The sequence below is a fragment of the Hesperophylax consimilis genome, chromosome 22 (genome assembly GCF_061612785.1).
Source record: "Hesperophylax consimilis isolate HC1 chromosome 22, BYU_Hcon_1.0, whole genome shotgun sequence".
Lineage (NCBI taxonomy): Eukaryota > Metazoa > Arthropoda > Insecta > Trichoptera > Limnephilidae > Hesperophylax > Hesperophylax consimilis.
Window position 1 is genome coordinate 1,943,387 of NC_142857.1, and position 576,716 is coordinate 2,520,102.

Sequence of the window (576,716 nt, forward strand, 5' to 3'; positions counted from 1 at the left end):
TTTTGACCTCTCTAGTCGGACTCGACTCAAAGCCTTGCTCCGCAGTGGGAGGGATGGATTTATACGTCCGTCTTTTCTTGACACACTGCCTCCCAGATTCCTCCTTACCCCTCATGACTTTTTCCTTCCCAGAACTTCGTCTTCTTCATTGCCATTAAAAATACCCTCCACACAAAATCCTTAAAGATGACATAGGTCTTGAAGTAAATGATTTTCCTCATGGCCTTGTGTGTGGAGCTAATGTAAAAAAGAAGTCCAAGGTTCAATTCACAGATGCGACTGAATCTTTCTGTCTTTTCTGCTTCATTTTTGTTTCGTGTGCTCTCACTAGTAGTTAGTATTGTCTTCACTGATTAAATACATATTATAAATTTGACTGTTACAAAAAATCAACACGCAAATACGGGTTTTTTTTAATACAATTCCAACGTCAATTTTTATTTAATAATACAAAATAAAATTTCTGTAAAACATCTATGAATATTTAAAAATGTACATATTTTTGTTTGACTGAGGATTCAACCTTCCTCTCCATGGTCTGGTTCTTAATTGCTGTGAGCTTTCAAAATGTTTTTAAAAAGTTGTTTTTTTTTTATGTTTGATTGAGGATTGAGTCTTCCTTCCTAGGGACAGGAGTCAACGACGCTAACAACTGAACCAAATACAGAATGGGTTGTACCTCCATTTATTTCGTGTATTAACTACCGTAATTTATTTCGTGTATTAACTACCGTAATTTATTTCGTGTATTAACTACAGTAATTATTTCGTGTATTAACTACCGTAATTTATTTCGTGTATTAACTACAGTAATTATTTCGTGTATTAACTACCGTAATTTATTTAATGTATTAACTAGCGTAGTTTATTTCGTGTATTAACTACCGTCAGCCAATTTCATTAATTTAAAAGTGCATAACATTCCAATATTCTATTTATTAAAAAAAACATTTAATTCAAATTCGTGGGATACCACATAAGCGCAATGTAGAAACAAACTTTGGCGAAGAGGTTACGTACTTCTTCTTATGTAAAAAAAATATATTTTCTGGGCGAAGTTTTCCTGGAAAGTGGAGAAACTGAGTATTTTCCAAGCTGCGTGAGATCGAAAGGGGTGGCGTGTCCCCCGCCCTGCCCCTCCTCTTTATCTTCTCCCCCCCTCCCTCCCATGCGGCGGGGGAGGGGGAATGGAAGCACCTACCCGCCCATCTCATGCATTTAAATTGCTTCATTATGGCGGAGGGCAGGGGCGGGGAGTCCTTTGAAATTTAGAAGATAAAACTTATAGATGTTATTATCTTAGATATGCGGGTTGGAAAAGCATATTTCTCTAGTAGCTTTGTGGACCGATTAAGAATATCTTTTATTTCGTATAAATTCTTGTTTATTTCATTTTTGAATTAAATATATGTGTCTGCTAAATACAAAAAACGACCATCACAACGCGGCATGTGCCTTGCTTGGTGGTCGAAAAATTAACGATGATTCAAATAATCAATTCACTGAATAAAGAAAATTTAATAAAACCATGGCTCTCAGATAAAGGTCACTGGTTCAAAACTCTTCGAGAATCATCAGTGTATACGAGTAATAAAATTATGTCTGCTTTGTCTACCATTTCACCTAAATTAATTTTCTGTCTAATTTCGGACAAAAAATGGTCAAAAAACGGGTGACTTACCCGTCATCTTCCATGTATAGGTATATTATATTTTACTCTTGTTGTCGCTTTCTAATATCATGCAAGTTTTTACGTTCTTCACATTTATGCGTAGAGTTTTTGAGACAGGTTTTTGATGTATTTAATAACACCAAATTTTATTTTGTGTAAGTCCTTAAGATTTGTTTTGAGTTAGTTGTGTTTTTTTTAGTACTCTTCAGGCGTCGTATTCCCAGAAATGGAAAAAAATCAAAAAACAAATTTTGGCATTTAAAAATTCTCTTAAAACATGGGTATCTTCAAGACCATTCCTCCCTATCCACAACAAGACCCTGCACACAGCATCCGCAAAAAAGACATAAATTCTATTTTTATATTATAATATCCCTCAGGGGGAAGTTAAGTGTGGAGTTAAAATAAAATAATAATAAAATATATGTAGATAAATATAATTTAAAAAAATGGCAACATGTATAATTGAACTATTGAGAATATATTAATTTAGTTTCAGCGTGCGCCTCTGCGGTTCTTCCCCTACCCCGGTTCCCAGTCCACAGTAAACGGGTTTATCCCGGGGGCTAGAGGGGACGGCAAACTGTTACAGGATACCTTCCTCCTTCCACATCCTGTCCTCCTGTCCTCCTATCCTACCATTCTACGTCCTTCTGTCCTTCACCCGACACTCGGCGAGCGGAGTCACTAGTCGGTTAGTCGTCATGGCAGTTTTGCAAACAACAAACCACTGGCCACTAACTTCCACTACTTATGTTAACCTGGTAGATTTGATTCATAACTCTCAAAGACTTATTGAAACACTAATTCCAGAGTTCAATAAGTCCTAATTCAGCAGTATTGAGCTAAGTATGAATGAGGTAGTACAGAATAGATACATTCATCAGTTCCAAAGAGCACCAAGACGTAAATGTTTTTGCGACATTGCTGTAGGTTTGCAACAGGACGTAATAATGCACTATGTTGTGTAGATATATTTAATATACAACATATCAAAAACAAAATTCACAACGAACAATAGAACGGGACAGCCAAAAAACAATGCAAACACCATAAAAATACACGAATGTATAAACATTAACATCTGCGGTTTCCCTACTCTAGAAAAAACAGACCAAATAAAATATCTCGATATGGTTATGGTATATCTAGGTTATCCTCAGATGGATACATCATATCAAACAAATCACAAATAAACTCATCTAAACAATACACATTTTCATTCATATAAGAAACGTACATACACTAAAACAAATCAAAACAATATATTTAGCGCTTAGTTAATCCATCTTTATTTTCTTCTAAACCAAAACAATATTTGTAGCGCTTAGTCAATCCATCTTTTTTTCTTCTAAGCTAAAACAATATACGTAGCGCTTAGTTAATCCATATTTCTTTTCTTTTAAACTAAAACAATAAATGTAGCGCTTAGTTAATCCATCTTTCTTTTCTTCGAACAATTTTTCACTCTTTACAAAAAAATGAGGGAAAAATAAATCATTTCGGATTTAAAATTGAAAGATGTATTAATGAACAAAAAATGCAAGATTACAAAAAATATAACGCTAAATAATAAAACTTATGTACACAATACCATTTGAATACACACTTTATTATATACAGCCGTACCTTATATAAGGCGACATAAGACTCCAATAACGTGGGTTTGCTCGACGCTCACATTTTAATTATTTCTGATGAACGTATTACTAAAATCTAAAATGTTTCTAGAGGGATCCCTACGGAAGTAAGTTATTTATATTTAAGATTCATAACAGGACCTTATCATTAAAATATTTCATGTAAAACGGTTGTAAAATGATTAATAAAAGTATTGGTAAACACAAAATTTTGTTTTTCTAAACGATGAATTAGTAACTTGCTGAGGGATCCCTCCAGAAATATTTGAGATTTTAGTAATACGTTCATAATAAATAATTTAAATAAACCATCGATTTTCTATACCTGCTAAGGCAAAGGCGACCGTAAATCGATCCATTACGCCCGACCGCGTGCCGAGTATTGTTTTTACACGACTTCATCACTTACGTCGTTAAGATTATTTTAGAGATTTGACTATGAAATTCAACCTTGGGTCTGTTCAAAACACCGGTCGCGCGTTACATATATTATTGCGCGGCTGCTTCGCTTACGATGATAAGATTCTGGCTTTATTTTAGGGTATTGTCAGTTTTATTTCAATCAATTATCTCCAAGCAGTATTTCCAAGAGTTATAGCACTTTGGAATTGTTGTATCGATATAAATACTTTTTTTACTCTCACGTCACATTCTTTTCCCTCAAGGCCGACTAGTACAGGTCTGGACGCGAGATCGCCAAATTACAGTGATGTCACTAAGTAAGCTTCACAGTTTAAAATAGTCTAATCTAAAACAACATAAAAATCAGCCGTAACAAGGAGTATCAACAAAAATCGCTGCCATTTAGAAACTGTCGTAGATCGATGGCACTGACTTGATCACGTGACGCTTCAAAATCCATACCCTGCACTGTATTCTTCCCTGCTCCTTTCAAAACTTTTCATTCATATGTATTCATATATAAGGACGTAAACGAGGAAGATGCTTGTTGAATAAATTACTTGGGAATGTACTATTACAGATTGCTTGGGAAGGTGATGAGATTATTAGAGTGGTAACTCAATCCAAGAAGCCATCCTCGGCAGTAGATGAATGGTGACATCATTCATGCACGGAAAAAACTTACTGATATAAAATAATGTTAATTTATAAAAAATCTGGTCAAATTATTCGTTTTCCTGTTAAAAATGGGAATGTGGGTCTTTAACGAATGAATTGACAGAGTTCCTAACAAAGTATCAGTTAAGGCGATGCCATACGTAGTAATGCAAAATCATGTGTTTTTGGTTTAAAAATTTGGTTGCCTAGAAATGTTTCAGATGCTTTAATTAAATACTGCGGTGAAATACATCTTGGCTTTTAAAATTATCGAGTATTTTTTAGATAAGTATTTTGATAAGCCCAGAAAAAAATAATGTAAAGGCCTATGAAAACTTCTTTAAAGTTCAAAATCTCCTACTTACGAACCCATTTTCGGTTATGATTTTATTGTATAATGTGGCAAATTAAGTTATTTTAAAAATGATCGGAAAACATTTAAATATTTATGCCTGAACATCCACAAAATAAAATAAAAGGCACTTTTTGGCCATGTTTTTTTCATGCATAAATGAAAACATGCGGATGAGGTTAAGCGGGAATTCAAAACTTATCGCCATCTATGTAAGGGTTGTTATTGATAGCGGCTCAATTTAAAATATTACACGACGTAGTACATCGCCTTAATAGCGAATGTTTTATGAGGACGGCGGAACACGTGTTCATACAAATACCAATATTGATGTTGACATACTGATATTGTCGGATTCCGTCAATAGGAAAAGAAATTAGGGAAAGAAATCTATATATTCTGAATAACTAATATTTTGTCAGGAAATTGGCATGCTATCACTTTTTAACAGGATCATTTTGCTCCGTGCAAGTTCACGTTATTTTGTTGTATCAACATGACTTTATTCCAATATTACTATCGATTACTCGAAAGATATTATTACAATCGAGTTGACTGTTTAATAAATTTCTGTAAACTTGAACATTTGTTTTTTTCATTTAATAAATATTATTATGATTTTAATACATTTTTTTTTGTATTTTCAATAATAATATTATGCAATTTATTTAAAAACCAATGTTTTTTAAAAATTTAATATAGTTTCAATTTTCGACCTAGTTGCGCCCGGACCGTCTAGTAGCCAATTTCAAAGCATTTTTTTTTCTTTGGTTTGCTTGAGGATTAAACCTTCCTCCCCATGGACTGGCTCTTAAACTGCTGTGAACTTGTGAAAATGAACCGTGAAATGTCTATTTAAACTTTAAAATATATTTTTTATTTTGTCTGAGGATTGTAACTTCCTCCCCAGGAACTAGAGTCAACCGCGTTAACAACTACGCCAAATACCAATTGAGTAGCACCGATACATCCGCGCGTGTATGCGTGATTGCCACAAAAATATATATTGCACCGTCATCGACAACGAGTCTTTCTGACGATTTTCAGTTCGATCGTAAGTTGGGAAGTGGGTTAATTTTCATTCACGAAAACCAAATCGAAATTAAAATAGATGTAGGTATTTAAACACAGTTCATTTATAAATAAGTTCTGCTATGTAATTATTATTAAGGGTGACATGTGTTTCGCCTTCTGAAGGCGTCATCAAAATAAAAAAAAATATTATTAAATGTATAATAATTTTTTTAAATAGGTTTAGCAAATAACAATAAATAATGTATTAGAGCAAAATTTTACGATTTTTTTACTCCTTACCACACACCTAGGTAGGTTCTCATTTAAACTACAAAGAAATTCAGAAGCATTGAACCGAAGCGATTCAAATATGGTTTAATTTTCAACGAACGCATTCAGATGAGTGCATATTTCACGCATCACATTATCCGATCTACCCCTCGTAATACCTCCAAACTGCACACAAACCCTCTATTTTGACTGATACAATCTACCGAAGCAACCCCACACGACAAAACAAAGAATAAAAGCTACGTTCGGCAAATAATTGCAAGAAAACTACACGGATCAACGGATAGAAGGTAAAATAAGCAGCATTTGGCTGTCCATCAATACAGCAGACCACACACACGTTAACCCTTTGGGGACGTTAACTATTCGGCATGTTTTGTTAGTTTGGCCGTAATAGTTATTCCACAATCTAATACCTTAAATTGTGGCAATTATTATACGTTTACTTACGCATTTACTGTCATATCTTTTTGTTTACTATTATTGTAATTATTTATCATTGTATTTTGAAAATAAATTGATGGCTCACGTACGACAACCTGCATACAGGGTGTTCAAATGTAAAGTGCACTAACTTCGGGAGGTTACAAATAATAATAAAAATGTTTATTAATTAATTAATTTTTTTAGAGTAAAGAGTTTTTACATTTTTTTTCGACTTTATGTCCGGGTTAAATCTTCCCCACAGGAAAAACTAAGCCCTTCCACACACTTTTCCACAAATGATCATCTAGTCAATCCACATTATGCAAGTGCATTATATAAGCATAATAAATACATTGTTTTGTATTTCGATTTTATGTCCGGGTTAAATCTTCCTCATAGGAAAAACTAAACCCTTCCACACACTTTTCCACAAATGATCATCTAGTCAATCAAAATTATGCAGGTGCATTATATAAGCAAAATAAATACAAAACAATACAAGAACAACACGTCAACTCACCAGAGATCAAATGGGAAAATAATTCACCGACTCCAGATATTTTCATATCAGATGGTTCGGCTCGGTAGAACTCCTAACAGGGCCTATAAATCCTACTGATCCCTCAACATAAATATTTAAAAAATCTTTCATTATCCTACATGTATTTAAAATGACTAATGTTTTGTATTTTAATTACAGAAGAAAATAATATTTGTCTATGGAAAACTTATACAAGACGGTCGCCGTATACTTGTGTATTAATCCCTTGATCAGCGATAAACGTACCGGGTCGAACGCATGTACAGAATGGATAATAACTCTCTTACGAATGACCAATGGAGAAATTATAAGATTGAATAAATATTAGAAAATATGTGTTTCGAATAAATGTGTCATTAAAATAAGTTATTTTACATTTCCGAGGATTTCGCACGCCTAACGTAATCATAATTAAGAGAGAATTTACTTCCGATTTCTTAGAAAACGTGTTTAAACTGGCTGGACACTGTCCCGCGCAGTGAGCGGGGTTGCAACCATTCTGACTAAATATGGTTGCCGCGCAGTGCGCGTGGTTCGTCCAGAAAGGGTTAAACTGAGGCACTGGATGTATTATGTACTCACAAACACAGATTTAACTATTATTTAATCCTCTTTAAATCCTGTTTCAGCAGTGTGAAGTCCTTGCAGTAATCCACGCGGTAAATTCTAACAAACACCTTTAGTGTTTCTTACAAAACTGCAATTTATTGTTGGGTTAACAAAGGGGGTTTTGTTACGATTGTGTGATGTGTTGTTGTGCTTTTGGGATAGTTTTAACTGGCAGACAGACCTGTCAATCGTCAATCCTTTTGGATGTTTTCATTTTATTTTTGAAATCGATGAAGCCTGCGTTTTCTTGGTAAATACCGAAATGCTTCATTTTAGGATGAAATGGAGGGGAATTATATTCTTAACTGAATCCATAGTTATATAATTGTTTCAATACATGGTATTAAAAAAAAAAAACAAATAACTCTGGTAAACATTGCTTGGTACCACATTTTTCAGGTAACCTTACTAGTTTTCGAAACAAGCATGTCCTCAATATGATTTCAGATTTTCACGGCCAAAAGTATTTTTGTGATTTGTTTTTGGGGTGTTATGCCGTGTTGCGCTAACTCCTTCTTTAGCCAACGTTTCGGACAGCATTGCAGTGTCCATCATCAGGGCAGATGTGTTATTTATTTATGTGTTTGTTAATAACACATCTGCCCTGATGATGGACAGTATGGACACTGCAATGCTGTCCGAAACGTTGGCTAAAGAAGGAGTTAGCGTAACACGGCATAACACCCCAAAAACAAATCACAAAAAAAGCATGTCCTCTTTTAGGTAGTAGGTACTATAACAAAATAGAAAATGCGGGAAATAAATAAATATAATACAACTCAAGTTGTAATCTGTAAAAACACAGTACTATTAGAAATAAATAAACCTGATATAAAATGTTGCTAATTTATATAAAAAAGTATTCGGGTTAAAAATGGAACTGCAAGCCTTTAACAAGTGAATTGACAGTTTTCCTAGTAAAAAATCAGTAAAAAACGAATGTGCTATGGCGATGTTGGAAAATTTGTTATTAAAAATTCTAATATTTTCGCATTTCAACATTGCGTACTATCCGAATAAACGCAAGTGTAACACGTGTTCCGATATATCTTAAATGTAATAGTTTGTAAAGATACGGCATGCTATCCCGTTTTTAACATGATTTTAATCAAACAGCAATACTCATTTTTCTCCTTGTACCTACCTACTTCAAGAATGATCTGTAAACACGGTGTCCGGAAATACGTATACAAACGGGAAATCAGTAAATTTACATCGAATGGAGAACTCGAAAAAAACTTCTTTTTTTCTATCTGAGCATTTCAATTTGTTTGTATTTTTAAACCTTTTTTTCGGAACTGAACAAAAGACATTAAACAACTGATATTACGACAATTATTTTCAAATTTGACCTAAAAAATCCTAAATGAGATGAAGATTCACAAGTTTCACCGTGCAAAGGTACCCATTTATAAATAAGTGTCTTTGGCTGATTTAATATAACATTATACAAAAGGTTGAAGGCGATGAGAGGTGACGATAGATTTTAAAGGAAACTTCTGAAGAATTCAATATTATTGCAAACATCACGAATTCATATTTATTTAGAAAACAGTCGACTTGCCGAAAGAGTTTTTAGATGGGAGCTCTCAAATAATATTAACAGGTAAGAAATACAATACTTTGAAATTATCTTATTATTATGAAAGATGTGGATATTGCGATGGTCTCCCTATGAACCTAATATTCTACAATAACACTTCAACTCACAAACAAATTACCGCTAAATTCCAACAAATTTTTGAAACACAACTTTCTTCAATTTTTTAATTATATAGACATTTTGATAATGGCCTCAAAAGCCGAAACAGCTGTCATATTAAAAAAAACTGTAAAAATAACAGAAATACTTGCAGAACTTAATAATTATTATAACATTATTAAATTTGATTTATTTTAAAATTATTTAAAAAAAAAAAAAAAAAACTTTCTTCAAGTTGTAACACGTTGAAATTTTGTCAAATGTTTTAACATTTTATGTCTACTCAGAGTACTTTTAAATCCAATGATAGCTTCTAAATTAATTATTACAATAACAACAATACTGATAACGAGCAATTTTTTTTTATTTTTCATTGTAGATAATCTTCTCAACACGACTTTCATTGATATGATTGGTGTAAGTGACCAGCTCAGGCACCCGTTAAGGTCAAGTTAGCCCCTCAGAAGCTGGGCGTCCTGTACAGAGCCCGCAGATATTACACGACTGCTGACCTTGTAAATATTGCAGGAGAGCACCACTGTTTAATTTGGTAGCCACCTCTGGTCTGGAGCCCCAAAATACTTGAAAAACTTTGCAGAAACGGTCGGTCCGTTTGATAGATTCCCCTCTCTTAACAAACGTATTTAGAGCACTGACGTCAATTTAGTATGCTGTCCTTGTTCTACTAGTATTATAATGGAAAATACTCCGAGGAACTAGCGTCATTGATCCTTTCGGCACCGGGAAACACGCCAAACGCGCACCCAACATATGTACACGGTTGACATTTCGTTCAACAGCTTGGCTGTGGAACTATTTGCCGGCCTCTGTGTTTCCACCCTCCTTGAAAAGACTTCACTCCTTTCTTTCATCAAAAAGACCATCCGCACAGCATCCTCAAAGATGATATAGGTGTGTGGAGTTTATCTAAAAAAATTGGCAGTGAAAGGGTTTCGGTATGTATATACGGTCAAGAATGAGATGATGAAAAAAGTAGATTCTGTTAAATGTTTCTGAAAACATAAACATGGTTATAACAATACTAAAACACTTGTTGGTTAGAGTTAGACCTCTCACCCTTTAAAAGCTTCACATCAACGCAGCAAACATCAATCAGATAGATAACAGATGTAGGTATCTAACATCCCTACACAGAAAGCTTGCTGATAATGCCCTTTTCTCAAATTGACAAAACACTTTCTACAAAAGTGGTTAGATTTCAGATACATTCAGATTATAAATGACCTCTTATCAACCTAGCAAACATTAATCAGATAGATAAAAGATATAGGAATTTAACATCCCCACAAAGAAAGCTTGCTGATTCTTTTCATGTTGATAAAAACACTTCCCACAAAGGTGGTTAAATTTTAGATATATTCAGATTATAAATGACCTTTTATTAAAATAGCAAACATCAAGCAGATTGTTAAGGGTATCTAACATCCCTACATAGGAAGCTTTCTGATTTTTTCCCCATATTGTGCCATTTTTACCTTCCCAACACCTTTCTGTTCATGGAAATTTATTTATAAAGGGGATATGATATAATCCGGGTGCGTTATATCGATGCTACCCTGATCCCGGATTCCCATGCGATCCCGGATTATCCCGTCAGGCATCAGGGACTAATGCTACAACATCCCTGAACTGAGAGAATGGGATTAGATGGGAACTTTATATCGATACATATTTAAATTTTTACATAAAATCACTCGTGTGGAAAGTTGTAGAGTCAAAGCTTTCTGGAATCAGTGATATTGTCGTGCAAGGAGATGGGTCATCGGCTGGAGAGGTAAAGAGGTCTCCCTCAAATCAACCTCTCCCGATCTGGCCCGCCACGCAGCTGGTGGGCAGTCGCATCCGCCACCAAGACCTGGGAATGCGGGTACCGCTGTTGTAAGTCACCAAACGTAGCTAACCACCCACAGGGCCTATTGCAGAGGTGTAAATTATCGAATGAATGGTTCCCGGGGCGGCGGTACCAATACTCACATTTTTTTGAAAAAATCCTTTAAAACCATTCTTGATAACTTGCCGCATGTCTCGGTAGGAGTAAATGAAGTAGATTTTAGAGGTAAATTAACACAAAGTGGATGCTCCTAGATAAATAAAGATGACTCTTTGGCTAGGTAGGTTTTGGTACATTGGTAGATAGGTACCCCAAGTGGGAGTGCCCATTCTGTGACAGGGGTGCAAGAGATGGAGGTGTCAAAGGGGGATTAAGTGGTCTGTCAGCGGGGATCTGCTGCCCTCTGACGGGGGTTTCGGAACACACTACAATATGCCAACCACTCTACAATGTACACAGGAATCTGTTTTACCTGTCCAAGCGTAGGTACTTACCTACTACAAAACTGTACGCTTTTACATTTTTTACACTAAATAATGTCAAGATTCACCGGATACATCCCTTATCATCATGTATACAATGAAGAGTGTCCCGGTGTAGGTTTATATTCTTTATATATCTACAGTTTCATTCTGAGATTGATTTAAATAAATTTTGCACACGTAACCTTCAAAGCAGGAGGAATATTTTTAAAAAAATCTACTATCCTTTTCCCACCGCTTATACATGGAGAAAAATTAATAACATTGTATATTGCTAACTTATTAAGAATCTCTTCAAATTATTCGTAACTTGATTAAAAGCGAATGAATTGAGAGGTTTCCTAATAAACTTTTAGTAAAATACGAATGTATTTTCACGATGACGGAACACGCGTTCACATCCGATTTTTTTCCGCATTTCGTCTGTACATTATCAAGGCAAATGAAGGTGCATAAACACGTTATTTAATTTCTTTACCGGATAACCAATAATTTAAAGATGTTTTTGATAAATTAGTAATACCTACTCATTTTCCGCTATACACGCGCCTTGTTTCATTTGCATTCCTGCATCGTATCATACAGAAACTCTTGTGTGATTATAACTCTTCACATGATCCAACTCAAGTAGTTCATTCACTTGGTCATGCCATATCTTCCTGGGGCGTCCCCGAGATTACACATCCAAAATCTTCTACTTAGAATGGGATTTAATAACAGTGAAGAGATGATTTTCATTGTATTATCATTCACCGACCAACCCTTGATTCTTTTTATTCAATTTAATTTCCTCCATTCCCTAAAATCTGACAAAGTCAATTCATCATTTGACCGGAAATTTGTTTTAAACAGCATTCAAAGTTCTCAGAACGTTTCCTATTTAAGTCGAATCGCTTCTTCCATCTGTATTCTGAGTTGTGACACAATGGCTATCGGAGGGAGAATCTAGGTTGTGCTCCTGAAGACTTCTACAGGAATTATAATATGAAAAAACAATGTAATGGACGCTTATTTATCCACAACCCACACGTGTTAAGATGACAATTCATTTTCACAACCAGGGGTGGATTGGATTTAACGAATACATTACTATCGAAGAAAGTAATCATTATGTAACTTGACATTAAAATTAAATGAAAAGTTTCTTTGTTTTCAACCACTAACGTATACATTATACATTGTATCAACTAGTTTTGGTTATATTTTGTATTAATTAGGTAGTATTTTTCATTCGTCTTGAGTTGCCATGTTATCACTTTTCAGTGATATAGTCATTAAAATCTCCCTGTCGAGAACCGCCCAAACTCCCACCATGACCCTAACTGCCAATTACAGCTAATTTTTAATGTTTTATAGTTACAGGAGACCTCAGGAATCGCTGGTTTAATGAAGTCGGGTATTTCTTATAACACCCCGTATATAAGGTTAAAATAATGAGGGAGAGAAATTCATTATTATACTTTTAGTGGAATGGATGATGCTCGTCCATTCTACTATATTGTATACTTATGCATACAAAAACAATGAAACATGCACGTTCATAATTTGTATTAAAAATTCATCTCAGTTACACTTTACAAGGAATCATTTCACCAAAATGGACCAAAAGTGGAAGCTGGAAGCTGAAGTAGTACTTACTTAGGCTTCATTCATATCTCTTTTAGAACCTACTTAGGCTTCATACTAAAAATCCATATCACTTTTATAACCTACTTAGGCTTCATACTAAAAATCCATCTCTTTTGGAACCTACCTAGGCTTCATACTAAAAATCCATATCTCTTTTAGAACATACTTAGGCTTCATACTAAAAATCCATATCTCGTTTAGAACCTACTTAGGCTTCATACTAAAAATCCATATCTCTTTTAGAACATACTTAGGCTTCATACTAAAAATCCATATCTCGTTTAGAACCTACTTAGGCTTCATACTAAAAATCCATATCTCTTTTAGAACATACTTAGGCTTCATACTAAAAAAATCATATCTCTTTTAGTACCTACTTATACTTTATACCAAAAAAAACGGTTTTATCTTATATTTTTGTGAACAATCCGCCCCTTGAGATTTTGAGGTATTTTATTTTATTTTATAAATGTGTGCAGTACAAGAGTCCCAACTGCAACGAACCTTCTGAAGCCAGTGAGACTATGAATATGATGTGAGACTGAAGGTAGGTGGGAGAGGAAAGAGATGGGATAAGAAAGGTGGAAAAGTACCTGGCAATTCAGATCTGGTCACCAAACACGGCTAAATCCAATTCATGCAACGTTTCTATTTTGAATGGTGAACTTTTACCAGGGCGATACTGAAAGTGTCTACCACTCTGAAACGTACCGTATATATAATATTTACTCTTTTAAACGAATAAATTATGAAATAAGACAAATAAATCAAATAAAAATCGTAATTAAGCCTCAATCGTGTAAATATTGCATTTTATGCGATTAAATTCAATAAAATGAAAATATTTATTGTATCATGGATTCTACCATACATGGATTTTTGACAAACGGTCCCATTAAATTCAAATGCCTGATACGCTTCTGTCCGAACAATAATATATGCAAAGCACTGGTAATCTTCCCGCTGCTGGGTGTGGTGAAACCAAACCCACCGGCTCTCTTATCCAAGATGTAATCTGGACCACTGTGTAGTCTGTAGCTGCTGTCACTGTTACTGCTCATGGCTACTGTTCACCTTATTGTGCACACGGCTGTCAAACGGTCAACCGTCAAATGTCAACTGTAACTGGGCGGTAGCAGGCAAGTTTCAAGTTGACCGCTTGTCACGGGAGATAATAATTATGACGAGATGTGTAACGGTAGAGATCAAAGAAGGGATGATAACAGATCTTTGTCAGGTATTTTGGTGACACTATAAATTATAAGACTAGCGGCTGTTTTTTATCAAACAAATCTGAGTAAACGCATAATTCTTGCTGTCGTTTTGTTCTAAATCTTGCAAGAATTGACTTATTTTTCTTATTTAAATTAATGATAAATATTCCCGAGATTTTCTAGTGAAATATTTAAATTTAAAACCTTATGGAAAATATTTTATAATCTGCATATAAGAATATTACACCGGCTAATTGAGAAACATCAATAATATAAAATTGGAATATTAGTGGTCCTAGTATTGATCCCTGTGTAACTCCATAGATTATTGGAAGGTGATTGCTATTTTAATTTTTTGTGCTAACGAATTACATTCTGTTGCCAAGATATGATTTGAATAGATTAAGAGCAGGACCAACTACACCAATTTTCTCTATTTTTTTGAGAATTAGGTATGTCGTGACTTTCTACTATTTCAAAGACTTTTTTTAGGCATTATTATAATTTCCACCATCAATGCTGCTCCTTAGTTTTCCACAAGTGTTTTCGATATTTTCCTAAAGATATATTGTATTTTAATTTATTTAAGAATGATTTTTAAACATTTTTTCTTATGTAACCAACACCTTCCTATATGATTTCCTCCCTCACAATATGCGAAAAATTTTACTCCGAAAGTTCTTCACTTATTGATTTGAAATTTCGGAACAATGTTACATTAAAATACGCGTTTGTTTTTATCTACCTATATTATATAGATATCACCTGTGACAGATAAAAACAGCGCTATCTGTTGGACGTAATAGAAAAATGAGCTGTTGTTTCTCTAACTGCACAGACAGACTGAGACATAGCAACGCATGGCGGGGTACAGCTAGTATTTTAAATAAAGACATCTGACCATAGAAATACATACTTATAATTATGTTTTAGAGAAATTGTTGATGTTTGATCTGTCTTGGCTGATGATCCAAAACTTGTTGTCTGATTTATATTAAAAATATTGTGTGTTCTGTCTAATGGACAGTGGAAGTGCATTGTAAAGCTTTCTTGCAAAGTAGCAAAAATGTCTTCGGCTAAACGATGTTTTAGCGAAAGGGATAAGCAAGATATCATGGCCTTTGGTTCTAGTATCACGAGCAGTTTGGACATCGTCAAAAACAATAACCGACTGGTTTAGTGAGCAAAAACATGTTTATATATCAGGATTCGTGCATTTTGAGAAGCTTTCTTTTAGGTGATGGTGATAATAATATGCCCTTTGTCAGGCGATTTATAAATGTACGACGAGTTCTTAATCCTCCCTTTGCTTCTTGAGTTGAAGTATTGTCGTGCGATGCCTGATTTCTAATTTATTTATAAAAATAATCTTTGTCGTTATTTATTATTATCATCAAGAGACAGGTTAAAAAAGGAACAGTGAAACATATTTTGAAATAATTTTTTCATTAAATATTTTACCTTTAAATATGTTCACATGCTAATTTTTATTGTGTTTGGTGTGCGTTATTCCTGGTGTTCAATGAATTTTATTTGGTTTTGAATTTAAGTGCCATTTTCAAAATTAGAACTGATAATCCAGACAAGCGATACAGTTGGTATCCACACGGAGAAAACTTAATAATATAAAATATTGATAATTGTTTAAGAATCTCTTCCAATTTTTCGTAATACGGTTAATAATTTATTTATTTACTAACGCCCTTTTTCGGGGATTTTACATGAGAATATTAAGAAATATATATTATTTATTGTACATAACTGAATTCTTCATTATCAACATTTTATATTTGTTTCAACATAAATTAAAGATGTCCACTGGACTTGGTATAGTTGTTTCCCTCCATTAGTATTCTGGGCAAAGAGGAATACATATGGTAGTTAGTCCCGGAATTTCTGCACCGAAATAAATCCTGACTTAATGGGATTGCAAGCCTTCAACGAATCAATTAATAGGTTTCCTAGTAAATTTTCAGTATAACACGAATGTGTTAACGCCATTTCGGAACACATGTTCATTCTAAATCTAATATTTTCGTATTTCGTCATTATATATTCGAGATGATATATGAGGACCAATTCAGGTGCATGAACACGTGTTCCGATATATTATTAATGTACTAAAAGTTTATTAGGAAACGGACTGCAATACCGCTTTTAAAAGGGTTTTTTACAAATCAGTTCTTTTCATAAAGTTTTCTCCGAGTATTATCTCGATTATAAGGTAATAAAGAAGGGATATTGGAGAACCATTAATTATAATAAATATTGGATAATATTGCGTAGCGATATTTGTGTAAATAATCTCCTTTCTTTTCTATTGCTCTCTCATTATATTTATTTATTAATTTCAAAATAGTTCCACTTCACGTGGTCTAATATAAACATGCACTTTGCTTATTTTGAACACTTGTTAGTATAATTTTTACATTTTTATTGAAATATGATTCCCCTCAGGAGTAGGGCATATTTTGTCTGAAGGTCGCAGTATTTCCGCTTTGCAATAAAATTCAAATAAACGGAATATTTATGAACGTATCCGTAAACTAAGTGCTGTTTTTGAAAGGAGAAAACGGTTTCATTTTTTTATTATTAGAAATAAACGTTAATTTTTTTTAATGTATTCAAAAAAAAAATGAATCGCTTTAGGATTATTGCAACTAAAATGACTTGAATTTTGTTAGACAAACATTTTTCCATTAAATTGCTAAATTCCCTTACAGAATAAAAACGCAAAGTAAGCTCCGAAAATTATTAAAAACACGTTTTGTTCTGTTATGTATGTAAGAGTATTGAAAAAATTTACAGTGTATCTTTAAATGCAACTAAAGCATTCGTCTAGAGATTTGGCTTAATTATTATCGTTTTTTAATATTAGCGCGCTCCTCTAGAATTTGGGTACATCCCTAATTTCTCTATGAACTAAGCCATGCATTTGGATGCCTTTGTAGAAGTAACAATTCTGTGTTTTTTATTTGATCAATATTTTTATGTCTAATTATTTTTTTCTGTCTTGTATGATGTGTGTGGAAGTCTTGTAAGTCTTGTTTGTCTCTATTAAGTTGGTAGTAAAACTCTTTTATACGCCAGTCACACAGTCGTTACAATTAATAACTTTAAAAGTATGCACATCAAAGATATTGTAATAGATATTGAAAAAAATTTCAAACATTTCGTCCGTATTCAATCAGGAAACGGAAAGTTCCTTAGATCCGTCATTTCCTGAACGTATTTAGATCTCTCAGATTTTACAGGTGACAACCCACAGCAAGACACATTCAACATATTCCAAAATAAACTGACAGAATAGAAAAACTGACAAAAGTGTCAGTTTGACTTCTGTATAATCTGAACAAGGGGCCCACTAACACTTGTGAATTTTACAATGAGAATTTGACGAGGGCTTAGGTATCAAGTTATAGGTATTTAGTTGTCACGCACACAAATAGGTGTTTTACACGATGTTTTTTTTCATACTGTTCCCATATGGAAACTATATCGGAACCCATATGACATAACTTTGTTTTATGCAAAGGAGAAAAATTACTCTTGCTAATATATTAAGAATCTCTTCAAATCATTAGTAATCCCGTCTTTTAATTGGAATTACTTGATAGGTTTCCTAATTAATTAAATAAAGCCAGAATGTAAAGGATGTAAGTAAAGCAGCCATGCACAAAAATATGTGACGTGCGGCCCTTTTTTTTTTTTTTTTTTTTTTTTTTTTTTTTTTTTTTTTTTTTTTTTTTTTTATAGTGAATACCTCACAAGAGTCCCAACTGCTCCCGTCTGGAGCCAGTGAGACTATGGCATCCCCAATTGGGGGATGTTGTGAGGCTGAAGGTAAGTGGGGAAGGGAAAGAGGAAGGTGGGGAAGTACCTGGCTATTCAGATCTAGTCACTAAACACGGCTAAAGCCATTTGGAGCAACGTTTCAATTCTGAATGGTGGTCTTACACCAGGGCGATACTGGTAGTATCTTCCACTCTGGAACGTGCCGCAAATATACTATATATTATTTTAATTAATTAATTGTGAAATAACACAAATTAATCAAATAAAATTTATTTGCGCACGCCGGGTTCGAACCCGCGACCTTCGGAATGGCAGTCCAAAGCGTTACCACTGGACTATGCCGGCCGTCGATACAGCAATACCTTGCAAATACGCTTTTGCAAGGTATTGCTTTACAGTATTAAGACAAATTATTTGTTTGCGCCCTCATATACGCAATATGAATATGAATAAATAGTTTTGTCCATATAAAAACTCAATTCTATCGAGAAAGGCATACAAATACAATATTGGATTGAATCATCGGTAAAATATTGTATTTGTGTGCCTTTCTCGAAAGAATTAAGTCTTTAAACGAACAAAACTATTGATTCATATTCATATTGCGTATATACGGGCGCAAACAAATGATTTGTCTTAATATTGTAACGCAATACCTTGCAAAAGCGTATTTAAACAAAATTAATTAATTAACGCCATCTGTGAACACGTAGAATACAACGAGCGTTGCGTTTAACCTTCACGACATAAGTGATGAAGACGTGTAAAAACAATACTCGGAGCGCAAGCCGGCGTATTGGACGGTCGCCTTTGCCCTAGCAGGCCTAGAAATCGATCTTTCCGCGAGGTTTATTTTAATTATTTCTGATGAAGGTATTACTAAAATCTCATATGTTTCTAGAAGGTTCCTCCGGGAAGTTACTAATTCATCGTGTGGAAAAATAAAATCTAGTGCTTACTGCTAATGTTATAGTTGAAAAACGATTTATAAAATTTTCTAAACCAGTTTTAGATGTAAGGTCTTGTTTTTATTAATCCTAAAACTGCTGAAAACACCTTTAGCCGTCTTAAGCATGGGCTTGCGGTCCATAGAGTCTGTAAAACAGTGCATGTCTCAAGAAAAGAACAAGACAAATATTTTCCGATATCTATTTATGCTTCTAAAGCCTTACTGCCTACATTAATTACAGGCCCTGGAAGTTTGATCAGATCTGGGTAGCCAGCTACTTCCCAACTTTCACCTTTACTTTTTCTTTCCACCGCAACACTTCCATCAGTCTCACATTCATATAATAAATAAGAACACAAATATGGACGTGTTTCGTGATCCAAAAAAGCTGTGTCATATGAGGATATGACACAGCTTTAAAATATGGGGATTTACGATGTCAGGTAAGTTCAAGAGAAGTAGAGCGCGTGCTAAATGGGCCAGAAGCAAAAGTTAGTTAGTCAATACAACAATGGAACTCTACAGAAGTATATTACTTTTTTAATGTTATCTTTCCCACTGTCCTTACATGTATGTATCCCTTACGAAGATCCATATATCATAATATATTGTATTAGGTGCCTACTTACATAAAATATTGTAGAGGTAGTCAAAAGACAGCAAAAGTTACAAGGCCCTAAAGCTCCTTCACCAAAAAAACAATGTTTAATTTCACATTTCACCCACACATGTTTTCAATTGGCGTTCCTCAGGGATCTCAATTGGGCCCTCCTCGACCCAAAAAAACATGTTAAAGCGATCCTAAAGCTATTTTTTGTAACCTGTACAGAACGATTAATCAAACACAACCATTTGGTAACAATGAAGGTCGAGTTAGAAGAATTGGGGAGGATTGGGGTGAATAAAATTATAATTATTTCCCTCACCCCTTCCAGGATACCAGGAGACTAGCAGGTTCAATGGATGTTATATTTTACGGATGTTATATTTTATTGCTACGATATTTTTTTATCTTTGCAGATATGCGTAGTGTTTGTTACACGAAACAAACTTTTTTTTATTTTTGACTAATTTTTCTACCAGATTTAAAGAACATTTTTAAAATACGGAAAAAGTGAGTTAGCGTTGTGTCCTACTTTTACAGTTAAATAAATGTAAGCTCCATAGCTCATGACGCAATAACGTTGGGTGGTAAAACTAATACCTAAGAGCAACAAATGAGCTCTGGCGTCATGATATTTTCACAGCTTTATTTGTCTGGATTGTCGAGGTCAACGCAAACACTTCAAGATCTTAACTCAATACCGGGATATTTAAAAAAATCTGCAATCGTTTAGTAAGAAAAAAACGGATAAAGTTCTGCGAGCTGGGTATATAATAGGTAACCTAACCTAACCTAACTACCCATTATCTAGAGAGAAAAAAAAATTGTTCTTCTCAGATTTCAACTTCGTTAAAAGTAGATCAAAGTGCTTTTAAGTTGACATTTGCTACAAACATTACTAAATTGGCGACAAATAATGGCTTCCCAGCGTGACACCATCCCGGCAGATGTCGCCTGCGGCAAGGGTTAGTTTAGGTCAGGTTAGGTCGGGTTGGCTTGGCTTGGTTGTGCCAGCGGGGGCGAAGGGGTGAGCACAGCACACCGCGCCTAAACGTCGCTAATTGTAGCGGCACTTCCAACAAGGGACAATGGGCGACCTGTCGCGATGGCGACAGATGTAAACTGTGAATGAAGTCGAACCGCTACACTGTGGTGGTGTTTTTTTGTCCTTTGTGATATCTCACCCCTTTTTGATAAAATGAACAATTTTGATAACATTGTTGTTAAGCCATTTATTTGTATACCAAAATGGTTGGAGAAGGGTATGCTTTACTTATAATTTGTCAAATTTAAGAAAAATCAACCGCTGTATGTCCACTGCAGAATGAAGGCCTTCCGAAACTATTCACGCTTTTCCCTATACTTTAGTAGTATTATATTACATTCGCTGTCCTCAATGGGGATTCCTGTTCCGAGGCGGACCGTAGATTGTTGATTTGGTGTAAGGTTCACTATAACTTCACCATCTTCATGTTTGTAGACCTCATTTTCATATTTGTTGATTACCTTATCTTGTGTTTGTTGATGGTTGTTGTTTACACTGGTACTATGCTTTACGCTAACTTGTCTCGTTGATGGATAGAGTTTTCTCTATTGGTTTAACTTGGACATCATTGAATGACAACATTTGTCAATATATTGCCATTTCATTTTATTGATCGATTGTGTGGATTTATTTTAATTATTTCCTCAACTATCCATCACGTGCATCTTTCATTTCAAAGATAATTTTTTCTTCTTTTGCATTAGGTGCCGATTTTGCTTCAAAATATTAGTACCTATACATAGGCATTGAGAAAAGCTTTATGTTGTTGAAAATGTAACCGCAATTATTTTAATCGGTATTCTAAATGTTATCTAAAATGCATTTTTTTTTACTTATTTGCCTTAAAACTTCAGTTATAGTCGTAGCCACGACTTGTTCCCAAAACCGCACAGCAATAGCATGATATAAGTTGCTATTGAATGAAATTTCTAAGACAGTAGTAGATATATTTATATACACTTAAAATAAATAACCTCAAAAATGATGTTGTATGCTTATCTTCCCAAATATTAAGTACGTTAAAAAAAGAAATCTTTTACTATAAATGGATGACTTATTTATCATACAATAATTTCTAAAAACCATGCATTATTTTTAAAAGCGATCGATATTGTACAAAGAAAGCAATTTGTGTGCAAAAAACTTCCATATACCTGCGCCAATGCAGACATAAGGCCTCATAGTTGAGTTTTTAACAATATTATCCTTGCAATATCCTCAAGCCCTCTTGATATCCTTCGCCCATTACCCATCCCTTCTCTTCTCCTTCTCCCGTTGGGTGTAGTAGGTAGGTAGTGCGCCACGGGGGTAACTAGGTACTACAGACTACAGAGCGCACATACTATACAGACTAGAGTACCGAGTCCCCCTCGTGTCCCTCCTGAGAGGACATACTCGTTACAAGTAGATTACTAAACCATTTCTGCAAACAAATTGCCAAATGCAATGTTTATAGGGGATGCTCAAAATATGGAGGTACCTATTCATTCCATGGGCGCAACGAAAGATTATTTTTAAAGGGGGTACTTTCATTTTTTTACCAAAATCGGTATCTAGCGGTGAATTAAAAAATGGTATTGGAGTTTTTTTTTTTTATTTAAACAAAACAGTTCATTGGTTTTAATGATTAAACCATTTAAATATTATAATCAAGATTTTATTTTTGATACCTATAATATAACATGTGTCATTTTGATTTTTTTGTTTACTAACGGACTATGTTTATTTACAAAACATTACATATTACACGAAGTAAAAACGAGGAGAAACGACACAATATTAGGATTTTAAAAATTACAGCTATCACTAAAATAAGGCACAAACAACAATAACGCGATGTCAACTCGGTCGGTGGCCGAGTTGACATCGCGTTTGGGTCCTACCCAGGCATAGTGTGTTCAATTCCTCGGCTGGCTAAGTCCTCCATCACAACACAAGCAACATTTTCAGCTTACTGTGGTGGTAGTAGGAGATTTTGAAATATTGTCAGGTTATTCGTAACCCGGGAATGTTTGTCTTTCTTAAAAAAAAAAAATAAAAAATAAAAATAAAGATAATGTCAAGTCAAGACATGAGCAAGGTTTTATGGAGTTCACGTCTTCTGCCACATCAATGCAAAATACTACTTACATAAAAAACTTCGAGGCCCTGACATGGGTTGACAAGTCTCGCGCTTACAATTCTGGACATTGGTAAATTGTATCCATAATTTTTGGAGTGTTGATTGAGGAAAAGCAGTTCATAATTTCTGAGTCTACGAGAAGGGATTTTGAAAGGGATGAGTTGCAACAAAGTAGGTGAGTCAATTATATTGTCAATAATTTTGAAAATGGAGATCAGATTAAAGTTTTTCCTACGTTTTTTAAAGACGAAAGGCTTAATAATTAACTAACTATTGTAGAACCTTATCTGTGGTAGGTACATTTAGTAATGGGCGACATTATAGTTTATAAGTGTGTAGTGATCTGTAAAGCAATAAGCATTGTTCATATCGCTTCTGTAAAAATTTTGTATCGTTAATTTATTGAATCTCTTCATTTATTCTTAATCTGATTTCAAACGGGATTGCAGGCCCCTACCGAATGAATTGATAGGTTTCCTGAAAAACTTTTAGTAATATACGAATATGTCATGATGTCGGAACACGTGTTCTAATATTTTAGCATTTCGGCATTATATATCATCAAGGCAAATGCACAACCAGGAAACGGCCTGCAATCCTTTTTTTAACCGTAATGTCATTAATTTTAAGAAATTTCTAATAATTTGCAATACTCTTTTTTTTAGTGTAGGCTACAGAGTAAACAGTTATGGACTTGTACTTAAATAAAATTGAGCAAATATACTGGATTACCTGAATTTTTGAAAAGTGAAATGGAATAATACAAGTTACAGTTACTAAATTATTTGAAATATATTTTGATTGAAACAGATTTTGTCTAAATAGGCAGATAAGTCAAAAAAATTATATAATGTCATGAAATGAAAATAAAGGCCATTTGACCTTACGCAGCGCCGCCCCTGATAAACAAACAAAGCCGCTGAAAAATGAATGAAAAGGGGTTGCGAACTCGGCTGACTACAGCAGGGCGTTTGTTTGTTGCACTCCTTCGCTGCATGTATGTTGTATCTCCGGGAGATGTAGGGAATAGAGCGCCATCTGTGTTGCGAACGGGAAGCGGCATCCCGTCGCGAGGCAATGACAGGACATGTCCTCGGGCGGGCCATCTCCGCATGGGCGGGGGCGGGACGGGGGCGGGTAACCAGCAAGGGTTCGAAGGCTCGAAGCGCATATGGACGAGTTAAAATTTGAGGATGAACAATGACTAGTAGGTAAGTACTGTTTAAACTAGTAGTTGAGATGTGGATACAGAACCTACTTTTATAAAATTTTACATTTTATAGGTGATAATCAAACCGTACCAACTGCCCGTAGTTAATGTGATGATGGTACCTACTCAGATAACGATTCATAGAGATAAATACACAGATCAAACATGGCCGATTCTGAATATGTGTTAAAATTTTACTATGTGTAATTTTAAGAAGAATTTATATATCATTGAAGAAGAAGATAATATTTATAAATATAAACGAAACATGAAACAGAACAAGACAAAAAAAAATATACTGGAAATTGAACCATGTGTGTCTCTGTCTTACCGGAATAACTTCTTTAATAACTCGACCATTGGGATATCATATTTCAAATCATGCAACTAATTTTTTCGCATATTTTTAAAGAATCAATATTTTTGTTATTTAAAAATGAATACAACACCATCACATTAAAACGACCTGTTTGGTTGACATCATTGGGTCGGCAACTTCTGACAAAATAACTAGATTCATTTTGCTTCTACGTGCAAATTTTTGTGTCAGTTTTGATATAATCATGGGAAAATCAATAATAAACCGTCCAAATTATGACAGTATTAATAATGACAGTTGTAAGTATTAATTATGACAGTTGTAAGTATTAATTATGACAGCTGTAAGTATTAATTATGACAGTTGTAATTATTAATTATGAAAACTGTAAGTATTAATTATGATAGTTGTAAGTATTAATTATGACAATTGTAAGTATTAATTATGACAACTGTAAGTATTAATTATGACAGTTGTAAGTATTAATTACGACAGCTGTAAGTATTAATTATGACAGTTGTAAGTATTAATTATGACAGCTGTAAGTATTAATTATGATAGTTGTAAGTATTAATTATGACAATTGTAAGTATTAATTATGACAGCTGTAAGTATTAATTATGACAATTGTAAGTATTAGTTATGACCGTAATAAGTATTAATTATGGCAGTTGTAAGTTTGAATTTAGTAATCGGAAAAAGGTTTTCTCACGGAGAAAATGAGTATTGCTGATTTATTCAAAAATCTTCAAATATTGGTAATCTGGTAAAAACGGGACTACAGGCCGCTTACTGTTTTATATAATGACGGAAAGCGAAAATATTTGAAATTTTATGAAACCGTGTTCCGACATCGTGACAATAAATTGGTACATTAATAAAATTTTTATCAAAAAACCTATCAATTCATTCGTTAAGTAGCTGAAATCCTGTTTTTTTACCGGATTACACATATTTTTAAAAGAGATTCTTAACAAATTAGCAATATTATTTTTCAGAAAGTTTTCTCCGTGTTCGACCCCGGAGGCTGTCAACATCAACTGGACGAAGAATCTAACCACAGTTGTTTCTTAACAACGTTTGTAGGAAGGTGGTATTACATAATAATGAGTATTTACTTGCACTAAGTGAAGAATAAGTCCTCATTAGTTGTTATTTGTTGTTATTTGTTGTCCCTGCTCAGTGTACAGTGCACAATGCGCCCTCTAGATAAATGTTTACCGTGAGAACCACTTCAGAGAATTATTGTGACAGTTTGGTCAACAAATAATGCGCTTCTCCCATACAATTTGTACGTTGTCAATGTATCAGAGACAGGGTTATACTAAATATGAACAATATGAACTTTTAGTAAATAACGAAAATATGATGTCGAAACACGTGTTCACGAAAATCCGAGTATTTTTGCATTACAGCGAAAATTCTTGTACATATATGGCCTCCGCGGTAGAGGGGTAAGGCTTTCGACTAGCAATCCGAAGGTCGCGGGTTCAAATCCCAGCGCGCGCAAGTAAATCAAATTTGATTTATTTTTAAATGTATTCAATAAAAATAATATATAGTATACTTGCGACACGTTCCAGAATGGAAGATACTCTCAGTATCGCCCTGTGTAAGAAAACCATTCAGAATTGAAACGTTGCTTGTAATGGCTTTAACCGTGTTTTGTGACCTGATCTAAATTGACAGGTACTTCCTCAGCATCCTCATCTCCATCTCCTTCCCCTCCCCACTGCCTTCAGCCTCACAACATACCCTAATTGAGGATGCCATAGTAACACTAGCTCCAGATGGTTGGGAGCAGTTGGGACTCTTGGTGCGGTATTCAAATAAATAAATATAAATCTATGGAAATCAATATCAATTTAATGATCTTGTCCAAAAAACATAATAATTCAAATAATAAAAGAAAAACAAAATCACAGCTTTTTAACTGAAAGTCGTACTCGTCAAAAACATATATTTACAACACAAAAATGTTACACCACTTTTGCTCAACATCATTATATACGAGTATTTTCTAGGGAAAAATACTTCAACAGCCTACCCGATAATATCAGAACAATCGAAAATGATGAAACTATCCTTTTAATTAATTATAAATTTTAATAATCATATTTTCTTAAATCACAATTACAAACATTAAATATTCTTCATCTTGATGCTCACCACTCTTCTAGAGACAAGCGCCAGCTTCTATAGAAGAGAAATATTAAAAAAATCAAAAGCAGTGAAAAGTAATTTTATGAATTATTTTAGTTAACATTAATGATTTTACTCTGTAAATTGAATCATTATTTTATGAATAAAAAAAAAAAATTCTTGAATTGATGTTTTATTAATAAGGCCCGTAAATTTATCGTAAGGGCAAAAATCGATTTCTCTTTTAGCGTTGCTGGAGGTTATCCTTAGACGATAGACATATACTATGACTGATTATTCTGTAGGCCTTTTAAAGAAATACTATTCCAAAGCACATCATTTTTATGTATCTCGTAAGGTTTAGACAGCGTAAGCAATGTAAGCGCCCGAATAAATATTTTTACGACATTATTATAAAACATCGACTTTTCTCTACTTTCACAAATATAATATGCACGTATTATATACGTAAACCTTTCGGAAGAAATTATCTAAATGATAGTAAAAAATTTATCAAAATCCGGTATGTGGTTTAGAAAAACTAAGCGCACAAGCCGACAGACGCGGATACTATTTAGTATATATAAAATATATTAGAATAGATCACACTTCGTGTGCTTCCACTATCCATTAATAATTGTTGTTATTTTCTCTACCATACTAATCCCATTCAATTTGTCAACCCTGTGAACATATTAGTATGTTACCAACTTCATGCCTACGTAATATTTATGGCAAATAATTACAAGTGCCTGCTTACTTCATGAGGGTGCTCGAGTCACAGCGTGAACCCGACAATCACGGCCTAGTCTTTTCCCTTACGCACATAGTTCTCTAGGAATGGGCACATCGCTTTTTTTTGTCCAATGAGTTTTCAAGAGGTCGTAAATATTCAAGCACATTTGAAATTTAAAAGAGATGCGCTCGTGTGCATCCAATGATTTTGTTATAACTACAGTTTCACTATAAGAAGTTTTGTTACCAGTAGACCTCTTGTGCAAAAAAATATGTTTCCAATTTTCTCTTATTTAATAAATAAAAATCCTCTGAAATCATAAGTTTGTACGTAGGTACTTAAATACCTACCTTATTAATAATAAACAATGCATCGATGACCTAACGCACACACGTGTTAATTGCAATTTGAAAATTCAATTTATATGAAAACTCCAGGTTATAATATAAGTTGAGTAAATTTCTCACGAAACATCTATTGGGTTTTTCAATAAGAGGTGTTATTTTGATATTCAATCGTAAAAGATCAATAGTTTCGTTGCTTGTGTGGCACGTAGCGCCGTTTTGTTGATATTAAACGTTGTCCAGATCAATACCATCCAATTCCGGCCATGAAAAATCATTAATCATCTCTCGATAGCGCAATCCATTCACCGTAACTGTTGCTCCAGCCTCATTTTCGAAAAAGTAACGTCCAATGACTCAGCTGGACCATAAACCGCACAAAACAGTCACACGTTGAGGATAGAGAGGCTTTTCAACAATAACTCTTGGGTTTTTCGAGCCCCAGATGCGACAATTTTGCTTGTCGACGAAGCCACCGAGGTGGAAATGGGCCTCATCACTCAAGATGATTTGCATTTGATTCACTCTATTCTATTTAAAATAACACCTCTTATTGGAAAACCCTGTATTTAAACACACGTTCAATTTCAAAACACACGTGTAATTTTTTGTACTTGAAACTGCACTTTGTGCTAGGCGATCGATATTTCATATAACTTTTTTTTGTTATTTAAAATAAGGAAATAAGCAACTTGACTTCAGAAACGTCACTATCTCAATAACAATACTTTTTCAAATTTCCTTCAGGCAGGTTGGGGCTTGGGACCATGATATTGATTATTCCAATTTGACAGCTCGTATTAGAATCCACGCTCATGCAAACTCTAGCGGAATAAAAAGGTAGTATCCTCCACTGCCACCATCTTAAACCCGAAACGGAACACACAAATAAATTTAATGATAAAATGCCAAACGGTCGAGTTAAAACAGATTTTCGTTAGGCTCAGTGAAAAATATTACATTAAGCTCATTACTTACAAATAAATCTAGGTAAAGGAAAATCTTAGGTATTAATGAAAGAATCAGTATCAATATAGATTTTTTTTAAATGTGATTGATGAAAGCTGGGCTTTTCCTTGCAATTTCTAATGAGATGTTTGTTATCAATGGATTCTTGCCAAATTAAATAATTTTATTAAAGACCTCATCAATTCAACACAAATCAATCAAATACAAGTACTTCCGTTTAGCACTTCTATCTTACCGAGTTCAGAGCTGCCCCGGAAGCGGAAGTGTTCTCTCCGTGACGTCAGAAGCCTCCCCCTGTCGGCCGCCACTAAAGCGTCAATCAAAGCCTTAATCGCAGCTGAATGAAATCACGAACATCGCTCTATATCGCATTGGAGGCCCACCCCCACCCCCACTCCCACACCCCTGCCAACATTTCACTAGAAGGGGGTGGACACGTTTGTTAAAATAGCTATTATTTGCTTGTGGGATCGCGTGGTGACGGTAAACAGAAGTCTGCATGTATCAGGGAATTTATCATAATTATTAAAAACTAGCAGTTAAAAACCCGCTCCGCGGGTTTTTGCTGCTAGGCCCTGCGGGCGGCACTTGCTTGGGCTGCGCCCAGTTTAAGTGATATTAACAACAGTTACATTTAATAGATAGATATTAGGTCATTTACAGAGAGAGGGTGAGTATATATTGTTAAAACACGGAACAGGAAGGAGTTAATGAATAATAACATGCTCAATTTAGGCATAATAAGAATGACAGTTGTTTGAATAAATGAAATTTTACGTATTTGTGATGGATTATTTCAAATGAAACACTATTATTGACTACATGTCTACAACTGATATTAACTGTTATGGTACCTAATATAATTTGCTCATAGGAGACTTGTAGTGCTTAAATATGTGTTACAACCGTCAATGTCTATAAGTTGAATCAATATCGTATAGTTTGTCACAACAATTAAAGATAGTTACAACAAAGTTGACTGAAATAATACATTATTACATATTGATTAATTGTACCCGTGTTTATGGATAAAAGGAGGGTAATTGTGCAATGTGATTAGCAGTCGGTTTAATTAAAAGGTGTGAATTTTACTCCAACTGGTGGTAATTCTTTTCCTAAAACTGTTACTGTATCTAATAAAGTTTAAAGTTAGATTATATATACACCTTCATCAGGAGAGTAAAAATCTATATATAAAGGTAGATTATTACAATATAGCGCCCCTGAGGTGATATCTCACAAAAGCGGCGCCATGCAAATTGTCCAATTAATAAATAAATATAATGTTTACATTTTATTATGTACGTATGCATTGATATACAATGGAAATAGATAAAATAATGTTATCCGATTAAACTTTATTTTATTAAAAAACAAATAACTTTTTTAACTTCACTTTATTATATACAACCAATACATGTTTCATGAACGAAGTATACACCGAAGTCAAAAATTAAATATAGATTACAATTGGAAAAAAGAAGTGGAAGGAGGGGGGAGGGGTAAGAGTAGGCTGGGTTTATAAGAATTAGGAATTACAATATGAAAGACCAGTTAAGTGGGAAAATATTTAAAAGAGAGTTTATAAAAAAAAATTCTTGTTAATTACATCTACTTTTATAAACATGTTCTCTTATTTCTAAAATTTCGAAATTATTTATTTGTGATGCTTTATATCCTGTGTGAAGTATTTTAAGACCTGAAATTTTTTTTTGCATATAACCATAAAACAATATATTCATAAGACAAATAACATTTAATAACGGTTATTCTAATAAATTGATAGTTGAAATACTAAATAAAATAATTAAACATATTATCTTCAAACGGTATTTTTACCCTAGTTCTTAAGATATAAATAAACAATGGCGTAGAATTCTGTTTGTGGATAACGACACTTCTAAAATTATATATGTATATAAACATTCCTGGTACTATTCAACCGGCGTTTTACACTAATAACAGAATGAATAAATATATTCTTAATAATATAGATTGCGAAAATCAAACAAAAAAATCAGGAGTTTATAAACTCAATTGGGCTGGATTGTAATTTATTTTACAAAGGTAGAACCAATAGAAACTTTGAAGTCAGAACTAAAAAACATCTCAGGGTTCTAAATGGAAATAGTGAATATGAGTTTGCAAATCATCTTTTGAATCACACTTTCGATAAAAATTCAGGTCTTAAAATACTTCACTCAGGATTAAAGCATCGCAAATAAATAATTTAGAAATTTTAGAAATTAGAAAACATGTCAATATAAAATCAGATGTAATTAATAAGCAAAAAAAAATTATAAATAATAATGAAAAATGCCATTGCAAAGTAGAACTAAACTTCCAGAAGAAATCTTATTATTAAACACTTGATGTTCAAGTAATTTTGCATATTTAAATATACGCGCCAGTCATTTGATTCGTTTCTTCACCGCCAGAGGGGCGCTCTGTCGGCCACCTAGCCGCGATGCGTATTCGGGTATCGGCCATATTGAATTAACGCTTGCTTTTTTCGTCAAACGTCAAACGTAATCACGTAATTGTGGATAATTTTCACTGTAATGTAATTAATCCAATGGATTATGAACTTTCTAAGACATATTTTCTTCGATATTATCCAAAAATTGTATAAGCAGAAACGATATTTTTTAAGAAATATCGTATTACATGTGGCGATTCTATTTCAGTATGAAATGGTGTCTTAATCTTTAAAGTCTTATTTAAACACAATTTGAATTTGACCAATCACAGGGCCTACACCGTCCAGACGCTGGAGTAATAATATTATCAGATATTATTTTCGGTTGTCGGTGCATGGGCATTGAAATTATTGTTTTCCTCCGTAATACGTAAAATTATTCAAGTTCAATGAACTTTTGATTTTCAAAATTGTAATTGATAAGTATAAATCATATTAGAGAATCCTTATCCTCATCCTATATTCCTCTTCCTCTCTCTCTTACCTATAATAGGTACAATAAAACTCCTATCCTAAGCAACTTTAGCATAAGAAACTTTTTTTGTTTAAGTTTAACTTAATTTTATACTCTATTATATTATCTAATACTAATAATGGAGAGGACATTGGCCTCCAGGCCGTCCTGTATACTAATAATGAAGAGGAATTTGGCCTCCAGGCCGTCCTACATAGTAATGAAGAGGACGTTGGCCTCCAATCCATCCTACATACTAATAATGGAGAGGACGTTGGCCTCCAGGCCGTCATACATAATAATAATGGAGAGAGTAAGTTGGCCTCCAGACCGTCCTACATAGTAGTAATGAAGTGGACGTTGGCCTCCAATCCATCCTGCATAATAATAATGGAGGAGACGTTGGCCTCCAGGCCGTCCAACATACTCGTTCCTGATGATAAGAATTTTTAGTCTAAATTAGGACAAAGTGCTTCGTTGTGAAGAAGGTGTTTTTATTGTCAAGAGCGAAGCGTTTTTATTATAGGCGAAGAACTAATCATGCATAATGCTAAATAATGCGTTTCTGGATTGAAAATTTGATCGCTTAGAAATATTATACATATTTTATTTTATTTCAACACCAATAGGACTTTTACATATAATAATGTACATCTTTATTTTTTTTAGCTACACAGATGACATAAAAAAAATCACTGTTTACAAAATATAGGTTACATAAAAAAATATCAGAGTTAATTAATAGAGTTACTATTTGATACCTGTGATTTATAACAAATTCAATGAACACTTTAACTTAAAAAATAATGAGGAACTCTGTCCTAAACTGACAAAAAAGTGGTTAATAAATGAACAAAACATTTATCTATCCTAAACATTATATTTGGTATTAATACTTAAACTTAAGCTAATGTGTATTATGTTATAACATTAAATGGTAGAACCTACATACAAGCTGATTGTCACAGCTTTGTGGGACTACCCATATCTTACATTGTATTAAATGTAATTATTTTTTTTAATTTAATAAATAAATAAATTTAAAAAAAAAAACAAAACAAAAAAAAAAAACAAAACAAAATACAGGTTATATAAAATATAAGAGTTTAAAAATATAGGTATGATAGAGTACAAATAAGTGAGACAAAAAATAGAAAATCTGCAAAAATCCTCCAAATCAACGATAATGATAATAAGAAGGTATTAGTTGATAACAATAGTTTACAAAGTAAGTAGAAATAGTTCGCACATATTCCATTTAAAGTTTGCCAAGTTAAAATTATTGTCAAATACATTTATATCGTTTAAGTATTTGTTACCAAGACTGTGTAAACGTTGTATTTATTGGAGAATGAAAACAATAATTGGATTGAGATGTATGTATGTAAAATGTTGATATTTGCCTAGTTGTTATTTTGTTCGTGTAGGTATGTGTAGATTTATTAAATGCAGGAGTTCACAACAATCGAATTTAGGGTTCAATAAAATATGTAGGTACTTTAATTTAATACTGCATGTTAAACCCATTTTGACCTTCGAAATAATCGAAAATAAGGATAAAAAGGTTGTTTCATAGAATTTAAACAAATCATAAAATTTCAAGGTTCATTTTCAGGTTCTGTGAATGTCTTATTCAAGTTCTGTTATTATATCATTACATGGAAGTTACTTGACAGAATTGAAATAGTAACAGAACTTGAAAATTAACTTTGAAATTTTAATAATTCTTAAAATTTTCTGAAACAACCCTATGTCTTTTATAAGACTAGAAAATATAAAGATTCGGTCTGATAAAAACAGTCTTAAAGTTCAAAATCTCCTATTTTCAAACCTTTTTTTCAGTCAAATTAAGATTTTTTAGAAAATTATCCCGAAACATTAATCTGCCTGAACTTTGCAAAATAAAATAAAACAAATTTTTTGGCGATGTTTTTTTTTTCTTATGTAAATCAGAACAGGCGTCAGGTGCTAGCGGGAATTTAAAACTTATCGCCATCTACATAAGGAGTGTTATTGTTTATTCTAAATGTTACATGGTGAGGTGCATCGCCTTAACAACAGTTATGTAAGCAGCATACTTGCGGGCTTCTATGAGAAAATATTAGGATATTCTTTCTTCATAATTCCCTCGGTAATTCGAGTAGGCGCCGACACAATAAAATGATAAGCGGCCCCCTCTGCCAAATGCACCCCTGATCCGTTTAAAAAGCCCTGCGATTAATAAACAGCTTAAGCCGGAATGCACCCCTGTTAAGCCGGCCAAGCTAAAGCTAAAGCCCCCGCACAACACACAACAATGCAACTGATATCCGTGCATTGTTTTGACACTAGCAGTTAGAGTAGGTATGAGGGTAACTTAAGGTTTAGTAGCGTTACACGTGTATGGAACTACCATCCTACTTATTGTACGTCTATGCACGGACAAAAATAAATATTGCTAATTTATTAAGAATATCTTCAAATTATTAGTAATCCTGACAAGCGTTTAGTCAATTCCTATTAATCGAGATAATTTTAGGAGAAAACTTACTAATTTATTAAAATCCTCTAAAAAACGTTTTTGCAGGCCGTTTCCTAATAAACTTTTCGTACATTCATAATATATCGGAACACGTGTTCACGCACCTGAATTTGCCTTGATAATATGCAATGACAAAATGTGAAAATATTAGAATTTTTTCTGAACACGTGTTCCGACATCACGATAATACATTCCGCTTTTACTAAAAGTTTGGCAAGATACCAATCAAAGCATTCGTTGAGGACTTTCAATCCCGTTTATAACCGGATTATGAATCATTTTAAGAGATTTTTAAGAATGAGAAATATTCAATATTAGTCATTTTTCTCCGGGTGGGTGAATATCCTTTTTTTTAAATCGAATTACCTGTAGAATTGAGGCACGTTGAAACACATTTACCAGTTATCTTACGTCAAGACGTAATAGTCCTGCGTTCTCCGGTAATTTTCAGGTTCATAGTAAACAGGTAGAAAAGTAATTTTAAACGAAAGCATAACGCACTAATTCATTTCACAATTTGGTTTAGGCAGGCAAGAGAATATATTATTTTCATACGACCTTGAAATGTAAGTTAGCAGAATTAGCAAAATTTATTAATCATCAAAAATTCAAATTTAATTACGAACTACGATTTGTTTTCGATTTTAAGAGTCATTTTAAAAATTGAATCTGATTGTATGAATAATTTAAACAAGCGATAATTTATCTACCTATAGTAATAATATTTTAACAGAAAATTATTTTAATTGTATTCTACACATTTAAGTGTGTATATCTTTTGTTTAAATATTTTAGGGTCAGGATACAAAGATAGTAAGGCGGACTGTGAAAACTGTGACATTATTCTTATATTTTATAATATACACAAATTTTATTTCACATATTACATTACCTACACAATGAAGGATAGGTTGTTTCAGAGAATTTGAACAATTCATCAAATTTCAAAGTTCTCTCAAATTATATCATTATTTCCCAGTTATTTCACAAAACTGAATTTTTTTTTATTGAATATACAAACACATTACAATAATTTACAAATGTAGATATTTCGAGGCTGATTGCGAAAAAATTAGAAATTTTTAACAAAAAATTGCCCAACTCAATTGAGAAATTATTTCTCGTTGGGGAGTGTTGTGAGTCATAATAGTTTATAGGTTGTAATATTTCACTAGTTGATGTCGCTAAAAATTAACAAATAGCTATACAACTAGATGATAAATTTGATAACACTATATAATTAAGAAAATAAGAAATTTAATTACAAACTAATTTAATTATAAAAAATATAACTTGAATAATATAATAGTTATTAAACTTAGAAAAAATAAGATAAAAAAATAAAAATGTACTTATTAGGTACGAAATAATAGTAGGTAGGTACAGTACTGGTAGTAAATTGTTCAAAAGTATATATAACTTTGAAATATTAACAGAACTTTAAAAGAATCTTCATCGAACCTGAAAATAAACTTTGAAATTGGATGAATTGTTCAAATTCTCTGAAATAACCCATTCTTAGTTTTGCCTGGTAACCCAAAACTTCCAGTAACAAAAGCAGTAACAATATTTTGGCAGCAGTTTTATTAACCAGTGATACAATCTTTCTTTGAAATAATAATAATAATAATAATAATAATAATTGGATAATTTGTAGAGCGCCGTTTTTGTGAAAAATCACCTCAAGGGCGCTGTACAGTTTATTTCCTAGGATCTACATTTGTTATTTAGACCAACTGTGCCAGCACGAGGTTCGTCATCCGTTCAGGTATGTGTCTGCCGCCAATATAGCGCTGACATGTGTCTGCTGCCAATAAAGAGCGCCGACACAACATCCTCACATAGACAACAAACCTTGGCAGCACCGCTGTGACGCTCGACAAAGACAGAAGATGGAGACTCTGCTGCAAGAGTCCTAGGTAGCGAAGGAACAGTACCAGCTGCTGCAGGGAAAGAGACTACCCCGTACACCAACTGTGCCAGCACGAGGCTCGTCATCCGCTCAGGCATGTGTCCGCCGATAATATAGCGCTGACATGTGTCTGCTGCCAATAAAGAGCGCCGACACAACATCCTCACATAGATAAAAGACCTTGGCAGCACCGCTGTGCAAAATCACCTCATCCTAGTCTACCCTAGTCTCTCCAGTCACCTCCCAGCCTTTCATGCCACCTAGTGCATCCTCTCGACCCTTTCAGACTCCTTCCTGGCTCCAATACCTAAATAAAATTCAGCAAAAAAAATAAAAAAATAAAATTCTTTCTATTGTCGTGATCCGACGATTTCACACCTCTGTCTCAGACCCTTAGGGCTCGCTTATCGCAGGCTATCATAAACAAAATCTTGAACCAAAGTCAAAGTGAAGTTTATGTGTGTCATCTGTAACAAAATACATAAACAAAAACAGAAAATAAAAACAAAATATGGCTTATCTGTCCTCCAAGCAGACATCCTCGGTTGAAAAGGTCCTGTAAATCCCGACACCACTTGACACTTGAGTCAGGTATACTCTCTAACTTATGTACATCTTTCTTAATATATTTATTAAAGTTTCTTGATTAACTGTGTTAAGTCTGTTTTAAAATCTATATCCACTCTTCAATCTTAAATGAACTCTTTTTTAAATTTGTATTCTTATTTCTAAACTAGCTTTGGCTCAGTCTCTATTTCAGATAGATAAACGATAGCTCGCGTTGCTTTTACGTACAATAGATCCCGCTAAATATGTATGTCCAACAGATGGCGCTGTTTTTATCTGTCACAGGTGACATCTATATAATATACAAATTTAACAAAAACTCACGCATATTAACAAACTAATATTTACATTATTATTTATATAGATAGATTATTTCCGTGTTAATTGTATAATTTTGTCTTTCCCGAAATGAGTTTTATTAAACTCATTTAGGAATAATGTTTTATTTTTTCATATTTTTTCCGACTTTATGTCCGAGTTAAATCTTCCCCACAGGAAAAACTAAACCCTTCTACATACTTTTCCAAAAGTGATCAGTCAATCCACATAATGCAAGTGCATTATATAAGCATAATTAATACAAAACAATACAAGAACAACACGTCAACTCACCAGAGATCAAATGGGAAAATAATTCACCGACTCCAGATATTTTCATATCAGAGGGTTCGGCTCGGTAGAACTTCTAACAGGGCCTATAAATCCTACTGATCCCTCACCATAAATATTTAAAAAATCTTTCATTATCCTACATGTATCAAAAATGACTGATTTTTGCATTTTTATATAAAAATTCTAATACGCCTAAATTTTGAATGAGAGAGCTAGGTATAATGCCAGTAGCCGAAATAACAAATTGTAATATTTTTATAGTCTGAGAATGCCAAATTCTTTAAATCTCATTTCCTAAATCTGTGTATTTTCTTATTTTTTCAGAAACAGATATATGAATATTACAGGAATTTGGAATAGCGACATCAATGTTATTATTTTTATTATTTTGTAATATATTATCACTTAAACAAATAAATTGTTGATGATATCGAATATGGTAGGTGGGTCTATAATAGTGTGGGCCGATTTTTTTTTCTTCAGAATTCCATTTGACGCTACTAATAAAAAGTTGTCTTTGTATCTAAAACATCAAAATAATATACTTTAAAAAAAATCAAAAAATATCTTAAGGCTCCACTTTGCCTTTAAAGTTTGAGAAAATATGCTAAAAATTAGTTTTTTTCAGTCTCATTATAAAGTATTCTGGATCAGTTTAATCATGTGCATTTATGAAATCTTCTTTAATAAAGTATGTAGCTTTACTGTATATAACTAGAATCTATTATTTTTGTAGTTATACGACACAAAAAAGTTCCCGCCCGCAGTTCCTGTTTCAAAAAAAAAAGTATCTCAATTTAAGGAAATAAGCTCCCGACTGTTCGATATTTGTTCTTGTAAATGTAAAGACAATTATTGTACTTGTTCAAAAGCAAGGAAAGTTTCCCTTAAAGAAAAACAGTTTTTGGAAGACCAAAGAGGTGAGAGAAAGATGTTCATCGGCAGTGTTGATACACCGACTACGAAACAAATGGAAAAATCTATGAAGAGAAAGAGAAAAGATCTCATTAAAATAAAAGACCAGGTGTGTGAAGAAAAAGAATTTGTAGACAGTGTATCATTATCTTCCACTTCAACATCAAAATCATCTTCTCCGATCGCAAAATTAAGTAGGCTACATAAGACTAATACCACTGCTTTGCCGACGACCAGCAACTCTCCATCTTTTACAGTTCTCTCCAAGATCTGCGACAGGTTCAGGATATCGGATCGAGCTGGTGCAGCAATCGCTTCTGCCGTCTTAAATGATTGCAACATAATAACGCGGAATAATACTAATAAAGTAATAGATAAAAATAGACTGTGTCGCGCACGTCTGCGTACCAGATCTATACTCATGAAATCAAAGACTAGGATAAAGTAAGTGGATTATTTTTTGATGGTCGAAAGGACAATACTTTGGTTAATATAAAAAAGGACAGAAATACTATAAAAGCACGGTACTCGAAGAACACGTATCGTTAATCGTGGAACCAGGATCTCATTTCTTGACCCATATTACCCCTAGGTCAGGCACTGCCGTTAATATAACCAAAGCAATTATAGAATACTTTGCTTGTCAAAACATTTCACTTGACCATTTAAAAGCAATTGGTTGTGATGGTACAAATGTTAACACGGGAACAACTGGTGGTGTGATTCGAACGATGGAGAGACACTTAAATCGTCCAGTACAGTGGCTGATCTGTCTTTTTCATTGCAACGAGCTGCTTCTACGTCATTTGATTATTGAGTTGGATGGCACAACTTCTGGACCTCGTGCTTTTTCCGGCCCCGTAGGTTCGGCTCTTCATAATTGTCATAATTTATGGTTTAATCTTTTTTAAATATTGATGTGGAGTACTCGACCGATGTCCTGCGTGCTGATTTAAGCAGAAGAAGAAACCCAGGAGTGATGTCACATGCACGATGGCTTACTACAGCGAGTCGTATCCTACGACTTTATATTGGATGCACAATGCCATCAGAAAATCTGGTCATATTAACCACATTTATCATGAGGGTATATGTTCCCATATGGTTTGATATAAAACTACATGGGTCGAGCTAAGATGGTGCGAGGCATATTTATAATATGATAAACTATTTGCACTATCTTCCGGACGAATTAAAAGCCATCATTTATCCCGTAATACAGCGAAATGCTTACTACGCTCATCCGGAAAATTTAGCCTAATCAATGATAACCGATGAATCGCCTATCATCAAAGAACTTGGGATAAGACGTTTGTTGAAAGCCAGAGAGTTTTCCCGGACAGAGCTCCAAACATTTAAAGTACCAACATTGAATTTTAATACACAATGCTATATTGATATGATATCTTGGCAAGATACGCCAATCACATATCCTCCCATTTTAGAAGGTGTAACAAAACAAGACCTGGAGGATCTTAACCTAACTTCAGAAATCAGTTTCATTTTCATCAAATTTGAGAGATTCCCTTGTCACACACAATCGGTAGAACGCTGTGTGAAGGTTGTAACTGAAGCATCTTCGAAAGTGTGTGGCAAGAAGAACAGTGAAGGCCTTATTACTACCACCATAATCTCAAGAAAAAATATGCCAAAAATTGAAACTAAGCGTGATTTCATACCGGAATAATTGATTACGTTTATTTTTATACGATATCTATAATATTTATGAGTTAAATTCTTAATGTTGAAATAGCATTTAATAATAAATAAATTATTGTGAAAATTGTAATTATAACTCTTTCATTACCTTATCACTTGGGAAAAATTCACAAAAAATGTATTTTAATCAATTTTCGATCGCAAAATGGAACCTAAAAACGATAACATTCAATGACTTTTTTAATTTTTTATTAACAATAAAGACCTAAGACAACTTTTTATCGGTAGCGCTTATTGAAATAAGTCTTTTTTTTTTTCGCCATACAGTGGCGGCCCAGGCTAGTCTATAATCACTTCAATGTGCTACTCTTTAAAATTCAAAACATTAAAAATAATCAGGGTTGTGCCATCTATCGGGTTCATCTCGGTATCCCATTCATCAGGGAGTCAGCGGGCGCAGGGCTGCCACCTATCAGCGTTATAAGGGATCCGAATAAATGATAAGGGAAGCCAGGGCTGTGCGCAGCGGTGAATACTATCTGCAGTCATCTGCGCCGGCCAAGGGCTGCGCATGATGCGAGATAAGATTGATTGATGCGCGGCGCACCCCTGATATTTTTGAAAATAATGTGTAGGTACTTGTATTGTTATATTTATACATGCTTCAGTTTATTTATTTGTTACTATAGACCACAGCTGTTAAGTCAGTTATGCAAGGTTAATCAAACGTAAGTTTATCAATTGGGAGTATATTTACATTAAATTACCCTCAGTATAGACATGGCGTAAGACCACCATTCAGAATTGAAACGTTCCTTTAAATGGCTTAAGCCGTGTTTGGTGACCAGATCTGAATAACAAGATACTCCTCACCTTCCTCTTTCACATCTCTTTCCCCTCCTCACTGCCTTCAGCCTCATAACATACCCCGATTGGGGATGCCATAGTCTCACTGGCTCCTCACGGTTGGGAGCAGTTGGGATTGTTGTGTGGTATTCACGTAAAAAAATAATAAAATAACGGTGGACATAATTTCAGTTCACGTTCCGGCGTGCCCGAGAAAATTTTATTGTTTTTTTAAATTTTCATTAAAAATAACATGCAGTATATTTGAAGCCAAAAGAAAATCAATACATTGTGAAAACAAAATCAAAATCGAAGTGGATTTAGAGCCTTGTTAGGTGACCAGATCTGAATAGACAGGAACTTCCCTACCTTCCTCTTACCCAACTTATTTCATTCCCCCCTGCTTTCAGCCTCACAGTATACCATGCCATAGTATCACTGGCTCTAGGAAATTGAGAGAAGTTGGGACTGGAGTTTTTTTTAAAGATGATAAAATTACGAAAATCTTGAAACCTATTGCCTCAGTTTTGTGAAAGTGTAACATTTTTTCAACCCCTAATATCGAGGGGTGAAAATCTAACAATATTTAATGGTATTTTGGGGTCCAAAGCGACCGAACCCCGGGGCTGCCTCCCCTGGGCCCCATTGCCCATATGCCACCGTCTGACGATGCCAGAATGACGAAATCGGCATCAGATGGCCAGACTATAATGCAGAAACTGGCACGAGATAAATAATAGGAACATAACGCGGGGATGATTTATTGTGGACGAATTTGTTTAACGATTCAGATCATTTTTGTTTTGTTGATGGGGCATGTTGTTGAAGTGTTGCCATTGTTGGAGATACCGGGAACAAGTGCTCGTATATTATATTATTATTTATTGTAGTGGGTAGTTGGTAGGTACTTCATAAATGTAATCTATACTTGTCGATGGATCATTTAAATCAGCAGCAATAATTTTTCTAATTGCTGTTAAATATAATAGTTACGTAATTTTAACAACAGATTACCCAGATTTCATAGTAACCAACGATAGCTTTTGTTGTATCTTCACGGTTTTATCACAAGCTCTCTTATTCAATAAAACTCCGGCCACAACAAAGCTACTAGCTTAAATATTAACTTTGATGAATTGTTCAAATTATTTTAAAGAACCTGTCCTAACTATTGCCTGCTTAAATCATAGTAAATTCTGTCAAAATGTTGATACACGCAAGACTACCAGAGCGGTAGTTACTCGCAGTAATAGACTACCTTTCAGAATCGAAACGTTAAGTAAAAATGACTATTATATATATTGCTAACAGTCAGATCAGAAAAGAACTGGATTTAAGGACGAAATCTGAATAAATTAGAGATGTTCCGACTAGTCGGCGACTAGTCGGTAAAGCCGACTATCCGGCCACTATTGTAGTCGTCGATTAGTCGGCGACTAATCGGCAAAATAGCGCCGACTATCCGGCTTCTTACGTTGTATGTATTTCTCAATAATATGAATGCGGGGGAACTACATGAAATAAAAACCTTGATTATATATATATTTTTTTTATAATCAGTCTTATACATTAAAAAATTTAAAGCAATCTTTCCTTTGGTAATCAGTTTTTAAAATTACTTGCTTGTAAATAAAACATAATTATGACATTTATTGAACAAAATTAGTACCTATCCTAATTAACATAAAAAACAACATAATGTCTTCTTATATTCAATGAACATTTATAAGTATTTCTTATTGTTTAAATAAAAAGTAATTTTTTTAAATTAACAAACTCAGTTATATGTATTATAGCAAGATTGTATGTACAAGACGCACAGTAATATATGTATATATTATATATATATATATCCAAAAATTCTAAACATGAACTGTTCGATAAAAACAAAAAAAAAATGAAAAAAACATATTTCTTATAACCATACCTACATAATCTAATCAAATCAAAGTCACAATTGTGACAACCAAAAATATCATAATCTCCTTATGTTTTTTATAACTTACTTATATTTTTTAATTAAGGGTAAATTATGATGTAAGAAGACTAAAGCTTCTGCCCTTTCTGGTAGCAATCGATTTCTTTTTGTTTCATATATGTTTCCGGCCTCTGAGAACAGCTTCTCACTGTAAACAGAACTTGCGGGACAGCAGAGGTACACTTTGGCCATGCGCGAGATTTCAGGGTACCTAGAACTATCCCCGAAACCCTAATCGGCTTAGCCGACTAGTCGGTCTTATTACAACCGACTAATCGGCTAGTCGGCTAGTCGGCGAAAGTCATAATCGGCACATCTCTAGAATAAATGGCTATTTTCTACAGTTCCTCTTCCACAGTTTCTTCTTTTCTCTACCCTCTCACATAAAATACCCACCCAAAATAGATATATCGTGGTTCCACATACATAATAAGCTTTATATTTTTTAGCAATAGCAGAATTTTTTTTTCTGAATTCGACGAAAATGTCTACTTCAGCACACTATTTTATTATATAGTCGACACATTTATAAACAAAATAACTTCATATATCAGGGTATTTTTAAGTTGACGAGTACATTTTCTACAACGATTTAAATAAAATGTGCCAGTTTTGATTAGCCGCCAAAACGAGATGCTCGTTTCTGTTTACGAATATGACGTTGTTGACGTCAAACCAACCACAACGTCGGTGACAGCCGACTTATCAGCCAGTAGTGTTTTCTGTGAGATGTTGACGTTGAAACGGTTTCGGAATGTGCGGTTTTAGATCGTTTTGAAAATCAATAAAATATTAATGAAAATATAATAAATACACACTTTTTGCACGATGCTCGGAATCAGAAAATTAACTTTAAGTCTCTTCAATTACTCGGCTGGCTAAATCCTCCATCACAACACAAGCAACATTTTCCGCTTACTCTGGTGGTAGTGAGAGATTTTCGAATATTTTCAGGTTATTCGCAACCCGGGAATGTTTCTCTCTTTGTAAAAAAAAATCTTCCGCACATTTTTAACGTTATTCATAGTTTGTGAAATTACCGCACCAACTTAGGTAGTAACTAACTAACCGTTTCCCCGCAGGGTTAGGTAGAGATAACGGACTGAAAAACGACACGGTCTTAACACACACTCCTTGCCTCATTCACATACATGCATCGCTTCATAGATACTCTTCTATTATTCTGACTCCTGACACGGCCCGACTCAACTGTCTGATTCACTTGATCGTGCCATATTTTTCTTCTTCCATTACTTTTTGCGTCATATATTCTCCTTACACTCCTTTCTTCGTTCATTCACTCACAATGCCCGAACCATCAAAGAGTCCCTTTCTTAATTCTTCTTTGCGGATCTCCATATTCCTCACAAGATCATACGTGGTTTTACAGACATACGTCTTAGGGATCTCATTTATACAGCATTCAGTCCCCTTTCATCCGTCTTTTGCTTCACTACCATGCATCAGTGTAGGTACTAGCACTCCATTGCGGACTGCTAATTTTTTTCCTTAGAGATTTTTTTTGACAGCGTTCTGTCCTCCGTTAAGTTAGGTACTGTAGTTTTGATTCGGCGATCTCCAAAGTGTTAACAGTTAACCCCATGAAATCTTCAACCCCCTCCCATGTGGCCTGTGGTACCTACACAAGATCACCCCTGTGTTAGTTTTGTGGGTCTCTGCCACAAACAGAATAAAGTGCTCACCCTTGCATTTTCCTGCGCCCCTGGTCCCGTAGAGATATTTATGCATGAAAAAAACACTAATGTTGTGAAACACTGGTTCAACTTTATAAATGGTTATTTGATAGGATTCCTTTGAAGAGTTACAGTGTTTCTCAAAATTTGCTTGTTTTTATTTTATTATTTAATTTTTTTTTATTCGAATGTAATATTTTCCATACAATTACCTTAACCTCACCGGGATTAATCCTAAACTAACAATTTCAAAAATGAATACATTGAACACAAAATAAACATTGACCGATATCATCAAGAGTTAAGCAAACACAAAATATTTATTAATTACTTGATGTACCCCGCCAAGCGTCGCTGTGACTAAGTCTGTCTGAACATACAAGGAAAACAAGAGCGCGTGTTGCTTTTACATCCAACAGATAGCGCTGTTTTTTTTAAATCTATATAATTTAGGTAAATAAAAACATATGCGTATTCGAATGCAACGTTGTCTCAACATTTCAAAGCAATCTGTGAAGAACTTTTTAACAGAGATTTATGATTAAACGAACATTAACATTTTTATTTATATAGATTAAAAACTAACATAAATAGAGGAAATTTGTACAACAAAAATATGAACTACACCCGGAGAAAAATGACTGTTGGTAATTTATCTTCCTAAAAACCTCTTCAAATTATTGGCAATCCGGTTAAAAACGGGATTGCAGGTCTTAGGAATGAATTAACACGTTTCCTGATAAACTTTTATTATATTACAAATATATTATGATCTCGGAACACGTGTTCGTGAAAATCTGAATATTTTTGTATTTCAAAAAACATTATATGTATCTTCTTGTTATATTATCAAGGCAAATTGATTACACATTCTTAAATTGATGTTTAATTAATAAGGCCTGTTAATTTATCGTGAGGGCAAAAACCAATTTCTTTCGGAGAATTTGAAGAATTCTTCAAATTTCAAAGTTGATTTTCAAGTTCTGTGAACGATTTTTCCAAGGTCTGTTATTATTTCAGTTTTGTCAAGCAACTAGCTTATAATGATATAGTAACAGAATTTGAATAGGATTTTCATAGAAACAGAAAATGAACGTTGTAATTTTATAATTGTTCAAAAACTAAACTCTCCGAAACAACCCGTCCATAAAATATTTTTATTCAACTTGTCATTGGTTCACACCATATTAAATAATAGATTAAGGCGATGCACTACGTCGTGTAATATTTTAAATTGAGCCGCTATCAATAACAACCCTTACGTAGATGGCGATAAGGTTTAAATTCCCGCTTAACACCATCCGCCTGTTTTGATTTATGCAAGAAAATAACATGGCCAAAAAGTGCCTTTTATTTTATTTTGTGGATGTTCAGGCATAAATATTTAAATTTTTTTCGATCATTTTATAAATAACTTAATTTATCACATTACACAATAAAATCAAAACCGGAAATGGGTTCGTAAGTAGGAGATTTTGAACTTTAAAGCAGTTTTCATAGGCCTTTACATAATTTTTTTCTGGGCTTATATACTTATACACTTATCTAAAAAATACTCGATTGTTTCAAAGACCAAGATGTATTCACCAAGATGTAAAGACACATGATTTTGCATTACTACGTATGGCATCGCCTTAAATAAATATTTTTTAAACATACTGTTATATTTTAAAAAAAAATTAAATAAGAATGAAAAGTAAATATTTTTAAGTATCTTTATTTTGAAAAAAATCATCTAAACTTTCAACTGAAATTCTCTTTTCGATGTACAATATACAAAATGTATAATTTGCTACAATTCTTTAAAGAAATACAACTTAATAACTTACAATTCAAAATATCAGCAGAATATTAGAATAATATTAAAATCCCAAAATTTTATTCTAAACACATTCAAAATACCTATCTCTATCTATTTATAACTAATTTTAACAACTTCTTAAAATTATCGAAAATATTCATGAATTTCAGCATAAATTGTAAAATTATATGATTTGTGTAGTTTTTTTTATTTAATTTTAAAAATCAGTTATTGATTAATGTTAAAATTAAAATTCATATTTATCTTTTTTTGTTACAATTATGATTTTTACATAATTGTCTCTTTATGTAGAAGAAAGCTTTTTCACTATCCTTTGTAAATTGTATTTTTATTTCAAAAAATACAAATATGAAATTTTAAACTTACTCGATCATGATAGCGGAAATAAATAAAATATATAAATATTATTTATAAATGATTTAGTGGGTACAATTTTTTTTAAATATTTCTGTACTCAATTTTGTGTTTTCGATTTGATATTGATTATGTTTAGAGACACCCATTCATAACATTAACGATATTTTCGCGAATTAAAGCGTTAAATGGTGTTTTTAGCGATAGTAAAAAAGATTTTTTAGTCGCTTTAATCTTGTATTGACAGATCGTAGAACGAACATGACACACTCTACTGTAGAAACATGTGCCATGTTGAGTTTCAATCAATAATACAATAAACATGTTTCAAGTGATTTTGCTAATTTAATTGTTTTTCCCCTCTTGCCGACTCTCATTCCTTGACGTTATCCTATTTAGCTATAAACGCTATGAAAACGCAAAATTAAAGCTATAAAAGCTATTTTTTCAATAATTAATTCTACATTTCTTAAAAATTAAAGCTATGAATGGGTGTCTCTAATTATATTTCATAGAGGATGAAAGAATAAAAATCTTTAGAAAAACCGCCCAATGATCTGATATGTTCATCCCCTCTGTATCCCTACTTAATGTTTTCAATTTCCTGAATTTCTCAAAAGAAAATAATTTTATTTCCTAGAATTTTGGCTTTTCACTTAGATTTTACTCGCAGAGTAAATAAATATTTTGCTTTAGACAAATCTGTCACGTACGGAAAGGAAATTTGATTGTAGACCAGTTCCAACCTGTGGCTTCAGCAGAAATCATAAAAGGAAATATGTTGTACAAAAGTGACACTCTGAAAATTCGTGAAAACGTATAATGCAGTGTATTCCGTATCCGTATTCGCGACTAAATTTGAAAATTAAAATGTTTTAAAGTAGAAAGCCTGGTTCAATAAGTAGATAGCCTTGTTCAATAACAAATTATTATAAGCAATAATTAGTCGCCTAAAATTTCCATATAAATTGAAAATATCTCCCGAGTAAAAATAAATGCCGCCGACGGGAATTAAACCCGCACCTTCTGATGTCCGGTCAGGTGCTCTGGAAAATAGAACTACGTCGGCTTATTTACAACCCGCCAAATAATTCAATATATACTAGTACTTCAATCAACAATTACTGCTCATTATATTTTTTCAACTGTAAACAACCGACCTTATTTTTGTAGGAAAGGCTTTGTTAGTGCTAAATTTCCCACTAGATGGCGTCGAGACATATTATATCCACATCTGTTGGTGAAATATTTTGACTTGTCAAACATTGTTATTTTTTTATAAAGATAAAGTAAGGAAAACTAAAGTTTTTTATGCATAGCACAAAGGATAACAAATTATTATAAGCAATAATTAGTCGCCTGAAATATCAATACAAATTGAAAATATCTCCCGAGTAAAAATAAATTCAAGGTTCAACAAATAGAGAGCCTGGTTCAAGAGCACAGCAAAAATAAAACTGGGAAAGTTATTTTTCCAAGTAACTCATCGTCAAGGGATGATGAATACAACACCTATTTAACTTTTCGACCCCCGTAAGTTAAGCAGGCGATCTATATGCAGATATCTTCCACCCACAACCTCGCCACTCCCACCCCCTGTACCCAGCGCTACCACCCCCTTCCCACAAGTTTTAGCACCCCTAAAGCCTGAGATGTCCCTCCTTTCTGGGTGAATTGAATGAATTGTTGAATAGTGATTTTATTGGAAAGGAAATCTTTTTATTCTTAACATTTGGAAAGATGGGTACACAAAAAAGGTTTTTATTTTTATTTATTGCTCATCTATATAAGTAAGGTTTATACATACTTACACAACATTCTAACTAGGGATATACTGTGTCGAGGCAGTCTAGTTTAAGAATATTTTATTTTTACAATAGGTACCTAAATTTAAGGTTAATTTCGACAGTTACATTTTTTGATAACTCGGAAGCTAAAATATTCGATAGATTTATGTAATTCAGTTTTGTATTGGTATTTGCTAACAACAATAGGAACTAATAATTAAATAACTTTTAATTTAGATTTGTGTGAGTTGACTCGTGCCATGTCTTCCTCGGGCGTTATATATTCTCTACATGCCCAAACCATCTAAGCGTCCCTTTTTTAATCTTACTCATTATGTTTAAATCAGTCTTGCATTATTTGCGGATGTCCACATTTTTCACACGATCATACATGGTTTTACCACACATACGCTTTACGGATCTAATTTCTACAGTATTCACTCCTGAGTCGGACCCGAGTCGAATCGTCTCATACTCATGTATGAATGTGAATGAGGCAAGGAGTGTGAGCCAAGAGTGAGTTATTTGGCGGTCCGTCCTCTCTGCCTAACCCTGCGGGGACACGCCGTGATAGTCAGTTAGTTGGTTGTTGGTGACCCAATTTAGCCGCGATTTTAAATTTGTTTAGAATTTTGCAAAGAGTTTCGTTATCTATGCGAATTATGCGAGTGCAGATCCCCAGTTCCCTGCTGCAGCCTTCTTCTAGGAAGTGAAGATATCCAGCATTTGATAGGAGACGAAGGTAGAATAAGAAAAACTGTTTAAACTTGGAAGTAACTTCAGCTATTTTTTTTACCGATGGAGACAATGTAAGTAAAAATAACATGTATTTTGGTATCAATAAATTGTTCACGGACGCTCCGGCGACTCGACCGTCTGTTATTATTAAAAATAATGTATTTTTTTACAGAAGTCGGTAATCATATACATTAGGAGCCGGCCCCGTGTATCAGTATACAGTATGGTGTACAGAGCAGTGACGGCTCGCGCGTTTCTTCGATGTTCGAGACCAAAGATATTAGAATATGAGAAGATATGTTGTTACTATGTCGCCGATTTTGTTAAACAATACTATTGCACGCCTTCACTTTCGCTAAAGTGTCCGACCCTTTCCAAACCTACACATGAAACGTGCTAATTACTTGACACTAATACTAGAACAGATTCCCGTTACAAATGACAAAGGCTAGTGATTGCAAGACACAAATCGTTATAAAAATCGATATTTCAATCAAATCATTCTAGTTTACCGTTCATTTGATAATAGTTCTTATTCTCAGATCAGATGAAAACGAATAAGTTTAATGTGATCTCGAGATCTGAAACTTCAAGAACTAAAATAAACGGGTAATAAAATGAAAACAAAAAATGCAAGAAAAAAAATAACTGTAGGTAAACAAAAAAATCCCACAGAAGCAAGGCCTGTGCTTGGGTATTATAATAATTTATGATTTTAAATTATCCATGAAGTATTAAATATTTCACAAAGGTTCAATTTTCTAGGAAAATGTAAGTAAAATGGAGTTATAAGCTAAACTAACTAACTTACTAAACATCACGCAGAGAGGACGGACCGCCAAACAACTCGGTCTTGGCATACACTCCTTGCCTCATTCACATTCATAGATCGTCTGAATGGAGTTATAAGCGAGATAAAATTTAAACAAAAAGAAAAAAAATGGAGAGTTTTTAGATTCTCACGGCCAAAAGCATTTTTGTTGTTTGTTTTTGGGGTGTTATGCCGTGTTGCGCTAACTCCTTCTTTAGCCGACGTTTCGGACAGCGTTGCAGTGTCCATCATCAGGGCATAACACCCCAAAAACAAACAACAGAAAAAAATGTCAAAGAGGTAAGTACTAAATCATATATTAAGACTTAATAAAAAATGATCTAATTCGTGAATTTTAGCCAAGATTTAATATTAATTTTGGGAGAAGAAACCATTGGTTTCGAAACAGGTAGATTATTTTGATTAAATAGTGGTATATGCGAAGTTATTAATTTTATTTAAATATTTTATATGATATATAAATGCATCAAATGACTCGATTCGCATCACTAGTTGCTAGTAGCTGCAATAGAGCGCGGAGCGATCGCCTGTCATCTTGGTATCTCACCAAAATTCGAGCTTGAAAAACTCTAAATTTTTTTTAAATATATTTCTGCGAATTATATTTAAAAAAATTATTTTTGTGTTTAAAGAATTAATTCGTGTTGATCTATTTTTTTTCTTATTTAGTAGGTTTTGGTAATATTTGGTATGAATCGTCCCCATTATCCCACTGTGAAGAACCGTCACTGGTTTAGAGTATGGAGTAGGTACAGAGTGTGAAGTAATTTGGATTTGTGTAGAGATCAGTATAGAGTGAGTGTGGAGTATAGAGTATAGAGTGGAGTGTGCTGTACGCTGTGCCTGTAGCAGCCATACTTTATGGAACGTGGTATATAATTATTATATACAGCTCGGTATATGAGACCTACGAGTACTACACAGTACGTATCGACCATGTATTTTAGATTGATGGGTGCGGGGGAAAAAGGTGATAACTTATAATAAATTCTGCAAAAAAATCTTTCGTTTTAAAAATACGAACGTTTTTTTATCAAGATACTGTTATAAAGACTGCATGACCATTTCCTAATAAAATATTAGTCATTCAGAATGTATCTGAACATGTGTTCAACGCAGGTGACATTGTCCGAATAAATATAACGGACGAGATGAGGAAGTATTATTATTTTGAAGGACACGTGTTACGACTTTCTCATAACATTTTCGTGCTCTAATTTGTTATGAAATTAAATGATTCGTTATAGGCCTCTAGTTTTGCTTTTAACAGGAAAACGAATGATTTGGCCAGATTTTTAATAATTAACAATATTTTATATCATTAATATTTGTTAAAAATTTTATACCCAATATAATTTATATTATTCAATTAGGAGATGCCTTCCCTCTGATGGAGCAAAATCACTCATAAATTCGTTCGTTGTCTCACGTATGGACTATTGTAATAGTGCATATGCTGGCCTACCTAAAAAACAATTCAACAGAATCCAGTCCGTTTTCAATGCTGCGGCGAGAATGATTTTTGGTGAATCTAAGCATTGTCGTATAACCCCGCTTCTAAGGGATCGTCTTCATTGGCTTCGATGCCCTGAAAGAATAGAGTTCAAGATCTGCTTAGTGACCTTCAAAGCATTGCAGGGAATGGCCCCAGCCTATATATCGGAATTATGTGTCCGACAAAACCTAAGCGATAGACAGCTTACTCTGAGGTCAGCAGATCTAGATGTTACCAATCGTTTAATCGAACTTTCTCGGTCAAATCGAGCTGCTTACTATGATCGCTCTTTTCGTGTAGCTGGCCCACTCATTTGGAATAAACTTCCCCCAGCCCTTACCAATATACAAAATTTGGCTGAATTTAAACGGGTTTTAAAAACAAAATTATTCAAAAAATCATATCATTTATATTCTCATGAATCTAAGCTTCTTTTCAATATACTATAATAAGCCAGGTTTTGAAGTTTCCGGTAATTGTTTGGTTTCGGTTTCCTCCTTATTGTATTTTTATGTTTAATGCCCACCTATTATATAATATTTTCCTGTTTTATATAATATTTTAATTTTAAAGTTCTTATTTTTCGTGCACTGTTATTGTCTTTTATTGTTGTCCTCTACTAAAATAGCACTGTTATTGTTAAATTTTATTCTCTGCTTTTGTGTAAACCGTTTATTCTTTATTTCATATTATGTTATTAATTTTTTTTTAAAAGAACACAATAGGAAATTTTATTTTAAGTTTATTATAGTTAAGCGCACTTGAAGTGAAACAACACAAAACTGCGCTATATAAATGCTATGTTATTATTTAATATTATTATGAATTTGTGCTGTTTTATGAAAAATTTAATCAAATTTTCCTGATAAAATCTCGCTCTCCGAAACCATACTACTCAGTCTTGCCGCAGAATCCTTGCCTCATTCACATTCATACATCTTTTCACGTACAGACACTTCTGTTACACCTGACTCTAGTAATTTTGCTCTCCTGACATCCTTCCGTACATATTAGACTTTCAAAATATCCTTTTCTAAAACTTATTCGTTGCATTTTGTCATCATCTGTGGTTTTCTCATTCTGTTATTTTTCTATAAAAATACATGATCACTGTATTTTAAAAAAAAATAAGTTTTTATCAATTGTAAAATATTTTTTACTGTCTTCTATTTTCGCGTTAAAGCCCTCTAGATATTAAATAAATCTTTTACTAACTAACTCATCACCGTAGTGAAAGAATACTATTTAGAATTGAAATGTTGTTGCTTGAAATTTTGCGTGTTTGGTCACCAGATCTGAAAATCCAGGTACTCCTTCACCTTCCTCTTCCCCATATCCTTCAGCTTCAGCTTCACAACATATCCCAATCGGGGATGCTGTAGTTTTACAGGCTCCACAAAGTTGGGAGCAGTTGGGACTCTTATGGGGTATTCATGATCGTCTCAGCACCCCCTCTTTGCTTCATTTACATTCATATATCATCTCATACATACTCTTCGATTATTCCGTCATCATCTCAACATTTGAAATCAGCAATTATTGTTTGCAAACCCGCATAAAAACTGCGTTCAAATGTTGTAGTGTTTGTACATATATATATGAAGTTTCGATGCCGCTAAACAAATGTCATTAGAGTGTGTAATTTCAAGTAAGGATATATATATAATGTAGTTTTAAAGTGTCTCCATAGGTGTCAGTAGTAACACCATATATCAGCCGTTTCAGTCTAATACCCGAATGGTTACGAAGATAGCCGATGTTAGCCGATCTACAGGCGAGCATCTTAGTAAGCGTTTTACCGCTGCAGATTAACTTAAAGAATTACATAGAACGAATGTGAGTCCAGTTGGATATTTATTGTAACCACGTCACGATAATTTATCTATTGTATTTGTATTGCTAATTAGAAGGAAATAATTTCACAAATATTTTATTACGACTGCTTCAATCTATCAATAATCAATCAGCATTTCCAAGTTACTTTGTTTTCTTTCGCTTCCTGTAGAGTAGACGAAAGCCTACCGTTGACTCTACTTGCCAGTCGCCTGTTGGGAGTGTGGGGGCGAGGGGGGTTGGGGGGGATAAGAGGGGGTGCCGATTCAATAGAAGGCTGTAGTACATTTTGTGTGGAGGCTGTACCTACACACACATACACACGGTCCACTACTGTGCGGTGTACGTATGTATGCAGATCGGTGGCTATATGTATGTATGTCCGACGCTGGTGTGTGAGCTATTTGTGCGTGTGTGCATAAAGCTATTGAACGAGCAAAACGTATACTGTTTCTGGGTGGTTTGTTCGAAGGAAGATGGCGCCTTTAATATTATTTATTCTAAACAAAATACTAGCGAAAAATCACGGGATATTTTAGTTCAAATTTAAAAAAGAAAATTAAAATCATTTTCCGTTAAAATTGCTTATCTTCACGCAATCATTTATAATTTTTAAAATGACGCTTAAATTCGTTGATTATCCATATTTTACGCAAGAATAATTTCACGCGGTAATAACTAACGCACATCATAAACAATAGAATTTAGTATGTTTGATGATGTCATTGATCTCGATCAATATTTTTTAATCAAAATTTAAACATTCTACATTAATTTCACTTGGAGCAAAACATTTTTATTTTTGTAGTGCTTATGGAGTGGAAAATTACGGAAAATTTATCAAAACTAAATGCTGTGAGAAATGTTATTTTTATAAACGTTTTCTTACAACTTCCAATTATTATTATTTTTTAAGGCAGTTTATATTTTTTTATATCAGACGCGATCCTCGATGTTCTATATTATCTATTTTTAATAATTTTCATAAACGATACTATTTTCGAATACATTTTTTTAAACCACGGGGTTACTTTTCAATTACTAACTCCAATATTTTTTCTTACTTCTGTAGAAGCTCATTCAGGAATTGGATTGACTGATTTATCCTTTAACAGTTTTATTGGCACATACCTAATGTTGAAACTTCTTTATCGAAGAATTTTAGCGTTAAATCTATCTAGGTAATATATACATGAGAGTTACTGTAGGTGTATTTGTTTTTTATACAAATATAGAATTTGTTTTAAAATTGAATGTAAATCAAGTTGAATAATATAATTATTAAGTTCTTCAAGTATTTTTTCGTTATTTTTATTGTTACAGCTGTTTGAAGGCCATTTTCAAGCTCGATTATAGAGAAATATAGAGCTTTTTTCTACATCTTGGAGCAGAAATTTTATATTTAATGATGAAAATTTGCACACATGGCGTTCAAAACATGAGGAAAATCACTGTCTACAGTTGGTTTCAAAAAATTTGCATAAGCCCGGGTAATGCCGGGAACTTCAGATAGTACCAACGTTGGTCAGAAAAATTGTGAAAACGAAAAAAAATCTCATGAAGTAACATCATTTATTTTTCAAAAGAACTGTAAAGAAAATTTGTGGAAGTTACCATGCGTAATAAACCTAGCAATAGATTAAAAAATAATTTAAGAATCGTAATATACCTATACACTTTTCCAACAATTTCTCACATTATTTATATACTCGAATAATTATTTTCTTCTTCGTCAGATAAAAAAACAGAGAAAAATGAATTCGCACAAAGGCACGTAAGGCTGAAAATCTGTGCGGTTAAACAAAGCTAACAACGAAACCTCTACCAGTGAGCTACGGTGTCATAAAATACATAATTCTGGCTCAACAACTCTACACCTATTGAGTTCGATTCATTAATAAAACCATTGCCAAAAAAAAGATAAGATGTTTCGTTCGATATTAACAATAATATAAATATTTCGTTGCTCAAGCAAAACCACGCATTAAAAATAAATTAATCAATAAAGTTACATTTCATCTAGTTCCACACACTCCTCCAAGTTGAATCCTCGGAAGATAATACAAAAAAATAATACTTTACTTTTCGCCGCCATGTTTGTTTGTTTGCTTTTCTTTTTGGCAATTCTCTCTGGGATTTATAAATTCCGCCATTTGAAAGCTGCAGAAGTTAAAATTCCCTTTCGAAACATAAAACGAAGATTTCTGCCGAAAGGCAAAATAAATTCTGAGGGGGGCCATCTTTATTTGAATCGTCCACGTCGTATAACCGCACAAAGCTCCCTGGCGTACACCCAACCCATCAACAACACAAAACAAAAGCTCCAATATATTATTTAAAATAAAAAAGATCAACTTGATAATATAGATATGAACGCCTTTAAATCATTAAAATACGAACATTATAAAGTAGTGAACACAATATTTAGACAAAAATAAACTTCCTTAGTTCGAAAAAATTACTCTTATCCATTGGAGCGATTTCGGCAAATTGTGGCAAATTTGGAGTGATCGCTAATGTGTCAAATTTCTAGAACCTAAAAATATGAGATAGACGTTGAAATCTAGTATAATACTCGTACATTGGCTTTAAGCCGTTGTAAGCAGTTCATTTGTCTGCTTATAAATATTTTGAGGAATTATATTAATTAAATAATATGGTAAATGTGTATGTATACAACCATAGTTGGAATAATAAGTTCATTATAAAGTTCAATGAAAAATTTGCTAGTAAGTACCTACTTGCACAATGATTTTATAAATTTTCTATATTAAAAAGTTATTTTATGAATGTAATAAATGATAATGTTAATTTAGCATACATTTTACAGAAAATGATTTAATGACAGGTGTAGTATAATAAAGATAAAATAATTAAATATTTTTAGCCGAGCCTCAAACCCCATTTCGATTATATTAGTTTGAATTAGGTCAGTGTACGCGAAAACTCTATCTCCGTGGCCATCTTGTAGCGCCGTTTGGAACTATATTTTCACAACATGTTCTGAAAATTTAGTAGCCCCGGAATTTAGAATTTCATTTGTATAAGTAATAATTACAGTTAATAATTAAGAACTGCCAACATGTTAGATAAATAATATTTGTATAAAATTGGCGTGGGACATATCCCAGTACCTGTTCAGACAGAAAACATTGTATTGTTTTATTTGGTTTGCGCACTACTTTTGTTGTTGTTGTTGTCAGGAAATCAGTCATAGATGTTTGACGGTATACAATGTTTTAGAATAGTTTACATGTTTAAAGTATGTTTATAATAATAATTGTATAATTTGTATAGCGCCGCTTATTTGAAAAATTAAGTGACGAATTTGATCAAATAATAGGTAAAGACAAAATGATTTTCAAACAGGTATGATTTTAGATTTTCACGGCCAAAAGTATTGCGGTGATTTGTTTTTGGTGTATTATGTCGTGTTGCGCTACCTCCTTCTATAGCCAACGTTTCGGACAGCATTGCAGTGTCCATCATCGGGGCACATCTGTAATCTACCCATCTGCCTGCTGATTACACATCTACCCTGATGATGGACACTGCAATGCTGTCCGAAACGTTGGCTATAGAAGGAGGTAGCGCAACACGGCATAATACCCGATAAACAAATCACTATAATGATTTTTAAACAGTCCAAAATTGCAAAATATAAAACAATCTCAGTTTTAACGTGACTAACAACGGACCATTCATTTGTAACTCAAAAAGTATCATAATAATTCATAACCTTTTACAGTTAATAATAATAATAAAATTTTACTGATTTATATAGCGCCGTTTTCATGAAATATCACCTGTAGCTGTTCTATTGTATGTAGCATACTTTAATAGATTTTACTAGGCGAATTTTTAGTTATTGAATGAAAACTTTTTATTTATTTCACCGTTTTTTACCCATTTTCAAACCTGTTATATATATAATATTATTTTGCATGCCACGTCATAGAAAAAAGTGATAATTAATTACATTATTCTCTCTTTAATCTTATAAAAAAATATAATACAATGAAGACATAAGAAAATATTTATGCATTTTATTATATTTTATAGCTAAATAAGTTTACTTCACAATAAAAATAAGTCATTTGATCCTGTAAATAAATACAGTACTCTTTTAAGGTTAAACGCAACGCTCGTTGTATTCTACGTGTTCACAGATGGCGTTAATTAATTAATTTTGTTTAAATACGCTTTTGCAAAGTATTGCTTTACAATATTAAGACAAATCATTTGTTTGCGCCCGTATATACGCAATATGAATATGAATCAATAGTTTTATTTTAATCGTTGTATTCTAGGTGTTCACAGATGGCGTTAAGTAATTAATTTTATTTAAATACGCTTTTGCAAGGTATTGCTTTACAGTATTAAGACAAATTATTTGTTTGCGCCCTCATATAAGCAATATGAATATGAATAAATAGTTTTGTCCATATAAAAACTCAATTCTATCGAGAAAGGCATACAAATACAATATTGGATTGAATCATCGGTAAAATATTGTATTTGTGTGCCTTTCTCGAAAGAATTAAGTATTTAAACGAACAAAACTATTGATTCATATTCATATTGCGTATATACGGGCGCAAACAAATGATTTGTCTTAATACTGTAAAGCAATACCTTGCAAAAGCGTATTTAAACAAAATTAATTAATTAACGCCATCTGTGAACACGTAGAATACAACGAGCGTTGCGTTTAACCTTAAAATTGGAATTACGACATTTGATTCAATTTTGCGACGCGCTTTTTCACAGATAAAATAAACATGTTTGCAAGTGACGAAACGACAAGCTTGAATAATATTAAGTTAAATTATATTCTTGCCAAGCAAATAAAATATATTTATGTATGGTAGGAGCAATTTTTAAGGTTCAAAATACCATAAAATCAAGGCAAGTGCGGTGAGCTACAAGCTAATCAGTGGTGGATTAAATTTAATAACTTCATTTTTTAACTGTACAAATAAATAAAATAGTAATAGTACAGTATGGCAGTATCTAATAATAAACACCAATAATGGAAAAAATAAAAACTATTTCTACTGAGGACAAGTCTTTCTGGCCTCCTTATACCAAAAACACATTTCCAGAGTTCGTTTGGTTTTATTAAGGCAGGAGTACCCCGCTATATAGCCCAGTCTACCTCGCCTAGCTACTAGCTTCTGATATACATTTTGCTATGTTCAGCTGTATTAGCTGTACTAGCTAATATATTATTTAAACTGTGTCTAGATTACTATTAGTGTGGGCCGATTTTTTTTTCTTCAGAATTCCATTTGACGCTACTTATAAAAAGTTGTCTTTGTATCTAAAACATCAAAATAATATACTTTTAAAAAAATCAAAAAATATCTTAAGGCTCCACTTTGCCTTTAAAGTTGGAGAAAATATGCTAAAAATTAGTTTTTTTCAGTCTCATTATAAAGTATTCTGGATCAGTTTGATCATGTGCATTTATGAAATATTCTTTAATAAAGTATGAAGCTTTACTGTATATAACTAGAATCTTATTATTTTTGTAGAAATACGACACAAAAAGTTCCCGCCCGCAGTTCCTGTTTCAAAAAAAAAGTATGTCAATTTAAGGAAATAAGCTCCCGACTGTTCGATATTTGTTCTTGTAAATATAAAGACAATTATTGTACTTGTTCGAAAGCAAGGAAAGTTTCCCTTAAAGAAAAACAGTTTTTGGAACACCAAAGAGGTGAGAGAAAAATGTTCATCGGCAGTGTTGATACACCGACTACGAAACAAATGGAAAAATTTATGAAGAGAAAGAGAAAAGATCTCACTAAAATAAAAGACCAGGTGTGTGAAAAAAATAATTTGTAGACACTGTATCATTATCTTCCACTTCAATATAAAAATCATCTTCTCCAATCGCAAAATCAAGTAGGTTACTTAAGACTAATACCACTGCTTTTCCGACGACCAGCAAATCTCCATCTTTTATATTTCTCTCCAAGATCTGTGACAGGTTCAGGATATCGGATCGAGCTGGTGCAGCAATCGCTTCTGCCGTTTTTAATGATTGCAACATAATAACGCAGGATAATACTAATAAAGTAATAGATAAAAATAGACTGCGTCACGCATGTCTGCGTACCAGATCTATACTCATGAAATCAAAAACTTGGGATAAAGTAAGTGGATTATATTTTGATAGTCGAAAGGACAAGACTTTGGTTAGTATAAAAAAAAGGACAGAAATATTATAAAAGCACGGTACTTGAAGAATACGTATCGTTAATCGTGGAACCAGGATCTCATTTCTTGACCCATATTACCCCTAGACCAGGCACTGCCGTTAATATAACCAAAGCAATTATAGAATACTTTGCTTGTCAAAACATTTCACTTGACCATTTAAAAGCAATTGGTTGTCATGGTACAAATGTTAACACGGGAACAACTGGTGGTGTGATTCGAACGATGGAGAGAGACTTAAATCCAGTACAGTTGCTGATCTGTCTTTTTCATTGCAACGAGCTGCTTCTACGCCATTTGATTATTAAGTTGGATGGCACAACTACTGGACTTCGTGCTTTTTCCGGCCCCGTAGGTTCGGCTCTTCATAATTGTCATAATTTGCCGGTTCAATTTTTTTAAAATATTGATGTGGAGTACTCGACCGATGTCCTGCATGCTGATTTAAGCACCGATCAAAAATACTTGCTTGATATTTTCAAAACAGTTCCCAGCGGACGTCATCCTGATATTGCCAGAATAAACCCAGGAGTGATGTCACATGCACGATGGCTTACTACAGCGAGTCGTATCCTACGACTGTATATTGGATGCGCAACGCCATCAGAAAATCTGGTCATATTAACCACATTTATCATGAGGGTATATGTTCCCATGTGGTTTGATATAAAACTACATGGGTCGTGCAAAGATGGTGCGAGGCATTTTATAATATGATTAACTATTCGCGCTATCTTCCGGACGAATTAAAAGCCATCATTTATCCCGTAATACAGCGAAATGCTTACTACGCTCATCCGGAAAATTTACTCTTATCAATGATAACCGATGAATCGCCTATCATCAAAGAACTTGGGATAAGACGTTTGTTGAAAGCCAGAGAGTTTTCCCGGACAGAGCTCCGAACATTTAAAGTACCAATATTGAATTTTAATACACAATGCTATATTGCTATGATATCTTGGCAAGATACGCCGATCACATATCCTCCCATTTTAGAAGGTGTAACAAAACAAGACCTCGGGGATCTTAACCTTACTTCAGAAATCAGTTCCATTTTCATAAAATTTGAGAAATTCCCCTGTCACACACAATCGGTAGAACGCTGTGTGAAGGTTGTAACTGAAGCATCTTCGAAAGTGTGTGGCAAGAAGAACAGGGAAGGCCTTATTACTACCACCATAATCTCCAGAAAAAATATGCCAAAAAGTGAAACTAAGCGTGATTTCATATCGGAATAATTGATTACGTTTATTTCTATACGATATCTGTAATATTTATGAATGAGTTAAATTCTTAATGTTGAAACAGCATTTAATACTAAATAAATTATTGTGAAAATTGTAATTATAACTCTTTCATTACCTTATCACTTGGGAATAATTCACAAAAAATGTATTTTAATCAATTTTCGATCGCAAAATGGAACCTAAAAATGATAACATTCAATGACTTTTTTAATTTTTTATTAACAATAAAGACCTAAGACAACTTTTTATCGGTAGCGCTTATTGAAATAAGTCAATTTTTTTTTCGCCATACAGTTGCGGCCCAGGCTACGATATAGCTATATGTAAGCACATATAATTTGCGGCTGATTATCAATGTAGCCAGCTATTTTTTTTGTGACAGCGAACCCATGACTCTTTGCAGAAACAGGCGTGACAATCAGACAAAACATTTCGCAATCCAGTTAAAAACGGGATTGCAAGCCCTTAACTGTTAGGTTTCCTTATAAACTTTTAGTAACATACTAATGTAGATATTAATGTTTATAAAAATCTCAATATTTTCGAATTTTGTCATGATATATTATTAAGGCAAATGTAGGCGCATGAACACGTGTTCAGATAGATTAGGAATTTACTACAAGTTTATCAGGAAACGACCTGCAATCCGTATTTAACCGGATTACCAATAATTTGAAGAGATTCTTAATAAGTACGTTGTCTAACCTATTTGACAGAAAAGGAGCGGCAGGAACGTAAGGATAATCAGTAGGACGAGGTAGGTAGGCAGTATGTCGAGCGACCTCCACCACCCCCTCCCATCCCTTATCCAACGTGCATGCACGTGGCGTGTCACGTGTCAGGGCGTCGCTTCGGCCACGTGGAGTCAGCTACATGTCCGGAACACACTTCAACATCAGAATCTACTTTCAAAATTACTTTTGATGTTTTGATCAGCATTTATATAATATTTTTTACAAAAATAGAATCATTTTACTCCCTAAAAAAACACCTACAGCTTCATATGGATAACTATGCAGTCGGTGGATCCTTATAATTGTAAAGAATCCAAAAATCTAAACCAGTGTTAAAGAAAACTGGTGTCGACAATTTAAATAAGGCTTTCAGACTGCTAGGTCCTAGATAGGTCAAAGAATTTTACTCATTTTTATAAATATTTTTTAAATTTAAGCAGGATTTTTACATAAGGTTTGTTAGCGTGAAAATGAAAAATGGTAATTATAATTTTTTTCTTTAAAAAAAATACAGAACTTACAGAGTTAAATTTGTTTTCATCGATTGAAACGGTAGCGAGCAGCAGATTGTGAAAACAAAATGCCTTTGATAAGTTATATACAAATATATTTTATGGAAAGAATAATCTTGAAAATTCAGCCTCCCTATATTTGTGCTCGCAAAACTCGAAAAGTAATCGACCGATATCGCTGAAAATTTCAAAATTTGTTCTATTTAGTGTCAGAAATGCTCAGAGAGTATTTGAATAGTAGAAGAAGTCAGGGACACCCGAGGAATACTTAACGCAATAACTATGTACCGTAATGAGATACTCATTAATAACACTGTGGTATACAGTAGTGAATGGTGGAAGAAATCGGAGACGCCCAAGAGAAACATTCGCAATAGCGAATTTAAAAAAAACTAATCTTCAATTTTCTTGTTTAAAAAAAAATATCCCCGATTATAATTTAGAAATAAAACTCTACGTGTTTTTTTCTATGTGACTAAAAGCATATACATTCACTAAGGAATAGGGACACGTTTTAACTTGCCTATGTTCACTCACTTTTGATTAGTGAACACGGCCGGTTAGTCAGGTCGAATTTCCTAGTTATGTGTGCGCGGGCGTCTCGACGCTCTTGTGGCGTCGCGTAACCTCAAGGGACGCCGTGTGCCACGTTCTCTTTCCATTGTATAACATTATGTTTATATTTATTATGTAAATCTGTTTTGCGTTAGGGAGTGTTTGTACTAAAGGTTATATTGATATTAGGATTCCCGTCAACAGAATGCTTTACGGAATACAGTTGTTGTTTACATTAAAATGACAACTGACGCATGTCATATGAAATATTATGCGTAGAATTTAACTTATTTCTGATTAAAAGTGTATAAATATTTTTAAGAAATGAGAAATTCTACTAAAAACTGAGGAGATACACCGATATACGACGTTGTGGGCGTATCCATGTGCCCGAACAAATCTCATTTTTTCTGGTGAAATTGACTAAAAATTTACAAAAATCGAATTTATTTTTTGAAAATTATTACAATTTTATTGTTTCTTTAAATTGTATCTTTTTTACGTTAGAATTTTTAACTTCACTATGACAAGCCTGTGTTGAGGTTAATACTGGCCTGTGAGATCAGTATTGACCTGTCTGTGGCTCTGGAGCCGAAATAACTTCAGTAAATTGGCGATAAGCATTTTCTTCCAAATCGCTACAGATCACACTTCTGTTGATTTATCTCTTCAGTGTTTTCATAGCTATCGTAGTTGATGTAAAATAAATTAACAAAAAATATTAAAAACCAATCATGAAAATGAGGAAATCAACGTGAACTCGAGGTCTACGAACATGAAGACGAGGAAATCAGCAAACACAGTCAACAAACATGAATATGAGGAGATTAACACACATAAAAATGAGAAAATCGACAAACATTAAGGTATGGTCTACAAACATGAACATGAAGATATCAACAAACATGAAGATGAGGAGATAAACAAACATGAAGATGAGGTCTACAAACGTGAAGATAAGGCAATCAGCAAACACAATCAACAAACATGAATATGAGGAGATCAACAAACATGAAGATGAGGAGATTAACAAACATGAAGATGAGGTCTACAAACATGAAGATAAGGCAATCAGCAAATACAGTCAACAAACATGAAGACGAGGAGATCGACAAACATGAATATGAGGAGATCGACAAACATGAAGATGAGGAGGTGGACAAACACAAATATACAAATACAAATTTGAATACGAGGGAATCATAAAACATTATGATGTAATACCAAGACAAAATCCCTAGTTAGGAGTCAGGAGATTGTGAATATACTATGCAAATTTAATAGTCATTAATAAAAAATAAAAATAAAATCAGAATCAAGTTGAGGTTTTTCATGTCTTCCAGTAAAAAGGGAATAAAAATAAATCCCTCTTTATGAATGTATAGCACAGTTCTATACAAAAGATACAAGTAAGTACGATCCTAACTTCAAAACTAAACGAATTTCCTTCACCGTTCATCCTCTTTTCTGAAGAGGAGCATCTCCTGGGATTCGAAATAAATAGAAACTATTAATCCATCCCTTATATGATTACCGGGGTGGTCCACCCCCCTCTCTCCCCCTTCCTATGAGGATATCGCCGAACTAATCAGCCGCCCCCACCCGGGCGAGTCACTAGTCAAATGCGATTTAGTATTGTAATTCTGGAGGGGCATATTAACGGTGCTGAGATTAGTTTTACGACGAACATTTGGTGCCCCATTTTTTTTTTACGCTAATATTTTCAAGTGAGATTGCAAAATCTAGAAGTGTGTTCAAACAAGAACTTTTTATTATCTCTATCTAAAAGCCGAATTACACTTGCTGAGTGCTCGGCCGAGCAACTTATTGGAGAGTAGAAGAGACAGTGGGCGAGTCAGTTCATTAAGATTAATTTAAAGTTGTGTTAACATGGTGTCGCGATAGAGAACAAAGAGAAATATTAAGAGGGTTTAACAAACGTCACACAAGCATTTTAAGTTTTGATTTTTTTGTCTTTCACTGACTGACTCGGCTGATCAAACTGACCGAGTGGAGAGCAAATGAAGTACTTACTCGACCGAGTCATTGGGACTTGCTTCTATCCACTGTCTCGCCTGAATCACTCGCCCGCTTCTAGGACGAGTGCTGAACGTACAGATCACGTCAGCCGAGCTGACAGGTGTATTCAGGCCTAATTAGGAGCGGTAAGAACCCAGACGTCGCAGGTGAAAATACAAGTATTATAGGAAAAAAAGAAAATGCTTAAAAATATTAAAATAATCAGTCAAAATTTTATAATTTTTGTTTTAAATCTCTTTATTTTTGAATTCTTGTAAAATAGTACCTACCTACATAAACATTAAGTCGCACACAGGCAACTTCTTTAGTTGTGGCGACAGTTGGCAACTATTTCAAAATCCATGCGCATATAAAAAATGTCAAGTTGGTTGCCTCGTGTGCGCACTTACAACACCGGTCAGTGGCTGAGTTAGCATCGCGTTTGGGTCCCACCCATACGTCGTACGTTCAATTCCATGACTGGCTAAGTCCTCCATCACGACACGTGGTGGTACGAAAAAATATATACATACGAGTATATACGGTGTATAAACATCAAAATCCATTACGGTATATGGAGGTGCACGACGAAAAATGACTGTTGCTAACTTATTAAAAATCTCTGTTTGCCTTGATAACTTATCATAGCGATATTCAAAAATATTCGAACATTCATGAACACGTGTTCATATGATAATATACTAAAAAGCTTATCAGGAAATCTTTTAATTCATTTCTAAGGCCTCCTACCCCGTTTTTACTAATTATTTATTTATTAATTATAAACGCCTAATGGGCTTTTACGTGATATATATTTTACAAGACTTACTGCATAATACACTGACAACAGAATTTTTTTAATTTTTAAATAACAATAACAAAAAACTTAACAAATGAACATAATTCATGGTGCATATAATTTTGCATTTAAATGTACAGAATACAAGAAAAGAGTAAAAAGTGAAAAACGAGTTTTAAAAGTGCAGATGGCATAAAATAATAGTAGGTACAGGTTCATAATGACAGTAATTTACAACGAGAAGATTATGAAGATAATAAATGTAATCTCTCCTACACGATGCTCACAAATAATAATGTAATGCCACATAAAGACATCATTCAGGTATGTCGTATATACTGATAAACGTAAACTTATATTGAATATGTCGATATTTGAAATGTATTAAGGCGAGAAATAGGTGCGTTTGTGTGATCGTTAGACCCGGAATTATTGTTGTAGATGTTTAGCCTGGTTGCTCGATTTGGTACTTAAAATCCACTTAAGCCGGTGTCCCCCAAGGCAGATCAACTGTCTCCTGATCTGTATAACTTATATTCTAGTGATATTCCCCCACCAAAGAACCACAACGTAAAAATTTCGCAATTCGCAGACGATACAAAACACGCCGCGTACAGCTCCAAGCCGCTCTAATCGAAGATTATGGAAAAAAAATAGAGAATTTTAATTAATCCCACTAAAAATGTTTCAACAGTAACATAACACTGTTTGGGGAAAAGTTCCACAGGAAAAATCAATTATACGTCGAAGTAACGTTAGATTCTAAATTAACGTGGGCTAAGCACATCAATGAAAAATTACAATCGGAAAATAATTCAATATCAGCACTTTACCCCATGCTATGTAGAAGTTGTCGACTATCAGTAGACAATAATTTACTTATATACAAGATGACCATAAGGTCGGGCTTTACATACGCTGCACCCATTTGGGGTCACGCAGCTCACACACAATGAACCAAATTACAAACCCTGCAAAACAAAGTCATTCGATTAGCGTTCAATGCGCCGAAGTGGATTAGGGTTAACACTCTCCATAAGGACACAAACATTCCTCTGATAAAGGAGTTTATTGTTTCACACTCGGAAAAATACGGAAGACATGACAGACATGAAAAACCGACCATTAAAGTTCCTCCGTCTTTGAAATTACGAAACACAAAAGACCTAAAGTAAAATCATTATTTGTAAATATTTTTGTAAATAAATAATATCCAAGTACAAGTCTTAAGTGGTACTTAAAAGTCGATGATAAGCAGGAGTTTACAACAGAGTTTACAGTCTAGTTTGAAATGAAAAAAAAATTAACAACATATTTTTTCAACCGGAATTTCTAATGATTTGAAAAGATTCTAAGTAAATTAGCGATAGTAATTTTTCTCCTTGTCTGCTTAAGAGGAGGCTTTTTTGAAATTATGTGGATTTCGAAATAGTCGCCAACTGTCGCCGCAACTAAATTTGCTCGTGTGTGCCTGGAGTAACTCTTCATTAACTCAATCATTCTTCTTTCGTATCGTGTAATCTGTTTTCACCAATCAAAATTGAGCGAACTAAATTATGAAAAAAAAACTACGTTAGCGAAGAAATATTTCAATTATCCACAGCGTTAATAAATATTAAGCAAGCCTTCGCTCAATTTGATTGGTTAAAGCTTCCGTCAAACTATATTATTATCATTCATCGACCTAATCTTAAATACCCATAAAAGATAATTTATTCTATTTTACCATACAAATTGTTTGCTATATAAATCGGAGCTCTTACTCCAGAATTGAAGTAAAAACACGGCAGAATGCAAATTACTTTTAATTCGTAGACCAGCTTCATAATAGTGCATTTATCTAAATTAGCCGTGGTCAAGGGTGGCAAAGTGATGAATTCTTTCCAATTTCTAGTGCTCTTTGCATGTATTGGTCCAGTTTCCAGCTCAGCAATATTTGTCCTCCAAAGTAACGGTTCACCGCCGGTGTAGTACATCTCTTTCTGGACCAACAAAATCTTCAGCTTTTGAACAGACACCCTGGTGTCGTTTGTGCAATATATGTGGATAGGAATTGACTGGCCGATGTAGAAATAAGATTTGGGAATTGACACCTCAAGTCTGAAAGATCTGAAAACAACGCAGAAACAAGCTCTTATTCCATTGATTTCTAAATCAATGGGTTGTCTATAAATTGATCCGGTGAAATTGAAAGGGACGTATATTTTTAAGAAGAATCTGTGCACTTCGCTTGTTATCAAAGGTCGTTTGATCACGAGGTTCAAGGTGTATTCGACGCTTCCGTAGCGTCCAACGTATGAGGCAGGAATAGAACCAGGCAAAGTGAAGGTGAAAGGGAAGTCGTTTGTTCCTGTGAGGGTGATCTCTGTATCATCAGTGTTGCCAGTACCCAAAAGATATAAAGTGGTGTGGATGTATTCCTCCGTACTGCTGGACTGAACCAAACTAATTCCTGAAGCGCTTTTAGTCTCTCTGTGGTGTCTGTCTGACCACGCTTCTCCCTTCAAAACTATATAAATGGACATGACTTTTTCTGACTCTTCGAATTTGTATTTTAAGTTGCCGTTGATGACTTCTCCGGGCTTGTAGGTAAAGGAAAGTCTGTCGAGAGTAATTATATACTTTTCCTCTTCCATTGCAGGTGTTATAACTACATTGTTTTGGATGACAACAAACAACTGTCAAATCAACGACTTTTGACGGGGATATGTATTCCATTGTTTTTAAGGAATTCAAAAGGTGTCATTCAAGAACCATGAGCAGGTAAGGTACAAAATGTATGTTTAATTTAAAATGTGGTAGGTGCCTACAAACTTGGGTATCATTTTTTCGGCACAGCATAGATTAAATTCGACAAGAAAACATAAAAATTTGGTAGAATCAAATATTTTTTCAATTAATTTTTAATGTGAATACCAGACAAAAGTCCTAACTAATCCCAACCATCGAGCCAGTGACACTAGCTGAAATGAAAGCTGAATGTAGGAAGGGGAAGGAGATGGGGAAGAGTAAGATGGTGAAGAGTAAGATGGGGAAGAGTAAGATGGGGAAGAGCAAGATGGGGAAGAGTAAGATCGGGAAGAGTAATGTGGGGAAAGTACCTGGCCATTTCAAGCAACTTTATAATTCTGAATGATGGTCTTTCACTAAGGCAAATACTGGGCGATGAACGTGCCACAAATGTAATGTATGTACGTAATATAATAACGCTCGTATTTATAGTAAAACACCGAATGATACCGATTTTAGATCAAATTATTGTAACATATTTAAATGCGAGGTTATGCTTGGTCTCTTAATCTAACAGTTTTTCATTGGAAAAGAAAAACAGCATAACTCGATTTTTAACGGTAATTTATGAGATTTTCTTCCACATAATGATTTAACGTCTAATAAATGATTTCTTTGATACTTATACATCTATTACATAAATAATAATGTCAAGCAATATTCGAATATTTAATTAACTCTAACTGCCTTTAACTACTATGATATGGTAACCGACGCTCATAATTAAATTATCGTAAGCAAAATGATCGTAATTATCACTTGATTTTAAGCGCATTTGATCATAAAGTGTACATTCTCTCATAAAATAAATGATTACACATAAATTATATATTATATCAAATTTTTCTACTTTAACATGACCCACAGACAGTATTATTAGCTTACAATCATTTGCTTATTATTTGCCTACGAATATTTTGCTTACGATCATTTGAGAGTATCAAAGTACATGATCATCTCACCTATGATATAGAATCATCTCCTTCCAGTAATTATCTCATGTGAAAAATATGAAGTTGTACCATAATCATGTTCCTTTATGCCATCTTGGTGTGGCCGTCAAAGCAATTTAAATAGCAGTCCTCTCTATTTTTCTACATTTATTTATCAGACTGTATATTAATTAATCATTTCCGATTTAAAAAGCTCTATCACGAAAACCACTCTTGTTTTATTTGCCTGTTTCAGTTAGGTGATTTTTTATTGCATTTTTCAGCACAGGTGTCCAAACAGCGATAGCCCCAATGGTGTCCCATTCAATAGTCAATAGGGGAGCGCGGGGTGATCGAGTGTCCTGTTTGCCCTGTCAACCTTGTCGCCGACCAACCCGGCGCGGAAACTCTCCCCAACCTCCCCATTCCCCCCTGGGAGTATGGGTCCCATGAGAATTAAACGCAATTACACGCAACTAGACAAGTTAAACAAGGATCTTGGTATGAATGGCAGAGATTTCTTTTGTTAAGTTCGAATTGATCGACTGGAGATTGGATATTAGAATCAGAATGTAATGTGACATTAATCAAAGTGGATTATGGTGAAATCATTTGACGCCATATTGATTGTGATGACGTATTTAAGTGATCCCAACTGTTCGGAGCTAGTGGGACTATGTCATACCCAATGTATATGTAGTGAAACTGGGGGAGTGGGTAAGGGAAGGAGATAAGGAGGGGAAAGGTTTAAAAGTACCTGGCTATCGATATCTGATCACCAAACACGAATAAACAAACAACGTCTCGATTTTGAATGGTGCGGGCTTTCACCAGGGTGATACTAACAATGACTGTGATCCCACTTTGGAACGAATCGCAAATATACTCGTATATGGGCACTGTATATTATTGCTTGATCTCTTCAAGACCCATGTTCACTCCTTCCTTTCCTCAAAAAGACTCCTTACTACACTGTTCGCAGAACTATTAGCTTTAATATAATATATTATGTAGATGTACTTTAGTGGTGGTTTTATGCATATGTTCACAGAACTATTAGCTTTAAACACGTAGATATACTTTAGTAGTGTTTTATGTATGTGTTCACAAAACTATTAGCTTTAATATATTTAGATGTACTTTAGTGGTGTTTTTTGTATATTTTGCTTAGATCTAGTATTTACTTTGTAGTAGTAACTTGTTAAATATTTGGTCTGTGTCAGTCATTTTATATTTTTTGCTTTTACAAACCTTTAAAATAGTTTCGGAGCGATTTTAACAACCGGGTTTCTCCTCCCCAAATAATGATTCCTCATTCTTTTATGGATTGACAATTTTTTTTTCAGTTGTTTTATTTTATTATGACAACGTGTGTGGTTTTGGGGAGTTTATTTGTGATATTTTTGTGTTATTTATTATTGCACTAGTAGTTCTGTAAACAGTAGACCTGGCGCCCAAAAAGTATTCTATTTCTATTTTTTTTTTAAACCATAATTTCCTCTGAAATCATAAGATTTGAAAGTAGGTACCTACTTAAAATCCTACCTACTTAATAATAAACCACATAATTTGTGTAGCATTTATTTATTTCAAATAAGGAATTATTTAAATTTGAGAGGCAGGTATGGGTACCGCCGCCTCGGGAACCATTTATTAGATAACTGGCCCCACCGCCATAGGTCAAATCAAGCGGTTTCCTGCGTTTGGTGACTTAGCAGGGGTGCCCGGATTCATGGGTTGAGGTTTGTTTAAGTTTTGGCAGCGGATGCGTTTACCCACTTACGGATTGGGAGACCTTTTGACCTCTCCAACCGGACTCTCACTTTCATCGCCTGCACCGCAGTGGGAGGGATGAATTCATACTTCCGTCACTCCTGTACACACAGACACCCATATTTCTACACCCCTCTCATACATGTTTCCTTCCCAGAACTCTCCTTCTTTTCCCTAAAAAGACCCTCCACACAACATCCCCAAAGATGACACAGGACCTGAGTGATTTTTTCCTCAAAGCCTCCTGTCCAAAGTCCAAAGGATTAAAGGTAGATTAACTACCATAATATTTAAAATTGCGAAAAAGAAAGTACAAATAAACCCGACAATTTCACATTTGATAAAGGAATCTTTACTGAACCATTGGTATAAAACAAATTTACAGACAGACCAAATGCGAAACGGTTGATTTAAATTCATTCGTAATGTTCACACGTTTCAAGAATTAATGTTAACCCCTCGGCACAATACTTATATCGTTTAAACAAAATTAAACACTCAGTGCCAGTTATAGTCGAATAAAATATGATTTATTTTCTTCCCTCCACCAACTACCAGTTAACATCCCTTACAACAACTTACTTAACCGGTTATAGTTACAGACCCCTTCGCTTCCCTTAGCTGCAGTGGCGACGCCCCGCGCCGGCATTATCGCCAACAATAACAGAGAATGGCGGCTAGTTAGTGGGTGCGGGGCTGTGACGGAGTGTAACGCGTGCAATATTCGCGCGTGGTGCACGCCACGTGCGCGCTGCGTGCAAGAAACGTGCGGGAAGGTGATACCGGGCACCGTGCGATGGACGTGGAGATGGTAGACAGGGCTGCCAAAAATCTCCCAAACGTTAAATTTATTTTAAGGTACTTTATTTTCATAAGAAGTAACATAGTATGAAGCTAATAAGGAAGTTGAGTCCATTTTTTTTATTTTTTTTTATCAATGTTCGCATTCAAACTTAAATACTGGTATTTTTTTATTTTTTTTTATGTTTGTTTTCATAATTAAATTAATTCTCAAAGTTTAAATTTTATTAAGCCCGCCAAAACGAGCGGAATCCGAGCGGTAAGAGGCGGGGTGTGGTGTGACGTCATTAGAACTGTGAAAACCACGACGCTCAAGCATTTTGTATAGAAAAAAAATTAATTCTTCAACAAGGAATTCCAGTAATTTTTTTACCAATGTTAACCGTCTATTAGAATTGATGTTATTAAAAAAAAAGAAAATTGATTAAGATTTCATAGTTAAATTAATATTTTAAGTTAGAATATTTGCTTTTCCCGCCCGGTACGGTACTGTACGGTATTGCCGTCGCTACTTGTTGACGTTCCACGCGCTAATTCAGGACCACCGCGCAGAAAAGTAAAGACCAAAAGTAAAATAACGGTTTACAGCCCAGTTCACTGTGAGACCTTTCTGGGCGGCCGGCGGCCTGAAGTGTATCACATGCTATGTGACATGTATAATAATAAAAACTTCTAAGTTATGCAATAAACAACATATTATTATAAAGCACTATACGAATATGTATCTTTAGAAATCCATTTCATATAATAATAACAACAAATACGTACATATATTTGACAAACCCAAATAAACCTTTGACCTATACACCTCTCTCATCTAAACCGACCATCTCTCATGTAATAGAAAGAGATGCACCATAGGTGATCCGTTGAACGTACAAGTCACGACACATGTGACGTCAGAATTCTTTCGACCAATCGTGGAGCGTCTACAGTCTATTGCTATTGAATGCTTTTTCAAGAACGTTTAACTAATTCTAAGAATAATAATATAGAAATATATTTATATTTTTAGAATCGATATTTTTTTATCTACATGAACATATTTTTTATAAGTCAAAATATTTTTCACTCAACTTCCTTATTGGGCAATATTATATGGTTCATTTCAATATGTTTGTGAAATGGAAGAAACTTATACCATTAAAATCTAGTTACCTACTAAGTCTTACTAAATTCATTAGAAGAACCGATTTAGTTCTAAAAATTATACTCCCCACCACCGATCTTCAATTGCTTAAGTTGCCTCTCAAATCGATTTCTTTAATGGCCTATATTTTTTTAAATATGACACACATAAATAAAATAGGGCAAATCCGTACTAGATTTTGCTACAAATTTTGATTAAAAAAAAGAATTATTTAATTTGCTCAAGTATTTTGGCATCAAATACAAATTTAAGTATTGTATGAAATACGTTGTCGCACAACCATTTCTCTTAAACGAAAAATCAATTCTTCTTCAGTAAATCCACTATAGTGATTAATTTGTGGGTTACTTTACTATACTGTGTTGCAGTTCCTCCTTATTTAGCTAACGTTTCGGACAGCGTTGCGGTGTTCATCATCTGCCCTCATCCGTGAACATCTTCCTGTCATCACCCAGCATAATAACTCTAAAATTTATCACAAAAATTCATCTCCAGTAGAAATCCCAAATTCAGTTTACAGATATTAGAACGTGTTATTATTTTATTGATTTATGTTTTCGCTTTTACATGTATACATTGTTAAAAGTTAGTTGCTCATGAGTACAAAAATGTATACTAAATAACATAATAAGCCAATTATGAACAATATAAGCAGGTACAATACAAGTTGTCATAAAGAGTTCTGTTGTACAAAGGAGTTCAATAAATATAGATAATATACAAGATAAGTACTTAAGATACTATGAAAGTATTTACAGACAAATATGTAGTAACTCCATTAATATTAGTAAAAATAAACATGAAAAGTTTGTTGCAAAGCATGTTTATATTCAGCAAACTTGTATACGCCAGATTGGCTATTTTACAGAACATAGCTTATGTTTGATAACTGTATTATAGTAATATTATAACGTAGTTACAGTAAGTAAGTTTGTAATATAAATATAAAAATAAGCATGAACAGTTTTTTGTAAGGCACGTTTGTAATTAACAAACATTTCTTACGCTCGATTGGGTGTTTTACAGAACTTATAAAAATTAATGTTAAGATAGATTGTGCTTAAAAAAATTGTAAATCTGTTACAAATATTCTAATAGATTGAATTTTGGACGTGTTTAGTGGTGGCAGTAAACATCGATTGAACTGTGTAGTCTCTGTATTAATTATTACCAGGCTTTGGAACACATTATGTTTGCAGAAACCATAAATTCAGAAACATAGATTTCTACAATCCCACGGTCACATTGAGATTTACCTAAATCTTTTATTACTATAATCCTGTCTTCCTCACAGAGATTTAAAATGTTTAATTTGAAATCTTGGGTAAAATTAAACCTTTAAAATTATAGTTTTTGGCAACCCTGCTGTGATATAACAACGCCGTGGAGAATTGACACCCTCGCCTGTTGGATGCAGATTTGCTAAAATTACAGAAGGAGGGTTGTTTTCAAATGCATGATTATGATTAGGTATTATTTAAGGGTTGGAACTTAAAAAACAATCGATTAATAAAAAGATTGTGTTTGAAAATCTGAATACGAGTGTACCTAACGTATTTTACTGTTTTTTTTGTATTACGGAAAACTAGCTTTATATCTCAGGCCTCTGGCATATTGATCGATACATTAAAAACATTATTTGTGATGAAATACGCTTTCAAATTTTATTAATAGAAATAAACAACATTATTTAAATATTAACATTTTTAAATAAAAAAAAAAGTTTTATAAATTGTTCACGCTAAATTCAAATGTGACAACGTAACTGTAAATAGGTACATTTCTATTAAAAAAAACCGTGTTAAAGAAAAAAAATAATGTCATCAAATAATTTGGTATCATTTTGCATTATTTTAATCTTACTTTTAATATTTTCTTTAAAATATCTTTTTATCAATCAGTTTAATCTGTATTTTTATTTCTAACATGGTTTCTATAATTTTTGTTTTACCATAACATGTCCTTTTCTCTTTTATTATTTATTCTTACATAAATCATGTACGACTACCATAATACGGGCATGAGCTTAGTATAGTAGTTGAAAAAATCACCAAAATTGTTAGCTTTTAAAATTTTAAAATAAAAAAATTAAAAAAAGGGGATTGTGTGAGGCTAAAGGTAGTAGGGAGAGGAAGGCGATCGAGAAGAGGGTGGTGGGGAAGTATCTGGCTATTCATATCTGGATACCAAACACGGCTAAAGCCATTTCAAGCAACGTTTTAATTGGTGTAATTTAAGTTTAATACGTTTAATTTAAGCGTTGGTCTTACACCAGGGCGATATTGAAAGTATCTTCCACTCATAATAGCATTCATCCAACAAAAGGTGTTTCCATTTTTTGCGAATTTAAAAGTGTGAAAAGATCCAGTATAGGAGCAAGAAATAATTCAAAGAAAAAACTATATGAATCATTCGGTTGTCGATATTTTAAGGTAAATTTTATCAATATATAAGTAATCAATCACAATACGTACTCGTATTTCACAAGGAGCATTTGGAATAGATCCATCATTCTAAATCTTTTATCGTTGAATAAAATCGCTGTAAGGATACATTTTAATAGCATTTTCTAACTTAATCCGTCACCAATCCCACAATCACCCTGTAGTAAGTATGGTGGGGACTGGCCGGTGTCTCTGATTGGTGACACGCGCGAGCATAATCCCCCGCCAGCCAACTGCCGCCCGCCGCGTGTCCGCAACTACACGCTGTTCCCAATCTAACTAATAACTGGCGTAACACACTGCACACAGTAGCGCACTGCCAATTCTTCACGCCGAGTTATGGTTGTGATATTGCGCACGCAAAATATTTGTAACAACCGAAAGGATTATGAGTGATAGCCTTTATGTTGTAGATGTTAAATATGTAGTTTTGAAAGTCATTTGTGAGCTTTCGGGTCTAAAGATTACATTATTGATATCGATTTTAACTTTTCTTATATGAATGCTACCAATATTGGTGTTGTAATATTTATTGTTAAGTTTAGTATAATTATAACAGATTTTCCTGCATAGCGGAAAAATAATGATTCGATATGTAAAGATTGTGGAATGGAATGTCCGTCACACTACCAAAGTGTCCACGTGCTCGTTAAAAATAACACTAAATATATAAGGTTTTATTCGAAAAAGTATTCTCCCCAAATCTATTTGGAATCCCTTAAAGTCTTTCTTGGAATCTTCCAGTTTTCATTGGGCAATAACCAGTAGGCAGTAGTTACCAAGATATTGATTCTCATCCTTATCTCCCTTACGGAGCCCCTCCAAGTCCGCCGTCGCCCTCTATCTCATCGGGAGATCACCCCATCCAGTCCTGGCCATGGAACCAACATCCCCAGACTTGCACCACCCAAATTTAACAATATAACTGCGATACAAGTCCTCGGCGCTGCAAATAGCTTGCAGCAATATTTTTGATATCTTCCTGAAATGCGTTAAGTACCTCTTTCTTTGTACATTTTTTATTTACTAACGGACCGTGTCCAATTACAACACATTACAAGAAGTTAATAGAAGGAGAAATGTTACAATATAGGATAATGTCAAGTCAAAACAGGAACAAAGTTTTGATGGAGACTGACAAAAATCACACCAAAATATTTAAGGTCCTGACATTACCAAAAAATTCATCACCGTGTGAACGGGTGTTCCGCTCACCGTTACACAGTGGATCAATGCTGCTAGCTCCTTCGATTAGGCTCATTGAACTACCTGTAGAACAGACTCAGTATGCCTGCATCGCATACAACATTGAGATGGCAACAGGTCTCTTCAGCAGATCGTCAATCAGACAAACCGACCTCTTTTGCACTGAATCAAGTACTTACCTAACATGCTTTTGACAATGAGTATAAGCATAAATGAATTGACAATTTCATCAAAATGAAAATTCTACACACCTTTTAAAAGTGATATATGGTCATTAAAAGTGATGAAACAAAAACTAGGTTTAATAGTTACCTATTTAATGTAACCTATTTAACCTAGTTTTTGTTTCATCACTATTCATGACTTTACATCACTTGTAGGTGTGTTGAATTGTCATTTTGATGAGATGAGGTAACAGCATGTATTACAGAAGTATGGGTCCTCAATCCTCACTATATTGCAGTGTGCATTGTGAGGTGGTTGCAGTTGGTATTACAAGGGATGGAGTGGGTGGTTGGGTGGTATGAAGGGTGGACCTTATCTCCTCCCGCAGCAGCTCGGCCGGATGCAGATAAGGGATGCTGGCGCTCGCACTCGACTGAGATATCTGGTGACGTCACAGGGTGGAAAAATGCATTTTTTACTATTGTTGACTGAACAGGATTCAGAGTGCGCATTCTCCAGGGATTTATAATAGACATAGGGTTTAACATAGAAAATTAAGAGGAAATAACACAGAATAACTACTAACTGCCCAATAACGATGGACAACAATTTGAAAGAAAAAAACAATACATCATTTCTATAGGAAAAACTTTTCTTTAATTTTTGAAGGATATACCCATCAATGTAATATATCATTGAAGAAGAAGATAATAATGATAAATCTAAGCGAAACATAATAAGACACAGAAAATAAAAAAGATAACGGTCTCAACTGGGAATCGAACCAGGATCTTAGCGAGTCAACGTTTTCATCCACTCAACTATTGGGACTTAATTATTAAACGTTATATTTGCCGATCTCATATTTCAAATTCAGAATTAACAATATTATCTTACAACTATTTTTTCCCATATTTTTGGCAGCTACTTTTTTAATTGATCACAAAGTTCTAATGAATTGGTTTGTAACCTAGATAGTCTTATACGTCATAATTGTCAAGTGGATAAATACGTTGTCTCGGTAAGACAAAGATCCTGAGTTCAATTACCAGTTGAGATCATTATGAAACAGATGTATTTGAAAAAGGTTTCAACCATAGGTATAATTATAATGTCCAGTAAATGTAAGAAACGATATGTACGTTTCTTATGTAGTTTACAAAAAAAAACATAAGTCATAAAACTAATAAATATAGGTGTTTGCAAATGTGTAAATATTAATGACAAATAATATATGTAGGTCTGTTGAACTCAGTTTTCACTCAGTCCTGGGTCTAGACAATAATAACAAATTTATAATTTTGTAACTGATAATTTGTGTTATAAATGCTTTATACTAAAACATTCTGCTCTGTCCTTTAGAAGAAATTCTTATTGCATAAAATAATGTACCTTTATTCGTAGATATTTCTAAGGTTTCACTTTTAAGAAGCCATTCAAAGGCATTGTTTTGCGGACTAGTTCTGCGGGTGAACCTATCTCAAAAACACAGAAAATACAAAACAGAAGGGGTTGTTCCTGGTTCCAGGGCTGGATTGACAAATAAACTGTAAAAGTTCAGTAGTAAGTAATTTATTTAATTGTTTGATTAATTTTTTGTCATCTACATTGCCAAATAGCATAAAATACGATAATTTAGCAAACAAAAAACCGAAAAATAATTTGAGAAACAGCATAACATACGATAATTAAGCAAACAGCAAAACGTGTTAAAATTGACAAATAGCATAAGATAAGATAATTTAACAAATTAATTTAACATCAATTTAACAAATTTAGCAAAACGATTAATAATTTGACACAGAGCATAACATACAATAATTTAGCAAACTGCAAAAACCAATAGGTTAATCTTGTAACGCCAATATAACAACGAAATTATATCACCTACAGTTCGAATCGAGATTATTTTTTTATTAAAAACATGGAAGTTTCAAAAAAATATATGCGGTAAGTACCATACCTAGTAAAAACACATATTACTACTTATATTAGTACTTCGAAATAAACATAAAACCAGAAATTAATATGAACTGTAAATAGAATCCTTATCCGAGAGTATTGGGCGTTTACACGACACTTTTTCCATACCGATCCCCACACGGAAAATAAGTTGAAATCCACATGAAAAATTTTTGCTTTACGCAATTATTAAAAATGCATATCTACCTACTTTACCTACCTAGATTTCAAACAGAGAGTTGCCATTAGAGACGCAAAAATATTTTGGTACGATAGGTGCGAAATCGCAAAAAATGGCAACATCTTGAACATAACCATAGATCGCACAAAAACATCTATCATTTGCCTTTGCCCACCTTTGCCGTTATCAAAGAATCATCAAAAAGTACGCGAAATTCACAATATCTATAGTAATAAACGTTCAAAATCGTTAATAAACACATGTTGTAGTATTTTTTCATCAACATTTTAAATAAAAAAACGAAACAAACATGCAACATTTCCATATAATATAGTTACGAAAAACAATGAAAGTTGACAGATGGTGTCAAATAATGGCCGCCATTTTAAACTGTACGAAAATAGGTACCAAAATAGTACACAAAAAATTACGCATATGAAAACTGGACGAAAAAAGCATTGTGTATATGGGGCCTCATAATATGTTGATGGTTTCGAATTTAACCGATGATAAATCCGGCCCTCGGTGCATCCTTCAGCATTCCCAAGGTACTGCGTGCAGAATCCCTTCCCAAGGGTGCTGGGACCACTGGATGGGTGGCTATCGGTGTTTATGTTTGAATAAATAAGCCCTGATAAGGGATGACGGTGGGCGGCTGCCAGGGAAGGGCGGGAAATGGGGGGTGGGTGCACGTTTCTGAAAAATGTGTGACGTCGAGATAAGAGGACTTATTGACTGAATGGGGATCGGAGGGATGACGCGCTCAAATATTAGTCGCCTACTCAAGCTGGAGGCACTGGAGTGGTATTGCCTGATAGTTAACGTTTGTATGTTAGGCATTAAGGTTTGCTATTCAATTCACTACTAGGAAAAAATATTTTATTTTATGGTAACACTGACATAAACTGAGTGCCATGGAATTAAAGTTTACCTCGTCGTCTTGCGATTAAATGCAGAAGTTTGGAACAATCGGATTCTGGTCGTTTATTTTCCGTCTGCTTTCGTTGGAATTTTTTTTTCTAACGACGAGTAAGGTATGTGCTCTAAAGGGATGTTAAGTTTAGATTTTATAATGCCTATAAATCTTCTTTTCAATCTTTCTAAATAATTTTAATAATCCATCTATTTATATATCACCATTCAGAATTGAAACGTTGCTTGAAATGGCTTTAGCAGTGTTTTGTGACCAGATCTGAATAGCCAGCTACTTTCCCACCTTCTTCTTCCCCATCTCCTTCCTCTTTCCACTACTTTGAGCCTCACAACAAACTCCAGTTTGGGATGCCATAGTCTCACTGGCTCCAGACGGTTTTATGGGACTCTTGCTGAATTCACATGAAAAAGGGCATTAAGGGACGTACTTGATTTACTTTTATCCAGTGATTCATGACATTATTTGGAGTGAAAAATATAATATAAAAATTTAGTCAAAAATCACTGGTTGAATTAGTATGTCCCTTAACACCCTAATAATAATGATTGGATTGTTTGTATGGCGCAGTTTTTGTGAGAAAATCATCTCAAAGGCGCTAAAACCCTGTATATACCTTTAAAGTAGAGTAGGTACCGTTGTGGCGTGAAGGTTTGTTTTATGCAAATCTACAATTCAATTTCGAGAATGCAGAAATTGTGCGCACTTAGTCTTCAAAACAAGAGAAAGTTCACCGTCTACGTGAGGTTTGGAAAAACTACACCCATCCATTTTCCCACCCCCTTAACAGAATAAGTTCCGGGTGACGCCGGGAACTTTAACGAGTCTCTATGTATGTCTATACTCTGTATCAGTATTCTTAAAGATTATTGTAATACTGTTTAATATGTTTTTAACCAAACATAACAATACACGTTCGGAATATTAAATCAAGTACTATGATGTTCAGATGATGATCAGTTTCAATTACAACCCATGATTCTTCTTTTCTATTTCTTTGTGAATTACCCTGGTAGTTTTTCACTTACAGAAACAAGAGAAGATGGCAGCGAGATCGTCTGCACCCCTAACTGAATTATATCCCTCACGCGCCTTGCCAAGCCAAGATACGGGCACTAGAAATCCTGTAACCCCCGACTTGAACACCCTTCTTTTTACCCACCTACTTGGAGATAAGAAAACGAATAGTTGAAGCAGAGAAACTTGTTATAATTTACTTGCTTTAATAAATTTATAAAATCATTAATTTTAAATAAATGCATCTCAACTTCGAATTCCTATCTCCTTCCCCTCCCCACTCACTTCAACCTCATAACATACCCCAATTGAGATGTCATAGTCCCACAGGGTCCGAGCAGTTGGGATTCTTGCGTGGTATTCACCAAGTACCTGTCTAGAATGCCACCATGAAAAGAAGTATCGATGAATCATAAATAAAATTACTCAAAGGTAAAGTCGGGGTCTGATACTTAATATATTCTATGAGTCTCCTTGGTCAATTTATAGAACGAAAGTTTAAGTCCAAATAATTTTGGGTCTGTATTCCATTGAAAAAACGGTTCTCTTTCAACTATTCCATAGATTCTATTAAATATAATAGATCTAGAAGACTAGATCAGGCGAGAACGCGTCATAACACGTAATCTACCTGCCTGCTTTATTACGTAGGTACTTTCTTCATTAATTATTAGATACCTACATACTTATTTAAATGTCAAAACGTTGCAGCATGTAATCATTACAATTTGCTTTGATGTTTTATAACATCAAGCGTGTTATTCGAGAACCCCCGCTGGGAAACGCACGCCACCCCATCAGATAAACAGAAAAACTATTTCCCCTACTATTAGTTCCATTCCAAAACGTCACAAGCCCCTAGCGAAAGCGCGCCATACTAAATTCCACTTCCATAGAAAAAGCAAAAAATAGATCGGCTTTCAAACGAGTTTCCCTCCAAGTTGTTTTGTTCGGTGTTGCTGTAACGCAAAAAGTTCGCCACCCCATTTTATTGTCCGGTTTTCTGTACGAGATTGGTAGTAATCTGGTGACTTTTGACCGCTAATTTCGTTAGTTTTGTCGAAACAATTCGAAAGGAACGTTTTGCAATGTCATTCCAATATTTTATGTTATGCAGGGTGGTCCAATATCAGTCGCAGCGCATACTTTTATTTTTATTTATGGAAGAGAAGAGAATCTGATGTTATTTTTTTAGCAAATAGATGGATTTTAAGTAAATTTGCCTTTGGATACTAACCATTCCTATTCTGACCAAAGACTAAATTCGCACTAAATAATATACACATTCGTTTTATTCTTCCCAATTTCACTAGTAAAGAAATGCTACTTTATTTATTTTGACTACATTATCGGTTTCGTTTGAGTCAATAATTACTGATTTTTTTTTCTTCTTGTTAAACAATTGAAAGCATGGATAAATTGAAAAGAAAAAGGAGTTCGCCAAAGGAAATCACCATTCGAGATCGCAGAGCTCACAATTCGAGAGTTATTGCTGCTTCAGACACATAAAAAATCTCCCTAACAGTTATGGACGTATTTCATACTATGACCTATAAAAAATACACAATAGATTTATGACGTAGAGGGAGGCTTATTCTGGGTTGCATCCTGCATGGTGAAACAGTCCTGATGATAGTCAACTTCCGTTAGGAGAGGGCATCAGAAAAAGCATAAAGATTTTGTCGTGTACGCGTTGGGTCACCCTATATAACACACCTATGATTGTGTATAGCGCCCACGCATGCGCATTCTCTTTGTTGGCATTTAGCGGGAAATTGCATTCGAGGGTTATGTCGCATGATCTTTAACTATCACAAAGGGAATACGGGGGAGTTCTACCATTATTGGTGAACTGTGAACTTTTACCTACCTACCCACAAGGCCCAGTCTCCCCGTTTTACCGACAATAATTTAATTTTCTCAGCGGAATTGCCTATTTGGCGTTGGAATGAGCTCTAACCATAGATTTACATTTTGAAGGAGAGGAGAGGTAGATTATTGGATTTTCTAATAGCCATTAATTTACTTCCCGATATTTTGTTATCAACTAAATACTTATATAGCTAGGTAGGCTATTGTATCAAAGTACATGTAGACAACGAAATTTTAAAAATTCACATCGATTTAGAACAATATTACATATAGTAAATTCAGATGTAAGGTTATGTTTCTCTCCCGAATTTGACGGTTCGACATTTTACAAGAAAGAAGGCATAGGTAATCCAATATAATTTTTTTTTCAGCGCTGGTGTCTTAAAACGCTTTTATTTTTTTAATACGGGTAGGGGTGCTTATATATTAATTAAAATAAGTTTTAAAATACGTGCATTTGCAAAATAATACGTCCAATCTCTAATATTAGCTATTATTATTGTTAAATACTTGTATGTATAAAAATTTATGTTTCTTTGTTTGTCTCCTGTAGACTCAAAAACTACTTCACCGATTTCGCTGAAAATTTCAAAGTTTGTTCTTATTCGTGTCAGGAGTGTTTAGAGAGTAGTTTTAATAGTAGAAGAAGTCGGGGACACCTGAGGAAGACTTAAAGGACTATCTCTGCACTGGAATGAGATACGAAGTCGAATTAAAGTCGTCATAATTTAGTTTTTTTGTAGTAAGATTGTGATAGTGAACGGTATAAAAAGTCGGGGACGCCCGAGATACACACATGTTCCGGCATCGTCATTACTAAAAGTTTATCAGGAAATCTGTTAATTCTTCATGTGACATTTATAAAAATGTTCATACTAAATACTCTACCAAACTCGTAGATCCGGTAAGCAAACCACACTTTTTTACTACTGGGTTGTTTTACATAAATATTTACGAATCTTGATGTTTGAATGGCAGTGTACGGCAAAAAGCGATTATAACGTGTAATATTAGAATGAATAAGTTTGTGAAAGAACAACTAGCGACGAAAGATTGAAGAAGTTTTAACAGTTGGGAAATTCCGCAGTTGTTCCGCCCTGCAATACCGTTTTAACCGGATTGCGAATAATTTGAAGAGATTCTTAATAAACTAACAATACTCTTTTTTCTCTGTGTCTAACCGTGATTAACGAAATATAGATACATACTACAAATGAAAGCATTTTAAAAGAAAAACGTATACCTTCAAAGGAGTCGATAGGCGATAAGTGGGTGTAGGTACCAATGTACAAGTTTATACCTAAGTATCATAATAATTATTCAAACTCTCACAAAGACGTCGGGCTAACCTATTTTGAAAAGCCAATTCCCTTTTGAATAAAGGGGCGGGTTGTTTTACATCATTATGCTTGGAAGCGAAACCGGGGCAGGTTGTACCTTCCCACCACCCTTCTGGGTACCTACATACCTACATGGGTAGGCAGATATTCTTTCATTCTTTTTTTAATCCACGAAATGAGAAACATAGCTCCCCCGAACACAGTTACGGATTTAGCCCTGCGGAGTATGGAGGCACTGGTCTATATATATTTTTCTTGGGCCCCTCCCGAATTAGATAGATACCTATCGATAGATCCATACTACGCAGGACAATCAAATTGTATTTGATATTTATATGTTTTCATGGGAAGCACACAACAAATTTTGCGATGACATAATGAAAAATAAATATTTATTCGAACAACCTAAACCAATTTTGAAATGGTGCTATGTGTCACATTATCCCTAGTGATCACGAGTCATAACTCCACGCATTAGTAGTAGTGATGATTGGATTATTTGTATAGCGCCTTTTTCGTGAGAAAATCACCTCAAAGGCGCGTTAAAATTAGATATCGTCGAGTGTTCTAGATTTGATTAGATTGAAAAAAAACTATGTAGAGCGAATGAGCGAAGATAGGAGTGTAAGGAGGATATATGATGCAAATGCGAATGGTAGCAGAAGTCGGGGACGCCCGAGGAAGACATGGCACGATCAAGTGAATCAGATACTAGAGTCGGGCCATGTCAAGAGTCAGAATAATAGAAGAGTATGTATGAGACGATGTATGAATGTGAATGAGGCAAGAAGTGTGTGCCAAGACCGAGTTGTTTGGCGGTCCGTCCTCTCTGCCTACCCCTGCGGGGAAACGGCGTGATGGTTAGTTAGTTAGTTAGTTAGAAAAAAAACTACATTATTGGTGTTTCTGAAGCCGAAAATTATCTTGTTTTTTCTAAAACTTTTTGTAGTATGAAAATCTTTTAACAATGTGGAGCAGCTACTGAAATAATCCTGAAAATTTTAATACAAAAAGTTTTTGGCTACAACGACATTCGTAACATCGTTTTTTCAGTCCCCATTGAATTTATACTTAACTTCTAGGTTATTTGTTGTAACTGAAAATACATGAAGAATTTCAGAGTGTGAAACACACAGGTAGACTAGAGGCACAGAATTTGAACTCATCAAATTTCATCAAATAATCAATTTCTGTGATAGTTCTATTCAAGTTTTGTCATAGGCCAGTTGTTTCACAAAACTTGAATAATCAATTCATCAAATATTCTACTTTCTATTATTATTCGAGTTCTGTGAAGCAACTGGCCTATTATGGAATAATAAAAGAACTTGAATGGAATCTTCACAGAACTGGAATATTAACTTTGAAATATGATGATTTGTTCAAGTTCTGTGTAACAACTGACTTATATGTACAAGTTTATACCTAAGTATCATAATCATAATCATATCTAATATGACGGCCGGCATAGTCCAGTGGTAACGCATTGGACTGCCATTCCGAAGGTCGCGGGTTCGAACCCGGCGTGCGCAAATAAATTTTATTTGATTAATTTGTGTTATTTCACAATTAATTAATTAAAATAATATATAGTATATTTGCGGCACGTTCCAGAGTGGAAGATACTACCAGTATCGCCCTGGTGTAAGACCACCATTCAGAATTGAAACGTTGCTCCAAATGGCTTTAGCCGTGTTTAGTGACTAGATCTGAATAGCCAGGTACTTCCCCACCTTCCTCTTTCCCTTCCCCACTTACCTTCAGCCTCACAACATCCCCCAATTGGGAATGCCATAGTCTCACTGGCTCCAGACGGGAGCAGTTGGGACTCTTGTGAGGTATTCACTATAAAAAAAAAAATATATATACATTCATTTTATTTGTACAGTATTTATTACAATTTATCGCTGGGGCCCTTAAAAAGAGGGGCCCACAGGAAATTACCAATTCCGTCGTATAGTTAATCCGGCCCTGCCCAAACACCAAACTGCGAGGCTTCCTTTACAGACCTGTTGAACTACGGCGATTTCTTAACCTCAAAATGATTTATGATCTGGAATAGATTTATTTGGTGGAGGACTTGACTGGAAGGTTTGGGGGCTTCTCGAATGTGAGGAAGGTATAATTTGCGCATTCATTATGATGTGTAGGAACCAACCTGCCTTCCTATCCACAGCTTAAATACAGGGTTATTAAAAAACCTGAATACCTTACGTATGCCTACACGGAGAAAACTCACTGATTAATATTGTTATTAAAAATCTGGTCATTTTCGTTTTCCTGAAAACGAATAATATGAAAATAAAATAAAACGGGGCTGGATGCCTACAACGAATTGACAAGTTTTACAATAAACAATCAGTAAACCACGAATATTTCGGAACACGTGTTCTTAAAAAATATAATATCTTCGCATCTCGTCCATTATGTTTATTCGGACAAGGCCACCTGCGTAAAAAAATGTTCACATATATTCTGAATGACTAATATTTTATCAGGAAATGGAAATTTTTTTAGAATGTTGTGCCTATAATATTACTTTCTTATTTAAAATGTCAGAAAATGTAGTGAAACATATGAAAATGCACGTTATTCTCGTGAAAAACATCGCGTAAAATTCAGGTTTCTGCTTATTCAAGTGATGAAAATTAAAACATAACATAATTATTATTTCCTAGTAATAGGAGAAGGGATTTGCGTATAAAAAATGATACTTTACAATTTTTTTTTAAATTTTACGTAGGTAGGACCTTAAACCTTGAAAAAAAAATCGTTTTTAGTTCTGGTTCATTGCCTTGAAAGATGCACAGCGAGCAATCGTAATTTTTCCGGCGATTTTCTTTGCCTGCAGACCGTACCAGTTTTCAATGGATATTTGAAATCTCTTGCATTAGTCTAGAAATCACACGGAAAAGTTGTGCAAATTGTATAGTTCCATAGCTCAGCATTTGAGAGTTTTAGCTGCTTATACTACCTATCCGCTGAAAAAATAATAAAAACATAACCTGAAAATTTTACAATAAATACATTTTGACATTTTACATTTTCGCATACATTGTCCTGTGTAAAGTGTTTGCTAATCTCTCCAGAATTCGTAGTCCTACGTTTAAAAACACATTAAACACGGCCAAAAACAATAGTTAATAAATCATTGAAGAAGACGATAATCCTAATAAATCTAAATGAAACATGAAACAGAACAAGACACAGAAAAATAAAAAGATAAAGGTCTCGACTGGGAATCGAACCCACGATCCCTGTCTTACCGGGACAACGCCTCTAACCACTCTGCCATTGGACCTAACCATTTTATGTAATTTTTGGCGATCTCACTTTCTAGGTTAGAAACAAATTCTTTAGAATTTAAATTCATTCAAAAAGATAGCAGCCAAAAATATGGGAATAATTAGTTGAGGATAATATTTTTAACTCTGAATTTGAAATATATTTATTGTGTCCCAGTTGGTTCCATTGCCTTTTCATTTTTCTGTGTCTTGTTCTGTTTCATGTTTCGCTTAGATTTATTGGTATTATCTTCTTCTTCAATGATATATTACACTGATGGCTGTTTCGGCTCGTGACTTTTGGGTGTACTAGAGTGCTAATATTACAAAAAAATAGCATTATCGATGTTGTTGTAGCTAAAAACGTTTTTTATTTTATTTCGAAATTTCAATTTTTTTTCTATGAAGATATTTAGGAAATTGATTGAGTCTGATTGATTGGTATTACCTTCAAAGGTTAAAAAAAAATTATTCCAGTAAAAATCGAATAATTTGTATAATTATGAAGAATTGGTTTGTAATTTTCTTGTAGTTGCCGTGATCCGCGGGTCCTAGTTAATTTAACGACTTCGGAAGGTTTGGCGAAACAATAAAAACGGTTTCTGAGAATGCGTTTCGCCTCTTGCCGACCACTTTAACAATGCTCCTCTATTAAACCAAGGAAACCTACCACTGATCGACCACCAGCCGACCACCAGGTGACCACCACTCGACCCTAGTCTACCGCTAGTCCGATGTGCCTGATGTTTTTAATTCATTAATTCGTCATTACCGTAGGTACGTGTTGACTTATCGGAGATACACATTGAGTATTGCTAATTTAATAAGAATGTCTTCAAATTATTGGTAATGCATTTAAAATGGGATTGCGGGCCTTTAACGAATAAATAAACAGGTTTCCTGATGAACTTTTAGTAAAATACCAATGTAAATAAAAATACTAATATTTTCTCATTTCGTCATTATTTATTATCAAGGCAAATGCGTGTCCATGAATAAATGTTCCGATATATTATGAATGTACTAACATATTATTTGGAAACGTACTGCAATCCTGTTTTTAACTGGATTTTAATAAATCAGCAATACTCATGTTTCTCCGTGCATGTTCCGCCATCGTGATAATATACCTATACGAAATGTACTAAAAGTTTACCAGTAAACCTGTTAATTCATTCGTTAACGGTCTGCCATCCATTGTTGGATTTAGAAAATGTATTGTATTATTATTTTTATTTTTTTATCTAATATTTGTATGTTTTTTACAATAAATATACAATTATACATATTATACAGTGTTATCAAGGTAAATAATAATAGCTTTTCCTCACCATAAAGAGACGAGGCTCTTGTGTTTGGTGAGTGAATCCTAGCTCAATTATATGGAATCATGTAAGTAAGTAAATAATATATTTGCAAAACCAAAGGGATAAGTAAGAAATAGGGAAGATTTATCAATAATACAGTTTCAAGATTTGAAGGAAATAATAATAAGAGTAAGATATGGACTTTTATAGTAGTTTTAGGTAATTTTTTAATTTAATTTTGTTTTCTAGTCTAAGAATATTTCTAAGTCTTATAAATATATAAATACATTTTCTAATTCTTTTGACAAGTTCACAAATTTGTTTTTTCCATTTAAAATGTTGATCTATATATATACCAAGATATTTAATTTCAGAAGTTAGACTAAGTATAGAACATTCTTGATTGCAATTAATTCTGTTACACTTAAGTTGATGTATTATAATTTTTAATTTTGGTATAGATTTAAATTTGTTGATAGAGAATGGGATACATTTTGTTTTTTCAGTATTTAATGAGAGGAGGTTTTTATCGAACCAATTTTTCAGTATATTAATATCAGTATTTACTAAGTTATTAACATTATTCCAATCAGTACCTTCAATTATTATGACAGTGTCATCAGCATAAGATATTATTTTTCCATTTAATCTTTGATTGAATATGTCATTTACATAAATGATAAACAGTAACGGTCCCAGGACTGTACCTCGAGGTATGCCGAAGTGACTTGTTTTTTGTTGATTAAGTACATCGTTGATTTTTACGACTTGAGGGCGTTTGAAAATGTAGCTTTTTATCCATTCTATAGCTGTACCACTTAATCCAATGTTTCTTAATTTAATTATAAGTTTGTCGTGTGATATGCTATCAAAAGCTTTTTTAATGATTTATCTAATGAATTATGAACAAGACTAGTTAATTTTGCAATGGCATCCTGAGTGCTTCTACCTTCCATAAAACCGAACTGATTTTCATTAATTAATTTATTACATTTTACAAATTGGTTTATCCTTTTTTTAACTATCTTTTCAAAAATTTTTGCTATGTTCGAGATTACTGATATGGGTCGGTAATTGCTAACTTCTTCTGGGTTACCAGATTTAAATATTGGAGTAATGGTAGTTTGTTTGTAGATTGATGGAAACACTCCGCTTTGGAAACTTACATTTATTATGTGTTTTAACGGTTTAGAAATTTGATTTTTAATATTTTTTTAAATATTAACTGTTATTCCATCAAAACCCGGGGCAGAACCTCCTTGCATACCGTTTATAATTGATATTATTTCGTTCTCTGTGGTGACTTGGAATGTTGCTATATTATTGTCAGTATCAATACTACAGTCTGGAGATGTTATATTTGGGTCAGTATGAATGAGATTGGCAAGATGTTCCCCTACATTCGCAAAGAAGGTGTTAAATATGTTTGCAGCTTTTGAGGGATTTTCTTTACAACATGTTTTCATGTTGTCATGAAATATAGTAGCGATGTCGTTATTCTTGTTTTTTTTCTTGTCAATTATTTCATTTATAACTGTCCACACTCTTTTACTATCATTCTCAGCCTGATTCAACTTTTGTTTATAATACTTTTGTTTTGTGTTTTTTATAATATATGAAAGTTTGTTTTTATATGCTTTAAAATGATTTAGTAAATTTTTATTATTTGGTTGTTGAGTAGTTAATTTGTAAAGAGCTTGCTTATGTCGTACAGATACTACTAAACCATGAGTAATCCATGGTTTTATAGGTTTCAAGTTCGACACTTTGGATTTGGTTATTATATTATTATTTGTCGAGTCATTTATGCATTTAGATATTTGTTCTTCAAATATTTTACAACATATATTGACATCATTACATTGTAATAGCCCAGCTACACTACTCGCGAAGTTGATCGAAGTTGACCTAATACGATAGTGTGGGCACGAACTTCGCTTCGCTTCGGGCATCTTCGCTTCGCTTCGCCCGACTTCCGATTGTTGTCGGTAAATGCGCCCGAGTCAAAGGACTCGAAGTTCGAACACGAAGTGTCTGCCCACACTACTCGGTTCACTTCAGTTCGCTTCGAGACGTCGTGTTTGGTGGTTGTGCGTGCGCAGAGTCATAGTGACTATACGTAATAAAATATGGCTTCTACACTGTGGTCACAGGACCTAATTTTTTTGTTCCTAGAAACACTCCAATCCGAGGCGGTTATTTGGGACCCAATTGAAAGGGACCATAAAGATAACTAACTAACTAACTAACCTTGAATAAACTTGACGGCCGGCATAGTCCAGTGGTAACGCATTGGACTGCCATTCCGAAGGTCGCGGGTTCGAACCCGGCGTGCGCAAATAAATTTTATTTGATTGATTTGTGTTATTTCACAATTAATTAATTAAAATAAATAATATATAGTATATTTGCGGCACGTTCCAGGGTGGAAGATACTACCAGTATCGCCCTGGTGTAAGACCACCATTCAGAATTGAAACGTTGCTCCAAATGGCTTTAGCCGTGTTTAGTGACTAGATCTGAATAGCCAGGTACTTCCCCACCTTCCTCTTTCCCTTCCCCACTTACCTTCAGCCTCACAACATCCCCCAATTGGGGATGCCATAGTCTCACTGGCTCCAGACGGGAGCAGTTGGGACTCTTGTGAGGTATTCACTATAAAAAAAAACAAATAAATAACCATCACGCCGTTTCCCCGCAGGGGTAGGCAGAGAGGACGGACCGCCAAACAACTCGGTCTTGGCACACACTCCTTGCCTCATTCACATTCATACATCGTCTCATACATACTCTTCTATTATTCTGACTCTTGACATGGCCCGACTCGAGTATCTGATTCACTTGATCGTGCCATGTCTTCCTCGGGCGTCCCCGACTTCTGCTACCATTCACATTTGCATCATATATCCTCCTTACACTCCTATCTTCGCTCATTCGCTCTACATGCCCAAACCATCTAAGCGTCCCTTTCTTAATCTTACTCATTACGCTTACATCAGCCTTGCACTCTTTGCGGATCTCCACATTCCTCACACGATCAAACATGGTTTTACCACACATACGCCCTTGAGGTGATTTTTCACAAAAACGGCGCTTTACAAATTATCCAATTATTATTATTATTATTATACGCCTCAGGGATCTCATTTCAACAGCATTTAATCTACTTTCATCCTTTATATGCCACTTGAACGTCCATGTTGCCTAGTGCACGGACTCCGAGAGACTGAGCTACTCGCGAAGTTGCACGAGTGTGTGGGCACGCACTTCGGACTTCGGCTAACTTCGTCGAGGACTTCGTCGAAGCGCCGAAGCGAGTAGTGTAGCGGCCGCTTTATAACTTATTACAATTTTCTGATTCTAATTGGTGTTTTAATGTATCCATATTAAGTACTTTTTTTGAGTAATTATTTTGTTTAAATAATGGCAAAGTTGGATTGCTTAATTTATAGTTAAAAATACATGAATAATGATCAGTGATAGATGTATGAATGACAGCTGATTTTATATTTTGGATGTCAGGAATATTTGTAAAAATGTGATCTAAGCATGAGGGGCGTTGACCTTTAACATTTCTAGTATAAGAATTTATGCACGATAAATAATTGAGTTCTGTTAACATATTTAGATATGTGTCTTTATCTTTACTAGAATAGTCGTTTGCAATATTTAAATTCATATCTCCAACAATAATAGTATTTTTATTTCTAAAATTTAACAAAATATTTTTTAATTCATCTATAAATTGAGGTATTATCGATGTATGCATACGATAAATAGCAATAATGTTGTAATATTTATTTACGTCTTTAAATTCTATATTTAATATGTTAACATTACTAACATTAATTATTTCTTTAATATTGAGAACATTATACTGGTTAGAAATAAATAATCCGATACCTGAGTTTTTGTTTATTTTGTTTATTGTCGCATGGTATGTGTAGCCTGGAATAGTGTAATTGATTTCGCCTGCAGAGTGTGTCTCTGTTAAGACAATCAGGCCCGGGAAAAAATTTAATTCTTTTAATGTTATAACTAATTCATCCATGTTTCGTTCTAAACTTCTAATATTTATATGAAATAGGGTAAATCCTTTTTCAGTGCAAATTAAGTTAAAATCTTTCATAGATTGACATAAATTTTCTTCAATATACATTTTTTTATCTAATGCGTTACATAAAAAATCATTAATTTTTTAAGTTTTAGATTAGAGTTTAAAGAAATGAAATTTACCGTAGTATTCATAGTCGATGCGCTCTCTAGCTAGTTGAAGCATTTTTTGCCGATAGAGACATTTCATGCTATCAACTCTGTGTTCTGTAGAATAATTCATATTAAATCTTTTGTTTTGAACACAGCAATTGTTGCATGTTGGAGGTTGTTCTTTATTTTCACATTTAGACAGAATGTGCTCCTTTGTGCAATGAGGGCAAATGGGGGGCTGCGTCCTGGCGAGACATCTTTGCGCTGTGTGGCCGAACTTAAGGCAGTGGTAGCATTGAGTAAGCGGGTTACCGTCTTCCATGTATACTCTTTGGAATTTGATGTTTATTTTGTTTTTTTCTAGTAGCGTTTTTCTTAATTTACCGGTTGTTTCTATAATGTAGTTAGTGGTGTCGTTTTCTTTTCCTTCGTTGTATTTGTTTTTTAATTCCTTGATAAGCTTGATGTTGTTTTTGTCTTCCAGGGTTAATCCTTCATTTTGTTGTACAATCCCATCTATTATTTCCTCTTCAGTCAATTGGCATTGCAGTCTTTTCAAAATTAAACACGGTTTCTTTTTTTTAATTTCTTCGTCCAATATTTCTTTTCCAATTACCTTATTAATTTCTTCGGTTAACTTTTCTGCATCTTCTTTTTTTTGACATGAAATCAGTAATTTTTGCCCTCCGATTTTTTTTACTCCATTTACTCCAACTTTTATTTTAGTTAAATTAATGTTTTTTTGAATTTTTATTTTTATATCTTCGGCCTTCAAGGTGTTTTAGATGTAAGTATGATGGCGTGCTTCTGTTCTGGGATGTGTGCACCTGTATTCACGAAATTTTTATTGTCACCTAATACATTTGCATATGTCCTTTTGTTATTATTATGAATTTCTTCTAGTTTCTGTGCGTAGTGATGATTGTTTTTAATTAGAGATGTTCCGACTAGTCGGCGACTAGTCGGTAAAGCCGACTATCCGGCCACTATTGTAGTCGGCGATTAGTCGGCGACTAATCGGCAAAGAGCGCCGACTATCCGGCTTCTTACGTTGTATGTATTTCTCAATAATATGAATGCGGGGGAACTACATGAAATAACAACCTTGATTATATATATTTTCTTTTTTTAATCAGTCTTATACATTAAAAAATGTAAAGCAATCTTTCCTTTGGTAATCACTTTTTAAAATTTCTTGCTTGTAAAGAAAACATAATTATGACATTTATTGAACAAAATTAGTATCTATCCTAATTAACATAAAAAACAACATAATATCTTCTTATCTTCAATGAACATTTATAAGTATTTCTTATTATTAAAATAAAAAGTAGATTTTTTAAATTAAAAAACTCAGTTATATGTATTAAATCAAGATTGTATGTACAAGATGCACAGTAATATATGTATATATTATATTATATATATATCCAAAAATTCTAAACATGAACTGTTTGATAAAAACAAAAAAAACATATTTCTTATAACCATACCTACATAATCTAATCCAATCAAAGTCACAATTGTGACAACCAAAAATATCATAATCTCCTTATATTTTTTATAACTTACTTAAATTTTTTAATTAAGGGTAAATTATGATGTAAGAAGTCTAAAGCTTCTGCCTTTCTGGTAGCAATCGATTTCTTTTTGTTTCATATATGTTTCCGGCCTCTGTTTACAGCTTCTCACTGTAAACAGAACTTGCGGGACAGCAGAGGTACAGTTTGGCCATGCGCGACATTTCAGGGTACCTAGAACTATCCCCGAAACCGTAATCGGCTTAGCCGACTAGTCGGCCGACTAGTCGGTCTTATTACAACCGACTAGTCGGCTAGTCGGCGAAAGTCATAATCGGCACATCTCTATTTTTAATATTAGTTTCTTGTAATTCTATAATCTTTTTTTGTAGGTTTATTAGTTCATGTTGAATTTTTTCTTCCAGTGATATAATGTTCTGTTCCAGTGTTAATTTTATTTTTGAGTCCTTCACTGAAGTGATCTTGTTTATTAAATCTTTAATGTTTTTAATAATTTCTTGAGTTTCCATATTGGATGGAATGGAGCGCCCAGGTGGGCGAGTTATTAATGTAAACTATATTATTTGATTTACTTGTTACAAAATTACGCGACTGTACTCCTTCGATGCGGAGCGAGTATGTATAGTATTATATATTACGCTATGTATTATATCCAAATTAAATTCCAACTTCCCTCTAACCATCTCTTTACTTGGAATAGAAAATACAAAATAAAAACACTGAAAACGCGAGTTCAATTGTTTTCGGCAGAAGAAAAAAAAGGTTACAGAGGGATGGAACTGGCAGAGGAAGGATGGAAATAGACTGAATGCTGTACAAATTAGATCTCTGAGGTGTTCGTGTGGTAAAACCATGAATGATCCTGTGAGAAATGTTGAGATTAGCATAGATGCAAGTTTGATGTAAGCGTAATGAGTAAGGTTAAGAAAGGATCGATTAGATGATTTGCGCGTGTAGAGCGAATGGTCGAAGAAATGAGTGCAAGGAGAATAATATGTGAGGTGAATGTGAATTGTAGAAAAAAATCGGGGATGGCCGAGGAAGACAAGCCACAATCAAGTGAACCAAATACTTTACTAGGGCCATGTCAAGAGTCAAAATAACATAATGGTATGTACGAGACGATGTACGTATGTGAATGAAGCTAGGAGTTTGTGCCACGACCGATTAGTTTGACGTCAATCTTCTCTACACAACCCTACGGGGAAACGGCCTAATGGTTAGTTTTTTTTTCTCTTCTTTTATTTAGTTAATCCCTTTTAATGACTTTATATCACTTTTTAGAGATGTGTTGAATTGTCATTGTGTTTTAGCCATATTACTGTAATTACCTATTACTTTTTTCCAGAGTCCATGAATCGTGTAAATTATACTAACGCCTTTGGTGCAAATAATAAAAAAAAACTTGACGGCGAATAACCAATCCTACAGTAAGTTAGGTACCTGCCCTCAGTACCTACTCGGTACATTGCTTGCTAGGTAATAATAATAATAGACCCCTTTTAAAATTTACAATAATAAAGTTAGCGAGGTTCCGAACATTCCCGAGTGGCGCCCCCTGGAATGTTATTCCCGAGTCATTATTCCTGATTGACTTTTGGTGAAGTGGCGCGAAAACGACTCTGCGCTGATAAAAAATCCAAGGGGGAGTTGATGCAATCTTAGGGAACTACGAGTACCTACCGAAGTTAATAAGCATTTTTATATGTACCTACATTCCTACGACTAGCAGAAAGTCAATGAAAACGTTATAGACTTTCAAACTAAAAAAAATCTGTCCTATGTTTACAATGAATTTTGTATGTCCTGCAAAAATCTCGTGCGCAAATTAGAATCGCACGATATCTTTTTACAGAAAGCAATTTTACAATTTTTTTGGATAATGCAAACATTTTTAACACAAAATGTCGTTTCTGTCGCGTGCTACGATCCTTAATAATTTCCATTAAAAATTCAGTTAGATATCTGTACCTCAGAAGTCAAAGGTCGGTTGTCCACTTTTTTGTGAAAATGAGTTATGTATGACACCTTTTTAGTTTTTTTCAGTATCTACACAGAGATATAAAGACGGTTGTCTTACGACAATGTGAAACTAAGTTAGGTCAACATAAAAGTCTGGTATCCCCACAATCTTCAAAGAAAAAAATTACTATTTTCTCTCTCCTGAACAATTTCAAAAATGTCAACCGACCTTTGACTTCTGAGGTGCAGATATTATTTTCATAGATACGTGACGCGTCGATAAGTAGATACCTACCTTTGTACATAGATAAAACAAAATATATGCTGTTCTGTAGATATGGAATTGGTAGGTAGGTCTCTCTCTACCCACTGACAATATAACACCGTTAAAGCCGGGATCGAAAACTAGAAGGTACCTACTACCTACCTAATGTACAAATATGTAAATAGCCATATAATTTTATCCTATAGATTGGTAAGGGTTAAACGCGACGTTCGTTGTAGGTAATCTACGTTTTCATAGATGGTGTTAATTTCATTAGCTTATTAAAATACGCTTTTTGCAAGTTATGATTTACAATATTTTTTGTTTGCGCTCTTACGTACACAATATGAATAGGAATTAGTTTTGTACGTACGAGTATAAAAACTCAATTCTTTCAAGCGAGGCGTACAAATGCAATATTGGATTGAATCACCGATACAATATTGTATTTGTATGCCTTTCTTGAAGGAATTGAGTTTTTATACGGACAAAACTATTTATTCATATTCACATTGCGTATGTCCGGGCGCAAACAAATAATTCGTCTTAATTTTGTAAAGCACAACTTGCAAATAACGTATTTAAAAAATTAAATTTATTTAACTCGATCTATGAACACGTAGATTGTAATGAATGTCGCGTTTTACCTATTCTACAAATTAAACTTGAAAACAATAAATAAATAAATGAATACTGACTTAATAATAATAAAGTTCATGCTGAAAGTAAAGTTATTTAAATTATCAAGTTATTAACTAATTACAGTCTGACAAGGTTAAAATGTGGAAAACAATAGAGTGTGCTGCATTTAAATGATAGGATAAAGTTTTATAAATTAATAAATAAGTTAAAGAAATTTATTAATCAGAATGTAGGTAGGTACTAACCATGGACATAATAAATAATAACCATCGTTTTGGACTGTGTAAAATGGCAATGTTCCGGTATGGCTCGTTCTTGCGAAGAAACCGGAGGGGCGCTGCAATCTGCAATTATGTCAGAAACATTAGGCACAATGTATTGATTGTAACAGTTAATATAGAGATACCGGGAAACCAAATATGCGTTAGCATTCCACATTCAGCATTCCACAGTGTGTGCACTTTGTGGATGGCGGGTGGTAGGCATTATCTGCAGGGGGAGTTTAATAAAGTTGGATGTTGGTGCGCGACTAATCTAGAATCTATCGGTTGAATTATTACGTCAAGTGGAAAAACAAATCGATAAGGTGAACATGATTGTTATTTATGAATTGCGGGTACCTACCCTGGTGTATGGCAGTGAGGCATGAAACATGAAAAAGAAGGAGGAATGCTGTAAAAATGAGATCCCTGAGGCGTGCGTATGTAAACACGCACCGAGAAAAATGAGTATTGCTAGTGTTTAAAGAATCTCTTCAATTTATTGGATATCCGGTTAAAAACGGGATTGCAGGCCTTAACGAATGAACGAACAGGTTTCCTGTTAAACTTTTAGTAAATCACGGATATATTATCACGATATCGGAGCACGTGTTCATGAAAATCCGAAAGCTTTCACATTTCGTCATGATATATTATCATGACGAAATGCGAAAGTACGATTTTTGTACGAAGTTTTCACATTTCGTCATGATATATTATCATGACGAAATGCGAAAGTATTCGGATTTTCATGAACACGTGTTCCGTCATCATGATAATATTTTCGTAACTTACTAAAAAGTTAATCAGGAGACCTGTTAATTCATTCGATAAAGCCTGAAATTCCGTTTTCAACCGGATTGCCAACTACTTGAGAATTAATAAATTAGGAATTCTCAATTTTTCTCCGTGTGTGATTGTTTGAGAAATGTGGTGAATCTCAAAAAAATGCAAGGCTATGTAATCATAATGAGTATGTTAGGTGATTGAAAGGTTAGCTAATTTGGGAAATTTGGCATGAAGAGCGAATGAACGAAGAAAGGAGTTTATGAATATATTATTGTAATAAGAAATCAGCGTTACAAAATGCTTTGGTAGGCCCGGCTTTGTACTTCACCGCGGGATATATTTGATTGCGCCATTGTGTGTGCCCGGCATTGTTTTACAGAAGTCAAATTAGAATGAGAAAAAACAGATATATTGGATCACTAAGTAAGTCCTACTTAGGTACTTACAGACAATAACATTTGTTTCATGCAAGTAAAAAAGTGCAGTGTAAAATATAATTTTAGGTAGGTACCTACAAAAGATATAATAATTTTACGATATTATTATGGGATTATTGGAAATGAATGCGAGATGGGATACTCATTTTATTCAAATATTTGCGAAATAAAGATGGATAGCACCTGATGAAACCATCGTTTAGAATCAAAATGTTGCTTGAAATCGTTTTAGCTATGGAAATGACCAGATCAAAATAGCTAGGCACTTCCCAAACCAATGAAGACGGTTGGTTTCACAGAATTTGAAAAATTCATCAATTTTCAAAGTTTATTTTCAAATTTTGTGAAAGTTCTATTCAAGTTTTGTTATTATTTCAGTTCTGTGAAGCAACTGGCCAACTGGTCCATGATGACTAAATGACATAACTTGTACAGGACTTTCACAGAACTATTGATTCATATTCATATTGCGTATATACGGGCGCAAACAAATAATTTGTCTTAATAATGTAAAGCAATACCTTGCAAAAGCGTATTAAAACAAAATTAATTAATTAACGCCATCTGTGAACACGTAGAATACAACGAGCGTTGCGTTTAACCTTAACGCCAATAAAAATCTCACAAGTAATCAACAGTGTCATCTATGAAGTAATAGATATTTCGTAATTCAGAAATGGTTTGAGTCTTCGCTAAACAGCAGTAACATCTGTTTTACCATCAACTTGAAAGATGGTAAAACAGTTATCTTTATTGGTATAGAAGAAAACATTAAAGTGGTTTATTTTTGGTCAACACACGTAAACGTCAAAATTCTAACCAATAATAATTCTTGATTATTACACTGAGCTAAAGCTATTCTCTGTATTGATTTTAAAAATTGTGTTATAAAACCTTATTCGTATGTGTTGTTAATATTAATATATTTTAGTTTCACGGAAGTTAAACTGTATACGCGGTGTAAATCTGTTTCGAAAGAATGGCAGGCAAACAGTAAGCAGATTTCTAATTTCCTTTCCTTTTTGATCTATCCCTTTCAAGAAGTAACAAAGATTGCAGATATGGAAAACTTGTCAAATTTCGCTGCATGCAAAGGCTCTTTAAAAAAACAACACTCTAACACCTAAACTATTTAGGTCGGCGGTTTTAGTAAACACACAAAATAAGTTTTAGTTTGGATTATTTTAATAATTTGTGCGTATTTCCTAACCTTCAAACGTAACTTTGATTGAGAAAAATGGAACTTGAATGCATCTTTTACACTCTCCCACCACATAAATTGCCTTGTAGTAATTAAGTTGAAACCGAGTGCTGTTTATATTTGGTTTACGTATTAAACGTGCAGCGTAATTCGACAAGATAAATGCAGAAATATCCAGTGATTGCCACTATTCTCTGTTGTGAACTCCAGAGTTGTATGTTTCATTGATGGGATTTTCCAATTTCTCTTGCAACAAATGTTTTTTATTTCTAAATCTTTCACAGATACGGCCTGATTCTCCCAGACAAACAGGGCATCAGGAAGGCCCCTCCAATCTTCACGACAAAAAACGTTTTTGGTGAAGACAGTGACTCTGATGACAGTGCTAAACTCGCCCCCAAGAGAGCCATCGTTACTTCTGGAGATAAAATCAAAAGACAGGTTAGAAAACTTATTCATACATACTGATCTAAATTAAAGAATAACCGTATTTTGTTACAATGATTTCTAACATGTGTAAGTTGGTAAAAAAATGTTGACTTTTGACATTTTTGTAAATGCAGAATTTTCCATTCTATCACTAAAAGTGAGGGACATTTATTATTTGTTCTATTTAAATTAATAATTAACAATTAACCAATATTATATTAACACACTTCGGGCGGGAAAGGTAGTTCTACCCGTTTGGGCGATTGATGCTTAACGGCGGGAAGGGTAGTTCTACCTTTTGCGCCGGCCTCATTTCAATGGCAGAAAAGATGGAATTATTCTATGTTTCCATATGAATATTATGTACCAATCTGTTTGTGAAGGTCTCAACTATATGTACATAATTATCAAATCATAATGTAAATTTTCATTGATAGGTGTTTGAGGGAGAGGTGAACAAAGTGGAAGGGTTAATTACAGGATTTCCAGGAAGAACAGAGCGGTAAACTGGAAATATATCTAGAATAGGACTGAAAGATAGATTTATTTGATTATTCATTATGCTAGAGTTATTATTTAGGGATTTTCTGATTTCGAATGATTTTAAACTATCTAATTTTTTGCCTTTATTATTACGGTGAAGAATTTTAACCCCTGTGTCCTTATTAAAAGTATGATTGGTGGAAATAAGATGATTGGCAAACTCTGAAAAATTATTTTTATTTAAACATCTTAAATGTTCCGTGATTCTAATATTTATAGTTGTCTTGCTTGTGTAGAACGCTGGACAATTATTGCAACATAGTTGTTAAATGCCTGAGTTGTTTAAGTTATGATCTTTATCTTTATTATTTTTAATTAATTTTCCCAGGTTGTTATCAGTATAGAACGCGGGTTTAATGTGCGCGGGCAGTTTTTGTTCTACGTGAAAAAAAGTTGAAGTTTTGGGATTTACATGCTTTTATTGAATTTTTTACATCTGTTTGAAATTTATTAGTGGGGTCTCCTGTTAAAATAACTAAGTCGTCACTTTTTACAAAGTCTTCTATTTTACACTGGTAGTCAGTCCATTTTGTTAATTATAATCTGTGTTTCCTTTGTCCGCCCTGGTAAGCACTAAATCTTCAGCCAACGTTTTGCGAATTTTATTGGTACATAAAATTTCTGGATAGATGACTTTTAAATTTTAATATTTTAGCACTCTTGTACAGAAATGGTCTAAATAAATTCTATTCAAACTTTTCAGGCACTCCTAGTCCAAGAAAAAGCTTTGGAGGAAGATCCCACAGTCTACCAGTATGATGAGCTCTATGACGACATGGAGGACAAGAAGAAGCAGGCCAAAGTGGCGGTCAAGTCTGAAGAGAAGAAGCCCAAATATATTGAGAAATTGCTGGTGACAGCCGAGAAGAGAAAGAGAGAGAATGAGCGCAGAGTTGAGAGACAGGTGCAGAAGGAAAGGGAAGAGGAAGGGGATAAGTTTGCAGACAAGGAGGCTTTTGTTACTTCTTCATACAAGAAGAAACTGGAGGAGATGAAACAGGATGAAGAAAAAGAAGCCAGAGAGAATTACCTAGAAGAAATCGGCGATGTTACCAAACAATCAGACTTAGGTAAATAAATAAAGCCAGTTAATATTCTTTTCCTTGACATTTTAATTAAGGTGACGGACTCAAAACCTGGCAGAGCTCCAATAACAGGCAGGGCTCCAATAACTGGCGGGACATCAATAAAAGCGTTCTAATAGGCCTCCATATTACAATATTTTTCATAACACTGTCTTAATTTGTATAATAGACCTAGTGGCGCCATCCGCCCACGAGCTATGATAATCCAGCAGATTTTCTCAAAGAGTGGTTGTGCTTTTGTCAAATCTTCTCCAAATGTGGTCAGTGAGTGAATCTGGGAGTGAATTTAGCCATGCCAGTTATTGGTGTCATAAACAATATTTATATTTTCTTTGATAAAAATAACGTTATTTGTTGTATTTTATTATTTCACTAGCCTTCAGAAATAATAATAATTGGATAGCTTTATAGCACCGTTTTTGTGAAAAAATCACCATGTATTGTTTATTGTAAAGTTAACAATCGATGAAGTTTTTATTTTTCCAAGGTATTGGGTATTTTACCATACATGTTTTTTGCAGTATTTTGTGTTTTCCGTTATAGCTGCTTCCATACATGACCTCATTGTATTGATTTTTGAAAATGTTTTTTTTTGTATGTGCAGGTGGATTCTACAGACATCTTTACGAGCAAAAACTTAGACCGGAAAAGATGAGACCCGACCCTCATGCCATCACCAAACCTGACACCCAACTGGCAACCACACCGGCACCATTACTGGCTGGACCCTCCAAACTCAAGGAGGAAAAGGAAACCTCTTCTGAAGACAATGGCAAGGGATCCGAATCAGAAAATAATGAAGACACTCCAACTAACAAAGAAAAGAAAACTAAAGAAAAAAGAACTTACAGAAAAAGGAAACATTCAGAAAAAGAAAAAGTTGAATCTGATAGCGACGATGCAGAAGAAACAAGAAAGAATTTGGATGACATCAAAACAAATAAAAAGGCTAAAACACACATGCAATCAAATATTGATGCTGATTCAGATTTCTCTATTGATGATTCTAGTTCCAGCGAAAGTGAAGATGGAGACGGAGAAGGGAAAGAAAAAGAAGTAAAGAAATCTAAAAAGAAAGAAAAGAAATCAGCAGATATTCCAGAATCTGTTGTGAAAGAAGAAGCGGAAGACAAGGATACATTTAAGAAGCCGGATGAAGTGGGTAAAGAAAACGGAGATAAGAAGAAGGTTAAAGATAGCGAAGAGAAGAAAGCCAAGGTTGAAGAAGTTAAGGTGGTGAAAGAAGTGAAGCCTAAGATAGACATTTGGAAAAAGAGGACAGTGGGGAAGGTGCTAGATGAAGCTTTGCAGAGGTATTACCAGAGGAAATCTTCCAGAGGCCATTAAATTAATGTTGTAAAATAATATGTAATTAATAAATTAGTTTTACAAAATGAGGAGTTTCCACTGGATTATAATTTTGATTGATAAAAAGTAAAATATTTATTTTTTATTTATTTATTTTTGACATTGCCAATTTTGTGTTATTGAAAAAAACACAAAATCTATGACAGGAATCGTTTATGATTTTTTTTCACTTACAAAGACAAATGATAAATTATTAAACATAGGTTTCAAAACATTCACTAAAAAAATAATTTAATAATAATAATACATAATTCTAATTTATTTGGAATGATATCCTCGCTGTTCAGGCAAAAGTGACCAAGCCACGTGCACAAGCTTTGAGATATTTAAATTTGAATCTTAGACAAATAAGATGTATTTTAATGTTTATGTAACATAATATTTTAGCTTTCAAATTTGTAGTATCTCAAAAAATGTGTGTTGATTCGGTGACTTTTAACATTAAATAGCGACGACATAATAACTTCATTATTTACTGTAACATGAAGTTCAAATACTAAAGGCCACATTTGTGGCATCCAATTACAATACCGATATCGATTCTATTGGTGTCAATATTTGTATGGATTCATTAGATATGTAAGTTGTGGGCATCATCAGTTCCGGCCCCGACCCTCAAGGGCACTGTGTTGGGTATTATCAGCGCCTTGGTGCCTTGGCAAGTCGGCGCCCGGAGCGAACTGCTCCTATTACGCCTACAAAGCCGGCCCTAAGCATCATGCTTGTTTTACAAGCCAGGGTAAAAAATAAATAATTATTTATTCTATATGTAAAATCCAATATCATCAGTCTTGTCAGAATAGAAATCTTCTGCGTCGATGCATTTGAAAGGCACTCCCCTCCTTCTGGAGTCTGATGATCTCATTCCGCAGCTTCTCCTCCTCCCTGGCCGCCGCCCGAAGGTCCATGTCCATCTGCTTCTTCTCGCAGTTCTCCTTATCCTGCCTCTCGCGCTGCTTCAAGCCGATCTGAAGGGAGGCCATCTTGCTCAGCTCAGTCTGAGATTGCTGGAAACAGACATAACTGATATTTTAAATACAAATATTAACTGTGGAAACGCTTCCACTCCCATGTCCCTTTCATTTAGTTCAAAGGTGCAGTGATGACCACCAAACTATCCAGCTACATCGATTAAGTTCTCACTGCTTCATTTTTATTAATTTTATATGGATTCCGCTGAAGAGTTCCAAATCTGTCCAAAGTCAGTAGGACTACGGCATCCATAGTGAGGTTGTCTCCAAATTTTTATATTTAAGTGTATTATATTTAATCAGTGGAACAGTGGCTACCTATATTTAAGTCTTAAGGGCTAGAGCAATGGTAGCCTAAATTTAGGTAGATGGTTTTTGCCAATTTATTTAAAAAAAATGATCTTATTTTTATAAAACCTACAAATATGGGATAAATAATGAAATATAAGTGGATTTATTGGCTTTAAACCACAGTAAGCAGTTTATATGTTTCAGTATTAATATTCGGATGTATTATTTTTTTGAATAGGCGCGGGAGGATCCAAAACTTGACACCCGGAAATCTCCATCGCTCATTTTTTTTTGTAAATATGCTATTGTTCAAGTGGTTAATGATGACAGTAAAATAAGTTTTTCGATGACTCCAAAAATGTCAAAGAGGTTTCAAAGTGAACCTGGGTGAAGTCACAATACTTGATTGTATTCAGTACAATTCTAATTGGATCAGTTTCATAAGTTTCCAGCATATTTATCTATTTTGTTTGGTGCGGAATCAATACACCAGTAGCATACTCCAGCTTGCTTCTAGTTATTCAATATTAGTAGTGTAAATTGTACCTCTTTCAATTTCTCAGCCTGCTCCATCTCAGCGCTGGCCTTTTCTATATCCGCCAGCATCAGCTCCCTCTCCGCAATGTTCTCCCTCTGTCTCCTCCTGTTGTCCTCCAACTTGGCGCGCACCTGCGAGTCCAGGGTGGACACCACATCGTTCAGCAGGGACTGTCTGGCCAGGTGTTCTTCTTGCCATTTCTGTCATGGAAAACAGAACGATCATTATTACAAAACATTCAATAAAGCTGTTGAGTTCTGAACACCAATCATTTTTTTTAGTGTCGATATCCTGTTTTGATGGGAAAAAGACTCAGACACCTGGGAGTATTATGAAATCAGACAATCATCCAATGACAACTCTGGTGAACTTCATTAAAGGGTTAAACTGGGTTATTGTTAAAGAGTAAGGTGAAACATGGGAGATAGCATAATGGGCCCATTGCCATTGGGAGTCCATTGGGCAGTGGCGGTTTTGGTGACCAATACTCCATAATATTTGCCCTTACAAATAAACAGCGCACCAAGACACCATAGTAAATAAAATATCCACCAATAGGCACATGGTGCAAAGCTTCATATATGCGGATCCTGGAACGCACATATGAAATGAAAAAAACCTATGGGATATTTCTTATAACATAAATATGGTTTCGAAAAGTGCCGGAACGTGTGTCAGAGCCAAAATTCGCTATTGCATGTTTTTTTCTGTTTCATTGTGTAAATGCTATTGATTTTGATCAAGTATATATATTTATTTATTAGTATATATATATTTAATAAAAATATATCATGTTGCAATGTCAAGTGTTTGAAGGCGGTCATTCTTTAAAACCTCTGCCGATTCTGGCTGAAGTTGCAATAATTCATTATTTACAAATATGTAGGTAATATAAAATAAATGGTTAAAAAAGTAACCTTTTCCTGCTTAGAGAAGATAGCTCTTGCCTCCCCGTCCATCATGTTATCCAGGTGCCTCTGTCGGCTCTTCTCTAGCTCTCTCTGCCTCTCCAGACTTTCCACCGCTCCCTCTAGCGCCATCTTCCACTCCGTCCTGTTTGACTCCTGTCTCTCTGCATCCTGGTGATAAAAAAATATTGTACATATAAGAAAGAAAGGAATACGAAAAAAATGTTATACAGAAAAAAATATTTATCAAAAAGAATGTATGTGCACTATCTCGCAGTCGAAAGATTAATCAGTTAGAAACAGGTTAATCAGTTATATGAATTTATTTTTAATGATAAACTAATGTTTACAAGGTTTTTATACTTAGCACAGAGGAAAACAAATTATTATAAACAATAATTATTAGCCTGAAACACATGCCGAAAGAAAAAAATACATGCTGTCGACGGGAATTGAACCTTGCTTCGTGCGATCTTTTGACAGCGATAAAATGTGCTTCCTTTTAGCTAAAAATTTTGGTGTGGGGTATTTTCAGATCCATACACAACATCTAGGAAATTTGATATTCAATGGTCGATGGATGTAGGACAAGTATGCACGCCGAGTCAATAGCCTTAAAGATCTTGGTACCATCTTTGATCCCAAACTAACATTCTCGGACCACATATCACTTATCATCAGAACACACAAACAGTTTGACCCAGATGCAATGATAGCCATATTTGATGGCGTTATAAGAAGTAAGCTGGAAAAACTAAACTAAATATATAAATATGATGAAACAAATCCAGAAAAAATCTTCAGATACATCTATATGCGGACACAAGGAAATTATCCGAGGTTCATGTACTAAATAGACTTACTTGAGGCATCAAATAGATTTAGCCCAGAAACCAGACGGTATGCAAATCTTGCAATAAATACTTAGTTTTAATATAATTTATAACTCTATTGACAGCCCATTCCACTTAGAATGCTATGGCTTATACTTGCCCAAAAACTCCAGCCCCAGTCATCGACACAACTTGTTCAAGATACTACACGACAGAAAAGATGTTCTAGCACAGAATAGCATAACACGAGGAATGGTGCTGTTGAATGAAATTTCTGAAACAGTTGATGTATTAATTTCTCTTTATAGCCTTAACCACTCAGAACATTAGAACGTCAAAAGACGTAAATATGATAATAGCGGTCAAGACATTAGAACGTCTTTTCACGTAAACGCGCGAGATTTTACAAAAATCGATATATTTCCATCAGAGGCGGTTCCTTGGTACGTGCATTTGTGCATTGCACTGCTTGTCTTCAATCTCTACATAACAAATTACAACGACATCTGTGCCCCAGTGATCGATGTAAGAAATTCGTAATTCCCGTCAGGTCATTATTTGAGCTATCTTCTAGTAAAAAAATCCCGCGCAAAAGCAAGCGGTCGTGCATACCCCGATATGCACAGAACCAACTTTTACCATACTACTAAAACAGCATCGGGCGGTATCGAGACAGCCCGAAGTAGCCGAAACGGTGACATGAGCGAGAGAGATTACACTCTTAACGTCAAATTACGTGTTAGAGCAGTGCAGATACATAACCCATCCGTGCATTATCGAAGTGCTTTGACGGCAAGTGAATTTTGCATCACTTTGATCATGCGTAATCCAATGCGTTTGGAATGGATTCGCTTAGAAATACTAATGTTCAATGTTAACGCAACAACATTAACACATTGGAACTCGTTCGCGGTGAAATCAAACGGTTTCGCTATATTTTCAACGATGAATTGAGTGTCCTTTACTTTCAAGATAATTTTGTATTATTTAATCAGTTATTTTACAAATATAACTTAGAAGATAGAATGAATTGCAGTAGGTGTTCCCATTCATTAATTTGCTCCACCTAAATTACAGACTAGGTACATTTTAAAAGTGAAATGCACTGCTGGTAATTACAGTCACGGGCCGCGTCTGATTTCCATCACTAGTATACGGATTGCCATGATTTAAAAAACAGAGTATCCATAATGAATAACGCTACGCGTCTGTATTCAACAATATCTATGGAATGTAGAACTGCATTATCTAAGCCGATTGAATCTGTCATCTTGTTCGTTCATAATTTATTGCGTTTCTAAATAATTTATTAAAAATATTTTAGTTTGGACGGTTAATATTTTGAGGTGACTAATAGTTTTTAATTTTATTTCTTCAATATATAAAGTGTTATTTCCTACATACATTTTTCACGGCTTTGAAATAATGGTTATCGATTCTTACATATTTTTGACGTTTTCATAAAATATATATTTAGAAACGCAAATATTTACTTATAACAACACAATGCAATAGTGGATTTCATAATCTTTCCAAAACATTTTTTAGAATGAGGCTACGTTTCCCAAGACGTGAGTTATGATGCTTTTAGCAAAACTCGTAAATAACACAAAAATTATCACGTTTTGACAGTTCTGAAAGGAACACATAGTATATAAATGTCTTTGTCTGAGAGGTTAAGAGTTTTTTGTATAATTATCATCCCAGATGTTAAGAGTGTCAGAATGAGACGATTGTACTGTAATCGGATGAATAATACTGTAATAATGAATAAAGAAGAATGTTAAAATATTATAATAAAAGATACCTTACTTTACAACTACAGGTAGGTTTTCATACCATGTATGTCAACTAAAAGTTTCAGTTGTTCTCGTTATACTGTCCTGATAAAGTTTAGGAACAACTGAAACTAGTTGACATACTCAGTCTTACCCATAAAGATTCCCTAATACGCCGCTGCAGCGCTGGTATAGCTATACGGTGAGAAGGGCCATATTATACTTTTCGGGTTAAAATATTTAGTCAAAATAATATTTATGCAAGATTTATTTAGACTGGCACCACTTTCTTCCAATCCTCAAAAACACAGTCATTTAATTGTCTTGCAATGCAGCTTATCTAAATACAAACAAAAAGTTTATTTTTATAAGCTATGATTAATAGAGATTAAAGAATAATCACTTGGATCATGTAAAACCAAATTAGATATTGTGTTCAATAGGTTCATGACTAAGAAAATATGATTTTCTTATTGGTTTAATCAGTATAATGTACTGATTTGCATATCTCTCAGCTTATCTTCATTCGCTTTGCACAATGGAAATTTAGCAATAAAACTGAATGACAAATAAATAGAAAGGTTGCAACATGAAATGGATTTAAATCAACACTTTATCCAGTTGTTTGACTCTAAATAACCTGGAGAAGTACATCAACACTTTACCTAGTTGTTTGACTCTAAACAACCTGGGGAAGTACATCAACACTTTACCCAGTTGTTTGACTCTAAACAACCTGGGGAAGTACATCAACACTTTTCCTAGTTGTTTGACTCTAAATAACCTGGAGAAGTACATCAACACTTTACCTAGTTGTTTGACTCTAAACAACCTGGGGAAGTACATCAACACTTTACCTAGTTGTTTGACTCTAAACAACCTGGGGGAGTACATCAACACTTTACCTAGTTGTTTGACTCTAAATAACCTGGAGAAGTACATCAACACTTTACCTAGTTGTTTGACTCTAAACAACCTGGGGAAGTACATCAACACTTTACCTAGTTGTTTGACTCTAAACAACCTGGGGAAGTACATCAACACTTTACCTAGTTGTTTGACTCTAAACAACCTGGGGAAGTACATCAACACTTTACCTAGTTGTTTGACTCTAAACAACCTGGGGGAGTACATCAACACTTTACCTAGTTGTTTGACTCTAAATAACCTGGAGAAGTACATCAACACTTTACCTAGTTGTTTGACTCTAAACAACCTGGGGAAGTACATCAACACTTTACCTAGTTGTTTGACTCTAAACAACCTGGGGAAGTACATCAACACTTTACCTAGTTGTTTGACTCTAAACAACCTGGGGAAGTACATCAACACTTTACCTAGTTGTTTGACTCTAAATAACCTGGAGAAGTACATCAACACTTTACCTAGTTGTTTGACTCAACCTGGGGAAGTACATCAACAGTTTACCTAGTTGTTTGACTCAACCTGGGGAAGTACATCAACACTTTACCTAGTTGTTTGACTCTAAATAACCTGGGGAAGTACATCAACACTTTACCTAGTTGTTTAACTCAACCTGGGGAAGTACATCAACAGTTTACCTAGTTGTTTTGACTCTAAATAACCTGGAGAAGTACATCAACACTTTACCTAGTTGTTTGACTCTAAATAACCTGGAGAAGTACATCAACACTTTACCTAGTTGTTTGACTCTAAACAACCTGGGGGAGTACATCAACACTTTACCTAATTGTTTGACTCTAAACAACCTGGGGAAGTACATCAACACTTTACCTAGTTGTTTGACTCTAAATAACCTGGAGAAGTACATCAACACTTTACCTAATTGTTTGACTCTAAACAACCTGGGGAAGTACATCAACACTTTACCTAATTGTTTGACTCTAAACAACCTGGGGAAGTACATCAACACTTTACCTAGTTGTTTGACTCTAAATAACCTGGAGAAGTACATCAACACTTTACCTAATTGTTTGACTCTAAACAACCTGGGGAAGTACATCAACACTTTACCTAATTGTTTGACTCTAAACAACCTGGGGGAGTAATGCTGCATGACATTATTTTTTAACATATTTTGCGTTTGATAGATACCATGTCTTTACGAAGTGCAGACTTTGGAGCGCAGACGACAGGTGGGGAAGCCGTCCTGGATATACCAGTATTTTAATTTTTTTTTTTTTATTGAATATACAAACACATTACAATAATTTACAAATGTAGATATTTCGAGGCTGATTGCGAAAAAATTAAAAAATTTTAACAAAAAATTGCCCAACTCAATTGAGAAATTATTTCTCGTGTTTGAGTTGGGGAGTGTTGTGAGTCATTATGGTTTATAGGTTGTAAAATTTTACTAGTTGATGTAGCTAAAAATTAACAAATAGCTATAAAACTAGATGATAAATTTGATAACACTATATAATTAAGAAAATAAGAAATTTAATTACAAACTAAAGAATATAACTTAAATAATATAATAGTTATTAAACTTAGAAAAAATAAGATATAAAAATAAAAATGTACTTATTAGGTACGAAATAATAGAAGGTAGGGACAGTACCGGTTGTAAATTGTTCAAAGACCGAGCTGGCAATCTTGTATGAAATGGGTACTTAATAAAATGCAACAACAATAAACGCATATTAGGAAGCGCATAATATATCTTTAGAGGATATGTATTTTTTTTTTATATATTTAATTTTGTTTATATATATTTTTTTTATTAATCATAATCAATTTTCCTAAATTCATAACGTGAATTTAGGAAAATTTAATCAATAAAAATTACAAATGAGTTCATATAAACAATTATGTATTTGAAAAATGTATCCAATGAAATTAAAACTTGTGATTACCGTTGGGTTTATCTAAAAGTTGTTAATAGATCTGATGATGCTGTGAAAAACTAGTCAATGATCCCTTACACCGATGCGCAGGCGGGAAACACGCCGAAAGCGCACCTAACATTTTTACACGGTTGACATTTGCCATACACAATCTAATTTTTTTTATTTTCAAAATATTTAGAATTTGTGGTGATTGCTTAAGAAACTTATCAAACATTCTAATTTCGGTTGTCTATCTGAAATTGTAACTCTGGTTCAATGAACTCGGAAGTGTGATTTTCAAAATTGGAACTGATTGTGTCAAGAAATCAGACAAGCGATAAAATACCTACCTATAAAATAATATTTTAAAAGAAATTTAATTCAATTGCTATTTTCTAAAACAGAACCGATGAGTCAAGAATTTGAAAAGCGATAAAGTACCTGCATACAAAAATTATATTTTAACAGAAAATTAATTTAATTGCCATTTGGAAATGATAGGTCAAAAATTCAAACTATCCCATGATTTTTAAGTGTCTGCACTAGTCTTAATCACCACATAAAAATTGTGAAATTTTAACAGATGCGGTATTTTTACACAGCAAAGATGTAAAAAAAGTGAATATTTCTGTAATTGAATTTTTTTAAATGTTTTTCACTCTCATGGTTAGTTTTTTTTTTTTTTTTTTTTTATTTGAAAATTTTTCGATACATATATATACAGGTACATACATAATAACAAAAAATAAAAGAGAGTAACAAAAAAAATCCCACAAAGGCGAGGCCTGTGCGTGGGCATTATTATTTGTATGTGGATATTTAAAACAGTGGTTTAAATAAAAATAAAATATTGTACATGGTGATTGATTTTACCGTAATTTCAGTTACTTTTTACTAAAATTCCAAAAATATTTAAGTGCTCAATGAATATTAATTGGTACAACAAGTATTAATTGATACAACAAACACATAGCAGACTTTATTATATATCTACTCTTAAAGCTAATTAGTTGTAAGTATAATTAATGGCTTTGTTAATAACTTATAAGAAAAAAATATCTATTTTGGCTGTTTTGAGCCAAGTTTTGATATATTTTTTATATGAATGAAGATTTTGACGAGTGGTCTCTTTAAGGGTTGAACATACTGAATTATAGATTTTTGGAGCAATAAAACTAATGTGTCTCTGGGCCTGTCTAGTTTTACAGTGGGGTACAACATACTCACAGGCGCCACATCTTCGACTGGAACGATTAGAGTTTTTAATAAAATTGTTTGGGTGCTTGTAGATAAATTTAAGACATTGAAAACTATAGGTTTGTCTAAGGTCCAAAATATCGGTTTCCCTAAACAATTGTTTGGAGGGATAAGATTTACTTTTCTGGTACATAATCTTAATTATTGATTTTTGGGCAATTTCTAATGGTTTGAGATGATTATTGTAACTTCCTCCCCAACCAATTATTCCATAGGAAATAGATGAATGAACTAGTGCATCATAAACTAATTTTATGGTTTTTATATTAACTATATTACACATTCTTTTAAAAATATAATTTAAATATCTCAGTTTGTTAACAGTTTTTTCTATATGGCTGGTCCATTTTAGTTGAGAATCTATGGTTACACCTAAGTACTTAATATTTTTTCCTGATTTCATCTCTTTACAGTTTGAGCATGCGGTAGGGTTACAATTTACATTATGAAATGTTTGCACTACATGTTTGAATTGTGTTCAAAGGTTCGGCTATGGATTGATTTTCCGGCATCTGTGTTTTTTCTCTCCTACAACTTAGATCTTTTACGGGAAGACCCCTCTTCCTTTTCTCAAGTAGACCCTCCACACAACATCCTCAAAGATGGCATAAATCAGAATTCGGTAAAATTATTCATAATGTGTATAAAACAGTTGTTCACCTTTTGAATGGCGGTAGCAATTGCCGCCATCTCCTTGAGATCTGCCTCCACATCCCTCTCCGCCTCTGCGGCCCTCTCCTTGAGGCGGCGCGCCTGCATCTGCATGTTGCTCAGAGTGATGGTTCTGGCCGCTGCCCGCTGCGCCGCCCCCTGCCGCCGGGCCTCACCAGCCGCCTGCAGGATACGCAGCAGCTCACTCTCCGCCTCCTCGTGCTGCTTCAGAAGCTGAGCGGCCCGCTCTGATTGGCGGAGATCGGAAATCTGACGACAGAGCTGCTCTTGGAGATCCTGAAAGAATTGTTACGATCATTATCATCGCTATACATATCCCAGGGTGGAATTTGACCTCCTACACAAAAGCTCTACACTGACTGGTGTGCCTCGCCTTTTGTCTCCAGTTCTCAGTCCTTCCCGTCCTGCTCCAATCTTCTTCCACACTACCCTCCTCTTTCTAGATCTGCCTCTGGATCGCTTCCACTGGGGTACCCACTTGCTCATCATATTTGTTGTGCTGTCATCTGGCATCCTTTCCACAAGTTCAGCCCATCGTAGTCTTTGAGACCTACAGAATCTAACAAAACTATTGTCTCTTCACACTGATATGAGCGAAAGGAAAACGCAATTTCAGACTTGAATACTCAATCATAAACCATATTTTATTTATTATTTTAGAAAATTGATATTACTAGAATTTTAATAATAACAAAAACAAGTAGTCATGCTGTGCTGTCACAAGGCATCTTGTCTGCAGTTTCTACCAATTTTCTTTAATTTAATAAACATAACAAATAATTTTTTTGTTGGTTAATTAAATTTAATTTGACGACAATGTCTGTCCGTAATGCACTGGCCTCCTCTTCTGATTGTAGTTGCATCCTTTATCATGTTTCCACTATTCCCCCCCTGGATTAGCATTTGGGTAATTTTGTAGATATTTCAAATTCACTTGGGCGAGTGCATTTTTATGAATTTTTGGATTCCACCGAGAATCAGATATATTTTATGTAATTCAAATAAGGAATTATGTAATATATCTACCGTGTGGGAGGCACAGTATGCAACATAATGTGCTCTTTCTAATACCACGGCTTTAGATTTACTTACATTCATCATTAACCCTCGTAAAATGCTAATATGACACTATTTTTGTAATAACTTACTCGTTTTATTTTTTTTTGTAAATTGTAATGCCTTACCCAGATAATGTGTTTAAATATTTATAAAAATATATATATATTTAATATTCAGAGAAAGGTTTTTTTCTTTATAATGTTATTTTAAAATATAGTATAATTTATTTATTTATTGGTAAAGGTAAGAGACAAACAGCTTATACATAAATGTATGCAAAAATAATGAGGAAATACGAAAATATTTTCGGGTTTTATTATATTTTTCAGGTAAATAAGCATTCCTCAAAAATAAGTTGTATAAAGCTTTCCTGTAAATAAATACAGTACTATGATTTTTGAATATCGGTATTATGACATTTGTCACGAAATTATGCGACGCGCCATTTTAAATTGCGAAATGGCAAGCTAGAATAATACTAAGATACACTATTTTTATGCCAAGCGATTAAAATATATTTTTGTATGCAGGAGCATATTTTAAGGTTCAAAATACCATAAAATTGAGGAAAGTGCGGTGAAATCCGCAGTGAATTCGCTTGCCCACGACGGGTACTAATGTCGGAAATTCTTCTAGTCACACAAGAGGTTAACTATGAAAATAACTCAACATTATAAGTTAAGTTTAGAGAATCCACCTTCATTCTTTGGTCCTTCAGGATGACAGCCTCCTTTTCCCTCTCCATTTGTCTCCTAAGGCACCTGTCCCTCTCTTGCAGTATTTTAGCAGACTCCTCCTCTTCTTGAATTCGAGACTTCTCCTTGTCTATTATTTGCTCCATCCTAAAACAGATTACAAAACCACATTACGATAAAGTTTGTCCAAATAAAAAGCAATATTTATTTCTTCATGTTCTCCATAAAACGGTTATACACCAATATATCAGGAAGAATATTATAAGTTTGAGGTAAATGTAAGTGTAAAAGATTCGCGGGGACAGTTTTACTATTTTAAAATATGGTAAAGACAATGAAGGACCTTGAAAATCTTCTTCCATTCTAGAGTCAGAATTGAGAATAAAATGATTTAATATTGTTTTGAGTGTAATAATGCAGATTTTTAAGTTTGAATTTAAAAAAGTACTCCACTCCCTCGCATTTACTTATAAACATAAATTTTGTAATGTGAAATAAAAAAATATTTCCTCTATTTCCAGCTGCCCGTACAAATGAAACCATGGCATCCCCTAATGGGCTACGTTGTGAGGCTGAAGATCATGGAGAGAGGATGGAGATGGGAAGAGGAAGGTGGGGAAGTATAAATATTTTCAAATCTGCCACCAAACTCGGCCAGAGTCATTTCAACCAACTTTTCTATCCTAAAGGGTGGTCTTCACCAGGGCGATGCAGAGAGTATTTTTTAAAAATATGAATAACGCACAAGAGCCAGTGAGACTATAGTATCCCTAATTGGGGTATGTAGTGTGGCTGAAGGTAGTGAGGAAGGGGTGGAGAAGGGCAACAGGAAGATTGGTAAGAACCTGGCTATCCAGATCTAGCCACAAAAAAGAAACAAATCAATTTCAGGCAACGTTTCGATTGTGAATGGTGGCCTTTGGCCGGACAAGAGTTAGAGCGTCTACCACTCTTGCAAGTGTTGACATATTGTATCTGGTTACCATGCGGACTTGAGTGCGCCGTGCCTCTGTTTCCTCTCGTACTCCCGGATGACTGGCTGGGTGGTCCTCCACTGGTGATATAGCATGATCTCCGCCTCCTGCTTCCTGCGCTCGTCCTCCTTGGCTTTGAAGCCCAGATTCACCTCTCTTAAGGTTGACGTTGGAACAGAGTCCATGAATGTACTAAAGAAAAAAATAATAATAATTTGATTAGATTAGATTGAGATAAGATTTGCCGGCCTCTGTTTTTCATCACTCCTACAATATCAGTCTCTTCAAGACTAATGTTTATTCCTTTCTTTCCTCAAAAAAATACACTCCATTCCCAACAATGACATAGGCCCTGAGGGAAATTATTTTCCTCACAGTGCTGAGTTATTTAAAAAAAAAAAAACAATATTTGACATTTGAACGTTCTCCTTTATATGTCATTCCACACCCCGTTTGAGCTATTGCATAAATGGCAAGCATAATGGTCATTCTGAGAGGGAGTACCCACATGGATTGATTGGGAACTAGTAGATATACATAAAGAATAATTAATTTGTTTTTTATCAAATGAAAGAGAAATGCAGGTTTGCAAATTTAGGTATTCTACGAGAATACAAATAGCTTACGATCGTTTGTGAAGTTTCGCCTGAATTCTGTAAAGTTTCAGTTCTTCTTTCTGTTGGAGATCTTCATGGAAAAACATCATGGCCAACTTGTTACGTCGCTCCTCCAGATTCCTGAAACGTGGATCAAGTCTCAAATATTAAGGTTTAAAGTTTACAGTTCAAGCTTTGTCTCAAAGATCAAGGTTCAAAGTTCACAATGTAAGTTTTAAAGCTCAAGGTTCAAATTAAACAGATCAAGGCTTAAAGTTCAAGGTTCAACGTTTAGGATTCAAAGTTTAAAGTTCATGGTTAAAGGTTTGAACCTTTCATAGTTCGTGTTTCAAAGATCAAGGTTTTAAGTTCGTGGTTTAAGGTTCATAGTACAAGTTTCAAAGATCAAGGTTTGTTGTTCAGGGTCCAAAGTTGATAGTTCAAAGGTTCATGTTTCAAAGATCAAGTTTCAGGGTTTAAAATTCATGGTTCAAGGTTAAGATTCAGTTTATGTGTAGTTCATGGTTAAAGGTTTGAACCTTTCATAGTTCGTATTTTAAAGATCAGGGTTTAAAGTTCATGGTTTAAGGTTCGTACTACAAGTTTCAAAGATCAAGGTTTGATGTTCAGGGTCCAAAGTTGATAGTTCAAAGGTTCATGTTTCAAAGATCAAGTTTAAAGGTTTAAAATTCATGGTTCAAGGTTCAGATTCAATTTATGTGTATCCGGCTTCGTTAAATATAATTATAAAGCTGAAAATGTATATGTTTGTATTGAAGCATAGAATAAAAAAGAATAAGTGCTTTCCTCATAAATTTGAATGGAAACAAATGTGGCACTGACTTAGTACCTTTTAGTTCTGACCTTGTGCACCTCGACACAACTGACGGGAGAGCATGTAGCGAAAAGCCTTGTAAATAATTGTATTTATTGAAATAATAAGTGATTTTTGATTACATACGAATGGAAAGACATTTTTGCTGTAGAATGGTTTGTACACCTCTCAAAAGCACGGGAAGGCATATTTTTCACAAAAAAGAGACAGCTTGTCTGACCAACGAACTTATGTGCGATACTAAAGACAGTAAACCTCAATTATGTCCACTGGACCTAGTTCGGTGCAATCACGCGCGTTGTCTCATTAATCTATCATCTCTTTTAATTCATCTAAGTAAAATAAATAAATATTTAACACACTTCCGTGGATTTATCTCTTCAATGCTACGGCCCTATAAACCACAAGGACATAATGTGATGTACTTATATACAATTTTCCTTACTTTTCTTTCTCCTTCTTCCTGTCCAGCTCCCTGGCGTCCCTGCCCGCCTGCTCGTAGTATCTGCAGTCATTCCACCGCTCCGGCAGGCCCACATTGGCGGCGGGGCGGTGACGCGCCCAGTAGGCGGTCAGGCGGTCGCGGGCGGCCGTCGCGGCCTCCTCGGCCGCCCGGCGTCGCGACGCCGCGCGCTCGGCGGCTAGACCCGCTCTCTGCGTCTGCATTGCCTAATGCCCACTGGAAACAAACAAAAATAAATATAAATCATCTTTAGTGTAACTTTGAGTAAGGCCGGGAATACATGTCCGATTTTGTTTTCAGATTGACTGATCAGACTATCGGATCGGATGAACCAAATACACGTCCGATTTCTTATGGTCTCAATCATTTCCGAACTGTCTAGCGAAAAACTACAATCACCACAAAATATAATCTAAGGTGCAATTTATTTAGACTTCCTCCCAGTCCTTTATTTTTTTAATGTTTTATAATTTTTAAAAGGTAACAATTTTGGTGATTTTCGCGACTACCATACTAGGCTCATGCCCGCAGTCGTACATGATTCATGTAAGATATATTTACAATAATAAAACATGAGGGAAAAGTAAATTGTTACAATTAAATAACAAAAAATGCATATTATTATAGAAACCATATTGGAAAAAAATTAAGATAAAACTTATTGATAAGAAGATATTTTAAAGAAAATAGAAATAAAAATATTAAAAGTAAGATTAAAATACATGCAAAATTATACAGATTTTCTTTTTCTTTAAAACAGGTTAATCTTGGTACGTACTTCTTTAGAAATGTACCTATTTACGGTCACATTGTCACATTTAAATTTAGCGATATAAAAAAAATATATAGAGTTAAAAACTTGTTTTTTAAACAGAGGAACTCATGTAATCTTTAAAGAAGACTCGTCCACTTTCAAATAGCCAATGTTGAACACGGATAGTAAATAGGGATGTAGAATTAATTGAATTTTCATCGGTGATTAAGGCATTGTCATTTAAGGGGCGATGAACCAGAATTGTCGTTGAGCGAATGTGGTTCTAATTTTAGGTAGCACACATCCCAGGTTTGATGAAAAGCGGGTGTGTGTTGATGTTGTGGAAACAACAGCAAGTTACTTTTCCATATGTAGCACAAGCTCGTCTTAGTAAATAACTGGCAAATACCTAATTTTATTTCCCTATCATGGTACTCCTTATTTACGTTATATAGACATTGATGCTTAATTATTGTTATCAAGTTTAATGTGTAGAACCATTTTAGTTTGAAGTTTTTTTAATAACGAAACCGCACAAGAGTCCCAACTGCTATCAACCGTCTGGAGCCAGTGAGACTATGGCATCCCCAATTGGGTCATGTCAGGAGATTGAAGGTAGTGGGGACGGGAAGGAGATGAGGAGTATTTTTAGCCTCTCATACCTGATTTAAATATACCTGCCTAGCATTTTTGTATTGCTTATAATACATCCTAATCACAATTTTCTTATTGTATTTACATTATTCGAAATCTGTCTCACGCCGAGGGATGAATCACATTTAGGATGATAAATTCATATTAAATCCTTGTACTGTTGTACCGCCGAATATAAAATTTGTTTTTCCTCTCCTAAACACACTCATTACAGAACATAAATACATGTTATTAAAATAAATACCGGAATTAATAATGGAATTTCTAAATACATGTGCGTGAGAACTGTATCTACGTTTCTCTAATATACAATAAACAGTGATAATCTCAAGTGACTCCCAGGTAAGTATAGTCCTGTATATTATCTGCCTGTATAAAATATAAATAAAAAATAATATATGTACAATCTAACGCAACATCACGTTCATTAATAAAATGCTTTGTACGTATAGTTTTGTAATATTGATCAACGAACCGTTGGATGCAATAAGTTGATAGTAGTTTGACTGTCTATAATTAATAATAAGAAAGATCATTGTAGGCATAAACTATACATTTATACAGCGCCCGTTGAGAAGATTTTGCACAAAGACGGTGCTATACAAATCATCCGAATATTATTATTATGAAGGTGGGAAAGTATCTGGCAATCCCGTTTTTAACCTGATTACTCATCTTGAAATTCATAATTTCACCAACAAATGTAGATATAATATATCTCGACGCCATCTAGTGGGAAATTCAGCACTAACAAAGCCTTCCCTACAAAAATAAATTAGGTTGTTTACAGGTGAAAAAATATAATAAGCAGTAATTGTCGATTGAAGTACTTACTTGTACATTTTGAATTATTTGGCGGGTTGGGAATAAGCCGACGTAGCTCAGTGGTCCAGAGCACCTGACCGGACATCAGAAGGTGCGGGTTCAATTCCTGTCGGCGACATTTAATTTTACTCGGGAGATGCTTATAATAATTAACTACCAACACCCTACACCAATTTAAAAAATGGAAGATAATATAAATAATATTTTAGACAATTTGTCGCAGATTCCATGTATCGAAACAAGTAGTTCTGTAGAAGTTCAAAAAACCCTAAATAAATCCAACCTAAAAATATTTTCCATGAATATCAGAAGCATGAACAAAAATTTCAATGAACTAATGATACTACTTACAGAACTTGACTCAGACTTTGACTTGATTATTCTGAGCGAATGCTGGATCAGAGATAACTATATTCCTAAAAACATAAAAAACTATAATCAATACAGTACTCAGAATAACCAATTACAAAATGATGGCGTTATTATATACATAAAAAATCATATACAATACTCTATAAAGGAAATCACAATAACTCACTCAAATTGTCTTAAACTTGAAATAGAAAATAGCGTTACTGTTCTAACTATATACCGATCACCGAGCACTTCCAATATAACACCATTTTTAAACTCGCTTAATCAGTTTCTGGCATGTATTAGAGATCATGAAAATGTTCTAATTATTGGTGATCTAAATATTAATATTATAAATACAATGCATCCCCAAGCAAACGACTACATAAATTTATTAACTCTTCAAGGATTTATCCCAGCTATTACAGCCCCTACTCGTGTCTCAGAGTTATCCGCCAGTTGCATAGACCACGTCTTTGTCAAATGTAAGCTAAATATCAAATCTCTCATATATCAGTGCACTGTGACAGATCACTACGCTACTATCACCTCCATTTCTCATAAAATTCAAAAATTACCAGCATCCACTATACAACTAAAGAAAATTTCTTATGACACTCTCTTCAAACTGGTTTCCAATGAAAACTGGTCAAATTTCTACAAAATTAGCGATCCAAACTTAGCGTGTGAATCTCTCATCAACATCCTACATAAGCATCTGAAAAATGCCACATCCCACACACACAACAATCAAAGTAGTCGTACAATTAAACTAAAACCTTGGATAACTACTGGTATTTTACACTGTATCCGCAAACGTGATAAACTTCATAAATATTGTAAAAATAACCCCACTGATTACGAATCTCTCTTATTTTATAAAAGATACAGAAATGCCTGTAAAAAAATAACCTGTACGGCCAGAGAAGATTATTATAGGAAACAGATAGAGGAAGCTGCGAATGATAATAAAAAAATCTGGAACATTGTCAAAGAAATATGCTACACCGACAAAATTACCACACCCATAAATAAAATAACCATCACAAATAAAACACTAAATGCAACCGAAAATTCAGAAACAATCGCAAATCACTTCAACCAATTCTTCTCTACAATCGGATCGGATCTAGCAAATAATATTTTAAAAAGAAATAGCAAGTCTGAAAATAATCTTGCAAATACTATCTTTCTCGATAATCTGAGCTATGACCCTTTCAATCTCACACTAACAACAGAACAAGAAATCACTGAAATCATCAATTCACTCAAAAATACACACTCCACGGGAGTTGACAATATATCCACTAAACTAATTAAACACCTTAAACCAATCATTGCTAAGCCCCTTGTATACATCACAAATCTAAGTTTTCGAACTGGCCTTTTCCCAAACACTCTAAAACATTCAACAATTATTCCTATCTTTAAATCAGGGGACAGATCAATCGTCAATAACTATAGACCAATATCTCTACTGAGTCCAATCTCTAAAATAATCGAAAAAACAGTAAAACAAAGGCTCTACAAGTTTCTCGAAGAAAATAAAATCCTGTCAAAAAACCAATACGGCTTCCGCAAAGGTCTTAGTGCATCAGATGCAATTGCAGCTTTTACTAAATTAATTTCTGATAACCTCGATAAAAGTCGCAAGCCCCTCGCTGTATTCTTGGATCTGGCTAAAGCCTTTGACACTGTATCTCACCACATACTTTTGAAAAAACTCTCACAGATAGGAATAAAAGGTGTTCCTCTTAAATGGTTTGAGAGCTATCTAACAAATAGGTCCCAATCAACTATTATTAACTCCGCTAAAGAGTATAGAAGTACAAGTTTGCCAATCACATATGGCGTGCCCCAAGGCAGTGTGTTGGGCCCACTTCTGTTTCTAATATACATTAACTCGTTATGCAATTTGGATACTGGTGGCACTATAATATCTTTTGCCGATGATACGGTTATAATATTTGCAGATGAAAATTTGAATTCAACATTTGAAAAAGCAAATCATGGTATAAATGAAATAAAACACTGGTTAGATTCCAACCTCCTCACTCTAAATATTGAGAAAACTAAATACTTACTTTTTTCCATACGCAAACCTAATCTCCCTCAAAACTATCATAAACTTACCATACATTCATGTTCACAGAAATTCAACATGGCTACATCACCTCACAAAAATTGTTCATGCGATAACCTTATAATATCAAACGAAATTAAGTACTTGGGGGTCATTATAGACAATCAACTGCGATGGGAGGCCCATATAAATTCTACAACAAAAAGGCTTCGCAAATTATGCTACATTTTCTACTCTCTCAGATCTATCCTTAACCTACAAACACTAAGATGTGTATACTTTGCACTTTTTCAATCAATTACTACATATGGTATAGTGGGATGGGGAGGTTGTGCAAAAACGATTCTTCATCCCATGGTTTTAATTCAAAAACTGTTACTAAGGATAATATTCAAATGTAAGCCAACAAACCCATCAGAACCACTTTTTAGAAAACTCAGAATATTAGATATTCGACAATTATATGTTAAGACCATTCTCATATACATACGGAAAAATGACTTGGTGAATAAAACACAACAAAAAATTGACACCCGTTACTCGTCACACCTAAATTGTAAAATTCCCCAAACGAAAACAGCTTTCGCCCAGCGGCAGTTTTCTTATATTGCTCCCAAAATATTCAACTCGCTGAGTATTGATATCAGAAAATCAAAAACTCACAATTTGTATGTCATAAGTGTTCAAAATTGGTTATTTATAAAGGGAAGGAACTTTTTCAAGGAATGCCTGCCATCATTAAATTAAGCTCATTTTCTTTATTAGTCATTTTTGTTTTTTCATTCAATTCTGTAAAGAAAAAAGTTTAATAATTAATTAATTAATCTTTATTTTCATTATTTCAACAAGTTCATTTTCATAATTTCTACTTTATTTTCATTATTTTAACAAGTAAAGTAACCTATTTATTTGCTGATTGTGTTCATTTTATCTCATTAATATCAACAGTTTAAAATACGGTTGATGTACACTTGAGCAATCTACTGAACTGGGAACCAGTAAAAGTGTCACCTATTATACACATACATTGCATGTAAAAAAAAAATACTTAGATTAACAAGTTATCAAATATTACATTTATATAATTATATAAACCTATGTATATAAATTTCGACTACCATAATACGGGCGTGTGTCTAGTGTGGTAGTCGAAAAGCATGTAAAAACTGTACACATTAATATTTCATGAATAAAGAAAAAAAAAAAAAAAAAAAAAAAAAAAAAAATTTGAGATCAATAAAGTTAACCGAATGATGCATATTTTTTTTCCGTAACTTGGTTATGTGTTGCATGTGTGGTTACTTAGTAAGGAGTAGACTTGAAAGTGGGTCGGTGATTTGGAGTCCACACCAGGTAAGAGAGTTCAGAAGAAATTCTTGAGATTTCTCTACATGAGGGAGTATGGCTACTACCCGTGGCTCTATCCCACTGACTTTCTTTTGGGTATGCTCGGAATGAACTGTCTACGGGTCAGGAGGGATGTGCGCATTGCTACACATTTCTTTAGACTGATTCGTGGATGGTTTGAAAACTCGGTCATCATGGAGAGCGTTCATTTCTATGTTCCCGATGGTTATCATCGTCACCGACAACATAGACTATTTTATCTCCCGGCCTGCAGAACTAACTTGCCAATGGTCATGCCGATGGGGAGAGCAATCTTGCTGTTGAACAGAATCAATTCGGATATCGACATTTTTAGCATCAATGAAGCTTCCTTTAACGGCCCTCGCTATTAAATGTTTCTAGCTCGAATTCGGATTTCGAACTCGCTGCACCAGCAGCTGGCAAGTGCGTTCCATTCAAAATCAACACGCACAGAGCAAAACAATTTATTATTAATTAAAGATATTGTGATTATGAAAATTAAGTTAAAATATATTTTAGAATGTAATGCAATATAACGATAGATTGATTCATGGAGGAGGTTCTCAGTAACAACATTTAATATAATTTTTTATTTGGAACTTTTTTTGATACATACATAGATGAGATGTATTACTATGTGTACCCATACAAAGGTACACATAGTAATACATAAAGAGTGACAAAAGGCTTGGCCTTTATTCCAGCCTGGTTTCGCAGTGCGGCCGGGCACTGTTAATACTAAATTGTCTAGTTTGATTTGAGGTCACGGATTCAAAACAAATTTAAGTAATTTATATGAGTATATCATATTGTAGAATCAATTTTTTTTATATATATATATATATAATGAATCTGTACCTCGTTCCAAAGTGGAAGATACGTTCAGTATCACCCTGGTGAGAGACCATAATTCAGAATTGAAAGTTGCTTGAGAACGGCGTAGATATGTTTAGTGACTAGATCTGAATACTGAATAGCCAGGAACTTTCCAACCCCCTTCTTCCCTGTCTCTAAATATGTGGACTACATATATTAGGAATATAAATAAAATTTCTTTTGAAGACACTTCAATGAAATAAAATGTTATTGATTTCTTCTTAACAATTCCTTCTTACATGTTTTGGTTTTAGCTGAAACCAATTTTACTTTACTTCTTTTCGGTATTATGCACTTTTCTAAATACTCAGGATTTCAAATAGGCATGCAGCGATTATGTGGAGGATCAATTAATTCGGGTAGCATGCAAAAATTGTAAAAGCGTTTCAGCTGTTCAACCATATTAATCTGCCAAAATTCTTCATCCCGTAAAATTTTTAGATTTTTATTCCGAGTTCAATCCATAAAACAAACATACAAATATCTTTTTTGTTCCATGAAATTGGCCCCGAACCTGGTAAAACCAGTCGTGAGATGTATTTACTAGCATTCCTCCATTTTTGTTAAGTTTCCAAAAGGTAATTTTTTTGGAGTATACTGCTCCATATATGAGCATGCTGCGAAAGAATATTTAATTTCAATCACGGTGTCTTCAGAAGAAATTTCATCTGGGGTCGCACCCATATACGGATACTCTTCGTCTATGAAAAGACCACACTTTTCTATGCTAATGCTTTTTAGTCCTGCAAGCTCCTTCAGGACATTGTATTCATGTTTTTGTCCGTGTCGAATTGAAGGAATATTTGATAAGGATTGCTGATACAGTATATTTTTGACTAATGTTGCGCAACTGATATTTTGCCGCCGTTTGCACACTTTTCCAAACCACGATGCCGTAATCATATTGCGGCGCATCTCGATCCACTTTCCACTAGATGCTTGAAGTACTGTCGCCTTTTTAATTGCTTGCCTATCTTTGGCTATGGTAAAAAGCCTTTTAAAAAAATCATCTTTGGCTGCCTCATACGATGCTTGGTCCATATCAAGTTTTTCTGCATTGGAACCATATGCCGATCTTTTGCTGGAGCAAGCTGCAGGGTTTTTTTAAACTTTTTTTTTTACTTAATACTTGTTGATTATTTTTCTGCAATCTTTTTAATTCTAATTTTTTTATGAATTTTCCGGGACTATTACCAGTTGCAAATTTATGCAAAGAATAGTGTGGACGATTGGTGTTGAACGCCACTACTGCTGAAGCGCACCTTCCATTGTAGGACCGTTTTAGAAAATAGTTGATACGCTCTCCGCCAACAAATTTAGCCACAACATTATTATAACACTCCACATTTTTGCTGTCTACATCATGTATTAAACTTCGAGCATTAGATGCGAAAAGTCGAACGTGCTGCATGATTCTGGACATTATCAAGCTCGAAGTCATATTGGGTACGTAATTAGTGTCGCCAGTATCCCGTTTGCAAAAGTATGCCCGTTCCTTGCATAGTGAGTGGTCTCCAAATACATGTTTTGGACCATTCAATATATCCAAATAAAACTGTTTTATTTTTCCTCTCGACTACAATTCATAGCCTTCCGGTACGTTATTGCACAACGTACAGCCGTTCTCAGGCGTAAAATACGGCTTGACACAATCTTCCTCAATGCTAAGGGATACTTTGTATCTTCTGACAGTGATCTAAGTTTTTTGCAATAATTTCGAAGTAAGTGATTTCGGCATTCCATCTTTTCGACTGAAACATTTTTATACGATGTGCTTCTTTTATTTTATTGTAAGTGCTGGAATATTTTATATACTTTTATATATTAAAAACCTCAAATTTTTTATTACTATATTTATTAGAAACCCGAAAAAAAGTTAACAATATATTAATTTTTAATAATATCAAATTGTTTATTACCTAGAAACCCGAAAAAATGTTAACAATATATTAATTCTTAATAATATCAAATTGTTTATTACCTAGAAACCCAAAAAAATGTTAACAATAAATTAATTCTTAATAATACTATTTGACACTACACAGCTTCGACGGAAACGCACAGATAAAACATAAAAAAGGCGACACACTATTATAGTCCCTACGCGCAACGCATAGAGTGGAATATTGTTGAAACGCACATGGAAGTTTAATAATTACGCGGAATTTCGAACTTTGAAAAAAGATTGACAGGACGGACCGTAGAAAGCGTGCATTCACGACCACCTCATAGAGCCGAATGAGTAGGAGAATTCTTAGATGTTCATTATATAGTATTTAACGAAAATAAATTGTTAGTAAAAACATATATCTCGACAGAAAAATGTATTTATGATAGCCTTACGTGGCTATATTATCGATATTTTGACGATTAATAACTTAGATTGTCGTTTGAATCTGACAATTCATGATTCTCCATACAACGATTGAGATCGCTAGTAAGGAAGGCCCTTGAGGGGCCCCAAGCTCTATTATCACTGGTATAGTTGATATACACACTGTTAATATTAATCTAAGAATTTTTATTACAAAAAGATTTTAAAAACGCATTGAAATTAACAATTTTGTAATGTTTTTGAAATGAATAAACAAATGAAGAATTGAATTGAATTTACCTAAGCGGCTGTCTTTGAAGATTGGTGACAGTAAAATAATGACTTAAATAATTTAAGATTTTTAGCAGCTGTTAATAAAACCAGTTCATAGATATCACAATTTTTAACGGGGCTACTAAAATAACACGCGAATCAATATTTGATCAAGAAAAACAGTGTGTTTGGATTTGCTCGTTTGCGTCAAACAAATAATAAAGTTTAAAAACATCACGATCTCACACAGGTACAGCGGATATAATACTATATCATTTATAAAGGGGATTCCTGCGAAAGTGAAGAATTTCGCTCGTCACTTGAGCAATTATCACAACCTCGTGAACATCCATACATTATATTCAACGTTCGTTTTATTTTTATGAGTTTATTACCAATGAATGAAGGTATTCAGTGTGACCCAATGAAGGTATACAGTGTGATCCAATGAAGGTATACAGTGTGACCCAATGAATGTATACAGTGTGACCAAATGAAGGTATACAGCGTGACCCAATAAAGGTATACAGTGAGACGCAATGCATGTATACAGTGCGACCAAATGAAGGTATACAGTGTGACCCAATAAAGGTATACTGTCTGACCCAATGAAGGTATACAGTGTGACCCATTGAAGGTATACAGTGTAACCCAATGAAGGTTTACTGTGTGACCCAATGAAGGTATACAGTGTGACCAAATGAAGGTATACAGTGTGACCCAATAAGGTATACAGTGTGAACTAATGAATGTATACAGTGTGGCCAAATGTTGGTATACAGTGTAACCCAATGAATGTATATAGTGTGACCAAATGAGGTATATAGTGTGACTCAATGAAGGTATACTGTGTGACCCAATGAAGGTATACAGTGTGACCCATTTGGTAAAAATAATAAAACCTTACACTATGTACCTACACATGGAGAATAATGATCCTGTTAAAAAAGTGACAGCACGCCAACATCTTGATAAAATATTGATCATTCAGAATATTCCGAGAACACGTGTTCTTTTCCCAGTAGATACCATGACGGAATGCGACAATATCAGTATTTGTATGAACACGTGTTCCGCCGTCTTCGTAAAACATTCGCTTTATACTAATACTTTGTTAGGAACTCTTTTAATTCATGTGTTCATCTACAGTCTCATTTTTACCTGGAAAACGAATAATTTGACCAATTTTTTTAATAAATTAATAGTATTTCATATCAGTAAGTTTTCTCCGTGCAAGGTCATCGAAAAAGGTGTCCGTGATTTCAAAATATAAGTGTTTTATTATCTCCATTTTTTTTGTAACGAATAGAGATAATGATATCTTCACTGGAATCTCATGTGATGAGGACTTCATTAAAATGAAATAACGAAGTGTATATTAAAGGCATATATCGATCTCAAACTGGGCAGATAGACTCGTTGTCAATGACAATGCATTTTATCAACTTTGGTGGCAATCACGTACTCACACACCGTATATGTCCACACGCATTTCTCTGAAATCGGATGGCATTACAGCAAATAATAAAAGAAACGTCGGTACTACCCGATCGGAATTTGGCAGTGATTGACTCGAGTCCCTGGGAACAGCGCCCTTGAGGTGATTTTGCACAAAAACGGCGCTATACAAGTCATCCAATTATTATTATTATTATTTATTAAAGAAGGTACAATAAGTTTCAAGATTAATTTAAAAATAGATTTTTGTTTTTTTACGGGTGATTTTTTACGAACATATCAGTATTCTGTGTTTAAAAGAGAGAGTACGAGTATTGAAATATTATTGTACTATTGTTGCATCATGCTTTATTGGATGTTATTATTGTAATATTATCGTACTTTTATGGTATACGCTCTATGGGATGAAATTATTGTAATATTATTGTACTATTATTGCATACTCTTTAAGGGATGTTATTATTGTAATATTACTGTACTATTATTGCATATGCTTTACGGGATGTTATTATTGCAATATTATTATACTATTATTGCATATGCTTTATGGGATGTTATTATTGTAATATTATAGCACTATTATTTCATATGCTTTATGGGATGTTATTATTGTAATATTATAGCACTATTATTTCATATGCTTTATGGGATGTTATTATTGTAATATTATAGCACTATTATTTCATATGCTTTATGGGATGTTATTATTGTAATATTATAGCACTATTATTTCATATGCTTTATGGGATGTTATTATTGTAATATTATAGCACTATTATTTCATATGCTTTATGGGATGTTATTATTGTAATATTATAGCACTATTATTTCATATGCTTTATGGGATGTTATTATTGTAATATTATAGCACTATTATTTCATATGCTTTATGGGATGTTATTATTGTAATATTATAGCACTATTATTTCATATGCTTTATGGGATGTTATTATTGCAATATATATATTTTTTAAATTTTCTTTTAAAAAGAAAGACAAACATTCCCGGGTTACGAATAACCTGACAATATTTGAAAATCTCCTACTACCGCCACAGTAAGCTGAAAATGTTGCTTGTGTTGTGATGGAAGACTTAGCCAGCCGAGGAATTGAACACACTACGCCTGAGTGGGACCCAAGCGCGATGTCAACTCGGCCACCGACCGGTCAATTATTATACTATTATTGCATATGCTTTATGGGATGTTATTTTTGTAATATTATTGTACTATTATTGCATATGCTTTATAGGATGTGTGGTATTTTAAAACAAGGCGGGCTGCCGCACGTGAACCAAACAGATTCGTAGAATTGTTTGACGCAGATTGAGGTTTTATAAAAAATTGAGAACTAAATGAGGGTCAAGATGAAACAAAAGGGAAAAAAATAAAGAAAAAATTAACACGCTTAAATTTTTTGTGAGCACCGCGCAAGAGTCCCAACTGCTCCCAACCGTCTGAAGTCAGTGATATATAGCATCCCAAATTATTGGGGTATGTTGTGAGGCTGATGGTAATGGGGAAGGGGAGGAGACGGGAAGTGCAGAAGGAAGGTGAGGAATTAACTAAGAACTATGTACTCAGATAACACATTAATACCCTCAATGAATACAACGTTTGGATAAAGGACACAGCACTAATTGAGAAAAAAATTGTATAATATTATTCAGCAAAAAAAATTGTCAGCAGAAAGTGATTTCATAAAAAAACAAACAGGAAAATAGAGAATAACATACACACTAACCATTATCAGAAGACAAATAGCCGAAGCATCACACTAACTCTTCATTTTTATATTAGTAATAATATTAATACTTGTTTTATTACCATTTTTTTTCAACAAATAGATATAATTCACTGGGATCTCTCATGCCGAGGATTTCATTTATATATGATTAAAAATTATTAGTATGGATAGTATAAAGTAATTGTAAATACATAAAATTGTTTAGTAGACCCATGTGTAAAATTTGGTGACCGGGTATGTCATCAAAATGACAATTCAACACACCTCAAAAAAGTGAGATAACGTCATAAAAAGTGATGAAACAAAAACAAGGTTAAATAGGTTTCATAGGTACTATCAAACCTAGTTTTTGTTTCATCACTTTTAATTACTCTATAACACTTTTTAAAGGTGTGTTGAATTTTCATTTTGATGAAATATCATGGATCCGTAAAATTTAACTCAAATATATTTCACAGTTTTTTAAATGTTTTTTAAATAAGAAGGATCACGCTGTTTTATGCTGAATAAACAACAACATAACGACGAGTTAATGGTTAATGCACGATAAGCAGTGTGAAAAAATTAGAGGCCAAAATACCGCCGGATAAAATAATCGTAGCAATTTTGTATAATTCATTTACACGTTTGTAGGGGAATCCCATTTCAACCGTTGGTAGGTGCCTGTCTATCTGCAATCTGCTAGGATGAAAAACTAGTTAATGTTAGATTACAATGTACAAATAGTCAAATAGAATGTATCGTCGTACAAATAAATATATATCTACCTATACGATGAAACTCGGGTAAATAACGTGAGGCCAATACTTTCAAAATCTAATAAAAAAACTGAAGAAATAATGCAAACGATAAATTAATACTTACTTATAAACAGTCTTACTTATAAAGATTCCTTAATACGCCGCTGCAGCGTTGGTATGGCTATACGAGGAAGAGGGCTGTATACTGCTCGGGTTAAAATCGTTACGCATAACAATATTCATGTAAAAATTTTTTAGACTGTCACCACTTTGTTCCAAACCTCAAAAACACGGTCATTTTCGCATTTCGACTTTTAATGATAACTTCGCGTATCTTCAGATGGCATTAAAAGTCGATTATGCGTTCCGTGTTTGCTTTGGTAATTCGATTAAAAACATTCCTCCGATAGTGTTGCAAATGGGTATGCCTGCTTTTTTACAATTTTACTACGCGACAGATCGATATTTGTCAAATCAACCAGATTGTTAACGAAGTCCGCCATATTTCAATTGTAATACGTTCATATTCCAGGGGGTCGGGCCGTTTTCAAATCTGTCAGATACTAATACGACCGTATTACGGCCGGTGTTCAATGGTCAGCAATGTTCGTGCGTGTGATTATGAGTATTGATTATTACTAACACTTTCTAATCCCCCCGTATTATAATTATGATTAAGACTGGAAATAATTATGATGGAAGACATACACACCTATCTGGAACCGAAATCATATAATAAAATCCCCCCAGAAATAAGAATTGAAATCTGCAAAATTATACTTATATCCTTCGGTCAATAATAACCAAATGGTTAAATGCATTGTCTTGGGTAGAAAGGAGTCTAATATCACTTAAAATTATATACAGGTACACATTAATAACAGACAGTAAATACGTAGATGGAAGAAAAACAATAATAATTACAGAATGATATACCTATAATATAATATACCTCATAACTAGAAACTAGAGAATTTGGTTCCTTAGAAAAGGCAATCTGCTTAGCTAGGAACTCATTTAATCTACCTGCCAATACATAATAGGACTTGCACCTACACATTTAATCTACTTGCCAATACATAATAGGACTTGCACCTACACATTTAATTTACCTGCCAATACATAATAGGACTTGCACCTACACATTTTAAATATTTCCATAAATATTCTCAAATTCGCGGGTTCAAATCCGTAAATTTTATTTGATTAATTTTTCTTATTTCATAAAGCATTCATTTAAAATTATATATATAGGCATGGTATAACAATATAAGGGGGTTAGAGGGTTCAACCCCCCCCCCCAACTGGCTTCAGTATTTCGAAAGAAAAAGACAATATTACCTACACCTCGATTACATTCTTGGAAACTTTAAAAATGCTAACACAGACCCGTGAAAAATTACGGGGCAGTTTGTACAATTTTCAAAATGACGATGGAAATAATTTTCTGCTTAACATATATAATTTTGAAAATTGCACTTAAATTCAAAACAAATCCGAGTTCGTTGAACCAGAGTTACAAGAAATTTTCTGAAAAATGTTACAACCCCTCCTCCCCCCTCCCCTCCAACCCGTACCTCCCAAGGAAGGTGGAACCCCACCATATGAATGCTGTGGTTCCATGATAACTCCTCTAAATGACAATTGTTTACGATGTTGTCAAATTGACAGCCAAAGCTGACTACGCCTCTTTCCGGATCGGAGTCCCGGAATCGAAGCTTTCGTTTTATATGGACCCGAACATATGGCCAAATCATGTTGCATTCAATGAGTGGTTTTTTCGGAGAAATGTTGCAACCAATGATAAAACGAAACACTCTAAGAGTGAGAAATAATTCTAACCTCTCTATATATTATCAAAACGTTCGAGGGTTAAATACGAAATTGGCAGTATTTAAAAACAACCTATTTGCTCGAGATAGCTTAGATTTAATAGCAATCACTGAATCGTGGCTGAAACCATGTGTGCATAATTCAGAGCTATTTCCAGAGAATTATGTTGTCTTTCGTCGTGACCGCCTCACACGAGCGGGGGGTGTCGTCCTGGCTGTTCGTGCTGATTCTGTAACCCATGCTGAGAGGATTTCTTCAATGGACCTCCCCGACACTGAATCCCTGTGGGTGAAGCTATCCTTGAAATCTTCAACTGTTTTCGTATGTGTGATATATGTGCCACCTCGTTCTTCAACTTTGTTATACTACAACATGTTTGAAAAAATAGAAAGTAATTATAATCTTCTCAGTGACAAAAATATCTTAATATTAGGTGATTTGAACCTCCCTTCCTGTAACTCCAATATTGTGAACATGTTTAATTATTTTAAATGTTTCTACGGTTTGCAAGAATATAACTTGATATGTAATGATTATAATAACACTCTGGATATAGTTTTATGTAATGCCAAGGATCTTGTAAAGTGTGTTGAGAAATGTCATGACCCTATTACAAACGAGGATAAGCACCACCCTGCTTTGTCTATAAGTATTAGTGAGGCTCACTCAGGTGTTTCAAGTTCATGTCTAAACCCAAGTCCAATAGAAGTTCCCTCCTATCACGGAGCTAGAACCATAAACGCATGGAGATTCAACAAAGGAAATTTCCACTTATTATATGAATTGCTTTCTAAATGCTCATGGCAACCGGTCTGCCAAAGTTCAACAGACATAAATGCATTATGTACAAATTTTTACAATTCAATTTACAATATATTCGACAAGTGTATACCCATTTCCACACCTCGCACTACGACACACAGAGTATATCCTAAGTGGTACACAAATAGTATCATTTCAAATATTAAAATTAAACATATTTTTCATAAGCAATGGAAAAAAACACGTCACAACTTGGACTATGCTAATTTTTCAGCCTATCGCTCCATCGTAAAACATGAAATCAGTGAAGCTTTTAAAAATCATTTAACTTCAATGGAAGAAAAATTATCTATCGATCCCAAACAGTTTTGGAAGTACATTAAGGATCTAAAAAAATCCAACAACTCATTTAAGTCTATGATTCTTGACGGAGAGGAATTGACTACTGATGATAAAATCGCTAATAGTTTTGCAACCTTTTTTTCATCTGTTTACAAAAATGTCCAACCAACTCTCAATATTGACTCTACCCTTCACACTGTACAGATTGGGCCCTCATTCGACCTGGTCAGTATTTCAGAAAAAGATGTTAAGGAGGCACTCTCAAATTTAAAGAAACCTCACTCCATCGGTCCTGACAATATTCCAACATTTATACTAAAGGGTTGTTCCGACCTTTTAATACCACCATTATGTCATCTCTTCAATGTATGCCTAAAAAACGGGATTCTCCCAGACATCTGGAGATTAACTAAAATAACCCCTATCTACAAGAAGGGAGACAAACGCGATATCCGGAATTATCGACCAGTTGCCGTTCTATGTTCCATCATGAAAATATTCGAGAAAATTCTACATAAATATATACTTAATCACGTTAATCCAATTCTTGATGACCGTCAATATGGTTTTAGACCCCAGATGTCAGTAACATCAAACCTCTTATGCATCTCAGATTTCTTATCACAAACTCTCGACAATCGGGGACAGGTGGATGTTGCTTATTTTGACCTGGAAAAAGCATTCGACAAGGTTGACATCGACATTCTTCTAAATAAGCTAGCTTCATTTGGTTTTTCCAAAAGACTACTCTGTTTTTTTGCTTCATATTTTCGAAATCGTAGACAGTTTGTTTATTATAATGGTTCCAGTTCTTTGGAATTCATAGTTTTTTCTGGAGTTCCTCGGGGGTCCATCCTTGGACCACTTCTGTTTCTGATTTTTATTAACGATATTGGTTCAGTCATCACACATTCGCTGTATTTACTATTTGCAGATGACTTGAAACTATATCGCTCAATAAAAAATCATCTTGACTGTATTCTCCTTCAATGTGATATTGACTGCGTCTCAAACTGGGCCAAAATAAATGGCTTGAACTTCAGTACACCCAAGTGCAATATCGTCTCGTATACAAGATCAAAGAAACCGCATGTATTTGAATATACAATCAATGAAATTATTCTCCAACACCTAAACCAAATCAAAGACCTAGGAGTTATTTACGACAGCAAACTAACTTTTCACCAACACATCGATGATTTAATAAGCAGAGCATACAGGCTTCTCGGCTTCGTAATTAGAAACTCATATCCGTTTCGTAACACAAAAACACTGACGTTATTATATAACACACTAGTCCTAAGTGTACTTGAATCAAACTCGATCATCTGGGCTCCACATGAATTAACATACACTTTACGCATTGAAAGAGTCCATAAAAAATTTTTAAGGTTTTTATTCTCGCGGCTCTATGGACGTTACCCTTGGCTTTACCCATCGATTTATATATTAGGCATGACCAATTACCACTCCCTAGAGACACGTAGAGGTATTGCTTTGCTTAAATATTTTTTCCAACTAATAAACGGTCACTTATCTAATAATGAGATACTGGCCCAATTAAATTTTTTTGTACCAGAGTCTCACTCTCGAGGACGTCATCACAATCTTCTATATAGTAGAGCAAGCCGCACTAATTTATTAATGAACTCACCTGTAGGGAGAGCTACGTACTTTTTGAATGCGGTAGATAAAAAATTAGATTTTTTTTTTGTGTCCTATAGCGCATTTGCGAGATTTTTGGCATTGCATATACACTGCATAAATGGTACAATTATAACGTCTTAGGCTTTATTACCTGTAATTGTTATAAATAAATGTACAAATTATATATAAATAAATAAATAAATAAATAAAAAAATAAATAAATTCAACACACCTTCAAAGGTGATATAAAGTCATTAAAAGTGATGAAACAAAAATAGTTACATATGTAACTTATTTAACCTAGTTTTTGTTTCATCACTTTTAATATTTTTTTATAGGTGTGTTGAATTGTCATTTCGATGAGTTATCCGGTCACCGAATGATATATCTACGCCACTGGTCGAAAATACTTAGCTAGTTCTATCCGGTAATAATAGATATAACCATAGACATATGAATATTAGTAGACCTGCCCTAAGTGATTAAAAGCGTATTATCCCCACTCCCCATACCGGTTCCATTGGAGCCGGCTGTGCTCGCGTATGGCCTCAAGTGAAATTTGAAAACGTGACGTCATCATTCTTGTGCGAACTATGGTCGAGGCATCATCGGTTCATTTTACGAAATAACACGGCAAAATGTTGACTTGTACTATGAAAACTTGTAAATATAGATGTGAAAAAGAGAATAAACCCAATTGTCGTATTACATTCCATATATAAGCATTATTTTACTTTATTTTAAGCATATTCACATCGTATAATATGAATCAGTTGTTACTATCACATCGAGAAACGTCTGGACGCGAAACACAAAGCTGGTTGGTTGCTGGGAAGTAAATTATGAACATTTATAAAAGTGTCTTAACTAAATACTTAAACGAAATATTCGACTCTGAAAATAGAACCGAATTTTTTTGCCGAATTTGGACTTCGCAAATTTGTTCATAACGTGGCGAGTAATTTGCGCTCCCATGTAAAAATGTCTATTCATTCAAAAGCAAATTTTACTTTTAAGAAGTAAATGGTGATATTATAATGCGAGATGCCTATTTACTGTCATATTGATTTATTGACGAATCACAGTCAGCTTCACTCCCTTCGTTCTTCAACAGTTGATTTTACCCCTCGCCATTATCTTCTCGTCTATTAATTCCTATGTCTGTGGATATAACCAACTTTGCGGTTTGCGTTTGTTTGTTGTGCATTGCGTAATAAATAATAATATTCTTCACTCAATCATGCAAATAAAGAATTTAGAAAAATCCCCGCGCAACGTCGTTTACATCGGCTAGTAACGTTGTAATAAAGAAAACATCAATTCGCAGAAAAACTACGATGTTTTTACGAAGATTGTATAGTTGGGTGAATCATCATACTATGTTTACACAATGCGACTAATATTTCGTACGAAATATTATTTAACTTCTCAGGCCTCAGCCATATAGTAGTAGTATATAGGCTTGCCTTAGTGAGGTTAAAAATTCTAACCTAAAAAAGATACAATGTGAAGAAACAATAAACAATATTCTGTCAGACGGACGAAGTATACCCGCTTTGCAAAAAATCCAAATAAATGGAATATTTCTGAACGTATCCGAAAACTAACAACAGTTTTTGAAAGGTGATGGATGAATTACCCTCTGATACAACACGTAGTTTTTGAAATATTCAAATTTAAATGCAAGCATGAAAGAAAAAAAATTTAAATAGCTCACTTTAGGTTTTTTGTAGCAAAAATTACTGTTAATGAAAAAATATTTATTTTAAAAAACACATCGCTTTATTAGACAAATGTATTATAAACGTTATTGTCATCTCACTTTTTTTCGTTTCATATACAAATAATTATTAAAAAATGTTATCGTATTGAACCAAAGTGCAAAAATCTATCATTAATACATTTTCATCGGTTCAAAGGAGAATGTGGACTAGAGTTGCCAATGCTTATGTTCTAAATACACACAAGAGATGACGAGGTGTTCAAATTTCACACGAAATCCCCACAAGTTTGCCTCTAAAATTTTACAAAATTCTATTGAAATTAGCATTTATTTTTTATTATCTAGTCAGTTTTGGATTTTATCTTTTGTTCAGGATTTAAAAATAGACTTTTTTGAAAATTTGCTGCTAACGAAAACGAAATCCAGTGCGTTCTCATAATTTTGTAAATATTATTTTTCAATATGATAATCAAGAAATGCCCAGAATCCCGCATTTTCCCCACAAAAAGGTTCTCCCTCAAAAAATACAATTCTTAAAATTCTCAATAATTTCCCGCGATTCGGGGAATTCTAAGCTAATTAGCAACCTTGATGTGGATATTGTAGACCGTAGATATGTTACTCACGTAGACTGGGTGTGATGAATCAGCAGTTCAGTCGTACCAACCAAACTGTGTGGTGTTTTATACGTTTTCAAATGACGATTTATAAATTCTATGTACAATAATATATATAATAAACCTTACATATCCAGAATCAGCGTTTGTTGATCTACATGAATACATATTTTTTGAACCATAATATTTTTCAATGGAGTTCGTTCTTGCATTATATCGCGATTGCACAAAGTTATAGAAATTAAAATGAAAAGACCAGTGTACGAACACAAAGGACGCTGGTTTCTGTTTCCTGATTAGTCGGCGCGTAGGCGGCCGACTAGCGCAGAAGCGCCAGCGAGAATGTTTGTATGTAAACGTATGAGACCGCACATAGTGAAGGCAGGTTCAGATTCCTATACGCGCGTAGCGGCGCCGATAAGCTTTACCGGAATGAATTCTTAAATCCCACTCGCCAAAAGAACGAACTCAGGCACTGAGCACCGATAATCTGAAAGCCGAAACCCGCGTCCTTTGTGTTCGTAAACTTAGGTAACTACTATTTCCGCAGACAAAGCAAAAGCAAAGCGGGGCGAAAATATTGACGGGTCAATTGAAGTTCCGTCAATGCACACTGTCAATGACGTAAGCACATTGACAATTGACATTGATCGTCTCCGGACGCTGAAAATCCACCCGTATCCAGAGCGCAGATGAAGCGATATCGGGGGCGTCTAGTAAGTCTTAAGTAGGTATAAGTCCGCCGAGCTTGTTGGGACTGTATAAATTAATAGAATAAGCATTTTGTACTGTCCATATTCTGAAGATGGGCAAAGTTCAGAGTTTTGCTTTTTTCAGGTGAGTGTGCAATTATCTGTTGAGAAATGACTTATGATTATGCTCGTATGAAATCTTGCTTATTCGTGTCACGATAACGATTCTATAAAAAATATGTCATTAAATGAAAGTGAATAGTTGTAACTTTCAATGGAAACTTCAAAGGATCATAGTTCAATTTGGAACTGTATTTCGAGCCGAAAATTCTGTAAAAAATCAAATTATCATTTTAATTTTTTTGCGTTAACTCTACACAGAAGGCCCCGAGGAAAATTATTTTCCTCAAATTCTGTGTCATCTTTTAGGATGCTGTGTATGGAGACTTTTTGGGGAGATGAAGGAGTGAAAATGAGTCTTGAAGACACCCATGTTGTAGGAGGGAGGAGGCCAATGTTCTGTTCGCGAGTTCGAAGAGACAACAAAACAAATTTTAACTTTATTGATAGCCTGGAATACTATGGCTAATACGTGCCTGAGAACTTCAGCCGTAGTCGTCACCACAAATTTTTCATGATACCACATGGCAGAATAGATGTTCTAGCACAGCATAGCATGACAACAGGAATGCTGCTATTCAATGAAATTTATAAAACAGTAATATTTAATCACTGTAGACGCAACTACACGCCGCTCGCTGGCCAGCGCCACACTTGACGGAAATTCCGTCGCGGATCTTCCGCTGGAGTCAATCCGTTACCATACGTTGCAGCCACACTGAATATTCAGTAGCGGATTATCAGTCGACTGCCAACGCTTATACAGCGTGGTCGTAATGGATCCGATAGAAGTGATAGCTATTTATGAGGCATATAGGCATTATGAGGTAAATATTGGGTTCATCCCATAAATACTCTTCGACTAGAAATTGGGCAATTTCATACCTTGTATATGCAACTAAGAAATTATCCAGATAAAGTATTTGAATATTATCGAATGTCCATACAATCATTTGATGTATTGCTGAATTTAACGAAGGACTATATTACCAAGCAAAATACAAAACTTAGAACGGCTATATCTCTCCCAAAGGCAAACTCTATTTTGCACTTCGATAATAAATCTTTCAGTGTCGAACATCCTGTGCGTTCGTCGTCGCCGCGTGTTATCCGCCGAATGTGGCGCGATGCATACAAATACTTGGAATGCGACTTTGCCGATCTTCCGCCGACGGAAGATCGGTGCGCGGAGGACGGAACAGACGCGAGTGTCGGCGGTCCGCCACGGAGCGACCGATCGTCCGCGACGGAACGACCGATCTTCCGCGTAGTGTGCCCGCTATTTGTAATTTATATGCAATTACATGTATTGGCGTTCCGTCGCGGAAATTACGCGACGGAATCTCCGTCAAGTGTGGCGCTAGCCTAACACATGTTCCTCCACCGAATTACCTGTTACCCAATTACCTGCCCCTGTCTGCCAATGTGGAGTACATACATTATATGTACGTACTCCACATCAGGCCCAATACCGATCCTTGCGGTACCCCCAGCGTAATTTCAATCGGATTTGATATATTGTAACTTATCTTTGTTTTTTGTTGTCTGTTGCGAAAATACATTTGAACCCATTGTAAATCTTTCCCTTTTTTCTATATATCTTTATTTTTAATAACTCTTCTATCTATTGTTCCAAAAGCTCTCTGAAAATCTAAGAACACCTTAGAATTCAATTAATAAATTTGAATCTAAGAACACCTAGTTAGGAACTTATAATAACGATCGACACTGACTGAACAGGTCTGTGAAGGTACATTATAATATTATGTAGGTACATGTTTCATAGACCAGCATATTTATTATAATCATAGTAATTATTATTATTTAATCGCACGCCACAGGATTGTATAGTGATAATAATTTAGCATTAAAGGGACTGACCCGCGGTTCCGCGAGGTGTCAGGTGTGACGTAAACTAACTGAATTACAATGTGAAATGTGAAAAAATTCCTCACCGCTTGCCACATGTCCAGATTTAGGTCTGATTGTCCGGACTTACCAAACCTGTCCGGACTTTAGACTGTGAGCATAGAGATCAAACATATAAAGTCCAAAATCATTATTCGTGTGTCCATCAAACTAAGCACTTGCTTTTTTATGCTGGTCGAATGTAGCATGAATGAGCAAATTCGAGTTGTGGTTAAATATACTATCTCACGATAAAGCCAACATTTTTAACTTACCCCTTCGGGCATATTTGTTCGGGTTCGGGAACAGCTCATTTTGTCTCATAGTAATCGTTGTGTCCCCCTTACTGTCATAGTAAATAAGAACTAAAGGGGTGTTAGAAAGAGAAAACAGCTTCATATTTGAATATAGAAGTTAACCACAGAAGAAATAAAACGGACAACCTTAAGAAAGCAAAGGTTCTGAACGTAATTTGAGAAAAATGAATGAAAGTTTGTGAATTTTTAACTAATTATTTTCAAATGAAACGCCAAAAAAGTGTATTTAAGTTCAGTTTTCAGACGAATAAAAGTAAAGTGAGCCATTTAAAAAAAATCATGTTTGCCTTCTAAAATTCTGTTTATGTCTAATAATTAAATTTAAAAGCGTATTGCATCACCTTTTAAAAACAGTTATTAGTTTTCGGATGCGTTCAGAAATATAACATTTATATGAATTTTATTACAAAAATTACATATTTAAGAAATATAACGGTCAATATGCCAGAGGCCTGAAGGGTTAAGCATCATCAAATAAAAAATGCTCGCATTATAATCTCAATCACAGAACAGATAAAATACATTTTAATAAAAACAATTGCCACTGAATTTCTAGCTTCCTTTGAAAACTTCTTATTAGAAACAACTAAGTTGATTTTTGTTAAGAGTCACATGCTTTTCAATCAGCACTGTGCTATATATTTATGCGAGGATAACATAGACATATGAATATTAGTAGACCTGCCCTAAGTGATTAAAAGCGTATTATCCCCACTCCCCATACCGGTTCCATTGGAGCCGGCTGTGCTCGCGTATGGCCTCAAGTGAAATTTGAAAACGTGACGTCATCATTCTTGTGCGAACTATGGTCGAGGCATCATCGGTTCATTTTACGAAATAACACGGCAAAATGTTGACTTGTGCTATGAAAACTTGTAAAAATAGATGTGAAAAAGAGAATAAACCCAATTGTCGTATTACATTCCATATATAAGCATTATTTTACTTTATTTTAATCATATTCACATCGTATAATATGGATCAGTTGTAGAAACATATACTATCACATCGAGAAACGCCTGGACGCGAAACACAAAGCTGGTTGGTTGCTGGGAAGTAAATTATGAACATTTATAAAAGTGTCTTAACTAAATACTTAAACGAAATATTCGACTCATAATATATACGAAATACGAAAATAGAAGAAATTTTTTGCCGAATTTGGACTTCGCAAATTTGTTCATAACGTGGCGAGTAATTTGCGCTCCCATGTAAAAATGTCTATTCATTCAAAAGCAGATTTTACTTTTAAGAACTAAATGGTGATATTATAATGCGAGATGCCTATTTACTGTCAGATTGATTTATTGACGAATCACAGTCAGCTTTACCCCCTTCGTTCTTCAACAGTTGATTTTACCCCTCGCCATTATCTTCTCGTCTATTAATTCCTATGTCTGTGGAGGATACATATTATTGTAAATGGTGTTTGTTTTGCTGGGGTTAGTGCACTATTCGTGAAATTATGACATTTGTATTCAACTAACCGTTGAAAACAAACTGTTCTCACATTGGAACTTTTAAAATCCCTTTTATATTTGCAAGACTGTTGTGAATTAAGTATCATCCTTAAAAGAAGTGACAGATTACGCTTCATAGCGTTTTATATAACTCCATATTGCTCGCCATACAATTCCATACAGACCTGTCACACCTAAAAAGATGAAGTGCTATAAGTGTGATCTGCTAGCCAGGCTATATTTGAAAATTATGCGACCACCTCTCCTACCTACGGCATGAGTCAGAACAATTTACGGAGCGCCGTAATTACGCGTCTGTCATCTGTCAAAGTGAAAGATCCCATACAAAAAAATGATATTCGACGGCAGTTTCCCAAAATATCTGACCCCTCACTTGAGGAAGATTATAGCGTAGTATTTCAGCCCAACATATAATAGGTACATGCCACACCCAATTCATGCGCGCATAAAATAGCGTAATGTGTCAATATCAACGACATTTTTCATCGCCCGATGAATTATCCATACTGATAAAAGTAGGCAAAGGGGAAATACACGTAAATTTCGGTGCGACTAATTACGAATGTAATTTTTTATGAACCTGTCAAATTTAAAATGTGTTACTGCTAACGCCTCGGCATCTAAAAGGGAATTACTTTGCGGTATATCAAGGCTTAAGCCCGATTTGACACGCTTAATTTTGAGCGCGGATTCACGTACTTATCAAGGATAAAGAGCAACTGATATACCGGGCCATAATGGTCTCCAATGGCTGCAGTCCTTATGACATATTCATTCGTCCCCACAAGGAGAAAAATTACTACTATTGAATATTGCTAATTTATTAAGAATATCTTAAAATTAATCGTAATTCGGTTGAAAACAGGATTTTAGGCCCTTAACGAATGAATTAATAGGTTTCCTAATAAACTTTTAGTAAAATACGAATGTATTATCTCGATGTCGGACATTGTACATTATCAAAAGCATGAACGCGTGTTCCGATTTATCGGGAATTTACTAAAAAGAATTACCAATAATTTGACGAGATTTTTAATGCGATCTGCCTCTAGGTCGCTTCCAAATCCAAATGGGCCCACCTTGATCATGATTTTCGGTGTCAACTGGCATTCTTTCCACATGGGCAGCCAATATCAATTTTTGGGACTTACATAATCTTGCGATCTTTTTATGCTTCATAAGCAGGTATTTAATTAAATAAGAACTGAGCGTTCCGGTTGGTAAAATAGTTAATTTAATTAAAATAATTTAATATAAATTAGCAGTATGTAAAGAAAATTCAAGGGAGTCCCCTGAAGAACTATATGCAAGTCATCATTGCAACAAGTTTTGGATTTGTCAATCCTTTTTGGAACTATTTTGCGTCAATCTGTTTGATTGCTTTCGAATGACACTGAAAACTAGAAGATTACATTTAATGACTGCACAAACAACAATGATTTTCATTGTGATTGCTGATTCAATGTCAAGATTAGGGAGACATCATATTGTGTGTATAAAGTTTATCTTGCGAGGTCATAACTGGGAAAATAATAGACTTGTGACATAGTGAGGGGAATCGTTGCAGATGAATATGAACACGTGCTAGATTTAACCCTTTCAATACCAGACTTTTTCCAGCCAACGAAAAAAATGTTTGTCTACATTTTTGAGTTCTGTGATTTTTTTCAATATTTTTACAAAAAAAAAAAAAAAAATTTTCCATACGGTTTTCGAAATATTTCATGTTCCTGAGGAAGAACATTGGGGCTTAGGGGGTGTAAGTCAAAGAACGGGTAGTACAAGGAGCATACACACTTTTAAAGTGTTTTTAATTGTTTAAACAGAAAATAAATACACAAAAATCAATTCAATTAATCTGTAAAGGCAAGCATATTAAATTGCAATTTAATATTATGCCAAAATAATTTTATTAAAAAAGAAAAAATCTAAATATATATATTTTTTTAAAAACGGACCATTACCCTAAATTAACGTAAGAAAAACAAATAGAACAAAAAATATTAGTGGTGAAATAAAACAAAACAATTTCTTTCTCTTTGGAGACACACACCGACATTCGTGCTTTTGCCCGTGTAAATTTCAAAATCAAAGACGAGCCCACCGACTCCCGCTCGGGATAAAATTTTGATGCCCCACTTGTGTGGCTTGTTTTTAATATATTGTTTCAAATTACTTCTCCCTTTGAACGGTATCATGAGCTCGTCTACAGAATTGAATTCCTCAGGTTCGATCTTGGCCATATTTTCAAGGAGGGCATTTACCATCGGCCTTATTTGAAATAATTTGTCGTAACCCTCTTGTCCTCTTGGAATCAACGAGCTATTGTGATTTAAATGAAGACACCAGCGTAACTCAGTGAAACGATTTCTAGGCATGACATCAACGGTGAGAGAGAGCCTCGTATCATTGGCCCAGTAAAGGTGGAATGCCGGATACTTAAGGATACCCATCATGATGTGGTGTTGACGCTGGTGCTATTTTCTTGAGCGAATACAAATTTGTCTGCTCAACAATATTTTTTATAATATTTTCATCTATGAAACATAAAAAATATTGTAGAGCAGACATATCCAGTGGTGGTTTTGAGAAAGTAACATCACAGTAGGAGTCCACATGATCGACATCTTTCTTGATCCACCGTAGATCGGTTCTCCGTCCATGGGAAGCTGAGGCTTCACTGGGCTGTTCTTGAGGCACGGTGCAGGACTCTAGCTCGTCTTCCACTGGCTGCTGCCTCTCTTCCAAAGTCTATAATTAAAAATATATACTTTATGGTTTCATTTAAAACCCAAATTTGTTCATATTTAAATCTACTTCAAACGCAATAATCGCTGTAATATAACAATAAGAAATAATGACAAAAGTACTAACATGGACTTCCACATCCATTCCAAGAGCTTGGCTCAATGCCTCCACATTGGTTTCCTCTGCAGCATCCTGGAAATATTCAACCGACCAACCCTCTTCATCTCCATCTTCCAACTCCAACTCCACGTCGGAAATATCTCCTTCCAGCATCACGGTGATCTCCTCATGTGTCAAACCACGATGCTCCATCTATAAAAATGAATAAAATAAGTTAAAATCTACCGGAAAATAATAAAATAAATTAATATATCTTGAAAGAATCAAATAAAAACAAGTAAAACAATATTAAAGGCCAAAGAAAGATTTCTATGAAAAACATCCACGAACGACCAAAGTGCCAGCTCAGGAACATGAATGTTATTACCGAAAACAAAATGAAAAACCAATGTTTTTGAATGAAAATCATATTTACATATCAGATTAGACATGTATATACAATATAATAATTATTTTCAACAAAAATATGCGATTTCTTACCTTTAAAATAATGTTGAAATCCGAGAAATGTCAAACCGTTAAAAGCTGCAAAACACGCGTTTTTAATTCGTAATAACAGTAATATTATGTGTTTCCAGTACGACATTTTTTGTTCTATTCCTTATAAACAATATCTTCCTCAAGCAATATGCAAAATACGGGGCTATTTGGTTCGTAAAATCAAGAGAAATAAATGTTTTTTCTTCGTGTTCCTCCAGAAGAACTCTGGTAAGGAAAGGGTTAATAATCTTAATGCAGAGTTTGATATGGAATAAAGTACGTGGGTACCTACCGTATCGAAACGATTCTCAGATATCTGATAAAAGATTGATTATTTAGGTCGCATCTTGAATAAGTAAGAGTGATACCAACATTCAAAGGAATAGCTTGTCTTTTACATACGTGTACGTAGACGTGTACCTGGCGTTGCTAGGGGTTATCCTTAGGAGATAAGACATATATCAATATATCATCACGAACTTTTCTGTAAGCCTTTTTTAAGATATACAATTCCATAGTACATTATTTTGATGTATGACATAAGGTTTAGCCAGTGTTAGCAATGTAGTGCCCGAAAATATATGTTTACATCTTGATAAAATATCGACATTTCTCTACTTTCTATAAATATAATATGCATGTATCGTACATGCAAACCTTCCGAAAGCAATTCTCTAAATGATAGTAAAAACCCTCTCAAAGTCGTTGCGTAGTTTAGAAGAACTAAGCGAACAAACAGACAGACGCGGATAGCGACTTTATTTTACACTATTTAGTTAGAGAACCTGCTTTAAAATATGTATGCATGAGCAATTTGTTTTCTTTTTACTTATTTGTACATTTAAGTTTATAAATTGTTGATTATAACCTACACTCTTACGTTTTATCTTGCTTGTGATTCTTATCTTACAATCTATTTTGAATGTATTAATTGGTGTAGTTTTTATGGTTTTTTGTAGCGAATTATAATAGTTGTAAGACAATCTGTTTTTTTTTCTTTTACACATAAGTTATATACACAATTTCTGAACAAAAAAATACATACGTCTTAATGTTTTAAAGTAGTAAGTTATGGGAACCCGCAAAGGCACCGCTTGTGCTTGGGTAATATAAAAAATAATTTTAATTAATTGAAAATAAACTCCTTTAACAAAATAAAATAGTAAAATACAACGAACTTTTATGAACAGCGTTTCAACGTTCAACTCATCAAGCCATAATTTTAAGTGTTTTAAGTAATATTATATTTTATTGGTCATTTGTAATTGTTTGGTTATAAGATTGAACGTAAGCGGACCGATAAAACTGACCGTATTAGTGCTCGGTATTGTGAATTTTGCATGTATTTTGATGGTTTGTTGACGTCAACGGCAAAGGTAAATGACAAATGCTTTCAAATGACCGTATGGCTGTGTAGGGAACCATAGAAACCTTAATTGCCTCAACGTAAATAAATTTCTGAAAATCGGTTCGTACTTCTGAGGTCAATAAACGAGTATCGGTGCGCACGCGCTGTTACTATATTTATGAAGAGATGGGCCGAATTCATGGAACTCAAGAAGCCTGTGCAGATGATTTACATCATTTATAGAATTAACTGGGTGACGACCGGCGCTGTGGATGCCTATCACCTGGATGGAGGAATTTCCCAAATCGCTGACGAAGCAATTGAGTTTAACAGAGGGCGATGGATTTCGGAATAAATTCTACGAAGAAGAAAGGAGTGTAAGGAGTATATATGATGCGAATGCGAATGGTAGCAGAAGACGCGGACTCCAGAGGAATACATGGTACGATCAAGTGAATCAGATACTCGAGTCTGTATGAATGTGAATGAGGCAAGAAGTGTGCGCTAAGACCGAGTTGTTTGGCGGTCCGTCCTCTCTGCGTACCCCTGCGGAAACGGCGTGATGGTTAGTTAGTTAGTTCTATGACACAATATTGGAGTTCAATGAACAAAACTCGTCAGCAGCAGTAGTGGGATGAGGGATTTTGAGTTCATAAGACGTAACTTTAGTTAAACAGTTGATTTTATTCAGTCAATCTCAATCCTCTGAAAGACTGACGCGGCAGCCAGGCGGCTACTGACGTAACCATTACTCTTCATCATATTACGGAGCCACGACCATAGTCTGACTCCTACAATATTTCAATCCTAAATGGTATATTTTCATTAAGATTGTGGCTTCAATTAAAAATATGGCGCCTGATTGATGAAGGCATATCATTGAGAAAACTAAGATTCGCATTCCTTTAACCCTCAATGTGGCGAGAAATCCACTGCTGATTACTAACGCTTGTGCCCTGAGTGTGCCGACTAATCCACCGTGGATTTACTACTAGTTCGCCGCACTTTCCCCGGTTTTTGTAACATAATAGCATACTAAAATATTATTCCTGTATAAATTAGTTAACAATAATATTCCTTATTATGTTGTCTCAGTAGAGGTGAAGTCACAAGGAGGAAATCCATAATTTATAGGTTTATTTTGGCTATATAATACTTATGTACAAACTGAAATAAATGTAAACTGTCGACTTCCCGAAAATTAATAAATAAATAAATAGAGCAGATTCCATTGAAATAGAACAGACTCAGCATGCCCACATTGGGTTTGTGTATTAGATATGGCAATCGATCTGTTAATAACGCATTGTCAACAGACATATCGCCTTCCTTTGCACAGAACCAAGTAGGTTTATGAAGTATTGGGGTTCCAGCCCAGAGGTGACTCTCAAATTCAATTGTTGAACGTACTTGAGATTTGTGCAGGGTTAGCAGCTGGTCACTATTGAAGAATCTGCTAGCCTTATACAAGACGCCCATTTTTTTAGAAGCCAGATTTACACGGGCTTCTATGGAGCCCCAATACTTGAGCCGGATGCCAAAGTTTCAATATAAGTACCTATCCTGGGGAAAATACATAACACATATACTTACAAACATTTTTCCACAAATATATTTTTAAAATATCTGGTACAATTTACACATAAAACAAGTATGTTATTAAGAAAATGCGTTTACCCCTGGCACACTAAGGAGTACAAGGTCGCGGGAGGTCGTCGGCATTCCAAGGGTTAACACGTCCATATTTTTAATTGCGAGAACACAATGCGATTCTAAGGTTTAAACGTAAGTTCATCACCTCGCTAATTAAGTAATTTATTGTACGCCGCGCTGAATTGAAGGCACTTCACACATAATTAATACGCAACGCAAAAACTACATTTTAATAAAGAACGTACATAAGATTCTTCACGTGTCAAGAAATGATTTTTTTTTTTTTTTTTTTAATATTTTTATTTATTTTATAAAATACAGTATAATGTTTAAATTTACATAGTAAGAACATATTTCAATAAAAATTAACATGTTTACCTTTACAAGAGTCTAAAACTCGTGTGTAAAGAGAAAATAATAAAAACTTAACATACATATGTAAATAGAAGAAAAAAAGAATCATAAAAACATATAAAGTGAAGAGATTTTAGTTTTTTTATACAATAATTTATAAAATAATATATTGAGATATCATCGTCATTCTAATTCGTTAAATTATTTATTGTAGTGAAGTTAATTTTATTTTTAAATTTATTAAAGTCCGGTTCTAATCTCATCTCAGTCGTTAATTTATTAAACCATACCACTCCAGTGTACGTGTAATAGTGTTGTGCAAAACTGGTATGCATTAATGGAGTCCATAAGCGACCCATTGTATTTTGCCTATTGCTCTCGACACGAACCATGGCATGGTGTGACTTCTTATACAGATCTTTGTGGATTTGAAGTAGCGTATTTTTCGTATATGTATTTTTTAGTGATGGGACTTGAAAATCTTGGAAAAGTTGTAAGGTTGGGTAGTCTGATGGTTTTTTTATTAAAATTTTTATTAACAGCCTTTGAGTGATTTCCAGCGGTAAAAGTGATGATTTGTAAGCTCCCCCCCACGCAACGATACCATACTGTATTATTGAATGGGCTAGAGCGTAGTAAATATTTTTAAGAATTTTTAAGTTAAGTATATTTCTTAGACTAATAAATATGTAAATGAGTTTTCTTAATCTATTTATGATATTGTTTATGTGAGTTTTCCACTTAAGTTGACTATCTATTATTACACCTAAATATTTAATTTCATTTTTATTTCCTATGGATAAACAGTCATTATTTTGGCAAGTAGATTTTTTTGATATGCATTTTTTTGAATGTATTTTAATATTTAATGTAATAAAAGGGTTTATTTTGTTTATACTAAAAATTATATAATATGTTTTTTCAATATTTAATGTTAATAAGTTTTTATCAAACCATTCTTTTAACGTATTGATATCATTGTTAGCAATTATTTCAAGTTCATTCAATGAATTCGCTTGAAATATAATTGCAGTATCATCTGCATATGAAATGAGTTTTCCTGTTAATGGTAATTTAAAGATATTATTAACATATAATATGAATAGAAGAGGGCCCAATATGGTGCCTTGTGGTATTCCAAAGTCACTTGTGTTCGGTTCACTGAGAGTGTTATTTATTTTTACATATTGACTTCTAGAGTTCAGGAAACTTTCTATCCACATTTTGGCATTATCTATAATTCCTATTTTGTTAAGCTTCTAGAGTAATTTTTTGTGACTTATGCTGTCGAAGGCTTTCTTTAGGTCTATGAATATTGCAAGAGATTTTTTGCCTTTGTCTAGTGCTTGATGTATTTTTGTTGTTAAATCTATGATTGCGTCCTGTGTGCTTATTTTTTCGCGAAATCCAAATTGTTGGTCACTCAATATATTATTAGTTTCAATAAATTTTAGCAGTTGCTTTTTTGCTACCTTTTCAAAAATTTTTGAGATATTTGATAATACTGATATAGGTCGGTAGTTATTAATTTCTTTAGTATCACCTGATTTAAAAATCGGTGAAATAATAGTTTTTTTGTAAATAGATGGAAAGATTCCCTTTTTAAGACTATTATTTATGATATGTGTAATAGGTTTTTTCAAAAAGTTAAGATTTTTTTTCAGAATTTCAACGGTTATCCCATCAAAACCTGGTGCGGACTCAGTTTTTAGGTTTTGTATTATAACAACAGTTTCTTGTTCGGTTATCGTTTCGAATGTTTTTACCGTTTTATTTAATGAAGCTACTGGAATTCCTGATGTGGTGGTATTATCTATGTTGTTAGTTATTTCGTTTGCGAGATTTTTTCCGACATTTGAAAAAAAATTATTGAAAGCATTCGCACATAGTTTTGGGTTATCAGAAACTTGCATCATATTATTGTTAATGTGCAGTTTTAAAATGTCACTTGTCTTTCTTTTTTTATCAATTATTTCATTTATTGTTTTCCAAATTTTTTTACCACTGTTACCTGAATTTAACATCTTTTGTTTGTAGAATTCTTCTTTGGTCATTTTAATTAGTGCCGTTAGTTTATTTCTGTATTTTTTAAAGTGTAAAATAATCGAATTATTTAGTGGGAATTTTTTTGTTAGTTTAAATAATTTTTCTTTTTCTCTAATGGAAACCACTAGACCATGGGTAATCCATGGTTTAATTTTTTTGAATTTTTTTTTATATATTTTTTTGTGTATTTCACAGCTTGAATCTTTTATATGCTTTTGTAAGGTGTCATGAAATTTTAAAGCACTATTATTTACATCTTCTGTGCAGAGTATAGATTCCCATGTTTCGTGAGACAGTTTTTCATGAAGTATTTGTTGGTTTATCGATATTTTAGGCATGTTAGATTTATTACTATTATTAATGTTTTGTTTTTCTATGTTAAGGTTAAGAATACATGTATGATGGTCCGTTATGTTGTTTCTCCATATTATTGTTTGAAGATTATCAATGTAGTTGGAATTACACCATATGTGATCAATACATGATGGTATTTGATTATTAAATTCTCTAGTATATTTATTAATACAGGGTTTAAAATTTAAAGCGGTCATCATGTTAATATAATTGTCCTTTTCAATAGTGTGATTATTTTCAGCAATGTTAATATTAATATCGCCAATTAGAAAATTATTTGTACATTTATTATTTAAAATAATATTATTCAATTCTCCAATAAAACTGGATATAACAGCAGAGTGAGTCCTGTATATTGATATTATTTGTATAGGTAGTTTATTATTAATGCTCAGTCTTATAATAATACAGTTTGCATTAGTCATATTCGTTTCAGTAAAGAGTACGTCTTTAAATATCGTCTTCGTGTATATAACAATACCACTATTTTTGTTAATATAATGTGAGCTCTGAAAGTAGTTGTAATTGGGGAGAGTTTGATTTCTCTATAATATCTGCGTCACTCAATAATAACAACATTTTGATAAGTAATTTTTATGAAAAATCAGCTCAAGGGTGTTGAATAACGATTTATCACGTTTTAAAAATAATTGTTTCGAAAGTGAGTAGGTAAATACGTAGTTTAGTTACCTACCTAAAATAAGAAAAATAACTTTTTTAACCAGTATCGGCGGTTGTAGAATCTATATATAAAGCTATTTTTATATAAATAAATACTAGATGAGGCCCCGCCGTTGCCCAGACTTTGCACAGAGATCAAGACAAATTAAATTCTGCTTTAAGGGGTGCGAAACGGGGTTGGAATGTTTTTTTTGTAAATCTTATATAAACATTCACCTTCCTCTAGTTTTGAATTTAGGTGTGCGAAATTTCACCGAACAAAATTGTAGATTTGTATACAAAAACAAATCCAAACGGCGACACAGACAATCTTCTCTCTATATACAAAAATATATATGAAAATTATTCTCGCTTCATCTTAATCTTCTATATTCATACTTGAATTGTATAATTTAAAAAAAATACTGATTTTATTTTATCCGTCATTTTCATAATATTGTGTAAACAAAAACCTAGCTCTGTAAATTGCCATCTCAACACAGGCATTTCACACCTAGCGAGATGGACAATACGTCATCACTGTAAATAAATGTAATAATAATATAAAAAAATTAAATTCTAGCAGAAGTCCCCGGGTTGCAAGCGTTGCTCGGGTTTAGCACATATATTTTGGAAAACAGATGTTGACAGATACCTTTTTCTTATTTTTAAGGTCAAGTGTGCAAAACTTCCTAAAAATCAGAATAAAACTATAGATTTGTATAAAAAAATCAAATCCACTCCGGCCACAAACACACGGACACTATTTTATTTAGTGATTTAGGACTTGGCCAGCCGAGGAATTAAATGTGCGACGCCTGGGTGGGACCCAAACGCGATGCCAACTCAGCTACTGACCGGTCTATACAACCTACACCGGCATATTACCTATCTATATAAACAGATAGATTAATTTAAACACTAAGCTTAGGTAGGGGTGTTCCAAGCTGCATCACATTTGACGATCATCAAATCGTTTTCAGCACCATTTTGAATATTTTACAAACAAAAGTCTCCGTTAAATTGTGGCGACACCAAACAGTAACCAGGTGAGGGACCCTCGATAAAAAGCTACACAGTCGGTTTGGTGTCTCAACTGGTTCTGCCACATTATTATGCTTAATAGCTTGGCACCATAGTCCCAAATCAAAATTAAACATAGAAAATTTAAGCCAATCAAATGTTTCAGACAAAACCTTATGATTGAAGATGACTAAGGACGGGTTTCATAAAATTTGAACAATTCATCAATTTCGAAGTTAATTTTCAAGTTCTGTAAAAGTAATATTAAAGTTATGTTATTATATCAACATGGGCCAGTTGCTTCACAGAACTGAAATAATAATAGCACTTTTATAGACGACTCACAGTCCTCGAAAATTAACTCTGAAATTTGATGAATTTTTAAAATTCTCTGAAATAACCCGTCCTAAATGTTTCTCTCGGAAATGAGTATTTTAGTTAAGCGTGTAACTTGCCACGTGATTAGAATGGTATCGTAGAATAGTAAATATATTATTTATTGTTATTATTGAGTGATGAAGCAAAGGACTTCTAGGAAGAGAAAGCAGATTAATTTATGTGTTTATGTGAAAAGGGATTCCCAATATGTATATTATTCATTCTGACGTCCATGGAATGGGCGCATTCGAGATATCTGTCCTGTTCCGATAAACAATAACATGATATCTGATAAATGTTCCTTCTAGTGAATTAGTGAATCCTTTAACTTTGGGATGTCCCATTCCTTCTTTTGTAGTTATTCTTCATAGAAGAAATGCAGATAAGTTGATTTGGTTTGATGACTGGCGGTAATTCCAGGCCGTCCAACTGGCCACTCTAGACAAAGTTGGGGTAAGCAATTCCAGAGGCTACACGGAGAAAACTTCCTGTTAAATTATTAGTACTCCTGAAAAATACAGGATTGTAGGCCATCAACGAATGAATTGATGCGTATCCTGATAAACTAAGTGAAATACCAATGTTTTGTCACGATCCGTCCGAACACGGTTTACACATAAAAAACCGAACATTTTTGGATTTCGTCATGATATATTAAGACAAACGCAGGTTACCAACACTTGATCAGGAAGCGACCTGCAGTCCCGTTGTTAACAGGATTAATAATTATAAGAGCATTTTAATAAATCAGCATTACTTTTTTTCGCGAGGTGTGCAATGGACCGAGGACGAGGAAGTAGCCCAGGACAGGGACGCCGGGGGCCCTATCACAGTTGATTGATAAAACCCTACATCGTCATACTACCGCCGCCCCGGGAACCCTTTATTAGATAACCAAAACCTTTGCCATAGGTCACTACCATAGTGGTTCGCTACGTTTGGTGACTTAGCAGGGGAGCCCGGGTTCGTATAGTGAGGTATGTCCGGGTCTTCCATCCACCAACTGCGTGTCAGGTCAGATCGCGAGGGACTGGTTGAGGGAGACTCTTTGACCTCTCCAGCAGGACTCTCTGGGAACATCGTCTTACACCACCAGTGGGAAGGATGGATTCATACATCCGTCACTCCTGGCATACTGACCCCCAGATTCCTACCCAACCCTCATACCTTTTTCCTTCCCAGAACTTCCTCCCCTTCCTTTACTAAAACGACCCTACACGCAGCATCCCCAGAGATGACATAGACTCTGAGGGGAATTATTTTCCTCAGGGCCTCGTGTGTGGAGCTAATGTTCACAAAATACCTCAATGATTAACAACCTTTTTAGTGTCAAAAAGAACATGCAAACTACCAATCTATATTAAAGGAAATGTATTTAATATTGTAATATCTTAGTAAAAAAAAACAATGTAAATCGACGATAACCAATTTAGGAATGACAATCCATAAACAATACCCACCAGCGTTGCTATCGTAGGGAGATTTCTTATTTACTTAGATGATATCGGCTTGGCTATCGACACACAGCCGTGTGAATAATATTCTTTATAAAAGATAAGAATATTACCCATCTACGTATATATTAGATAAATATAATAGTTACCAATAATAATATATGTATGCATAATCAATTTATTTTCCTTGTGGTTCATTATTTGTTACTATTTTGTTATCAATTCAAATATTTAAGTTATTTTTCCTCCACCGCTCTATCTACTCATTTTTCTTCTAGTTACATTAGTATAAGTGAAACTTCTTGCTTAAAAAAACAATACTTTATTGAAATAACTAATAACATGTTTCCTAAATAAAAATTAATGAAGAAAACATAATTTAGACAATAATAGCTGACGTGTACCTGACGTTGCTTGACTTTTCTCTACTTTCTATAAATATAATATGCATATATATATATGTAAACCTTCCGGAAGGAATTCTTTAAATAATAGTGAAAACCCTGTCAAAATTGGTTGAGTAGTTTTGCAGAACAAAGCGTACAAACAGACAGACGCGAATAGCGACTTTATTTAAGAATAATAGAGATAATTTACTTTTCTTTTATACTCTTTATTTGCTAACGTTAGATGAGAATTAATTATGTGTATATTTTAACATCGTTAACAAAATAAATTCGATCTCAGTAACATAGGAGCAGCTTGATAGTTGAGATATTACTCCTATTGATTCCCGACGACGATAAAACATATTCACAAATGAACCATTTGTTAAACCGAATCTATACGAAACAGTATTTTGCAAGATCAATATTTTTTTCTTTCTGTATTTTTTATTAAAAAATCGAACACACGGAGAAAACTTACAAATATAAAACTGTTAATTTATGTAAAATCTGGTCAAATTATTCGTTTTCCTGTTACAAACGGGACTACAGGCCATTAACGAATAAATTGAAAGAGTTCCTAAAAAAGTATCAGTTAAAAGATAATGTTTTATGAGGACGGCGGATCACGTGTTCATACAAATGTTGATATTGATATTAACGTAATGATATTGTTGCATTTCGTCAAGATATTTACTAGGAAAAGAACACGTGTTCTAGATATATTCTGAATGACTAATATTTTAACAGGAAATCGGCATGCTATCACTTTTTTAAAGAAACATTTTTCTCCGTTCTCTTTCATGCTTAAATCGAGATTTTCGAATTTAAAACAACTTTTTATAACCAATGTACGGTATTATCAGCTACAGAGCCCTAATGAATCACCGAATTGTGTCTTGTTGCTAGGCCGCTAAACTCAATGATACGATGAATTCCTTTAGATCTAGGGAAAAATATATGCAACTATGAAAAAGACCAAGATTTATGGACGAATTAATTTTTCTTCAATTGGACTACCAGTGAGATAGGCCACGAGTCACCCCTGGTTCTGACTGTCACTCTAGTCTAGCCAGACAGTGTTGTGGAATGTTGAATATAGGAAGAAGAAAATGTGAAAGAAAGCTGAAAGATCTTCAATTAAAATTTATTACAAACGGATATGAAATATTATCTATTTTTGATAAATCTGGTCAAATTATTCGTTTTACAGTTAAAAATGGGACTGGAGGCCTATAACGAATGATTTGACAAATTTCAAAAACAAACTATCAGTAAAGGACGAATATGTTATGAATCAGGGGGTCGGCACACGTGTTCTTCAAAATAATAATAGTTTGGCATCTCGTCCGTTATATTTATTCGGACAAGGGTACCTGCGTGAACACGTGGTCAGATATATTCACAATGACTAATATTTTATTGGGAAATTACCATGTCACATTTTTAACAGTATTTTCTCGGTGTACAACAAGAAAGATAGCGAATATTATCAGCACTTATTAGGAAAATTTTGTCAAAATAGGTAATTATCTACCGATGTATTTTTAGTGTCCATTGTTCGTAATCGGACCAATCATTGATTACTTCGCCGTATTCGATAAAAAGAGTTTTTCTAGGTACACAGAGAACTTGTCTGCGCCTGTCTCCATGTTTCACTACTGTCGATTGAAAAAACAACAGTTGGGAATGTGTGTTTGTTTTACCAGTATTTCAGCGGAACGTACACGGAAGAAGTAGCGAATCGATCGCTGCACGGTCGAAAGACTCGCAAAATGCCTGCCCAATTTCGCTCAAAAATCGAAACTGGCCAACGTTCATAAATTATTTTATTTAACGGACCATGTCCAATTACAACTTATACCATATTAAACGAAGAAGAGGTGTTACAATATACGACTATTTAAAAAAATAGAGGTTTGACAAAAATAAGGCACAGAAACAATGTGAAGTCAAGACAGGAACAAAGTTTTGATTGATCACGACATCTGTCACATCTATACAAAATATTACTTTCGTAATAAGGTACGCAATGACGAAAATCATTGATTTACAACAAAAAAGGAACGGAGTTGAGACAAGTTTGGCCATTTTGAATATTGATGAATGGTACCCATAATTCGTGGAGTGTTGATTGAGGAAAAGGAATTCATTATTTCTGATTATTAATGAATTAATGTATGTTATGCTGCGTTTAAACAGGAGAAAATTTCCGCGAGCCAAGCAACGAATTATAGAAAGGAACCAAGGAAGTGCAAAGGCGTTTAGCGCCGTTTGCGGTTGCTTCGATACTTTCCCATAATTTGTGGTTCGGTTCGTTCTCTTTTGTCCTGTTTATACGCACCCTTATGAGACTGAAGGGAGTGGGAAGGGGGGAGAGATGAATAAGAGAAGGGTTGGGGCGTACTTGGCTTTTCAGATCTGGTCACTAAACACGGTATTTCAAACAACGTTTCAACGTTCGACGCCTACCGCTCGACAAGAGCCACTTTTGAGATCTTTACAACGTGTCTACAGTTTATAATGTCGTCCTAGAACCTACCAGAAGTGGTTCCTTGGTGTGTGCATTCAGTCTTCACATAACTTACAACGACATATGTGCCCCAGTAGTTGATATACGAAAGTACAAGCAAATCATATTTCCAGCGGGTCATTATTTTAGCTATCTTCTAGTAAAAGACTCCAGCGCAAGCTCAAACGGACGTGCATAATCCGTTGTGTACAAAACTATGTTTTACCATACCTACTATGGAGAGAGCATCGGGCGGTATCGACACAGCTCGACTAGCCAAAACGGTGACATGAGCAAGACAATCACGTGTTAGAGCAGTGCAGATATATAACTCATCACATGCATTATAGGTGCATGCGCGTAGCACCTTAAAGGCAATTGACTTTTGAACCATTTCGATCATGCGTAATCCAATGCGTCCGGATTTGTTATAGAATAATAATTTACAATGTTAGCGCTACAAAATTCACACATTGACACTCGTGCGCGGTGAATTTAAACGGTTTCGCAATATTTTCAGCGATAAGTTGCTTGTCCTTTACTCCCGAGATGATTATGCGATCGCTGACGTAGCAGTATTATTTACTCAATTATTTTACAAATGCAACGTAGTGGAGAGAATGAATTGCAGTAGGTACCCCCCATTGATTGATTTGCAAAATGCAAAATGCACTGCTGTCACGGGCCGCATCTGATACCTACGTAAGTTTCCCCTTTTCAAGGGTGTCGAGATCCTCTTTATAATCGGCTATAACAACAAAGACGATGTATATGATGTTGTGAACGGTTCCGGGGTCAAATAACAAGCAGCACGTAGACAGTGGACAGTAAACACGCGCCGATATAACAGGCTTTAGGGGAGATCCCCGCACCACCACACACCAAGAAAGAGATATTATTTATCTTTATACACATACGAGATTCATTTTTATGGATGAGAAAAGGCCTTATAGCAAGATGGGTCATCTACGTTCGGTATTACAGGCTATCATTTAAATGGTCAGCATGATATTGAGATTTTGGTCAACTCTAAATTTCGGTTGAGCAGCCACTTGTGGTCAGCAAGTACACGGAGACAACATGCTGATTTGAAATATTGTTAATTTATTAAAAATCTGGTAAAATTATTCGTTTTCCTGTTAAAAACGGGACTACATAACAATCTATCAGAAAAGCACGAATATGTTACGAGGAAGTCGGAACACGTATTACTAAAATAATAATATTTTCGCATCTCCTCCCATTATATTTATTCGGACAACGTCACCTACATGAAAACTTGTTCAGATATTTTCTGAATGACTTATATCTTACTAGGAAATGGTCATGCAGTCACATTTTTAACAGTACTTAATAAAAAATCCGTGCTCCTTTTTTTCAGTGTAGACAAAGATTGATCAGCAAATAATGTCAACTCCTAACCTAACCTAACCTTATCTTTATATTATAATCTTGCTCATAATACGGGCATGAGCCTAGTATGTTAGTTGAAAAAGTCACCAAAATTGTAATCTTTTAATATTAATAAAATTAAGAAGAAAAAAAAATATTTAAAAAAAAAAACCTAACCGAGTTTTTAACGTTTTGAATCAGATATTTTTTCACTGCTGACAAAAACATAGTATTATGTACAAATGATATAATAGATTTTTTTTCTCGCTAACCCAATACTATATTCAAATGGCGAACCATTTAAAAATTAAATGTTTTTTACTACATTTTTTTTTAAAGAAATTCAAACATTGCCAGGTTACGAATAACCTGACAATATTTGAAAATCTCCTACTACCACCACAGTTAGCTGAAAATGTTGCTTGTGTTGTGATGGAGGACTTAGCCAGCCGAGGAATTGAACACACTACGCCTGGGTGGGACCCAAACGCGATGTCAACTTGGCCACCGACCGGTCAACTTACTTCTAGTATTAATTATTTTAATTCTCAATATTATACTCCGGTAAAGGTATGAAGGCTGTTTTAGGAATACGAGGTAATAATGTTTTACCTGAAATTAAAGATGCCGCCAGACGTAAATTTTATAAATGTTTCCGATAAATCATTTTACAAAGCTCACATCTCTTTCACCTGACATAATCAATTAATTATGTAACAGCTTCGCCAGAAATTTTAACAGCAATTTTCCTTATTGAACAAACAACGCGGTGTGTTGTATTTTTCCCACGCGTAAATCGCAATTTCAAATTTGTATATATAGATCATAACAAAAATGAAGTTACGTTATTTGAAAATAGTTACTTGAAGAGTTGACTATTCATGAGAGACCTGTGAAAATTTCATAACGCCTGCGCTCACCTTTCGAGAGATTTGCTGCTTTAGCACACAGATTTTCCGCTGTTGATAATAATTTAAAAAAAGGTACCCGAAGAAGATTAGGTAAGTTATAGTTCATTAAATCACGATTTAGTGGAATTATTTAGAAAAAATAATTTTTAACGTGAAATTCAATCAAATTGTGTCATTTTCACGAGGATAATGAGAATTTCACAATTTTCTGGCAAATAAAGCGAATTTTTAACGCGTTTTTTTGGCATGAATTTCAAAATAAGAATGTAATATTTTATTTAATATTACTTTATCATGAATAGTTTTGAATGGTTATGACAAGCGCGGAAGAATAAAGTAACGCGATTTTTCTAGGACCCTACCCATGATATAGGTATTTCAGGGGTAAATCTTATAAATTGCAAATAGTTTTCTCACAGTAGGTTCATAAAAATATTAACATTAAAATTTATACAAAGGTCTTTAAAAAAAACTGCATAATTTATTTTTTTCTTAATAGAGGGGATGCATGAATTTACATAGATCACATTTATATTAATATTCTGTTTAGCGAATAAATCCTAATATATAAGGTTTTCCAATAAGAGGTGTTATTTTGAATAGCTCGCTATTTCGGTAGATGTTACTTTTGAAGCTGTCATTTTTTGACATTTGACAAGTAGAAACTACGCCATTAATAAAAATGGAACGATACACGCTTCACCCACGCATTACAATTATTAAAAGTCACTTGAGTGAATCAAATGCAAATCATCTTGAGTGATGAGGCCCATTTCCACTTCGGTGGCTTCGTCAACAATCAAAATTGTCGCATCAGGGGCTCGGAAAACCCAAGAGTTATTGTTGAAAAGCATCTCTTTTCTCAACGTGTGACTGTTTGGTGCGGTTTATGGTCCGGCGGAGTCATTGGACCTTACTTTTTCGAAAATGAGGCTGGAGCAACAGTTACGGTGAATGGATTGCGATTGGATCGATTGATGATTTTTTATGGCCGGAATTGGATGGTATTGATCTGGACAACGTTTACTTTCAACAAGACGGCGCTACGTGCCACACAAGCAACGAAACCATTGATCTTTTACGATTGAATATCAAAATAACACCTCTTATTGGAAAACCCTGTATAAAAATTCATCTGGCATATGTTGACGCTCGAAAAACTCCAATAGTCGACTGATATCGCTGAAAATTTTAACGTTTGTTTGAATGGTAGAAGTCGGGGACGCCTGAGGAATACTAAACGCAATATCTCTGCACTGGAATGAGATAGGGAGTAGAATTAAAGTCGATATAATGTAGTTTTTTAACAATAACATTGTGATGTACAGCAGTGAATGGAGAATGGAGAGATAAAAATGACGAAGCATTTGTGGGCGTGGAACATAATAATTATTTCATTATAATATTATTATCTTGATAGCTTCTTTCAATAATACGTATAATTATGTACGTGGTATTACTCACACGAGTTTTAAAATACTATCGTTCGGTATATTTTTTCTATTACCCCCTTGAAGCCGTAGTTACTCATATAGTTATCAAACAATAACACTTGGCTAATTTATGTATAGCATCATAATGATGACATGATCAAATTTACCGGTCGGTTAATTCACAAAAATAATAATTTTTTTGAGCAATAAAACGCAAGATAAAAGAATTGAAATAATTCATAACAGAGAGTGACTGAGTATTTCATCAAAATGAAAATTCAACACACCTACAAAAAGTGATATATAGTCATGAAAAGTGATGAAACAAAACTAGGTTAAATAGGTTACATAGGTAACTATTAAACTAAGTTTTTGTTTCATTACTTCTAATGACTATATCACTTTTTAATCTACAAACCTACACCTACAAAAAATGATATAAAGTCATGAAAAGTGATGAAACAAAAACTAGGTTAAATAGGTTACATAGGTAACTATTAAACATAGTTTTTGTTTCATCACTTTTAATGACTCTATATCACTTTTTAAATAAATAAATTCTTTATTCCAGTATGCGGGGAGGTTAGTGCAATCCCACACATCCCATAGAGGATAAAAGTACAGATAGTATTTACATATAGTAAAATAAATAAAAAGAGATTAAAAAATTAAAAATTAAATTGAAAATGAAATTAAATTAAAGCAGAGAACAACGGGAATCCATCGGATCTAACATTGTGGGAGCAAGTATCTTTCTCCAATGGTCTTCAATGCTCGATCCTGAAGTCAGACGCTATTCTATGATAAGAATGTTTCTGGAATGGTTTATCCTTTCCCTCAGTCCTGCAATCCTGGTTCTTAACAGAGCTGTAGATCCTGGAACTCGCCCTTAAAGGTGTGTTGAATTTTCATTTTGATGAAATATTATGTAACCACCCCATTGATGTATTTGTATATATGTATTTAGTCTATGAACCACCCTAATATTTATATGCAAATTAAAAAAATAAAATGTTACTAGATTATATGTTCAAAAGTGTTAGTATAAATAGTACAGTCCATGGCTATCCTACGAGACGCTGCAACGACTTTAGACTTTCTTTAGACAAATTTATCGACAACGCAAAACAATATTTATTATAAAGGTTTCAAAATGTTCAATAAACTCCCTTTAATTGTTAAGGAAGTTTTCGTGGGTTATGTCTCAATGTTGTGAAGTACAAATATTAGTACGTACGTAATGAAATATTTGTATAGAAGTTAGTACTTAATAATTAAGTTTAATCGCGGCCGGTTTACACAATTCGGGCGGCGGGTTTTGGTACCGCCGCCCCGGGAACCATTTATTGGATAACCAACACCTCTGCCATTGGTCACCCCAAATGTGTTTGGTAATTTAACGGGGGTCCCGGGATCATCGGGTGAGGTGTGTTCAGGATGCGCCTGCCCGCCAGCTACGTGGCGTGCCAGATCGGGGGAGGCTGGCTTGGGGAGACCCTTTGACCTCTCCAACTGTTCTCTCTTGAGCCATGGCCTAGCGCCCAGTGGGAGCGATAGATCATTCGTCCATCACTCCTGGACAGATTGATCCCTAGATCTACCCACCCCTCATTTTCCGTCTCAGAACTTCCTCTCCTTTCTTTTTCTTAAACTTACTCTCCACACAGCATCCCCAAAGATGAAATAGCTATGGGTTAGTGTAAAAAAAATGATAAAAAATATTAATGATTTATTCATCATTAAAAATTTTTTTTTAAGAAATACTCCTTCCTTTCCTTAAAAAGATCCTCCACACAGCATCCCCAAAGATGTCATAGGCCCCGAGGGGAATTAATTTCCAATGCAGAAAAAAAGAGTTGGTAAATAAATGTTAATTATTGAAATAAATAACAATTTTTGTTAAATATAAACCTCAAGAATTCTCTATGGAATAACTTGAAAATAATGTTTTTTTCAACCTGGCAATTCAGATCTTACGAAACACAGTAAAAGCCATTTCAAGCGACACGTTTCGATTTTGAATGGTGCCCTTCCACCGGGACGATACCGAGAAAATGCTCGAGAATACTAGATCTTACCATTCTACAATATGGTGAAAAAGGCATCATTCAGAATCCAAACGTTGCTTTAAATGGCTTTAGCCGTGTTTGCTGACCAGACCTGAACAGCCGTGAACTTCCTGACCTCCTCTTCCCAATCTCCTTCCCTAGTCAAATGGCTCCAGACGGTTGGGAGGAGTTGGGACTCTTGTGCGGTACTCACACAGAAATTAAAAATAAATAAAAATTATATTATTCACAAATTAGGAGACTTCTGGCAGTGAAGAGGCTAGGATATTCGCACAAAATTATAAAAACCAGTGATCAAAATAACTAAAATCATTACTCCAACCATCAACCAACATCAAAAGCACTTTATCAACCACCCATAAAGGCTGTTGTTTGTTGAGGCTATGAAAAAACCGCTAATATACGAATAGTAGATCGCGTATATATAGCCAGCCCCGAGATACGCTCCAATCACAAACAGTTGAGCTATAGCGTTGTGAAGACATAGGTACTACTTCATACATTTGTGGAGATTATAAAATAATCAACTTAGCGCAAATCAAAAGTGCCAGTTTGTGCCGACTGTGTAAAAAGTTTCAAGCTGAATACCAAAGCTGTTGTAATACTGGTGCTGACGATGTCTATCGTCATATTGTTACTGGTTGGGATATCCCTGGTGGGGTGGAGTGCCACACACGTTGTGCCAGAGGGTAAGTTCGTTTTTTTATAATACCTGTCATACACGTATAATTGAAATTTTGTCATAAGTCAATAACGATATTGAGATATTTAAAAAAATCATAATTCCTAAAAATGGTGTTTTAAATGAGAAACCTTATTTTTTTAAATTAAAATTTATTATAATGAAAGTGGCTCAGGTGAATAAACAAACTAACATTTAGGTACTAGAGATTTTCCCAAATTTTATAGTTAAAAGAAACACATAGTAATGGCGCGCTTGGGATTCTCTTAAATTTTAACTCTTGACAGGCCGAGATGCGATACAAAACGTCTATAACCAAGTGGGACTTCCGACGACCTCATGCATTTTCTGTCTTATGGGCTCTTAAACTATAGAAATCCCAATTATTCAGTCAATTTTTAAATTCTAACTTATGTATTTGCGCAGAAATAGGTAAAATACTAAAATGATACGTCAAGTATTTGAGCTAATATAAGGAGGATGGTAATTTTGGGTACTTCCTACTCCCCCACTTGGCTGCGGGATAGTTAATGAAAATGCAAAATTAACACTATTTCAACTCATTTTCAACGTTTTTTGTTTGTGTAATAATAGACAATACAGGAGGGAGTACGTGGGTAAAGTGCACTAACTTCGGGGTGTGATTCTACAAGATTTTAGACGTAAAAAAACTTTTTTGAAATTTCAACGTTTCAGGTAGATTTAGGAAAAAAAACTTAAATTGTTTGTATGGGAAAATAAATATTCTTCTATGGAAAAAAAATGTTGAAATTTCTAAAAAGTTATTTATCCATTTTTTTCTACCATCATGAATCACCTCCCAAAGTTAGTGCACTTTACCCCCGGACACCCTGTATTTGAGTTAATTCTCTATTGAAACAGGAGCAGACCACAATAATTATTTCTAAAGAAATTGATCACTATCTCAAAATCAGCATTTTTTACTTGTGTCCTTGTATCATGTTTGTATCCTTTGCAGTTTAATATAACTATAAATTTATTACAAGATAATACATTTCAAAATGATAACAAATTTATAATATAATATTCCCAGTGAGTTTACAAAACGCATTTCGGGATAATGATAGTGGGATTACAAATTATTGTCCAAAATTGATCAAATTGTCCTCCAAAAGAAAGAAACAAACTCATTATTTTCGATTGCAGGGATAATTGGAAGTTTCTATTTTCGCACTTATAATATATCTATTATTTACACCTGAAACTACACAACATAAAAATGCTCAAGCTGGAATATGTTAGTTATCAATTTATGAAAAGAAACAAAATATTAATTTATCTAAAGAAGAGTGTCTGTGGAGTGTCGGGAGAGGAGTGGATTTTATTTGACACGTTTTATTCTGAGATTGATGGAATTTAGCACACCTGACCTTCAAAACAAGAGCACCTTATCTTCACCGCTTAGCAGAATTTTAATATTTCTTGACGAAATTTTGAACACTTGACGTTCATAATAAAAGGAAAATTACTCTCTACATTTGATTTCGAAAAACTCTGCGTAAAGCACACTTATTGTATGTCCAGAATAATTTATTTCTTTTGTAAGAAACAAACAGCTTTTACATAATATACAATGATAGATATAAATATACAAATTAACTGAAGTCAAGGCACAGAAGTTTCTTATGCTAAAGTTCATTGGAAATGAAGTTTTAATATCTTAAAATTAATTTGGTGTTAAAGGAAGGGGAGAGGAAGAGGAAAATAGGAAGAGGATAGGAGAGGCTCCCTAAACATTCCATACTCTCATATTAATAATCGATCGATCGTACGCATTACTTCATATCGATATTTCTTTAGGTTATTACCAAAAATGTCAATGCTGTAAAATTTTTTATTATATTGTGCACATATACGAGGAATTGGGAAATTTTTTCGAATGTTTGTTCTACACTACGGTAGATAAAATAAATCAGATTGTCGGGTTGATCTAGACGGATTATTAAATTGGGAAGTTCTGGTGAGTCCAGACCGTTATTTAGGATTTTAAACAATAAGATTTGATCAAAAATTAGACGTCGTGTTTGGAGGGAGTTAAAATTATGAAATTTAATGGATTCGGTATAATTTGAGATGTGTAAGTTTAGCTTATAAATTACGTGTTTAAAATTTTTTTTTTTAATTCTTTCTATTCTTTCGATATGGGCTTGGTATAAAGGAATCCAGATCGGTGTACAGTGTTCCAGGTGCGGGCGAATATATGAGGTGTAAAGGGAATATAGAGTGTTTATGTTGTGGAAGGGTTTTGCTATGCGAATTATAAATCCCAGCATTTTATTTGCTTTGTTAATGATGTCATCAGTGTGTTGGATAAAGTTTAATTTAACATCCAGTGTTACCCCAAGGTCCCTGATATATTTTACTTCATTGATGTGTGTGCCGTTTAGTGTGTTTACAAAGGATATTTTATTTTTATTACGTGTAAATGTTAATTTATTGCATTTTGCGACGTTAATAACAAGTTTGTTTAATTCGCAATACACATTATAATATTTTTGAGAAAAACGTATTTGCATGTGTGATTCATCGTGTCGTTCAGTTACATTACATAGTAATTGCAATAATTATGAATATGTATATATATGTGGGTTATGTGCCAACACAGTGCTAAATGCACACAAAGATGAACCGATAATAATAACAATTACTCAAATTTGAGTAAAATATTTTCCTCATTCCACATATTTGTAATACTGTACCCCGTCACGTGTAGCTGTGGATTGGTCTGTCTGTGCAGATAGAGAAACAATATCACGTTTTTCTTTTAAGTCCAACAGATGGCACAGTTTTTTCAAAAATGTCAAGTTTTTACCTGTCACAGCTGACATCTATATAATATAGGTTTATAAAAACACAATCGTATTCGAATTCAACGCTGTGTCAAATTTTCTGATTGAAATGATTTTTCCTAAGCATGAGTGCGAATTTGTAACAATAAGCTGGATATCCGTGGACATGAATGATCACAGTAAGAACATGAGAATGGATTTTGCTTAGTATGAGTGCGAATGTGTCTTCTTAAGCTTGACTTGTGAACATGAATAGTTACACTAAGAAAATGAGAATGGTTTATCATAAATATGAGTGCTATTGTGTCTCATTAAACGTGACTTCTGTGAACATGAATTATCGCAGTAAGAACATGAAAATGGTTTATCCTTTGCGACATAAAGGCTTAAAGAAGAAACTTACACTAAGGATTTGCGAAGAAACTAACACAAAATATCCTAACATTACTTTGCATGCCAGAAAATTATTACTACCCATTCCCTCAACTCATTTGGTGGAATGTGGTTTTAGAACCATAAGCGATTTACTCACTAAAAAACGAAATCGATTGGACATAACTAAAAGAGGGGACCTACATAAGACTGATTTTTTTTTTTTTTTTTTTTTAAATAAATAAATAAGACTGAAATTAACTAAGTTTGACCCGGACATAAAATTTCTTTGTAGCAAGCGTAACTGAATAATATACGTATTAGAATAGGTTTTATTTAATTTCATTAGGGGTTCATATGTTTACAAACATATTACAATATGATTTTAAAATTTACCTGCTGTTTAATAAAGATGCCGGTGGGGCATCTGACTTTTGAAAAGACTACGGTGGGGCATCGCATAAAGTAGGCTGGGAAACACTGATATAGATAGAAGATACATACATAATACATTATACACGGTGTCCGGAAACTCGTAGTACAAGCGGGAAACTGGAGAATCTACACCACATGGGGAACCCAAATAAACATAAAGTTTTTTGATTTGAGCATTTTCAAAAAAAAAAAAAAAAAAACCAAAAAAAATATTTTTTGGCTATTTTAGGGTTAAAGTTTTTTCTGGTGTTTAGGGTTGAATAACAGATGTTTTAACCCTGCAGAGCAGAAATATTTTATGATTACACCGGGTTAAATGAAGGGTGATTTCAAAATAATGCTTCAAATCCGAGTTTCTTCATTTGTTTTACTTTCAAATAGTTTTAATTAGTTGTGTACTTTGATCTTCAGTAATAATTAATAAGAATTTGATAAAAAAAAATAAAAAAAAAAATCAACTTCAAACTCGATTTACTCGATAACGAAAGCTCAAATAAAAAAAAAATATACTACAAAATCGACTCCAAATGTGATGTAGATTCACCAGTTTCCCGCTTGTACTACGAGTTTCCGGACACCCTGTATAACTTCGGATAATGTATTAAGCATTGTTCATCAAAATCATTACTATCAAATGTCAATGCCTCGAAGCGTAAGTGAAGCAATCTCGAAACGAATGATTTATGGCAAACCTACAAGAACGTGTAGATACTTTAAAATTTTATTAAATATGAAATAAGAGGTTTAAGAGTGGTGTTTACGTAGATCTTTTCGGGATTAAAACAAACTGTAATATGAGAATTTAATTAACTACATTTGTATCGTTCACACAAAGTAGAAGGCAAGTTTAAAGAGTTTACTTGTAATAAATTCTACCACATGAGTGGCCGAAGACGGAGAGATTTCCCAGACATGAAAGGTTAATTTAGTAGCAATGCAACTCTCTGCTTATAGAAGTTATTTTTTTTTTATAGTGAATACCTCACAAGAGTCCCAACTGCTCCCGTCTGGAGCCAGTGAGACTATGGCATCCCCAATTGGGGGATGTTGTGAGGCTGAAGGTAAGTGGGGAAGGGAAAGAGGAAGGTGGGGAAGTACCTGGCTATTCAGATCTAGTCACTAAACACGGCTAAAGCCATTTGGAGCAACGTTTCAATTCTGAATGGTGGTCTTACACCAGGGCGATACTGGTAGTATCTTCCACTCTGGAACGTGCCGCAAATATACTATATATTATTTTAATTTTAATTAATTAATTGTGAAATAACACAAATTAATCAAATAAAATTTATTTGCGCACGCCGGGTTCGAACCCGCGACCTTCGGAATGGCAGTCCAATGCGTTACCACTGGACTATGCCGGCCTGTAAACTGGAAATACATTACAGATGTGGCGGCATTTGCGTACAATAAAAAAAGTTCGTAACATCATTCGATTAATAAACATGTAGACATCGAAACCGAATCGATTTTATCAATCGCTATAAAATAATTAGATTCTCTTATCAGAAACGAATTGCTCAGGCTTTATAAGTACAGGCGTCGGGTAAGAGTGTTGTCGTTGTTCTACCGGTATATCAATGGAAGATGCACCGAGGAACTAGCGTCATTGGTCTCTAAGGCACCTGTGCATAATCGGAAAACACACTAAACGCTCACCCTACATTTGTACAGAGTTGACAATTGTCATGCGAGAAGGATTGTTCTACAGTTCGGCTACGGAACGATTTGCCGGCTTCCGTGATTCCTCCCTCCTATAAACATGGGTCTCTTCAAGACCCAGGTTCACTCCTTCTTTTCCTTAAAAAGGCCTTCCACACAGCATCCCCAAAGATGACACAGGCGCTGAGGTAAATTATTTTCCTCAAGGTTTGGATTAAATGTAAATAAAAAAAAAAATTAGTAAATTTCACACTGATATTGCAAGGAATGTAGACTCTATTTATATATAACTCAATGAATAGCACACAACTTTTTTGTAGAGATCATAATTACATGGGCTCGAGACACTGAAGAGATCAACCGATAGAAATGTGTTCTGGGAGTATCCGTGTACACCAAGTAAGCTCAATTGTCATTACTTCTGGTGAAATTGATGAAACATTTTCAAATATAGAATTGTTTTCTTGAAATCAATTTCATTGGACTATCCTTTTTTGTGTGAAACCGCACAAGAGCACCAACTGTTCCTAATCGTCTGGAGCCAGTGAGACGGTGGCATCCCCAATAAAATTTACTTGCGCACGCCAGAATTTGAACCCACGACCTCCAGCTTGCTAGTCAAGAGCCTTACCCCTTGACCACGGAGGCCCGAAATCGTATCGGGGGCCTAAGAACAGAATATTGGTCGATCTGTGGAGAGTAGACATCGCACCCAAAAAGTATGTTCCTTATTTTCCCTTATTCAAAAATCATAAAATTTGTAAGTAGGTACTTAAATACGTACCTACAGAGATATAAACCATATATTTTATTTAACTTTATAAATTCCAAAGAAACGTCACTATCTCAATGATAATTCTCTTTTCAAACTTTCTTCAGGTACCATAATATTTAAAAAAAAAGAAGCAAACAAAAAAGTCCAAATAAACACGAAGAAGTCATTTCACATTTGAAAAAATAATCTTTACTGAATTATGAAAACGACCACAATCTTAAAACGGAACGTACCAACAAATTTACAGACAGGCGAAATACAAAAAAAAGGTCGCGTTATAACAGGACTGCGCTTAAGTATTGCTAAATACTAATTAAAAATCTTTTCAAATTATTGGTAATCCGGTTAAAAAAGGGATTGCAGGCCGTTTCCTGAAAAACTTTTAGTAAATTCTTAATATATCGAAACACGTGTTGATGCACTTGCATTTGCCTTAATAATATATAATAATGAAATGCGAAAATATTAGGATTTTTATGAACAAGTGTTCCGACATTTTGATAGTAAATTCGTATTTTACTCAAAGTGTATCAGGAAACCTATCAATTCATTAGTTAAGGGCCTGCAAAACTGTTTTAACCGGATTACGAATAATTTGAAGAGACTCTTAAGGGCCAGCCTTAAAGCCTGTAAAGAATTTCGATTTGGGTAAATTAGCAATACTCGTGTGGCTCGCGCTCAGCTTTCTTTCAAAACGGTATATTCATGTAAAACACTTCTTTATTATTATTCGTTCAGTGGAAAGAGACGCCATTACGTTTTCATTTTAAATAATATGAATTGATAGTTGTTTTTGTTCGCGTTAGACGAGCAATCAAAAGTTCAAATGTGAGAGTGAGATATTTTATAACTACAACATTTAAAATGAATACAGGATCGATGGAATTTCAACTAATATGATTGGGCAAATCTGTTGTTTATGAATAAATATTATGCGAAAAACATTGACACACATGCCGTGGTCACTTCTAAATCTAATTCCGAAAAACTACATACATACATTTTACATGGAAACTTCATTGGTTTATGCAAACCAGTAAACCAAAATAAAAACAAACACGAAATATATTATGTCAAAAGTGTGTTTAGAATTGTTTACTTTCTAGAATAAAGTAAAATAAAATATATAAATAAAAATCAACTTCTTTTGAGGATTGTACCTTCCTTCCTAGGAACTGGAGTCAACGGTTTTTTTTGTTATTTGTTTTTGGAGTGTTATGCTGTGTTGCGCTAACTCCTTCTTTAGCCAACGTTTCGGACAGCGTTACAGTGTCCATCATCATTCATACATCTGCCCTGTAAGGAGTTAGCGCAACACGGCATAACACCCCAAAAACAAATAACAAAAATACTTGGCCTTGAAAATCTTAAATCATATTTGGAGTCAACCGCGCTAACAACCTTGCCAAATGCCTATCGGGTAGGACATTTATTTCACATATTAACTGCTTTCATGTCATCTGATTTAAGGCCCCGTAGTTAGCGTTCAAAGATGGTTTGAAAGGGATATATGTAAATACGATTGTTAGAGGGAGCGCGCTAATATTAAAAAATGATAATAATTAAGCGAAAATGGTGAAAATATTAAAATTGGTGAAATAGAGCGAAAATCTCTAGACAAATGCTTTAGTAGCACTTAAAGATACACTATGAATTTTGTCATGCAAACAAAACGTGTTTTTAATAATTTTCGGAGTTTATTTCGCGATTTTTTTTTCAATCGAGGGAATTTCATATAATTAACGTTTCTGCATACGTTTATGCATTTTTATTTTTTTTATTTTTTTTTATTATCAATATAAAGTTTTTTTACAGGTTTTTTTTTTCGATGTCTGTCTCACTAGGATAAACCTGTGTCGAGACAGACGTATTTGATACATGAATTAATGTTAACATTTTTTTTATACATAAAATATTTCATTACATTAAATGACATTGTGAAAAGGATACAAAGTAATAAATAATAATAATAAATGATAAATTTGTTAATCAGCATCTAGTTGGAGTACATACTTATGCAGGGATTTTTATAAAATTTTTGATCATGGATCTGTCTTGGCTGATGATCCAAGACTTGATGTCTGTTTTATATTTCAAAAAAAATCGTTCAGTCTAATGGCTAGTGGGAGAGCATTATATAGCCTTGTTGCAAAATATCTAAAATTTCTCTGGCCAAAAGTTGTTTTAGCGAAAGGGATTTGTAAGAAATTATGTCCTTTGGTTCTAGTATCACGAGCAGTTTGGACATTGTCAAAAGTAGTTTTGTGTTTGAAGAGGTATGTTAGTATGTTTTTGGCATAAAGTTGCCTAATGTCCATAACACAGATTTTTCTAAAGATTTCATCCCAACTGCTTGTGATTGGTAGTTTGAGGATAATATTTATTATAAGTTTCTGAGCTTTAGATATTGGATCAATGGCGGCAGCGTTTGCTCCTCCCCATGCTATGATACCATATTCTATTAAAGATTATTATCTTCAAAAGACATATTATCTTCAAAAATAACTCTTTTTTTTGGAGAAATTTGTTATAAATCGGTAGAAATTGGATATGCTGGAGCCTAAGATAAATTTATGAAAGAATGTATTGTCATCGACAACGAGTCTATCTGACGAGTTTCAGCTCGATCGAATATCAATAAGTGGATTAATTTCCGCTTCCAATATTTCCATTCTTTCCCGAAAACAAAAGAGAAATTCAAAAATATGTATTTAGTAATAAATTAGTAGGTCCACAGATACAATAACGCAGGTATATGCGAACGTATTGGTAATTAAATATACATACATAATTATTTTACACCTACATGGGACTTTTACATTAGGTACACGAAATTGTTACAATAAACAATTGTTGCATAAAATAATTACTTATACATTGCAATGGTTTACAATCCGACAGCAAAATATATAAAATTATCGGAAATAATATTTTGACATGAAAAAGTTGTTTAGGTGTATTTTAACCATCCAATTGGTAATGATAAAAATGTTCATATCATTTGTATGTATATTCGTTTCCTAAAGTATGTAGGAGAGGAATTGGCGAAATTACTTGATAATTTATCCCTGAACGGTAACATTGAAAAAACTTATGCTCAGCGTAACTATTGCTATTCTGTGTAACTATTGCTACGTATACATACGCGAGCCGAACTGCCGAACTGATCCTCAACTTATGGGAAAGGAACCAGCAGAAAGTGGGGCCAACAGTCCACAAGGGAATTCTGTTACCAACACGGATGTATATCAGTGAGGCAAGGAACTGGCAGAGGAAGAGTGAAAGTAGACTAAATGCTGTACCTATAAATGGCAGACCTCTGAGGCGCATGTGTGATAAACGCTAGACATTGACAATTTTAATTTTTTTTATTTTTATTTATAAAATTTTATTTTGTTACGTACATATAAATATATGACCGGTCGGTGGCCGAGTTGACATCGCGTTTGGGTCCCACCCAGGCGTAGTGTGTTCAATTCCTCGGCTGGCTAAGTCCTCCATCACAACACAAGCAACATTTTCAGCTTACTGTGGTGGTAGTAGGAGATTTTCAAATATTGTCAGGTTTTTCGTAACCCGGGAATGTTTCTTTCTTTTAAAAAAAATATATATTTACATAGATAAATTTTATATTAAATAAAAAAGAAAGAACAGATATAAGATAAAAAAATTCAAAATTATACAATCATATGTATTTTTCATTATATGTATAATATCAAAAAATCCCACATAGGCATCGCCAGTTCGTGGGTATACGTTATAATGTTGGTTATAGGTAGTTGTTTTAACTCTCTCCTAAACACAAATTACGATATATTGTTAATGCTAAAACAAAATGTCTAGAAATTGTGACATAGTTCAAGCCGAAGAATTAGAAAAAAAATATACATATTATATTTAGAAATTCATTCTAATCTTATAGTAAATAAAGTTTGACATTGATTTTTGACGGGTACGAGAGATAAATAATGAATTACATTAAAATAATAATAGCGTAAAAATACATATTTATCATAATAACATTTGTGTATATGTGACCGGTTCATTAACTGAATTTCAACAACAATGTTCGGTCACTTGTGTTCGCACATTATAGTATTATAATAACCGCATGAATAGTTGTTAATAAAACGGGGTCATAACATTATTTCAACGTCTATCTGTAAAGTAAATTTTGAATTGCAATTATACTATTTTTCACAGACATATGAATATATAGACTAGAAATTAAAGATGAGGGGTAAAATCAACTTTTGAAGAACGAGGGGGGTAAAGCTGACTGTGATTCGTCAGTAAATCAATCTGACAGTATATAGGCATCTCGCATTATAATATCACCATTTAGTTCTTAAAAGTAAAATCTGCTTTTGAATGAATGGGAGCGCAAATTACTCGCCACGTTGTCGAATATTTCGTTTACGTATTTAGTTAAGACACTTTTATAAATGTTCATAATTTACTTCCCAGCAACCAACCAGCTTTGTGTTTCGCGTCCAGACGTATCTCGATGTGATAGTATATGTTTCTACAACTGATCCATATTATACGATGTGAATATGCTTAAAATAAAGTAAAATAATGCTTATATATGGAATGTAATACGACAATTGGGTTTATTCTCTTTTTCACATCTATTTTTACAAGTTTTCATACCACAAGCCACCATTTTGCCGTGTTATTTCGTAAAATGAACCGATGATGCCTCGACCATAGTTCGCACAAGAATGATGACGTCACGTTTTCTAAATTCACTTGAGGCCATACGCGAGCACAGCCGGCTCCAATGGAACCGGTATGGGGAGTGGGGAATAATACGCTTTTAATCACTTAGGGCAGGTCTACTAATATTCATATGTCTATGACTATTTTTGAAATTTTAGACGTTACGAATTATAACTTTTGTGTGGAAAAAATTAAAAACAAAAAAAAACATCGGTAGTAAAACTAATAAATCAGATTTTTATCTACATTAACCCCATACGGGAGGCTCTGGGGAAGGAGGGGAAGTTCTGGGAAGGTAAAGGGTATGCGCTTTGGGTAGGAATCTAGGGATCAGTGTGTATCCCTCCCACTGCGGCGCGAGGCAGTTGGAGAGGTGAAAGGGTCTTCCCAAGCCAGCCTCTCCCGATCTGGCAAGCCACGCAGCTGGTGGGCAGGCGCATCCTGAACACATCTCACCCGATCAGTGTTGCCAACTCAACTACTTCAAAATATGCTAGAGTGATGGGAAAAATATGCCAGAAATATGCTAAATTCCTTTAAAAAATGCCAAAAAAAAGCCAACATAAATTTAACTCAGTATTTGTTGAGAAATAGAGTGATGGGTAAAATATGCCAGAAAAATGCAAAATTACTTTAAAAAATGCCAAAAAAAGTTAACATAAATTTAATTTAGAAATAAAATATCAATATCTTCATCTTCTTCTTCTTCATTGACAGCAGCTGATGTGGAAGGCTGAGAGACGGAGTCGTAACTTTCTTTGGTCCCAATGCAGCGTAGTACTTCGTCAGGAACAGTGTAAGAATAACAGCACTTTCCTGCTCTCTTTAAGCCAAATCTCACGTACAAAATGGCATTCAAGGTTCTCACCGCCAAACGATTTCGGAGTTTTGTTTTGACCAGACTCATTTGGCTAAATACACGTTCAATGTCCGCATTTGAATGCGGCAATTTTAAAATAGACATTGCAAACTGACATAAATCACCGAAGGGGTTATTATTAGCTGCATCTTTATATTGCATGACTTCATTCCAAAACTCTACAGTGGAAGTCATGGATTCCCATTTAATGTGAACTATGTTTCTCCATTGAGACACCAGTTTTTCAATCGTCATTTTTGTTAGTTCAGTTCAAATCAGTACTACTTTATATAAAACTTTATACGTATACATTTTAATATTTTAATTTGCAAATTTTTTAATATATTTTTATAATAATGTCTAATTTTATTTACCCTTCTATAGAATATTAGTACTTGTAATTTTAAATATCTACATATACAATAATAATAAAGCATTTATTTATAATTGACGCAATTACAAATTAATTAGGTACCCAGCCACGTACAATCGCATTCACACTGGAGTCTGGAGAACAAAATCTCAAGTGTTGATTGAATGACGTCATTCATTTGATACGAGTACAATAATAATAATACGTATTAATAAAGTAAGAAGGTACTTGCGGCGATATGGCTAAGTGAATGAAAATACATTCTGCTACTCGTGCAATTTCTGTCATTATTGAAAAAAACCAGCTGAAGTTCTCGACGTTGTCCGAGATTTACGCAGATTTTTTCCAAATCTATTTATTAATATCATTAAGCCTTTCGGCTTTTAAATAATATAAACTATAGTATAAGAGATATACCTATTTATCCTACAACCAATATTTAAAATCATGATGAAAGAGAAAGGGGCCTTTTTGGCCCGGAGCTCTGTATGCCAATATTTCATAAGTCATAAGACGCTGACATTTTCTTTTTCTAAGTAATCGTGTTAAATTCTCCCTTGATTATGATTAAGGCGATGCACTGCGTCGTGTAATATTTAAAATTGAGCCGCTATCAATAACAACCCTTACGTAGATGGCTATAAGGTTTAAATTCCCGCTTAACACCATCCGCCTGTTTTGATTTATGCAAGAAAAAAACATGGCCAAAAAGTGCCTTTTATTTTATTTTGTGGATGTTCAGGCACAAATATTAAATTTTTTCCGATCATTTTATAAATAACTTAATTTTCCACAGTATACAATAAAATCATAATGGGTTCGTAAGAAGGAGATTTTGAACTTTAAAACAGTTTTCATAGGCCTTATACGTTATTTTTTCTGGTCTTATAAAAAGACTTATCTAAAAAATACTCGATTATTTCAAAGGCCAAGATGTATTCTTTTTTTTTTTTTTTTTTTTTTTTTTTTATTTACTCCACACAGGAGGCCCTGAAGAAAATAATTTCCCTCAGGGCCTATGTCATCTTTGGGGATGCTGTGTGGAGGGTCTTTTTGTGGAGAGGAAGGAGTGAACATGGGTCTTGAAGAGTCCCATGTTGTAGGAGGGAGGAAACACAGAGGCCGGCAGTTCGTTCCACAGCCGAGCTGTTGAACTTAAGAACGAATCGTAGAAGCGACCCGTTCTCATGTGACAAGTGTCAACTGTGTACAAATGTTGGGCGCGCGTTTGGCGTGTATCCCGACTACGCACCGGTGCCGAAGGGATCAATGACGCTAGTTCTTCAGAGCATCTTCCATTGTAATACCGATAGAACAAGGACAGCATACCTACCTGACGCCTGTGCTCTAAAGATTGCAGTCCGTTTGTTAAGATTGGGGAATCTATCAAACGGACCGCCCGTTTCTGCACAGAGTCAAGGGTTTTTTTCAGGTATTTTGGGGCTCCAGACCAGAGATGGCTGCCAAATTCGACAGTAGGGCGCACTTGCGATTTGTACAGGGTGAGCAGTTGTGTACTATTAAAGTATCTGCGGGCCCTGTACAGTACGCCCAGCTTCTGAGAGGCCAACTTTACTCTAGCTTCGATGGAGCCCCCGTACCTGAGCTGGTCACTTATAGTTACACCAAGCATATCAATGGAAGGCCTGTTCGGAAGATTGCTTCCGTTGAAGGAGACTAGATTATCATTTGGATCCCTTTTAGACGTAATCAGACAGGATTGGGTCTTTGAAACATTAAATTCGACGAGATTATTTTTACCCCAGGAGGAAATACTCTCGAGATAACCGTCCATTCTCTGCTTCAAAGCCCTCCGAGCCGTTGGAGTTTGTGTGCCCTTTGGGGGCTTGTCAAACAAAAAGCTATCATGAACTGTACTGTCATCCGCGTAACAATGAATCGGTGCACATGTCAAAAGGTCATTGATGTGCAACAAAAACAAAGTTGGAGACAGAACCGATCCCTGTGGGACGCCAGCATTTATGGAGTGCGAGGAAGAGGTGAAACCGTCAGCAACCGCCTGAATCGACCTATCCCTTAAAAAGTCAGCAATCCACGTACACAGGGATGCGGGAAGTCCGTAAGAATGCAATTTGTTGACAAGTCCTCGGTGCCAGACCCGGTCAAAGGCCTTGGATATGTCTAGTGCGACCGTTTGGGTCTCACCGTGACGTTCCAGGCACCGCCCCCAAACATGCGTCACATACGCGAGAAGATCACCGCACGAGCGGTTCCGCCGGAATCCGTATTGACGGTCGTTGATAATTTTGTTCTTCTCGAGGTATGTGAGCAGTTTGTCGTTGATCACACGTTCCATCACTTTGGACAGAACTGATGTGATCGCTATGGGGCGGTAGTTGGCCGGGTTGGAGCGGTCACCTTTCTTGGGAATAGGGTGAATTACCGCTTTTTTCCAACCAGAGGGCACAGTGCCACACTTCAGGGACATTTTGAAGAGCTTTGTCAAAACTGGAACTATTTCCGCAGCACATTCTACTCGCAGTATTTAATTAAAGCATCTGAAACATTTCTAGGCGACCAAAATTTCAAAACAAAAACACATGATTTTGCATTACTACGTATGGCATCGCCTTAAATCAGCTGTGCAAAATACTCGTTAATGCAAATTACCCAATGTTAAGGGTATTCTCAAAATGTATTTAGAAACTTCACACCGATTGATATAATTTTCAATATAACCAAATAAAACACTTTTGACACCTTATGCTTTTGAATCTTGAGATGAATTATTGGTTTGCGCCCGTACATACGATATATTAATCTCAATAAATTGTTTTTTCTACATATAAAGCTCCGGTCTTAGAGAACGGCATAAAAACACACGAGTTGATCGAAAAATTAACACGTAAAAAAAAAACATTTGCCAAAACTCGCAGTATACCAAAATATATTAGCCAATCAAAAGATATGCGAAATACAGTGCATCTTAAAGTTGTGAAGGCATTGTCCTCCAATCACACGAACGGAAAATATCAAATATCTTGGTATATACTTCGACCGTTATTTAAAATGGGACAGACATATAGAGTCGGTTAAAGGAAAGCTAAACAAGATGATTTACTTTTTCAAAAACGTAAGAAATATACTAAACATATATGATATAAAGAATATATACCTCGCAATAGCACAATCCATAATGGAATACGGCATTATTGCCTGGGGCTATGCCAGTAAAAAATACACAGACACACTGTATAAAGCTCAGAAAACCTTAATAAAAGTAATACTTAAAGTACCTATACTAACACCCACTTCAACCATATTCAAACAATTCCCAGTGTTGAAGATTCAAAAATTATATTCAAAACAAATACTTTCCTTTATAAGAACCTATCCACATTTAAAACTTCACAAATTTCTCGCAATACTAGAACAAGACATGCACACCAACTACTAATACCAAAAACCAACACATCCTTTGGACAAAAACCATACAGATTCCAGGCTATAAAACTATACAATTCACTTCCAACACAATATAAAACATCTAATCTTACAGAATACAAAAAACTCATATGGAACTGGCTACAATCCTTTTAAATATTTAATTTTGTTAAATTCGATATTAAATTGTAATCTTCATTGTTTCTCTGTGCAACTAATCTCCACTGTATTGTTTACTTTTACATAACTTTACAATTGAAAAAGTCCTCCACAACACAGGTGAACTCCTAGCGTGGAGGAAAATATACTATAACTTTGTAATACTAATTTATTTAAGAATAAATAAAAAAATAACGCATAAGTTGAAGTGAGACGGATATCGGGAGGTTTGTTGAACTCTGTAATTAAGAGCCCTCATGGGCATGGAAAACAGCAATGTATAGTAAATATAAGTTAAGAACATAATGTGAAAATAACAAAGCAAAATGAGATCCTGTTTAAGGCGACATAAGACTAATAAGGGGGTTTGCTCAGTGCTCACATTTTTAATTATTTCTGATGAACACATTACTAAAATCTCAAATGCTTCTAGAGGGATCCCTACGGATATTAATAATTTATATTTAAGATTAATAAAAACGCGACCTTACCAATTAAATAAATTCTTTAAAGCGGTTTGAAAATTTTATGAAGCGTTTTTAAACTAAAAAAAATAGCGGTAAGAACCAGATTTTGTTTTTCTAGATTCTAGACGATGAATTAGTAACTACCGAGAGATCCCTCTAGAAACATTTGTGATTTCAGTAATACGTTAATTAGAAATAATTTAAAAAAAACCCAAGGAAAGATATATTTTCTAGGCCTGCTAGGGTAAAGTCGACCTTAAGTCCGTCCATTAAACGAGCCGGGCTGGACCATTTTTAAACGACTTCATCACTTATTTTATTTTATACACCAGGGCCGCGCGTCGCATATTTTTGTGCACGGCTGCTTCACTTACGCCGTTAAGATTCTGGGTTTGGTTTAGAGTATTGTCTCGTCTTAAGTATTACAATATTGGAATAATATGTAAATACTTATAAAATAAGATAAAGACGAGGTCAAATAAAGACAGTAATATTCCTCTTATTTTTGTATCTGTATCTAAAAGTCTGCTTTGCGGGTGGGACAAGGGAAGAGGATGGTCTTTTGAAATCTTACGTAGACAGAAGAGACCTTCCTCTCGTTTTGAAGGTCGAGTGTGCAAAATTTCAATAGGAATTAAATTGTAGATTTGTATAAAAATCAAATTCACGCCGCCCGCCAACAACAGACACTCGTCTTTATATAAGTAATAAGATACATAAAATGCAATGTTGATAAGGTGGTGCAGAATAAATTATTGGATATTATTGTGTGGGAAACAGAACATTTAAAAAAAAAAATGGAAAAATAATTTTTTTATATTCAAAAATATTTTTTTTTGCCGTAAAAATCTCAAATCTTATCGAAAATCAAGTTGATAGCTTAGTTTCTGCGAAAAATCAATTCAATGGATTTAAAATAATTCATATTACCGAGAGATTACAATCGGTAGATTATATAAATTATGAAATATCAAGGTGAAAATCAGTTTTTAAAGGCAAACCTGACTCCTTTATCAGTTCCAATAATAATATAATAAGTACTATCATGATATCAGTATCGCACACATTTTGCCCTACATTGTCACTGAGAGAAGTTCCAATGAACTTGGAAATCGCAATAGATGTTATTTAACCGCTGCTTGATATCTCACTTCTGATGCATAATAAGATAAAAGTGGCAAGTTACTACAAGAACCTAGATTATACATCTAAAAATCAATAATAGCCTTCATACTCATATTTGCAATGTGACCAACTTATTCAAGTGAAAACTGACGTCATTCCAGCATTATTTTTACAGTTTGATGACGAAATGTAGACGACATAAATGAACGTTTTCAAAATTAATGGCAAACATTTTTGGAAGAAATTTTTGTACCAGTACATTCATTCAGTACATTTGAAGTTATATGGTCTATTTCTATACGGAGACATCTCAAAAATCACACATTCTTAAAAATGGCGTTTCAAATTGTTTCAAACTAATAAGTAAATAAAAACGGTTAATTGCTGAAAGCAAACCCACCGACACCGGTTCACACGAAACATGACGAGATTTGGTGTTGTTTGACTAAGCCAATACGGATATTGAAATAAAACGAGGCTGAAATATCAAAACCAAACTGGTGTCGGAAATATATAATTTGTATTGCGTTTCGAACGTTGAAATTATTGATTAAAGTGAATTTATGATTTAAAAACCTTTACCAATAACATCTTAGTAAGTACCTAACACTTATTTATTTAATGGGTGAAACTTTCAGAAATCATAAGAAAATGTTTAAATATCGTCACTTTGGTTGAGAGATATGATTTAAGCAAAGTTTGCAAAGACGATTTCTCATTTATCATCTACTTAGAAATTTCTTATTTTTAGGTTGAATATTGTGTAAAGTTGAAAAGTTTTAAAGATAATATTTAAATGGGACATAATATTTAGATAGATTTCACCATATCAATACAAATGAAACTGCTTACTGCAGTTTAAAGCCAATGAATCCACCTAGATTTCACCATATCAATACATATGAAACTGCTTACTGCAGTTTAAATTTCGTATCAATACATATGAAACTGCTTACTGCAGTTCAAAGCCAATAAATCCGCCTAGATTTAACCATATCAATACATATTTATGAAACTGCTTACTGCAGTTTAAAGCCAATGAATCCACCTAGATTTCACCATATCAATACATATGAAACTGCTTAACAATTGCCAATGAAACAATTCTACTTTTGATTTTACCTAAAAAGTTATTTTTCTTTTATACTTTGAAAATCGTGTAAAATCACCACCCGAAGTTAGTGCACTTTACCCCCGGACACTCTGAATATTGTACATTTTATTCTTCTTTCCGTGGATTATTTTCTTCCACCAAAAAATCCCCGGTTGAAGCAGTCATAATTTTACATCATAATTGTCATCTAGCAAATTGTGCGGTTTTGTAATTCCGACCAACGTGAAATAAATTATCAATTTAAAGACTAGTATCACAGAACGTTATATTATTTATTTAGAAAACTACCTTCATTTAGCACATTGCCAGCTGGTCAAGCCGGAACTATCTTTGTTTGAAAAAATAAATAAAATAAAACATTTCCTACACCTTGTTTACGATGAATACACAAACAAGAAAAAACAGATTTTCATGTGTTCCAACATCATGATAATATATTCTTAATTTACTAAAAGTTTATCAGGAAACCTGTTAATTCATTCGTAAGGCCTCCAATCCCATTTGAAAGCGGAATTACCAATAATTTGAAGAGATTCCTAATAAATTAGCAATAATCATTTGTCTCCGTGTATAAGAGGAAAATCTATGGATAAGAAAATAAACCCGGAAAACCAAAAGATAACACGCGAGGCACTTTTGTTATACCGCACCAGTGGAATTGTGGCATCCTATGTCATCAACATTAACCTATCTGGGGCCTATGAGTCGAAAGAACTTATCGATGGCTTAAAGCGCACTTAAGGTATTTCCACTTTTAGGCAAACTTTAGTTACATAGTTAAAAATGTTCAGTATTGAGTGTATTTGATACTTTACTACTGTGCAGACCAGTGTTGCCAAGTTAGCATATTATGTGCTAAATTTGGCATAAATACTCCATGTTTAGCATAAATATTATGCTTTTAACATATAGCATATTTATTTGGCTTATTTTTATAGAAACATGAAAATAATTAAAACCAATTTTTTAACTAACAAAAATGATATCGATTGAAAAACTGGTGTCTTAATGGAGAAACATAGTTCACATTAAATCGGAATCCTTGACTTCCACTGTAGAGTTTTGGAATGAAGTCATGTAATATAAAGATGCAGCTAATAATAACCCCTTCGGTGATTTATGTCAGTTTGCAATGTCTATTTTAACATTGCCGCATTCAAATGCGGACATTGAACGTGTATTTAGCCAAATGAGTCTGGTCAAAACAAAACTCCGAAATCGTTTGGCGGTGAGAACCCTAAATTCCATTTTGTGCGTGAGATTTGGCCTAAAGAGAGCAGGAAAGTGCTGTTATTCTTACACTGTTCCTGACGAAGTACTACGCTGCATTGGGACCAAAGAAAGTTACGACTCCGTCTCTCAGCCTTCCACTTCAGCTGCTGTTAATGAAGAAGATGAAGATGAAGATATTGATATTTTATCTCACTGATTTTATTTCTAAGTTAAATTTATGTTAGCTTTTATTTTGGCATTTTTTAAAGTAATGTAGCATATTTCTGGCATATTTTTCCCATCACTCTAGCATATTTTGAAGTAGTTGAGTTGGCAACACTGGTGCAGACACTGTATGTCCTAACCTACATACAATCATAATGATAATGATGAAATTTTAAAACTGAAACAAGACACAATGAGTCAAACATTCAATAAGGAACTTCAGCGAAAAATATTATTGCTTAAAATATCAATTAACGCTGATTCTGAATATGTATATACGTTTTATTATATGTTGTAATTATATATCGTCATTTAAAACCGAATAAAAAACCATCGAATTAAAACAGACCGTTTGGTCGGTACGACTGAATCTGCTGATTCTGACACGTTTTGATATCACGACCAGTGTATGTGAGTAATATATCTATGGCCTACAGTCCACATCTGAACCAATGAAAATTTTGTTTTTAAACACCGGTAAATTGTTTAAAATCGGGTGCGGTCATGGATGTAATTTTGCACTTGGGTTCAATACAATAACATTACTTTTTTTTCCCGTAAGGTGGCAAATTATATTCTGTGTAAAATTATCGTAAAACATTTAAATGTATGTGTGTAAACTTCGCAAAATAAAATAAAACACACTTTTTTGGTGATGTTTTTACTAGCTTAATTAAAACCGGCGACTGGTGTTAAGCGGGAATGTAAACCTTTTCGTCATCGAACATGAGTAGTCTTATTAGTTGTTAGCTGCTCGATTTTAAATGTTACAGGACGTGGTTCATCGCCTTGATGATTTAAGTCAAAAGAACAATAAAACTTTCATTCAACGCAAATCATTTAAAGTTACCAGGGGACCCACCTTTTTGATAACCTTTTGCGTAGATATTAACTACGCAAGAGTGAAAAATGAAATAAACATAGTAAGTAACTTATTCTTTGCGAAATGGGAGTCCCCTCTCAGAAGACAAGAGTAGGTACCTACGCAATCCAAAAAATTCTAAGAAATTAGTGATAGCAATTTTCTAATTGAATCGTAATTGAACACACAGCTCATATCCGTTTACAAAACAATGACTTGCGTTAATCCGAGTCAAAATTTACATACACTTAAATAATAATAATATGAACATTTATTTTTATCACTAACAATATTTACATAAATTACATAAAAACGACAAAATGTATGGTAATTGGACATAAAAAGACATTCCATTCCAAACTAACTTTTATTTTTTAATAACTTTTAAAGGTTATAGGTACACATCAAAACCGAAGAAGAAGATAATACTAATAAATCTAAACGAAACATGAAACAGAACAAGACACATAAAAATAAAAAAAAGGTTACGTTGAAGTTTTTTAATATGTTTCGGAATTATACAGTTATTTATAAGATAATTACACTGTAAAATGAATAAATTATAAACCAAATCTACATATTAATATGCACAAATTATACATAGTACCCATCGGTATTTGGTCAATGTGTGCACTACAATGTAAACAAAAACAAAAGAAAAACATAAACCATATAACAAATAAACAATAAGAAAAGTGAAAACAGTAAAAATGAATAACTAAAATTTTTGCATCAAGAGACAGATTCAGCCAATTTGATTTTATATTTTTCACGTGACAGTTGAAGGGGCAGGGTAAAAAAATGACATGCCAGAAAACTGCGCGAAGAAACTGACAAAGAAAAAATATTGTTAAATTATTAAGAATCTCTTCAAATTATTAGTAATCCGGTAAAAACCGGGATTGCAGGCCATTAAAGAAAGAATTGATAGATATCCTAAAAACTTTTAGTACAATACCAATGTTTTCTCACTATATCGAAACATTTTCGCATTTCTTCATTGTATATAATTTAACAGGATATAACTTTTAACAGGAAGCGGCCTGCAGTCCCGTTTTTAACCGGATTACCAATAATTTAAAGACATTTTTAAGAAATCGGCAATACTAATTTTTCTCCGTGTGTAGTTCATTCGCCTAGGAATGTATATAAGCCAAAACATGTTTTTTTTAATGTTAGGAGCCAAACCGAAACATTTGCATTTCGTTTGTCTATAAATTTGTTTATATGTTCCGTGTCACGTCAATCCTGTCAAGATGGTAGCCGCGGTGGAGAGTACATTTTTAATCCGCAAGAGTACGCATGAGCGTTTACATTACGACTTAACATTACACTTAACAACTTAACATTACGAGAGGTCTTCGTCCACAGAATTACTAGTTGTATAAAAACGCGGCATCTTCTTGGTAACATAACTAACACGTAGAGTACGTTAAGCAAATAAAATGTACGTTGCGTATACTATACATGCATTTAAATGGATGCAGATATCTACGAGTACGAATATAAGACTATATTATATATTTTAATTAGGTTTGGGAGTTCCCCTTCAAAGCGTTGACCTCATACTTCATTCAATCGCGAATAAAGGATTTATAAGTCAAAAATATAACATCAAAGAATCTAAACTAATACAGCGAACCAAATAAAACTTCATCCTTTTTATAAAATGTCCTTAAATTGACCGCTTTACAAGTTTAACGAAGTAATTATTCCCCAGGTTAATTGCTTGATTACCTTCGGTTTGTTGTTGTATGCATAATGCAGTACCGCAAGTTACTTGCTTTCAATATAACTGAGTTGAAAATAAGAATGATTTGAATCAATTATCAGTAATTACCGAGCCCTTGCCTGAAATAACGTTGTTTCCAACGATATTATGTTTTGAGAAAAAATGTAAAAATGAATCCATTTGAGTCTAATAATAATGACATCTAATTGGAAAAAAATCTTAATTAGTAAGCAAAAAAAATATATTTACACACCAAAATTTTTCAAATAATTGTTTAAGGCGAAGCGCTAAATCAATATTTTGATTAATCTTTATAACGAATTGGTGTACATTATGAATACCAAAAAATATGCTTTAGATAAATTGAAGGTTTTCCTATCGTTTCGCTTGAGTAGAATACAAATAAAAAAAATAAATTACTCAATCAAAAATATAAATGTAAACCGCTAAAAAAAAATTTTTTTCATTATAAATGTATAAATGCGTAAAGAAAACAACTTAAAAAAAATTCAGTATTATAGCTTAGATTATCTGTGACAGTTTCACTTGATTAATTTTTTTGCTTTCTTATAAAATTATTTACAAAATAAATAAAAACCAGTTTTGTGCTTGAAATCGAACGTTTCTAGACTCCGTTTGTCAAGCGATTTTAGTGCCTATTACCTTCAATATAAGATATACGAAGAATATACGCATTTTTGGCTTGTAGCTTCCTCGTGGTGATATAAAGCACAAAATGTGGTCTATATGTGGAAACAAAAGTGAGGTGTTGAAAGGGTTAAACGTGAGGCGGAATTCGACAACTTTATCAATTACACTAAACTGATTACATTCTGAACCTTGGGTACTTCCATAGTTGTCAATTACCTGTAAAAGTAGAGAAGACGGACACTAAACCAGAATAGGGGGAAGAACACAGAAGGTAAATGACCAATGCGACGTTTCTCGAACGATATAGTCCAGTTATAAACAAACATATTACAGTATTACAACTGAGTCATGCTTATCGGTAGGTGTTCCTTGAAGTTAGTAAAAAATAACTCAGGTGGGTACTGGGAATGAATCTGTGTCACGCAATCGGGGATTTTAAAAAGTGATTTCAAATACTTCGCAGAAAACAAAACTAAACTTGAAATGAAAATACTTAAAATCACGGCCAAACTAAATCCGGTAATTAAATACAACTACCGAAAAAAAGAGAATATTGAGACAGATAAATATGAGGTTGTTGATTTTCCGAAGTTGACATTTCACCACAGTTGGACAAGGTTCTAACTGACATTTTTTTCAAAAATGACCTTTGATGCAAAACCATTTTTGTATGGTTTCTATGACCAAAATAACTTTCAGAGCCATCTGTGTTGTATTTCCGTAGATACTTGTATGACGAAGTTCTAACATTTAGTTTGTAAAGCTTACTATTATAAGAAATAAATTAGTTGCCTGAAATATCCATACAAATTGAAAATATCTACCAAGTAAAAATAAAATTCCCGTCGGGGGCATTTACTCGGGAGATATTTTCAATGTGCATAGATATTTCAGGCGACTAATTATTGCTTATAATAATTTGTTATCCTTTGTGCTATGCATAAAAAACCTTGTCTTATAAACATTAGTTTATCATTAAAAAATAATATAAAGCTTCCGTTTATTTTACAAGGTTCTAATATCACTTTGAATTTTTGCAATTATCATTTTTGGTATCCGACAGTTGATCCTTTTTATGAAGTGCAGCGTAGTTTGTCGTTATACGTAGTTCTAACTTCGCCTTACGACCTTATGAGGTGTCAAAGTTTGCAAATACGATTTCTCATAGTCTATTTAACATTTTTTGATTTTAAGGTTCAATCTTGTGTAAAGTATTAATTAATCAATTAATTAGATCGTGGCCCTATATTGGAATCGCATTAGGGTGCAGTAAATGTAGTTAGAACCTAATGCATTGGAATATTATGCCATAGCTTGTTCGGCGTGGTTTTATCTGTCTTATTTAAATAATTTCTTTTAAAATATGTTAAAATAAAATACTTAAATAAAATCAGAAATTGGTAAGTAGATAATGAGAAATCGTTGCAAATTTTGACACCTCATATCTCAGAACAAAGTAAAGTGAAGTTAGAACCCTCTGCAACTGAGGTTACGATATGGTACGATACAAATGATAAATTGTTTGCTTGAACAGATATTACAGCTCAAATTAATAATACATGTACGAACATTAATAAAATGTTAATTTTTATTAATATTGCTGGCGTTGCTGGGGGCTATCCTTAAAAGATAGACATATACCATCGCGGACTTTTCTGTAAGTCTTTTTAAGGCGATGCCATAGGCAGTAATGCAAAATCATGTGTTTTTGGTTTGAAAATTTGGTCGCCAAAAATGTTTCAGATGCTTTAAATAAATACTGCGAGTAGAATACATCTTGGCCTTTGAAATAATCGAGTATTTTTTATATAAGTCTTTTTATAAGCCTAGAAAAAAATAATGTATAAGGCCTATGAAAACTGCTTTAAAGTTCAAAATCTCCTACTTACGAACCCATTTTCGGTTATGATTTTATTGTATAATGTGGCAAATTAACTTATTTATAAAATGATCGGAAAAATTTAAATATTTATGCCTGAACATCCACAAAATAAAAAAAAGGCACTTTTTGGCCACGTTTTTTTCTTGAATAAATCAAACCAGGCGGATGGTGTTAAGCGGGAATTTAAACCTTATCGCCATCTACGTAAGGGTTGTTATTGATAGCGGCTCAATTTAAAATATTACACGACGTAGTGCATCGCCGTAAGATATACAATTCCGTAGTACATTATTTTGATGTATCTCATAAGGTTTAGCCAGCAACATTAGTAAAAATGTAAGAGCGCCCGAAAATATATTTTTTCGACTTGATTATAAAACATCGACTTTTCTCTACTTTCTATAATTTAATATGCATGTATTATATATATATATATATATATATATATATATATATATATATATATATATATATATAAACCTTCCGGAAGAAATTCTCTAAATGATGATCTCTAAACGAAAATTTCAAATCGTACATTCAGAGAAAAAAATCTAAAATAAATAACAGTTTGATAATGCATTCGGAAGGCGAAACAGCTGTCACACGTAGTAATAATTACACAACAGAACTTGTTTATAACATAAGAGATTCAAATTAAATTAAACATGATAACAGTAAATAAATGAAGCAGATAAAAATTAATTTCATAGCTCTCTGGGGATTCAAATTCATTGAAGAAAATGAATATTTCATGTAACTTCTTGCTAAAAAGTTTGGAGCGTTAATACACAGATGTCAGTAACTTGGCATTGTTCTAAACAATCAGTTAAATAAAATTATTCATGAAATTAAATAAAAGCAACTAATAAATAATTGAAGTACTTCACCGTATATTTTTATGTTCTCTAATCATTGATTCAAAGTAAAAGCGTGTTTTTAGAGCGATTTTTATTTAAAAATGTATTTTTAGCGGGAAAATGCGAAACTCAACGGCTTCGACAGAAAAAAGTGTACGATCATACAGATATGACTAACGTTGTAAATTTAAATTCATTGATAACTAGCCAACTTTATTTACGATAATAACATAATACAATGGTGTACGTCAGATTCCCTTCATACTATTAGCTGATTTTGAGGCCATTCAGTTGAACACCATAGTGCGTGAAGGAAGGACATAGTGGCAAAGTGAAAACGAGTTCTCCGGTAACTGAAGCGTGACAGAATTACGATAACATCACATTAAAATAATAAAGTGTTATCGTTAATAACAATGGAAGGTAAAGAAAAAAACAATATCAATAATTCTCCATCAAAATGAAATAACACCATCCTAATTGAACGAATACGAAAAGAAAACATTTAAAAATCGAATTAATAAATAATTCAACACATAAGGAATACGTTAAAGTATCTAGCAACTTTGATGGAATATAAACCTTATAGACGCACAAAACAATTTGAATCATTCGATTTTGGCATGTATTCACTCTGATTACTTACATCCTGCTGAAATTAATTGGGTTACGCGATTACTGTGCGTTGTTTATAATTTGCAAGCGCCAATGCCGGATTAATGGTAAAATAGAACGTACTTAGTGCAAAACCCTTGCAAATTCAGATCATAATTGTATACACATCGCTTCACATTACAACCGTTTATAAAACTATTAGTTTGTATCGCGAATTAAACAAAATATCACGTAATTTAGCAACCGAAAGAGTTAACGTAAAGAACTATTACAAACATTTCTGTGAAGAAACAAGTTTGTAGGTTAGTTTTTTGTCTATGGTTAGTTTGAACTTAGAGTAAGGTCAGGCGCCAAATATTTAAAAAAAGCATCTCGTTGTCCTTGAGCGCATTGAATGGTTATACGTATACATCTGCGAGCCGAACTGCCGAACTGAACGTCAACTTATGGGAAAGAAACGAAGCAACCGCAAATGGCGCAAAACGCCGCTTGCAGTTGATTCGTTCCTTTCCAATTCGCGATACGGTTAATGTATACGTACCCTTAGAATCGTCTTGAACACAAAATTTCGGCATTAATTTTGAGGTAAGGTTTTGCATGATATTTACGAATATTTTTTTATGCACAGAAAGTTCGGCTGATAACATAGCCACAATAAGTTAATATTATGGTCTGTAACTAGGATTAGCCCGTCCCAAGTAATCGTACAACTAAAAGAGAATGCTGGACATTTTTTTTAACGATTTATTGGAAAAATTTCAGAATCGCTGGACACGCTTAATTGGAATATATTTTTGAAATAACACTTCGATTCAACGGGTTGTTTCGGAGAATTTGAACAATTCATCAAATTTCAACGTCCATTTTCGGGTTCTGTGAAAGACTTATTCAAGTTCTGTTTTTATATCATTGTAAGCTAGTTGCTTGACAAAACTGAAATAAAAACAGAAATTGAAAAAATCTTTCACAGAACTTGAAAATGAACGTTGAAATTTGATGAATTGTTCAGATTCTCCGAAACATACTATAAAATAAAACAACTATTTACGTCGGAAGAGATGGAAAATATTGCATTAAAGTTTCTTTTTTTTTCAGTGTTCTAAATTTCACGTGTTTTGACAGTTTCGACCACCATGTTTTAATCTGACGTTTGTCGTAGGAAAACGCATAAATTATTTAAATAACCCAAACTCAGAACCCAGTAACCCATTATGTGCATACTTTTTCGTCTTCCCCGACATAAATAGCCGTTTCTTGTAGCAATGAAGCCTAAACCAAGTGTTACATTAAAAAATGCGTAAAGCAAGTCTCGCGATTATAAAAAATTACCGATTTATTTAGCAACAAACGTTTTTTTTACAATATTTAATATACTACAAAGAATGTGTCGTTGTATCGATAATGAATACATTAATTTGTTCTGCATTGCTTACCTGTTTTATTTTAAAGTAAATCTATTTGAATTTCGTATTTGATTTCGATAATGAATGAATGCAAATCTTGAAAACGGAAATTAACACACTTCCCGACATTTGATCGAGCTGAAACTCAGTAGGTAGACTCGTTGTCGATGACAATGCATTTTATCAATTTTGCTGGCAATCACACATACACACGTGCGGACGTATGACATTACAGCAGTTAATATACGAAATAAATATCGGTCATACCCGGTCGGCATTTGGCGAGGTTGTTAGCGCGGTTGAATCCAGTCCAAGAAATATCCAGAAATAGATCTATCATAGTAAAAAAACGGTTCCATGATAAATCAACACATCGACAATTCAACACACCTTTAAAAAGTGATATAAAGTCATTAGAAACGATGAAAAAAAATTTAAACCTAACCTAACCTAACCTGCTTAACCCAGTCAATAAAGTTTTTGTTGCATCACTTTCCATGGAATAGAATAAATATAATTTAAAGTCATGACTTTATATAACTTTTTAAAGATGTGATGAATTATCATTTTTCAAAAAAAAACATTGTTTTATATATCATTGGATGATTTTTTATCGTTTGTTTTATAAATATAGTTTCAGAAATGTCACGAGAGACACGAAAATCTTAATCCGTAATAATCAGTGTTTCAATTTCTCTACTATTAATAATAATTCTTCATTTTCGGTTAAATATCTAAAATTCTGTCGATTTTAATTATTGATTCGATAAAAAGAACACGCAAAAAACCTTGTATATATACCCTTGAGAGACTGATACAAAACATTGAATCAAATAATGTGAACAAAATAAACTTACATTGTTATTATCTATTTATTTATTAATTTTATTTTAGCCACTGGTACATCCAAGTTAACAAATGTCTAATTTATTATTAATTACACACACGCATTATTACATTATAATTATTTATTACGTATTCTTTTGATTAAATGGCTCCAAAAATTCACCTTGAATCTATCAATTGGTGCAGACTTTATGGTTTTTGGTAGCCTAATTTCATTGCACGTTTTTGTGCTATGTCTGTGAATGTCCTTATTGTATATAATTTTCATTTAAAAAGTATTTTTGTAATAGGTTTTTTATTATTTTATGTATAAATATCATCACTGTTTCACTGTTGTCTAGTTTAGTTTCTTTAACATTTTAGTTACTTTTGAAAATATAGATTAAAATAGAATTATTCTAATTGCTCTATTTTAATATACATATATTTATATACTATATTTGTGTATCCTATTTTAAAAGTCGCTAGCATATAAATTTACGTTATGTCTGAACAAAGCTAGCATTCGACCTAGACCTTTCACCTTTCACCGATACATCATAATATAATTCATACGTCATTTGTGTAACCAGGTTAATTCTCAATAACTCTAGATCATTCCCACTGGAGTCACTCCAAAAAAAATCAATTTCAATCAAAATTATTCATACTTCATTTTTGAAACCAAGATAACTCTCAATAACTCTAGACCATTCCTGCTCGAGTCACTCCTAAAAAAATCAATATCAATCAATATTATTCATACGTCATTTTTGTAACCAGGATAATTCTAGGCAACTCTAGATCATTCCCACTCAAGTAATTCCTAAAAAAATCAATATCAATCAATATTATTCATACGTCATGTTTGTAACCAGGATAATTCTAGGCAACTCTAGATCATTCCCTCTCGAGTCACTCCTAAATCAAGTATCGTTGTATCACACAGTGACGTATTTCACGACGAAAGGTGGTGATGATTCATCGATGAATATTATGACATAATACTAATTCGCAAATACATTTATGTATGCAAAACACATCGTTTAAACCAGCGATTCCCAACCTGGGCAATTTCGCTCAATAATATATATATATTACTATTTTATCATGTAATATATTTTGTTTATTATTGTAATCATAGAATAAAGCAGAAAACTAGTAGTGTCTTCCATACAAATTTGAATTGAAACAAATGTTCCATTTAGCCCACTAGCCCAGCGCACCGTCTCACTTATACTCGTCTGACATCGTAGATCCTGTGTTTCGGAAACTAAATAATTTAAAACTTTTGGATAGACGCTTCGACGCATTTTAAATGACATTAAAAATAGATACACAAAAATTAAGAACATGTTGAAGGAGTTAAATATCTTGTCATTTGAACAAATTATTTACTTTAATACCATATTTTTAATCTACAAGATAATCAATGGCCATACGTCTAGTGAATTCCTAAGAAAAAATGATAAACTACAGAACAAACACACACATGAGACGAGGAAAAGAAATGAATTGAGACTCCCCTTCAGGAAAAAAACAAAAAGTCAAAAGTAATTGATGTACGGAGCGTTGAAGATATTTGGAGAGCTACCAGAAGAAATAAAATCAGAAGAAAACATAAAAACATTTTAAATTAAATTACGAAAATATGTGATTGATTCATTTTAAATGTGTTACTATAATAATATGTATATGTATATAAGGATTGTATTAGGACATAGATAACTATGTACCTACTTAAAATACCGCAATAAACAATAATAATAAACAATAAAGCTAATATTAACCCGCTAATGACCACTTTTTTTTCAAATATGACTTAAAAATTACAAATATGGACTCAATTTACTCGAAAGCGAAAGCTCAAATCAAAAAACGTTATACCGTCGACTCCCAAGTGTGATAAAGATTCAGCAGTTTCCCGCTTGTACTACGAGTTTCCGGACACTGTATACATATATACGGTAACCAACAATTCAACACTCCATAAGATAATATTTATTTTCCCATACAAGCAATTCAACCTTTTTACCTAAAAATGACCTTAAAACATTGGAATTTCGAAAAAAGTTACTAAGTACCTCTTTTACTTCTAAAATCATGTCGAATCTCCCCTCGAAGCTAACGCATTTTACTCCCGGACACTCTGTACAGTTGCTATGGTTGCTACAGTTGAACAAGCGAACATTTACATTTTTATTTATAAAGATTAAAGATTAAGTTAATTACAATTAAATTAATCACAAATTACTCATTGAAAGTATATTTGAGGCACGTACCAGAGTGGAATATACTCTCAGTATCGCCCTGTTGTAAGACCACCATTCAGAATTGAAACGTTGCTTGAAATGGTTTTGGCCGTATTTGGTGACCAGATCTGAATACCCAGGAGCTCTCCCACCTTCCCCTCCCAACTACCTTCAGCCTCACAACATACTCCAATTGGAGATGCCATATTCTAACTGTCTGGGAGCAGTTGGGATTCTAGTGGTTTCAGATTAGAAAAATATAATAAAATTTTCAGTGCGCATTAACGTATTTTTGACTTCACCGGTTTATTATGAATACACAGTTATTAAAATGTATAATTTAAATTGGTAATGACATTATAGTAACCTTATTAAGATAATCATAAACCTTCGATATAATAATCAGTGATCAACATTTTCATATCTCTTATTTGCTTTAGAAACGTTTTCTGCGCAGATGGTATTGACAGATAATATCTTAATCGGACCACTTACGACATTATCAGTATGTGGTAACAACCAAATATTAGTAAAAAGATAGAGAATCGTTATATTTACAACTTTCAACAATAGTATACCGGAGTTGAGAAATAGATACACGCTTAATGCACGCATTTTATTTTTAAAAGTCTTTTTAATGCATTTTAATAGCCATTTCGTTAAGGCGAAGTTTAATAATAATAATAATAATTTTAATTGGAATTATTTATTATTAATGCTAAATCACTATTTTGATTAATATTTATAACGAATTGGTGTAAATTATGAATAACAAAAAATATGCTTTAGATACATTGAAGGTTTTCCTATTGTTTCTTGAGTAGAATACAAATAAAAAAATAAATTTTATTCTTCTTTTGGTTAAATTTCCATACAAACATTCGAATTTGACTGGAGTTTTCCTACATTTCACGCTGCAGTGAGATTGGCAATTGAGTGAATCGAGATTCAGTCACCGGTCGCTTGTGCTCTTTTGTCGAATACGAACGTTTTTATTCGATTCATTCTAGTTTGATGAGCATTTTCGTACGTTCCATAGTGCAGTAGGGTCGAATATGGCTTGTACAATTTTATTTATCTTTCTTCCAGATGGCCATCTCAAAGCCCCCCTCGACTTGGTATCTCGGGAGGGCTGGGGTGCCCGCGAGCCTGCGATGACCGAACCCATGCGCAACCCGGTTTCGCACGTCATCATTCACCACTCCTACCTCCCACCGGCCTGCAGCACCCAGGAGGACTGCATAGGCGCCATGAAGGTCATACAGAGTATGCACATGGACGACAATGGATGGAACGACATTGGATACAGGTAGAATATGGCCACATCGGGCCTAATGACCACACGGTCGACAATACAATCTTAATAATAAGTATAATGACGGCCTCCGTGGTCGAAGGGTAAATAATAAGTATAATAATATAATAACATTACTGGAAAACTTTGAAATGTAAAAAATATTGTACCAAATAAAAAAAATAAAATAAAAAAATGACGGCCTCCGTAGTCGAAGGGTAAATAATAAGTATAATGACGGCCTCCGTGGTCGAAGGGTAAATAATAAGTATAATGACGGCCTCCGTGGTCGTAGGGTAAAATAGTAAATTGAAATGGTAAATTTTAGTAAATCTATGTAAGTAAATTTTATTAGATTAATTTGTGTTATTCCACAAATTACTCATTTCAAATGTTATACCTATAGTATATTTGCGGCACGTTCCAGAGTGGAGTTACTCTCAGTTTCGACCGTGTAAGACCACCGTATACCCCAATTGGTGATGCCATAGTCTCACTGGCTGCAGATGGTTGGGAGCAGTTGAGACTCTTGTGCAGTTTCACATAATTTATATATTTATTTTAAATTTTGGTGTACTGTTATTTTTCTCTTCTTTGCAATACATTTGGATGATCGGGAGATTTTAATAACATTAAAACGTTCTGATATTATTATAGCAAGCTGAAGGCTGAACTTTTAGAATTTTTGAAAAAAGTTGAATTTGAGGCTGGCCGAAAAAACGTGTGACGTCACGGTACATGTGCGAGTACTGCAGCACTGTCATTCGTATTATAAATTGCACCGATCGTGTCTCGTATGACGTCACGAGATACCATTGAATATGTTTCACCCAAGTTCGCTTAGAAAGCTCATAACTCGGTCATTTTTGGAGATATCGAAAAACTAAATTTACTGTCATTATTGACTATTTAAATTTAATACAGTCTCATCACAGTAAATATTTTTTAATGTCGCTGATTCGAAATTAATCATATCCTTAAATTAAATATACCTGCCTGAGAGCAGCAGTTTTGTATTATAAGGCAAGGATCCTGGGTTCGAGTCCTGGTGTGACCTATCCTTTTCTGATTTTTCTGTTTTAAATTTTATTTATTATTATTGTCTTCAATAATAAAATTTTACATTTTGAGGTTTTACTTATTAAGTTATTCCAAAAAAATAAAATAAGAGTTGAACATAGTTTGACGGTTATTAGACCTCTAATTCGATTGAAATTTTGAAATCACTCTTCCTTCCCACTTGTAAACAAAACAAGCTCAAAGGATAGATATCTTTGTGACACACAATCGGAAAGGAACTGATAAAGAACATCGGCGAGGTGAGACGAGCCAGTCATTTTCTCTGACGACAAATCTTGCGAAGACACCGTGGAGATAAACGAGTTTAAAAATTACATCATAATTTGTCTAAATAAACATGAAGAAATTAAAAAAAAAATATATATATATAAAATAACACTAACACAACCTACAGCCAACAAACATGAAGATGTAGAAATTAACAAACATGAAGATGTAGATATTAACAAACATGAAGAATGGAAAAAAATAAACATAAAGATGAGGAAATTGTGATGTACCACCAATACAAAACTCCCTACAGCCCGCCTCGGGAATCCCTTGTGAGGAGGACTGTTAATAAACCGCTTTACTTTGAACTTTTGAATAGTCATTAAAATATATTTAAGGGTGTCTTAGAATGTTTTTCGTTCCAATCTATATTGCCATATGATGCGGACTTTCTTGGCTCCAGAAATGCAAAATCAGATTGGCTACAATAGCGACACATTTTTCCAGCAAGATGGAGCCATTTTTCACGTGACAAATGACTCGTTAGCTGCTCTTCACGATTTATTCCCTGAAAAAGTAATTAGTCGCCGAGGAGACATCAACTGGCCACCGGGGAACCAGATTTAACGCCTGTTGACTGTTTCCTATGGTGCTACTTAAAAAGCAAAGTTTTCAACCCACCCAACTTCAATTTTTTAAAGCAAACCACAGACGAAATCAATGCAATTTCGAGAGCAACTAATTTCTATCATAGTTTAAGAATTTATTTTTTACAGTTTCTTATCTGGTGGAGACGGCAGAATCTACGAAGGAAGGAGTTGGAACCACGTGGGAGCTCACGCACCAAACTACAACAACCGAAGCATCGGAATCTGCATTGTCGGAGACTGGCAAAGTTAGTCAAAGTGTTGTCCCCGAATTTGATAGTTTCCAGGGCCTTGGATAAAGCTCGGCTGATCGATCCTTTACTTGGAGGGTATACTCCATCAGTAGGTAATATCTCAGTATATAAATGAGTGTATGTTTTCGTCTTCCGTCTTCCAGCTTCCTGGCCGGAGGGGATGGGCGCATGTACCGAGGGAGGGGCTGGAATAGAATTGGAGCCCATGCCATAGGATACAACAACAGAAGTATAGGAATCTGTGTCGTTGGAGACTGGCAAGGTATGAATGGAGATTTAAGCTTGGGGCATATGATGGTGCATGATTATGGATCTAATCCTCTACTTTTAACGTGCGTTACCGCAAACCACTAAACGCATAATCGGAAATAAAATGCGTTAAATTGTCACGGAAAACGTGTTAAGAAAGAGTCTTAGGACGGGTTCCTTCCCAGAATTTTAACGGTTCATTAAATTCCAAAGTTATAATTTTAAGTTCTGCGAAAGTCCTATTCAAGTTCTGTTATTATCCAAGTACTGTGAAACAACCGGCCCATGATGAAATAATTTGGACAGAACTTTTACAGAATTTGAATAGAACTTTCGCAGAACTTAAATAATATTAACTTAATTTGATGAATTGTTCAAATTCTGTGAAACAACACATCCTTAGGACCTACTATATATGTGGGTTTTTTTTATGTATTGCGCTTCTTACTCCTTCTGGAAACTAACTAACCAACTAACCGTCTTGTAATTTCCACGAAGGAAGGTGTGTGCCTGAGTTGGCCTAGCGTATGGTTGATAAGTCCTCCATCACGACACAACCAACACTCTCCGCTTACTGTTGTGAAGTTGAAGATTATCAAATTATTTGTAATTCGGAAATTTTATATTTCTTCAAAAAAGGTAATGCCGCGACACATCTTGGCGCATACATTTTGAGTCGTTTACTTTCATGTCAATTTAAAAAAAAAATACTGCACAAGATTTCATACATCGTCTCGTATAAACTATAGGACATTGCGTAAGTTTTACCTCGTGAATATGGATATATAATGGCTACTTCTGGAAACACCAAATTCAACCTCGTGAATATAGCTACTTCTGGAAACACTAAGTTTAACCTCCTGAATATGGCTATTTCTATATATTCTTAAACACCAAGTTTAACCTCCTGAATATGGCTACTTCTAGAAACACCAAGTTTAACCTCCATAATATGGCTACTTCTGGAAACACCAAGTTTAACCTCCTTAATATGGCTATTTCTGGAAACACCAAATTTAACCTTCTGAATATGGCTACTTCTGCAAACACTAAGTTTAACCTCTTGAATATGGCTACTTCTGGAAGTACCAAGAACCAAAAAAACCGCAATAATCAAACAACTCTACTGGTTCAACTTTAGCTTTGGTGGATTAGTTAACTAGGGATAATCTTTGATTGCTGTTAAAAAGGTAAACTCTGTTTATATTGTCTTATCCGATTTATCTCTTCTGGGAAGCTGTTCCTTCGTGGTGTAATTGCTGATTTCGTGCTGCAAAATGGAAATTAAAGGTATAATTTAATATTAATTCATCTTATCCTTAAATTATTCATAAATAAATGTTGCTTAGCAACGCTAGTTAAGGCATATGCTTTGCATTTGCTCTCTGATTATTTTTTGTAATATCATATAGAAAAGAATTAGCTTTGATCCCAAAACAAATAAATATTTAAAGAAGAGTATATCAGAGAGCGCAATAAATAAACTGCCAGTAAGCCATAGGATATTTAGGTAAATAAATAGGATTTAAAAAAATATATATTATTTGAGGACCCCAGTAACCAAGGTAAACAATAATATTTGACATTCATTTGAAAAAAATCAATTTTAAAGGTATATTTTTATGATATCGTTTTTTTTCTGGAACATAATATTTCATAGATTTGTAATGTTGAAAGGTAGATGAATTGGAAATTATAGATTTGTTATGTCGAAAGGTAGTTTGATTAGAATATTTAATTTGGTCATATTGAAAATTATTTGTTGATTTGGTTACTAGAATGTAGCAGTAACGATACAATCATCTCCTAGTTGTTTTGCAAAATGACAACAATGTCATTTGCAACCAACGTAGGTGAACAGGGGATTATTATGTCATCTGTACAGATGAACATGGATAGTCTAAGACCCCAAAAAACAAAAGCAGGTATTCCTAGACAACGTATGAAATGGACGAACGATGTCAATATGTTCATTGTTCGTTCATATTTTTATGTAACCAAACTAGAAACAGATATGTTGTTATATAGGAAAAAATTACATTCACTTTTCTCACAAAATTATCCGATTGTCCAGGTAAACGAACAAAGATTAGCAGACCAAAAGCGAGCAATTTTCAAAAATAATTTAATTCCTGTAGTCACATTAGAACAGATTAAAAGAGAAGTAGCAGATAGATTGCAAATGGTAAATAATTTAGAACAAATTAACACAAGTAATGTCATATCAGATGCATTGAATGTAGATAGTTTGGATAATATTCTAGTCGAAATGTCCAATGATATTACAGTAGATTCAAATAACTTAGACGTTATTTATAATCTTAGGGAAATCAACATTGCAAATTTAAACTTTGTTGATGATAATGTAGTAGAATTAGCTAACTTACTTTATAATAATATAAACAGATATATAGATGTAGAGCCAACAGTTAGACCAAAATTACCAAAATTACATACGTCAAAGAAATTATCTAAATTAATTTTTGAATTAAATAACATAATTTTACCAAAAATCATATTTGACGAAATTAGTTTTTTAGATCTTCATACAATAGTATATGCTACGGCTATTACTGTTTGTAATAAGTTAGGAATCAAATTATCATCCTCTGATGATAGATCATATAGTCATAGTAAACCAGAATGGCAGATCAGATTAGAAAATGATGTAGTATTTTTAAGAAGTAACATAGCTAGAGTAATAGAATATAAAAATGGGAATAGAAGTAGGAAAATTTTGAGACATGTAGATGAAATTGGGAGAAAATTTGGTTATAATATAGATAGTCATAATAATGAAAATATAATCAATGATTTATTGGATTTATTAAAACAAAAATTAGGCGTAAAAGCTAGTAGATTAAAAAGATATAATTATACGTATAATAAAAAAAATAATAACAGATTATTCCATAAAAATGAAAAAATATTTTATTCCAAACTTGACGATAGACAAAATATTATTTCGAATAATAATATTCCGTTGCCATCTGAATCAGATATGCGCGATTTTTGGACTAAAATTTGGAGTAAAGATATAAAACATAACGAGTCAAGTCCCTGGATAGAAAATGAAGAACTCAATTTTTCAGGCATTGAACAAATGAGTTTTTCTAATATATCGGTTGAATTGTTAACCAAAATTATTAAAAATACTCATAATTGGAAAGCCACGGGTTGCGATTGGATACATAATTCTTGGTACAAACGTCTAACTACTTTACATCCTCTTTTGGCAAAAAATCTTTCAAAATTTGTCAGTCAACCACAAAATTTTCCAAATTTTCTAACTAAGGGCATTACTTATATGTTGCCCAGAAGCGAAAATATTAATAATCCCTCTCAGTACAGACCCATTACATGTTTACCGACAATATACAAAATATTAACCTCTTGCTTGACAGATTTAATATATACTCATTTAGATGAAAAAAATATTTTATCTGAGCAACAAAAAGGTTGTCGCAGAAAACATATGGGATGTAAAGAACAATTAGTTATTGATTCTGTAATTCTAAAACAGATTCAAACTCGAAAACGTAATTTACATACTTGCTATATAGACTACCAAAAGGCTTTCGATAGTGTCCCGCACTCGTGGCTGATCAAAGTATTAAATATATATAAAATTAACCCCATTATTATTAGCTTTTTGGAAAATATTATGTCCTTTTGGAATACCAATTTACTTATCAATTTAAAAGGTAAGAAAATAGTAATACCGGGCATTTCAATTAAAAGAGGAATTTTTCAAGGAGACTCATTGAGTCCTCTTTGGTTTTGTTTAGCATTGAATCCTCTATCTAAAATGTTAATTAAAAGCAAGTTTGGAATAAAATTTAAGGGTAATACAGGGGAGAGTAGTACAATTTCGCATTTATTATATATGGATGACATAAAATTATTTTCGAATTCTGAACAAAATTTAGAGAAAATGATCGAGGTAGTTAAAAACTTTTCAGATGATATCAAAATGACTTTTGGTTTAGATAAATGTAGAACGATCCATATAGAGAAAGGCAAAATTGTAGATGGGGACGAGAGTATATTTAGAAATTTCCAAATTACTAGTTTGAAAATGGATGAGGTTTATAAGTATTTAGGATACCCACAATCAAATAGATTAGACCATAGTAGTATTAAAAATGATATTAGGATTAAATTTCAAACTAGGATCACGAAAATTTTAAAATGCAATCTATCTGCTAAAAATTTAGTAAAAGCAATAAATACTTGGGCAATAACTCTATTAACGTACTCATTTGGCATAATTAAATGGTCTAATACAGATTTAGATAACTTAGAAAGATTAATTAGAACTACGCTAACAAAGTTTAATTGCCATCATCCAAATTCAGCTATAGAACGAGTTAATTTACCTAGAAATTTAGGAGGTAGAGGTATAGTCAAAATAACTTCTTTGAAACATAATCAGGTAGAAATGCTAAGAACTTTTTTCCATAGGAAAGCTCATAGCTCAGAAATGCACAAAATAATTTGCAAGGCAGATAGAAATATTACACCTTTAAATTTATACGATGAGAATGCCAACATTTTTATAAATCCCAACCAGGAATTATTAGATTCCTGGTCAAATAAAATTTTACACGCAAAACACTTCAATTATCTCAACCAAACGTATGTTGACAAAATTTCGTCAAACAAATGGTTGAGTATTGGAGAGTTGAGCGCAGAAATAGAAGGATTTATGCTTGCCATTCAGGATAGAGTCATTAATACTAAAAATTATAGAAAGCATATAATCAAAGATACAAATCAAATTGATGATTTGTGTAGAAAATGTTTGGCTTTTCCGGAAACTATAGAACATATTATATCGGGATGTTCTATATTAGCACCGTCCGAGTATACATTTAGGCACAATCAAGTTTTAAAAATAATTCAACAAAATTTGGTAATTAAACATAACTTGATTGACTGCCGTAATGAAGTACCATATTATGAATACGAACCAAATTCATTTTTAGAAAACGAATTTTATAAAATATATTATGATAAAACTATACTAACAGACCGAGCGATTAGTCATAATAGACCCGATATAGTTTTACATGACAAAATTAAAAAAATAACTTTATTCAAAAATCTGTTAGTGAAAAAATAAGAAAATACACAGATTTAGGAAATGAAATAAAAAGAATTTGGCATTCTCAGACTATAAAAATATTACCATTCGTTATTTCGGCTACTGGCATTATACCTAGCTCTCTAATTAAAAATTTAGGCGTATTAGATCTATCAAAAAAATTATATATAAAGATGCAAAAGTCGGTCATTTTGAATACATGTAGGATAACAAAAGATTTTTTAAATATTTATGTTGAGGGATCAGTAGGATTTATAGGCTCCGTTAGAAGTTCTACCGAGCCGAACCCTCTGATATGAAAATATCTGGAGTCGGTGAATTATTTTCCTATTTGATCTCTGGTGAGTTGACGTGTTGTTCTTGTATTGTTTTGTATTTATTTTGCTTATATAATGCACTTACATAATGTTGATTGACTAGATGATCATTTGTGGAAAAGTGAGTGGAAGGGTTAAGTTTTTCCTTTGGGGAAGATTTAACCCGGACAACTAAATCGGAAGTTAAAAAAAATTTATTACATAAAAATCAATAAATTAACAAAAGTGTCTAATACATTATATTCATTAACAAATTACACCTATTAAGAAATTGGGTTAATCTATATTAGCTAAGCATGGAAAATAATATGTCCCTACTTTATTTAAATTACCATTTGTGTATTTTTGATGCATGTCGACTAACAACTAGCTTATTAACTCACTCTGTTTCCTTAATGGGCGAAATCTTCAAATGCTAGGCGAACAACTGCTCATCATCTCTTTGCTAACATGATGCAACGTTAATTTCGATAAAACTAAATTGGATTGACTGGGAAATCCGTAAAACGGGAATTTTTTTGCACTGTGTACTGAATGAACAGTGTACTGATGAATACATAAATATTAACAAACACTCTTCTCTCATTAATCCTCCAACCAAAGGAGAACTTCCACGCAGTACACCTACTGGTCTAACAACAAAAACTCTTTTTCCAGTAATCCTGCCACCCAAGGAGCAACTCCACGCAGTGCATCAATTGATCGCCCTCGGCGTTGAGCGCGGTTATATCGCCGAAGACTACATCCTGCTCGGCCACCGGCAGACCAGACCCACGGAGTGCCCCGGCCAGGCACTGTACGAGGAGATCAACTCCTGGCCGCACTACTCGCCTTGCCCGCCGCCTGTCATCGAGGCTCAGCGACTCCTTCAGCGCGAGCCCAACGCTGTCGGCAACCCGGAAGACGAGTGTCCCGACAGTAAAAAAAATTAGATTATTTTCCCATTAGGGAAATATGTTAAGCGTATCAACAAACACACCGCATTTTTTACAAATAAACTAAGACAAATAATGTGATTTTGGTCCTTCCAGCCGGATATTTTCTTGCGATTTCAAGGGAATGTTAAACAAACCTGAAACAAAAGAGATGTTTTGATTTTGGTATTTAGAGCTGGATTTCCAACAGTATACGAAAATTTGGTCCTTCGAGCCGGATACTGATTTCCAATTTTCATAGTAAAACAAACACAAATGAAATAAAGAAGTTAGGTTAGGTTATTGGTTTTTCGGACTTCCAACTTAGGCAATACATACACTATTACCAATGTGAAAATTTGGTTCTTCGAGTCAGAAATACATTTTCTATTTCAAGAATATTCAATACAATCTAACGAATAAAACCGGATTTTAGAAATTTGCCACTCGAATTTTGATCTTTCGATCCAGATATTGAACAAACATCGAGAAAAATCAAAGTATCGAACACAAAACTTGATTATAATTTTGGATTTTCGACACAAATTCTGGCTGGCTTTGTATACTATTATTACTATGTAATTTAATTATTTATGGCAGCATATTTAATTTATTAAATTCGATTTAAGAATTTTCATATTTCCAGCTTGATTCTGGCCATCATTGACTGTTCACTAATACAAATGTCTCTGGTTAAAAAAAAATTCTTTGGGTAAAATGTAAAAAACTTAATCGAGGCAGAATTAAATTTGACAACTTGGTGAATCAAAAATGATTTAATGAGATACATATTACTTATACTTCACAGCAGATATGTTAACTGGTTTCGTGTAATATTGGTTGTAATAATATTAATTTTGAATAATAAATTTTGTTAAAAATCATTAATTACTAAAAAATCCCAAATATCGACCAAATGTCGATGGTTCCTGATGCGTAGGTTGATCGTGGCTCGTTGAACTATTATTTAGCTGTAATGTGATAAAAACTAAATTAATTAAAATGAAAAATAAACACTTTTTTTGTAGAAAGCAGTCACTTTGTGTTTTAACATATTCATGCAAATAAAACAGTTACTTTGTTTATAACCACGAAATTTTACGTATTTAAATTTTTAAGACCGACCGGTTTCGCTTAGCAGAAGCATTTCAGGGAATAAAATTATTTAATAATTATTATAATAAGTGAGCTTTTGGTTTAATACTGTACCCTTAGCTAAAAGTGAGTTTTTAGTTTAATTTTGTACCCTAAATTAAAAAGTGCTCAAAATTAAAAAGTGAGTTTCAGGTTAATTTTGTACCCTAAACTAAAAAGTGAGTATAATTTCGAACCCTAAAGACGCTCGTGCTAAGCGGAACCGGTCGGTCATAAGTCATAACAAAATAAATAAACATTTAATAATTTTGTGATTATAAACAAAGTAATGTTTTATTTACAAAATATTATTTCATAGCTGATTATCCTCAGTCAGATGTAATACACGAGTTATAAAGTACAAATGATAGTATGATTTTGTGATAGGAATGAATATTATATATTTGCCACTATATTATAAAACGAATAAATACCTCAAATTAAATCATTGTTTTCATTTTATTATTGTGTAAGTTTACATTAGCTAACTTATGTCAGCAAATTGCAATGGCCATGATACCCCCCAATGTAATTTTACACCAGCTATCTTATATCAGCAAATTGCAATGGCCATGATACCCCCCAATGTAATTTTACACCAGCTATCTTATATCAGCAAATTGCAATGGCCCCGATGCCCCCCAATGTAAGTTTACACCAGCTATCTTATATCAGCAAATTGCAATGGCCCCGATGCCCCCCAATGTAAGTTTACACCAGCTATCTTATATCAGCAAATTGCAATGGCCCCGATGCCCCCCAATGTAAGTTTACACCAGCTATCTTATGTCAGCAAATTGCAATGGCCCTGATGCCCCCCAATTATGCCCAATAATTATATGCTGAAACCAACGCACACCAATAAAAAAGTATTTAATTTTAAGAATTGCCTCATGTAAGTGTTACGCAAAAGCAAACAAAATGATTAACTATACTACACAATCTTTCATTCATCTCGTAAGCACTTTGTTATTTCTAAAGATTTGATACGTACTGTTATAATCTTGGCCCTTGCTATAAATCAAACGCCGTTAGCTTTCGGAATAAACACTTGTTTATGAAAATCAACTAAGTAAATTTATAACCAATTTCTTACGCAATTTTGTTTGTGTCTCGTACTTAAAACTATGAAATTTCCCACGATTCCGGGATACTAGAAAAGTGTTTAAACAGGAACAGCTGTTCCTCCATGTACACTCTTAATTTCAACGAAGTACACAGTCTGCACGCTGTTCTTAAGTTCATTATTGCCACTGTCGTAAATATTTTTAATTGAATATTATATTCTAACTTCAATAAAAAGTTATTAAAATTGAAAATCAAAGTTATCATTTCTAGGAACTTTTACCATTACCTAAAGACTATATCATCTACATCTGCAGATCCGGATATCATTACATCTGCAGACGCAACTCTGGAATATTGCTCGCAGTGCGGGAGTTAATATTATTTTACTGCCTCCTCAACCGAGGTTCGTAGCAGTACCTAACATTTTTAAAACGATATGCCGCAAAGAATGCTGGGATTTGTGTTGAGTAGTCGCGATTCATCTACTACTAGCTTCTTAGTTTAATTTTGGAAATTTTTTAAATCGTATGTTAGTAAACTACGTATAATGAATGTATACGTTTTCAACAGAAATATATTTATAATTCAAAATAAATAATAATGTTCAAGCATTAAATCCAAAAGCATAAAACTACTAGAAGAGCTGTTGAAGAAATTAAAAATAATTTTCTTATGTCCACACCTGACACTAATAATAACTAAATTAATTAATTTCTATACCTCCAAGCGGCCTTTTGATGGGCTTCGCCCAATTTATTAAAGTGATAGTAAAGTTTTGCTCCTTTGTATAACTGTAATAACAGAAATTATTAGAATGTGTGTATTTTTCTATAAAATTAAAAACCATTTTAGAACGCTTATGAAATACATGTATGTCGCGTAACTGTGTTACTTTGAAATAAACTGGACGAATGAAAACTAATTTCTACTTTGACATAAAAATCAATTTCTCCTCCCCAACCTGTCAAAGAATTCCTATAATATACAGCATTACCTCCCGTATACCAATATGCCGTATACAAGTATACCTTATACCCTATAATTTTGAATCAAATCGGTTTGAGAGCTCTATTTAAGATATATTTTAGAGTCATTGTAGATATATTTTTATTTATTCATAGTCCCAGCTCAAGTTGTTGAACTTTATAAAGCCAAAAGGAACCAATTCCAAAAATAGCCAGTTCCTTGGAAAAATAATATCGGGCGAACCGTGAAATGAATAGATTTTTTCTATTTCAATTTTTATATTTGACTTTGGAAACAGTTATGTTTTGTTTGACTCTATCTTTTTGATTCTGTTATTCGAAGTTGGAAATTATTCATATTGGAAAATTTTGATCCCGGAAAACAAACATTTTCTAAAAAATTTCTTCTTGGAAAATAGATCGGTAATTTTTTTGAATACATGTAGCTCTTTGATAGATGTGAAGTTTCGTAAATTTATATATTTACAAGGAATTTTCTATGTTGGGTAATTTTGAATTACTGAAAAATGCGGGGTTTAGCTCAGTAAATTGTTCGGGTAGGGAAATTTTTATAAAAACATTTATCTTTTTTAAACAATATGAAGTTTGGAAAATTTCCACGGTAGGAATGTTTTACTTTACTGATTTTTATTTTACATTTTAGCTTAGAAAATTGGCCGGAAATTTTTTATAAAAACTTTTATCGTTTTGAAATTTTCGTTGTTGGGAAATTTATATTTTTCGAAAAAAAATCGAAATATTTTTCGTAAAACGCGTCGGAAAATTTTAAATGCAATTTGGAAAAAAAATAAGGTATATATTTCTTTTTAAATTTAGAAAATGGAAAAACAGCTCGGAAAATTGTATAAAGTTTTTGAAACTGAGAAATTTCAAGTTTTGTAAATTAATTATTTGATCCACGTTTTCTCATCGGGATGTTGAAATTTCATCGATTATTTTTTTAAATAACAGAGGGCGCTGTCTACAACAATCAAAACTGTTCAGGCTTTGAGATTCTAACACTATCTGATTAAACTGTATTATTATTTCCACTTGGAGTACCGTCGATAAGACACGTTTAAAAAAAATTGGGTTCATTATTTATCAAATGCCATTTATTTTACGTGTTATGATTTCGTTTGCTAGGTTCATTTCGTTTCAGGAAAATATGGCAAATATATTCCAAGAAAATAACACAGATGGCAATGGTTATGATGGTTACCACCTCCACAACACCATGATTGCAACCAAATAGTGTGTATTTTTAGTTATGTCTGAAAGACGACAAAACGTAATAAAGTGCGACATCTGTTGACGTTTTTTTGTAGTAATTTGAAGAAAAATACATCGTTTCTATTGCCAAAGCCAATTTTTTAAAATAATATATGTAGTATATTCCCGGCACTTTACAGAGTTGAAGATATACAGTTACAGTATCGCCCTGTTGAAAGACCACCACTCAGAATCGAATCCTTGCTTGTTGACATAATCTATCTATCTGAATAGCCAGGTACCACTCCCAAACCTGCCTCCCTAATCAATTGTTGAATATCCGAGTACCACTTCCAAACCTCCCTCCCAAATCAATTGTTGAATCGCCGGGTACCACTTCCAAACCTCCCTCCCGAAACAATTGTTGAATCGCCAGGTACCACTTCGAAACCTTCCTCCCCAATCAATTGTTGAATCGCCAGGTATCACTGCCAAACCTTCCTCCCCAATCAATTGTTGAATCGCGAAGTACCACTTCCAAATCTTCCTCTCCAATCAATTGTTGAATCGCCAGATACCACTTCCAAACCTTCCTCCCCATATGAGCTGTTCACAAAAGCGAACGAATTGAGTCTACGGGTAATAACTGTTTGTTCGCAAAATCGATCAATTAGCCTGAGGGGTTAATTATATCGTGAAACTGCAAGAGCTGGCGTATATAGTCAATTTCCCTTTAACATTTTCAGTTGGTATATTAATAAATATATTATGTTTATTATTAAAAAATATTTTACGATATAAGACGCATTTGCCCCTTTTCACGTGGTATGTGCGTCTAGGTGACAGCTTTAACGAAAATAATTATATTGAATTATACAGGTGCAGCAAAAGGTGCAGTTTTAAAGAGCCGGTAAATCTCCTATGGTGGGAGTAGGAACCTGGGAGGGGCCTCACTGTATCGGGAGGGTCGTGCCGTTTTCAGTCGTTATCATAGTTTGGTCCGGACATTGATTGCAAATTGTTTTTGCGGTTGCAACTTCTTCCTGTGGGGCTACCCGAAGGAAAATATTTTTTTTAAGCATCGGCCTGACACAATGGAAATTCAAGGATTGAATTCGGGAGGAAATTGCTGCTATAACCTTCGAGGTGTGCCAAAATGCGGCAGCAAACTTCAGAAATCGTCTTCATGTGTATCGCTGCTGGGGGACATCATCTTTCTGAGGTCATCTTCAGGAGCACAAAATGACATGATGCACCTAATAAAATAAAATAAACCCCATCCCTTCAAAACTGCACCGTCTGTTTTGCCGCACACTGTACAATATATAATTGTTCCTGCGCTAAAACTATTTTAATAAAGACATGTATGAACTTTTGTTATAAACCATTTATTTCCCGGACGCAAACTGAATGCATACTTCTTGGCAACTCGATAATTTTTATGCTGCACTTCCCCCGATATTGATATGATCCTTTTGTAAATAAAAAATAGGCCGCGTGCGTCATTTCTCAACATCAACACTATTTGTGTTTACATCAATTAGGCGAATATTATTAGATAATGATGATACATCGCGGTTGATCCGAATCAAGAAAAGTGCGATTGCTAAATTCACGTATTTATATAAGTTATTTACTTGTGAAAGGGTCAACGAGATAAGAATTGGAACGATAAAAATTTCATATATTACGTAAAAATATGAACAGTATAATATATAAATGCATACCATTTTATTCTAGGTATGAGGTATGACTATCTACTATCAAATACAGGGTTTTCCAATAAGAGGTGTTATTTTGAATAGCCCGCTATATCGGTAGATGTTACTTTTGAAGCTGTCATTTTTTGACATTTGACAAGTAGAAACTACGCCATTAATAAAAATGGAACGATTTTTTATGGCCGAAATTGGATGGTACTGATCTGGACAATGTTTACTTCCAACAAGACGGCGCTACGTGCCACACAAGCAACGAAACCATTGATCATTTACGATTGAATATCAAAATAACACCTCTTATTGGAAAACCCTATACCTACTATAGAATAGTTATAATAAATACCATTACGTAATACTATAATTCGGGATTTATTTCAGCGCAGAAATGTTGGTACTAACTACCATATGTATTCCTCTCTGCCCAGAATACTAATGAAGGGAAATAATTATACTGAGTCAGGGGACATTTTAAATTTATTACTAAACAAATACAAAATGATGTAACTGAGGCAGTTCAGTTGTGTATATATTGGCAAGTTTTGTGGATCATTTAAAACATTTATTTCAACAATAGGTACTCCTAAACACATCATGTAAACCTACAAATAGCTGTAATTTTCTGTTTTTGTTTCTTGTGTTTGTATGACTTGTTACATAGCTTTTATCAAATGTAATTTTATTCTTATTTTTTATGTTTCAAAGTATCTGTCAAATTAAAATTATACTACCAACCATGTAAAAGCCCTCTGGGCGTTAAATAAATAAATAAATTAAATAAATAAATAAGTATGTATAATTATTACCTATGCTTTAGTATTAACTAATTTACTAATTTTTTTTTTAAAGAAAGACAAACATTCCCGGGTTACGAATAACCCAACAATGTTTGAAAATCTCCTACTACCACCACAGAAAGCCGAAAATGTTGCTTGTGTTGTGATGGAGGACTTAGCCAGCCGAGGAATCGAACACGCGACGCTCGGGTGAGACCCAAGCGCTATGCCCACTCAACCACTGACCGGTTAGTAACTATGTAGAATGAATAACTTACTATTCATAATATGTAAAAGCCCCTAAAATAAATATACATTCTTTCTATATTCGGTCTTATATGGTCTTAAGATACCCAAAAATTGTAATAACCAAAAAACTCGCAATATGCTACACTAGCGCCTCCTAGTGGCATGAGTTGTGAGGCTTGGTTTACTAGGGATCTAATTTCTACAGCATTCAGTCTACTTTTATCCTTCCTCTGGAAGTTCCATGCCATACATCAGGGTAGGTACCAGCACTCCATTGTGGACTGCTAGTGAGTTTAAAGGGTTTATGGCACTTCATACTAAATCAACCTGTTAAAGACACATTTACAACAAATGAACAAAGCTGTAATACTATGTGCACGAATAAAATTAATACATATATTTATATATATTCGGTGTCTGGAAACTCGTATTACAAGCGGGAAACTGGTGAACCAAAAAACTTTTTTTCACAATCTGCGCATTTGGATAATTTTTTTTTCATCAACTAAAGGGTTAAAATAACTTTTGGAGCCGGGCCTAGCAACCGATTTTTTGACAAATTTTACTCGAAAACGAAAGCTTAAATCAAAAAAGTTTTACTTCAAAATCAACACTAAATGTGGCCACCAGTTTCCGTAAGATAACACAAGGTGTACGATCATTTAAAAGCCAATAATCCGTGACCATAACTGTGACCATACACGGAGAAAAATGATCCTGTTAAAAAAGTGATAGCATGCCAATTTCCTGATAAAATATAAGTAAATAAAAATTTTGCGAGAAAACGTGTTCTTTTCCTAACAAATATCATGGAGGAATGCGACTGTATCCGTACGTCAATATCAATTTCAATACTTGTACTAACACGTGTTCCGCTGTCCTCGTAAAAAAAAAATCGCATCAGAAGGCCTGCAGTCCCGTTTTTAACAGGAAAACGAATAATATGGAGAGATTTTGAAGTATTTTCTCCGTATCGGAACATTTATTAATTTAGAAATTAATCCGCGGGATGAGATAGTAACTAGATTAGAGATACGTGTGGTATTCCAGATTTCGACATTTAATTCAAAACAAATCACTTGCTCAACTCATTATTAAAGATCTGAAAACTGATAAATAACAAAAGAGGATTATTTTAAAAACTTAATGTGATTAACATTAATACGTAGATCTATCTATTTATCTATTAATACGTAGATCATCTGTCAAGATTTTTCATTAGCAGATTTTAATATCAGATATCAGCAACACATAGAAGTCACAACGAATTCAAAAAATAATGTTATAGATTATAAATATATATACTCGTATTAATAAAACTCCCATGGTAAATTTTTCGACGGATGTAATGAACACATTGAACGACGTTACACATCGAGGAACTTTTTTTTTCATTTTTACATTAGCCTCACACAGGAGGCTCTCAGGGAAAAAAATCCCTGATGGTCTATTTCATTATGAGGGATGCTGTGTGGAGGCTGTTTTTTTTAAGGAAATGAGAGAAAGATCTGTTAAAGAAAAAGATCTCCCACAACCAAACTCTCCAAATCCGGCCCGCCACACAATAGGTGAGCAAACGCATCCGCGGCCAAAACTTCGTATCGCACAGACGTACACATTTCACCACTATCAATTACACATCTGCCCTGATGATGGACACTGTAACGTTGCCCGAAAAGTTGGCTAAAGAAGGAGTTAGCGCAACACGGCAGAACACCCCAAAAACAAATAACAAAAATCTTTTACTGTTCTTAAAAACATTGTGAACACGAAACGTATAGATAGAGTATACAAGAATAAATTCATGAAACTAAGTTATTTTTCTTTTTTAAAATGAAAAGATTTTCTAACTAAAGTACTTATTCCAAATACATTAATCATAGATTTCACATAAGAAAACATAATACATACCTACCTTAAATGCTATCTCAAGTGATTGTGAGGTGGTTACGTGATATCATATCACGTCACAGAAATTGAATACTAAACAGATAAAAAGAAATTGGTCTCTTTTTCTTTGTGTTCTTCAATTAATCCTCGTTTTGATCAATCTCATTAATCAAAAAGAAAATAATATTTTTTTCGTATCTAAAAATGACTCAAATGAAACTTCCATGTAAGTACTATAAAGGTTAAACGCGATGCTCGTTATATTCTACGTGTTCATCGATGGCTATTTTTTAATGATAAACTAATGTTTATAAGACAAGGTTTTATGTATAGCACAAAGGATAACAAATAAAAGCAATAATTAGGCGCCTGAAATATCAATACAAATAGAAAATATCTCACGAGTAAAAATAAATGCCGCCAACGGGAATTGAACCCGTGCCTTCTGATGTCCGGTCAGGTGCATCAGAAGATCAATTATTGCTTATAATTATTCATAGATGGCGTTAATTTATTTATTTTATTAAAATACGCTTTTTGCAAGGTATTATTACATTTTATTTGTAAGCGCCCGTACATATGCAATATATGAGTAATTAGTTTTGTCTGTTTAAAAAACTCAATTCTTTCAAGAAAGGCATACAAATACAATATTGGATTTAATTATCGACATAATATAGTATTTGTAAGCCTTTCTCGAACGCATTCAGTTTTAAAACGAACAAACCTATTTATTACCTGGTAAAGTCCAGTTTTTATCAATCTTAAATATAAATAACTTACATCCGTATGGATCCCTCTAGAAACATTTGAGATTTTAGTAATACGTTCATCATAAATTATTAAAATGTGAGAGTCGAACAAACCCCCGTTATTATAGTGTTATGTCGCCTTAACTATGCAATTTGGGTGTGCACTTCTACCATTTAAGGATATAGAGTTCTTTTTTTATAGTTATTTTTTATAATTATTATATAATTTATAGGCAAAGGCAAAGTGTACTAACATCGGGAGGTAAATTCAACATGATAATACAATTTAAAGTTTTAGGGTAGTTTTAAGGTAATAACGGGTTGAATTGTTTGTATGAAAAATGACGTTATTCTAAGAAAAAATATATTTGCATGGGAAAAGAAACAGAAATTTCAAAAAAACTTGTTCAAATTTTTTACTTCTACCATCGTGAGAATGACCTCCAGAAGTTTGTGCACTTATACCCCCGGAAACCCTGCATGTATATATTTCTAAGTTGATGGATGTGATTGATTGTCGTAATGTAAATTGACAGCAACAAAGGAATAGGGCGAGTGAATTAAAACCGGCCCTACAAGACTGTGAACTTATGAAGTCAAAGAAAATAAAAATAAACATGTATTATGTGATGCATGAACAATGGACATGGGACTACAAGACAAGAAATGTATAATGCATTTGAATACTTCGAGGAAAAATCACAAACGCAAAATTGGAACTATGGAGTATAAACCTGTAATATATTTATTACACACGGAGAGAACTTAATGATATAAAATATTGCTAATTTATTAAGAATCTCTTTGTAAAAGAAAGAAATTATTGGTAATCCGGTCAAAAAGAATATATTGATAATTGAAAACAACTTTTGTAAAAAAGGTATTACAACGATCTCGGACCACGTTTTCATAAAAACCATTATATTTTCGCACTTAACCATTTTATATTATCAGGGCAAATGCAGGTGAATGAACACTTGTTCTGACATATTAGTAATGTACTAAAAGTTAACAGGAAATGGTTTGCATATCCCGTTTTATCCGGATTTTAATAAATCAGCAATACAATTTTTTCTCCGTGCAGGAGTTCCAATTAATCATCAAATGAAAAGATTTAAAATTAAATAAGAAAAATTTATCGAAAAAAAGCAATAAGTTCAATATGTATCAAACTTAAAACTAATGCAAATGAAAAAGCACAGGAAACTTGAACATGATAAGCGGAGGAACGATAGAAAAATGACTAGTAATGAAGTATCGGCTAAATTGTAGGAAATCTTAGTGTGGATAAATGACGAAAAATATGACTTAAAATAAAGAGCCTTGAGAGCCAATCTACGCTGAAATCTGAAAATAATGCGTTGCCGCAATACGAGTAAAAACGAGTACGAGTTTTTATCAAACCGAAATAGGCAGAGAGCCCAAATACAGAAACAAAAAATAAATACAACCAAACATTATTGTAAATACAAAACGCACGTGATTCACATAATTACGTAAGAAATAAATTACGTCTAAAAACCCGATTTTAAATTTAATCGATACCTATCTGTGAGCGATCACCAGATGTTGACATTAACTGGAAAAATATTTTCTGCAATTTTATTATCAATACGATCAATGCACGGTTGTCAATTCAACCTCTCGGGGAACATTTACGATAATTTTCTATTTTAAAAAATCAAATTTTTTATTCAAAAATCAAATTTATTTATAAAACCAGGAAAAAGTCAAAATTATAATCACAAATGTATTATTGATTGGCCTCAGAAGAAAGAAAAACAAAGTAAATTGAATAAACTCAGTCTTTTACATTACAATCTCACAAACGAATAAAAAGTCAGTAAGCACTTTGTATTCACGTTAACAGTATTCGAAGAATTCGGCATCCGACTAAAATTTAAGTTTAAAAAGCGAAACACAAAAATCCCTTAAAATTCACTTGTAATGTTTAAAGCTTGAATTAAAAATAGATTAATGAAAATCAAGGAAATGTTAAAGGAGTTAAATATCTTTTTCTTTTTTATTTACTTTAACACTTTATTTTTGATATACAAAATAATGAATGGCCATACATCAATTGAATTTTGAATAAAAATTGAAAACCTGCAGCACAAACACAAACATGAGACGAGGAAAATGAATGAAATAAGACTCCCCTTATAATGTATGGACCAGTGAAAATATTTAGCGATAACCAGAAGAAATTAAATTAGAAGAAGAAAAAAATCAAATTTAAACTTGCGAAAATATGTGAGTGATTAATTCTATTTTTTTTTATTATACCAGCGTTACTAAAAATCGCGGTGAAAATATTATTCGATTGATAAACAACCGTGTACGTGAAAACCTTACTAATAGAGAAAATGAGATAAAATAGTTCATGGAAAGATGTATACATTGCTTAGCCGGCCAAAGAGGGTTGTTTATCTGTTGTAACTTAAAATGGTAATAATTTCTCATCGAATTTCAAGATGTCGTAAAAACAAATACTATTTTTGGGTAAAATTCGGTTTAGGGGAGTCACTCGAATAACCGAAATTCAACTTGATTTAGACTAATTTAGGGCTGGGGAATCCGAATCTGTAAGAATTAGGTGGGAGTCGGCACTATTAACTGAGTTATAGGGTCTTGAAATTTCGTACGCGATACATAGAAACCAAAGATTCGGATTCCCCAGCCCTAAATTAGTCTAAATAAGTTCAATTTCGGTTATTCGAGTGACTCCCTTAAACCGAATTTATTCCCTATTTTTTGAAAACAATGTCAAATTACAAGTATTTGTATTTGAAAAATACTTTAACATTTAAAAGTGCAATATTTTAATTTCAAACATGAAAAAAGGCGATAAAAACCTACCACAAACATTTTTAATAAAATCATCGAAAATTTTCAAGGTTTAAAAAAACACAGTTTCTTTATTTAAAGCGTTTACAAGAAATCTGTCACGTCACTTTTTATCTAGTTCATACAAAAATTATTTTAAAAAATTAGAACAAATAAAAAACATTTTGGATTGATTTTGGCACAGAATAAGCGTTTTTTTTTAAATTTGTATGGACCTACCTACACATGCATGAGGCATTAACGTTATTAAAAAAACATCACTTTCATAGATTTTTATTAAATTCACTCGGTAAAAGTCAACTAATAAATAAAATGTCTGAAATAACCTCGTTTTTTCCGATAATATAAAACTAAATCACAAAATGATATTATTAATGGGTTAAAGCTGACGAAATTTAACACAAATAATAGTAAAAATTATACTTATATAATAATGAATTGCACATAAGAAAAGAAATTATGAACAAAAATACGATTTGAATAATGGGTTAAAGCTGACGAAAAATAACACAAATAAAAGTAAATATATTGAATAATAATAAAATAATAAATTGGTCATAAGAATAGAAAGTATGAACAAAAATACGATTTACAACATTGTGATACACACATCACAAATCACAAACAAAAACTGTCATATTTGCCGGGAAACACGCGCATGTATACAAAAATGAATGTTGGCAGTCCCGTAAACATTAATAGAGACGATGGAGCTAAGCTCAATAGTTCTTGATATCCGGTAATTGACGGCTACACCAGAGCTAAACGAAGAAAACCACTTTAAATAAAAAATGATACGTTAATGTTAGCTCAGAGGGTTGGAGCTGGCAACACGGTATCACAACCTCATACATAAGCTCACATTTTAACACAACCTCAAATAACACATCTGCCCTGATGATGGACACTGCAATGCTGTCCGAAACGTTGGCTAAAGAAGGAGTTAGCGCAACACGGCATAACACCCCAAAAACAAATAACAAAAAAAAAATGGAATTCCAGTTTAATATTACTATTTTACGGACTTTTTGGTTATAAAATTGTTTAATCCATATAAAGTAGTATAAACCTGTCGTACTCCACAGGTTAAAAATTATCGGCTCGGCAAAAACACAATATTAGATTTCAAAGAACAAAAAACCATCAAACAAGGCTTTACATATTATAAATTATAAACAAATAAAGGAGTTAAAAACATGGTAACTGTCAATGCTGTGTCGTAACGTTTTTTCCGCTTTTCCAGAACCAAAAAGCAAAGCCAATTTTTTTTTGAGTAAATCAGATATCTTAAAATAGCACAATGCTTGAAATATCTTAGCACTTCTTCGATATATATAATCTTCGGGTTTTGCCTGATATGCTTCGGCCGTTGTCAGACAAGTACTGACGATAACAACTGAGGATAGTGCGAAACGTAAAATGTCTAATCAGACTTATTCATAGACAACTGAAATAAAAGATTACAAGCCAATACAATCCAATAAAACAGCTGTTTACTAACTGCTAGGAAAAATAAATAATTAATACGAACTAGGAATTTCGTAAACGCGATAGACATACTCGTAAATGGGGCTAAATGCGGCGTCCAACAGGGCACTCAAAAGAGACCAGATTATTTAAAAATAAAAGTACTACGAACAGGCTTGATAGGATAATGTTTGGGTTCCTTAATATAAACAAAAGCATTAACATTTACTAATGAATAAAAACGTTTATGTTAGGGATTTTTTTGTCTAGTTTGTCAAATATTTTTTTCATTCTTAATTTTTATACAACAAATCAGAACCCTTTCGTAGACAACGAAATGTATAACAAACTATTATTATCTTATATGTATATTTTTTTCAACCTAACCTAAACAATTTTAAGCTAGTTTGTAGTGTGATGACGCAAACCCTAAACGTAGTACTGCAACATTACGAGTAAGTAGATAAAAATTAAAAAGTATTTCTTACTGCAACATTACGAGTAATTAGATAAAACTTAAAAAAGTATTTCGTTACACATCTTTTTGATTGCATTAACCTAATTAGGAGATAACCCCCTACTCTAGAAATCGAAATTCATGTGCAATAAATTTTTGATTTTCACATAATCTTCGGATTCATATTTAAAGGGATTCTTGTTGGTAGATTCGTCAGTACGTCTCTTGAGGCGAACAGTCAAGTCTTTTGTACACGAGTAAAATAAATAGTATCCAAAATGATGCTAGCACTGTTTATGGTTGTTGCTTTGGTTGGAGGAAACATGGCCTTCGTTCTTCCCGGAGGTAAGTCGAAAATTCTTATTCAAAACATTACAATGGTCTGGTATACGCTTTGCGGGAAACAGTGGTAGAGAATAAAAAAATTGATTGCATACACATTCACTTAAATAATATTCTTACAAGTAAATGATTGCCAATCATTCAATACTATTACATAGTAAAAAAAAAAATTTAAGGTCAATAAAGATGATGTTATACTGGTATATTAAGTTTAGTAATCAATAATTAACTATTAACATCAAAGACAATTCAACGACACGTAGATTCAAAGTTAGAGAAAACAATACTGTATTAGCAATCAGAAATCATCATTAATGAAAAGATACAGTAAAAACAACAATAAAACCGCAAGCCAATACAATAAGACAAGATATTGTCTCAATTGAGCATCATATATTCTCACAACACATCATATATTGTTCTCCATCTATTAACATGGCCTCATATTATTTTCGAATCTAATTTCAATTCGTCTGATCGTGCGTGCTATGTATTCTGGGGTGTTATGGCGTTCAGAATATTAAAAAATAAATGAAAAAATAAACATTGATTACTGATAAGAACTGTTCACTTTGTTGATGTTCACTGATCCAAATTGAAATGTTTGATTTCAGAACGTAGCGCACGTGCCGCGACAATCGTCACCCGCGCCGGGTGGGGCGCCCGCGCCCCCACCTCCATCACCTACATGTCCACCCCGGTGCCATACGTCGTCATCCACCACTCAGAGAGCAGCGCATGCACCACCAACGCCGCCTGCGTCTCCGCTGTCAAAGGATTCCAGAACTACCACATGGACTCCAACGGATGGGCCGATATTGGATACAAGTAAGACCCGACCATACGAATATCGAATTCTAACTTTTATACCGAACACTTTCATTGATCGATTCAACAGAAATAGAAATCTTTTTTCCTAATCTTAAGGGGTTCAGCTTGGAAGATAATACGCCTCCCTCAAATGTTTCCCGTTTCGCCGATTCTCGGCCACCCGTAGTCGACAGTTCTCTTTCCTTTGTTTGTCTTTCTCAATATGGCGTCCATGCCATGGCTGTTTGACACTTGATTGTACTCCAGACGTGAATGCTGGTAGTATTTGAGATTAGTTGCCATATTCATTCTTGATTTTAAAGATATCGCGACGTTTGCTACGGGTCAAACACACAAACATTAATTTTCTGTCAATACATTGAGAGAAATTAGTTACAAATGATTATCTGTTTTTACCTTCACGAATACTACATGCATTTAAATTAATAAAAACTGCGACCAACCTTTTTTTGCTACCAAGCCAGTAACTTATTGGGAGGATAGTTGTTATAATACTGTTTGGTGGTTGGTTACAGCTGGCTGGTCGGAGGAGACGTCCGCTCCTACGAGGGCAGGAGCTGGAACAGGGTGGGAGCTCACGCACCAGGATACAACTCCAACAGCGTCGGAATCTGCGTCATCGGCTCATTTACATGTAAGTAAAGAACACAACACAAGATGAGACATAACAAATTACGTTCAAATCTAATCCCAAGCCAATATAATACAATTTCGAGCATAATCCGCCTAACTCAAAAACAGTTGAACAGAAAATCCTTATATTTTGAGGTACAGTTTACACCAAACCACGTTCAGCCGTATTTAGTTATTCTTTTCGATGATCCCTCTGGATTCTAGCTTCATACATATACATAGGCCTCCCTCAAATGTCTCCAGTTTGATTGATTCTTGGTCCTAATTTATTTGACTGTTTTTTTGTTCCTTTTCCAGCTACCCTGCCCCCAGCGGCCCAGCTCCAGCAGGTTAAGGATCTGATCGCCTACGGAGTGTCCAACGGCTACATCTCCTCCACCTACAAGCTGATCGGTCACCGTCAGGCCGTCAGCACCGACTGCCCCGGAAACAGGCTGTACGAGGAGATCAAGACCTGGCCCCGCTGGTCCGCCACCGGCCGCATGGTCGATGGAGAGGTCGTCGAGGGAGATGCACCCAACTCTGCCTAACTTTCTGGATCTATTCAATTCTTCAACCACAACCTTTCATAAAAAATATCTAGAAATTCTATAATAAACTGTTATTTTTATAAAAAAAATATTTGCTTTCAATTATTCCCATCCAATTTTGAAATGTTTTACCGCACAATTATAGTTTATATATATACTAGATGCGCAGGAAGATGTGATTTGTTTCAGATGTTTGATAAATTTTATAAGATTTTAATTTAAAACATACATTTGAAGCGTTTACTTCGCAAAAATCGCCAAATTTATCTTAAAAAACTGATCTACATAAATGGAGCGAAGAACTAATCCATGTATTGTTCACAACATTTATTTTTTTCAAAATAATTATAGGGAATTTCAAGGGAAAATTCCCCAAATTATAGGAAAAATCGATATTCAAGTGAATTAGCGATTGAAGGAAACGATCAATGTTATTTTAATATGCCATTTTTAATTTGTTTGGGATTTCCCCGTTTGAACTTCGGATTGCCGAGCGGTCGCAAGGATCCTAATCATTATAAGCAACGATTTAAATTCATTTTTGGCAGAATTCTCTTCAAAATGTGCTGAGAGCGGTGCGTGCGACAAAAACAATAAATATTTGAATCAATCTGGAAAATATCGATAGCCATTTTACACACTTAAGTATCAAAACTTTGATCTTGGTATTATTACACCTCAAAACCTAGAGAGAAACCAAAAACAAGAAAAAATAGCAGAACCTCACAGAGTTCTTACATCTCGCCAAAAGCCAAATGGTTGTTAAAATCGGAAACTTTATGAATAAGGTTCCTACTACTAAACAATTTCGTTCGTTTACTTACTGTCTATGCTCTATTTCCTGTAATGTAAAGCAGTAGATAAATGACTATTTATTAATTTAGTTGTCGTGATGTTTTAATATATTTATTTTTACAATTAAACTTTTGGCAACAAATAAACACAATAATAGTATTATTGATCGACAGAAATAGAAATAACATTCATTATCTTTACGATGCTCTGATTAGCATTATAGAATTACTAGTTGACGTTTACCCGGCGTTGCTTGGGGTTATCTTTAGGAGATAGGCGGACTTTACAGTAGGCCTTTTCAAGATATATAATTCCTTAGTACATTATTTTGATATATCTCAATGTAAGCGCACGAAAATATATTATTTACGACTTCTTAAAAAACATCGACTTTTCTCTATTTTCTATAAGTAACCTTCCGGAAGAAATTCTCTAAATGATAGTGAAAACCCTATCAAAATCCGTTGCGTAGCACAAACAGACAGACGCGGATAGCGATATTTAAAGACGGCCTGCGTAGTTTTAACAGATACTCATTGTACAACAACCAACATACAAATCCACTGCCAAACTATAAAGGAATTGCAACAACAACACCAATCATCAAAAACCGTGGTATTATTATATTGCCATATAACGATTATTCACAGTGAAGAAATCTATATGCAATATATAAACCGTTTAAAAATAGATGTAAAAATTTTAAAATAAATTATATGGAATCGTAACAATAAATAGAATGCCGTAAAGACACATAAATGTTGTAGGTTATTAGTTATGAGATCTCCCAAACTTGTCACATCTGGTGTCCCTGAAGGATCCTATTTAGGACCACTTCTCTTTATTATATTCATAAATGATCTAAAAAAATTTCTTCGGCAAAACATTTTTGTAAATGTTTATTATATGCAGATGACTTAAAAAAATTTCATCTCGTGAATTCACAAGAAGACTGCGAAACTTTGCAAAAAGACCTACTCACATTGTCTCAATTGTGTATAGATAATGCAATGGAATTAAATATTAGCAAATGTAATATCATCTCGTTCACGAAAAATGTACGTAAAATTGATTTCCCTTACACGATCTGTGATGAAATCCTAAAACGAGTAGACTCCATTAGAGATCTGCGAATCTTACTTGACTCGAAGCTAACCTTCAGAAACCATTACCAAAACATTGTCAATCAGGCTAATAGAATGCTCGGTTTCATCACTAGAGTCACTAAATCATTTAAGGACATCAGTAGCTTCAGAATCTTGTACTAATCATATGTAAGAAGCATCTTAGAGTACGGCTCTGTGATTTGGTCACCACATTATGCAATTCATAGCAGGAAAGTGGAGTCCGTTCAAAAAAAATACTTAAGCTATAATTAATACTAGCTTGCAAATCTGGAGTACATCGGAATCTCGGTAACTATGCTGAAAGACTTACTCACTTTAAAGAAGTCTCACTCGCCAAAAGAAGAAACATATCAGATATAATCTCTGTGTTTAAAATCATTGACAATGTGTATGATTCATCTTTAATTAATCAAATTAACCTTAATATAAGACCGAAATCCGCAAGAAACCCTGTAACCTTTTGGATCAATACTTTTTTCAAACCAACATGGAGAATGACTAGATTGTATAATAGATACTGCAATCTTCTAGACTTAGATATATTTTAAAACTCAATAACTTCAGAACGAACTTAGACATACTTATACCTGATAGAGCCATTTTATTATTTCAATTTCTTTACCAATCACCTACTTATGCATTAGTTCCACAATATATGTATTTGTGCGTGCATGTGTGTGTACATGTTTGCGTACAATGTGCGTACGGTGTGCAAATCTATGCATGTGTGTTTGTGTTTAGGTTTGTATGTGTTTGTATGTATGTATGTTCCTAATAATTGATTGTGATCCTCCTTGTTTTTTTATATACATTCTTGTAATTGGATTTATTATTACTGTAACTGACCAGTTGCTACTACACAGAGAGTGTTGAGATAAATGTTGTGCTCACCTATAATTGGAAGCATCATTGTAACCATGCATAAATTTAGATTGCTGTAAAATTTATGTGATGTATTCTGTTGGCGAGCCAATAAATAAAAAAAATAAAAATCAAATATAACCGATTTCACAAATGAACTATGTCAATACCTAAACAAATCAACGAAAATGTTTACGATTGTCTGTGGTGATTTTTACAACAATATCTCATCAATTCAATAGAAAAAAACAACATGATTAACATGATGACACACCTCAACTATAAATCCTGTATTCATAACTATACTCGAGAAATACACAACCAAACACCATCATGCTTAGACCACATCTGGTGCAAAGTAGATCAAAACGACATAAAAAATATAAAATCTACTGTATGGAAAAAAAATATAACTGACCACCATGCATGTCTTATATTACATAAGACAAATGAAAATATAACTGACCACCATGCATGTCTTATATTACATAAGACAAATGAAAAACTAAACCTAAAACTTAATAAAGCTATTCAAATCCTCAACTAGATTATAAATTGTTAGAAAAATCACTAACTAATGAAAAATGGGTAGAAATATTAAAAAGTAATTGCGCTCACCAAAATGCCATAATGTTTGAAAAAACTCTATCTTCACATATTAAAAAAAGCAACAAACATAATAAAAATCACCTCAAATTGAAAAACAAAAAAATTAAAACCCTTAATTACAAATGGACTAATAAAAGCCATAAGAAAAGAATAACCTGTTAAAAATAACACAAAAATCGACAGTTGATAATAACACAGCATCATATTAAAAGAAATAAACTAACAACTTTTATCAGAAAGACGAAAAACAACCATTATACTAAAGTTATAATAGAAGCTAAATATAATAATAAAAAAAAAATCTGGTAAAAAAATAAGCAAATATCTGAAATCACAGATGGTAAAAACATATATAATGTACAAAAAGACAGAAAAACATGCTGTAATATCTTAAATAACTATTTTGTAAATGTCAGCAAAATCCTGGCAAACTCCATCAACACGCCTAACTCTAATAATACAAACACACAACAAATAACACAACATCAATACAATAACTTCTACCCGGTAACAAAATTTGACATTGTAAAAACTATGACTGAACTGAAAGGAGGCTCTGCCCCCGGATTTGACAATATAGAGGTTAAGGTTAAACGCAACGCTCGTTGTATTCTACGTGTTCACAGATGGCGTTAATTAATTAATTTTGTTTAAATACGCTTTTGCAAGGTATTGCTTTACAATATTAAGACAAATCATTTGTTTGCGCCCGTATATACGCAATATGAATATGAATCAATAGTTTTGTTCGTTTAAAGACTTTATTCTTTCGAGAAAGGCACACAAATACAATATTTTACCGATGATTCAATCCAATATTGTATTTGTATGCCTTTCTCGATAGAATTGAGTGTTTATATGGACATTGAAGGTTACACCCGCCCTGTCCCACCCCGGTATAGGTGACTTATGGTCACCCCTTCGGAGCTCTCGCATGAATCTAATTTTTGAATAAACGGCTCTACAAAGTATATAAATGAAGCTAGACCTTCAATGTCCCCGCATACGGTGTTAGAAAGCGGTATGCGAGCGCTTACAGGTATTAATCCAAAGACAACACAGAACAATAAGCATCAAACAATCAAGTAACAAGTTTCAGGCAAATAGTTAGTGGAGGGAACCCACACTCCAGTACCTGTAAGCACAAAAAGAACAAAGTGAAATAATAGAGTGACGGGGGAGTTTCGCCGAGCCACGTCTGGCAGTCCTGTTGAGAGATTGGTGGTGGTTGGGGTGACTGGTGCAGGTCAGGACTTCCACACCCCTTAGCCGACCACCCGGTGGTGCCCTGAAGATAAGCATGGGAAAAAGAGGGATAAACCCTAAAGAACCTAGGGGAAAGAAGCGTCAGGAGGTCGGAGGCAGGGTGGAGGTTACCCCAATCCGCACAGTCACCCCTCTGACCACCAACGCTCCTCAGGGGTGGCGCAGGTGATTGGCGGAGTCCCCCGGTAAAAACAAGAAATTAAAAGAAGCTCCAGCAGTGCATGCGGGGACGAGGCCCGTTGTCCAACCCCTATTGGGGAAAAGTAAACAATACAAAACAAACAACGGAGTTCAGTTCTAGCCTGTAAACTCGTTGCCGTTACTGAAAAAAAGAAAGAAAACCAAAAAAAAATACATATAAAAAAGACGAGAAAAGAAAAGAAAAAAAGAAAAACAATAAACAATCCAAAAGTGCCACTTAAGAACATCGGTAGAATAAGTAAAACAAAAGTAGAAAGCATAAAAATAACATTTGCATGGTCTGTAAAGAGGACAGTATGTGAAGTATAAGATAAAAGACAAAGTAAAAGAGATAATTAGCTAAGCAAAGATATATAAAGAGTGTCTGCAATGTCTGTAAAAAGGACAGTGTGTCTACCTTAGACACAAAACATAAGAAAAGAAAACTGAAAATTAGAAGAAAATAGGATACAAGTTGTTTAAAAGAAATGTAAACGAAAGAAAATCATCTGAAGCAGCTGGTACAGTAAGGAAAGAAAAATAATAAAAATAAGAAGAACAGAATGCATAAACAATAATCGGAGAATTGTAAAAGAATTAGTCATGGAGCAGGAGCAATACACCAGGGGTTCTCAGTTATCACACTAGTCAGCGACTCTAAGCACAGACCATCTCTCAACCCAGATCCTAGTAAACTTCCTCAGACATTCGAAATTAACTCTGTTAGAAACAAGATCGGTGTTCCACACCGGTCTAATGGGGACATTCAGACCGTCTATCATTTCGTCTCTGGCATCCTTCAAGATCTCACAGTGCCACAGAATGTGCTCGGCCGACTGGTAAGTATTGCCACAAGCGCAATTGGGATGGGTAGACAGGGCAAGGCTGTGAAGCCTCCCCCTGAATTCCCCATGTCCTGAGAGGAGCTGCGTCATGTGATGGTCCAGTTTGAGGAAGGCCCCTTCCATTCTGAGTTTAACTGATGGGAAGAAGGAAAAGGTCCATCTTCCCATGCTCGACCTATCCCAACGGACCTGCCACTCTTTGAGCGAAAGGTCCTTCATCGTCCGAAGCAGTCCAGGGAGAGTTCCCGGTCCACCTGGTGTCAGAACGACACCAAGATGGGTTGCCGGGGATCCTCTGGAAAGTCTCTGCTTGGTTAAGACTTCCCTAATCTCCAGATCGATTGGCAAAATGCCGGCCAAAACTGGCAAAGCATCCGAAGCAACAGTACGGTATGCGCCAGATAGTGCCAGCAAAGAAGTTCGCTGGCCCCTAGTAAGAGCGAGGAGTATAAGGCAGTTATCCAGGCGGTGCTCCCAAACAGAGGCAGCATACGAAACTTGCGCAACGTATACGCCCCTGTACAGAGCACGTAGTGCCGGATTGCGTAGTCCCCATTCAGCGGTGGAGAGTCTCCTCAGCTTTAGGAACAGCGCCTGAGCCTTGCTTGAAACATCTTTAACATGAGCCAGAAATGAGGACGATCGATCGAGTGTTACACCTAGATACTTGACCGTGTCTGCAAATTTGATGTTGGTGTCTCCCATCCGGATGGTAGGGTTTCTTTTTCTACTGAGAGAGCCCTTCATCAGGAGACCCTTTGTCTTGTGGGGAGCGAAGGTCATCTTATTCCTCTCCCCCCATTTAAGGAGGGTGTTCAAACCATCACCAGCCTTTTCTTCAATTTCCTTTCTGCTGTTCCCCGAGACAAGATACATCTTATCATCCGCGTAGTCGATCATGATACATCCTTCAGGCAAGGGTAACCTAGAGGAGTCGTCAAAGTCAATATTCCAAAATTCAGGTCCCAGAACGGAGCCCTGGGGACAACCCATATTTACTTCGCGTTCTATAGTAAAATCACCATGGGATATCGAGACAGTTCGTCCCGATAGGTAGTTGTCAACCGATTTAAACAGGCGTTTTGGACAATTCCTACTTTTAACCTTTGTGCGTATCATGTCCCACCACGCGAAGTCGAAGGCACCAGTTATATCTAAGAAGATTGCTACAACGTACCTCTTTGTGCAGACCTTCACCCAGTTAAGCGCAAACGAAATGGCGTGCACGGTGGATTTACCCGGGACGAAACCAAATTGTAGTTCACTGGACGGTGAAAGTGTACTGCGAAGTCGCTGCCGAATTAGTATTTCCAGGATCTTGCCGAGGATTGGGAGCAAGGTTATCGGGCGATAAGCCTTTACGTCGGTGAGTGGTTTGCCGTTCCCTTTAGGTATAATCCTGAGCACGCCCCTCTTCCATTCAGAAGGGAAAATTCCTCTTCTCAGGCACGATTCCATCACTTGAAAGAGCTCCTCTTTAGCGTGGACCCAGACATGCTTCACTATCTCGCCATTAAGTCTGTCATGCCCTGGTGCCTTCTTTGGACCCAAACCCTTAATTATAGCACCAATTTCAGCTCTAGTGACAGGAGTGATTCTATCCTCTTGGGCGAGGTCTCTGGGTGGAAGCCGTGCCAGATTTCTAATCTGTTTTTGGTGGTCACTTTCCCCAATTACTGACTCTACAGGGACTAACTTGCCCAAAAGTGTGTTGAGAGTAGAGGCCACGTCCACAGTCTCAGCGTCCCTCCCATCAATCTTCCCAATTAGACTAGACAAAAACCGATCCGAACCCTTGACGGATTTTTCAATTGCGCTGTGGATTTCCCACGGGTTGGCGTTGCCCACATCTTTAACCCAATTATGCCAGGCAGCTCGTTTCGCAAGGAGAACCGCATGTTTGAAAGTTGCCCTGGATCTCCTGAGAGCGGCCTGGAGGGTAGCTGTCTCCTCCTCCGTACAGCATCCCCTCCTGGACAGTCCCAAGGCCCTATAGGCTCCTTTATAGGCCCCCTTTAGCGAAGTCAGCTCAGGTGACCACCACGGCGTTCTAATTTTCGTCTTTGGGTTTGATCTGCCCAGAGAAGAATTAGCCGCAGATACAACGGCTGAATTGAAAAAGTTCCCCAAATTGTCCGGATCATTAGCTGCTACGTGATGAAAATCCCTTAATGTATCTCGTAGCGCCTCCCCAAAGTTATCCCAATTCGCCCTTGAGGTGTTGAAATTCCAGGAGGATCTCGGAGTTTCAGTTTTCTTAACACCTATTGTAAATGTGATTAATCTATGATCCGAAACTATTGCGCATTCATGGACCCTCCATTTAGATATCCTGGCCACAACTGATCCAGAGCAAAGAGTTAGATCAATGTTGCTCTCTCCTAGTGTGTTTGAAAAGGTAAAGAACGAACTCTGTTCGTTAATGATACAAAGGCCTTGCGCAGCAATCAGGTCTTCGACGGCGTCAGTCCGTGATCGTACTGAATGGGTTTTAGTATTGTCAAACCAAAGAGGAGAGCGAGCGTTAAAGTCCCCTCCGATAACTACGTTACGACCTTTAAGCGCGTTTAGGGCGCGCGTCAGACTCAGGATATGTGGTTCTACCGGGTTCCCCCATTTAAAATAGACTGAGATCAGATAGATCTCAGTATCAGCAAATTTAATACATACACAGGTTTGGTACTCATTAGACAGCCCAGCCAGAAGGAGGGGGATGATCAATGATGTATTGACCAGAACACCCGCCCCTGGAGATGAGCCGACTTCGAGTACCGCTCCCGGAAATTCAATTGGAGTCTTACCTTCCCAGGTGTACTGCTCCTGAATAAGCAAAATGTCAATGTTGAGGTCAGACATGACCCGCTGCGCGTCCAGGGTGGCCAACCGGGATCGCTGCAAGTTAATCTGACCTAGGGAGAGTAAATTATGAGGAGCCATAATCGGTCATGCGGACTTGAGCATTAATGGCAGCCAGGTGAGCAGGACAATCCCTGTCCCCCGTAGGATGATTGGCAGGCTTCCTAAAGCGAGTGCAGGTAGCACAGACAGCGGGAAGTGCCTTCTTGGGGCAATCCTCATGAGTGTGCCCCACAGCGGCGCAGTGGCGACAAGTTTCATTTTCCTGAGAGCATGACTTGGAAATATGGCCATATTGCTGACATTTGAAACATCTGGTGGCACCAGTGTAGTCCCGAGTCCGACAGGCATTCCACCCAAGGAAGCACATTCCGCTGTCTAGTAAGACCTTACGGGCAGCTGGATGACATGTCACAACCATGTTCATGGTAGGAGTGTCGCGCTTGCCAAAAAGCGATACTCGCCGCATAGTCCGAAGGTGATCTTCCAAAGACAATGTGGTCTGGCCGGATAGATTATTGGAGAAGATCTCATTAAATAAATCCTGATCCGCGGATTGTTCGCCTTTTGGCACATTGTAAATAACTATTTTAGGAAGACGGCCCAAGGGATTGATCATCTTCAGACCGTTTGCAGTAAGTTTCGCTTCAGCTTTTTTTATGTTCTCAAGATCCTTAGAGTCCTTGGCTTGAAAGGCCATTCCCGCTCCTTTAATTTTTCTAGATCGGACAATTTGGAACTCGTCCTTCTTGGGGTTAAGGATCTTCTCCAGGACTTTCTGAGTTTGTTCCGAGGTTTTGCCTTCTGGAGCCTCTGGATACACCAAGAAAGTAAGTGGCTTTTTTGGAATCGGTCGCTCGAAACCGTTGATGACTATTTTTTTTGACGCTGGCATGCCTACCGCGGCATTTGCATAAGACAATGTCTCCTTGGCAATGGGATGCGTCGAATAGGCTGGGCGAGTTTTAATAGCCAGGTCCAATTTAGACGATAGAGCCGATTGCGCACTGAGCATTTCCTCTATGGTGGTGCTTCTCGTTGCAAGTGTATTAAGCTCGAGCATCAATCTTGTGATGTCTGACATCAAGTCGTCAAGGGTGGTGTTGAGCAGACTTTTGTCAGTTTTATTTAGCTTATTAGGGCCGTCCATGAGAATCAATCTGATTTTCTGGCACTTCTCCAGGGCTGGAATAGCCTTGAACTCCTGGTTCCCCGGAGAGTCGCTGTAGCGTACACGCTTCTTATTCTCAGCGTTGGGTGTAGTTGCTGGAGCGATGGAGGGCATTTCCTGAGAGGGGGGCACGGCAGTGGTGCAACGAGTTGTTTCCAGCTCCGAGACGGCCTCACTTTCCGAATCCACTGTATGAAGCTCCTTCTGTGGCCTGGTTTTGGTCCGCTTTATAGTCTTGAAGGGCCTAGCTGTGGGAGAGCCTGTGCTCAGAATCTGCTCTATCTGTTTTAGAATGTTTTCTCGGTCGTCGGAGCGTCTGACCGGATTTCCGGTGGAATCATCGGACTCGCCAGGCGAAACTGGACCGGAATCCATTTTTTCCGAAAAGTGGGGTAAATCAGAAATTTACCCCAAATTTCAAAATTTTCCCCAAAAATGGGGAAAAAAAGTCGGGAAAATTTTTGTTCAAAGTGCCCTTAAAAGTGAAAAAATATTCATTTTAGGGGTACAAAATATTTTTTTGGGACTTCAAAATTTAGTTGAAAAAGTAAAAATTTAGTAGCCCTCTCCGAAGGTGAAAATGAAATTTATTATTAATGTCCAAATGTCCGCTCTTTACTAATCCTCCACACCAAAATGATTATGGAAAATTTAAAAAAAAAAGAAATGTCATTGTCACTTTTAAATAATTGCTCTTAACGATATAAAAAAGAAAAAATATTTTTAGTTTATATGGACAAAACTATTTATTCATATTCATATTGCGTATATGAGGGCGCAAACAAATAATTAGTCTTAATACTGTAAAGTAATACCTTGCAAAAGCGTATTTAAACAAAATTAATTAATTAACGCCATCTGTGAACACGTAGAATACAACGAGCGTTGCGTTTAACCTTAAGACATTAAACGTAATGAAACAACGCCTAGTGCGTCCCAGAATGCACATATTTAATCGAAGCCTAGAAAGTGGTTTATTCCCAAACAATTATAAAAAACCAATCATCACCCCTATTGATAAAACGGAATGCCGTAAAGACCCACAAATTTATCGCCCGATATCACTATTATCAAATATGACAAAGATATATGAAAAAATTGTAAAAAAAAAGATCTGGGCATTTTCTTTTAGAAAAAAAATAACATAATAAATTCTAATCAATTTGGCTTCAAAAAATACAAGCACTCAACACACAATTGCTAAATTAACGAATTACAAATTTACAGCACTAGATTCTAACGAAAAATGTCTAGGAATATTTATAGACTTAAAAAAGCGTTCGACATCACATAAAAAAATAATAAATAAATTAAAATCCATTGGAATAAATGGAAAAGTCTTAGCATGGATGATTAGTTAAAAAAAAACTTAAGAAATACAAATTAGAATCCACTCAACTTGGGTTTAGTAATAGAAAACAAAACCGAAATAAAATAACTAGTCATTGCAGTAGACTACCTAACTAACTAACCATCACGCCGTTACTCATACATACTCTCATATTATTCTAACTCTTGACATGGCCCGACTCAAGAATCTGATTCACGTGGTCGTGTCATGTCTTCCTCGGGCGTCCCCGACCTCTGTTACCACTATAATCTATGAGCCGACATAGCTCAGTGGATACAGAGCACCTGACCGGACATCAGAAGGCACGGGTTCAATTTATTTATTTATTGTTTATTTGCAAAAACAGTATGAACCAGAACATTGCAATATCGATAATTAACATTTACAAAAAAGTGAATAACAAATAGGTACATTTACAAGTGGGACAAAGAAAAAAGTTTCAAATTTAGATTTACAATTTTAAGTATTGAATAATAATATTTCACGTTTAAATACGTTGTAGGACATGTGGAAAATATCCACATTTCCTGCGAGGCAGTTAATTAACCTAGTGATTCTTCCCAAGGGCATCACCATTGGTAAGTTAGTTCTGCACCTAGGAAGAATCAAAAGCCTGTGTTGGCGGCCTCGCGCGAAATTATCCGGGACATAAAATCCTATTTTAGCCAGAATGTCTGGTATTGATACTAAACCGTTTAGTAGCTTATACGCCATCAGGAGTAATGCAACATCCCTTCTGGAACTAAGGCTGCATATACCCAGCATTCCCGAGATAAATGCTGTTGGAAACAGCCATGGGTAATAACCAAACTCTCTCATGTAGAGGTATCGTAAAAACTTTTTTTGTATCTTCTCGACCATTAGTACATAGACAGTGTCCTCTGGCCCCCATACCTGAGATCCACTCTCGAGAATGCTACGCACTAAGCTAAAGTAAAGCAGCCTTATTACTGCAAGGTTGGTCAAGTCTTTCGAATTGTGTATGACAAAACCCAACATCTTAGTGGCTGATTTACAGATCTTTTCAATATGAGCGTGAAATGTTAAGCGAATGTCGTACACAATTCCCAAGTCCTTGCAAGTCACCATGTGCTTCAGTGACGTATCTTTCATTTTGTAATTAAAATATATGGTCTTGTGTGCCCTTGTAAAGCACATCACTGAACATTTTTGGAAGTTGAACCCAAGTTTGTTATCAATACTCCAGTCAATAATTGCATCGATATCTTCCTGGAGCTTTCTACAGTCTTCTATCGATCTTATTCTCAGAAAGAGTTTGATGTCATCGGCAAAAAGTAGAAAACGGACGAATTTAATCTTTCCCTGAATATTGTTTATAAAAATTAAAAACAATAGGGGTCCTAAATTGGATCCCTGCGGCACACCAGAATTTGTAGGATATGCATTAGAGTTGAACTCACCATAGGACACGAATTGTTCTCTTTCACTCAAATAGTTACAAAAGAGTTTCAATAAGTTTTCCGAAAAACCAATTTCTTCGAGCCTATTTAGAAGCACTAAGTGATCAACTCTATCGAAAGCCTTTGCAAAGTCATGGTAAGATGCGTCAACTTGCTCGTTGTTATCGAGTGCTCTCGACAAGTAATCTGTAAATACCATTAAATTTGTAGTGGTTGATCGGCCATGTCTAAATCCATGTTGTTGTTCGATCAAGAATGGTTCAACTTTGGTATAAACATATTTATGGATAATTATTTCCAATAGTTTAGCAGGTGCGGAGAGAATCGCTATAGGACGGTAGTTGGTTGTTTGATACTTGTCGCCATCTTTGTGTAAAGGGGTGACTTTCGACAGCTTCCATAATTTAGGAAAAATTCCGTTTTTAACCGTAAGATTAAATATATATAGAAGTGGCTTACATAATGGTTCAGAACATCCCTTAATAATAAAGGGTGGAATGAAATCAGGACCATACGATGTTTTTGGTTTCAATTTCTTTACTGCTAAAACAAAATCTACAATATCAACGCTATGAATAGATATATTTTGAGCTTTTGTTGATTCAGTCTGTCTTGGAACATAAGATTCAAAATCAACTTTTTTTGAATTATATTATAATTATATTTGAATTATATTTTAATTATTCTCGTTGGCGGCACCTTAAGCCGGCCGACATAGCTCAGTGGATACAGAGCACCTGACCGGACATCAGAAGGCACGGGTTCAATTCCCGTTGGCGGCATTTATTTTTACTCGGGAGATGTTTTCAATTTGTATTAGTATTTCGGATGACTAATTATTGCTTATAATTATTTGCAAACACATTATATTAGAAATATAATAATTCACATAATTACGTAACATAAAAATGATGATATGATATTGAATTTGATCGATATCAATCTATGAACAATCAACAGGTGTTGTTGTTCACCGGTAAAACATTTAAAGTACTATCAATGATCTCAAATGCTGCCATTTAAGTAGATTAACGATAAAAAAATTGTATTTAAAAAAGGAAAAGTTGATTAAAACCTGGAATAAGTAGTACATAATCATAATTAAAATTGTATTATTGATTGGCGGCAGAAGAAAGGACGGAGAACCTGTACTGAAGAAAAACGTTCACTATCTAAAGCGTTTTATATTCCAATATATATCTCACAAACTGTCAAAAAGGAGTAAATAATGTAGAGTATGGTTAACATGAATGCAAATGTGCTAAGAACTCGGCACCAGATAAAATTTTTAGTTTAAAATACGCGATAAAAATGCGAAACACTGCCTTCTAAAGAATTTGTAATAAAACTTGTAATTTAGAAAAATTTAATCATGGAAGAATCGCATTTTCATATTACTTTTTATGGACTTGAATTGAGTATGAAGGGTGTTTTAATCTATAAATAAAGTAACATCAAACTGACATAAAGGATAAAATTTGTCGGCTGTGCACCAATACATTATTAGATTATGATCAAGGAACAACAAATCATCAAAGAAGGCTTAACAGATTACAAATTATGTATCAAATAATGGAATCTAAAACGAGGCAAAATGCTCAAGGATGGGCCGTAAGATTTTTTCCGATTTTCAAGAACAAAAAAAACAATAATTTTAAAATAGCACATTCACTGAAATGACTAAGCACTCACTACTTCGACACATCGTGTGTATTTTAATATATACAAAAAATAATATTATAATCTACGGTTTCGCCTGATATGCTTCGGCCGTTGTCAGACAAGTACTGGCGATAACAACTGAGGATAGTGCGAAACGTAATGTCTAATCAGACTTATTCATAAACATCTGAAATAAAAGATTACAGACCCAATACAAGCCAGTAAAACGGCTGTTTACTAACAACTAGGAATTAACTAAAATAATTAATAAAAATTAGGAATTTCGAAAACGCGATACAATTCGGGGTCCCACGGGGCACTCCGATGGGACCCGATTATTATATAACGAACAGGCTTGATAGAATTAGGTTTGAATGGGTTTCTTAACACATTCTTTGCGGGAAACGAGAAAACTCGTCATACGCCTTTTTACAGTAAGACGCAGGAGACAAGTTTACTCGTTTTGTTGCGCAAAGCGGTAAGGAGCGGGAAACATGTAAACAAGGGGTTCTAAATGGGTGCGGGGTCATATGTTTTCTATTGTCGGCGGTACCCGATCGATCTACCTGTCAATACAATGAGTTTGAAACACAACAAAAAAATAAAAATAATAAAATTGTTGTCGCGTATGTTCCGCTCACAAACTACGCAGTGAAATGAGGTACATGTGCAAGTTTTGCAATGTGGCCCTGCATAAAGGAAAGTGTTTCGAACGCTATCACACATTGAAGCACTATTAGGTTATAGTTTTTTTTTATATGTATTGAAAATTTCTAAATAATCTTGTAATTTTGTATGAATAAATTTCGATATGTTATTTCGATTGTTCAATACTGTTTTTTCTATGATTCCCAAGAAAGTAGAAAGTTTTTGATCATAAAAAAGGGAATTACACATACATTGCTAAGTACATAAATAGAGACATCTTTTTAAAGTAAAACATTGAAAGTTTCACCGAAAAATATCAAGTAGATCGTAAGATATGAATATTTTGCGGAAAGTCTAATTTTGACGCTAAAATTTAAAAAAACACCCGCGCTTCGCCTCCGATTTGACGGTAAAATGCCCGACCATATAGTGTTAATATAAACAAAAGTATTAACATTTACAAATAAAAAGTTTGTAGTGTGATGACGTAAACAGAAAAACTAGTACTGCAATATTACGAGAGATTAGATAAAAATTCAAAAGTATTTTTTTAGACATTTTTATGATTGCTTAAACCTAATTAGGAGATAAGCCCCTACTATATACTCTGGGAACCGATATTAGTGTGAAATAAAAATTTTGATTTTCGTTTATCTTCGGATTTGTATTTAAGGGGATACTTGTTGGTGGATTCGTCAGTACGTCTCTTGAGGCGAACAGTCAATTCTTTTGTATACGAGTAAAATAAATAGTATCCAAAATGATGCTAGCACTGTTAATGGTTGTCGCTTTGGTTGGAGGAAACATGGCCTTCGTTCTTCCCGGAGGTAAGTCGAAAATTCTTATTCAAAACATTACAATCGTCTGGTATAGGCTTTGCGGTAGACAGTCTTTGAGAATAACAAACCTTGATTGCTATTCAATTTACAAAAACCATTAAAATTTTATGAATATTCAATTTACAACAAAAAAAACAAAAATTAAAATTAAAACTTATAAAAAATAAAAACTTTCTTCTACAACACATAAATACTTTTCACACTTGTGCATAACTACGTAAACACCTCAGCACAGGTTCTCCTAGTGAGGTGTTCACGAAACATACAATATTACTCACATACAGTTTCACCTTCTCAAACCTACCTTACTCACAACGTATTATAGTTATAAATTTGAAATATATCATGTACAAATATAAATAATAATGTGAACACTGTAAATATTATATAGAAATAAATTAATTAATTAATACACATTCACTTGAATAATATTCTTACAAGTAAACGATTGCCAATCATTCAATAAAATTACATTGTAAAAAGTGATTTTTTTAAAGTCAATATAGATGAAGCAGATTTGATTTTAATAATCAATTAAATAACTGTCACGAAAATAACGAAGGCGTACACGAAAGATAATTCAACCACACGTATATTCAAAGGTACCGCAGCGAAAACAATACTGTATAGTTTTAGTAATCAGAAATCATCATCAATGAAAAGATACAGTAAAAAAATAATAAAACCGCAAGCCAATAAAATACAAGACGTTATTTTTGCCTGATAGTGCGTCCTATGTCTTCTGGGGTGTTATGGAATTCAGAATTTAAATATTTGAAAAAAGATATTGATAACTAATAATCATAAGAACTGTTCACTTTGTTGATGTTCACTGATCCAAATTGAAATGTTTGATTTCAGAACGTAGCGCACGTGCCGCGACAATCGTCACCCGCGCCGGGTGGGGCGCCCGCGCCCCCACCTCCATCACCTACATGTCCACCCCGGTGCCATACGTCGTCATCCACCACTCAGAGAGCAGCGCATGCACCACCAACGCCGCCTGCGTCTCCGCTGTCAAAGGATTCCAGAACTACCACATGGACAGCAACGGATGGTCCGATATCGGATACAAGTAAGACCCGAACACACCAATATCGAATCCTCACTTTTATACCGAACACTTTCATTGATCGATTCAATAGAAATAGACATCTTTTTCCTAATCTTAAGGGGTTCAGCTTGGAAGATAATACGCTCTCAATGCATTGAGTGAAATCTGTAACAATTGATTTTCTGTTTACCTTCACGAATACAACATGTATTTAAGCTAATAAAAACTACCACCAACCTGTTTTTATGTTACCAAGCCAGTAACTTATTGGGAGAATAGTTGTTATAATACTGTTTGGTGGTTGGTTACAGCTGGCTGGTCGGAGGAGACGTCCGCTCCTACGAGGGCAGGAGCTGGAACAGGGTGGGAGCTCACGCACCAGGATACAACTCCAACAGCGTCGGAATCTGCGTCATCGGCTCATTTACATGTGAGTAAAGAACACAACACAAGATGAGACATAACAAATTAAGTTCAAATCTAATCCCAAGCCCATATAATACAATTTCGAGCCTAATCGGCCTAACTATCCTAAGTCTGCGATTGGTCATTAAATAAAATATATTGAACATTTTGAAAACTTTCTTATAAAATTACCTTCAAACAAAAATGTCTCTCAATTTGGACTTAAGATAAAGATGAAATTGCGAACTTGACCCATCGCTAGTCTGGTCCATAAACATTGTGTTTCAACTAATATTTTGTTAACAATTTATTTGAAAATCAACAGGTATCTACAATAACTAAGTCGATTAAGATTCATAGCGTAAAAACAAAAACCTTATATTTTGATGCATAGACAACACCCAACCAAGCTTTATACATAAGCCTCCCCCAAATGTTTCCAGTTTGATCGATCCTTGCCCTAATTTATTTGACTGTTTTGTTTTTCCTTTTCCAGCTACCCTGCCCCCAGCGGCCCAGCTCCAGCAGGTTAAGGACCTGATCGCCTACGGAGTGTCCAACGGCTACATCTCCTCCACCTACAAGCTGATCGGTCACCGTCAGGCCGTCAGCACCGACTGCCCCGGAAACAGGCTGTACGAGGAGATCAAGACCTGGCCCCGCTGGTCCGCCACCGGCCGCATGGTCGATGGAGAGGTCGTCGAGGGAGATGCACCCAACTCTGCCTAACTTTCTGGATCTATTCAATTCTTCAACCAAAACCTTTCATAAAAAATATCTTGAAATTCTATAATAAACGGCTATTTAAAAAAATAAATTATTTTCAATTATTCCCATCCATTTTTGAAATGTCTTACCGCATAATTGTAGTTTAACTACCAGCACAAGTGGAACTATTGAATTAAGAAAAAAATAATATTTACTCTACGAAAAATGTACCACATTTGTCAAAATGGTGACCTTTCCACTGGCCATAAGCAGAAAGTCGTTAGAAATTAATACAAGTCTTAACGTGGTACGATGGATATTTCAATATTTTATGCTTTTCTGCATTCTCGAAAAAAATGGTTGACATGAAAAAAATCTTAGATTTTTTTATTTTTTTATTATTTATACCCGCTAAACTGCCAAAGCAGTTTGTCAGCAGGTCAGTTTAACATAATATATTACTTAAGCATACAGATAGCCAGAAATCACAATATTTAAAATAGATACAGAAGAGTTTAAATAAGAACTTATATAATGACAAAACAGAGCCAAATATAAAAAAAGAAACAATAGAATAACTTTTAACTGACTACAATACAAAATAATAAAATACAAAGACAGTCAGTTGTAACACAGGCAAATTACTCATATTCATATAAATATTTGCATAAGATTATAAACAATATCAGTATAAAAAAGCTTGATCTATTAACCATTTTTTAATTTTATTTTTTAATTCAGGGGTGCAATTTGATTGAATTTTTATGTCCATTGGAATCTTATTAAATATGGTAGGCACAAGATAAGAGAAAGTCCGTTGTCCGTATTTATTTATAATTTTCGGAATGGACATACCTTCATTTCTATTGAATCTTGTGTCATATGCATGATCTACTTTTTCTTTGTATATTGAATCTGACGTTATGTTTTGACATATAATTTTAAACCATAATATTCCTCGAACAGATAATACGTTAACTGACTCATATAATAATTTTATATCTCTTCTTTGTGCATAAATACGTTTGTTTACCAAAAGCTTAGTCATGGAGTTTTGAATTGATTGGATGTAACCTATATTTGTCTTGCAGGAGTTTCCCAGGACGTTATTCCGTATCTGATTGTAGATTCCACTAGTGACAAATAGATTATTTTTAACGTACTTATAGGCATAAAATATTTAATTTTGTAAATTCTCCCCGCAATAGCTCGTAGGCGTTTGCATATGTTGCTAACGTGTGTATCCCATTTCATATGCGCATCTACTGTTATCCCCAAATATACATAAGTTTGTACCAGTTCAATGGTTCCACATTTACAGGACTGTGAAGAATTGTGTATACACTCAGATGTATGCGACTTTATTATAGGCGTGATGGTGTATTTGGCATGTGGAGATCGTATATGCATCAATTTAGTCTTTTTGGAATTTATTATTAGGCCGGCATCATGTGACCATTTCTGTAAAGAAAAGAAATCATGCTGCATGAGTTTTATTGCAATAGATAAATCTTCATGCGAAATGACTAGAGCCGTATCATCAGCATAAACGTAATGCTTAACAAAGGTGAAAATTTTATTCATGAGTGAAACAAATATTATGTATAATGTTGGCCCGAGAATTGATCCCTGCGGGACTCCTGTTGACATATATTTAGCTTTGCTGTAAGTTTGAAAGAGTTTCACTTTAATTTGTCGATTTGTTAAATAGTTTTTGAGAAGTTTTAGTAATTTTCCCCTAATTCCTATCGCCTCCAATATCTGTAATAGTTTTTTCGGATCAATAGTATCAAAAGCTTTAGAGTTGTCTATGAATAATACAAGAATATGTTTTTTATCATTGAGTTCTTGATTTACGTAATTGGAAAAGTCCTGTAGTAAAATTTCTGTGCTTTTATTTTTTTGAAATCCGTATTGATTGCGATCAATAATGGAGAAACTTTCTAGGTATTTTATTAAATTTATGGAGATGTATTTTTCTAGAATTTTTTCAATTGCTGGCAATATACTGATAGGTCTATAATTTTCCATTTCAGTGTGCTTTCCCCCTTTGTATATTGGCCTAACAATGCTACATTTAAGCTCATTCGGTATAACTGCTTGAGAAAGGATTTTATTAATTAAATGAGTAATTACCGGACATAGAATAGTTATATGTTTTTTAATGTCGAACATTCTAATATTATCAATCCCTGGCGACTTGGAATTATTTAGTTGACTGACTATCCTGCGTATATCTTCACAGGTCGCTCTGGGCAGGTACATGCTATGCGGCAAATCAGCGGGGGCTATGTTGGACGCTTTGTAGTAATGTATGTTATATCAATGCATGTTCTCTCCTACCCAGTCAAAATGAAATATTTCTTTAATTACGAGAGATGCTGGATGCCAGATACTAGATACTGGACACCAGATTCAAGATGCGCATGAAGATGTGATTTGTTTCAGACGTTTGATAAATTTTATTACATTTTAATTTAAAACATACATTTTTAGCGTTTACTTCGCTAAAATCGCAAAATTTATCTTTAAAACTGATCTGCATAAATGTAGCGTAGAACTAATCCATGTTTTCTGAAGTTGTGAATATCATTTATTTAAAAAAAAAGGTTTTTCAATGGAAAATTCCCCAGATTATAGGGAAATCGATATTCGACTGAATTAGCGATTCACGAGAACGATCCATACGGGGTATTTTACTATGAAGTTTTTCATTTGTTTGGGATTGTCCGTTTGAACTTCTGATTTCCATGCGGTCGCAAGGATCCAATTCATTATAAGCAACGATTTAAAAAAAAATTTGCGGAATTCTCGTCAAAATGTGCTGATAGCGACACGTGCGTGAAAAACCATAACTAACTGAGCCAATCTGGAAAATATCGACAGCCTTTTTACACTCCTAATAATATTTTTCCTAGTAATAACCTTCTAATATTGTTTTTTACAATTAAACCTTTGGCCACAAATAAGCAGAATAATAATACCATTGATCGACAGAAATAGAAATATCATTATCTTTATTATGGTAAGACTACCCGGCGTTGCTGGGGGTTGTCTTTAGGATATAGACGTATACCATCGTGGACTTATCTGTAGGCCTTTTCAAGATATACTATTCCTTGGTACATTCTTTTGATCTATCTATTTTTTTACGACTTGTTTACAAAACATCGAGTTTTCTCTATTTTATTTATGATAGCGAAAACTTTAAAAAATCCGTTGCCTAGTTAAGAAGAACTAAGCGCACAATCATACAGAAGCGGTTAGCAACATTATTTTATATTGTTTATTGAAAATAACAAGTATCCAGAATCACAACCAATCAATCTATCAATCAGTTCATCTAATCGGTTGCGTTAGGTCATTTCAATTACCAACCAAAGATTAAAAACCAATTAAGGGAAGACACGGTTTATGCATTCACTGAAGAAGACATTATCAACAACTCCCAATAAAAATATAAAACAGATAAATACACAGAAAAGAACACAACGGTCGCAACTGGGATCCCAGATTATCTAGTCTATTTATTTTATTTATTAATCTTAAGTTAGCTCACATCTTCGTGTGTGCTAATAGTTTTATAAACATATAAACATGTACATTGTTTGGCAAACATAATCTTTCTTTAAATATTTCAATAAAGTCACAAAAAAAGAAACATTAATAATTGAGATAGACATATTTTCTTAATTCATTTTTGAACTTATTAATATTTTCTATCACAGCAATTTCCTTCGGGATTTTGTTATAGAGTTGAACGGCCTGGTACATCAGAGATTTTTGGGTGCTTGTTTTTTTTCTTGTTGGCAATCTAATTTGCTTAGAATTTCTCGTCCCGTGTCCGTGTATCTCGTTATTGTAATTTATTTTTCTTTTCAGTTCCTTAGACATCATCCCTATGTTAATTTTATGTATAAAAATTAGTACATTCAAATACACAGTTTGCTTCACCGTCAAAATGTTCAGCTCCTTTAACATGTCTGTTATCCGTGTGTATATGTTGCGCTTAACTATTATTCGCATTGCTTTATTTTGCAGTATTTGCATTTTTTTCATTTTCTCTTTGATTTTCATTTTTTATTTGGGACTGGCGTCTCTACTAATTGAGCTATTGAGACCTCATTAAGTCCTGTAATTTAGTTGTGTAGTTAAAACATATGGCAGAATATATTGTTATTAATTGAGTACATTTTTAGTAATTCTTAAATTCAAATACGTCGATTCACTGCGGTTTCTGTAAGAAAAAAAAATAGGATCCGACATCGAGATGTCCTTAAATTGATGTTAACAGGCTTTTGCAGAGATGCGCTGTAGAAATAGCTTCAATTTTGACAAAGCACTTTAAAATGTGTACACGGAGAAAAATGAGTACGGATTTTTTTATCAAGATACTGTTAAAAAATGTGACAGCCCATCATTTCCAATTAAAAAAAAATTCAGTATGTATCTGAACACGTGTTCACGCAGGTGCCCTGACTATTCTTCAAACCAGAATAGGCAGAGAGTAATAAACACAAATCAGATAAAACATATTTTAATAGAAATATAATAATTCACATAATTAGGTTTAAAAAAATGGTATTAATTTTAATCGATATCGATCTATGAACAATCACCAGATGTTGTTATTTACTGATAAAACATTTTTAATACAATCAGTGATCTCAAATATTCGGTGGTCAAATATAATATAACCTTTCGGGTAGCATTTACGCCGATTCACGATTTAAAAAACCCACGGATTCAAAAAGGAAAAGTTAACGGCCCTCGCTACTAAATGTTTCTAGCGCGAATTCGAATATCTAACTCGCTGCACCTGGCAGCTGGCCGGTTCGTTCCATTCAATACAAGACACGCACAGAGCAAAACAAATTATTATTAATTATAGATATTGTGATTATGAAAATTATGTTAAAATATATTTTAGAATGTAATGCAATATTACAATAGCTTGATTCATGGAGGAGGTTCTCAGTAACAACATTTAATATAACTTTTTATTTGGATTTTTTTTTTGATAAATACAATTATAAAGAGTTACAAAAGGCTTCCCTTTGTTCCAGACTGGTTTCGCAGTGCGGCGGGGCACTGTTAATACTAAATTGTATAGTTTAATTTGAGGTCACGGGTTCAAAAGCCGGCGAGGACAAAACAAATTTAATTTAATTTATATAAGTATGTCATATTATAGAATTAAAATAAATTTTATATAGTTACATATAATGAATCTGTACCTCGTTCAAAAGTGGAAGATACGTTCAGTATCACCCTGGTGAGAGACCATAATTCAGGATTGAAAGTTGCTTGAGAACGGCGTAGATATGTTTAGTGACTAGATCTGAATAGCCTGGAACTTTCCAACCCCCCATCCTCCCTATCTCTAAAAATGTAGACCACATACATAAGGAATATAAATGAAATTTCTTTTGAGGACACTTCAATGAAAATGTTATTGATCTTCTTAAAAATTCTTACATGTTTTGGTTTTAGCTGAAACCAATTTTACTTTACTTCTTTTCGGTATTATGCACTTTGAATTACTCAGGATTTATAATAGGCATGCAGCGATTATGTCCAGGATCAATTAATTCGGGTAGCATGCACAAATTTTAAAAGCGATTCAGCTGTTCAACCATATTAGTCTGCCGAAATTCGTCATCCAGTAAAATTTTTTCGATTTTTATCCGAGTTTAGTCCATACAACAAACATACAAATAGCTTTTTTTGTTACATGTAATTGGCCCTGAACCTGGTAAAACCAATCGTGAGATGTATTTACCAGAATTTCTCCATTTTTGCTAACATATTTTTTTGGATTTTACTGCTTCTTATATGAGCATGCTGCGTGCTGCGAAAGGACATTTAATTTCAATCACGGTGTATTCAGAAAAAATTCCATCTGGTGTCGCACCCATATACGGATACTCTTCATGTATGAAAAGACCACACTTTTCTATGGTAATGCTTTCTAGTTCTGCAAGCTCCTTCAGGACATTGTATTCATGTTTGACTTTGACTTTGGACAATACCCTCAACACTACATCACTTGTTCCTGTATTCTCTCTGAAACCAAACTGATTGCTAGAGAGTATATTATATGTTTCTAAGAATGATACCAATCTCGACATAGCTAATCTCTCTATTACTTTTGAAAGAGTATTGAGTAAGAATATAGGTCTGTAATTATTAACATCTAGACGATCTCCATATTTAAAAAGGGGAATTACTTACAATGAGAAGGGAACATCCCACTCTCGAAGCTAATACAGTGTTTTCCAATAAGAGGTGTTATTTTGAATAGCCCGCTATTTCGGTAGATGTTACTTTGGAAGCTGTCATTTTTTGACATTTGACAAGTAGAAACAACGCCATTAATAAAATGGAATGATACACGCTTCAACAACGCATTGAACTTATTAAAATTCACTTGAGTGAATCAAATGCAAATCATTTTGAGTGATGAGGCCCATTTCCACCTCGGTGGCTTCGTCAACAAGCAAAATCGTCGCATCTGAGGCTCGAAAAACCCAAGAGTTATTGTTAAAAAGCCTCTTTACACTCAACGTGTGACTGTTTGGTGCGGTTTATGGTCCGGCGGAGTCATTGGACCTTACTTTTTTGAAAATGAGGCTGGAGCAACAGAACTGCGCTACCGAAAAAAAATGAATGATGTTTTATGGCCGGAATCGGATGGTATTAATCTGGACAACGTTTACTTTCAACAAGACGGCGCTACGTGCCACACAAGCAACGAAACCATTGATATTTTACGATTAAAAATCAAAATTTTACCTCTTATTGGAAAACTCCTGTATTTACAAGGTGAGATATGAGACAAGCTAATTCGGATACATGCATTTTATACACCATAACACTTAAAGAATCAATACCGCACGAGAAAGACATTTTTAAATCATTTATCACATTTGTGACTTCAGAAATGCTAGTTGGTTTAAAATAAAAATTGTCCCCTGTAACGTGAAGTTCAGATTTAAAATCATTCACCAGACACATCTCAATAGTTTTATTAGCACTGCACAAATTACTAGTGAAGCTTGGACCAATGTCACTAAAGAAGTAATTTATATGATTAGTAATTATATTTGGACTCTCTTCTATTGAAGTAATAATACTATTAATTTTCAATTTTTTAAGGTAGTTTGTTTCTTTAGTTGTTTAGTGACTAGATCTGAATAGCCAGGAACTTTCCAACCCTCCTTTTCCCTATTTCTAAAAATGTGGACTACATACATTAGGAATATAAATGAAATTTCTTCTGAAGACACTTCAATGAAATAAAATGTTATTGATTTCTTCGAAACAATTCCTTTTTACATGTTTTGGTTTTAGCTGAAACCAATTTTACTTTGTTTCTTTTCGCTTTTATGCACTTTTCTAAATACTCAGGATTTCTAATAGGCATGCAGCGATTATGTCGAGGATCAATTAATTCGGGTAGCATGCAAAAATTGTAAAAGCGTTTCTTGACATTATCAAGCTCGAAGTCATATTGGGCACGTAATTAGTGTCGCCAGTATCCCGTTTGCAAAAGTATCCCCGTTCCTTGCATAGTGAGTGGTCTCCAAATACATGTTTTGGACCATTCAATATATTCAAATAAAACTGTTTTATTTTTCCTAATTCATAGTCTTCCGGTACGTTATTGCACAACGTACAGCCGTTCTCAGGCGTAAAATACGGCTTGACACAATCTTCCTCAATGCTAAGGGATACTTCTAACAGTGATTTAAGTTTTTTGCAATAATTTCGAAGTAAGTGATTTCGGCATTCGATCTTTTCGACTGAAACATTTTTATACGATGTGCTTCTTTTATTTTATTGTAAGTGCTGGAATATTTTATATACTTTTATATTTTAAAAACATCAAATTGTTTATTACTATATTTATTAGAAACCCGAAAAAAAGTTAACAATAAATTAATTCTTAATAATATAAAATTGTTTATTACCTATAAACCCGAAAAAATGTTAACAATATATTAATTCTTAATAATATTAAATTGTTTATTACCTAGAAACCCAAAAAAATGTTAACAATAAATTGATTCTTAATAACTATTTGACACTACACAGCTTCGACGGAAACGCACAGATGAAACATAAAAAAAGGCGACACACTATTATAGTCCCTACGCGCAACGCATAGAGTGGAATATTGTTGAAACGTCTCATAGTGTAATAATTACGCGGAATTTCGAACTTTGAAAAAATATTGACACGACGGACCGTAGAAAGCGTGCATTCACGGCCACCTCATAGAGCCGAATGAGTAGGAGAATTCTTAGATGTTCATTATATAGTATTTAACGAAAATAAATTGTTAGTAAAAACATATATCTCGACAGAAAAATGTATTTACGATAGCCAAGCGTGGCTACATTATCGATATTTTGACGATTAATAACTTAGATTGTCGTTTGAATCTGACAATTCATGATTCTTCATACAACGATTGAGATCGCTAGTAAGGAAGGCCCTTAAGTAAACCGTCGAATAAGTCGTCCATAATCATGTATAATTGATAGGCGGCAGAAGAAAGAACGGAGAAACTGAATTAAAAGAAAAACGTTGAGTGTCAAAAGCGTTTTATATTCCAATATATATATTTTTTTTATTTTTTTTTTTTATGTGACACCTCACAAGAGTGTCCCTGCCTGTGCAGTGCACAGACAGGGTAACTATGTCACCACCCGGTTGGGTGGCGTTGTGAGGCGGAGTAAGGTAGAGGCTGTAGGAAGGGATTTGTTAATGCGGGCCTTGAAGAGGCTCGGATTATAGGAGGGAGGAAAAACAGATGCCGGTAGCTCGTTCCACATACGAGCCGACTTACACAAAAACGAGTCGTAAAAACGGCCCGTTCTCATGAAGCCAACGTCAACCGTGAACGGGTGTTCAGTTCGTGTCCGTCGAGTTTCGCGCACGTGCACCGGTGCATCAGGAATCAATGCTGCTAGCTCCTTGGAGCAGGCTCCATTGAAATACCTGTAGAACAGACACAGCATGCCTACATTGCGTCTATGCATCAGAGAAGGCAATCGGTCTGTTAACAATGGATTGTCAATCAGACGGATCGCTCTCCTTTGCACAGACTCAAGCAGGTTTATCAAGTATTTTGGGGCACCAGCCCAAAGGTGGCTCCCAAATTCAATAGTTGGGCGGACTTGAGACTTGTACAGGGTCTCACAAACTGTCAAATAAGGAGTAAATAATGTAGAGTATGGTTAACATGAATGCAAATGTGCTAAGAACTCGGCACCAGTAGAAAATTTATGTTTAAAATACGCGTTAAAAATTCTAAACACTGCCTTCCAAAGAATCTGTAATATAACATGTAATTTTGAAACCTTTATTACTGAGGGAATCGCATTTCAAAATGACTTTTTTATGGACTTTTGAGTGTTAAGGGTGTTTTAATCCATAAATAAACTAAACTAAACACCAACCTGTCATAAAGGTTAAAAAATATCGGCTGTGCACCAACACATTATTAGATTATGATCTAGTAACAATAAATCATGAAATCATGAAGGCTTAACAGCTTACAAATTACGTATCAAATAAAAGAATCAAAAACGAGGCAACTGCTCAAGGATGGGACGTAATTTTTTTTTCCGGTTTACAAGAACAAAAAAAACAGTAATTTTTCTAATAGCACATTCACTGAAATGACTAAGCACTACTTCGATACATAATATGTATTTTAATATCTAAAAAAAATTATATTATAATCTACCGGTTTCGCCTGATATGCTTCGGCCGTTGTCAGACAAGTACTAACGATAACAACTGAGGATAGTGCGAAACGTAAAATGTCTAATCAGACTTATCGGTAAACAGCTGAAATAAAAGATTACAGACCAATACAAGCCAATAAAACAGCTGTTTACTAACTACTAGGAATGAACTAAATAATTAATGACAAAGAGCAGGTTCATACTATGTATACAGACTTCTCTAAGGCTTTCGATCGCATAATACACTCAATTCTTTTGAAAAAGCTCGTCCTACTTGGTATACACGGTGACCTGCTAAGATGGATCAAATCTTACATTAGTAACCGTAATCAGGTAATCTTAATCAACGGTGTCTTCTCAAAATCTATCGAGGTAAAATCTGGTGTCCCCCAAGGGTCCCACCTAGGTCCGCTAATGTTCAACATTATATAAATGACATTGGATCATGTTTTTAAAATTCCAAATATGAACTTTATGCCGATGACATGAAAATATTCAAAGTTATTTGTTCTCTTTCTGACTGCGAAGCGTTACAGAATGACCTAGATAGGCTTTGCAAGTATTGCAAAGTTAAATGTCTAAAACGTTTCTAAATGTCACAATATGACATTCACCAGAAATAAACACGTAATTAAGTGCTCATATTCACTCAACAATGAACCTGTCATCTCTAAAACGGAATGTAAAGACCTCGGCGTTTACCTTGATAGCAAACTTATATTTAATAAGCACATTGACTCAATCGTTAATAGGTCATATAAATGCTTGGTTTCGTGCTACGTGTAAGTAAAATATTCAGTAATCCGCGTACAATTGTAATGTTATATTTCGCATTAGTCAGAAGTACACTGGAATATGTATCGCCTATTTGGAATCCACAATATAAACTTTACATAGATAGAACAGAACAAATTTATAAAATATATTACATTCAAATTCAAAAATAACTTTGAGTGTACATTTGAAACTTTGCAGCGAAAACGAGCAGTAGCTGACTCAATATTTATACACAGAATTTTAAACAATGTCATTGACTGTACTAAACTTCTGTCCCTTATTAACTTTAACATACCTTTGAGAAGTACACGACATACAGTGCTATTCCACACGATTAACATAAAACAAATGCATAATCTAATTCACCAATTAACCGAGCTCTCTAAACTCTAAATAATATTTGTTTTAACTCTAACATTGATATTTTTTCGGATTCACTGCCCAAATTCAAACGTGGCATCATGTAAATAATTTAAACTATTCAATGCACATACATACAGACAGACACAAACAGACACTCACACATACATTACACACGTCACACATACACACCTATAAACTACACACGTCACCTGGTAATTAAGGAATAAACATACCACTTAGCAGACATTACAAGGAAACGTATCATTGGTACCGAACATGAAATATCTTATTCCTGTATATTGTTTCATTTCTGAAAATCATGTACTGTATGTTTCCATAATATAAAATAAAATAAAAAAAAATAATAAAAATTAGTAATTTCCAAAACGCGATAGAATTCAGGGTCCCACAGGGCACTCTAATGGGACCTGATTATTATACAACGAACAAGCTTGATAGGGTGAGGTTTGAATGGGTTTCTTAAAATAAACAAAACTATTAACATTTACTAATTAATGAAAACTTTTCTGTTGGGGTTTTTTTTGTCTACTTTGCCAAATTATTGTTTCGTTCTTAATATTTATAAAACAAATCAGAACCCTTTCGTGGCCAACGAAATGCATAACAAACTATTATTATCTATTATAAAACATAAACAATTTTAAGATAGTTTGTAGTGTGAAGAGGTAAACACAAAACCGAGTACTGCAATATTACGAATTAATGAATAAAAAGTCAAAAGTATATTTTTAGACATGTTTATGATTGCTTAAACCTAATTAGGAGATAAGCCCCTCCTATATTCTCTGCGAACCGATATTCGTGTGAAATAAAATTTTTCGTTTATCTTCGGATTTGTATTTAAGGGGATACTTGTTGGTGGATTCGTCAGTACGTCTCTTGAGGCGAATAGTCAAGTCTTTTGTATACGAGTAAAAGAAATAGTATCAAAAATGATGCTAGCACTGTTTATGGTTGTCGCTTTGGTTGGAGGAAACATCGCCTTCGTTCTTCCCGGAGGTAAGTCGAAAAATTCTTATTCAAAACATTACAATCGTCTGGTATACGCTTTGTAGGTGACAGTCGTTGAGAATAATAAAACTTGATTGCATACACATCACTTAAATAATATTCTTACAAGTAAACGATTGCCAATCATTCAATAAAATTACATAAAAAGTGATTTTTTATAGTCAATTTAGATGAAGCAGATTTAATTTTAGTGATAAATAATGTAACTATCACGAAAATAACGAAGGTGTACACGAAATATAATTCAACCACACGTAGATTCTAAATTAATACTGTATAGTTTTAGTAATCAGTAATCATCATCAATGAAAAGATACAGTAAAAAAATAATAAAACCGCAAGCCAATAAAAGACAAGATGTTATTTTCGGATCTCATGACAACTAGCCTGATAGTACGTCCTATGTCTTCTGGGGTGTTATGGAATTCAGAATTTTTAAATATTTGAAAAAGACATTTCAACGTCATTGATAACTGATAAGAACTGTTCACTTTGTTGATGTTCACTGATCCAAATGGAAATGTTTGATTTCAGAACGTAGCGCACGTGCCGCGACAATCGTCACCCGCGCCGGGTGGGGCGCCCGCGCCCCCACCTCCATCACCTACATGTCCACCCCGGTGCCATACGTCGTCATCCACCACTCAGAGAGCAGCGCATGCACCACCAACGCCGCCTGCGTCTCCGCTGTCAAAGGATTCCAGAACTACCACATGGACAGCAACGGATGGTCCGATATCGGATACAAGTGAGACCCGAACACACCAATATCGAATCCTCACTTTTATACCGAACACTTTCATTGATCGATTCAACAGAAATAGACATCTTTTTCCTAATCTTAAGGGGTTCAGCTTGGAAGATAATACGCTCTCAATGCATTGAGTGAAATCTGTAACAATTGATTTTCTGTTTACCTTCACGAATACAACATGTATTTAAGCTAATAAAAACTACCACCAACCTGTTTTTATGCTACCAAGCCATTAACTTATTGGGAGAATAGTTGTTATAATACTGTTTGGTGGTTGGTTACAGCTGGCTGGTCGGAGGAGACGTCCGCTCCTACGAGGGCAGGAGCTGGAACAGGGTGGGAGCTCACGCACCAGGATACAACTCCAACAGCGTCGGAATCTGCGTCATCGGCTCATTTACATGTGAGTAAAGAACACAACACAAGATGAGACATAACAAATTAAGTTCAAATCTAATCCCAAGCCCATATAATACAATTTCGAGCCTAATCGGCCTAACTATCCTAAGTCTGCGATTGGTCATTAAATAAAATATATTGAACATTTTGAAAACTTTCTTATAGAATTACCTTCAAACAAAAATGTCTCTCAATTTGGACTTAAGATAAAGACGAAATTGCGAACTTGACCCATCGCTAGTCTGGTCCATAAACATTGTGTTTCAACTAATATTTTGTTAACAATTTATTTGAAAATTAACAGGTATCTACAATAACTAAGTCGATTAAGATTCATAGCGTAAAAAACAAAAAACTTATATTTTGATGCATAGACAACACCCAACCAAACGTGTTTAATTATTCTTCTCGATGATCCCTCTGGATTCTAGCTTTATACACAAGTCTCTCCCAAATATCTCTAGTTTTATCGATTCTTGGCCTTAATTTATTTGACTGTTTTGTTTTTCCTTTTCCAGCTACCCTGCCCCCAGCGGCCCAGCTCCAGCAGGTTAAGGATCTGATCGCCTACGGAGTGTCCAACGGCTACATCTCCTCCACCTACAAGCTGATCGGTCACCGTCAGGCCGTCAGCACCGACTGCCCCGGAAACAGGCTGTACGAGGAGATCAAGACCTGGCCCCGCTGGTCCGCCACCGGCCGCATGGTCGATGGAGAGGTCGTCGAAGGAGATGCACCCAACTCTGCCTAACTTTCTGGATCTATTCAGTTCTTCAACCACAACCTTTCATGAAAAAATATCATAAAATTCTATAATAAACTGCTATTTTTATTAAAATAATATTTGCTTTCAATTATTCCCATCCAATTTTGAAATGTTTTACCGCACAATTATAGTTTATATATATACTAGATGCGCAGGAAGATGATTTGTTTCAGATGTTTGATAAATTTTATTACATTTTAATTTAAAACATACATTTGTAGAGTTTACTTCGCCAAAATCTCCAAATTTATCTTTTAAACTGATCTGCATAAATGGAGCGTAGAACTAATCCGTGTTTTCTAAAATTGTTAATATCATTTATTTAAAATAATGATAATAGGGAATTTCAAGGGAAAATTCCTCAAATTATAGGGAAAATCGATATTCGACTGAATTACCGATTCACGAAAACGGTCAATACTGGGTATTTTACTATACCATTTTTAATTTGTTTGGGATTGTCCGTTTAACTTCGAATTTCCGAGCGGTGCAAGGATCCTAATCATTATAAGCAACGATATAAACTATTTTTTGGCGGAATTCTCTTCAAAATGTGCTGAGAGCGATACGTGCAACAAAAACTTTAACCGTTTGAGCCAACCTGGAAAATATCGATGGCCATTTTACACTCTTAAGTATCAAAACTTCGATCTTGATATATAATTACACCTCAAAACCTAAGGAGAAACCTAAAAAAAGAAAGAATAAGAGTAACTCATAGAGTTTTTATATCTCGCCAAAAGCAAAATGGTCGTTAAAATTGGAAACTTTATGAATAAGTTTCTTACTACTAAACTATTTCGTTCGTTCACTTACTGTCTATGCTATATTTCTAGTTATGTAAAGCAGTGGATAAATAACTATTTATTAATAACGTTGTCGTGATGTTGTAATAATTTTTTACAATGAGACTTTTGGCCACAAATAAACACAATAATATTATTATTGATTTGACAGAAAAAGAAATAACAATCATTAACTTAACGATGCTCTGATTAGCATTGTAGTATTACTAGGTGACGTGTACCCGGCGTGTGCTGGGGAATATCTTTAGGAGATATTTAGGGCGTATACCGTCGCGGACTTTACAGTAGGCCTTTTCAAGATATACAATTCCTTATTACATTTTTTTTTATTTATCTCAATGAAAGCGCCCAAAAATATTTTATTTACTACTTCATTACAAAACATCGACTTTTCTCTACTTTCCCTTTCTATACTTTAATAATCTATCGAAATTCGTTGCGTAGTTTAGAAGAACTAAGCGCACAAACAGAAGGACGCGGATGGCGTCTTTATTTTATACTATTTAAAGATAAAGCTTTGCAGAGATGCGCTGCAGAAAGAGCTCCAATTTTTAAAAAGCTCTTTAAAATGTGCCTGAAATGTACACGGCTTTTTTATGAAAATACTGTTAAAAGTGTGACAGCATGATCATTTCCAATAAAAAAATTATCATTCAGAATGTATCTGAACACGTGTATCTGAATAAATATAATGAACTAGATGCGCCACTATTATTATTTTGAAGAACACGTATTCCGACTTCAACATAACATTTTCGTGCTTTTCTGATAGTTTGTTATGAAACATAGTTTGTAGAAGAAAGTTTGTTATGAGAGAATACATGACGCAAATGCGAATGGTAGCAGAAGGCGGGGACGCCCTAGGAAGACATGGCACAATCAAGTGAATGAGATACTTGAGTCGGGCCATGTCAAGAGTCAAAATAATAGAAGAGTATTTATGAGACGATGTACGAATGTGAATGAGGCAAGAAGTGTGTGCTAAGACCGAGTTGTTTGGCGGTCCGCCCTCTCTGCCTACCCCTGCGGCAACGGCGTGATAGTAAGTTAGTTAGTTAGTTGTTATGAAAATTGTCAAATCATTCGTTTTGGGCCTAAAATCCATTTTTAACAGAAAAACTAATAATTTAACTAGATTTTTAAGTAATTATCAATATTTCACATCAGTAAGTTTTCTCCGCGTTGATCTGTACCCTCTGGTTGGAAAACAGTCAAGAGGGTCAATCGATCGTTTTACACTAAGCAGGTCGCAAAAACCCGCTCTTTGAGCGAGTTTTACGGGCGCAACGCCGGCCGCCGTACCAGGTCACATACGAGCCGAACCCGAACAACGACGGACGAAGAAAAATCTGGCTTAAAAGAAAGAGTTGAAATTCGATGACAATACGATTCAATAATTTAAACAATAATTTTCTTCAAACCAAAATGGGCAAAGAAAAATAGAGAAATACCTAAAAAAATAAACGCAATCAAACATATTACATTAGAAATAAAGTAATTTACACAATTACGTAATAGAAAAATGACGTCCGAAAATACGATATTAATTTTAATCGATATCAATCTATGAGCGATCACTATATGTTGTTGTTATTCACTGATTAAACATTTTTAGTACTATCAATGATCACAATATACGGTGGTCAATTATAATATAACCTTTCGGGTAGCATTTACGCAGATTCACGATTTGAAAAACCCATAGATTCAAAAAGGAAAAGTTCAGTAAAACCTGGAAAAAGTCGTTCATAATCATGTACAATTGTTTGGCGGCAGAAGAAAGAACGGAGAAACTGAATTAAAAGAAAAACGTTGAGTGTCAAAAGCGTTTTATATTCCAATATATATCTCACAAACTGTCAAATAAGGAGTAAATAATGTAGAGTATGGTTAACATGAATGCAAATGTGCTAAGAACTCGGCACCAGTAGAAAATTTATGTTTAAAATACGCGTTAAAAATGCTAAACACTGCCTTCCAAAGAATCTGTAATATAACATGTAATTTTGAAACCTTTATTACTGAGGGAATCGCATTTCAAAATGACTTTTTTATGGACTTTTGAGTGTTAAGGGTGTTTTAATCCATAAATAAACTAAACTAAACACCAACCTGTCATAAAGGTTAAAAATTATCGGCTGTGCACCAATAAATTATTAGATTGTGATCTAGGAACAATAAATCATCAAAGAAGGCTTAACAGATTACACATTATGTAACAAGTAAAGGAATCAAAAACAATGCAACAAGGCTCAAGGATGGGTCGTAACCTTTTTTTCCGATTTACAAGAACAAAAAAAAACATATATTTAAAAAAATCACATTCACTGAAATCACTTAGAACTACTTCGACAAATTGCTCTGCATTGGTTTCGCCTGATAAGCTTCGGCCGTTGTTAGACAAGTACTAACGATTACAACTGAGGATAGTGCGAAACGCAAAATGTCTAATCAGACTTATTCATAAACAACTGAAATAAAAGATTACAGATCAATACAAGCCAATAAAATAGCTGTTTACTAACTACTAGGAATGAACTAAATAACCAATAAAACTAGGAATTTCGAAAACGCGATACACATAAATAGGACTAAATGCGGTGTCCTGCAGGGCACTCAAGTGAGACCAGTTTATTTAAAAATAAAACTACCCCGAACAGGCTTGATAGGATGAGGTTTGAATGGATTCCTTAATATAAACAAAATATTGTATTATAATCTATCGGTTTCGCCTGATATTCCTCGGCCGTTGTCAGACAAGTACTAACGATAACAACTGAGGATAGTGCGAATCGTAAAATGTCTTATCAGAGATATTCACGAACAATTGAAATAAAAGATTAGAGACTAATACTAGTCAATGAAACAGCTGTTGGTAAACAATTAAGAAATAACTAACTAATCAATAAAAACTATCCGAAATATTCGTAAACTACTTAAACAAAAGATTGCAGACCAATAATACTAGTCAATGAAACAGCTGGGATATGATTTTAAAATTTCACTGCCAACACGGGCAGGTACCTAGCTTGGTGGTCATAACATACTTAATGACTGTAATAAACAATGCACTGAATAAAAAAAAAGCATTAGGGTTATTAATTTTTGGGGTACTAAGCCGTGCTTTAGCTAATTTTTCGGATAGAATTACAGTGTCCATCATCACATCTGCCCTGATAGACCAGATCATTTAAAAATAAAATTACCACAGACTTGGATAGTATGAGGCTTGGTTGGGTTTCTTATTATACACAAGGGTATTAACATTGACAAACGTTTTAACTATGCAATTTTTTGTCTCCTTTGTCTAATTAATGTTTTCGTACTTCAAATATTTCACAAACACTGTTTATCTTTTATGTGCATTTCTTTCGATCTTTGTTTAGCTAATTTATATTCTGTAGCTTAATGAAGTAAAGACAAAACCGAAAAATAAAATTCTGACAAAATAGGCTTCTCCAATACTATGACAGTTTATTTGAATTTGGATGCTCCAGCTCGAGCAAAAACTGGTGCTGCAACATTACGAGTAATTAAATAATAATAAGAATTAAGTAAAAGTAAAATATATTTCTTTATATATTTTTTCGATTGCATGAACCTAATTAGGAGATAACCCCCTACTCTAGGAACCGACATTCATGCGAAATTAATTTTTAATTTTCGCTTAATCTTCGGATTCATATTTAAGGGGATTCTTGTTAGTGGATTCGTCAGTACGTCTCTTGAGGCGAACAGTCAAGTCTTTTGTATACGGGTGAGAGAAATATTATCTAAAATGATGCTAGCGCTGTTTTTGGTGGTCGCTTTGGTTGGAGGAAACATGGCCTTCGTTCTTCCCGGAGGTAAGTCGAAAATTTTTATTCAAAATATTACAATCGTCCGATATACGCTTTGCGGGAAATAGTTGGAGTATAAAAAAAAATGATTGCATACACATTCACTAAAATAATATTCAATATTAAGTAAATGAATGCTAATCATGCAATAAAATTACACAGTAAAATAGTGATTTTTTATGTTCAATTTATAGATGAAGCAGATTTCAGTTTAAATCTCACCGATTCAGAATAAGATTTTAACTGCTGCAGTGAATTATGAATGATAATGGTGTGATAATTCTATATTGACAATAACGTAGGTGTACATGAAAGATAATTCAACGACATGTAGATTCAAAGTAAAACTAGTAATCATCATCAATGAAAGGATAATAAAACCGAAAGCCAATAAAATAAGACAAGATGTCTATGTTGTTTCACTTGGTATCATATATTCTTCGGACACTTTGTTCTCCATCTATTAACTTAGCCTTCCATTATATTCCGATCTAATGGCTATTCGCTTGATCGCGTATGCTATGACTTCCTGAAACTTGGCCGAAATTTCATTAAATGAGTCCAAAATATTAGAATCTTTGAGAAAAAAACATTAATGATCATAAACACTGTTCTTTTTGTTGTTCATTATTTCAATTTGAAATGTTTTGAATTTAGAACGTAGCGCCCGTGCTGTGACAATCGTCAACCGCGCCGGGTGGGGCGCCCGCTCCCCCACCTCCATCACCACCATGTCCACCCCGGTGCCTTACGTCGTCATCCACCATGCAGCAAGCAGCGCGTGCACCACCAACGCCGCCTGCGTCTCCGCTGTCAAGGGATTCCAGAACCAACACATGGACGTCAACGGATGGGCCGATATTGGATACAAGTGAGACTCGATCATACCAATATCAATCCTCACTTTAATAATCACTTTCATTGATCGATTCAACAGAAAGAAACATTCTATTTATAGGTCTTATGGCATTTAGCTCGGGGGGGAGAGCCCCCTGCTAAGATCTCCTGTTTAGCCGATTCTCGGCCAACCAAAGTAGTCAGTCTCTTTCTCTGGCGCCTATATTTGTTTTTCACAACCATTGACGCCATTCGATGTTGGATTTCGAGGCTTTTATTGACAAGTCTATATCGCATATAGAAACGAATGATATTTTTGGCACAACGTTCTTGGTGAGACTGGTTTTTCGTCGAGACTGATGACATTTGAGTTGAATCACCTTATCGATTTTTATATATATCGCAAAATTTATTACAGGCCAAACATACAAACATTACCATTCTCTTGGTGTAGCTGATTTTAATTTTTACCTCCACAAATAATACAACAAAAAAAAAATTGCGAAAAAAGCCGCCATCCTTGCGACTAAGACAATAATTTAATGGGAGAAGAGTTGTTATAATGCTGATTGATGGTTGGTTACAGCTGGCTGGTAGGAGGAGACGTCCGCTCCTACGAGGGCAGGAGCTGGAACAGGGTGGGAGCTCACGCACCAGGATACAACACCAACAGCGTAGGAATCTGCGTCATCGGTACATTTACATGTAAGTACCATTCAGTTTCCAAAGATTTCTGTTGAAAGCAAATAAATACAGTAGATACTTGCAATATCCCAAACAATGACACGGTGCCAGTTTCTAAGTATTGCCTATTCATGTTCAGATGATCAGAAAACTGATCTATATATTTTTTAGACTAAGAAATACTGTATCATTAAAAATACTAAAAGATATTTACTATGCACTGGCGCACTCTGTCCTACAATATGGAATCGTGGCTTGGGGGGGTGCATATAAATCATCCCTACTCCCACTGGAAACTATCCAAAAAATACTAATAAAAATCATCTTAAAAAAGCCATATTACTACCCAACTATAAATGTTTTTCAAGATTTCCCGGTTCCCCCACTTACAAAAATTTATGACAAAATTGCACTCCTACAAATACATAAAGATTTCTTTAGTAAAAATAATTTACCACAATTGAATATTAGCAAAAGAATAATATCTGTTGGAGGACTAACCGTGCCACTAGCACGAACCACAACAGCACAGCATCACTATATATTCAAGGGTGTAAAATTATTTAATAAATTACCCCTTGATATACGATCGGAAGAAAACTTCGAAAAATATAAAAAAAAAATTAAATTAAAATACTCTTGTACCACCTCATAACTTTACTTATTGTTTAGAAATATGTTTTTGCCTTTTAAATTCTTTGAATCATTTATTAACTAACCTATATTTTTATTACTTTTATTGTTATTTTTTGTTTTATTACTAATATTTTTTGTTTAATTTAAACAAATGTTAAAATATTTTTGTTGTCCTCTCCTAAACATAAGCAGTTGCTTTATTAGGAGAGTGATTGAAATATTTGTGTTTATATTGTTATAAAATTGTAAATCTTGTTTATATGTTTCCATAAAAAAAATAAAAAAATGTTTAGATTGAAGTCTTCCTTGACAGTGTTCTGACTTACCCTATGTTATAATACAAACTTTCGTTGAGTCAGACGAAATTGCGAGCCAAACCGGCCTAACTCTCATTCTCAAAGTCTGCATTTGGTTCATAAATAAAATATCTGTTTACAATTACGAATCATCATTCAGACCGTCACCCAAGAACCTAAAAACCAAAATGTCATCAGTCTTCTACTGGTCCATAACCATTAATTTTTAGTTAATATTTTGAATACAATTTTAACTTTCAGAAAACGTTCTTGCTAGATTGTCTAAGTACCATTATTCTCTGTCAGTAAAAAGACCAACAATTCATTAGATTAAAATCCATATAGTTAGATACAAAAACCTTATATTTTGATTCAAAGCCAAAACCCAACCACAACTAGTTTTGTCATTCTTTTTTCTTCTTATTTGCCTCTCTGGCTTCCAGCTTTGTACATAAGTTTCCCTCGAATTTCTTATATCTGTTTTGTTATTGACTATTTGTTTTCCCTTTTCCAGCTGCCTTGCCCCCAGCGGCCCAGCTCCAGCAGGTCAAGGACCTGATCGCCTACGGAGTGTCCAACGGCTACATCTCCTCCACCTACAAGCTGATCGGTCACCGACAGGCTGTCAGCACCGAATGCCCCGGAAACAGGCTGTACGAAGAGATCAAGACCTGGCCCCGCTGGTCCGCCACCGGCCGCATTGTCGACGGAGAGGTCGTTGAGGGAGATGTACCCAACTCCGCCTAACTTTCGATCGATCCAATACTTCAACCACAAACTTTGTCCCATAAAAAATGTATTGAAATTTCATAATAAACTGCCATCTTCATAAATCATTTGAGGCATTTAAAATATTCCCGTGCTATTTTGAAATAATTTTAATTACCAGGACCAGTGGCACTATCGAATTTAAAACGAATCTGGCCTTTTCCAGTACATAAGCGGAAAGCCATTAGAAATTTTTCTCAGAAATTTCATAACTTCGTTTCATTGCACTTCAAAACCTAGAATGACCTTGTCAGAATAAAAAAAGAGCAGAACCTAATGCTGCGTATACATCCGCGAGTCGATCTACCGAACTACCGAACTGAACCTCAACTTATGGGAAAGAAACGAAGCAACCACAAATAATGCGAAACGCAGCTTGCAGTTGATTCGTTCCTTTCCCGGAATTCGTGGTACGGTTCGCGTTTCGGTTCGCAAATATATACGTACCCTTAGAACCTAGCTAGCTTACTTACTGACAATGGTGGATACCGTGTAATGCTTAACGGTGGATAAATTACTATTATTTATTTATTTTTGGTATAACTGAATGAGAAAAAACCACAAATAGTGGTTAATATTTAATTATTGAAGACAATATCAGCAATTCTTAAACGAAACAGAAAAATCAGAAAAAGATAAAGTCGCATCTAGGACAAATGCCTCGGCTAGGCGAGGGTCCTGGGTTCATGTCCAAGATGCGACCGTAGCTTTTTCTGATTTTTCTGTTTCTAATTTTCGTTTCAGAATTGCTAATATGGTCTTAAATAATATTATTTATTTAATTAGTTGTCGTGTTGTTCTTACGACATTTTTATCTTGACTTCACAAATTGACACAATAATAATATTATTGATCGACAGAAATAGAAATGCTATTCATTATCAGAACGATGCTCTGATTGGCATCAGTAGGTATTATAACAAGTATCCAGAATCACAACAACTCAATCTACAAATCAGTTCTTCTTATCGATTGCGTTAGGTCATTTCGATTAACAACCAAGGAATGCAAAACAAAAAGGGAAGATAAGGTTTATGTAATCTATAAAAACGTTCATTATCGGAGGAAGATATTGCAAATAAATGTAATTGAATTGATATTTGGTTGAATTGTTGTTTGGCTAAAAAGGTAGAACTCAAGGTTATGAGTAAATGTGCGACAAAAGGAAGTAAAGAATTAATAATAATAAAAATAATAATAATAATAATAAATAATATCATCTTTATTTAGGAAAGTTTACACATTACAACTATACATACATATTATGGTGTACATTTTATATTTAAGGTTATTAAATTAACGAAAATGAAGAACTATTAATACAAACATAATATTGTGAAGGTAAGAAGAAAATAAAAGTACAGTTGAGGTTTCTCAAATACCGCCTCACTAGGCTAGCCTGTGTTGAGGCAGAATTTTTAGTGTTAGTTCATAATACCATTGAACATACCTATATTTGTATTAAGAAGTATTCGCTCAATAATGTGGTGGTAATGTAGTGACTTCAATAATTGCGAATTTGGGTGAATGCACCGGTAAAGGCCCTATTCTTATTTTTAATCCAACATTTTACATTATCTTTAAATTTTTTTTGTGAATCACATTGTTTTATGTTGTCTGGAAGAATGTTGTAGAGTCTTGTCGCAAAGTATTTAAAGTTTCGTTGACCAAACGTAGTATGTGTTATCGGAATTTGTAGTAAGATTTTGTTGTTGCTTCGTGTACATCGTGTATTTGAACTTTTTACGTAGTAATTATGTATATTTGAGTATAGATGAGTTAGGATAGTTTTTGCATATAGCTGCCGAACATCAAACACATTCATAATATTAAAAATTAGATTCGAGTCTGTAATTATAGGTAGCCTTAGAATTATTTTTAAGATTGTTTTCTGAGCCTTTATGATTGGGTCTAGTGCAGATGAAGTGCCGCCTCCCCATGCTATGATACCATACTCAATAATAGATTGGCAGACTGCAAAATAAATCATTTTCAGGTGTTGAAAGCCGAGAAAGTTTCGTATGATTCTAAAAAAGTGCATGGTTTTTCTTATTTTGTTTGCAATTATTTGGGTATGAAGGTTCCATTTGAGATATGGATCAATGATGAGGCCGAGGTACTTCATCTGAGTAGAGCGTTCAATGTAGGGGCACTGACAACATTCATCGGAATTCAAACACGAGTGTATTCTGATGGAGGCATCATCAGGAGGTTGACCAGTAATATTAATACTTGGTGTGACATATTTAGTTTTCTCGGTGTTCAGTGTGAGCGTGTTTATATCCAACCATTTTTTTACCATGCTTATATCCGTTTCAGCTTTTTTGTAGACAGCTAACCAAGTGTCAGCTTCAAACAGTAAAACGGTGTCATCGGCAAAACTAACGATTTTCCCCTGAATATTAATGTTGCATAAGTCGTTAATATACAACAGAAACAAAGACGGACCTAATATACTACCTTGTGGTATACCGTAGTTAGATGAACAAGTGTTGCTAAGTATGTTATTTATTTTAACTTGTTGCTTGCGCTCATTAAGGTAACTTTAAAAAAAGTTAAGTTCGTTTCCCGTAATACCGATTTGTTCAAGTTTGTTTATTAATTTACTGTGTGATATTGTATCAAAGGCTTTGGAAAGATCTAAGAAGATTGAAATACATTTTTTTCTTTTATCAAGGCGTTTAACAATGAAATCTGTGACAGCGGCAATAGCTGTCTAAGACTGTATTGACACTCAATCTAAGAGGCACGAGTGAATAATAGTACACAAAATGAACTCCATCTGGAAAAATGGACACGATAGTAGTATACAAATTACAACATTTTAATAAGATTTCATCTTCATTCTTCTGGGTAGACTCAACCTTCATAATATTTGTTATTATATGGTTTGTAGGCTGTAGGTACCACTACTAGTATAAGGATCTAGAATATTCATATAAATATTAAAAAAGACACTTTTACGTAACAACGTAATAATAACCTCAATACTAGCTACATTACTACCTCTATTTATTCACCAATTCCAAGAATTCATCACCGCGCAAACAAACGCTGTGAACTTATTGATATGTTTGGTGTTAATAATTACGTGGGTTTCAAAATGTAACTAATTTCAGACCTATTTGCTCGTTATTAACTTTTATTATTTCTATTTTTTTTAAATCTTGTCTCTATACCTTCATGCGAGTACATCGCTTATTCCTTTTTAGTTTTATTTGTTTTTAACACACATATTAATGACTGTATGCATTTACGAACATTCTTCAAATTATATATATATATATATTAATTTTTTTTAGATATAAGTGGGTACAGTGGGTATAAATTACATATTGGTACAAAATATATTTATAATCGCAATCTCACCAAAGAAGAAACTGGTTCTTGTGCTTGGTGAGCGAGTTACACTAATTATATAGCTGATAATATTTCATATCTAGGAATAATCATTGATAAAAACCTAAAATGGAAAAATCACATCTGCGTATACAATAGAGTTTCTGTTGGATGTGTGGAGGGTTTCATTAGAATTTTTTTTCCTTTATTCGTAAAAATATATTTGTATACAGTATTTTTATTTTTTTGCATAATTCGTATTGTGGCGCAACTTGCGATTTTTTTTTCAAAGTTGAAAATATACTTTTTTATGTTGATGATTAATTTTAATGCTTAAATGCTTTACATATGAGTATGCTTTGTCTAGTTTAATGTCTAATGTCTATGAAAGGCGATTTTTAGCCCACTATATCTGTTGTTATTATTTGGATTCGATGTTTGTCATAGTATTAATATTTGAATTATTTGTTTCATATAATAATAATAATAATAATAAAAACGTTTATTTGACAATAATTTTTTACATGTTTGCATATAGTTTGTACACATACATTTAGATGATTATATTGTCAAAAGGGCAACTGCTCAGCTGTACATTCCGGATTTCTCCGGGAATGTAGCTGGTTTTCAGCAGTGCCTTTAATATAATGTGTTATAAATCGATAAATACAAATTTCTTTAAAATAAAATAATATATAAATTCAGGATTAAATTTACATAAAATACATAGATAAAAATAAAAAAAAATAATAATCACAAGTAGGTGTCCCTTTCATTTTAAATTCGATCAATGATGATGTTGTGCGGTTGACTGTGCTGTCAGCAACCATTCGCTGCAGAGCTTCTTAAAGCACTGCAACGATGTTGTTGTTCGAATAGGCAGTGGTATTTTATTCCAAAGTTTTGACGATGAGTAGCTAAAACTACCCTCAAAAACAGCAGTTTTATGTTTGGGGAGAACAAGTAAATGGTCTCTTTGGCGTGTACTATGTGCATGTGAGTCACGGGACCACTGCAGTCTGTCAAACAGATAGGAAGGAACCTTTGAATTCATCAAGTTGAACAGTTGACACATTTGATGTAACTTCCTTCTGTTCGACATATTCAGTATTCGATGCCGATAGAGGTAAGGCGAGATATGCTCGCGTCTCGGGACATTATAGCAATATCGGACACATGCATTTTGGACTCGTTGTACTTGTTTTTGGGTTTTTTTCAATAAAGATGGACCGTAAACTGAGTCTCCATAGTCCAATATTGAGAGAACAAGACTATCAGTAATAATCTTGCGTAGTTTCACTGATATGTTATCTCTTATATTGTACAATAGACGAAGCCTCGAGTAGCACCACTGTGACCTGTTTTTAACATGTTCATCATACCTCAATCTACCGTCCACCATTATTCCAAGGTTGCGCGCAGCATCAACAAAGGGAACGGTGGTTTCATGTATTTTTACAACATGTCCTCCATTTTTTACGCATGATATTTTTTGCTTAGTTCCCATTAATAAAGCAACAGTTTTTTGAGGATTGAGAAGTAACGCGTGCTCCTTTGCCCAACTGCAAACTCTACGTAGGTCACCATTTACCATATCCACTGCCACATGAGTTTTACTTACGTCAAACGATAAATATAGTTGTGTGTCATCAGCATACATGTGCGAACCACAGTGTTCAATAGATTGCATCATGTCAGCGGTATATATAGCAAAAAGCAATGGCCCTAGTATCGATCCCTGGGGTACCCCTCTTGTTATTATAATGTCAGATGAATATTTTAGAGTCCCATTACTATCCTTGCAAACTGTGCGCTGAGTTCTATCTTTGAAGTAATTTTGAAACCATTTTATTGCTTCATCGTCAAAACCAAAGTAACGCAACTTTGCAATAAGTAATGGAATGCTCAGTAAGTCAAATGCCTTAGAGAAGTCCAGCAGAACTAGTATCGAGGCTTTGCCTGCATCAGTGGAGGCAAGAATATCATCTGTAATACATTGCAGAGCTGTTGTAGTGCTGTGGCCTTTACGAAACCCCGATTGATGACGAGGTATAATCCCGCATGTTTCAGCGTAGACTACTGTTTGCTCAAACACAACTTTTTCGAGTACCTTGGATAATGCTGGTAATATGCTAATCGGTCTGAGATCACTAATACTTGAAATTGGTTTCTTTTTCGGAATTGGTGTGACTAAACCATTTTTCCACAGTGCTGGAACTATACCTGTCCGTAATGATTGGTTAATAATGGTTGTTATAGTGCTGAGTGCATACGGAAGTATGAGTTTAATCATTGAGATACTTATTTTATCGCAACCGATAGCGTTTGATTTGATAGTATGAATGTGTTTTGATATTGTAGTTTCATCAACTATTTGAAGTGAAAATGATTTTGCTATAGAGTGATTTTGTGTATTATAATGGTTGACTAAAATTGGACTATGTTCTAGATTTTGACTGTGATTAATAAAATGATTATTTATGGCTTCTGGGTCATTTAAATGTGTTGGTATATCTCCGACTTTGTCTTTAACATGAAGGCAATTTTCTAAAGATTTCCAGAGTTTTTTTGAGTCATGTACATTATTATTGATGTTATATTCAAAAAATGCTTTTTTTTCTCTTTTCATGGAAGAGGTTACTAGATTTCGTAATTGTTTATAATAAGTGTAGTGTGAGTCTAATTTTGATTTTAAATACCTGATATACGCGCGATCTCGAATTTTCATCATATATTTAATGACATCTGTTATCCAAGGTTTGTGTTTGTCTTTAATGGTTATTGTCTGTTTTGGTGCATGCGTATCGTAGATATTCAATACGTACGCATTGAAGTGTGTGACCATACTGTCAACATCATTCAAAGCGCTTATGTGTTGCCATGGCCCGTTAGCCAAATCGGCATTTAGCCTATTCATGTCTATGTCTTTAGTGTTTCTGTAAGTTATTGTTTTTGGTATATATTTTGGTTTTGAAAATTTTAAGTCGCATATAACTAAACCATGGTCGCTTATAGTTTTATAATGGTAAATTTGTGTACGTGTAACTATTTCAGGTTTATTAGTGAATACCACATCTATAAGTGTCGAGGAAGTACCTGTTACTCTTGTTGGTTCGTTTACAGTTGGCGACATATTAAATGCTTGCAATGCATCTATTAACTTTTTTGCATCCGGTTCCTGTTTGTTTAATAAGTTTATATTTAAATCGCCAAGTAAAAAAAGTGTTTCACACTGAAACATGTGGTCAGATAAATTATCACTGATACAATCGATTGCGTCATTGACGAGGTTTTTACAAGTTCTGTATGCTGTGCCTAAACATATATCGATATTCGGAGCCTTAATTTTAAGCCACATTTGTTCCAAGTACTTGTTTTCGTGTGGTAGTATAACGCTTGATAATTCACGACGTACATAGAAACCAACACCTCCCCCACGTTTAGGACGAGGGGAAAGATATAAGTTATAACCCGGAATTGCTCTATCAGTTGTACCTCTGCTCGCATCAATCCAAGTTTCGTTCAAGGCTAATGCATCGATTTCGTGTTCTCTAATATAGATACATAGATCATGAAAGCCTGTACCAAGCGATTGTGCATTTAGAAAACCAATAGTCAGTCTACGTTTTTTATTATTATTTGGAGCCATTTATGTAATATGCAATCATCTTGAATGGTAAAGACAAGATATTGTAATATACAGTATTTGAACATAGAGAAGTTGAATGAAATAACAACATGGATAATTTAAGCAAACACAGCACAAGATTTAAATAATCTGGAGGTAATAAATAAAACATAAGGTTTTTAGCGCATGAGAAGTTAATGTAATGAACGTGTAGGAATTGTAAGATAAAGAGACATAAGAATAGAACAGAAAAAATAAAGTTGGAACTCAATACCACTGCCCGTCCGGTAAAATTAATAATATAATATGGTTGCCATAATGTCACACTACGCGCATAACAACAGCAATATAATAAATCGAGATCATCAATATTGGTAATACTTCGTATATTCTGGTGTACAATTTTTAGACTGTACGATTCCCAACAGTATTTATTTATGTCTTTAGGATTATCAACTACATAATTGTTGCATGTGAGCATAGATTCATCGGGAATTTCAAAAGAATGTTGGATCATTTTTAGAGTAAGTTATCTGTAAGTAAACCCACACGGTAATATTAATTTGGGATGGTAAATTTATGTTTTTGATGTGTGAACAAAGAGTACATAAGTTTGGTTGCTCAGTTATTGACATAAAATAATATACATAAATTATTGTAATACATAAATTGTGAGAAAACATTAGCCATTTCATGTTCTTCGAATGGTACAAATAAAAATTGCAATTGGTATTAGTGGTGAATTGAGGGTTAGCTAGTAATTTCTTATAATAAGGAAGTAAAGTAGCGGGGTCAGAGAGACACAATGATATAGTTGTAAATTTGTCATATAAGAATTTCCTGATAATGTGTGGGTAATATAAATGCACCACGATGTTAATAATTAAATTATTAATTGAAATGTCTGACATCGTGCTTATTTGGGGATTGAACAATGCAATATTGTAGTATTTTTTTGAAAGGAATAGAAATATCATGAAATATAGGAACACTCTGATTAACATTTTGAAAAGGGATACAGGTAGTATGGGTATGATTGCATTTGTGAGTCATAGTGCAAGTAAGATATTCTCAGAGGTGATATGTATAGCTCTCGATTCCGTGGTTTGGCGTATATATACTCGTCCCGCTTTTACCCATACGAATGCAAATTTTTTATCAATAGCCGTCTTCTTCGCTAGGTAAAGTAGGCGTTTATTGGTTGAAGTCAGGTGTTCCGATATATATACCGGCGTGCGCGGTCCGGAGAGTCCTATTGAGGTCGTGTTGAGTTTGTCTTCCTTAGTCACAGCATTCATATTGTACCTTTTTACATCGTTTAAAAAGACATCTCTTACGTGAACGTGCTTAAACCGCACAATTATAGGTCTGGTTTTTTGGGGGATTGTCTTACCCGGAGACCTATAGCTGGTCTCAATGTCATTTTTCGTAGTGCTTGTTTTTATTTCTTGATTTATGTTAAATAAAATATTTGCCAAATTCTCACCTTCAACCTCCGGTATACCTCTTATTTCAGCGGCAAAATTTTTTTGTTGCCGATCTTGATCGTCGATCTTTAATTCGAGCATAGTTAGTTTTGCCTCGAGTTCTGTGTTTTTTTTTTGAATGGAGTCTATGCTTTGTAGTTTTATCAGAGATTTTTTAAAGTCTTCTTCAAATCCCTCCATTTTGCTATTAAAGAATGTTAGCGAGGCCTTGAAGTCCTTGAATTCATCGAACATTTCGTATAATTTCGTCTGGACATTCTTGAATCCCTGTAGCTCAGTCTTGATTTGACGTAATTCATGTGTAATTAGGTCGAGCTGTGTTTCACCTACTTTAGTGGTGCTGGCCGCTGGGGTCTCCTTACTGGAAATAGAAGTAGAACGCGCCGTACTGCGCGTTTCCGTCTTGCAGCCAGTGCATTTGGTATTATTGCGTTTTTCTTGGGAGAGTTTTCGGTAATGACCTTCACTTACGCCACCGCAGGCGAAATGTAGACTCTCCTTGCAGGAGGAGCACCAGAACATTGATTCCCTCGTGAGTATGGGTTCCGGGCACTTGCTGCAGGTGGTGCTCTCCATATTGCAGGGAGTTATTATGTATTACACTGAACAATCGACACAGAAACTGAGTTGTAAAAAAATTATATTTTAGTATTACAGTTTTGAAGGATTTGTATTAGAATATTATATTTAGTTTATTTTGTTGTTAGATTTAATATCACATTTATTTTTAAAATTACAGTATATATTTGATTTAGTATTGGATTTATTTTGTATGATTTATTGGATTGCCATCTGTTGGACAAAATGTAAATCAAACTTCACAACGTAAAAAATAAAAAATAAATGTTTACTCTGGGTTTCGAACTCACGTCCCAGGAAGGTAGATCGGAATGTGTCGGCGCCTCTCACCACGCTGCCAAGTACCGATACACAATTAGCGTGCTTTAATCCAATATAACTGGTAGACTTGCGAAATAGTCGTACAAAAGGTCTAAATTGTGGTTTAGTTGTTTGACACTTATATAACGACTGTTTTTTTTTTTTAAATAAATCATGAAATTCACGTTCGCGCACAACGGGTTCACTGGTTTAGTAGTAATTATTTTTAATGTTTGTTATTTAGATTCACTTTTCACTATGTTTATTACGATTGTTTGTTACCTTCTTTTGTATGTCAGAAGGTGTTGATATAAAACACAAATTTAATGTCGGTTTGTCGTTTTTTAGAATAGCGCAGCTCACAGATAGTGCGCAAACGCAAAAATGATTATATTCACTTGAATTCTAACTTTAATTCTAACTTTAAGATTGTTTTATTTTTAAATTAGTTTATAGTAAAATGAAATGCGACTGGTCGGTAGGTAGTATTTTTGTATGAATTAAACCTTAACTTTTTTGGAATAAGTCTAAATGATTTTTGCCAGTCACTAAACAAGTGACGGAATATTAAGTGTCCTGTGGTCCTGACCCACGGCGTATTCTTGACTTGATTCGACTTGTCACTTTATTTTCTAATATTATATCTACCATATGTCTTTGCTTTCATGTACCTTTGTCTACTCCTATATTTTTCATTTTACTTTATTCGTGTTATTATTTTGTAATTTGGACGATGTCCGTTAGTAAATAAATAAATAAATAAATATATCTGCCTCGCTCTACACTGACAGAGTCACCTACCTTTATTGACGTACAATATCAAAGCTCCTATACGTTAGTTATAGTTATGCTATTATCCATGTATCCTGTTACGCTTACATATATAAATTGTCAATTTTCCTTGTAAAAGCCCGACAGGGCGTTATTAAATAATTAATAAATAAATAAATATAAATGACACCATGCATTTATTACTACGTTTGTTGTTAATCTAGAACAAAGATAACGGATAACGTGGTTACTAGTTGTGAGCTGAGATGTGAGAGAGAGAGAGAGTGATCAAACTAAAACCTTGCCTTTTATACAACTGCTATATATGAAAGAAATTACCTCATTTGCTTCTTCAAAATTATAAATGGTATTTTTGATTCACCTACGCTACTGCAACTCATTCCCTTCAATATCCCCTCGCAAAGACTCAGAAATAATGAACTGCTCTTCCTCAACCATCATTCGACAAATTATGGATATTATTCACCATTGTCCAGAATGTGTAGACTGGTCAACTCAAGTCAAAACCTTAACTTTTTTGGAATAAGTCTAAATGATTTTTGCCAGTCACTAAACAAGTGACGGAATATTAAGTGTCCTGTGGTCCTGACCCACGGCGTATTCTTGACTTGATTCGACTTGTCACTTTATTTTCTAATATTATATCTACCATATGTCTTTGCTTTCATGTACCTTTGTCTACTCCTATATTTTTCATTTTACTTTATTCGTGTTATTATTTTGTAATTTGGACGATGTCCGTTAGTAAATAAATAAATAAATAAATATATCTGCCTCGCTCTACACTGACAGAGTCACCTACCTTTATTGACGTACAATATCAAAGCTCCTATACATTTTAATAAGAATTATCATTTTTCGTTGATCAAATTTGATAAACTCAAATTACTGACCTTGAGCGTGAAACTAGTTAAAAATGGGAATTATCTTAAGATCTAAAACGATATTTGTAGCTTAGTCTAAATTTGAACAAAAGAAAAATCTGATTAGGTACAGATTACAAATTAATTAAATGTGTCTCTCTGCCAGGCCACGTGGGTTTCACGAAGTAATTAGTCAGGTAATAACTGGTAGTAATCAGTATCAATCATGGCTTTAAGGTAATCTGCAAAATGGTGGGAATTAATTAACCACATTCGATGCGATTACAAAAAATGTATTATCTCAATTGTTCATAATTGATAGCAATTCAAAGAACGCGCGACCTAAATTAGTATGATAGGCTCGCCGGTCACTTTTCTAACATTTTGTAAAGCACGAATGCGTTCAACTGGAAATTGTAAAAAAATTGGCCATTAACAATAAATTCAAGAGAATAGATTGAAATAAAAATCAACACAAATAGTTTTATTAATAGATGTATTAAATACTATAGCATGCATTGTAAACGACTATGTGCTGAGTTTCAGGTCGATCGGACGTCGGGTTAATAAGTGAGTTAATTTCTACATCCAAGATTCCATTTCATTCTTTCATGAATTTATTCATTCATTCATTCAAGATCAAATAGATGTATTTAATATATTGGTCTTCGTACATTAAATCTTTTTTTTTGTATTAGGCAATTCACCCTAAAAAGAGTGCTAAGTGGCGTTAACGTTAAGGGAGATGGTTATAATTTTATGGGAAATCTATACGGGAATAGGAAATCATCTTCTACCAAATCAAATACAAATGAGGAATAAAATATAATCACACTATGTACAGGAATTAAAAACAAGGCTGAATGATTTACATGTTGAAACACTATTCCAAGAAATTGTTTGCAAACTTTCATGTTTCATTTTTCACTACAGTGTTACTACTACTTCATAGTTTACATGATATACTTATTGTATATTTTTTAAATATATTATAATAACTAGCTGTACCCCGCCAGGAGTTGCTGTTGTTCAGTCTGTCTGTGCAGATAGAAAACCAATAGCGCGTGTTGCCTTTAAGAGGAAGCTACAAGCCGAAAATTTGTATATTCTTGGTATACCTTATATTGTAGGTAATGGTCATTAAAATCACTTGACAAACGGAGTCTAGAAACGTTCGATTTCAAGCACAAAACTGATTTTTATTTATTTTGTAATTAATTTTAAAAGCAAAAAATTAATGAAGTGAAACTGTCTCAGATAATTAATCTTAGCTATAATACTGTATTTTTGTAAATTTGTTTCCTTTACGCGTTCATACATTTATATTAAAAAATATATATTTTAGTAGTTTACATTTATATTTTTTATTGAATAATTTATTATTTTATTTGTATTCTACTCAAGCGAAATGATAGGAAAACCTTCAACTTATTTAAAGCAAATTTTTTGGTTTTCATAATGTACACCAATTCGATATAAAGATTAATAAAAATAGTGATTTAGCATTAAGCTTCGCCTTAAGTCCAATAGATGGCGCTCTTTAAAAAAATCATGTTGGTCCAACATGTTCTTATTTCATTTAACATTTCGTTATTGCGTCTCACATAATATAGGTATATACAAACATGTATGTATTCGAATGCAGCGTTATGTCAATATTTCATAACAAAGGGTGAAAAAATTTTGGAAATTAAAGATTAATTACAAACGAACATTAACATTTTTATTTATATGGATAGATAGATTAAGTCATTAAACTTTATGTTACACTTCTTTACAACAATATAACATTATAATACCGTAACCTTGAAATGTAAATTATAACTTATCATGTAGTATTTTATTTAATTTAAAAAGTATATTTCTATTCTAATTTTATGAGTAATTTTTTGTTATTTTACCCAATGGGTAGGCAGGTAGGCAGTGCCTTAGTGGGATCAATTTACTTACCTGTTTTATATTTTTAAGATGTGTAAAAAAAAATCTAAAAATGTAAGCACTAATTTTGTAAAATTATTAGGAAAAAGGAAAAAAAGAACTCCACCTAATTATTTCCATTGGTAACTTTCAGTGCCATTTTTATTATATTATATCGAAAATTATACAAAATTGTTTTAAAGCATGAAGTAATGTAAAATAACATGAAAAATATTTTTAAAAAATATAACCATAACGTAAAATAAAATAGAAACTAAAACAATACCATAAAACAAACCAGTAAAACTATATATTAGTACAATACCTACGCTATTATTATTTATAGGATTCAGCAAAATGCTGGTATAGAATACGCTTGTAAATGTACACGGAGAAAATTCACCTTGTTAAAAAAGTGATAGAATGTCAATTTCCTGATAAAATATTAGTCATTCAGAATATATCGAAAACATGTGTTATTTTTCTAATAAATACCATTACGGAATGCGACAATAACAGTATCTCATCATAGAACATTCGCTTTGTTAGAAACTATCAATTCATTCGTTAAAGGCATGCAGTCCCGTTTTTAACAGTTTAAATAATTTGACCGGATTTTTAATAAATTAACAGTATTTTATACCAGCAAGTTATATCCGTGAAGGATAACTTTTTTAATACATAAAAAATGTGTTTTTAACACAGAAACAGAAATGAAAAGTGTTATTATTATGGTTCCTTGATATTTCATCTAAATGAAAATTCAACACACCTTTAAAAAGTAATCTCGTAGAGTCATTAAAAGTGATGAAACAAAAACTAGGTTTAATAGTTTAACATATATAACCTATTTAACCTAGTTTTTGTTTCATCACTTTTCATGACTTAACATCACTTTTTGTAGGTGTGTTGAATTGTTATTTTGATGATATACCCGGTCACCTATTATTATATATCTTCTGCGTGGTATTGGTATAACAGATTTGGAATCTAGAGGAGAACCGTGAAATATAAATAGGCCGAAAGTAGTGTTCCCATCGGAGTCGGTGTTGTGACGATCAGCTGTGCGTGATTTGAAGTTGAAGCTTTCGTATTATGTAAATGGCCTAACAGCTGCATTCTGCTATTAATCCACTGCGTTACAAAATACTTATGTCATATTGAATTATGAGACTTTTTGGACGGTAGGCTTTGGAAAAAGAACAGACTCATATTGGGAACATACATTTTTTTAAAACAAAATGTCGGAATCCTACTGTCTAGCTTACTCGTATTATTTCGTTATTACGTATAGCCGATTTTCAACACTTACTTGCTTAAATGTAGGTAAACAATTAACTTATTGTTTAAGGGGTTAGGAGAAGGCAGCGGCGTGAAAAAATTAGTATTTTTAACCAAGTTATCGTCCTCCGGAACTAAGATCCATAACAAGTCCGACAGAATTCAGGTCTACTAAAATCTTACCGTTTTAAGCTGTCGTACCCTTAAATTAAATATACCATTCCTGAGAGAAAGTCCAATTATATCCAATCTTCCAATCATGTCCTAAATCCTGCATCTAAATTTCGCTAATAAACAATTAGTTAATGTTAATTAAGTGTTAATCTCAAGTGACCTACCAGGTAAGTATGGTACTGTATATTATATCCATATATAGTTAGCAATAACATAGATCATTGTTTAAATGTATTATATATTTATACAGCGCCCTTGAGGTGATTTTGCACAAAAATGGCGTTATACAAATCATCCAAATATTAATATTATTATATTTGTCGGACTGCGTTTTCAAAGTCGGTGACTACTGTAATTCAAAAACTACTGGACGGATTTAAATGATATTATACAGTTTATTGAAAGCATTAAAACTAGTGCCTGTTCGAAGTATTAAAATAATTAAAACTTCTATTTTTTATGAACAAAACCTAGTTTTTTTCTTGAAAATCCACGAGTAAATTATCAGAGGCCGCCATTTTGTTATTTAAAAAAAAAACAACTTCGATCAAGCACTAGATTGACTATTGACTAGGTCGCAGCGAATCCAAATTTTCGGGCAGGGTCCAACAAATATGGCGATAACTTGGTCTACAATAAATATATATTTTTAAAGTTCGCCAAATGAAGTTAAAACATGATATAATAAATTTGCATTGTTTGTTTTATAATATAAATTAAACTACTGTCAAAATAAAAAAATACTCATTTTTTCACGCCGCTGACTACCCCCAACCCTTTAAAGTACTATTTTAATAAAAAAAACTATCTACAAACCACATTTTGGTTCTGAAACAAGTAGATATTTTTTTAAATTAAAACAGTGGGTTAGATAAATTTAATTATTTTCATTTAATTAAAATGAAGTCACAAAGTAAATTTACAAATTATTAAAGAAAATTGTTATCTTATGCAACATCTTAAATAGTGAAACAAAAAAAACTGAACATTTCAAAGATCATGGTGACAATAACACTGCGAGCTGATAATATATATTTTAGATAGAAAAAGCGTGCAGTTGGCATGACGCTAGAGATCACCGAGAGAGACAAACTTATTAATGGTTAAGTTATTTTTTAAAGACACCAAAAACAACAGAAGATTGTTATCTTAACATAACACAACAATCTGGTCACAGGGCGGATTCTTGAAACACTCCGTAGAGGTAAATCCAAAAGAGAATGGAAACAGACAATTGCTTCAACAATTCATTATTAGTTCCCAAAGTCTTTTCTACACAACCTGGAATGACAACGATAAAATCCCAGAGACGTGGTAGGGTCTGCAGGATGAATCAAATTTTCGGAAGAAGAGCGTAATGGTAATGGTGCATTATCAAATTTTCACAAATAGTTATAAGGCAAAGCTTTAACAAGACTAGTTCAAGATGAATTCAATGTACACAAATATGTTCTGGAAATATTCCGGCAGGTGGCGGCCTTCCAAAGCTCCCTCGCACCTATTGTTGCCCAGTACCGTAGGAACTTCATAATGTTACCGCAAATAATATAGAACAATGATTAAGTTTAACCTCATGTGAGTCACGTGATCGATGAATGATAGAAAATTTGACAACAAAAACTCATTGAAATCAGAAACATGTTTAACGTCTCAGGATTATTTGTTCGCTTTTGGGAACAACTCATATGGTCTAACAAAAATATGTTTAATCCCTCAGGCTAAGTTGTTCGCTTTTGGGAACAACTCATATGGTCTAACAAAAATATGTTTAATCCTTCAGGCTAAGTTGTTCGCTTTTGGGAACAACACATATGGACTAACAAAAATATGTTTAATCCCTCAGGCTAAGTTGTTCGCTTTTGGGAACAACTCATATTATCTTGCAAAAATCGCTATGTCTCCCTTATGTCGTGGTGATACATTTATTATCTAAAAGGTGTTACGAAAACTTTATACTCAAATCTAGAAGACAACCACAGAATAATTAAAATGTAGACCTCTATGCAACCAAAGGTTTCGACAACAATTTGAAAAAAAAAGATAGTATTTTAATTATTTTTGTTTGAAACAACAACAAAAAAGTGAGATGACAATAACATTTGTCCAATAAAATAATATTTTAGTTCGAAAAAATGTAAGGTGAGCAATTATAATTTTTTTTTATGTGTTATTAAAAAATATATATATTTATTTCTATTAATAAAATTTGAAGGCATATTTTATTAGCTTTCATAGTTTTCGGGAACATTCAGAAATATTCCATTTATTTGGATTTTATTGCAAAGCCTGAGGGCTTAAGAGGGGATTTCAAAAAAATGGTGACAAGAAAAAATAATTTGCTTTCCATTATAAATTTACTGAGGCAACAGGTGGGTACGAAAGATTATAAGGGTGTATGAACGATGTGTGTATCTATAAGTCAAGCCCATGATAAATGAATGGTGTGATCAGAATTCACTTATCTCTGAATTAGGCTACGGCGATGGGTGTGGTGGCATACAGTTAACTTTTTACTGGTCACATTGACATTTCCATAACAAACAAAAAAAAAAACAAATATCCGCTCCAATAACTCCGTGATTTCTGGAAGACTTCCTCCTTTACGCCCGAGTCCCTCGCGAGCAAGTGAGGCCAGTGAGGCCAGCTAGTCCCGCCGCCCACGCGCGACAGCCCGCCTTCCAGAGTTTGGCACGACCGCCGCCCAAAATACCCGCACGAAACGAGAGAATCTTGGGCAAATTCCAGGCGGCCCAGACGTGCGTCCCCAGTTCCTCTCCCACACCCGCAACAGCTTCACACCGCTGAAAAAACCCGCAGAAGAAGACGTAGAAAAGTGTGCAGAAATAGAAGTGCAAAAACTTCTGGACTATTGACCAAAAAGTGGCATTGATGAATCAAGTGAATTGTTGTATTTGATTAAAAGTTTCCAAATTTCAGTGAGTGTTCTCATGGTGTCTCAAGTGATAGCGGTGTAGAAAATATTACAGTTAAGAGCCGAAGATTGTGTTGTGTTAATTTAAATTTCAGGTGAGTGATTTCAGTATATAAAAGATAACGAAGATTGTTTTCAGGGTTTTTCTACGCTGTGTATTTCTGTCTTTGCGCGGCACAGTAACACAGAATTGTATTCTGAGGTAATTCGCATGATGAACCGAGAGGCGAAAATATGAAGGATAATACAGATTCAACTAAAAATAGTCCAGTCATTTGAATTCGTATAATTGACTTGTGTTTGAAATCGGAGCCATCTTTCCAACACTGCGTAGTGGGTGTCCGAACATTCTTCAGAAATGTTCACTATTATTCGACTAAATAAAAATATTATAATACCATTTTAGTCAGAAATAAATCAATTTCAAAAAGTTATTATAAAATGTATTTAGTATGGGAAAAACTCAAACTCTCTCAATGGTCAGATATGATTTGAGATTTTAACGGACAATAGTATTACGGTGCTTTATTTGTGGGGTATTATGCCGTGTTACCTCCTTCTTTAGCCAACGTTTCAGACAGCATTTTTTTTTTGATTTTATGGATTCTTTCGTAATCCTCTAACTAGCTAGGGCTTATAACAATACCCTTTCATGTTTCTAACTAACTAGTACTGCGGCTTATTTGGCCTTATTACTATTACCATCTGATGGTTGTATTTACTTGACTGATTTTACGTTGGATCAATGAGTTTTATGAGGAAAAATTCTTAACTGGATAAAAAACCTCATACTTCGGACAGCAGTGTATTTTTTGGATTTTAATGATTCTTTCATAATCCTCTAATTAGCTAGGGTTTATAGCAATACCCTTTCATGTTTCTAGCTGACTAGTACTGCGGCTCATTTGGCCTTATTACTATTACCATCTGATGGTTGTATTTACTTGACTGATTTTACGTTACATTAATGAGTTTTATGGGGAAAAATTCTTAACTGGATAAAAAACCTCATACTTCGGACAGCATTACAGTGTCCATCATGGTGACCGGTCACGATGATAATTCATCACATCTTTAAAAAGTTATATAGTTGTAGTCATGAAAAGTGATGAAACAAAAACTTTATTAACTGGGTTAAGTAGGTTAGGTGAGGTTAGGTAAGGTTTAAATAAATAAATATTCATCGTTTCTAATGACTTTATATCTCTTTTTAAAAGTGTGTTGAATTGTCACTGTGTTGAGTTATCATGGAACCGTCCATCATATGTGTATGCGGATGCGATACCGTGTTGCCAGCCTCTAAGAGCTGACATTACAGTATAATTTTCTGTGTTTAGTTTTGGTATAGCCGTCATTTGCCAGATACCATGAACTATTGAGCTTAGCCCTGTCGCCTTTCTCAATGGTTCTTTAAAACATGCAAGTATTGACGGCATTGTTGATATGTTTGTCGCTCTTATTACAACGAAGAAGTATTATTATCTTCGTATGTTTGTGCTCGCAAAACTCAAAAGTAGTCGACCGATGATACCACTGAATAGTTCAAAGTTTGGTCTTATTAGTGCCAGGAGTGTTTAGAGACTGGTTTGAATCGTAGAAGAAGTCGGGGACGCCCGAGGAATACTTAAAGCAATATCTCTGCACCAGAATGAGATACGGAGTAGAATTAAAGTCCATGTGATGTAGTTTTTAACAGTAACATTGTAAATACAGTATTGAATGGTGGAAGAAGTCGGAAACGTCCGATAAAGACATTAGCAGTAGCGAAGCAAGTAAATTCAAAGTTTTTGTTTGTGTCTTTTCGTAATCTTCCGCGTTTGCAACCGACCGACATCAGTAAATCAAATAAAACAGGTGCGACAATTTGAAATACGTAATAAATCTGTGCTTATTTTGGGAGAATGAAGCACTCTCAATAATCAAGGTGGAAGTCACTCTCAAGTCAAGATGAAAGACAAATATTCAGAATAATAGGGTTAAATAATATGCAGTAGGTAACTCCAGCCTTTAATCATTCCCTTACCATGATCCAACCGCTTCAAAACGCACCGTATCATTGGGAGCATGCTCTATAGAAGGGAAAATCTCATACTTCCATTATGACGGAATGTAAATAAGGTGGCTATAGCTCAATTCGTAGAGGCGCAGTAAGACTAGAGGATCTGGGTTCGGGTCTTTCATATTTTCATTTAGAATGATAACTAACTAACCATCACGCCGTAGGCTGAGGACGGACCGCCAAACAAATATGTCTTGACACAAAATCCTTGCCTCATTCACATTCATACATCGTCTCATACATAATCTTCTATTATTCTGACTCTTGACATGGCACGACTCTAGTATCTGATTCACTTCCTGTGGCGTCCCGGATTTCTACTACCATTGATATTTGCGTCATATATTCTTCTTACACTCGTTACTTCGTTCATTCGCTCTACTGCCCAAACCATCTGAACGTCCCTGTCTTAACCTTACTCTTTAGGTTTACGTCAGCCTTGCATTCTTTGCGGATCTCCACATTTCTCACACGGTTTTACTACGCATACGCCTCATGGATCTCATTTATAAAGCGTTCAGTCCGCTTTTATCCTTCATCTGCCAGTCCCATGCCTCACTGCTACACATCAGGGTAGGTACCAGCACTCCGTTGTGGACTGCTAGCTTGGCTTCTTTGGACAGTTTTTTGGTTAGTGCTAATCGCGTTCAGTCCTCCATTAATTTCATTTACCCTTATTTTAATATCGACCTTCCCATCACTTGTAAACACACTTCCCAAATCCAGCTGCTAGAAGTAGGTATTCATCGTTCACAACTATATTTCGCACTGATTTCGTACTCTCTTTCTCTCTCTTCAATAATTAAATTACAATGAGGTATAAAATCTTCTTGACAGATTTCTTAACAATGGATCAGTAAAACGCGAATGTGTCATGAGAACGCAGAAACATGTCTTCATAACTATACTGATATTATCGCATTTCGTCATTATATTCATCAGGAAAAGAACATCTGCATAAATATGTGGTCCGATATTTTCGAATGGACTAATATTTTATCAGGAAATGAATTACCATCACGTTTTTAACAGGATTTTAATAAATCAGCCAAATCATTTTTCTTCGTGCAGGGCGATACTGAAAGTATTTTCCACTCTTTAACGTGGTAGATATTGCTTATTATATTTTATGCAGTAATTGTCGATTGAAGTACATATTGAATATGGCGGGTTGGGAATAATCCGACGTAGCTCAGTGGTCCAGAGCACCTGACCGGCAATCAGAAGGAGCAGATTCAATTCCCGTCGGCGGCATTTATTTTTACTCGGGAAATATTTTCAATTTGTATGGATATTTCAGGCGAGTAATCAATGCGTTTAATACTTTGTTATCCTTTGTGCTATGCATAAAAACCTTGTCATATAAACATTAGTTTATCATTAACAAATAATAAGATATTATTATGACAGTTATTTCTCGGATTCTTCGCCGTTTCTCAGAATGAACGTTTATCAAAGAAAATGTAATGTTTGTGGAATCACGACGCTTCTTGCGAATCGGCCGATTAGTTCTAAGTCCACAGTAAGTCAATGGGCAATCTACGTTACGACACATCTAAATTTAATATCGTGTTTGCAAAACTTCCGAAATAACTCTTGATCAGCGTCCAATAAAAATGACCGTTAGTATTAACGACAGAGGCGAGAATGCATCATGAAATATTAAATCCATGCTAAATCATTAAACAATGTCGTGAAAGCTTGGATAAATGGCGTCTGAACTGTTTTTGCGCCCTCTTTTAGTAAAGCTGTTTCTAAATATGGATGTTTTATCTTATTTATTATTATTAATCAACTAAAATGTTTCATCAAAAAAGAATCTATAGAAGAAGTCATAAAAGAATTAGATAACAATACATCTGCTGGACCGGATGGTATTCCTCCAATATTTTTCAAAACCTATGTTAGTAGTCTGATATATCCTCTTACTCTTTAACAATTCTTTATTTAACAGTTCTGGGTCTTTTCCAGCTCAGTGGAAAAAGAGTTATTTAATCCCTTTTCATAAAAAAGGCGATAAAAGCGATATATCAAACTATAGACCAATTTGTATAATGTCTGCTTTACCGAAAGTTTTTGAGAAATTAGTCCTAGATATCATTGTCAAACCTATCAACAACATTATTGTTCCTAACCAAAATGGCTTCATCACAGGTCGCTCTACCTGAAGTAATTTAATGATTTATGAAAATTACATATCTGAATCTCTTGGTCTCAAACAACAAGTGGACAGTATATACACTGACTTTAGTAAAGCTTTTGATAAGGTGTGACATCACATACTTATATATAAACTTCGATTGTTGGGCATCAAAGGTAAATTATTGAGTTGGATTGTTAGTTATCTTAGCCATAGGGTGCTTTGTGTAAAGATTAATTCTGTACAATCTTATATATTCGAGGCCACAAGTGGGGTTCCTCAAATAGTGCAAATTGCACCACAATAGTGCTAGTTCAATATTGTCGTGTGGTGAATTTAAGCAGAGTCATGTGGGGAAAAATAATTAGATTTTATGAGGTGAACACCTATAAACGTAATAAAATTTTTAATAAAAGTTTTTCTGACATGTCACTAGTAACTTTACTGTTGTTGTTTATGCCATTCTGTTATAAATGTAATTTGTTTTATATTCATCCTGTCTTCTAATTATTTATATTATAATACTATTTATATTATTATAATACTATGGTATTTGTTTTATATAGATCTGCCTTTAATAATGATCCTTTTTCAACACAAGGAGGAAATCTATAATTGGTCGTATTATTAGTATACTCGTATGTAAAAAATAATGAAAATCAACTGCTGATTTCCCAATGTTTAAAAAATAAATAAATATTTCATCAGAAGAACCGCGTACCTACTCTACGTAGGTACCTACTGCAAAATAAATTCCGTAAATCACGAATTTTGTAGATTTTTCCCCTGAAATACGAGAGCGGCAACAGCGATGACCTTCGCTCTTCTACGAAATCAAATAAACACCACGCGAACATTGAGAATATTTCCCTGACACGTAAATACTTGTTAACTGCTCGAGACACGAGACCCGTGTAGTGAATTCCCATGTACATTCGAGCGCTGAGCTTTAAAATGACCCAGTAAAAGTTCATCTTCACAGCTTTTCTTGTGGTAAGGATCCTATTTCATTTTTGGACACTGATAAACCGAGATAATAATTATTATTATGACGTAATAATTTGTTTTTTTTTTTCATTCCATACAGGAAGAAGAAGCCCTGAGAAAAAAATATTCGCTCAGGGCCTGTGTTTTTACAGAGAGAAAGTTCTGGGAAGGAAAAAGGTATGAGGGGTGGATAGGAATCTGGGGGTCCAAGTGTACAGGAGTGACGGACGAATAAATCCATCCCTCCCACTACTCTCTCGAAAAGGTCTCTCCGCATTCGGCCCGCCACGCAGTACGTGGGCAAACGCATCCGACGCCGTGTCCGTGAACCCAGGCACTACTGCTATGTCACTAAACGTAGTAAACCTCTTAGAGTGACCTATGGTAGAGGTGTCGGTTATAGAATAAATGATTCTCGGGGCAGCGGTACCCATACCCGCCAACCAAATTGAATTTGTAAAACGCCGTTTTTGAGAAAATTACTTTACTGTACAAATATAATTTCCTAGGCTCTCTCTAATTATGTACAAATAGATACAGAAAACATACTATATAGCAGGTCACTTGAAATAAACAGGTCGCACGGCAGGTCACGTGTTTATCGTGAGTTTTATTAGAATGTTAAGCTTGGAGAAGACACCATTTGGCAAGCAGAGGACGCTATATTAAAAGCTATTTTATTCCGCTTTACTACCGATATTACAATTAGGTACTGGAAGATTAGTGGAAAACAGTAGCGAGTGTTGCTTTTACGCGCAACAGATGGCGCGGTTATTCAACAATATTTTTACCTGTCACAGATGACATGTAAAAGCATGTTTTTACCTGTCGCAAGTGTCATCTATTCAATATAGGAATATATAAAAACACACGGGTATTTGAATGTAACATTGTGTCAACATTTCAAAGCAATCTGTGAACAACTTTCAGAGATTGGATTTTGAACAAACGAACATACATTTGTATTTATATAGATGGCAAATTGAAGTGAAATGCTGGAATTAGACTGAAATTGAAATACTTTGATATTTATTTTCAACAATCTAACGTGTACCCGGCGCTGCACGGGGAATTATAAATGGTTTGGGGTAAAACTTTGAGGTTGTGATTTCTTGAGTACCGGACAATCGGATGCATTTTTAAGGTAGAAATAGTATTATTATTGTATTGTAATAACACTTGATCGTGGCATGTCTTCCTCGGGCGTCCTTGACCTCTTCAACCATTCACTTTCAAGTAGTACATTCTCCTCATACCTCTTTCTTCGTTCATCACTTATGTCTCATTTTACCATAAATGATTATGTGATTCGTACCTTCCTCGGGCATTCCCGACTTTTTCCACCATTCACTCTGTATCTTATTCCAGTGCAGAGATAATGGGTTAAGTCTTCCTAGAGAGCCCCCAACTTTTTATACCATTCAAACCACTGTCTAAACACTCCCTGCACTAATAAGAACAATCTTTGATTTTTTCAGCGAAATCGAATAAATGGTAGAGTAACGCGTACGGGACAAACAAAGAAACATTAATTTACATATGTTAGAGATTATCTTTCCCTATATACCTACCCGAAATCTGGGCATGAGATATACCTACAAAACGTGCAATAATAACCGTCCAATGAGTGACATCGATACAAATCTTCAATCTTCAATCAATTCATCTGATACAAATCTTCGTAGTGAACGGGAAAACCACGCGTGTTATAATAGGAGTGCTTTGACTTGTAATTAGTGGCGGTTCGTGACTTTTAGATTTTCTAGAATGCTAATATTACAAAAAATTGAATTATTGATGTTGTTGTAGCAGAAAATGATTTTTATTTTTTTTTTCCAAAACCGTTTTTTGTATGAAAATTTTCAGGAAATTTCAGTTTACTGCACGGATTTCCTGAATATCTTCATACAAAAAATCGAATTAAAAAAAATAATTAATAATAGTTTTCAGCTACAACAACATCAATAATGACATTTTTGTAATATAAGCACTCTAGAACACCCAAAAGTCACGAGGCTTCACTGCTTGTGAGGTGCCATCAAAATTAACTAAAACTGCCATTACAACAAGAGAAACATTATAATAGTTACCTTACCTATGAATACCTTCAATATTGTGTTATGCCATCCTCTTGTTCCAATGTTCTCTTCGGTATTTCTAACAATATATACTCGTATGTATATACAACAGGCGTTGATTTTATGCATATAGAAATTATACGCCCAAACGGGCTTTTACAAACAAAATTTGCTATAAAACTTACACCAAACCCATGCAGAATAATACAGGGTGGGGCAAAAGTAATCACCCTATTGGAAAACGCTATAACTTTTGCAAATGGCGCCAAATGTAAATTCGGTTTTGACATTTGAGAAGTAAACAAACGCAGAATACAAATCGACAAGACATGAATCAGTTTACTCCAAAAATAACAAGCAGTACTAAAGTTTATCATTAAAAAAAATACATCAAAAGAACATTGGGTGATTACTTTTGCCCCATCCTGTAGTATTATGCTTACCTTAATCATTATTGTTACTGATGTATGTCTTTATAGCCTTCTTGTAACTATATTCCGTGCAGTTGAACACATCTACAATTTCCCCGAAATTATTGCCAACTGCAGTATGTAGATAAAACGAATATATGTATTTGAAATCTTCAGGGTGGCAATGACCGAAAATAGTTGGGTTGTCCTAGAAATTCCAGACATAAAAAGCTGTACAGATACAGTTCGAGAGTTTTTCAAAGGATTAACAAATAAATAATATGCATCAAATTTAAGATGTTTTATTTAGAGCCACAGATGTGTTTTGTGAGGCAGCCTTGCTTTATTTTATCAGACAGTGAGAAAAACGACGAGTGAATTGAAAAACGAGGTATTGCGTCGATATTCAGTATGGGAAATATCTCAACCAGTTTAACGTCAGGCCTGTTAAAAGATTTACCTAAGTTAAACAATTCTTTGTTGATCGGAACACAGCAAAAGTGCAATGTGCAGATTCTATTCAGGTAACCTGTAAACACTGGGATTTAATTTTGGAAAGATATAATATTATTTTTCAATCATAACAAGTTAATAATATAATATACAAAAATAACAATCGTTTGGCAGCTATTTTAATTATTGAACAAAATAATAATGCAAGCTTAAAAAATATACGATACTAGCGCAGACCCGTGAAAAATCACGGAACATTATAATTTATTTTTTTATCAAAATAATGTTTTGTTAAACTATTACATGTGGGTCGAGAGAGTACGGCTGGAGACCTCGAAATGTGTCCCTCAATCAGTCTCTTCAGATTCGGCCCGCCACATAGAGAGTGGTTAATGAGTACCTGACGATTCATATCTGGCCACTAAAAACTGCTAATGCCATTTCAAGCATTGTAAATATCTAGTGTATTTTATTTTATTTATAAGGTACACAACAGACAGAGTATCTTTAGTTAAATAGTGTAAAATAAAGTCGCTATCCGCGTCTGTCTGTTTGTGTGCTTAGTTCTTCTAAACTACGCAACGACTTTGATAGGGTTTCCATTTTCATTTAGAGAATTTCTTCCGGAAGGTTTAAATATATGATACATGCATATTATATTTATAGAAAATAGAGAAAAGTCGATGTTTTATAATCAAGGCGTAAAAATGTGTTTTCGGGCACTACATTGCTAACGCTGGCTAAACCTCGTGAGATATATCAAAATAATGTACTACGGAATTTAATATCTCAAAGAGGCCTACAGAAAAGTCCGCGACGATATATCTCCTAAGGATAATCCGCAGCAACGCCGAGTACACGACAGTTAGTTACAAATAAATACCAACCGTTCAATCGGCGTATAATAAAATAAGTACGTATATAAAACAAGAGACAATAAAGTTTTGGTCAATTGAAGTCAAGTAAAAACAAGAAACAATAAACTTGGGTAAATCGAAGACAAGTGAAGAGAAGAGACAAAACAGTTTGGGCCTAGTATGAACAAGAGATTCGATAAATTTAGTCAAGTTATGGGAGCTATCGCTAAAAATGTCCGGAATCTTGCCACTACAGTTGATGTTCTGTAGTCGACACGTTCGCACAAGAGGTTGGGAGAAGGAAGTTGGTTATTTGGAAAGGAATATGGAAAGTTTCGGGGTTTATGTTGTTATTTATAATTTTGTATGTAATTTTTGTACCGATGTGCGATTCTAAGGACAGGTTGTTTCGGAGAACTTGAACAATTCTTCAAATTTCAAAGTTGATTTTCAAGTTCTGTGAAAGATATTTTTAAGTTCTGTTTTTATTTCAGTTCTGTCAAGTAACTAGGCTATAATGATATAATAACAGAATTTGAATGGGACTTTCACAGAACCCGTAAATAAACGTTGAAATTTGATTAACTGTTCAAATTCTCCGAAACAACCCGTCCTTTGTAATGATTCTAATTTGAAATATTCTAGGCGTTTCTCAGTGCCAGTTGTTTCACAGAATTTGAACAATTAGTAAAATTTCAAAGTTAATTATCATGTTCTGTAAAGGTTCTATTCCAGTAGGTACTGTTATTATATCGAGCTCTTCCCGGCAGAAGATCGTAAGCGGCAATTTGACGATTTTCTTTTTTTTTATTGAAGCCGCTTAAAACACATATCCGACTGGCAAAAGATCGCATGAAATGCAGAAACGGAAGTCATAATAAATGCATTTTCCATTTTATCGTATGATTTTTCTTATAATTTGTTGGCCAACCAAAGTATCGTAAGCGTCATATAAAAGAGTACACTATTAAAATCATCGGGAGCGTGATAAAAAATAATACAAAGAAAAACAAAAAGAAGTAAGAAATACCTTCCAACGTAATTCAGAAATATTAAAAATATACACGGTGTTCGGAAACTCGTAGTACAAGTTTACGTAGTTTTCGAGAAAACTGAACGAAAAAAATTAAGTACGAAGATTGAATTTTTTAATTGTAAATTTGAAAAAAAAAATCGGTCGCTGGGGTGTTTATATCAGCTTATTAAGGTTTTTTTTAAATAAGTCAAGGCGTATCGAAAAAAAAAATATTATTCTCTGCGTGATGTAAATTCACCAGTTTCGTATTTGTGACTTGTGATACTACGATTTTACGGACAAAAATATTTGTTGAAGAGGGAAGACTGAGAATATATCCAGTCTATTTGTTTTCGTAAAAAAAATATAAACAAATTAAATTTCCAAAAGAGGACAAGTTTTTCTTTTATGAAAATATTAAAAATATTACACAAAAATTTAGAATTTCAAAGCGGAGTTTATTGAGCTGACGAGGTTGAATGTAAAAAATTACTTTTAGCTAACCAAACAAGAAAAAGAAAAATCCAACCTTGAAAACAGCGGAATTTGGAAAAACAGTGATCTTAAGTCCCTCTGTGCCAAGGGAATAATAATTATTCATTTTGGATTCAGAGAAGAATATCTCGCGTTTCCGTTTCGCGTTTTAAGTGCCATGTGTTTTGCTAGAAAATGATAAACCAAGGATAATAATTAATAAAACAAAGATTATTAACAAAGTAATTATAAATCGTATATTATTTGATTATAGTATTGTATACAGTGTAGAGTTCACTGAATTTTTTCACACAAATTTTTTCTACCTATACGTGAATATTTTCCACAAAACGGCGCCATTATGTATAGTAAGAATATTATTATTTTTACCAGTTCGAGCTCTAAAAATTATTTTATTTTAATATTTTTTAGCAATTACTGAATTGTTAATTAAAAGTAATAAATGTAACGGCGGAGTGATACATTTTACTACAAATAGAAAATTATAAAACAAATATCTTAATTATTACTCAGCATGCTTCGAAAACTACAATCATTTGTGCCAAACAAAACATCGAAAATGATATCATACGCATACGGCGCCGGCGCCTTGACATGGAACTCTACACAACAACGTAAGAGCCAAAAGTATTTGAATTTGATACAATTATCATGTTTTCATCAAATCTTATTTTACGTTATCAAATAATATACATTTGTTTTTAATTTAAATTAATTTACCAAACACAACATACGATGTTTAGAAAAAAATCTCCTCCTATAAAATGCGATTTTTACTCTTACGACATTATGCCGGAAAAGGGTCGATATCATTATTGGCCAGTTGTTTCACACACCTGAAATAATAAAATAAAATTTGAACAGAACTTGAAAGTTAACTTCGAAATTTGATAAATTGTTCAAATTCTGTGGATGGCCCTTAGTCGACTAAGCAGTAGGGACAATCCATTTCTATAGGATAAGGTCGATCGATCTTTATTTTGTGAATATTTAAAAATTGTTCTCCAAACTAAAAAACCGAACTTTTGATGTGTATAACTATTTCAGATACATTTAAATAGTCAATAATCTCTCCCAACCTTTCTCTGTATCCACAAAACACAGTTCCCACCATTGGGGTTACTATAGTCCCACTGCCCACTGTTTCTGAGCAGTCAACCATACATTTTCATAAAATTTCTGGTGTACAGTTTTGTCTCCATCAAAATACCTGAAATTTTTTCCGATACTTACGGCAGTTGTTCCCAATCCTACTGATCAACTGTTGAGCCGAAATTTTGGCTCAACACTGTTAAAACTCACGACTAAGCTCTTTCCAACGGAAAGGTGACGACTGAGCGATCAGCGGATTTAAAAAGCCAAACTACTGGATTAAGCCTGCCTCAGTTAATTATAGTTATAAAAAGTGTCGACTAAATGAAAAATATTCGCGACGCCAAGACATGGTGGCATTAAAGCCAAGCTAACACTTCATTTTTAACATATTACATACCTTTGTTTAAAATAATATAAAATATCGGTTAATGTCTTACAGTATTTAAATAATACAATAATTAATTCGTCAATATTAATTTAACATTGAAAGTTTTTACTTTGATGTCAATTTATTGTCTATGAAAGTGGGCAGGGCCACTTAAGATAATCAACCGTAAAAATGTTTGGAAGCGGGCGAATTGAACGTTACTGAACAAATCACTTGGCTGATCGGCCTGAGATTGATCATTCGAAAAGTTGGGAACAACGGCCGTTAGCGGCTTTCACCAATCCGAAGAGGAAAAAACAAATTTGTATAAAATTTATTGAAAATATTCTCGCTGTGTAGCATTATCACATGTCATTCATCATGCAGAGTAAAATCAAAAGTGTTACAAATAATTAGCAATACGAACATGCAGGTGCAAGAAATGTCAGTCGCATGCCAACAATAGGAACGTGTCGCAAGTTCTGACATTGCCAACAAGTTCCAAACTTTATTTATTATTATTTACTCGAGAAGAATATTTAAATAGCCGCGGCACAGTGACCTAGAAATGCGCACGAGTTCACTAATAGTTTTACCTGAAAAAATACGCTGAATAACTCTGAAGGTAGAAAATAATAAATCGGGAATATATTTATAATATAATCGACTTTGTTTGAGTTGTCAGACGTAAAAGAGTTTTAGACATTTTGAAAGTGGTTGCCAAACGAATTTTCCAATATAAAATGAAAAAACATTGAATAATTTAGATTTTTGCCTTTAAATTGAAGAGTTTATTGATTGCGTTGAATAATTTATCAATTCGCCACTAAATGTTTTATTAATTGCCTTTACTTAAAGATCATTCTTCTTTCGAGGTATGGTTAAATAAAGGCAGTATGATAGGCGGTCGAGGGGTAAAAGGCCTTACATAACTCTCTGCAATCAAAGGCATATCGGTGCTGTGATGGGAAGCACCATAGATCGTTTCCTTGATCACCGCGGAGTAGACAAATCGGTCCTAACTCCGAAATCGTGACCAATATAAGGTCGACTAGCGTTGAGTCACCCAGTGTGTTATTGTGCCCAATATCTTGGACTTCGCTACACCATCAGTTTCACACTGCGGCAGGGGCATGTGTGTAGAGAAGACGCCAGTCTCCGAATGTAGGGAGGTGTGTAAGGCCTTTAAGACTCGAAGATACTCTCAGTATCGCCCAGGTGAAAGACCACCTTTCAAAATTTAACCGTTTCTTGAAACGGCTTTAGCCGTCCACCTTCCTCTTTCCCATCTCATTCCCGTCTCCACTAACTCCAGCCTCAGAACACACCCCAATTGGAGATGCCATAGCCTCACTGACTCAAGACGGTTGGGAGCAGTTGAGACCATGGCATTCCCAATTGGGGTTTGTTATTCACATAAAAAAATTATTATCAAACTGTAGATCAAAACGGAAGAGCCATAAATTAAGTTTTTGCGTGACTGGAAGATCTTACAATCACCGGCCACATAATGTGATAATATTGTTAAAAAATATCGCGTTTACTATCTACATTCTCAGGTTCGAGCTCACTCGTGTAGTCTAGTGTTGATTAACTCATGTAAGATGCACTTACAAATAATGTCCCATACAAAAACGTAAAATGTTCCGCCATTTCACAAAATATATTTGTCCCAACTCTTTTTCTTTGCATCACTACAAAAGGTTTTGTATTAATACACATATTTTGTTTTACTACAAATGTTCTGAGTTGGTCAGGTGTTTGTGTATTCGCACCACATTACAACATTTCGTGTAGGCGACATTTTTGTGTTAGATCCGTATCTCATTCCTAAGAAAATCCTTCCTTTCCTTCTGGGGAAAATCTATTGCTGTATAATATTTTAGCTCCTTTTTGGCTCCTCACACCTCAAATGAGGTGGGACACCTTAACACCTCCATTAAATATTTGACTACCTCGTTTGTATTATTATATTCATTCTAATATCGTTTCCGAACACTACTATGTTATGGTGCAAGGATTACAAGTAGGACCAATATACTGTGGCTCTACAAGATTTTTGCTCGTCTTTTGACTCCTCCATGACTCACGCCTAACACCAAATATCTCACCTCATTTGAGTTTCCCAGTGTACATCTCAACATCTCATTTCAGTACTTGAGTACCTCATTCGTATGAGTTCTAAAATCGTGTCCCAACACTACTGTAGTCTCTTCGAGATTGTTGAGCTGTTACAAGGATTAAGAGCCTCTTCATTATTTATTATGGACATGTTTTGACTACCTGAACTTCCAGCAACAAACCTCCATTGATTATTGTTTGTTCCACACTCGAATAACAACAATCGAAGCATGTCATTTTCTCTTCACGCGTATATTTCCTAACGGCCGAAACACAAACACAAAATATCCACACTGCATTATTATAATCAGAGTTTAAAATAAATGGTACGTGTGTCGGACATCCCACGTCGCGTCCAGCCAGTGAGAGGGAGAGGAGAGATGGGGAAGGGCGACGCCGCAGGGAAGGAGGGAGGGAGAGATCCAATCTATTTCGGTGCCGACGCAATAATAATCGGAGACGCGCCGGCCGATATAAACTCCGAGCTTTCCCACTTTTTGAAGGAAAATTTGCGAAAAAATCTCTAAACATGAAAGCAAATATAAACGAATTCAAAAGCCACCTTAAAAAGTATTCCGAACAGTTGAACCGAATCATATCAAATATAAACCAATATAACAACACCCCCCATACACACAAGCCCTGCTTATTTATGAGGTACATCAAATACTAATATTATATTATATAATTAATAACAGTATTATATTGTGTAATGTAATTCATGTATCTTTTTTACTAATAAAAAAAAAATAAAAAAAATAAAATAGTATAAAATAAAGTCGCTATCCGCGTCCCGAAACCAATTGATTTAATCCGATTCAATTCAAATAAAATTCAATCATTATAAAACGATGGACCGAAATCAAATAGATTCGATTCAATTTATTCCCTTAATAAGAACCGAAGAAGAGAATTGTTGAAATTAATTTGATTCTATTCGATTTAACGCAGTACGAATCAACCGTATTTAAATAATAATAACATGGCATTTATATAGCGCAGTTTAGTGTCATTTCACTTCAAGTGCGCTTAACTATAACAAACTTAAAAATGGTAATTCAGTATTAGTAGTTCTTAAAATTATTCCTACAGTGTACCTTACCCAATACAGATCAAATATTATAACACTAAATACACTGTTTATACAAAGTGATGACAAAACATAGAATAACAATAACAGCAGGGCAGGACAAAACAAGAATATTAAAACTAAAACATAATATAAAACAGGAGGCAGTTTGTGCTCAAAAATGAGAATCTTCTGAGCAGACATTTTAAAAAGGTACAATAAGGAGACAACCGAAACCAAACAATTACCGGAAGTTTTAAAATATGGCTTATTATAAAATATTGAAAAGAAGTTAAAATTTATGAATGGTAAGATTTTTTAAATAATTTCGTTTTTAAAGCCCGTTTAAATTCAGCCAAATTCTGGAGATTAGTAAGAGCTGAGGGAAGTCTATTCCAGATGAGCGGGCCTGTTACACTAAAAGAACGATCATAGTAAGCGGCTCGATTTGACCTAAGTAGGATAACTAAATTAGTAATTTGATTTCTGAGAACAATAAAAAACATAGGATTAAAAACTAAGCAACACAAGTGAAGCTAGCAGTCAACAATGGAGTCCTTATCCCAACCCCGATGTAGACAATGAGGCACGGAACTGGCAGAGGAAGGAAGAAAGTAGAAAAAGAAGCTGTATAAATGAGATCTCTGAGGCGTATGTGTGGTAAAACAATGTATGACCGTATGACAAATGTGGAAATTTGCAAAGAATGCGAGGCTGATGTTAGCGTAATGAGTAAGCTTAAAAAATGGACGCTTAAGATGGTTTGGGCATGTAGAGCAAATCAACGAAGAAAGGCGTGTTTATATTAAGCGAATGTGAATGGTATAAAAAGTTGGGGACGCCCAAGGAATGGCACGATCAAGCGAACTAAATACTTGAGTCGGGCCATGTCAAGAGTCAGAATAACAGAAGGGTGTGTATGAATGTTAATGAAGCAAGGATTTTGTTCCAAGACCGAGTTGTTTGGCGGTCCGTCCTCTCTGCCTACCCTTGCGAGGAACAGCATGATGGTTAGTTATCAAATTTATGCATACGTTTATATCACTGAAGAATCACAAAATAGTCATTATGTCCACCGTGTGAATTCTACTTTCCATTATGATGTAATAAATAATAATTTACGCCAATAATAAATAGTGTTCTATAAGCATATCACAAGCAAACTGTCTGAAAATTGTTTTGAACAACAACTTATGTATCTTTGCAATCTACAGATCACCCGCTTTCCAAAACATCGACACTTTTTTGAGCTCACTTCAAGCAATCATCAATACTTCAAAAAAAATAGAACGTCAAATCATCATAGGCGATCTCAATATTAATACTATTCCCGAATACCACCGTCAATATAACGATTATTTATGCCTGCTTACTGAAAATGGATTCATTCAGACAATTAACAGCCCTACTCGAGAACAGGGCATGAGTAAATCTTGCCTAGACCATATCAATGTTAAAAATGTTAACCTAATCGACTCATTTGTTTTTCACACTACAATTTCAGACCACTACACCACAGCTCTCTGTCTTAAAAACAAACCTCCCACTGATGCTAAAATTAAATATGTCCCTCGAACAAATTACAATAACTTGGTCGAAGACTTGCGATCAGAAAACTGGCAAAACGTTCTAGACCAAATTGATACTGACTCAGCAATGAATGAATTTATCACAAAATTACATTCATATATATCTAAACACACTAGTCACATACACATAACAAATAATCAAGTAAAACTCACACCTTGGATCTCCCCTGGCCTTGTCAAATCTATTCACAGAAGGAATCAATTACACGAAAAGGCGAAAAGATGTCCTGAAAATATTTTAGTACAAGCTCATTATAAAAAGTATAGGAATTTATGTAAACATTTAATTAAATCGACCAAAGAAAATTATTATAAAAAAATTATTTACGAAAATAACTGTACGCCAAAACGTCTGTGGGAAGCTTTTCGTAATATATCTAAAACAAAAATTAATAAATCTTCCGAAATTAAATCGTTGTACATTAATAATATAAACTGTTCGGACCCAAAAATTATGGCAAATTTTGCCAATAATTATTTCACATCAGTGGGAGTCACTCTTGCGAAAAAAATTCTTGATAAACTTAATACTACTGAAATTGATCTCGCTAAGTTTACTACCTCTAATTTCGGTCATAAAATAGACAATATAGAAACAACGACAAACGAAGTCATGAAAATAATTGACGATCTTAAGTCATCAAATGCTTGTGGTCCTGATAAAGTCTCATCAAATCTGTTAAAACTTATTAAATCCTCAATCGCAATACCGATCGCGTTCATTTCGAATCTAAGCTTTAAATCAGGAATATTCCCCAATCATTTAAAACATTCAGTAGTTATATTGTTTCACAAAAATGGTGACAAATCGCATGTACATAATTACCGGCCAGTTTCTTTACTAAATTCGGTCTCGAAAATTATTGAAAAAATTGTAAAAAATCGCCTTAGCACATATCTGGAAGATAATAACATTCTTTCTAATAGACAATACGGCTTCCGACCAGGTTTAAGCACAGAAAACGCTATCGCTAACCTGACAAAAATCATCTCTAATAATATCGATGGAGGAATTAAATCCACTGCACTATTCCTGGATCTAGCCAAAGCGTTCGACACAATATCACATAAAATTCTGTTGAAAAAACTACAGTGCGTTGGAATACAGGGTCAACTATTAAAGTGGATGGTTAGTTATTTAGAAAACAGAAGCCAAAGAGTGAACATTAATGATACTCTAAGCGATTCAGCAAATATTAAATTTGGTGTACCTCAGGGAAGTACTCTAGGGCCAATTTTGTTTAATATATATATTAATGAGCTATGTAACAGTTCCCTTGCCGACCACATTATTACCTTTGCAGATGATACGGTCTTGTTATTTGAAGGTAAAAACTGGAATGAAGTTCACAGTAAAGCAGAAGCTGGTATAAACAGTGTTAAACAATGGCTTGATAATAATCTACTCACACTCAACACGGAGAAAACAAAATTCATCCGCTTCAGTGCAACTCAAGCGGGACAACCGAAAGAAACACAAAACATTATTATACACCACTGCAATAACCCAACTACTTGTAATTGTAACACCCTAGAATGCGTAGATAGTATAAAATATCTAGGAATTATGATAGACAAATTTCTGAGATGGGACTTACATATAGACTCAATTTCCACAAAAGTCAGAAAACTTACTCATCTTTTCCTGGGCATTAGAAATATTCTCTGCATAAAAGATCTGAAATGTTTATATTATGCTCTGTGTAACTCATTACTTGAATATGCATCTTTGGGATGGGGCGGATGTACCAAAACAATACTGGATCCCTTAGCAAAAGCACAGAAATCACTATTAAGGGTCATCCTAAAAAAACCATTTAGGTACCCCAGTGATGTATTATTCGAAGATATACGAGTTCTTGATGTAAGGCAACTATACATAAAAAAAATTATATTACACACTCAAAAACAACGTCACCACTACCCTTCCATTGATCATTATCACGACACTAGACATTCAAGGAGGAATCCAGTTGTTCTACCTACTACTATGACATCCTTTGCCCAAAGACAATTCTATTACCTTGGTCCAAAATTATTCAACCTCTTACCCGATTTATGGAAATCGAAAAGCATAAGCATTCTGCGTAAATTAGTTTTTTATTGGCTTCTAGACTTAAGAAGAGTCGAAAGCGAACTTATGATGACCAACAGATAAACAAAAATGTTCTGTACTCACATTTATTCATTGTTATTGGCAGTTAAATAAAAAAATCCTACCATGCATCTGATTTATACAATGCGATTGATAATTTTTGTGATTTATAATGTTTATACAATATGTTTTCATGTACCTTGTTTATATTTTTCTTGATTATGTATATTATATTATATGTACCTTGATTATGTAAATTAATACACAGCACAGTAACAGCGATCAAATTAAGAAACCCACCTAATATTTTTCTTATATTGTAATTATAAATTGAATTAATCCAATATGTTATCATGTACCCTGTATACAGTGTTCCTTAATTGCATATTATTACATGTACCTTGATAAAATTTATTAGGTGTTTTCATAAAAAAAAAAACTAATATTCGGGTGTACAAATATGTCTGAAAAAGTTTTTATTTTGATTACTTTGATAAATATATATGTATATAGACTATATTACTAGCGTAACTATTAATGTTAAGTATGGAAATATAAGTCATAACAGCAGCGTGTACAAATGTTAACTAAACCAGGCAATTTGGCTGTCCTAAAACGGGAAAATCTCCTAGTTGGACAGCCAAAGCTTCCTTAATATGTGTGTAATTATTTGTATCTAATAAATAAATAAATAAAAAATAAATAAGCCATTATTTTCAGACTAAATTAAAAGTTGTCTGGCGGTTTTAGTAGCAAAACAACGTGATTAATTACTTATGTAAATTATCTAAACTGTAAAGAGCCACTAAAACATGGCTTGGGTAATTTGCCAATAGAATATCACAGATTAAAGACAAACCGAACATCTTATAAACGAAACCAAATTTCGTTGAAATTAAATTACTAAATAGCAACAACAACTAAAATTGATACAAATAATATATGAAAAATTTAATTCAATCAATTCCTAATCTCGCTAAATGACAATCATGTTTCGAATACTAAATCTACGTTTGCGAAAACTCTTTGGTATAAAGAAATTGGTGACGAAATCACATCGCAAAATCGGGGGGTTAAAATCACAGGGGCTTATCCACAAAAACATAGTTTTGATATAAACGCAAATAAAGATTGGAATGCTTATATACCCAACTGTACGAAATAGAGCTTCGTGTCACTAATAAATATGATTATGGCGTTACCGAAGCCAAGCTCAATTCAAAACACCAGTTTTTATAGTTCGGCCCCTGTGATCCTAAGCCCCCGAAATGATATTACGTAAATCGTGTATTTCATGAATGGCGCTCAGAAATCATCGATGGTCCCTATGTAAACTCGGACGTCTAACAAAAAAAACCTTTTTGACTTTGTTCTTCCAATACATTTGAAATAGTCTCCCACGCAATGCAAAATTGAAAAACAGAAATGTGTTTCCTTTTTTTGCTAAAAAAAACTGACGTAAAAACGGACAAATACACTCATATTTTTTCAAATAAAGACAAGTATATGTGGTCATGCTGATATGTCGTTTTTACATCGGACGTCCGTCAAAGTATTCCAGCCGCGTAACCCGACAAAGCATAAATAAACCAATCACTGACAAAGTGAGAGTTGCTTAGTGTACAAGTGTACACCGCGCGGCCAGTGATGCCATTTCTTCCGAAATGTCGATAGATCTACCGATTTCGAAAATTAACCAAAATTTTGTGTATCTACCGAAATCAGCTAAAATCTACCGATATTCATGTACACAAATTTCTTAGATGCTGGGGAATTTCTAGGTAAATTAAACCTTCTGAAATTTGCTAGCCAGGATAAAATAACTGAAATAGAAAATTTTAATTCAATAGATAACGATAAAATGTTATTATAATTTTTTACTTTGATGTCAAGATGTTAGTTCAAGCTTGTATGAATAGTGATAGATTACATACCTATACTAAATGCACTAGAAAGTGGCAATGCGTATTAATTTATAGTATTTCTTCTTCTGGAGATGTGATGGGGAGGTAAAATGTGATGTAACGCGAAGATACTGTTTTTTACCTTATTTGGCTGATCGTTGATAAACATAGTTCCTCAAAGATATTGATTCATACCATATTTGTATAGACAGAATGAGAGAGTAGGGATTGTTGAAAATAGTTCCTCGAAGATGTTGTTTGTTTTCCTTAATTTTTGTAAGTTAGAAAGCGATAATTAATGATCCTAGAAGATTATTTTTAATTTATTTAAAAAATATTATTGTCTGATAGATTTATATCATAGATTTTGTTTTTTTATCACTTTTGGGAACAACTGGGTATCCCTTAAAATCAATACAATTTAGTCCCTTGAAATATATTTAGCACTAAAAAGGCCTTTCCTACAAAATAAAATTGTTTGTTGACAGGTGAAAAAATATAATAAGCAGTAATAATTGTTGATTGATGTAATAGTACATATTGAATTATTTGGCCTGTTGGAAATAAGCCGACATAGCTCAGTGGTCTCAGAGCATCTGACCGGACATCAGAAGGAACGGGTTCAATACCCGTCGGCGGCATTTATTTTTACTCGGGAGATATTTTCAATTTGTATTGATATTTCAAACGACTAATTACCGGTTTTTATTCATTCATATTGATGAAATAAGTCATTTAAATTTTACACGAAATGTCTATTAAGGAAGGGAGGGTTCTTGATAAATGCTACAAAACACGTAATTGTTTTTTGTTAAAACTACACTGAACACAAGTGTGCACTAGACCATGGAATTATAAGATCACGGGGTTGTTGGCGCTGGAGACAACGTCACATAATATGTGGGATTTGAAAAAGACATTTTTCTCGAAAACCAAGCCAAGTTCCTCGTATCTCATTTTTGCGTATTAATTTATTTAATTAATTTATTTAATTTATTAACTATCCCTGTTTATAATCTGGCAAGAGGCGGATATCCTATCAATTCATCATTCAATTAAATACTCTTTATGCGTATTTTAAGTCTGTGCAACGGCGGGCATGTTGCCAAATAACCTTTGCGATAAATAATTTTATTTACATTATTACTTGTGTCTTAACGGTAAAACAGAAAATCGCTAAAAACTCTGGAACTGTGAGGCCCTTAGCGTCATGAAAATTTATTTACCTGTCGAGAATTTCTAGGTCAACGTAACTCTCGGTTGACCGAGTACTTCCAAACAACTTTTCCAAAAAGCCTCGAATCATCCAACTGTCAAAAAATAAAACAAGATACAAAGATATAAAATACAAAGTCAAATTAATGTCGATGTAATGTAGTTTTTTAACAGTAATATTGTGGTATAAGGCTGTGAATGGTGGAAGAAATCGGAGACGCCCGGGAAAGATATTACCAATAGAGAAGTATTGCGCGTTCCACTAGTTCCTAATAAAATTTAACCCTGCAGGAATCTGTCGGAATATTCGAGTATTTCCGTTTTCCAATAAAATCCAAATAAACGATATATTTATGAAAATATCCAAAAACTAAAAACTGTTTTTGAAAGGTGATAAAATACGCTTTGAAATGTTAATGTTGGAACATATAATTTTTGAAACATATACATTTTTTATTGCAAATATAATAAATAAAATTAACGCACCTTAAGTTTTTTTGTAAATCAAATTACGCATTTTATTAGACACATGTATCACAAACGTTATTGTGAGGCATCACTTTTTTGTCGTTTATACAAAAATAATTAGTAAAAATTCATAAATTCATAAATTTTGTTCAAATTGCGGTCGGAACCGTTGGTTTCGTAAAGTTGCTCATTTTAATTCTTCCGTGGTTATCTTCTAGATTTGAATATAAAGCGTGGTGTTTTCTCTTTCTAACACTGTTTAGATTATATTTCTAACCACGACAATACGGGAGACTAAGCGACACCCAGTTGTTCACGGAAGCGAACATATTAACCTGGGGGTTAAAAAAATTCTGGCGTCTGAACAATATAACAAACGCCTAGTGTGAATGCAGCTGTACCGCGACTCGTATTCCAATACTGTACTCATATCCTCTAGCAGAAAAATCAAGGACTTGTAAAGCGTTTTATTTACATAAATAATATTCCCGCTGCTCGGCGCGAATGCATGTATGCAAATAAACAGTCCCCATGGCGGGAAAAAAGAATATCTGAAAATTGTTGGCAAATTTCCACCGTTCTTCATCAAGTACTTCCGCCATTGCGCTGCGCGGAACGGAAGTTGAAGAAAGGTATAACAATGAAACAGTATTAAAAAGTCGTTATCCACGTCTCTGTTTGTGCGCTTAGATCTTCTAAAGTATTCAACGGATTTCGATATAATTTTCACTACCATTCAGAGAATTTTTTCCGGAAGGTTTATATGTATAATACACGCATATTATATTTATAGAAAGTAGAGAAAAGTCGATGTTTTGTAATCAAGTCGTAAAATAATATTTTCGGGCGCTTACATTGCTAACGCTGGCTAAACCTCATGAGATACATCAAAATAATGTTCTACGGAATTGTACATTTTGAAAAGGCCTACAGAAAAGTCCGTGATAGTATATGTCTATATTCTAAGGATAATTATATTACTAACATAATAACATTATTGTTTTGCAATGATGAAATGCAGGGAAACGATATTATTTGTACACATCCGTGTATAAAAAACAAAGTTTTCTCGGTGTATAAAAAACAAAGCTTTCTCCGTGTATAAAAAAACAAAGCTTTCTCCGTGTATAAAAAACAAAGTTTTCTCCGTGTATATATAACAAAGTTTTCTCCGTGTATATATAACAAAGTTTTCTTCGTGTATATATAACAAAGTTTTTCTCCGTGCATATATAACAAAGTTTTCTCCATGTATACATAACAAAGTTTTCTCCGTGTATATATAACAAAATTTTCTCCCTGTATACATAACAAATTTTTCGATTAAGAAGTCTTTCACGGAACCCATATATTTATTTTCGCCGTTGAACTGCCATCACTAGGCAAAGATCGAATGCACGCATGTCCTTAAACATTTTCATTCTCACACGTTTTGCATGAAAACGAAAAAGACAGAAGATACAAGAATGTCGAATATCTTCATATTCGCTTGGACATTTCGCGAACGTACGTTTCTTTAGAATCTTATAACTATTATGGTATTGCCAGTTGTAAAAACAAGCAAAAAAAAAGTAATGCTATAATTCATTGACAGTGAGTGACTTTCCCCTCTTGGAATCTTGGAATAAAAATGAAGATTTGTATACAAATCGTCACAAACAGTCTTCTTTATATAAATAGATAGCTGTAAAGCACGTGCTACTTATAAAAAAATCATTAGACGTTTTGTGAAAAACTTACCCTTTTTACTTCAGGTTCAAGCGCCTTGCCAAGATTACTGAAAAAAAAAACAAAAAAGCATTATTAAACGCAGACAAAACAGTGACAGATATTAATAAAATGAACTAAACGTCACGATGTTCCTACAGGATAAGGCAGAGGAATGCCCACACCTATGACCATTAAAACATATTTCATAACACTATATTTCCCTATATTACAAACTGGAGCATATCGTAGATACTAGCTACTTATAGCAGTAAATCTCAAAAGTAGGTTTTGCAGTGTTCCACTTTTGTCCAGAACTGTGTACATTGGTAATATTGTATGTCCAGGGAATAATTTTCTGAACACCGTTGCAACATTAAGTAAATTCTGAAAATGTTACAATTATATGCGAAGAACACAGCATTATAGAAATATAGATAATGATTAGGTTTCATATCTGTGGTATTTAATTTATTAGTTTCCGTCACTGTGCATAGAAGATGGCTCTGGTGACTGCATATGTAACTAGGTAAGGTAGATCTCCAGTCCTGCAGTTTTGAAATAGGCATACGAGGCATCAGTAAAGTACGCCAATTATGGCTAGAAAAAAACTAAAAAATAAAAGGATCAAATACAAGAAAGAAAAATATCATTATATTCGTTTCCCGCCTTTTGTAAACCAAGAATAATGGCACGAGAAAAAAAAGCCCGTACATTAATAATAATACATGTCATGCTACTTACAAGTAAGATAATGATTTGGATAATATATTGTTTATTTATGATTTCCAGACATTAAAACATTTATTTAATTAAACTATGAAAATCATTCAACGCGGCTTTGAAAACCGTTGCCAAAGTTGATTCAATTCCCAAATTAGCCATTAGTACGTCACGTAATTAAAATAAGTTTACAATTATTTCAGCAGTATTCATATTTTGTTCGGGAGCCACGAATATGACTAATTATATAATTCCAAGTTTATTTAGAGAAAACTTGTAATTTTAGAGATTTGTCTTCATAAATTACAAGATTGCTGGGTTGCCAAAATAAAAATTCGAAATTCAAATGACAAAGTCAATTTAATTTAAATTTTGATTTAAGCGTTCCATTTACAAAATACCTACATAGACAACAAAAAAATAATTCAAAATACGATTTTGTTTTTCATCAGTTATAAGCTGGATAAATAATTTATATCGGTTGTTTAAAACAACATAAAATGTTTTTCTGGCTTCAGATTTGAAATATCGGTATAATTCATAAATACGTGTTCTTCTATTTGCGGATATTTATGTTTTGTGCGTATTTTTACCATCGTAAACACGATGTTTCTAGCATTTACGACCGCATCCGACAGTGGGTACGCTACCCGACCGAATGCGACAAGTCATCCTAAATAGTCGTTGTAATGGGACATGCAGACTTTTTGCAGGGATTTTTTAATTATTTGAAAGTGGAGGAAAAAACACGTTGCAAAGGTAATGGAATAAGTCGAGGATAGCATTCACACGGAAGAAAACATAATATTCTTTATTTGCTCCATTCACAAAACAACAGTAAGGATTTTTTTATGTGAATACTACACAAGAGTCCCAACTGTTTCCAACCGTCTGAAGACAGTGAGACTATGGCACCCCCAATTAGGGTATGTTGTGAGGCTGAACGTAGTGGGAAAGGGAAGGAGATGGGGAGGAGGAAGGTGGAGAGGGTATTCAGATATAATAATAATAAAAAACATTTATTTGCCAATAGATAAATTTTCACATATTTTTTAACATAAATTCTATTGACAAAAAGGTCACTGTTCAGCTATGCATTCCGGATCTCTCCGGGAATGCAGCTGGTTTTCAGCAGTGCCTCCAATATAATAATAATATATACATATTTAGGTATAATAATGATCAATGAAATAATATAAACAATAAAAAATCAAACCAACACAAACAAATAAAAATAAAAATAGAAATAGTAGGTATACAAATCAGTGCAAATTAATAATATAGTCAACAAAAATTCAAGATAAACCATAATCGCAACCACATGTATATAAGTATCCCCTTCATTGTAACATTCGCAGCAAAGCTTTTTGAAGCAATGCAATGATGTCGATATTCGAATTGACAGTGGTACTTCGTTCCAAAGCTTTGACGAAGAATAGCTATAACTACCCTCAAACACAGTAGTTTTATGTTTGGGGAGAGCGAGTAAGTGGTTTCTTTGACGCGTACTATGTGCATGAGAGTCACGGGACACTGCAATCTGTCTAACAGATAGGCAGGAACCTTTGAATTCATCAAATTGAACATTTGACACAATTGGTGTAATTTCCTTCTGTTCGACATATTTAGAATCTGATGCCGATAGAGGTAAGGCGAGATATGATCCCGTCTCGGGACATTATAACAATATCGGACAAATGCATTTTGGACTCGTTGTACTTGTTTTTGGGTTTTTTTCAGTAAAGAGGGACCATATACTGTGTCTCCATAGTCCAATATTGAGAGAACAAGACTGTCAGTAATAATCTTTCGTAATTTCATTGATATATGATATCTTATATTATACAGCAGACGAAGTCTCGAATAGCACCACTGTTACTTTTTTTTAATATGTTCCTCATACCTCAATTTACCGTCCACCACTATTCCAAGGTTGCGCGCAGATTCAACAAAGGGAATAGTGGTTTTACCTATTTTTACATCATGTCCTCTATTCCTTACACATGATATTTTTTGTTTAGTTCCCATTAACATAGCAACAGTTTTTTGGGGATTGGGAAGTAGTGCATGCTCTTGTGCCCAAGAGCAAAATCTGCGTAGATCACTATTTATCATTTCCACCGCTAGATGAGCGTTACATACTTCAAATGGTAAATATAGTTGTGTATCATCTACATGTGCGACATACAGTGTCTAATAGATTGCATCATGTCAGCGGTATTATGGCAAAAAGCAATGGCCCTAGTATCAATCCCTGTGGTACCCCTCGCGTTATTTTAACATCAGATGAATATTTTAGAGCCCCATTGATATCCCTGCATACTATACGCAGAGTTCTATCTTTGAAATAACTCTGAGACCATTTTATTGCTTCATCATTGAAACCGAAGTATCGTAACTTTGAAACAAGCAATGGAATGCTCAGTAAGTCAAATGCTTTATATGGTCACCAAACACCTTAATATGGTCACCAAACACGGCTAAAGCCATTTCAAGCAACATCTCAATGCTGAATGGTAGTCTTACACCAGGTCGATACTCTTTCTCACACATATATCACATTCTAAAGGTCTGTTGAAATGTAATTGTGTTGAGTTATCATGGAAGTGTCTTTCAGCTCAGTGTGATGAATATGGTAGATGTTTTAATGGTAATCTGTGTATTTCAGGTAGTCCAGGATGCCGGGTGGCGGGGGCGGCGGAGGGGGCCGCGAGACACTGCGGCCGCCCTGGGTGCGCGACTCGGGCGCCCCGCCCGCCAGCCGGACGGCGGACCCGCCCTCCTGGACCCTGCGCAAGAGGACATCGAACGCGCAGGACACGGAGCCGCCCGCGGCCCTCAACGCGGTAGAGGAGCAGCTTGCCTCCGTCAAAGGTAAACAAGAATAATAATACTATCTTGTAGCTAATAGCTAAATACTAATACCCAAAGAAAGGAGAAAAGAGAAAACGTACCAAAAAATTACCATTAATTCAGGCTTCAATCTACAGGATTAACCATTAGATCTCAGGGTCAAAAACATATCAAACAAGCATATGATAAATAAAATCTATTAAATTAAACTCTACAACAAAATCCCACTCTTATTCAAAACTCACAACATTATCATAACATTTAAATCTTTATAAATAAAAATGTAAATGTTCATTCGTACAAAATCTTAAATCTCAAAAGGTTCTTCACCAATTGCTTTGAAATTTCGTCATAACGTTGCATTCGAATACGCGTATATTATATAGATGTCACCTATGACATCTATATGATTTTTTGAAAAACAGTGCCATCTGTTGTACGTAAAAGCGACACTTTTACACAACGTTGCATTCGAATACGTGCGTGTTTGTATATGCCTATATTATTTAGAAGTTACCTGTGACAGGTAAAAACATGCGTTTTTTTAAGTGCCATCTGTTGGACAAGCATGGGTTTTTGAAAAACCGCACCATATTTTTTGACGAAATGCACTTTCTAAATATCTCTTCTGTAATAATACAAGAAACATGAAAATTCAAGATCATAAATATTATAAATTATTTCACGCTCGAAACTTCGGAGGTTGAGTATTCACGAAAATCTATGAAAAGTTTTTCAAAGGGTAGTAAGTTGTAACGTAGTAATAATGTAAGCCTAGCAAAAAAACTTTACTTGATAAAGTTCCGCACACGCCAATCGTTTAGGCGTATTTGAAAGGTAATAATATGATAAGGAAGGAGATTATATTCGTAGAATAGACGTAGAAACTTTAAGAACCACGAAAAAAAAAATTAGAGAAGCTGGAATGGGTTCCATTCAGTTTTTTGAAAAAAATACAAAAAAACTAATTATATCCAATTATTGAAGACAATATTAGCGATTCTCAAACGAAAATTTGAAACAGAAAAGATACGATCTCATATAAGACATAAACCCAGGACCTACACCTTGCCGGGGCGCTGCTCTACCATCTGAGCTAATCCGACCCTATTTCCTACGGTCATATTTAACTGTATCATACTTCGAATAAGAACTACCTACATTATTCATTTTCTTAACGCATATTTTTATTGGCGGTATGATTTTTATGTATGATCGCAAGATTCATCGCGAACAAAATGCAATCTAGATAGTGTCTTCGATAAATATATCTTAGTTTTTAAATTTTAATGTGCGACATCTATTGACTTTTCTGCAAGCGTAGGATGAAAAATTTTTTGGCTCAAATTTTATAAAAGCTCAAATTGTAATACCGAAGGTCCTGGGTTCATCTGGGTATGTTTTTCTGATTTTTCTTTTCAAATGTTCGTTTGAAAATCGTTAATATTGTCTTATAATAATTAAATATTACGATTTGTAATAAGTTGTTCCAAAAATAAAATAATTATATTCAAGTCTATTGTGTCATTGGAAAACAGCATAAGTTGACAAACCATGCAGTGCAATAACTGCACAATGTAAAGTTTTGTTTTAATGTTTCAGCGGGATTAAAGAAGCAAGGAACCAGGCCAGCCAAGTCGGAAAATGGTGTAGATAAAAAAGAAAAGGCTGACGATAACGTCGCTGAAAGAGTCACAGCCAAAGTAAAAGTAAGCCATTTCGAATACGAAAAGTTTTACAAAGTTTCTAGTGGTTATTAAAAGTAATAGACAGCGAAAGTTTGCACTTAAACCATAACTTAGTTACAAACTTTGCGGAAAAACCTTTCGGTCGATGAGACATATATGTGTATATATGTGACATATTGCACCGTATAACGCTGTTTTTCACATTTCCAAAAAATGGATTCGAGAGTGTCCCTAGAGCATGTTTTAACAAAATTACAAGAATCCAATAATTATATCATGTTCCTTTTTGTGTGCATATTTTGACAAGCAAAATAAACTGTTTCCAGGAATTGCCGTCCAAAGAGAAGAAAGCAGAACCAGAAACAGTATCACCAAAGAAACCACCGATCGTCAAGGCTCCGGCTAAGGACGATGCCGGAGCCAGGAAACCACCAGTTCTCCAGAGACAGGCCTCCAAGGACGATGGAGCAGTCAAGAAGTGGAGAGACCCTCTCATCGAGAAGGTGTACGAGAAGATAGATAACACACTGGCCAATGAGATTCCCAAAGGACACACGCTGACCAAGAACGAAAGTTTAAGAAGTAAGTGTAATACACATATTTTACAGATAAATCTCACCAGAATTTGATCGTTTTATTTCGTTTTCACAACAAAAATAATTACAATTTTCGTGTTACCAATTTTTAAATAAAATAAGAAACGGATAAGGAGAGAAACGCTTCTGTTCTACTTAGATATTGTCATAAAATTAAAGTTGAGTTTTACGGTATTTGAATAGTCGAGTTGAGCAATAATTGTTTGAATAGCCGTCAATAACAAGATTTATTAAACTGAAACGGCTCTGCTGGTTAGTGAGTGGGACACGCAGTAAGAATGGAAGAAAGCTCACCATAAAAGAGGTTTTTCTACAAAAATCTGCAGGACGAAGGACTGTTGAAAGTTCTAAACTTAGGTGCCTGGGTGGCGTGGAAGTCAACACCGCATCCTTAGTCACAAGAAACTGGCGAGAGATTGCAAAAGACTGACAGGAGTACCTAAGAAGAGCAGGACTTTTCGAAGGTCCTTACGCAGTTGATGTATGTGTCATGTTAACAATCCTACTTTTCAGTGTACTTTTTCGGCAATCTTTCATTACCCATCATTCATAACCATCTAAAAATCAATAAACATTGTTGGCTGTCGAAATCAGAAAGCATGTATTCCAAAACGAAGCGTCGATAGTGATTAACTAGTTCTTTTCCCAAGTCGTTACAGCTTGAGATATTTTGGCACCGTTTTCTTCAAGTATCTTCTATTTATATGCAAATAGAGTCGTCCTCTTCAAAGAAAAGTCAAAAAGATAGTCAACAAAGTATTAAGGAATTCGCACGCTTTTCCAGATGATTGAAGACGTGTAGACATTCTTGGTAAAATATATTGAGCAAATTCGGGTTTAGGGCGGCCGGTTCCTGACGATAGACATGGATAGCACGTGTCGCAACATGTCAACAGAGGCAGGAGGCATACGTCATAGACAGAGGTAGTTACGTCAGAAAGACTGAAAATCTGAGGAGGAAGAGTCAGTCACTAAGACACAACGTAATCATGTTAAGCGTCATAAGATCAAACTTATTGACCTTCTGTCAGGTCCGTCTATTGGGCGATCTAAGGTTACTTTTTTCTTTGTATGAATTGACGTGCATTTTGAAAGCTCAAATAGATTGGCACAATTCTTAAAAGAAGTGTAAATAAATTCACACACTATAAAATATTTTTAAAAAAACGTAGATGTATTCGACATGTAACTGGAATGGATTGACAGAGAAAGAAGTATCAGAAGAATATAAAACGCGGAATGGTATGAAAGAAGTGTTGAGATATAGAAGATACAGAGAAGTTTAAGATATAATACAATTAAGTAAATCGAAAACAAAAGCGCAATATCAAACGCACGCACGTGGTGCAAATTTAGCAATTGTTTGATCATAAAGTAAAATGGTGAAGTGATTGCATCTTGTATCGATTTCTGGCATTTGCGTTCCTTGCCAAGATGACTGGTGATTATCGCTAATAATGCTGCAGGTCGAGGAGCCATTGACGGCGGCGGAGTGAATCATCCGTCTTTTCCTGAGAGGCATTCCAAGCCAAGAGTTCGGCCACCGCGGCGAGGTTCAATGGTGATTTTCAGTCTTCCAGAAATAAACTACTAATTATTCTTCAAACCTGAAAATAGTTCGTAATTGCGAAAACTTAACTTTATCCTTATATTCCGTCTGACTGGATTCTGAATGGAAAGTTGATATAATAAAACAAATAATAAAAAAACGGTAAAATCTCATTGATAAATGATGAGCCAAATGAAGAAAATTTCAAAAAGATTTTTCAATTAACTTGTCAACTCCAAATTATATTGGCGAAAAAAGTTGTTTTTGAACACACCCCAGACAGAAATCAAAGAATACATAACTTAAATGCACAAGGCTACGAAATTTTTAAATGAGTACGGATACATTACTTTTACTGTAAGAGCAAGAAAGCAGATAAAAGTGTCAATTGCACGCAATAAAGAGAGCTTTTGGCGCGACTCGACCAAATATCTGTCACCAGGAGGCCAATAAAATATTCCCACTTCGAACGTGAAACTCCCCTTCGCCGATCGTTCAATAGCTCGTCTATTGTCAGTTGGCGAAAAATAATGCTTCGGCAGGACAAAAATAAACACAGTAAGCGACGAAAGCTCAACCAGACCAGACTGCAGCGGCAATTCTTCCAGCTGACCCATTGAACTAATGACCGAAATTGAACTCGGTTTGACCAAGCTGGAGGATTGGAATCCCTGGAATGGAAACTTGACGCCATTTCAAAGTCGGGGAATACTTTCCGACGCCATCAGAGTATAATCGGAAAGGACAGGCAGAGGAAGTTTATTGGCGCAGCCGTTTGATAACAGCAAAAAGTGTTAAACCGAGTGAAAACAGAAATTGGAGATGTTGTTGTTTTGATTTCGAAATGACTTCGTTAATCAAATGTGTTTGTGTTATTAAAGTTGCTTGAAGAAGTTTCTGTATCAGTGTTTCGGACAGGTGATATAATACTTAAGCGGAAAACAAATACTGTGGTAAATACCTAAATAGTGAGGAAGAAAGGAAACTCAAAATGGAGGAGGAAGAGCAAAAACCCTTGTTCAGAGGTTGGTAATCGTTAAAAGGTTGATTAAACTAATAGGTTGATAGAAAAAATGGGTTGACAAGTAACCTGGCAAAATTTTGACAGATAAGAAGAGGGTAAATGATTTTAGATTTTTTTGAATTTAACCAAACGTCCGAACTGACAAAACAGAGATACAATTTTGGCATTCAAGCAAAGCTGTCTTACACGTGTTTAAAGTTATATAAAATATTTAGTTCCTCTTGGAAGTGAGAATACTTCTCGTGGAAATTAAAATAATGTCTGAAAATTAAAATGACGTCTGAAAATATGTCATTAACATAGTATTGTATTATGCATTTTTGTCACAAAAAATAATCTTCAGACTGAGGCATCTCTCACGGCCTATGTCATATTTGGGAATGCTGTGTGGGGGGGGGGCTTTTAGGGAGAGGATGGTTGGAACATGGGTCTTGAAGAGTAGAGGAGGGAGGGAAGTTGTAGGAGGGAGGAAAGATGGGCATTTTGTGGCAAAGGGCAAAGAGGCAACAAAGAGGTCAGCAAATCATTCCACAGCGGAGCTGTTCAACTCAAGAACGAGTCAAAAAAACGACCCGTTCTCGCGTGACAAATTTTTCCAGACTATGCACAGGTGTCAAAGGGATCAATGAAGGCAGTTTCTCGAAGCATCTATCACTATTCCTACTTGATATCTATGCTCTAAAGATTGCTATTAGGAATCTATCAAATGGACCACCCGTTTCAGCACGGATTCAAGGGTTTTTTCAAGTATTTTAGGGCTCCAGACCATAGGTGGCTGCCAAATTCAACAGTGAGGCGCACTTGCGATTTGTACGAAGTCAGCAGTGTCAGAAGTGTAGGTAATATGAAAAAATCTGCGGATCCTGTAATAATAATAACATTTGGCTTATATAACGCCGTTTTCGCGAAAGTCACCTCAAGGGCGGTGTACAAATATATTTCTAAAATAGTTAATACTAGAACTACTGACTTAAAACTAGTGACTTGCATCTAAGGCTGATATCTAGTGACTTACGACTAAGGCCTATAACTACTGTCTTACGACACGGTCCAGTACGCTCAGCTTGTGAGAGGTTAACATGACTCCGGCCTCGATAGAGAGGGTGCCTGAGCTGGTCACTTAGGTTTATTTATTTAGTATATAATATATACATTTGGAAAATGTTTTGACTGCCGGTGAAAATTTGTATACATTAGCATAAAATTTTGTACAGCTAAACATTTAAAAAAAATAAAAGAAAAGGAGAGAAAGAATAAATAAAATATAAAAAGATACACCAAGCTTATCAATGGAAAGATATAGGGAAGATTGCTACCGTCATTACCTTTAGACGTAATCAGGCATGATTGGGTCTTTGACATATTAAATTCGGCGAGGAAAATTCAAGAGAAATCCCTCTCAAGGTAAGCGTCCATTCTCTGCTTATCTGAGTTGGACAAACACAGCATTCCCACCTGTCGGCAGTGTCCCAACGATTGCAATCCGCCTATTAAATGATTAGATGACAGGGTAGAATCCATCAGATAGTTTGAAAGATTTTTGCACAGCATCGAGGGTTTTTATTTATATCTAGATCAAGGGAGCTATTGAACTCAATACTAAGGTACAGTTATGTTTGTAGAGCATAAAATTATTCACTATTATAGTATACTCGTATGCGGGTTCTATACACTACCTTCTAAGATGCAAAATTTACTTTGTGAGTGCGTCAAAGGAAGGGTTGTTGGGAAAATTACTTCTAAAAAGAAGAATAGCTTTATGTTTAGATTAAACCCATTTTGATCGTAATCAGATAAGATTGATTAATAATTTGTAATGACTAATTCCAGGTTTGTTGAAACCCGTACCACCACCCCCGCCACCTCCGCTGCCGCCCAAGATGCCTCCCCCACCGGAGTTCAAGAAGTCCGCGGCGACACAAGAGAAGCTGAAGCGAATAGAGACGCTCAAGTCCAGGCCCCGGCGCCGCCCCGACTGGACGGACATGATGAAGGAGGTGGAGTCGGGGAGGAAACTGAAACATGTCGACTGCAATGACAGGTAAAGCCAGGCTTAAAACTTACGATCATTTGGATTCCTCACATGAACCCTCATAAAGAAGATTGGAAGCCAATATCGACAATGTTTAGCAGGTACTTGAGAAACGTTAGCATTTTGCATACCATATTATTGAGATCTTGTTTCCATCGTTCTGCTCATGGTCCGAGCGCCAATGGAAAGAAATAGTGCCCCAAGAAAATAAAGAATGAGTTGTCAAAAAATTTGCACTGGCTTATTTTTACTTCGCTTATAAAATAACATAAAAGGTTGCAGAATAAATTAATGAACCAAAATTATGGTTCTAACCACATGGTGTAGTTCTACCGAGATCAGATCATAACACCTGGTAACAATGCGATTTAACTGTACAGTGTGATCGTAAAGATAAAACTGAGCGTGTGTAAAGTGCCTAACTTGTCAAAATTGGGAAAACAATTTTCTAAGAAATGTTGTTCTTAGAAAATTTTCAAATAAATATTTATTTTCGTTCCAGATCTAGTCCAATAATCAACGTAAACATGGTGAAAGCAAAGACTGGACAATATGTATACGAATCCGAAAAGGGAAATGTGCACAACCAGTTGCTCAAGCAGATCAACTCGGGGGTCAAACTAAAGACTGTAAAGACCAACGACAGGAGCAGACCTAACCTGGACGGGCTCAGGAAGTTTAGAAGACAGCTGACCATAGAGGAACAGATACAGAAATCCATGTCAAAGGCCGATCTTTCATCGGCACCCGAGGGCATTAGTACAGTCAAAGAAGCAAGTAGCAATCTTCTTAAATATTTTTTTTATTTTAATTCCCATCAGCTATGATACTGGGCATAGTTACGGTTTTATTACTGCTGGGTTAGATTAGATACTGGGAATAGTGATGGAGAATTTGATCAGAGCCGTAAAAATAAAGATATAACACAACATGGAAAATATAAATAAATCTGTACAAAAGATTCACAAGTAATTAAAAGTTGAAATACAGCTGTCGTTAAAGATTTTGAAAGGATTTTTTTAATAAACATTTGTATTTTTAGGACGAACTTGGAGCAGCCGAAGAAGAGGAAGTAGACGAAATGGACGATATCGACAAAGTGAGAGACGATCTGCAGTCCACCAAGCAATTACTGGCCTTAGAACTAAGGTAATATTGCATAGAAGTACTATAGACAAACTTTTACACTCTTTACAGGAATACTAGACTCGTAGACCAGACAATGTGCTGGCACAAATCCGTATTCACTGCTCTGAGAACGTCTCTCCAGGAGATTCTGAAGTTTTCCTCGGGACCTGTGTTATCTTTTAGGATGCTTTGTAGGGGATATTTTAAGGAAAGGAAGGAGTGAACATGTGTCTTTAAGGAAGGAGCGAGGAAAACAACGCTTATTTTTCCGCCATTTGTCCCTTTTCTTTGCCGAAATCTTTTACGGGTCGATTGGCGAAAGACTATCTAACGGTGAGCTTCGATGTCATGAAAATTCCACAGTTTTTTCTAACTGAAAAATCAAGATCCAACAAACTATTATCAGCTCTCATCGTAATTTTTATCACGAGAGAACAGATAATGTCAAAACATAAGTCAAGACACCTTACTGTTTATATAAAATGTCAGATTTCGAAAAACGAGAGTTGGAACTTTGACGAAGCCCTACCAAAAAACGATATATATGTGCAAGATTCTAAAATCAAGGGGTTTTTTCAACAGGAACAAAGAAGCAATGGTCCGTGAGAATAAAAGAATGCAAGCCAGGATCACTAACATGGAAGCAGAACTGAAGAGCGAAAGGGCCCATATGATGCAGGAGCAAGCCAAGACAGTCATCTCCGTGGTGGACGCACATGACGAGACGCTGGTCTCCAGCCTAAAGAGGGAGGTCACGGAGACCAAGAGAGTAGCGGACGACCTGCAGAAGAAGTACCATAGGGCAGCCGAGGAACTGGATGAGGTCCAGTCGGAATTGGAGGAACAGAAGAGGAAGAATGCAGAGCTGGAGAAGAAGCTGGAGCAAGCTTTGAAGGTGAATTCGAAATCGAATGAAGTAATAGAACTCAAAGCTTTCCAATATGAATGATTTTGTAAAAATGCTTTTTTTAACAAAACTTTTATGTCCGAAAATTTTTTTTAGTGAATCGATTTTCACGTCTCAGCAAAAATTCTAAACCTGTGAGCTCTGGCGTCAAAAAATATGCACTGCTTTTCTGTCTAAAATTTCAGTCATAACCACCATGAGATATCAAAATAGCAAAATAAAAAATGAGACCCATTTAAGAACTTTTCAAAAATTAAAAAGGATTTCGAAGGGTTTGTGGTATACGTACTTAAAAGAATTCATAATATCCTATTTCATAGATGGCGCTAATTGAATTGATTAAGGAAAAAACACTTTTTGCAAGTTATTTTTTAAACTATTATGATGAATTATTAATTCACGCCCGTACATGAACTTGAATAAATAGTTTTGTCCGTATACAAACTCAATTCTTTTAAGAAAGGCATACAAATATTATATTCATATATAATATCATATTCATGTTGCGTATGCACGAGCGCAAATAAATAAATAATCTAAATATTTTGCAAGTGACCCTTTTTAAGTGTAACTTGCAAAAAGTGATTTTTTCTTAAAATAATTCAATTAGCGCCATCTATGAAAGAGCAGATTATGAATTATTTTAAGTGTACCCTTAAAAAATCGCACTGGTGAGATATCTGTATATGGAAGCTTTTAATAATGCGTTTGCTTGAGGCGGTCACAGAGACACTAATAATGCTTACTGCCCAATTATTTTTGCTAACTTTAATGCTTTCTAACCGCTAACAAAACTTCTAACCAAAAATTCCAGGGAATTTACGGCGACGAAGAGGAAGAAGAACCCAAGTCTTACTTCCTTCAAAGACATGCTGATTTCCAAAAACAGATGGAGTCTCAGGTCAGGAAAACAAACCTGCATCAACTTGCATCAGGACTGTTTCATCCAACACCACCATTTTGGTCCCTGTTTTACGTAGTCCTATCCTAGATACAAAAGGTCGTGCATTTCCTAAAAAAGCCTACGATATCCGAATGACTTTGTTACCATACCTATTTTGCATGGTAAACCATTTCCTCATCTTCATTCAGGTTTTCCAGGGTTCAATCAAAACAAAAATATAAATGCATTGAATCATACCACCGATCCTCCCTTCAACATTGATTATATTTCGTCAATCTGTACTTTAATCATTGTTAATCTTTCATCCTTTAAAATATCCAGTCTCTTGTCTCATAACTTTCGTCCATCCAACCAACAAATACGTATCATTCCTTAAATTGCTTTATTCAAGTGTCGATGTCCAATTTTGACAGTTTTGCGTCTACTATGATCATTATCCTGCGTCGACCACACGTGTTCAAGTTTACTGATGTGTCGCTCTGACTGCTGTTTCTAATGAAATTATTTCTGATACCAGGGTATTATGCCGAACTCTAACCAGGGTTCAAGGAGGCCCAGCCATGCGCAGAGACAAGCTTCTATCCAGGAATCCGAACCAGAAGAAGAGGAACCGGAATCCAGTGGCGAAGAAGGGGTAAGAAACAATAAAATAATACATCTTATTGATATGGATAAAAACAATTTTAAAACAAGGCTGTGAGAATATTATTTTTTAACCACAGCTATCTGGACAGATTTTGGAGTAGTCAGTAAGAAGAATAAAAATTGGGCTAAGTAATGTTATGATGTATATATGTAGGACTCTGCATTGAGGCAATTTACGTAGACTCAGAAATAAATATTTGGTTTTCCTCAATCAACACTCCACAAATTATGGATATCATTCACCATGTCCAGAATGGCAAGTCTTGTCAACTCCAGTCAGGACCTTGACTTTTTGGTGTAAGCCTTAATGATTTTTGTCGGTCATTACCCAAGTAATATTTTATATTGATGTGGCAAAAGTCGTGAACTCCATCAAAACCTTGTTCTTGTCTTGACTTGGCATTATCTTTATGTTTATGTGCCCTATTTTTGACATAGCAGTGATTTTTTAATTATCCTGTATTGTAACATTCGTGTAATATGTAATGTGTTGAAATTGGACATGGTCCGTTAGCAAATGGACAAGTTCAAACCATAGAGAAAATTTTTAAAGAATTGTTACTTGACCAGTACGCCAGGAGGCTTGTGCTGCACTGATTAAAAATCTTAGCATACACCATTAACTCAATTATGAATAAGAGAAAATAAGATATTAGGAGATTTCATTAGCTTTGTGTCACCAAGAGTCAATCCTGACACAAAGGAAGAATAAAGGTTGCTTTTATGTTTGTGACTAAATACGGATACACGCTCTTTTATTTGCAGGAGGATGAAGAGGTGAAGGCAAACAGAAGAGGACTGAGAGAGATGAAATTGATCACCAACAAGATTAAGAACTTCAAGGACAAGAAAGAAAAGGCCAGGATGGAAAGAACTGGTCTCAGGGTACAACTGAAGAACCAACAAAAGGCACTCAAGTAAGTACACCGTGTATATCAGACTCCATAGTCCAGAGGAAGGATTTTGTCAAAATGTATTCTTATTAATAATATCTTTAACTGATATTATGTTCAAGTAATGATATTGCCCAAATACAGAATCTCAGTGTCACAAATGGAACCAGTTGTGATTTCGTTTAGCGGTATATTTAGAGTTTGCCATTTAAGCCTAAATTTAATCATTTAACTCTAAATTAGTCGGTTTGAAGATTTAATTACTGGCAAATTAACAAACCACTTTCAGGAGATTCAATGGGAAAGTTTATTTCTCAATTAATCTGAGTTTTGCGCCTTTCTATGAGTTAACTAATCAAAGCAATATCATCTCCGAAAAAATTAAGTCTATACGCTGTGTAGCAATGATTTTTTTTTCTAAAATAAAAGGTGTGTACTGACTGTTATAATAAATATTGTTTAATAAAAATAAAATAGTTACTTTGTTTAAAACCGCGATTTTTTAATACAGTATTAATTTGAACCCTGATGATGTTTCAGCTAAACGAAACTGGTCGGTCAATAAATCAATAAAAAATCGTGGTTTTAAACAAAATAACTGTTTTATTTTTATTAAATATTTCAAACCGCAGAGTGATTGCTTTCTACAATAATATAAATATTTAATTTGCGAAGCCCCGTTTTTGAGGAAAATCACCTAAAGCCAGCTGTACAAATATTATGTGCTAGGACTTATCTTAATATTATGTACGAACAGATACAGAAACATCTTACCTTATAAAGTTTTTCATTGACAAAATTGAGTCAATACGAGCCCTAACAACCTACGCTCCACCACCGTATTTTACTAAATGCAATAGAGAAAACCTTTCTGCCTTCAAACCTACATCCCTAGAAGAAGTAAGGAAATTAATTCTTACTTCACCGAACAAGCAGTGTTCGCTCGGCCCTATTCCAACGTGGCTACTGAAAAAGTGTTGCAATGAAATTGCTCCCTTTTTAGTTCATCTTTTCAATAAGTCACTTAGCACGGATGACTTTCCAAAATCCCTTAAATCAGCTATCGTAACTCCATTATTAAAAAAACCACAACTGGACGCTGAAGATCTTTCAAATTACCGACCCGTTTCAAATCTGCCTTTTATATAAAAAATATTAGAAAAAATCGCTGCCTCACAGGTCATATGTCACTTAAATTCAAATGAATTATTAACTAAATACCAATCTGCATATAGACGGTTCCACTCCACAGAAACCGGGTTACTACGTGTTTTGTCGGACATAACTACTGCCATTGAGTCGGGTAAACTGGCACTTCTTTCAGTCTTGGACATGAGTGCTGCATTTGACACGATTGACCATGACTTTCTTATTAAACGATTAGATGAATCATTTGGTTTAAACTGTGATGTTAAGACCTGGCTGACATCGTACCTGGCCAACCGTTTACAAGCCGTAAAAGTGGGAAAAAACCAATCAAATTATGCAACCCTTTCATCTGGAGTACCCCAAGGGTCCGTTCTGGGCCCACTACTCTTCATCCTCTTCACAAATGATGTCGCTAAAATAATAGAATCATTCGGCCTTCTATCTCACTGCTACGCTGATGACCAGCAAGTTTATTTTTACTGCTTACCAGAAGAAATAAACAGTCTAAAATTCGTATAACTGAGTGTATAGAAGCAATTACTCGCTGGATGACCTCAAATAGATTGAAACTGAATCCCACAAAGACTGAGTTTCTGTGGACTGCTAAAAGCAGACGTCAGCATAACATTGAAAACTCCCCAATAACCATTTCCGGAAGTGACATCACTCCAAAAACGTGCATCAAATTACTGGGTGTCAATCTGGACGCTAATTTTTCCCTTAAAACTCAGGTGAACAGAACTTTAAGCACGGGGTTCTTTCAATTAAGGCAAATTAAAGCAGTGCGGAGAAACCTGCCAACAGAGGCGACTAAATTGCTAGTCAATTCCTATGTTGTTTCACGTCTAGATTATTGCAACGGAATATATGCAAGTCTCCCTAAATGTCAAATCAACAAATTACAATCCGTTTTCAACGCCGCGGCAAGGCTTATCACCGGAGTATCTAAATACTCCCACATTTCAGAGCATCTCAAAAATCTGCACTGGCTCAAATGTCCTGAAAGAATCCAGTTCAAGGTATGCTGGATGGTATTTAAGTCACTTAACGGAATGGCTCCGGCTTATTTATCAGAATTGTATATTCCAGAAGATTCCAATTCCCGACAGTCAACCCTTAGGTCAGCAACGTCATCAGCTATCGGAAGGTTGAAGGAACCAAAGCGCACACCAGATACTAAGTTCGGTGAGCGTGCTTTTGCCGTGTCAGGACCTAAAGCCTGGAATGGACTGCCACATGATTTGAGAATGATCGCAGACTCGACAGAATTTAGGTCTAAACTTAAAACGCACCTTTTCAGACAGTCGTATCCATAATTTCAGAAACCTCCACTTTCACAGTTGACGGCAATTTAAATTTAAATTAACAAAATGTAAAAAATACTAAAAATAAAATAAAATAAATAAAAATAATAATTAAAAATAAATAAATAAAAACGATAACAACTAACAATTTGTAAGCTTTTAAGACAGTTAAAATACATTTAAATTAAAATAAAAACTATAGCAGACTTAAGATCATGCGACGACCAGTGTTTTTTGATATAGTGTCCTCTGCGTGCAGTTCTATCTTTTATAAGCATAAACTTTTTAATATAAGTGTGTTTGTCGGAAGTGACTTGCCAGGTAAGTATGTTTTGGTATCTTTTCTAAATAACAAATGTAGATCCTAGGAAATAAATTGTACAGCGCCCTTGAGGTGATTTTTCACAAAAACGGCGCTCTACAAATTATCCAATTATTATTATTATTATTACATTAATTATCAATAATAATTGTTTACATTTACATAATAAATAATTTTTACTTATTTGTTTAAAATGCCGTGGACCGTATAGCAGTAGAACGACGCATTTGTGAACTTTTTCATAAAATAATATTATTCTGTAAATGACTAAATCTAAATGTATACACTAAGCGGCTGGCTTAGTTATGTAAATTAGGTTTGTAAATCTACCATTTATGGGTATAATCATATTCATATGTCTGTGGGTATGATTTTCTGAAGCGAGTTTTAAGCTTCGCTCTGAATTTTGTCAATCGCAATGTCCATTTGAGTCCATTGCAATCTTGGTCGTAGAGGTTTTTAATAGCGCTGAAGGGTATTTAGGCGAATACTGCTTACTGCTAAGGATGGGTTCTAACTGAAGCGATTATATTTTTCTAAAGATTAACATTATTCAATACACGAATTTATAAAGCGATTTTATAAAAAAAGTCGGAAAGCGCGAAGAGGTTGTTATGTAGGAATTACGTGTTGCACTGCAAGTCGCTCGAGACAGAATGAAATTCCTATAATGACTTTCAAAACCGCACTGGCTGGTTCGCCGGAATGCACGCGCGTCCAAGTGTCGCGATTAACTAGAAAGTGCCAGTGTCTAAAATTAATAGTTCCTAAAAGTCTAATTAATCGTGAGGCAGTTTATCCTAGGCTTTAGGTCTTGGCACTCTGAAATCACGCTCACAGAACTTAGTATCTGGTATGCGCTTTGGTTCATAATACTGATTAAAGGGTATACTTAAAATAATGCATAATCTGCTCTTTCATAAATGGCGTTGATTTAATTATTTTTAGGAAAAAAACACTTATTGCAAGTAATGCTATAAAAATTATGATTTTTTTGCGCCCGTACATATGCGATACGATTATGGATGAAAAGTTTTGTTCGTACAGAAACTAAATTCTTTCAAGAAGGGCATACAAATACAATTTTGGATTGAATCACCGGTATAACATGGTATTTGTATGCCTTTCTTGAAAGAAAAGAATTTATCAATATTTTAAAGCACCACTTGTATAAAGTGCTTTTTTTATAAAATAATTAATTACATCGGCGCCATCTATGAAATATATGGATTATTATGAATTCCTTTTAGTACACCATTAACGATTTTATTCCAAATTTTCAGGGAAGAACGCAAGAAATTCAAGGCACTCAAGAAAGAAGTGGACAAGATGGCCTTGATGATGAAGGAGATGGGTGAAGACGAGGAGGGAGAGAACTCTGAAGAAGAAGAGGCGGAAGAGGAAGAGAAAAGCAAGTCGGAGGTGGACAGTGAAGACGAGGAGAGTGAATCAGAGTCAGAGGATGAATCCGAAAGCGAGACTGAGAGCGAAAGCGAAGAAGAGGTGACAAAACACTACCTACTACATATTTATTTACAAGTATTTTTTTCCGATAGTTGTGTAGCCAATTTACAAGCCATGATCACAACACTAACGAGGGTTATTTTTCTTTGGTAAAATATTGTACTGTTCCGCTTCAATCATAACTTTTCAAGTGCCAAAAGTACACCCATTGGATACGAAAAATTTGTATCAGTAACCGGACAAATCAACACACTTTTGAAAAGTGTGTTGACACTCATGAAATGTGATGATGACAGGAAATTTAAAACTTAAATGGGTTACATTAGGTTAGGTTTAGGTATTGACTTGTTTTTCCACACCGAAAATCAGTTTTTAATGGAAATGTAAAACTTGAATGGGTTACGTTAGGTTAGGTTTAGGTACTGGTTTGTTCTTACACTTCTAAAATCACTTTTTAATGGAAATGTAAAACTTGAATGGGTTACGTTAGGTTAGGTTTAGGTACTGGTTTGTTCTTACACTTCTAAAATCACTTTTCAATGAAAATGTCAAACTTAAATATGGTATGTTAGGTTAGGTTTAGATATTGGCTAGTTTTTCCACTTCTAAAATCACTTTTTAATGACTTTCATTTCTAAAAAGTGTGTTGATTAGTCACTGTCCTTTGTTATGGAACCTTTGTTTCTTCGACGTAACTGTAGTTTAAAAAAAATGTAACTAATTTTAAAAGAAAAGAGAAGGATCTAAATTTTATATGTCCGAGATGGATGAAAGCCAAAATAAAAGATTAAATTAAATTAAAAATGCGGTAACGGGACAACTCGGGACACTTTTTAAAAGTGATATAAAGCCATGAAAAGTGATGAAAAAAGGGTTAAATAAGTTACCTAAGGTTAGGTTTAAATGCAAGTTTTTTCATCTGTTTTTATGACTTTATATCACTTTTAAAAAGTATGTTTATTTGTCACTGTCTTGGGTTGTCATGAAACTACAGAACAGTGACAAAACAGAACACACGATAAAAAGAATGGGTTAATAGTTTAATTTGTTTTTTTTTTTTTTTCCTTTTTTCAATGTTCTGTTTTATCATGGAACCGAGAGTAGTATGAGATAATTTAACAAATTTCTGTAAAAGAGTAATATTTAGTTTCATTTAATTTCTAACAAGTATTCTTCTCTTCATTTCAGGATGCGCCGATCGAGCAGAAAAAGACGAACCTAGCGGGGCGCGCCAAGAAGCACGAGTCCTCGCTCAACGCGCTGAAGAAGGGCAACTACCTGATCATCGCAAACATCGACCGCCTCAAGGACGACGTAATGAAACAGCGCGAGATGTCCGTCAACCTGCAGCAGGAACTACACTCTGTGCTGGACTGTGTCTGATCAAATACTGTACAATAGAATAGTTATGTCTGATGGTTTGCACGAAAACAATGCAATTTTTTTTCAAAATTAGAACAGCGCTTGAATTCAAATGTTCTACGAAAAAAGAACACTTAATACTCGGTACTTGACTGGTTGAATTAAGTAACAGAGCAGCGTTCACATTTGATCTGCTTGAATTTGAGTAGGTACTGTTAAAGAAATAAATTGATTCAAAGACATTTTTTTAGCTATAGATAAATATTGTATTGTACAATGTAAGTTATTGGTTACACGCCACGTGAAAAATTGTACAATTTGTGTTTGAATGCCAGAAATAAACAAAAAGGTTGCACTCTCAACTCACATACAACACTTTTTATGCCATGAAATGGAGAACTTCTGCCTATCAGGACGTGCCAACCAACAGGGCGACTCAACTGCTTAAAGATGATGCATTGACCGTTACTTACAAACAGTTTATCAATCAGTTTTTACGCATGTTACAAAATAGTAAAAACCTTTTTAAAATTCTAAAATTAACTAACCATCAAGCCGTTTTCTTAGCACGGGTAGGCAGAGAGAACCGACCGCCAAACAACTTGGTCTTGGATAATACATACTCTTCTGTTATTCCGACTCTTGACATGGCCTGACAAGTATCTAGTTCACTTGACCGTGCCATGTCTTCATCGGAAGTACCCGACTTCTTCTAGCATTCACATTTGCGTCATATATTCTCCTTTCTTCGTTCATTCGCTCTACCTGCCCAAACCATCTAAATGTCCCTATCTTGATCTTACTCGTTACGCTTACACAAGCCTTGCATTCTTTATGAATCTCCACATTTCTCACAAGTCTCAGGGACCTCATTTCTACAGTATTCAGTCTACTCTCGTCCTTCCTCTGCCAGTTCCATGCCTTACTGCCAAGCATCAGGGTAGGTACCAGCACTTCATCGTGGACTGCTAGCTTCGCTCCATTAATGGAGAATCCTGCATTAACCCTTCATTAAACATCCTTATCAGAGGTTCCATCTCTTGTAAACATACTTCCCAACTCATCCACCTGCCCCATAATTTTACTTTACTCTATTTCCTATCAACCTTTTGTAGTTGTACCAACGTAACAAACAGAACACAATAATATCACCTCTTACATGTTAATTTGAGATTTTGTCTTTAGTATTGTTTTAAATCCTAAATATACAAGTGTTATGTATTACTTATATTTGTTTACCATTTCTCGTTTGCTGAAAGTACCTTTGTGTGTTCTAAATTTGTAATCTCTAATAATATTGGTGTACAACTGTTTTATGGAGACAACGAAAAAGTAAAGAAAAAAAATCAGACCAGACTGAAGGATGGCTAATGTGTACGAGAATGAAATTGAAAGATGAATATAATATAACAAGTCTGTGAAATACACATAATATGTCTGAGTTAAATAACAAAAAAACGGTGGTATAAGAATAATGATGTAAAATTGTCTTTGAATTATGATATTTTTTATCAAAAATTGTGTGTACAAACCATGCAGGACTTCTAACACTCATCTATATAGAATAAATAGATTGGGCATCACTCTGTGGGAGAGATCCTTCATCTCTGACATAGAAAGTATTAAAACTGAAAAAATAATTAGCATGGTTGACCTGTAGGTTCTAAAACTATGTTAGAAACTGTATTTCCAGTTGATTATGACCAAAATGGTCTGCATTCTAAAGATGGCCAATCTAAAAATTAATACTCAATTTGTATATAATATTAGGTTAAGCACAAGTTTGTAAAGCCCAGTTTTGGTTACTATTGTAAAATATTTTTTATTTTCAAATAAATTTATAAAATTCAAATTAAATTTTTATTTTAGCACAGTATATCTTTGTATTTAATATCCTAGGTGCATCATTTTATATCCTTTCCACGGTTCTATGACAACTCCTCAAAATGACAATTCAACACACCTATAAATTATTACATAAATATGTAACCTATTTATATTTCATAACTTTATAGCACTTTTTATAGGTGTGTTGAATTGTCATTTTGAGGAGTAATCCGTCACCCCTTTCCACAGCACATGTCCACTAGGATGGAAATATAATATAGAAAGAGAAAATTTATTAGGTAGGTACATCTAAATAAGTAGGGTTTACACATATTTGTTAATATATTGCAGAGTTCACAAAAGCAGGACGAAAATTGTACAAAAACACTTAAGGAAGTATTAAAAAGAGGATATTGTTGCAAATAATGTTTACACATAAACGATTTTTGATAAAGTACAAAAAGGATATATTGTCATGCGAATAATATAATAAAATATAAGGTGACATAATTAAAACAGTTCAAATTTTCAAAATTATGTTCATTCAGAGGTTAATATTTTGAAAAGCCTATAGTCAAATAAAAAATACGCTCAAATAACATAAATACGACAAAATAATACAATATTACCTTGTCAATATTCACTGATCTCCAAATATATAACTAAACTATGAACAAAACACTGAATAATATTCGGTTAAAAATCAAAACAAACCAAAAGCATAAAACATTTGACGCAAACTTGACGTAAACAAACACGAGTATCGTGCGGGCTAGCGATCTGCTCTGGCGGCAGGCGGGCGCACTTTGAAATTATTATTTTTACTGGCAATATTTTTATGACAACAATCAAATCAAAAACTTGACAGAAGAAACAATAAAACCATCCATTCATTTTCAAATACAATCACAATTAATAGCAACTAAATAACATTTCGGATTTTTACCCAGTTTCAAAAATAAAATCCAGAATGAATTAGCAGAAAGTTGTTTGTCTTTTTAAAGTTTTTTTTTGTTCTAGTCACATTTTTGTATCCATGGATGTAAAACATAGGTAGCCTCTTTCTCTATGGATTATGAATTTGAAATTGTTTTCGATACTATTTGACGGTTTCTCTAAGTACGGTTTTTAAAATATTATTGTTTTGTGAACAATTGGTAATTAACCGATTTATTTCCACCTTAAAAATAATGCCTAAACGCGGCAAAGTGATTTCGCGCAATGTCAGCACGGTTAGCACAATGTCTGAGTTTCCAGAACCGGCCGCCATTCAGCGAAACATACCGGAGATCTTTGAAATATTCAACAATGTGCAATTCAATACCGTCCAACACAAGAAATACATAAAAGAACTGAAGAAAGTATTCCGCAAAGTAAGTAATATATCCATAAGTAAATTTTGTGTTTAAAATGATCAATATTTAACAGATTTTATCACTGTTTTGCACAATAAAAACAGACCATAACAATCGGTGTTAGGTAATTTTCAATAATGACTGCACATGTGTTCGTTATATTTGAAATGTTATGAAATACATACACAAAATTCGTGTATATTAAGATGTTACAGGTTTATTTATTTTACTTTTCAATTTAGTTTCTCTAATAAACATCAAAGCAATATTAATTTGACTTCACAAATCAACCTCACCTAATTATTGCACTACAATGAAGTTGAACATTTTTCAGATTGACCATGAAGCCTTCTCGGAGAGTTTCACCAACGCCCTCCACTACCTTTTCCTGTTCGGAGAGGCCAATGGTAACGTTGATAGAGTCATGCAATTTGTGGCCAACTTCTGTGGCTCCCTCGACAATGAGGGGGAAGAATTTATGCATTACATTTTCGGAGTTATATTCAAAGTAAGTATGTATTGCATTCTATATTCAAAACGATTACATCTTCACTGTCTGTCATCGGGGCAGATGTGTAGATTGTGTTTATGTATGTGCTGGTGATGCCATTGATTGAGTTAATAAATAATAATAATATTTGGATGATTTGTATGGCGCCGTTTTTGTGCAAAATCACCTCAAGGGCGCTGTCCAAATATATAATACATTTCTACAATGATCTATCTTATAAGTTAACTTAATATTGTTAACTTACTGTTACATACTTTATTCTGAGTTGACTTAATATTGTTTCAGTGTGTGAATGTGGCAGGTCACGGAGTGAGGAGTCGTGCCTGCCAACTACTGGGTCTGATCCTGTCTGCGCTGGGGGATGATGCTTCCTTGAATGATGACATCTGTGATCAGATCCTAAATACGCTGTTGGAGAGACTTCAGGTACTTGTCTTACTATTCTTGTATCTTATAATAAGTATGATATATTTTTTTATAATTTTTATTTCTTACTGCAGAGCAATCCCTATGAGTTATAAATCCAGTTCAGGACGGTAGGAATGTACAATACATAAATGGGATCAGGGGCGGTTCTTCCCTTAGGTCAATTGGTGTTTGACCCCCAAAATTATAAGACAACAATAATAATGAATTATGTGCTTCAAAACAACTGCTATTATTCATAATTTATTTAAAATGTACCGCAAATAGCAGTGCTGCGAGCGGCGGTGGTGAGTGACGAGCAGTGACATCTATTGTCTCTATTAGAAACTTTCATTCACAAGTCCACACTATTCGCTGGGTCAATTTGGCATCTTCTGTCCCTATGCGCGCCATAGAATAAACGAGATGGCACTATGTCTTTCGTCTAAATAAAAACTAGGTACCAAAGAAAGCTTAGGGACGCTTATGTCATGGCCGTGAGGGAGATAGCATGATGAATATTACATGTTTTAAAGAGATGGTGACATAAACATATGTCGGTTTTTCATTTTACACGCTTGTCGTGTGTGGAACAATGGTTGTTTTTCAACTACAGTTCGGGAAAGGTTTGGAACAATTCTTTATTTTGTTATCGATGTAGAATAAAGCTGAAGAATGAAACAAAACAAAAAACATAAAAGATCATTGTCAAATAGAATCGCAAGTCTAAGGACGGGTTGTTTCGGAGAATTTGAACAATTCATCAAATTTCAACGTTCATTTCCGGGTTCTGTGAAAGTCCTATTCAAGTTCTATTATTATATCATCATAGGCTAGGTGCTTGACAAAACTGAAATTAAAACAGAACTTTAAAAAATCTTTCACAGAACTTGAAAATGAACGTTGAAATTTGATGAATTGTTCAAATTCTCCGAAACAACTCGTCCTAAATTTAAATGGAATTGATAGACGTCACGTTGCTTCGCACCACGGAACCACCATACTCTTAGCTTCGCACGCACTATCCTTGGATACTGAGGACGGGTTTCAAACTCTATTTTATTTACTTTAATGTTGTGCACAACTACATTAAAACGTAATCTCTTTAAAATAATTTGCCATAAGTACATGGATTGTGTAGTTATGTCCAATTTACTATATTAACATAATATGTATTTTGAGTCGCAAACTCATGACGTACCTACCTACAAATTGATATAGATAATAATATATGGGTATTTTTCACAATATCAAATAAAGATTAGTCACACATTTTTTAAATGACCTACTACGCCTGGATACCTAGAGCCACCTCTGAATGGGATATAATACAATTTTAATAAGTATTTTGATAAATCAAAAATTTCACATACAATACAGTACAAAATTAAAGTAGAGATTACGTAGAACAAACAGCAAGGGATAACTAACTAACTAACCATCACAACGTTTCCCACAGGGGTAGGCAGAGAGGACGGACCTCCAAACAACTCAGTCTTGGCACACACTCCTTGCCTCATTAACATTCATACATACTCTTCTATTATTCTGACTCTTGACATGGCCTGACTCAAGTATCTGATTCACTTGATCGTGCCATGTCTTCCTCAGGCGCCCCTGACTTCTACTATCATTCACATATGCGTCATATATTCTCCAAGAGATTAACAAAAAAAAATAAACATGCAAGGATTATACATGTAAGCCCAAACCCAAGGTAGGAATTTACTTATCCAGCCACACTAGGGCCGGTCCTGTGCAGGCACAATTAGAATTTTTTTCTGACTTAAATCATTCAGTGAACCATAAATCTCTAAACCAGTGGAAACCATATCGACATACTTGCTCCAGGACTTTTGCGTTGTATTCATGTAATAAAATATTGCTTAACCTTTGCTCATCAGGACATCCGTGGAGCCGTGCGTAGCCGCGCTGTGCTGGCCCTCCAGCGACTGCAGAACCCGACGGATCCGGAATGCCCGGTGACTCGAGCATACACCTTCCACATGTCCTGCGATCCCAGTGCTGCAGTCAGAAGGTCATATTCTTTAAATACATCACTCAAATAAATCCAACACGGAGACAATACCACACTTGATGAAGTGACATTTTTATTTTTGCCTTTAGAGGTAATATTTTAAGACAAAGTGAATGTACAAGATCGGCACTGCAATTGCAGTGCTTCGTACCGTATGTTTGCACGATTCTTCAACACTGCATTTGCAGTGGTCCGGCCACTAGGGGTTAAGGTAAGACTTATATTCCCAGTTTATGAGTAATCTGATAATATTTGAATTCCTCCTGCTACGTTAATTATAAACAGAAAATGTTGCTTGATGATGGATGACTTAACTAGCGGAGGATTGAACGCAATGCCTCTGTTGAAATCCAAACCGTTTGTCTGCTCAGCTTACCACCTGGAATATACTTCTAATATTCTAATACTGCATATTTTCAGGGGTGTGGTGCTAAGCATAGCCAAGAGTTCAAGCAATCTGCTCCACGTGTTTGAACGGCTGTGCGATGTTGACGAATCTGTGAGGAAAGCCGCCTTCATGTACGTCTCCTCCATCAATGTGACCAAACTCAAAGTTAGACAGAGGGTACATATTCTGAAGGTAAAATAATGATTTCGCATTTTGTACTCTTAATTCGCACAAATTATTAAAATAACACTTTGTTTCAACTTAACTATTTTCATTGGGAAAGATGGAAAAAGATTCAATTAAAGTTCCAATTTAAGTAGTTAAAATTAAGGCGATCCGCTAGTCAGAAGGGGCGCTGCATTTTATGAGGGGTTATATAATGCATGAAAATACAGGCGCCAAAGACAGACTGTGCCACAGCAACACGTGGCGGGGTACAGCTAGTTAATAATATATACATACATATCACTTATAACATTTTCTAATGGTATTTTGTTATTCGGAAAAGATATTTTTCACCAAGCGAAGCATCGTACTGTTTTTAGGTTCTTAGTTTGGGTTGTTTAAATAATTTTTGCATATTTCGATTGAAGCGATATCTTTCAGGAAAAGTCATATCAAACAAGACGTGGTGACCATTCTAACAACAAATTTATTTCACTTACACAATAAGTAGTTTTTACCAAACACGAATTTAAGTGCTTATTTTTCTATCTCCCTCTACTTAACTACGCTCGGCGTTACAAAAATCGCACCTGTTGTAAAATCTTATGAGACAATAAAGCGATCGTCTCTTTTGGATGTGCAGCATCATCGCCCTGTTCCACGCCTCCGGATGAAGCCACCAGTCTTTTGAAACCGCTGAAAAATCGGTCGATTGGCAAAACGATTGCCGAGCAACATCAACCTGTCACATCCCTGATTGCAGTAGTGCCACCACTTGAACGGGTTCGTCAACAATGGTGTCCATTTTAAGGGGTTGTTTGCTAGTGCTAAATATTCATGTGTGTCACTTCACACATTCGGATAATAAATGACCTACATTTGACTTAAACTGCTCCTTTTATAGCCCAGGAAGATGACACAAGTTGTGGCACCTACCTGTAAAGAGTATATGCGCAACATTTTTTTAACGTCCCGTACTAGGAAAATTTGTATCCTTTATGAAATGAAACTATTATCTGATAAGAGGTTGTTGAATGTACTTTCAATTGATGTCAATATTGTTTGGGTTAAGCTTGAAACTTATTTATTTATTCTTTTTCGGGAAATCGACAGTTTACATTTAATCAGTTTGTACATAAGTATTGTATAACTAAAATAAAACCAATTATGGATTTCCTCCTTGTGACTTTACCTCTACTGAGACAGCATAATATGGAATAAGTAAATTAAATTTGTGAGATAGAATATGAATTAAAAAATTTATATAAAACAAAAGATTATACAGGGTGTCCGGAAACTCGTAGTACAAGCGGGAAACTGGTGAATCTACATCACATTTGGAGTCGATTTTGTAGTATATATTTTTTTTATTTGAGCTTTCGTTATCGAGTAAATCGAGTTTGAAGTTGATTTTTTTTTTTTTTTTTTTTTTTTTAATCAAATTCTTATAAATTATTACTGAAGATCAAAGTACCCAACTAATTAAAACTATTTGAAAGTAAAACAAATGAAGAAACTCGGATTAGAAGCATTATTTTGAAATCACCCTTCATTTAACCCGGTGTAATCATAAAATATTTCTGCTCTGCAGGGTTAAAACATCTGTTATTCAACCCTAAACACCAGAAAAAACTTTAACTCTAAAATAACCGAAAAATATATTTTTTTGGTTTTTTTTTTTTTTGAAAATGCTCAAATCAAAAAACTTTATGTTTTTTTGGGTTCCCCATGTGGTGTAGATTCTCCAGTTTCCCGCTTGTACTACGAGTTTCCGGACACCGTGTATAAAACAAAATTTTTTCAAAACAATACATTTATAGCCATGGGAGAGGTTGTAGATATAAATCAAATCATAATGGTTTTGAATAGCCATAAGTCGCGTTTATAACCGCTCAATTAAAATGTCAACAAATTGCGCCTGTCGAGTTATTATTAACGAATTATTAACATTCGTACAAAATAAAGTGGATGTTCTTGATGAAGTGAGCATTGTACAAATATGTTCCACAAGCTTCCAAGAGGAAGAAATTGAAAGTGCTAAATGCCTCCTGTTAGAATCCGTCCCTGGCCGTCGTATCACGAGAAAAGGCGATGGCAAAATAACGAAAACATTGCAAGATATCATAAAGATCATGAAGGAAACCGATCCAGACCAACTTCCTACGTTTGTCGCCCGTGATCTCAACAAGTTACCACCAGTTACTTTTGACCACGTCGACGTTACAAGACTTCTTAAAGATTTAATATTACTGAAAACCGAAATTGCCGCAAAGGCAACAATATTAGATATGAATGCTTTGAAGCAGGAACTTAGTCAAATCAAAGAAACCGTCAGCCATATTACACATGAACGCTCAAATTCTAATGCACAACCAAAAATTGTGAGTCCTTCTATAAACTCTCTTGACATTTCAAACGAAAACAATGCAAATCACGAGAATACGCAAATATGGCCGCAGCCTACAGCCGCTCACGACGGCAAATCTAAACGAAATGCTCGTACTTATGCTAGTGTTAGTGAGAAAGCCCGAAGAGAGCCGGAAAAAACCGAAGCAGCCCGAAGCAGATCACTGTCAAACGCGTCAAACGTAAACAATGGTTTTACTGTTGTTATGAATAAACATCGCAAGAAGCGATTCTTAAATAATCGTGGAACAGGAAGTAATGAAGGAAATTTAAAAATAGCAAACCTTTCAATAGGGTTATATGTATCTCGTTTCGCACTTGAAACAAACACAGAAGATGTAAAATTATTTTGCGAAAATAAAGGTTTAAAAGTAATCAATGTTGAAATCCTAAAACCTTTCAAAGAAACTCCATTCAGGACATTTAAAATCATGATCCAGCAAAGCGACATTAAAACTGTGATGAATCACGATTTCTGGCCCCAAGGCATCGTATTCAGAAGATACAGAGAAGCTATCGAGCGAACCACGAAAGGAACAAAACAAAATGAATAAGTTAAACATCACTTCGATCAATTGCCGATCTGTAAAAAGAGTAGAAAAATTTATTTCTGATCTGTGTATTACAAACGATATCATTCTATTACAAGAGACATGGCTTATACCAACTGATTTAGATTTTCTTAGCGAAATTCACCCTGAATTCATGAGCTATGGTACCTCAGCGGTAGACGTCTCTAATGGCCCACTACGAGGACGACCATATGGCGGACTAGCTATACTATGGAGGAAATCATTCAAGGCAGTGACAATCGACTGTGAAACTCCCAGGATAATAGCGATTGATATCACACTCAACACTGGAACATTACTTGTCATGAGTGTATACATGCCAGTGGACAACACTGATAATTTACCGGAATATTTATCCTGTCTATCAAAAATGCACACGATAATTGAGGAAAGAGACAACCCTAATTGTATTATTCTGGGAGACTTTAATGCCGACATGAATTCGCCATTTGGACGTGAGCTTAAATCATTCTGCTCCGAATATAACCTACAAATTGCGGACGTTGACATACTCCCGCTCGACTCCTACACATACGTAAGCGATGCACATAATACCACGAAGTGGCTCGACCACTGTCTAGTGACTCAGGCAGTACTCAATACAATAGAAAATATGTATATTGACTACAAGTCCGACTGGTCTGATCATAGACCAATGCACACCACTCTAAGAACTAATGGGTTACCCACATATACCGCAAGTCACACAAAAGTAGAGGATCCGTGTAGATGGCGGCCCAAAAGTCATGTAGAAGTGCAGTCCTACTCCAGGTATGCCCAATTTGCAATAGGTCAACTTCAGATAATTTATGGAACCAACACAGAAACTTATGACAGCACCACGATGAATGTAGCCCAAATCGACCACCTATACAAAAACATTGTACAAGCATTGAGTAACTCAGCTATATCTGCGTTTAACATAGGGAAAAGGCCAAAAAATGGGAGAAAATGGAAGGCTACAGCGGGTTGGAATGAGCAGGTTGCCTTATATTATGAAGCGTCTAGAAATGCACACATAAATTGGCTGCAGAATGGACGACCTACTGAAGGTCCCATCATGGAAGCTAGAAAAGAAACCAGATTGCTTTTTAAGAAAAAATATAAGAATTGTCAAAGAAGCTTTGAGCATTTTTTGAGCAAAGAATTTTTCATCTTTCTGGAATAAAACCAATGCCGTATTGAAAGCGAAATACACCGCACCGAGCCAGATTGATGGAAAATCTGTAAATAAAGATATTGCTGAAGTTTTCAGAAATACATTCTGCTCCGCACCAGATCAACCGCAAATATTGGTTAAAGAGATTGAGACAACAATGCATCAACCAGAACAACAGCCGTCCATCGTCATATTACCTGAGATGATCCAGCGAGCAATAAGTAACATGGCAGGAGGTAAATCTGCAGGTCACGATGGACTAGTGATAGAACATGTAAAGCATGCGGGGGAGTATTTAACAATACTGCTTGCCTCTCTCTTCACTGCCATGATCGGCCTCGGACACATTCCGAAAGAGCTGTCCAAAACAATAATAATACCGATCCCAAAAAGCCGCCAGTTGAACTTGACATCATCTGTTAATTACAGACCCATATCTCTTGCCACAATAATTGCAAGAATCTTCGAAAAGGTCATCTTAAATTTAACGGAAGACAAGCTCAATACAGAGGATTCTCAAATGGGCTTCAAAGCTGGATGCTCTACTGATACGGCCATATATAGCATGAAACAAACAATCGAATACTATAAAACCAGAAAAACAACGGTGTACGCATGCTTCCTAGACTTAAGCAAAGCCTTTGACAGGGTTTGTCATAATGCGTTGTGGAAAAAACTGACCGAACGACAAGTTCCACCACAAATTGTCAATATATTGAGAACATGGTACAACCAACAGGAAAACTTTGTCAGATGGAATGAAAGCCTATCAGAAGCAGCCAAATTAAAGTGCGGCGTTAGACAAGGAGGCTCAATGTCCCCAGTGCTTTTCAACGTATATATGGATGAACTTAGTAAAACACTGAATACAACAAGAATCGGATGCCATATTGCCGGGGTATGTATGAACAATATTAGCTATGCAGACGACATGGTCATACTAGCTCCATCGATAAGAGCGATGAGAAAACTTCTGGCAATATGCGAAGCTTACGTTGATAGTCACGGGCTGATGTACAATGCTAAAAAGTCATCCCTGCTGATATTTAAAGCAAATACTGGTCCCACTGTCATTCCACCCATACGTCTCGACGGGGCCAACCTGACAATTTGCAGCGAAATCAAATATTTGGGGCATGTCATCACCGATGACCTAAATGATAAAAAAGACATAGAACGTCAAAGAAGAGTACTGAGTGTGCGAGCTAACATGCTTGCCAGGAGATTCAACAAATGCAGTCCTCCGGTGAAGAAGCAACTTTTCCAAACATATTGTATGAGCTTCTACACTAGCGAGCTATGGACGACATACACACAAGGCGTCATGAACACACTCCGAGTACAGTACAACCATGCATACAGAGCCCTATTTGGCCTCCCCTGGCGATGCAGCGCCTCACGGATGTTCACCGAAGGAAGGGTGCATGGGTTCGCTGCTTTGATGCGCCACAGAATAGCCGGGACGAGGCAGCGCTACCAGAGATCGGACAACACTCTTGTCCAGGCCGTTGCCCAGTGGCAGGGAGCGCCTCTACACCGGAGATGGAGAATTTCACTGAAGCCACCATAAAGACCTAATGTGCACATCAATGTATTGATTTTTTATTTATTATTTTTATTTTTATTTATTTCTTTATTCATTTTATTTTTATGTATTAACTTAAATGTAAACTTTTATGGCAGGTAGAGCATTGCACACACCGCTCTGTCCAGCTGAAATAAACATTATTATTATTATTATTATAATAGAGATATAAACAATAGAGACATAAACATTATTCACAAACCATCAGAGAAATATTCTTTTATGGACCTCTTGTATTTGGTAAGTTCGCAACTGTAAATATCAACCTTGGATAATACGCTATTGTAATTATTGCAGTCTGTTCAGGCAGATATATTCTATATTATATTAGAAGATGTGCAATTTTTGTGATGCCAAATGTAGTTGTTTCTTGTACTAATTAAGTTATGTTAGTAAGCAGGGACATTGGAGGGCCTAGAGTCGTTAAAAGAAATGTAGCTTCGTTAAATAAATAAAAAATTAGATTCTTGACGTGTGGTGAAGGAGGAAACCATATATTTCCTTATAACGCCGTTGGGAAAGAGGTGGGGTCCCCTACAATACACTAATTAAGTTGAAACAAAGTGTTATTTTAATAATTTGGGCGTGTTTAGAAGTAATCAGAGTATTGAAATTTTACCCACCATTTTCTAGTATTGTGAGTCCAAATCATCTCATATATATTCGTCTACTATTTTCACTCTCGACATGACCTTTCAACTTTTTGATTCTATTCATTGTGGCTTCTCATTCATTGATTCCGTGAATAATAGAACTATTTTGTGTCAGGTTGGCCTTACGGAGCGAAGTCCACGTGTCCGCCGCGTGGTGGAGACGGCCCTGCTGCCCGGCTGGCTGGGGGCCTATCAGGGCAATGTGCTGGAGCTACTGGCCTCCGTCCGGCTGGACAACCTGCAGGGCGCCAAGGACTCGGCCACGGTGGCCGGAAATCTACTGCAGGCCTTGTTTAAGTGAGTCCCGTACTCCAATGTGTTTTATTATATGTTTAATGTCTTTTGAAATGCATCGAAGCATAGACTCGGTTCTAGTTTTTTTTTTAACCCTTTAGTCTCTCGTTTAGGATGAACGAAGTTTGTATGAAGAATGAGTTAATAATGAATGTAAGTATGTCTAAAGTCATGGTGTTTGAAAGAGAGAGAGTACGAGAACAGTGTAAAATATGGTTGTTATGAGAATGATGAATACTTTATTACTTAATTATGAACACTAAGTGGATGAGTTTGTGTATTTGGTAAGTATTTTTACGAGTGATGGAATGGCTGATAGAGATGTTGAAAGAAGGGTAAATGCTGGAAACTGACTGAACGCGATAGACACTAAAAAAAATTGTCCAAAGAGGCGAAGCTAGCAGTCCACAATGGAATGTTGGTACCTCCCCTGATATATGGCAGTGAGGCATGGAACTGCAGAGTGTATGAGTGTTATCCGGAAAGTAAGGTTACAAGAGCTCCTGAGGCTGGGGGAATTTTTTTTTTCGAAGGTGGCGCACCTGGTGTGTAGGCGAGATCCTAACAATCAGTTTGCTTGGTTGTGCCCTTGGTCGGCCATTCTGTACAGTCACAGTATATCCTTACGATGACCAGGTCGTCGAGTGCTCCCGCCACCTCCCGTCTGTGCGAGATCCGCGCGGTCATCCATTTTTTGACTTTGTAGAACAATACCGCTGCGAATATCTATCAGAAGCTTGTGGAAGCTTATGATAGTAACCTGACAACATGCCACGAAGTGGGTTAGGTTGTTCAGAGAAGTCTGTACTGATACTCACGACGAGTTAAAGAGTGGGAGACCGTCAGTGATTTCTGACTAACTTGTGCAAAAAATTGAAGAACAAATGTGAAATGACCGTCATATGACGCATGACGACCTTCACGAAAAATTTCCTGACATTTCTCTAAGTCTCTAAAGGACCTACTGGCATCGTTTGGATACAAATTTTACAGTAGAACCTCGTTAATTCGAAATCCATGGGATATCAAAAATCATATTTCGAATTAACAAATACCTATGTAATTCAAAATTTTATGAAGAAAAAAAAAAGTCGATCTCTGGAGCTTTAATCTTTGGAGTAAATTCGTAATAATACGAATTATTCCCGTGTAAATTGAAATTTCGCGGCCGATGATCGTCACGTCCGGCTCTTTAAATTCAGATGTTAAAAATATGATATCGTAAATCGAAATTTCGCTGCCAATTTCCGTCGCGGCCGACCCTTTAAATTCAGATATTTGGTTCAATTTGTAAAATCACAACATATTTCCTCGTAAAACTAATCAAACACACTCGCATAATCAAAATAAATTTTTGAAAATACATTCCAGTGTAAATAGATTCAGATTTACAAAATAATAATTTTTACTAATTAGGACGTTATATAACCACATAAAAAAACTTTTTTCGGCGTTTAACAGCCACGGCTGTATTTCAAATTCAGATATATGAAATTTTATGATTTATTTTCAAAAAAATCAAATTACCAGAACCAATTTTCGTGCACAGAGTAAAATAAATTTCGAATTACGAATTACGAGTTAACGAATTTCGAATTAAAAAACCATTTTGTATGGAATAAAATTTCTGGAGATATTTTTTTGGAAAAAATTTAGAATTATCAGAGTTCAAATTAACGGGGTTCTAGTGTATCACCTTTTAACTAAACCAAAGGAGTTTTTGGGTGAGTAATGTTTTTCCAACGATTAGGAGGTTGAGGAAGCTGTGGGGTCTATGACACTGGCATACAAAAGCTGGTACCCTGACTACAGAAATATCTGGATCATTTTTCCATCCTACATTGCTGTAACTTTACTTTCCATATTATATAATATCTGTAATGCCTATTAATAAGTGTGCTTGCTGTGTTCCCGTTCCCAGGCATCAGCAGATAGCAGAGCTGCTTGAATGGCTGCCCGTGGATCCCGTGGTGAAGCTGATCCCCGCCGAGCAGCTTAGCAAGGAGTCGGCCTGGTACTGGCGCCACATGGTACGCCACCTGCACACCATCCAGGACACGGACCACTTGGACCAGCTGCTGCCGGAGCTGATCATCTTTACAGGATACGTGAGGGCGTGAGTCTACAAACCACTCTTTACTTCGTTGCTAAATTGTTTAAACCAGTTCTATGACAAGACAGAATAATAATACATTGAAGAGGGGGAACAAACCTAAACTCTTTATCATATTCTGTTACCGTTTAAATCACTGAAGAGATAAGCCAAATAAAGTGTTATCGTGATAAATTTTTGAATTTTTATGCCGTGTTGCACTTCATTCACACAATCTACACATCTGCCATGATGACGGACACTGTAACGCTGTCTAAAACGTTGGCTAAAGAAGGAGGAAGCGCAACACGGTATAGTAACATTAAACACCATCATTCTTTTGGTTGTGAAAATCTCAAATCATATCCGATTGAAGTGCATTGAAAAAAGTGAAGAAAAAGAACAAACATCAACAAACCTTAGCCGTAAAATGGTTAGGTTTTTCAACACTCCTGGTTACGATAGAAATAATCTTGCGAACACGTGAAAAGCTTTTCGAAATTCATAAATGATCAGTGTTACAGCTGCCGGACGACATATTAATAAATATTAAGTGATGCCATATTATGCTTCATCACATATCCTCTTGTTATCCTCCCATAGTCTGGTGGAGTCACCTTGCCCCGACGCCCTGGAGCAGCCGGTGGAATTCAGCCGCCGGCAGTACGTGCTGCAGGAGCTGGTCAACGTGTTTCCGGTCTACGACATGGCAGACGAGGTCGGTCGGAATGCTCTGCAGGCTCTTCTCTACGATACTCTCACAGGTGATTGTTGCTAACCTAACCTAACTAACTTCCCATAGTCTTGTCGACAAGGCACCTCAGCGTCTATTACAGATCCAGCCAAGTGGACATCTTCCTTCTGGAATTTTCCCATCAGTATTTTAAGTATATGTCGATTTTCTGAGGTTCTAAGTAGTTTTCCAAGCAACCTCACACCTGCTGTTTTAAAAAACTAGCAAGGACAAAGACTAGCAGGGGCTCCATGATGCACATCCCGAATTATCGAGCTTCTCAATCCATCATTTTGTGACTTCTACCACTCATTTACGGATCATACGGACGGCGAACCCTAGAATTTAACGTGCCAAAAATGCTTAACATGTTACCCATTAATATAAAAAATTGCGATTCCACAAATAGATTGAGATATATGCTGAAACAATGGTTACTAAATAGAGATAGTTTATATTAATTTATTTGTGTTAATTGTATGGTTATAGTAATAATATTATGTGTGTATGTATGTAATTGATCATTAACATCCTGTTGACAAACTGCTTTATTGAAGTTTAACGGGATTGTAACTTGAAAACCAATAAAAAAAAAAAAAAAAAAAAATTTCAAAAATCTCATTTGGGCAGCTTTGACCACTGTCTGTACATCATCAGTGGAGCAATGCAGTATAGTATTGTACAAATTTATTTATTAATATGTCCTCTGATTACTTTTTCTTGACATTTACGCCTTGCTTTTCTTATCAAGCAAAATGTATTATTAACCTCACCTACGCGGCTATCGCATGAATATGTGATCCATAATAAAGCTGAAAAGGTTTACGTAGTCCTCATGAGTGCTCAGGTTATGAATCCATTGTGCTATATCCAATTTTACTTCATTCCTTTGACAGTAACCTGTTCCGTCTAATAAAGTTAACCAGGGTTGTCATTCGATATTCAGCTGTCTCCTGGTTCCACAATGCATTTTCCCAAGTAGCTTAGCCTTGTTCCCACCAGGGCGGGACATTGGCACCATGGGTGAATCGGAAACTCTTCACTTTCTTCACATTTCTTGCTTCTATCGGTGTTTTCCACTCCCAACTGTCTCCTGAGATGACATTGTTCCGTTAGTGGTTGTATCAGTTCCCTGTCCTTATTGAGTAGTTACCTGGTTCATCTAGGGTTTGGTTATCTTATGAGTACTTTGAAACCACTTATATTGAATGTTTGTTACTGTATTTTCTAGGAAACCACGGTCCTCTGGAGGAAGACGTGATCCGTGCCATAATGCGCGCCATCGACTTGGTGGTGCCCGACGTACACAAGCGCATAGAGTTTGTGGCCGGCATCATCTCCGAGATTCATGAGCCGAGTCAGGAGGTGGAGAATGTTCCCATGCCCGTCACGCCGCAGGAGTCCACGGAAACCAAAATCATGGTAAAATTTGTTTTTCTTCCAACTCAAAGTAAAATTGTTACCTCAAGAGAGCTTCTTCTTGGGGTGAGAATAACCCAGTCAATTTGAATGTTTCAAAGTGTGTAATAATCTGCCCTTTCTTACTTCAACTTTTTCTTCTCTTCTTTCTACGATAAATTTTCTTTAAGTCCCATAGGTAACTTTTCCATAAGGCTTTGGTTATGTATATATCCGGGGTAGGAAGGTCCTCCCTGCCGTCTTTCAATCCCTTGCCTCTCTCTTTATTACACACCCCTTCAAGTGTGTACATCCTAGTTTGTCTACGTGACGTACGACCTTGAACGTACTCATTTCACGTGACGGATCAGTATAAAAAGGCTTCACCGAACGTTGTGTTGGGTTTTTGTTTCTCGGTTTAGAAACCTAGTTATCTATGTATGTGTGGTATCCCTTGGTTCTTTTGAGATAGAGTGAGTTGAATTCATTACCGCTGTGTTTTAAAGCCATCTCATAAACCTGATTTTTCTGAGTCGCCTGCTCTTCAAACTAGCTACGTGAGTCTACCTGTCATAGGATTATGTGAGTATAATAAAGTGTTAGATTTTATATATGTGATATACATACGATAAATTTATGGTGTTAGCTGTCGGCGCCATCCATGTATATATTTTGGGAGGGGAAGGAGAGGAAAGGGAATGATTTTTTTTTCAAGCTAAGATTGGCTCCTCCTCTTTACCAAACAAAACCGATGGATGATAATTTGAGCAAGGCGATCGATATCTGCGTGTCTGGATATCACAACCGGCCGGGTCTCCCCTTGTTCCAAATCGGCAACCGTCACGCCAGAATAAAGAAAACCAGGTCTCATCACCAATTTCAGAATTGCCCCAACCTCAAACACCTCCAGGAAATCTACTTTACTGAGTGTAGAAGGGGAAAGCCATGACATCCCTTGTCACGAATCTAGTCGCGAAAATGTGACACGTAAGGTCCTAAGTTACGTGCCACCTCTAGAAAACGTTGTAACTCCCTCGTCGTCGGGGATTTACATTCCTTTCTAGGTCAATAACATAGATAACACACGACAATCTTGTCGACATTTAGCCTGCTTTTTAGCGATAGGTTGTGTGCCTACCCATTCAGCCAATTATCATGTGAGATATATGTAAGGTCTACTCGAGATGCCAAATTTAGGATGAGGACTGTCTGTATTTTAATATTTGGTTCTAATAATTTTTTTTGAGGTTACTAGCATCCTCGTGTATTAGGTATGGGTAACTTCTACTGGATACCTATCCTCTCAGGTAGGTATAAACGGATAATTGGTTTGATTTTTGCATTTAATTTAAAGAGGCTGCCTACCTCTCGAAAGGTACCTGTTGAGAAAAGTTGTTCGGTTGGTAGCTTTATTTCGGAGATTACCATCTCCCTCTTTTGCCTCTAGATATGTTTTTGTGCATCCCAATTCGTAACTTAGAAAGTCAAACAATAGATGAAAAGTATTAAATTAGAAAGTCAAATAACAGAAGAAAAGTTTTCATTTTGTTCCGTCTGGTTGCATCCGATCGCTTTCAATTCGGGAGGTCATACGCTAGCAAAACTTCCCCTTTGACTGACTGTACACCGCGCCTCTCAGCCTATATATGAAAAAGTCATTGACCTGTCTCTCACTCACAGCTGATTGACAATCCGTCTAGGGTATTCCTTTTAATGATAACATTATTTGGGCGGCAGGTGTCGTAAACTTAGTTCCTGTACCTCGGTTGTATCCGTCTTTTAAAAGGGGTCCTCTGGAATTTAATAAATAATATAAAAAACTCACCCAGTTAGTCACCTCTCATTCTCAGCGTGAAGCTTACCTGGTTACACTATATAGCCAAATCACTTCAATTTTCGACCTCCTCCCTACGCCTATAAAAGGGTAATTAAATATTCCTGTAAATAAAATTGTACCTCCCTAATCTGTCAGGATTCGAACCCACAGTTAATAATTTATTTGATTCTCTGGTTTTCGGTCTCCGTGGATAGAATGTCATCTCGCCAAATCAATAACCTAGCCCGATTAAACACTTCCTGCCTTTATATGTTCACTCTGTTTTAAAAACGCAATCATTATTTTTATCATTTCCATGTTTTTAAGACAAGTCACTTAGTTTGAACTACATATTTACGAAATCACGTTTAATTTAACACATTTTATATTATAATCGCGATCGCCCAACCCTTAGCGCCCCTGGGGTGATTTTTCACAAAACGGCGCTCTACAAATTATCCAATTATTATTATTGTCATTATTATTAATTGTATTCTCACTGAGTCGAACCACTTTCACTTCACACAAACACCGGTTCAATAATCTTTCACTTTAATTCAAAAACCAACAAAGCTTTCTAACACCATCTGAATTCACTAATTAACTGTAATCTCACACAACACTTCTGATTTGTATTGAATTCTCGGAGCTGTCGACGTACCCAAGTTCAAGACTCGACTGCCCTCCGATCTCCCCTTTCCCGTGGGAATCTGTTTACTCAAGGCCTATAATCTATCCCATGTTGCTAGTCTAGACAAAAAAAAAATTTTTAGAGCACGTTCGTTTATTATTTATCGTTTATTTTTGTGGATATTCAAAACATCACAAGTGTTGTTCCATCATAGCCAAAAGGATAGAGGTTATTGCTGCTATTTTAAATGCAAAATATAATAGTTGCGACCCTTTTTGCAAAGGTTCTACGATCTTTGGACAGATGCAGATTGTGGTATGTATTAATAATATAGTATTTCCTCATGTTGGAGAAGGTTCAGGAGAAATTTCTGAAATTTGTCTACCTGGGGGTGTATGGCTACTACTCGTGGCTCATGCTTGTGACTACTGACTATCTCTCGGGTATGCTCAGAATGAACCATCTGCGGGTCAGATGGGAAGTGCACATTGCTGCACATTTCTTCAAAGTGATTCGTGGATAGTTTGCATTCATTTCTATGTTCCCGATGGTTATCTCCATCCCCGATAGCATTATTATTATTGATTTGTATTATGAAAGTTTGGGTATGAGTGACCGCTGCACCAGGAGAAAATATGCTGCAAAGGGAAAGAGGAAGGACTCGCCGGGGTATTTCGAAGCACAATTCTCTTTCTTCATCCAGTCAATCTTCACAGCATTCATTAGGCAAATAGCAGACTATTTGTTAACAGGCTCGGCACAAAAAGCGGGCATTTATCGTAATGTGCCACTCATGTTTCTTTTTAAATTGCAGCGCGCAGAGCTCCGAGTAGCCCTCAACGAAGCCCAAGAGGAACAGGAGGATGCGGTGAGGGCGCAGAACTTTGTGCTGGCCGCCGAGTGCAAGCAGAAAGTGGATGCGTTGGCCAAAAAGCTCTCGGATATCAATACCAATCTTAAGGAGTTAGTGAAACAGAAGGCGCCTGTAATTGAAGTGGTGAGTTTTACCCGTATCTTTTCTTTGTTACAATCAACCTTCCGGTAATTAGGTCCTCTATGCGGAAAAACAGCATTATCGAAATAATGCTGTTTTTGTGCTGATCCATTCAAATTAAGCGCCATGTATCCAACTACATTCTCAGACGGCCTATGGTGACTGCCGGTAGCACGCTCTCAATACAAGTCGGCCATTACTTAATTGAAACTGACAGTTTGTACGATCGGCGCTTGGCATATTTGACATTATTGTGGTGTTAAAAGTTTTATTTCTGCATTGTGTTATTTGTAAATATGTTGTAACCAGTGGCGGCTCGTGACTTTTGGGTGTACTAGAGTGCTAATATTACAAAATTGTTGTAGCAGAAAATGTTTTTTTTTTCGAAAATTCGGTTTTTTGTATGGAGATTTTCAGGAAATCTGTGCGGCGCACGGCCGTACTGAAATTTCCTGAAAATTTTCATACTACAAATCGAATTTTCGAAACAACATACAAAAATTGTTTTGGCCTAAAGTTACACATCTTCGGATCTACCGGATCTGCCCTGATGATGGACACTGCAACGATGTCCGAAACGTCGGCTAAAGAAGGAGTTAGCGCAACACGGCATAACACCCCAAAAACAAACAACAAAAATGGCCTAAAGTTGTTTATTTTATTTTTATTTTTTTAAAAGAAAGTGAAACATTCCCGGGTTACGAATAACCTGACAATATTTGAAAATCTCCTACTACCACCACAGTAAGCGGAAAATGTTGCTTGTGATGATGAGGATGATGGAGGATTTAGCCAGCCGAGGAATTGAACAGAATTCGCCTGGGTGGGACCCAAACACCGACCGGTTTGTAATTGATGTTGATCAATAATATCGAATTTTTCAATTTAGCACTCGATTACACTCACAAGTCACGAGCCGCCAATGGTTTCTGTTTGAATTTTTTAATTTTCAATTTTTTTGCAATTATTTGTTAGTAAAAAAATATTGATTTAAAATGGAAAAATGGCTTATTAATGAAATTGATTAAAATACATAAAACGTGCTGTCGTCTATTAACTGAAATACCTTACTAAATATCATATTCATTTATTTGACTTTCAATGTGTATCTGCTCACCAATGCAGTTCAAATATTACAAGCTAACATCTCGAAGGTAAAAATAAATGTCACCGACGGGAATTGAACTTGTAACCTTCTGATTGCCGGTCAGCTGCTCTACCAATTAATTACTTTACTAACTAATTAAGCTGTTTTAGGCTAATAATTATTGCTTATAATAATTTGTTATCCTTTGTGCTATGCATAAAAACCTTGTCTTATAAACATTACTTTATCATTAATAATAATAATATCTCAGAACCTACTTTTTTACAACGCTGTTTTTCCACATAAGGGTTCAATTCATCTATAGTTTTGAAATTATTTTGTAGCTTTTTTGAGGTGATATGTAATGAAGTTGGCACATTTTGCTGTCGATAAAAAAGTATGTGGTTATTTTGATAGATAAGGGAAAAGCGCAACGATCCCCCCACCCTCAACAAGTGCCTCACCATCCTGAACATGCTCCTGGACACCCCGGACATCAGCTCTCTCACCCCCGTGCTGCGCTCCCTCTTCCAGAGCCTGGAGGTAGAACTCTACCAAATGGCGGAGATCAGGGAGAGCGCGCTGCAGACGGTGGCTCTGTACTCCATGCTGGATGAGGACTTTGCCAAGGAACAGAAGGCCTTCTTCTTTGCTCAAGTAAGTGACTTGTGCAACAACAAGTGCTTCCCTCACCATCCTGAACATGCTCCTGGATACCCCGGACATCAGCTCTCTCACCCCCGTGCTGCGCTCCCTCTTCCAGAGCCTGGAGGTAGAACTCTACCAAATGGCGGAGATCAGGGAGAGCGCGCTGCAGACGGTGGCTCTGTACTCCATGCTGGATGAGGACTTTGCCAAGGAACAGAAGGCCTTCTTCTTTGCTCAAGTAAGTGACTTGTGCAACAACAAGTGCTTCCCTCACCATCCTGAACATGCTCCTGGATACCCCGGACATCAGCTCTCTCACCCCCGTGCTGCGCTCCCTCTTCCAGAGCCTGGAGGTAGAACTCTACCAAATGGCGGAGATCAGGGAGAGCGCGCTGCAGACGGTGGCTCTGTACTCCATGCTGGATGAGGACTTTGCCAAGGAACAGAAGGCCTTCTTCTTTGCTCAAGTAAGTGACTTGTGCAACAACAAGTGCTTCCCTCACCATCCTGAACATGCTCCTGGATACCCCGGACATCAGCTCTCTCACCCCCGTGCTGCGCTCCCTCTTCCAGAGCCTGGAGGTAGAACTCTACCAAATGGCGGAGATCAGGGAGAGCGCGCTGCAGACGGTGGCTCTGTACTCCATGCTGGATGAGGACTTTGCCAAGGAACAGAAGGCCTTCTTCTTTGCTCAAGTAAGTGACTTGTGCAACAACAAGTGCTTCCCTCACCATCCTGAACATGCTCCTGGATACCCCGGACATCAGCTCTCTCACCCCCGTGCTGCGCTCCCTCTTCCAGAGCCTGGAGGTAGAACTCTACCAAATGGCGGAGATCAGGGAGAGCGCGCTGCAGACGGTGGCTCTGTACTCCATGCTGGATGAGGACTTTGCCAAGGAACAGAAGGCCTTCTTCTTTGCTCAAGTAAGTGACTTGTGCAACAACAAGTGCTTCCCTCACCATCCTGAACATGCTCCTGGATACCCCGGACATCAGCTCTCTCACCCCCGTGCTGCGCTCCCTCTTCCAGAGCCTGGAGGTAGAACTCTACCAAATGGCGGAGATCAGGGAGAGCGCGCTGCAGACGGTGGCTCTGTACTCCATGCTGGATGAGGACTTTGCCAAGGAACAGAAGGCCTTCTTCTTTGCTCAAGTAAGTGACTTGTGCAACAACAAGTGCTTCCCTCACCATCCTGAGCATTTTTCTATTCTAAAATCGGTGTTGCCATAGTAATGAAACATTTTAGATACATTTCATCATAAATAAACCACTCACAAATTGGTCCTCTATTTAACCATAGATATGCCAATATATAGACAGTACAATTCTCATTCAGAGCCTACTTATTATACTAAAAAAATAAAAATGTTTGAAATGTCAAAATATTACCTCACAACAGGAAAATGAAAAACTCTGTTACATATTGAGCACTTTTATTTCAGCAAGACAATAAATTATAGATACAGGTTAAATCATTAATGAATAAGGTAGAATGATGGAATTCAACCTAGCATGATATAATCACGAACCATTAGGCCTCACAATACGCACATTCCTGGCAGGAACACGGATTCTATTACAAATTATCAAATTAGGAACAAAACAAACAGAGATTCTCACATGTTTATAAACACGTGTTCTATTTTGTCTTCGAGATGTCAAGATTCATTGGCCATGCGTAATTTCATAACGAACCACTCGGCCTTTTGCTTCCGATTGAGAAATGAGAGTCACAAACTGACAGACATCTCGCTAATATTGGATAAACAATACAGTAGAACCTCGTTAATTCGAAATCCAGCGGACATCAAAAATCAAATTTCGAATTAACGAATTCCCACGTAATTCGAAACTTTATGAAAAAAAAAAAAAAAAAAAAACGCCAGAAATCGATTTTCTCGGCCGCCTCTTCAAATCCGGGTGGTATTTTAGTTGTAAATTCGTATTAATACCAATTATTTCATTATTTTCGCGGTCGATTACCGTAGCGGCCGGCCCTTTAAATTCCGATATTTGCAATAAATTCGTAAAAATGGTATATATTTACGCGTAAATCGAGATTTTGCTGCCGATTTCGGTCGCGGCCTACCCTTTAAATTGAGATATTCGTAAAAATACGATATATTTCCGCGTAAATCAAGATTTCACGGTAATTTTCTGTCGCGGCCGGCCCTTTATTTCAAATATCTGAATTTGAATTCGTAAAAATACGATATATTTCCACGTAAAACGAGAATTCGCGGCCGTATTCCGTCACGGCCAGCTCTTCGAATTCAGATATTCGAAATAAATTCGTAAAAATATGATATATTTCCGCGTAAATCGAATTTTGTCGGCAGTTTTTCGTCGCGGCCGGCATTTTAAGTTCAGATATTTGAAGTAAATTCGTAAAAATATGTCATATTTCGGCTTGGATCGAAATTTTTCGGCTGATTTCCGTCGCGCCTTATTTTTTCAAGTCGGATATTCGAAGTAAAGTTAGTAAAAATACGATATATTTCCGCGTTAATTGAAATTTCGCGTCCGATTTCCGTCGCGGTGATGAAATACGATATATTTACGCGTAAATCGAAATTACGCGGCCGAGTTTCGTCGCGGCCGACCCTTTAAATTCAGATATTTGGCGTAAAATCGTAAAACTACGACATACATCCGCGTAAAATGTATTTTCTCGGCCCTTTAAACTCGGATATTCGAAATAAATTTGAAAAAATACGACATTGCAGTGTAAATCGATTCAGATTTACAAAATAATAATACTAATTAGGACGATGTATATCCACGTAAAAATACATTTTTCGGCGTTTTACCGCCACGGCTGACTTTTAGATTCAGATTTACGAAATATTATGATTTATTTTCGCAAAAATCAAATTTTTTCGAATTACACGAACAAATTTTCGTGCGCGGACAAAAATAAATTTCGAATTACGAATTAACGAATTTCGAATTAAAAAAAATTTCGTATGAAAAAATTTTTCAGCGGAAATATTTTTTGCGAAAATTTCGAATTACGCGTTTTTTCGAATTATCGGGGTTCGAATTAACGGGGTTCTACTGTATATGTATTGAAATCTATCAAAACTACACGAGGACGGCGTAGTTTGAGATCAAAATATCAAACAACCACAAATGTTCCACTCAGCCAGCACTCACCTTTCAATAGTTTATTCCATAGACTTTCAGAGTTTTTCATTGGTTAGGCAACAATATTTCGGTTCCAATTTTCGATCAGAGTTAATTCCCCTTGCATTTTTTTAAATTTATTACTGAGCCAAGCAATGTCCTGTTTTAACTCGACCGGCATTATATCTATCTGTAAATTTTTTTGTGTGTTCCGTTTCTAGTTTCTAAAATCTGCTGCATCTACTTTATTATTCAAGCAAGCCTTACTTTGACTGGATGGCTAACTTTGACTAGGTGGCTAACTTTTACTGGGCTTTTCAATAGTACGGTACCTACCTGCCCGAAGAAAGTTTGAAAAAAGAATAGTCATCAAGTTACTGGCGTTTCTTTGTACAAATTGTGGAATTCCTTATTTGAAATTAAAAAATGTTACACAAAATATTATTATATGGTTTATATTTATGTAGGTAGGTATTTAAGTAAGTACCTACTTACAATTTTTTGATTTCGGTGGAAATTTTGGTTTTGAATTATGTATTAAATGAGAGAAAAATCGAAACATACTTCTTTGGATGCGAGATCTGCTGTTTACAGAACTATTAGATATAACGAATTTTCTTTCTATCTTTCAGTTCATGGACACTGACAATGAGAAACTCCTCGTCACGGCGTTGAAATGCGTCATTGACGTCGTCTTCATGCACGGCGTGAAAATGTTCAACATCGACATACCACAGGAGAAGAAGGCTTCTGAAGAGGGAGAAAATGTGCAGGAAAAATCATTGGCAAAGAAGAACAAAAGTGTTAAAGTCAGCAAGAGGAAGAAAAAGAAACTGGATGATGCGGCTAGGAAGAGTCGGGCCAGCGATCTCTGGGAGAGTGACAGCGAATCTTCAGAAGGTAAAATTTATACACGGTGTCCGGAAACTAGTGGTAAAAGCGGAAACTGATGAATCTACATCATAGAGAACCCAAAAAAAAATTCATCTCTACATTTCGATATAATTTTTTTATAACTAAAGTTTTGAAATAACTTTTGGTGTTGGGTTTACACTTCGACCCACTTTAAAAGACAATAAACAGCTGAAAGTAATCCCGTAGTGATGGATTTTTTTCAAATTTGACCTTAAAACTTCCAACTCGATTTACTCAAAAACGAAAAATCAAATAAAAAAAAGTTTTACCACAAAATTTATTCCAAATGTAAAGTAAATTCACCACTTTACTGCTTATACAACCTGTTTCTGGACACCATGTATAAGAGACTAAAGTTGGGGTGTTATCAAACTCCGCATTTGATTACAATCAAATTGACGATCAGTCCAATTTTCAAAATTTGATCGGTCGCCATTAAACACCGATTGATTCTCGGCCCTTTTATCCCGATCCAACTAACCATCAGTAATTTCTCTGCAAGAGTAGGCATATAATGGATTGACTAACCATTCTGTCTTGTACCCTCTCTTTGCTTTATTTACGATCAAACCCACTCTCACTCTCACTCAGGGTATGACCTGACATCTTCTTTCTCCGCCTGTCCTCTCTAATGTAAAGGTTGTTAAGTTCCTTGTGTACTTTCAGAGTCTGAAATTGAAGACGTGCCAGAACCTGCAGACGATGAAGATATGTTGGGCACGCCTTCTACTCACGATACCATCATACAATTGTTTTTGGGATTCATGAACAGCGAGGTGAGACCATCTTACTACATATTATATTGATGTACCGTACAAACTCCAATCTGAAGTACAAAGAAGATAAAACTTTGGTCGCAGTCGTCATCACGACTTGTTCAAGATACCGCACTGCCCAACAGATGTTCTAGCATAGTAAAACAGTTGATATGTTATTTAATCACTTTTCAAATGATGAGGGTTAAAATAACAAATCTTGTCTTGTAAATCGGTAATTACAGTCTTACAGTAATTTAATTACATACCGTGAAACTCGTTGTTGATAAGGTTTATCAACCAACAGGTCGTTTCTAAAACTCGTTCTTGAGGCTATGTAACCATTTGCCACCCGCTGTGCTTCTTCCGTCCTACAACATGTCTCATGAAGACCCATGTTCACTTCTTCCTCTCAAAATATCCTCCACACAGCATCCCCAAAGATGACATAGGGCCCCCTCAAAGCTTCCTCCGTGACAAATGTATGACAAACGTTATTGCAACCTTACTTTCTTGTGTTTTCATACAAAAATATTTAGGAAAAAATTCATGAAATTTCTTTAAAAAAAATTCAAATTTTTTATTACAGTTTTCAAGGGTCCACAAAACAAAACTTAATCATAAAAACTTTTTCTTGAAACTTGCTTGAAATGGTTTGGTGACCAGATCTGGATAGCAATTACTTCCCAACCTTCCTCTTTTCCATCTCCTTCCCCTCCCCACTCCCTCCAGCCTCACAACATACCCCAATCAGGGATGCCATAGTCCCATAGTCCACACGCACATTAATTCTCTAGCGATTCCGTTCAACTACTCATGATAAAGTCAAAATGCTATTGACTTGCCAACAATATAGACAATATCAGTGGGAACATAACACGTCAATCAATTTAATTGTTGTAAATGTCATAAAGATCGACTGTTAATTTCATTCATTCACTTCATTCATTTGAGATACATATCAGGCGCGGTCTGTCCATTCATGCTGTGGTTGCTCCGCATCCCTTGTATTTTAGAGTAAAAATATTTGGACTGCTAGCCGTAAACAGCAATACTGCAATTTAAATATTTTAATATTTCTAAAATCATACAAATATTATTATTATAAGATATCGTGCATATTATCGTCCCGTTTCTGTTTACGCACAACGAACAAATACAAACAGACACAATACAAACAGCGCGGGTGAGTCTAAATACACATACATTCTCAGATACTGTAAAACACACTGCGGTGTGGAAGAGATCTGTAAACTGTATCCAAGAATGCTAGAACGTACGTTCTTTCCACTAAGACCTGCAAGCCAATATCTTCGTCAACTTTATTCGATATTAATGACAGCATTCAACGCACAAAAACCGTCTTTAATGCACAGAATCGTATACTCTATTACTAATCCATTGGATTGTATGCGCGCGCTGCTTTGAGCTCTTCGATACTCCGCCAACGTGTTCTAAATGATAATAGTGAATTGTGTGGTTGTATAATTGAATCATTAATGCGAAAAAGTTTTGTGTCTCGGCCATTTGCGGAAAAAAAACTTATTCTGGATACTGGAAATATTGAGTTATGGAGCTTAATGGATTTATGAGATAATTTTAGACGGTACCTCATTGTATCTTGTTTGTGGGATACCGTCTAGATGTGCATATGTGAAATCAAGTACGTACTTACGTGTATAAACATTTGATGTCCAGCATCCCTTCTACAAAAAGTCACCGACCGCCACTGATACATATGTATACTTTTCTATAACACATTGGGCGCATTTTGCAACCCTGTTATTAAGATTGTTAATTAAGAAACACCGTAATATTATAGAAGTTTCTTCTTCTGCCGCTAGTAAAATTAGAAAGAGTATTTATCAATGTATTTTTAAATGACATACTAACATTTAAAAATACATAGCTGTAAGTTTCTACATATGTCATCAAGGCAGTAGTTATAGGCCCTAGTCGTAAGTGACTAAATATACGTCTTAGATCTAAGTAACTAGTTTTAAGTCAGTAGTATTATTTAATAAATATATTTGTACAGTGCCCTTGAGGTGATTTTTCACAAAAACGACAATAAATTATTATTATTATAGTCTTTTGCGTTATTCACATAAAAAGTGAGAACATTCTGTTTGGGTTTTAAAGAACATACCATTATTTGATGATTGCAATTATTAATTATTTAGGCTTCCCTCTGGTCAGAGGGGTAGAAGGTATTGTTAGTGTAGCCCTTGCAGACTTTCCTAATGTGTTTTTATTTTGACGTTCATAGTGCTCCGAGTACCGCTTTGTGGTGGTGGAGGGACTGTGCCGGATGCTCATGGCCGGGAGGCTCTCCTCGTTCAGTCTCATCAGCCGCCTGCTTCTCCTCTGGTTCAACCCGGCCACAGGTATACTTTATTTCCTTAGATCGAAATTTCTTGCTAAACAGCCCATAAATTTCCATTCGTGCAGCTGGGTTTCAATATTATTATGAAATTCAAATGGATGGCTATATATATACAATGTCAGGCAAGTGTAAGAGAGACAAAGCGTGTGCTAAATGGGTTAGAACCAAGTGGCATCGCATCGGGTTCCTACCCAGGTGTTGTGAGTTAGTGTCAATTTCTTGGCTGGCTTTTTTTCATATTAAGTCTTCGCAGGACCCCTGAATGAAATAATTTCCCTCAGGACCTATGTTATATTTGGGGATGCTGTGCAGAATATCTTTTTAAGGAAAGGAAGAAGAGGAAGTTCTGGGAAGAAAGAGGGTACAAATAGTGGATAGGAATCTGAGAGTCACTGTGTTCAGGAGTGACTGACGTATGAAACCATATCCTCCACTTCAGTTCAAGGTGATGGGTCAAGAGGAGTAATTAAAGAATCTCCCAATCCGGACCGCCACAGATGCCTATGGCAATTGTATTGGTTATCTAATGAATGGTTCACGGGGCGGTGGTACCCATACCCGCCTCCCAAATTGGTGGTTAAGTCCTCCATCCCCACACAATCAACATTTTTCGCTAAGGAGATTTTGTAATATCAGGTTATTCGTAACCTGGGACGTTTGTCATTCTTTTAAAAATAAAATTAGTATTTAAACCTTAAAATTTAATCTCACATTTGTTTGGATTCTAATTTCCTCATAAAATTTCAGAGGACGAGGATGGGCTGAAGCAGCTACTGGGCACCTTCTTCCCTCTGTTTGCCGCCAATACGGAGGGCGGGCCCGAGCAGCTAGAGGCGGCCTTCCTGCCCACTGTGCTCACGTTAGCCAATGCGCCCACTGCCAGTCCGCTGGCCGAGGTGGACCACGAGGCCGTGCTCAAGTTCATCATCGGCCTCACCATGCCATCCGTAGCGCCAACAGTAAATACACACTCATTTCATCTGAAGAAAAATCCACCAATAGAACTTACTCGAGGCAACAAATTGATTTAGCCGGGAAATCAGACACTATGCGAATCTTGCAATACATAGTTTTAATATATTGCATAACTTCCTCTTGGAATGCTATGACTTATACGTACCTGAAAACTTTTGCCGTAATCGCCGCCACTACTTGTTCAAGATACCACACAGCAGAACAGATGTTCTAGCACGGCATAGCATGACAAGAGAAATGATGCTATTTAGTGAAATGAAAAAAGTGGATGTATTTAATTACTCTTTAAATAACATAAAAACTTTTATAAAGAAGAATGTCTGTGGTAGGCGGGCGGCGTGGATTTTATTTTTACACAAATCAACAAATTCTGCACGCTTGACCTTCAAAACGAGAGAAGATCACTGTCTACATCTGATTTTAAAAACTCTGTCTAAAGCCCGGGCAATGCCGGGGACTAACAAGACTAATCTGTCGTACAATAATTTAAATAATTCCGCATGTAAACAGTTCTTCCCTACGTTGCTTAAAATTTAAATAATATTTACTTAGAAATTTAATAATATTTACTTTGTACCTTTTCAGGCGCACAACGTGCACCCTAACCTGGCGGTGCTGATAGTCAACACCCTGGAGCGGGGCGAAGAGACTGCCGCGCCCCTGCTGTGCCGTGCCCTCGCCCTGCTCACCCCCCCCAGGGTGCCCACCCTCTGCAGGGACCTACTCCGGTCTGCCGGGGAACTCATGACGGTGAGTTGAACACTATTGATACTTGACCTTCCCCATATTCTCCAGTTAAGCCGCGTACGCATCTGAGTGCATAAACTGTAACCGTTGCAGAAACTGTAACCGTTGCAGAAACTGTAACCGTTGCAGAAACTGTAACCGTTGCAGAAACTGTAACCGTTGCAGAAACTGTAACCGTTGCAGACAAAGTAACTAACTACAGTAGAACCTCGTTAATTCGAAATCCACGGGACATCAAAAATCAAATTTCGAATTAACGAATTCCCACGTAATTCGAAATTTTATGAAAAAAAAAAAAAAAAATACGCCGAAAATCGATTTTCTCGGCCGCCTCTTCAAATCCGGGTGGAATTTTAGTTGTAAATTCGTATTAATACCAATTATTTCTTTATTTTCGCGGCCGATTACCGTAGCGGCGGGCCCTTTAAATTCAGATATTTGATGTAAATTCGTAAAAATATGAAATATTTCCGTGTAAATCGAATTTTTTCGGCAGTTTTTCGTCGCGGCCGGCCTTTTAAGTTCAGATATTTGAAGTAAATTCGTAAAAATATGTCATATTTCGGCGTGAATCTAAATTTTTCAGCCGATTTCCGTCGCGCCGTATTTTTTAACTCGGATATTCGAAATAAAGTTGGTAAAAATACGATATATTTCCGCGTAAATTGAAATTTCGCGTCTGATTTCTGTCGCGGCGGGTCCTTTAAAATTCAGATATTCGAAATAAATTCGTAAAAATACGATATATTTACGCGTAAATCGAGATTTCGCGGCCGATTTCCGTCGCAGCGGGCCATTTAAATTCAAATATTCGAAATAAATTCGTAAATATATGATACATTTACGCGTAAATCGAAATTTCGCGGCCGAGTTTCGTCGCGGTCGTCCCTTTAAATTCAGATATTTGGTGTAAACTCGTAAAACTACGATATATATCCGCTTAAAACGTATTTTCTCGGCCCTTCAAACTCGGATATTGGAAATAAATTTGAAAAAGTACAAAATTCCAGTGCAAATCGATTCAGATTTACAAAATAATAATACTAATTAGGACGATGTATAGTTACGTAAAAATACATTTTTCGGCGTTTTACCGCAACGGCTGACTTTTAGATCCAGATTTACGAAATATTATGATTTATTTTCGCAAAAATCAAATTTTTTCGAATTACACGAACAAATTTTCGTGCGCGGACAAAAATAAATTTCGAATTAAAAAAAATTTTGTATAAAAAAATTTTTCAGCGGAAATTTTTTTTTCGAAAATTTCGAATTACGCGTTTTTTCGAATTATCGGATTTCGAATTAACGGGGTTCTACTGTATTGCTGTGATGATCAACCTTTTTAGCCGGAGTGCCAATTTATCCATGTTCAATTTGTTTGCGGGACACACGGGGCAAGGAATACGCTTTCCAAATATGGATTTCCTTATTTTGCGAACGATGTAGATCTACTAGAGAGAATACAGAGACGATTTACAAAAATTACAAGAGCTTTGAAAGACCGCCAATATGTAGACAGAATCAAGAAACTAAGATTACCTACATTAAAGGAAAGAGGTGACTGGATTGAGACTTTTATCTGATCATTGTAGTTGCCCTGGCATCCAAGAAATCTTCAAAATATAAATATAAATCTCCGTGAACACTCAAAAAAAAAATTAATAAAACACCTTTTGCATCCAATCCTAGGAAACACTTCCTTGCAAACAGAGTAGTGGATGCATCGAACAAACTTCCACAACATGTCATCGATTATGCTAATATAAACCAATTTAAACTCAATTAGATTCTTATTTGGAGAGAAGAAAGGATTAACTTATTTTAAATTTAAAACCACTCAATTACTGTCTGTTCTGCAAAACTCCTTTGTAGTCTCTTTTTCCCCTCTCCCATTTCTTTCCACTTCTGACGTTATCACCTTTAACAGACCCTTTCGCATTGTACGAATATTTTCAATGAACATTGCTTTACTAAGTATAAATCATTTATAAATCTGTTTCAGGTATTCACGGACAAGATATCATTCAGGAACATCTCCAGGTTCCATGCCAACCTGTCCACAGCCCTGGAGAACTTGGAGCAGCGCGCCTCGGGACCAGCCCTGGAGACCCTGGAGACCATGTCGGAGTGCACGGAGCCCAGATCCAGTCTCAACTCCAGCGTAGCCGGCTCAACAGGTAAATACATCTGCCTAAGTTCATTTTTAATCTATATACAGTCGAACTTGGTTATAACGATCACGGAAATAGCGAGTTCACAGGTATAGTGAGCAATTACGAAACATTATTTAAGTTCAGGCTTATCTTCATATAATTGTTGGCTGTTATAAAGAGGTTGATTCACTGGTGTACCGTGCAAATAATTTTTTAAACCTTTGAATGGGTCGTTGGGTCTGAAAGAAAAACGAATAGTTGGGAATTAATTCTGGAAGTAAACAGTAGCAAACAAAGGGGCGGTATAGCGCAGCGGTTAGCTGCCCGGTGCACAACAACGGCGGCTGGCGGGAATTTCCTATTCCGTTAGGGACGGATTCTTATTTTTATGGCACTATCTGTGTAAGATTGTCAGCTATGTGAGATTTATTTATGCACATTGCTATCCATCAGGCACTATGTAAAATTGTCATAAAATTTGTGAAAGTCGTGCGAAATTTGAGCTTTGCAAATTTGTTCCCTTTTTATGTCTTCTTTTGTATTACAACTCATCGTCAATTTTGTTTTAAAAAGCAATAAATATGAAACAAATAAAACATCCCTGCACGGAGTAAATTAATGAACTTTTTCAGCAGATAGATTTAACCTGTGACAAGTAAAAACAGCGCCATCTGTTGGATGTAAAAGCAACACGTGCTATTGTTTCTCTATCTGCACAGACAGACTGAGCCATAGCAACAATGCGTAGCGGGGTACAGCTAGTAATTTATATAATTTGGTTATAGACGGTGTCCAGAAACTCGTAGTACAAGCCATAAAGCTTATTTATTTCCATCTGAGCATTTTAGAGCCAGGTATAAGCTCCAACGCATTTTAAAATAAATTAAAAGCTGATATTAACTCGCTACTGACAGTTTTTTTTTTCGAATTTGACCTAAAAAATTTCTGCTTGTACTCGATTTACTTAAAAACGACAGCTCAAATCAAAAAAGTTGTATTACAAAACGAATCCAAAACGAAAAATGTGTGATGTAGATTCACCAGTTGCCCCACTTGTACTACATGTTTCTGTTTCTTTTAATTTGGTGTTATTTATTTTGTAAATTTGATGTAGGTCCCTTAATAAATAAGTAAATAAATGTGTTCCTTCATTGATGAATTTCAGATAAAGGTTCGGAAGCCCCGGAGAGCGAGCCCGAACCAGCAAAGGAAGATACTGTCTCCGCAGGCTCTCCAGCATCAGCACCTTCAAGAGATTCCGTCTCCGCAGCCTCTCCATCGTCGGTAGAGTCCAGAAGTACAGAGGTGGAGTCACTTTCAACTCCTTCAAAAGCAAGCAGCGATAAAATCAGACGAATAACCGGTAAGTGTCTTATTACAAATAGATATTTATGTTCAGTTTAACCCTCCCGCACCGGAAGGGGGTAATATACATCCCCAAACGAGAGTTTGTGTGATATCTGAGTTGTTTTTTACATCACATACTCTATAATTTAGGTAATCCTAGATAAAAACTATTTGTTAATCGATCTGCATTGAAAAAAATTATCCCGTTACTATTTTTAAAGATTTTAAATAATATCTTCCCAATTCATGAAATAACCCTTCCTTAATGTATGATTATCTAACCTTTCAGCTGCGTATGTGGCAAGACGCGCCCTTCTCAAGACACCGTCTCGCCGCCGGCCCGACACTGCGACCGAGTCGCCCTCCGCCGCCTCCCCTCTCGCCACCCCCTCCCGCGCCCTGGAGCCCCCCGCCGCCACCCCGCCCTCCACCCGCCGCAGCGCCAGGAACGCCTCCACCACCAAGAAGGTATCGGAGGCGAGGGAGGTGCAAGAGATGCCGAGGGGCAGGGGGAGGAGCGCCAGGAGTGGCAGTGGCGAGGAAGAAAAGACAGCCGGGAATAAGGGCAAGGGAAAGGCAGTGCAAGGGCTGGGCAAGCAGTTGGAGAAGGTTTCTATCAAAGGTTGGAAATTGCGTCATAAAAACAACTATTTTATGTAGATTTATGATTTTTTTAAAACCATTTTATAATAATAACACTCTCTGAGGATCCGCCACTCAATTATCTGACCTTATTTTTAATTTCAAAGCCTAAAATCAAGCTCTATAATTTATCAGTATTCGTATGTCAACAACGGTAGTCCACTGAATGCCTAGACTCGTGCACCTAATTTTGTACACCAACGGGTTGAGTTATCTTACTCTTACACACTCTAGCTGACCATTTTACAGTCACCAGTGTTCATTATTGTTGTTTTAAGACATTTCGGTTAGTCTTTAGTCCTCTGTGTATTTTAGCATTTGTCGCATGTGTTTCTGTTTAATATTCCCATGCAGTTTTTTGTTTGAATAAGTTTACAAAATCCGGTCTTCTCACAAGTGTAAACATGACACCTTAATTACCCTGTTGATATTACTTTCAATGATTTACCAATTGATAGTTTTTATTCTTTCCAGAGGGAATCGCTACAAAGCCAAAGGGCAAACCGAACCAGAAGGCCTTTGAATTATTTGAGACGAAGAAAGGTCCCGCTAATAAGGGTCGGGGAAGAAAGAAAATCCCCGACACTCCAGTCAAAGAAATGGAATCTTCATCCGAAGAAGAACAGATTGAGGAGTCTAGTGATGAAGATACTGTTCTGCATACAATCTGCCATGATGAAGGCCAGGTAAAAAACAAAATCAATTTGCATTACATTTTGTAAACCTGGGTTCCTCCTGCTCTGCTTTAAAACTGTTACATTGAAAATCGTTTGCCATTTTACTAATTCTTTTTACTTCATTTTCCTCCTACGCTGTTAGGTGCATTCCATAAAGAGGCACGTAAACACTGCCTACCCTACCTTACTAACATAAAAATGTATAAGATCATTGCAAGAAATCAATCTACACTTTCAAAAACGCATGAAGTGCAAGGGACGATTCGTTTGTGTTAGTGCCGAAAAGACTGGGCCTTCAAAAGTCAAGTATTTTGGAATTATCATTCCTTACATGGCTGTTTCAAGTTTCCTAGTCTTTACACAATATCTCTCTACATCAGTTTGAACCTATTAGGTGATAAACATGCTCTATAGAAGTTTTTACTTGCACACTAATATCCTCTAATTAAAGCCGAACGAGATTGCAGGAAGAATGCAACAAAAAAATTCATTATCAAGGGTGTTTGGGTAATTGGTTCAAACCTTTGATTATTTGTTTTAATTTGCTGTGTTCACAGGCAGTGTCCATCATGAATAGCAGTTCCAGTGAGGATGAAGAGAGTCCGGGCAAGTCGGGAGATAAAACAGCCAACAAAACTGTCACTGTACCAGAAACTCCGGAAACCAGCGATCAGTAAGTTACAAATTGAGTTTTCAATCTCACTTGAGCCACTTGTGTAGCCATTTTTTTAGGGTGTCATCATAACCCTTCAGTACTTTCATCACATTTGTTCAGTTATATTTTACAATGTTTTCTGTGTATTTCATAAGCGCTATTTTTAAATTTTCCCTAAAAACAAATAATGTTTTAGAAACTAGATAAAATTATATTTCCGGTGTATGTATTTAAAATAAACATTACTATTTCTATACAAATAATAAAATTTTAATATCAAGTGTGAAAAATGTTGTCAAAAACGCAAACCACATTTTTACATAATTTTTAACTCCAATCATAGAAAAATTGAGAGAACTCGATATTTCTAAAATACATTCGTTTTGTTTGGTGAATTTGTAAGAAAACTGTACCTTCACTTTTATCTCGTTCATATAATAAAAAATAAGAAACAATTTTTAAGTTAAGCGATTGTTATGATAACAGCGTAAAATATGAATAATTCATTTTGGTTATCCATTTTCGCATTTGAACTACAGTGGAATTGTTGCATTGTTCTATTCTGCGCGGTCGTGGCTGTTCACGGAGCTGGGACAGGACAGTATTGTCCCCGTGTGAACTCTGCATTAATTCTAATTTGTTGTGATGTTTCCAGGAGTGAAGAAGAGGAAGACTCAGTTGAGGAGGAAGAATCTAGCGATGAAGAAGAAGTGATTCCCACTTCACAGAACCGGTTGAAACGAAAACAGAAATAAAATGCCTTCTTCGTGACTATGTATATAATCTATTACATTATATTGTTAAACTTTATTATTGTGAATGCGAATCCATCTTCTTCTTCTTCTTCTTCTGGTTGACTATCTGACTTGACTAAAATACCTGATGAACCTACTTGATTCTGTTTTCAGATTTATTACGATAAAATTTATGCTATTACAACTGAGCTGTACAATCTTAGTTTGGTAACGTGTGCTCGCTAGCGGGGTAATTTTCCGTCTGGCGCTACTCCGCCAACGCCCGTAGTTTACGCGACCGTATCGGAAGCGCTCGGCCTTCCCGAGCAGTTCCGAACCGCCTGTTCAGTGTTGCTAGACACTGCACATTGTTAACAGACCGATTGCCATCTCACACTGCAATATAGGTATACTGAGTGTGTTCTACAGGTATTTCAATGGAGCCTTCTCGAAGAAGCTAGCAGCATCCAGTCCCTGTGCACCGGTATTGACTTTTATTTTGTTTGTACATAATATTGTGTTGTAAACTTGATTGATTTTTATTTTAAATGTAATATTGTATTGTAAACTGCGCCTGCTCTAAACGCTAGATTTCCTAGCGAGATAGGCACAATACACCCATAATAGTGTATAAATAATAATAAATGTAAATGTTCGTTTGTTCAAAATCCTAAATCTCCAAAAGTTCTTCACCGATTGCTTTGAAATTTTGACACAACGTTACATTTGAATATGCATGTGTTTTCATATACCACTCTTAAAATATAATAATCACGTGTTACTCTGTTCGTACACGCTAATCTCCAAAACCGCCCAAACGATTTCAATGAAATTTTATGAATGTTTATGATTAGTTCCAGCTTGAAATATAGGACAATTTTGGACCCAAAATATTTTGTAAAAAGAAAAATTCAGATTTCTCATCAAAAAATACATACAAACACAAATTTTAACTTCCCTACATAGAGGGCAATGTCTTATATTATAAAATGCATTCCAAATGGTTGAGTTAAATTCTAACTGGTTTCTAATCTTAATATATAAAATTTCAGCCTGCGAATGTTTAATAATAATAATGATTGGATTATTTGTATAGCGCCGTTTTCGTGAGAAAATCACCTCACCTCGTGCTGGAAAAGTAGTTGAACATGATCGCTGAAAATTTCAAAGTTTGTTGTTGTTGTTGATGAATAAAAACAAATTTAAATTAAATAAATCTTATTTTTCAAACCCATAGATCTGTTTTTTAAATTAATTTTATGTATTTGCTGTGACACATTTGTTAATTCGAATCACTCATGTAATATTGATGACTTTGACTTTCTTAAATTACCTTTGTTGTATGTAAATGTAGTACAAAATTTAGTTCATAATTATGTATTAATAAACGAGCCATAGTGAATTAGTTATTTGTATAATGGTAGTTTTAGTTCAAATGTAAATAATTATTATCATCTTTTTATGTTTTTTACTAAAATAATAAAGAATTGTTTCTGTTTATTTCTTCTTGTACCTTATCATCATTTGAATCTCGCAGATCCTCTTCTACATATTCAATCTTACTATTAGAAAACACACTATCCAACTGAACAATGCTCTAAGTTACACATTGAATATAGATTGTATACTCGTAAGTTCTGCTTTCAAACTATACCAATAAAAGCATTTTAGTGACTGTAGTTAAAACACGTAGCTTGCCAATGTTGCGATTGAATGACAGTTTTGATGACGTACTTCCTTGTAAATCTATGTTTTTTCTATCCACTTTACGGAGATTGAATTAATTCAGTCGTTTTTTATACATGTTTAGCCTAGGAAAGCGGAATATCAATTCCATTATACAGGGTGTCCGGAAACTCGTAGTACAAGCGGGAAACTGGTGAATCTACATCACATTTGGAGTCGATTTTGTAGTATATTTTTTTTTATTTGAGCTTTCGTTATCGAGTAAATCGAGTTAGAAGTTGATTTTTTTTTTTTTAATCAAATTCTTATAAATTATTACTGAAGATCAAAGTACCCAACTAATTAAAACTATTTGAAAGTAAAACAAATGAAGAAACTCGGATTTGAAGCATTATTTTGAAATCACCCTTCATTTAATCCGGTGTAATCATAAAATATTTCCGCTCTGCAGGGTTAAAACATCTGTTGTTCAACCCTAAACACCAGAAAAAACTTTAACCCTAAAATAGCCGAAAAATATATTTTTTTGGTGTTTTTTTTTTTTTTGTGAAAATGCTCAAATCAAAAAACTTTTATGTTTATTTGGGTTCCCCATGTGGTGTAGATTCTCCAGTTTCCCGCTTGTACTACGAGTTTCCGGACACCGTGTATATTAACGTCAATAATGTCAAAGTTGTCCACTTTCTGAAATATATGAAAGTGTGGCGAAAATCCGTTTTGTTCAAAGGCATTCAGTATGTGGATTGAAAAATACATTATACTAGAAATATGTACGAACTGACACAGTTAACTTTTTTCAAGTTTTTGCTACTTTCAATAACACGAAAAAACATCTTTAATAATTAAAAAGTCAATGCTAAAAGACAGCTGAATAAGCTTCTTCCACTGTGTAACTTTCTTAGAACTTTATACCGCTGTTAAACATCAGCTTAAATCTATGTAACATTTATTAGTAATTTTTACATAAACAGTTGTGAAATTCAAAACAAGCTTTTAGTGAGACTGATATTATGTGAAAGGGTGGCACATTCTGAAATAGAATTTTAATCAGCAGAACAGATGTTTGTTTGCGAATCCTGCATTGCAAAATTTAAACACTTTTCCCTAGTCCTATTTGGATCAGTAACCCTCAACCGGTTACTGATCGCCTCAACCGTCAAATAGTCGCCTTCAAGCATCCCCATCTGGGCTACTTTAGTGGCCTCTTTCAAAGCGAGGGCCCAACCTCTCCCCGGACAGCTTGGGGAGTTGCTTTCCCCAAGTTTAAATAAATACATAATATTGAAATTATGAATGACAAAAACACAGTATTTTAAATTACATTTTATTAAGTTTTAATTAACGTAGCATGGATATAAATATATTTTCATGTTTTAATCAAACACAGTTTACAGAGTATAAAATTAAAATATTAGTATCACTGGGCCCGACCAATAACAACATGATTTTAAGGTAATTTTAAAAAAGCGAAGCAATCGTAACCTACGAACGCTCATAAAAAATTGTGAAAGAATATTTTCATCAAAATTTCAGGAGCCCGACCCGGCTATCGAATCCCGATGTGTTTAATCGGCCGTGGATCTTTATAGTCATTTTACTACCTCTAGAAGATTCACATTGTTTTAACTTTCAAAGAAGTCTTGTGGGATTGTTAGTAATATGCGAAGTATCATCAAATTGCAGATATGAGATCTGAATGTAACCATATTTGTGAAATTAGACTCGAGGGCAAAAATAAAGGAGTAATTAATCGTACAGCTTAGGGCAGATATTATGCGGGTTGGTCTTTACGTAGCTGGACCATTTCCCTGAGATTATCCTCGCTTTCTTTTAAACTCCTTTCCAGATAGGTTTTGCTGTTTTCCAATTCTGAAATCTTCTTTTGTGCCACGGCTTGGCGGGCCTTCAAATTCGTCTTGACTTCGGGGAGATCTGTTAGAATGAACATCCTGCCGACAGATTCGTAGGTCCTGGTGGTTGGCTTCAAGGAATTGATTTCTTGCTGCGTGATTTCAACGTGCATTCGAACCCGATTGAGTCCTTGCATTTGAGCTTCTATTAACTGAATTTTTTGGCTGGATTCCACCATTTTCGCCTGGAGTTGAACAAATGCTTTGCGGAGCTCTAAATCCACTGCTTTAGCCATTTTTGGATCGAAATATACGATTTTACAAACAAATGATAAACAGGTGCAAAGCTGCAAATGTCAAAACTAGAAGAATACTGTGAAAACGAAAAGTGATACCTAACCTCAATCGATCCCGGTATTATATGGCTTCCGAGTTAAATAATTTTTCAGTACCTACCCATAATAAAGTATATTTATTTGGGAAATAAATTAACAGATTCGATCTTTTTTTTCCATTATTTCTGGCTTTCACCCTTCAAGGGTGTTCTTGGCCATCATTTAAAATTATTGAGAAATGAAAGGTGAATTTAAATATTAATTTTATTTAAATTGGCAAATTTCAAAATTATAATGAAAATTGGAATCGAGTTCAGACTTAGAAGAGATGAGATGTTGAATGGAGGGGAGGCAATTTTAGATAAGGCTTGATAGAAGAGAGGATATTTGTTTAGAGAGGGACAACCAAAAAATATGTGATCTAAAGTTCCCACTTCTAGACCACAGAATGTACAATCTGGGGAGTCAACGATGTGAATTTTAAAAAGATGGGAAGGAACGGAACAATGTCCGATCCTCATTCGAATGAGTGAAGAAATTTCTTTTTTGGAAAAATGAGGGAATTGCTGAAACCACGGTTTTGATGGAATAGTCCTTTGTATTGAGGCATAGCAGGCTCCCTTGGGTTGACTAGCAATGTGCCAATACTCCGACCAAACATTGCGGGATCTATCTTTGATGATGGAAAAAATGTCAGATAGGGGAATGTGGTTTACGAGGGTAACAACAGGGTTGGACGCTCCTTGTTTTGCCAAGGCATCCGCAATATCATTACCCATGATTCCAACATGTCCAGGAATCCAAATCAGAGTTACAGTTTTACCAGAGCTTTGAATGGAGGCTATCATCTCTCGAATAAGGCATACAAAGTGATCATCAGGATGAAGAAGAGGACTGGATTTAAGTTTTTGGAGGGAACTGAGAGAGTCAGAGAGAACGAGGGAATGTTCAAAATTATTTTTGATTTTATATTTGAGAGATTCTATTATTGCAATGCACTCGGCTGAAAATATTGAAAATTGATTTGAAATTGAATGAAATATTCTGTCATTAGAATTATTATTGTAAACGTTAATACCTATACCACAGTTAGGAGAGTCGGGAGATTTGGATCCATCAGTAAATAAAAGAGAAAAGTTGGGCCATTTAGATGAAATAATGTCATTGAACATATTATTGACAGTTCGGGTCGGGAGATTGGAATGACTTTTAAGGATTCCGATCCCTTCTAATATTGTTGGGGATAGGGTGACGTGACTATATTTTAATTTGTATAAGGGAAGTAGATCATTTTGGATGATGTGGAGCTCTGAGAGAGACTTAAAATTTTTACAGATGTCAGGAATAGGTTTAGTTGAAGCTCTGATTGTAGATGAATGGGTTGAGTCAATGAACAACGAGACGCTGGGGATAACCTGATGACATTTAGAATTTAAACATTTAAGAACAAATTTGTCAGCAAATAGTTGACGCCTTAAATAAAGAGGAGGATCAGAACATTCCACTTGAAGGGAATTGATGGATGACGATTGCATCGCTCCAGTTATTATTCGCAAAGATTAAGATTGAATTTTGTCTAATTTATCAAGTACATTTTTTGAGGCAGTACTAAAAAGTGGGCAGGCATAGTCGAGATGGCTTCGAATAAGTGCGTTGTAAAGCAACTTAATGCAAGTAGGGTGAGCTCCCCACCAAACGCCCGATAATGATCTGATGATATTTAAATTTTTTTCGCATTTAGTAACTAAATTATTAATATGGGAAGACTATTTAAGTTTCCTATCAAATATTACTCCCAAAAATTTTACTTCAGAAGCGTTGGAGATTGGAGAATTTTTAAATAAAATTTGAACGGGGGGGTTTTTATGGCGGTTTGAGAAGGTGACACACTTGAGTCTTTTGGATTGAAAGTTCAAGACCATTTAACGTGAGCCATGTGCAAAGGGCATTCATGGCTTCGTTAAGATATTTGACGGCGAGAGGGATGATTTTGGATGATAAGAAGAAAGCTATGTCATCTGCGAACTCAATAACTTTTATTTGTGGGGGAATAGTGACATGCATATCATTTGTGTATATATTATACAGTAAGGGGGACAATACATCGCCTTATGGTAAACCCTTCCAAATAGACCTACTTTGAGGAGAAATATCTGGAAGTTTGTTACAATATTACTTAAGGGAAGTTAATAATTAATAGTATTCAAGCTAAAGAAAAGGAGGAACGAGTAAAAAAAAGAGAAGTTACTGAGTTACAAAACACTTTTAAAATTTATTTAAAACAAAAATGTATAAAGAAGGGTTAATCTTAATCTAGCTTAATACTAGGCGTAAATTATAGTTCTTATCTGGAACCGCGGATCTCCATGTTCGCACTTATCACCGACATCACACAAGCGACAACTTGGGTTGGATCCGAAGGGCGGAATTGATTCAGCCTGGGCCAAGGCTCCGAAGGGCGGAGTCGGCAGGCAGCGACTCCTGAGAGGATAGCTTCCTGGTAGGAAGATCCTCGGCGCCGCTCCAAGGGGGAGAGCAGGAAGTTTCTCGGCGGAGGCGAGACGGTAACTTCTGCTAGGGCAGTTCCCTGGTCGGCAGCTGCCTCGGCGCCGCTCCAAGGGGGAGAGCAGGATGATGACTCCCAAGATGATGACTGTCGAGTGCGGAAATGTGAACTGTCGAGAACTAGGCGAGATCGTGACCGCCGAGAGGGCAGCCTCCTGGGCGGAGACGCCTCGGCGGCCGCCCCAAGGGGAGGCAATATGATGACTCCTGAGAGGCGAGAGCGTGACTGTCGAGAGCTGAATCAGTTGTATTCACGCAATCCGGCGACTGTGGCACGCCTGTGGTGCGGTGCTGGAACTATAGTGGTTCCGCTTTACACCACTTCGGTACGTTGTCTTGAGTCCGTGGCGCTAGCATCGCCATTCTCACCGCTAGATTGCGCTGTCTGGCTGATTCTGATTAACTTACGGTTCAAAAATCTTAACATATATTTAAGTATCTTAACATTATGCATGCATACACTTAATTAATATCTGGTTGCAATTAAATTTCTAATCTAAGTTGACAATAACTCTTACATCTAGATTTATACTTAATGATAAATATTTTAAAATTACGTTTTTAAATATGACCTTCAAAAAATTACAATTTAGCCTAGCCTTGGGCGAAGGTTTTTTTTATTGCCGGGTCGCTGGCTTAACGATACACCCATTTCAGAATTACTACTTGATGTGGGTCTAGAGCTAAATCTGCCGACTAATGGGTGTATTTCTAAGTTGGCTTTCTAAATTTTTATTGCGATTTCCGGCCAGGCCATTGACTAATTATTTAAGGTCTAATAATATCCGACTGCCGCCTCCATCTGCGTGTAAAATCACAGAGACAAATGCGGGCGCACGTGTTTGCTTTGGCCTTTCTGTGAATTCAAGTCATGTATATACCTAGGGACATATAAAGTTCAATGAAAATTTTTCTATCTAGAAATAGATTAATAATAGATTGTACAAACATGGGGGGAAGGCCAAGGCCTAGAAGTTTTTTTTTAAGGATTGGGATGGAAACATTGTCAAAGGCGCCTTCTATATCTATAACAGGGGCGTATAACTCTCGCATAACCTTGTAACCCTGATGGGAGGAGTTATCCTCAACCCAAATTCTTATAGACAAAGCTGTTGTGGCTGAAAACTCAGATCTCATTGGCTCAGAGCAAAAATTGTATCTTGATCTCTCGCTCTCTACCGTAGCGACTCGTGTAACAGAAAGAGAAGCTAAGCATGTGTTATGCTCCGATAAAAAAATAACGGTAATTTCCAAGACGTCATTTCGCAGATTGAAGTCAGTTGAAGGTTTTTGCGTAAATATTTTGAATTTTCTTTCACCCATCTAAAAATAATGTTGCGTGCTAGAATTCTTCAAGGTGATAAATTAATGCCGTGTTGTGTTAAAGGTTGCTCAAATGGATTCGATAATCGAGTGCTAGGAAGAAGCAGCAAGAAATACGTTTGTTTGTGTGTGCCATTTCGCGATTGAAATCAAATATACGGTACTTTTGGGATTAAAAAATAATGCGTTGCCAACGCTTAATCTTCCAATCATCATAAAATATCCGGTCTATCTCCACCAATTGAAAGAAGGACCCGATCACGTTGTTAAATACAGGTACTAACCTCTCGTTCTTTGATACAATGTTCATGATTCCTGAATGTACTTCATTGGCTAATAATTTGATTAATTTTCCTTTTCAGACCTATCCGTATTCCGACGCGATCTTATACCACGTATTAGGAGACTAAAATTGCTAAACAAAGCCACGATTACATCAAACAAGTTCATTTCAACCTCTCCAGAATTACATCATGTAAGTACCAGTATTTTCAATGATGTTTGCTGACGACAAAGCTGTGAAAATTATATGAAACCCTTGCAGGAGAACTTGAATAACTTCTAGTGCTATTTTGTGTATATATTCTTGTATTTTTGTGCAATGTCAAATTAAATCCTATTAAGTTGTTGCAGTAAGACAGAAATCCTGGGTTCGATTCCTAGTTGAGACTGTTACTTTTTATTTTTTTGTGTCTTGTTCTGTTTCATGTTTTGTTTAGATATATTAGTATTATCTTCTACTTCAATGATAAATCAATGCTCAATACATCGGTTGTACTGACCCTGTTTTGTATTACTGTCCATTGTCTTTTTGAAAATAAAAAATATTTTGATGTGTGCATAGCTGTGGGTTTTTTTTATTTTCCTTTTCCTGCATTCCAGTATTTTTTATTATGTAATTTTTTTGGGCTAGTGAATGAACGATGTCAGCTGGGTGCAGGTATATTGTCTATGTTTGCCCTTTTTTTAAATGACCTTGAGATTTCTTTATGGTCCACCATATATTTACCTGTCTGGACCAAACGACCGTTTTATCTGTGGTCGTCTGTGGTTAAGGGGGTGACAAAATGGCGCCATACAAAAAGCCCGAAGATATCGATCTAGAGAGTGGTTAATTTATGATCTATAAAGATGGCAAGACAAACTTCCTGTTTAGAAATTGATAAATTAATATCAGTGCTGATGATGGCAAGGTTATCCTGAGTGGATTTTTTTTCCTAAATCCAAATTGAGATGAAGAGAGAAGCTGTTTACTCTCAAGAAAAAATTCTAATCGGTTTTTAATTAATTTTTCATAAAGTTTACTGAGGGTGGATGAAAGAGCGATTGGCCTGTAGTTGGATCCAGAATTTGGTGATTTGTTTGTTTTTAAAATAGGGATGATTATTTGACAACTCCAGTCATCAAGCATTATACCAGTCTGGAAGATTTTATTTAAGATGCTTAAGAAGTGGTTTAGAACATTATCATTACTATTTTTGATTATGCTGTAAGGTATACCATCTCTGCCTGGAGATGAGTCCTTGACTGTTGATAAACAATTTTTTAGCTCAATTAAGGTGAATGGAGAGTCTAGCCAATGATTAGACATAGGAGTATTATAGATGGGCGTTATTTCGTCTAAGTTAGGTACAGAAGGGGGGGCAATTTTGTCCAAGAATTCATCTATCCATTTAGAATGAGACGCTCGAGGAGATGGTGAACTGAAGGAGGAACGAAATCTTCGGATCATAGACCAAACTTCCGAAATTGGAGTGTTCGGAGATACTGAACTGCAGAAGTTGTACCATCCGGATCTTTTTTTTGACCTCAATACCCTTTTGGCATTGGATTCAGCGTTTTTGTATTTAAGATAGTTCTCCATAGTCATATTGTAACGATAGGAAAGAGATTTAGCTTTCCGAATTCTTACTACTTTGGAACATTCCTCATCCCACCAGGGAGTTGGAGGGAGTTTTTTGAGAGATTTAGTTTTAGGGGGAGGATTTGATTTATTTATTGCAGTAATGAGCATTGATTTGAAGTTATTATAATCATCTTTGACGGAAAATGTATCGGTGGCGGGTAAATTGAGTAGGAACTGGTCCATATGAGAGTTAAATTCATCCCATTTGGTGTGTTTTGTTTTAATCTTTGTCGAAATATGAGACTTGTCTGATTGGAAAGAAGTTTGATAAGTAATGGTGATCGGGAAATGATCACTGGAGCAAGGGTCGGGGGACACCACCCACGAGGTGAGAGAAGCTAGACTAGTAGAGCATATCGAGAGATCCACTGCACTGGGGTTTGTGCTGGGGCGTGAGATCCTAGTAGGAGATCCGTCATTCAAAAGGAAAAGGTTGGATTGATCTAGGAAATCCATCACACTTCGACCATCTCGGTCGGAGAAAGCAGAACCCCAGACGGGGGAATGGGCATTAAAATCGCCTAATATAAAGAAAGGAGGGCTTAGTTGACTTACAATTTGCAACCAAATTTGTTTATTGAAGTGGGCTGTTGGGGGAAGATAGACTGAAATAAAGGATGTATCCTTTATTTTAGCTGCAACCATTTGGAAGTCAGCATTGGGGGGTTTGATATTATTTATTGGGGAAAATGATATTGATTTTTTAATAAAAGGGGCAGCACCGCCGCCCGTACCTTCTGGGCGGTCGTCGCGGAGACAGGAATACCCTCCCACATTAAAGTGGGTGGATGGAGTAAACCAAGTCTCCGAGATAGCAGCCAAAGAAATAAAGTTGGAATTTAATAGGTTAAGGAGATCAGATTTGTTAGAAATAGCACTTCGGCTATTCCACTGAAGTATTCTGACATCCTGAAGAGTCATTTTGAATAAATGATTTCAATGTGGAAATAATAGTAGCAGCGTTGGACGGTAGATTAGTTTGAGAAGAAATGAGGTCAATTAGAAGCATAATAAGAGTTTGGATAAATGAAGAATTGTCTTGGGAGAGTTTTTCAGAAAGTTTATGAGAGTTCATTGAGGAGGGATTATAATTATTTGCACACCCATTTGTGGCATTTGAAAGAGATGAACCATTGGGATTTAAGAGCAGTGAGTTGTGTTGTTGCTGATCGTATCCAGGAGCCGGTTTAGAGATAGCATTTTTGTATGTGAATTTAGTTGAACGAGAAGAAGTTGTTGTAGAGGAGGGAAGAGGGTTGGATGAGGAGTTGCTGGATAAAGCCTCAGCAAATGATTTTTTGACAGGCGGGAATAGTTTAGAAGCCTGTAGAAAAGACAAGTTCTGAGAGGCCATAGAAATTTTAATATTTTTTTGGCGAGATTGTTCTGGGCAAGAAGTGTTGATAGCTGTATGTGAGCCTGAGCAGTTAAAACATTTAGGTGAGGAGGAAGAAGGACATTGGTCAGCTGCATGGTTTTCTCCACATTTAAAACATCTGGGTTGAGATCTGCATGCAGCTTTGGTATGACCAAAACGGCAGCAATTGAAGCATTGAGTGGTGGGATAAGTATACATTTCAACTGGTAATGAGTTGAAGAATAAATATATATGGGAGGGAAGAGATTGACCTTCAAAGGTGATAACGACTGATTGGGAGGGCTTCCAAGAAATTATACCCTCAGAGGAGTCCTTGTAATTTAGCCTCCTGGCTTTTATGGGATCGCCAATGTGTTGGGGGGTTGAAAGTGAAGACAGAATTTCTGCGATGGACAGATCGGTCGAGATACCTCTGACCAGGCCCATGCGAGTGACATTGAAAGTAGGGATATATGCCTTAAACTTTGAATTAGATGAAATGAAGATATTTTTGATGAAACTGTTGGCAGCTGACCCTGAGGACGGAGATTCGGAAGCGACCTTCGGCTTTTACACCTCCAGGCTTGATTGAAAGATTCTTGCTATTTGATAGGAATTTGCCAAATTCAAGAGGGTGGATGGTTTTTCCTTGCTCAGTTTTTTGGGCGTATACTATGAGAATGGGCCACGGGAATGAGGAGAATAAAAGTTTGTTGGAGGAAGTTGAGAAAGTGCTGGTGGGGACTGTGAAGTCGAAGGCGAGTCAAGTTTTATTGGGGAAGAAGGAGTAAATTTCCTTTTTTTGGTAGAAGTCAAAATGATAGAATCACTGTCAGAAATTTCTACATTTTCCCTGTCTGGGGGGTCCGGAGAGGGATCTGGGGGCTTTGTAGGGGGTCCAGGAGGGAAATCTTCCTCCATTATTCACAACAGAAAACAACTACAACAATAGTATGGAAAATGACAGAAGTAAAAAAGTTTATAAATATCTGGAAATCAGCAGCGAAAAGTGACTCCTGGAAGATCAGGAGGGAGAAGAAACCTCAAGGCACAACACACTACACTTTTTTTTGCCAGAAAGCAAAAAAGAATCGCATAAAATTATTTTTAGATAGAGCAAAACAAAACAACTGATGACAGCCAAATGTTCGATTCGATCTTTATTATGTTAATAAATATTTTGCATTTTGTGACCACAACATTGTGATAAAAACACGAACATTTTTATGACAATTTCATAAAATTGAAGTATTGATTTGAGTAGGTACTAACTCAATAAAATAAAACTATGGATTTATGTTTTAAAAATTACCTTTCAAATAAATTCTGAGAAATGATATGAGATTCTCACGGTAAATAGAGGATTTCAGCTATACCAAGGCATTCTATTTAGTCATTTGTTATACTATATAAACTTATAAGCGCTGGCCACAAAATAATACCACTAACAAATATTTTTTTTATATTTAACTTTTATTGTATTTAAATGACTACAAGTTTAAGTGTCGCCCTCACTGCAGATGCACAAACTCCAACACTATAAAAAAACTAGCATAAGACCTCGAGTACTATACGAGTGGCGGGTGGCAGAGCGGCACCGCTCACGCTTTTGTTTACGTTGAATGCAATGGAAGTAGGGGATGGGCGAAACGTGTTGCCGCTTGCTCCGCACCGCACACCCAAGAAATTAATTTTCGCTCACCGCCCAGCATCTTTTTAGTTATGTCGAAGCTCTCGTCCAATAAACATTGGCAGAGAAGAGAAAATAGATGAACCTCGAGTGTGAGGAGCTACTCTGTATATGAGGAGTATGTGATTGAATGTTCAATGGACATTCCTGTACATATAATGCAAAACTGTAACTCCTCAGACCTCAGGGATATTCTGTCAGAAAGTCTGAGTATTTCCGCTTTGCAGTAAAATAGAAATAAATTAAATATTTCTCAACGTATCCGAAAACTGTTTTTGAAAGGAGGTGAAATAACGCCTTAACATTTTTTTATTAGAAATAAAAATATATTTTTTGAATTATTAAAATTTTGAATGCAAACATAAAAGAATAACTTGGCTCATTTACGTTTTTTGGAACTAAAATTACTGATAACGAAAAAATGTATAAAAAAACCCACTTATTTTATTAGACAAATGTATTAAAAACATTAATGTCATCTTACTTTTTTGTCTTTTCATATAAAAATAATTATTAAAAAATTCTCATAAGGTTTTTTCAAAGGGCACATTTTAACTCTTATGTGGTGAACTTCTAGATTTGAATATAAAGCGTGGTGTTTTCTCTTTCTAACACCGTGTAGATCATATTTCTCACCACAACTTTTTCTGTGAGACCATACGAGTTGTTCCCAAAAGCAAACAAATCAGACTAAAGGGTTAAATCTTTAAACATATGGTGGTACTCTTTGTAAACTATTCTACTCGTAAATGGGATGAATGCCGTAATAGTTCTTCTTGTGCTTCTCATAAGTCTCATTTCCAAAAATAGCTGGTTTCACTAAAAAAGGGGAGCTTAGCTATTTCATGGGACGACACTTAATGGCACCTGATGGAAAATAACTCCCAGCCGCTTTGAACGTTACCGGCGCAGCTCATCACTCTGCCGCTCTGCCACTTCGTCTCGCCGCTTGTATCGTGCGCGAGGCCAAAGTTTAATCCTCTTCACAAAATATCTTACTGCAACTTTGAAATTTAATTTTAAATTTCAATCAAAAAATTATTTTTTTCCTTAAAAGAAAAATGCATATAATGATTCTCATTATTTTTAACAGGTAAAATAAAACAATCAAATTAAATTGATAAATAAATATATTCATAACTTCTTTTTGTAAGAAATAATATTAACAAACCACCAATACATTTAGATGAAAATAATCAAATATTACATTGGGCTGCTTCAAAACCTTATATTATTATTTGAGCCCTTCAATTGTTGTTAAGAAAGTATGTTCCTTTAACACAAGTACAAAAACTATGAATATGGTGCTGTTCAAAGACAAAAACGCTTCTCACCTCACAAGTGAACAATTATAATTACTATTGCAACTCTCTCTAATTACATTTAATTATAATTACTTTTCTATAGCACACATAAAAAAAAGATGTTTCTCAACAATAAAAAAAATGTAATCACATATGTATATATATTCAGTAATTTTTCTTAGTTACATATTATGACCGCTAAATGATATTGTCAAGCTAATTTATCAAATAAGGCTTTAAATTATGGTACTCAAAATTAATTATTTATATTTATTAACCTATCTGCAAATGCGGACGAAATTGTTCGTCCAAACGAAAAAAACGCCAAAGGAGTATGGACGCACCGGGTATCCACAGCATTTTTTTTTTAAATTATGGAGAGAGGGAAGGTGAATTTATATATTATGGAGAGAGGGAAGGTGAATTTATATATTATGGAGAGAGGGAAGGTTAATTTATATATTATGGAGAGAGGGAAGGTGAATTTATATATTATGGAGAGAGGGAAGGTGAATTTATATATTAACCCCTAGGAAAATTTTGCGAGATATTCTTCACAGACAGTCAACCGTAGTCTTTTTGGGAGATATATCTCCCAGCCTGACACGATCTCATAAAAGTTATGCTATCTTATTTTTTTTTACTGTGAGAAATATGATTTTAAAGTGTTTGAAAGAGAGAATACCGCGCTTTCAGTTTGCATTGCAATGAAAAAAGAAAAAAAACTCAATCCTCATATACACTGCCGTGTAAGAAAAAATATAATATCTTCCTTGAATCACAAGGAAGATACTGACTTACTTCGGTATAAAAGTTTGCAAAAACTCATTCCCCTAGAGGTTAATATTTATGTGTTTTCAAATGTTATATAATATTTTCTTATTCATTCTTTCAATAAAAGCTACATTTTCTAGTTATGTTAAAGTATTACATAATAAGTTGACTTATGTTGTGCTTCACAACAAGAGCTACATAATGTGTTTGAAATGTATGCGTAGCTTCATTTTCTAGTTATGTTAAAGCATTAATACTTTGACTTATGTTGTGCTTCACAACAAAAGCTACGTAATGTGTTTGAAATGTATGCGTAGCTACATTTTCTAGTGATGTTAAAGCATTAATACGTTGACTTACAGTGTGCTTCACAACAAAAGCTACATAATGTGTTTGAAATGTATGCATTAGCTACATTTTCTAGTTATATTAAATCATTAATACGTTGACTTATGTTGTGCTTCACAACAAAAAAGAGATAAGTATAGAGTTTATTATTTTTATTAAGATTTGTTTTCAGTGAAATCAAAAATAAAACAAATTAATGTTGTGTCTGTTCCCTTTATTGCTAAAAAATTATATTGGTTAAAACCCTAGAAAACAAATCTTAATAAATACAACAAGAGATTTTGGAGAAACAACAAATAATAATGACTTGAATGTGTATGCATCTCTTGGATACTACAATTAAATTGTGCTTTAACCAAGTAAACATTACACGGCAGGTACTCAAATACATAATTCATTTTGACTTAATAAGATTTTTTTCGTTTTGGCTTTCTTAGGAAAAATGCTAATAATGCATAATTTTTATCAACTAATTTGGTCAAAGATGTCCTTATTATTTCAAAAGGCTTTTAAAAACCATTCGTGAATCATTTTAAGCTATACTTTTTGGAATAAACTATTGCTATGTGGTTGAAGAAAACAACAACTAAAAACATACAGTGAAACCCACTTACGTATACGGTTCTTAAGGCGATGCACCACATTGTCTTTGCAATCGAGACGCTGACAATAACACTCCTTATGTAAATGGCATTAGGTTTACATTAGCATATAAAGTTGAAATGAAGTTCAAGCACAAATAATTAAATGTTTTCTAAGGAACTTAATTTGCCACATTATACAATAAAAGCATAACCGAAAATGGGTTCATAAGTAGTAGACATTGAACTTTAAAGCAGTTTTTATAGGCCTGATTATCAAATTTTTCTGGGCCTTCAAAAAGACTTATTAAAAAAGTGCTCGATTATTTCAAAGGCCAAGTTCTACTAGCAGTATTTAATTTAGGCATCTAAAATTTTTTTTATGCGATCAAATTTTTAAACCAATAATACATGATTTTGCATTAATTACTTCGCAGTGCTTCGCCTTAACGAGTTTTCAATCTTAACCACCGCTTCTCGGGCCAATTATTTTGCAAAAATTTATATCATTAATAAAGCGTTGAAGACACTTAAGATTTATTTTTTCCATGTCTTAGAAAAAACGTTACAAGAGAGCTTCACTGTAGTGAGATGTTGACAAATTTACCTAACATTATAAGCAATCTTTCTTTAACAAAAATAAGTAATACATATATTATTTATTGGAAAATGTGCATCTAGCATGGTAGCATTTACATAGCAACACTAAAACGTCATGTTATTCTTTTATAAATAAAAAAATTGATTCATCTTTAGAATTGATCGCACCGAGGAACGCTTCAATCTCTAAACATTTAGCTCCTACGTACAAATTGTTTCGTATCTATAATGTTAGCTTACAAAACATTTCTTCGTACACACATCTTAAATTTAATTATTACACGTAAAATAAAGTAATCACATAAATCCAATTTACATACATTTAACAGTAGCCTAGTCCAGGACACTCACCGGCTATTCGCAATGATCCTTTTACAAAGTGTTTCGCTTTGGAAGTAAATATACCGGTGATAGTCCCACAAATAATAATCAAATATAAAGTTATATATTTTTTTCATATTTTTTGTATAAAAAGCTATAGAAAATCTCCAAGGAATTTTAAAATCATCTATTATTTATATATAAGTATTAAATATCATGATTCTTTTAAGGACAGCACGTCATATTCCATACAGTCTGACAAATAAATGTAGAAAAAATTGAGGCACGGTAATCATCGAAATTTCTTATGGCAACACCAAGAGGGTTAAAAAATGAAAGAATCTCACTTGAAAATAGCACTGTGGGTCCAGGAACACATTGTTCACATTAAAGTATAGAATGTATTCACAATTTAGTACTTGAAAATGAGATGATTCTACAAAATTTTCAATTAGGTAATTATTTAAATTTTGAACTAGTTATATGTAATAGGGTTCTACATTTATTATTGTCAAACTGTACGTATACCGAAAGGGCTTTAAATCCCAAATTCAAAATGACAGAAATTTTCATAAATAATAATTAGTTTTATAGATGACCTGGACATACATTTTACCTAAATATTGCTTTACAGTGTTCATTCAAATCAAATACTCCATAACTTTGAGACTTTATTTGTCTACATATTTTCACGCGTTTTCTAGGTAAAGTACTCTATTGAAAAAATTGGTTATATTACAGGAACAAACCATCAACATGTTCTGTTGCAGTTTTTTTTTCACGAATAGAGTTCTTTACGTAGAGCAAACAAACATCACAATTTGCTTAAAGCGGATTTATAAATTAATGGAATAGGGTTTGTAAATAAAGTAAATGTACAAGGGGTTTATAATATCAGTGTCAGTTAACTCCTAATTAAAAATGGACTTGTTTAGTTAACAATGCCACAAAGACCACAATCAATAAATTCAGCATCAACCAAGAAAATTTTGAAAACCTCCGAAAAAGGGAAATTTTTTAAATCCACACAGTGATTGCGATTCTAGTCTAGTTTTAGATATAGTTAGCGACGAAGACCAAATCACTGAACGTAATACAAACTATACGCGGAAAAATGCACCGAAGCAAGTCTGCTCTCACACAATGCTAAGCTATTACACAATATAGTAATCACACCAAACAGATAATCCTTAAAAGTGCACCGAACTTTACCGACGGACTTAACCCTTAGCAGCCGGAGCCCTGCAATTGCAGTGTTGAAGAATTGTGCGCACGCACGTCACGAAGCACTGCAATTACAGTGTCGACCATGTGCATTCATTTTGCCTTTGCATATTACTTCTACTGGGTTCGTTAAACACAAAAATCAAAATTCACTTTATCAAGTATGGTATTGTCTTCATGTTGCCCTTAAAAAAATGTATTTTTATTTATTGAATATTCTTGCCGACTCCTATGGGTTAACTTGTACAGACAGACAATGTGTATGCTGTGCGAACGATTATCAGGCAATAATTAAACATTTAGAAAGACGCAAACACATTAATACAGGCACAAATGATTTCATACACTTTATTTTGCCCTTTTGACTGCAATATAATTTATTTGCTTGTTGTAATGCTGCCTCGCCATGTCAGCCGCAATTAAAATGTTCAAGAAAGAAATTCGATATTTAAAAATGTTTTATCAACCTGTTGACCGTGATCTTGAGAAAAAATTACACGCTGATAAATCGTAAAAAACTTATTCCAAAGCCATCAGAGAAGCTTTATACATCAATCAAATAAAAAGTATTTTCTAAAACAATATTTAGTGCAAGCGATTCTGAACATATTCTTCATACAGTTTATTTGTACATAAGGATTAAAATGGCTTAAAAAACATTTTCATCAATTTTTGTATGGAGGACACCGGTGTCCCATCCAGTGGACAGGTATCATCGGAAGTTGTAAACTAAGTAATTTGGATGCACAGACACGACACACTTCTATGGGTATATCTCTTCAGTGGGAGTAATCACAAACCCACGCTAAAATGCAACGCAACCATTCCTATTATCATTATATCGTCAACAACAACAAACAACACAACGTTCACAATGTTCTGGATAATGATTGATAGTTCTATAAATACTTCTAAATTTGTCATCCGGTCTTTTCAAACACTGGCGCAGTCGTGCATTACTGAAAACCAAATTAAACTACTACGAGCTAAGGAGCTAGGGAGCGTGGCGTTAATCTTTCTGTTTTCTGTTCTTCTTGTGTGATTTACTGTGCAGGCGACGGGCATAGCTCTGGGCGAGCGAGTTGACGATGGAGACGAGGAACAGGGCAACCATGAGGAGGACCAGCTTCTCGAAGATGGCGGAGAGTTTGGAAGCGGGGGCGTGATGTCCAGTGCCCGAGTGGAGACGCGTGCGCTGGTTCTGCAGCATGCCGAGGAGGGGTTCCTCCAGTTTAGCTCCAAAGCCACCGGGGACGTTGTGCAGCCATCCCAGCGCCTCGCTGAAATATAAATAGACAGTTAATAACACACATTTTACAGTCTGACATATGTATAGAAAAAATGCGCTGCAATTATTTAAATGGCAACGCCAAGATGGTTCAAAGGTAAAATAATGTAATTTTAATAAAGCACTATGGACCAGGTACTCATTTTCAGCAAGTATTATTTATACACATTAGAGCTTGTTATTTTTTCTGACTGACTTCTTCTGTCATTCGCATTTGCGTCATATATTCTCTTTTCTTCGTTCATTCGCTCATGCCCAAACCATCTAAGCGTTCTTTTCTTAATCTTACTCACTATACTTACATCAGCCTTGCATTCTTTGCGGATCTCCACATTTCTAACACAATCATATATGGTTTTTTTTAAATGTATTTATAAAACAACCATCTCATTAGACATTAAACAACATAATATAAACTATGTGAAAGAGACACCAATCAAAAATAAAAATGTATTATTTTTTTATGGAAATGCCTTTTTTCATCTCAAATCCAATCACATTACAATATATATAGACGCACTGTAGAAATCTCAAAGTCACAAGCCAAAAGCAAGTCAATTGTTTTAGTACCAAACTGCCAAGCGTTACGTAGTGTTGTAAGTAAATTGCATTATAAAGTGCCAAAATGCCCTCATGTGTGATAAGAAAATGTTTTTATCACTAGTAAAGGCCAATAAATAACATTTCATTTGTAAATACAAACTAATCATTTTATTATTACAAAAATAGAATTATTTTGATTGTTTACCGAAGAACATAGCAACACATCATAATAATAATCAGATAACTTGTATAGCGCCATCTTTGTGAAAAATCACCTCAAAAAAAGTCCGTCTTCATCTTATAGTGTAAGCAAGTAAGTATATATTGTTATCTCTGTCACATCCGTGATGTAGAATGTAGTATACGACAATTGCGCCCGCTATTGTTTATTCGTACATATTTTTTTAATGTCTATCTTTGCTATACATGAACGTTTGAATTAAGAATTTACTTGAAACATAAGAGTGTTTCTTACTTGCCACATTTTATCTTGACTTTGTGAGACAATAGCAAGTCAAGATGTATTGTATGCAGGGTGGTAACACTTCAATCGAAAATTTGAATTTATTCCATTGACTTTCAGAGTTTTTCATTGGTGTATAGTATAATAATAGGCTCCGGATGAGAATTACTGTCTATATCAGGGGTCTCCAAACTTTTCAGCCGGAGGGCCACATTGACTACTCCAGTGAGTTCGGAGGGCCAAAACCGTTTTAATTTCTAGACACCCATATTTTCTGTCCTAGGGAGGGGGGGGGTTAGACAATAGAATTTTCAGGGATGAAAATATAGCTTTAGATAACGTAGCTTTGAAGATAATTTTTGATACTCGTTTCTCAGACCTTGATATCATTGCCAATCAAATAAAGATTTTTCAAAAAAATCCTCTTGATATATTCGCGCGATACTTGTGGACGCAATGTATCGGTGCCAAGTACCTCGCCAACGAGCATATTTATTTATTCGCACGAAAAAATTCGCGGAGTTTTCGCCCCTTCTGAGCAAGGTCTTAGCCATTAGCTGTCGCGGATCCTTGATGACACTGGTCATAAGATGTCGCGGGCCGTATGGAAGACTCTGGCGGGCCGGATACGGCCCGCGGGCCGTAGTTTGGAGACCCCTGGTCTATATATTAACATATCTATGGTTTTTTAGGATCAATTTGTTTCATATAAAAAGCCCGAAGTTATCAATCTAGTGAGTGGTTTATTTATTTATGATTGTATGTAACGTCATTGGTCAAATATCAATTTTACAAATTCGGGAGTCTAGCATAACCTCGCATCTGAATTTTTCAGAAATTGACATTACTCAGTGTAATAGTAATTAAAAAAAAAATTGTTGAATTTTTCAAATTTGTGCATTTTATTGTCAAACTGTACATCGTTAAATCATTTTTCAAAAGATTCGATACATGTTAAAGTAATTCAGGTTACTCTTTACAAATATCTGTTTTTATTGTATTCCAACAAGTTGTCTTGACATATTTGGCAGATTTCCCAGAAAACTTGAGGCAATAACCTACAAAACAAAATTACTACTACTTCCTATATATAAAATCTATTATTACAGTCCAGACAGACAGCATTCTATTGTTATATTTAAGAGGAAGCTACAAGCCAAAAATGTGTATATTATTGGTATACGCTATTGGCTATTATATCGTAGGTAATAGGAATTAGAATCGCTTGACAAACGGTGTCTAGAAAACGTTCGATTTCAAGCACAAAACTGGTTTTTATTTATTTTTAAATAATTTTATAAGAAAGCAAAAAATTTAATCAAGTGAAACTGTCACAGATAATCTTAGCTATTATACTGTATTTTTTTAAAGTTGTTTCCTTTACGCGTTCATACATTTCTAAGGAAAAAATTATTTTTTTTAGTTAGTTTACATTTAATTTTTTATTGAGTAATTTATTTTTTTATTTGTATTCTACTCAAGCAAAACGATAGGAAACCCTTCAATTTATCTAAAGCATATTTTTTGGTATTCATAATGTACACCAATTCGTTATAAAGATTAATCAAAATAGTGATTTAGAATTAAGCTTCGCCTTAAAGAAGAAAACTATCACGCCTGTGGATCATGCCTCTCTACAGAGGTAAAGGATTGCGCATGAAACATGGAAACCATAAGGCTATTAGCCTTCTAAGTTAAGTTGGCAAGCCATATTATGAAAGAATATTGGTTGTAATGCTAAATGGTCCTGTTCGTGATGGGGCACCGCAGTGTTGAATACCGTCCCAAAATAAAAACACAGGGTCAAATAAGGAATGTTTCTAGGTGGTTTCACAAGTGGAAGGAGAAGTATTGACCAGATTTTCTCACTGAAGCAGAGAAATTTCTAGCAAAAAACCAGAAACTTTTCTATGCATTTGTTGATATACAAAAATACCATACTGGGTTTCTTAGAAAAGCTATGGAATGTAACTTTTTATGTTCCTGAAAGATCTCAATAATAAATTTAATTGAAAGCATTAGATTAACCACTTAATGCTAGGGGCTTTATTATAAAAAGTGTTTAAAAAAAAATCAGGTTAAATAAAACGATGCATTCATACATGCACGAAAATGTGAAAACAATATGGTAAAAACAAAATAAGCAGCTCGAAAACACGACCGATCTCTGAGGCAAATTCAAACAGCATAAAATACATCGGTAACTTTAGACAAGCTTTACTCGTGTTAGCTAAAAACAGGCTAGCAGAAATTGGAACGCATTTAGCGCACGAGCGTGACTCTTTAATGGAATGATCGATGCAATTTATTTTTGCGAGTTTTGCATTTTTTTATGGAGTGATTTTTTTTTACCTGATAAGTTTCTCATTGAAAGCCACAATGACAAACATCTTCTGTATGTGCATCTTGATGATAGCCTTGCCGATCAAGGTGGCCCCGAAGAAGGTCCAGAAGGGCACCAGGAAGTGTCCGCAGGTAAGGCCGGCCAGGTCAAACAGCGGGTTGGGGATGGAGGCGCAGGCCAGGATGCCGAAGAAGCCCACCTTCTCCACCAGCTGCTGGACAAGGGCCTTGCCGCGGTCCAGCAGCGTGGCCTGGGCTCCGCAGGCGTTGGCGGCCGGCAGGGCCACGGGTTTGTGGGCCAGGCGCGCCGTGCGGGCCATGAAGTAGGGGGGCAGCTCGCCCAGGGCGGTGCCTAACCCCCATAGCATGGCTTCTACGCGTACCTGAAAATAATTACATTCGTCAGCTAATATTTAATTATTAACGCACTTTTTATTTCTTTTTATACATAACTGAACTGTCCCAGAAACCATCTTTTGTTTTTTTTTTAATGATAAAATGAAGATGTCCAGTGACTACTACACACTTACTATTACACAGTTCCAGGGGTGAGAAGTGGAATGTCAATCGAAAAAAATGAATGTTAATACATATTGCCAATGTATGTAATAAATTTGCCAGTACCCACCTATTCTGAAGCAGTTGATACAATATTGTTTTAAATTTTAAATTATTTATTTACACTTTCTTTTTTTTAAAGATCATTAAAAATTTTATAATCAACTCTAAACGCAGTCCATTGTTTATAAGTAGACTTAAAAAGTAAACAATGAAAGCAAAAGTACCTATAAATTCATTTTATTGCACCCGCAAATACACTTAATACCATTGCAGCATATTTTGGGAGGTCATTGACCAAAAGACGCCCGTAGACGAGCTGCCACTGCATATTTTCCAGAAATTCCGCACCAAAATAAATCCTGACTTCTGGTATAACATTGTGGAATCCGAAAGCTTATCAATGCAGGCAATTCTGGACTATCAAAAGCATAATTTAAAATTTTATACATAAATCAATAAACATTATAGACTTGACAAATTTTTTAAAGAGACAATTAGATTATATGATTTAAGATTTTCACGGCCAAAAGTATTTTTGTTATTTGTTCTCTATATGCCGTGTTAGCGCAACACGGCATAATACCCCAAAAACAAATAACAAAAAAGAGAATTAGATTGTTTGGACACAGAGCAAAGGAACAAAGAAAGGAGTGTAAGGAGAATATATGACACCAAGGTGAATGGTAGAAGAGGTCGAGGATGCCAATCTTGGTACGATCAAGTGTATCAATACCGAGTCATTTGGAACATTTTGTTTTAAACAATTCAATTATTATTGTGATTCATTTTTAGGGTATTATGTCGTGTTGCGCTGCCTCCTTCTTTAGCCATCGTTTGGGACAGCGTTGCAGTGTCCATCATCAGGGCAGATGTGTAATGTATTGTTGAATACATGCAAATTATGATTGAATATTAGCGAGATGAACTTACTTTGGACATAATATTCCATATTGAGGTCTCCCAACTAGGATCAATGTTTTCCGGACAAACAATTCTGAAAACAAAGTAAACATTAAAACTCATATTAGCAAATAAATTCACAAATTATTAAAGAAGCAAATCGTCCATCTAAGTTCAGAATGAGTCAAATATTTCAAAGTACGTTTTTTTACGCATTCAGTTGAACAGCACAAGTCAAATTTTAAAACTGACCAACGACTGCTTGTACTGCGAATGAACTGTCCCCAGTACATAAGCAAACAAGAGCGCATACATATATCCATGCATAGTTTTTATCCTTCTTTTTGGTTCTTCCGCTGACTTACAACGAGGAAATAATATTTATATAAAAATTTCAATGATATGAAATTTTCAGACATGGTCAAAAAAAGTGAGGAGTCAAATGAATTTAGAATTATTTGAATCAATTCTGAGCAATATACTGAATCATTTCATTTGTATATAAAACATGAAGGAGCTCAGGAAGGATGCGCTTTCCTTTAAACCCCCAGGCCTCTGGCATATTCTATCAGAAGGTTAGAGTATTTCGCTTTGCAATAAAATGTATCTGAATCTTGCTCATTTCATATAACAATAATTTATAAAAATTCACATATTCTTTGTTTTTTTTTTAAATATTGTCGGAACTTTTGGTTTTATAGAGTTGCGCATTTTAATTCTTCTGTGGTTAACTTCTAGATTTGAATATAAAGCGTGGTGTTCTCAATGTTATGAAGTCCAAATATTAGTACGTATTATAATATTTTTATGGTAGTTTTAGAATAGATGTACACTAGATATAAAATGTTAAATTTTATAACTAAATAAAATATACTTTATAAAAACAAAAATTGTCAGTAAGGGACACAACAATTTCTATGAAACTATATGAGCTGTTCCTAAAAGCGAACAAATTAGCCTTGTACAACCGTTGCAAACTGGCGCCAGGTTTTGTTCACAGGGAATGTAATAAAGGGGTTCAGAATTGTATGGTTGGTACTCACTCGTCGGGATATGGAGGACTAGGGAAATTAAGGCCGCCGCACTCGTAGGCCGCCAGCGTGACCTGCGCGATGTGCGGCCCGAGGTACAGCAAGAAGGTGTGCAGGCCGGTGCCCAGCCCCACCGAGGACAGGATTCCCAGGGCCACCCACCAGCCCCACCACAGGGCGGACGATAGACCCACCTGAAATACACATACAGACATTAGTCATCCATACAATCATTATACATTAATTAACTGCAGCAGGTAGGTATGAAGACATGTACCTTGTGATAGAACCCAGATCGTACAGCTAGAATATATTCAATTTTGTTAGGGACTAGCGCAGACCTGTGAAAAATCTCTAGATATTACAATTGCGGGATTAGCGAAGCTGTAAAGAAAACTGAAAAAGATTCAGTCGCCCTTGCCGGGGCTGTGTTCTACCAGCTAATTCGACCCTATCAACTTCGGTCATGTTTTTTAATGCATATTTGTACTGGTTGGAATAATGAATTAGCTTGAGAGCCTTACCCATCGACCACGGAGACCTAGACAAGAACCCAGTGAAAAGAAACGAAATGGCACCCTCGAAATGTGACACCGGAACATCGGTGTCCGCGGTTCTCTACGCAGAGCAGAACCGTGAGGGCTGGAGGAGTGGAGTGGTTCACCAGGGCTATTGAAGAGGGGATCACGATCCTCAGTAGCGAGGCAACAATTCACACCTCACACACTTTACTAATTAAATAACAAGAAAGTATTTGTCTTACCTCTAATATAGGTTGATGCGGGCCATTTATCTGGAACAATATCACTACTAGTGTGGACAGTATTAAGCTAAATATAACTAATCCCTTGTACGCTGGGAGCCTGAAACAAACATAAAACACCAAATTACAAAAAGCACAAAACAAATACATGATTATTTTTAAAAGTACCAAAGAAGTCAACGACTCAAGAAGAGATGAATCTACAAGCATTCTTTACAGATGTCTCCGATTCAATGTAAGATATGTGCGTAAATTACCCCTCGGCGGCCTGCAGCAGCAGGGTCCACACCTCCTTGCCGAAGTATTCCAGCGTGGTGAGGGGGTGTCGCCAGAGCACCAGGTGCGAGCAATCCACCTCCGGATTGTGGTCCCCGGCTCCCGTGCCATTGTTCTTTCCCCGTCCTGGTCCTGACCATTCTCTGCAGACAAATTATCATTATTAGGTATGTCTATGTAAGTAGGATTTACACATATTTCGTTTACTGTGCCTGTCTCTCTCACCAGGGATATATTGTATGGAGACAGGCTACTTAATAAATATTTTATTTTAATAATAGGTACACTTTTTGATAAGCTTAATTTCGTACATTTTCACCTCGAGGGGGACGCGGTACAAATATCACTTCCTAAACTCTATCTAATTATTTACAAAAATTACCTTAAAAAACTACAAATTAAGTTTACAAGTTTTTAAAGCTACAAGTTTTATTAATAACAGTCTTAAAATTAGGTTTCATGTCCGATAGTTGAATTCGCAGAACTGGAGAGGTATCCTGTCTAGTTCTGAACTTATTTTTGGTGTAGACGTAAGCTGAAAAGCCAGTTTCGCATCGGTGAGTTGAGACAGAGGGAAGCGGAGTCATGATAGCCTGGTTTCTGTAGCACGGCCCATGCCCTAACTCTCGGAACCCATATGACCTTTCAAGAACACCTTTTAGGAACCACTGATCTACAATACCGCGTGAGTGTGAAAGGTTTCTGCCTTTTTGTACAGCAGCAGCTTGATGCATTTTGCACTAGTACATGAAATAATTTACAGATCAAGTGACTAACAGACTAGCCCAGCTTTGCAATTTGATTTGATATATGATAGTCTAAAAAGATGGGTTTTAAGCAGAGATGTGCAAAATGGGTACCCAAAACCATTTGAAATGCAAAATGGAAATGGGTCAAAATTTTTCCATTTGAAAATGCAAAATGCAAAATGGTTTTTAGAAAAGCATTTCAAACATAGACATATGAATATTAGTAGACCTGCCCTAAGTGATTAAAAGCGTATTATCCCCACTTCCCATACCGGTTCCATTGAGCCGGCTGGGCTCGCGTACGGCCTCAAGTGATATTTGAAAACGTGACGTCATCATTCTTGTGCGAACTATGGTCGAGGCATCATCGGTTCATTTTACGAAATAACACGGCAAAATGTTTACTTGTACTATGAAAACTGGTAAAAATAGATGCGAAAAAAGAGAATAAACCCAATTGTCGTATTACATTCCATATATAAGCATTATTTTATTTTATTTTAAGCATATTCACATCGTATAATATGAATCAGTTGTTACTATCACATCGAGAAACGTCTGGACGCGAAACACAAAGCTGGTTGGTTGCTGGGAAGTAAATTATGAACATTTATAAAAGTGTCTTAACTAAATACTCTGAAACTAACTACGACTCTGAATATAGAAGCTGCCTTACTTTGCCGAATTTGGACTTCGCAAATTTGTTCATAACGTGGCGAGTAATTTGCGCTCCCATGTAAAAATGTCTATTCATTCAAAGCAGATTTTACTTTTAAGAAGTAAATGGTGATATTATAATGCGAGATGCCTATTTACTGTCAGATTGATTTATTGACGAATCACAGTCATCTTCACTCCCTTCGTTCTTCAACAGTTGATTTTACCCCTCGCCTTTATCTTCTCGTCTATTAATTCCTATGTCTGTGATTTCAAATGTAAAATGCAAAATACCTATTTTCAAAATGCATTGAAAATGCAAAATGGTTTCTCAGGTCAAACAATCAAAATAATTATAGAATTTTTAAACAATTTTGTCATTTAATAATGGACATCAATGTAGAACAAACATATTACATGATGGTAAATCCAAAAACACCACGACTACAGATTATATGAAACCACAAAAAATTTTCGCGGCACTAATGTTGTCAACGTAAAAACATAGAAACTGCTATCTAACATTTAATATTACAGCGTCATGGCCCCATGTTCAGTATTTTTTGTAATGGTATCACTCAATTGCCAGGGCTCCTACGAGGGAGCAACTTGACAAATGGAAATTATCTCTCATAGCGAGGTTGAGGACCGGCTGATATTTGGGGCTTATGAAAAAAAGATGAGTGGAGATAGTAGGAAGAATGTTGCAAAAAAGCATTTAAAATGGAAAATGCATTGAGAAAAGCATTTAAAATGCAAAATGGAAAATACCCATTTTGCATTTCCATTTGAAATGGATTTATTTGAAATAAAGCACATCTCTGGTTTTAAGTTCAGATCTGAATTCTGTGGAGTCCGTAATTATTATTAAATCATGTGAAACATTGTACTATGATTTGTTCATTAGCAATAAATATGTCATATGGATGATTTGATACTCTGCTAAAATAATTTCGATTACTAATTTTCAGTGTTAGGGATTAGCCCTGTTGCACTTCCTCCCCCTTTAGCCAACTTTTCAGACAGCCTTGCAATGTCCAGCATCTGTTATTCCCCCAAAAAGTAAAAAGTCATAACATTTCATATATCTATCATGCTAAGCACAAGTCAGAAACAAAAACCTTTCAGAAGAGCGTTTTTAAATTATTTTTGAGATTTTTTATTTTGATATCACATATTGTCCCAGAGAAAAATTAAATAATAAAGCAATTACTTGACGGCCTTAGCGGTCGAGGGGAAAGGGTCTCGACTAGCAATCCGGAGGTTGAGGGTTCAAATCCTGGGGTGCGCAAGTGGATTTTATTTGATTGATTTGTGTCAATTCACAACTTAATCATTTAAAATAATGTAAGGTGGCTATAATATACTTGTGGCATGTTCCAGAGTAGAAGATACTCTCAGTATCACCCTGGTGTAAGACCACCATTCAGAATTGATATGGCTTTAGTCATGTTTGGCAACAACATCTGAATAGCAAGATACTTCCCCACCTTCCTCTTCCCCCTCACTAACTTCAGCATTGCAACATACCCCAATTGGGGATACTATAGTCTCAGGATACTATCTTGATCCAGGCGGTTGGGAACAGTTGGGACTCTTGTGCGGTATTCACATAAAAAAAAAAAAATTGAAACTGACGGTTTGTGTAGTCGGCACATGGAATATTTATTGATTAATATTTTGTAAAATATCTGGAATTTTAATTTTTTATATAATTTTACAACAAAAAAATATTGATTTATGGGGATTTTTTTTTAACGTTTATTGTACTCAAAAGTAAATAAAATATAAAAGAGTAAATTGATCAAAATACATAAAACGAGTTGTCGTCTAAACTGAAATACCTTACTACATATCATATTCATTTATTTGACATTCAACGACTAACAGCCAGAAACTCAAAACTCACTTCTTCACATCATGCTGTTTGTTCGCATAAGGGCTCAATTGTCCTTGTCTGATGTATTCTTTGCGTAAACTTTCAGCTTCACATACAATTATATATCCAGTGATTTATCACGGGTCTGAGCTAGTCTCTAAATAGTACAAAACAAAGTCGCTATCCGCGTCTGTCTGTGCGCTTAGTTCTTCTAAACTACGCAACGGATTTTCATTATCATTTAGAGAATTTCTTCCGGAAGGTTTATGCATATAATACATGCATTTTATATTTATAGAAAGTAAAGAAAAGTCTCCGAGCAAAGCCGGGTGCACGTCAGTTAGTATGTGATAAATTAGCAATCTAAACATTGCGCGTGACTTCCATGATTATGCAAGCTATTTAAGCTGAGTACATTAATCTTGCAATTCGTATTGCGTTATGTAAACAATAACATAATAATAATTTGCATTACATTAACTCAGTTTATTTTCCGCAATTCAGCGTGACAATACAGCAATAAAATATTGCAATAAACTTATGATAGAACAATTTTATTTACACTGAATGCACTGAAAACAGGAAAGTTTATTCAAATAAATTGGGATAAAATTTTACAGAGTTTGATATAAAAAATGACAAGATATTTTAGACAAGTTTTCTCATTTTTATAACTCAATAGATATCGATTGTTAACATGCATTTTGGCAGTTATCACCAGAGTCAACAAAAAACTGAGGTATGGAACAACTTTACGACAATGTTTATCTTTTACCTAGTATAAAGGGTTCAATACACTATTTCAATGTTACTTTGGAATCAATTCACAAAAAGTTTTAGATAAATAATATAGGATAAGATTAGATAGGACTTACTAACTAAAATATGATAAATACTCTTGCCCGTTGTACCCAATTCTTAATTCAAGATCTGGTGACCAAATAGGGCTAAAGTGATTTCAAGAAACCTTTTGATCCTGAATGGTGATCTTTCACAAAAATTTGTACAATATAAGAATACCACTGATAGCTCTGTTGCTATCTCTCCTTCGTTCATATCAATAACGCATATTATATCAGAAAGAGAGGTGAAACAATGAAACTCTCAATGGCAGGACCACAAAAATTTAACATGGTCTAACTTATAAATGTTGATTATTGATTGGACAATCATGATTATTGAGTCGTATTTGAGAGGGGGTTGCAGGGCAAGATCAACTTGTCAGATATGCTCAAATGATTAGACAAAAAATTACCATTACTAGTTGTAACATAGTCAAAAAATGTTCATGATGGAAAGTGATAAACATCTTTAAAACATTTAATCCATAGACATAAACTGACAACAGAACATCTTAACCATCAGAAACAAATAAAAAATATTTAAGATTCAAGGAATTGAATTTGTACCTATCTTAAATAAAAAATTTAAAAAATTTCTGCATCAAAAACCACTGTAAAACCCACTTGTAATATGTATAATATATTTGTGAAACATTACCCCTGTGGCGATTTGTCTGCGTGCACATCCCCGTTGCTCCTCTGCGTCAGCGGCATGGCTGGAGATTGAGTGGCGCTCTCCGCCCCGCCAGCGACCAGCTTGTGGTAGCCCAGGCGAGACAACTGAACAATAATTAAACCAATATTAATTTCATTGATCGCAAACAAAGAAAATCTTTTTTTAGACATGAATTTGGATTCACAGAAAATTATGAAGCAGGGATTTGGATTTAAAGATACAATGTTTAGGTAAAACAACTAAACTAGTGGACACATACCTGATCAAGTCATCCAAGTAATCAGTAATCAAAACATAATCAAATTAAAATTAGTCAAGTCAGCATGAAATAATTCCATTAAAAAACATGTTGAAATCATTAATAATTTAAAAGTCATCATTTTTACTATATCATTATTTTGGAATCATGCCCATCATTAAACTCAACAATCAGAATCTGCTGACTTACTATAAATTTAAAAATTTTGATAAAGTAAAAAACGAGCCGATAAGTTTTACCAATTCCATGCATTATTCTGATTATTAATATTTTAAAACTTAGAAGAATAATAAAAATGAAAATGGGAGCTCAAGTTATAAATCCGAAGCATAATACAAAGACTGATTCAAAAGAAACTGACTTGTTGCGGAACCCTTTGGCATTTTATAATACAGATTTTGAAAACTTTGCATATTGGAAATCAGAATGATTGCCATTAAATATGAAATATCGAAAATCTCTTTTGTTATTTATATGTTTTCAGAATCATCATTTGGAAGCGTACCCTTATTAAACAGAACCCATGCAAAATATCAATCATAGCGCACATAAAGAAAGCACGAAATACAATGTTTAAGGTAAAACCAATAAATGTTGTCGATTTTCATCATTAAGTTAAAACAAAATTTAGTCAAGAAAACTATTCGTCCAGTAACCATGTCAGACCATGCGTCAGATCTGGTAGTTCCGATTTTTTGCTGAGGTGTTTATCATATTTAACCCTTGGGACCTTCTAAGACCCAAACAGTCCCAAATGCCGTGCGCGCATTATACTCTCCTAAGACCATATTTGTCCCAGAACGACCGCACATTATTAAAATGCATATATCTCTCTTCCTCTCATCTAAAAATTAATTATTTCTTTTATGTCAGAAAGAGAACGAAATAGTGCTTGTTTGAAAAAATGGAAGCTTGTAGAAGGTTCGATCCGTGCAAATCAACAACGTCTCAAGGGTTAATTTTTTTTATTTATTAATTTTAATTTAGTAATTTGTACATCAAGGTTACAAATTACTAATTAATTGTTACAAACATATACGCTATATTTTCTCCTGCTTGATGCGGCTCCTACACAACATCTTGAACCTTCCAATTGGTGCAGACTTTAAGTTTTCCGGCAGCGCATTATAGTACTTCATCCCTTTGTATATTGGCCCAATGAATAATCTAAGTTTCCGACCTCGAGCGCAACATTTTCAAAAATCAAGAAAACCACGAAATTTTCTACCTTTCTTCAGTTTTTGGCGATTTTAAACCTGAAGAACCAGTTTTCGACTATAACCATATGGTACGTTTTCAAAGTAGACTAAATATGCTACAATTTGAGTTCAAAATTGTCTCTATAGACCCAATAGTTTCCAAAACACCTTTTTTTAAAATTTATCAATTTTTTAAAACTCAGAATTTTTTTGCAATATTTTGTTGTTCTGCGGGAATTTGACAATGTTGCATCTATCAATCAATATGGCATCTTTATTATTTTAGACAGCTGTAGGTCAAGTGATCCTTGTATATCTCTCCCCACCACTCTCTCCCCCTCAAGGTCAGGCCCTTCGTAGAACATCAGTTTGCGTCTGACACACATGTTCAAGTCGCAGCACCTTCCGATTTCCACAACGGATTTCACTATGTCCATCACCAGGAAGTGAAAGGTAGAAACTTTGGTGTTTTTTTTAAATTTTTACAATGTTGCTTCGGCGCTCGAGGTCGGAAACTTAAATTATTCATTGGACCAATATCATAAACTCGGCAAAAAATCAAAACTACCAGATCTGACGCAAAGTATCCCCCCTTTCAAGCGACAAGGTTACTGGACTATATTGGTATTTTATAAAATGGAAACCTTTAGAATGCATCAAATATAGATCTCAACAAAAAGGGGCTGCGCTGAGAAAGTGAAAATTTTTCTACAATTAAATTAGCAAAATCACTTGAAACATGTTTATTGTATTATTGATTGAAACTCAACATGGCACATGTTTCTATAATTCTTTTTACGAATATGTAAGCGGCTGATTCGAAACTTTGAAAAAAAAACAAAAGTTTTACGCTAACTCCTTTTGCAAAACAGAACCAAGTGGGCCGCACGAAAACACTCTCAGGCCACACGAATTGGGCTCGCGGGTCGCAGGTTGCACATCACTGATCTGTATATTCAAATCAATATTAATATTCGAGTGCAATCAGGTTGCCGTTGCATCAAGATTAGATTTATTATCATTATATTCAACAAGATGCATTGTTCACGGCTATAATTAGTGCATTAAATCCCATGTTTTGCATACGATTTACATCATTACTAAGGTGCAATTTAAAAGATCTACATGATATTTATGCATTCAGATGCTATCAGAGGAGGCCAATATACCGTATACTTACTAACTGGGGTAAACATAACATGCAGTTCACTCGTTTAGATAGAGATTAAAAAAAAAACAAATATGTACATTACGAACATAAAAAAGAATTTTATAGGTACAATGTTTGAAGGAGGAAACATAAACATATTTATGTTTGGTATATATTAAGTATATGAACCCACGCTGAAAAGTAAATCGTGCAGTGTTCAAAACAGGATAAAAATAAATTTTCTAGAAGTACATTTTCATAATTCCATTGAAAATATTCAAAAGAAAAAATATGTATTTGATAAAAGTCTTGTGGCAAGTAGTCGAGTTTATGTACTTAGGAAGCATGTTTGCTCTAAATGTTGATAAGGACATTGACAGAATATTTCTTCAAATTATGCGGTAGTCATTGATAAGACATTCTTCAAATGAAGCAAAGTTAGCTGTATGAGGTCTAACTGTATGCGGTGTATGAGGTCTAACTGTATGCGGTCTAACTGTATGCGGTGTATGAGGTCTTTTTTTTTTTTTTTTTTTTTTTTTATATTAACTCCACACAGGAGGCCCTGAAGAAAATAATTTCCCCCAACTGGTCAAGTAGTCAACCTGGTCTAACTGTATGCGGTCTAACTGTATGCGGTGTATGAGGTCTAACTGTATGCGGTCTAACTGTATGCGGTCTAACTGTATGCGGTGTATGAGGTCTAACTGTATGCGGTCTAACTGTATGCGGTGTATGAGGTCTAACTGTATGCGGTGTATGAGGTCAGCCAGTCATCTATGGTTATTAGTTTGTACCCCATCACACGTTGCTGTGGCTCAGCCTATCTGTGCAGATAGAGAAACAATCGCACGTGCTTTAAAGTCCATCAGATGGACCTGTTGTTCAAAAAAGCATGTTTGTCCAACAGAGGGGCTGTTTTTTTTTTTTTTTAAAGGCATGTTTTTACCTGTCACAGGTGAAATCTATACAATATAGATATTTATTTATTTTTATTTATCTATTGATTTTATTTATTGATTTTATTTTAGTAATTTGTACATTTAAGTTTACAAATGACTAATTAATTGTTACATATAAATATACTATGTTTTATTTTTTTTCTTGCTTGATGTGGCTCCTACACAACATCTTGAACTTTTCAATTGGGGCAGACTTAAGATTTTCCGGCAGCGCGTTATAGTATTTCATCCCTTTATATAATATACTATTCTGGGTATTCGCCTTGTCCTTCTTTGGTAGCCTGATTTCATTGCACGTTCTAGTTTTATGTTTGTGAATGTCCTTGTTGTATACAATTTTATTCGAAAAATATTTGGGTAGCAGGTTGTTTACTATTTTGTGTAAAAATATCATTGTGTTCAAGGTCAACATCTGTTTCACCGTTAGCCAATTTAGTTCATTTAACATTTTATTTACTTTTGAATATCTATTTCGTCTGAGTATTGTTCTCATTGCCCTATTTTGGAGAATTTGGTAGAGACACCCATTCATAGCTTTAATTTTTAAGAAATGTAGCATTAATTATTGAAAAAATAGCTTTTATAGCTTTAATTTTGCGTTTTCATAGCGTTTATAGCTAAATAGGATAACGTCAAGGAATGAGAGTCGGCAAGAGGGGAAAAACAATTAAATTAGCAAAATCATTTGAAACATGTTTATCGTATTATTGATTGAAACTCAACATGGCACATGTTTCTATAGTAGAGTGTGTCATGTTCGTTCTACGATCTGTCAATACAAGATTATACAGGGTGTATCGGCACGTACCCAACAAACTTTAACCAGCTATTCCTTAGCATATTTGGAGTAAAAAATCTTATGTGCACTTTGCTGTCCGGTAACGTGTTTTTTTAATAAAAAATTCACTATTGATATTTTCACCACATATCACCACTGTTTTATCCTTTGTCAAAGTTTGAAAACCCATCTGGCAATATCTTATTCAAGTTCCGTTGAATAATGTACGTGTGTACCTATATTGGCGTGCTTTTACAATCACAACGAAATGGCACGGCACCATTCGTCTCATTTTTAACTATTATTATTTAGTGTGTGCGAAAGAGCGAAGACGCTTTTCGAAATACTTGCTTATAACAGCTGTTGAACACGAAAAGCAATGAAATGACTATGATGGAGTGTGGAAATTTTTTATTTTTTGGTTTTTAATTGAAAAAAAATGCTACCGGACAGCAAAGTGCCCATAACATTTTTTACTCCAAATGTGCTAAGGAATAGCTGGTTAAAGTTTGTCGGGTACGTGCCGATACACCCTGTATATAGCGACTAAAAAATTCTTTTTATTTATCGCTAAAATCACCATTTATCGCTTTGATTTGCGAAAATATTTTTAATGCTATGAATTCGAATGCAACGTTGGGTCAAAATTTCAAAGCAATCGGTGACGAACTTTCGGAGATTTAAAATTTTGAACAGATGAACATTTAAAATTTTGAACAGATGAACATTTACAATTTTATGTTTATAGATAGAAGATAGATTAGGTGGCGTTAGGCGGTATGTGACACCACGGTCAACAATCGAAATAAAATATTCCGAAAGTCCCGTTGGTAAAAGCCGGCTGATTAAGCTTTTGGGTGTCAGATCCGTTGATCTTGAAGAAATTGAATTCAGACAGTTGTTGTTACGACAGAATATCACGAGTTATAGCTAAAGACCTCACTGACCAATAACTCCATTTTTAGTATCAAAAAGTACATGACAACTGCCAACGTATATTAAAGTGAATCTTAGTTTAAAAAACTATTTAAATCATAGACATATGAATATTAGTAGACCTGCCCTAAGTGATTAAAAGCGTATTATCCCCACTCCCCATACCGGTTCCATTGGAGCCGGCTGTGCTCGCGTATGGCCTCAAGTGAAATTTGAAAACGTGACGTCATCATTCTTGTGCGAACTATGGTCGAGGCATCATCGGTTCATTTTACGAAATAACACGGCAAAATGTTGACTTGTACTATGAAAACTTGTAAAAATAGATGTGAAAAAGAGAATAAACCCAATTGTCGTATTAAATTCCATATATAAGCATTATTTTAAGCATAATATGCTTCATATTATTATATTATTCATATTATTGAATATTATTCACATCGTATAATATGAATCAGTTGTTACTATCACATCGAGAAACGTCTGGACGCGAAACACAAAGCTGGTTGGTTGCTGGGAAGTAAATTATGAACATTTATAAAAGTGTCTTAACTAAATACTTAAACGAAATATTCGACTCTGAAAATAGAAGAAATTTTTTGCCGAATTTGGACTTCGCAAATTTGTTCATAACGTGGTGAGTAATTTGCGCTCCCATGTAAAAATGTCTATTCATTCAAAAGCAGATTTTACTTTTAAGAAGTAAATGGTGATATTATAATGCGAGATGCCTATTTACTGTCAGATTGATTTATTGACGAATCAGTCAGCTTCACTCCCTTCGTTCTTCAACAGTTGATTTTACCCCTCGCCATTATCTTCTCGTCTATTTATTCCTATGTCTGTGATTTAAATCAATATTTAAAATGATTGCGTTTGACATTTAACATTTAGGAAGGGCGATCCATAGAAAATACCCTCCAGTTTTGCTATCGTCGGGTGATTCTTATTTTTTTTATTGTCAACATCGGCTTGATTATCGACACGCCTAACGAGCGCAACCGTGTTCGAGAAATCTATTTCACGGAAGTAGAAAAAAAAGAATTGTGTATATCGATGGAAGAAACGGCACATCAAATTAAGGCAAATATTTCACACAAACAGAAATTCAATCACATGATATACAGATTACAAAAGTTGAACATGTGACAAAAAATTACAATTATTCACGGATTTCAAATATCTTTCACTGAAGGTGACGTGCTGAAAACGCTGAAATGAAAAAGGCATTTCGTATACCATAATGAGATTATTTTTTGTACTTTGTTTGACCTGATGACTATTATTATTGGTCTCCCAGTACAGTAATCCCTCTACAAAATATTACAAATAATGACAGTGGTGAGTTACCAATCGGTTGTATAGCCTGATGGGAAGAACACTCGGCTAGCACTCAAGACAGGCTGAGTTTGCTTCTCACATGAGATCTATAGGCACTACAAACCTTTGAGCCCGTAACTTATCCACAAAAATAAAAATAAATTTTTTTTTAGACTTTCTCCTCGTCCTACTCAAACACAAAAAATATAAAGTACTTTTTCTTAAGTTGTGATATTTCAAACTCCATGTTTGATTCCCCGTCAAACACTGATTCTAGGACGGTTTAGATTTTAGTTTCCGTACACTGTAGATTTATGAAATAAAATGACAATAAAAAAATTATAAAAGTTTTTTTCAAATCTTGGTTCAAACTGTTGAAAAATGCTCAATGCTTTGTCAAAAAAACAATTTATTAATAAAAAAGAACTAAAAGAAGAAAAAACTCTTAAAAATATTACTGTAAAATTTCAGTGTTTTTTCACAACCAATTATGTAGCATGACAGAAATGGATGATGGGTCACTCTCGTAGACATATGAATATTAGTAGACCTGCCCTAAGTGATTAAAAGCGTATTATCCCCACTCCCCATACCGGTTCCATTGGAGCCGGCTGTGCTCGCGTATGGCCTCAAGTGAAATTTGAAAACGTGACGTCATCATTCTTGTGCGAACTATGGTCGAGGCATCATCGGTTCATTTTACGAAATAACACTGCAAAATGTTGACTTGTACTATGAAAACTTGTAAAAATAGATGTGAAAAAGAGAATAAACCCAATTGTCGTATTACATTCCATATATAAGCATTATTTTACTTTATTTTAAGCATATTCACATCGTATAATATGAATCAGTTGTTACTATCACATCGAGAAATGTCTGGACGCGAAACACAAAGCTGGTTGGTTGCTGGGATGTAAATTATGAACATTTATAAAAGTGTCTTAACTAAATACTTAAACGAAATATTCGACTCTGAAAATAGAACCGAATTTTTTTGCCGAATTTGGACTTGCGCTCCCATGTAAAAATGTCTATTCATTCAAAAGCAGATTTTACTTTTAAGAAGTAAATGGTGATATTATAATGCGAGATGCCTTTTTACTGTCAGATTGATTTATTGACAAATCACAGTCAGCTTCACTCCCTTCGTTCTTCAACAGTTGATTTTACCCCTCGCCATTATCTTCTCGTCTATTAATTCCTATGTCTGTGGTCACTCTAAGCCATAGGAACAAATAATACTAATAATGATAATTTGATGGTAGTGGAAGTGGATGTAGTTGAAGTTCAACGACCCGATATGATTGACTGGGCAACAAAACAACTACAGCAAACTATAAAGCACAGTTAAGTGCTAACTACTTAACAGTTTGTGAAACAAGTAGAGAATGTGTTAATTTAATTGTTTATTGGGAATTCAAATATGGCACATTTTAGTGTTTGTAAAAATAATAGGTAATAAAAAAAATTGTAATAGAGTGTCGGCAACTATCAAAATGTGAATACTACACAAGAGTCTTTGTGCTGTACAGTACCAGTGGGACTATGGCATCTCAAAATTGAGGAACAAGGGAATGGGAAGGCGTATGATATGAAGATGAAGCTTGGAGCATCCATTTCAAGCAACATTTCGATTCCGCATGGTGATTTATCCTTCACTAGGGCGATACTAAGATCATTTGCCACTGTGCAGTATACTAAGACTGTTCAGAATTCAAAAAATCTACATAATAATTAAAATATTTGTGATAGTTCTGCTAACAGCGTGATAGCTGTTTCGCCTTTCGAATGCATTATCAAATGCGTGTCTTCAAAGGGCGAAATGGCCGTCACACGCAAAACTTATATAGATATAAACTTAGCAGATCATTATTTAAAATATGATTTAATGAGTTTTTATTTTGATTCAGAAGTCTTGTTTTGATTCAACCACTTTGTATTTTGTCTGTCTGTAAATTTGTTTGTGTGTTCCCTGTAATCAACACTACGCAAAGTCTAATATTTATTTACAAAGTCTAATATTTTACTAGTATTTATAAAATGAAAGGAAAGATAGATTCAATATTGACATGTTTTTTAAGTTAAAAAATTAATCTATAAAATGAATTAAACTTAATTTCTCAGAAGATAAACTGTAGCACTTGAAAAATCCCAAATAGTTTTACAAACATTATTCGACATTGTATATTATTTTTACCAGGTTGTAATTTACATGAATAATGACCTGTCAGACAGAAAGAAAAGTTGTAGATGTCAACTAATTTAACTTACTCAGTTAAATATATTTAAAAACATTTAAATATAGAAGTTGGAACTCGGTGACAGTAATTTAAAACAGACGGGCTTCTAACACAAATAGCAATCTGGTCATTAATAAATTTAAACCTTTGGACATAGCAAAGTTAAGACTAAACGATTTAATGAGTTGGCCCACTAACGGGTATATGTCAGAATCACTGAACAGCTAATGCCTAGAAGCGTGGTCTATAATAATACCGATTTGAAAGATAACTAGTGTCGCCAATTAAGGTATGACTTCGGACACTTCGACCAGTTCACCTCCACAGTACATTAGACTTTTCGAATCCTAGGTCCCAAGAGAGAGAAACGAAATCAGTTATCCACCCAAGAAATGATGATGTCACTAAGATAGTAGTTATAGGTCTAGTCGTAAGACAGTAGTAGTAAGGCTTAGTCGTAAGTCACTAGTTTTAAGTCAGTAGTTCTAGTATAAATTATTTAAGAAATTTGTACAACGCCCTTGGGGTGATTTTTCTCGAAAACGGCGCTTCATAAATTAGCCAAATATTATTATTAAGAAAGATTCACCCTGGTGAAAGACCAACATCCATAATCGAAAAGTTGCTTGAAATGGTTTTAGAAGTGTTTGGTGACCAGATCTGAAAACCGGGTATTTCCACGCATTCATCTTCCCCTCCCCACTACCTTCAACCTCACAACATACCCCACCCCAATTGGGGATGCCATAGTCTCAATAGATCCAGACGAATGGGAGTAGTTGGGACTCTTGTGCTGTACTCTAATTTTTTTTCTATATTTTATGAATTTCACTGGAAGTAAGATAAATTTGAGCTTACTTTATGCATACGGACATGTCCACAACATACATACTTATATTTATCTCTTCAGTGGTCAGACCTATAATGTCGTATTTGATAATTTCAAAAAAAAACCTTTAAAAATCCAAACTAAGTACCTCGACCCACATTTGATAAAACAAATTATTTGACATAAATGATGGATTGTTAGCCATTTCACGTCACTTTTGATCATCAAACCACAATCGAAAGATAAGCACTATGAGCTGCCACTAACAGCTCATCAAACTGTGAAATACTCCAAAAAGGAGAGGAAAACAATTTCCCTCAGGGCTTGTGTCATCTTTGGGGATGCTGTGTGGAGTCTTTTTGAGGAGGAGAGAATGTTGTAGGAGGGAGGAAACACAGAGGCCGGCAAATCGTTCCACAACCGAGCAGTTGAACTTGAGAATGAATCATTCTCATGTGACAAATGTCAACCGTGAACAAATGACTATGCACAAGGGAATAAATGACGCTAGTTCATTGGAGCATCTTCCATTGAAATACCGGTAGAACAAGGCCAGCATTCCCGCCTGACGCCTGTGCTCTCAAAGAACCATCAAAATAAATCTCTAAGACATAAATGTCTTCCTTTCGTCTATATATAGCACACAACTAGTTGACTAACTTAAAACAAAGTCAAAATTATTACATCATTATTTACAATTAAGCAATAAGCAATTTAAGAAATATTATCCAAGTTTATTATACATTTAGTGATGCAAATGAAACATACATAATATTAGGTACACAATTATTATGATAGTATTTGATTTATGTAAATTAAACATTTGAGTTTTACTTGGGATAAATTTTCAACATCATGTATTGAGAGAATGCTCAAATAAAAAATAACAGTAATAGAACGAAACTGAGGTAATTCATCACTAATAAAGTAAATATTTACATAAGATTGCATTCACTTTTTGTTTTGATTGGTGAAAGGACTAAAAATTACAGTAAAAATAGTAAAAACTAGTCAATCACTGTATTATACCATAAAATTTGAATTCTAGACAATGATTATGGGTTTAAAAACAGGTTTTTTTTTCATTTAATTTTCCTCTATTCTTATATGAACATGACCTACGCAAAATCTATTCTGGCCTAACAATGATCAGCTAAGAGCCAATCCATATTCCATATTACTGATAAAACTGATTATGACCTTCAGTTTGTTTTGATTAACCTTTTGTTTTATGTTGAAGAATGAACATGCGGCAAAGTATATTTATAACCAGTTTTAGGAAGTAATGATAATGTAGATTTTAAATATTAAATGTACCACAGAGAAACATACAATCATGAAAGCTTTGTGATTTTTCTTTGAGATTTCAAGTTTTTAAATCATTTTATTAATCAATACAAATGATAGTATGAAAAAGAAAATATAAGATGTGTTCTAAAATGAGTCAACACACAAAATACTTTTGTCTCGAGAAATGTTCATGAACATTAATTATTTGACACTCGGAAATAATTTAAATTCCCAGAAACTGGGTTTTTTAGGAACAAAAATAGAAAAGTCTCAAGGTTTGGGGGATGCATGATTGTTTTAAAGTTTTTTTATTTTCATGATAAAAGTAACAGTACCTACCTACTCAAACAAAGCATTAGCAAAAACAGCAACAACCTGCTTTGGGTAATGAAATTTAAAAAAAAAGCTGTTTTGGTGACTTGAGTAAGTGTAACTGTTCTCTGATTTTGTCTGGGGGGGTGGTCATATTAAAGTCAAGCACTGAATGAATCTAGGGAAACAAATAACTTTTTTGAAAGGGAATTTATTTTTAATTTTTGTAGTGAAAGAGTAAGTAGGTACCGTCCAATTATTGTTTTATAGTGCTTTCACACAAACGAAGTTTTGAATTCCGTTTGTCTAAATTTATGTAGACATAAATCAATGAATACCTTTTTTTTATGTAGCGAAATTTAAAAAAATGTTTATACAGTGAAATTAGGTACCATCAAATACCATTATTTTAGGGAAAAACGAATGACAGATGACAGTTAAGTAGGTGCCATAAAAATGGGGGGGAAATTCAAAAATATTCTGATGGTCTTATTGTTAGTTCACCAATAAAGCGAAAAACTCATGCTGAGCCCACAAAGTGGCAATTCAACAAATACACATACACCAATCTCAATGATAACTTCATTTGGACCGTGGATTGATGTGGTTGGGCCCTCCATTGAGAGGCTAAGGTCCTCGTCACTCACTGAACACCACCGCACAAAGGGAAGACAGCTTTAGATATCGGACAAACATCACAACAAAGTCAATAAAGTAGCATGGAAAATACAATTAAAAGAATAACACAAAAGGGCAGAAATTAAGCAGAATTCGATGACTGTCTGCAGTGGTAATAGCAACTGACGAGGCAAAATTTTCAACTGACGTGTACTTCTAAGTATGGGCCAAAAGAAATAATATCTGATCTTGCCCAATTGACTCACACAAAATCAAATAAAAGCAGCAATGATAAATAATCTGTATTTATATTTTAATAACATTGAAAACTACTAACATTCGTGTTGTGCGTAGCAAAGATTCCGATCGCGTGATCGTGTTGTTTCTCGTTTCTTTGGACAGCGGGCGAATCGAACACTTGTGTAAATTAAATTATAAATGAAACTACTGTTTTTATGTTAGTTTTGAAAGCGTATCAGAGTTGCTGAGAATGTCAACTTTCTCCGCTCCTTGGTCCAGACACTTTCGGTTCAACGCACTGCACAATAAAAACACCGAAACTTTTGTATGAAAATCGATCGCGCGGCGAACGGAATAACAGATGACCGCTGATGACGTCCGACGGGGAACACGGCTCACGAATAATGAAATTATCAAACTTGAAACTTCGCCGCACTTCGAACTGAACGAATGCGGGGAACACGGATATCATGCGATCTTTATTAGTATTATTACCTATTGCCGAAGACCACGTTCTGCCGGAGAGACGGCCTTTATGCATATATAAAAATAGAATAATAGGTACTTTGTGTTATTATTTGTCACGTGTTTGGCGCTGGCCACTTAAAATATCGCGCCACACTACTGACACTGGTGACTGCTAATAGTGATAATTGCCGCCCGACGAACATCTGCCTTTCCACATCTGTCAAACGAGCGCCGTCCAATCGTGACCGCTCATAACTCCGTTCTCCTACCACACGGCGATCAAAGTGTATTATTATTTAATAAGCGTATCATTTTAGAACATTTCCCGTGATTTTCAGACCTGACATCACTTTCACTACGTATTATTTTCAAATCAAACCGAAGTCAAAAATATTCTGTCAAATATATATTTCCAAATCGAACGGGTTAGAAGTTTCAGTACAAAGGGAGAGCCGAAATTCGCAGTCTGGGTGCAGAATATCGACGTGAAGATAGATACAAATGCTTTTACTTGCACAGTACGGAAATTTATTCAATGATTTACGACAACTGCGCAGCCGTACGGAGCACTACAAAAAAGAATTGACAAGTAGCAAAAAAGCCATCACATTTCTTTTGTTCATACACGTCGAACATGAAATGTGTATCATTTTTTACTTATTTCCTGACTTTCACGATATTGTTGCATGTGTCTCCCATACTATGACACATTAAAGAAAACGACACTTAATAAAAAAGACGTAAGAATTTCCGCAAAACTCATATATTTTACATGAAATATCAACCATTTTTTACTTATTCTATTACTTTTTCACGCGAGTCTCCCATATTATGACACGCGCTAAATTCTACGTGGGTATGTCAAATTAAACGTGACGGCTAAAATCATTCGAACGGTGTTTCTACTAATATTTGTATGTATAATATAATATTATTTTAAAGATTACATTAAGCGAGTTGTTTGTTGAAGAGATAGGAGAAATCGGAATTTAAACATCGAAAGTTATTATTGGGTAACTGGTTATTCGGCGTGGTGAAAAAAATGGGGAAAGTTAGCAACTACAGCTACTCATTATTATTATTCAATGCGGTATTTTTGGATATACACCCTTGGGGTTTTGAGATGTGCACAAATCATTCTCGAGCAAAAACCAAATCTGATGGATTTCTTTCCATTCGAATGCACTCAAAAATCACTTATTTTCTCAATAAATACAATTATTCATAATGCTTTTCGAATAAAATAAAGTGAGAGACAGCGAACGCAGAAACACATAAAAGAGTATGGATGACAACCTAGCGACAGACGTTGTATTCTACTAAGATTCTACTGCTCGCTCGTTCAGCAAAGAATGATGGTAAAAACAGCCCACTAACGGGCGAGCATGTTCGCGGCGAGCAGTCTGAGCAAGACGTCGATATAAAAATGCTCGTCACTCGCCTGTGTCGTCATTCGTCATGCTTGGTGCCGTCGTGCTCACCCGTCAGTGGTCGCTTTGACCTCGCAACTGTTGTCCCAAGAAACGTGGGGCATTCATAATAATTTAGTCGTTTCATCCGTACACATATTCTTTGAATGGCTATCTCTTTCTAATGCGTTCCATTCATTTAGCTATGTATGATGTTATTTGCAGCCATTTCATTCATTCCACAAATTCGTTGTGGCTATTCTTTTCTCGTGCGTTCCGTTATTCGATTTAAATCTAGAAATAGGAACGTGCCATATTTTTTGTTCATTTAGTATGAACATAACGCGTCTTTGTATTTATGTCAATGCATACACCTGAACAAATATTATTATTATTTTATTGAAGGGACAGGTGTGGATGTCAAGAACATTGTGATGAATAATAATTATAAAACATGTTAAAAATAGCTAAACAAAATCGAAATTAAACTAAATACTTTTTCATTACTCATATCTGTCAGTAAAAATAATATTTTACCATATTTTTACTATACATCTTATAACTTTTACAAACTTCTTGTCTGCCTCCATGGATAAACGTGTGCAAGTTGATACAATCTATACCGACTATAGCAAGGCTTTTGACAAGATCAACCACAACATTCTGCTTAGAAAAATTGCTAATCATGGTATTCATGGAGATCTCCTTCGTTGGTTATCCTCATACGTAACAAACAGGTCCCAGGCTGTGACAGTGGGTGGATTTTCCTCCGTCTGGAAAATCATTACTTCCGGTGTGCCTCAGGGGTCCATTTTGGGTCGTTTGCTTTTCTCTATCTATATTAATGATATAACGACATGTTTTCACAACGCTCAAATTTTACTATTTGCTGACGATATGAAGATATACCTTCTTATAAGCTCCCCGGACTGTTCTGCGCGTTTACAAGCAGATCTTGGTCGACTGACGGATTACTGTCTCAGAAATAAGCTTTTTATCAATATTTCTAAATGTTGCAAAGTCACATTCACACGTAACCGTGTGAAAATACTGCATGATTACACCATTTCTGGATCGATTTTAACAAATAAAGACTATGTGCGTGATCTCGGGGTTTTCTTGGACTCTAAACTTACCTTTGATAAACAAGTTGATAACATTGTCACCAAAGCATCAAAAAGTCTAGGTTTTGTACTGAGAACATGCAAATTTTTCAAAAAAACTAAGACATATCTGACTCTCTACAATTCACATGTTCGTCCTCACCTGGAGTACTGTCCACCGGTTTGGAACCCGCGCTATATTGTTTATGTTACAGGTTAGAAAGAGTTCAGGAACGATTTCTCAAATTCCTCAATTTTAAATCATTTAACAAATACAACTCTTACGACGAAATCTAGAAACATTTTAGAATCACGAAACTACTCAACAGGAGGATTGTCGTTGATCAGATGCTCTTGTATAAAATTATTAACTCTAAAGTTGACTGCCCGGAGTGGCTGAACAAAGTAAATTTCCATGCGCCAATTCGATACAGCAGACAAAATACCCTTTTCTACATTGATAGATGCAATACCAATTCCAATCAAAATGAATTTATGCAAAGGACATGTAACTACTATAATAATAAATTTGCAAACATAGACACTCGTGCTGACATATTCACTGCTAGTTACTATCACTACAGAATTTCATTGTATCACATTCTAACTCATATTCACGACTGTTAAATTGATTGTACCTAATATTTTAATATTACTTGCGTGGCAACTTTTCCTTACCCCTCTCCTCCCCTTTCCCGTTCCAACCCAAGTCTATTTAAGTATAGTTATAATCACTTTTATTTATTGCTGTTTATGGTAGGCATATTATAGGTTTATCGTTTGTTGAATTTACATTCGTATTATTATTTTTCTTATTTGCTGCTTTATGCTTTTTTTATTTTTATTAAATATTCTAGTTTACAGGTTAGTTTTATGCTTCTGAATATCTATCTGTGAACATTAATAATTGGTCTGTTTTTTTGTTATCCTCTTATGTATATTGTATTACTAAGACTGTTTATGTTCCTCAAATAAATAAATGATTAGTACTCGTAGTACCAACCTAGTATTTTTTTAAACTTTGTATCACAGTTCTCTGGGAAAATTTAAATGCTAATTTGTCGAAATTCGCCTCCATTGTAATAAATATTTAGACTTTTTGAACATCTCTGTAAAGCATAAAGCTAAAATTAAGCCTGTGTAGCGTACCTTAAGCTTGTGACAGACAACGCTATAAGTGCGCTATATTTTCGTTACTTGGCTTATTTCAGCATATCGCTCGCCAAACATTCCCAATGGTAGTGTATGGCGAGCGATTTGCTGAAATGGGCCGAGCCATGATGCATATAGCGTAATGTATCGCCTACCTTAGCCTACCTTGTTCCACTATTAGAACCGGATAAGCGGTGCGCGTAGTCCCGATTCGGTAGTTTTAGTATTTCAGTTAGACTTGGAGTTAAAAAAGCGGAACCCATTTTTTCGCTTCATGTCTCATCTAAATATAAGGTATATATACATCCGCCGAATACATCGCGTGACGTCATGCTCGGATTGCTCGCCGCGGACATGCTCGCCCGTCAGTGGGCCACTTTAAAACACGTGCGAGCAAAGTAGTAGAATACGAGGTACTGTCACTAGGTTGTCCATCATACGTTTATGTGTTTCTGCGTTCGCTGTCTCACGTTATTTTATTTGAAATTTAGCGTTTTCGGGTAGCAAAAATCATTGGGAATAATTGTATTTATTGAAATTATAAGTGATTGAAAAAAACTCCGTCGGATTTGATTTATGCTCGAGAAAGATTTGTGCGCCTCTCAAAAGCAGTGTTTGTAGCAGCAGGTGTCAGCTTGTCTGTTAAATTACATTACCGAAGTTATTTTAATTTGTAAAAAGTTACCTAATTATGCTACGGTCTGGTCAGACAATTAGAAATACAAATTAATTTACATAATATCTTTATAACAACGCGTCAGCTAAACTCGTCAACTTCATTGTCAGCTTTAAAATGTCAATAGAAAAAGTCAAGCTATTCTGGCCTGCGATTCTGGAGTTAAACGATCAATCGTTTTCGTATGCGCCGTCTTCGAGTGAAAAACTACTAGTCGTCGCGACTAACTTTTTCGAATGTTTCAATTTTACGTATTCTTGAGCGTCGAACGGTCGAAGTTGGTAGAAGAGATGATTATATTGGCACCCCTGTGAATATTGTCTATGTTCCTGATGTTTTTGGGATTTCTATGGTGTGACTGTCAAACAGACAACAGTTATTCGTTATTCAAAACAGAAATTTCTGCGGGACATATTACAAATTGCCAAAAGCAACTCTCAATTGAGCTTGTAAGCTCCGATAAAGACTTAGTAAGTGGGAAATTTTTACCCACTTTTACATTTTCGGAATCCGCGCGGTAAAACAAAAATTGACAGCTAGACTAGATTTTGACAGCCAATTCCATAGAAACGCCAACAACCTACCACTCGCTGCCCTGTTTCTACTGGTTATACCCAGTAGTTGTTGTGTGGAATGACTTTTGACGTTTGGCGTCGAAGTATGTACCTTCGACCAATTTCGGGAATAGCAACGACGACCAACGTACGTACTTTCGACGGCGATTACGAGCGCCCTCGATTCAGGAATAGAGCCCCTGGTGATTTTACGTGCAAATGACACGTATTTGTTTAATTTGTTAAAAAAAGTCTTAAGTGTTCATTATTTTTGGAATATTTCCGTTTTCACAAAAAAACATACAAGAGGCTCATTAATGGGTTGAGCAGATACAAAATTTCAACAAAACAAATTTGGGAGGCGGGTATGGGTACCGTCGCCCCAGGTACCATTTATTGGATAGCCAACACCTCTGCCATAGGTTACCCCAAGTAGTTCGCTACGTTAGGTGCCCAGGTTTGTCGAGTGTTCGGCGGATGCGCCTGCCAGCCAGCTGCATGGTGAGCCGGTTTAGGGAGACCCTTTGACCTCTGCAGCTGGTCTCTCTCGACCCATCGCCTTGCATCGCTGCGATAAGGATGGATTCATACATCCGTCACTCTTTGACACAATCACCCCTAGATTCCTACCCATCCCAGAACTTCCTTTCCTTAAAAATATCCTCCACACAGCATTATCAAAGATGACATAAGCCCTGAGGGAAATTATTTTCTTCAGGGCCTCCTGTGTGGGGTTAATTTAAAAAAACGTTATGAAATAGATTAAACAAATATAATATTACTATTAGTGATAAAGCAAAATGATACAGCCAGAGGCGGATTTGTAGTCTTGGCTGCCCTAGGCCCCAGACCATGTAGCCGCCCCTTTCTCAGTACCCATCATATTGACCAGGAGTATCCAAACTTTTCAGTAAGTTCCTAGGGTCAAAACCGTTTTAATTTTCCTGCCATTATCATTCATGGTTCATGGGGTGAGATTTGTCCAGGTCTTGGCGGCGGATACGTCTGCCCACCTGCTGCGTGGCGGGCCGGATCGAGAGAGACTGGGTGAGGGAGGCCTTTTGACTTTTCCAGCCGGACTATCTTGACCCATCACCTTGCACCGCAGTTGGAGGGATGTATTCATACGTATGTCCATTCATTCCAAATTGGAAAGTATGGCGAGCGATATGCTGAAATACGCCATCCCACGCATATTATAGCTCTGTGTGTGAACACGCTATTATGCATAACAATACCTAACGCGGTTCAGTCACTAGCGCAACTGAATCACGGTAGGGATTGGAAATACGCGAGCGGGCGAGCGACGGAGCATGATAGGTGTGGCGAGGGCGGCTGCGGGACGTGGGGGCGCGCTGTGTGTGAACACGCTCTTGCATATCGCTATTTCGTACGTAGAATATTTAGGTACTTAGGAAGTAATTTCTTGTTATCATCTGTGACTTTTTTGTCACGATTGGCCGCCCCTAATATCTGGCCGCCCTAGGCCCGGGCCTACATAGGCCTAAGGGCAAATCCGCCTCTGGATACAGCACTTTCTTACATACACGCGTAACGTAGCAAATGAACCGTCACAATCACTGGCCTTAATGTTTAGATACGTATAAAAATAAATAAACCGGTTAGTTGAAGCAGATTTCAAATCCAATTTAATCAGTTTAGAAAGAAAACGTCACCAATCAATATGCTGATAAGAATAATAAAAAAGGGTTCTATAAAGTGAACGCCATCCATTTTACGTGAAAAAATGGTTTTTTGGGATAAGATGGACGGAGAAAGAAGAAAGTACGACGCGAAGTTGATGGAAGACGAAGTCGGTACAATTAAGGCCCTTCGTACACGGAGATACTTACAACCAACGTGACGTGAGACGCAACAACAAGTATATTATGCTGCTCTTTAAAGCTGGTTTATGTACACAACGCTACCCGAATTACACAGAACTTGATAACTTTTTCAAGTGCAGTCGCGGAATTAATACAATGTCAAGTGACTCTAACGACGAAGACAATTTATTTATTGGACAATTTATATAGCGCCGCTTTTGTGAGATATCACCTCAGGGACGCTTTACAGTTGATGCAGGTATTACAAAAATAAGTGAAATTAAGTTAAATAAAATGAGTACATGATCAGGTAATAATAGTGATCATGGGATAATAACCCTGGGCTTAACGAAAAATTTCTTAGGGCCTTCAGAGTTTCCAAGAATTCCATTGAAAACATCTGGCGTACCTACAGTATCCCCGTAGCAAGTTCAAGTTCATCGAATTTCGAATATTTTTAGCAGAATTTTCGATTATTCATTTTAACACACTGCACTCTAATGAAATTGCTATAAAGTTCGGATTACTAATTGTTAAGTGAATTTAAAATGTTGATTGACTGATTTTAAAAATAATTTCAAAGGAATATTGCCTAATTTCCCTTGAAAATACTAAAAAAAACACAAAGCGGTTGGAGACGCTACAATAATATATTTCTTCTTAGAGTTCTTTTCCTACAAGCATAAAAAACGATCTAAAAGAAGATTTTGGGTTCACCCATTCAACGAAATAAATGATAATTGTAGGGCGTTCGTCGCCGCTAAGGAACTACATGAGGATGTTCTTGATAATTTCTTTCCAACCTCAATTCACGCCTTCTCTGCTAAATCCTTTCAAATATATTCCGGTAAATTATAGTTATATAAACATCGATAAGAAGAACAAATTTCACATTCAAATCATGTTCTCAGCGTCATTTCTGTCAAACAAGTAGTATATGCGAATACAGGGTGTATCGGCACGTACCCGAAAAACTTTAACCAGCCATTCCTTAGTACATTTGTAGTAAAAAATGTTATAGGCACTTTGCTGTCCGGTAACATTTTTAAAAATAAAAAATTTATTATTCATATTTTCACCACATATCACCAATGTTTTATCCTTTTTCAAAGTTTAAAAACCCATCTGGCAATATTTTGTTCGAGTTTCGTTGAATAATGTTTTTTTTATTTTTATAGTGAATGTACGTACGTACCCACGTTGGGGCGCTTTTACAAGCACAACGAAATGGCACGGCACCATTCGTCTCATTTTTAACTATTATTATTTAGTGTGTACGAAAAAGCGAGGACACTTTTTGACACACTTGCTAATAACAGCTGTTGAACACGAGACACAATGCAAATGACAGTGACGGAGTGTGGATTTTTTTATTTATTTTTTGTTTTTAATGGAAAAAAATGTTACCGGACAGCAAAGCGCCCATAACATGTTTTACTCCAAATGTGCTGAGGAATAGCTGGTTAAATTTTGTCGGGTACTTGCCGATACACCCTGTACAACTCGCGTTGCGTGCTACCAGCGATGTCAGTAGCGAAAAACTGATGTCAAACCCGTAGACGACGCGTCGAACACTAGCAAAATAGTATGGCGGATACTTATGAGCGGCGCGTACGCTACTCGGATAAAACTCAAGTCGTTTGCATATCTCCGTGTACGAATGGCCCGAGTCATTCAAACACCAATGTAGGCGCACGCAGTGCGATTAAACGCAGCGGTTTTGGAATAGCTGAAAGACCAAACCGCGTACAAACACGCACTACGACTGACGTTTTTACTTAAGGCGATGCACTACGTATGCAAAATCATGTGTATTTGGTTTGAAAATTTGGTCACCTAGAAATGTTTCAGATGCTTTAATTAAATACTGCGAGTAGAATACATCTTGGCCTTTGAAATAATCGAGTATTTTCAGATAAGTCTTTTTATAAGCCCAGAAAAAAATAATGTATAAGGCATATGAAAACTGCTAAAGTTCAAAATCTCCTACTTACGAACCATTTTCGGTTATGATTTTATTGTATAATGTGGTAAATTAAGTTATTAATAAAATGATCGGAAAAAAATTAAATATTTATGCCTGAACATTTACAAAATAAAATAAAAGTCACTTTTTGGCCATGTTTTTTTCTTGCATAAATCAAAACAGGCGGATGGTGTTAAGCGGGAATTTAAACCTTATCGCCATCTACGTAAGGGGTGTTATTGATAGCGGCTCGATTTAAAATATTACACAGCGTAGTGCATCGCCTTAATTCTATTTCATGGCGGTATTGACGGGTTACCATTACGGGTGAAAATTAATAGACACCAAACAAAAAATGTCTTTTATTGAATACCTGATGAAATATTATGAATTTTCGTCAACGATGTATATATTTTGGAATACAAGTTATCAGACTCTAGAATATACGACGGCATCAATCATGATATTGTGGATTCATCTATATGTAAATTAATCATCATCAATGACTATGCAAATATTAATGAGTTGACAATAAATTACATCGCATATGAATAATCGGATATTGAGTGCGCTTGACCTAACATTATTATAAATTTACATAAACAAACTGGTCGAGTTTTATTATCGCGAGTTTAAAATAGCTAGCATGAAAGCTTTATGCCTTCTTATCAGAAATGTTCCATTATTTTATGTTTTGCAAAAATTTCATAACCGTGTAATATTTTACGTACTTGATAAAGGTCCGAACGTTGGCCACGGCATTCACATGTTGGCGCCAACGTGGACTTGAGGCTTTAGGTAAAGACCAAAATCACTCTCACACTGAGACTGAGCGTAGTGAAGTCCCGTTTTAACTCGACCATTTGGCATTTCATCTGCTGTAAATGTGTTTGTTACGTTCCAGTTCCGGTTCAAAATGGTTGCCGTGTTAGATACTACATTTTTATCCCGCAAAAGTTTGAAAGATTGTGGTTCCTACCACCGGCCCGAAAAAAGTTTGATAAAGGAGATTCGATTCATTGAGATTGTAACATTTTTTTTTTAATTTTAAAATTTTAGATTTCCTTATTTGATTTTTTTAAATGTTACGTAAATTATTTACGGTTTATAATCAAGCAAGTAGGTATTTAAGTAGCTACTAACAAATCTTGTGATTTCAGAGGACATTTTGGATTTGATTATAATTATCAAATAAGAGAAAATTAGAAACATCCTTTTTTGGACGCGAGGTCTACTGTTCACAGAACTAATGGTATTATTAGGTACGTGTTTGAATCCCGCTAAATTAAACCATTTATAATAACGCACAAACAAAACTATATTGACGTTTGAACGAGCCAAACACGCTGATTTGTGGAATTTACCATTCAAACCGGAAATTTTTAAAATGTTTTTACAAGCATTTTCGAACAAAAAAAATTGTTATCAAGCCATAAGCCATATAATTATTAAAATGGATGTAAGTGGTTCATGACTTGAGTGGAGGTTGCACATCCAATTCTCAGGGCTTTTAGCACAAAAATAGGTAAATAAGACATGTTTCAATAATTTTAAATGTTTAAAGCATTGGAGCAAGGGTTAACAACGGTCGATCGCTTACTAAGACTTGGTCGATTGTATACCAAAACTTGGTCGATTGCGTAAGAAAACTTGGTCGATTGCGTAAGAAAACTTGGTCGATTACATACCAAAACTTGGTCGATTGCATACCAAAACTTGGTCGATTGCATAACAAAACTTGGTCGATTGCATAACAAAGTTGGTCGATTGCATAACAAAACTTGGTCGATTGCATACCAAAACTTGGTCGATCGCATAACAAAACTTGGTCGATTGCATAACAAAACTTGGTCGATTGCATAGCAAAACTTGGTCGATTGCATAACAAAACTTGGTCGATTGCATACCAAAACTTGATCGATTGCATAACAAAACTTGGTCGATTGCATACCAAAACTTGGTCGATTGCATAACAAAACTTGGTCGATTGTATAACAAAACTTAGTCGATTGCATAACAAAACTTGGTCGATTGCATACCAAAACATGGTCGATTGCATAACAAAACTTGGTCGATTGCATAACAAAACTTGGTCGATTGCATACCAAAACTTGGTCGATTGCATACCAAAACTTGGTCGATTGCATAACAAAGTTGGTCGATTGCATAACAAAACTTGGTCGATTGCATACCAAAACTTGGTCGATTGCATAACAAAACTTGGTCGATTGCATAACAAAACTTGGTCGATTGCATACCAAAACTTGGTCGATTGCATAACAAAACTTGGTCGATTGCATACCAAAACTTGGTAAATCCCAATTATTACGATGGTGAACTTTTAAAATAATTATTTATTTAAAAAATTACAAGAAACTTAGGCTAAAGAAAGGGGAAGCGCAACGCGTCAAAATAACCCAAAAATGAATTGCGATAATACATTTGGCCGTGAAAATCTCTAATAACGTTAAAATTGTTTTAAAAGGTGGTTCTAGCTATGTTTGGTAATAATATCTGGATGACCAGGTACTTCCTGACTATACAATTTCCCTCCGAGGCATCCTTCAGCCTTACAAATTCCACATAATTTTATAATGCCACTGGCAATAGAGACTCTCCTGCTATATGACATAAAAAGAAATGCTGTACTAAACAAATAAAATGCACACACAAAAATGTCTACAAATGTAAATATTAAACATTGTACTAAATAAAGCAAAGTATAAATACGAAGAAATATCAATGCGCAATTTATTCATTCTCATGCAATATTAATTCTAGAAAATAATATTGTTTGTTGACACCGTGTGTTTTGAATATGAAAAAAACAATTAACATTTCTCAAAATAATTATTTTGGCGGGTGCATAATCCTTCTTATCGTAATTGACAATCAATTATAAATTACACGTTTAACATGTGCAATAAAGCAACAACCAAAAAACTGTGAGATAAACACACTGTTAGTGAAATTGGTGACGGTTACTCAATTAATTATTTTAGCAAATTATAAATGAATGGACACACAAAAATGTCCGTTTGTTCAAAATCTTAAATCTCTGAAATTTTCACACAGCGTTGCATTCAACGACGTGTTTGATTATGGTGACCGGATAACTCATCAAAATGATAATTCATCACATCTTTAAAAAGTTATAGCCATGGAATGTGATAAAACAAAAACTTTATTAGGGTTAAACGCAATGCTCGTTGTATTCTACGTGTTCACAGATGGCGTTAATTAATTAATTTTGTTTAAATACGCTTTTGCAAGGTATTGCTTTACAGTATTAAGACAAATTATTTGTTTGCGCCCTCATATACGCAATATGAATATGAATAAATAGTTTTGTCCATATAAAAACTCAATTCTATCGAGAAAGGCATACAAATACAATATTGGATTGAATCATCGGTAAAATATTGTATTTGTGTGCCTTTCTCGAAAGAATTAAGTCTTTAAACGAACAAAACTATTGATTCATATTCATATAGCGTATATACGGGCGCAAAAAAATGATTGGTCTTAATATTGTAAAGCAATACCTTGCAAAAGCGTATTTAAACAAAATTAATTAATTAACGCCATCTGTAAACACGTAGAATACAACGAGCGTTGCGTTTAACCTTAACTGGGTTAAGTAGGTTACGTTAGGTTAAATTTTTTTTTCATCGTTTCTAATGATTTTTTAAAAGTGTGTTGAATTGTCATTACGTTGATTTATCATGGAACCTTTGATTATATATACAAAGATTATATAGATGTCACCTGTGATATGTGCTTTTTTGAAAACCAGAGCCATCTGTTGGAGGTAAAAGTAAAACGCGCTATTGTTTCTCTATCTGCAGAGACAGACTGAGCCGTAGCAACAAGTGGCGGGGTACAGCAAATTATACATAGATTTTGCAAAAACAGCTAGCTCTCTTCAACTAAAATGTATGTATTTACAGTAGCCACTGAATTTATAATAGAAGTGTAGTCTACTTTGACTTGAAAGAATCAATTTTTCAGTTTGTGCAATTTTACCAGGAGAAACTGAGCTTACTTTGGACGCACGCTCCACCCTCGCAACACACATCTGTCAGTTTTCTCTTTATGTATATTATTGTCATTTCGTGTGCACAAAATAATTTCGACCCTGCCCACATTCAGGTGCGAATTTCAACAAATATTTGTGTTTATCGACAACTAAGAAAGCAAAGACTACTGTGGTACTTATTAGTTTCACATCCAACAGCTTATGTGAGAGTGCGAATGTGCACATTACAAATTATCTCAAGCACCGCAATCTGCTATGGAAGCCCTTATACACTCGAGCGATGGAGATTTCCGGGTGTTCGATTCAATTAATATCATAACTCCAAATATTAATATGGAAATATATATTAACTGCTTACTGCGGTTTAAAGTCAAGGAATCCACCTAGACTTCATCGCTTATCACATATTTTTTCAATTATAATTTCAATTTATAAAAATCACCTACCACAATTTGAGTAACTATTGCTAGAGTGATTAAAACAACAGCATTTTTGTGTTATCCAGACTTAAGTACGAAACAGTATAAAATTGATGTGAAAAAAATCTAATTGAAAATCTGCTATATGGCAGACATAAAACGTAAGTTTTATTTATTTATTTCATTGTGGTTATTTTTATAATTTTCTACCTTGTCAACGTATTTTATGTAAGATAAATCAGAAACATTGTAATTTTATCATAAACTCGAGAGCTTCTAAAAATAATCTATTTTATCACTTGGAACAAAAACAATAAAAATCTTTTAACTGAGTTAGAAAAAAGATAACACAGATTGACCATGAAAGATAAAATAATACCAGCACAACATAAAGATATAATTCTACAAAATATGAAAACGGAATATTCTACAGCACGCGTGTCTACAAATCACTAATGTCAACCACGTCCATTAAAATGTGAACGTCTCGTAACTGCTATTTTTAAAGAACAAACAAGATTTTTATAAGGTAAATAGCTACTAATTTAAAAAAACGTGTCTACTAGGAACATTATAATAATGGATGTCTTATAATCACAATTATAGGTAGCGCAATAATTAGAGTTTACCCAAACAACACATACTTAGGATTGTGTGTATTGGTGCATATAATATGTATTTACTCCCTACAATTATGTCTTGCAAAACTTCACTAAGAAACAGACTATTGTCTTGCTTACGCATTCTTATTTTTTTTAGCAAAAAGGAACAACAAGTGTAATACGATGTTCGAATTTGAAAATTTGTATTTACAGTGTATTATTTTTATTATATTGTTAAAATCGAACTATTTATCTTTTCTAAAGTCAAATAACAAGTTTGAGACATGCTGTATGCAAGCGATGCATCTGTTTGAGTACTGTGTTTGTGTCAACTCTGGTTGCGATACCTATACTCTACAAAGAAAAATTTGAATACAGTAAAAGATACATGGTAACGCGTGTCCGCAATACAAAAAAGTGACGGGGCGAGTTCATTCAGGATGCTGGACGTCTTAAAACCATTTAGAATTAATCTACAAACATAAATTTGAAAAATGGAAAAGCAACATGGTGAAACACGTGTCTACAATACACATAGTGTGCTGGTACCAGGTCCATCTTGTTGCCGGACGTCTTGTAGCCCCTTTTGCGACACTCGGACTTGAGTTGGTCTTTGGTCATGGAGGACAAGTCTTGAAGCGTCAGGCCGGGGGAACGGGGCGGCGTGTCGTGGTTCCTCGTCTGAAATGCGGAGCTGCCACCGCGACGGAAACTTCCACCGGTCATGATGGCCGCGCTGTTTGATTTTCTTCTGTCGTTTGTAAATCAACATGAAACTTTCAGCGCAAATAGTTTTTCTACAGTTTCTCTCATAACTAATTAAACTAACATTATGACCATGCCATTTCTCTACAGGAGTTGACAGAGAAAATGTCCTAGAAAACATTGTTTCATTCACTTACATACATCTCTTCTATTCACTGATTCTTGATATTATTGATAAGGATACGGTCTGCACAGCTCCAGTAACTATTCAGCATATAGACCCATTGTACTATCTCCCGTATTTACTTTATTTGTGCCTGGTCCCAATAGTAAAGTTCACCAGGGTTGTCATTACGTATTAGGTTATGTCTTCTGGTTTCACAATTTGTCTTCCCAGGTAGCTGAACTTTCTTCTCATTAAGGCGGGACATCGGCGCCATTAGTGAAATGGAGATTCTGCACCCTCTTCACACTTCCTACAGCTATTGGTGTTTTCCTCTCTCAATGTGTCTCCTGTTATACTGATACTTAAGAACATACATATCTTACGTATTATTGGGCATGTTATATATTTCTAAGGGTGACCGGGTGTGTCATCAAAATGACAATTCAATACACCTCGAAAAAGTGATATAATGTCATGAAAAGTGATGAAACAAAAACTAGGTTAAATAGGTTACGTAGGTAACTATTAACTCTATATCACCTTTTAAAGGTTTGTTGAATTTTCATTTTGATGAAATATCATGGAATCATTTCTAAGACATTCTGACACTCTTTCCTTCTTGCATAAGCTACGCATATTCAAATCTAAGCATCTCTTTCTTAATTTTATTAATTATGCTTAAACATACAATGCAATCCTTTCAGATATCTTCATTTGTAATACAAAAGTAATATATTTATGGATAATTTTTATGCAAATTACAAATAGAAGAGGACCAAGCGTACTACCTTGAGGTACACAAAAGTTAACGCTTAGTGTAGCGGCATTGTTACTGTAAATAAATTACCTCAATAATGCACTGTTTGACCAGACGTGTGCTTTGGAAGTCTGACTTTTTTTGCATTCAGTCTACTTTCATTCTACTTCTTTTATACTACCTTATACTACGGAAAAATTAATCAATAATTCAATACAAATGATTTGTTCAGTCCACAACAAACAAAAATAACAATACCACTCATCATAAAAATTTCGTGGGTGCTGATTAATTTTATACAAACACCTAAACAGGGGGGTACTTATTATATTGAGGTAGGTACCTACTACTTATGTCAGTAGTAGTAACGAGCAAGAACTTATGAATTATTCAAATGAAACTACTTCTTCACTCTACAGCCTTGCAGAATAAATAAATCTACATTGCTGTGTGTATCATCTAACCTTCTGCACAAAAGTTCAATGGTTATGGGCAAATTGAAGGTTTTTACAGTATTTATGAAGTACTGATAATTTTATAATGCTGAATAAGGCTTACAATTTGCTGTGTACAGGTAATGTAACTTCCCGCTATTTGATATCATAATATTATTTTCATTAATTTTGCTACACAGTGATGAGTATTTTGTATTTTCAAGGGTCATGGAAGATGCTCTTAGGTACCTGAAGTTTTGACACAACACAAATCAAAGTACAGTGTAATATCCGTATTTAGAGAGTCCTTCGTGGTAATACACATCTCTAGTGGTATGTTTCAGTTAGATTCATTGAAAGGTAGATGATTAATATAGAATAAAATATTAATGTCAGGGCTATGACTAATTCAACAAAAGTGGCATTCATAAGATCAAAATGTTATGAAATAAAGCATATTTAGTAACTTTGTACTGTCAGTATTCGACCTATAAAGGAATGCAAGCACGCAATCCAGACAAAAGCTGTAATTATTGGTGCATAAAACATCGCAAGTTCATATCAGTAAAAAATATTACAAACTAATTTTCTAACCTAAATATGGCTTATAAAATACGAAACTTTTATAAAAAAATAATAGTACATATAAGGTATAGTAGCTCACCGTTTAAATCTTGGATAGCTTGGTAATAAGACCAAAAACACACTTTATTCACATAAAACTAGATCCACGACAAATTTGACAACCCGTACCGTAAACTGCCGTAAACACCTATTTTCCAGTTTCACCAACAAAAGCCTAACAAAAAACAAACCAATTCTTTGTCTTGATTTATCTGATATTGTAAAATGACCTGGTTGTTATAGGTATGTGGTTTCAATAATGGTGCTTATTGCGTGAGTATATTTATTGGAACTCCTATTCCGCATCTAGCTTAGAGACACCTTAAAATATTGAGTCAACATTAATAGAAACGTCCTGACGTGTCCCAATAAAATATGTTGTCAAATCTTTTGAACGTTTATGACGTAATATAATTATACTTATTCTCTACTATTTCTATAAAACAGAAGTTAAGGATGGAAAATAATTTGGTAACTGAATTCAAATCTCAAGACTTTTCCTCCTGGTCTACAAAGTTCCCCTCACAATTCTGGCACCTGCTCATTAATGTAATATTAGTCTATGCACCTACCCTATATTTTTAATTGATTTTACTTTTGAGAAGTGTCCAGCCTATGAAGGTAGAGTTGATGGATTTATTAGCATCTTAATAAAAAAGGTAAGTGAAACTTTGTATCCTGATAATTTCCACAAATTAATATCAATACGAAATAACCAAAAAAACGTGGCTGAACTGTTAAAATACATAGATTGCTTAAACTTTGATTGTCAAAAACGGCACATAAATGCAGCGTTTTCCATCTTCCCCCAATGTAAGTAGTTGTCTTTTATAGTAATTAAGTAGATTACAAGTGTCATTTAAAAAAACAAATTTATTTTAAGAGTGTCCAGCTATCCTAAAAGATTATTATATTTTAATCAAAGATTCAGTTTTTTTATGGTAAAAAAATATTTAAATAAGTCTTCGTTTTCTTTTCAAACGAACCAAAAATTAATTTCGAATGTGACATATTTTTAATTTTGCTAAAGTAGGGTCCGGTAGCTTCGAAAGTTAGGTTTTTCAGGGAAATATTTTGTGGACCTGGAGAAGTGTCAAGTTCCTCGTATCGGTTTTAGTAGCGCAATAGTATATCTATGGTAGCGCATAGTGCAGAGAAAGCTGTCAAATCTGACGTTTGAATAATGCATGTATACAAAGTTTCAAAGGTTGTTTTCATTCATCTGTATTTTTTGGACTAAAAACTTGTATTGTCCCTTGTTCGAAATGTCTCTCGATTTCAATGCAATTTGTAGAATATGTTTAAAAAGTGGTGTACTTAAATCATTGTATAGAACAGCGCGGAAAGTAGACTCCTTAAGTGTTCCATGTTGTGAAATGATGATTTCTTGCGCATCTGTGACGGTATGTAAAACATATCATTTTTTGAATAACCAGGAAACGACAACTATTTACATAAATTAATTTGGTAAATATACATAAAATAGGGACACGCTATATGCACATTTAATTTTAAAATCACTTTGTATCAGTTAGATAATATTATTTTTTAATGCGAGACTATGGCATCCCCAATTGGGGTATCTTGTGAGGCTAAATGTAGTGGGGAAGGGAGAAGATAGGAAGAGGAAGGTGGGGAAGTACCTGGCTATTGATATTTGGTCACCAAACATGACCAAAGCCATTTCAAGCAACGTTTCAAAAATTCTGAATGGTAGTCTCACACCGGGGAGATACTGAGAGTATCTTCCATTCTGGAATGATAAGTAAGTATTTCAGTTCCTGGAAATTTTAGTAGTATTAAAAGAATATATTACTATTTCTTAAAAAAACGGATAATTTGAAGTCCTTTCTTCACCCTATGTCAAAATAATAAGTGTTTTACTATCTTATTTTTGTTGTTGTAACAAATAGATATAATGATATCCTTACTGGGATCTCCCGTGCTGAGGATTTAATTTACATATGATTAAAATTTAGTAGTACGGATAATATAAAGTAATTATAAATATATTGAATAGTATTATTTTTTAATGATAAACAAATGTTTATAAGACAAGGTTTTATGCATAGCATAAAGGATAACAAATAATTATAAGCAATAATTAGTCACGTGAAATATCAATACAAATTGAAAATATCTCCCTAGTAAAAATAAATGCCACCAACGGGAATTGAACCCGTGCCTGAAAAGAGCACCTGACCGGACATCAGAAGGCACGGGTCATGAGCCGTGTAGATCTTGATTAAGTTTTTTTTTTACTAACGACATTCCTGATGGACTAAGAAGTAACTTAGTTTTTTAAAATTTTATTATTTAAATAGATAATATGCTCAGATATAAAATTTTGATCAATTTTTACACCTAAATAAGTTAGATGGTCAAAGCTTTCCAATGGGAGACAGTTATTAAAACGCCCAATTAAGTATGGGAGCAATGTATTTTTAAGTTCAGGTTTCCTTCCATTTTTTTATTTTGAAAGTTATGAATTTGGTTGAATTTGTAGGTAAGTGGTAGTCTAGCTATTTTTTGATTCTGTTTAGTGTGTCTTCTAATTTCTTAAATGTTTCTGTCCAATTTTTCCCATTTATTAGAAGAACTGTATCATCCGCAAAACTTATGATTTCGCCTTCAAATTCTATGTGGCAAAGGTCATTAATGTATATTAAAAAGAGGGTTGGACCCAAAATGCTACCTTGAGGCATCAATAAACTCGCTGGTTATATTGTTAAGTTTTACCGTTTGCTTTCTATTTTCCATAAAACTCTTTAAAAAATGTCTATTCTTTATCAGTAATCCCTATATTTTCTAGTTTTTAAAAAGATGTGAGTGAATTATTGTGTTGAAGGCTTGTCGAAGGTCGAGGAATATGCCGATGCATTTTTTATGAGTCTAGAGAATTTTGAATATATTCAATTACTAAGTCTATGGCGTTGGATGTTACTAGATTTTTTCTGACCAAATTGTTTCTGGGTGTTTGATTCTAGGTAATTGAGTTGATTTTTGATTGTTGCTTCTAAGAGTTAGTAGTGATTTTTTTTAGTTTTTCATAGTCTGTAATATGTTTATTCCAGGATTGATTTTGAGTCGATAGACGGTTGTTCTTTGTATGAATGTTAAAGAGTAAAGTGTAATGATCAGTTATGCAGGATTGATGTATGATTGTGGAAAATTTTTGTATTCGTTTTTGTCATTATGTGGTCAATGCAAGTTTTTGTGAGAGTTGATTTAGACATTTAATATTCTATTCTTGTTTGTTCACTTATTGCGGCAAACATACCGTCAGAGAGGAGGAGTAATTGATAACCCTGTACTTGTGGGTGGTATCTTCAGGTATCCAGTATATTGATGTCCCCAATGATGAACAGGTTCCTGATGTTTCGTTCTTGAAGTACTATGGAGTCTAGGGATCCAAGGAATGCTGATAAATTTGTAGATCAAGGCGATCTGTAGATAGCAAAGATGCATATATCTTGACTGAGTTTTATTTTCAAACAGTTTGCATCTTGTAGTACAACATCTTCTATTGTGCATTCCATTTTATCTTTAGAGTATGCAATAATTATAATAAAAATAATATTGGACAATTTGTATAAATAGAATCAATAGAATAAAAATAGAATCTATCCTGATGCAAATCATTGTTTCTTGTAGTAATTAAGCAGAAACAAAGTGTAATTTCCATAATCTGTGCCTATTTAAAGTGCGGCGGTTAGGGAAATATTTACCTTTATCATCATGCCAGGGACTTCGCTAGCATGGCAGGTGAAATAATACTATAAAAATGTATTTACTGTAAAAAAATTTCTTGGGTGAAATTAATAAAAAAAACTTTTGCATCAAAACAATGGCTGCCAAGTGAACAATCAATTTTAATTTTAACGAAAATAATATTAAAATGCTCGTATTCCATTTCCGAAAACTGAAATACGTACTTTTCATTATTATTTAAGTAACAACTACAAAGTTTTTTTTAAATTAAAAATGTGCATATTAAGCCTGTTCCCATTTACCTTATTTAATAACAATACGTTTTTGCACTTCTGTTGTAACTCCACCCATAACCTCTTTTTTAACCTGAGGTTCCTCCTTTAACTACTGTTAAATTCCCTTTTTTGCCCCCATTTTCAAAATCGCTCTTCTTTCTGTTTTTGAAATTGATCCTTATAACGCCATTAGACACAGAACATGTAGCGGGCCATTGGATACGATTTTAGACACAGAATCAGAAAACTAAAATGTTTGAAATTTGCTTTATCAGGATCCCCTTATTTACTTTTTTCTAGCTAGTCAGAAAAAAGGTTTATTTTTAAATTTAATTTTAGGCTGATGAGAACGACGGCCTTCCGAAACATATCTGCACCAAGTGTATTTTAAATCTTAAGACTGCATTCACTTTCCGAAAGCAATGCGAACAATCGTTTAAAATTTTAGTGAAGCTACATAAGGAAAATCTTCTGAAAGAAGAAGATAAAAAAATTGTTTTATTAGAAACAGAAAATAATATAGAAATTTATGAAGATGCGTTGGAATTAAAAGAAGAATTAGATGACCAGTTAAAAGATGAATTCGACTATGAATACAAAGATCACCAATTACCGGATTTAAATTCTATTCAGGATTCAGTTGAATTACATCTCATAGATCCGAATAATGATACAATTGAAGTCAAAGACGAGATTGAGCCCATACATGAGGAAGTTTATAAAAAGCTACGAAAAAGGTTGAAAAAACTACCAATTGTCGTCAAGGCAAAGGTTACAAAAGTTAAACCACAAAAAGCTGAACATCTTTTGGGTGTTGACATAAAAGCAATGAAAAATAGCAAAGGAAAATATCAATGCAATCAATGTCCCAAAGTCCTTAACTATAGACGATCGTTCGTTCGTCATTTGGAGGGACATCTCGGCATTAAAAGTTTTTTCTGCGAGATTTGTCAGAAGTGTAAGTAAAATTATTTATTTTCAATTCTCTTTATCCTCGCATCTCATCTAGGTATCTTCAAAATCCTGTTATACTAAGGACGGGTTGTTTCGGAGAATCTGAACAATTCATCAAATTTCAACGTTCATTTTCAAGTTCTGTGTAAGACTTTTTCAAGTTCTGTTTTTATTTCAGTTTTGTCAAGCAACTAGCCTACAATGATATAAAAACAGAATTTGAATATGTCTTTCACAGAACCCGAAAATGAACGTTTAAATTTGATGAATTGTTCAAATTCTCCGAAACAACCCGTCCTAAGCCTTTTCTCCTGAAAGATCCTCTACACACAAGAACTCCATATCGATACCCGTCTTCTCTATCCAGCCATTCATCTGTACACATATGACCGCTCTTTATCTTTTCACAAACTATTTGAAGTTATGAATTTATTAATAAAAAACCTTTCTAACTTAGTTCCACTTATTTAAATTTCTTCAACAACTTTAAATTTTACCAGTCCGAAGATGCCTGTTGCAAGGAGAAACTGGTCCGATCTATAATAAATAATTTCAACTGGACTTTTAATCATTCTAAATGAAATTTTTTAAAATTGAACGTTCACCAAGAATTATAAATTATAAGTTACAAAATTATAAATTACTGTTTATTATATTTAAAACTATTATCATATTTTTGTTTTTTTAATTACTTAATTGTGCCGACACAAATTTTTTGCAAAATTATGTTTTTAAGAGAAATGATTTTTTTGATAGTGCCTATCGGCAACAACGGCACCCGACAGATTGAAGATGCATAGTATATTCAGAGTCCTGAGGAGGACTCCTGGAGGAGAAGTCCTGAGGAGGAGTAACGACTAGGGATTCTTGTTGCTATTGTATTTTTTTTATTTTTTATTTTATTTATTTATTTATTTAATTCAAAAAACAGTTTTTACATAAAAAGCATACTCTGCACATCTCACTAGGGCATTCCTGTATCAAGATGTGCAGCTTTACAATAATATCATTTAAAAAAATACATATATGTAAATTAAAAATAATAACAACATTAAATTAAATTTAAACAAAAAAAGAAAAGTTTATGACACGGACGTTTCGAGACCGGTAGACAAAATTATGTTTTTAAGAGAAATGATTTTTTTGATAGTGCCTATCGGCAACAACGGCACCCGACAGATTGAAGATGCATAGTATATTGGTGTTACATCATGATTTCCTCATCTTCATGTTTGTAGACCTCGTCTTCATGTTTGTATTATTTATTCAGATTACGCACGAAGATGGGTGCACATGCAGACGCATACTGTTGCAGCCATCAATAAGTTGTACAAATGCAAGGAATGCGATAAATCTTACAAACACCAGAGCTCCCTCAGCGTACATATGTCATTCCATATCAAGAAGAAACCGCACATCTGTGATGACTGCGGTAAATCATTTCACAGACTGGAAAGACTCAAAGAGCATAAGTTAGTATCTATTTTAATTTTTCATTTAGACTCTAGTTGTAAGGGTATATACAGTTTAACAATTAACTGAAAATTAAAAGTGGAACTAAAATGTATATTACTATCGCGACACCGAGTTATTCACATTCAGAATGAAGTGTATTCATGGTTGTAAAATATTTACCCAATGTTAAAAATCACATACTATGTTGTAACCGGACATCGCCCATCTACACCAAGCAGTCAATCATTAAGAAATGCAAAACTGAAAAAGAGATGCATATAATTGTAGGCCTTTCTTCTAAAATGCACTTTTTATGACCACACTCGCGGCTTGTTTGCGGTGATGAAATTTTAAAAAGAGGAGGGGGAGCATGTGGTGTAAAAAACAACTTAGATATCGCACAAAACTCTCGTTTGGGGTAAGTGAATTACCCCCAGCGGAACGGAAGTATTAAAATTGTTTTTGAGTGCAGACAAATGGAAAAATGGCAACACAATTTTTTTTGTTCCAAATGCTTTTTATTTTGATCTGAACAAAATTTATGATGCGTAATTTCCGCTTTATAGATACAGTCAAACTTGGTTATAACGAGCACGAGGGGACCGACTAGATTTGCTCCTTATAACCGTGAACTCGCTATTGCCATGATCGTTAAAACCAAGTTCGACTGTATTAGATTCTAAGAATTTATTTCAATTATTTACAGTTTTTAACCAAATTAAATACATAAAATCATTAATTAACAGCTGTAAAAATAGTGCATAATTTTTTTATTGATTGGTTTTTTGATTATAGGAAAACTCACAAAAGTATCAAAGATTTAATCTGTCAATTTTGCTCAAAGGAATTCTCCGTTTATAAAAACCTTATCCAGCATATAAAGTAAGTAACTATGTATCAACTTGGTTGTACATAATAAACAGTTTGATGGATTTAGAAATGGAGACCGTCAAGAAATAGGTTCTTTTATGCATTGTTCATTTTCACATCCTATTCAGTTTAGAGTTAAATTCAATTATAATACAAAAAATATTTCGTGGTACCTTACGCATAGATTTTGTACTAAGAGAACCTGTTTCATCTGTTTTTGCTGTAGTGTTTTGTGTTGTGTGTGTATTAATTGCCGTAAATTGCGTGTACAGGGTATCCAGGATTAGAGTGCACGAAATTCGGGAGGTGATTCTACATAATATGCATAGACATATGAATATTAGTAGACCTGCCCTAAGTGATTAAAAGCGTATTATTCCCCACTCCCCATACCGGTTCCATTGGAGCCGGCTGGGCTCGCGTATGGCTTCCCGTGAATCTTGAGAATGTGACGTCATCATTCTTGTTCGAACTAGCGTCGAGCTATGGTCGAGGCATTTTATGAAATAACACAGCAAAATACTGGCTTGTGATATGAAAACTTGTAAAAATAGATGTGAAAAAGAGAATAAACCCAATTGTCGTATTACATTCCATATGTAAGCATCATTTTAAGCTTATTCACATCGTATAATATGAATCAGTTGTAGAAACATATACTATTACATCGAGATACATCTGGTCGAATGTAGCGATTCTCAAGTGTGCGCATCGTTGTTACTGGGAAGTAAATTATGAACACTTATAAAAGTGTCTTAACTAAATACGTAAACAAAATATTCGACTCTGAAAATAGAAGAATTTTTTTTTGCCGAATTTGGACTTCGCAAAGTTGTTCATAACGTGGCGAGTAATTTGCGCTCCCATGTAAAAATGTCTATTCATTCAAAAGCAGATTTTAATTTTAAGAACTAAATGGTGATATTAAAATGCGAGATGCCTATATACTGTCAGATTGATTTATTGACGAATCACAGTCAGCTTTACCCCCTTCGTTCTTCAACAGTTGATTTTACCCCTCACCTTTAATTTCTAGTCTATATATTCTTATGTCTGTGATAATATGTAAAAAAGTTTAATAACTTTTTTCGAAATTTCAACGTTTTAAGGAAGTTTTATGGTACAAAAGTTGAATTGTTTGTATTAAGAAAATAATATTCCTCCATGTAAAAATATTTTTGTATGGGAAAAAAAAACAATGGAATTTCGTATAAATTTATTTATCTTTTTTACTGTAGAATAACCTCCTGAAGTTTGTGCACTTTGCCCCCGGTATTATTATGAGAGAATATGTAATATTACTAAAAAAAATACCGATAATACATATTTACTGTAAATGTTATTTATTACATTTGAATTGGTGATATGTTCAATTTGTGGGTACTGCCACCCCGGGAACCATTTATCGGGTAAACGACACCTCTGCCATAGTTAGAACGCTTGGTGATTTAGCAGGGGTGCCCGGTTTTACGGGGTGAGGTGAGGAGACACTGATCATAAATCCTAACCAAGAAATGTAATCTCTCATAACGAGTTTAATTCGTGCCAGAATCTTACTTGTTATGTGAAACACTCGTTAAGCGAAACAATTTTTCCCACATAAATCAGTGTAAAATACTATAATACATTCCATGCCAAAAAAACCCTCTTTTTTTACGTTTATTCAAATAAAATTACATACTTATACACTGTTAAGGAGCATAATAACATGGAATGCGATTTCGATTTGCAAAAAACTATAAACAAATCGAAATAACTAGTTTATTATTTATGAATTTATGACAAATAATTCATTGTTTTTTTTACTAGAAAGCTGTCTAGAGACATTTGTTTTTGTGACACAGCATTATCCTTGAATACATTTGTAGAATGCATAGCCACCTCCTTACTAGGGTGATGCTTCTCAATGCAGGATGCAACAGTTTCCCATGCTTTCAGCATTTCTCTTATTACACTAGAAAATTGTTCATCTGCTCATCCACTAACAAACGCTCCTCCATAACTTCTTGCCGTGAAACGCAATGCAACTCCATAAGATCTTCCATGGTCAGGTCTTGACTGTGCTCTTCCAGAAGCTCATCAATATCCTTGTTATCCACCTCCAGTCCCATGGTATTAGCCAAAGACACAATCACGTTGACTGTAGACTCCATGGGTACTGTTTCAAACCCCTCAAAATCACTCATCTCAAAAAATCTGTTTTGCTCGTTATAGGAGATGATTTATTACAGGTTCCACTGTAATAAATTTTGGAAAAATTCTGTACCTATTGTTTTTTGTATGTTTTTATTTAGTTATAAAAAATTATGTTTTTATATCTAGCATAAACCTTTTAAGAACTTATTTCTATGACATTAAGGACACTTTACAATACATGTTTTGATACAGACTGAAGCATTATGTTTGATTATATAATATAATATACATTTTGGTGTATTCTCTAATAATAATAATAATAATAATAATTGGATAATTTGTAGAGCGCCGTTTTTGTGAAAAATCACCTCAAGGGCGCTGTACAATTTATTTCCTAGGATCTACATTTGTTATTTAGAAATGATACCAAAACATACTTACCTGGCAAGTCACTTCCAACAAACACACTTATATTAAAAAGTTTATGCTTATAAAAGATAGAACTGCACGCAGAGGACACTATATCAAAAAACACTGGTCGTCGCATGATCTTAAGTCTGCTATAGTTTTTATTTTAATTTAAATGTATTTTAACTGTCTTAAAAGCCTACAAATTGTTAGTTGTTATCATTTTTATTTATTTATTTTTAATTATTATTTTTATTTATTTTATTTTATTTTTAGTATTTTTTACATTTTGTTAATTTAAATTTAAATTGCCGTCAACTGTGAAAGTGAAGGTTTCTGAAATTATGGATACGACTGTCTGAAAAGGTGCGTTTTAAGTTTAGACCTAAATTCTGTCGAGTCTGCGATCATTCTCAAATCATGTGGCAGTCCATTCCAGGCTTTAGGTCCTGACACGGCAAAAGCACGCTCACCGAACTTAGTATCTGGTGTGCGCTTTGGTTCCTTCAACCTTCCGATAGCTGATGACGTTGCTGACCTAAGGGTTGACTGTCGGGAGTTGGAATCTTCTGGAATACACAATTCTGATAAATAAGCCGGAGCCATTCCGTTAAGTGACTTAAATACCATCCAGCATACCTTGAACTGGATTCTTTCAGGACATTTGAGCCAGTGCAGATTTTTGAGATGCTCTGAAATGTGGGAGTATTTAGATACTCCGGTGATAAGCCTTGCCGCGGCGTTGAAAACGGATTGTAATTTGTTGATTTGACATTTAGGGAGACTTGCATATATTCCGTTGCAATAATCTAGACGTGAAACAACATAGGAATTGACTAGCAATTTAGTCGCCTCTGTTGGCAGGTTTCTCCGCACTGCTTTAATTTGCCTTAATTGAAAGAACCCCGTGCTTACAGTTCTGTTCACCTGAGTTTTAAGGGAAAAATTAGCATCCAGATTGACACCCAGTAATTTGATGCACGTTTTTGGAGTGATGTCACTTCCGGAAATGGTTATTGGGGAGTTTTCAATGTTATGCTGACGTCTGCTTGTAGCAGTCCACAGAAACTCAGTCTTTGTGGGATTCAGTTTCAATCTATTTGAGGTCATCCAGCGAGTAATTGCTTCTATACACTCAGTTATACGAATTTTTAGACTGTTTATTTCTTCTGGTAAGCAGTAAAAATAAACTTGCTGGTCATCAGCGTAGCAGTGAGATAGAAGGCCGAATGATTCTATTATTTTAGCGACATCATTTGTGAAGAGGATGAAGAGTAGTGGGCTCAGAACGGACCCTTGGGGTACTCCAGATGAAAGGGTTGCATAATTTGATTGGTTTTTTCCTACTTTTACGGCTTGTAAACGGTTGGCCAGGTACGATGTCAGCCAGGTCTTAACATCACAGTTTAAACCAAATGATTCATCTAATCGTTTAATAAGAAAGTCATGGTCAATCGTGTCAAATGCAGCACTCATGTCCAAGACTGAAAGAAGTGCCAGTTTACCCGACTCAATGGCAGTAGTTATGTCCGACAAAACACGTAGTAACCCGGTTTCTGTGGAGTGGAACCGTCTGTATGCAGATTGGTATTTAGTTAATAATTCATTTGAATTTAAGTGACATATGACCTGTGAGGCAGCGATTTTTTCTAATATTTTTGATATAAAAGGCAGATTTGAAACGGGTCGGTAATTTGAAAGATCTTCAGCGTCCAGTTGTGGTTTTTTTAATAATGGAGTTACGATAGCTGATTTAAGGGATTTTGGAAAGTCACCCGTGCTAAGTGACTTATTGAAAAGATGAACTAAAAAGGGAGCAATTTCATTGCAATACTTTTTCAGTAGCCACGTTGGAATAGGGTCGAGCGAACACTGCTTGTTCGGTGAAGTAAGAATTAATTTCCTTACTTCTTCTAGGGATGTAGGTTTGAAGGCAGAAAGGTTTTCTCTATTCTCTGTGGGTTGTTTCAATGAGGGAGGAATGTGATTAAAAAGTTTAATGGCGTAGGACTTAAAGTGTCTTTATCCATGAATGGGGTATTTGAATAAAATATAAAGGGTGTAGTTTGTTGAAGATCTGTTTGAAGATTGTGATTGTAAAGGAATATGGAGAATGTATTTAAGGAGGATTAAGCATTTCCATAAAATTATCCAATTGTAATAACGTCTAGAATCTTATGCTTCTAATTATTATTGTATTTATGAAATTTTAATTTAACTTAAATCAGACTTGATTTCATTTGTGGTTATTATACAATTTATAAATTACGTAGATGATTGTTTTTCAGGTACAAACACACAAATGACCGAAGGTATCCATGCAAACGTTGTGAGAAGAGATTTGTAACGAATGAGTGCCTCAGAACACACGAAAAAAGACATTTAGGAATCAAAAAGTACCAATGCGACTTTTGTGAAAAACGCTTTGTGACTAAAACGTAAGGACTATAAGATTTCTTTCCTGATTTTGTAATTGTATTCTCTTCTTGTTATATTCCTTTGTCCTGTTCGGGATCAGGGAGGCACCGTTTCTACAAGGTGCTTCCAGGCTTCCCCGTCTTGGGTCACTTCAGCGACCTCCATCCATTGCTATCGCCGACTTTGTTCAAGGTCACTGGCCATCTTCTCTGGAACTGCCCTGAAACTCTTCATAGAAAGTTTGCAGATGAGATGGCTTGAATTTATGCTCGCCAGAAGGCCAAATTCTGCATAAAACAGTATACCGTAATCGCGGCGACTTTGATCGTCGCGGATATCTGCATGATTGTCGCCACCACTCACAAATTACTTGCTTTTTTTAATGACACTTCGAAAATACGTGTCAAATTAGTTGGTTTCTAATTCTATATTCAAACATATTGTCGGTTGAACTGTAAAGCTGTTTTTTTCAGACAGAGATAAATGTAAATACATTTTATAAATTCCTCAACGATTATAATCGTTTCGTTTAATTTATATTGTAAGGTATATCAGTGTATTTCTGTCTTTTATATATTTAATAATATTGGTATTAAATTTATAAAAACAGTTTATTAATAAACAAGTTCTGCTGTGTAATTATTATAACGCATGACAGGTGTTTCGCCTTCTGAAGGCATTATCAAACTGTGGTGAAGCCACTTACAGACAATATATTTATATTATTTCCATAAAAAACAATTTGCTCTTATTCTAATTACCTATGCCCTTATTGATTTCTGAGTAAAATGTTGGAAATTATTCATTACCTTATTGTTTAAATTTGACTAAAGGTCACTAAAGTAAGATATTTCCAAATGAATAATTTGCATGAATCAGGGGTTTCTTTTTCTCTGTATATCCCTCCGTTTGTTTGCCTCCACAAAGAATTCCTTATTACCAGGTTTGCAGACAAGATAGTGGCTCTGGAGAACAGGTCTCTCTGTGTGATTGACGGTATGTTTCATTTCAGTGCCAAGGACTGCCATCACAAGATGCACACAAAGGAGAAGCCTCACGCTTGCCGGGCTTGCGGGGTAAAGTTTGGTAGAACGGATCACAGGAATAGACACGAGTCTACGGCACACGGCATGCACCAGTCCAAAACTTTGCTGTGACCAAAACTTCAAGTTTGTAAAGTAAAGTAATGTTCTTGAAAAACAATGCATCTACAGTCATACTTATAAAGATTTCCTTACACGCTGCAGCGTTGGTATAGCTATACCAGTAACAGGGCCATATACTACTTGGGTTAAAATCATTACACATAATAATATGCATGCCAGATTTTTTTAGACTGGCGTCACTTTGTTCCAAACCTCCAGAACACGGTCATTTTCGCATTTTGTTTCGAACATCACGTTTCTTCAGATGACATTGACCCGGTCTGGTTTTATTTGCATTAAAATCTGGCCAGTTCGATTATGCGTCCTATATTTGTTTTTGTAAATCGATTTAAAATATCCTTCAGATAGTGCTGCAAATGGGTATTACTGCTTTTTTTACATTTTTATTACGTGACAGATCGATTGCCGGCACTACCCTGACACTATTCCAAAGGGCCAGCCGATATAAATCTGACAGCTACTGATACGGCCGATATACGTATCCGCATCAATTATGAGTAACTTTTCCCACTATCCTGACCTTATACGCCCGTAATATTTATAACGCAATTACGAGTAAGACAGTTGCAGTTTATGCCTGTAATCAAATAAAACCGAACATGATAAAAGTGTAGGTTAAGTTAGTTTTTTTATTCCCAATTTTTTTTAATATTTTTTTTTATTGAATATACAAACACATTACAATAATTTACAAATGTAGATATAAACCCGTGATTTTAATTTTTTTTTTATATAAATAATCATGGGATGGTCTGAATTCTTCATAAATCTCTTCCATTTAAAAAAAATTTATATTATAAATATCATATTATTATAGAGGTAGGTACTTACTCGCTTATCTGAATTCTTCACTCAATCAGTTCTAATTTCGAAAAAGACGTTTAAATTCAAAATTTGAGTTCATTGAACCAAAGTTACGCATGACACACAGACAATCGAAATTAGTATTTTTGATGACAATAATTGTATAATTATTCACTGTATAATTATTATTTTTTTTTTTTTTTTTTTTATTTTTTTTTTTCTGAATAACTTTATTGAGTAAAACCTCAAATTGTAATATTTAAATATTGAAGACAATATTAGTGATTTTTAAACGAAAATCTGAAACAGAAAAATCAGAAAAGGAAACGGTCACATCTGGGACTCGAACCCAGGATAACCTAACGTTGACAGCTTAGTTTTGTCTTATTGATTCTGCTTAGTTATCGATATGGCCTTGTTAGGCCCCCTTGGAAACTGGCCAATTATGATTTTTTTGTATAATTATTATTCGCGTGACTGCTGTTTCGCCTTCCGAAAGCATTATAAAAAAGTTTTAAACCTTCGGAAGGCTTTTTTTTTTAAATTAACCTGTCGCATACTGATTTCATCTGAAACTTTCATTGTGCGCCAGCTGATTCTATTTTTATAATAACTTACTTGTTTTTTGAAAATTATTTTTTGTAAATTGGATCGACTAAGTCATAAGCCAAGTACCCACGCTCGTGCATAATATATGGTCTTACCCTCATTCGAACATGTCCCAACGTGTGTTCGCAATGCTTTTTTGTTTAGTACGAAAAAGATTCAAGGGTAATAATTCTTGCTCAATGTTCGACAGATATTTACAATTTGACTGAACGTCTTGTGTAAAGCTGTTCGAGCGTGCGGAAGCAACGACGAGCATGGTTCTAAGTCAACATATTCGATAGAGACGAACCGTTGAGCATGAATATATGTGTGTAGCTACCTATAGATAACTTTTTTACCGACATCGATAAATTTATGAATATAAAATATGAATATAAATTTATGCAGTGTCGAACATACTAATGATATTGATAACCTAACGTTGACAGCTTAGTTTTGTCTTATTGATTCTGCTTAGTTATCGATATGGCCTTGTTAGGCCCCCTTGGAAACTGGCCAATTATGATTTCATAGAATCATTAAAATAATTCATTATTTTTACATCAGCTGGAGGCCCTGAGAAAAATAATTTCCCTGAAGGCCTATGTCATCTTTGGGGATGTTGTGTGGATGGTGTTTTTAAAGGAAAGGAAGGAGAAGAAGATCTGGGAAGGAAAGTGGAATGAGGGGTGGGTAGGAACCTGGGGGTCAGTCTGTCCAGGAGTGCAGTTAAATTCATCCCTCCCACTGCGGTGCAAGGTGATTGGTCGAGAGAGAAAAAAATCTCCCTCGCCAGTCTCTTCAAATCCGGCCCGCTGCACTGTAGGTGGGCAGACATATCCACCTCCGAGACCTGGACAACCCCCTGAATCTGAACATCCCTGCTAAGTCAACAAACGTAGTGAACACTATGGCAGAGGTGTTGGTTATCCTATGAGTGGTTCCCGGGGTGACGGTACCCATACCCGCCTCCCAAATTGAATAATACTGCAATTCTATCATCAATGCTTTGCCTTCTGTTAAAGTGCTGAATTATAAATTTTGGATTGGTAAATTTTTATGATTCAAGTCAAATAAAAAATTTCTTGTAATTTTCAAAAGTATTTATTGAAATCAGAATGTAATATAATAGTAAACACATTTTATTATTATAAGTTAATAGTTGTTAATTTGCTCTGGCAATTTTCTCAAAATGCATGACTAAGTACAATAAATTATTTATGGTTTAAAAACTACAATAACATAGGTAGTAAAATAATTAAAGACAAAGAAAAATATATATATACCTAAGTACCTACCTAATGAAATATTTTTAATCTTAATAATTTAAAATGGTCAATGAAACATTAAGTGCCTTAAAGCAAGAGAACAGTTATTCATAATGCATAGTTTATTTTTTAAATTAAGATAAATATTATAATAGGATTTATAATAATATGTTATATGTGTGTTGCAATAAAAAAATGTTTTGTTGAAACTGCACATTTTATTTTATTTTAAATGGTGTTTGTGCAAATTAAATATGGCAAAGCAATTGAGTTTAATTTGTTCCGGCCCATTTATTGGTAATGGTGTACCTGAACAATAGTAGCATTATTAATGCCTTATTAAAGTTTTATTTAAACAATAGTTTTGCAAATAAAATGTAAATGTTATTATCATTTAACTACCTGAACGATTGGTGTGTATTGTATATATATGTTTACCATATTATTTAATTAATATTATTCCTCAAAAATTCTTTTTCAAATGGAAACATTTGAAATTGCTTACTTCGGTTTAAAGCCAATGAATCCACCCAGATTTCACCATTAATCCCATATTTTTAGGATATATTAATTAGGCACATTATGGCAAGCGATGGCTCAAAACATTTATGTAAACTTGCCATAATATATATTTTTTTAAATTTAATTAAAATCAAATTTAATAATATAATTATTAAGTTCTGCAAGTATTTTTTGGTTTTTGTTATTGTTACAGCTGTTTCGGCTTTCAAAGCCATTTTCAAACTGTGGTTATAACCACGTTTAGACGACTTATTTATATGATTCTATTTTACCCCCTCCCAATTTAAAATGATTTATTACCGGTTAAACCGATTTAATGATAAAATAATTGTAACAATAGATTTCTTATTCTGTGGGGGTATTTTGAATATGCCAAAAATTGTTAGAGTGGAGTTCGAAGTTGTTAAGGGGGTTAATTATCGAGTGGTTAAGTATCAAGACAGTTTATGCAAAGACATTATTATATAATGTCGAGATTTTTTTGTCTGTATATTATAATTATTATTTTTACAGGAGTCAAATCTGGGTATTATGATGGTGGTTTTTTATTTTAAATTTTTATTATCTTAAAAATGAATTCACAACTGTCGCAATTGAAAAATAAAGATGTATTTTTTCTTTTCCTTAAATATTTCATTTGAACTGATTTTGCATAAAATGTGCTCTTATCGCAGAACACTTTAAGCTGCATTAACGAGAAAATATGCACGGGTAAAATATACATTTGCGTATACATATTTTATTTAGGCATTCATGCGATATCTGTTTGCTGGTAATGAAAACAGTTTACGACAAATTTGCTTTTTTTCTGAAAATTAGAAAAATATTACTAAAACGGCGATATATTTACATTCACAATCTATCTATGTATTTATATAAATAAAAATGTAAATGTTCGTTTGTTCAAAATCTTAAATCTCCGAAAGTTCTTCACCTATTGCTTTGAAATTTTGACACAATGTTTCATTAGAATACGGGTGTGTTTTTATATACCTACATTATATAGATGTCACCTGCGACACGTAAAAACATGCTTTTTGTGAAAAACAGCAGAATTTGTTGGACGTATAGATACATAAATATATACTTCATTAACACATTTCTATCGGGTATTTTTTGCGCCGGGCGAAAATAATGGTCCTGCGCGAATTCCTTTAATTTGTTTTAAATCGTTATATCTTCGAAAATAATTAAAATATTTCAGTAAAAATTTCTACGTAGTAACTCAGCATACCCAAGCTATAAAAGTACTGAACGAAAATCGAATATTATTTGAAATGCAACTCAATTAACCTTGTAATATGTTTATTACGGCTCGCCTATTGGTATTTGCCCATACCTGCTTTCTTTAAATATGCCCGACATCTCTCGCTCGCTTGCACATATGAGTTGAGTGGGGCGGAACAGAGATAGAGATTCGAATCGAGATTCACGGTCATAAAAACCCTCATTCCCGGAATCGAATTATTACAATAACAAAATATGTTATCTAAATAATATACTATCCTTTTGTTGAAGTACCGATGTAAAAGAAAGGCACGAAGATAAATGTAAGAAGAAGACTTACATTACGATTCGATAATTATGTACATATAGTTGGGACCTTTACAAAGAGATTGGTATATAATATTAATATAAAAACATTGAATAATTCCTTCAATAAAGTCTTTTCTGCCATTGAATGAAATGAGGCCGGCGCAAAAGGTAGAACTACCCTTTCCGGCCGAAGTGTGTTAGTAAACATTTGTATGTAATGAAGAAAAATTAGTACAAACATTATTGATCTGGTAAAATTGCCGTATTGACTATTTTTTTTGTATTTGTGATCTTTCTTTGTTTGATTTTGGATTCATCCAACCCTTCCTCGGCGGCCAGCGAGGGGTGCTGCTGGATGACGTGCTTGTTGAGGTCGTAGGAGCGCACAAAGCACGCGCCGCACACCTTGCAGGCGAGCACATTCTTGTTGGAGTGAACCACGGTGACGTGACTTCTTAGCTCGCTGCAAGGAATGAAACATTCAAATTTGATACCGTGAAAGAGCCTCCATGGGCGAACTGTGTACAACTAATCACTTCCCGGTTGGGCGACGTTGTGAGGCAGCTTAGCCTGATCTACGCGGCTGATGCATAACATATGATTCATGAAGTTTTGCATGGTGGGATAGACTGCGTTGAAAAGGTTAAGGAAGAGGTAAGACTAATTTGTTCAATTTTGTGAACAAACAGCAATTACCCATAGAGTCAATTTGTTTCTCTTTTCGGAACAGTTCATATGGTCTCCATAGGTATCGTTGTATCTTCCTTACTGTCATGGTGAGAAATATAATCTAAATTGTGTTAGAAAGAGAAAACACCACGCTTTATATTCAAATCTACAAGTTAACTACAGAAGAATTAAAATGTATACCTCTGCGAAACCGAAGGTTCTGACCGCAATTTGAGAAAAAATTACGAAATTTTGGGAATTTTTACCAATTTTATATTTAACGACATAAAAGTGAGGTGGCAGTAATCTTTACAATACACCTGTCTAGTAAAATAGGTTTTTTTTTCATTATCAGTAATTTTAACGTAATTATTTTAAAGTTTGATTTCAAAATTTTAATATATCAGAAATTATGTTTATTTCTAATACTAAAATTTGAAAGTGTATTTCATCACCCTTTTCACCAACACAGTTTCTAGTTTTCGTATACATTCAGAAATATTTCATTTATTTGGATTTTTGACATTCTGACAGAGTTTTAAAAAATATAACGGTCATTATACCAGAGGCCTGAGAGGGTTAATAAGTGGGGCAGAAGATACAGATTCCAGTAGCTAAACATGCTTGACAACTTAAAAAAGTATGAGCCTCCATTCTCCTGAAGCCAACATCAGTTTTGAAAAGGTGTATGCTCGTTCAAACGATTCTCGCTAAACTCTGATTCTCTGCCAGTTTCAGTTATCGATCAAAAAGCACAACGGTCTTGCCGATTCAAAATGGCACTGATCGTTGGTTAGATTGTCATCAAATGAGATGGAGTTTGCAACACCACAATCTAATTAAATAATATTCATAAACATACCTTGAACTGAAGAAGCCGAGGGAGCATATTTGGCAATGGTGAGTTGTTATTCCGAGGTGTTTCTGCTTGTGAACTGAGAGGTCGTATCCAGTCACAAATCCCTTTTCACACACATCGCACTTGTGGGGCCGGGCGGCGGAATGGACAGTACTGTTGGTCCAAACACAATATACATATTATTTTTCTACACGTGAAGTATATTACAAGGGACCGGAAAAAAAACTTCTTAAGCGGGAAAATCTTCCTATGTGGGATAAATTGGGCCATTTTTCAAATTCGGTCTGTAAACTTCACCCGCCATAACACAGGGGCATTCCTACATCCCTAGCATGGCGGTTGAAATAACATTAAAAATGTATCATCCAATGTAAATTTTCTTTGAAACAAATAAAAAAAATAACACTCAGAATGCCGTTCTACCAGAGAGCAAAAATGTTAAATATTCACTACTTATAGACAGATTGATCCTTTCTTTAACCGGTATGCCTCTATGTGCAAACTAAATATTCACTACTTATTGACAGATTGATCCATTCTTTAACCGGTATGCCTCTATGTGCAAACTAAATATTCACTATTTATTGACAGATTGATCCTTTCTTTAACCGGTATGCCTCTATGTGCAAACTAAATATTCACTACTTATTGACAGATTGATCCTTTCTTTAACCGGTATGCCTCTATGTGCAAACTAAATATTCACTACTTATTGAAAGATTGATCCTTTCTTTAACCGGTATGCCTCTATGTGCAAACTAAATATTCACTACTTATTGACAGATTGATCCTTTCTTTAACCGGTATGCCGCTATGTGCAAAGTAAATACATATTCACTACTTATAGACAGATTGATACTTTCTTTAACCGATATACCTCAATATGCAAACTAAATATTCACTACTTATAGACAGATTGATCCTTTCTTTAACTGATATGCCTCAATATGCAAACTAAATATTCACTACTTATAGACATATTGATCTTTTCTTTAACCGATATGCCTCAATATGCAAACTAAATATTCACTACTTATAGACAGATTGATCCTTTCTTTAACCGATATGCGTCAATATGCAAACTAAATATTCACTACTTACAGACAGATTGATCCTTTCTTTTACTGGTATGCCGCTATGTGCTAACTATTATGCACAAATAATGTGAGCTATATTCGTAAAGAAACGTGTAGGTGTTTAACAAAACAAAAACTGCCATAAATATGAAGTATAGCACCTGCCACATCCTATGACTGAAACAGCCATCATCGTAGGTTGATAAATATAATTATCGTCGCCGTAGATGTCAAGAAAGCCAAGCCAAGTTTGGCGAAAAAGAGTTAAGTAAACAAGCCCTTGAGGTGATTTTGCACAAAAACGGCGCTATATAAGTCATCCAATTATTATTATTATTATTAAAAGCATTTTAAAACCAAGAAAGAAGCAGGCTTAGTCTTGAGTGTGCTATCCTTGTCATTTGTTTCTTTCAGTCTTCAGTGGTCAAGAGATTTTAACACACATAGTTTCCAAAATACTATTTTTGTAGTTTTTCAACCAAAATAATAAAAAGATAATCCTAAAAAGTATGTATGTTCAAAGTTTCACTGTTTGGTCTTTAAAAACAAAAATATGTTATAACAAATAGAATGTAACGTTTTTGTCACCAAAAAATCTTTATCCGCCGTTTTCTCAGCTTTGTGATTTCGTGGCTTGGCTCCCTTGACATCTACGGCGACGTTATGTATGTCCATAAATATTGTAGAAATTAGGTTAACTTACAGAGTGTGGATTCTAAGATTTCTGTCAAATCGGAACGCTTTTTGACAGAATTGGCAAATTAGGTTTTTCTCTCTTGTGTGGACAACTCTGAAAATAAAAAAAAATAGAAATAGTGATAAGGACATTGATGGAGGGTAAATATTTTCCTTTCACAATGGGATTCTTTAAATGCTTTGCAATTTATCATCGTCTTTCATTTAGAATCTACACCAGTTGTAGCTCTGTGATTATGCCGAGTGGATTTTCCCTCTGCTGTGATTGGTTAGAAAAAAAAAGACGTAGCTTTTTGATTCCTAATTTGAACAAGGCAATATTATTATGACGGTCTCCGTGGTCGAGGGGTAAGGCTCTCGACTTGCAAGCGCAAGATCGCAGTTTAAAATCCCGGCGTGCGTAAGTAAATTTTATTTGATTAATTTGAGTTATTCCACAATTTACTCATTTAAAATAATATACAATAAATTTGCGGCACGTTCCCGAGTGAAAGAAACTCTCAGTATCGGCCTGGTGTAAGACCGCCATTCAGAATTGAAACGTTGCTTGAAATGGCTTTGGTCATGTTTGGTGACCAGATCTGAATAGCCAGGTATTTTCCCACCTTCCTCTTCCCCTCCCCACTACCCTCAGTCTCACAACATACCCCAATTGAGGAAGGCATAGTCTCACTGGCTCCAGATGGTAGGACGCAGTTGGGATTCTTATGCAGTTTCACATAAAAAATTTTAAAAAAACATGGTTTTCTATATGAAAGAAGCAAAATAAGAAAATTGCTGAGTAGCTTTCAAAAGGCAATTAAAAAGAATGTTACATCTTTAATCAATTTGGGAGGTAGGTATGAGAATCGCCGCCCCGGGAACCATTCATTCATTGGTTAATCAACACCTTTGCTATACATCACCCCGAGAGATTGGGAGAGGCCGGCTGAGGGAGTCCCTTTGACGTCTCCAACCAGACTCTCGATCCATCACCTTGCACCGCAGTGGGAGGGATGGATTCATATGTCCATCACCCCTTTTCCTTCCCAGAACACGCTCTCCTTCCATTCCTTAAAAAGACCCTCCACAGCATCACAGGGCCGTCAATGTGAAGCTGAACAATTTTAGTGAGCCGTATACGCCCTCAGGATGGGTTGTTTCGTAGAATTTGAACAATTCATCAAATTTCATTTGCGAGTTCTGTTATAGTCTGTTAGGAAGTAAGAGCTTCACAGATGCACTCATAGAGGGCAGTGAATAGAGCTTGCGTGGGAGTCCGCAAGATGGCAGCCAGTGGCCAGTAGTCGCCATGGCCAGTGGGAATGCTCCCAGACAAACTTACTGTTTCAGATCTCAATTAGCCAGCTTCTAGTTAGGTCGACTATTGAGTCACCATTGTAATACGCAAAGTATTAATAAATCCCTGATTTATCACAAAGAACCATTTATTTATAATCTCCTTCCACGACGAGTTGGAGAACTGTTTGTGGGAACACAACATAATCTTATTCAAGTTCTGTTATTATATCATTATAGACCAGTTACTCGACAGAACTAAAATAATAACAGAACTTTCGCAGAACTTGAAAATGAAGTTAAATTAATTAAATTCTCTGAAACAACCCGTCCTTAGTCTTAGTCTTACACATGTTTCTTCAGCTTGCTAAGTTGATCGTATTTGAGAGGGCAAAAGGAGCACGGGTGCCATTTGACTTCGCCCGTGTGTATCTTCATGTGAGATCTGAGGGAGGATTCGGAGTTGTAGGCTCTGTCGCACATCTCACACTTGTAGGAGCCTTTTACTTTGCGCTGCCGGTGGTATTTTAGGTGAGACCTCTCTTCCGGATAATCTGAAATTACATTATTACATGAACAAATGTTTTAATTTTCATTTCTTTCTTTCATTATTACTTGCTAGATTGATTTAAAAAAAATAGTTGAACAGCATTTCTTATCTAAACTCATTTATGAAACTTAATAAGAATTAGTATTTTTAAAGATAAACCAATGTTTAGAAGATGAGGTTTTTATGCATAGCGCAAAGGATAATACATTATTTTTAAGCAATAATTATTAGCCTGAAACACTTTAATTAATTGAAAAAATCTTCCGGATTTTAAAACATGCTGCCGACACGAATTGAACCATGTATCTCGACGCCATCTAGTAGGAGATTTAGCTTTATCAATGCCTTTCCTACAAAAATAAAGTTGGTTGTTTTCTAGTGAAAAAAACTCTAATAAGCAATAATTACAAATGAAAAATACCATTACATATTGAATAATTTGGCGGGTTTTGAATAAGCTGACGTAGCGCAATTGGCAGAGAACCTGACCGGCAATTAGAGAAGGTTGCGGGTTCAATTCCCATTGGCGGTATATCAGACGTACAGAGCCAAAGTCATTATGAGATAACAAGATCTCAAGTTTTTACGATGTCCTTAATATTTTTGATAAAACCATTAATATATCTGGTCAAAATAAATATGATACTATAATATTATCCCACATCCTTAATGTGCGACTGCTATAGTTAATATTAATGGATTTTCAGCGCCACCATACATTTAAAAACTAATATTTTTGTTTTGTTCAACACAGTGAAGAGATAAGGGTGATCGCTAATTACTCTCATTGAACATGTGTGAAATTTAATGTATAATTTTGTCCAATAAATAGAGAAGTAACTGGTACAAACAGTCACTTCTCATCCGAGAGTACTCGGGAAAGTAATACTTGTTTAATTTAATGTTTTCCTACTGCCCCTGCAAAAACTCTCAGATCAAGGTGTCAATGTATGCCGGTGCCCTATTGAATTTGCAGTATTTGTGCGGGCTTCACTAACTTGGTCCCGTACAGGCGGCATGTATTTTTTCTTTTATATAGGTGTTTCAGGCTAATAATTATTGCTTAAAACCAATATATCTAATAAGAATTAATTATTGTAACCACTGCGGGATTGACATTTAGTATAAAAGAGATGACATGAGAATGTGAGATAGAAAGGAGTATACAAAATGAGGGTGACTTTCCAATTTTTCTCTTCGCCCTTTTACCAGTTAATAAATACTCTGTATTAATTACAGTAATGCGATTATTATTCCGCCAACGTAACTTTGAATATATAAATTTCGATCTATCATTTTTAAAATAAACGTTTTTCCGCATGTGTCGTTTATTTCTTTCAGTCTCAAATTAATTTCATACAAAACTTACAAAAATAGATCATTCCTTTATGAATCGTTTTACCGTGTTAATCTTTTAAAGCATAAAGTTTTCATACTAATTTATTCGATCGATCGCACCCGGCAACTGCTTCTGACATTAGTTGTCGTCATACATTCAAACACAGTCGTGTGAGCGAGTTGTTATATTTTTAATTTCTATTATTTTAGCATTTCAACGTTAAAATGAACCATCTGGTGAAAAAAGTGCATAATCTTCAAGATAAAAGTATTATCGAAGAAGTGGAAAAAAAATGCAGCTAAAAAATGCAACCCCTCTAGCGTTTGAGGTTCATATATAACCGGGCGTCCATATTTTATAAAAGTATTTTTATCTTTTTTTCTATTACACAGATAAATACATAATTTTTTTTATGTTAGAAAGACAAATAATGATCCTTTTCAGTTTGCCTCAAATATTTTCACTGGATGCCATTAATAAAATCCTAAAAATAGCCAAAATGAATAATTACTATTTCGCGCCGCTATCATAACAATCGGTTTAACTTTAAAAATTATTTTTTAATTAATGAAGACAATATTAGCGATTCTTAAACGAAAATCTGCCCCTTGCCGGGGCACTGTAAGGCAAGGGTCCTGGGATCGCGTCCTAGATGTGACCGTATCCTTTTCTGATTTTTGTTTAAGAATCGCTAATATTGTCTTCATTAATTAAATATTACAATTTGAGGTATTACTCAATAAAGTTATTCCAAAATTTAAAAAAATTATTTTTTATCATGTGAACGAGATAAAAGTGAAGTCACAGTTTTCTTACAAATTCCCCAAACAAATCGAATGTGATTTCGAAATATCAAGTTATCTTAATTTTTTTCTATGATTGGAGTAAAAAAGTAAAAATGTGGTTAGCGTTTTTGAAAACATTTTTCACGTTTGATATTAAAATTTACTTATTTAGAAATAGTAATGTTTATTTTAGATGCATACGCCGGAAAGTTAATTTTATCTACTTTCTAAAATATTGCAAAGGTGTTGAATTTACCGAAGGTATAATATAGACAAGCAATTAGGTATTGCGGCATTTTTATTTAAATTCATTAATTTTGTTATAACTTTTTAAATTAAAAACTCCGGTTGTCAACATCATTTTGTTAAAACTTCAGTCGTCAACAAAACACTTTGGACTTCTATTTGATGATTACAATGAGCTTGTGCGCCTTATTTAGCAGGCGGTAGGAATAATTCTGGACCTCGATCCTGTGTTTGCAATTACCGACAGCTATGTACCATCTATGGGTAACCTCTTGAAATACTATCTAGAATATCACACATTTTATATGTGAAAAACGTATACTTTTGTAGATTATTTGAATAAGATAAAGGAAAAGACAGACAGATGTTTAACTGTAATGTAAATAGAAGATTGGCTATGTATGACAGGGTTCCATGCTCAACAACTCAACACAGTGACTATTCAACACACCTTTAAAAAATTATATAAAGTCATTAAAAACGATGATTTTTTTTTTAACCTAACCTAACCTACTTAACCCAGTTAATAAAGTTTTTGTTTCATCACTTTCCATGACTTTATATAACTTTTTAAAGATGTGATGAATTATCATTTTGATGATTTATCCGGTCACCACCTTACAGTAATGAAAAAACATCTTTTCTCCTCGAGGTGATTGTATCGGTGACTGGATAACTCATCAAAATGACAATTCAACAAACCTATAAAAAGTGCTATAAAGTCATGAAAAGCGATGAAACAAAAACTAGGTTAAAAGGTTACATATGTTGTCACATCACTATGTTTTTATTTTTTTTTATGGATTAACAATTTTTTTTTTTTTTAGACAATGTATAGATAGTTCCACGAAGCTGCCACATGGCTGCTTATCTGCAGGTTTAATGCCATCACTATTATTATTGTCAAGTGTCTATAGTAAATCTCTGTGTGTATTGTCAGCAAGCAAACTCGCATCTCTAAAATGTCTCCTGTATAACAAGTCTAAATAAAGTAATTACACAGTGCCAAGTGTTTTTTATTTTATTTTATTTTTATTTTATTTATTGCACAACAGATAGATTATCCAATTACTGTACAATTCTCAATTTGACAATCTTAACACCTATGAAGATAATTATTATACAAAAAAAAACTTTAGGCTATTTAAAGAAGAATTATACAGTAGAACCTCGTTAATTCGAAATCCAGCGGACATCAAAAATCAAATTTCGAATTAACGAATTCCCACGTAATTCGAAATTTTATGAAAAAAAAAAAAAAAAAAACGCCGAAAATCGATTTTCTCAGCCGCCTCTTCAAATCCGGGTGGTATTTTAGTTGTAAATTCGTATTAATACCAATTATTTCTTTATTTTCGCGGTCGATTACCGTAGCGGCCGGCCCTGTAAATTCAGATATTCGCAATAAATTCGTAAAAATGCTATATATTTACGCGTAAATCGAGATTTTGCTGCCGATTTCGGTCGCGCCCCACCCTTTAAATTGAGATATTCGTAAAAATACGATATATTTCCGCGTAAATCGAGATTTCGCGGTAATTTTCCGTCGCGGCCGGCCCTTTATTTCAAATATCTGAATTTGAATTCGTAAAAATACGATATATTTCCGCGTAAAACGAGGATTCGCGGCCGTATTCCGTCGCGGCCGGCTCTTCAAATTCAGATATTCGAAATAAATTCATAAAAATGCTATATATTTACGCGTAAATCGAGATTTCGCTGCCGATTTCGGTCGCGGCCTACCCTTTAAATTGAGATATTCGTAAAAATACGATATATTTCCGCGTAAATCGAGATTTCGCGGTAATTTTCTGTCGCGGCCGGCCCTTTATTTCAAATATCTGAATTTGAATTCGTAAAAATACGATATATTTCCGCGTAAAACGAGAATTCGCGGCCGTATTCCGTCGCGGCCGGCTCTTCAAATTCAGATATTCGAAATAAATTCGTAAAAATATGATATATTTCCGCGTAAATCGAATTTTGTCGGCAGTTTTTCGTCGCGGTCGGCCTTTTAAGTTCAGATATTTGAAGTAAATTCGTAAAAATATGTCATATTTCGGCATGGATCGAAAATTTTCGGCCGATTTCCGTCGCGCCGTATTTTTTCAACGCGGATATTCGAAGTAAAGTTAATAAAAATACGATATATTTACGCGTAAATCGAAATTACGCGGCCGAGTTTCGTCGCGGCCGACCCTTTAAATGCAGATATTTGGCGTAAACTCGTAAAACTACGACATATATCCGCGTAAAAATTTTTTTCTCGGCACTTTAAACTCGGATATTCGAAATAAATTTGATAAAATAGGACATTCCAGTGTAAATCGATTCAGATTTACAAAATAATAATACTAATTAGGACGATGTATAACCACGTAAAAATACATTTTTCGGTGTTTTACCGCCACGGCTGACTTTTAGATTCAGATTTACGAAATATTATGATTTATTTTCGCAAAAATCAAATTTTTTCGAATTACACGAACAAATTTTCGTGCGCGGACAAAAATAAATTTTGAATTACGAATTAACGAATTTCGAATTAAAAAAAATTTTGTATGAAAAAAATTTTCAGCGGAAATTTTTTTTGCGAAAATTTCGAATTACGCGTTTTTTCGAATTATCGGGGTTCGAATTAACGGGGTTCTACTGTATATATCTAGTGCTTCTGAGATTTCATTCAATAGCACCATTCCTCTTGTCATGCTATGTTGTGCTAGAATATCTGTTCTGCCGTATGGTATTTTGAGTAAGTCGTGTCGACGACTACGGCTGAAGTTTTCGGGCACGTATAAACCATAACATTCCAAGAGGAACGGGCTATCAATATAGTTATGGATTATGTTAAAACTAAGTATTGCAAGATTTGCATGACGTCTAGTTTCCAAGCTAAATCTATTTGTTGCCTCAAGTAAGTCTACATGGTGCATGAACCTTGGATAAGTTCCACGCATCCGCATATAGACATACCTGAGGAATTTTTTCTGGATTTGTTCCAGCATATTAATATACTTAGTTTGGTGCGGAGTCCACACACCACTAGCATACTCCAGCTTACTTCGTATGACGCCATCAAACATGGCTATCATTGCATCTGGGTCGTGAAATTGTTTACATGTTTAATATAAAGACCAAAGATCACATGAAACAATGTAACTATTTAACCTAGTTTTTGTTCCATCTTTTCATAACTTTGTAGCACTTTTTATAGGTGTGTTGAATTGTCATTTTGAGGTGCATAGGTTACATTTGTAACTATTTAACCTAGTTTTTGTTTCATCACTTTTCATAACTTTATATGTAGCACCTTTATAGATAGGTTGAATTGTGATTTTGAGGAGTTATCATGAAACCGATTGAATAACTAAACCTTGCTGTATAAAGTTGACCATTAATTGAACAGTGATTATAATTACTTTTATTGCATATGTCACAGTGGTACGGCCTTATTCCAAGGTGTGAATTAACGTGGACAGTAAAATACGTTGAGACGGCATAGATTCTGGGGCAGTGTTCACAGCGGTGTTTATATATGCGGTACAAGGCGGCCAGGTAGTCAGGGTCCAAATCTGAAAACAGAACATTACATTTTGCCATTATTTTATGAAAAAAATACAAAGAAATTGAGAATTTTCTTTATATAACACCTATGGAAAATACAAATGTAATTTTAAATCATTTAAGAAATAAGAGATACACTCTTTGACAGAATATAAAGGGTGTATCAGCATGTACCCAATAGATTTTAACAAGCAATTCCTGTACATATTTGGAGTAAAATATGTACATGTCATTTTGCTGTTAGCAAGTTATTCTAAAAATAAAATAATATTCATCCTAGACTTGCAGAAAAGTCAATAGATGTCGCAAATAAAAATAAAAATTGATATAATTATCCAAGAAATTATCTAGATTGCATTTAATTCGGGAAGAATCTTGCAATCATACATAAAGATAGCAGCCAATAAAAATATGCATTAAGAAAATTAAGATAATGTTGGTAGTTCTTAGTTGAAGTATGATGCAGTTAAATGTGACAGAAGAGGATAGGGTCGAATTAGCTCAGTGGTAAGGGTTTGGTCTTGGGTTCAATTCCAAGAAGCGATCGAATCTTTTTCTGATTTTACTGTAAAAAATCGTTTGGGAGTTGCTAATATTGACCGGTTGGTGGTTGAGTTGACATCACGTTTGGGTTCCACCCGGGCGTAATGTGTTCAATTCCTCGGCTGGCTAAGTCCTCCATCACAACATAAGCAACATTTTCCGCCTACTATGTGGTATTAGGAGATTTTCAAATATTGTCAGGTTATTCGTAACCCGGGAATGTTGGTCTTTTTTTTTTTTTTAAATTGTCTTCAATGATTATATATTTTGGTTTTTAATTGAAAAAAATTTCATCGGACAGCAAAATGACATGCATATTTTTACTCCAAATATGCTCAGGAATCGCTAGTTAAAGACTTTTGGGTACATGTTGATACACCCTGTACATTAAAAAATATATTTGTAAATATGCACAGGAGTCAAAATTGCTCCCTACCGTCCGAAGCCAGTGGGACTATGGCGTTCCGAATTGGAGTATATTGTGAAGCTTAAGGGAGAGGGGAGGGGAAGGAGATGGAGAAGAGAAAGGTTGGGAAATAGCAGGATATTCAGATCTGATTTAGATTCTGAATGGTGGTCTTGCACCAGGGCGATAGTGAGAGATCTTTTGCCGTGGATAAGTTTAAAAATAAGTATATTTACTAACCCACGTCATCCTGTCCTCTAGTAATAAAGTACCCATATTTCCGCTGATTTATACAAATCTTGTTATTGGGTCTGTTACTTTTTTTCTTTCCTTTTACAATCATATTCTTTAACCTCGTACTATTTGTAATGGCGTCCCCTTCATCTATTTCAATAACAGGTTCCACATACAAATCATCCTCCTCTTTATTCTCTTCCTTGATATCTTTAGGATCGCAGAAATCTCCAGAAAAACAGGACGAATTAATATTTGTATTACTGTCTTCTTCTAGTATTTTCATTTTTAATAAATCATCATGACCTTCATTATTTAGACACGATTCCTTAGTGAGAGAATCTCTTAATAACGAATGACTGATAGATTTTTCCCGCTCAAATATTTGTGAGGGCGCCATTTTGTTTTCATCATCTTCTTTTTCTGTATTTAAGGCTGTTTTAAGAAATTCATATGAGGATTCACATTTTGGTTCCTGGAGAGAATCTCTTACTGATGAATGACTAATAGATTTTTTCCCCTCAAATATTTGTGAGGATATCATTTTGTTTTCATATTTTTCTGTATTTAAGGCTGTTATGAGAAATTCATACGAAGATTCACATTTTTTCCGGAACTTGTAAGCAATCTTGAGACTGACGAGGCATTCATAACAGATTTGGGTGGGAAGTTTATCATCTTCTGATACCTAAAATTTAAAAATTAAATAATATTTTATGCACAAAATGAAGGATGGGAAGTACCTTGCTGTAAGATCTGGTCACCGAACATGCCCAGTGCCATTTCAAGCAACGTTTTGATTCTGAATGATGGTCTTTATCTACCACTATGGAACATGCCGCAAACATAAATTAAATCAAATTTATTTGCACATGTCGGGATTTGAACCCGCAAAATCTAGATCTGAAGCTTTGGATATTAACCGCTCCGCCATGGAGGTTGTTGTATAAATCATAAGTTCCAAATATAAACTCTTTGTTTTTATTAGTTTGATAAATTAAAAATAACAGAAGAGTATTTATGACATGTATTAAACGAGTCTCCTGCTGTTCCCATGTAAACGCAAAACAGAGATCATTGTCTCCCGCTGTCTATGCTTAAAATGGGAAACGACTGTGTTTCTCCGTTTCCCACATACAAAGTGTTAAAATAAAGATGGATTATTAATATTATTTTATATGCAGGCAGCCCTCTGCTGATGCGCAGATATCTGATTTCACAATAAGTTTAACAGTAGGTAATTGAATTGTTGTAAATTGAGCCTTTAATTGATTTAAATTAGTAGCATCGATGACACGGGTGGTGAGAGTGGCATTCTATCCCTTCCACCAACTCTTTAGGGAATGAGAAACTAATTTGAAGAGTGAAGATTTGTTTGTTACAAAACAAAGATCAGTTTAATAATCAAAAATAATATGTTGGTTAAGAAAGAAAGCAAGTAAACAAAGTTGTTTACATATCAATAAAACACAATACGAACAATTGCTTTGCAATAAGTGGGGCAAGGTGAACTCAAAGAAATGACTTGTTGACAGTTTGTTTTTCTGTGTTTGTGGAAGGTAATAAACGGAGGAAACACCGATAAACTTCAAACGTGCGTCGTTTTATTTGTTCCTGGCAAAATTTTAAATATTTACCGTGACGGTAGCGCAAGTTGTTATCATTTCAGCACAAGAGACAACTTCTTCGAAGGTTCCTTTCGTTACAAATATTGGCTTTAGACTACCTTTTCCCAAACAAATTCTGCAGATATGCTCGATGTCAAGATCCATTTCGTTACTTTTTTGTATTAAGAGGTATCACAACTATATTCAGTAGATGTTTACTAATATTTTTAGCAAAATAACATACATTTAACTGCAAAAAATCTACTTTAATTATGTCAGATGTGACAGTACATCAGACATCAGTTGACATTTGAACATCATCTATGCATAAATAAACCACTCTCTAGATCGATATCTTCGGGCTTTTTGTATGGCGCCATTTTGTCACCCCCTTAACCACAGATAAAACGGTCGTTTGGTCCAGACAGGTAAATATATTGTGGACCATAAATAAATCTCAAGGCCATTTAAAAAAAGTATAACCATAAACAATATAACTACACCCAGCGAACATCGTTCATTCAATAGCCCACAAAAATTATATTTTAAAAATAAAAATATTGGAATGCAGGAAAAGGAAAATAAAAAAAACCCACAGCTATGCACACATAAAAATACTTTTTATTTTCAAAAAGACAATGGACAGTAATACAAAACAGGGTCAGTACAACCGATGTATTGAGCAATGATTTATCATTGAAGTAGAAGATAAAACTAATATATCTAAACAAAACATGAAACAGAACAAGACACAGAAAAATAAAAAGTAACGGTCTCAACTAGGAATCGAACCCAGTCTTACTGCAACAACTTAATAGGATTTAATTTGACCTTGCACAAAAATACAAGAATATATACACAAAATACATATTCAACAAATTTAAGTGTTCATTATTATTGCCACAGCACTAGAAGTTATTCAAATTCTCCTGCAAGGGTTTCATATAATTTCCACAGCTCTGTCGTCAGCAAACATCATGGAAAATGCTGGTTAAATCTGAATACTTACATGATGCAATTCTGGAGAGGTTTAAATGACCTTGTATGATGTAATCGTGGCTTTTTTTAGCAGTTTTAGCATCCTAATACGTGGTATTATATCGCGTCGGAATACGGATAGGTCTGAAAAGGAAAATTAATTAAATTATTAGCCAATGAAGTACATTCAGAAATCAGGAACATTGTATCAAAGAACGAGAGGTTAGTACCTGTATTTTACAACGGGTTCGGGTCCTTCTTTCAATTGGTGGAGATAGACCGGATAACACACTTTAACACAATACGGCATTAATTTATCAATTTATCCCAGATGTGACCGTTTCCTTTTCTGATTTTTCTGTTTCAGATTTTCGTTTGAAAAAATCACTAATATTGTCTTCAGTATTTAAATATTAATTTATCACCTTGAAGAATTCTAGCACGTAACATTATTTTTAGATGGGTGAAAGAAAATTCAAAATATTTACGTAAAAACATCAACTGACTTTTCAACTTACGAAATGGCGTCTTGGAAATTACCGTTAATTTTTATCGGAGCATAAAGCATGCTTAGCTTCTCTTTCTGTTACACAAGTCGCTATGGTAGAGAGCGAGAGATCAAACAACAATTTTTGCTCTAAGCCAATGAGATCTGAGCTTTCAGCCACAACAGCTTTGTCTATAAGAATTTGGGTATTGAATAACTCCTCCCATCAGGGTTACAAGGTCATGCGGGAGTTATACGCCCCTGCATCTATGGTTTAATCCGTAAAGTGTTGCTACCATGTTGCTAAATTCGGACAGAGTCTCCCTAATTTTTTTTTAATCTGGCATCCTTATTTTTATTTACTCCATTTCCATAGATGACCCACTATATTGACAGCATGTATCTGGCATGTATTGCTAACCTATAAATGTCAAATAAGCCATCAGTATAAACAATTCACGATGGGGAAAAAGGGATATAATTGGAAGGCTAGACAATCATTTACAACAAAAGTAGACGATTCAGAGACTCAGAAGGTTCGTAATGAATTTATCAACTTTAAAACGTTATACTTCAATCTTATTATCATTCAGCAGTGTGCTTTTGTTTTGAAATAATACTTCCTGAAATATATGATAATACTCATTATCAGAAGTGTTTTAGTGGTTTAAATTATATTTGTTGTGTTTAATTGCAGATTAGTGTTGACCTTCCCACTAAAGAATATGGTGGAGATGATAGCAGTAATGCTCTGGTACTACCATCGTCAAAACGACACACTAAAGTTAAGAAGGATACCTCGAGCAATGTCAGAATTCTCTCAAAACAACAGAGAAAGAAACTCGAGAAAATTGTGGAGAAAAAACAAAAGAAAGAAAACGTAAGTACCTATTCTATTCCAATGAAACTCGGAATTTTGGTTTATAATTTAAATCTGTGGAGTTTCTCGCAGTTCTGATGCATACAGAATCACCGCGAAGTTTTAAAGAGAACTTGTTTAGTTCATATTTTAAGAAAAACATGGCTAAGTAACACATTCCTCATGGATCTCATGTCTACAGCATTCAGTTATACTTTCATCCTTCCTCTGCCAGTTACATGCTCACTGCCATACATTAGTATTGGTTTCACAGGTTTGGCTTGCTGCTTTTGACAAAATGATTTTATTTTCAGAGAGCTTCCTTGCTTGAGGCATTGGCCAAGGTTCAGGTGAATGTTGAAGAGTTGAATCAGATGACATCCATTTCTGCTGTGCAGTCCAAGGGTCTAAAGAAAAATTTAAGGCAAGCGGATGTGGATGATATTGACTATACTAATCTTGCACAAACAGTTCCCGTGGTTGGAGCCAATGACGAAAATGTCAAAATTAAAACCATCGCTGGTGAGTAAATATACAAATTTAAAATTTATTAAAATTGTAGCTCTTAATTTTGTTAGTATTTTAAAGACTGCACAGTAATGTTTTTTTACAATTTTTTGCACAGTGGGTAGGCACATACTTCCATTAAGGTGTTTCTAAAAAGTACCTAAATTAAATTATTCTTTGAAAATGGAGCAACTATTATTATTTATTGAAAATGGAGGTATTATGTTATTTTGTATGAAGTCTACTGTAAACATATGGATTAAATATATAAACATGCTGAAAGATGGAAAAAGTTATAATAGAAAGTAGAAAATAGAAATAGTATTAAGAAGATATTATATTTAGCATCAGATCAAATATATTTTAAGCAGTATGACAGAACTGAGCACAATGCCACTAATAATTTCTGTAATGTAAACTAGTGTTTTGTGTACGTAGTATTTTTGGTAAATGTTGTCCAATGTTAATTTTTTATTCTTTCTAGGATCAAGGAAACGAAAACATCTGCTAACACTAGAATCCCGTGGGAAAACAAAGCGAAATAAGAAAGACTATAACGTCGTTGATCTTGAAGCCTCATCATCAGGCTCCGATGTCTCCGATATTGAGATGGAAGAAGAACCAGAAGAAGAAAAGAAAGAAGAAACAATAGACAAAGATGAAAATTTGCTCAGTTTAAATGAAAAAATGCAAATCGAAGAAGCAAAAGGAGTACTACTTGACGAAGAAGAGCTCAAAAGAAACGCAGAGAAGTTAGCCAAAAAGAATAAAAAGAAAAGACACAATAGAGTGAATATTAAAGATGACGGTGAAAAGAACGTAGGTGATAAGTTGATTGTCATGGAGAAACGGGAGACCATCTTTATTCAGGTTGATCGCGATCCTAAAATACAAGCGGCGCGACTTAAGTTGCCCATTCTAGGAGAAGAGCAGGCGGTGGTGGAGTGCATAAATGAGAATGCTATAGTTCTCATTGCCGGAGAAACAGGTGTGTAGATGCTTTTATTTGAATGTGTGAAAATAGTTTTTTTTTTTTTTAAATAAATGACTAGTCTTGAGTCTCCTTCAACGCATTTTTTATTTAAGTTTTTCTTGTCTTTATTATACTGAGTAGATGGTATAGTATCCAATCCACCATTTTACAATGACTTAGGACGGGCTGTTTTGCTTTGACTTGAAAATCATCTTTAAAATTTGATGAATTGTTTAAAATCTGTGAAGGTTTTATTAAAGTTCTATTATTATTTCAGTTTTATGAAGCCCCTGGCCAGTAATGATATAGTAATTGAACTTGAATAGATCCTACACAGAACTTGAAAATTAACTTTGAAATTTGATGGTTTGTTCAAATTCTGCAAAACCACCCGTCCTTAACAATGGTGTACATACATATATTTAAAATGTCATTACAATGGCAAACTTTTAAGTTCATAATGTAAATACCCTAGAATATTAATAATAAGTCTAACTGCAGTAAAATATTGGAAGTATTCACTTGTATTGGGGTGACAATGCTGGCCGCCAGAGGTGCTAGTGTTGCATACCCGACAGACAATGGCGGCAAATACATGCTACGTACTTGGTGGCGGTAAGCATCTATAAATCTGTTAATACAAACCTAATACATAGTCACATTCATATTTTTTTATGTATGAGCAAAAAACAGTAATATTGTACGTAGGTTACCTAATATAAATTTTTTTAAATTTTCAATATAAATAATTTATTAATGTAATCAAAGAAAATATTTCACACAAAAACCATTAAAATAAATTAAAGAAAACCAACCCGCAGAACTCGCTTCACCAAGAGGTGCTAGTGAAGAATACTGCCATCAGAATGTGTTTGGAAATGTCAGAAGTTGGAGGTATCATTAATTTTTCTACAGTATTTGGTGTAATGCTCAAGTAAGTGTTTACCTTTGAGTCAAGAGATGGTGGGTTCAATTTCTGCTACAGAGCAAATATGAACATGTCTATTTTTTCATTATGTACAGCCGACACTTTTTGATTGTTGTGTTTGAGGTGCAATAATTATTAAATAGCATAAATCAATATTTTTATGCTGATAGGTCTAGCAACCCTTAAAACATAACCTCAAAATATAATATCTAATCAATCATCCCCAGGTAGCGGAAAAACAACCCAGGTCCCGCAGTTCCTGTACGAAGCCGGTTACACGCGTAGCAAGAAGATGATTGGTGTCACGGAGCCTCGGCGAGTGGCGGCCGTGGCCATGGCGGAGCGCGTGGCCACAGAGATGAGCCTCACGTCGCGGGAGGTGTCCTACCTCATGCGATACGAGGGAAACGTCACGGAGGATACGCACATCAAGTTTATGACGGATGGTGAGTTGGAAATATGCTTTTATTTTTATTAAATCATCTCCCACAACACAAACAGGTATATCTCATTTTTGTACATTTTTTAGAAATGCCAAAAACCTTTTTTTTTGGTCGGATTTATTATGTTTCACTAGTGGGGTAAAAAAATGCTTTATTAAAACCCCTTTAGTAAAAGAAACATGGAAATGAATGCTCTTCATGATAGTCGATAGAGTTTTTGAACCGTCCACAAATCAGTCTGAAGAAATGTGCACATCCCTTCTGACCCGTAGATGGTTCATTCCGAGTTTCACACCAAGAGCCACCTAAGAAAAAGGATAGGTCAGCAGGATAGAGCCAAGGGTGGTAGTTTTATACACCCTGATGATGATACAACATTCTTTAACATTTATTTCGGTTTGTGACAATTTCAGGTGTACTCCTGAAAGAAGTGGAGTCAGACTTCACCCTGTCCAAGTACTCTGTGATAATAATAGATGAGGCGCACGAGCGCAGCGTGTTCACGGATATCCTCATCGGCCTGCTCTCGCGTATCGTTCCTCTTCGTTGCAAGCGCGGCGACCCCCTCCGGCTGGTCATCATGTCCGCCACGCTGAGGATTGAGGACTTTACCGAGAATACTCGTCTGTTTAGGGTACCACCACCTGTCATTAAGGTAAGCTCACTTATATGTTCGACACTTTTTACTAAGTATCCGTTACTCATGTTGTGTAACATCTCACCTTGCAAATAAACTTGTCTCGCACAGTCTGTACACGTTGCTACTAAAATCATATTGAAGTTCTGTTATTATTTAATCGTAGGCCGGTTGTTTCACAATACATACTTGGATGAAAACAGAACTTGAGTAGGACTTTCACAGATCTTGAATAGGGCTTTGAAAGTACTTGAATAACAACTTTAAAATTTGATGAATCGTTCAATTCTGAGAAACAACCTTTAAAAAATTCCAACGTTGGACTCGGTTTACTCGAAAACGAAAGCTAAGATTATAAAATTACTCAAGTTATGTTATTGAACTACAAAACAGCATTAATCAGACGTTGATTGTAAAATTAAATATTTCCGTGTTGCACAGCACGGTTACTTATTTTTTATAATTACCAGACCTACAGTGACATCAAGCTAACAGCGATTTTCTTTCTTCTTATTTTAGATTGAGGCCCGGCAGTTTCCTGTGACATTGCACTTCAACAAAAGAACCGATGAGGATTATTTGAAATCAGCATTTTCCAAAACTATAAAAATCCACACAACTTTACCCGAAGGAGGAATCTTAGTTTTTGTTACTGGACAGCAGGAGGTTCGTACCAAATCAGTTTCATATCCACTAATTAATATACTCAACACATAGAACATGTTACATTGCAAACAACTGGACGCAGCTTAATTAATAATTAGAATGGCAGTTTGCAGTGCTGCCACGCTGGTCGATATATGTATATTGGTATTGGTACCTTCATTGTATGGCCTTATCGGCCGGCCGCTAATGTCAACATTTTGAAGGCTCGTATCTTTGGTACTGAGAGGTATTTTCCAAAAATAATTCTGTCCTCAGCATGCTGTTATTAATATGATACATTTGTAAATATAAAATCTCAGTCTCTTTAGTAAATCTGGGGATTTCGCCATTTGGATGAAAATTCCTGCAATATGTCCCAAAAATAAATTCCCAGGAATTTACACATCACAGCCTATCTTATTTCGCCTTCTAAAATATGTATATGTATTTAGTATTTTGGGTTTATATGCTATAGTGCAATTTATAGTTTATGTTCTTAGTTTATTCTGCAAATATAATGTAAACATTTTCACCGCCCGGATGTTGCATCCCTGTAAATATCATTTTTCACTTCTTTTATGATGTTTCATTTAATCTAAGCATAATAGCAAGTTCAGAAATTTAAATTTATAGGGTAAGATACTCCCAGTATCCCCCTGGTGAAAGACCATCATTCAGTATCGAAACGTTGCTTGAAATGGCTGAAGTCATCTTTAACCATCAGATCAGAATAGCCAGATACTTCCCAACCTTCCGCTTCCCCTCCCCACTCCCTTCATATTCATGTTAAAAAGTACATAATCATTATCTGAATAAAATTGTAGATTTGTATTAAAAAAGCCACAGATACTCTTCTTTATGTACATACATTTGGGAGTCCCCAGTGTTGCCCGTGCTTCACGCAGAGTTTTTCGAAATCAGATGTAGACACTAATTTTCCTCTTATTTTGAACATCAAATGTGCAAAATTTCATAAAGTATCAAAATTCTCCTTCGTGGGGTGGGAAAAGGGGGTGGAGGTGGTTTTTCGTAATTTAAATCTCAGGTAGACATTGTCCTTACTCTTGCTTTGAAGGTCGAGTGTGCAAAATTTCATCAATCTTTGAATAAAACTGTAGATTTGTTTAAGAAACAAATGCACACCTAGGTGTGGATCTATATAAATATTTTTCTTTTATTATTTTTTTTAATTTTTCTTCCACAGGTAAACACACTAGTTAAAAGGTTAAGAATGGCTTTCCCTCTGAAAAAATATAGCAAAAAATTAGAAGAAGCAGCGGAAACAACTAGCAAAGTCAATCCCGAGAAATCAAAGCCTAAATCCAAAAGAAAATCAAAATCTGACAAAGAAACTGAATCGAAAAAGAAAATTGATGACAATTTACCAACAATAGACATAACTGATGAAATTGGTGATGAAGTATCAAATAATACGAATGATGTAGTAATTAAGGATGAAGATTCATCAGACGAGGAGAATATCAAGGATCAGGATGATGAAGAACAGGAGATGAGGCTGATGCTGAAGAAGGAGAAGAAGTTGGCGAGGGATAAGAAAAGGTCCGAGCTGGTGAAGCTGCCCAAGTTTGACCTGGATGATTTTGATCTCCACGACGAGGAGGTGGAGGATGATATGTTGGATCAGGGGGAACAGAGTGATATCATGGAAGACAGTGATGATGAAAATGGTAAGCAATAATTATCGTTCATTTTTCTATACCCATGAAAAAGTTTTGGTTTACTGTTAAACCTCTGTACCCCCATTGATCCATGCCCTCCAACAATGCATTTAATTAGCTGAGCGTAGCTAAGTCCTGTTTTACCTGACTGTTTTGCATTTCGTCTGTCTGTAAAAAAAATTGTATGTTCCGTTTCAAGATGGTGGCCGTTTTATTAGTTTAGTTCAGTAAAGATACTTTTCCAATTGATGAAAAATGTGAAATTGTCGTGTTTATTTGTAATTTCTCATTCGCATTTTTTTCAATATATGGTACCTACCTGCCTGAAGAAAGTTTGAAAAGGAATTATTATTGAGATAGTGACATTTATTTGGAAAATTGTATAATTCCTTATTTGTAATAAAATGAGGCCCCTAGAAACAAAGACGGAAGTGTCCACTTTGTTAAATTGTTGGCAATCTAAAAAAAACGTTTAATCAGTCCGTTATTCATCAATATGCAAGGAAATTTTAATAATATGATAGTAAACCGGTTTAAGAATACTATTTTAAATCATCTATGTATCTAAATGCCCCAGTTTCTTTAAAAAATGAATTTTTTTGATGGACACTTCCGTTTTTGTTTCAATCATTTTGACCATTTTGGACACTTGCTGTTTTGTTTCACAAACAGTTGGAAACTGCCGCTTTTGATGTAAATGACAATTTCAAAGATGTTGCAGTCAATGTAAGAAAACAATATTTTTAGGAAGATTTTTTTTATTGAAAAAGTTGCAGTTGAGTTTCTCTTGAAGATATTATTGAAAGTTGATAGGTCACTTCTATCTTAGAAATTTTCATAAATTCTGGATAACAGAAAATAGATTTAAAAAAGGTAAAATAGATTTAATTAAAGGTAAAAATAGATTTAAAGAAAAGTTAACAAAATTATAAAATAATACAAAAATTAACTAAATCATTAATAAGTCTGACACGATTTCTGCCGATTCCTCATTACATTCTATGTGAACATAATCATCTTCTTCTTCTTGAGGTACAAGAGAAGTAGTTGGACATAATTTCGAGTAGAAATTCAATTCGGGAATATTTCTCCAGTCACCGCCAAAGTGGATATTTAGCAGTTTTGCAACATCTCGTAATTTTAAAGGATTAACCGAAATTTGATTAGCCTCAATTAAACTGGGATTTATCATATTTGCAGTTAAATTCCTCTTGCAGATATTATGGAAAGTTGATAGGTCACATCTATAATTTGTTTCTCCTTTTAAAAGAATAGTAGTTTTATTCTTGTTTCTTTTCAAAATGAACCTTTTCGTCTCCGAAAATCGAGATGCCCATGATGATGTAGGCTTCAGAATAAGTTGCGAAGCATTTTTCCATTCGCTTACTTCTACCTCGGTACCCAACTTTATAACTGTAGCAAAATTGGATACAATATTGTAGTATTCTTCCGGTTGGATAATTTGTTCATGTTTTTTTATTTCTTTTTCTATATTACCAAATACTCTATCGGCTGGCATAAAAGAGTGTCCAGTTACCGGAAAAATCAACTCAATTTTTTTAAGACTAGCTGGAGCCTCAGAAAACCATCGCATACACATGCCAATAATGATGGAATTTTTGTTTTGGCCTGGACACCCGTCAGCCATCAGTCTTACTGTTTTGATCCCATCTAAGGGGAGATTCTTCAATCTATGGTATACTGCAGATGCTATCTCATTGGATCCCTTTACATGAGTATTTTCCAACCAACAGTAACTGAATACATTTTCTTTAGTTAACGGTTCTTTTGATGAACCAACTACAGTCGTAAAGTTATAAAAATATAACTGCCGACTATAGTAGGCTTGCTGGTCAGGCACTTTTGGTAACACCAGATTTTTTTCGCAGTCGAAGGAAACTGTTACCAAATCACTTCTCCTTTCCTGTAGATATTTGAAAAACTCGTCATATTTTTTTTTATGTATTCGTTTTTTTATCATCAGATCTACTTTTTCACGTTCGTCCGAAGTTTGTTTTATTTTTTCCGACAATTGCAAACAAGTCGAACAAACATCAGTGCGAGGAGTTCCAAACCCCAAATTAAATTTTTTATTGAACACACTCCTGAAGTATGATTGACTGATGGTAATTCCTTTATCTTCTTGTGCTTTTTTCTTGCACATTAAATACATCTTCCGAATGCTGAGGTTAGAAGGTAAATATCTTCGAAGGTTTGAAGCATTTCGACAGTAATGTGCTTCAGTGCACTTGAACTTCTTTATAAAATTCATGGTGAATTCTAACCTTTCCACGAAATGACGACTCCGATGATCGCCACCACGATTTTCCGTAGCAATTTTGCCAGTTTTATAAAAACATTCCATTATGTGTTGCACCCTTTGTTTTGAAATATTTATGCTCTTTAGAAATGTTTGTTGACACACTGGAATTATGGAGCCGTCGGACAATCTAAATGAAAATTTTGTTTGAAATTGTTTTGTTTTGTAAGTGCCTTTCCTAGGTCGCTGACGTTTAATGGATACTGGTTTACAAAATTTTAAAATTAGTGCATCTTGATATTTTTTGTCCTTACGTGAATAAAAAATCTTGTGAAAACGTATCAAATCTGTCATTTTAATGCTACTGCATTGAAAACTTTTTGAAGTTTTGTGGTTGCAAGCGGGAGCAGATGGTAAACACGTTGGAGAATATCTGTGAATAATATTAAAACGATTAGTTACTATTATTTAGTAGACATCTCCCCTTACTTGATTAATTGTGAAAAAAAATTGTGAACAAATTCAGATAAATCTAAAAATGTCATATTTTGACATTTGCCTACAACATGATGACGGTTTACCTTTTTTTCTTGGCGATGTTTGCCTTCCATTTATGCGGTTGTTTGACACGTTTTCTCACTGATTCCGGTGGCAATATATCGGGGAAAGTTTCCATTCTTGGAATATTTGACGTCCACTAACAATAAATGGTTATTTCCACAAAAAATAACAACTTTTCACTACACGATTCACTCACGCTTCCGCACGAGTTTGTATGAATTCAAGTACGGCCGCCATTATGAATAAAGGCTCCTGATTGGCTATTTGAAAAACTGCCGCTTTTGTTTCGGAAGGAGGTGGACACTGCCGTATTTGTTACAACAACAAAACTTTAAAGCCAAAATACTATGGTTTAATGACAATTATATTAAAATCAGATATATTCTCGAGATAGAATGAACCTTTCTCTATAAAACTGCATATTCAACTCATTTTTGACGTTTGGTGGACACTTCCGTCTTTGTTTCTAGGGGCCTCAAATGTTACATAAAATATGTGGATTTTGTTAAGTAAGGGAGGTATTAAAGAACTAAATTTTGTTTTTGATTTGTCGAATAAGAGAAAATTAAAAATTTTTTTTTTGGACCTGACTGTTCTACAAACATCTAACTTTACTCTATTTATTTGCAGAATGGGACTCCCTAGCCCTGGCTGGAGCCTCGGCCACCTCGAGCCCCCTTTGGGTACTCCCGCTGTACTCCATGCTGCCCCCGGCCGAGCAGTCCAAGGTGTTTGCGCCCCCGCCCCCCGGCTGCCGGCTCTGCGTCATCTCCACCAACGTGGCGGAGACGTCTCTCACCATTCCGGACATCAAATATGTGGTGGATAGCGGGAAGCAGAAAACTAGGTTGTCAATTTTTTTTATTTTACCTTGTTTAATATAGCAACTAATAACATTTTTTGCATCCGTCTATCTATACACAAGGTGTCCAAAAACTCGTAGTTCAAGTTGGAAAATGTTAAATCTATATCAGATAAGAACCCAAAAAAACTTCTGTTTTTAATTTTTTTTTAAATCTATTTTGTTCCAGGGTGTACGAAAAGATGACTGGTGCCTCCGCCATGCGCGTGGTGTGGACTAGCCACGCTGCGGCCCAGCAGCGCGCCGGGCGAGCTGGTCGCGTGGCCCCCGGCCACTGTTACCGTCTCTACTCTAGCGCCGTGTATCAGCATGACATGCCCGCCAACAGGGAGCCGGAGATCAGGGCCAGGCCCGTGGACGACCTGCTTCTGCAGATGAAGTGCATGGGCATTGATAAGGTAAGCTGAATTGTACAATCATATCTTTCTGAAAATTTAGCAAACCTCAAACATCAGGCAAACACTCATTATGGATAGAAACAGTGAACAATTCATCAAATTTGATTTTCAAGGTCTGTTATTTTATCATTGTTTCACAAAACTGAAATAATAAAAGAACTTGGTAGAAAGATAATGGTATGCAAATTTGGCTTAAGGGCAGGTCTATTTATTCTGATGTCAGTGGTTGTAGCATATGATGATATTGATTACGAGGCCAATAATAATTTGGAATTAATATTTTTTCAGGTTATAAATTTCCCGTTCCCATCGGCCCCAGACCTTCTCCAGTTAAAAACAGCAGAAATGAGACTAGAAATATTAGGAGCTTTGGAAAAGTCTAAAACAATAGTCTTGAATTCTAAATTCAACAAGAAAAATGGAGTCACTCCTGAAGAGGTAACAAAAATTAAATCTAATTTAAGTTTTAAAAAGAAAAATATTAATAACAAATCTATTTTTAGTTGTAAAAGTATCAACCACAAAATATTTTTAATTATTATTCTGGAGATTGTCTATGGTAGACAGCTGTCAAGAGTGTCATTTCACTAATCCTTACAAAATTATTAATTTTAAATAGATAATGGCTTTAAATACTATTGCAAATTTAGTGTAACATAATTTTATCTTGTTTATTTGTTTTCTGTCGTAAAAATTTGTGTTGTGTAAATAATTCTTTGGAGCATTTAAGGTAGCCCTTTTTTTAGGTTATTAACAGTAAGTTCTCTTTTGAAATGGATCGAGAGAAACCCCCCGACCCTCCCGATAATGATTTACTGTCTGAATCATCGGGCATTATGATTGCCGTTGATGTACCAGAAGCCTCTGACTTTGTGTCGATAAGTACTAAAAAAAGGAAAATCGATAAAACAGCGAGTAATTCTAATTTGACTCCGACCAATTCCTCTTCAACTTCTCTCCCAATCAGCCCAGCTAACCCTTCCACCGCACCAATCCCATCACCAACTACTACACCTCTGAAGAAAACTTCACGGCTTTACAACAATTTAGACAGATCTCCTTTCATTACACATGTGACATAAATTTCCAAAGATGGAAATCAAACAAATCTATATGATGTAGACTTTGGTCACTTTTTGGTCAAAAATAAAATATACCCTGTTTGGAATGGGGTAAAGTCAGTTGGCCGCAGCCGTCTGTCTGTTGAATTCAGGACAGCGGCTGAAGCCAATGGCTTTCTTAAATCCGATGTTGCCAAGGAAAATTCATATAACGTATTTATACCTACATATCAGGTTACAAAGCTAGGAGTTACAAAAGGGATTCCACCACACTGGTCTATAGAATATGGTCATCTTGGAGAATGTCACTGTTCCCCAAGGTTTTGGAAAAGTTATTAAAGCGCGCCGACTTAATTATAGATTTAAAACGGGAAACTCCATAGAATGGAGACCCTCCCAATCTGTTGTCCTAACTTTCGATAGTAAAGACCTCCCACAAAATGTTTCCATGTTCCATGTCTCCCTAGCAGTAGAGCTCTATGTGTTCCCAACTGCGCAGTGCTACAAGTGCTGCAGATTTGGACATACGAAGAACCTCTGCAGATCAGAATCTCGATGCTTTAAGTGCAATTCGTCTCATAGTGGCGATTCCTGCAATAAAGAAGAGGAAAATTATAAATGTCTAAACTGCTCCGGAAATCACATGTCCATCAGCAAAACTTGCCCTGAATTATCTAGACAGCGCAATATAAAACATACAATGGCCGAGAAAAGCATTTCTTATGCGGAAGCATCAAGAATGTTTAATAAATCCGTAACATCTTATTCAGAAATAACTTCCAAAAATTCAAAAAATTCCATTCCTTCTAAACCTTCATCTTCATCATTCAAGAAAACTGTTGAAAAGATCTCAAAGCCTAGAGTGCTAAAATAATGCTAATCATGAATCCCTCCTCTGGTTCCCCAATGGACAACTTCCTTCCTCTTCATATGTCAATGCATTTTCAAAGTCTAGTAAAGAACATAATTATAATAGCGACCTTAACTCTACATTAATCTCTTCATTTTTACATATCCTACAAACTTTAAACACCAACAACATTCTTATACCGTCCCACGTTGCTAAACAAATTACTCAAATTATCAATAATACAACTAGAAATGGCTCCTCTGATGAGGATTCTTCAGTGGAATTTTCATAGCATCAAAAACAAGTCTGCAGAATTTTTATGCACATTAAACTCAAACTTAATTTTAGTGGCTGCCGTCTCGGAGACGTGGCTGATGCCGGATTCTGATTTCAGAGTCAGGGGGTACCACTGTCTTCGAGACGACCGTCAAGATGGGAAGGGCGGCTCAGCTCTTTTCATTAAAAAATCCTTACCCTTCTCCCCAGTAGATGTTAAACCAATTGGTTGTTCCTTTCAAGTAACTGCCGCAAAGGTTTTTGACACTACAATAATTTCTCTGTACATATCTCCATCTAAAAAACCTTCAAAATCAGTCCTTGAAGCAATGTTTTCCAAGGTTACTTCCCCTACACTTATTCTAGGAGATTTTAATGCCCATCACGGATTGTGGGGAGCTCACAATTGTGACAGATTGGGCAGAGATATTGTTGATTTACTCGACGAACTAAACCTATGCATAATCAATGATGGTTCTCCTACCCGCCTTCAAGTTCCTGGTCAGCGACCCAGCATGGTTGATCTTACTATTTGCAATTCCAGCATAGCCGCATCTTTGTTGTGGAGGGTTTTGGATGACCCGCATGGAAGTGACCATTACCCCATCCTCATTGAATCCTCAAATATTTTTCATCCCAACAAGAATGTCAAGTGCAATAGTCGAAAACCGAAGTTCTTAACTGCCAGTGCCAACTGGAATGATTATTCAAATCATACAAAGTCCTCCGTCCAAAATCTACCCTCTCCGACTACAGAAAATGTTGCGGAATATTACGAGTTGTTGGTGTCTGTAGTCATTACGGCTGCAGAAAAATTTATTCCCATTAAAAGGACATGCAACAAAGGGAAACCTCCCCCAGCTCCGTGGTGGGATACTGAATGCGCAGATGCAGTAGATAAGAGGAAAAAATATGCAAAAATTTATTCAAGAAATGTGAATTTGGAGAACTTCCTAAAGTATAAACAGATTGAAGCTAAGACCAAACGTCTTCTAAAAAACAAAAAAAGGCAAGGCTGGAAAAATTTTTGCTCATCGTTATCTCCCGAAGTTCCTCCTTCAGTTGTTTGGAATTCAATTGGTCGGTTTAAGGGTTCTCACGTCCCATCAGTTACTCGGCCACTCTCTTCAGAGTGGGTGAAGGAATTTGCTGATAAACTAGCTCCTCAAACTGCGAGTAATTGGAATGAAACAGAATTCACATACTCTTTTAAAACACGGGGCTGGATGGATACCCACTTTAATTTAGTAGAGCTAACGGAGGTCTTAACCGATCTCACAGACTCATCTCCTGGTGTAGATGGAATTCTATATAGCTTTATTAAGAACTGAGATATTACTACACTAAACTATTTTCTTTCGATTATAAATCTGATCTTTGACTCCGGAAAAATACCATCATCCTGGAAAACTCAAATAATAGTTCCCATCCTGAAACCCCAGAAAGATCCTAGCTCCGGACTCTCTTACAGACCTATAGCTCTGTCGTCTTCGTTAGTTAAAATAACTGAGCATATGATCAAAAGACGCTTAGACTGGTTTGTAGAAAATGAGAAAATTCTTCCCAACTCTCAGTTTGGATTTCGAAAGAGAAAAAGTACGATCGAAAGTGTGTCCATACTGACTTCTGATATCCAGTTGGCCCTGGCCGATAGGGAAACCCTTGTCGGTGTTTGCCTTGACGTGTGCGGAGCTTTTGACAATGTTTTATTAGACGTTTTACTCAGAAAATTATTAAAAATTGGTATCCCTCGTAAGCTTGCCAGTTTTATAACTAACCTCCTTCTTACTAGGAAAATTCAAATCCAGGTGCCGGGTTCCCCTTCATTAGAAAGAATTGTACCGAGATTATTAGTGTGTAATTTCTGAAAAGTGTATAAACATATAACTCATGTGTTGCACAATCTTAAATAAGGGAATCAGAAATTAAAGAATTGCGTCAGTGCTCAGAACAAAATTTATTGAGTTTAATTATCAAAATACTTAATCATCTATTAAATTACATTGTTATCAAGTTAAATAGCAAGAGACTCTACGTTCATTATTAAGATCAGGGCATGTTCAGATCGTTAAACAAAATCTGACTAGTGATGCGAATATACAATACTAATATGTTATTCTGCGGGTAGTAAAAATTAAAAGGATAAGTTTCACATCTCAAATATTAATCTTGCTTGATTATATAGGGCGCCAGCTCTTCCCAATTATCTTGTGAAGAACAAATTTATAAAATTAAAGTAAACCATTTTGTGAAATCTAATTAGCATGATGACAATCGCTCACGTTTTTGATGGCGCAAATCTCTCTGGAATCCGTTCCGTGACGCGCGTCCTGACTGATGTCCGAATTCCCTAGAACTGGCTTGCAATCTCAGATGTCTATGATTAAGTACCCGGCCGTGGCTGTGTTCACAATTGCACGCTTCTTGAGTTAATTAGTTCTTCCAAGCGCTTGACACCGGGGCGAGTAGTTTCAAATCGTTACATTACTCCCTTCCCTTCAAAAAAATTTCCAAAGGAAATTTGAGGCCCTCCTGGCGCCTTTACACATTTCAAGACAGGAAGCTTGCTGATCATGCCAATAGGTGATATGCTCTGGAACAATTGATTTCAGAATGTATCCTGAAACCAGGAAATTTATATCCAATATGAAGGTCAAGTACAGGGTCCAGGTCTTGAAGGCAGAAGTGGTGATTATCAGCTTAGAGGTTTGTTTGGTGATTGTATGAAGGCGAAACTCCTCCTCCTAATCTGGCCATGATGAATTTTGAAACTGCTGGGATGAGCATCCAAAGAGTATACAGATGAAAGCCGAAGATCAATGTAGAAGAAGAAAATTGATGTTCAATTTTGATAGTCTTGATATTGTCCAGTGCAGATGACAGGTCCATTTTATGTAAAGATGTCCATATGAATTTGAAGTTCTTCCTTCCATGTAGATTGTAATTGTTTTGGCCAAAAGCAGCAATGAATTGCACCGGGCAGTATATGTTAAGGTCTTGAATTTGTAGTGATGATTGCGATTTAACATTGATGTTAATTCTTGATGTTGCGAAGACTAAGCTAAACTATGAAATGGTTTACTGATGAAAATTAGAAAAAAAAATTTAAGTTAGAACTGATTGTTTAGTTATAAAGTTATAAATTGAAGTTTCAAAACAGCCCACCTAGATGTCACTCCTCAAAATAGAATGATATTTTAAATATCTTTATAAATAAATTTTATTATAATTTTACTAACAAGTTATTTCAAAGTTTAAAAATTTAAGCTTTAATTGTGAAATAAATATTAAGATTTCTATATGAAGATGAACATTATTATCCTTCCCATAGATCTGAGTGAAAATAAGTTTTGTCTTTGATATTGATAAAATTTGAGAAATAAATTAGCTTGTGAAATAACAAATTCTGTAATACCCCAATGTAGTATAGTATAAATCAAAATTTAAATTTTCAGTTAAAATGTAATCCGATGATGAAATTAGCAGTAAAATTGAATTATTCTTATTCTATTTTGTAAATCACTAAGAATAAAGAACCAATTAACATTCCATGATTCGATCAAGAACAAGGTATTGATTGAATTATCGAATGCTAGTTCGACTTGTTGAGGTCATTCCGAGCTCAAGAATGACCCCCGCAACCCGAAGTAGGAAGCTTTATTATCTTTAAAATAAAATTAAAAGTAAACCGACGTTGGCATATGCCACATGCATTTTTTTGTGTTGAGGATTTCAAATCTCTCTATTTAATTAATTTATATTTATTTTTATTCTAATTTGTAAAGATAAAAAACAACATAAAATGTGAATCCAAAAAGAAAAAAAAAAAACCCAAATGGATAAAATAAGCACTACCAAAAGAAATTACATAGAAAACCGTTGGCAGGGTTTCATAACTTCCTAAAGTTACTAAATAGATATTCTAAGCATCTGATTGCTATCATGTGATGAAAATAGTAACCCAATGCCAAAGATTCTTAATGAACTCTTCGGTTTGCCTTCTAACTCAAAGCAACATAATAAATAGTACTAACTATAAATCATTTAATCTATTATAAGAAAATTGTAACCAATATCCAGCAGATCCTGCAAGGAATATACATACTCATTTGATACTATAGATTAATGAATGGGATAACCCAAATTAACATTAATAATTTGATAAATATAGGCACGGTATTGTACCACATGCAATTGAAAATGCACTATTTCTCCAGCTTATAGTATGTAACATCCCCAAAGGGCATAAAAAACTTATTAATAATAGCATAATGATACAGAACAAGACAAAGAAACAGAACAAGACAACGAAACATAATACCCAACTGTATTCTACTATAAACTATCTTGAAGATACGCCCACCATTCCGGACTAGCAAGCGCATCTTGAAAACAGTTAATTACATAACCATTTCAAAATGAATATTATAAAAGTACATATGAAAATCATCAAAATCCCAAACGGATGTACAATGTACTCATACACATCCAAACTTAATATTTGATGACTTGAATATATAAATTTACAAAATTTAGTATTATGTACATTCATATGCACACATTCAATGCGTAAGGGTAAGGGTAGGTCACCCTTGCACACTGAACAAGTATAAAAATAGCAAAATACATATATTAGTAATATTTGGACACGGACAAACAAAATAACATCATAAACAAATATAAAATTGCATTCAATGTGAGAACATAAGTTTTAGTCATGCTCTCACGTTAAATGGAATCTTTTAATCGCTTCCACTATTGCGCATAATGGAAACAAAAGTATATAAAATAATTAAAATACCCTCCTGACCTACACGACGTTAATCTGAGATTTCATGTTTGATTATATCCTTAATGTGAAAGGTTCCCACAGGTTTTCCATTTAAATCAGCTAAAATGTAAGCAACTGGAGACAATTTCTTAATGACTTTGCTGCGAATAAACTTGGGAGCTAATTTCGCTGAAAAATACTTACTAGCGTCTGAAAGAACGAACGATCGGCGCCAAACGATGTCACCAATTTCATATTGTATGTCCCTACGACGTAGATTATACTGAGTTTTGTTCTTTTCATACGACTGCCTTAGAGACGTACGAACCTGTGAAAAAATATCGTTCAATTCGTCCAAATCCGAAGCCCAAGAATCCCGTGCGGCAAATCTGATATCTTCGGGGTTGAAGTCTGAAGATTTGTAGTCGTTTCCTGAAATAATAATTTCCCTACCAAAGTTCAAGAAAAAGGGAGTATATCCGGTGACCTCATGTACTGCCGTGTTAATAGCGAGTTCAATTTCATGTAGACAATCTGCCCATCTCCGATGATCACCACCGACGTACGAGCTAATAGCAGACACTAACACTCTGTTAATCCTTTCAACCGGATTATTTTGCGGATGGTATCTACAGTTGTAAAAGAGGTGTCTTATATGAAACTTGCTAACTAACGCTTTCATGTCTTTTGAAATATATTGGGGACCATTATCCAGAATTATTGTATCAGGCACCCCAAACTTGTAAAATATCTCATTTTCCATGATCTCAACAATATTCTTTCCAGTAGCTTTTCTTAATGGGAAAAGTTTAGAGTATTTTGTAAAGAAGTCAGAGATTACTAACAAATATGTATAGTCTTTTTTGTAGGAGCTGGGGAAAGGACCTAATAAATCTGTGGCAATCATTTGCCAAGGACGTTGAACCAATTTGGGATCACCCATTAGACCTGGTGGTAACTGATTCGTACTCTTATGACCCAAGCAAGTGTGACATTTGCTAATGAATGATTTTACGTCGGCCGCCATCTTCGGCCAGTAATATTTCTGACTAATTCTATTCAAAGTCTTCATAATACCAAAATGAGCACACGAAGGAGGTACATGATATTGTGTTATTATATCTTTCCTAGACTCTTTAGGTACCACTTCTTTCCAGTCATACACTCTGTGTAGCGCTTCCATACTCTGTATGTGTTTGTACAATACTCCATTATCAACTTTCCAAGCATGAAATTTATTTGGAAAAGCTAGAACATTTCTACACATTTTATCGTACCACGATTCTTTGGTTGGTGAAGTTTGTCCTACTACAGCTAATTCTACGGGATCACGTGATAATGCGTCAGGTACTATATTATCTTTTCCTTTACGGTGTTCTATAATAAAATTGAATTGCTGTAACCTGACAGCCCATCTTGCTAATCTGCCTGTAGGAGATTTAATATTCACTAACCATTTTAGACTGTAATGATCTGTTATTATTTTAACCGGTATGACAGAACCTTCTATGTAAGCCCTAAATTTTTCCAGAGCAAAAATCATTGCATTTAGCTCTTTCTCTGTAGTTGAATGATTTCTCTCTTGAGCACTCAGAGACCTACTAATAAATGATATAGGGTGTTCTCTATCCGAATCGTCTACCTGCGTCAGGACCGCCCCTATCCCGGTGTTGGATGCGTCGCATGATATGATGAAAGGTTTTTCAAAGTTAGGACAAGCTAAAACAGGTGCGCTCACTAAAATATCTTTAAGTTTTTTAAAAGCTATATCTGCCTGACTGTTCCATTTAAATTTGTTTCCCGTAAATTCCTTTCTTGTTAAATTATGTAACGAAGCTGCTATTATGGAAAAGTTACAAATAAACCTTTTATACCAAGATAATATGCCTATAAAACGTCTTAAGCTTTTTTGCGAGTTCGGTATAGGAAAATCCACTATGGCTTTAACTTTATCTGGATCGGTTCTTAAACCTTGACTATCGACGACATAACCCAGAAACTTTAACGAGTCTCTACAAAAAACAGATTTGTCCATATTGATAGTTAGACCCGCATCAGAAAGTTTTTGTCGAACTTTCCTCAAAAGAGACATGTGTTCCTCAAATGAAGTGCTTATAATTATTATATCATCTAAGTAATAAAATACTTTGCCCTCAAATTCAGGTCCAAATATTTTATCCATTAAGCGCATCATTCTAGAGCTCGCCCCATGAAGACCGAATGGCATTCTAGCAAAATGGAATAATCCTCGTTTCGGAACAGTAAAAGCCGTCTTCTCTTTAGAGTTTTCCTCCAAAGGAATTTGCCAGAAAGCTGCTGTCAAGTCAATAGTAGACAGGTATTTAGCACCGCCTAAGGAATCTAGTATGCTTGAAACATAAGGAATAGGAAAACTGTCTTTTTTCGACAGCGAGTTTAAAGTTCTACTGTCCAAACATAACCTAAATGACCCATCCTTCTTGGGAACAAGTAAGATCGGACTGTTCCACGCACTATGACTTGGTTCCACGACTCCTAACTCTAACATTCTATCTAATTCTTTATGTACCGCCGGTAGCAAGTGTGGTGAAACTGGGTAATATCTTTGTTTTACCGGTTGAGCATCACCTGTGTCAATGACGTGATATTCCAAATCGGTTTTACCTAACCTGTCTCCCGAGATATCTTTAAATTCGTCTATAACGCATTTAAGCTCATGCTTCTGTCTATTCGATAAATTTAAGCTGTTTTCTAATCCTTTTATCTCTGTGACTGATTTCGGCTCAGATTTTGATTCCCGTGGTGATATATATTTGCAAATTTCCGGACAAATATTAAAATGTTTCCAAAAGTCTATACCTAGAATTACATTTGAAGTGATCTCAGGCATAACTACAAAAGTAAAATATTTGACAATGTTTTTATACAGCACCGGAACTGTTATCTGTTGTGTACATTGTACTGAGTGACCTGTCGCAGAAGTTAGAGAAAATTTTCTTTTTAAAATCGCCAAACTAAATCCTAATCTCACCAAATGTGTGTGAAAGTTATTTCCCAAAATAGAAAGGTGAGAACCTGAATCTAGCAAACCAGAAAATTTAGTATTTAGAACCTGAAATGATATGTGAGGACGGCCATCATTACCCGCTCTCTCCGCCTTTGACGTTCTAAGGTCCTGGTAGAATTTCTCCACGACAGCAAGCCAATTAGACCACTCCGGGTCACACGGCACAGTAGATGAAGATGTCTCCTCGCCCACTGCACAGGTAACCCGGGCTGCTAGTTTTTTCGGTTCTTGCATCTGCAGTCAGGAGCCTTTACACCAGGTTGACCACAGCGGAAACATCTCACTGGTTCTCTGAAATTCCCGTTTTGAGCGCTTTGATTATTGTTATAAAAATACCTTTGATTTCTTTTGACATTATGATTATAATTGTTATTATTGCGAGAAGCCTCCCTGTTATTAATATTAGATGGAGTATTGTTGGCAGAATTATTGGCTTTGGAATTGTAAGAATTTGAATTTGCAGGATGGTTTCTAGTATCCGTGCGACTATCTGCCAATTCTATCATTTTTCCAAATTTCTTTAGAGCAGTAATATTAGTCACCTCTGTAAGAGAAAGTTTATGTATGTATCTTGGCAACATGTTACACATTAGAATTTCTAATATTTCCTCTTCCGGCAATTTCTTAGAGAGGCGATTATTCAATAGTAAGACTGTAGTTATAAATGAACCCAGGTTTTCTTTGGGTTTTTGACATGTAGTTCTTAACTGAGCTACAAGACGTTTCTCATGGTCCAAGAGTTCGAACTCCTCCTTCAAACCCGCAACAATCTCTGACCATGAATTAAAAGTAAAACGGTTCACCCTGAACCAGTTCAAAGCATCGCCTGTGAAAAATTCAATCGCGCTAGAAAATAGATTATTGGTACTTACACCACGAGAATCTGCTAGTTCTTCTACACGTTCTATGAAATTGCGTACGCATGTGGATCCGTCAAAAACCAGATTCCATTTGTGCACGGGGAATGGCTTGCAGGAAGAGGATTGCGTTTCCGCCTGTCCCTCCGGCGAAGCTTCATTTTTATTCAGCATTGTCACAGAATCCTGAAACTTGGCCTGACTCCTCGTAACAATTTGCGGTTCCGACATGACGTGAAGAAACTATGCTATGTAGGTATGAAATAAATAATTAGCACATGTACCAAATATACACGACGACAATAATCTTGCCTCGTACCAAAAAAAAAAAAATTGACTACAGCGTACTGTAAGTCAATAAACAGTGAAAAACGCAGAGCGCTAGAGTTCTAGAGGGGACACTCAAATATATAAAATTTGTAAAATGATTATTTAATGGAATATCATCACGAAACAGATCCACAGTGCATCAAAACCGCGAGCGACTGTCATCATAAATTCACAAATTAGCAAGACTAACACTTGAGACTTTTAACTACAGTAAAAAACATTGAGCCCAAATTTACATCCTACCCACAAAATAACACATCACTAGGTTTAAACCACGTTGGGAGGCCAAATGTACCGAGATTATTAGTGTGTAATTTCTGAAAAGTGTATAAACATATAACTCATGTGTTGCACAATCTTAAATAAGGGAATCAGAAATTAAAGAATTGCGTCAGTGCTCAGAACAAAATTTATTGAGTTTAATTATCAAAATACTTAATCATCTATTAAATTACATTGTTATCAAGTTAAATAGCAAGAGACTCTACGTTCATTATTAAGATCAGGGCATGTTCAGATCGTTAAACAAAATCTGACTAGTGATGCGAATATACAATACTAATATGTTATTCTGCGGGTAGTAAAAATTAAAAGGATAAGTTTCACATCTCAAATATTAATCTTGCTTGATTATATAGGGCGCCAGCTCTTCCCAATTATCTTGTGAAGAACAAATTTATAAAATTAAAGTAAACCATTTTGTGAAATCTAATTAGCATGATGACAATCGCTCACGTTTTTGATGGCGCAAATCTCTCTGGAATCCGTTCCGTGACGCGCGTCCTGACTGATGTCCGAATTCCCTAGAACTGGCTTGCAATCTCAGATGTCTATGATTAAGTACCCGGCCGTGGCTGTGTTCACAATTGCACGCTTCTTGAGTTAATTAGTTCTTCCAAGCGCTTGACACCGGGGCGAGTAGTTTCAAATCGTTACAGAATAGTAAACAAGGGTCTGCTTCAGGGCTCCGTCCTTAGTCCTATCCTTTTTAATATATATACCTTTGACCTGCACCGGAGTATGCATCCATCTTGTAAACTACTTCAGTATGCGGATGATCTTTTTATTTATATTTCAGGACAAATTATCACTTTTCTGGAGGAAGTAATTAACATATCGTCGCATTAATTCGTAGACTGCGTAACTCCAAATTTTTCGAAAATACGTTTTTAATGCCATCTGGTGTTAAAATTAGACCCGCATCGACTAGTAAAACTCGAAAATTTAAAAAAAAAATAACATTTTAGATAAACACAAATTAGAAAACTGCGTAAAATTATGGTGCCATTTTTACTCGCGAATACTTCGTAACTCCTTAATTCAATATTGGCCGGTGAGCCGTGCACGCTTGTTGTGTTTTTGACTGAGGAAATTTATTTACGGTGTAATAGTTTTACCGTGAAATTAACTGAGATAAGTTGATTAATCAATTTTGAACATTTTATAACCTTAATTTTAATTGTGAGGTCACGAATAGTGTTTTGTATCTGTAGTCTAAACTGACGTCTTCTGCACCGTGTGACGCTCTGCCGTAGCTCTCTTGTTTTATGTGCCTCTGCGGTTTCGTAAATACCTAATAGGTCCTTGTTCTGTGATTATCTCTTCTTCAAGGTCACCATCTCTTTGCAAGTGGATCTCCTCCTGATGCATATCCGGATCCGGTTCTTCACTGTCCTCTTCAAATAAACCCAAAATATTTACGGTGGAACGTGCGGCAATTCCATCTCGTCTCTCCTCAGACACAGTCCGTTCTCTGTCAGGCATCTTCCGCGGGTCAAGCACATGTCTTGGTATGCCATCTACTTCGATGTTGTTGACTGAAGTAAGTCCTGTCACCCTTCCATGCACGATGTGCATCTTCCATCTACTGGTTTAACCGCAAGAAGATCGCCCACTTAGAGCTCAGTCAATACTTCCTCTTCTATATTCACTTGCGCAGAAGGGTGTCTCCACGAGTGTGAAGTGTGAACTATACTAGACAGCGCAATACCTCGATCATCCTGACTTTTTGCAGCCAAAGATTGTACCGAAACACTGCCTGCAGGGGATCGCCTCCACTTCTGGCTGCAGTTCTCTTTATTGTTTGATGATGTCGTTCAACTATACCGTTTCCAGCTGGTCGGTATGCCGCGCAAAATCTTTGACGAACATTCCATCTCTTACACTTATCTGTAACACTGTAGGAACAAAATGCAGTACCATTGTCCATGAGAACTACTTTGGGCGGGCCTCTTTCCCGAAACACTTCTTCCAAATGTCTGATAATCGAAGCTGCATTATCTGACTTGATTTCCCGCCACACGGCAAATCTACTTGGACCGCAATCGATAAATGTGAGTAAACATTTCCTACCGAAATGAGTAACATCAACTGCCAAGCGACTCCAGGTTGTCACAACATTAAGATTACCCGCTTCATGGGATGATGGTGGAGGGTCAATTGTCCTGCATTGTACGCAGGAACGCACGCATCTATCGACGTCCTTTCTTCTCGCCTCGGGATCGACCAGCCGGGCAAGATGAAGCGTTCACTTTACTCCAAAGTGATGCTGAGCATGAAGAGTTTCTACGCTTAAAGCACATGTTTGCTCACCAGTTCCACTTTCAAGTCTCTCCCACCTACCTTCACACTCTGAGGAGTCTCTTTCACAACGTTTCCTGTCATGGCTACTCTTTGCCCGGGTCTTGCAAACCCTAGTAAGTACATCAGTTTTATTTCTACAGGACAACAAGGGTGATCGACAATGTCAGATCAAATTCTTCTACAATCTCCTTCATCAACTCCAAGCGTCACTTAACGATCATCTCTGACACGACTACTCCCGGTCAGTGTAGATCTCACCCAGCACAAAACCGTCGCCGAATCTGTAATGATCTCCAGAGTTTGAAGATTTCACTTGAGAGTCAGATTTAATCCCTTAAGGAAGGAAAAGTACCAGCATTTACAAGACTTAAAACAGACATTAGAAAAGGATTACCACTCCTTTAACGATAACCTTCCGCATCATTAAAATCATTAAAATGCATCTAAATAGACTGCCTCGACATACACATACATTGTTGTGTTTTATTTTGTAAATGTAAAATTCTTATCTCCCAAATTTTCCGCTAGGTTGTTCATAAAACTGTTCGCAGAAAAGTATGTATCTTTTGTAAAATGCGTATCTCCATTCTCGGTTTTTACGTAAACTTCCTAACTCCGATTTGAAATAGAAAGCCTTAACTTACAAAAGTTTAATGATTGAAAATAAATTTCCAAATATATTATATGTTCGAAACATAAATAAAAAGAATAAGAGTCTTTCATTTTTTTCACTACGAGGTTTTTTGTGCCTTCTGTAAAATTTTACATTTGGGAGTTACGCATTCTACGAATTAATGCGACGATATGCACCTTGACATCTGGTTAACGAATCACGGCTTAGAAATTTCTCCGTCCAAAAGCAATGTTATCGTTTTTTCCAGGAAACGTGTTACTCCACATATAACAGTCCAAATAAATAATTCGATTCTCCCTATCCAGGTTCAGATAAGATTTCTTGGGGGTCATTTTAGACTCTTAAGTTATCATGGAACCCGTATGTTAATTTGATAATTAACAAATGTCAGGCCGGCCTCAACACTTTACGTGCCGTTTCAGGGGTCTGGTGGGGAAGTCACCCATCCACCCAAAAACTATTTTATAATGCATATGTTAGGAGTCATTTGGATTATGCGTCGTTTCTCATTGAACCCACTTCTAAAAAAAATCTCGCTAGGTTGGACCGTATCCAATCTCAAAGTTTAAGATTGATTATCAGAGCAATGCGTTCCTCCCCAATTAATGCTTTACAAGTGGAGGCTGTGGATGCTCCTCTTCATTTTAGAAGACAGTTCTTGGCTGACAAGTTTTTATTTAAATGCTTAAGACTCACTAATCACCCATTGATGCACAAAATAACTGCACTCTCTGCTCAAGTTAAATGTCTTCCATATTGGAGGAACAAATCAATCCCTCTTCTCGTTAAAAGCCTCTGTACATATAGTGCGTATAAACCCCTTTTAAATCCATCTAATAGACTTCCTTTATATTCAAACTCCTTTCGTATTCATTTACATAAACCAAATATTCTTCTTTCTCTTGGCATAATTAACAACCACGAAGCTCCGAGTAAGCTTATCCAAATTTTAAATTCAAAATATTCTGGCTGGAAAATTATTTACACTGATGGTTCCAAATCTTCCTTTTCAGACCATGTGGGAGCGGCGTTCCATTGCCCATCAGATATGGGCCCATGTCAATAAAATAATTAAACTTCCAAAAGAGGCTTCAGTTTTCACTGCTGAATGTATAGCCATTTTTGAATCCCTAAAATACATTGACGATAACCACGTTGGAAATTTCTTAATTCTCTCCGATTCTCTAAGTGCACTTCAAAAATTAAACTCCTCACCTTTTCATCACCCGGAAGACGATTTCTGTATTGGAATTTGCACTCTAATTCATAAATTAACTGACTCGGGAAAAGAAATCGTTTTGGCTTGGATACCCAGTCACTGCGGTATCCCTGGAAATGAAAAGGCCGATTCGTTGGCGAAAGATGCCATTGTTTCCGGACACTTTTTATATAAATTTTTAAACCTCGATGACATTTTCATAAAATTGAAGGAAAACATGATTTCCACATGGCAGAATCACTGGGATGAGTCTAGTAAAACGAAAGGCAATGTTTTTTTCATGATACAGCCCACGATTCCTTCAAAACCGTGGTTTTCCGGACTCTCTCTGAACAAATTCTCAACATCATCCATTTGTCGCATGCGGATAGGGCATTGCTGCCACAATGTTCATCTAACAAAAATACATGTCAAGAATTCTGCCATGTGCGAATGTCGTCTCGACGAAGAGGACCTCAATCAGTTGCCCTATAAATAATTCGTGCAAAAAGTTCATCCCTGACTTGATCAGTATTGGTGTATTACCCCCTTACAACATTGCATCCCTGTTATCTTCTGTGGATAAACGTGTATATAAAGTAATTTCTAGTTTCCTCAATATTAACGGTATCAATTTGTACATACTCATTTTTCCTCTTGCTGGTATGTTTAATTTCATATATTTGTGTAGTTTGCTTTGTTTATTTTTAAGTACAATAAATTATACTAGTTTATTCATTAATTATCAATTGTTTCAACTTGTAAATGTGTATCTGATCGCGTTCGTGATTGGATACAAATTTGCAAGTTATTAATTCATTATTTTGCTTCCCCAAAAATGGACATCTTGTAAAGTTAATGCCTAAGGTATTTTTTGTATTATATTATTATGTAATGTAGTGTTCTAGTTCTTACTTCTAAATCTGTAAATATTTCACTTATATGGAAAAAAAAAAAAAAACTAAACAAAGACAAAAACAATATAAGACAATACTTACAAATTCACATTGAACATTACTTGACACTGGCTAGAACACTCCTTTGGGGTGAAAAGCCATTAAATTAAAAAAAAAAAAAAATTATTATTCTGCACGTTATATTTGATTTACAAATTACAATGTTTCCTGGGTTCCATCAAAAAACAGAATATGTAGTGACAAAGCCAAATTGAGGACGAGGAAGAATAAGCACACAACCTAACCTCAACTAAACTAACTTAACCTATTCTGTATTGTCACTGTTCTGTTTTATCTGGTTACTGTTTCCGCGATATATACTTAAATGCTACATATTATAAATTATTCTTTGTTTTTCTAGATTCTTAAAGTGACTCCATTAGGAAAAGCAATTGCCGCATATCCAGTATTGCCCCGATATGGTAAAATGTTGGCCCTCAGTCACCAGCACAACTTGTTTGAGTACACCATCTGCATTGTTGCCGCGTTGAGTGTTCAAGAGGTGAGAACCTATTAAGTGATACATATATCTTAACAGTATAATATAACAATAGAGACAATTTGTTTTAATTACATTTCAGAAATACATTTTATACATGTTCTACGGTAACTCGGGGAAAACCGGGAAATTGGTGAATCTGCATCACACAGAAAACTTATTTTAGTGCTATTATGTCTTGTCAGGTTGATATTAGTTCCTAGCTAGGCAGTTTGTCTGTTTTAAGGTACCGAATGCTCCAGTTATGTGTGCTGTATTATTCTGTAAATGTCGCGTAAGGTCATGCCACCTATAAGTAAAGTGCCAAAATGCCCTCAGGTGTGATGACTGTTTTAATTACTCGGCAAACTCTAGTAAAAGCTGAGGAATAACGTTTCATTATAAAAGACAATATTAGCGATAATTAACACATTTCTGCTGGGTATTTTTTGCGCTGGCGCTACGCAGTCTCTGAGCATACTCAGCAACTCAGCATACAAAACGAATATTATTTGAAATGCAACTCAATTAACCTTGTAATATGTTTATTACGGTCCGCCTATCGGTATTTGCCCATACCTGCTTTCTTTAAATATGCCCGACATCTCTCGCTCGCTTGCACATAGGAGTTGAGTGAGGCGGAACGGAGATAGGTCGTGTTGAATTGGGTTTCACGGTCATAAAACCCTCATTTCAGGAATTGAATTATTACAATAACAAATAATATATTATCCTTTTGTTGCAATACCGATGTAAACGAAAGGCACGAAGATAAATATAAAAAGAAGACTTGCATTACAGTTCGTAATTATGTACAAATAGTACAAACAGATTGGTATATAATATTCATATAAAAACATTGAATAATTCCGTCTTTTCTGCCATTGAAATGAGGCCGGCGCAAAAGGTAGAACTACCCTTCCCGCTGTTGAGAATCAATCGACCAAACGGGTAGAACTACCTTTCCCGGCCTAAGTGTGTTAATTGACAATTTGAAACAGAAAAATCCGAAAAAGATATGGTCACATCTAGGACTTGAACCCGGGGCCCTCGCCTTGCCAGGCGCTTCTCTACCAACTGAGCTAATGTGACCCATTCTCCTTCGGTCATATTTAACTATCATACTTCGAATAAGAACTACCAACATTATCTTCATTTTCATTAGTTGTTTCCCGTCCAAATTACGAAGTCAGTGCTCAAATACTTATCACTCTATTTATTTTTATGCTTGCGGTAAAAACAACACATAAACCAGCAGTAACAATGAGTATCAATAAGAATTGCCGCCATTTGCAAACTTAATTACTGGCTTAATCACTTAACACATCAAAATCCGTCAGGCACCCAGTCCCCTTACTCTAGTCAGCCATGAGATGTATGTTTTGAAAAGGAAAACTCCGCCCGGTCCTATAGTTTATTACGTTCATACACATTTTTTTTTTAATGTTTATCTTTGTCATACATGAGCATTGTTTAAAGTGTTTATTAATTGCCACATATTATCTTAATTTTGTGAGACAATAGCAAGTCTAGATACATTGTAACGTCATTGATGTCTGGTCTATTTACTAGATACATTGTAACGTCATTGATGTCTGGTCTATTTACTAGATACATTGAAACGTCATTAATGTCTGGTCTATTTACTAGATACATTGTAACGTCATTGATGTCTGGTCTATTTACTAGATACATTGTAACGTCATTTATGTCTGGTCTATTTAATAGATACATTGTAACGTCATTGATGTCTGGTCCATTTACTAGATACATTGTAACGTCATTGATGTCTGGTCTATTTACTAGAGATATGTATTGTGTAATGTTTTCAGGTGTTGACAGGAAGGAAGAAGAAGTGGACAGCCACTGGGGAGGAATTGTTACTGGGAGACCCAGGCGCATTGCTGAGTATTGTGGGAGCTGCAGGTAAAAATAAATATTTATAAAACTGAATACGCACATCGTTGGGTTACAAATAACCTGACCATTTTTGAAGACTTGACTTGCAGAGTTTTCAATCCTCAATGCCTGGGTGCGAACGCTTTTCGTACATTGTTCATACATTTCGTATTGCTTGTAGAAATGATCATTAACAATTATTTTATAAATTTATTCATTCTCTTTCAGAATACGCCGCCCTCTCCGGCCAAGACATGGAGGCGTGGTGCCTCCACCAGGGTGTGCGGCACCGAGCCCTGCGGGAGATCCGTCTGCTGGGGGCCCAGCTAGCGGGCACCAGGGGATCCACTCCTTCCGCCCCCTCCAAGCCCCCCGGAGTGCTGGCCCGCCCCCTGAGGCAGCTCATGCTGGCCGGCCTGGGAGACTGCGTGGCCAGGAAAGTGGACCTGAAAGATGTGAAGCAAAGTTAGTTTTTTTTGGATTTAATTAGTAGTCTGACAAATAATGGAGTTGCGATCATTTAATTTGCTCTAAACGGTAACACAAAGATGGTTCAAAGTGCATATTATTCACATCATGTATTCCCGGTGTTCAGAAATTAGTTGCACCTTCATAGAGGAGATTAATCAAAATAAAAACTAGAATAATATCAAACTGTCAAAACTCGGATTCAAGCATGTCCCCACATTTGAATTTACTTTAATTTGTTCTTTAGCTGTGTTACTAGATGTTGCCAGTAGTAAAAAAAATAGTTTCAATTTATTTAATTTCTAAATTTTTTTTTTTTTTTTTTTATTATTTTAATATAGATCATAGTTACATTAAATCATACATATTTTGCAATATATCATATTTAGGTACATAGTTGGTCATGTATACCTTATCAGAAAAGAGGAGCTCTTGTGCCTGATAAGGGAGCCACGATTCTTACTTAGATTCAATGTTATGTGTAAAATATAAATATTATATATATATACATATTTTTTTTAATATAAGTTTTTTTGGAAAAAAAGTTTGATTTTATTTATTTGTTCTTGTTGGTTCGTAATACAGCGCAATTCGGAAGGGAGATTATTGTAGTTTTTTATGGCTTGGTAAATATAATGGTTTTGCATTTGAGTTGTTTTAAAGATTGGCGTAATAAATTGATTTCCATTTCTCATCAGTTTGTAAAATTCTTGATATTCTGTGTTATTTTTTTCTTTACACAATGTAGTACTATGGCAGGCAGTCTTGTTGAAAATAAATATAATTAATTATAATGCACAGACTCAACGTAGGTATGCTGAATCTGCTCTACAGTATTTCAATGGAGCTAGCAGCATTGATCCCCTGTGTACTAGTGTGCGTATACAAAACTCAACGGCCATGAACAGAAGAACCATTAACAGCTGATGTTAATTTCACTTTCTAAGAAATGAACCATTCTCACGAGTCGTTTCTACGACTCTATTTTCTGTAAATTGGCAATATTTATTAACAATACTGCTCAATCTGATGGCGATATAGTTCTCTTATTTTAACACTGTGCAGACAGGGGCGTTCTTGTGAGGTGTAAAATAACAATAAAAAACTTTAATTTTCTCGTACCTATATTCAAATAAAAAAAATTCTTATCCATTCTCCAGAGGAAGACAAAATCAAACTGAAGCACGCCTACCACTGCGCCGATATGGAAGAGCCCGTTTTCATGCACTCGGGGTCGGTGCTGCGCAAGGAACTGCCGGAGTGGGTGGTGTTCCAGGAGCTGTACGAGGCAGGCCCGGGCGGGGAGGGGGAGAGCGCCAAGATGATCATGCGAGGCATCACGGCCATAGAGCCGGAGTGGCTGCCTATCTTTGTACCCAAATTGTGTAATTTCGGTGAGTTTGCAACGTTTTTCTCGCTTTGTTTGTGAATAAGATACGGTAGGACTACTGCTGATAGCTGCATTATAACCTGTCCCTCTTTCTCATATACAGCACATGTATGTTTCTGTTGTCACATGTGTTGTTAATGAGAAAAGCGGATCGGTTACAAAAGAGATCATCTGAATATGCATTGCATTCTTTCTGGAGGTCCTCATGTGAACCTTTGCTACAGTACTTAAAGTTTTTAATTTTTACCCATAAAAATCATTGGATATTATAATTGTAGGATTTGTGAAGCTGAAAGTATTCATCAAATATTTGCCTCAGGATATCATTGCCTTTCAGAAACAACTAAATTTTGACAAATTAGAGAGAAGACAAATTTTAAAATTTTCAATTCTTTTTTTTTTAATTCACAATTTACCTTTCGAATGAACACCGTCAGTAAACTTGAAAAACCATGAAATCCGTCAAAAATTTAAACAAAAGACATTTAACCCGAGGTGCGCCGCGGCCGCTTATGTGAGTGCGGCACATTATCTACGAATAAAAAAAATTATGTGCGATTTTGACCCTTATGTATAAAGAATTTGTATGAAGAACAAGGTCACAATCGCTTGGGCTTTTCTCGTTCTTTACGCAGCAAATACCGGAAAGACTTCTAGCTTCTCAGATTATTTACAAAGAATTTTTCTGTGGAATGCCGTGAAGATATATTTGCCGCGTTTTACAACCGTCAAAGTGTCAAAGCGTCTGTGCGATTAAAACTACCAAAACGAAGAAATTCATCAAAAAAACGTAAGTAATGTTGTTTTTATACATAGTTTATTTTTTCGTAGAAAGCAATCACTTTGTGGTTTAACATTTTAATGAAATAAAACAATATATTTTTTTTGTTTATAACCACGAATTTTTATTAATTAAAACAGACCAGTTTCGCTTCACTCGAGCATCGTCAGGGTACAAAATTAAACTAATCAATAATACAAAATGTGTCTTTATATATACATACAGAGGGAGAGAGAAAGTAAAACCAAAATGAAACAACAATATATTAAAAGAAAACGATTAGTGTATATAAATATTATAATAATAGAGAATAGGCATTAATAATTGTAAGGTGATTTAAGGGATACTGGGAATTTTACAGTTTACAGGGAATATTCCCAGTATTGAGCTTTTTGACAAATCTAATTGATTATTCAGAATTAAACTTTTGGTTTTAATGGCTTTCTTTATTTCCAGTGCTTCTAAATTATTCAATTTGTTACTATGGTCTTTTTTATGGAGAATCTTAGCACCGGTGCTTTTATTGAAGGTATGATCTTTTTCAATAAGATGATTGGCAAACTCTGAAAAGCCATTGCTATTTAGGCATCTAAGATGTTCTTTAATCCTAATGTTGACATTGGGCGTTGTCTTCCCGATATAAAACGCTGGACAATTATTACAATTTAATTTATAAATTCCTGCATGACTAAGTGTGTCATCTTTATCTTTAGAATTGACTAAAAATTTACCTAAATTGTTGTTGGTATAAAACGCCGGTTTGACTTCAGAAGGAAGGTTAACTATACCGCAGGAAGAAAAATTATTAATGAATAGAATACGGCGCCATTGGAAAGGAAGATTATTATTATTAATATTATGTGGACTCGCGAATAACAAGTTTTTTACTGCTAATTGTTTTAGCTTTTTACTTAAAATTCTATCAATAAAATCTGGATCGTATCCATTATTAGACACAATTTTTTTAATTATTGATAATTTGTTAGAGAAATTAATATTAGTTAATGGAATCGTGACCAAGCGATGGACCATTGAGTGAAATGCTGAGTGTTTGTGTGAAAAAGGATGATTGGATGTATTATGTATGACAATATCGGTGTAGGTAGGTTTCCGAAAGATGTTAAAATCGATTTTATTATTTATGAGAGATAAGGATAGGTCTAGGAAGTTTAAGGATGAATTAATGCCTATCTCTAATGTTAATTTTAATATGTTTATGATAAGAATTTATAAGGTTGAGGAAGGAATTTAGTTGACGTTCCGTGCCTGTCCATATACAAAATATGTCATCGACATATCTTTTCCACAGAAAGACGTTTTTTATAAGTGGTGAGTTACCGGCTAGTATTTTACTCTCCAAGTTATTCATGAATATATCGGCAATCAAAGGGCTAGTGTACTGGCTTGATTAGTTTAATTTTGTACCCTGACGATGCTCGAGTGAAGCGAAACCGGTCGGTCTTAAAATTAATAAAAATTCGTGGTTTTAAACAAAAAAAAAATATTGTTTTATTTCACATAGTTTATTGTTCACGGCATGTGTTTCGGTAAATGTAAAATACGAAAACTCAAAAATAACCGACTAAATATTACGTCAAAGTATACGCGATCTTTGCGTGAAAAAAAAATTAGTTTTATTTCCAGTTATGTTGCATCATATATTGTATGATTTGCTATGTTTCGTATCTCATTTTGCAGATAAATCAATTGAGATCATATACCACAGCCTTCGATTTGTCCATATTTAAAAAAAAATGATATTCCGATGTCTCCGACCGCTAAAAATCTGCCAAGAAATATTTTTACGTTTCTCTATCGATATTTACGTAAATATTGCCTAATCTAATAAGGATTGTACATCATTATGTAAAGAAAACTATTGAGATTGTGTATAAAAGCCCTAGTTTCGTCAATATTTAGTTAATATTTTTTAATTAAATAAATACGACACATCGGAAACCTGCACAAATACATGTGTACTGTTTATACGTATGTGTGAGACGCCATATTAAAATAACATTCGCGCATGCTTAAACTGCATGTTGACTGCGCGCGCCGTTTTAAACGTTTTCTACAAATTTAAATTTTGTATGGAAGATGGCAGGGAACATACAAAGTATTATTTATTAAATATTATTTATTAGAAATATTTATTTCTAATAATATATATTAGAAATATTATTTTTTATTTATAAAAATAGTAATAAATATCACAAAATTAGATCAGTTATATAGGGTGTGCAAAAAAGTACTAACAAACTTTTTTTTTGTTTAGGTATAAAATATTTATAAATACAGGCGTATTGATGATTATATTATATAATGATATACATGATTGTTTCTATTGTTATAGAATGGAGATTCCAAGACCTCCAACGGAAGAAGAAACCACCGAAGAAAGAGGTTCAGTCATTGCGACGGTATGTTGTGTATTAGTAGTAGTTCTATAGTGGTTGTACGCTTCATCCTTTCCAAAATTGAAAGACATTCGTGTAACAATTAATGTTTATAGTTTCAGAATCCGCGAAGGAAGGCTGACCCAAGACCATCAACATCCTCTACGCATCGGGCTCCAAATACTCAGGTAATTATAATAACACTTGGCTAACTTTTACAGCGCCATTTTTGTCATGTATTGCCTCAAGGACGCTTTACATAGCTATATATATATATATTTTTTCTTTTCTTTCTGTCTATAGGAAACCGACCACGTCGTTGCGGAGTTCTACGGATTCACTGATAGCGAGGATGAATCCCTCGCCGGTGATGTAGAACTTCCGTCAATGGTGGATATGGATGTTCCTGAGGATGAGTTGGAGCCTTTGGAGGAGGGGGAGGAGGAGAATCCAGCAGACCTTCACCTGGTCCGAGGATTTCTCCACCTTCACGGGTCAGCGTGAGCATTTTGCCGTCCTTCAGCCTGGCCCGTCACCCGACGTGTTCCCTCCGACAGTCGCTACATCTCCATATGACGTCTTCTCCAAAATATGGGACTTGGAAACAATGTCCTATATCGTGGAGGAGACCAATAGGCATGCATGAAGCGCACTGGACGAGGCGAACACTGAGGATGGACTCTTGAATTAAACAACTTATTCCAGGCGGAAGGACTGGCAAGATGTTACAGTCGCTGAACTGTACGTATTCTTCGCGTTGCTGATATACATATCCATTTGTTACAGAGCTCGGTTATCAGAATACTGGACAACAGACATTTTAGAGATGCCTAAATTTAGGACTCTAATGTCGCGTAATAGGTTTCTTCTGATAATTCGGTTCCTACACTTTGTTGACAATAACACAATTTCTAAAGTCGGTTACCAAAACAAGCTTGCAAAAGTTAAATCACTATTGGATATAATGAATGAAAAGTTTTCCAGTCTGTATACTCCCCACGAAGATATTAGCATAGACGAGTCCCTGTTACTCTGGAAGGGTCGCCTAGGTTTCAAGCAGTGCATCCGCACTAAGGCGGCTCGGTTCGGCATTAAAACCTATGAGCTGTGCGAATCGTCAACAGGGTACTTGTACCACTTTATAATATATGCGGGGAAGAATACAGAAGTCGAAGAGAACCATCTTGGGTTTTCGGGTAAAACTTCAAAAGTTGTACTCAAACTCATGGAGGGGCTCTTTGACAAAGGGTACTACCTCTACATGGACAATTTTTATAATAGCATGCCATTGACTAGGTACCTGAAACAAAGGAATACCGATCTTATCGGTACCCTCAATCTTAATCCGCCGAAAGATGGTACCTGAAGTTATTCAGAATATGAAGAAGAGTGTGCCACGGCTTACCATCATTGGTAGACACTGTGGTGACATGTCAGTCGTTGCTTGGAATGACATTAAAATTGTCACCATGGTGTCTACCTACCACAACAGCGACACGGTCGAGGGTAAAAGAGGGTTAGAGAAATACCAAATGCCTCTACCTGTGGTCCAGTACAATCGCTTCATGGGGGGAGTGGATACCAAAGATTCGCTGTTATCCAATTACCGCATGGAGAGAATGCGGGGTTTCAAATTGTACGTTAAGGTATTTCGTCGCCTGCTCAATGTCAGCATCCTGAATAGCATGGTGATATTTAGGCAGCTTCACCAAGAAGACCCAGGGAAGCCAATATTGCACCGCGCATTCAGGATGAAATTGGCATCTGAGCTTATAGAGCGACACTATCCCTCTTCGATTAAACCCAAACCGAGCGCTTCCATCGTCGGAGCCACTCTTAGATTAAATCATACACTTAAACATTTTGCAGATGAAACCCCAAAGATGGACAGTAAGAATCGACGCATTCGCAGAAGGTGCTTACTATGTTCACATCGTAAAATACGAAAGGATGTTTCTATGATTTGCTTAGCGTGCGATGTTTTCCTTTGCATTGGGGGGTGTTTTAACCAATACCACACTTTAGAACATTTATAATTTTTTTTTTCCAATCGTTTTTTTCCATTTACATAGATTCTTTTTTTTATACAAAATTTAAAAAATTGCCATGAAGAGGCAATTCATCATACCTAATAGTGGCAGTCCCATAATTACAGTTCAGGAATTGTGTCGCTATTTGTTGCATTAGTGTTGTTTTTTTGAATGTTGTTGTTTGTTATTTATTTATTTATTTATTAAACGCCATAAAAGGCTTTTACAGTAATGTGAAACATGGGATTATAAGTACACAGTTCAGGGCTGTCAGAGACTTGACAATTAGAAATAGCATTTTTGATTAAAATAATACATCCACAAGCAGTTTTTATTGATGCTATACATATACATTTCACATATATGTATATATGTGGAATGTATATGTATAGAACACCATATATATGTTACACATAAAGAAGAACACAACAGTCAGTATGATGCAGTACAAACAGACATTGTTATAGTTATAATGTTATTGTTCTTTGAATGTTGGTTGCGGTTGTTATTTGTTACTTATGTGTTGTTATTTATGGTTTTGGTTATTTGTTGAATGTGTGTTATCATTTGTTACTTGGATTTTGTTGTCTGTGATTGTAATTTGGTACTGGTTGTTGTTATTTATGGTTTTAATTATTTATTGAATGGGTGTATTTGTGCATTATTTGAATAAAAATGTTTACTGAAACAAGTGCATTGTGCATCTTTGCATTGTTTGAATTTTCGTTTCCATTCATTGTATGTTCCACTTTTGAGGAGGACAGAAACAGTGTCTAAAAATTTGAATATTATAATAATAAATTTATGTATGTGAAAAATGATTTTTTTCGCAGTCTCTTGACCAAAGATTAAAAAAACGTGTTTCATGTACCTGTTCTAAAACTGAAATAAATATGATGTAATTTTTTTCTTATTTATTTTGAATCACATAGTATCTGAATTTAAAAAAAACGTATTTAAAAATAAATAAATATTAATAAAAAAATATTAGCAAATTTTATTTTTATTCCCCGAGTCATGATTTTTTTGTCACCCTGTTCTTTGAAACACGTCTGTACACGGAAGCCGGCGGCCATTGTTGTCGGCCAAATTCGCAACAATGCAGAAACATCGTGAATTTTTATAAGGTAACCTCTTACTTCTTTCATTATTTTTGATATAAATTGATTGTGGAAATAATAGATTTGAGGTATCATCAGAAAGATAGTTTTATCTACATTATTTTGATGTAATTTTTATAATATTTCACCCAAGAAAAGTGATGAAAATTAGCTTCGTAAGATTATCCAGGGTGGCCACAAAAAACGGATTTCAAAATTCCCTGATAATTCCAGGTTTTCCAGGGCAGTTTCTATATTTTTCCCTGATATGTTTTATTTGGTATAAAGGACATATCGTTCAAAATTTTATTTTTGAAACACGATTTTCATCTACGCCAGAAAATTAGAACAGATATATAAATAAAAGGAATTCCGTCATCTAAAGCATTTATTATTTCTTTGCACCACAATGATCTATTCAAAACAAAATACACTTATTACAAATTTATGATATTTCGCCTGAAGACAATTTGTGTACAAATGAAAAGACCAGACAAAAATAGACAAATAAACTAAAGTAAGTACAGTAGAACCCCGATAATTCGAAAAAACGCGTAATTCGAAATTTTCGCCAAAAAAATTTTTCATACAAATTTTTTTTTAATTCGAAATTCGTTAATTCGTAATTCGAAATTTATTTTTCTCCGCGCACGAAAATTTGTTCGTCAAATTCGAAAAAATTTGATTTTTGCGAAAATAAATCATAATATTTCGTAAATCTGAATCTAAAAGTCAGCCGTGGCGGTAAAACGCCGAAAAATGTATTTTTACGTGGTTATACATCATCCTAATTAGTATTATTATTGTGTAAATCTGAATCGATTTACACTGGAATGTTGTATTTTTTCAAATTTATTTCGAATATCCGAGTTTGAAGGGCGGAGAAAATACGTTTTACGCGGATATATGTCGTAGTTTTACGAGTTTACACCAAATATAGTATTTAAAGGGTCGGCCGCGACGAAACTCGGCCGCGAAATTTCGATTTACGCGTAAATGTATCGTATATTTACGAATTTATTTCGAATATTTGAATTTAAATGGCCCGCTGCGACGGAATCGGCCGCGAAATCTCGATTTACGCGTAAATATATCGTATTTTTACGAATTTATTTCGAATATCTGAAATTTTAAGGGCCCGCCGCGACGGAAATCGGACGCGAAATTTCAATTTACGCGGAAATATATCGTATTTTTACCAACTTTACTTCGAATATCCGAGTTAAAAAATACGGCGTGACGGAAATCGGCCGAAAAATTATATATTTTTACGAATTTACTTCAAATATCTGAACTTAAAAGGCCGGCCACGACGAAAAACTGCCGATAAAATTCGATTTACGCGGAAATATTTCATATTTTTTAAAGGGTCGGCCGCGACGGAAATCGGCCGCGCATTCTCGATTTACACGGAAATATATCGTATTTTTGCGAATTTTTTTCGAATCTGAATTTTAAGAGCTGGCCGCGACGGAATACGGCCGCGAATTCTCGTTTAACGCGGAAATATATCGTATTTTTACGAATTTAAATTCAGATATTTGAAATAATGTGCCGGCTGCGACGGAAAATTACCGCGAAATCTCGATTTACGCGGAAATATATCGTATTTTTACGAATATCTCAATTTAAAGGGTAGGCCGCGACCGAAATCGGCGGCGAAATCTCGATTTGCGCGTAAATATATAGCATTTTTACGAATTTATTGCGAATATCTGAATTTAAAGTGCCCGCCGCTACGGTAATCGGCCGCGAAAATAAAGAAATAATTGGTATTAATACGAATTTACAACTAAAATACCACCCGGATTTGAAGAGGCGGCCGAGAAAATCGATTTTCGGCGTATTTTTTTTTTTTCATAAAAATTCGAATTATGTGGGAATTCCTTAATTCGAAATTTGATTTTTGATGTCCCGTGGATTTCGAATTAACAAGGTTCTACTGTATTGATACTTTGTAAAAATGTTGATAATGATGATCTTTAAATTTTATTACGACCGTACTGGGTGTCCGACCCTTTTGACACTTTGTTGTAACTTTGCTAGCTTTTTCTTTACAGATTTCGCACCTACATAGTATAGGGTAAAAATCAAGGCGGGTGGTTTACGACATGATTGTGTTGCAAGGGCTATTTACGAAAATAATAATAAAAAAATACCTACTTATTTAGTTTGTCTTTGTAGGCATATCTTTTGTTACACAGGCCGCAAGTAAAAGTAATAAAACACAACTTTCTGACTTCACAAATCGTAAATAACGAATTTCGTTTTATTGTTGGAATTCCCTGATATTTTAAGAATATTTTAAAATTCCCTGACATTTCCCTGATAATTCCCGGTTCGGTAAAATTCCCTGATAATTCCCGGTTTTCCCGGTTTTCCAGGTCTGTGGCCACCCTGTTATCGTAGAAATGTCAAAATTTTTACGTCATAATGAATAATTATATTTTTAGCATTATTTATTTACAGGTTTCTTGTACAAATTATGTGGCTACATGCACGCATATAGCCACATAACATTAGGATGACATTTTAGTTACTGGAATGGATATTGAAACTATTGCATGACAAAAGTCAGCCGTGTGTGGCGCATACTTTTAATACAATTTTTTTCCAATAGGTGAGCCACTGCTAGACCCTTCACCCCGGTACGACGTCCAAAAAGACAAAATCCTCTGCCACGTGAACGCCACCTTCTCTCGCAGCGCCTGGACCCTACCCACGTGCGAGATCGCCTTCCCGCGCATCCCCGACATCCACCGCTGGTTCGCCGTCTTCCTTCTCGAGGGTCTGGTGGTCCCCAAGCTGAAGAAGTACGCCAAGAGCCTCATCTCGCCGCCGCTCACCATGGTCAAGAGCTGGGCCAAGCTGCAGCCGCGGACGGAGCTGATGCACAGGAGTCTGGTCACCAATCAGATCAGCAGCAAGAAGGGCTTGTGTGAGGAGTGGCAAAAAAATCCCTCGTGTAAGTAACCTAATACAATATAATTTAAACCTTCAGGCCTCTGGCATATTGACCGTTATATTTCTTAAAGATGCTGTCAGAAGGTCGGAGAATTTGTGTGTATTTCCGCTTCTCAATAAAATCCAAACAAAAGGTATATAAACATATCCGAAAACTAAAATCCTCCTCCCAACATTGTGAGGAGAGTTGAGAAAGGGGCTGAAGGAAGTGAACTGTTAATTTTTTTTCTTGAATTGGCCAGATGAAATTAAGGAGGAAAGACTGATCCTGATAGCTCATTCAACAAACACAAAAATGGAGTCTGAGAAATGACTATCAGCTACAACCTTTTGCCTGTACATAAAAATATCAAAGTCATGTATTGTAGCATTTTTTTTTCTGTTTCAGATCTTTTGGAGGCGTACAAATCCTGGCTGCCGGAGTCAGCTCACGATGAACTCACCTTATTTTGGCCTCCGCTGGATAAATAGGTTATTGATGTTATTTCTGTGTACATAAGATAGACTATTCAAGTAAGAAGAATAAAGTGTATTTATGATTTGAAGATTAAAAATACCTTTGACCTTATTTCTTATTGTTTTTACAATTCTATCTATCTACTTATATTTATTCTTTTTAAAGAAGACTGTCTGTTGGCGGCGTTCCTTTGTTTTTTTATACAAATCAACAGTTTTATTCCGAGATTGATGAAATTTTGCTAACCACTATATTTAATAACCAGCCTAAGAAGATCATTGTTATTGTTTAAATATTTGTTAAATGAAATATTTAACTAGGCCTATGTCCGTTCTGTAGAAGGCTAAGTTATTCTGTTGCGGGAAGGAACTCGTACTGAGCTGCTGGCCTGGAGATCGGCTGTACTCGTAACCATTCTGGTATAGCCGACATGTTGTCTCTGTCATGTGGCGTTACTACTGCCACCTATGGAGGTATTTTAAAACTACATATCTATAACTTAAAAATACACACTCTAACGACATCTGTTGAGCGGTATTGAAACAACAACTATTTATCAACACAACAAAACTTGACGTTCAAAAGAGGAAGGTTACCGCCTATATGAGATTTCGAAAAACCCCCCCCCATCTCCTTTTCCCATCCTTTAAAGCAGAATAAAGCCCGGGCAACGCCGGATACTTCAGCTAGTAAGAAATAAAATGAATTTAAACAAATAAATGTTCGTATATCTCCCCTACAGGAAGCTGTGAAGTATTATTTTTTTTAAAACTACAATTTCTTTAATTTCTCAAAAAATGTTTGTACTTCACAGAAATCTTAAAAAAAAACTAACCACACAACATCTGGCATCGAAAGGTAACCTTTACACTACAAAGTTCAATCTAAGGGAATAATAAATTCCCATGAATGAGTCTCTTCTAGACCGAGATTCAATCCTTATCTTCCTAGAAATACTCTCAGCACACTATCCTCGGAGATGACTAGCACCAAGCATTGAAGAGATATACCGACAGAAGTGCATTGTGAATGTGTCCATGCGCTCGAAGTAAGTACAATTTTTCCTTACTTCTGGTGAAATCATTAAAAAAATTGATGAACTTGTCTAATTCTGCCTCGCGCTTAATATGCAAAAAAAAATAAAATAGCAATTGGTTTCAACTTAATTACTACAATAATGTCGGGGGAGATGGTAAAAGATCATTCCATTCCATTTTGCCTCAATAAAACTTAATTTTGAAGGTTAGGAAACACCCATACATTATTAAAACAACCCAAACTAACAACCTAAAAACCTATTTTGTGCATGTTTACATCTTCCCTAACTTAAATAGTTATCTCCACTAGATATTTAAGTCGAAATCAAGTGTTGGTTTTTTAAAGAGCCTTTGAATGAGGCAGAATTCAACAACTTTACCCAAAAAATTTCAACGGTCGAAATTCTTTCTTGAACAGATAATAAATTTCACTGGCCGTATGAATTAAACTTCTTGGGATTTTTATTTGTTCATTGGCTCCAAATAAATTGTTATGAAACCAAGACTTAACCTTCAGCTGCTTGCACCTTCTAAAGTCATTCTTTGTTCGCTAGGCTGGAAATTTGGTCGTTCTTCATTTAATGTGCATGTTTTGAAATAATAAATCAGGACCAATGAACTCTGACACTGCAAGTATATTAGCAAACTCTTAAATTATAAATTCTTAAATTATAAAATGGGGGCCTCAGCACGGGTAAACAACCCAGTGAGGCCAACATTACTAAATTGAAATATGAAATATTGTAAAAAAAATGTATCAACAATAAAAAAAAAAAAAAAAAAAACATATTTTTGGCCAAAAATCTTCAAAAAAGCACAAAGAATGGGACCTGTTTTTCCCATTCTCTTCATACAAATCGGGCAGGACTTTTTCATCACTGATCTACAGTCGATTCCTGAATAATAACCCATCGTTAGTTTTCACTATGAAATACAGTCAATTGCACTTAATTGGTACACCGGTTTATCGGGACAGCCGGTTATTTGGGACAAAACCCAAGGAATGGAAACCAAATAAGGAAACTAATATGAATTTACATCGGTTATCTGAAACACTATTCACGTTTAATAAGGAAGTTGAGTCCATTTTTTTTATTTTTTTTTATCAATGTTCGCATTCAAACTTAAATACTGGTATTTTTTTTTTTTTTTTAAAGTTTGTTTTCATAATTAAATTAATTCTCAAAGTTTAAATTTTATTAAGCCCGCCAAAACGAGCGGAATCCGAGCGGTAAGAGGCGGGGTGTGGTGTGACGTCATTAGAACTGTGAAAACCACGACGCTCAAGCATTTTGTATGGAAAATTTTTTAATTCTTCAACAAGGAATTCCAGTAATTTTTTTACCAATGTTAACCGTCTATTAGAATTGATGTTATTAAAAAAAAAGAAAATTGATTAAGATTTCATAGTTAAATTAATATTTTAAGTTAGAATATTTGCTTTTCCCGCCCGGTACGGTACTTGTACAGAATTGCCGTCGCTACTTGTTGACGTTCCACGCGCTAATTCAGGACCACCGCGCAGAAAAGTAAAGACCAAAAGTAAAATAACGGTTTACAGCCCAGTTCACTGTGAGACCTTTCTGGGCGGCCGGCGGCCTGAAGTGTATCACATGCTATGTGACATGTATAATAATAAAAACTTCTAAGTTATGCAATAAACAACATATTATTATAAAGCACTATACGAATATGTATCTTTAGAAATCCATTTCATATAATAATAACAACAAATACGTACATATATTTGACAAACCCAAATAAACCTTTGGCCTATACACCTCTCTCATCTAAACCGACCATCTCTCATGTAATAGAAAGAGATGCACCATAGGTGATCCGTTGAACGTACAAGTCACGACACATGTGACGTCAGAATTCTTTCGACCAATCGTGGAGCGTCTACAGTCTATTGCTATTGAATGCTTTTTCAAGAACGTTTAACTAATTCTAAGAATAATAATATAGAAATATATTTATATTTTTAGAATCGATATTTTTTTATCTACATGAACATATTTTTTATAAGTCAAAATATTTTTCACTCAACTTCCTTATTGGGACAAATTGCCACCTGAAGTCGATGCAAACCGTGTCTCAGTAAACGAATTTTAGTTAAGTAGGGCGGACGTTTGGAATGCGGCGCAGATGAGGGGATGTGTTACGGGTGTTCCGAGTTCATTGGGCAGTAATTCGGTAGACTTTGCCCACGCCAGATGTTCGCTGTCTGCTGATATTCGTCAACATAACGTTATTCAGTTCGTAGTACACTGTCGCATGTGTTAGAAGTAATTTTTGAGGTTCCTGTTATTATAATAATAATAATAATAAGAATTTATTCCAGAATGTATGCAGAGGTAGTGCAATGCAATACATTCCATATTTGAAAGAATATACATAATTAGACTAAGAAAATTAATAATAATACAGGTGATTCCGACAGGCACAAAAAAGCGGAATTTGAGTGAAAACAGATAAAATATAAATACACAAATGTGTAAACAGCCGTTTATGGAGGATATTTGCACATCTCCCGTCTCCAGAGGGCCATCAGAGGTGACTCCATTCAGGCAACCATGGCAGTGATGATTTTGTTACTTGATTGGCGTAGTCTGCGCCATAAGCTTCCCATGTGATGGCGGAGAAGCGCTCTGAAAGAGTGTACTCGTCCCTCCAGGAACATTTCCGTGGCGCTGCAATATCTCGGTAGGCGGAATAGTTGACGATAAGCATTATTGTAAGCGACTTTCAGCTTATGCCATTGGGATGCAGTGTAATCCACCCACAGTTCTGACTTGTACAACGAAGTGCAAAATGCGTTGAAAAGTATCTTTTTCACGTTTGTACTGCAAAAGTGAAAACGCCTTGACAGCATACCTGCTCTAACGGATATCGCTCTTCTTTCCATATCCTCGATGTCTTTCAGGTCGTCTGTGATAATATGTCCCAGGTATTTGACGCTACGACTAACATCCATTTTCCTTCCATCTAGCCATACTGAAGGTGTTAGCATGTTTTCGTTTTTGCATTTGAAAACCATAACTATTGATTTGGATGAATTATATTTGGTTATGATTTTTTGCAAAATCTTCACATTTTTGGAGTAGTTTCATTAGTGCGCTAAGTGACAGTGCTAGAAGAACCATATCATCTGCGTAATTAATATTGTTTACACATACTCCTTGAACATGGCAACCTATTTTAGTGTTATTAAGTCTTTGAATTAGTTCATCAGTGTATATATTAAACAGTGCTGGAGACATGCTTCCTCCTTGCCTTACACCACTTTTCAAATAAAATGGGTTGGAAAATTATAATAATGAAATTATAACCTGTAATTGTTTGTTCATGAGAATTTTTATTTATTTGTAGGTCTATAAACATTTCAATATTTTATTTTTTCATAATCATGTACCTATAGCTAGTACATAATTATTTTTATGTAAGTTAACATTATTTTCAAAAATTTAATGAAGTTAATAATACATTCCAGAGAAATGTATATGTTGCAGCCCAAAACCGGTTTTTAGTTAGAACGCGTTTTCTCTAGTTAAAACTATAGTATAATCTAGTTTTGACTAGTAAGAATGCATAACTAAAAACTGTAACACATACATATAAAAAAGCTCAATAAATAATTTAAAAAATGACCTACCTACATTAAACTTTGCTTATTTGGGACAAAATGTTTGGGCCCAATGTGTTTCAATGAAGCGGAATAGACTGTATTAAAAAAAAAAAAATTGTCATCATTACAAGGAAGGAAAGACAGAAAATCTATACTATAATATACAATCTCGAGTATTGTGGAATTAATTACAATAACGAAATTCTAGCAAAGTAAAAGCAAATATTTACTTGCATTTAAAGTTGAGTGGTAAAAAAAGATTCTCAACGACGAATTGGCCACCGTACTGACCCAACCGAATTTGTGGCTGTACTGAGATGACGATGGACTGGCTCAACCAAACTTGGGTCATGATCTAGCGGAGGGGGGTGTAACTAGAGAGTAGATGCCCCTCTCTCGGCACTCTGGATAGGAATGTGCACGAAAATTAAAAAAAACGGGCAACTACCGCCATAGCGAGCGGATGAAGGTTAAAAATAAATTCAAATGAAAAAAAAGCCGGTGTTTGAAGCATATAGGTATAATATATTTTTGAAAGAATCACATTGGCTTTGAACATGGGACTGAACCCTACACGGCCTAAAGGCAGTTGGTTTAAATATCACTCCAAGAAAAATAATATGATTAGAACTTAAAGTGATAAAGAACATAAGTAATAAGTACAATAATTATTGAAAAATGTGTTTTAAATATTTTAAGAATTATTATTGCGTTTAAATAACAAGCGTTGGTTTTAACAATATTTATATAAAATATTTTCACTATTAGCTAGAATATTATTTACAATATCTATAATACAAAAAAGAAACATAAATAATATGGCCATAATAAAATTATCACAAAAGTTTTACATACAGTAGAACCCCGTTAATTCGAAAAAACGCGTAATTCGAAATTTTCGCAAAAAAAATTTCCGCTGAAAAATTTTTTCATACAAATTTTTTTTTAATTCGAAATTTATTTTTGTCCGCACACGAAAATTTGTTCGTGTAATTCGAAAAAATCTGATTTTTGCGAAAATAAATCATAATATTTCATAAATCTGAATCTAAAAGTCAGCCGTGGCGGTAAAACGCCGAAAAATGTATTTTTACGTGGTTATACATCGTCCTAATTAGTATTATTATTTTGTAAATCTGAATCGATTTACACTGGAATGTTGTATTTTTTCAAATTTATTTCGAATATCCGAGTTTAAAGGGCCGAGAAAATACATTTTACGCGGATATATGTCGTAGTTTTACGAGTTTACGCCAAATATCTGCATTTAAAGGGTCGGCCGCGACGAAACTCGGCCGCGTAATTTCGATTTACGCGTAAATATATCGTATTTTTACTAACTTTACTTCGAATATCCGCGTTGAAAAAATACGGCGCGACGGAAATCGGCCGAAAAATTTCGATCCATGCCGAAATATGACATATTTTTACGAATTTACTTCAAATATCTGAACATAAAAGGCCGGCCGCGACGAAAAACTGCCGACAAAATTCGATTTACGCGGAAATATATCATATTTTTACGAATTTATTTTGAATATCTGAATTTGAAGAGCCGGTCGCGACGGAATACGGCCGCGAATTCTCGTTTTACGCGGATATATATCGTATTTTTACGAATTCAAATTCAGATATTTGAAATAAAGGGCCGGCCGCGACAGAAAATTACCGCGAAATCTCGATTTACGCGGAAATATATCGTATTTTTACGAATATCTCAATTTAAAGGGTAGGCCGCGACCGAAATCGGCAGCGAAATCTCGATTTACGCGTAAATATATAGCATTTTTATGATTTTTTTTCGAATATCTGAATTTGAAGAGCCGGCCGCGACAGAATACGGCCGCGAATCCTCGTTTTACGCGGAAATATATCGTATTTTTACGAATTCAAATTCAGATATTTGAAATAAAGGGCCAGCCGCGACAGAAAAATACCGCGAAATCTCGATTTACGCGGAAATATATCGTATTTTTACGAATATCTCAATTTAAAGGGTAGGCCGCGACCGAAATCGGCAGCGAAATCTCGATTTACGGCGTATTTTTTTTTTTTTTTTTTCATAAAATTTCGAATTACGTGGGAATTCGTTAATTCGAAATTTGATTTTTGATGTCCGCTGGATTTCGAATTAACGAGGTTCTACTGTAGTTGTGACAACGATTAATTAGAATAAAAATAATAACTCCTTTTGAACACATTGCTGTTCGTTATCTTTGGATATCAGCGTTGTTTATCTTTTTACAACAAAGGGTATTTCACCATCTCCGAGTAGTAATTAGTCAAGTAACTTTAATCGTAGGATTTGCATGGTCAAATCTTTATTGACAGGTAGCGCAACTCAACGATGCAGAAACAGATAATATAAGCTACGGCAAGTAGCCCTAATCGACAGTTTACTCAGAATTGGTGAAACACCCTATAACTCTTTTTAAACTAATGTCTTGAAATAGATGAAATAATCTATTAGTACAGCAGACGTAATACTTGTGTAAATAACTTTCAATTGCACAAGAAATCATTTTTACAAAAGACTGCTACTAAAAGTTTATTTTTATTAGAGACTGCCAATGTTTTTTTTTATGTGATGTGTTATGATTTCAGATTCTACAATTTTTTTTTAACACCGCGCATATTCCCAACTGCCAAAGGCCAGTGGGATTTTGGCATCCCCACTCCACTGTTGGGGTATTATAAATTTGTACAGCGCCCTTGAGGTGATTTTGCACAAGAACGGCGCTATACAAGTCATCCAAATATTATTATTATGTTGTAAGGCTGAATAAAGGGAAAAGAGATGGGAAATTGGAAGGTTCGGAAGTACATGGCTATTCAGATTTGGTCACCAAACACAGCCAATGTCATTTCAAGCAACGTTTCAATTTTGAATGGTGGTCTTTGACCAGGGCGATACTGAGATGCGTACCCATTGTTACAATGCTGTATTTTTAACCTTCATTAGGAAATCAGTACATAGTCTTCCCTAAACGTAGTTTCCTAAACAAAATAAAAAAGTTAATTCTCCACCTTTTAGTATCTACATAGGATACAATAACCAAATATTTATCCCTTAATTCCAATTTAAAAATAAAGGGCAATCCATATAAACTTCTCAAAACCAAAATGATGGTTGAAAAATGAAAATTGAATCCATCCACCCACCAACAGGCAGTGTTGCTGCTACTAATTAATAAACTTACTTATTTATCTATGTAAATAATGAGGAAACTCAGTATGTAATTCCTCACTACAATAATTTAAAATTCTAATAAATAAGACATAGAAATAAGGACTAAGTGTAATCTTGTCCAGAATGGTCCAAATTGTGGATGAAAAATTGATTATTTTATTAAGGAATTTACTAGCCAAACTTCGAAGATAAATGTTTATTCATAATAAGGCTCTGGTAAACGGGGAAATTTTTACAGCAATTTTTTGCTGTCAATATTTCCATATTGTAAAAGATTGCACAAGATTGTTGTGTATTGCCTATTCTTGTTGACATATTGCCCTGTCTTGCCAGTGAGTTCGCTCGGCTACCGATATTACGAGAATATTGCCGGGCAAAATCTATTTCCTTCTAGTTTTGCATCCAAGTTTATATGTACAAGTTATTGCAGGATATTGCGTTTTTATGTTATGAATGTGACTTACATTAGGATTATTCTCTCGCGGTACATGGCAATATTGACGATCAACCCTTGCCCAATAAAACTCTTGACGTGCAAGACAATTGTTTGGCAATAGATAACAACAGACAATTTATATTGCTTGTTTACCAGAGTCTTTACAAAGTTCCACTTGCATTTTGTGTGCATAGTTTTAATACTGTAATAGGAAAAATGGCATCAGTCAATCATAGAAAAAGCTAAAATGCATTTATTTTCTGATTGGTGATTGAATAAAATGTAAACAATCTTTGAAGCTATGCAAAAGATTCACTTTAATATAACTAGTGATTACACAAAAAATTTAAAAAAAAAACAAAACGAATTGCTAAGACGATTTCGCTTGCAGTGGAATAAATATGTGATGTATCAAACGGAAACTGGTATTTTTTAAAACATACGGCCATTAAATCATAGTTCGGCATGCAATGCAATACAACGAATGTGACATGAAAAAAATCAAGGAACTGGATGGAATAATGATGAAAATATTTGATACATATATAATATTCGGTATTCTGTCGATGAACATACCCGGAGAAAATGATTACGAATCGAATGGTATTAAAAGATATCACTTTTGCAGTATTGCACGGCGAATGACTATATTATATTGTGTGGGAGTATAGCAGCATAATAAATATAAAGATAATGTTATTTATATTATTTACAAATATGTGCAGTGTTTTTGTACAATAAAGAGGTACGGATTCAAATAAATAATAAATTAATTCATCATGATAAAAAACAATTAGGTTAGGTTACGGTACACCTACCATTGAAAAATAAGTGAATTTATCATCTTGCAAAAAATTTTTGGAAGTCAGATTCAATCATCAGATTTGTTATTGGAACTTCTAGAAAAATGTCTTGAAGATAATTATGTACATTTGCGAAGTGGGCACAAAAACCATTCAGAAAAAGCTTAAAATCTGATCTTCTTCCGGGTTAACATGCTAAAATATTGGCAAGAATACTAACAAATTCTCTCCCAACATTCCTCCATCTTTCTCTCACTGTCATACCGTATTATTATTAGGGATGAAATAGACACCTGGCTCTTGGCAGTGCAACTGTTTATACACATAACAGAATATTGCGAGTTAACCCGGAAGACGGTGAACATGCAGGTGGTGTTGTCATGACAAATGAATTCTTGACTTGTTTACAGATGAAACTATTTCTAAAGGGACTTATTCAAAATATACAATAATATTTTGAAGAGATCTTCGACACCTTCAGAAATAATCCTTTGTGTAACATAAAGCTCTAATTGCTCTAATAGGACGGTAAGTGCCGAATCCAAAAGTTTACATTACTTTTCTTTTAGATAAATTGATTATTGACTATTTTTTTATACCAAAGTTTTATTCCTTAGGTTAAGGAACTATACACTATCTGTATATATGTGAGTGTCCGGATGTGGGTTTGATTTTTAAACCAATCTAGTTTTATGAGATTGATGAAATTTTGCACACCCGGTTAAAACCACTCCGACCACTTTTTCCCACCCCTTAAAGCAGAATTTTGATACTTCTTGATGAAATTTTGCACACCTGACACAAGACAAATGAGGAAAATTACTGTCAATATCTTTTGAAAAACTTTACGTAAAGCCGGGGTTGTCGGCTAGTTGTTTAAAAATGTACACCATATCATATTTTACAAAAACAACTGAAAATCTTAAATAACCCATTCTCTGCAGACCCCAAATAATGCACAGACAATTCACGCCTTTTGCGCAAGTGCACCACTATTAAAGTGCCTTATGCATTAATTTTATCCCATATAAAGGCATACCGCTGATAGCTCCGTTGTAACAGCTCTCTCTTTCTCATAAATGAGGCATCTTACAGAAAGAGAGGTTGTTTTTTAGATGAATACCATACAATAGTTCCAAATGTCCAGAGCCAGTGGGACTATGGCATCTCCAATTGGGGTATGCTGTGCGGCTGAAGGTATTATAGGAAAAGGAAAAGTGTATAAGTATCTGGCTATTGAGATCTGGTCTCCAAAAAACGGCTAAAGCCTAAACAGGGACAGCCGCCGCGGGAAACATTCATTAGATAACCAACACCTTTGCCATTATTATAGAATACAGGATTTTACTTGTTCACCCCAAGTGCTTTGTCAGGGGTGGCCCGGGGCACGTCTGACCACCAACTGTGGTGGGCCGTATCGGGAGAGGCCAGTTGTGGGGACCCTTTGTCCTCACCAGCCAGACACTCTCGACCCATCACCTTGCACTGCAGTGGGAGGGATGAATTCATATTCACTCCCAGACAAACCGAGCCCCAGATTACAACCTACCTCTTGTACATTTTTCTCCCCAGAACTTCCTGTCCTTCCGTTCCTTGAAGACTCTCCACACAGCAACCCGAAAGATGACCATAGGCCTTGAATGGATTATGTATTGCCCATAGGATTCTGAATGGTGGTCTATCACCAGTGCAATACTGAGAGTATCTACCACTCACTAACTAATGTTACAATGGAGCTCTCAGTGGCAGGACCACACATTGAGAAAATGGTGAAAAACTATTAGTATAAAACGGTTATCACAAAATAAACCATTAGAACCAGCACTTACTATCATTCGACCGCGTCAAAAATAAACTAACCATCATTGTAAGCCTATCGGGCAAGCTGCACGATAAGCGCAGAGCACATTTCAAAGAACTCCATGGTGTGGTGTCCCACGTTGATGAGGGCGGCGGGGCTGATGTTTGCTGTGACGGGCGGGTACACGGGGCTGGGACACAGATCCTCGTCCTCCGGCTCCTCGCCCGACAGAGACTTGAAGTCCAGCAGGTAGGACTTGTAGTCCACCTGGTAAAGCTGCAGGGACATCTTCACGAATTTGCCGGTTGTTTTGTTGCGATTTCGCACCCTGGAATTAAGATTAACAAAACATGTTAAAATGAAACTGAACCCTTAAGCGGAAAATAACACTGCTTTTGTGGCAGATCTATTCAAATTCCGCGCTTTTTGCTTTCACAGCAAAAATCGTTTTAATATCTCAACAACAGATGGCAGCACAAGGTGTATGGCCGGTAGCGCGCTCTTTCCCGTACAACGGTAGTCAAGACAAGTCGGCCATTATATTTGGCATTTTCATATATCTGCTAACATGTCTGAAATTTTTTAATTTCATAGATATATGTTTGTTAAATGAAAAAATATTGATTTAGGAAAAACAGCATTATTTTTTTTCTTCTTTTATTTTACGTATTTTGTACTCAAAACTTATGAATTGATTTATGTGATTAAAATACATAGAACGTGTCGTCTATTAATTGAAATATCTTATTACTACACATAAATTTATTTTACTTTACTATACATGCTCACTGCAGTCAGTCGAATTGGCAACCAACTGTCATCTGAGCGAAATGTGACCAGTGGTGTCCCTCAAGGATCAGTTCTCGGTCCAGTTCTGTTTATTTTGTACATCACGTACCTGCATACTATAATAAAATCAGACTCCAGCTGCTTTGCAGATGATACAAAATTCTTTGCCAACCCACACACTCATCACAACCAACTGCAAAACGATTTAAACGAAATATATCAATGGACAAATGATTGGCTTCTAAAACTCAATGTCGAAAAATGCACTGTCCTACATGTTGGAAAAACTAACCCTACACTTGCCTACAAACTTAATGGAACACCTCTAAAAGCAGTGACATTACAACAAGACTTAGGAGTTACCATATCACAGGACTTGAAATGGGAACCACACATCGCTGGAATTGTGAAAAGAGCAAATTCACTAACATATCTAATCAGGAAAACCTTCCTTGACCTAACACCGGACATGATGTTAAAAATATATAAAACATATGTGCGACCTCTCCTGGAATATGCTTTCCAAATATGGAGTCCTTACTTCGCAAAGGATATAAATCTGTTAGAGAGAGTACAGAGACGTTTCACTAAAATATCAAGAGCTCTGAAAGATCTATGATACGAAGATAGACTCAAGGAACTAAGATTACCAACCTTACAAGAAAGAAGAGAAAGGGGCGACTTGATCGAGACTTTCAAAATTTTATCTGGACATTACAGTTGCCCTAGCATCCAAGAAATCTTCACTACTAATAAAATAAATCTCCGTGGACACTCAAAAAAAATTACCAAAACGCCTTTTGCATCTAATCCTAGAAAACACTTCCTTCCAAATAGAGTAGTGGATGCTTGGAACAAACTCCCACAACATGTCATCGATGCAACAAATATAAATCAATTCAAAGCTCTATTGGATTCACATTTGGAGAGAAGAAAGAACTTAGTTCAAACTTAAAACAACTCAATTACTGTCAAACTTGTTGTGAAATCAGATATGAGCGCATCAGCAGAATGCTGCCTGCTCATTACATAATAATAATAATAATAAAATGACATCTTTAACAGCCATATCTTAGAACTCACTTTTTCCCAGAACTATACTTAAGGCGATGCCATACGTAGTAATGCAAAATCATGTGTTTTTGGTTTTAAAATTTGGTCACCTAGAAATGTTTCAGATGCTTTAATTAAATACTGCGAGTAGAATACATATTGGCCTTTGAAATAATCGAGTATTTTTTAGATAAGTCTTTTTATAAGCCCAGAAAAAAATAATGTATAAGGCCTATGAAAACTGCTTTAAAGTTCAAAATCTCCCACCTACAAACCCATTTTCGGTTATAATTTTGTTGTATAATGTGGCAAATTAAGTTATTTATAAGATGATCGAAAAAAAATTAAATATTTATGCCTGAACATCCACAAAATAAAATAAAAGGCACTTTTTGGCCATGTTTTTCTACTCCAATCAACTCAACTGTTTAATAATGATTTTGCATTGACCATCGAAATTTTCAACGACACTTACAGACAGTTCAGCAACTATCTTTTGATGTATGTCACAAATAATAAAAGTGCCCCCATGACCTTTTAAACTTACATGTAACTCAAATTTGTGATCTTCTCCGCAATATATTGGTGCATAACCATTTTATGCAGAACATGAATAATAAATAAATAAATAGCGCTGTTTTTTTTCACATAGGGGCTTAATTACATAATTAGATTTTCTTCCATTAGGAAATATCGATAATTTTAGTGGCTTATTTTTTCATGGAGTAACACAACTGAATCTCTCACTCTGACATTGTAACCTTATTTAGGGGAGAATCAAGCTAACAATAATTAATAATTGGTATTTTTATGCATTCCTTTGCTAATGTCAAACTTTTGTTAACAACTGACCAATATGAGAAGGCTGCTTATTTCAAATTTTCGAAGAAACTAAAACAGGGAAAGATTAAAGGTCATTAAATATAATGGTACGCATTGTTTTATCAACGAGTCATTTAATAATACATATAACTACACATAATCTAAACAAATTATTACATTAAATAGTGAAGAGATAACTCACCGAACGTGATAAGGATTTATAACTTTCCATTCGTAGTCTAGCGCCTTCATGGCTCTGTACACCTCCAGCATGATGTCGTTTGGTTTGCTCTGAGACCTGATCCCGAGGTGCCACTTTGCCCTATTAGAGAACAAGGAACAATATTATTATTATTGTCATTTTGGTAAATATCCATCCAATATGCACAAATTATTTAAAAAAAAAACACTAACATATGTTTTTTCTTCTTTAACCAAACCTAAACTTACAAAATAGATTCATAGTTTCTTATTTTGGATTTTATTACAAAGGAAAGAAAAATGTCACGTCACATCGATAGTAAGATGACCGCAGAGTGAACACGACAAATTTGTCAAATATTAAGTAAAATGCTCTATTTTGCTTATCAGTAAATTGAAATAATTGTTCCTCACTATAATTAAACTGTGTTTCTTAAATAATTAGCGCGTATTAAAGAGGAGGGCGCCTTTGCACATTTATCATTATTTTTTATTGTGCTTAACAATTATTGCACAATCTTACGGTGATTGATGAGCCTGCTGGGTAGGATGCTTGACTAGCTATCGAATAGATTGAGTAAATAAGAAAAAATACTTGATACAGTGAAACTCTCTCATAAGGTTTTCCATGGAACCGGAAAAATAATATGTATGTGGGATACATTGGGAATTTTTAAGATTCAGCCTAACAAGGGACCGAGAGAGAATGAATTCCTAAGCATAAAAACTTCTTATTTGCTAACCTTGCGGGATTCACTGCATAATGCATTTGAGTGTGTTCAACTAAAATTGCATTATTTGGGCAATACAAATTAACATCTTACATTGAAAGAATACACAAATTTTGTGTGGAGGCCGATAGACATATCTCATCTTATTCTCGATATGATCAATTATCATTAATTAGAAACACATTGAAGTATTGCCCAAATAAAGTATTTTGTGTAAATATGTAGGTTTCTTTATAGCGAGTTGTGATTCAAACCCAGGGAGAAGGTTAGGTTACAAAATTAGGGGCTGTAAATGACTTTTGTTGGGCTTCACTCTTATCTTCGTTAAAATAATGTGAGTTTTATTTCTTAGCACTAGACAAAGATAGTTTTACAACTGATGTAATAAGTAATGGGGAACGGAGACGATCAATGCCAATTATTGTCGATGGGCTTACATCATTGACAATGTGCATTGAAGTGCGATTGACGGAACTTCAATCAACCTAAATACATTGATAATCTGTTGATTTTACTTTCCATAACTCTGGGCAATCACAATATAATGTAATATAATAAGTAAAACAAAATCTCGTTCCGCGATGTAACTGAATTCCAAAGGGCTCTACAGAGAGAGCAATTGAACGAACGATTGTCAATTGTTCGTTCAACAAACAATAATTTCGATGCATCTATGCGCTCAATCAAAATACACATGATTCCCCCCATCAGTGGGAAGTTTCAATAGTCAGTGTGTGAGCCTCAGTGGAAGCCTCCCAGAGGCAGACTGTGGAAGAGGTGGAAGAGAATTGGAACAAATGGCTGGAGGCAAATAGCGAGGAACCGCAGCCAGTGGAGATCATTTATGAAAGAGAATAGCACCGTGATAATGATATTGATCATCTCAGGGGTGCAAGGATAAATAAAGTGATGAATGTGTAAGAGCCTCAGTGGAAGCCTCCCAGAAGCAGACTGTGGAAGAGGTGGAAGAGAATTGGAACAAATGGCTGGAGGCAAATAGCGAGGAACCGCAGCCAGTGGAGATCATTTATGAAAGAGAATAGCACCGTGATAATGATATTGATCATCTCAGGGGTGCAAGGATAAATAAAGTGATGAATGTGTAAGAGCCTCAGTGGAAGCCTCCCAGAAGCAGACTGTGGAAGAGGTGGAAGAGAATTGGAACAAATGGCTGGTGGCAAATAGCGAGGAACCGCAGCCAGTGGAGATCATTTATGAAAGAGAATAGCACCGTGATAATGATATTGATCATCTCAGGGGTGCAAGGATAAATAAAGTGATGAATGTGTAAGAGCCTCAGTGGAAGCCTCCCAGAAGCAGACTGTGGAAGAGGTGGAAGAGAATTGGAACAAATGGCTGGAGGCAAATAGCGAGGAACCGCAGCCAGTGGAGATCATTTATGAAAGAGAATAGCACCGTGATAATGATATTGATCATCTCAGGGGTGCAAGGATAAATAAAGTGATGAATGTGTAAGAGCCTCAGTGGAAGCCTCCCAGAAGCAGACTGTGGAAGAGGTGGAAGAGAATTGGAACAAATGGCTGGAGGCAAATAGCGAGGAACCGCAGCCAGTGGAGATCATTTATGAAAGAGAATAGCACCGTGATAATGATATTGATCATCTCAGGGGTGCAAGGATAAATAAAGTGATGAATGTGTAAGAGCCTCAGTGGAAGCCTCCCAGAAGCAGACTGTGGAAGAGGTGGAAGAGAATTGGAACAAATGGCTGGTGGCAAATAGCGAGGAACCGCAGCCAGTGGAGATCATTTATGAAAGAGAATAGCACCGTGATAATGATATTGATCATCTCAGGGGTGCAAGGATAAATAAAGTGATGAATGTGTAAGAGCCTCAGTGGAAGCCTCCCAGAAGCAGACTGTGGAAGAGGTGGAAGAGAATTGGAACAAATGGCTGGAGGCAAATAGCGAGGAACCGCAGCCAGTGGAGATCATTTATGAAAGAGAATAGCACCGTGATAATGATATTGATCATCTCAGGGGTGCAAGGATAAATAAAGTGATGAATGTGTAAGAGCCTCAGTGGAAGCCTCCCAGAAGCAGACTGTGGAAGAGGTGGAAGAGAATTGGAACAAATGGCTGGAGGCAAATAGTGAGGAACCGCAGCCAGTGGAGATCATTTATGAAAGAGAATAGCACCGTGATAATGATATTGATCATCTCAGGGGTGCAAGGATAAATAAAGTGATGAATGTGTAAGAGCCTCAGTGGAAGCCTCCCAGAAGCAGACTGTGGAAGAGGTGGAAGAGAATTGGAACAAATGGCTGGAGGCAAATAGCGAGGAACCGCAGCCAGTGGAGATCATTTATGAAAGAGAATAGCACCGTGATAATGATATTGATCATCTCAGGGGTGCAAGGATAAATAAAGTGATGAATGTGTAAGAGCCTCAGTGGAAGCCTCCCAGAAGCAGACTGTGGAAGAGGTGGAAGAGAATTGGAACAAATGGCTGGTGGCAAATAGCGAGGAACCGCAGCCAGTGGAGATCATTTATGAAAGAGAATAGCACCGTGATAATGATATTGATCATCTCAGGGGTGCAAGGATAAATAAAGTGATGAATGTGTAAGAGCCTCAGTGGAAGCCTCCCAGAAGCAGACTGTGGAAGAGGTGGAAGAGAATTGGAACAAATGGCTGGAGGCAAATAGCGAGGAACCGCAGCCAGTGGAGATCATTTATGAAAGAGAATAGCACCGTGATAATGATATTGATCATCTCAGGGGTGCAAGGATAAATAAAGTGATGAATGTGTAAGAGCCTCAGTGGAAGCCTCCCAGAAGCAGACTGTGGAAGAGGTGGAAGAGAAATGGAACAAATGGCTGGAGGCAAATAGCGAGGAACCGCAGCCAGTGGAGATCATTTATGAAAGAGAATAGCACCGTGATAATGATATTGATCATCTCAGGGGTGCAAGGATAAATAAAGTGATGAATGTGTAAGAGCCTCAGTGGAAGCCTCCCAGAAGCAGACTGTGGAAGAGGTGGAAGAGAATTGGAACAAATGGCTGGAGGCAAATAGCGAGGAACCGCAGCCAGTGGAGATCATTTATGAAAGAGAATAGCACCGTGATAATGATATTGATCATCTCAGGGGTGCAAGGATAAATAAAGTGATGAATGTGTAAGAGCCTCAGTGGAAGCCTCCCAGAAGCAGACTGTGGAAGAGGTGGAAGAGAATTGGAACAAATGGCTGGAGGCAAATAGCGAGGAACCGCAGCCAGTGGAGATCATTTATGAAAGAGAATAGCACCGTGATAATGATATTGATCATCTCAGGGGTGCAAGGATAAATAAAGTGATGAATGTGTAAGAGCCTCAGTGGAAGCCTCCCAGAAGCAGACTGTGGAAGAGGTGGAAGAGAATTGGAACAAATGGCTGGAGGCAAATAGCGAGGAACCGCAGCCAGTGGAGATCATTTATGAAAGAGAATAGCACCGTGATAATGATATTGATCATCTCAGGGGTGCAAGGATAAATAAAGTGATGAATGTGTAAGAGCCTCAGTGGAAGCCTCCCAGAAGCAGACTGTGGAAGAGGTGGAAGAGAATTGGAACAAATGGCTGGAGGCAAATAGCGAGGAACCGCAGCCAGTGGAGATCATTTATGAAAGAGAATAGCACCGTGATAATGATATTGATCATCTCAGGGGTGCAAGGATAAATAAAGTGATGAATGTGTAAGAGCCTCAGTGGAAGCCTCCCAGAAGCAGACTGTGGAAGAGGTGGAAGAGAATTGGAACAAATGGCTGGAGGCAAATAGCGAGGAACCGCAGCCAGTGGAGATCATTTATGAAAGAGAATAGCACCGTGATAATGATATTGATCATCTCAGGGGTGCAAGGATAAATAAAGTGATGAATGTGTAAGAGCCTCAGTGGAAGCCTCCCAGAAGCAGACTGTGGAAGAGGTGGAAGAGAATTGGAACAAATGGCTGGAGGCAAATAGCGAGGAACCGCAGCCAGTGGAGATCATTTATGAAAGAGAATAGCACCGTGATAATGATATTGATCATCTCAGGGGTGCAAGGATAAATAAAGTGATGAATGTGTAAGAGCCTCAGTGGAAGCCTCCCAGAAGCAGACTGTGGAAGAGGTGGAAGAGAATTGGAACAAATGGCTGGAGGCAAATAGCGAGGAACCGCAGCCAGTGGAGATCATTTATGAAAGAGAATAGCACCGTGATAATGATATTGATCATCTCAGGGGTGCAAGGATAAATAAAGTGATGAATGTGTAAGAGCCTCAGTGGAAGCCTCCCAGAAGCAGACTGTGGAAGAGGTGGAAGAGAATTGGAACAAATGGCTGGAGGCAAATAGCGAGGAACCGCAGCCAGTGGAGATCATTTATGAAAGAGAATAGCACCGTGATAATGATATTGATCATCTCAGGGGTGCAAGGATAAATAAAGTGATGAATGTGTAAGAGCCTCAGTGGAAGCCTCCCAGAAGCAGACTGTGGAAGAGGTGGAAGAGAATTGGAACAAATGGCTGGAGGCAAATAGCGAGGAACCGCAGCCAGTGGAGATCATTTATGAAAGAGAATAGCACCGTGATAATGATATTGATCATCTCAGGGGTGCAAGGATAAATAAAGTGATGAATGTGTAAGAGCCTCAGTGGAAGCCTCCCAGAAGCAGACTGTGGAAGAGGTGGAAGAGAATTGGAACAAATGGCTGGAGGCAAATAGCGAGGAACCGCAGCCAGTGGAGATCATTTATGAAAGAGAATAGCACCGTGATAATGATATTGATCATCTCAGGGGTGCAAGGATAAATAAAGTGATGAATGTGTAAGAGCCTCAGTGGAAGCCTCCCAGAAGCAGACTGTGGAAGAGGTGGAAGAGAATTGGAACAAATGGCTGGAGGCAAATAGCGAGGAACCGCAGCCAGTGGAGATCATTTATGAAAGAGAATAGCACCGTGATAATGATATTGATCATCTCAGGGGTGCAAGGATAAATAAAGTGATGAATGTGTAAGAGCCTCAGTGGAAGCCTCCCAGAAGCAGACTGTGGAAGAGGTGGAAGAGAATTGGAACAAATGGCTGGAGGCAAATAGCGAGGAACCGCAGCCAGTGGAGATCATTTATGAAAGAGAATAGCACCGTGATAATGATATTGATCATCTCAGGGGTGCAAGGATAAATAAAGTGATGAATGTGTAAGAGCCTCAGTGGAAGCCTCCCAGAAGCAGACTGTGGAAGAGGTGGAAGAGAATTGGAACAAATGGCTGGAGGCAAATAGCGAGGAACCGCAGCCAGTGGAGATCATTTATGAAAGAGAATAGCACCGTGATAATGATATTAATCATCTCAGGGGTGCAAGGATAAATAAAGTGATGAATGTGTAAGAGCCTCAGTGGAAGCCTCCCAGAGGCAGACTGTGGAAGAGGTGGAAGAGAATTGGAACAAATGGCTGGAGGCAAATAGCGAGGAACCGCAGCCAGTGGAGATCATTTATGAAAGAGAATAGCACCGTGATAATGAAATAATCCAAAACAAAGCCAACTACGCAAAAGTTGTTCAGAAAAATCACCGTGATACAACTAATAAAGGTGCGATTTTGTTTGGCCGCCATTTTGGTTTGGATGACATTTGTCAGTTGGCATTTGACAGTTGTAGAGAGGTCGATTTATTATGGAGCATCTAACACCGCAACAACATGTTGAAATTATTAAAACATTAAAAAATTGTTCAATTGTGAAAGAGGAGAAAATTGTGACTAACTGAATAATGTTAAAAAAAGTGCCGATATCGACTGGCCTCCACGAGCCCCTGATTTGACCCCTCCTGATTTCTTCCTAGGAGGGTACTAGAAGGAAAAGGTGTACACCAATAAACCAACCACGACCTCGATGCTTAAGGACAACATTAGAAACGAATAATCAATCAATAAAATATAAATTATAAAATTAAATTTAAGTTATTAAAAAAAAATATTGACCCAGAACATAAAACGCACCCTGTATTTGATTTCATAAGATAACTGCGCTAAAATAGGTTTTGTGATTGAGTATTATATTACAAAGAAAACAGGTGACATCTGACCTCTTTACGGGTGTTCCTTTCTGCCCTCTGTCGTAGTTGTATGTGGACTGGATGACCTTTTCTCGCAGCGGGGCTATGCGCTCCGGGTGGGGCTTGTTGCCCGCCTCCACGGGGCTGTGCACAGCGGCCGGGGGGCTTCCTAGACACGGATTAGGTTTCAGGTTAGGTTTACATTCACACTAATTAGGCAGAAAGATGAAATGGTGTAATAATTCTGGACACTTTGATGAACTACAATCCAAATGGAATAATTGTAGCTTGAACGCAAGGATTTTAAATTCCTTTTTTGTGAATTTACTTTTGGCCTCAACTATTTTTAAACTTTAAAAACCCTCTAAATATTTTATTTAATTTTAATAACTAATAACTTCCCTGAATCCTTCACACAATCAGATTAAATTTTGAAAAGACACTTAAATTCAAAGCAAATCCGAGTTCCAGAGATCATTGAGCCAGTTTACGTAGGACACACGCTTTTTTTTTTTTTTTTTTTTTTTTTTTTTTTTTTTTTTTTTTTCCTTTATTTTTATTTTTGTTGTATTATTTTTTTCTATTATTTTATACAATTCTTTTATTTTACATAATTATAACTTCACATTTCTCATAAATTTAATTATTTCTTCTAATGCTGTCTTACGTAAAATCACAAGGAGGAAATCCGTAATTGGTTTTATTTTGGCTATTTTACTTATGTACAATCTGTAAAAATGTAAACTGTTGATTTTCCCAAAAATGAATAAATAAATAAATAACCAAAATTAGTATTGATTAGTACATTATTTCAACATGCTCTTCTGTCTTGTTCAGGGTGGATCAATGCAAAACGAACTCTAAGCAGAATTCTTGCCTGAACAGACTAACTGCGAACTTACCAAATACAAGAGGTCCATAAAATAATATTTCTCTAATGGTTTGTGAATAATGTTATGCCTCTATTGTTTATATTTCTGTTATGATTTGAGTTATATCTGCAACCTCTCTCCATGGCTATAAATGTTTTGTTTTATAAATTTTTCGTTTTATATAATCTTTGGCTTTGTATAAATTTTTGAATTCATATTCCTTTCTTACAGCGCTCTTGAGGTGATTTTGCACAAAAACGGCGCTATACAAGTTATCCAATTATTATTATTATTACAAATTTAATTTACTTATTCCTTATTATGGCATCTCAGTAGAGGTATAGTCATAAGGAAGAAATCCATAATTGGTTTTATTTTGGCTATATAATACTTATGTACAAACTGAAATAATGTAAACTGTCAATTTCACGAAAATTAATAAATAATTAACAAATCAAAGTTTGCACCAACAAATCGAAATTAAGAGGTTTTTATCGCAGTCTACGGGCAGGGACACACAAGATGATCATCTATAAAAATGGTTGGAAACAAGCGAATAGAGCATTGCTCAACAAACCACTTGGCTGATCGGTGCCTAGTCTATAAGTATAGTTTATTTACCCGCATTGTAGAAATCTTTCATGTCCGCCTTGGCAGCTTCATCGGCTATTCTCTTATTGTCTATGATCAGGTGATACGCAATCCCCAGCTGATCATGCGGGTCTCCACTGAGCAGTGCGCTGTGGACCTCACAGTCCTTAACTCCAAACTTATCGCAGACCTCCTCAATGGCCTCTGTGTCTATGATACTGCTGTCCTAGAAACGCAACAATCATGTAATACCAACATAACCAAAGTATTCGAAATAATAAGATATTGATAAAACAAAGCATTTTTAAGTGAGCTTATTGTACAAATCAATTAATTGCTAGCGTTAAATTATATAAATATAGTTTATTCAAGCTTAATTTAGCATTAACGGTCTCTCACACTAGAGACAAATTCTTATTAATGTAGTACGAAAGTTGAGATTCAATCGAAAATCTAAGCAAAAAATTGCTGCAGAATCAAAAATGCAGCTCTGTTACCTTAACCCTTCAGGCCTCTGGCATATTCTGCCAGACAGTCGGAATATTTCCTTTTCGCAATAAAATCCAAATATATGTATTCTGAACATTTTAGTATTTGAAAAAACAAATAATTTTTGATATTTTAAAACTTTGAATGAAACAAAAAAAAACATAAAGTTTTAAAAACTGCTCATCTTACGTTTTTTGTAACTAAAATGACTGAGAACGAAAAAAAAGAAGAAAAACACACATTTTATTAGACAGATGTATTATGAACATTATCGTAGTAGTTTTTGCCGTTTCATATAAAAACAATAAAAAATTCACAAAATTTCATAAATATTTCTCAAATTGCGGTCGGAAACTTTGGATTCATAGAGGTGCACATTTTAATTCTTCTTTGGTAAACTTCTAGATTTGAATATAAAGCATGGTGTTTTCTCTTTCTAACACCGTTTAGATCATATTTCTTACCATAATAGTAAGGGAGACACAACAATTTCTATGAGAGCTATAGCTGACGGCCGGCATAGTCCAGTGGTAACGCTTTGGACTGCCATTCCGAAGGTCGCGGGTTCGAACCCGGCGTGCGCAAATAAATTTTATTTGATTAATTTGTGTTATTTCACAATTAATTAATTAAAATAATATATAGTATATTTGCGGCACATTCCAGAGTGCAAGATACTACCAGTATCGCCCTGGTGTAAGACCACCATTCAGAATTGAAACGTTGCTGCAAATGGCTTTAGCCGTGTTTAGTGACTAGATCTGAATAGTTAGGTACTTCCCCACCTTCCTCTTTCCCTTCCCCACTTACCTTCAGCCTCACAACACCCCCCAATTGGGGATGCCATAGTCTCACTGGCTCCAGACGGGAGCGGTTGGGACTCTTGTGAGGTATTCACTATAAAAAAAAACAAAAAAAAAAACAAAAAAAAATATGAGCTGTTCCCAAAAGTGAACAAATTAGCCAGAAAAACACAAATAAATTTTTCCATTGATTTTCATGTTTTAAATTCAAATTTATGTTCGCTAAATACATTAGAATAATGAACTAGGCCTAGGGACAAACGAATACATACTGTTGATTCTTAACGTTCGGAAAGTCACCTTCCAAAAAAAATTATGAAACGGACACCTTAATTAAATTGCATCAAATGTAGATCTCAGTAAAAAAAAGGTCTGAATTATCTAAAGTGAGTGCACAAAGTATGTCTACAGCTTAAAATCATATTAAAATCTCTCCTCCCAAACCACTTTTAACTATTAATGGCCCCACAAGTGACATAGATATTCGATTGAATCTCAGGATTTGTAATACTTTTATGTGAATTTATTCGCTAGTATAATGGATGGTTAAAGGGAAGGACAATTGATAATATTTATGCTGTAGGATCCAGATGATTTAAAACATGGGCAAAAAATATTTAAAAAATTGTTTTGATTTTTTGAACCAAGTTTTTTCCTTACTACGCTCTTTCACAAAGGGCCTGAACCCTTGTGAAAGATTGATCGAATTCGCCTTTGCTGAGGAGGGAGTGAACCCTGGACCGCTGTGTAAGGGGCAAGCGCACATCCTTGCAGCCACCAACCCGTCAAACCTTAACCTTTGCTAAACCATATAAAATTATCGATTATTCAAAGAGATTTTTAACAGCGTGACAATGTCCAAGCACCAGAAGAGCGTTCAGCCGGTTAAAAGGCCACCATTTTAGGTATTATTATTTAAGCAACAGCTATTAGATAACACGTCTTATTACACCAGTTAATATAATTTATAGAGGTCGTAGAGTATGAACAGCCTCATCAACGTATTAACACTAGGGGTCGAGGTTACCAATAAAATTGTCCACAAATGAGTTACTATATTTGGCTTCAAATGCACAACTCCACTGTGGCTAACGTGGCTTGGCATATCTAATGCTAATACCGACAAGTTAAGCCATCCGTTTGCATGAGTTACCCTCGGCTAATCGTTTTAAGCTACAATACGTATTAGGTTATTCCTTTTTAAAGACGGTAAACAAAATAAAACACAATAAATACAATACTTTTGGATTCTGTGAAGCGGCATCTTTTGCGATCGTTTTCACAAACATTAGCTTAAACATTCCAAATGGGGCCGTTCCCGTCCACTTTTTTGTTCGCAAACGCGATTTTTGATCTCCACGCGGGTGAAATGGGGAAAGCCGGGGAGGGGATTATTCATTTTTGACAACCATTGGTATGTGTTTATACAAACGGAAGAAGTTTTATTTCTGTAGCTATAATACATAAAATACTAAAAAATAAATAGAAGAGTAACTCAGGACAGTTTTTGAGCGAGTCCAAAATTTCAGGTCAGTTTTGCAAGTCCAAAAAAGTGGACTATGATGATTTAAGGGTTTTCCGCGTAGGTCCACTTTTGTGGTCCAGGGCAAACTAGTGGTTATGTACAATCATGAAGTTTTATTATACATTCCATAATGTTTAAATAAGAATTTTTCACAATAAAGAATACACTGAAGAAAATGCAAAAAGTTAGGCGGGCGCGTTGGAGAATGACGCAGCAGTAATTTTGTTATTATTTTAAAATGGCTGCTCTTTACGAAACGAAAAGCAAGAACTCTTAGCTCATTATTTATTTTGTTGCCAATCAAAAAAGATTTATTTTAGTAAGCTATGAGCATTTTTCACAACGCAAAATCCCATTGAAAGATATTACATTTTGAACATGCCTATCAGCCACAGCGGAGTTCAATAGGCACAATTTTTTTGTGGCCGATAGCTACTTTGAGCACTCAAAGAGTTAAAGAACGTCCCCCGTTACGCCCCTTTCCTACAAACGTTATGGTTTCGATAAATTATTGTTTATTCAGGCTCTAAGCAAAGACCTACAAAGCGAAATAGCCAATAGTTAGGTTAAAGAAGGTCTCGTGGTGGTCAAACATTGCCATGCCGCACTTAAGATTAGCTTAAATCTAATAAATTGAGAAAAACTTAGAAGGATAGATACTTTGAATACCTGCTCGACGGGAGACGGGAAAAGATATTCTGGAAGGTCTTTTTGGAACCAATCGTGTTTCTTTACGTCGTCTATGGATGCCCTTTTCATTGGGTCCACTTGGAGCATCTGACAGAGGAGGCTAACTACGCTCTTGTTCAGGTATTCCGGAATAGGGAATATCCCCGATTTGATTTTTCTAAATAGCGTGGGGACGTGTTCATCATCGAACGGCAGTGTGCCGCAGAGCAAGGCATACAGGATGACACCGCAAGACCACACGTCTACTTCGGGGCCTGCGTAGAGCTTTCCTGAAATAACCTACAAAACAACATTCACATGATTAATCCTTGATACATACTCAACTCCAATTAGAGTCCCGATAAAAGTTTCCGAGGTTAGCGCACTATTCGAATTCAAATTTAAATTAGGGACCACTTTATTAGTTATGATTGGTCCAGGGCGTAGCCCGCAAAACAGTACATATATATTTGAAATGCTACACGGGTTGTAGTCCTGCATTCCTAGGGTCCAAGTTAATTTTAAAAATCTGTGTTTCTAGCGTAAAACAATAATAATTAACATTTAATTGTACAGTATCTTATGATGGGTCAACCAGTTACTATAGCAAGAAAAAAAATTATATACTCGAGCAGTTGGCTGTATGCGTACACATTTACCATATTATTTAATTAATATAATTCCTCCAAATATTAATATGGAAACATATTAACAGCTTACTGCGGTTTAAAGTCAATAGAGTCCACCTAGATCTCGCCTTTTATGCCATATTTTTAGGTTCGAATACGGCACATTATGCATGACAAGCGATCGCTCAAAAGGTTTTTCCAAACTTGCCATAATATGCCAAAAATCGCTCGAGTGGATATGGGGTAAATAAATATATTTACCCCATAATATATGGGGTATATTATATATAATACCCCATATATTATTACTTTTTATAAAATAACACTTGGTTTATTGCATTATTTTACATTTCCGGAAACTGAAATACTTTCTTATCAATATTATCTAGCTAATAAAAATGGTTTTAAAATAAAATAGGCGCATTACCATATATGTTGTGGAATAATGCATCTCTTATTTACCAAAAAGTGTTGGCAATCACATTCACATATTGTGCAATTCTTCCAAGAAAGGCAATTATAGTAACATAAGTCTAATATTCCTTATGGGATTGTGAATAGTTCGAAAATCTAAATCAATGCCCTTGAGGTGTTTTTGCACAAAAACGGCGCTATACAAGTCATCCAAGTATTATTATTATTTTATTATTAATGAAATAACTAAAAAAATATTGTTAATTCAAAAACATGTGACCTTTGTATGTAAAGTCAAGCATCATAATGACTTTCTGACTACTGAAATTGTCCATCGTTTTGCTACTTAAGAAACGATGACAGAACCATGACAGGAATAAACAAAAATAATACCAACACAATATTTTTATTTTGACATCTGACAGGAATCTTATCAGAGCTGTTATGATTTGTTTATAATAAACATTAGGTTATCTGCAAAGGTTTAACTAGTAGAAAAATAGAGTAATTTGGATATTAACCTCAGGCGCGGCATAGTTCGGTGAGCCGCAAGAAGTCCTCAAGAATTCTCCATCCATCATCATGTTAGACAGGCCAAAGTCAGCAATCTTCACATGCATATTGTGGTCTAATAAAAGATTCTCCGGCTTCAAATCTCTGTGTACAATCATGTGGCGATGGCAATAATCTACCCCCGAAATAATCTGCTGGAAAAACCTCCTGGCGTCGATCTCTTGGAGCTTTCCGTGCTTGACTATGTAATCAAAGAGTTCTCCGCCGCTGACATATTCCATTATCATGAAAATGTCGGTCGGGGTTGATATGACCTGGTAGAGTTTAATTATGTGAGGATGTCTGAAGAGTTTTAAGTTTTGGATTTCGCGTCTAATCTTGCCGACGACATCGAGAGATTTTATCTTTTGCCTATTCAGAATCTTGACAGCAACCTTGTGTTTTGTCAACTGGTGCTCGCCGATTTTGACTTTTCCGAAAGTTCCGACGCCCAGAGTAGCTCCGAGGGTGTAGTGACCTATCTTCACGATTGGAGGAACACCTGGAACACTTTTTTCAGCCATTTTTACGAAAGAGATATCTATAAAATTATTTATTTATATTACGGAACAAAACTGTAAACACGCGACGTACGAAAAAACTTATCACATGATTGGTGTTGCCAGATTGCGGCACGTCAGATCCCTGGACCTGGAACAAATAAAAATAATAATATTTTAATACCTGTACCTGACTACAGCTGCAATATTAATGCAATATTGAAAACACAATGGCTCTCCAATCGTGCTTTATTTATACACCAATCTAACGCCAAAATTCACGTAAACGTAATCAATCCGGTTTTCTATTTAATCGATGATTAAATAGAATATTTAAAGCTGTAAATTGTAAAAAAAATTAAATGCATTTCTTCATTGATGTTTGTGGACAGTATTAAGGGTCGAACGAGTAAGCAACGTGCAAGTTCTCATCAGGTTCAATGCTCCTCTATTTTTCTGCGGATTAATCTAAAATGTCTGAAATGAATAAGTGAGTGTGCCACGTTAGGGAATAAATTTAATTCTAAAAATGTTGTCTTGTAGTTTATCACCAAAACAAGATGATTATTTTATTTATTAGAATCTGACAGAACACTGGAAGAAAAAACTTTGTTATCTGGGAAGAACACTAATACCCCTATCACACACGGCGATTTTATTTGATCAAGTCTGTGTTGAATGACACTTGAAAGCTAATTGACAAGTGTGAATAACCTTTCAACAGAATTGATCAACTTTTTATTTGAGCGACGAAAGTTGAAAGCCTACTTTTGTTGTTCAAGTATAAGTCATCGTTCGATTTTCCTGCCGAATTAAAACGTGTAAACATATGTTTCAAGTCGCTTACGATTTTAAGTTCCCTGCGGTCAAAAGTAGACGTTAGACCTCGTTAGACGAGAGTGGTTTATTTATGCGTTAGACGTTCCTAAGGATTGGTTTATTTATTCGTACCTAATACCTACCATCATGGCATCTGTTTCAATGAAAAAAATTATTAATTGTATTTATTGATCTATACCAAAGCCATCCCTATCTTTGGGATCAGAATCAAGAAGTTTAAAAAAATAAGAATGCCCGTGACACTGCAATTAAAAATATTATTTTTTAAATTTTACTGTGACTTAGCAGTTATTATTAAATAACACGCCTCTGAATGTTTAAAAAAATAAAAATAAATTTACTTTCATGACAAATTTTAAGGCATCAACTATTGCAACGAACACTTTTTTTATAAACAATGATATCGATTTTTTTCAAACCAGACTTGAAAAAGAATCCCCGTTGCCAGGTATCTTAGCGTCATTTGTAACTTCGTTTTTGCCGGGACAGCCGCGCGCATAACTATATCCTATTGGATTTTTTCTTGAATCTTAGACAACAGTAGATCAAATTGTTCTTCCGAAATTCGCAAATGATTTTGATAGCTTTCGGTATCTTCTAACGCCATCTCTCTCAAAATAGTTTTAGAAGCACCCAATTCGTTTCTCCTTATAATCCATTTTCTAGCCCACATACGACATTTTTTGCGCTTTTTCATATTTTAAAGTTCGTTCCGTAAGAGGTCCGAAATCATAGAGACGCACGATTAACGGTTAACACATAAAACCGTCTCAACAAAGGAAAATGACCGGGAAGCATGACCGGGCAGGGAGGATCCAGTTACGGTACGCTGGAACTTTTCTCCCAGGGGGATATGGCGGGATGCGAGTAGCAGGAAGCAAAAAGCAGGGAACGAGAAGCAGCAGGAGCTGAAAGCGGCAAGCTAGAAACAGCAAGAAACGTGAAGTGAGAAGCACTGGGAAGCTGGAAACACTGCGTTGGAATCAAGTAACAAGAAGCAGGAAGTAAGAAGTAGCGTAAAGCAGAAAGCAAAAAACCAAGAATCAGTGGAATCGGAAAGCAAAACAGGAAACGGGAAAGAAAAGGCAGAGGGAAGCTGGAAGCGTGTAGCAGAAAGCATGAAATAACTGAAACCTGGAAATGAGAAGCAATAATTAGCAGGAAGCAACAGCAACAAAAAACTATACGCGAGAACCTGGAAGCGTAAGGTTGGGGGTGGGAAGCCGGAAGCGGGAAGCAGGAAGTTGGAAGCGAGAAGGAACGGGGAAATAAAGTAAACAAAAAAAAATAAGCGAAAGGCGAGAAAGCCCAATTAATTCCTTTATTTCTATCCATCCTACATTCCAAATTTGGCTTATTAGGTTGTCATGTATACCGGTCAATTAATCTCCAACGTCTTTCACATCCTCAGAGCGCGTGATCCAGGTCTTAATAAATCAGTGTCCCCTCGTGTAGCGGTCTCGCCGGAACAGGTGTTCCTGGCTATGGTGGTACAATAGTACCGTATCTTAAAACTAGATTTATTTTATAATAAAGTCTAAAAGTATAATCTAAAGTAAGATTTCACGGAATGGTTGAAAAGCTTACATGTTTCTATTTTTTTATATTTATATATACATATACTTTTTTCTTTTTTGCACATTTTTTAATTCACTATTTTTTTTTGCTTATTTTTATTCTCTATTTTCTTTTAATCTCCTTTCTTTCTTTATCTATTTTTGATTCTCTGGCTTATTAATTTCATCTAAATAAAAAGTAAAATTTTAATTTGATAAACTCACATGTCAATAGTTTTTTACTATATTGCTATTTTTGAAAAATCATAAATTTGAATATGCTTTTAGTCTATTCTCTACGTTTATATTATTTAAAATATATAGTTAGCAACTTCTTGTATCAACCAAGAAAACTTTTCAAATTATTTATAAAGAGCAATAGTAAAGTAAAAGTCAATACACTAGAGTCTAGACCAAGGCTGCCCAACCTTTTTAACAGTTGGGCGAAATTGACGATTTTGAATCACTGGCGGGCCACTGAATACCTGACGGTTCCTATTTTCATGGGGGGGGGGGTTGTTAGAGAATTTCGGAACTTCGCTGAGAAAAAATTCCGCACACCCAAAAACATCATATGTGATTCCCCACAACAATTTTTCGAATTCCATGGGGGGGGGGGTGGCTACGAGATTCCATTTCGGACGCAAAAAATAAAAATATTATATCAAAAACCGGTGCATTTTTGTTTAAAAAGTAAGTTCAACAGGTTAGATTTTTTCGTCGCTGATTCTCGTTCTGAGTAGCCTAAATAGCGATAAATCGCCTTCGTTGGCAACACTGGTGACCGCGCGCAAGCTGCATTGTTTGTTTTACCGCGGGCCCGCGACACTTTTTCAAATTGGCGGATTGGCGGTTTTTTTGAAAATGGTTCACGCGGGCCACTTATAATTCGTTCGCGGGCCACATTGTGGCCCGCGGGCCTGGGGTTGGGCAGCCTTGCACTAGACAAAACAAGAATCGCATTTAATAAATCTGCCTATTTCTGACTGTCCTAAAACAGGTTAATCTTCTAGTTGGACAGCCAAAGAGCACTGTAATATGTAATATATAATGTTTTTTTAAAAATTAATAAATAAATAATGAAAAATTCGCCTGATGCACAAAAGCTAATTTTAGCAGGAGGCGGGGTCAACCGGAAAAAATCACCATTCTGGATTCCCGAATAACTCCGGTAAAGCTGCACAGTAAATGAAGGGGAGTGGTTCATTTATGATGAAGGGCAAAGCCATGCATAGCGCACTCTTTAGTTTGCGTACCTATTACAAAAATTAATGTGATCTCCGTCTGGGGCGAGGTCTTGATCAAAACCCGAAAACAAACAAAATTAAAATGAAGTAAATAGGTACTTACCTACAATGTTTTATTGACATTGACCCTTACTTATAATCAATACGTATGTATTATTAGGCGGTGCGTAAATTCGGAATACTGAAAAACTGGAATCATTACCACGGCACTGGTTTTTTAAGATGACCTTAAACCGGGCTTATGGCCGGCTTAACTATAATCGGCGCGTAATAATTGAGAATCTAATAAGGACGGAACGAGATAGAAAGTTTTTCATTATCGTCTTGTGAGAATAAGAATCTGATCAGATATTTCTGAGATTTTACATTCACACGTTTTGCTATTTTACATTCTCATTTGTCATTTCATTATAAAGAATAAAAACAAAAAAGCAGGAAATTTCCAAACTCTTCCATTCCAACACTTCAAAATTTTGGATGACTTTGTCCAAAAAATAGTTCTGGGTATGGTTCTGGGCATTGGGATTCGTGTGTCACATAAAACAACTTATTAAGTAGGTAGATATAGCATTGACAATAATGTTATGGACATGGACCATTTTACAAAATTATCAAATAGAAAACATACTTTTACAATCGAGTGTGTAGGTAGAACATTTAAGGTAAACTTATTAACACATATTTTCAAGAAGACACACAAGTTCATCATATTAATGTCAATGACAACTGGTTACTACCTACTCCTATAATCCAAACTAATTTTTAATGAGAATGATGCATGTCAGCCAAGAAAACATGATTCATTCCAATTCCATTATTGATTTTTAAAATGGCATGTTGTTGGTTGTAGCCTACCCCCACGAATAATGAACAGATAAAATTTTGTATTAAGGTGACCTTTTTGTAAACAGCAGAGCAGGACTGAAATAGCTGATCAAATATGTGGGCTTGCTGAAAATGATTTTGGCAGAGTAAATAACATTCTGTAATCAGATATTTTGTGCATTCGGAAAGCTGCTTCTTACTGAAATTTAATTTACTTATACTACATATTAGTTTAGATTAGATTGAAAAGGATTCAATATTATGATGATTACATTTACAAATCCATCATCACAGTACTTACTGTGTAAAGAGCCAAAAGTGTAATCAGAGGATAGACTGCACATTAACTATTGTCTAACCATTTTTCAAGTTATAAAATGAGGTCCCTGAGGCTGTTTTCCGAATTTTGATTACCTATTTGTGAAGATCCAGACAGAATGTAAAACTAATGTAAGCTTAATGAATAAGTTTAAAAAAGGGATGCTATTAAATACTATGGTTGGGACAGGTCAAAAGGATAAATGAAGGAAGTCACTTGAATCAGGTCATGACAAGAGTCGGAAAATCATAAAAGTAAGAATGTGAAAGAAGCAAGAAGTGTGTCCCAAGACAGAGTTGTGGTTCAACTTATTCGGTAGATTACAAGTTGTTCAAAAGAAGTAGTGTTTACAGAAAATATCAACACAAATAAAATAATCTATCATATTCATAAAAGCGACTTTATTAGGTAATAGAAAATGTAAAAAATATAATATTAAGTATGACAATCATTTATCAGTATCACAATGCCATGAAATACAATATCCATCATATTCCTAGTACTAAGCAGAATCCTGCAGAAATCCAACCAAAATAAAGAGTTTTTTTCACAACATAAAACAAAAAGCTAAGAATAGCCATCAAACCTTACAACTATTGTGACTTGCACAAAGTGATATAATTATTGAGATTTTTAAAATTATGAGTTTGAAGATGACAAGCAGAAAGCAGTTTTAATCCAAGCCACAAACATTGAACAATGGCGATAAATTAAAAATAGCATTTAAATAATGGCAAAACTAATGTGATTTACGTACATACATAATGAATCACATAAATAAAAATAATAAAAATCAACTGGCTCAATGTTAATGGTAAATACGGTGGAGGTAAATTCAGTCACGCTTGATTCTTGTCATCCTGAAGATATATAATTTATTCAGACAAATCGGCAGCGCTCAGAGCAACCACCGTGAAGTTGACATTGTTGGGATCCCTTTCCATGAAGGTGCGGCAGACCTTGGCAGAGTCTTCCAGGAGCGTCTCGGGAGTCGTGTCTCCATGGTTAATCGGGAAGGACTTGCGCCCATCCAGCTCGTACAGTTTGCCATCTTTGTGCACAAACGCGATGAAGTGGTGGTTGACAGGATCGTTTTCTCCGGGAGTGTTGGACTGGCCTTCCTTGGCCAGCTCGAAATGGGCAGACACTACTCCCTCGCAGTTTTCAAGCAGAGAACCTCTGGCGGTGGAGTCCAGTTCTTTGGCATCGTCCAGGAATTGCTTCAGCCAGCCGTCGAAGAGTTGGATATTGTCGGTGTTGTTAGCGATGCTGTGAAGCAGGGCGACGGTTCCGCACGCATTCTGAACAGTTTGCTTCATGTGGAAAACGTTCTCGGATATAATTTGAGCATTTTCAGTTAGTTCAGAGTCTTCCTTCTTCCTGTGGACTTCGTATTGCTCGGAGCAGGGGAATAGAAGGAGGACCGAGATGACCGGCTTGGGCACCCAGCTTAGCGATTCCTCGTCTAGCCCCAAGACATCTACGACGTTCCATTTTTTCGGCACGCCAATCTTCTGCAAGTACTTGTTCATAACATCGGGGTTGGATTCCAGTGGCAGCCAGTTTGCGGTGGTCATCTTGGTGTTTGCTGCGGTACTTTCAGAAATACGATTAGACAAACGAACGCCGATTTTCTTTTGGTTTCGCCAGACGAGGAGAGGGAGCAGACGAGCAGGCGGTAATTAAATTTATGCTGGTCACGGTGGCAGCACTGTCGAAGTTTGACAGCTTAATTTCGCCATAGACAAAATATCTACGGAGACTTTAGAAAATTCAAATGCAAAATTTAATTCGTAGAACACAAGAACAGTAGCGATCTTTGCGGTCAGAACTAAATTTAAAATAAAAAACCTATATAATATTCTTCCCATCCCAACGAATCAATGCGTAGTTTATACGGCTGATTTATTAGTTATAGTTTAGTCCGTTATCTGAAAGTAACAATTTAAATGAAGTCTTATTTTAGTATTTACCTACGGATATTGAAGTTGTTACAACTCTACTTAAGGGAAGTTAATAATTAATATTATTCATGTAAAAGAAAAGGAGGAACGAGTAAAAAAAAGAAATTACTTAGTTACAAAACACTCTTAAAATTTATTTAATAAAATGTATAAAGAAGGGTTAGTCTTAATCTAGGCTTAATGATAGTTCTTAAAATTAATTCTTAAAACTAATTGTCCTTTTTCTTAATCCTAAATTATCTTCATTCACTGTCTTAAAAGTTGGGTCACGTTACGAGATAATTATGCAAAATTGTGCAGACACTTCCCTTTACGATGATTCTGGAATCACGGATCTCCACGTTCGCACTTATCACCGACAACACAAGCGGCAACTTGGGTTGGATCCGAAGGGCGGAAGTTGTTCAACCTGGGCCAAGGCTCCGAAGGGCGGAGTCGGCAGGCAGCGAATTCTGAGTGGGCAGCTTCTGGGTAGGAAAATCCTCGGCACCGCTCCAAGGGGGAGAGCAGGAAGTTTCTCGGCGGAGGCGAGACGGTAACTTCTGCTAGGGCAGCTCCCTGGTCGGAAGAGCCTCGGTGCCGCTCCAAAGGGGGAGAGCAGGAAGTTTCTCGGCGGAGGCGAGACGGTAACTTCTGCTAGGGCAGTTCCCTGGTCGGCAGCTGCCTCGGCGCCGCTCCAAGAGGGAGAGCAGGTTGATGACTCCCAAGATGATGACTGTCGAGTGCGGAAATGTGAAGTGTCGAGAACTAGGCGAGATCGTGACCGCCAAGAGGGCAGCCTCCTGGGCGGAGGCGCCTCGGCGACCGCCCCAAGGGGGGGCGAGATGATGACTCTCGAAAGGCGAGATTGTGACTGTCGAGAGGGCAGCCTCCTGGGCGGAGGCCCCTCGGCGACCGCCCCAAGGGGGGCGAGATGATGACTGTCTGACTGGGTACTCTTGACTCGGGACTGTTGGTTGCGGAATCTGTCTTCAGCTGTTGAGGCGAGATCGTGACCGCCGAGAGGGCAGCCTCCTGGGCGGAGGCGCCTCGGCGGCCGCCCCAAGGGGAGGCGAGATGATCACTCTCTGACTGGGTACTGGATACTGTTTTTGGTCGGGACTGTCTTCAGCTGCGCAATCCAGCGACCGTAGCGCGCCTGTCGTGGGGTGCTGGAACTAAAGTGGTTCCGCTTTACACCACTTCGGTGCGTTGTCTTGAGTCCATGGCGCTGGCATCGACATTCTCACCGTAGTCGTTATTATTATTTTAAAAGATGCTAAAATGACATTTGTACAAAAGACCTTCAAACAATTACAATATGGCCTAGCCTTGGGCGAAGGTTTTTATTGCCGGGACGCTGGTTTAACAATACACCCATTTCGGATTACGACTTGATGAGGGTCTAGAGCTAAATCTGCCGACTAATGGGTGTATTGCTTGAGTTGGCTTTCTAAATTTTTATTGTGATTTCCGGCCAGGCTCTTTACTAAATACTTAATGTCTAATAATTCGAACTGCCGCCTCCATCTGCGTGTAAAATCACAGAGACAAATGCTGGAGCACGTGTTCGCTTTGGTCTTTCTGTGAATTCAAGTCATGTATATACCTAGGGACATATCAATCGCCCCCGGTTTGTTTGACTTGAATTCACAGGGAGATTATAATTAACTTATAAGCTATTATTAACTTTACTATGGCTACGATATTTAACCTAACAACCTAAATTTAACATTATTACGATATTGGTATTTGCATAGTGTGTGTGTGGGAATGGAACTAGGTGTAGCCTGAATGACTTCTGCTGTGGCCGCTCGCGTAGTCCGGGTGCTAGCTGGCGCCATTGTTCACAACATTCTAAATTGTCTAAAATTAAAATCTTTACCTAAATTAACAAAAAAAAACTATATCTAATTTAATATAAAAAAAATCTATACCTAAATTAATAAAAAATCAATACCTAAACTAATAAAATCTATACTTAAATTAATAAAAAAAGCAATACCTAAATTAATAAAACAATCTGTACATAAACTATTACTAAGATGTTTGGGCGCCAAATACTCTTTTGATATGGGAAGTATTAAACCCGGATATAAATGTTATAGAAACGAATAAATGCTGTAAAACATAAATCAAAATTTGCCACTTAAAATTAAACAAAATTCTAAATAACCTGAAAATCTATCCTAGATTCTAACGAGGCTGTGGGCGAATAAATGATTTTACAAATTATGAAAATTGTTCCTCCTTTTGAATTAATTACTCTAATCTCAGGGTCGGGAATCGGAAGTATGCACTTATACTTCTACCAGCCTAAAAGCCGGTAAGCCCCACGTTCAGGGCCGCCAATTGTTACAACTCTACTTAAGGGAAGTTAATAATTAATATTATTCATGTAAAAGAAAAGGAGGAACGAGTAAAAAAAAGAAATTACTTAGTTACAAAACACTCTTAAAATTTATTTAATAAAATGTATAAAGAAGGGTTAGTCTTAATCTAGGCTTAATGATAGTTCTTAAAATTAATTCTTAAAACTAATTGTCCTTTTTCTTAATCCTAAATTATCTTCATTCACTGTCTTAAAAGTTGGGTCACGTTACGAGATAATTATGCAAAATTGTGCAGACACTTCCCTTTACGATGATTCTGGAATCACGGATCTCCACGTTCGCACTTATCACCGACAACACAAGCGGCAACTTGGGTTGGATCCGAAGGGCGGAAGTTGTTCAACCTGGGCCAAGGCTCCGAAGGGCGGAGTCGGCAGGCAGCGAATTCTGAGTGGGCAGCTTCTGGGTAGGAAAATCCTCGGCACCGCTCCAAGGGGGAGAGCAGGAAGTTTCTCGGCGGAGGCGAGACGGTAACTTCTGCTAGGGCAGCTCCCTGGTCGGAAGAGCCTCGGTGCCGCTCCAAAGGGGGAGAGCAGGAAGTTTCTCGGCGGAGGCGAGACGGTAACTTCTGCTAGGGCAGTTCCCTGGTCGGCAGCTGCCTCGGCGCCGCTCCAAGAGGGAGAGCAGGTTGATGACTCCCAAGATGATGACTGTCGAGTGCGGAAATGTGAAGTGTCGAGAACTAGGCGAGATCGTGACCGCCAAGAGGGCAGCCTCCTGGGCGGAGGCGCCTCGGCGACCGCCCCAAGGGGGGGCGAGATGATGACTCTCGAAAGGCGAGATTGTGACTGTCGAGAGGGCAGCCTCCTGGGCGGAGGCCCCTCGGCGACCGCCCCAAGGGGGGCGAGATGATGACTGTCTGACTGGGTACTCTTGACTCGGGACTGTTGGTTGCGGAATCTGTCTTCAGCTGTTGAGGCGAGATCGTGACCGCCGAGAGGGCAGCCTCCTGGGCGGAGGCGCCTCGGCGGCCGCCCCAAGGGGAGGCGAGATGATCACTCTCTGACTGGGTACTGGATACTGTTTTTGGTCGGGACTGTCTTCAGCTGCGCAATCCAGCGACCGTAGCGCGCCTGTCGTGGGGTGCTGGAACTAAAGTGGTTCCGCTTTACACCACTTCGGTGCGTTGTCTTGAGTCCATGGCGCTGGCATCGACATTCTCACCGTAGTCGTTATTATTATTTTAAAAGATGCTAAAATGACATTTGTACAAAAGACCTTCAAACAATTACAATATGGCCTAGCCTTGGGCGAAGGTTTTTATTGCCGGGACGCTGGTTTAACAATACACCCATTTCGGATTACGACTTGATGAGGGTCTAGAGCTAAATCTGCCGACTAATGGGTGTATTGCTTGAGTTGGCTTTCTAAATTTTTATTGTGATTTCCGGCCAGGCTCTTTACTAAATACTTAATGTCTAATAATTCGAACTGCCGCCTCCATCTGCGTGTAAAATCACAGAGACAAATGCTGGAGCACGTGTTCGCTTTGGTCTTTCTGTGAATTCAAGTCATGTATATACCTAGGGACATATCAAAGTGAACAACACAACATCGTGATTCTGTCAGTTTCCGAACCTACTATCTTTCGTATTGTCTATGTACATGTACGAATATACGTCAAACTTGCTCAAATAGCTAGAGTAATTTCTGATTGACCTCTCTCGTTTATCAAAAGGTTTTAACGACTGTTGGATCACAACACGTCGAAATGGCATCCCCAAATGATGCGGTCGACGCCTCTCTAAAATCCAAAAGACCCTCAGGTGAGATGAAACAAATGTTCTTATTGAAACAATTAAAGTTTGTTTACTATCGTGACATTTCCGCTCTGTATCGATCACACCTAGCAAAATTTAAGGAAGGTCAACTAATCGATGTCTTATATACATCTTAAATGGTTTATATTCTTTTTAGATTCAGCGTTTAAGCAACAAAGACTACCAGCTTGGCAGCCAATCCTAACAGCTGGAACCGTTTTGCCCACATTTTTCGTTATTGGCATTGCCTTCATTCCAGTGGGAATCGGATTGCTGTATTTCTCAGATGAGGTGAGTAGTTGTGCTTGTACTATTACCTATCTACGTTATTTTTGGACAGGCCTTACCCTTATTTAAAGAAAATCAATACACCATGACCTTATTCTATTTCGGCTATTGTCTATTATCTTGAGATTTAGTCTGCTATCAGATATGACATCATTATTCTATTTTCACATAAATCATTAGTTTTGCTCATGGACAGGAGTTATGACTCAAATCGGTAAACTTTTATAACTACATCTCAAATTTTCAGTTACAAAAATAGTTTTATAGTTGTTCTAAAAAATTTCAAACACTTTGAAAAAAACAATATAATATAATTTCCTATTAATATAATTCTCATACAAATGTTAAAAATGAAGGTAAATGTCCAAAATTACTGGATACGGTTAATACGCACATTTTATTTTAAAAACACTTTGTATCAGTTTGATTTCAATGAAAAACAATTATTTCTTTAACTGGAAATGGAAAATAATCCATATTAGTAGTTATTTTGTTAAAATTAATATAAAGGATAAAAACCATTATTTAGGACCGTCATGTTAAAAGTTGTGTACTGCTGCCAACCTGAAAAAAATTCACATATTGGTGTATAACCGCGTTTTATGAAGAAATAAATAAATGACCAGGGAATAGAAACGATAATAATAAAAATATATATTTATTTATGAAATGTGCAACTAAAACTAAGAATACAGGTTAAGTGTCCATAGTGTACATATGTTTATAAATTAGGTATTAAATAGAATTAACAACAGCAAATGATAATAGGTAGTATGTAACAAATAGAAAAAGTTGAGGTTTCTCATAACCTGCCTCACTAGGCTAGCAGGTAGCCTGTGTTGAGGCAGTCGTTTTAAAAGATAATTTAAATACATTTGAATATACCTACACTTAAATTATAATATAATCGCTCAATACTTTTGTTAGAATTTGGGTGAGGGCACCTGTAAAGGCCCTATTATAACATTTTATCCAAATTATAAAGTTCTTTTTGAAATTTGTTTGAGTATCACATTTTTTTATGTTCTCCGGAAGAGTATTGTAAAATTTTGTTATATGCCTAAAATTTCTTTGACAAATATGCAGTATGCATTACAGGAATTTTTAATAAATCTTTGTTATTGTATTCGAGTACAGCGAGTATTTTTACGTTTTGTGTAGTAGTTTATTTATGTATATAGGTGCGTGAGGATTGTTTTTGCGTATATCTGCCGAACTATGGAACTGATGATTAAATAGAAACGATAATGTAACATTTCTCTTTATATTAACTTTGTGTAATATGTAATGTGTTGTAATTGGACATGGTCCGTTAGAGTTAAATAGCCGATGGTTGGCAGGCCGCTGTTGGGGCCATCAGGTCCCGCCCAGTGACTTCTGTAAATGTATCAGCTCCAGGAGTTTCTCGAGAGGAACAGAACTTCCTAAAATGTCGCCGAGCTCCCAGGCATTCTTCTCCATGTTTTCTTTTAAATATTACTTCTCTTGGGTTTTTTAAAATGATACTGATACAAGCGATCAGCCACAGGGAAGGTGGCCGAAGTTACAAGTGGCTTTTCAAGGAATCAGCCACAGGGAAGGTGGCCGAAGTTACAAGTGGCTTTTAAAGGAATGAGGCTCCAGGCCAACCTCTTGCCTTGTGAACCCATAGCATAGTCTTAGTTTAAGGGGAATGGCTGCGCGGCCCTATCATATACAATGATACTGATACAAGCGATCAGCCACAGGGAAGGTGGCCGAAGTTACAAGTGGCTTTTCAAGGAATGAGGCTCCAGGCCAACCTCTTGCCTTGTGAACCCATAGCATAGTCTTAGTTTAAGGGGAATGGCTGCGCGGCCCTATCATATACAATGATACTGATACAAGCGATCAGCCACAGGGAAGGTGGCCGAAGTTACAAGTGGCTTTTCAAGGAATGAGGCTCCAGGCCAACCTCTTGCCTTGTGAACCCATAGAATAGTCTTAGTTTAAGGGGAATGGCTGCGCGGCCCTATCATATACAATGATACTGATACAAGCGATCAGCCACAGGGAAGGTGGCCGAAGTTACAAGTGGCTTTTCAAGGAATGAGGCTCCAGGCCAACCTCTTGCCTTGTGAACCCATAGCATAGTCTTAGTTTAAGGGGAATGGCTGCGCGGCCCTATCATATACAATGATACTGATACAAGCGATCAGCCACAGGGAAGGTGGCCGAAGTTACAAGTGGCTTTTCAAGGAATGAGGCTCCAGGCCAACCTCTTGCCTTGTGAACCCATAGCATAGTCTTAGTTTAAGGGGAATGGCTGCGCGGCCCTATCATATACAATGATACTGATACAAGCGATCAGCCACAGGGAAGGTGGCCGAAGTTACAAGTGGCTTTTCAAGGAATGAGGCTCCAGGCCAACCTCTTGCCTTGTGAACCCATAGAATAGTCTTAGTTTAAGGGGAATGGCTGCGCGGCCCTATCATATACAATGATACTGATACAAGCGATCAGCCACAGGGAAGGTGGCCGAAGTTACAAGTGGCTTTTCAAGGAATGAGGCTCCAGGCCAACCTCTTGCCTTGTGAACCCATAGCATAGTCTTAGTTTAAGGGGAATGGCTGCGCGGCCCTATCATATACAATGATACTGATACAAGCGATCAGCCACAGGGAAGGTGGCCGAAGTTACAAGTGGCTTTTCAAGGAATGAGGCTCCAGGCCAACCTCTTGCCTTGTGAACCCATAGCATAGTCTTAGTTTAAGGGGAATGGCTGCGCGGCCCTATCATATACAATGATACTGATACAAGCGATCAGCCACAGGGAAGGTGGCCGAAGTTACAAGTGGCTTTTCAAGGAATGAGGCTCCAGGCCAACCTCTTGCCTTGTGAACCCATAGCATAGTCTTAGTTTAAGGGGAATGGCTGCGCGGCCCTATCATATACAATGATACTGATACAAGCAATCAGCCACAGGGAAGGTGGCCGAAGTTACAAGTGGCTTTTCAAGGAATGAGGCTCCAGGCCAACCTCTTGCCTTGTGAACCCATAGCATAGTCTTAGTTTAAGGGGAATGGCTGCGCGGCCCTATCATATACAATGATACTGATACAAGCAATCAGCCACAGGGAAGGTGGCCGAAGTTACAAGTGGCTTTTCAAGGAATGAGCCACAGGGAAGGTGGCCGAAGTTACAAGTGGCTTTTCAAGGAATGAGGCTCCAGGCCAACCTCTTGCCTTGTGAACCCATAGCATAGTCTTAGTTTAAGGGAAATGGCTGCGCGGACCTATCATATACAACTTAAATTTGGATTTGAGACCAAAATACTTAACCAACCTGAATAATATATTTTTGAATTGAAATATATAGCAAATTTCTAGTAAAGATATGAACTACTTTATTTATTTATGTTTTAAATTATAAATTATAGGCCATTAACCATAGATAACTAAACTGTTTTCATTGTTTCATTGTAACTACACATTCGTCGAGTGGACTACGTAATAAAACACTATAAATAAATCAAAACTATTTAATTAAGATAGGAACTTGTTACATGGCACAAAAGTAAGCTTTATAATGAACAAATTTAGTACAAATTAATATCAAAATATCAGTCTACACAGTGACCACACATGTCAACATTATGTGGACCACAAATAGCCTTTCTACATCTGGTGCAACGGTGTTTGGTCATCCTCTGGGCCTTGGATGGACACAGGTAGCTAATTTTACTTAGACGGAACCGGAGCTTCTATTGTAGAAGATTCGCTAACATTAACAATAAATATAAGACTATATGAATGTACATACCTTAACAATAAAATTGTTACAACTAAACTTTGGTCGACGACGATGAGATGGTCATAGGGCACGTACTAGTATGCGTGTGGCCGCAATCGCGTCACGTGCTGTACTGTTTACTCAAATTAGGAAGGTAATGAAAGAGTCAAGGTCGGGGAGCGGGGGGAAGTAGGTGATTTCGAATTTCGCCGAGTGGCGCGTCGTCGCCTCGATGAGCGATTAGTTATAATTCAATTTTTCATCATTTCAGAGGCAACTTTGGCAATTATTTGTTAGTTAATGGTAATTATTAAAAAAAATAATTTTGCTATATTTACTATAGTAATATGTTGCAATATAAAATAAAGCATTTAAAAAAACACATTGATGGGCTTTAATTTTAAAATACTAATGACTGATTTATATTGGAACACAAATTTAATTTTCCGTGTGTAAATTAAAATTTCTTCCCAAATAATGCTTTTTTAAAATGTTTTATTTTATTTTTCATTATACATATTAACACAGAAGATAAGGCAAGATCATTTTTTTATTAGTTATAATTCTTATGTATAACACCGCTCTACATCTCCAGACCATCTAAGCTTCCCTTTCTATTAATCTTATTTGTTTGTTTAATCTTATTTGTATAATATTTTAGGTAAAAGAGCATGTGATGGACTACACATACTGCGAGTCCATCGACCACAACAACCGCACCTGTGCAGAGATCATCACGCAGAATGCCTCGCAGGAGTGCAGGTGCCAGATTCCCTTCAACCTGACGCAGGAGTTCAAGAGAGACGTGTACGTCTACTATGGACTCTCTAACTATTACCAGAATCACAGGCGATATGTCAAGTCAAGGTATGCTATATTTTAACTTGTGATTAATAAATAATGTCTAGATTCCTTTTCATTTTGTATACCTAGAGGCACTTCAATCAGGTAGAAACTTAGCTACACGTAAAACTGAATATCTTTTTGGAAGTCTGATCAAACACTTTCGTGAAATCTGTACAACTTTTTCTGTCTGTAGTTTCTAGATCAATGCGTATAGTTTCAGCCCACAATGTTGTTTCCATCATGAGCCACGGATAGATTTGAATATGCTTTAACTGGAAAAGATAAGACATTATAGTGTTTAATAAGAAAAAAGAGTGTTAAAAATACCCCACAAACCAGCCAAGTTTCCAATAGGGAAGTTGAGTGAAAAATATTATGACTTTTAAAAAATATGGTCATGTAGATCAACCAGTACTGATTATATATATATTGAAATTCATAAAAATCCCGTAAATATTAATAGAGACGATGGAGCTAAGCTCAGTAGTTCTTGGTATCCGGTAATTGATTGCTACACCAGAACTAAAAGATTACGCATCTGCCCTGATGATGGACACTGCAATGCTTTCCGAAACGTTGGCCAAAGAAGGAGGTAGCGCAACACGGCATAATACCCCAAAAACAAATCACTAGAATACAAAGTAAATTGATCATTTTATGAACAAAAACATGATTTATGAAGATATTACAAGAATACTAATAATTAGCTGCCACCTCGAAATAAGCGGAAAAACAATCTCATAATGCGCATGCGTGTAGTATTTGCTAGATGCAAAATGCAGTGTTCCCGGATTTAAAAAACAAAAGTTTTTTTTTTATTAGTACCAACCTTAATCTAAACTTTTACATTCTTTATACAATATGTAGAAAAAAAATCCTTTAACGGCTGTGAAGTGATTTTTTTTTAGTAAAGTTTTTAATGTACAGATATTTGCACAACGGTGACCAATTGGTGAACTTAACGACATTGATCCACATAATATTAATTTATTTGTTGATTTTTTCCAGGGATGACAGTCAGTTGCTGGGACAGTTGTCGCTGACCCCTTCCTCAGACTGCGAGCCATTCGCCTACTCGGAGCCTGATGCCAACGGAAACAAGAAGCCCATTGCGCCCTGTGGAGCTATCGCCAACTCCATGTTTAACGGTTGGTAGCATCGATCTGATTTCTGTCACCAGTTTTCATTCTGTTAACGTCCCAAAACCATAAAATATGTATACGTACACAGAGTGACCACAGACCTGGAAATTCGGGAATCATCGGAGAATGTTGGGAAATTTATAAATATTTTCGTAATATAAGGTTTTTTTTCGAATTACGGAATTTAAAAAAAAAAACATTCGAATTTGAAGAAAATTCAAATTCTTTTTTTATTTTATTTTTATTTTTATAGTGAATACCTCACAATAGTCCCAACTGCTCCCGTCTGGAGCCAGTGAGACTATGGCATCCCCAATTGGGGGATGTTGTGAGGCTGAAGGTAAGTGGGGAAGGGAAAGAGGAAGGTGGGGAAGTACCTGGCTATTCAGATCTAGTCACTAAACACGGCTAAAGCCATTTGGAGCAACGTTTCAATTCTGAATGGTGGTCTTACACCAGGGCGATACTGGTAGTATCTTCCACTCTGGAACGTGCCGCAAATATACTATATATTATTTTAATTAATTAATTGTGAAATAACACAAATTAATCAAATAAAATTTATTTGCGCACGCCGGGTTCGAACCCGCGACCTTCGGAATGGCAGTCCAATGCGTTACCACTGGACTATGCCGGCCGTCAAATTGAAATTCAGGTAGGTATTCGCAGTAAATTCGTAATAAGGCCACTTATCCTCACGTCAATCGAATTTTTGGGGCTGATTACTGTCTGGGCTCGGCCTGAATTCAGACATTCCAAGTAAATTGATAAAAATACTACGTATTTCCGTCCAAATCAATTTCACGGGTGATCAGCGTCGCGACCGCAGAGTCAAATAGAGATATTAAAAGTAATTTTATAAAACAAACACAACCTATTTCTATGTAAATAGAAATTTCTTAGCCAATTACCGTGGTGGTCGGCCCTTCAAATTCAGATATTCAAAGTAAATTTAGAAAATAAATACAACATAATATTTCCATGTAAATCAAAATTTTGCAGCTGGCCTGTCATTTGAATTTACGAAATAAAAATAAGAATTGTGATGATTTATAACCTCGTAATGGATATTTTTTACTGTCTTCGTAAAACTACAGCGTGCCAGATTTAGATTTATTAAATAATATGGTGTATTTGTGCACAAATTGATTACTTTCATATTACACAGACAAATTTTCATGCGCAGACAGAAATAAAATTCGAATAAGGAATTTAACAGATAATTTTTTTTTTGTGAATTTTTTTATTCTGAAGACTTTAATTTGGCAAAAAAAAACCGTGCGACCCATGATCTAGACGAGCGCGAACAAGTATCAAGCAATAGTTGAACACTAATGAAAATGTCTGAATATATTATTATAGTTACAAGTGATTTCATACACTTTACTTTGTCCTTTTGTCGGCTTAATTATTTATTTGCTAGTTGGGAATGTGTGTTTGGGCGAAGCTGGTTTATCTTGCATTATATTTCATGCTTCCTAATGTGATGTGGTATTATTTGCAGATGAGCTGGCCATCTTCTCCAATGTGACGGGACAGCCGGTGCCACTCCTCAACACCGGCATTGCCTGGCCTTCAGACAAACACATCAAGTTTAGGAACCCAACCGGCTTTTCGTCTTTGGCAAAAGGTATGCTGCATTATTATAGTATAGAAAACTGCAACTGTTTTTCAAAAATGTGTTTTAATCAACTGACAAAATTAAATCATTGCCGTTTTGATTTTGAAATGAAAGGTTATAATGGCTGCAACTATTGGTTTATTTATTTATTTATTTATTTGTTAAGACATACACAGTACAATTAGATACAATTAGATATTTTTAGTTATTACATAGTTGTAGTACCTATTACGTATGTCCATAAAATATCATTATGTAATTTCGCCTGAGATTGTTATAAAAGGAAGGAAGTGTGTGGATAAAAATAAAAATAATAAATAATAAATGAATTGAAAACAAGAATTATAATAAGCTCACGAATTGTAATTGACTGTTAATAAATAGGAGTTTTGAAAAATGATGTGAAAATATTTTTGAAATATGTCATGCTAAGAAATTTAATAAGTTAGTTTTGTATGTTAGAAAGGAATCATGAAAGATGTCTAAATGTAGTAATTTTTCGTAATGGGTGTATGTTGTGATTGCGCGAGTAATAACTGAATTGTTTGCTGCATTGGTATTGTTGGCTTCAATATGAAATAGTGTAGTGTGCCTGGTACGCCTCGTTGGAACATTTAAACCAATTACGGATAGCAATTCGGGACAATCTATTTTATTATTTAGCAGATTATGTAGAAACAACAGGTCTGACAATGTGCGTCTTTTTTGTAAAGTTAACATATTATTTGTAGTATTGTTGTATTTCTTGAGTAAATGTTTCGAAAATTTATTCTGTATACTTTCTACTAAATCTATGTATACCTTATATTGAGGATTCCATATTGTGGAAGCATACTCCAGTGGACTTCTGACCAATGAACAAAACAACATTTTCAGAGTTTTAGCACTTTTGAAAACTTTGCATATTCTTAATAAGAAACCTAGCATTCTGTAGGATTTTGAAATAATGTGTTCAATGTGCTTGTCAAAAATTAATTTGCTATCTAAGTAAACACCTAGATCTTTACACGTAGACATAGGTTGTAAAGGTTTGTTATTCAAGTTGTATGGATAGATGATTTTGTTTTTATTTCTAGTAAATGTAATCGAGTGACACTTAGATATGTTTAAGGACAATAAATTTGATTCACAGTATATGCACAAATTATCAAGATCGCTTTGCAATTCCATACAATCGGATAAACACTTTAATAGTGACCATATTATCACTGCAAATTATTTGTCCCCCACTTTTGCATTTAACTTATAATTATAAACGAATGGATAAAGTTGTATTATATCACCATGTTTATGTGATAAAATTTTAATGTTATCTATGTGTATGTGTTTTAACTTATTTCATCATTTCCAGCATTTCAAAACTTCAGCAAACCAAACTTGTGGAAAAAGGAAATATGGCAGTTAGATGAAAGTCAGCCAGAAAACAATGGATTCCAGGTATGCTCTCAAAATGCTCCCAAAATAAATGTTTTTTTTTCCTAAATAAACCAATTCATTTCTTTTTCGCCAGGTCAAAAAATAGAATAAAACTCCCTAACAGAGGTATAAAATAATCTCCAAAAAGGGCAAAACTATCCCTAAATTTTAGGCATTCACGTTATTGTTCAACTATCTGACGTGTACCCGGCGTTGTTTGTATTATATATATATATAAATATTCTGGAAGAAGTTCTGGAGAATTCTCTAAATGATAGTAAAACCCAAAAAAAAATCAAAATCCGTTTCGTAGTTTACAAGAACTAAGCGCACAAACAGATAGAAGCGGGAAAGTGATTTTATTTTAGTATTAGCTGACGTGCATCCGGCGTTGCTGGCAGTTATCTTTAGACATATATCATCGCTGACTTTTCTATAGACCTTTTTAAGATACATAATTCTGTATATCTTAACATTATTTTGATGTTTCTCATAAGGTTCAGCCAGCGTTAGCAATGTAAGCGCCCGAAAATATTTTTTTACGACTTGATTACAAAACATCGACTTTTCTCTACTTTCTATAAATATAATATGCATGTTTTATATACATAAATTATTCGGAAGAAATTCTCTAAATGATAGTGAAAATTCTATCAACATCAGTTGCGTAGTTTCAAAGAACTGAGCACACAAACAGAGAGACGCGGATAGCTACTTTATTTTATACTATGTATTTAGAGATATGCTAATAATTCAGAATTTTGTGTAAAACGCTTTATATTTTTCAATTTACGGAGTCTTTACCCATACTCTATCTGCTGGAACTGTTTCTTCTAAATCTAGGAAGAAATCCCTAGCAATGGCAACACTAATCCTTCTGCTCCCATTCTGCCCAAGGACATTCACAGAGAAAATATTGCAACGAAATTGGGGTACCTAACCCCTAGTACCTACTAGAAGTAGTTATTTTTTTTTTTTTTTTTTTATTTATCAACTTTCAAAAATATATTTTTTACAATTAAGTCCCGTTAAACTGATTGATATCAGTTTGTCAACGGGTTCTTTTAACAATTACTTCTTAAATACATATACAATTTTAACAAGTACATAAAATATACACATAATTACATTAATACAAAAAAATTCTTTCACATAACCATTTTTTTAACATACATTTCCTTCTGTGAGTCAATTCACAGCTTTTTATTGAGTTTGGTAACATGTTGTAAATTATTGGAACGAGGTATTCTAGAGTTCTTTGACCATATTTATTCAGGTATCTGGGAACTACAAGTCCATCGTTTGCAATTAGTCTTGTATTATGAACATGTGTCACTATTTTATTATGTTCAGATTGAGATGTATGCTGACTCGCAATTTTAAGCCACAATAAAGCACGAACAGATAATACATTTACAGAGTTGTATAGTAATGACTTTGGTACGTCATTTCTTTGTTCGTATTTAGTTCTGTTTAATAATAATTTTACCAAAGAATATTGTACATTTTGGACTGAAAGAAGATTTGTTTTTGTTGAATGTCCCCATGAAGTTATTCCGTATCTTATTAGGGATTCCGCCAATGATAGGTATACTATTTTAAGGGTATTTGGTGGAACAAAAAACTTTAATCTATAAAGTTTGCTCACTATAGCTCTAAGCCGTGTGCACACTTTTTGTATATGTATATCCCATTTAAAATAACAATCAATTGTTAAGCCTAGATATACGTATTTTGAAACAAGTTCAATATTTTTGCATGAGCATGGTTGTATTACAAAGTTATGAATGCAATTAAAGTCATGAGAAATAATTTTAGGAATTATGGTGATGTTATTATGAGGAGATCTGATGTGCATAAGCTTCGTTTTTTTAGCATTGATTATTAAACCTACATCATGTGACCATTTTTGAAGAGTGACAAAGTCAATTTGAAGTAAATTACTCGCTATTAATAAATCCTCATGTGAAATAACTAATGCAGTGTCGTCAGCATAAACGTAATGTTTTACATGAGAAAAAATAAATTTCATTGCAGTAACATATATTATATACAAGGTAGGGCCTAGTATGGACCCTTGTGGTACGCCTGCGAAAACAATATTTTTTTTGCTAAAATGATCAAAAATTTTTACACAAATCTTTCTATTTTGAAAGTAGTTAACAAATAATTTATGTAGATTTCCTGTAATTCCAATGTTTTCTAGAGTTTTAAGTAATTTACTATGATCAATCGTATCAAAAGCCTTTGAATTATCAATAAATAATACGAGTACATGTTTTCTTTTGTTAAGATCATTATTAATTTTATTTGAAAATTCTTGAAGTAGTAGATCTGTGCTTTTATTTTTTTGGAAACCATATTGATGGGTATCAATAATAGAAAATTTTTCAAGGTACTTTATTAGTTTTACAGATATATATTTTTCTAGGATCTTTTCAATTGCAGGTAAAATACTGATCGGTCTATAGTTTTCAATTTCACTGTGTTTACCACCTTTGTAGATAGGTCGGATTATGCTACATTTAAGATCTTCAGGTATAATTGCCTCCGATAAAATCATATTAATTAATAGAGTTAAAATAGGTCCTAAGATATTAAAGTGTTTTTTAATGTCAGACATTCTAATTTTATCTATCCCCGGCGATTGACTATTTTTTAAACTTCTGACTACTTTTTCAATATCACAAAGTTTTGCTTGTGTTAAGAGCATGCTGTGTGGAAGTCTATGTGTTTGAATATGAAAAGCTTTTTTGTCACATCTATGTAATAGTTGCTTAACATTGTCAGAAAAAAAGTTTATTTGTTAGATGTTTGCTCAGTCGTTTGTTCTTTTTTTAAAAAATAGTTTGATATTACTTGGTCGCAATTACTTTTGCTCTTCCTCCCTAACAATCTGTTTATTTCGTCCCACGTTTTTTTAGAGTCGGCAAAGTAATTTTTAAATTTTGAGTTGAAGAATTTTAATTTGCATGTACTGATTAATTTTGTAACTTTGTTTCGATTACATTTGTACTCTCTTTCATAAAATTTATTTGTAGGATTATTTTTCCATCTTTTGTAAAGTGTATCTTTTAATTTGATTTTTGATAATAAATCTTCATTTATCCATTCATTTATGGCATTAGGTCTGATTTGAGGTTTATAAGACTTTACTACAGTACTTTTTTCATAGATTTCATTAAATTTATTTTTAATTTTATTATACAGAGTAACGCAATCCACTTCTTTCAAAAGAATATTCCAACTATATTTTTTTATTTCTTTATCAACACGTTTTTGAGACAGAATTGTGATTTTTTCATTTTGTTCAATATTTTTGACGTCATGGTATTGTAAATTTAGTCCCGTCATAAAATGATCAGCAATTCTCGAATCAATTACACACGCGGACAAGTTACATTTATTAGATCTAACATATATGTGGTCAATACAGGATTTGGTTATTTGACCAGCAACGATTGCTTCTCTGGTCGTATCATTAATACATTTTGTCAAGTAATTACTGGTAAGTATATTTTCATAAGCTATTATATTTGAATCACTTTGATTTAGTATGTTAAGATTAATATCCCCAAAAAATATTATGTTATCATTAAAGTTTACATTATTGCAAAAAAAACAAGAAATTTCATTTAAGAATCCCTTTTTATTGAGGTTAGGTGGTCTATAAATTGCTAAAATATAAAAATTACATTTATTAGGTAATGTCAATATTCCAAATACATTTTCAAAGTGAATGGTTTCAACTATTTTTTGTTTAAAATTTAAATGTTCCCTTATATACAGCAATATTCCACCTCCTTGTTTATGTTTTCTGCAATAATAATACGATTTATATCCTGGAATATCATATAATTTAATAAGTTCCTCGTTAATTGCAGTTTCGCAAAGCATAATTACATCTATGTCTTTCAAACAGTTTTTCAAATAGGCATGAAGAATATCCCAATACTTGTTTAGTGATCTTATATTTATTTGGACACAGGTTAGGTTAGTATTGCTTTTATTAATATTTTGTGCGTGAATCCAACATTCTAAATTGCTTACTCGGGTAAATTCTACATCAGTATCATTTTCAATATAGTTGAAAGCCATTTAAAAATATAATATAATATTATACTCGTAACATTCAGTATAATGGTTGGAAGTTGAAATATAGCATCTATTAATAATGTACAAAATAATAATGATGTACAAAATATACTTGAATATTGTAGGCTTGTAAAAAATCAATTGAAAAATAGATTTTAATTTTGTGCATCTTATAAAGAAAAATATCGAACTGTTTGTAATAATAGTATTATCCTCGTATATTTTAATATTATGGTTGTTGGGTTTAGTATTATTTGATACTATTTCCCGAGAAGCTATGTACAACCTAGTATTGAGTAATACAAAACAAACTTGAATAATATCGGCGTGTAAGTAGAATATATAAAAAGAGAAATGTTTCAATAATAATACGAGAGAATACTGCTGTAGAGTTATGTGCAAAATACTACTATAGAGTACAAAATAAACTTCAAGAATATGGATTTGTAAAACGTAGTTAGAAATGTCAATTTTATGACATCCTGATGAAGAAAACATTAAAACATTACGATTTTTAATAATCGATTTTTTGGTGTGCAATTTCAAGCATTTTTTTATAAAACTTACAATTAATCTTGTCATTTGCTCGGTGATTTGATGGAAATGTCAGTTTATTTTTTAGGTTATGTTGTTCACAGTTCAGACATTTGGGTGCTTGGCTTATATTAATACAAGTCGTATGTGTGTGAGGGCCTCCACAATAGCTGCAGCTAGCTGCGTCCTTTTCTTTCCCAAGGCATCTACTTGATGTGTGTCCAAAGCGTAAGCAATGGAAACATTGTACCAGCGGGTTTGCATCTTCGGCGTAAATTCTTTGATATCCGATATTTATTTTTTCTTTTTGTATTATAGTTCTTCGGATGTCCTTGTCTACCTCTACAATGAAGTTCATCGTGTCGTTGTATTTATTTTTAACAACCTTTTTCACATTTATTAATGATTTGATATCTGTAGTGTGTGTAAAAACTTTAAGATATTCGTTTTGTTCAAATAGGTCATCAGTAAAATCTTCAGTGTTGTAGTCATTGAAGATGCCTTTGAATATAAGTGTAGGTTTTTTTTTCATAAGTTCTTTTGCTTCTACATCCTGTAATTCTTTGGAAATTTCTTTTTGCAGCATCAGTGCGTCCTCTTTTTTAAAGCATTTTATGATTAATCTGTTTTGAGAAATTTTTTTAATGCTGTCAATATTAATCCTTAATTTTCCGTTTTTAATTTTTTCTTGGATTCGTTTTTGGAGTTTTTCATTTGTTTCTTTATTATTTTGATTAGGGGTAATCATTAGGGAAAATTCGTTTTTTCGATTTAAGTATCGTTTTTTATCTACTGATTGGTCATACGACTCAAGTTTGACATTGTTTTCAGTCATTTCAATGGCGACGTGACCCATCAGTGCCAATATTGTATTCACTTTTAATGTAATTAAGTTTTGTTGATCCTTGGTAAATTTTTTTGTTGGATCTTGTACTGCCTCCAACAGGTCTTGAATTGCCGTCTTGCATGATTCCATAAATTGGTGGTTATTTGTGTGCGTCATGTTTACCCCAATTTACACTGTGTTGTTTATTTCGTTGAGTTGTGTGTTATTGTCACAATCACTGGTTGAGCTCTAATGGACTCCAATAGAACACAGTTAAATTTACAAAATGCACCGTGATAAAGCACTTGAATGACAGTATGTTTAGCCACCTTTTTAAGGAAAACTTTTTTAATCAGTAAGTTCACTCACTTGAATATAAATCTTCAGATTATTCACTGTTTTTAAGCGGTTTTAGTGAGAGCAAAAATATCGCGTCTACTCGCTGTTACGTACTTGGTTGAACTTCTTTGAAGATTCTTCTTTGAAGATTCTTTGACACATTGATTATTGGAGGGAAAACACAGTTTGGGGGGGAACGACATGGACTTTTATCACATAACCTTGATAATATTGTGGTGTTTTTGTTGGCAGAATGAAGACCTGATAGTCTGGATGCGAACAGCCGCCCTGCCCACCTTCAGGAAGCTGTACCGCAGGGTTGATCACAGCAAGTCTATGTTCACCGCTGGACTAATCAAAGGAGAATACACACTCCTGGTTAACTACAGTAAGTTTTACTACTGACTGTTTTCAACTCCATTCAAAGAAGCAAAGCTAGCAGTCCACAGTGGAGTGCTGATACCAACCCTGATCTGTGGCAGTGAGGCATGTAATTGTCAGATGAACATAGACTGAATGCTGTAGAAAGGAGATCTCTGTGTATGTGTGGTAAAAATTTGTATGACCGTATGAAAAATGTGGAGATTCGCAAAGAATGCAAGGGTGGTGTAAGCTTGGTGAGTAAGTTTAAGAAAGGTGCGCTTAGATTGTTTGGGCATGTAGAGCGGATGCACAAAAAAAGTGTAAGGAGAATATATCATGCCGAAGTTAATGGTAGAACAAGTCGGGAATGCCCGAGGAAGCATGCATCAAATTCTTGAGTCAGGTCATTTATTTATTTATTGGTAAAGGTAAGAGACAAACAGCTTATACATAAAATATAAATATATACATGTTAAATACAGTCAAGCCAAAAAAGTCTCCTATATTAAAATTGATTGGAGATGGAGTTTTATTGCATAAAAAAAAAATATGTATATTTTAGGTGAGGAGGGGAGGAATAGGAATTTAGGATGAGGATAGGTCATGCCAAGATCCAGAGTAATAGAAGAGTATGTATGATACAATGTATGAATGTGAATGAAGCAAGGAGTGTGGGCCGAGACTGAGTTGTGTGGCAGTTTATCCTCTCTGCTTACCCCTGCAGAAACGGCGTGAAGCTTTGTTAGTCACATAGTTATGTGATTTTGTTCTTACACAAGTGATGTGTATTTGTTCACCTTGAAACAGGTCGGCTAATGGACCAATTCCACAGAAAGTGTGTGATAATTATGATAAATAAGTAACAATATTTCAAAAATTTTTCCTCGATAAGAATTGCATCTCGCATTATTGTGAAACATTAGTGACATCCTTTGACATTCAATAGAAGCTTAATCAAATTAGCGACTAAATGTATTAGGCGATTGCGCGGGAAGTTATAAATAAATTTATTGTAATTCATAAAAATTACCTACCTCGGACAACTAACCTATTTATAAATAACCTAACCTAACTTTTTGATGTTTTCTTCCAGCCTACAGCGTGACGGCATTTGACGGCACCAAGTCCATGATAATTTCCACCACCTCGCTGCTCGGGGGCAAGAACCCCTTTCTCGGAGTGGCCTACATCGTGGTGGGTTGCATCTGCCTGGTGCTGGGCATCGCTTTGCTCATCATCCATGTCAAGTGCAGTAAAAGGTATGCCTTATAATGCTATTTTTTCACTGTACAAATGTGCCACCTTTTAAAGATACAACAGTTTTTGCACTTGATATGTATTCCCGTAGAATCAGTATGTGTTTGGCTGTCCTCGCCTTTGTAACTTGATATTACCATCCATTATGGTCCGCCCATTCCGCTATATCTATTATAGTGTCTTAAAAATCTTCATCTACGCTGTCTATATTAATTTGATATTAAAAATAATAATAAAATTGGCAAAATGCAATATGAAAAATAGTGCATGAACCCAATGACTGCAACATTTTGCTGTCACTTTTTTACTCTGTTGACACTTTTTATAACTAGTCCTTTGCTGAGCCGAGGTTAGCCAATTATTTCATTCCTCTAGATCGGTAGTTTCCTACTAGGGGTATGTGTACTCACTGTACGGACATTATGCGGTGCGAACTGTATGTTTGGTCTGGACATTTTGGGTACGCGAGTTTGGGCTCTTTCTCAAAGGGGTACTCAGGGGAAAAACTAATTGGCAACCACTGCTCTAGATTGATCGATCCTTGATTGTTACTTGATCGAGAGTTACGTTGGGAAGAGCGCAATTGTGCATTGGAGCTGTCTTGATCCAAATTTCGGTAGATTGGGAACAATGGCTGTTAGTTTCACCTCAAATTCTAGAATAACTGGGCTACGTTATGTTATTATTTCACAGGGTAATTACTACAACTAGGTAACTCTGAAATCGTAAACCATACCTTTATTTCCTCGCCCTTATATTTATTTTTTGTTTTATGTGATTACCACAAGTCCTAGCTGCTCCCAACTGTCTGGCACCCAATTGGGGTATGTTGTGAGGCTGGAGGTAGCAGGGAGGGGAAGGAGATGGGGAAGAGGAAGGTGGCGGAGTACCTGGCTATTGAGATCTGGTCATCAAACAATTCAACGAAGCCAGCCATTTCAAGGAACGATTCATTTCTGAATGGTGGTCTTACACCAGGGTGGTACTGAGAGTATTTTCCACTCTGGAACGTGCCACAAGTTCACTATAATTATTTAAGATGAATAAATTGTGAAATAACACAAATTCATAAAATATTATTTACTTGCGCACGCCGGGATTTGAACCCGCGACCTTCGAATTGCTAATCTAGAGCCTAACCCCTCGACCACGGAGGACATCAGCATAAAATATGTGTTGTGGCAAACATGGGTAAGGAAATTAAGGTATGGTTTTGTGTGTAACTCAAAAAGCTGATAAAAGTTGTGGTACATAATTACCCCACGATTTGATTGTTAACTTATGTTATTTGTCATATTTTTTTTTTAGCACAACGGAGATGATAAATGTGAATCCAAGAACTCCATACTCGTAAAGTACTGGTCCCCTTCCTTCCCGGTGCTGCCTATTGGTACTGATATACTGAGCTTTATTCAAAGAATTGTTTGGTTTTTGCAAACTTAAAGGTTGCATATCATACACATTACTAATATGAATCTTAACCTTAACAATGCAATCTGTCCCATCATGCGTCACGTTTTGACCCGATGTATGTATTTTTGAGAAACTTCATGGATCACATATGCGACGGGAGAGCCGCTGATGGATCACATATGCGACAACCACATAGATCGGGTTAAATTGATCAAAAAAATTGTCAAAGTCAAATCTCAATTTGGATTTTTACAAAACCCTTTGATACGTGAACAAGAAATATCTGTTCAGTTTTTAAGGTTAAACGCAACGCTCGTTGTATTCTACGTGTTCACAGATGGCGTCAATTAATTAATTTTGTTTAAATACGCTTTTAAAAGGTATTGCTTTACAATATTAAGACAAATCATTTGTTTGCGCCCGTATATACGCAATATGAATATGAATCAATAGTTTTGTTCGTTTAAAGACTTAATTCTTTCGAGAAAGGCACACAAATACAATATTTTACCGATGATTCAATCCAATATTGTATTTGTATGCCTTTCTCGATAGAATTGAGTTTTTATATGGACAAAACTATTTATTCATATTCATATTGCGTATATGAGGGCGCAAACAAATAATTTGTCTTAATACTGTAAAGCAATACTTTGCAAAAGCGTATTTAAACAAAATTAATTAATTAACGCCATCTGTGAACACGTAGAATACAACGAGCGTTGCGTTTAACCTTAATAGCATATTCATTTTAGCGTACATTGTACCTAAAAAAAATAATTATTTTAATTTATCGGTAAGCTAAATATGATTTTTAAAAGAGAGTTTGCAAAAATTAACCAAACATTGTGGAAAAAAAAAAACTGATTTTTATCATAATTTTTCTACACATTAAAATAAATGAATCTTTAGAAAATGTGTGGTTCATTGATTCTATTCTATTGATGACAATTTCATAATGCTTAGTTTTACCACATATACGTATACATTACGTATACATTTGCGAACTGAAACGTTAACCATACCACGAATTAGGGGAAAGGAACGAATCCACTGCAAGCGGCGTTTGGCGACATTTGTGGTGGCTTCGTTTCTTTCCCATAAGTTGAGGTTCAGTTCGGCAATTCGGCTCGCGGATGTATATGAGGTGGGGCAAAATTCAACACCCTATCGGAAGATGTTCTCATTTTTGCAAATGGCGTCTTATGTCATCACGTCTTTAAAATTTGTGTAATAAACAAAAGCAGAATATATGTTGACAAACCACAGATTGCTATATAATCCTCAAGAACGAGGAATAATTTTGTTATAATAATTATTTTTATTTTGCAAACAAAGTTGCTGCCTTAGGAAACGAGTGAGGACTTTTGCACCACCTTGTATTATTTATTTTTAAAACTGAATCATATTATAATTTAGCTAATATGTATAAATAATTAGTTCTTAATTTGTTATAATGTATTGATGATCAAATTGATTTGTTGTTATTATAAATTCATACAAGATGGATTTCCCAAATTTCCAATGCTGCAATGCAATAAATAATTGACTACTCATTAATTAAATCCCCCAATAAACAAGACAAATTGTTACGATAAATTGAGCACAAATTATTCAGATGTCCATAAATTTTATTCTAGACCTTGTGTCAAAAGATTTGAAGTCAAGAATTACCAATAATATTTACGATCTCGTAAAGAAATATGCTTTCAAAATTGAAAGGACATTTTGTCGTCTGTAAAGTCTGCAAGTTGATTTTTTTTCAATCATTTCATAATTTAATCTCCGCGCACATTTAACAACAATGGTACTTGTCATTGGGATTTGTGCTGTGATTTCATATTGATGTTTATTTTTTTTTTACATCTTCGGTCCAGAATTTCGTTGAAATACTCTGTGACACGGCAGAGCTCTATTCTTTCCCTTATCAGTAATAAAATATAATATTTCAAATTATTTGACACCTTTGAGGCCTTTATGCGTATAAACTAAGTTAAATCCAAACATTTTTATTAATAAAGCTTCCTGTGGACACAACTATATGCATTTCCCACTAACATATGTTCCTGCATTCCCTCACCGAACCCGTTACCCAATTACTTGTCCTTGTCTGACAGTTTGGAATACCTACATGAGTGATAATTGAAGCATTTTATTGATACTTTATCACTCTAATAAGAAAACCTGATTCGATTTCGAAAATCGATTCGCAAGTGCTTCAGAAGATAAGGGGTAAGTCAGACTCCTTTCCCAATTCTAAATAACTAATAGATAAATAGCTATCCCAAATGGTTGTGTCAATTTAAAAGATTAAACAATGTTGATTTCAGTCCACCACAAACTGATTCGCAAAAAATTTGCAAACACTTCCTGTTGTGTTTATTTTGTTATCAGTTTTATTATTTTCATGGCGCTGACAAAAAAATCAGTTATATTTATATACCTACTAATTTTACCTCCACAAAAACATGGTAACAAATAATATTATGTATAACATTTTCACAAAAAAAAATTTTTAATGAATTTTTCAAAAATTTCATTTTTGTTCTACTAATAGCACAGTAGTATATTTTTGCTTTGCATAGTTGGCACTAAAATAATTAATATGTACTATGAAGTTCAATTACTTGTTTAGCTGGTCATTTCAAAAGTAACATTTATTTATAATAAAGCCTTTGTTGCATAAAAATATTGGTATTCACAGATTCATTTAAAATTTTTTTAATTTTTAATTTTATGTAACGTTATAAATATAAATTTATTTTAACAATGGTATTTAGTTGAATAATATTTTTTGAATGTACTTTTTATACTAAATGATAATCTTCATAAAAATGTTTGTTTTTATGATTTATTGAAGATATTATGCAATTTTTTTATTAAGGTGACTTGTGATTGATTCAATGGAAAATTAATATGTCTCAACCTCTGAATAGATAAGTCTATAGAAGTGTGTTGTGGGCGTATCCATGTGCCTAAAGTAAACTATTTTTTTTCTTATTTCTGTTGAAATTGATGAAACATTTTTAAATATCAACAAAACATTATCAGGTAAGAATAAATAATGCTCTCACAGACAGAAACGGTGAATAACTTCATATATCTAGGCTGGTCTATAAGTGATGAAGGAGTCTGTAAAACAGAAGTGCAAAGAAGAATTTCTACGACAAAAGACGCCGTGTGGATTAGCAATGGGTCATGATTCCTTTTTATTAAGAGTGGCAGCCACTCGTTTCAATATTTTCGTACAGCTCCAAGAGTCGACAGTTGAACGGAAGCCGAGAGCTCAGAGTATATGATCAATGAGAACACTGTGGTCACACAATGCGACTCGCCAGATATGGTTCCACCGGTACGGCTTCCCCGGTACGGCTCCCCGATACAGCTCCCCCAATACGGCTCTTGGCCCCCAGCTCTCAGCGTATGAATCGTACGACTCTTGGTACCGGTACTCCACCTCGAACCATGAGAAAAATAAAATGCTATGTAGTTAGTAGATGTAGCTACGTATGTCCAAGTCCAGATGTCAGATTGTCTGCTAGTTGTGTGGCTCGCTCATGAATGACTAGTCGGTAGTGTGGATGTTAAAAATGATACCGAAACCAAAATAATTGTTTCCAAAAATTGTATTATGAAAACATTTATCAAATAGAAAGTATCTCACAGTCAAAAGATCGCAATTGCTTTTCACTTTTTGTTGGTCTGCGAGCAGCAAATTTGTCTCCCAAGACGGAATTAGAAGGGGTGTTTTGTTATGAAATTATTTAGTTTGATTATATTGATGGTGCCGAATTATTCTACTGAATTTGCAAGCCACGCCGTGTCTAGAGTTGATAGATCGATGGAAATGACCATTGATGATAATTGACAATCTTCACAAGTCAAATCAAATGTAAAAAATGTATGTCTTCAATAATATAACATTACTAATTTTGTTTATTTGTCTAGCCTTCTCTCTTAGCCTATTACGTCGAATAATATACTTAATGCTTATGTATGTGATATAAATGTAGTAATTATATACATATTATTTAGGTTTATTTATTGTTTAGGTTCTAAATTATTTTAACATTCTTTGGAAAACAAACCTATCTTTCGACACAACGACACAATTATTTTCGAGATACATGTTATTATAATATAAATATTGAGTTTTGAAAGAAGTACCTACTTTGCCTTCAGTATTGTGTAGTTTTTTCTGCATTTAAAATTACCTTAATTTATTAATTATTAGCATTTAGGTAAAAAAATATGTATTAAGTTCTTAGCTGTTCACATTAATTTTCATAATATTTAGTTCACATTTATATAAGTACCTAAATTTATAGATTAAGACATGATTAAATCATTCTTTTTATTAAATGTGTAGCCGCTTTGCATTTTGACAATTTAATTTTTTTTAATTTCCATAAAATATTTGCATTTTTTACTAGTTTCATAACTTTTCCCCCCTCTTTTGGTATCTTTAATCTAAATTGAAAAGGACTTATCCAGAAATTATTGAATTAAGCCAAATTAGTTCCTAATTTCCAAAAAATACTAGTATATGAATATATTTTTTCTCTTCAAACTTTGTAATAAAAAAGGTATTCTTTAACAATAATTAAGTACTTACCATTAATTTACCACCATTTTAATGATTTATATCTGTTGTTGATTAAAATGCATCTACATAACTTGTGTAGTAGATATCTATATGATATACTTCCTGAAAATATAATGTGAGATGTTATTACGTTTATATTATTAAAGAATATAAGTTTTTTTTTGTTATATTATGTATTAAATGTCTAATAAATATTTTTAAATACATAAATATTTTTTTTTAACCTTATCAAACAGAATTAGATTAGAGGGGGAATTGTAAATTTTTTTCCAAATGATTTTCCTTGTTCTTTGATGGAAGACTCAACTAGCAGAGGTGAACCAGCGATACATGCATATTTTATTAAAGCCATTCATTGGTGAACACGAATTCTTAATATGTCCCACGGAGAAGAATTCGTTTTCTATGATACGCGGTACAGGTTAGGTAGGTTTTTTAAAATAATTTATTACTTGTGTCGTGTTCAGTGGCACAGCACAGCGACTGGGCAAGTGGGCAGCTTTCTTGGGTCAGAACATTGGCCCGCTTTTTCAAAATTAAATTGAATGCTTTTGAAAACAGGTGAATTATTGTTCTTTGCCATGATTATATTGGATTAAAGTAATTTTAACCACAAGATTAACTTAAATTATCAATCGGCTGAGAGGAGTCCTTTATTGGTCAGGACGTCAGGACGAACAACTGACAGGTAAAACTAACACTAGCACAAGAGCCCTTTTCGCAAGCCAGTGGATCTATAACTATTTGGGGAATGTTGTAAGATAATGGGGAAGAGCAAAAGAGGAAAAGCAGAATACCTGACTATTAAGATCTCGTCATTAGTCAAGGCTGTTTTGCACTTGCCGGGAAATGTTCCTTCAGTTAGCGATAGTTTGAAAATAGGAAATATGGGGGGGGTGTCAATTGTTTACTACAGTAATTTATAAAGATCCCTGGAAGTTGATCATCCCCTGGTCCCTTATTGAGATCAATAGACATGAGGTATTTGAATGTGATGTCTTCGATTGAGCTAATTATGCAATTCATTGGCAATGCTTGTGTATGCAGGTTGAATATTCGAGAATACACTTCCAAAATACTCGGAAAATAAATTGGTTAGCAGTTAGCAGTTTTTTCAATCATAAGATCGGGGATGTTAGGAGATTTTCTTTGAGAATTGACATAGGACCATATTTTTTAAACATTTTGCTGTGTACCGGTTTCTAACACAGTAATGTAGGTTTTGAAAGCCGCTGGAGCGACTGTATTTTGCCTTTTGCGAAGCAAAGAAAATGATAAATGGTCGAGAGGGATTTTGATTAATTTCACCAGAAGTACGGTAAATTGACCTTACTTCGGGCACACAGATACGCCCAAAACATACTTCTATGGTTATCTCTTCAGCAGTAAGTATCTTTATTTGGAATTTTGCAGTTTTATTACAATCAGTTACTGAGGTCAGCTCTAGGCAAATAGGTTTGCCAGGGGTCAAACCAATCTCTAGGTACGCCACTGCTCTTATTGACGAAATTCTCTGACCTTCTCTCCTCTGACTTATTTAAATAACTTCTTTATCCAGAGCACTTTTATTTATACATAGTCCTAATTTATAGGTCTGTTATTGTTTTAATGGTAAACTTCTTAGCGCCGGAAAACTGGTCTACAGGGTGGTTGATTTGGCATTATTTTTTTCCAGTTTATTGTTCATTGAACTTTATAAAATGTATGCATAATATTTATTGTAATATTTCAGACGATTCTAAAATCATGATATTAATGATTTTAAAAGTTATGGAAAAATCAATTGACTCAATTTATTTTAAAGTTCTGGAAACATCAATTGACTCAATTTATTTTAAGTAAAATGCATGAATATATATAGCTCGTTTGCTGCAATAACGACACAAATCAAACAAAAAATAGCCACATCTGACTTATTTGGGCAAAACTAACCATTTCCACTTGTACTTTTACTGATATTACAACATACCCCCAAAAGTTGCCGCGAGACAGCAGTTGGCAGTAAGAAGTGTCAATATTGGTTTACAATATTATTAGAATAATTAAAAATGTTCAAACTAGTTTCCAGAAAAAATCTAATTTTTGAATTGAGTCATTATTACAGTAAACGAGCGATATATACATACTTTAAAATAAATTAAGTCGATTGATTTTTTCCGGAACTTTAAAATATATCATAATTTTAGAATAGTTTGAAATATTACAAAATGATTTCTGGACAGTTTTTTCTACATGACTGCTACTAGTGTAGTTCCGCAGCGCTGTTACGGTCTGCAGCATATAGGATAAAGTTTGCTATGATATTAGCCAACCATAGATAAGAGTGGACACCATAAGAAGTAGAATAATTTATCCTTATCTTATTTTCATATTTTTTTATTTAATTATTGAAGACAATATTTTCGATTCCTAAACTAAAATTTAAAACAGAAAAAGATACGGTCTCATCTATGACTCGAACCCAGTATCCTTGCCTTGCCGGGGCACAGCTCTACCAACTGAGCTAATGGGACCCTATCTCCTTCGGTCATAATATTTAACTGTATCGTACGTCGATTAAGAACTACCGACATTATCTTCATTTTATCACTACACATTTTTATTGGCTGCTATCTTTATCTTTAGCTTAGTTGGTAGAGCAACTCCCCCGATAGGCGAGGGTCCTGGGTTCGAGTCCTAGATGTTTTTTTTTAATTTTCTGTTTCAGATTTTCGTTTAAGAATCGCCAATATTGTCTTAAATAATAAAATATTGCAATCTGGGGTATTCCTCATTAAGTTATTCCAAAAATAAATATTTTTATGTTGTTTTGGTTAATTCGCAGAATACTTTATCCGCTGTGATCGAAATCATAGTAAATTTTAATAATACTATTTAAAATCAGCCAATGATTAGCATATCACAATATCACGAATTTTTGGAAATGGTGAGAGTATAATTTCATGTTCACACTGTATTTCGAAAAACAGGTTAAAATTATGGAACTATTAAAAATAGTTTAGTAGAGAGTTTGACGGTTTTCCAAGAATATGTAAGCTGGAATTTGAGTAAAAAATATAAGACATTAATTTATTATAATATTATGTAGGAATGCTCATTGCCCAATTCGTCATTTATATAAAAACCAAGGCAAACCACACATTATAAGAAAATTAATATTGGGCTTAGGTTGACGTTGGGGCATTTATTACAAAGTCCATCACAATTGAAGATCATTGAATCATCGATATTTTAACCGCCTCCATTAAACGCCGATTATCGGCCCGTTACAGCGTTTGATCAACTGGTGATAAGCTGTCAAGCAAAACGATCATCAAAAAGCTTGCCAGCTGATCAAATGTTGAAAGGGCCGAGAATCGGCTCGGAAAACCATCGCAAAAAGAAATAGATGAAAATAAACAATTATATAGATAATCCAGAAGTTCCAATTGTTCCTATAATAATATATATATACATACTTAACTATTGCATAATGTTATTCTATTTTCCTTATAATTAGTGTAACTCGCTTACCACGCACAAGAACCTTCATTGGTGAGATTGCGAATATAAATATAAACATATGTACTTTTATAACATCACTGTACCCACTTATAAATATATTTAAAAAAAATCTATTCGAAGCAGAGCGGTTTCCGATCTTCAGGCCATTTCCGTAACTCCCGAGTTGTAAGTATTGCGCATGCGGGGTACAACAGGCGTGTATATCTAAATAGTATAAAATAAAGTCACTATCTGCGTCTGTCTGTTTGTGCGCTTAGTTACGAGTATTCTAAACTACGCCACTCCTTCTTGGTTCCCTGCAGGCCCCACGAGGGAAGAGGTAGTTTTAGAATGGTCCAATTTTCGTCCCACGAGTATTTAGGGAAATAGAAGGTTTACTCCAGCAGAGCCTCGAGTGCTGGAGTAAGGCCTAAATACTTCGAGATGTTGACACTGTTCCCCAGGTCATTCAGCCCTGAGCAGGGTAGCTCACACCTTAGCTTGGGATGGCTATTGCAGGTTGTGTTTCCACTCCTTGAGCGATGGGTTCGTCATACTCTCTGCGCTAAGATAAAATAAGACAATATCTAACCAAATATAACGTCTTCCAAAGTTAAATATAAACAAAATCTTAACTTATGAACCCAACTATTTCTGTCACGGTTTTTTTTTGTTCGGTGTCTTTGCTGCCACTTAATCGCCCGTTATTATTTTTCCAAGGAACCGGCTGTTTTTGGAATCGGATCCTTCTGACTTTTATAAAATTCGTAAATTCGAGCTGTGCCTACTAACAAAAAATGTATCTAAAAAAATATATTACATACGTAAATTTATAATTACTAAATTTTAAAACTCCGAAACCGATTTGATTAAAAATTGCTATAGGGGAGGATAGGGCGCAGAAACTTCTATTTTTTGACAAAATACACAATTTTAATCGTCGTTATTTAATTTATCGAGTTTTGATTGACAGTATTTTTTTTACAGTTTGTTATTTAGTAGAAAATTGTTTTCATAGTTTTACGACATACATACACGAGTATTACGTAGGCATTCATAAATGGTTTTTATTTGGAATTTTTTACTTAGTAGAAAATTGTTTTCATTCGTCTAGTGAACTTTAAATGAACAAAGTTATACGACATACATGTATTACGTAGGCATTCATAGATGGTTTTTATTTGGAGTTTGTTACTTACTAGAAAATTGATTTCATTCGTCCAGTGAATTTCAAATTAACAAAGTTATACGATATACATGTATTACGTAGGCATTCATAGATGGTTTTTATTTGGAGTTTGTTACTTACTAGAAAATTGATTTCATTCGTCCAGTGAATTTCAAATTAACAAAGTTATACGATATACATGTATTACGTAGGCATTCATAGATGGTTTTTATTTGGAGTTTGTTACTTACTAGAAAATTGATTTCATTCGTCCAGTGAATTTCAAATTAACAAAGTTATACGATATACATGTATTACGTAGGCATTCATAGATGGTTTTTATTTGGAGTTTGTTACTTACTAGAAAATTGATTTCATTCGTCCAGTGAATTTCAAATTAACAAAGTTATACGATATACATGTATTACGTAGGCATTCATAGATGGTTTTTATTTGGAGTTTGTTACTTACTAGAAAATTGATTTCATTCGTCCAGTGAATTTCAAATTAACAAAGTTATACGACATACATGTATTACGCAGCCACCCATAAATGGTTTTTATTTGTATAGAAAAATGAATAGTTACCTTTGTAATAAGTAATTTTTTGCACCCATTCTTATAATTGCTATTAAGCACACAAAAAAGCAAAACTCTATTTTCAGGGAACTTTACTACTTTAGCAAAAGCCGCCTGCAGGGCATAGCGGCAAAAATACTATTATGCTCTTCATTTTCCAAACGCCCACCTATTTACCAAACACAGATTTAGTTAATTTGCTGTCAATAATAAATCAATTGATCCATGATAATTAATTATTCAAACTATTAACTTTGTTATACGCGTGACTAGATAATAATATTATGACCGAATCCTTGATATCTTCGGGATGTTGTGTGGAGGATATCGATAGCCAGATAGGTCGCTTTAGAGGTGTTTGACCCAGGCCTAGAAGACTCTGATTATAAGTTGTCTCACAACATTACATATATTTCATTATTTAGGTACCCACGAAGATAATATATATATAATTTCTATCTCAGCTCTCGCTACGTTTTACTTGTAGGTACCTACTAGGTAATGCTACATTATTATGTTATATCATGTATTCGAGTATATTAACCAGGGAGTTAATTTTGATATCGAATTCGTTAGCTGTTTTCTGCTTTCGCAATAATAAAGACCTGCGCAGAAACGCAAATAACAAAAAGTGATGTTTTTTGTGTTTTTCTTCTGTCCCACAATTACAGTAAAATAATTCTGTTTTTTTTTTAAATGTGAATTCTATATAAGATTCCCAATTGGTTATGCTTATATATTGTTGTATATTTATTTATTTTTTATTTTGGTCTTAAATTTTTATTATCGTTATTTTATTTACCAATGATTTAAAAATTACTAACCATCGAAAATATGAACATTTAAAGAATTTATAACGTAAATAAATAAATGTATCTAGCAATCTGGTCGCTAAACGCAGCAAAAAGCATTTTAAGCAAATTGAATGGTAGCCTTTCACTAGGGCGATACTGAGAGCATCTACCAATGGCGCAAGTACTTGCTACATACTATATGTTATTTTGTATTTATTTTGCGCATGCCCGGATTTGAACCCGCGACATTTGAATTCGTAGTCGAGCTTCTTAAAAACCCCGCATTCTAAATTTCTACCGAAATATAACATATTATTAGTTTTAAGCTTGTAAAAAATTATCTTATTTTTTAAGATAATCTGTGTAGGTTGAGAGTTGAGTTTCAGAAATTCTCTCGACAGAAAAAAATCGCAAAGTAAGCTAAAAAGTAAGATAAAACTTATAAAAAAACACTTCTCTTATTAAAATGTCATAGGTATGAAAAAAATCACAGTGTTTATTTAAATGCTGCTTAAGACATTTAACGAGAAATTTTTGCTCTATTTTAAATAAGAGATGCTGTATTAAATATTTGCGCTTACGAATTATAATAGTTTATTTTTTGTTAATACTAGCGCGCTACCTCTAAATTCGTATTTATATATCTTCGTTTCAAACCATTTAATTTTTCTTTTTGAACGCTTATTGCGAGGCTTTTAACCACTTGACCACATTTTTTTTACTTCCTGAACTTTCGTTGTCGCTTTGATAGATTGGCAGATGTGGTTAAAATGATCTATTTTTATTACGGTGACTAAAATTTCGATAAAACATGTATACCCAAATCCCCCCTTTTGCGTCTATAGTAAAGTTCAGAAATGCCCCGCTTCCCCACACCAAGTTAACGCTGCAGTACCTACCCGGGTAACTTTAATCAGATGTCCCGTCAGACCTGTTTGCAGGGATTCTAGCTCTGTTTGCGTAGGTAATTAAATCTGTTAACAAGACGTCCGGTAACCGATGCGAGGTTTGGTGTGGGAGGAGTAACACGATACCTACTTAACTTCAAAATACAGCCTAGCCTATTTAATAAATAGTTATTAACCGTTTTCCATTAAATCCGCAGACCGTGAGATGATTTAACCGTGCGATTTGGGTATAGCCCATCTATACCCAAATGAGAGTCCCAGTCCGAGTCCGAGTCCGAGTCCCAAATGCTACCAACTGTATGGAGCCAGCGAGACTATGCCATCCCCGATCGGGGTTTGTTGTGAGGCTGAAGGTAGTGAGGAGGGGAAGGAGATGGGGAGGAGGAAGGTGGGAAAGTACTCGGCTATTCAGATCTGGTCACCAAACACGACCAAAGCCATTTCAAGCAACGTTTCAATTCTGAATGGTGGTCTTACACCAGGGCGATACTGAGAGTATCTTCCATTCTGGAACGTGCCGCAAATATACTTTGGTATGTTCATATCATTTTAAATGAGTAAATTTAAAAATAGAAAATGTGAGCAACAAATTAAAAAAACTAACCTATTTCTTCAAAACAATAAGAAACATTTTAGATAAAGAACAACTAATTCAAATTTACTACGCACTAGCCCAATCTCAACTACAACATGGTCTTATCGGATGGGGAAGCTCATGCGATTCCACTATAAAACCAGTCCTCACAACACAAAAGGCAATTCTAAAAATTATACTCAGGTTCCCCATCAGAACTCCTACCGACTAATATGATTTAAGATTTTCACGGCCAAAAGTATTTTTGTTATTTGTTTTTGGGGTATTATGCCGTGTTGCGCTAACTCCTTCTTTAGCCAACGTTTCGGACAGCATTGCAGTGTCCATCATCAGGGCAGATGTCTTATTTGAGGTTGTGTTAAAATGTGAGCTTAAGTATGAGGTTGTGATACCGTGTTGCCAGCTCCAACCCTCTGAGCTAACATTAACGTATCATTTTTTTTTATTTAAAGTGGTTTTCTTCGTTTAGCTCTGGTGTATCCGTCAATTACCGGATACCAAGAACTATTAAGCTTAGCTCCATCGTCTCTATTGATGTTTACGGGATTTTTATGAATTTCAATGGCCTCCGTAATCAGCCGTGCTCTACAATATCACGAAAGGAGAGTTTATGGCCCTAAAAGAATTACGCGCCAATGAGGAAATCTTGGTTCTGCCAGCCGACAAAGGAAATGCCACTGTCGTGATTAATACGGCAGACTACACAAAGAAGATGGAAGACCTCTTGTGCGATTCAGGCACCTATAAGAAGATTAAAAACAACCCCACCAACAAGATTGACATAAAGACAAGGGAACTAGTGAAAGCTTCTAGCATCAGGAAAGAGGATTGGTCTAAGCTTTTTGTAAAAGCCTCTAGAACTCCTGCCCTGTATGGTCTCCCAAAAATACATAAAAAGGAAATCCCAATGAGACCAATTGTCAGCGCTATTGGCGCTCCTACATACAAACTTTCCCAATACCTCTCAAGATTACTGCAGATGCAAACTGGTAAAACTGAATCGTGGATTAAGGATTCAACAGATCTGATAAGTAAGCTCAAGAAAGTTAAGACTGAGGAAGGAGATATTCTGGTCAGCTTTGACGTCGTGTCACTTTTCACAAATGTGCCTCTAGAAGACTCCATGACAATGCTCAGGGAGATATATGAGGAAGACATTTGCAAACTTTTTGAACACTGCCTCAAAACGGGATACTTTGCATTTCAGGGTGAACTATTTGAGCAATTGGAGGGAGTTGCGATGGGCAGTCCGTTATCGCCAGTACTAGCCAACTTTTTTATGGAGAAGTTTGAAGAAGTGGCACTCGACACAGCTTCGGCTGTCCCTAAAGTATGGTGGCGCTACGTCGACGATGTCTTCGCCATTTGGCCTCATGGAACGGAGAAACTAAACGAATTCCTGGACCATCTTAATTCTCTCCACAGCAAAATTAAATTCACAATGGAACTGGAAAACGAAGATAAAATCCTGCCCTTTCTAGATGTGGAGGTGATGCGGAAACACGATGGTAGCCTAGGGCATACTGTATATAGGAAACCAACCCATACGAATCGGTACTTACACGCTGATTCGCACCACCACCCAGCGCAGAAGAGAGGACTTATCCATACATTGGTGACCCGAGCGACCAGAATATGCGAAGAACGTAAAATCGGAGCGGAACTTACGAAGCTGACCGATGCACTGGAGCGTAACGGCTACCCAGCAAGTCAGACAAGGCAAATCATAAGAGCCAAATCTGCACCAAACGAAGACAGAGTTGAACAAGAGTCGAAAGGCTGTGCCTTCCTGCCTTATGTGCACAATGTGACAGACAAAATTGCCAAGCTTTTGAGAAAGGAAAATATCAAGACTGTCTTCGGAACAACAACAAAGATACAGGACTTACTGAGGTCTGCAAAGACTAAGTTTCCTCTGGAAACAGATGGAGTGTATAAACTCAGCTGTTCCGGATGTGACAAGGTCTATGTAGGCCAGACAGAGCGGACTATCTCCAAAAGAATTTCGGAACACTTCAGAGCTTGTAAACTCGGCCACCCTGACAAATCGGCAATTGCCGAGCATTTGATTGACACCGGGCATTACTTTGGATTTGTTCCTGAAATCCTGGGGAGACCGAAAACTTATAGAGCACGGCTGATTACGGAGGCCATTGAAATTCATAAAAATCCCGTAAACATCAATAGAGACGATGGAGCTAAGCTTAATAGTTCTTGGTATCCGGTAATTGACGGATACACCAGAGCTAAACGAAGAAAACCACTTTAAATAAAAAAAATGATACGTTAATGTTAGCTCAGAGGGTTGGAGCTGGCAACACGGTATCACAACCTCATACTTAAGCTCACATTTTAACACAACCTCAAATAAGACATCTGCCCTGATGATGGACACTGCAATGCTGTCCGAAACGTTGGCTAAAGAAGGAGTTAGCGCAACACGGCATAATACCCCAAAAACAAATAACAATCCTACCGACTATGTTTTTAAAACCCTGAATGTAATGACACCAAAACAATTATACGCAAAAGATATACTAATTTACGCATTCAAAAACCAGGACAACTTTACACAGACAAACTCAGACAGACTCACAAGATCCACATTACAACATATGTTACACCAACCTACAACTAAAACAACTTTTGGACAAAGAAATATGCAGTATTATTCTATAAAATTATTTAATGTCCTCCCTTTTGAAATAAAAAAAACATTAAAAAAATAACTGACTTCAAAAGAAACATTAAGAAATGGATTATGGATAAGGGAAGGATGAATATAGATATAATTTTGCAACCCAACAAGGACTAAAGCTTGTATTGTGTTTTATTTTTCTCTAAATATTGTTTTTTTAATTTTCTATATAGTATTTTAACATATGTACTTGTAATATTTCAAACACACAACCATGTACAATGTGTCCTTAGAACGGGGTACCCCAGTTAAGGACACATTATCTTATATAAAAAAATGTTAAATAAAAAAAAAAATTGTGAAATAACACAAATTAATTTATAAAATTTACTTGAGAGCATTATCCCTCGACCACAGAGGTGTCGTACACTATAGTAAGCCCAGAACTCTTCTGAGAGACTATCTTGACTCCGTGGAGCCCCCGAGCTTGAACTGGTCACTCGCATAATAAATAAGAACAAGAAATGTCTTCTGAACGTGTTCCAAATATTTGTCTAATCGGGGCTTCAATTTCATATACAAAAAAGTGTTTACAAAATTCAAATGGGGTGTAGAACTACGATATAAGGCAAATATAAGTGAGACAGAGCGCTGGGCTAAATTGAATATTTGTTTCCATTCAATTTTGTATGGAGACACATCTATTTTACTTTATTATTCTTTGCCATTATTTGGAGTAAAGAATGACAAAATAAATTTTGGTCTCCGGTGACATTTAAGAAGTTTTTTTTTAAACCTAAACGTCAATACTTCAAACAATATCTACGGTTTTTTTCTTTGTAGGATGTTGAGTGACCAGAGACGATAAATGTAATAATTATTTGTTCTTGTTTGTTTTAATAAAAATCCAAAAAGTCTAACGAATTTGATTGTTTGTTCGAAAAATAAATATATTCATACTTTTATCGGTTTATATCCTCAGTGTTTATCGGGTAAAGCTAATTCTGTCTCATTTGCAAACTGAGTACGACAAGAAAAAGCTTTTTGTGCAATTGCAGAAGTCAGACAAGAAACTAACCTACCAATGGTGATGCCTCAGTCTAATTTACCAATGGTGATGCAACAGATTAACTTACCAATGGTGATGCCTCAGACTAATTTACCAATGGTGATGCCTCAGTCTAATTTACCAATGGTGATGCCTCAGTCTAATTTACCAATGGTGATGCCTCAGACTAATTTACCAATGGTGATGCCTCAGACTAATTTACCAATGGTGATGCCTCAGACTAATTTACCAATGGTGATGCCTCAGACTAATTTACCAATGGTGATGCCTCAGTCTAAATTACCAATGGTGATGCCTCAGTCTAATTTACCAATGGTGATGCCTCAGATTAACTTACCAATGGTTAATAGTTACTGTGTGTAGGTTTACGCAGTTTACGTGTAGCATTTTCCACACATATATTGTTATACACACGAAGAAAAACGAGTATCGCGAATCTCTTCAAAATATTGGTAATATGGTAATCCGGTTAGAGACGGGATTGCAGGCCGTTTCCTGATAAACTTTTACTATATTCCTAATATATTGGAACACGTATTTATGCACCTGCATTTGCATTGTTAATGTACAATGACGAAATGTTAAAATATTAGGAATCTCACTAACACGTGTTTCGACATTGTGATAATACATTCGCATTTTACTAACAGTTTATTAGGAAACCTATAAATTCATTCGCTAAGGGCCTGCATTCCTGTTTCTAACCGGATTACGAATAATTACGAGATTCTTAATAAAATGGCAATATTTTTCGGTAAGTTTTCTCCGTGTATTGGGTGATGAGGGACGCACTTGACTTACTTTAACCAGCGATTCCTGACATTATTTGGAATAAAATTGTAAATGCATATTTGGTCTCCGGTGACATTTTTGATGTTCACGATTATGTCTCATGTCAAAATTATACTACCTATATTTACGAATAAATAAATTTAAATTAGTTTACGAATAATTTTAAGTTTAACCCTAGTTTTAGAGTGAGACGGCAACAGATAAGCCTTTATATACAGTAGTGCGTTTTCATTTATTCTCCACCCAGATCATCGTCCGAGCTAGGCGTTAGCATAAATCGACTTCTATAGATTGATAACTTCGGGCTTTTTGTATGAAACAAATTGGACCTAAAAAAACATAGATATTCCAATATATAGACAGTAAAATTCTCATTCGGAGCCTACTTATTTTACTATATTCCAATGAAAAACTTTGAAAGTTTATTCCATGTTTTCAGAGTTTTTCGTTGGTGGATATAGTTAGGCAAACATATGACGTCACAATATTACGGTTCCAATTTTCGATCGGAGTTATACCCCCTGGGCGTTAGTTCACTGTACCTGTACACAACAGAATAGCAGAAGTGTCCTTAGTTACCCAATTAATATACAAAACACTTAAATAATGACTTTTATTACAGAAATACAAACCTATTTCATTCAGAAAGATTGGCGAGTTATTTATAGTAGAAGCCACGAAGGTAAAATTGCTAAAATGTCTTGAGGTTTCTTGTTTCGCCAATAATACTGTTTTATAATGAACGGTGTCGTGTTTCTACCTTTATTTTATCGAAGTCTGTTGTGAGAGGAAATGTCTACATTTATTTAATTTTCCAATAAGCCATTTCAACCAGTACTTTATTGGTCTGATAAACTCTTGTTTTCTAATATCTTTGGATAAACTGCTCTGAAATATATTCGATTTTTTTATAGGTGCATATATAGCATAATAGCAGAGTTATTGGATTTTGTACCATTCACATTCTAAGTAAAACAAAATCCAATAATATAACAATAACTTCTACCTCTATCTATTCCAAAGAAGCGAAGCTAGCAGTCCACAATGGTGTGCTGGTACCTACTCTGATGTATTGCAACGGGGCATGGAACTTCCAGAGGAAGGATGGAAGTAGAATGAATGATGTAGAAATGAGATCTCCGAGATGTTTTTGTAGTAAAACCATATGTGATCACTTGAGAATGTTAATATTCCCAAAATATACAAGGCTTAAGATTTCTTAAATATTTATGTTGAGGGATCAGTAGGATTTATAGGCCCTGTTAGGAGTTTTACCGAGCCGAACCCTCTGATATGAAAATATCTGGAGTCGGTGAATTTTTTCCCATTTGATCTCTGGTGAGTTGACGTGTTGTTCTTGTATTGGTTTATATTTATTTTGCTAATATAATGCACTTGCATAATGTGGATTGACTATATGATCATTTGTGGAAAAGTGTGTGGAAGGGTTTAGTTTTTCCTATGGGGAAGATTTAACCCGGACAAAAAATAATACGTAATGCTTAGGATCAATGAAGGGACTAGTTTGAGAAAGTAGAATGTATGAATAAAAAAGGAGTGTGAGAAGAATATTTTACTCGAATATGAGTGCTAGAAGAAGTCGTGGACGCTCGAGGAAGACATGACACGATTAAGTAAGTGAACCAAATACTTGAGTCAGGAAATCAGAATAACAGAAAATGTATGAAGAATGAGACGATGTATTTTTTTTTATTTTTATTTTTTATTTTTTTTTATAGTGAATACCTCACAAGAGTCCCAACTGCTCCCATCTGGAGCCAGTGAGACTATGGCATCCCCAATTGGGTGATGTTGTGAGGCTGAAGGTAAGTGGGGAAGGGAAAGAGGAAGGTGGGGAAGTACCTGGCTATTCAGATCTAGTCACTAAACACGGCTAAAGCCATTTGGAGCAACGTTTCAATTCTGAATGGTGGTCTTACACCAGGGCGATACTGGTAGTATCTTCCACTCTGGAACGTGCCGCAAATATACTATATATTATTTTAATTAATTAATTGTGAAATAACACAAATCAATCAAATAAAATTTATTTGCGCACGCCGGGTTCGAACCCGCGACCTTCGGAATGGCAGTCCAATGCGTTACCACTGGACTATGCCGGCCGTCAAGTTTGTATTAATGTTAATGAAGCAAGGAGTGTTGACTTTCCATGATATCCATAATATCTAAACATAATAAATCACTATGAAATAGTAAGACACACATTACGTTCAGTTAGAAAACATGTTGGTTAGTAATTAATTTATTGTTCTGTACAGTTCTGACAGCAAATAATTATTAACATCTAAAATATATAAAGAAACAGTATTTTAAACATCAACAAAAAGTAATTACAAAAAATTAAACAGTTTGTTATTATAACATAATAGATACATCGTTTCAGTTATTTTAACAAGATTTTACAGTTTTTTGTTGTAGGACAGATCAGATTACATAGTAATTTAAAAAAAACTCATAATATTAAAAAAAATACTATTTGTGATGTTTAAATTACGCCACAAAAGTACTAACATTATAAGTCTGTTAATTATCGGTTTAACATATTATTTTTGAACAGTTTTTTTTCACAGGTGCTTGTATAAATTTTATGAAAACAGGTTTCAGTTTTTCCTGAACTTCTATTTCTTACCCTTTTTGCCACCTTTTTCCTTCTTTTCCTTGCCTTTGCCTTTTCCCTTCTTCCCCTTGTCTTCTGGGGGAGGTTCCGGGATGGGCTCTGGTTCCGGTTCGGGTGGAGGCGGCGGAGGCTGTGGGATGTCCGCCTCATCGTACTGTGTGTTCCTGGACTCCGACTGAGGTTTGGGAGGCTTCTCTGGAGGCTTGGGCGTCACCAGCTCCAGCTCCAAGTTGGCTTTATCCGCCATCCTGCACTTCTTGTTGATTCGCAGGAGGAACACGTCTTTATTTGGGTGGATCACTTTCATGGCTTCTACTCCTTGCGGCACGTTGCTGGGGGTTATGGCCATAGTCGGTTTCCCTTCATTTGGATCTCCGCAGGCTGCGAACTTTGTCGTGAAAGCTTCCTGCGGACCTCCAGACCCTTCTCCCGGCCCGCCCTGCCTCATGCTCAGGAGTATCTCGTTTTCTCCAAACACCATTGTCCTTTCTCCCTTGCCATTTTGTCCCGTCGGTGGTAGTAGATTTGCGACTGATCCTTTAGATCCCTTGGAGCGAGGAACTCTTATTTTGATTTGGTTTCCATTGAGAGTTGCGCCTATTTCTTCAAACTCACCACTGGCCCCGCCACCACCTCCAGCCAGCATTTCTCTATTTTGCCCTAAAATACAAAAGTTAAGTTATAGAAAAACTACTAAAGTAAGAAATAAAAAGTGACACCAAGATATTTGAGAGAATTCATCATCTAATTTGAAATCTCACCGAGACATCCGCAACCATCTGATGGAGCCCGGGGAAGACTACACGTGGTCCCACCCGCACCTGCACCGCAACAACCCCCACCCCCGCCTCCTCCAAAACCTTCATTGCCGAACCCTCCACCACCCCCTTTCAGCCCTCCACAGCCCATGGGACTGTGTCCCTTGTCCGAACAACACTCCGCCCCCAAATCCCGCACCATCTTAGCTGGGTCGCAGTTGTTGCTGGCCCCTCCTCCCAGAACTCCCGCTCTCTTGAACATGTAAGACTGTGGATCGTCGCTTCCTTTGATCATGAAATTGTTTCCGGCATCGTTCATCGTGAAATCATTTAAGTTGACTTCATTCAATTTGGACAATCTAACCATCATATCCACAACGGCTATCTCTTCCCCTTCAGGGTTCTTGACCGAGTAGTATCCTTTGATAGGCCTCACGGATGTTCCAGCATTGACTTCAGCAAACTGATCACTCAAGTCTATTTTGGTGGTTCCAAGTGCTAGCTTCGAAGGTAAACAAGCGCAAGACATTTTTTGCCAGACGTCCATGTACAGGTTCATGTCATTTCCGGCATTTGCCATCTCCGCGGACATCAGGAATAGACATGTTTTGCCCTTTTCAAATTTAATAACACAAGCGCAAGAAGAGTTCTGCTGTCTGGGATCATTTGGCTGACTGAGTTCGAATGTGATCTTCTCGAGGAATTTGCAACTAATACAGGTTTCATGGTTCTCGTCAATACAGCAGATCTGCTTTTGTACCATAATTTTGTGAATGTAGATGTTCAGAACATAATTGGTACCAACAACTGGCGGCATTTTGATTTCACAGGAATTTTCACAGATACTTTGAGAACGCAAAAATTGTCATTCTAAACGGAATGACAGGGGTTCGAATAAAAGAAATATAAAAATTCAAACGTAGAACTGCAAAACTTCTAATATTTTTTTGATTGTTTACAGCTTGGCAGATAGGTAAGTTCTAAAATATATTATTTGTTGAATAAGTTCAGTTTAAAGAGAAAAAACATTATTCCTTGAGATCCTTAAATATATATAAGAAATTTTACTGTTGTGAGGCGGCTCCCTCGCGGGCCGGTAAGGAATCGACAAAAACCGAGTGCTATAAGACTGCGTTATGAAAAGTACAGTTCGCTAAAGTAAAACTGTTAGCAGCGAGAGACTTGTGAGACTTTTCTACGCTGGGTTTTCAGAACTCGTTTTTTGTCAACTCCTTACCAGCCCATGAAGGAGCTGCCTTATTCAAATTGGCAGGAAGTCACACCAGTGTTTTATTTAGATAAAGCATTTTTATTATGAAATATAAAATTTATAGACAAGTTAAAAAAAAACTGAATAAGAAGTAGGTACATGCATTAGAAATATGATTGAATGAAAACAACAAAACACTTTTATACACCATGTTCCACGCTCATATTTGGCGAAGCTTTGGAAGGAGATTATTCATGAAAATAACAAAAAAAAAACTATATATTTTTTACAAAGCAATTCTAATTACAAAAAAAGAATTAAAAATTATTGTCCAGTGTCATCGTAGCTTGCGAGTAATGCACGTATTCGGATTACTGAATGGCTACCCTCACATCCCAATGGCCATCTTCAAATCTTAAATAGAACAATGACCGAGCGCGAAGAAATAATAATAAAGGTGTGTTTACAAATGAAATAAAAATAAAATTTTTACCAAAACATTTTTATTTGGGCACTAATGAAAAAAACATGTAATTCCTACATTTTTTGCTAAGATTTTCATGAAACCCCTGAAGTTTTGCGGCATGAATGTGGAACACGTTGTAATACAATATATTTATACAATTAATCATGCTTCACACGAGCCAATTTTACAAGCACGAAAGCATAAAAGTTTCAATAGATTTTTTTCATGTTTTTACAAGCTACGGCGCTTAGCGAAACGTATAGCGTAAGGCTTTTCTTCATCATCCGTACGATTTTCCGGAGAGCTAACGCGTTGCTGGGGAGGGGCAGGAGTGGAGGCGGTGGATTCGGGTGGAGCGGGAGGAGCGGGGGCTGGTTCTGAGGTAGGAGCGGGAGCAGCGGGGGCTGGTTCTGGGATAGGACGCGGTGGTGCAGGTGCCGGTACAACAGTGGGTGAAGGCACTCGAACTGGAAGCGCCGCCAACATGCCCGACATAACAGGCACTAATACTTTAGCAGTGTGGGCAGGTTTTGCTGGTTTAACTGGTGCAGGCTCTGCCACGGTTGGAGGGATGACTGGAGCTGGCGCAATGACAGCTGGCTCAATGACAGCTGGCGCCAAAGCTGGCTTAATAACAGCTCCAAGAACTGGTCTGGGATAGTCAAAGAACGACGGTTTGAGATTCTCGGGCTCTTTTATTTTAGGTACCTTAATGCTGATTTGATTTCCCACAACATTCAAATCTATTTCATTGAAGTTCGCGTCGTAAGTCTTTTTGGGCACTGAAATTAAAAAAACACATACATAATAGAAAAGAAAAAACCATCAATCGTGATAATCAATGTAAAATTTGGAAACGAGGTAAACAATATCCCTCATGAAAAGAGAGGAAGTTATAGAAAGGAAATAGGATGGATAGGAATCTAGGGGTCAGTGTGTCCAGGAGTAACGACTTATAAATCCATCCCTCCTACTGTGCTGTGGTATAATGCGATGGGTTGAGAGGTCTGATCGAGCCCGCCACGCAGCTGGTGGGCAGACCCCGCCAAGACATGGACAAACAAACACATTTGAACCCGGGCACCCCTGCTAAGTTACAAAATAGCAAACCACTTGCGCTAACCCAAGTGGCAATGGTGCTGGTTATCCATTGATGGTTCCCACGGTGGTGGTACCCATACCCGCCTTCCAAATTGCATTGGAAGTGCTCATAGATGCCAACACGAGCCACAAGTGGAAACGGATGGTAACTTACCGATTTGACCTAGTAAGACTAGTAATAGGACACTGCCACTTCAGGAAACAAAATACATACAGCTGATGGAATTAAAAAAGCCCCAACAGCTGTAAAAAATGTGTACAGTATTTATTTATTTATTTATTTATTGGATGATTTATATAGCGCCGCTTTTGTGAGATATCACCTCAGGGGCGCTTTACAGTTAATGCAGATATTACAAAAAAAATATAAATATTACAAATTGAAATTGAAATTAAGTTAAATAAAATGAAGTACAGAAACAGGTGACACGAAGATGGAGAATCTGCTGCAAGAATCCTATGTGGTGAGGAAACTGGACCAGCTGCTGTAGCAAGAAAGTGCACCGCGTCCACCAACAGTGCCAGCACGAGGTTCGTCATCCGTCCAGGTATGTGTCTGTTGCTAATAGAGCGCTGACACAATGTCCTCTCATGGATTCCAGACCTTGGCAGCACCGCTGTGACATTCGACGAAGGTAGAGGATGGAGACTCTGCAGCAAGAATCCTAAGTGGTCAGGAAACTGGACCAGCTGCTGCAGCGAAAGAGTGCGCCGTGCCCACCAACAGTGCCAGCACGAGGTTCGTCATCCGTCCACACCTATCCTCACATAGATAACAAACCTTGGCCGCACAGCTGTGACGTTCGGCAAGTCCATCTCCTTGTACACTTGTTCCTGGTCATTATGTTAGTGGTGCATTGTCATAATAAATTACCCTGGGCACTTGTTAGGGCTTCCAAGAATTCCATTGAAAACATATGGCGTACCTACAGTTACCGATTCTCGTCCCAAGTTCAACTTCATCGAATTTAGAATATTTTTTAGCACAATTTTCGATTATTCATTTTTAACACACTGCACTATAATCACATTACTATAAAGTTCTGATTACTAATTGGTAAGTTAATTTAAAATGTTGATTGACTGATTTTTAAAATAATTTCAAAGGGATGTTGCCTCGTTTCCCTTGAAAATACTAAAAAAAAAACACAAAGC

The 576,716-nt window shown here is 35.0% G+C and overlaps 17 protein-coding genes and 1 long non-coding RNA gene across 27 annotated transcripts; 12 read left to right on the top strand and 6 right to left on the bottom strand.

Moving 5' to 3' along the window:
• The first annotated feature begins 99,359 nt into the window (after nucleotides 1–99,359).
• Nucleotides 99,360–103,223, top strand: LOC149412608 (uncharacterized). The gene is made up of 4 exons (XM_089644977.1): nucleotides 99,360–99,557; nucleotides 100,050–100,206; nucleotides 101,441–101,807; nucleotides 102,427–103,223. Exons 1-4 carry the CDS (start codon nucleotides 99,544–99,546, stop codon nucleotides 103,167–103,169), a joined length of 1,281 nt encoding a protein of 426 aa, XP_089501103.1. The 5' UTR covers nucleotides 99,360–99,543; the 3' UTR covers nucleotides 103,170–103,223.
• A 91-nt stretch (nucleotides 103,224–103,314) lies between these two features.
• LOC149412609 (trichoplein keratin filament-binding protein) lies at nucleotides 103,315–326,544 on the bottom strand. Its single transcript, XM_089644941.1, has 10 exons — nucleotides 326,428–326,544; nucleotides 303,462–303,498; nucleotides 117,856–118,089; nucleotides 116,606–116,716; nucleotides 115,989–116,171; nucleotides 115,008–115,152; nucleotides 113,240–113,527; nucleotides 105,908–106,069; nucleotides 104,999–105,190; nucleotides 103,315–104,197 (listed from the first exon to the last, which is right to left on the bottom strand). Exons 3-10 carry the CDS (start codon nucleotides 118,074–118,076, stop codon nucleotides 103,985–103,987), a joined length of 1,515 nt encoding a protein of 504 aa, XP_089501067.1. The 5' UTR covers nucleotides 118,077–118,089; nucleotides 303,462–303,498; nucleotides 326,428–326,544; the 3' UTR covers nucleotides 103,315–103,984.
• LOC149412610 (peptidoglycan-recognition protein LB-like) lies at nucleotides 164,551–207,207 on the top strand. 3 transcript variants are annotated; one of them, XM_089645544.1, is made up of 4 exons: nucleotides 164,551–164,769; nucleotides 196,646–196,865; nucleotides 198,917–199,035; nucleotides 205,372–207,207. In XM_089645544.1, exons 1-4 carry the CDS (start codon nucleotides 164,697–164,699, stop codon nucleotides 205,644–205,646), a joined length of 687 nt encoding a protein of 228 aa, XP_089501670.1. In that variant the 5' UTR covers nucleotides 164,551–164,696; the 3' UTR covers nucleotides 205,647–207,207. The 3 variants fall into 3 exon arrangements, with proteins under 3 accessions (XP_089501670.1, XP_089501669.1, XP_089501671.1); XM_089645543.1 differs by lacking the exon at nucleotides 198,917–199,035 and adding an exon at nucleotides 199,185–199,303; XM_089645545.1 differs by lacking the exons at nucleotides 164,551–164,769; nucleotides 198,917–199,035 and adding exons at nucleotides 190,757–190,884; nucleotides 199,185–199,303.
• LOC149412611 (peptidoglycan-recognition protein SC2-like) lies at nucleotides 220,368–222,581 on the top strand. Its single transcript, XM_089644878.1, has 4 exons — nucleotides 220,368–220,508; nucleotides 221,120–221,333; nucleotides 221,852–221,970; nucleotides 222,267–222,581. Exons 1-4 carry the CDS (start codon nucleotides 220,442–220,444, stop codon nucleotides 222,497–222,499), a joined length of 633 nt encoding a protein of 210 aa, XP_089501004.1. The 5' UTR covers nucleotides 220,368–220,441; the 3' UTR covers nucleotides 222,500–222,581.
• Nucleotides 237,980–240,385, top strand: LOC149412612 (peptidoglycan-recognition protein SC2-like). The gene is made up of 4 exons (XM_089644966.1): nucleotides 237,980–238,118; nucleotides 238,992–239,205; nucleotides 239,496–239,614; nucleotides 240,086–240,385. Exons 1-4 carry the CDS (start codon nucleotides 238,052–238,054, stop codon nucleotides 240,316–240,318), a joined length of 633 nt encoding a protein of 210 aa, XP_089501092.1. The 5' UTR covers nucleotides 237,980–238,051; the 3' UTR covers nucleotides 240,319–240,385.
• Nucleotides 252,067–254,237, top strand: LOC149412613 (peptidoglycan-recognition protein SC2-like). The gene is made up of 4 exons (XM_089644983.1): nucleotides 252,067–252,215; nucleotides 252,762–252,975; nucleotides 253,266–253,384; nucleotides 253,899–254,237. The coding sequence occupies exons 1-4, from the start codon at nucleotides 252,149–252,151 to the stop codon at nucleotides 254,129–254,131; spliced, it is 633 nt and encodes a 210-aa protein (XP_089501109.1). The 5' UTR covers nucleotides 252,067–252,148; the 3' UTR covers nucleotides 254,132–254,237.
• LOC149412614 (peptidoglycan-recognition protein SC2-like) lies at nucleotides 258,638–262,080 on the top strand. The gene is made up of 4 exons (XM_089644876.1): nucleotides 258,638–258,797; nucleotides 259,449–259,662; nucleotides 260,215–260,333; nucleotides 261,759–262,080. The coding sequence occupies exons 1-4, from the start codon at nucleotides 258,731–258,733 to the stop codon at nucleotides 261,989–261,991; spliced, it is 633 nt and encodes a 210-aa protein (XP_089501002.1). The 5' UTR covers nucleotides 258,638–258,730; the 3' UTR covers nucleotides 261,992–262,080.
• On the top strand, nucleotides 279,117–325,828 carry sals (sarcomere length short). The gene is made up of 12 exons (XM_089644940.1): nucleotides 279,117–279,399; nucleotides 306,820–307,025; nucleotides 308,607–308,713; nucleotides 309,019–309,274; nucleotides 313,692–313,902; nucleotides 314,396–314,666; nucleotides 314,936–315,042; nucleotides 315,604–315,916; nucleotides 317,350–317,466; nucleotides 318,243–318,394; nucleotides 322,429–322,648; nucleotides 323,798–325,828. The coding sequence occupies exons 2-12, from the start codon at nucleotides 306,830–306,832 to the stop codon at nucleotides 323,990–323,992; spliced, it is 2,145 nt and encodes a 714-aa protein (XP_089501066.1). The 5' UTR covers nucleotides 279,117–279,399; nucleotides 306,820–306,829; the 3' UTR covers nucleotides 323,993–325,828.
• A 427-nt stretch (nucleotides 326,545–326,971) lies between the features above and the next one.
• Nucleotides 326,972–363,385, top strand: Cap-G (Chromosome associated protein G). The gene is made up of 22 exons (XM_089645378.1): nucleotides 326,972–327,171; nucleotides 327,488–327,661; nucleotides 327,950–328,090; nucleotides 329,974–330,107; nucleotides 330,528–330,687; nucleotides 337,151–337,332; nucleotides 339,251–339,445; nucleotides 340,025–340,185; nucleotides 341,386–341,576; nucleotides 344,814–344,996; nucleotides 346,498–346,737; nucleotides 350,489–350,756; nucleotides 351,438–351,547; nucleotides 353,796–353,913; nucleotides 354,660–354,871; nucleotides 355,473–355,637; nucleotides 357,640–357,814; nucleotides 358,956–359,153; nucleotides 359,427–359,759; nucleotides 360,254–360,465; nucleotides 361,014–361,129; nucleotides 361,767–363,385. The coding sequence occupies exons 1-22, from the start codon at nucleotides 326,989–326,991 to the stop codon at nucleotides 361,864–361,866; spliced, it is 3,951 nt and encodes a 1,316-aa protein (XP_089501504.1). The 5' UTR covers nucleotides 326,972–326,988; the 3' UTR covers nucleotides 361,867–363,385.
• A 1,471-nt stretch (nucleotides 363,386–364,856) lies between these two features.
• Pfdn1 (prefoldin subunit 1) lies at nucleotides 364,857–365,753 on the bottom strand. The gene has a single exon (XM_089644971.1). It carries the CDS (start codon nucleotides 365,675–365,677, stop codon nucleotides 365,303–365,305), a length of 375 nt encoding a protein of 124 aa, XP_089501097.1. The 5' UTR covers nucleotides 365,678–365,753; the 3' UTR covers nucleotides 364,857–365,302.
• Nucleotides 365,754–375,669: 9,916 nt separating this feature from the next.
• Tango5 (Transport and Golgi organization 5) lies at nucleotides 375,670–421,875 on the bottom strand. 6 transcript variants are annotated; one of them, XM_089645185.1, is made up of 9 exons: nucleotides 421,757–421,794; nucleotides 419,580–419,781; nucleotides 392,663–392,784; nucleotides 387,859–388,020; nucleotides 387,602–387,701; nucleotides 386,851–387,032; nucleotides 385,838–385,901; nucleotides 384,356–384,729; nucleotides 375,670–380,989 (listed from the first exon to the last, which is right to left on the bottom strand). In XM_089645185.1, the coding sequence occupies exons 2-9, from the start codon at nucleotides 419,754–419,756 to the stop codon at nucleotides 380,719–380,721; spliced, it is 1,452 nt and encodes a 483-aa protein (XP_089501311.1). In that variant the 5' UTR covers nucleotides 419,757–419,781; nucleotides 421,757–421,794; the 3' UTR covers nucleotides 375,670–380,718. The 6 variants fall into 6 exon arrangements, with proteins under 6 accessions (XP_089501311.1, XP_089501313.1, XP_089501315.1 ...); XM_089645187.1 differs by lacking the exons at nucleotides 419,580–419,781; nucleotides 421,757–421,794 and adding exons at nucleotides 404,522–404,633; nucleotides 404,914–405,299; XM_089645189.1 differs by lacking the exon at nucleotides 419,580–419,781 and having other exon boundaries at nucleotides 421,757–421,875.
• Nucleotides 421,876–422,877: 1,002 nt separating this feature from the next.
• LOC149412619 (uncharacterized) lies at nucleotides 422,878–435,862 on the top strand. The gene is made up of 6 exons (XM_089645270.1): nucleotides 422,878–423,119; nucleotides 426,042–426,660; nucleotides 427,927–428,128; nucleotides 428,907–428,993; nucleotides 433,814–433,963; nucleotides 434,956–435,862. The coding sequence occupies exons 1-6, from the start codon at nucleotides 422,904–422,906 to the stop codon at nucleotides 435,098–435,100; spliced, it is 1,419 nt and encodes a 472-aa protein (XP_089501396.1). The 5' UTR covers nucleotides 422,878–422,903; the 3' UTR covers nucleotides 435,101–435,862.
• kz (putative ATP-dependent RNA helicase kurz) lies at nucleotides 422,886–496,532 on the top strand. Its single transcript, XM_089645269.1, has 18 exons — nucleotides 422,886–422,923; nucleotides 455,521–455,680; nucleotides 455,842–456,024; nucleotides 456,318–456,525; nucleotides 456,995–457,498; nucleotides 458,639–458,857; nucleotides 459,268–459,509; nucleotides 460,011–460,157; nucleotides 461,341–461,824; nucleotides 465,267–465,483; nucleotides 465,668–465,896; nucleotides 466,185–466,334; nucleotides 482,820–482,960; nucleotides 484,769–484,862; nucleotides 485,064–485,300; nucleotides 486,464–486,697; nucleotides 495,621–495,965; nucleotides 496,353–496,532. The coding sequence occupies exons 2-18, from the start codon at nucleotides 455,606–455,608 to the stop codon at nucleotides 496,433–496,435; spliced, it is 3,792 nt and encodes a 1,263-aa protein (XP_089501395.1). The 5' UTR covers nucleotides 422,886–422,923; nucleotides 455,521–455,605; the 3' UTR covers nucleotides 496,436–496,532.
• LOC149412621 (uncharacterized) lies at nucleotides 435,898–453,986 on the bottom strand. 2 transcript variants are annotated; one of them, XM_089645613.1, is made up of 7 exons: nucleotides 453,799–453,986; nucleotides 452,079–452,760; nucleotides 450,745–450,897; nucleotides 444,755–444,959; nucleotides 443,135–443,221; nucleotides 441,359–441,508; nucleotides 435,898–440,290 (listed from the first exon to the last, which is right to left on the bottom strand). In XM_089645613.1, the coding sequence occupies exons 2-7, from the start codon at nucleotides 452,614–452,616 to the stop codon at nucleotides 440,068–440,070; spliced, it is 1,356 nt and encodes a 451-aa protein (XP_089501739.1). In that variant the 5' UTR covers nucleotides 452,617–452,760; nucleotides 453,799–453,986; the 3' UTR covers nucleotides 435,898–440,067. The 2 variants fall into 2 exon arrangements, with proteins under 2 accessions (XP_089501739.1, XP_089501738.1); XM_089645612.1 differs by having other exon boundaries at nucleotides 453,710–453,986.
• LOC149412622 (uncharacterized) lies at nucleotides 487,442–490,086 on the top strand. Its single transcript, XR_016304276.1, has 3 exons — nucleotides 487,442–487,483; nucleotides 489,828–489,894; nucleotides 489,987–490,086. It is a non-coding gene; the product is annotated as an uncharacterized LOC149412622 (long non-coding RNA).
• Nucleotides 496,533–505,081: 8,549 nt separating the features above from the next.
• AMPKalpha (AMP-activated protein kinase alpha subunit) lies at nucleotides 505,082–524,087 on the bottom strand. Of its 2 annotated transcripts, none has more exons than XM_089645540.1 (6): nucleotides 523,454–524,087; nucleotides 521,890–522,189; nucleotides 518,434–518,629; nucleotides 516,971–517,109; nucleotides 510,183–510,302; nucleotides 505,082–507,644 (listed from the first exon to the last, which is right to left on the bottom strand). In XM_089645540.1, exons 1-6 carry the CDS (start codon nucleotides 524,006–524,008, stop codon nucleotides 507,389–507,391), a joined length of 1,566 nt encoding a protein of 521 aa, XP_089501666.1. In that variant the 5' UTR covers nucleotides 524,009–524,087; the 3' UTR covers nucleotides 505,082–507,388. The 2 variants fall into 2 exon arrangements, with proteins under 2 accessions (XP_089501666.1, XP_089501665.1); XM_089645539.1 differs by having other exon boundaries at nucleotides 521,881–522,189.
• Nucleotides 524,088–529,152: 5,065 nt separating this feature from the next.
• Nucleotides 529,153–530,492, bottom strand: LOC149412624 (ubiquitin carboxyl-terminal hydrolase-like). Its single transcript, XM_089644959.1, has one exon. It carries the CDS (start codon nucleotides 530,346–530,348, stop codon nucleotides 529,647–529,649), a length of 702 nt encoding a protein of 233 aa, XP_089501085.1. The 5' UTR covers nucleotides 530,349–530,492; the 3' UTR covers nucleotides 529,153–529,646.
• A 4,218-nt stretch (nucleotides 530,493–534,710) lies between these two features.
• On the top strand, nucleotides 534,711–557,437 carry Cdc50 (cell cycle control protein 50A). Its single transcript, XM_089644923.1, has 9 exons — nucleotides 534,711–534,873; nucleotides 535,025–535,158; nucleotides 539,567–539,772; nucleotides 540,760–540,899; nucleotides 542,398–542,523; nucleotides 543,866–543,951; nucleotides 549,977–550,112; nucleotides 551,181–551,346; nucleotides 552,653–557,437. The coding sequence occupies exons 1-9, from the start codon at nucleotides 534,819–534,821 to the stop codon at nucleotides 552,696–552,698; spliced, it is 1,095 nt and encodes a 364-aa protein (XP_089501049.1). The 5' UTR covers nucleotides 534,711–534,818; the 3' UTR covers nucleotides 552,699–557,437.
• Nucleotides 557,438–576,716: the final 19,279 nt, after the last annotated feature.

Coding starts and splice junctions, on each gene's coding strand:
- LOC149412608 (XM_089644977.1), top strand. Junction 100,207..101,440: donor GAGATAAAATCAAAAGACAG/GTTAGAAAACTT, acceptor CAAACTTTTCAG/GCACTCCTAGTCCAAGAAAA. Junction 101,808..102,426: donor TACCAAACAATCAGACTTAG/GTAAATAAATAA, acceptor TTGTATGTGCAG/GTGGATTCTACAGACATCTT.
- LOC149412609 (XM_089644941.1), bottom strand. CDS start 118,076: ATGCAGACGCAGAGAGCGGGTCTAGCCGCCGAGCGCGCGGCGTCGCGA. Junction 116,717..117,855: donor AGGAAGAAGGAGAAAGAAAA/GTAAGGAAAATT, acceptor TCCACGTTTCAG/GAATCTGGAGGAGCGACGTA. Junction 104,198..104,998: donor AGGCTGAGAAATTGAAAGAG/GTACAATTTACA, acceptor GTCTGTTTCCAG/CAATCTCAGACTGAGCTGAG.
- LOC149412610 (XM_089645544.1), top strand. CDS start 164,697: ATGTCTATCGTCATATTGTTACTGGTTGGGATATCCCTGGTGGGGTGG. Junction 196,866..198,916: donor TGGAACGACATTGGATACAG/GTAGAATATGGC, acceptor TATTTTTTACAG/TTTCTTATCTGGTGGAGACG. Junction 199,036..205,371: donor CATTGTCGGAGACTGGCAAA/GTTAGTCAAAGT, acceptor CTCTTTTTCCAG/TAATCCTGCCACCCAAGGAG.
- LOC149412611 (XM_089644878.1), top strand. CDS start 220,442: ATGATGCTAGCACTGTTTATGGTTGTTGCTTTGGTTGGAGGAAACATG. Junction 220,509..221,119: donor GGCCTTCGTTCTTCCCGGAG/GTAAGTCGAAAA, acceptor GTTTGATTTCAG/AACGTAGCGCACGTGCCGCG. Junction 221,971..222,266: donor CGTCATCGGCTCATTTACAT/GTAAGTAAAGAA, acceptor TTCCTTTTCCAG/CTACCCTGCCCCCAGCGGCC.
- LOC149412612 (XM_089644966.1), top strand. CDS start 238,052: ATGATGCTAGCACTGTTAATGGTTGTCGCTTTGGTTGGAGGAAACATG. Junction 238,119..238,991: donor GGCCTTCGTTCTTCCCGGAG/GTAAGTCGAAAA, acceptor GTTTGATTTCAG/AACGTAGCGCACGTGCCGCG. Junction 239,206..239,495: donor TGGTCCGATATCGGATACAA/GTAAGACCCGAA, acceptor GGTTGGTTACAG/CTGGCTGGTCGGAGGAGACG.
- LOC149412613 (XM_089644983.1), top strand. CDS start 252,149: ATGATGCTAGCACTGTTTATGGTTGTCGCTTTGGTTGGAGGAAACATC. Junction 252,216..252,761: donor CGCCTTCGTTCTTCCCGGAG/GTAAGTCGAAAA, acceptor GTTTGATTTCAG/AACGTAGCGCACGTGCCGCG. Junction 252,976..253,265: donor TGGTCCGATATCGGATACAA/GTGAGACCCGAA, acceptor GGTTGGTTACAG/CTGGCTGGTCGGAGGAGACG.
- LOC149412614 (XM_089644876.1), top strand. CDS start 258,731: ATGATGCTAGCGCTGTTTTTGGTGGTCGCTTTGGTTGGAGGAAACATG. Junction 259,663..260,214: donor TGGGCCGATATTGGATACAA/GTGAGACTCGAT, acceptor GGTTGGTTACAG/CTGGCTGGTAGGAGGAGACG. Junction 260,334..261,758: donor CGTCATCGGTACATTTACAT/GTAAGTACCATT, acceptor TCCCTTTTCCAG/CTGCCTTGCCCCCAGCGGCC.
- sals (XM_089644940.1), top strand. CDS start 306,830: ATGCCGGGTGGCGGGGGCGGCGGAGGGGGCCGCGAGACACTGCGGCCG. Junction 308,714..309,018: donor GAGTCACAGCCAAAGTAAAA/GTAAGCCATTTC, acceptor AACTGTTTCCAG/GAATTGCCGTCCAAAGAGAA. Junction 315,917..317,349: donor AGCTGGAGCAAGCTTTGAAG/GTGAATTCGAAA, acceptor TTCTGATACCAG/GGTATTATGCCGAACTCTAA.
- Cap-G (XM_089645378.1), top strand. CDS start 326,989: ATGCCTAAACGCGGCAAAGTGATTTCGCGCAATGTCAGCACGGTTAGC. Junction 359,154..359,426: donor TAAAATCAGACGAATAACCG/GTAAGTGTCTTA, acceptor CTAACCTTTCAG/CTGCGTATGTGGCAAGACGC. Junction 361,130..361,766: donor ACTCCGGAAACCAGCGATCA/GTAAGTTACAAA, acceptor TGATGTTTCCAG/GAGTGAAGAAGAGGAAGACT.
- Pfdn1 (XM_089644971.1), bottom strand. CDS start 365,677: ATGGCTAAAGCAGTGGATTTAGAGCTCCGCAAAGCATTTGTTCAACTC.
- Tango5 (XM_089645185.1), bottom strand. CDS start 419,756: ATGACCGGTGGAAGTTTCCGTCGCGGTGGCAGCTCCGCATTTCAGACG. Junction 387,033..387,601: donor CGCATCAACCTATATTAGAG/GTAAGACAAATA, acceptor TGTGTATTTCAG/GTGGGTCTATCGTCCGCCCT. Junction 380,990..384,355: donor TTCAATGAGAAACTTATCAG/GTAAAAAAAAAT, acceptor TTTATATTTCAG/CGAGGCGCTGGGATGGCTGC.
- LOC149412619 (XM_089645270.1), top strand. CDS start 422,904: ATGTATACAAAGTTTCAAAGGTTGTTTTCATTCATCTGTATTTTTTGG. Junction 423,120..426,041: donor TTTCTTGCGCATCTGTGACG/GTATGTAAAACA, acceptor ATTTAATTTTAG/GCTGATGAGAACGACGGCCT. Junction 428,994..433,813: donor AACCTTATCCAGCATATAAA/GTAAGTAACTAT, acceptor ATTGTTTTTCAG/GTACAAACACACAAATGACC.
- LOC149412621 (XM_089645612.1), bottom strand. CDS start 453,844: ATGGATCTTGACATCGAGCATATCTGCAGAATTTGTTTGGGAAAAGGT. Junction 452,761..453,709: donor CAACTTGCGCTACCGTCACG/GTAAATATTTAA, acceptor TTTAAATTTTAG/GTATCAGAAGATGATAAACT. Junction 450,898..452,078: donor TAGAGGACAGGATGACGTGG/GTTAGTAAATAT, acceptor TTCTGTTTTCAG/ATTTGGACCCTGACTACCTG.
- kz (XM_089645269.1), top strand. CDS start 455,606: ATGGGGAAAAAGGGATATAATTGGAAGGCTAGACAATCATTTACAACA. Junction 482,961..484,768: donor CCGCGTTGAGTGTTCAAGAG/GTGAGAACCTAT, acceptor TAATGTTTTCAG/GTGTTGACAGGAAGGAAGAA. Junction 495,966..496,352: donor GTGGCAAAAAAATCCCTCGT/GTAAGTAACCTA, acceptor TTTCTGTTTCAG/ATCTTTTGGAGGCGTACAAA.
- AMPKalpha (XM_089645539.1), bottom strand. CDS start 524,008: ATGGCTGAAAAAAGTGTTCCAGGTGTTCCTCCAATCGTGAAGATAGGT. Junction 517,110..518,433: donor GAAAGATTTCTACAATGCGG/GTAAATAAACTA, acceptor ATCCGTGTCTAG/GAAGCCCCCCGGCCGCTGTG. Junction 507,645..510,182: donor ATAAATCCTTATCACGTTCG/GTGAGTTATCTC, acceptor TCTTAATTCCAG/GGTGCGAAATCGCAACAAAA.
- LOC149412624 (XM_089644959.1), bottom strand. CDS start 530,348: ATGACCACCGCAAACTGGCTGCCACTGGAATCCAACCCCGATGTTATG.
- Cdc50 (XM_089644923.1), top strand. CDS start 534,819: ATGGCATCCCCAAATGATGCGGTCGACGCCTCTCTAAAATCCAAAAGA. Junction 535,159..539,566: donor TGCTGTATTTCTCAGATGAG/GTGAGTAGTTGT, acceptor ATAATATTTTAG/GTAAAAGAGCATGTGATGGA. Junction 539,773..540,759: donor AGGCGATATGTCAAGTCAAG/GTATGCTATATT, acceptor GATTTTTTCCAG/GGATGACAGTCAGTTGCTGG.